The sequence below is a fragment of the Eurosta solidaginis genome, chromosome 5 (genome assembly GCF_040869045.1).
Source record: "Eurosta solidaginis isolate ZX-2024a chromosome 5, ASM4086904v1, whole genome shotgun sequence".
Lineage (NCBI taxonomy): Eukaryota > Metazoa > Arthropoda > Insecta > Diptera > Tephritidae > Eurosta > Eurosta solidaginis.
The window spans coordinates 25,367,820-25,944,535 of record NC_090323.1 but is presented as its reverse complement, the minus strand read 5'-3'; the positions used below and the strand labels follow the sequence as shown (position 1 = coordinate 25,944,535).

At 37.2% G+C, this 576,716-nt stretch overlaps 8 protein-coding genes and 1 long non-coding RNA gene across 10 annotated transcripts; 5 read left to right on the top strand and 4 right to left on the bottom strand.

Moving 5' to 3' along the window:
• The first annotated feature begins 20,565 nt into the window (after positions 1-20,565).
• On the top strand, positions 20,566-26,411 carry LOC137251858 (glutaminyl-peptide cyclotransferase-like). The gene is made up of 3 exons (XM_067786756.1): positions 20,566-20,758; positions 24,506-24,722; positions 25,219-26,411. The coding sequence occupies exons 2-3, from the start codon at positions 24,624-24,626 to the stop codon at positions 26,119-26,121; spliced, it is 1,002 nt and encodes a 333-aa protein (XP_067642857.1). The 5' UTR covers positions 20,566-20,758; positions 24,506-24,623; the 3' UTR covers positions 26,122-26,411.
• A 58,239-nt stretch (positions 26,412-84,650) lies between these two features.
• On the top strand, positions 84,651-86,689 carry LOC137251974 (glutaminyl-peptide cyclotransferase-like). Its single transcript, XM_067787064.1, has 3 exons — positions 84,651-84,835; positions 84,891-85,107; positions 85,603-86,689. The coding sequence occupies exons 2-3, from the start codon at positions 85,009-85,011 to the stop codon at positions 86,515-86,517; spliced, it is 1,014 nt and encodes a 337-aa protein (XP_067643165.1). The 5' UTR covers positions 84,651-84,835; positions 84,891-85,008; the 3' UTR covers positions 86,518-86,689.
• Positions 86,690-90,613: 3,924 nt separating this feature from the next.
• On the bottom strand, positions 90,614-414,394 carry LOC137254059 (uncharacterized). Of its 2 annotated transcripts, none has more exons than XR_010953958.1 (3): positions 414,009-414,394; positions 404,746-405,216; positions 90,614-95,007 (listed from the first exon to the last, which is right to left on the bottom strand). It is a non-coding gene; the product is annotated as an uncharacterized lncRNA (long non-coding RNA). The 2 variants fall into 2 exon arrangements; XR_010953959.1 differs by lacking the exon at positions 90,614-95,007 and adding an exon at positions 353,757-355,299.
• LOC137252095 (glutaminyl-peptide cyclotransferase-like) lies at positions 136,897-138,502 on the top strand. The gene is made up of 2 exons (XM_067787318.1): positions 136,897-137,130; positions 137,440-138,502. The coding sequence occupies exons 1-2, from the start codon at positions 137,032-137,034 to the stop codon at positions 138,352-138,354; spliced, it is 1,014 nt and encodes a 337-aa protein (XP_067643419.1). The 5' UTR covers positions 136,897-137,031; the 3' UTR covers positions 138,355-138,502.
• LOC137252700 (uncharacterized) lies at positions 166,951-344,134 on the top strand. Its single transcript, XM_067788746.1, has 5 exons — positions 166,951-167,313; positions 167,826-168,001; positions 266,076-266,159; positions 334,847-334,948; positions 344,017-344,134. Exons 1-5 carry the CDS (start codon positions 167,215-167,217, stop codon positions 344,132-344,134), a joined length of 579 nt encoding a protein of 192 aa, XP_067644847.1. The 5' UTR covers positions 166,951-167,214.
• On the bottom strand, positions 175,210-200,166 carry LOC137254057 (uncharacterized). The gene is made up of 2 exons (XM_067791755.1): positions 199,650-200,166; positions 175,210-175,743 (listed from the first exon to the last, which is right to left on the bottom strand). The coding sequence occupies exons 1-2, from the start codon at positions 199,785-199,787 to the stop codon at positions 175,516-175,518; spliced, it is 366 nt and encodes a 121-aa protein (XP_067647856.1). The 5' UTR covers positions 199,788-200,166; the 3' UTR covers positions 175,210-175,515.
• Positions 204,543-206,252, top strand: LOC137252053 (glutaminyl-peptide cyclotransferase-like). The gene is made up of 2 exons (XM_067787215.1): positions 204,543-204,887; positions 205,197-206,252. Exons 1-2 carry the CDS (start codon positions 204,789-204,791, stop codon positions 206,109-206,111), a joined length of 1,014 nt encoding a protein of 337 aa, XP_067643316.1. The 5' UTR covers positions 204,543-204,788; the 3' UTR covers positions 206,112-206,252.
• On the bottom strand, positions 270,097-270,656 carry LOC137253696 (circumsporozoite protein-like). The gene is made up of 2 exons (XM_067791076.1): positions 270,534-270,656; positions 270,097-270,394 (listed from the first exon to the last, which is right to left on the bottom strand). Exons 1-2 carry the CDS (start codon positions 270,585-270,587, stop codon positions 270,191-270,193), a joined length of 258 nt encoding a protein of 85 aa, XP_067647177.1. The 5' UTR covers positions 270,588-270,656; the 3' UTR covers positions 270,097-270,190.
• A 5,462-nt stretch (positions 414,395-419,856) lies between the features above and the next one.
• On the bottom strand, positions 419,857-571,481 carry cmpy (crimpy). Its single transcript, XM_067791520.1, has 7 exons — positions 570,867-571,481; positions 555,081-555,114; positions 527,920-528,508; positions 525,804-525,934; positions 498,041-498,261; positions 484,922-485,049; positions 419,857-427,495 (listed from the first exon to the last, which is right to left on the bottom strand). The coding sequence occupies exons 3-7, from the start codon at positions 528,114-528,116 to the stop codon at positions 427,456-427,458; spliced, it is 717 nt and encodes a 238-aa protein (XP_067647621.1). The 5' UTR covers positions 528,117-528,508; positions 555,081-555,114; positions 570,867-571,481; the 3' UTR covers positions 419,857-427,455.
• Between the last annotated feature and the right edge of the window lie 5,235 nt (positions 571,482-576,716).

Genomic DNA, 576,716 nt, shown 5'->3' with positions numbered 1-576,716 from the left:
ATTCTAGCCAAGCACCATCTAATTATTTTACCTCAAGTGACGGCGGACCAACAATATTATAGTTTTCATGATTATAAAAAAAAAAAAAGTTGAAAGTTTTTGGAACAATTTTAAATGTATGCAGAGCAGCTATCAACTTTGATAATGTGTCACCTATTTAATATATTTCGTCCATTTTAATCTATTTAATCTTGTCGAGCCTTCTCGGCCCTATTTGAATCATTGGTTTATTACCGACCTTCCTACTGTTCTAAGCCACTGCAACTCGCTAATATTTGTCGACGACTTCTTTATGCCTTTCCCAACTCCAGAGCATAGATTTTATCTTTAATCTGTTCTAGACAACTTAGTTAACTGTTGTGATGCTAAAAGTCTCTAGGAAACCAGCTCATAGATAATTGCGGACTACGTCATTGAACAGACAACAAACTTTACAATTTTAGATGTAATAATAGATTCCAAGCTTGGCTTTAAATCTCATATTGAAAGTTGAATGAACTAGGTTAAAGTAGTTTTGACCTATGTCAAATGTCAGTTTTGTGTCAATGATACGTGCATTACCAACACGCTTTTCATCTCGTTGGCTAGACCAATCTTGGGACATGCTTGGTAGTGTGGAGTCCCCACTATCAAGTTCATCGCGATAAGTTAGAACGTGTTAAAAATAAATATTTACTCTTCGCCTTGAGGGACTTACCATGGGATTTAGAAGGAAATCTTCCTTCCTACTGCAGCTGTCTAAAATTTATTTAGCTGCACATATTACAGGAAGATGCTTGTTGTCTTATTTATGGTAAAATTTACAAGAGGAATAGTAAACAGCCCATTTTTTGTCAGTGAGATGATGTTCAACGTCCTCTTTCCTTAAGCATTTGCAGCTCTAATTTTGAACTGAATGAACCTTTTCGTTTACTGTGTTAGGATTTCAATAAGCATTACATTAATTTTGATACCTCTGGCGCGCTCTTTCTAGTTAAAAAGCATATACTCACAAATAATAATCAAAAACAATAATTCATGCATCGGGCTTAGAAACACGTCTTTTTCAACCCCCCAGGCATCACAGCTCTAATGGCAGTTTTATAGATATATTTTGTTGCTCTGAATCGCGTTCATTCTGACAGCATCATAACTAATACTAAACAAAGACAATTTCAAAACCATAATAAGCTTATCATGCGTATGATAACATATGAAGCAAAGCTGGTAATGAAGGGAAAAAGGGGAACATGGAGTACGGGTCAACCAATCGCCAGTGGACTTCTGCTGTCTATTTTTCACTCAAGTACGATCGAGTTTTGCTCGTAATCACATCCATTTAGCCTAGGTGCACACACCAGTTTTGGACTAGTTTACAACTAGTCGGTTTCGCTGCAGGGTGTGTTTAACTCATGTATGTATCCAAACAGATGCTTTAAATTGCGTTCGTTTTAAATTTCAATTTCGATTTGTAGCATAATTTTATTTACGTTTGCATATTTAATGGCATAATGTGCTGACTACTCATTTTAAAGGTTAATTTTAATTAATTTTAATTAATGAGCTATTACTCTGTATTGAAATTCGAAAGTTTTTTGCTGTAAAATGTGTAGTTTGCACAACTTATTTTATTTTCAATATTACTCTGACATATTTTACGTTCATTGAACTAATATGGATAAATGTATATGAACATATGTATGTATGTGCATGTGTGTAGATATATATAGTGGTGTTGGAAATTGTATCGTATTTAGAATTGTGAGGTAAAAAATTCAAATTTAAGAGCGTGATAAGCAGATTTTCTTAAATAACACGTAATCCACAACTAGCAAAATGAGAAAGCTTAAACAAATTTTGATTTATGAAAATAATATATAATCACGATTCAAGAAAGGCCATTTTGCTCACAGCAGTTCCATAATCTCAGTGTTTGCACATCAGGGGAACTAAATTTCTTATGGAGCATTACGTGTTCTGCGTTTTTAATTCAGTGGGACAGTGTGGACTGAAATTATACTCCTTTATCCTATGCTTATATACCTTCTTCTTGAAACTACCGTCTTTATCGAAAATATGCTTAAGGTAGCTGTTTAGTTCGCCGTGCTTCCGCTCATACTATTCCTCCATATTTCAAGCTAACGTAAAAGTCGTGCGGCTTTTCCTCGATTTTTTTTCGACCGTTCATGCCACCTAACCATTGTTCGTGACCTGTTAGTTAGTGTCGTAACAAGTCACAAGAGCTATTTCTGTTTCGCGAAAACTGACGCCCATCGAGAGCATCAAGGGAGATGGAGTCTTTCCCCAGCTGCTTCCTACAACTCAGTGATGGTCTCCCCATTCGTCTGCTTCCAGCAAAGAATTTGTGTTTTATTCGCTGCACTATATTTCTAGTCGCTTAAAGCTCATACAGCTTATCCTTAAAACTCCTTCGATATTCGCCGTCGGCATCACGGATAGGACAATAAATTTTCCAGACGAATTTTCTCCCGAACACTCCAAGAGCCATTTCATCTTCTCTCGACACTGCGCATGAATCCTAGCCACACATTAAGACAGGTATGATAAGCGACTTGTAGAGTGTGATTTCAGATAATGACAGCGCTACGAAACTTTGGCACACCTGCTTACCTGCTCAGAATAATTGGTAGCTATCTAAGCGACAGAGTACTCCTTTTTGATACGGATGAGGGACCAAGAAAGCACAACATCACGGGCGGTGTCCCTCAGAGGTCTGTTCCAGGTCCAACTCTCTGGAATGCGATGTATGACGGGGTGCTACAAATCGACCTTCCCGGAGGCACGGAAATTGTCGGCTATGGAGATGATATTGTCGTAGTGGCAGTGGCCAGAAACTTGATCTGCTCCAAGCATTACGTAATGACGCCGTGGAAAGAATAAGGGAATGGTTGGCGAACATGGGGCTGGAGATGGCTAGCAATAAGACAGAAGTGGTTCGGGTGAGCTCAAAGCGGACTGTGGAGGAGTTGGTCCTAACCATAGGAGATTATCAAATAAATTCAAAGCCTTCCTTGAAATATCTAGGAGTAATCATTGACTCAAAACTAACTTTTAGGGAGCACTTCAGGGCGGTGGGGGAGAAAGTTTCTAGAGTTAGTGGAGCCCTAACGCGAATAATGTCCAACATCGGCGGCCCAAGCGAAGCTACCCGTCAACTATTATGCAACGTAACCGGCTCTATAATATTATATGCAGCACCATTATGGCTCGGATCTAAAATGGTCCACCAAAAATATGTACTAGCAGCCTACCACATTACTGCTATACGAATAGCATGGGCTTATCGGACGGTGTCCGACGACGCGATCCATGTATTATCCAGGAAAATCCCATTAGATCTACTCTCAGGTGAAATGGCCGATCTGTATGGCATTGGAATCAGCCGACCATCTGAAGATGTTAAGAAAAGCGCAAGGTCACGAACAATAGTTAGGTGGCCAGAACGGTGGAAATATTCGAGAAAAGGGCGCTGGACCTTCATGCTAGTACGGAATATAGCGGAGTGGTACGAGTGAAAACACGGCGAAATAAATTTCACACAGATATTGAGCGGGCACGGCGGCTTCAAGGAATATCTACATAAGCGTGGGTTAGAGGAGGATCATTTCTGTCCAAACTGTCACTCCGGAATGGAAAGCGTTCCACGGCGAAAGACTGTCTGTAAACAGAGTTTTTGGAGAGGAGCCTTCCATTAGGAATTTAGTTCCACGAATGTGCGGAGAAATAGATTGTTGGATTGCTGTGAGCAAGATGGCCTTTATAGTAATGACGAAATTGATGCATGCTGAAAGGGAGCGCAGAGAAATGCGCGTTCGAAGTAGAGGCGACTAAATCGCCTTTCCCCCCGTGACGTTATGCCTAACGGCGGTCCCACGGGGTGCGGACTCATGAACAGGATTAGCCTGGTTTCATTAGGCCACTTGAGGGTAGTGCGCTACCCCAACGTCCAATAAAAAAGGGGATAGTGTGATTTTTGTTCATCAAGAGAGGTCTTTACTTTTCAATTGCCTACTCAGTCTAAAGCAGCATTCTCCATCTAATTCCTAAGATGAAACTGTTTTTGCTATTAATGCTGGTTCCCAAATAGACTAAATCCTTCACGGTATCGAATTTATATCCATCAACAGGGACGTGGCTGTGAAGTCGCAAATAAGCCAATATCTTCGCACTCCTGCCCTTCGTTTCTAAAGTTTCAATAAAAAATATTTAAGAAAGCGTGTTAAATTCATATTTCAAAAGCTAGAGCTCTGTGTGTGGTTTTTAGTGGTGGTGTTTGCGTTTTTGGCATACTTGAATGCCCAAAAATACAAAAATTGAGAATTGAATACAAAACGCAAACCTCTGTACGATTTTGTATTAATCAAATAATCAAAATATTTTCATGAATTTATGTATTCTGACAATTTGATGTTTAATTGATCAAGTTTTTTGAGTGGTTTGTTAAAATCATATTTCAGGCTCTAGTAAAACATTCTAAATAAATAACTCAATGTTGCGATGCGGTCATTTTACATAATTACTATGGCTTCATATTTATTAGTATTTTATTGGCACGTTGTTGTTGGTTGTTACTTAATCTGCTATATTTGCTGTTAAGCATTTAAGCCTGTGAAATAATGAGTAATTTTCGACTCTTTGTTTTTGTTGGTATTTAATTATTTAAGCTGTGTGTCAAACGCTTGAGCTGGCACTTCATAATTAATGATAAATATATTTAAAAGTGAAAAAAAAAGTATGAGGTGGGTTTTGTCTAAGGCTGGGGTAACACTCAGTCAATCCAGAGTCGAGTAAAGGTCCCACAAACCCCTACTGAATAAATACACGATATTTATGTGTTACGAACGCACGCACACACACGGCTGGGGATATTAGGCGGACAGCAGCTTTCCGTGCAAAGATGGAGGCGGTGGCTAATAGGCGTAGTAGTAGCGGAGGGGTCGGTACGGTGGTTTAGTGGCGGTGCAGTAGCGGGCGGGGTGGTACGGTTGTCCGGGAGCAGCGGCGGGATCAGCGCGGCGGCCGGACGGCGGACAGTATTAGCGGACGGATTGGTACAGTAGTATGAGCGCAGTGGCTGGACGGCGGACAGTATTAGCGGACGGATGGGTGTAGCGGTATAGACGAAGTGACGGCACCAGCGAACTGGATGGACGGTGATGCAGCGGCTTAACGGCGGTAGGATGGCGAGCGGCCAACGGTCGTTGTAGCAGCGACGTGACGGGTGCAGCGGCTTAACGGCGGTAGGATGGCGTGCGGCCAACGGTCGTCGTAGCAGCGGCGGGACGGATACAGCGGCTTAACGGCGGTAGGATGGCGAACGGCCAACGGTCGTCGTAGCAGCGGTGGCACCAGAGGGGCGACGGTGCAACGGCAGCGGCGGTGGGCTACGGAGCGCGTACCAGGGCAGAGAGAGAGAGAGAAAATAGGCCGGCGACGGGGTTTACCTGGACAGCGGCTGCGTGTTCCGGGCGGGGTCGGATAGGCGTACCAACGGGCTGGTTTTGGTCGGTCGGCTGCAACGGGATCTCTAGTCGCTCTTCTTCGGCAGCTGTGGTAGTCGCGGGGTCAGTCACCTGCGGAAGAGACTGCGAGGACTCGTTAGTGCTGGTTTCACCGCTGGACACCCCCGCCTCCCTACTTGCACGCTAGTAGAAGGTGCGTAAGGGGGGCGGGGTTGTACCAGCCGATACACCGTGGGTCGACCCGTGGGCGGAGGGGAAGTGCACCTTAACGGGACAGCGGTAGCCCCTGTGCGCACGCATCGGCTCACGGCCGAAACCAGAGCTGAGGGGAAGGGGTGAAATGTCATGAAGGCATCGGGCCGCTCAACACCTAGGAGCGCGCGGGGGGCAAAGTAGCACAAGGCATCCTCCCCGTCGTCCTTACCTAAGTGAAGGGTGACCCGCGCCATGACGGCGCCCCCACCACTCAGCCAGCCAAAGCTAGGACTGAGGGGGAGGGGTTGTATGGTCATTAAGGCATCGGGCCACACAATACCTAGGAGGGCGCGGGGGGCAAAGTAGCACAAGGCATCCTCCCCGTCGTCCTTACCTAAGTGAAGGGTGACTCGCGCCATGACGGCGCCCCTTCCACTCAGCTAGCTAGCAGGAGGGAAAAATATGTCTTTAAAAAGACATCCACTCCCGCTGGCTCACCTGCGAGGACTGAATTGCGAAAATGCAAATTCAGTGTTTATATGGGTGGTGACGCAAACTGGTTGAGAATTCAACGCACCATTATTGTGATTTTCATTGGTTCACAATTTAGTTGGTTGTTGAATATGCTATAAAAGAAGTGGTTGTTGGCTATGCTATAGCAAAATAAGTACAGGGAGGTTCAGGTTTAGGTGAATAAGGAAATACAGGGGGAGTTACGTTATTGTAACGTTACGTTACAGTCCCCCTCCCACTTCGGTTGACGGAAAGCTGCGGTGGGGGAAAGGTGGATCTCCAGGCATGGCCTAGGTATTATGCCGGTGTGCGTGTGGGCGAAGCACTTTATTTAAAAAAAAAAAATATTTTTTCCAAAAATATACAGAGTCATTCTACTTAAGTCTAACAGAGTTAATGTTACTATTTCAGGTTCAATTGCAAAAAACATCATTCTAATTAATTAAAAAAAATTTTTTTTTTTTTTTTTTTTTTTTTTGTCGGGGGTGGAGTTGTACTGAACTGTATCCGTTGTCATACTTCTCTCGTTCCCTTTTGATGTTATGTAGATGTATATATGAAAATTAAAAAATTTTTTTTTTTTTTTTTGTTTTTTTTTTTTTTTTTGTAATTTGAAAAATAATTCACATTTCATTTTCTCTTAAAATTAACAGAGGGTGCATATATATATAAAAATAGAAAATTTTGATTGGTCTCGTCTTCCTTCTTCAGTGCCTTATTCGATTGATACGATTCGTTTCGTTCCCATGAGTGACACCTTTGCGTGTTTGTCATTTATCACTTCTACCCTCACCCGCTGTGCTTTCCACCGGAATGTCCAGGTTTTCTTGGATTGGTTGGCCGGGCGTTTTAGCCTTAGTCCTCTAAAAAATTCCTCGGGATCCGGTAATTTTTTTTGCGCTGTTTTTGTTGTTTCGTTGGTTTCGGGTGCGCGCCGTTCTTGCGGCTCTGTCGCCGACTCCTTCTCCCGGATGGCCATTAGGTGGTTTATTGGCGGCCCATGAAAAATTTGTATGCGTTCTATCCTTGGTTTGTTTGCCGGCCATAATGTTGCCTCAAACGGTGGGTGCCACGGCCGTATTGGTTTTGGTGAGTCCGGTGGTATGGGTTGCCGGTTTTTTGACTCATGTTGGATGGTCTGGTTCCTGGAATGGAGAGATAAACGGGTTGTTTATGATTCGTACGGCTTTAAGTCTTGCAAGTGTGCGTGTGCGTGTTGCCGCTTTGGTTGCTCCGGGTGGCCTAATTTTTCCGTGTTCGTCGAAACGTATTCCATCACCAAGTACGGGCCGGAATATTTTGGTGCTAACTTCTGGGCGAATTTGTCTGCCGCGGATGAGAGTGGGTGGTCCCTTTTCATCACCTGCTCACCTATACGTGGCTTCCATTGCCGTCTGCGTAAGTCGTAGTGTTTTTTCTGTTGCTTTGAAGCTTTGGCTAGATGCCCTTTTATCTCGTCCCACAACTTGGTGATGGACGGTGGTACGGTTGGTGGCTCTGCTGGTACTGCTCCCTCCGTGCGCACTTGCTGCGGTGCTGTAAGGTCTCTACCGAAGTTGATTTCTGCTGCTGATGCTGTTGTAGATTCGTGGCTGGCCGTGTTTATCGCGAATGCTATTTGCGGTATCTCCTGGTCCCAGGTGCGGTGGTCGTCCTTGCATCGCTGAGCCATCATGGTTTTCACGACTCGGTTGGTTCGCTCGGTGGGGTTTTCGTGCGGGGCGTAGGCTGCCGTAAACTTGTGATCGATGCGGTGGTCGTTCAAAAACGTTGCTAATGCCTTCCCGACGAATTGTTTGCCATTGTCTGTGAGGAGGGTTTTCGGGCAGCCAAATCGGTATATGACTCTTTCTTGGAGTGCTTTGATTACGCTTGCCGTTGTCGCTTGGCGCACTGGGATCAACTCCACCCACTTGGAGAATTTGTCCACCATTACGAGGAGGCAAGTATTTCCTTGCTTGGAACGGGGTAGTGGCCCTACGAAGTCAGCGGTTACTATTTCCCACGGTCGTGATGATTGCATGGTTGCCATCAATCCTGCTGGGCGTCTTTGCTCGACTTTGTATTCTGCGCATCTGATACACTTCCGTACGTGTTTGAGGACATCGCGGAACATCCCGGGCCAGTAATGGTTCTGTTGTGCTCTCTTAAGCGTCTTCTTCACCCCGAGATGTCCGGCGGCGGCGGCGTCGTGGACTTCCTGTAGTACGTCCTTTCGTCGGTCGGCTGGGATGCACAGCTTCCATTGCGGTGACCGCGAAAGTTGATTTCTCGGGGAAATGTGGCGGAAGAGTCGGTTATCGACGATCTGGTAATCTGGATGTGCTTGGGGTTTTTCCCGCACCTGTCTTGCTTTCCTCTCGTGCCAGTCGTTTGTTCCGTTGGTTATGGTGTACAAAATGTCGTCATCGGCGTGTCGTAGCGGGCAGCGGGAGAGTGCGGCGGCTACCACGTTCTGTGCTCCTTTTCGGTATTCTATCTCGAAATTATATTGTTGCAATTCCAGTGCCCATCTTGCCAGACGTCCAGAGGGGTTTTGGAGTGAGTGCAGCCATTTTAGTGAGTGGTGGTCGGTGATGACGGTGAAGTGATACCCCTCCAGGTACGGTCTCATCTTACGGATACCCCATAGCACGGCGAGGCATTCTTGTTCGGTGGCCGAGTATCGCTTTTCCAGCTGGGTTAGACTTCGGCTGGCGTAGGCTACTACATTCTCGTGGTCGGAATGGCGTTGATAGAGCACGACGCCCAGGCCCTCTCCGCTCGCGTCGGTCTGGAGAAAAAACGGTCGAGAGAAGTCCGGACAACAAAGTATTGGCGCGCTGGAGAGCTTATCCTTGAGAGCTTTGAAAGCGTGATTTTGTTGCGCCTCCCATTTCCAGAGTTGTCCCTTTTTCAGCAGTTGGTTAAGCGGCGCGGCGAGCGTAGAGAAGTCTGCCACGAAGCGGCGGTACCATGACGCGAGTCCAAGAAAACGGCGGAGCTCTTTGAGCGTTTTCGGTGCGGGCATCTCCTGTACAGCGGATACTTTTGCTGGATCGGTGTGAATTCCTTTCGAACTGATGATATGTCCTAGGTAATGGAGTTGTTGCTGGACGAAGCTGCATTTTTCGAAGTTTACTTGCATCCTGTGTCTTTGTAGGCGCTCGAACACTTCCCTCAAGTTCGCCAAGTGTTCTGCGAAGGTATCTCCCAATACGATGATATCGTCCAGGTAGGCGAAAACTTTTGGTTGGAGTTCGGGTCCAAGTATCGAATCCAGAGCGCGTTGAAAGGTAGCCGGAGCAGAGTGTAGGCCAAATGGCATGACTTTCCACTGGAACAACCCCCTGCCAGGAACTGTAAATGCGGTGTATGGTCGGGATGCTCTGGCGAGCGGGATTTGCCAGTAGCCGTTCTTCAAGTCAATGGTCGAGATGAATTTCGCCTCTTTCAGCTGGTCGAGAATGGCTCCAATTTGCGGCAACGGGTAAGCGTCTGGTTCGCTGGCGGCGTTGAGTTGACGGTAATCGATGCACATCCTCCACGTGCCCTGTTTTTTGCGGACTAGCACGATTGGCGAGCTGTACGCGCTTCGCGATGGTTCTATCCTTCCTCCTGCTAATAGCTCGTCTACCTCTTCGTTGATGACTTGTTGCATGGCCGGGTTGCGGGGATAGTATCGTTGCTTCAGCGGTCGGTTGTGTTTGAGACGAATCGTATGCTCGGCTGCAGTGCTTGGTCCGATGATTTCTCCAAACCGTTTTTGGTGATGCGCCAGGAAGTTTCCCAGTTCCGTGTTTTGTTCGTCGCTCAGGTGTTCTCGGCTCGTCAATGCACATAGCGTATCCAGTTCGGGTGCTCTCTTGGTCACGGTGGCCTCTAGCGGCTGACCATCCAGCGTGAGGATGATTCCCCTCTGTCTTAGGAAGTCCATTTCGAGGATTACCTGTTCGGCCAAGTTTGGGATAACGGATAGCATCGCGTCTGTGGTTCGTCCTTGATACACAATCCTTGCCGGGTAGGAGTTCGAGGTAAAGACACACGTTTGGTCTGCCAGCTGGATGCTTCGCTTGTTGGGGCGCGCCTTGATGTTGTTCTTTTCTAGGTGTTTCCGTACGGTGTCATCTACATAGGATAGGGTGGCGCCGGTGTCCACTAGTGCGCGCACGCTCATGTCCTCGATGAGCACTGGTATATAGAATCGGCCATCTACTTGTGTTTTTGCGGTCGATTTGCTGGCGGGTGGTTCCTTCGGCTTCTCTGGTCGGACGTACGGTGCTTGGCGGCTTCCTTTAATAGCGTTGGACGGCGTTCGGGGTGCGTTCTCGGTAGTTGGGCTAGTCGGAGGGCATGGGCAGTCCCTGGAGAGGATGTTGTCTTGGCCACACCGGGAGCAGAACTTCCTCCAGGGGCCCTTGCATTGGAAGCGGTGGTGTCCGCGTTCCTTGCAGCGCCAACAGCACTCTTTGCTGTCGTATTCCATGGGTAGGTGGTATAGGCTGTGGGCCACCATTTTTCCCTGTTTCGCTTCCTCGCCTCTTAACAGCTCATACTCTTCCGTTAGCTCCAGGAGCTCCTCGATCGTCCTAAACTCGCTGCGTTTGACAAAAAGGCGGTATTCCACGCGTAGACCATCATAGATCCGTTCGAGGTGATTCTCTTCGCACATCGTCGGGTGTTGGCGGACCAGCGTTTCCAGTGCGAGGATGTAGTCCTTGGCCTTCTCTCGGCCTTGCTGTTTGCGTTGTCGGATGGCCTCTTCCAAATGTCGTATGTGTCGCTTAGGTAGAAAAAAATTTTGCACCTCCCTCCGCAGATCGCTCCAGCGGTGTATGTGTTGCTTACGGACGCGGTACCATTGCAGTGCTTTCCCACGTAGAAGCTCCGGCAGTGTTGGGAGGAGTCGGTCGACGGGGATGCGGTAGCATTCGGCAAGCTCCTCTATCCTCTCAAGAAATTCGTGCAGTGACTCCTCCCCCGAAAAGTGCAAGTCCCAGCGGCGAACGGTATTCATAAGTTCACCGTCGCTCATTTCGTCTCGTTTTGGTAATGCGTTCTCTCCCTTTCCTCCGTGCGGCTGTGGGCTGTGGATCTGGATTGAAGGGATCGGCTTTGTTGTTGGCTGGGGTAGCGTAGCGAACTTCCCCTCTTCCTCGTTCACTTCTCGTTCCAGCTCTTTCAACAGGTCTTCACTGGATTTCCTGGCGCGTTTCGCTCGCACGTAAGTACTCAGTGCGCGGCGCAGCTCGGCTACGGTTTGGCCTTCCACGTCGATTCGGTGTTCCTTGCACTCCTCGATCAGCTTCTCCTTCCTAAGTAGGTAGATCCAATTGAGCGAGTCGGTGTTCAGCAGCGTGCCTTCCGGAGCCTGTGTGTGTGTTGTTTCTAGCGGTGCGTTCGTCGAACCCGCCCCGGCAGTGTTGGTGGTGGTTGTAGTTGTTTTTCCACGGTCATCTGCGGAGGAGGGTCCCTGCTCGGGCGCCATTTATGAGGTGGGTTTTGTCTAAGGCTGGGGTAACACTCAGTCAATCCAGAGTCGAGTAAAGGTCCCACAAACCCCTACTGAATAAATACACGATATTTATGTGTTACGAACGCACGCACACACACGGCTGGGGATATTAGGCGGACAGCAGCTTTCCGTGCAAAGATGGAGGCGGTGGCTAATAGGCGTAGTAGTAGCGGAGGGGTCGGTACGGTGGTTTAGTGGCGGTGCAGTAGCGGGCGGGATGGTACGGTTGTCCGGGAGCAGCGGCGGGATCAGCGCGGCGGCCGGACGGCGGACAGTATTAGCGGACGGATTGGTACAGTAGTATGAGCGCAGTGGCTGGACGGCGGACAGTATTAGCGGACGGATGGGTGTAGCGGTATAGACGAAGTGACGGCACCAGCGAACTGGATGGACGGTGATGCAGCGGCTTAACGGCGGTAGGATGGCGAGCGGCCAACGGTCGTTGTAGCAGCGACGTGACGGGTGCAGCGGCTTAACGGCGGTAGGATGGCGTGCGGCCAACGGTCGTCGTAGCAGCGGCGGGACGGATACAGCGGCTTAACGGCTGTAGGATGGCGAACGGCCAACGGTCGTCGTAGCAGCGGTGGCACCAGAGGGGCGACGGTGCGACGGCAGCGGCGGTGGGCTACGGAGCGCGTACCAGGGCAGAGAGAGAGAGAGAGAAAATAGGCCGGCGACGGGGTTTACCTGGACAGCGGCTGCGTGTTCCGGGCGGGGTCGGATAGGCGTACCAACGGGCTGGTATTGGTCGGTCGGCTGCAACGGGATCTCTAGTCACTCTTCTTCGGCAGCTGTGGTAGTCGCGGGGTCAGTCACCTGCGGAAGAGACTGCGAGGACTCGTTAGTGCTGGTTTCACCGCTGGACACCCCCGCCTCCCTACTTGGACGCTAGTAGAAGGTGCGTAAGGGGGGCGGGGTTGTACCAGCCGATACACCGTGGGTCGACCCGTGGGCGGAGGGGAAGTGCACCTTAACGGCACAGCGGTAGCCCCTGTGCGCACGCATCGGCTCACGGCCGAAACCAGAGCTGAGGGGAAGGGGTGAAATGTCATGAAGGCATCGGGCCGCTCAACACCTAGGAGGGCGCGGGGGGCAAAGTAGCACAAGGCATCCTCCCCGTCGTCCTTACCTAAGTGAAGGGTGACCCGCGCCATGACGGCGCCCCCACCACTCAGCCAGCCAAAGCTAGGACTGAGGGGGAGGGGTTGTATGGTCATTAAGGCATCGGGCCACACAATACCTAGGAGGGCGCGGGGGGCAAAGTAGCACAAGGCATCCTCCCCGTCGTCCTTACCTAAGTGAAGGGTGACTCGCGCCATGACGGCGCCCCTTCCACTCAGCTAGCTAGCAGGAGGGAAAAATATGTCTTTAAAAAGACATCCACTCCCGCTGGCTCACCTGCGAGGACTGAATTGCGAAAATGCAAATTCAGTGTTTATATGGGTGGTGACGCAAACTGGTTGAGAATTCAACGCACCATTATTGTGATTTTCATTGGTTCGCAATTTAGTTGGTTGTTGAATATGCTATAAAAGAAGTGGTTGTTGGCTATGCTATAGCAAAATAAGTACAGGGAGGTTCAGGTTTAGGTGAATAAGGAAATACAGGGGGAGTTACGTTATTGTAACGTTACGTTACAAAAGTTGTAGCAAATATCATAAATAATGATCACAATTATATATATGCAATATTTTAGCATATATTTCCGTCAATGATTAAGGATTAGAGTTTAGTGAACCAGAACGGTTTAGCTGCTTCGAACTTCCTCACATACAGAAGCGAACAGAAAAATAGCAGATGCACTTTTTATTATCTATTTTGATTGGGCTACAAAACTGCATATACAGAAAGTCCAAAAAACGTTTAATAAAAAGTTCGAAACTTTCGTACAATGTCCTCGAACTCAAATTTTTTTTTTTTTTTAATTTTGTTTGATTTTGTGAGCCCAAATTATTATTATACCTTTTTTGAAAATGAAAAATTGTAAGTCCTTAATGGAGAAGAGATAAGTATACCAAATTGATAAGGATGACTTACTTACTTACTTAATTGGCGCTTAACCGTCTAAACGGTTATGGCCGTCCAACAAGGCGCGCCAGTCGCTCCTTCGCTCCGCCAACCGGCGCCAATTGGTCACACCAAGGGAGTTTAAATCGTTTTCCACCTGGTCCTTCCAACGGAGTGGGGGCCGCCCTCTACCTCTGCTTCCATAGGCGGGTTCCGATAGAAACACTTTCTTGGCCGGAGCATCATCTTTCATTCGCATAACATGGCCTAGCCAGCGCAGCCGCTGCGTTTTAATTCGCTGGACTATGTTGATGTCTGCGTATAGCTCGTACAGCTCATCATTAAATCTTCTTCGGTACTCGCCATCGCCAACGCGTAGAGGTCCATAAATCTTTCGAAGAACTTTTCTCTCGAACACTCCCAAAGCCGCTTCATCTGCTGTTGTCATGGTCCATGCTTCTGCCCCATATAGCAGGACGGGTACGATAAGTGACTTGTAGAGTATGATTCGCCGAGAGAGGGCTTTACTTTTCAATTGCCTACCTAGTCCAAAGTAGCATTTATTGGCAAGATTGATTCTTCGCTGGATTTCAGTGCTGATGTTGTTGCTAGTGTTGATGCTGGTTCCCAAATAAACGAAGTCTTTTACTATTTCGAAATTATGGCTGCCAACAGTAGCGTGGTTGCCAAGGCGCATATGCGCTGACTCTTTGCTCGATGACAGCAGGTACTTCGTTTTGTCCTCATTCGCCATCAAACCCATCTTTACCGCTTCTTTTTCCAGCGTGGAGTAAGCAGAACTAACAGCGCGGGTGTGTTTAGGCCGATAATATCAATGTCATCAGCATATGCCAGTAATTGCACGCTTTTATAGTATATTGTTCCAGTGCGGTTAAGTTCTGCAGCTAGTATAATTTTCTCCAGCATCAAATTAAAGAAATCGCACGATAGGGGGTCACCCTGTCTGAAACCTCGTTTAGTTTCGAACGGCTCGGAGAGGTCCTTCCCAATTCTGACTGAGCTGATGGTGTTGCTCAACGTCATTTTGTACAGCCGTATAAGTTTTGCGGGGAAACCAAATTCAGACATAGCGGCATATAGGCAGCTCCTTTTCGTGCTGTCGAAGGCGGCTTTAAAGTCGACGAAGAGGTGATGTGTGTCGATTCTCTTTTCACGGTTTTTTTTCCAAGATTTGGCGCATTGTGAAAATCTGGTCGATGGTAGATTTACCAGGTCTGAAGCCGCACTGATAAGGTCCAATCAGCCGGTTCACGGTGGGCTTCAATCTTTCGCACAATACACTTGAAAGGACCTTATATGCGATATTAAGAAGGCTGATTCCACGATAGTTGGTGCATTTTGCAGTATCCCCCTTCTTGTGGACTGGGCAAAGAACATTTAGATTCCAACCGTCGGGCATGCTTTCGTCCGCCCATATTTTGCTAAGAAGCTGCTGCATGCGCCTTACCAACTCCTCGCCGCCGAACTTGAATAGCTCCGCAGGCAATCCATCAGCGCCCACGGCCCTGTTGTTTTTCAATCTGGTTATTGCTATTCTAACTTCGTCATAATCGGGCGGGGGGACATATATTCCATCATCATCGATTGCGGGATCGGGTTCTTCATCTCTGCGCGGTGAATTGCTGCCTCCATTTAGGAGAGCAGAGAAGTGTTCCCTCCATAATCTAAGCACTCTCTGGACATCAGTTACAAGGTCGCCGTTTTCATTCCTACAAGAGTTTGCCCCGGTCTTAAAACCTTCCGTCTGTCGGCGTATTTTTTGGTAGAATTTTCAGGCGTTATTCCTGGTGGCTAGCAGCTCAAGCTCCTCGCACTCACGCCTTTCTGCTTCTGCTTTTTTCTTCCTGAAAAGGCGTCTCGCTTCCCTTTTCAACTCACGATAGCGTTCACACACTCCTCTTGTCGCGCTCGCTTTTAACGTAGACCTGTAGTCAGCGTCTTTTCTTTCGGTTGCAACGCGGCATTCTTCATCATACCAGTTGTTTTTTCGTGGCCGCCGGTAACCAATTTTTTCCTCGGCGGAGGTACGAAGTGCTTTGGAGATATGCTCCCACTGCTCCTGTATTCCTTCAGGATGAGTTATGCCCTCAGAGAGCAGGTGTGAGAGTCGAGTTGCGAAATCATTGGCAGTCTGTTGTGATTGAAGCTTTTCGACGTCTAGCTTTCCTTGTGTTTTTTGTTCCTTGTTTTTAGCCGCGTTGAGGCGGGTGCGTATTTTGGCTGCCACGAGATAATGGTCCGAATCGATGTTAGGTCCTCGGATCGTTCGCACATCTAAAACACTGGAGGCATGCCGTCCGTCTATCACAACGTGATCGATCTGATTGCGAGTATTTCGATCAGGAGACAGCCATGTAGCTTGATGTATCTTTTTATGCATGAACCTCGTGCTTGATATGACCATGTTTCGAACTCCGGCAAAGTCAATCAGCCTCAGTCCGTTAGGAGAAGTTTCATTGTGTAGGCTGAACTTTCCGACTGTAGGGCCAAAAACACCTTCTTTGCCCACCCTGGCGTTAAAGTCGCCAAGCACGACTTTTATATCATGACGGGGGCAGTGCTCGTATGTGCGTTCTAATTGTTCATAAAAAGTGTCTTTCACCTCATCGTCTTTCTCCTCTGTCGGCGCATGTGCGCAGATGAATGATATATTAAAAAATTTTGCTTTTATTCGGATAGCGGCGTCTCGTCCACAGGCGTGAACGCCAGCACTTGGCGACAAAGTCTCTCTCCCACCACGAATCCGACGCCGAAACTGCGCTTATTCGCATGGCCACTCCAATATATGTCACAATTTTTGATCTTTTTTCTTCCTTGCTTCGTCCAACGCATTTCTTGGATGGCGGTGATGTCAGATTTTGCTTTGACGAGGACATCAACCAGCCGGGCATCTGCACCAATCCCATTCAGGGAGCGGACGTTCCAGGTGCATGCCCTCAATTCATTGTCCTTCAAACGTTTGCCATGTTCGTCATCAATAGAGAGTGTATTTATCCGAGGCTTGTTGTTATATTTCATTGGAGTATGGTTTTACGTGGCGGGTCCCAAGCCCAGCGAACAACCCGCTCAGCGGGGGTGAAAATATTACTTGGCACGTTTATATAGCGAGCCGCTTGCTCCAAGATAGACGCCCGCTTGCAGCCGCACCCAGGTGAATGGCGGTCAGAAGCTTTCCCCACTTTCGTGGACTTCTACACACGGCCCCACCCTCCAAGGATGACTATATGAGTTGTATAAGCCGTGCCTGTCTGTCTGTTGGAAAGCAAATTAGTCAGTCTTAGAGATATTTTTGGTACCTTTTTGAGATATCTTGATACGTTTTTTTTTTGTCTTTAGATTCACCGAGCAATTCCTGGCATAGAGGTCCGACGACTGTTTGTGGATTTCACTGAGGACCTGCTTGTGCTTTTTAGCTTCATGCGCCTGTATTCTCAGGTGCGGTATTTCCTCGTAATGCTTACGGAGATGGCTCCTTAAGCCTCAGGGCGGTGTAGCCTCATCAATCAGATATCTGTTGAGATGCCCAGTTTTCTAGGTATTCAACAGAAACTGCGGAAGACAACCCGTAGCGGTTATAAGGGCGGTATTTTGGCAGGCCTGTAGCTTCTTCGAGTGGGTAGCCTTTAGGCTTGGAGACTATATCGGGGACGCGTAGCACACAATCGGCTGGCCAATTGCTTTGTAAGTGGTAAAGAGCGTTTCGTTATCTTTGTCCCAAGTACTGTCAACAAGAGATTTGAGGATTTTTTTACGGCCCTGGATTTTCGGTACAATTGTGGTTGCATGCTCTCCAAAATGAAGATCCTGTTCGAACGTCACACTCATGATTTTGGAGCGTCCAAGTTGTAAATAAGATCGCCGATGATTTAGTCGGTGACAATGTCAGGTTTCGCGAAGCGAAGAAACTGGAGAGATCAGGGAGATAGCTTTTTATTTTGTTAAAAAGTTCATCGATCTGTGGGCCTGGGCTTGTGGCCATTGTTGTATAGTCATCTGCATAGGAAACTATAGTAACACCTTCTGGTGGTGAAGGTAGTTTTGATATGTAGAAGATAAACAAAAGTGGGGATAGGACACCACCCTGTGTCACCCCTTGTTTAATTCTTCTTGGTTAGGATGTTACATTCCTGAATAGCACCTATGCTTGCCGACCAGACAGATAATTAGCGGTCTACCTTTTGAGACTTGGAGGAAGGGAGAACATTCCAGGTCTTGAAGTAACGTGCCCTGGTTGAAGGTTTTGACAGGTCTAACGCCACGAGTACTGTCCTATGGGGGGGGGGGGGGGGGGGTTTGATTTAATCCGCTATTTATCTGTATGATAATGGCATAAAATAGGGAAGCAGAATGGCTTCAAGTGTCTTGGCTACTGACGATAGGAGAGATATCGGACGATAATTAAATCCCTCTTTGCCTAGGTTTGTAAGCATCGACATGGTTATGCCGTCTGGGCCTTCTGCTGTAGACGGTGTAGCATGAGCGATGGCATCTTATACCTCTTTGGCGGTGATGGTAATTGGGAACGCGCTGTATTTATGCTCGTATGTGCGTCTGTTGGCCCGCCGTCTGACTTTGTCAACGGTAGAATGCATTACATATTGTCGACAAAAAGCGCTCGCGCATTTTTGCGCATCCGACACAATTTTATCGCCAAAGGCGATGGAGATTTTGTCATTGTGCTTAGTCGGATTCGGTAGGGACTTGTTGACCAAAGCTTACCCACATCGGCAGGGAGGTTAAAATTCTTTAGGTGCTCCTCCCATTTCGCCCGCGTGTATTCATGCACAAGCAATCTGATGCTTTTGTTTATATCCCTTATTTGTGGGTTGCCGGGGTTGTGCTTTCTTATAAGGACACGTTCTCTCGCTAAATTTGCGACCTCTGCCGGAATATGTGGCCGGATTTAGGGAATTATTCCTGCGGAAATAAATCGAGCAGAGGCGGATTCGATAACCTTGCGCAAAGCACGTTCCGGCCACCAGTCGGTACAGGGAGGACAGCAAAGCGATTGTCAGAATAATATTTTGTAATCATCCCACTTTCCTTTCTTAAAATTGATGAAAGTGCGGGTTCTCAGTGGTGATTAAGTCGGCAGATCGCTCGAGCGGAATTAGTAAAAGCAGGCGGACAGATGCCAATGTTACCATCCGCTGCCAGTTGACGCAGTTTAATAGTCCTGCGCAAACGATGGATAGATCTGGCGAACTGTGGCAGCTTTCTACCATACGAGTGGGGGTAGCTCCGTTTATTGTGCAGAACGTCGTTTGCTTTATTTTGTCCGCCAACATCACATCCCGCATGTAGGTTAGAATGCCACAGATCGTGGTGGGCATTGAAATCGCCTAAAATAATGCAATTATCGCCTGTGAGTAGTGCGCTGATGTCAGGGCAGTATCCGCTGGGGCAACAGAGGACAGGAGGAAAGTCGATGTTGATGATTTCTAAGTTTACATCGCCTTACCGGACAGATATCCCTTGACGTTCCAGGACACTGTCCCTGCGCCGATGTCGGGATCAAATAAATTATATTGCACTGAGTGGTGGGAGATAAACGTGAGACCGCCTCCATTTCCGCTCTCGAGATCTTTTCTGTGGACGTTATACCCAGAGCAGATCTGCAGAGCAGATATCGCTGTAAGTTTGGTCACTTGGATCGCAGCAATGCGGATTTTATGCCGCTTCATGAAACCAGCTATCTCCGTGGTCTTCCCAGTTAACACATTACAGTTTAACTTCAGAACTCTGAAGTGCAACGGGGGAGCCGTCGTTACTCTGGGGTTAAGTGACGGGTGACTACGCAAAAGCAGCAAACCCATTTATCTGGACCGGGGTCAGGTACAGGTCCCGGATTTTGTTCGATACCTTCCCGGAGCAGGAGAATATGGCGCAGTCTCGCTGCAAGGCTCTGCTGGGAGGATGACAATTTGTGGGAGGGATGCAACAAGTTAAATGGGGGTTTGACTGAAATGACAGTCCCTGGTCGGGAAAATGCCGAGTCGCTTCGGTACATAGAACTGGCTTCCTTGGGAAGCGTTGACAAAGGGTAATAGTCTAGAATAGGGGTCGACTGCTAATACACGTCCAAAAATATCGGGAAAGGTGTCAAATGAAGCGTCTTGACATTAGTATTAATATTCCGAAGGCGTACAATACAACTTTTAACCCGCTCAAAAGATATTAACGAAAAACTGAAAAATTAACCGCGGGATCAAAATTAAATCCGTGCAAAGTCCCTTTGTACACAAAATTTTTCTCAGCACACAACAACCTTACACCAACCACATGAAAATTGCCAATTTCAACTGCAAAAACCTCCCGACACAGATAGAAATTTCCGCCTTCGGATTATTATTGTCGAAGTCAATACGCATTTATTGACACCTCTATACCCCTGCTCTAGACTTTTACCCGAAAAAGAGTCAAATTGCGCTTAAAAACTATCGGACTTTATCTCAGCTATAACGATATAGTCAGAGTCTAGGTTGCTAAAGAACAAGAATCGCCACAGGTAGGTGAGGTTGACAATCGGGTTGGAGAAGCTATAAACTGCGCTGGCATCCCCTTGAAAGGGTTGTGCTACACATTTCAGTTGGTGAATTTATTAACTTGTTGTATGTTTTATTAATTGTTTTGGATACGGTTTGACTAAGACCCTTATTATTTGTGCAATGTGTTTGTAATTTGTTGCGTTTTCATCGTTTTTATAAAAATTTCAAAATTTTTTGGCTAAGGCACCAATGCCAATTGATATGTATAAGTAAAAACATGGTTATGACTATGGCGTTATGGCTATGTCAACTTTGCCAGGCCCTTAACTGCTTGCTCCACTACTAGCAGAATAATTTTCTTAATTCTACTGCACCGACCACCAATCTATGTTAGGCACGTATAATTTTAATTACCAAAAATATTTGATATATTAAGCAAACAGTATCATTGCTATCATTGCGGATACGTGGTACACTATGAGCGGTTTTAAAGAAAAACATATGCAGCTATCAACATAAAAAACCCTACCAAATCAAACAAGCAATGTGGGTACGAATACTAAAAAACAAACAGGCATGTAAGTAACACGAAGAAAAACACCTTATAAAAATTAAAAATTAACAAGTAAGAACGGGACTGTCTTCGGCTGTGCCGAAGACTTCATACCTTTCATGAATAGGGCTTAACAATAATCTTATCCCGTTCGTAATCTCCGAATAATCGGATGTATAAGATAAGAAATATATAGTGAACAGATCTACATACATACCTTAACGATTTTTAAGATAAATATAAAATAAAAAACAGGTAGGTACTTTGTGTGGATGCAAAGTTTCAGGTTTTTTGGGGTCTGCGTGTAAAAACTATGACTACGATTCACGTATTTCAACAATATGTGACGTAAACGTAACTATTTGATAAAATTTGATGAATTTTGAAGCTTCTAGCCGTAAAAAAGGGGTCAAAATGACAGTTTATATGAAGTATATAATATATATACCACCGATCTCTATGATTTTTTCAGACAACAATATATGCTATATACGTAAGCATTTTGTGAAATTTGAAGCTTCTAGCTGTTAAAATGGGGAAGAAATTGCGCAAAGTTTCTTATCTGAACAATCGGTTGTATGGGATATATACTATATATATCACCGGTATCTATGATTTTCTCAGACAACAATATATGCTATACACGTAAGCATTTGGTGAAATTTGAACATATCTAAACGATTTTTAAGATAAATATAAAATAAAAAATAGGTAGGTAATCTGTGTGAGGATGCAAAGCTTCGCGTTTTTTGTGGTCTGCATGTAAAAATTATGACTACGAATCACGTATTTCAAAAATATATGACGTATACGTAACTATTTGATCAAATTTGATGAATTTTGAAGCTTCTAGCCGTAAAAAAGGGGTCAAAATGACAGTTTATATGAAGTATATAATATATATACCACCGATCTCTATGATTTTTTCAGACAACAATATATGCTATACACGTAAGCATTTGGTGAAATTTGAAGCTTCTAGCTGTTAAAATGGGGAAGAAATTGCGCAAAGTTTCTTATCTGAACAATCGGTTGTATGGGATATATACTATATATATCACCGGTATCTATGATTTTCTCAGACAACAATATATGCTATACACGTAAGCATTTGGTGAAATTTGAACATATCTAAACGATTTTTAAGATAAATATAAAATAAAAAATAGGTAGGTAATCTGTGTGAGGATGCAAAGCTTCGCGTTTTTTGTGGTCTGCATGTAAAAATTATGACTACGAATCACGTATTTCAAAAATATATGACGTAAACGTAACTATTTGATCAAATTTGATGAATTTTGAAGCTTCTAGCCGTAAAAAGGGGTCAAAATGACAGTTTATATGAAGTATATAATATATATACCACCGATCTCTATGATTTTTTCAGACAACAATATATGCTATATACGTAAGCATTTTGTGAAATTTGAAGCTTCTAGCTGTTAAAATGGGGCCGAAATCGTAAAAAAAATATATATATACTATATATACCATCATATATATATATTATATATATCACCGACCTCTATGATTTTTTGACACAACAATAAATACTATATACGTAAGCAGTCGGTGAAATTTGAAGCTTATAACTGTTAAAATGTGGTAGAAATTGCGAAAAGTTTCTTATCTGAACAATGGTTGTATGAGATATATACTATATATACAACCGATCTCTATGATTTTTTCAGACAACAATATATGCTATATACGTAAGCAATCAGTGAAATTTGAAGCTTATAGCTGTTAAAATGGGGTAGAAATTGCGAAAAGTTTCTTATCTGAACAATCGGTTGTATGAGATATATACTATATATACCACCGATCTCTATGATTTTTTCAGACATCAATATATGCTATACACGTAAGCATTTGGTGAAATTTGAAGCTTCTAGCTGTTAAAATGGGGCCGAAATCGTAAAAAAAATATATATATACTATATATACCATCATATATATATATATTATATATATCACCGATCTCTATGATTTTTTGACACAACAATAAATACTATATACGTAAGCAGTCGGTGAAATTTGAAGCTTATAACTGTTAAAATGTGGTAGAAATTGCGAAAAGTTTCTTATCTGAACAATGGTTGTATGAGATATATACTATATATACAACCGATCTCTATGATTTTTTCAGACAACAATATATGCTATATACGTAAGCAATCAGTGAAATTTGAAGCTTATAGCTGTTAAAATGGGGTAGAAATTGCGAAAAGTTTCTTATCTGAACAATCGGTTGTATGAGATATATACTATATATACCACCGATCTCTATGATTTTTTCAGAAAACCATATATGCTATAAACGTAAGCAATCGGTGAAATTTGAAGCTTATAGCTGTTAAATAATGGGGTAGAAATTGCAAAAAGTTTCTTATCTGAACAATCGGTTGTATGAGATATATACTATATATACAACCGATCTCTATGATTTTTTCAGAAAACAATATATGCTATATACGTAAGCAATCGGTGAAATTTGAAGCTTATAGCTGTTAAAATGGGGTAGAAATTGCAAAAAGTTTCTTATCTGAACAATCGGTTGTATGAGATATATACTATATATACAACCGATCTATATGATTTTTTCAGAAAACAATATATGCTATATACGTAAGCAATCGATGAAATTTGAAGCTTATAGCTGTTAAAATGGGGTAGAAATTGCAAAAAGTTTCTTATCTGAACAATCGGTTGTATGAGATATATACTATGTATACAACCGATCTCTATGATTTTTTCAGAAAACAATATATGCTATATACGTAAGCAATCGGTGAAATTTGAAGCTTATAGCTGTTAAAATGGGGTAGAAATTGCAAAAAGTTTCTTATCTGAACAATCGGTTATATGAGATATATACTATATATACAACCGATCTCTATGATTTTTTCAGAAAACAATATATGCTATATACGTAAGCAATCGGTGAAATTTGAAGCTTATAGCTGTTAAAATGGGGTAGAAATTGCAAAAAGTTTCTTATCTGAACAATCGGTTGTATGAGATATATACTATATATACAACCGATCTCTATGATTTTTTCAGACAACAATATATGCTATATATGTAAATATTCGGTGAAATTTGAAGCTTCTAGCTGTTAAAATGGGGCTAAAATTTGCGAAAATATATATATATATACTATATATACCGCCATATATATACTATATATACCACCGATCTTTATGATTTTTTCAGACAACAATATATGCTATATACGTAAGCATTCGTTGAAATTTGAAGCCTCTAGCTCTTAAAATAGGGCAGTAATTACGAAAAGTTCCTTATCTGAACAATCGGTTGTGGGGGATATATACTCTATATACGACCGATCTCATAAATTTTTTCAGGCATCAATATGTACAATATACGAAAGTATATGGTGAAGTTTGAAGCTTCAATCTGTTAAATTGGGTAATTACAAAAATCCTCTTTTTCTGAAAAATCGGTTGTATGGAGGATATATGCTATAGTGGTCCGATCCGGTCGGTTCCGACAAATGTCTAATCGGACACCCAAATACACCCGCTCACCAAATTTTATCAAGATATCTCAAAAATTGAGGGACTAGTTTGCATACAAACAGACAGACGGACAGACGGACATGGCTAAATCAACTCAGCTCTTCAACCTGATTATTTCGGTATACTTAATGGTGGGTCTATCTATTTTCCTTTAAGGACTTACAATTTTCGGTTTCGTGACGAAATTAATATACCATTTCATTTTCATGAAAGGTATAAAAAATGTCTAGACAAACGACTTGCTGCTTCTGTGGGGCAAATATCTGGATAGAGTACAAGAGCAAGTTTAGTTAACCATTTGAAACTGTGACATAAGTACTTAAAACTATTTAAAAAGGAAACTTCAATATGGCAAGCAGCTCAAATTTTATCACCTTTTTCATACTAAGCATCAGTGTATGTGTTAAACAATATTTGTGTGTTGAATATCCTGTGGGACGCTGTCAGGTAATAATCGATGAAATTAGAACGCTCCTTAATTAAATATGTTGCATTGATACTTTGGTAAAAGTCTAGAACAGGTGTCGAATGCTAGTATCGAGAGAGGTGTTAAAAGACCCATATTAATCTCGACAACAATAATCCGAAAGCGGAAGTCCGGAGATATTTGCAGTTGAAGTTGGCAATTTTCATGTGGTTGTTGTAATGTGTACTGAAAAAAAATTTTGTGTACAAAGGGATTTTGGACGCATTTAATTTTGATCCCACCCCATTGGTGAACCGGACAAGGTAATTTTTTATTAGGGCTGCCGAAGGCCGCCAACGCAGAAAGGTGTTCTGCGCAAAAATAATATGGATCCCACCACCTGGGTCATTTTTCGGTTTTTCGTTAATATTTTTTGGACGATTTAAAATTTTTATTTTCCTTATTAGCAGTCGACCCCGTTTCTAGACTATTACCGTTTAAATTTAAACACTGACGAACTAAATTATTTACTTAAAGACACCTCATCATGTTTACGAGCTATCTGAAAAAGAATTGTCAACGTATGGAGAACTTGAAGACGCCGGACATTTACGTGATGCAGTGAAAAATATTCTTATACCACGTGCGGTTGGCACAGCCGGGCATACGCGAGTACACAAATACATCAGTGATAGTTTACGTGAGATGCATTGGTCTGTTGAGAATTATGAATGTCAAGAGAGATTGAGTAAATGGTGCGTATTACATTTTTATAACATAATTGCAAAACTTAATCCAAATGCGAAACGGTTTCTAGTGCTAACCTGCCACTATGATAGCAAAAATAAAGAAGATTATGTAGGCGCTGTAGAAGGAGTACCATGCGCTATGCTACTTAATATGGCGCACGTTTTACAAGGCGCGCTTAATCAGTTTCGTGGATCAACACTCAGTTTAATGTTCATTTTCTTTGATGGTAGCGAGTCTGTACGCAATGGGAATTGGCCCGATACCGCTTATGGGTCTCGTCATTTAGCTTACGATTGGGTAGGGAATGGTACTTTAAATGCATGGGATATATTAGTAATATTGGATTTGATTGGTTCAGCCGAACCGAGATTTAGAAGTTTCTTTGAAAATACTAAAGGATGGTTTTCACGATTTAGAGCGTTGGCAAAGCGTTTGAGAAAAGCCGAGATGTTACGTTGCAAAAAGCCAAAGCACTACTTTGAAAATAATCCAATATATACTCATAAGTTAGAGCGTGATAGTAAATCATTCCTAGATTGGAATGTACCAGTATTACATCTAACACCAGAGTCAAGCCCAAAAGTATGGCAAACTGAAGCTGATGTCAAGTCAAATATTGATTACAATGCTACGGAAGATGTATCGCGTATAATACGTTTATTTATAATGGAATACCTGCTCAGCGGTTAAATTAACTGAATATATAATACACAGAACTAACGAATACAATTTTTCAAAATAACATTTCCATACGAATTTACAGTAATAACAGCTTGATAAACCTATTTCAAATTTTATAAATGAAGAGATGACAATATGTAGCCATAAACAAATAATAAATATTCTTACTGAACACAAAAGTTTTGATGAAAGTCATTCAGTTGTTAATTCTAATGGACTAGTTAGTTACAACATGATCGACAGGCAGAGAGTCTCCAAAAGAAATCTCCCTGGGGACATGTATTTAAATGTAATTGTTGTAACGACAACCCTGGTATAGAAGTAGTGTGCTGGGCGTACCATACCGAAGTAAAGTAAGTTACGGGCCAACTTACAGCAAACAACACCCTACCAATTGGAAGGAAACAATCTCCTAAGGAACCCTTACTGGGGGGGGGGGGGGGGGTATTTGACCTAGAATATTGAACGTGGTCATATTGAAGTTTCCTCAGATGATCGAGCTGGTACCTTAAGAGTGCTTGTTACCGGCACGTAACTGATCCATATCCGGCAAAGGACCCTTTGTTAAAAGGGGTTGTGTAGCACAACCCTTTCAAGGGGTTCCCTCTGAAATTTATAACTTCTCCAATGGTAAACCTTACCTAACCATGGTGAATCCTGTTCCATTAGCTGGCGACCAAGTGCCTAATGGAGCTATATAATCCACCCCTTCCATGTCCCTGAAATCAAGCTTTATCATTCTGAACCATCTCGTCGAAGCAGCACGTTTCCTGGGCCTTATGGTTACATTAATGCCGAAGAATAACTAAGCTTGCACAATACCGACGGAGGCTGATGAGATAGTCATCGTCGTCCTAGTATCTCTGGTGTCACATGCAACATTCTTCTGGAGTCAAGGCGCGAAGCTATGCTTTGCCGTTATATGTGCTTGGAAACAACCAAAGCGTTTATATTAATCTGCTCTTCTGCATTTTATTGAACGTAGAAAATTCGTTCAGAAAATCCGCTCGTGTGAAACAGCTCCAGGTGTGAAGTTTTTCATGAGGTTACCAAGTTACACGTGTGGCGCTTAAATATTATTAAGTTTCTCACGGTTTTTGACTATATTTTAAATCGATTTTGTTTTCCGTACGTTTGTTGGAAGCCACAGATTCCCTATATTTATATTTCAACGGAAATATCAGCCATTATCCAGTCAGTTTTCTAGCTCCGTATCACGCTCAATGCTCACGGGAAATCTCTGGATCATTAGGCGACTTGAGAACCGTAGGGGTCAGGCAGTGACATCTAGTTTTGAAAAATTAGGTTAATAAAAGGCAGTGTTGCCAAATTAACGACACGAAATAAACAAATTATCTGGCACCTAAATTGAACCAGGCATCTATCTGAATTTATCTGGCTAAAATCGTTGTTGTTGCATTTATATACAAAATTATTTATCTGGCTCAGGATCTTTGCGAGGAGATGATGGCTAATGTAGCGAGTGAAAGGCAGTAAACTAAGGCATTCGAATGGAGTGGACTGAAGGACAACAGGAAGAGCAGAGTTGCTTTGCATCAATATACCTTCAATCTTTGTAAATAAAAAATAAATGTAAGGCGCGATAACCTCCGAAGAGGTCTAAGGCCGAGCTTCTCTTCCAATTGGCGTCGTGCTCCTCCTGATTTTCCCTACAAATTGGCTGGACAGGACCTACAAGTTTTATGCCGACTCCGAACGGCATCTGCAAGGCAGATGAGTTTTCACTGAGAGCTTTTCATGGCAGAAATACACCCGGAGCGCTTGCCAAGCACTGCCGAGGGGCGACCTCGCTTAGAAAAATCTTCTTCTAATTTAAAAACCTTATTTCTAAAATTTTGATGTTGCTTTGCCCGGGGTGCGAACCCAGGGCATACGGTGTGGTAAGCGGTGCACGCTACCATCACACAAGGGTGGCCGCCATCAATCTTTATATCAATACTAAAAATAAAAATGTAGGAAAAATAAACAAAACAATTGAATATAGGCAAACAGTTTCTCTTAACTACGGAAAATAAGGTGTCTTAAATGCTATATATTCCAAAATTATCACAATTTATGTCTATTTAAAAATTAACTGGAATTTCGTTAAACATTTTCTTAGTTTGGTCATTAGTGATGCTTGTATGTGTGTGCTAATTATGAGGGATCAGCTGTTAAGGCTTGCGCTACTTGTTAGGGCTTGAAGCTCCGTCACATAAACAGTTTTTCATATAGATGAGTTTAACACAAGCTTATGCATTATGAGTAGATTGCATGTATTTATATGGAGAACGGTAGATTGAGCGACACTGGCGCCATATGATATGGAAAAGTAGCCAAATCATAAGAAGAAGAATTTGACATTTGCTTTGGCTAAGGGTGTTAGCAAACTTTGCAAGTGAAATTATTTTTCCCACTGGTTATTAACATTTCTAAAATTTTCCGCAATTAAAAACATAGAACAATCGAGTACGACGTAAAATATGTTAGCAAGTATTTTTGTTGTATAGGGATCCGGATAATTTATCGCCTTTTGTACCGAGTACAGGCGCGTAGCCAGAAAAAAATTTGGGGGGGGGGGGGGGGGAGGGTTTTGGCCAAAGTGTCAGTAAATAATAATTACCTGTAAATATACACATATTTATATTTTTACATATTACATATTTATACTTTTATTTATTTCAAATGTTTCTTTCTTTCTACAAAACAATATTTATTTTTCTTGTTTGTTTTGCCATTTTGTTTAGGATTTCTTCATGAGTTACTTCAATAGTAGAGTAGATGTTGAGTAGAGCCAGCCCATTCATCCTCTCCTGACCCATTGTATTTCTTAGATAAGTTTTTAACCTTCGAAGTGAAGAGGAAGACCGTTCGCTAGGAGCAATGGAAACTGGAAGCGTCGCAGCAATTTTTATATATCGATGTACCGTAGGGAAAAAGACACGGAACAATTATTTAATACATCAATGAACGTGCTTGGTCGCTCCTGTTGTTGTTGTTGTTGTAGCGATAAGGTTGCTCCCCTAAGGCTTTGGGGAGTTTTATCGATGTGATGGTCCTTTGCCGGATATAGATCCGGTACGCTCCGGTACCACAGCACCATTAAGGTGCTAGCCCGACCATCTCGAGAACGATTTATGTGGCCACATTAAACCTTCAGGCCATTGCCTCCCTCCCCACCCCCAAGTTCCATGAGGAGCTTGGGGTCGCCAGAGCCTAGTCTGTTAGTGAAACAGGATTCGCCGCGGATAGGTGAGGTTGACAATTGGGTTTGGCGAAGCTATATATTGCGCTGGCAACCTGAAGGGTTGCCCTACACAGCCCCTTGAATCTAGTATTTTAGTCGCCTCTTATGACAGGCATACCTACCGCGGGTATACTCTGATCCCCTAACCCGCTGGGGTCTTGGTCGCTCCTCCTTTGGGATTGTCAAACAATGCCTGATAAAGTTTTGCTATGTTTTTTATTATGGCGTAATACAAAAAAATATTCTTGATCATATTTTCATTTGATTTACTTGATGAGAGATTTCCTTCATTGCATTTTTATTGAGAGGGTGGGCAAAGCCGCGTCAAAACCGCACATGTTTTTTTAAGTGATCTCTAGAATTTCAACAACAAAGCAAAAATGTATAGGTAATATCGATACAAAATTGCACTTTTCGAGACTCCTCTTCGTTTGCAAGAAAACATTGTTTTTTTAATGGGACACTTTAGTGAAAAGTTAATAACTCGCCTGTATATTCTTTTTGTAGACAAAACATTTGCCTACTCTAAAACAAAATTTTATAGATTTATTGCAAAAAGCCTGTGAGTTATTAACTTTTCATTAAAATATTCTACCATGTCTAGGATTTGGTAATTCAAAGTTTTGTTGAATTAGATAGATTAATTTAATAGACGGCACAAGGTGTAATGACTTTAGAAATGTGATCCCCCAAATTAGTTTCAGAAATTGTATTTTTCCACATATTTTATTTAGTTACAGAGATGTATTTTAAATTGCAGTACTCATTCTCTGAGTATTACGAAATCTGCTAAGTAGGTATAATTTATATTTTAATATTATTAATAATAAAATTTATTGTAAATTCATCTAAATTAGATCCCTTAACTCCTTATCATTTTAAGCTACCAATTTTCTGTGAGCAGTCAGCATAAACAAACCTTTGAAAAAAAAAAAAAAATAAATAAATAAATAAAATAAATATATTTAAAAAAAATGTATTTACAATTAAGACGAGATTCTGCCATTGTTGTTCTCGACCACGTCTTTACCCTGCTTAGAGTGCTGAACGATCGTTCCACATTTGCGGTTGTACAGGGTATTGCAAGCAGAACTTCAAGTGCTTCTCTTATTTTTGGATGGAATGCTGTCTTCTGGAAGGCACATACAAGATATGTTGTCCCTGATTTTGGCGAGCCCTGTACCAAAATTCCAGTTCATTATCGATGCCATATAAATTATAAAAAACCTTGGCATCGGCAAGTTTGCTTTCAATGTCTTTAAGACTCATCTTCATCTTATTCAAAGTTATTTATCATTTTAGTTACTTTATTAGTAAGAATAGGTAAGTATTATGTATGTGTATGTAGTTATTAATAAATTTATGTAAATAAATATTATTAAGCTCATAATTTGAAAAAAAAGGTGAGGAACTAAACACCTCTTATGTTGTTGATGTTTAACTTTCAGTTTTGTTTTCTTAGTTCGCAACGGGCCCAATTAGCTTGAATTAGAATCAATTATTGAATATCTAATTGCATTAGCAGAAGTCAATTAGATTTCTAATTGTAAAGGTAACCAATTTGTTTTGCTAATGGCACCTAATTGCAATTAGATTTATCATTAGAATAAAAATTTCAATTATCTAATGGGAATTAGGTGAACCTTTCTAATTGTTTAATGAATTACAGAATATAAACCAATTGCATCAATTGCTAATTCTAATTGAAATTTAACATGTATGGTCCCAAACAATCTTGCGCCGCCATATTTCGCGCATAATCAACATAGCTCCAACTACCAAATGACTTAAAAATCCCAAAGGATCAAAAATGGACATAACGTAGGTAAGTACTTCACGTTTCGTTGGTGGCCTGCTACCACTGATGACTTCTGCCTCCAATCTTGGGAATCTCAACTCATACTTGAACGAATCATCTTTCGGCTGCTACGGTGGACAGACTATTGGCATTGAAGCACCTATCTTAACGCTGCCTTCCAACACAGGAATCGGATTGGATATATACCCTCGCATTTGGAGTCCAGCTGCCTTGTGTATTTCGGAAACTTGCTTGGCTACACTTATTGACTGCTCCACCGATTCAAAGCTGTCCACAAAATCGTCCACATATTGACGCTTTACTATAGACTCCACCGCTTGAGGAAATTGACAAGCATAATCTAACGCATTCATCGTTTTTACAAATTGAGCTGCACACGGTGAGCACGCTGCGCCGAATGTCATGACTTGCATTTCATAAACGCTTTGTTGATCCGTGTCATCCTCTCTCCATAGAAACCTCTGGCGCATCTGTCTTCAGGCCGAACATAAATTTGATCATACATCTCTGCTATGTCGCCACATATGCCAACTGATCCATTGCGAAAATTGAAAACCGCCGACGGCTGATACTCTTGCAAACACTAGTTTAGAAAAACTCGCTATTTCCCGGGTTTATTAGGATTCACTACAGCGAAATGCGGCAGATACCACAACTTCTCAGTCCTCGTTTCACGTTCAGCAGCCGTCAGTTTTCTAGCGTAACCTTTCTCAATGTAGCTGTGTATGATTTGTTTATATTGCGCGGCGAAAATGTGGTCCTTCTTAAATTTGCGCTCCATTCCAAACAATCTGTTCTTGGCCATGAAATAGCTATCAGGCAATTAGACGCAATCGCTCTTCCAAAGGAGACCAGTTTGGAACCTACCATTTACCATTACAGTCTTTTGCTCTAGTATGCGTTCGGCGCGCGTATCTTCATGACTTTTTAAAACCGGAGCAGACCGCACTCCAAAGCTTTCAACATTAAAATATTATTCAACAAGGGCATGAAGATCAGGTATCTCCTATACGTGTATACACGCTGCACTTGGGAAAACTCTGTGGTGAGTCGGCCCGAGGACTACCCATCTAAGCTCCGTATCGGCGGCATATGGTCCTCGGTCGGCCAGATGCGTTGTGACGGATGGAAGACCTAAGTAGCAGTGATCTAGTTCTATGAGAATCATTAGAGTAGCGTTGGAAAACGGGGTAGGCATATTTGGCAAATTACGATCAGCCAAAATACGTATATCGTCATTACTCAGTCTTTGAACCGGGAGATTTAGATTTGGCAAAACATAAACGCGGCGCACTCCGTGGCGCTTCCCTAATCCTCTTCCGCTTATTTCCATATCAACGACCGTAGCAGCTTCTAGGGCATTTCTACCTCCAAACCATTGCATGTTTAGATTATGTTATTCTCCGCGGATGCCTAGTTTGTCCAGGAGGCTTCTGTCCATCATCGCAATGGACGATCATTCATTAAGCATGGCAAACGTGTCTACCTTCTTACGGGGCCCATAAAATGTCACTGGCAGTACGCGGAATAACAGTCCTTGACGTTTAGTTGTGTCGGATGAGCGGCTTAACATCGATTCCGTCAGAGTTGTGGTACCTACAAGTGGTGGTTCATTCGGCGTTGCTGCTACAACGTTCATAGCGCAACTGGTCTCATGTAACAGCTTGTTGTGTGTGCGTTGACAACCACCGCTCATGCACAACTTTCGGTTACGGCAATATCGAGATGAATGTCAAACTCTTAGGGACGAAAAACACAAAAGACTTTGTTTTACATGAGCCCACCTATCAGATACGCTGGCATTTATAAATTTTTGACATACACAAATGAACATTTCGGCGACCCGGATTCGCTAGACTCATTCGTCGTGGCGTGCAATACTACCTTTCGACGACTATCATTTTGTTGCACGGTACAAACGAGGTTCGTTAAATCGCTGAGCTAATTGCTGAAATCGACTACGGTTGGATGCGGTTTAATCGCGACTTCATACTTAGCCCAGTCTATTATTTTACTAACGGGAAGCTTGCTTATTAATTCCTCTAATAGGGTAGGGTTGGACAAATGTTGCACCCCATTGACAGACTGTAGGAACACAGAGAGATTTTTTGCCTTTCTTGCGAATGGTATCAGCTTTTCTATGGCAGACTCCAGAATAGGGCTGATTACTTTCAGCTTCTGAATTTGGCTACGTATCAGCGACTACGGCCGACAAAATCGAAATAGTAGTATGGAGGAACCGCATTCACATTATTCTCTCACTCTTTAAAGATTTTCAAAGTCGTTGATTATTTTCTAGGTTAGTATAACCGTACGCAGCAGTTTACTTGGTGAACGAACTTGAAAACAAAGGCCAGTCCTCCGGTTGACCACTAAACTCAGGCAAGTCTTGCATTTTACGCAGCATTTCATAATGAACGTTACTAGTAGTCAGCGATTGCGGGGTGTGGAAACTATTTAAATATAAAATTCAGGGGGGGTGGTTTGAACCTCCCGCCCCCTGAATACGCGCCTGACCGAGTACATTTTTTTTACATTTTTTTACATTTTACAAATAACTTACACAATCTCATGCCAAAGGTGCAGTTAAGTAGCACCAATTATATACAGCCGTCGTTGGCAGGTTCCTCGCCCATGCATACATATACAACCGCTTCGCAGCCAACAACAATGCCAAGCTTTAATAGTGGCTACCAGCCAAACGCCGGTTTTGGTACTCTGCCCTCTCAAACTCATGCAGCTACAAATACAAATTCATATTTAAATAGTTTCCACACCACGCATTATCAAATGCCGCGTAAAATGCAAGACTTGCCTGAGTTTAGTGGTCAACCGGAGGACTGGCATTTGTTTTCAAGTTCGTTCACCAAGTCTACTGCTGCGTACGGTTATACTAACCTAGAAAATAATCAACAAATCTTTTGAAAATTGAAAATCTTTAAAGAGTGAGACTAGGGAAGTGGTCAAATCGTTGCTCAATCATCTGAAAAATGTGAATGCGGTTATGAAGGAATTGCGATTTCGATTTGGTCGGCCGGAGTCCCTGATACGTAGCCAAATTCAGCAGAAGAAAGTAATCAGCCCTATTCTGGAGTCTGCCATAGAAAAGCTGATACCATTCGCAGCAAAGGCCAAAAATCTCTCTGTGTTCCTACAGTCTGTCAATGGGGTGCAACATCTGTCCAACCCTACCCTATTAGAGGAATTAATAAGCAAGCTTCCCGTTAGTAAAAGAATAGACTGGGCTAAGTATGAAGCCGCGATTAAACCGCATCCACCGTAGTCGATTTCAGCAATTGGCTCAGCGATTTAGCGAACCTAGTTTGTACCCTGCAACAAAATGATAGTCGTCGAAAGGTAGTAATGCACGCCACGAGGAATGAGTACAGCGAATCCGAATCGCCGAAACGTTCAGTTTTGTATGTCAAAAATTTATAAATGCCAGCGTATCTGATAGGTGGGCTCATGTAAAACAAAGTCGTTTGTGTTTTTGGTTGCTAATAGATCATAGATTTTCACAAAAATTATACCTTTTTGTTGGTAGCTGCTATTAGCAAGTCATTGTGTGCCCTTTTTGCTTTCTGTTGTGTTCGCTGCTAGCTATACGCTGTCTTGCGATTTGCATCCAGTTCTCCAAAATAACTCTCGACCATACTTTTTGAACAGCTTTTCAATTTATTCTATACTTATAGTTTCTTTTGCCTATTTTTCTTTTGGGTTTGTTTAACTTTGCAATTGTGTTGGATTGCTGTGTCAAGAAGTGCACCAATCAAAAAAAAATTTCCCGTGGTGATACTTATGCTTGTTGTTGGCTCTGTGATAATATGGCTCATGTTATATGTGCCGGTTTCTCTCACATAGGTGGTCGGGTGGTTGACCTAATATCCAGCAAAATTGGACTGAACTGGACATGTCATGATTGTCGTTCCGTAGAAAATTACATGCGAGTTTTTATGAGGCAAACTCAGAAAGAGTTCAACAACATTTTTATTGGGTTTCGTGATCTTAACGAAAGATTCAAAACGATGGAAGCTCACTTTAAAAAATTGAAAGTGATATCTGAATTCCCAAAACGTAAGAAATGTATGCCCAACAATGTATCCAACTTGTCTTCGAGTCAGGGGCAAAGCTGTCCTCCTACGAATGTCCCTTCAACCGCGTTGACTGATACGAACAGGCTTACCAAAACATTATGAATAATGTAGCTCAGGAATCTCCACAATAATATCCACAAGGCTGTGTCGAGACTTCTAGTGAGACGATCTCTGGCAAATTAAACGATGCACGAACTAATAGTGGTACCTTTGCGGCTGTTTGTTCTACGTCACCAATGTTGATTTCGCTGGACTCCCCAATTCATCCTACACCTCCTCCGGTATCTTTAGCTCCAACAATAACAGTTACCTATACCGGGGTTGTTGCTAGCGATACAAGTGTACCTGAAAAAAATAGTACTTCATTGACGGGCTCGATAACCAATGCTAGATCAAGCAATGCGTTTTCTGTCAACTGTCCTATAACGGCCGCACCTTCCCAGCTCTCTGGTGTGCTATCCGCTACTCCTTTGCAGGTGACTGCCGTGCCATCTCGTAGGGCTGTATTTGTGTCCCGATTACACACCTTGCTTATCAAAAATGATATTGCTCATTACGTTTGCTCTAAACTTGGTGTTGCACCCACTAGTAACATCAATGTGTATAAATTTAACTTTAATTATGAGAGAAACATCTTCTCATTTAAAATATTCCTTTCAGTTGAATATATCGATAAGGTACTTGATTCCTCTTTTTGGCCTAAGCATACTGTGGTTCACTTGTTCACAAGAAAGGCGAGGGCTGAACCTGTTTTATTACAGGCAAAAAACGGTATGACGAACACAGTAATAACAACACAAAGGTAATTGCTGATCTGTCCAGTCTTCTCATTAATTACCAAAATGTTCGTGGTTTACGATCAAAACTTGTTCCATTATTCCTTAACTCTTTCAACTTTTCCGCACAAGTTGTAGCTTTTACGGAGACCTGGCTAAAGCCTGATAATTACAATTCTGAGGTTTTTTCAAATAAATATGCTGTTTATCGGCGTGATCGCATCTCTAGAGCGGGAGGTGTCCTTATTGCTGTTGAATCTAACCTATCATCTGAGTTGATTTCGCTAGACAATATCTCTCATATCGAATTCATAGCAGTTAGGCTTTCATTCGGTAGCTACAGCGTAATTGTTTGTTGTTCGTACACTTGATATCAGCCTACCCCGTAGGATTCAAGTACAGTCTCGTCCCCGATCTATATGCTTCTACAAAGCGAATTTCATTATGCTCAATGATCTGTTGGCTTCCCATGATTGGTCGGATCTCTATGCTTGCACTGATGTCGATTCGGCAATCTCTATATTTTACAGTACGCTTGGTGGCTTCTTTGATACCTGCATTCCTACTCGCTATACCCTATGTTCGAATAAGCCCCCTTGGTTTTCAAGGCAACTTATCAGACTTAATAACATTAAATCTAGGCTTTAGAAGAGATTCAAGAAATTTGGAGCATCTGCAGACCTCTATAAATATCTAATAGCTCCTCGTTCTAAATTTCACCGTCTTAATCAGGTTTGTTATAAAAATTACTTGAGTTGTTGTAAAGCCCAATTTTTTAAAAATCCAAAAAAGTTTTACAGTTTCGTAAATTCAAAGCGGAAAACTTATGGGTATCCTTCCTCATTAACCTTTGGATGTAAAAAAGCTTGCACTGATGACGACGTTGCTGAACTATTTTCTGAGTTCTTTAAGTCCACGTATTCATCCAGTAGTTTTCATTCCGGTCAATATCCCTATCGCTTTGATAGTTCGAATTCCATTAGGAATCCTGCCATTGATGGTAATATGGTAATTCAGAGTCTTCAATCTTTGAAGCCCACCTTTTCTCCGGGACCGGACGGTGTTCCTAGTTGCGTGCTTAGGTACTGCGCGAAAACATGTATGAGCCTATTTTAAAATTATTTGAGCTATCTCTGGGATCTGCGTCATTCCCGGCACTTTGGAAACAGTCTTTTATTATACCCCTGCATAAAAAAGGTAGTAGGTCAAAAGTTGAAAACTACAGGGGTATTGCTAAACTTTCAGTCATTCCTAAAGTCTTTGAACATATTTTTACCAGTCAACTCCAATATCAGTGTGCTAGTCTTTTATATCCATGCCAACACGGTTTCATTCGTCAAAGATATGCTTGTATTCACCTCTATAGTTATGGAAGGATTTTTAGCGAACAAGCAAACGGATGTCATCTACACGGACTTCAGCAAAGCATTTGATACCGTCAACCATGAGTTACTTATTCACAAGCTTGATTTACTGGGCTTTTCGTTTCACCCATTAATGTGGGTGAAAAGCTATCTCTCTAACCGGACCCAAAAAGTCCTGTTCAAGTGCAATCTGTCGGAATCGCTCGGAGTTTCCTCCGGCGTACCCCAGGGAAGTCATCTAGGCCCTTTGCTCTTTGCCCTTTTCATTAATGACTTGCCACAGACAATATTATACTCCCATACTATAATGTATGCGGATGATGTAAAACTTTGCTACACTTAATGTCCTACCGATTTGAGTTCCTTGGATCTTCTTCAGGCCGACTTGGACTCATTCCAATGTTGATGCTCAACAAATTTACTGGCTTTAAATTCCTCTAAATGTAAGCATATGACATTTCACCGAGTGAAGCCAGCATAGAAACCTCATGTAATAGATGGTACGCCTTTGGAGCGTATATCTACTGCAAATGATTTACGTGTTCTTTTTGATCCGAAATTGAATTTTAATATGCATATTTCCTCTATTGCCAACAAAGCGTTGGGTTTACTTCGATTTGTTAAAAGATGGGCTAAAGAGCTCGTTGATCCGTATCTCACTAAGGTTCTTTACACATCGCTGGTTCGTCCAATACTCGAGTATTGCTCATGCGTTTGGTCCCCTGTTTCTCAAAAGCATATAAAGCGTATTGAGTCAGTTCAAAAGCAATTTTTGATATTTGCATTGCGCGGCCTTAATTGGGACTCAAGTCTTCACATTCCTCCATACAGAAGTAGACTTCTTCTTATTAACTTACCCACTCTGGAAAATCGGAGAATTTTACTGGGGGTATTGTTCATCCATAAGCTCATTATTGGAGAAATTGATTCTGCAGACCTTCTCAGCCGCTTGTTTTTTACGGTTCCCCCTAGAGTATTCAGACACTACGTTGTAATAGACCGCATAGACAAACTCCGACTCGTGCGTACTGAGTTGGCTAAGAACATACAAAACGCTTTTGAGAAATCAGCTCAACGCTATAACCTCCGAAGCAGAGTAAAACCATTCAGTGTAGGTGAAAATGTATATCGGCGCAATTTCGTTCTGAGCGACAAACCGAATAAGTTTAACGCCAAGCTAGCACCCGTTTTTGTAAAAGCTACAGTTCTCGCCACAAAAGGAAACTCCATGTATCAATTGCAAGACATACATGATAAGATAGGGTGGTACCACGGAAAAGATAGTAAGGAATGCAAGGGTTGAGGTATCTTGATGAAATTTGGTTCCTGGGCACTCATCTCTGATCGCTATTTAAAATTAACGATATCGGACAATAACCACGCCCACTTTTTCGATATCGAAAATTTCGAAAATTCGAAAAAGTGCGATAATTCATTACCAAATACGCATTAAGCGATGAAACTTGGTAGGTGAGTTGGGCTTATGACGTAGAATAGAAAACTAGTAAAATTTTGGACAATGGGCGTGGCACCGCCCACTTTTAAATGAAGGTAATTTAGAAGTTTTGCAAGCTGTAATTTGGCAGTCGTTGAAGATATCATGATGAAATTTGGCAGGAACGTTACTCTTATTACTTTATGTCTGATTGATAAAAATTAGCAAAATCGGAGAACGACCACGCCCACTTTTTAAAAAAAATTTTTTTTAAATTCAAATTTTAAAAGAAAAGTTAATATCTTTACAGCATATAAGTATATTATGCCAACATTCAACTCCAGTAATGATATGGTGCAACAAAATACAAAAATAAAAAAAAATTTCAAAATGGGCGTGGATCCGCCCTTTTTCATTTAATTTGTCTAGGATGCTTTTAATGCCATAAGTCGAACAAAAATTAACCAATCCTTGTGAAATTTGGTAGAGGCTTAGCTCCTAGGACGATAACTGTTTTCTGTGAAAAAGGGCGAAATCGGTTGAAGCCACGCCCAGTTTTTATACACAGTCGACCGTCTTTCCTTCCGCTCGGCCTTTAACACGATAACTTGAGAAAAAATCGATATATCTTTACTAAGCTCAGTTCACGTACTTATCTGAACTCACTTTGTATTGGTGTAAAAAATGGCCGAAATCCGACTATGACCACGCCCATTTTTTCGATATCGAAAATTACGAAAAATGAAAAAAATGCCATAATTATATACCAAATACGAAAAAAGGAATGAAACATGGTAATTGCATTGGTCTATTGACGCAAAATATAACTTTAGAAAAAAACTTGGTAAAATGGGTGTGACACCTACCATATTAAGTAGAAGAAAATGAAAAAGTTTTGCAGGGCGAAATCAAAAGCCCTTGGAATCTTGGAAGGAATACTGTACGTGGTATTACATATATAAATAAATTAGCGGTACCCGACAGATGATGTTCTGGATCACCCTGGTCCACGTTTTGGTAGATATCTCGAAAACGCCTTCACATATACAACTAAGGGCCACTCCCTTTTAAAACCCTCATTAATACCTTTAATTTGATACCCATATCGTACAAACACATTCTAGAGTCACCCCTGGTCCACGTTTATGGCGATATCTCGAAAAGGCGTCCACATATAGAACTAAGGCCCACTCCTTTTTAAAATACTCATTATCAACTTTCATTTGACACCCATATCGTACAAACAAATTCTAGAGTCACCCCTGGTCCACCTTCATGTCGATATCTCGAAAAGGCGTCCACCTATAGAACTAAGGCCCACTCCTTTTTAAAATACTCATTAACAACTTCCATTTGACACCCATATCGGACAAAAAAATTCTAGAGTCACCCTTGGTCCACCTTTATGGCGATATCTCGAAAAGGCATCCACCTATAGAACTAAGGCCCACTCCCTTTTAAAATACTCATTATTACCTTTCATTTGATACCCATATCGTATAAACAAATTCTAGAGTCACCCCTGGTCCACCTTTATGTCGATATCTCGAAAAGGCGTCCACCTATAGAACTAAGGCCCACGCCCTTTTAAAATACTCATTAACACCTTTCATTTGATACCCATATCGTACAAACAAATTCTAGAGTCACCCCTGGTCTACTTTTATGGAGATATCTCGAAAAGGCGTCCACCTATAGAACTAAGACCCACGCCCTTTTAAAATACTCATTAACACCTTTCATTTGATACCCATATCGTACAAACAAATTCTAGTGTCACCCCTGGTCCACCTTTATGGCGATATCTCGAAAAGGCGTCCACCTATAGAACTAAGGCCCACACTCTTTTAAAATACTCATTAGCACCTTTCATTTGATACCCATATTGTACAAACGCATTCTAGAGTCACCCCTGGTCCACGTTTATGGCGATATCCCGAAAAGGCGTCCACCCATAGAACAAAGGTCCACTCCCTTTTAAAACACTTATTACACTTTTCGTTTGACACCCATATTGTACAAACGCATTATAGAGTCAACCCAAGTCCACTTTTATAACGATATTCCGAAATGCGTTCACCTATAGAACTTAGGCCCACTCCCTTTTAAAATACTCATTAACACCTTTCATTTGATACCCATATAGTACAAACAAATTCTAGAGTCACCCCTGGTCCACGTTTATGGCGATATCTCGAAAAGGCGTCCACATATAGAACTAAGGCCAACGCCCTCTTAAAATACACATTAACACCTTTCACTTGATGCTCATATCCTACAAACAAATTCTAGAGTCACCCCTGGTCCATCTTTATGGCGATATCTCGAAAAGGCGCCCACCTATAGAACTAAAGCCCACTCCCTTTTAAAATACTCACTAACAGCTTTCATTTCCTACCCATATCGTACAAACAAATTCTCGAGTCAGGCCTTGTCCACCTTTATGGCGATATCCCTAAATGGCGTCCATCTATAGATCTATGGCCCACTTCCTCTTAAAATACTCTTTAATGCATTTCATTTGATACGCATGTCATACAAACACATTCCAGGGTTTCCCTCGGTTCATTTTCATACATGGTTATTTTCCCTTATGTTGTCACCATAGCTCTCAACTGAGTATGTAATGTTCGTTTACACCCGAACTTAACCTTCCTTACTTGTTTTACTTGTTTTTCCGTGCCTATAAAAGCCTCGGATTTAGGATAGCGGACAGTTTTTTGGCTGGAAAAAGTTGGCAGTGGAGGTATACTCTCGGGCAAATATTTTTTGGTTGCGATCGAAAAAGTCATGTCGACTGATGGAAAGTAGATAAGTTTACAAAGTCCTTTTTGCTAAAGATTAATAAAATAAAATAATCGCGTAATTCGGTTCGAATTAAAATTAAATTGCACGGGTGTTCCTGGTTGCGGTGCTCCTGAGTTGCAGATTTCCGGGTTGCAGTGTTCCTGGTTGCTGAAATGGCTTCCAAATTAAGTGCGAGTGAAGATGAGGATCTGTGGTATCCTGAACAGGAATTTCCTGGCTTTGGGTTCGACCCATTTGTGCGAAATTTGCAATCCCACTTAAAAACAGTGATTTCGCTTAAAAATTGCATAAATTTTCTTATCTCACTTCAATACCCTAAATTTTGGGCGCATATGCATTGTCGTTTTTTTAATTATTACATTTTCCTAAAAATCTATTTGATTGATTGCTGAAAAGAGGCAAAAAAAACAAAAAAAAAAAAAAAAAAATTGAAATCTAAATAAAATGCAATTTAAGTTTATCGTTGCCAATTTGTATAGATGTGTATGTGGATTAAGGTTTTGAGAGATGTGTAAATTGTAATTTAAAGTGCTATAGAAATTTGCTAAATTTGCCAACTTTAACAACAAATAACTTTTAAATTATAAGTTTGCGCACTTCCACTTGCGCACTTTATATATATATATAAAGAAAGAAAAAAGAAAAATGTCCAAATTCTAAAATTATGTACCAAGAGAAAAAAATTATATAAGTACATATATAAAATAAATAAAAGAATAGTTAGAAAGAGACAAATGTAAGTGGTATTGGGAGAGTGAAGAGTGGAATCTAAAGATAATAATATAGAAACGAAGTGACATGAAACAAAATCGAACTAAAATAATTTTTGTGCACTAGGCTTTAATTTTCAGCAAATCAGCGGAATCGCCGAAGGCCTTCATCGAGTTCCTGCATCAAATCATGTGAGTTTGCAAAATTTTATTTATTATCTCCATTATTTCCATTTTGTTTCGCATTTTGGGTTTGTAGTATGTCTCCATACATACTTTGATAAGTAATAGTGCTATCCCGCTCTAATGGTGAGTTGTTAAAGGTAAGAGCGGATAGAGAGAACTTACAAAAAAAAGAAAAAAAACCCAGTATTTTAGTAGATATGCTTTCATTGCAATTTTTTCAATTAAATTTAAATTAAGTTAATATTATTTCCAATTGCCATTAACGGGACTATTTCTCAAATGCTTTCCACTTTCCTACTACCGCAGTATAGCAATTTTGTAGATTATTAATTTGAATTATCACATACCTAGTAGGCTTGTTATTCAAAAGTCGTTCCGATTCCATGCCGTTCCTATAGATCTTCGGACTTAAACATAATAGTAAAAATAGTACTTTTTTTCTTTAGTACTAAATTTAGTATGAAATCAAATTCTGATCTTTTTCTTTTTAATTGAGTAGTCTTTTATTAAATAAAACATGAATTGTTAAGTTTGTAAGAATGGTCTGAAATTCTTTGTTGTTGTTGCTTTACATTGGGACATCTCATTAACATCTGAGAAGTCATGGTTGGGTGGGTTAAGAGCGGTAAGTAATTGGTAGGAGAACCGCTAGGCAAAAGACAAAGTGTTGTGTCGCTTTCTAAAAAGGTTAATCAACGGTCCTATTGAGTGATGAGGTAAGAAATTCCTTAACCCTTACGTGTGCGTAAATTTTTTCTTGTTAGGCCTTGGGTTTGTCGTAACTGGTGGTTTGGTCAGTCGTTTGGTCAACGAAGCCACATAAGTGGCCGAAGCTCCGGGACAGCTAGACGCACACGGGCAGACGCCGATCATCTTCTTCGTTCCACCAGCTAAACTTGGTACAACTGCGAAACAATTGTCAACCCAGAGTAAGTATGCTTGTCAAAGTTTCCATAACAGAAAATGGCGCCCAACAACGTGGGGCCCCAGCGTAGAAGAAAGCCAAAAATAATTTTTAACTTTAATTATGGGTTTCACAAAACATTGTCCTATAAGAATTTTGTTTCTCTTCATTCATTTTTATTTTTGTAGGACCGGTTTCATAGCCATTGGTATTTGGAATTTAGTTTGAAACGTTGAGATAAATTCACGTCGTACTAACCATACCAGTAGCTTTGACCACATAATTGCAAATAAAACTGACGCATTTTTCGTTATTTCTTTTTTTCATCTTGGATTTATTTTGAATTTGGCTATATGCATATTCTAAATACCACTTGAATGTAGAATCTCGTTATTGTATGTTTAAAGCATCAAGATTTAGTTCCATCAAATTTTTGTTGCAAGTTGGAATGCGTGTGTTGCACGTACCTCAACAACAAAAATTCTCACACCACATGAAAGTGAAAAAGCACACAAATGTCTTAGGCCGTATAACAACAAAACAAACAACAACAATTGAAGAGTAAGACCATATTTGATTTGAGTTTGCTTTAACAAAATTTTTTTTGAATTTTTTTTTTGTATTTTGAATAAATACACACGCATATACATTTTTTAATATCTTTACATATATATATATATACATCTATATACCTTTTTGCAATTTTTTTAATATACGCACAATGCCGTTACGTCACACTGATGAGTATGCACCCCCGCCACTAACCCCAAGCCGTTTGTGCACAATTTGCCGCGAAAACTTTACCTTGACTTCTGATGCTGTGCATACTGCATGCAATCACAAATTCCATCGGTCTTGTCTTTTGAATTGGCTAAGGTACAATACAACTTGTCCTCAGTGTAGAGCACAATGCAATCCCAATAACTTTCGACCAAATCCATACCCTCTTCGTTCACAAGCTAGATCGGTAACTAGTCCCACTGTTCAAGAGAGACAGTCTACCTCACAGGTCGCACAACAGCAGCAGCAACCGGCAGAAACTAGTGTTGAAACACAAGCTTCAGCTCAAGCAGCCGCAGGAAATTCGGGTCTCCAACAATCACAACAGTCACAACAATCACCAGCAAGAACCATGGAACAAAACAACAGTAAAAACATATCCCTTACGCCACCGGAAGACGCTAGAATCCGAAATATTGTCAGCGCCGTTATCTCCGCGCGACAAGCTAATTTATTACAGGACTTCGAAACCCGATTTGCTCAATTGGAGCAGCGGTTAGATCAATCCGTTAATAATATTGTCTCTAGATTGCAAAACGTAAACTTGCAACCTCCACAAAATAATGATTTACCACCATTGGTTGATTGGCCACCGTTTCCACCGGATTTTGTTAATGGCCTTAGTCAACATGACGGCGCACCTTTAAATATGCATGCACAAGGAAATCCTAACAGGCATTCTAATGTGGGTTTTTCGCGCAGTAGTGACATATCACACGCCACTAATTCTGGCAAAATTGCCAACCTTATTTCAAACTGGGACATCAAATTTGATGACTCCAATCGTCTATCGGTAGAAAATTTTATTTATAGAGTCGAGTCACAGGTGATCGATACACTCGTAGGAAATTTCACTTTGTTTTGCGAACATGTCCAAAGCGTGTTTACTAAGGAGGCCAAAGATTGGCACTGGCGTTACAGACGCTCAGTAGATCGTGTTGTTTGGCCTAATCTTTGTCAAGCTTTCCGTACCCATTTTGCCGAACACCGTACTGATACGGATATTAAAGAGGCAATACGTATGCGCAAGCAAAATATGTCCGAAACCTTTGATGAATACCGCAATGCTATTTTTAAAATCGCAGAAAACTTGAGTATTCCTATCCCAGAGGCAGAACTTGTAGAAATACTACAGAGAGGGTTAAGACCTCGCTTGAGGCAACAACTTTTATACGTTTCCATTCCTTCGGTAGCTAAATTGGCGAGTTATGCATTAAACACGAAAGCTTACTTCAACAAATCGCTAGACAGTCGTCTTCAAGTAATACTGCTCTGTCCACCCCTTATCGAAATACGTCTGGTCGTAAGCAAATTAACGAAGTTGACATTGTAGACGAAATAGAATATGATGTGCTGGAATTGCCTCAAAGAAGGGCATCGTTACTTCGACTGCTTGGCAGAGCGAACGATATTTTGCTATGGTTGTGGTAGTGTAGGCGTGTACAAACCTACGTGTGTAAAGTGTAAGTCGGAAAACTTGCAAGCGAGCGAGGACTCGAAAACGGTTCCTCGCCAGAAGTAATTAAGCCCAATCTTGAAACTAAGAGTTTTTATAAACCAGAATTAAGACATTTAGTACCGTACCAAGATCGTATGAAATTTTACCAAGAAAAACGAAAAGAAATTTTCAATAATATCGAAAAGGGCACACCACCTAAATCACGTTCGGCAATACGGGCAAGTAAATTTTGGAGAAAAGAAAAATAAATAAATATAAGGCGCGATAACCTCCGAAGAGATCTAAGGCCGAGCTTCTCTTCCAATTTGCGTCGTGTTCCTCTTGATTTTCCCTACAAATTGGCCGGACGGGACCTACATGATTTTATGCCGACTCCGAACGGCATCTGCAAGGCAGATGAGTTTTCACTGAGAGCTTTTCATGGCAGAAATACACCCGGAGCGCTTGCCAAACCCTGCCGAGGGGCGACCCCGCTTAGAAAAATTTTCTTCTAATTGAAAAACCTTATTTCTAAAATTTTTGATGTTGCTTTGCCCGGGGTTTGAACCCAGGGCATCCGGTGTGGTAGGCGGAGCAAGCTACCATCACACCACGGTGGCCGCCAAACAATTTAATATGTTCTTTGCAAAAGCATTCGTCAGACCTTCGACCATATGCCGAAATAGAGATTATTAACGAAACTCATCTAGCTTTGCTCGATAGTGGAGCGCAAGTTTCTTGTGTAGGCAGCAACTTGGCTGAAAAGATCTGCGCGGATAAAAATATTAAAACCAACCATTGTTCATCGATACGAACTGCTGATGGCAATGACCAATTTGTATTTGGTACCTCTTTATTTGACATTACCTATAAAGGCAAAACATCAAAACTACTTTTCTATATTGTCCCTAGCTTGAAGCAAAATTTGATTTTGGGCGTAGATTTCTGGATCGCATTCCAAATAGCTCCCCACCTGATAAGCCAAATCGATTGTGTAAGCACCGATAATAATAATACTGATGTTTTAAATAATATGCACACCCTGACAACTGAGCAACAAAAACGTTTGCAAATCACAAAAGATTTATTTCCGTTGTTGTTGTTGTTGTTGTTGTTGTAGCGATAAGGTTGCTCCCCGAAGGCTTTGGGGAGTGTTATCGATGTGATGGTCCTTTGCCGGATACAAATCCGGTATGCTCCGGTGCCATAGCACCATTAAGGTGCTAGCCCGACCATCTCGGGAACGATTTATGTGGCCACATTAAACCTTCAGGCCATTCCCTCCCTCCCTACCTCCAAGTTCCATGAGGAGCTTGGGGTCGCCAGAGCCTCGTCTGTTAGTGAAACAGGATTCGCGGATAGGTGAGGTTGACAATTGGGTTTGGAGAAGCTATATATTGCGCTGGCAACCTGAAAGGTTGCGCTACACAGCCCCTTGAATCTGGTATTTTAGTCCCCTCTTACGACAGGCATACCTACCGCGGGTATATTCTGATCCCCTAACCCCCTGGGGCAATTTATTTCCGTCATATGCTAAGGAAGGTCTTGGCAAAACCAACCTTATTGAGCACGTAATTGAGTTAGAGCCAAATGGCCGTCCGTTGAAACAACGATATTTTCCTATTTCACCTGCTATAGAAAAGTTAGTTCACAGGGAAATAGATGAAATGCTGAAGCTGGGAATAATTGAGGAGTCACCCAACAGTCCGTGGTCAAGTCCGGTTGTTTTAGTCCGTAAAGGTGAAAAAGTTCGTCTGTGTTTAGATTCACGCAAAGTAAACAGCGTAACTATTAAAGACGCTTACCCCTTACCCCACATAGATGGGATACTCAGTCGCTTACCAAAAGCTGAGTTTATATCTTCGCTCGATTTAAGGCGAGCATTTTGGCAAATTCCCTTATCGGAAAAATGCAGAGATTTTACTTGTTTTACGGCACCAAACCGTCCTTTGTATAGATACCGCGTAATGCCTTTTGGCTTATGCAATGCCCCTCAGGCCTTATGTAGATTAATGGATCGCGTGATTCCATCGAATTTAAGAGAGAGTGTATTCGTATATCTTGACGATTTACTCATCGTATCAGAAAATTTTGATGCTCACATGAAGACGATGTCGGAAGTTGCATATCATTTAAGAAACGCGGGCTTAACAATCAATATTGAGAAAAGCTAATTTTGTCTGCGAGAAGTGAAGTACCTAGGGTATATTGTAGGGAACGGTACACTCCGTACTGACCCAGATAAGATATCTGTGGTTACACAATATCCCCAACCAACCACTATCAAGCAATTACGCCGGTTTCTTGGCATGGCTGGTTGGTATAGACGATTTGTACCGAACTTGAACGATTTGCTGAAAAAGGCCAAAGTTTTTAAATGGACTGAAGATGCCCAAACCGCATTTGAGTTGCTTAAAACCCTGTTATCGTCAGCACCAATACTGGCTAATGCTAACTATAGTAAACCTTTTCTTATTCAATGTGACGCTAGCAAACTAGGTGTAGGAGCAGTTTTGGCCCAAGTTAATGACGACGGTGTAGAAGTTCCCGTCGCGTATTTTTCGCAAAAACTAAATCGCGCACAAAGCAATTACAGCGTAACCGAGATTGAGTGCCTAGCAGCTATTCTTAGCTTGAAAAAATTCCGTGCTTACGTTGAAGGCCAAGATTTTACGATAGTGACTGACCATGCCAGTTTGCAGTGGCTAATGAAGCAAAACGACTTAAGTGGTAGATTAGCACGCTGGTCACTCAAACTACAGGGTTATCGGTTTAAAATTGAGCACCGACGTGGTTCTCAGAATATCGTTCCCGATGCGTTGTCGAGGCAAAACTTTGATGAGCTAGGGGAAATTTCTGTCTGTCCAGCAGTCAATTTAGATTCGGAAGCTTTCAACTCCGACGAGTATAATAAATTAAAACAGAAAATTCAAGAAGCTCAGAGTAGTTTACCAGACCTGCAAGTCAAAGCCGATAAAGTGTATAAGCGAACAGAATACGCGAATGGAAATGAAGAAAGAGAAGCTTTGGGTTGGAAACTGTGGATTCCAAAGGAACTAGTCCAGGACACTATTGAAAAGGCCCATTGTCCCCCAAACAAATGCCATGGTGGTATGGCAAAAACGTTAGAACGCCTTCGTTTAAATTTGTGCTAAGTGCTATAGAAATTTGCTAAATTTGCCAACTTTAACAACAAATAACTTTTAAATTATAAGTTTGCGCACTTTAAAAAATATATATATATATATTTGTCTCTTTCTAACTATTCTTTTATTTGTTTTATATATGTACTTATATATAAGAAATGAGAAAGAGACAAATGTAAGTGGTATTGGGAAAGAGACAAATGTAAGTGGTATTGGGAGAGTGAAGAGTGGAATCTAAAGATAATAATATAGAAACGAAGTGACATGAAACAAAATCGAATTAAAATAATTTTTGTGCACTAGGCTTTAATTTTCAGCAAATCAGCGGAATCGCCGAAGGCCTTCATCGAGTTCCTGCATCAAATCATGTGAGTTTGCAAAATTTTATTTATTATCTCCATTATTTCCATTTTGTTTCGCATTTTGGGTTTGTAGTATGTCTCCATACATACTTTGATAAGTAATAGTGCTATCCCGCTCTAATGGTGAGTTGTTAAAAGCAAGAGCGGATAGAGAGAACTTACAAAAAAAAAAAAAAAAAAAAACCCAGTATTTTAGTAGATATGCTTTCATTGCAATTTTTTCAATTAAATTTAAATTAAGTTAATATTATTTCCAATTGCCATTAACGGGACTATTTTTCAAATGCTTTCCACTTTCCTACTACCGCAGTATAGCAATTTTGTAGATTATTAATTTGAATTATCACATACCTAGTAGGCTTGTTATTCAAAAGTCGTTCCGATTCCATGCCGTTCCTATAGATGTTCGGACTTAAACATAATAGTAAAAATAGTACTTTTTTTCTTTAGTACTAAATTTAGTATGAAATCAAATTCTGATCTTTTTCTTTTTAATTGTTAAGTTTGTAAGAATGGTCTGAAATTCGTTGTTGTTGTTGCTTTACATTGGGACATCTCATTAACATCTGAGAAGTCATGGTTGGGTGGGTTAAGAGCGGTAAGTAATTGGTAGGAGAACCGCTAGGCAAAAGACAAAGTGTTGTGTCGCTTTCTAAAAAGGTTAATCAACGGTCCTATTGAGTGATGAGGTAAGAAATTCCTTAAGCCTTACGTGTGCGTAAATTTTCTCTTGTTAGGCCTTGGGTTTGTCGGTCGTTTGGTCAACGAACCCACATAAGTGGCTGAAGCTCCGGGACAGCAGACGCCGATCATCTTCTTCGTGCCACCAGGTAAACTTGGTACAACTGCGAAACAATTGTCAACCCAGAGTAAGTATGATTGTCAAAGGTTCTATAACAATGTTCCTTTCTATTTACCCCTTTGTCGACGAAACTTTGTTAGATTTCGGTATAAGATCTTATTTCTGCTCATATTTCTTATTATTATTATATTCTTATTTATTAATTAAAGTGTAATGTTCATTAATATATCTTTGTTTGTAATATAACATTGTTGAAATCTCGATATATCTTAAATTTTATTTTTTGAGTTGTATATTCATATATCTTTTATATTATACAGTCGACCATAGTTTGTCGTCGACTTTAAATAATAAATAAATAAATATCGTACAAACACATTCTAGAGTCACCCCTGGTCCACCTTTATGGCGATATCTCGAAAAGGCGTCCACCTATAGAACCAAGGCCTATTCCCTTTTAAAATACTCATTAACCCCTTTCATTTGATTCCCATGTCATACAAACACATTCCAGGGTTACCCTAGATTCATTTTCCTACATGGTGATTTTCCCTTATTTTGTCTCCAAAGCTCTCAGCTGAGTATGTAATGTTCGGTTACACCCGAACTTAGCCTTCCTTACTTGTTTGTTTTGTTGGTTTTTACGGTTGCACTTGATGAGTTGATGGTTTGCCATCAGAGTTTTTGTTGGTAATTGCTGTGCTTTACTAATTATTGTTAATTACAATGATTGGTTGAAAAGGTACAAGAGAGTAAAACTTTGCGGATGGGCAGCATGGGATTAGTTAGATTAAAGCGAGTATAGGATACATTGTGACTAAACAATGAGGGAAAAGTTGGTGAGCATGATATTGTTAATTTGAAGGACAGGAAAAGTTCGAGGGACTAAATGCGTACATTTTTTTGTATTGGTAAGCACGTCAATTAGTTATTAGAATTAGAAAGTTGCAGAACCAGCAGACGTTGTTCTGCCCTAAATTTTTGGTCTATCTGCATACATTTTAATAAGCTTTTTCCGTCCAACTCTGCCCTCGCCCCTCTACACTTTTTCCTAATATTTGTATTCACTCCTCCGTCCGTATTTTTCGCTTCATCTATCACCATCTTCGTCTCATTCTATCTCTTTCTCAGTCTTTTCCTTCTCTTTTCTCTTCTCTCAAGTTTTTCTCATTCTTGGTGGTATGTACATATTTTGGTCCAGTCCCAATCCGAGTCGCAGTCCCAGTCCCACTCCGACTCTCAGTCTCAGCCTCAGTCCCAGTCCTAGTCCTAATCACAGTCCCAGTCCGTCTCTGGTCTACTTCCCGGAAAAAAGCATCGTAAATATTAATATAGGCAAATTTATATACCAAATTTCAGGCAAATCGAATAGGACGTATGTAAATAGGTATGTGGGTATTATTAATTCATGTCTTTATTTCGGCTTCGCATGCATATTTATCAGTTTTGCCAGGTTGATGCGACTAAATCGAATTTCACAATGAAAATTACTTTAAAGCTCTCAGCAACAGCTTTCGTTTGATATCCATAATATACACAAATTCTAGGGGTATCCGTGTTCATGTTTTGGCCTATATCTCGAGACCCTAGTCACCCAGCGGTGTAAAACTTACTCTGTACTAAAGCACACATCAACAGCTTCAATTTGATACCCATAATGTAAAAACACATTCTAGGTGTATCCGGGTCCATGTTTTGGCCTATATTTCGAGACCCTAGTCACCCAGCGGTATAAAACTTACTCTGTACTAAAGCACACATCAACAGCTTCAATTTGATATCCATAATTTAAAAACAGATCCTAGTGTTACTCTTATCCACGTGTCTGCCTATATCTCGAGACCCTAGTCACCAATAGGTATGAAAACTACCCTGTACTAAAGCACTCATCAACAGATTTCATTTGATATCCATATTGTATAAACACATTCTAGGGATGCCCGGGTCCACGTCTTGGCCTATATCTCGAGACTCTAGTCACCCAGGGGTACGAAAAATACCCAGTATCGAAGTACTCATAAACAGCTTCCATTTGACACCCATACTCTACAAACATATCCCAGGATTACCCAGGTTCACGTTTTGATCTCAAGACCCTAGCCAGAACGGGATAAAAAGTATCCCGTGTCCGTTCCCTGGTTCTGAGCTACCTCTCCACCAATTTTCAGCCAAATTGGTTCATTCGTTCTTGAGTTATGCGTAGTGTAACTAACACCACTTTCTTTAATATACATATTTGAATTTTTTCTAAAAAAAAAGCATAACTCAAGAATGGCTAAACCGATTTGGGATTTCAAATCAACTAACCATCATCTCTCCTTCCTGTAACTTTCCTAAAAATTTCATGGCAATCTTTTTGTCCGTTCTCGAGTTATGGAGTGACAATCAAAATGTACACTTCTTTTTATATATATAGATAAGTGGGGTATGTGTGCTTTTCCGTATTTAATCTGTTTTATGGCAGTATAAAAAATAAAATAAATGTAAGGAGCGATAACTTCCGAAGAGATTTTAGGCCGAACTTCTCTCAAATTGGTGGGACGGGACCTACTTGTTCTATGGCGACTCCGAACGGCATCTGCAAGGCAGATGAGTTTTCACTGAGAGCTTGTCATGGCAGAAATACACTCGGAGTGCTTGCCAAGGGCTACCGAAGGGCGACCGCGCTTAGAAAATTTTTCTTCTAATTGATTTTTTGTTGCTTTGTCCGGGGCGTGAACCCAGGTTACTCGGTGTGGTAGGCGGAGCACGCTACCATCACACCACGGCGGCCGCCAAAGCAGTATACAATAGATCAAATAATTAGTTTGCGAACAAATATAACTTCATAAGTGGCGTATGTGTGCTTTTCCGTATTTAATCTGGTTTTATGGCAGAATACAATAGATCACATAATTAGTTTACGAACAAATATAACTTAATAAGTGGGGTATGTGTGCTTTTCCGTATTTAATCTGGTTTTATGGCAGTATACAATAGATCACATAATTAGTTTCCGAACAAAATAACTTAATAAGTTATGTGTGCTTTTCCGTAGTTAATCTGGTTTTATGGCAGTATACAATAGATCACATAATTAGTTTGCGAACAAATATAACTTAATAAGTGGGGTATATGTGCTTTTCCGTATTTAACCTGGTTTTATGGCAGTATAGAATAGATCACATAATTAGTTTAAGACCAAATATAACTTAATAAGTGGGGTATGTGTGCTTTTCCGTATTTAATCTGGTTTTATGGCAGTATACAATAGATCACATAATTTGCTTACGAACAAATATACCTTAAAAAGTGGCGTATGTGTTCTTTTCCGTATTTAATCTGGTTTTATGGCAGTATACAATAGATCACATAATTAGTTTACGACCAAATATAACTCAATAAATGGGGTATGTGTGCTTTTCCGTATTTAATCTGGCTTTATGGCAGTATACAATAGATCACATAATTAGTTTACGAACAAATATAACTTAAAAAGTGGCGTATGTGTTCTTTTCCGTATTTAATCTGGTTTTATGGCAGTATACAATAGATCACATAATTAGTTTACGACCAAATATAACTTAGTAAGTGTGGTATGTGTGCTTTTCCGTATTTAATCTGGTTTTATGGCAGTATACAATAGATCACATAATTAGTTTACGACCAAATATAACTCAATAAATGGGGTATGTGTGCTTTTTCGTATTTAATCTGGCTTTATGGCAGTATACAATAGATCACATAATTAGTTTACGAACAAATATAACTTAAAAAGTGGCGTATGTGTTCTTTTCCGTATTTAATCTGGTTTTATGGCAGTATACAATAGATCACTTAATTAGTTTACGACCAAATATAACTTAGTAAGTGTGGTATGTGTGCTTTTCCGTATTTAATCTGGCTTTATGGCAGTATACAATAGATCACATAATTAGTTTACGAACAAATATAACTTAAAAAGTGGCGTATGTGTTCTTTTCCGTATTTAATCTGGTTTTATGGCAGTATACAATAGATCACATAATTAGTTTACGACCAAATATAACTTAGTAAGTGTGGTATGTGTGCTTTTCCGTATTTAATCTGGCTTTATGGCAGTATACAATAGATCACATAATTAGTTTACGAACAAATATACCTTAAAAAGTGGCGTATGTGTTCTTTTCCGTATTTAATCTGGTTTTATGGCAGTATAAAATAGATCACATAATTAGTTTGCGAACAAAATAGCTTAATAAGTTATGTGTGCTTTTCCATATTTAATCTGGATTTATGGCAGTATACAATAGATAACATAATTAGCTTGCGAACAAATATAACTTAACTAGCCTTTACTCGCGGCTCCGTCCGCAAGGATAAATTTAAATATATGGGCTATTCACATATCAAGTTATCTGTTTAAAATTTTGTTTTCTGTCTAATGCATTTTATTTTTGTAATTGAGTAAAAAAGGAACTAAATGAGCTGATAACCTGATAGGATCCCAAATGATCCCGAAATTATCCAGAAAAAGCTACGAAATGACCCCTGCGCTATCGCGGACGGATCCCGAAAACCATCCAGAAATACCCCGGAAGGGTCTCCAAAATTTCCCGGAATAGTCCCAAAAACCCCCGAAATGACAACGACACGATTCTAGACGTATCCAGAGAACCACACAGAAATGATCCCTGAAGATGTTCAAAATGATCCCGAAATAGTCCCGAAAAATTTCCGAAATGACTCTGACGGACTCCCGGACGGATCTCGAAAACCATCCAGAAAATATCCAGGAAGGGTTCCCAAATTATCCCGACATAGGCCAGAAAAAGTTCCGAAATGACCCCGAGGGGATCCACGACGGATCGCGAAAACCATACCGAAATGATTCCGGAAGGGTCCCAAAATGAGCCCGAAACAGTCCGGAAATGACCCCGATGGGATCCCGCACGGATCCAGAAATGATCCTGGAAGGGTGCCATAATTATCCCGAAAAAGTAACAAAAAAATCTCGAAATGACTCCTACGGCATTCCGGAAGGGTCCCAAAATGATCCCGAAATAATACAGAAAAAGTCATGAAATTACCCTTAAAGGGTTTCCAAATGATCCCGAAATAGTCCCAAAATTACCCTGATGGGTTCCCGTACAGATCCCAAAATACATCCAGAAGTGATGCCGGAAGGGTCCCCAAATGATCCCGTATTAACGGATCCCTAAATGACCCTGACGGGATCCCGGACTGATCCCGAAATCCATCCAGGAATGATCTTGGAAGGGTGCCAAAATGATCCCGAAATTGTATCGGAAAAGTCCAGAAATTACCCTCTGACGGGATCCCGGACGAATCGTGAAAACCATCCTTAAATGATCCCGAAAAAGTCCCGAAACTACTCTGACGGGATCCCGTACGGATCCCGGAAACCGTCCAGAAAAGAAGCCGAAAGGCTCCCCAAATGATCCCGTATTAGCCCCAAAAAAGTCCCGAAATGACCCGACGAGGTCCCGAGCGGATACCGAAAACCATCTAGAAATGATGCCGGGTGGTACCCCAAATGATCTAGAAATAGTCCCGAAATGACCCCGACGAGATCCCGAAAACTATCCAGAAATGATGCTGAAAATGTCCCCAAATGATGCCCTTATAGTCCCGAAATGACCCCGACGGGATTCCGAACGGATCCCAAACACCAACCAGAAATGATGCCGAAAGGGTCCCCAAAAGATCCCGTATTAGTCGAAAAAAAGTACTGAAGTGACCCGGACGGGATCCCGGACGGATCCCGAAAACCATCCAGAAATGATGTCGAAAGGGTCCCCAAATGATCCCGTATTAGTCACGAAAAAGTCCCAATATGACCCCGGATGGATCCCGGACTGCTCCCCAAAACCATCCAGAAATGATGCCGGAAGGTACCCTGAATGATCCCAAAAAAGCCCTGGAATAACCCCGACGGGATCCCAGACGGATCCCGAAAGCCCTCCAGAAATGATGCCGGATGGGACCCCGAATGATCCCGAAAAAGTCCCAAAATGCCCGGACGAGATCCCGTACGGATACCGAAAACCACCCAGATATTATACCGGAAAGGCCCTCAATTGATCCCCTAATAGTCCCAAAATCACACTAACGGGGTCCCGGACGGATCCCGGACACCATCCAGAAATGATGCCAAAAGGGTCCCAAATGATCCCGTATTAGTCGAGAAAAAGTCTAGAATTGACCCCGACGGGATACCGGACGGATCCCGAAAACCATCCAGAAATGATGCCGGATGGGACACCAAATAATCCCGAAAAAGTCACGAAATTACCCCGACGGATCCCGGAAACCATCCAGAAATCATGCCAAAAGGGTTCCAAATGATCCCGTATTAGTTGAGAATAAGTCCAGAATTGACCCCGACGGGATACCGGACGGATCCCGAAAACTATACAGAAATGATGCCGGATGAGACACCAAATAATCCCGAAAAAGTCCCGAAATTACCGCGGCGGGATCCCCGACGGATCCCGAAAACCATCCAGAAATGATGCCAAAAGGGTCCCAAATGATCCCGTATAAATGATTTTGTAAGGGACCCCAAATGATCCCGAAAAGGTCCTGAAATGACCCCGACGGGATCTCCGAGGGATCCCGGAAACTATCCAGAAATGATGTCGGAAAGGTTCCAAAATGATCCCCAAATAGTCCCGAAATGAACCTGACGGGATCCCGAAAACCATCCAGAAATGATGGCGAAAGGGTCCCCTAATGATCCCGTATTAGTAGCGAAAAATTCCCGGAATGACCCCGACGGCATCCCGGACGGATCCCGAAAACCATCCAGAAATGATGCCGGAAGGGCCCCAAAATGATCCCGAAAAAGTCGCCAAATGACCCCGCGAGATCCCGGACGGATCCCGAAAACCATCCAGAAATGATGCCGGAAGAGCCCCCAAATGATCCCGAAAAAGTCCCCAAATGATCCGACGAGATCCTGGACGGATCCCGAAAACCATCCAGAAATGATGCCGGAAGAGCCCCCAAATGATCCCGAAAAAGTCCCCAAATGACCCCGACGAGATCCCGGACGGATCCCGAAAACCATCCAGAAATGGTGCCGGAAGAGCCTCCAATTGATCCCGAAAAAGTACCCAAATGACCCCGACGAGATCCCGGACGGATCCCGAAAACCATCCAGAAATGATGCCGAATGATCCCGTATTAGTCGCGAAAAAGTCCCGAAGTTACCCCGACGGGATGCCGGACGAATCCCGAGGACCATCCAGAAATGATGCCTAAAGGGACCTAAAATAAACCCGAAAAAGTCCCGTAATGATCCCGGAAACCATCAAGAATTTATCTCTCGAAGTTACGCAAATGATCCCGAAAATACACCGACGGGATCCCGGACGGATCCTGAAAACCATCCAGAAATGATGCCGGAAGGGTCCCCAAATGATCGCGAAATAGTCCCGAAATGATTCCGGAATAGTCCCGAAAATGTCCCAAAACAACCCCGACGGCATCACGGACGGATCCCGAAAACTATACAGAAATGATCCCGGAAGGGTCCCAAAATGATCCCCAAATAGTCCCGAAAAAGTCCCGAAATTACCTCGGCGTAATCCCGGACCGATCCCGAAAACCATACAGAAATCATCCCGGAAGGGTCTCGATATGATCCTTACGGGATTACAAATAAGGTGAAGCTAATTATAAAACCATGTTAATAAGGCAGCAGGCGCATTGGAGCGAATAAAAAGTTACATAGAAACATACAGGTAAAGCTAATAAAAGCGTGCTAATAAAAACAATTGATGGAGGGCGGATGGCGGGAGTAGAGGAGAGGACCACTGATCGTTCCTCCAAAATTGTCTAGATCTCGTTCTGTATGTACCAGATATCAAAAACTATTGATTTAGGAGAAAATTTATATTGAGTTATAACAATTTATAGATTTTACATCAGAGGGGGAGATAAAGGGGGCGGGCGGAGGGTGTCACTGCTTACTTTGTAAGCCCTCGACTTATTTGACCCCTTGAGTCTGTGATATTGGTGAAGGCCAGTATACGTAAAGTTATAATGTGTAAAAATTATTGAAAAATAATTTCTCGAAGGGGTCGTGGGACCCCCACACCTCTTCCATGTTCGAAAAAAATTTCGCTAGTAGACTACTGTCTGTGTCCCAAATTTCATCAAAATCCGTGTAGCCATTCTGGCGTGATTCAGTCGCAAAGACGAAAAAATATAATAATTAAATTATAACTGTTCCTAGGGGGCGGAGGCCACGCCCCTTTTGAAAAATATATAGCTAGTAGATCCTTCTAGACTATTGGCTATATGTGTGCAAAATTTCATCCAAATCCGTCCAGCCGTTCTTGCGTGATTGAGTCACAAAGACAAACGTCTGGACAAACATCCAAACATCCAAACATACAAACATCTAAACATCCAAACATCCAAACATCTTCACATCCAAACTTTGCCATTTATAATATACTAGCCTTTACCCGCGGCCCCGTCCGCAAGGAGAAAATGAAATATGTGGGCTATTCACGTTAGCCTGCTTATAAAGTTATCTGTTTAAAATTTTTTTTCTGTCGAATGCATTTTATTTTTGTAATTGAGTAAAAAAAAGAACTTTATGAGCTGATAACCTGATAGGATCCCAAAATGATAACGAAATTATCCAGAAAAGCCACGAAATGACCCCGACGCTATCGCGGACGGATCCCGAAAACCATCCAGAAACGCCCCGGAAGTGTTTCCAAAAGTTCCCGAAGTAGTCCCAAAAAAACCCGAAATGACAACGACACGATTCTAGACTTATCCAGATAACCACACAGAAATGATGCCTGAAGGGTACCAAATTGATCCCGAAATAGTCCCGAAAAAGTTCCGAAATTACCCTGACGGGCTCCCGGACGGATCTCAGAAACCATCCAGAAAATATCCAGGAAGGGTCCCTAAATTATCCCGACTAACAACAGAAAAAGTTCCGAAATGGCTCCGAGGGGATCCACGATGGATCGCGAAAACCATACAGAAATGATTCCGGAAGGATTCCAAAATGATCCCGAAATAGTCCGGAATTGACCCAGATGGGATCCCGCACAGATCCAGAAATGATCCCGGAAGGGTGCAAAAACTATCCCGAAAAAGTAACAAAAAATCCCAAAATGGCTCCTACGGCATCCCGGACGGATCCAGAAATGATCTCGGAAGGGTCCCCAAATGATCCCAAAATGGTCCCGAAATGACCCTGATGGATCCGGCAAACCATCAAGAAATTATGCCGAAAGGGTCCCAAAATGATCCCGAAATAATACAGAAAAAGTCACGAAACGACCCCTAGAGGATCCCCAAATGATCCCGTATTAGCCCCGAAAAGGTCCCGAAATAACCCCGACGGGATCCCGGACAAATCCCGAAAACCATCCAGAAATGATGCCGGAAGGAATCCCAAATGATTCCGTAAAAGTCCCGCATTGATTCCGACGGGATCCCGAACGGATACCGAAAATCATCCAGAAGTGACGCCGGAAAGGTCCTCAAACTAATAGTCCCGAAATGACCCTTAAGGGGTCATGGACGAATCCCATAAACCATCCAGAAATGATCCCGATATATTCCCGAAGAAGTCCCGAAATGACCCTGACGGGATATCGAACGCACCCCTAAATGACCCTGACGGGATCCCGGACAGATCCCGAAATCCATCCAGAAATGATCTTGGTAGGGACCCCAAATGATCCCGAAAAAGTTCCGCAATGATTCCGAGGGGATCCTGATCGGATACCGATAACCACCCAGAAGTGATGCCGGAAAGGTCCTCAAATGATCACCTAATACCAAAATGACCCTGACGGGATCCCGGACAGATCCCGAAATCCATCCAGAAATGATCTTGGGAAGGTCCCAAAATTATCCCGAAATAGTCTCGGAAAAGTTCAGAAATTACCCTGACGGTTTCCCGGACGAATCCTGAAAGCCATCTCTAAATGATCCCGAAAAAGTCCCGAAATGACCCTGACTGGACCCCGAAAGAATCCCGAAAACTATCCAGAAATGATGCCGGAAATGTCCTCAAATGATCACCTAATAGTTCCGAAAAGACCCTGACGGGATCCCGAACGGATCCCGACAACTATCTAGAAATGATGCCGAAAGGGCCCGCAAATGATCCCGTATTAGTCGAGAAAAAGTCCCGAAATGAACCCGACGGGATGCCGGACGAATCCCAAAAACCAGCCAGAAATGATGCCGGAAGGGACACCAAATGATCCCGAAAAAGTCCCGCAATAATTCCGACAGGATCCTGAGCGGATACCAAAACCATCCAGAAGTGATGCCGAAAAGGTCCTCAAATGATCACCTAATAGTCCCAAAATGACCCTGACGGCATCCCGGACAGATCCCGAAATCCATCCAGAAATGATCTTGGGAGGGTCACAAAATTATCCCGAAATAGTCTGGGAAAAGTGCAGAAATTACCCTGACGGATACCGGACGAATCCTGAAAACCAATCTTAAATGATGCCGAAAAAGTCCCGAAATGACCCTGAAGGGACCCGGAAAGGATCCCGAAAACTAACCAGAAAAGATGCCGGAAAGGTCCTCAAATGATCTCCCAATAGTTCCGAAAAGACCCTGACGGGATCCCGACAACTATCCAGAAATGATACCGAAAGGGCCCGCAAATGATCCCGTATTAGTCGAGAAAAAGTCCCGAAATGACCCCGACGGGATGCCGGACGAATCCCAAAAACCATCCAGAAATGATTTTGGAAGGGACCCCAATGATCCCGAAAAAGTCCCGCAATTATTCCGACGGGAATCTGAACGGATACCGAAAACCATCCAGAAGTGATGCCGGAACGGTCCTCAAATGCTCACCTAATAGTCCCAAAATGACCCTGAGGGCATCCCGGACAAATCCCGGAATCCATCCAGAAACGATCTTGGGAAGGTCCCAAAATGATCCCGAAATAGTCTCGGAAAAGTCCAGAAATTACCCTGACGGGTTCCCGGACGAATCCTGAAAGCCATCCTTAAATGATCCCGAAAAAGCGAAATGACCCTGACGGGATCCCGAAAGGATTCCAAAAACTATCCAGAAATGATGCCGGAAAGGTCCTCAAATGATCCCCTAATAGTTCCGAAATGACCGTGACGGGATCCCGAACGGATCCCGACAACTATCCAGAAATTATGCCGAAAGGGTCCGCAAATGATCCCGTATTAGTCGAGAAAAAGTCCCGAAATGACCCCGACGGGATCCCGGACGAATCCCAAAAACCACCCAGAAATGATGCCGGTAGGTATCCCAAATGATCCCGAAATGACCTCGTCGGCATCCCGGACGGATACCGAAAATTATCCAGAAATGATGCCGGAAAGATCCACAAATGATCCCCTAATAGTCCCGAAATTACCCTGATGGGATCCCGGACGGATCCCGAAAACCATCCAGAAATGATGCCGGAAGAGCCCCCATATGATCCCGAAAAAGTTCCCAAATGACCCTGACGATATCCCGGACGGATCCCGAAAACCATCCAGAAATGATGCCGGAAGAGCCCCCAAATGATCCCGAAAAAGTCCCCAAATGACCCCGACGAGATCCCGCACGGATCCCGAAAACCATCCAGAAATGATGCCGGAAGAGCCCCAAATGATCCCGAATAAGTCCCCAAATGACCCCGACATACTCCAGAAAAGGTTCCGAAATGGCTCCGAGGGAATCAACGGCGGATCGCGAAAACCATACAGAAATGATTCCGGAAGGATTCCAAAATGATCCCGAAATAGTCCGGAAATGACCCAGATGGGATCCCGCACAGATCCAGAAATGATCCCGGAAGGGTCCAAAAACTATCCCGGAAAAGTAACAAAAAATACCGAAATGGCTCCTACGGCATCCCGGACGGATCCAGAAATGATCTCGGAAGGGTCCCCAAATCATCCCAAAATGGTCCCGAAATGACCCTGATGGATCCGGCAAACCATCAAGAAATTATGCCGGAAGGGTCCCCAAATGATCCCGAAATAAAACAGAAAAAGTCACGAAACGACCCCTAGAGGATCCCCAAATGATCCCGTATTAGCCCCAAAAAAGTCCCAAAATGACCCTGACGGGATCCCGAAAGGATTCCGAAAACAATACAGAAATTATGCCGGAAAGGTCCTCAAATGATCCCCTAATAGTTCCGAAATGACCGTGACGGGATCCCGAACGGATCCCGACAACTATCCAGAAATGATGCCGAAAGGGTCCGCAAATGATCCCGTATTAGTCGAAAAAAAGTCCCGAAAGGACCACGACGGGATCCCGGACGAATCCCAAAAACCATCCAGAAATGATGCCGGTAGGTATCCCAAATGATCCGGAAATAGTCCCGAAATGACCTCGTCGGCATCCCGGACGGATCCCGAAAGTTATCCAGAAATGATGCCGGAAAGGTTCCCAAATGATCCCCTAATAGTCCCGAAATTACCCTAATGGGATCCCGGACGGATCCCGAAAACCATCCAGAAATGATGCCGAAAGGGTTCCCAAATGATCCCGTATTAGTCGCGAAAAAGTCCCAAAATGACCCCGACGGGATCCCGGACGGATCCCGAAAACCATCCAGAAATGATGCCGAAAGGGTTCCCAAATGATCCCGTATTAGTCGCGAAAAGTCCCGAAATGACCCCGACGGGATCCCGGACGGATCCCGAAAACCATCCAGAAATGATCCCGAAAAAGTCCCCAAATGACCCCGACGAGATCCCGGACGGATCCCGAAAACCATCCAGAAATGATGCCGGAAGAGCCCCCAAATGATCCCGAAAAAGTCTCCAAATGACTCCGACGATACCCCGGACGGATCCCGAAAACCATCCAGAAATGATGCCGGAAGAGCCCTCAAATGATCCCGAAAAAGTCCCCATATGACCCCGACGAGATCCCGCACGGATCCCGAAAACCATCCAGAAATGATGCCGGAAGGGTCCCCAAATAATCGCGAAATAGTCCCGAAATGATTCCGGAATAGTCCCGAAAATGTTCCAAAATAACCCCGACGGGATCCCGGACGGATCCCGTAAACTATACAGAAATGATCCCGGAAGGGTCCCAAAATGATCCCGAAATAGTCCCGAAAAAGTCCCGAAATTACCCCGGCGTAATCCCGGACCGATCCCGAAAACCATCCAGAAATGATCCCGGAAGGGTCTCGATATGACCCTTACGGGATTACAAATAAGGTGAAGCTAATTATAAAACCATGTTAATAAGGCAGCAGGCGCATTGGAGCGAATAAAAAGTTAGATAGAAACATACAGGTAAAGCTAATAAAAGCGTGCTAATAAAAACAATTGATGGAGGGCGGATGGCGGGAGTAGAGGAGAGGACCACTGATCGTTCCTCCAAAATTGTCTAGATCTCGTTCTGTATATACCAGATACCAAAAACTATTGATTTAGGAGAAAATTTAGATTGAGTTATAACAATTTATGGATTTTACACCAGAGGGGGAGATAAAGGGGGGCGGGCGGAGGGTGTCACTGCTTACTTTGTAAGCCCTCGACTTATTTGACCCCTTGAGTCTGTGATATTGGTGAAGGCCAGTATACGTAAAGTTATAATGTGTAAAAATTATGAAAAATAATTTCTCGAAGGGTCGTGGGACCCCCACCCCTCTTTCCATGTTCGAAAAAAATTTCGCTAGTAGACTACTGTCTGTGTCCCAAATTTCATCAAAATCCGTGTAGCCATTCTGGCGTGATTCAGTCGCAAAGACGAAAAAATATAATAATTAAATTATAACTGTTCCTAGGGGGCGGGGACCACGCCCCTTTTGAAAAATATATAGCTAGTAGATCCTTCTAGACTATTGGCTATATGTGTGCAAAATTTCATCCAAATCGGTCCAGCCGTTCTTGCGTTATTGAGTCACAAAGACAAACGTCTGGACAAACATCCAAACATCCAAACATCCAAACATCCAAACATCCAAACATCCAAACATCCAAACATCTAAACATCCAAACATCTAAACATCCAAACATCCAAACATCTTAACATCCAAACTTTCCCATTTATAATATATATATTAGATATTAGATATTAGATTAGATATTAGATTAGATTATAAATGGCAAAGTTTGGATGTGAAGATGTTTGGATGTTTGGATGTTTGGATGTTTGTCCAGACGTTTGTCTTTGTGACTCAATCACGCAAGAACGGCTGGACGGATTTGTATGAAATTTGGCATACATATAGCCAATAGTCTATAAGGATCTACTAGCTATATATTTTTCAAAAGGGGCGTGGCCTCCGCCCCCTAGGAACAGTTATAATTTAATTATTATATTTTTTTGTCTTTGCGACTGAATCACGCCAGAACGGCTTCACGGATTTTGATGAAATTTGGGACAGAGATAACAGGCTACTGGCGAAATTTTTTTCGAACATGGAAAGGGGGAAGGGGTCCCACGACCCCTTCGAATAATTACTTTTTAACAATTTTTACACATTATAACTTTACGTATACTAACCTTCACCAATATTACAAACTCAATGGGTGAAATAAGTCGAGGGCTTACAAAGTGAGCAGTGATACAACCCCCCCCCCTCCTTTCCCCTCTCGTGCAAAATATATAAATTGTTATAACTCAATGTAAATTTTGTCCTAAAATCAATAATTTTTGGTATCTGGCTCATACAGATCGAGATCTAAACATTTTTGGAAAAACGATCAGTGGTACTCTCCTCCTCCCGCCAGCCGCCCTCCTTCAATTGTTTTTATTAGCCCGCTTTTATTAGCTTTACCTGTATGTTTCTTTGTAACTCTTCATTCGCTCCAACGCGCCTGTTGCCTTATTAACATGGTTTTATAATTATCTTCACCCTATTTGTAATCCCGTTTGGGTCAATACGAGACCCTTCCGGGATCATTTCTGGATGGTTTTCGGGATCCGTCCGCGATCCCGCCGGGGTCATTTCAGGACTTTTTCGGCACTAATACGGGATCATTTTGGGACCCTTCCGGAATCATTTCTGTATGGTTTTCGCGATCCGTCGTGGATCCCCTAAGGACCCTTCCTTGATATTTTCTGGATGGTTTTTGAGAACCGTTCGGGAGCCCGTCAGGGTCATTTCGGAACTTTTTCGGGACTATTTCGGGATCATTTTGGTACCCTTCAGGCATCATTTCTTTGTGGTTCTCTGGAAAAGTCTAGAATCGTGTCGTTGTCATTTCGGGTTTTTTGGGACTATTCCGGGAACTTTTGGAGACCCTTTCGTGGCATTTCTAGATGGTTTTCGAGATCTGTCCGCGATAGCGTCGGGGTCATTTCGTGGATTTTTCTGGATAATTTCGGGATCATTTGGGGATCCTATCAGGTTATCAGCTCATTTAGTTCTTTTTTTACTCAATTACAAAAATAAAATGTATTAGACAGAAACATCTTTTTAAACAGATAACTTGATAAGCAGGCTAACGTGAATATCCCATATATTTAATTTTCTCCTTGCGGACGGGGCTGCGGGTAAAGGCTAGTAATATATAACTTAATAAGTGGGGTGGGTGTGCTTTTCCGTATTTATTCTGGTTTTATTGCTGTATACAATAGATCACATAATTAGTTTACGAACAAATATAACTTAAAAAGTGGCATATGTGTTCTTTTCCGTATTTAATCTGGTTTTATGGCAGTATACAATAGATTACATAATTAGTTTGCGAACAAATATAACTTAATAAGTACCGTATTTATTCTGGTTTTATGGCAGTATAAAATAGATCACATAATTAGTTTGCGAACAAATATAATTTAATATGTGGGGTATGTGAGATTTTACGGATTTATTCTGATTTTATGGCAGTATACAATAGATCACATAATTAGTTTACGAACAAATATAACTTAAAAAGTGGCATATGTGTGCTTTGCCGTATTTAATCTGGTTTTATGGCAGTATACAATAGATGACATAATTAGTTTACGACCAAATATAACTTAATTAGTGGGGTATGTGTGCTTTTCCGTATTTAATCTGGTTTTATGGCAGTATACTGTGACGAATATTAGTGACACTAAGTGATACTCCCGTTACTAATCTGATACTAAGTAAAGGAAGTCACAACAACAATAAAGCAGACAGTCACTTGTATCTACATAATCGAATCAATCATTTTGTATACACATATGTACGTACACGCAGCTGAGAAGCAACGCACAACCACATGCATATATCTGAGATACTCCCGAAAGTATGCAATGAGAGAAGCTATAAAATCGTGCACCTGTGGTTACAGCTGAGAAATTTGATAGCTGATGGCCAACTAGTAGACTCTGGAAATAGAAGCGCCTAGAAGATGCGACAAGGAAATCAAAGAGTATAAAAGGCAGCAATAGTAGAGGCGCTGGAATCAGTTTCGATTAAGCACGCCATCTGTCGAGCAATAGAAGTGTTATTGTGAAAGTACTTGAATAAGGGCCATTTTGCATTATTAAATATTGGAGTTATTTATTCAACAGTTTAGTGATTCCAACTTAGCAGAAGGTTGCAAATAAGAGGATTTGAAGTAAATTCGTTACAATTGGTGTCAGAAGAGGAATTGTTGAATAAATTGCGAAGATTGGGAATACAACTTGGACATGGCAAAGTTATGTGAATTGAAGATTCAGCAGCTGAAGAAGGAGTTGGAGAGCCGTGGATTGAATGCAACCGGCATTAAACTAGAACTTCAGGAACGACTACGACAGACAATGGAATTAGAAGGAATTGACGTGGAAGGGTATGTCTTTCATCTTGATGGCGGTGAGACAACAAAATTGGTTAATGTTATGTACATTCCACAAAGTAGTTTATAGAAAAATCGGTATTTATATCTTAACCACCTATTTTCAGAAATGATTATGATAAAATATGTGATATTTTATCAAAAGTTTCATGTGAATTTACTCAAGAGAATTACGTGTCATGTTATGTGAACTGGTCAGACTTGATGTACATTAACCTGGGTCGATTTGTATGTAGCGATATCGCGCCAACGATCTTTCGATAGGATTTGGGCTCAGGAAAAAAAGTTCCAATACGCATGCCCAAACTGTTTTCACCAACGTTTTTACAACAGTTTTTTTTTGAAAAAAAAAACATATTTTTTGGGTTTTGGGGAGTGTTTTGGTCGAAAAAATTACCTTTTCGCCATTTTTTTCGCAGGCTCGAAAATTATTTTTTGGGCATGCGTAATGGAACTTTTTTTCCTAAGCCCAAATCCGATCGAAAAATCGATGGCGCGATATCCGTTAATAAATCGACCCAGTCTAATGTACACATTTTACGTTAATAGAATTTTTGGCATCACTAACACACTCGAATAAATTTTTCTTTTATTCCTATGGAAAATCATTCACGAATACAAAATATTTAATTAGGTTTGTCATGTCGCTTCTAACAACCTAAAAGAAATTTTGCTTTACGCTATGATGTAAATTTCCACCAGCCATATCTGTTAATTGATGCCAAATGACTGATAAATGTCTAGCAGGGGAGCTGTTGTGTCTTGATTTGTAACGTAATGTGCCATGATGTGCTGATGAGATTGCATCACGTGATGAATATGTGTTAATGCCATGTACTTAAAAATCTTTGTCAAGGGAAACTATGATATGATTTGATGGGAGTTCTTGCAAATTGATGAAATACGGCGTTGACCTATCGGTCACATGAGTTGTTGTGAACTGCTATGAATGGAAATGATATTGAGTGCCATCATCTAGTGAATAATAGTTTATGTCACGCAAATTCAATTTTTTTTATTAGTTTATGAGTCAGTACTTTTTCCGTATCATAATAAACGATCACGTATCGAAAAAAAAATTTCACTAAAACGGTAAACATAAATTTGTCAATCATATATAATAATAAATAGTGGATGTAATGAGTACTCGAAACCACTATATCATACATTTCCATAATCCGATTCACTATTTTAGAGCTATTGCAATTCACTAAGCTAATTCTGATAAAGGATCGTATAACACGATACGGGCCCTGGTTTAAGGGTATGGATCCATTAACCTATAGTTTGTTTGTGGTTACGATTATGGTTATGATTATGGTTATAACTATACTTATGGCTAAGTTTATGGTTAAGGTCATGTTTAGAGTTATGGTTCTGATTACGGTTCAAGTTTACGGTTATAATTGTGGTAACAGCTAATGCTACAGAAATGAGTTTGATTACAGTTCCGATTGCATTGAAAATTACCTCTGTTACAATAACTGGTAGGTAAGCTACGCTGACCGTTACAGTTATTGTTTCAGTTATGTTTATGGTAAGAGTTGTGGATACCGTTGCGTGTGCTTATCTGGTTATACATTGAAACCGTTATAATAACTATCTTGATCGCAGTTACGGTTCCTGTTAGGTTCATATCAAAAAACTGCAAAAATTTGTTGGATGTAAAAATACCGAAAAAATTTTGTAAATTAGATTTTATTTAAATCAAATTTTCATGCAACTTTGTACCATACAACGTCAATACCAAATTGAGATTAAATTAACTTTTTCTATGCCAACTCAATTAAACGTCGATATGCTCCAAAAAGGTCAAAGGTCAGTACGGCTAAGAAACCCTTTCACCTTTTTATACGCCCAAAGTTTAATAACTTTTTTTACTCTTTTCGCGTTTCCCTACTCAACAAATTTATTAAAAATACCCACCTATTAGAGTAGTGCGCGTGCAAACTGTTATGCTTAATGAGTTTAGGGTTTCTTGTCAAGCTTGTCATTTATTATGTTTGGCTCTAATTTATGCAAGCAATTTTTGGGGTACCTAATTTGTTATGCAGTTCCCCAAAGTTAAATTTTTTTGGTGCAGTTTCGTTACTTTATCCTTTTCATGGTTCACGCTCATACAGCTTCGTTTCGCTTCCTTAATTGCAAGTTCTTAATCATCTGTATTTATGATCAAATAAAAGCGAAAGTTACGTTGTCCTTGATTACCTTTTCGATTAAGTAATGCTCTTTGGTTCAGCTAATAAAGTCGAAGTATTTATGTATACTACCGTCCTTTTTTTGTTTTGCGAGAAAATATCCTTACTGAACTTGAAGTAATTTTTTAGTTTAATCTGTGAAAAATGTTAATAAATCGAAAAATTTTCCAAATTTAATACCCTTCACGTCTCACTTCCTTACTTTAGATGTTATAGCAGAACGGACAAACGCATTCGAGAAACCCAGATAGTGTGCCACCAGGCAAGACCGATAGTCTTCCTGGTCACGTTGGACGTCACAAAGGTTTTTAGCTTGAAACACTACTATATTTAGTGGCTAGTTCTTCAAACGTGGAATGGAGTTCTATACTCAGAGAGTTTCGTTGGGGGTTTAAAAAATCCCGGTCAGTGCATAAAGTATTTCTACCAATAAAATAACATAACATAACATCACATAGCATATCATAACACAACATAACATTACATTACCGAAAACTTTATTACTTACTTACTTAATTGACGCTTAACCGTTTAAACGGTTATGGCCGTCCAACAAGGCGCGCGAGTGGCTCCTTCTCTCTGCCAACCGGCGCCAATTGGTCACACCAAGGGAGTTTAAATCGTTTTCCACCTGGTCCTTCCAACGGAGTGGAGGCCGCCCCCTACCTCTGATTCCATAGGCGGGTTCCGAAAGAAACACTTTCTTGGCCGGAACGTCATCTTTTATTAGCGTAATATGGCCTAGCCAACGCAGCCGCTGCGTTCTAATTCGCTGGACTATGTTGATGTCTGCGTATAGCTCGTACAGCTCATCGTTAAATCTTCTTCGCTACTCGCCATCGCCAACGCGCAGAGGTCCATAAATCTTTCGAAGAACTTTTTTCTCGAACATTCCCAGAGCCGCTTCATCTGCTGTTGTCATGGTCCATGCTTCTGCCCTATATATCATGACGGGTACGATAAGTGACTTGTAGAGTATGATTTTCGTTTGCCGAGAGAGGACTTTACTTTTCAATTGCCTACCTAGTCCATAGTAGCATTAATTGGCAAGAGTGATTATTCGCTGTATTCAAGAGCTGATGTTGTTGCTAGTGTTGATACTGATTCCCAAATAAACAAAGGCCGAGCTTCTCTTCTATGCGCTCACTCTTTCCTCGATGACAGCAGGTACTCCGTTTTGTCCTCATTCGCCATGAAACCCATCTTTACCGCTTCTTTTTCCAGTTTGGAGTAAGCAGAACTAACGGCGCGGGTGTTTAGGCCGATGATATCAATGCCATCAGCATACGCCAGTAATTGCATGCTTTTATAGAATATTATTCCCGAGCGGTTAAGTTCTGCAGCTAGTATAATTTTCTCCAGTATCAAATTAAAGAATGGGGGACACCCTGTGTGAAACCTCGTTTAGTTTCGAACGGCTCGGAGAGGTCCTTCCCAATTCTGACTGAGCTGAATGGTGTTGCTCAACGTCATTTCGCACAGCCGTATAAGTTTTGCGGGAAACCAAATTTAGACATAGCGGCATATAGGCAGCTCTTTTTCGTGCTGTCGAAGGCGGCTTTAAAATCGACGAAGAGGTGCATTGTGAAAATCTGGTCGATGGTAGATTTACCAGGTCTGAAGCCGCAATGATAAAGTGCAATCAGTTGATTCACGGTGGGCTTCAATCTTTCGCACAATACACTTGACAGGACCTTATATGTGGTACTAAGAAGGCTGATTCCGCGATAGTTGGTGCACCTTGCAGTATCCCCCTTGTGGACTGGCCAAAGAACACTTAAATTCCAATCGTCGGGCATATACTCGTCCGTCCATATTTTGCGAAGAAGCTGATGCATGCGCCTTACCAATTTCTAGCAGCCGTATCGCAAGAGCTTCGCAGGCAATTCACCAACGCACGCGGCCTTGTTGTTTTTCAATCTGGTTATTGCTATTCTGACTTCGTTATAATCAGGTGGGGGATATTTATTCCATCATCTTCGATTGCGGGATCGGGTTCGTCATCTCTGTGCGGCAAATCGTTGTCTCCATAATCTAAGTACTCTCTGGACATCAGATACAAGGTCGCCGTTTTCGTTCTTACAGGAGTTTGCCCCGATCTTAAAACCTTCCGTCTGTCGCCGAATTTTTTGGTAAAATTTGCGGGCGTTATTCCTGGTGGCTAGCAGCTGAAGCCTTTCTGCGCCTGCTTTTTTCTACCTGAAAAGGCATCTCGTTTCCCTTTTTACCTCGCCGTAGCGTTCACACACTCCTCTTGTTGCGTTCGCTTTTAACGTAGCCCTGTAAGCAGCGTCTTTTCTTTCGGTTGCAACGCGATATTCTTCATCGTACCAGTGGTTTTTTCGTGGCCGCCGCTAACCAATTTTTTCCTCGGCGGCAGTACGAAGTGCTTTGGAGATATGCTCCCACTGCTCCTGTATTCCTTCAGGCTGAGTTGTGCTCTCAGAGAGCAGGTGTGAGAGTCGAGTTGCGTAATCATTGGCAGTCTGTTGTGATTGAAGCTTTTCGACGTCTAGCTTCCCTTGTGTTTTTTGTTCCTTGGTTTTAGCCGCGTTGAGGCGGGTGCGTATTTTGGCTGCAACGAGATAATGGTCCGAGTCGATGTTAGGTCCTCGGATCGTGCGCACTTCTAAAACACTGGAGGCATGCCGTCCGTCTATCACAACGTGATCGATCTGATTGCGAGTATTTCGATCAGGAGGCAGCCATGTAGCTTGATGTATCTTTTTATGCATGAAGCTCGTGCTGGATATGACCATGTTTCGAGCACCGGCAAAGTCAATCAGCCTCAGTCCGTTAGGAGAAGTGTCATTGTGTAGGCTGAACTTTCCGACTGTGGGGCCAAAAATACCTTCTTTGCCCACCCTAGCGTTAAAGTCGCCAAGCACGACTTTTATATCATGACGGGGGCAGAGCTCGTATGTGCGTTGTAATTGTTCATAAAAGTGTCTTTCATCTCATCGTCTTTCTCCTCTGTCGGCGCATGGGCGCAGATGAGTGATATATTAAAAAATTTTGCTTTTATTCGGATAGCGGCGAGACGCTCGTCCACATGCGTGAACGCCAGAACTTGGCGACAAAGTCTCTCTCCCACCACAAATCCGACGCCGATACTGCGCTTATTCGTATGGCCACTCCAATAGATGTCACAATTTTTAATCTTCTTCCTTGCTTCGTCCAGCGCATTTCTTGGATGGCGGTGATGTCAGATTTTGCTTTGACGAGGACATCAACCAGCCGGGCATCTGCACCAATCCCATTCAGGGAGCGGACGTTCCAGGTGCATGCCCTCAATTCATTTTCCTTCAAACGTTTGCCACGGTCGTCGTCAATAGAGAGTGTTCTTTTTATCCGAGGCTTTTCATTGGGGTATGGTTTGACGTGGCAGGTCCCAAGCCCAGCGAACAACCCGCTCAGCGGGGGTGAAAATATTACTTGCACGTTTATACAGCGAGCCGCTTGCTCCAAGACAGACGCCCGCTTGCAGCCGCACCTAGTGGTGAACAGACGCTGCCGATGGGAGATCTCCCGGCTAGCCATTAAACCGATTATGTCAGAGTGGCCTAGCCAGGTTGCCGCCTTCTTACATTAGCTCACCACTAATCGGATGTTTAGTGGCTACCCAGAGGGTGCTTGGCCGCAAGCGACTTGAACCGCTGAGCTGCTTGAACCGCATGCAAAATAAGCGCTCTGGCGAATCCCAGGTGAATTAAGGTCAGAAGCTTTTCCCACTTTCGTGGGTTTCTACACACGGCTCCACCCTCCACCTTAACACTTTATAACATAACATAATTTAACAAAACATAACATAACCTAACATGACATATCATAACATAACATTACTTTTTTATTGTTTTTTTGTTTGTTTTTTGTTTTGTGTTTCGTGGAAGGAGGAAATGCTTTATGCACTGACCGAGATATTTAAGCCTCACTGCGAGACTCTCCGAGTGTAGGACTCCCTTCATCCATGAAAGCATACCCACTAAAACTTAACCTCACACGGCCCGCACAAATCCTCGTACCTGGGACCGCGTTTAGCATTACTTCGGGTACGGGTGCGCGCTACGTGAGCTCTATGGCTACTCTCACGCTAATGGGCTAGGCATCCATCTTCTCGTTTACTGATAAGTATATGCCTCACATATGTGCTGACCGTATTCCATCTGTCTCTTCGACAGGTCATGTTATTAATGACACTGCCCGGGGATAGGTCGCCAAGTACCTCTTCTACCCTCCTTCGCTGATCGGAGAAGTGCCTGCATTCGAAGAAGGTGTGGCATACATCGTCTATTTTCCCACAGTACAGGCAGCTCGGGTTATCAACCTTACCCATTCTGTGTAGGTATTTGCGGAAGGAACCGTGTCCCGTTAGAAACTGGGTCACTACCTCTTCGTGTGGTCGTTTCAACCATGGATTCAGTTTAGGGATTAGTTCCCTAGTCCACTTTCCTACGATGCTGCTGCTCCACTGATCTTGCCAGCGTCGGATCGATTCTTCTCGCTCCTGCATAGCAACAGCAGCTCTACTTGCTTGCGATCCGTTGTCGTATATTGCTTTTCTTTCCTCAGCGAGAAGATATATCGGTATGATTCCCGCGACGACCAGGACAGCTTCAGCCGATACCGTGCGGTAAGCCGAAGATATTCGTAGCGCCCCTCTGCGTTGGACCGAGGTGAAGGCGACTCCGTTCTTCCGGTATTTCATTGCGTTCGCCCAAATTTCTGCACCATATAAGAGTATAGAATGCGAGGCTGATGCAAGCAACTTCCTTGTGCATGGCTTTGGGCCACCTGTGTTTGCCATTAATCTAGTCAAATGCTCTATTGTGCGCGCAGCTCTTTCGCAGGCTCCTCTTATGTGATCCGAGAAGTTGAGTTTGCTGTCTAATCTACCTCCCAGATATTTTGTTGAAGCGAACACTCGCTTCAACATAACATTACTTAACAAGCATAACATAACATAACTTATCATAACAGAACATAGCATATCCTAACGTAACATAGCACAATATAACACTATCAAAATTTGTAAATCCTTATATCGGTATTAGCAAATTTCTTAAGCTAACTTAATTTAATTTTTCATATTGCTGCCCATGACGTTTTTTTTTGTAGCAATTTCAAATTTAACTTCTTGCAACCCCAGGGCATTCACTTGTAGCTATGTTAAATTTTGTTTTTTTGCATTTAATGAAAATTAAATTAGATTTTCTTTTAACCACATGCATATGTACGCATAACGGCACATGCGGCGATATGCCACCTTCAACTCTGCTGCCATAGCAATAATAATAATAATCATAATAAGTATGAATATTAAAATGAAAATCAATTAAAAAAATATAAATATAAACATCAGCAATAAAGTGCAAAAAATATAAAAGTTCTAAAAAACGCAAAACACATATAAAAAAGAGTAACGACCAATAATTCTTTTCCTGTTAAGCGAAAACTCATACAATGCTTTTATAATAATTTCATGCTTTACGATTGCAGTTGCAATAAAGAATTGAGGGTAGAAATAAAATAAAAGTACTGCCGCAGCGAAGTAAAAAATTAATGCAAGTGTACGACGAATAATTCTAAGGTTTTGCAGATTTTTAATTGGTTACAAAATTATACGTAAGATATTGCTTGTGCGTTTGCATTTTACAGCTGTAATCCAAAAAAATAGCAACAAAATTGTAAAACCTAATTTATACACGGTGATGGTTACGAGGACATGTTTCTGAATTTCCCTTCTTCATCAGCTAGCTTTCGGGATCTGAATATTGAACACGAAATCTCCAGCAAACAAAATTTATACTCTTGTTAAGGCAGGTGTCTCTATCTTTTGCCTTTTTTGTTTTTATTCCTATTAAACACAATTTGGTACATATACTTACGGTCATAAAAACAGCCGACGACAATGTGTTCCCTGTTACATCGTTTCTACGGTCATTATAGCTACATATCGAAACTCTTTAGTTATTATGATTAACATCGACAATTCCTTAACTCATTAGGTGGTATCTTAAGGTGAAAAGGCTAGTAAGTTCCTAGCAGTTTGCGTAAATGCAACAAAGTTTCATAAAAGTAATGGTTTCAGCCTTGAGCAAAAAAAATTAATTTAATTATTTACGAAGGACAAATCACGCAAAATATGGAAATAGTAGGCAGAGTACATTACAGTGAGTTACTCTTAAAAAGATTATGGACGAAATATATTAAATTGGTGACTTTATCTTCTCATTTTCGAAGTGGACGACCACGAAAGGCCTATGTACGTGTTGATAGGAATATCGCCATCATGGCTCTTCTGAATACATTTAAAACTGCTCCAGAAACTTCCGCGGAATTGAAGGATAATATAAACATGAAAACTACAATAGCAACGGCACAGTGTCTCTTGAGAAAAAATAATTTGATGGCCCATGGTTAAAAAAAACCCACTTTCCACCACAAAAAAGGGATCGCGCACGCTAACTGGTATTACAAAAACATAAATTAGACAGGGAACGAGTGGCCGTGATTCATATTCTCTTATGAGTGCAAATCAGAAAGATTAAGTCAAAACTGCGTTAAGGCAACAGTGAAGGATTTTCCGTATATAATGGTGTGGAGTGCATTAAAAAACGTGAAAGTTGCATACATTTTGTTAATGCGGAGTTAAACTAACTCCGCCGCCTGCATTGACAGCATTCAAGACGACATTTCACCAAGAATGGGGGTGCTAATCGGGCACAGTAATCTGAATGCAGCTGTGAATTCACATATTTGTATTTTTGGGGCTAACTACGCATAACAAAACTGAATTGAATTTATTTGTTTTGCGCTATTCAGAGAATATGACACGTCCCCAGTCGCTTCGAGGCCAGTTTCTTTTTTCGCAGAACCAGCTTAGTAGCGAGGAAGGATTTTTGTGCTAAGAAGCTGGTTTTATTCTAGCCAAGCACCATCTAATTATTTTACCTCAAGTGACGGCGGACCAACAATATTATAGTTTTCATGATTATAAAAAAAAAAAAAGTTGAAAGTTTTTGGAACAATTTTAAATGTATGCAGAGCAGCTATCAACTTTGATAATGTGTCACCTATTTAATATATTTCGTCCATTTTAATCTATTTAATCTTGTCGAGCCTTCTCGGCCCTATTTGAATCATTGGTTTATTACCGACCTTCCTACTGTTCTAAGCCACTGCAACTCGCTAATATTTGTCGACGACTTCTTTATGCCTTTCCCAACTCCAGAGCATAGATTTTATCTTTAATCTGTTCTAGACAACTTAGTTAACTGTTGTGATGCTAAAAGTCTCTAGGAAACCAGCTCATAGATAATTGCGGACTACGTCATTGAACAGACAACAAACTTTACAATTTTAGATGTAATAATAGATTCCAAGCTTGGCTTTAAATCTCATATTGAAAGTTGAATGAACTAGGTTAAAGTAGTTTTGACCTATGTCAAATGTCAGTTTTGTGTCAATGATACGTGCATTACCAACACGCTTTTCATCTCGTTGGCTAGACCAATCTTGGGACATGCTCGGTAGTGTGGAGTCCCCACTATCAAGTTCATCGCGATAAGTTAGAACGTGTTAAAAATAAATATTTACTCTTCGCCTTGAGGGACTTACCATGGGATTTAGAAGGAAATCTTCCTTCCTACTGCAGCTGTCTAAAATTTATTTAGCTGCACATATTACAGGAAGATGCTTGTTGTCTTATTTATGGTAAAATTTACAAGAGGAATAGTAAACAGCCCATTTTTTGTCAGTGAGATGATGTTCAACGTCCTCTTTCCTTAAGCATTTGCAGCTCTAATTTTGAACTGAATGAACCTTTTCGTTTACTGTGTTAGGATTTCAATAAGCATTACATTAATTTTGATACCTCTGGCGCGCTCTTTCTAGTTAAAAAGCATATACTCACAAATAATAATCAAAAACAATAATTCATGCATCGGGCTTAGAAACACGTCTTTTTCAACCCCCCAGGCATCACAGCTCTAATGGCAGTTTTATAGATATATTTTGTTGCTCTGAATCGCGTTCATTCTGACAGCATCATAACTAATACTAAACAAAGACAATTTCAAAACCATAATAAGCTTATCATGCGTATGATAACATATGAAGCAAAGCTGGTAATGAAGGGAAAAAGGGGAACATGGAGTACGGGTCAACCAATCGCCAGTGGACTTCTGCTGTCTATTTTTCACTCAAGTACGATCGAGTTTTGCTCGTAATCACATCCATTTAGCCTAGGTGCACACACCAGTTTTGGACTAGTTTACAACTAGTCGGTTTCGCTGCAGGGTGTGTTTAACTCATGTATGTATCCAAACAGATGCTTTAAATTGCGTTCGTTTTAAATTTTAATTTCGATTTGCAACATAATTTTATTTACGTTTGCATATTTAATGGCATAATGTGCTGACTACTCATTTTAAAGGTTAATTTTAATTAATTTTAATTAATGAGCTATTACTCTGTATTGAAATTCGAAAGTTTTTTGCTGTAAAATGTGTAGTTTGCACAACTTATTTTATTTTCAATATTACTCTGACATATTTTACGTTCATTGAACTAATATGGATAAATGTATATGAACATATGTATGTATGTGCATGTGTGTAGATATATATAGTGGTGTTGGAAATTGTATCGTATTTAGAATTGTGAGGTAAAAAATTCAAATTTAAGAGCGTGATAAGCAGATTTTCTTAAATAACACGTAATCCACAACTAGCAAAATGAGAAAGCTTAAACAAATTTTGATTTATGAAAATAATATATAATCACGATTCAAGAAAGGCCATTTTGCTCACAGCAGTTCCATAATCTCAGTGTTTGCACATCAGGGGAACTAAATTTCTTATGGAGCATTACGTGTTCTGCGTTTTTAATTCAGTGGGACAGTGTGGACTGAAATTATACTCCTTTATCCTATGCTTATATACCTTCTTCTTGAAACTACCGTCTTTATCGAAAATATGCTTAAGGTAGCTGTTTAGTTCGCCGTGATTCCGCTCATACTATTCCTCCATATTTCAAGCTAACGTAAAAGTCGTGCGGCTTTTCCTCGATTTTTTTTCGACCGTTCATGCCACCTAACCATTGTTCGTGACCTGTTAGTTAGTGTCGTAACAAGTCACAAGAGCTATTTCTGTTTCGCGAAAACTGACGCCCATCGAGAGCATCAAGGGAGATGGAGTCTTTCCCCAGCTGCTTCCTACAACTCAGTGATGGTCTCCCCATTCGTCTGCTTCCAGCAAAGAATTTGTGTTTTATTCGCTGCACTATATTTCTAGTCGCTTAAAGCTCATACAGCTTATCCTTAAAACTCCTTCGATATTCGCCGTCGGCATCACGGCTGGACAATAAATTTTCCAGACGAATTTTCTCCCGAACACTCCAAGAGCCATTTCATCTTCTCTCGACACCGCGCATGAATCCTAGCCACACATTAATACAGGTATGATAAGCGACTTGTAGGGTGTGATTTCAGATAATGACAGCGCTACGAAACTTTGGCACACCTGCTTACCTGCTCCGAATAATTGGTAGCTACCTAAGCGACAGAGTACTCCTTTTTGATACGGATGAGGGACCAAGAAAGCACAACATCACGGGCGGTGTCCCTCAGAGATCTGTTCTCGGTCCAACTCTCTGGAATGCGATGTATGACGGGGTGCTACAAATCGACCTTCCCGGAGGCACGGAAATTGTCGGCTATGCAGACGATATTGTCGTAGTGGCAGTGGCCAGAAACTTGATCTGCTCCAAGCATTATGTAATGACGCCGTGGGAAGAATAAAGGAATGGTTGGCGAACATGGGGCTGGAGATGGCTAGCAATAAGACAGAAGTGGTTCGGGTGAGCTCAAAGCGGACTGTGGAAGAGTTGGTCCTAACCATAGGAGATTATCAAATAAATTCAAAGCCTTCCTTGAAATATCTAGGAGTAATCATTGACTCAAAACTAACTTTTAGGGAGCACTTCAGGGCGGTGGGGGAGAAAGTTTCTAGAGTTAGTGGAGCCCTAACGCGAATAATGTCCAACATCGGCGGCCCAAGCGAAGCTACCCGTCAGCTATTATCCAACGTAACCGGCTCTATAATATTATATGCAGCACCATTATGGCTCGGATCTAAAATGGTCCACCAAAAATATGTACTAGCAGCCTACCACATTACTGCTATACGAATAGCATGGGCTTAGCGGACGGTGTCCGACGACGCGATCCATGTTTTATCCAGGAAAATCCCATTAGATCTACTCTCAGGTGAAATGGCCGATCTGTATGGCATTGGAATCAGCCGACCATCTGAAGATATTAAGAAAAGCGCAAGGTCACGAACAATAGTTAGGTGGCCCGAACGGTGGGAATATTCGAGAAAAGGGTGCTGGACCTTCATGCTAGTACGGAATATAGCGGAGTGGTACGAGTGAAATAACGGCGTACTAAATTTCACACAGATATTGAGCGGGCACGGCGGCTTCATGGAATATCTACATAAGCGTGGGTTAGAGGAGGATCATTTCTGTCCAAACTGTCACTCCGGAATGGAAAGCGTTCCACGGCGAAAGACTGTCTGTAAACAGAATTTTTGGAGAGGAGCCTTCCATTAGGAATTCAGTTCCACGAATGTGCGGAGAAATAGATTGTTGGATTGCTGTGAGCAAGATGGCCTTTATAGTAATGACGAAATTGATGCATGCTGAAAGGGAGCGCAGAGAAATGCGCATTCGAAATAGAGGCGACTAAATCGCCTTTCCCCCCCCCCGTGACGTTATGCCTAGCGGCGGTCCCACGGGGTGCGGACTCATGAACAGGATTAGCCTGGTTTCGTTAGGCCACTTGAGGGTAGTGCGCTACCCCAACGTCCAATAAAAAGGGGGATAGTGTGATTTTTGTTCATCAAGAGAGGTCTTTACTTTTCAATTGCCTACTCAGTCTAAAGCAGCATTCGTTGGCAAGATTCTCCATCTAATTCCTAAGATGAAACTGTTTTTGCTATTAATGCTGGTTCCCAAATAGACGAAATCCTTCACGGTATCGAATTTATATCCGTCAACAGGGACGTGGCTGTGAAGTCGCAAATAAGCCAATATCTTCACACTCCTGCCCTTCGTTTCTAAAGTTTCAATAAAAAATATTTAAGAAAGCGTGTTAAATTCATATTTCAAAAGCTAGAGCTCTGTGTGTGGTTTTTAGTGGTGGTGTTTGCGTTTTTGGCATACTTGAATGCCCAAAAATACAAAAATTGAGAACTGAATACAAAACGCAAACCTCTGTACGATTTTGTATTAATCAAATAATCAAAATATTTTCATGAATTTATGTATTCTGACAATTTGATGTTTAATTGATCAAGTTTTTTGAGTGGTTTGTTAAAATCATATTTCAGGCTCTAGTAAAACATTCTAAATAAATAACTCAATGTTGCGATGCGGTCATTTTACATAATTACTATGGTTTCATATTTATTAGTATTTTAGTGGCACTTGTTGTTGTTGGTTGTTACTTAATCTGCTATATTTGCTGTTAAGCATTTAAGCCTGTGAAATAATGAGTAATTTTCTACTCTTTGTTTTTGTTGGTATTTAATTATTTAAGCTGTGTGTCAAACGCTTGAGCTGGCACTTCATAATTAATGATAAATATATTTAAAAGTGAAAAAAAAAGTTGTAGCAAATATCATAAATAATGATCACAATTATATATATATGTACAACATTTTAGCATATATTTATTGACTGATTAAGGATTAGAGTTTAGTGAACCAGAACGGTTTAGCTGCGTCGAACTTCCTCACATACAGAAGCGAACAGAAAAATAGCAGAGGCACTTTTTATTATCTATTTTGATTGGGCTACAAAACTGCATATACAGAAAGTCCAAAAAACGTTTAATAAAAAGTTCGAAACTTTCGTACAATGTCCTCGAACTCAAATTTTTTTTTTTTAATTTTGTTTGATTTTGTGAGCCCAAATTATTATTATACCTTTTTTGAAAATGAAAAATTGTAAGTCCTTAATGGAGAAGAGATAAGTATACCAAATTGATAAGGATGACTATATGAGTTGTATAAGCCGTGCCTGTCTGTCTGTTGGAAAGCAAATTAGTCCGTCTTAGAGATATTTTGGGTACCTTTTTGAGATATCTTCATACGTTTTTTTTGTCTTTAGATTCACCGAGCAATTCCTGGCATAGAGGTCCGACGACTGTTTGTGGATTTCACTGAGGACCTGCTTGTACTTTTTAGCTTCATGCGCCTGTATTCTCAGGTGCGGTATTTCCTCATAATGCTTACGGAGATAGCTCCTTAAGCCTCAGGGCGGTGTAGCCTCATCAATCAGATATCTGTTGAGATGCCCAGTTTTCTAGGTATTCAACAGAAACTGCGGAAGACAACCCGTAGCGGTTATGAGGGTGGTATTTTGGCAGGCCTGTAGCTTCTTCGAGTGGGTAGCCTTTAGGCTTGGCGACCATATCGGGGATGCATAGCACACAATCGGCTGGCCAATTGCTTTGTAAGTGGTAAAGAGCGTTTCGTTATCTTTGTCCCAGGTACTGTCAACAAGAGATTTGAGGATTTTTTTACGGCCCTGGATTTTCGGTACAATTGTGGTTGCATGCTCTCCAAAATGAAGATCCTGTTCGAACGTCACACTCATGATTTTGGAGCGTCCAAGTTGTAAATAAGATCGCCGATGATTTAGTCGGTGACAATGTCAGGTTTTGCGAAGCGAAGAAACTGGAGAGATCAGGGAGATAGCTTTTTATTTTGTTAAAAAGTTCATCGATCTGTGGGCCTGGGCTTGTGGCCATTGTTGTACAGTCATCTGCATAGGAAACTATAGTAACACCTTCTGGTGGTGAAGGTAGTTTTGATATGTAGAAGTTATACAAAAGTGGGGATAGGACACCACCCTGTGTCACCCCTTGTTTAATTCTTCTTGGTTAGGATGCTGCATTCCTGAATAGCACCTATGCTTGCCGACCAGACAGATAATTAGCGGTCTACCTTTTGAGACTTGGAGGAAGGGAGACCATTCCAGGTCTTGAAGTAACGTGCCCTGGTTGAAGGTTTTGACAGGTCGAACGCAACGAGTACTGTCCTATGGGGGGGGGGGGGGGGGGGGGGGGGGGGTTTGATTTAATCCGCAATTTATCTTTATGATAATGGCATAAAATAGGGAAGCAGAATGGCTTCAAGTGTCTTGGCTACTGACGATAGGAGAGATATCGGACGATAATTAAATCCCTCTTTGCCTAGGTTTGTAAGCATCGACATGGTTATGCCGTCTGGGCCTTCTGCTGTAGACGGTGTAGCATGAACGATGGCATCTTCTACCTCTTTGGCGGTGATGGTAATTGGGGACGCGCTGTATTTATGCTCGTATGGGCGTTTGTTGGCCCGCCGTCTGACTTTGTCAACGGTAGAATGCATTACATATTGTCGACCAAAAGCGCTCGCGCATTTTTGCGCATTCGACACCATTTTATCGCCAAAGGCGATGGAGATTTTGTCATTGTGCTTAGTCGGATTCGGTAGGGACTTTACGGTTGTCCAAAGCTTACCCACATCGGCATGGAGGTTAAAATTCTTTAGGTGCTCCTCCCATTTCGCCCACGTGTATTCATCCACAAGCAATCTGATGCTTTTGTTTATATCCCTTATTTGTGGGTCGCCGGGGTTGTGCTGTCTTATAAGGACACGTTCTCTCGCTAAATTTGCGACCTCTACCGGAATATGTTGCCGGATTTAGGGAATTATTCCTGCGGGAATAAAACGAGCAGAGGCGGATTCGATAACCTTGCGCAAAGCACGTTCCGGCCACCAGTCGGGACAGGGAGGACAGCAAAGCGATTGTCAGAATAATATTTTGTAATCATCCCACTTTCCTTTCTTAAAATTGATGAAAGTGCGGGTTCTCAGTGGTGATGAAGTCGGCAGTTCGCTCGAGCGAAATTAGTAAGAGCAGGCGGTCAGATACCAATGTTACCATCCGCTGCCAGTTGATACAGTTTAATAGTCGTGCGCACACGATGGATAGATCTGGCGAACTGTGACAGCTTTCTACCATACGAGTGGGGGTAGCTTCGTTTATTGTGCAGAACGTCGTTTGCTTTATTTTGTCCGCCAACATCACATCCCGCCTGAAGTTTAGAATGCCATAGATCGTGGTGGGCATTGAAATAGCGATAATGCGAGTATCGCCTGTGAGTAGTGCGCTGATGTCAGGGCAGTATCCGCTGGGGCAACAGAGGACAGGAGGAATGTCGATGTTGATGATTTGTAAGTTTACATCGCCTTACCGGACAGATATGCCTTGACGTTCCAGGACACTGTCCCTGCTCCGATGTCGGGATCAAATAGATTATATTGCACTGACTGGTGGGAGATAAACGTGAGACCGCCTCCATTTCCGGTCTCGAGATCTTTTCTGTGGACTTTATACCCAGAGCACGTCTGCAGAGCAGATCTTGCTGTAAGTTTGGTCTCTTGGATCGCAGCAATGCGGATGTTATGCCGCTTCATGAAACCAGCTATCTCCGTGGTCTTCCCAGTTAACACATTACATTTTAACTTCAGAACTCTGTAGTGCAACGGGGGAGCCGTCGTTACTCTGGGGTTAAGTGACGGGTGACTACGCAAAAGCAGCAAACCCATTTATCTGGACCGGGGTCAGGTACAGGTCCCGGATTGGGTTCGATACCTTCCCGGAGCAGGAGAATATGGCGCAGTCCCGCTGCAAGGCTCTGCTGGGAGGATGACAATTTGTGGGAGGGATGCAACAAGTTAAATGGAGGTTTGACTGAAATGACAGTCCCTGGTCGGGAAAATGCCGAGTCGCTTCGGTACATAGAACTGGCTTCTTTGGGAAGCGTTGACAAAGGGTAATAGTCTAGAATAGGGGTCGAATGCTAATACACGTCCAAAAATATCGGGAGAGGTGTCAAACGAAGCGTCTTGACATTGGTATCAATATTCCGAAGGCGTAAAATACAACTTTTAACCCGCTGAAAAGATATTAACGAAAAACTGAAAAATTAACCGCGGGATCAAAATTAAATGCGTGCAAAGTCTCTTTGTACACAAAATTTTTCTCAGCACACAACAACTTACACCAACCACATGCAAATTGCCAATTTCAACTGCAAAAACCTCCCGACACAGATACAATTTTCCGCCTTCGGATTATTATTGTCGAAGTCAATACGCGTTTATTGACACCTCTATACCCCTGCTCTAGACTTTTACCCGAAAAAGAGTCAAATTGCGCTTAAAAACTATCGGACTTTATCTCAGCTATAACGATATAGTCAGAGTCTAGGTTGCTAAAGAACAAGAATCGCCACAGGTAGGTGAGGTTGACAATCGGGTTGGAGAAGCTATAAACTGCGCTGGCATCCCCTTGAAAGGGTTGTGCTACACATTTCAGTTGGTGAATTTATTAACTTGTTGTATGTTTTATTAATTGTTTTGGATACGGTTTGACTAAGACACTTATTATTTGTGCAATGTGTTTGTAATTTGTTGCGTTTTCATCGTTTTTATAAAAATTTCACAATTTTTTGGCTAAGGCACCAATGCCAATTGATATGGATAAGTAAAAACATGGTTATGACTATGGCGTTATGGCTATGTCAACTTTGCCAGGCCCTTAACTGCTTGCTCCACTACTAGCAGAATAATTTTCTTAATTCTACTGCACCGACCACCAATCTATGTTAGGCACGTATAATTTTAATTACCAAAAATATTTGATATATTAAGCAAACAGTATCATTGCTATCATTGCGGATACGTGGTACACTATGAGCGGTTTTAAAGAAAAACATATGCAGCTATCAACATAAAAAACCATACCAATCAAACAAGCAATGTGGGTACGAATACTAAAAAACAAACAGGCATGTAAGTAACACGAAGAAAAACACCGTATAAAAATTAAAAATTAAAAAATTTCTAGACAAACGACTTGCTGCTTCTGTGGTGCAAATATCTGGATAGAGTACTAGAGCAAGTTTAGTTAACCATTTGAAACTGTGACATAAGTACTTAAAACTACTTAAAAAGGAAGCTTCAATATGGCAGGCAGCTCAAATTTTATCACCTTTTTCATACTAAGCATCAGTGTATGTGTTAAACAATATTTGTGTGTTGAATATTCTGTGGGACGCTGTCAGGTAATAATCGATGAAATTAGAACGCTTCTTAATTAAATATGTTGCATTGATACTTTGGTAAAAGTCTAGAACAGGCGTCGACTGCTAATATCCAGAGAGGTGTTAAAAGACGAATATTAATCTCGACAACAATAATCCGAAGGCGGAAGTCCGGAGATATTTGCAGTTGAAGTTGGCAATTTTCATGTGGTTGTTGTAATGTGCACTGAAAAAAATTTTGTGTACAAAGGGATTTTGGACGCATTTAATTTTGATCCCACCCCATTGGTGGACCGGCTAGGGTAATTTTTTATAAGTACGGCCAAAGGCCACTAACGCAGAAAGGTGTTCTGCGCAAAAATACTATGGATCCCACCACCTGGCTCGTTTTTCGGGTTTTGGTTAATATCTTTTCGACGGCTTAAAATTTTTATTTTCCGTATTAGCAGTCGACCCCTTTTCTAGACTATTACCGTTTAAATTAAAACACTGACTAACTAAAATATTTACTTAAAGACACCGCATCATGTTTACGAGCTATCTGACAAAGAATTGTTAACGTATGGACAACTTAAAGACGAGGCACATTTACGTAATGCAGTGGAAAATATACTTATACCACGTGCGGTTGGCACAGTCGGGAATAAGCGAGTACGCGACTACATCAGTGACAGTTTACGTAAGTTGCATTGGTCTGTTGAGTATTATGAAGGTCAAGAGGAAGTGCGTAATTTGGGCATATTACATTTTCATAATATAATTGCAAAACTTAATCCAAAAGCGGACCGGTTTCTAGTGCTAACCTGCCACTATGATAGCAAAAATAAAGAAGATTATGTAGGCGCTATAGAAGGAGTACCGTGCGCTATGCTACTTAATATGGCGCATGTTTTACGAAAAGCGCTTAACCCATTTCGTAAAGAAAAAAAACTCAGTTTAATGTTTATTTTCTTTGATGGCAGCGAGTATATACAGAATAGGTATGGGCCCGAGGACGCTTTTGGGTCTCGTCATTTAGCTACCGCTTTGATAGGGGATGGTACTTTAAATGCATGGGATATATTAGTAATATTGGATTTGATTGGTTCAGCCGGTACGAGATTTAGTAGTTTCTTTGGAAATACTCAAGCATGGTTTTCACGATTTATGGCGTTAGAAACGCGTTTGAGAAATGCCATGAAGTTTGGTTGCAAAAATCCAAGGCCCTACTTTCAACCTTATGGAATAGGTACTCATTATTTATTGCGTGATAGTAAAGAATTCCTAGACTGGCATGTACCAGTATTGCATCTAACACCACAGTTAAGCCCAAGAGTATGGCAAACTGAAGCTGATGTCAAGTCAAATATTGATTTCGATACTACGGAAGATATATCGCGTATAATACGTTTATTTATAATGGAATACCTGCACAGCGCTAAAATTAACTGAATATATAATACACAGAACTAACGAATACAATTTTTAAAAATAACATTTCCATACGAATTTACACTAATAACAGCTTGATAAGCCTATTTCAATTTTTATAAATGAAGAGATGACAATATGTAGCCATAAACAAATAATAAATATTCTTACTGAACACAAAAGTTGTGATGAATGTCATTCAGTTGTTAATTCTAATGGACTAGTTAGTTATAACATGATCGACAGGCAAAGAGTCTCCAAAATAAATCTCCCTGGGGACATGTATTTAAATGTAATTGTTGTAGCAGCAACCCTGGTATTGAGGTAGTGTGCTTTTATTGACCTAGAATATTTAACGTGGTCATATTGAAGCTTCCTCAGATGATCGGGCTGGTACCTAAAGAGTGCTTGATACCGGAACGTAACTGATCCATATCCGACAAAGGACCCTTTGTGTAACCCTTACCTACCCGTGGTGAATCCTGTTCCATTAGCTGGCGACCAAGTTCCTAATGGATATAAGCCACTCCTTCCATGTCCCTGAAATCAAGCTTTATCATTCTGAACCATCTCGTCGAAGCAGCACGTTTTCTGGGCCTTATTAGTTACATTAATGCCGAAGAATAACTAAGCTTGCACAATATCGACAGATAGTCATCGTCGTCCTAGTATCTCTGGTGTTACATGCGACATTATTTTGGAATCAACGCGCGTGCCTATGTTTTGCCGTTATCTTTGCTTTGAAACTACGAAAGCGTTTATGTTAATCCGCTCTTCTGGATTTTTTTAACGTAAAAAATTCTTTCTGAAAATCCGCCCGCATAAAACAGCTCCAGGTGTGAAGTTTTTTATGAGGTTAACAAGTTACACGTGTGTCGCTTAATTATTGTTAAGTTTCTCCTGGTTTTAAATCGATTTTGTTTTCCGTACGTTTGTTGGAAGCCACAGATCCCCTATTATTTATATTTCAACGGAAATATAAGCCATTATCCAGTCAGTTTTCTAGCTCCGTATCACGCTCAATGCTCACGGTAATGCTCTGTATCTTTGGGCGACTTGAGAAGCGTAGGGGTCAAGCAGCGACATTTAATTTTGAAAAAGTAGGTTTATAAAGGGTAGCGTTGCCAAATAACCGACACGAAATAAACAAATTATCTGGCTCCTAAATTGAACCAGGCATCTATCTGAATTTATCTGGCTAAAATCGTTGTTGTTGCATTTATATACAAAATTATTTATCTGGCTCAGGATCTTTGCGAGGAGATGATGGCTAATGTAGCGAGTGAAAGGCAGTAAATTAAGACATTCGAATGGAGTGGACTAATGGACAACAAGCAGAGCAGAGTTGCATTGCATCAATATACCTTCAATCTTTTGTATCAATATTAAAATTAAAAATGTAGGAAAAATAAACAAAACAATTGAATATAGGCAAACAGTTTCTCTTAACTACTGAAAATAAGGTGTCTTAAATGCTATATATTCCAAAATTATCACAATTTATGTCTATTTAAAAATTAACTGGAATTTCGTTAAAGATTTTCGTAGTTTGGCCATTGTGTGTGTGTGCTAATTTTGAGCGATCAGCTGTTAGTTGCGCTACTTGTTAGGGCTTGAAGCTCCATCACATAAACAGTTTTTCATATAGATGAGTTTAACACAAGTTTATGCATTATGAGTAGATTGCATATATTTATATGGAGAACGGTAGATTGAGCGACACTGGTGCCATCTGATATGGAAAAGTAGCCAAATCATAAGAAGAAGAATTTGATATTTGCTTTGGCTAAGGGTGTTAGCACACTTTGCAAGTGAAATTATTTTTCCCACTGGTTGATAACTTTTCTAACATTTTTCGCAATTAAAAACAGCAAATAGAACAATCGAGTACGACACAAAATATGTTAGCAAGTATTTTTGTTGTATAGAGAGAATGGTTATAACAGTGCTTCGTGGTATTTTGTATGTGTGGTAAAACGCCCATCTCAAACTCACCAACTGCAATCGGTTAACCTTTTGTACACTCCCGGATAATTTATCTCCTTTTGTACAACTCACACAATCTCATGCCAAAGGTGCAGTTAAGTAGCACCAATTATATACATCCGTCGTTGGCAGGTTCCTCGCCCATGCATACATATACAACCGCTTCGCACCCAACAACAATGTCAAGCTTTAATAGTGGCTACCAGCCAAACGTCGGTTTTGGTACTCTGCCCTCTCAAACTCATGCAGCTACAAATACAAATTCATATTTAAATAGTTTCCACACCCCGCAATTGCTGACTACTAGTAACGTTCATTATCAAATGCTGCGTAAAATGCAATACTTCCCTGAGTTTAGTGGTCAACCGGAGGACTGGCCTTTGTTTTCAACTTCGTTCACCAAGTAAACTGCTGCGTACGGTTATACTAACCTAGAAAATAATCAACGACTTTGAAAATCTTTGAAGTGTGAGAGAATAATGTGAATGCGGTTCCTCCATACTACGATTTCGATTTGGTCGGCCGGAGTCGCAGATACGTAGCCAACTTCAGCAGCTGAATGTAATCAGCCCTATGCCATAGAAAAGCTGTTACCATTCGTAACAAAGGCCAACAATATCTCTGTGTTCCTACAGTCTGTCAATCGGGTGCAAAATTTGTCCAACTCTACCCTATTAGAGGAAATAATAAGCAAGCTTCCCGTTAGTAAAAGAATAGACTGGGCTAAGTATGAAGTCGCGATTAAACCGCATCCAACCGTAGTCGATTTCAGCAATTAGCTCAGCGATTTAACGAACCTCGTTTGTACCCTGCAACAAAATGATAGTCGTCGAAAGGTAGTATTGCACGCCACGACGAATGAGTCTAGCGAATCCGGGTCGCCGAAATGTTCAGTTGTGTATGTCAAAAATTTATAAATGCCAGCGTATCTGATAGGTGGGCTCATGTAAATCAAAGTCGTTTGTGTTTTTCGTCCCTAAGAGGTTGACATTCATCTCGATATTGCCGTAACCGAAAGTTGTGCATGAGCGATGGTTGTCAACGCGCACACAACAAGCTGTTACATGAATCCAGCTGCGATATGAACGTTGTAGCAGCAACGCCGCAAAATGAACCACCACAAGTAGGTACCACAACTCTGACGGAATCCACGTTAAGCTGCTCATCCGATACAACCAAGCGTCAAGGACTGTTATTCCGCGTACTGCTAGTGACATTATATGGGCCCCGTAAGAAGGTGGACACGTTTGCCATGCTGAATGAAGGATCGTCCATTGCGATGATGGACAGAGCCTGAACAAACATGCAATTGTTTGGAGGTAGAACTACCCAAGAAGCTGCTACGATCGTTGATATGGAAATAAGCAGAAGAGGATTGAGGAAGCGCCACGGACTGCGCCACGTTTATGTTTTGCCAAATCTAAATCTGCCGGTTCAGAGCCTGAGTAATGACGATTTACGTACTTTGGCTGATCGTAATTTTCCAAAAATGCCTAAGCCGTTTTCCAACGCTACTCCGATGATTCTCAAAGGACTAGATCACTGCCACTTAGGTGTTCCGTCTGGCCGATCGAGGTCCATATGCCGCCAATACGGAGCTTGGATGCGTTGCCTTCGGGCTGTCTCACCACAGAGTGGTCCCAAGTGCCGCGTGTCTACACGTACAGGAGGTACCTGATCTTCGTGCCCTTGTTGAAGAATATTTTAATGTTTAAATTTTTGCAGTGCGGCCTGCTCCGAGCGTATACTAAAGCAAACGACTGTAAGGGTAAATGGTAGGTTCCAAACTGGTCTCCTTTGGAAGAGCGATTGCGTCAAATGCGTGATAGCTATTTCATGGCCAAGAACAGATTGTTTGGAATTTAATTAGGACCGCATTTGCGCCGCGGAATATGCTACAAAACTGACGCCTGCTGAACGTGAACCGAGTACTGAGAAGTTGTGGTATCTGCCGAATTTCGCTGTAGTGAATCCTAATAAACCCGGGAAATTGCGAGTTTCTCTAAACTAGTGTTTGCAAGAGTCTTAGCCTATGCCTTCAGTGGTTTTCAATTTTCGCAATGGATCAGTTGGCATTTGCGGCGACATAGCAGAGATGTATCATCAAATTTACGTTCAGCCTGAAGACAGATGCGCGCAGAGGTTTCTATGGAGAGAGGATGACACGGATCAACAAAGCGTTTACGAAATGCAAGTCATGATGTTCGGCGCAGCGTGCTCCCCATGTGCAGCTCAATTTGTAAAAACGATGAATGCGTTAGATTATGCTAGTCAATTTCCTGGCGGGGTGGAGTCTATAGTAAAGTGTCACTATGTGGACGATTTCGTGGACAGCTGCGAATCGGTGGAGCAGGCAATAAGTGTAGCAGAGCAAGTTTTCGAAATACACAAGGCAGCTGGACTCCAAATGCGAGGGTACATAGCTAATCCGATTCCTGTGTTGGAAGCATTAGACAGCGATGAGCAAGCTGACAGCGTTAAGACAGGTGCTTCAATGCCAGCAGTCCGTCCACCTTGGAAGCCGAAAGATGATTCGTTCAAGTATGAGTTGAGATTCCCAAGATTGGAGGCAGAAGTCATCAGCGGTAGGAGGCCACCAACGAAACGTGAAGTACTTACCTACGTTATGTCCATTTTTGATCCTTTGGGATTTTTAAGTCATTTTGTAGTTGGAGCTAAGTTGATTATGCGCGAAATATGGCGGCGCAAGATTGTTTGGGACAAGCCCCTACCTGATGATGTTACCATGGCTTGGAGGAACTGGCAAAAAAGAGGTACGCAGAAGGGGCGATGTTAAAATTCCAAGTTTTTATTTCAGCAAAGGAATGCCAAAGCAGTTGCAGCTGCATGTTTTTGTCGAAGCCAGCGAGGAGGCCTTTGCGGCCGTATGCTATTGGAGGCATGACACTTCGAATGGAACTGTAAGCGTTTCGCTTGTGTGCGCGAAATCAGAATTCGCGCCCATGAAACTTTTGACGGTACGGAGACTTGAAATTCACGCAACAGTAATGGGAGCGCGTTTATCACAAACTGTCCTCGGCAAACATAAACTCGTAGTCTCCTCACGCATTCCTTGGAGTGACTCAACAAGGGTCATCAGCTGGGTAAATTCGAAGCATGGCCAGTATAAACCCTTTGTGGAGCATTGGATAGCGGGGATCTTCTTGACAACACAGGTGAGTGAATGGAGGCGGCTTCCTACAAACGTGAACGTAGAGGACGCTGCGACGCGTCGAAGTTGTGTTATCGACATAAATCCTTCAACGCGCTAGTTCTCAGGGCCAAAGTTGCTGTCCATGTCCAACTCCCAGTGGCCTCATAAGCCAGCATGAAATTGATGAAAAAATTCGCGAGAGTCCTGTTTTTCTAACAAACAACAACAATTGAATTGATTCTGATAGATTTTCGACGTATATTAGACTGAAGAGAGCTACAGCTTGTGTGTTCTGATTTATAGATCGCACACGTGGTAGAAGTTCCGGTGATGACCATTTTGGATTAACCTCGGATGAACTAAATATTGCTGAAGCCTATCTGTGTCGGCAAGAACAATTTTCAGATTACGCTATGGAGCTGAAACAGCTACAAGATAACCAAACAGTGTCACATGAGAGTCTAATACGCGATTTGATGCCATACTTGGATACAAATTCAGTTATGAGGGTAGGTGGTAGGATCCAAGATGCCAGCTGGTTACCACTCGATGCCATACATCCAATCGTGTTGCCATCGAAACATGGCGTTACCTTGCTGATCGTATCTTATTATCACCGTAGGATGAAACACCAGAACACAGAAGCAGAAGTGAGGCAGAAGTTTTGGGTTGCCAATTTAAGACAACTTTTGCGAAGGGTGATAAATATCTGCGCTGAATGTAAGATTGCCCGATGCCAACCAGCGACGCCAATCATGGGCCGGTTACCCGAGGGTCGAGTGACTCCATATGTCAGGCCTTTCAGATAACCTGGATTGGACTACTTCGGCCCAATAATGGTGGCGATTGGGAAATGCAGGGAGAAGCGATGGGTTGCACTCTTCACCTGTCTCTCAGTCCGCGTAATTCATTTGGAAATAGCACACGATTTGTCCACTGACTTGTGCATCCTAGCAATCAGGAACTTCATTAACCGACGCGGTATTCCAGTGAGGATGAGGAGCGATAACGGGAAGAACTTTGTTGGCGCTGATCAGGAGGCAAAGCGGTTCGACGAGGTATTCGATTGCGGGCGTGTGGGCGACGAATTGCCATCGAAGGGCACCCAATGGATTTTAATTGCCCCTAAAATCCGGATGCGGGTGTAATACGGGAGCGTTCGTGCGATGCGTCAAGCGTGTGCTGAACCATACGCTGAAGGAAGTAGCTCCTCGAGAACCTACCCCGCAAAGCGTTATGATAGAAGCGGAAAACATAGTGAGCCCGCGGCCTCTTACACATTTGCCGATCTCAGTGGATCAAGAGGAGCCGCTTACACCAAATCATTTTTTGTTGGGGTCCGCGAGTACGACGCAAACACCAAGATTAGAACAGCTCGAGGAGAAGAAGTGCGTGCTGCGGAAACGACAGTTGCGTGATCGATTTTGGAAGCGTTGGGTGGTGGAGTATCTACCAATATTGACGAGGCGAGCTAAGTGGTGTACACCGTTGAAAGCGTTGAGTGTGGGCGATTTGGCTTTTATATGCGATCTTAATATCTCAAGGCGACAATGGTGCCGTGGGGTGGTGAAAAAGGTTTATAGTGGTGTGGATGGCGAGATAAGAAGAGCAGACGCCAGAACTAAAACAGGAGTACTTCGGCGTCCAACATCAAAGCTGGCCGTCTTGGACGTGGTTCCTGGCGAACTGCCCATCTCAAACTCGCCATTTGCAATCGATTAAACTACTGTACATTTCCGATCAATTTATCGCCTATAACCACGCCCACTTTTTCGATATCGCAAATTTAGAAAAACCGAAAAAGTGCGATAATTCATTACCAAAGACGGATAAAGCGATGAAAGTTGGTAGGCGGGTTGATCTTATGACGCAGAATAGAGAATTAGTAAAATTTTGGACAATGGGCGTGGCACCATTCACTTTTAAAAGAAGGTAATTTAAAAGTCTTGCAAGCTGTAATTTGGCAACTCCGTATGTAGTGTTCGGTTACACCCGAACTTAGCCTTCCTAACTTGTTCAATCTTCCGTTTTTATTTGTTGTTATCGCATTTTCAATTGTTGCTCGGAGTATTCAAGTTTTCATGTCATTCGAGATGCTACAAGAAATTGTTGTTGCTTCAATTGTTGTGTTGGATAGCATTGTTTTTGCACTTTTTTGTATAATATTATTATTGTTATTGCAACAAAGAGTTCATTGAAATTGAATGTGCGTTGTTTTGTGGTAGGAAGAATTCAGGCAATAGCAATCGAAAAACGAATACCCTGCAAAAATCGTTGGATCATGTTGTCCACTGAAGCACTTACCATTATACTCCACTGTAATGCAGCAATGAACCAACTCATGTTTCTAAACGAACATATTGTAAGCCGATCATTGCTCGTTTTTAACGATTGTAATCACTACACAATGTTTATTGGACTGTGGGTACTCCATGGATTACTCTGATGTAATGCGGAGCTGGAGTATATGGTCCAGTCCTAGGACATCGCAATGTTAATTGGACCATATTTTTTGTATGAATTGTGGTTAATTTTGGAGCACTCGGTTGGTCCATAGCGAGTACTCCATACATGCATGCATGGAGTACTCGCGGTTTTTACAGGGTAGTAAAACGAACCAAATGTAACCGCATATGGATTATTTGTTTAAAAGGAAACTGTCGAATAAAATAGAGTAAGTTAAAGGAAATGTGAAATTGTGTATTGACGAACAATGAGAATGTTGCTTTCTTATAGTTGCTGTAGCTAACAATGGTATACTATATATATTTGTTGCATTAGCGGTTACGAAAGTATTTGTAAGGGATAGAAAATCGAATAGGATGCAAGTGAGAGGAATTTGTGTATGGGTTAAAAATGCAGTTTTGCTGAAGTAGAAAATGGAATGTAGTTTAAGCGAAATAATGGTTCTTGAAACATGGGGGCACACTGCGAAATCATTTTTGCAAAAAGTTGCTTTAGGTTATGGTGAACTATTAATATATATATATTGACGCGACTGCAGCTTAAGAACCCTTCCTCCAGAATTTCTGTTGCTTTCTTCGTGGTTACAATTTCTGCCTGAAAGACGCTGCAGTAATCTGGTAGCCTGTAGGATCCACTCATTTCTCGATCGAAATAAGACACAACACACAGCAGACCCGAACCCTTCATCATAAAACTATATCGTTAAATTCATTTTGTTTTGTTGATTCTCTTACAGGGTGAATAATTGATGTACGTATATGACAACGATATATCGTTCTCGCTTGTCATATTTGGTTTGGAAACAAACTTTTATTTAAATGTTTTATAAATTGAAATACTTGCGTTTTTCGAATTATTACAAAATTTATTTGTAAAGTTGCGTTCAGAACAGTGCGACTTGTTACCTGAAAATTGAAAAGAAATGAAATTTTTTATAATCTCTTCCAGTATAAAATTTTTAGATATGCGTCATAAATTTTCACGCTCCCTAGACCACCTAGAAAAAACTGTATTCTTTTATGTTGCATTGTTATTGGGTTTTGACGTAAGTTCTTAGTTTCAAGAATCCAGCTCTACGGGAAGTTACTCAAATAGCGGTCGCAGGACTCCACATGTTGTAAATGGACTTTTTTAATGTCTCGATCCCTGTCTCACCCAAAAACTGAGCGCAAACCTTCATTCAAAGTTTCAGAACACTGAGTTATCAGTCTCTGAAAATTGAAAGCAAAATTTTCAAGTTCAAACATTTTTTTTTTTAGAATTTCCACGATCCTTGGGCCACCTAGCAACGTATTTTCCCCCCTCACGCTCCTCACGTCACCGTGCTCCGTTGTGTGTTCCGAGTTTCAAAACTCTAGGGACTCCGGGAAGTTACATGAAAAGTCAAAGAGTCTCGAATTTTGTATGGAAATTGGAGGAAAAGCATCAAACAAAAAACGCCGTTTTTTATTATGAAAAACGTTGGAAAAGTACCAAAGAGTTGAAAAAATAGTTTCACTTGCAAAGTGTGAGAGCGCTGATAGCCAAAGAAAATGTCGAGTTCTTCTCACATGAAGCAAAAGTTGAACATTGCCAAGTTTGTATGTCAGATAGCGCTAGTGGCGCTTAGTCTGCCGTGCTCCATTAAAATACGTACAATCTACTCATCATGCATAAGATTTCGTTGAACGCAACTATATGAAGAAGTTCATCGTGGCTCGGCCATAAGTACAATTACTTACTAAAGATACGTACCTATACAAAATAGAGCATACAATTCCTGACAAAATTTTTTTTTGTCAAAACGATAAAAAGAACATCAAAAATTGCGTTCATTTATACATTCTCACATACAAACACATTTCTTGTAGTACATAGTAAAATTGTGTCAGAAAGATCTAAAGAGCACAAAACATAAATTATGACAGCTAACACATAAGCAACAAATAAACAACAAAAATCCTTGAATACATGTTGCAAGAAAAGAGAATCCGTTCTCTTTTTGTGTACACGTTGTTGGTTTATGATGGGTTAAAAAGATGTTTCCTTTTTTTTTGGGTTCTCACAGTTGTGAATCACTAAGGATTTTGACATAATGCTTGGTTGTTTTGGTTTTTATACTCAGCTGAGCAGAGCTCACAGAGTATATTAATTGTGTTCGTATAACGGTACGGGCATAGCTTCTATGACGATAACTGTTTTCTGTGAAAATGGGGAAAATCGGTTGAAGCCACGCCCACGGGGGGGGGGGGGGGTGGCAGGGGCCCGTTGCGAACTAAGAAAACAAAACTGAAAGTTAAACATAAACGACATAAGAGGTTCCTCACCTTTTTTTCAAATTATGAGCTTAATAATATTTATTTACATAAATTTATTAATAACTACGTACACAGAAATAATGCTTACCTATTCTTACTAATAAAGTAACTAAAATGATAAATAACTTTGAATAAGATGAAGATGAGTCTTAAAGACATTGAAAGCAAACTTGCCGACGCCAAGATTTTCTATAATTTATATGGTATCGATAATGAGCTGGAATTGTGGTACAGACCTTGCCAAAATCAGGGACCAACATATCTTGTATGTGCCTTCGAGAAGACAGCATTCCATCCAAAAATAGAAGCACTTGAAATTCTGCTTGCAATACCCTGCACAACCGCAACTGTGGAACGATCGTGCAGCACTCTAAGGAGGATAAAGACGTGGTCGAGAACAACAATGGCAGAATCTCGTCTTAGTGGTAAATAAATTTTTTTTAAATATATTTTTTTTTTTTTTTCAAAGGTTTATGTATGCTGAGTGGTCACAGAAAATTGGTAGCGGAAAATGATACGGAGTTAAAAGATCTAATTTTAGATGAATTTACAATAAACCTTATTATTAATAATATTATAATATAAATTATACTTACTTATCAGGTTTCTAATACTCAGAGAATGAGTAATGCAATTTAAAATACATCTCTGTAACTAAATAAAATATGTGGAAATATACAATTTCTGAAACTAATTTGGGGGATCACATTTCTAAAGTAATTACACCTTGTGCCGTCTATTAAATTAGTCTATCTAATTCAACAAAACTTTGAATTACCAAATCCTAGACATGGTAGATATTTTAGGGAGCTCTTGATAAATAAATAAAAATTTTAGCGGACTGCTAGAGCCCACAGCTGGGTCTCTAAAGCAAGCTTCGCTTTTACCTAGATGTCATTACCCTTTATACTTATAAATACTCTATATATGAATCTTAAATAAAAAAAAAAAATGGTCCCCCTTTGTAAAAAGCTGGATACGCCCTTGGCACTTACCATATTAAGTAGAAGAAAATGAAAACTTTCTGCAGGGCGAAATCAAAAGCCCTTGGAATCATGGCAGGAATACTGTTCGTGGTATTACATATATAAATTGATTAGCAGTACCCGACAGATGAGGTTCTGGGTCACCCTGGTCCACATTTTGATCGATATCGCAAAAACGCCTTCACATATACAACTAAGGGCCACTCCCTTTTAAAACCCTCATTAATACCTTTAGTTTGATACCCTTATCGTACAAACACATAACATAGTCCCCCTGGTCCACCTTTATGGCGTTATCTCGAAAAGGCGTCCACCTATAGAACTAAGGGCCACTCCCTTTTAAATAATCATTAACACCTTTCATTTGATACCCATATCGTACAAACGCATTCTAGAGTCACCCCTGGAACTAAGGCCCACTCCCTTTTAGAATACTCATTAACACTTTTGATTTGATACCCATATCGTACAAACATATTCTAGAGTCACCCCTGGTCCACCTTTATGGCGATATCTCGAAAAGGCGTCCACCTATAGAACTAAGGCCCACTCCTTTTTAAAATACTCACTAACCCCTTTCATTTGATTCCCATGTCATCCAAACACATTCCAGGGTTACCCTAAATTCATTTTCCTACATGGTGATTTTCCCTTGTTTTGTCTCCAAAGCTCTCAGCTGAGTATGTTATGATCGGTTACACCCGAACTTAGCCTTCCTTACTTGTTTGTTTTGTTGGTTTTTACGGTTGCATTGATGAGTTGATGTTTTGCCATCAGAGCTTTTGTTGGTAATTTCTGTGCTTTACTAATTATTGTTAATTACAATGCTTGGTTGAAAAAGTACAAGAGAGTAAAACTTTGCGGGTGGTCAGCATAGGATTAGTGAGATTGAAGCGAGTATAGGATAAATTGTGATTAAACAATGAGGGAAAAGTTGTTGAGCTTGATATTGCTAACATGAAGGAGAGGAAAATTTCGAAGGACTAAATTCGTACATTTTTTTTTTGTATTGGTAAGCACATCTTTTAATTAGAATTAGAAAGTTGCGGGCAAAATAAGAAAAATTATTCAGCAGTACATACAGTACGGTTGCCAAATTTTTATTTCGGGTTCCCGGGACATGGGTATGTGTGCCTTTCCGTATTAATCTGGTTTTATGGCAATATGCAATAGATCACATAATTAGTTTGTGAACAAATATAACTTAATAAGTGGGGTATGTGTGCTTTTCCGTATTTAATCTGGTTTTAAGGCAGTATACAACAGATCACATAATTAATTTACGAACAAATATAACTTAATAAGTGGAGTATGTGTGCTTTTCCGTATTTAATCTGAAAATATCACATAATTAGTTTGCGAACAAACATAACTTAATAAGTGGGGTATGTGTGCTTTTCCGTATTTAATCTGGTTTTATGGCAGTACACAACAGATCACATAATTAATAACTTAATAAGTTAGCTTTGTGTGCTTTTCCATATATAATCTGGTTTATGGCAGTTTACAATAGATCACATAATTAGTTTGCGAACAAATATAACTTAATAAGTGGGGTATGTGTGCTTTTCCGTATTTAATCTGGTTTTAAGGCAGTACACAACAGATCACATAATCAGTTTACGAACAAATATAACTTAATAAGTCTAGTATGTTTGCTTTTCCGTATTTAATCTGGTTTTATGACAGTATACAAAAGATCACATAATTAGTTTACGAACAAACATAATTTAATAATTGGGGTATGTGTGCTTTTCCGTATTTAATCTGGTTTTATGGCAGTACACAACAGATCACATAATTAATAACTTAATAAGTGGGGTTTGTGTGCTTTTCCGTATTTATTCTGGTTTTATGACAGTATACAATAGATCACATAATTAGTTTGCGAACAAATATAACTTAATATGTGGGGTATGTGTGCTTTTCCGTATTTAATCTGGTTTTATGGCAGTACACAACAGATCATATAATTAAGAACTTAATAAGTGGGGTTTGTGTGCTTTTCCGTATTTAATCTGTCTTTTGGCAGTACACAATAGTTAGCACTTTTTCGGGACTATTTCGGGATCATTTTGGGACTCCTCCGGGATCATTTCTGTATAATTTCTGGGATCCCGTCGGGGTTATTTTGGCATTTTTCGGGACTATTCCGGGATCATTTGGTGATTCTTCCGGGATCGCTTCTGGGTGGTTTTCGGGATCCCATCAGAGTCATTTCGGAACATTTTTGGTACTATTCCGGGAGCATTTGGGGATCCTTCCTGCGTCATTTCTGGATGGCTTTCGGGATCCCGTCAGGGTTATTTCGGCACTTTTTGGGGATCATTTGGGGTTCTTCCGGCATAATTTCTGGATGGGATTTCGGGAATTTTTTGAGACTATTTCGGGATAATTTGTGTACCCTTCTGGCGTCATTTCTGGATGGTTTTCGAGATCTGTCCAGGATCCCGTCAGGGTCATTTCAGGACTTTTTCGGGGATATTTCGGGATCTTTCCGGAACCGTTCCGGGAAAGGTTAGGTTAGGTTGAACTGGCCGGTCCATGAGGACCTCACATAGACTGATTGAGTCCGCAGTGTTACCAGAAGTTTGTTTTAACGACCAAACTGAAAAACCCTATCAAAAACCAGGACCTATGTTATAAAATAACTCCGTCCTCTTGGCAAATACTATAAGCTTCCTAGGACTTAAGCCACCTGCTGCTTCTAGATCTGACAGCTGTATCACTCCTAATAGCTGGAGTCTTAGCTTGGCAAGTGCAGGGCACGAGCACAGAACGTGCTCGATCGTTTCCTCCTCCAACCCGCACTTCCTACATATGCTATCACTGACCAAGCCTAATTTTAAGGCATGTGATGCCAGAAGGCAGTGTCCAGTCAGAATACCCGTCATGAGTCTACAGTCCTCTCTTTTTAACTAAAATGCGTAGGGAATAAATGTGTACATTTTTTGTATTGGTAAGCACATAATTTAATTAGAATTAGAAAGTTGCGGGCAAAATAAGAAAAATTATCCAGGAGTATATACAGTAGTCGTAATTTTGCCCCTTCGCATACGGTCATCCATTTATGTATCTATACTCTCCCTCCTTCGCTCTTTGAAACTTAAATTGGCGGAAGCTTGGCACCGCTCACTTTTCGCAGACCTTATACAGCCAATGCTGTGGCCGAAGAATAAATCACCATATCGTGAAAGTTGTATTGAAAATCAGCGGAATTCAACGATAGCCACGCCCACTTTTTCGATATCGAAAATTTAGAGAAATGGAAAAAATTCTAAAAGTCTAACCTTAACAAAGTTTGCAATAACGCTATAGTATTTAACTACATTTTACTGATATTCTACCTCAGTAGTGGTATGGTTGAGCTAAGAACAAAACTAAAACAAATTTTGAAAATGGGCCAGCTCCTTTTTTGTTACGCTTTTCAAAATACTTTTAATGCCATAAGTCGAACAAAAGTTTCCCAATCCGACCGATATTTGGCATAAATATTTTTTCGTAGCTAGAACTTTTAAATTGCATTTTTCCCACTTAAGTTCATTAATAGTATCCTCGCCAGTGTCTTTGCCTCGCGAAATTTGACATTGCCACCGACCAAATCATCGGCGACCTTATTTACAACATACACAAAACAAATGCCGACTAGACTGGACATTCACATCGATGGCATCGAGCTACCAACTGTCGCACTGTCGCACATCCTAAAATACTGGGTGCGACTTTCGATCAGGATCTACATTTTAGCGAGCATACATCCGCAATCGTACCTAATATCCAGAGCCGTAATAAAATACTCAAACATTTTGCGGGCAGCACTTGAGGTAAAATAAAAAGACTCTCATTCCCACTTACAAAGCAAATTGCCGGCCGCTTGCGTTTTATGCGTCCCCGATATTGTCACCAAGCATAAGGGCTACTCATTGGAAGAAACTTCAGGCCAATTAAAATACTCAGAGCTGCTCCGGGTTGCCTTCTATATCCCCAAAACACCATTTATGCAGTGAGGCTAGAGTACTCCCCATAAAGGAGAGAAATGAAATGATGAATAAAAAGTTCCTGCTGAATATCCAGAAACCTAGGCATGCCAACAGGCATCTGATTGAAATGGCCCCGCCTCGTAGGAACTTAGGACGTCATGTCCGCGAACGTTATGAGGAAATACGGCACCTGAGAACTCAGCAGTAGAGGAAAGCAAACTCCCTAGTGAGACGCGCGTCACTCTAGCTCAACTTCGATTTGGATACTGTAACAGGTTAAACTCTCACCCATCCAGGAATAACACCGCCTGACTGTAATGTGTCCCCACATTACACCAACAATATTCTCAATTCTGGTCTGAAAACAACGCCTCTAATACCCCTTTCTTTCTGCTCAACCCCTGTTGAAACTTCAAGTTTCGTTGGACCCCTGCCAAATGCTATTGATGACAATTTGTGAGCAGTCGCTCCTATCTTATAAGGCGAAGCACTTCTGCAACAACAACGACAACAACAAGAGCATAACATAAAATTTCAACACAAAATATCTTAATATAACACTTCAGAACGTAGCAAACCTTTAACATTATTCAACCACATTCCTACCATATTCATTCGTAAACACCCGCCATACAATGGTTGCCCTCAACCTCTTATCCTGTAATTAATGACTCATTAATTATGCCACATTTTCTATGCATAATCTTTTCAAACTCAATCATATCCTTCTCAAATTTACTCTTGTGTAAAAAGAAAAAAATTATTCTTAGCGTTGGTGAATATTAGCGCTAAAATAATCAACAACTCATCAACTTGAAAGAATATCAACACAAAGCAAGGATATTTCGCATTTGAGTATTAACAACAACAACTGCAAAAATATTTATGCATATTGTAACGAATTTGCTGCAAATCCTTTTATTTGCAACCCTCTGCTAAGTTCGTATCGCTAAACTGTTGAATAAATAACTCCAATATTGAATAATGGAAAAATGGCCTTTATTAAAGTACTTCACAATGACACTTATACTGTTTTCACACAGAAACTTAATGATCTCATTTCACCTGCTAATGAAATCGTAAATTTTTTGCTTTCACACAGATGTAACTGCTCGATTAGTATGAAGGATGAGACAGACAATCATGGCGGAACGATACAATGTGGGAGCATGGTGACATACCTACAAACAAAAAAAATTCCATGTACTTGTAAATTCGATGGACAAATGTCAAAATCGTACTGCGCCGGTAGTTGATGTATCAAATCAAATAAAAAAGGTTATAATCAGCTGTTCGATGCGGCCACCTTGTATCGTTCATAACATAACATAACATCAGAAAACATATCACAACATACACGAAGGTACGGAGAACTGCGCGGCCAGGTTCGGTCTTAGGGGCTAGCTCTTCAAAGGTGGAAGAGAGCCCTACAAACGGAGAGTTTCGTTGGGGGTTTAAAGAATCCCGGGTAGTGCATAAATACTTTAAAGTAAAATAACACAACATGACATAGCATTACATTACCTAACACTTTATAATATAACACGATTTAACAAAACAACATGACATGACATAACATAACGTAACATAACATAACTTTACATAACACAACATAACAAGCATAACATAACAGAACTTATCATAATAAACGCATAACTTATCATAACGTAACATAACACAATATAACAATAACTAAATTTTTAAACCCTTATACCGGAATTAGCAAATTTTCTTAAGCTAACTTAATTTAATTTTTCATCCTGCTACCCATGACTTTTTTTGTGTACGAATATCAAATTTAATTTCTTGCAACCCCAGGGCATTCACTTGTAGCTATGTTAAACTTTGTTGTTTTGCATTTAATGCTAGTTTAATTAGATTTTATTTTAACCACATACATATGTATGTACGTATAACGGTACATGCGATGACATGCCCACTTTAGTACTGCTGCGATAGCTATAATAATAATAATAATCATAACAAAAAACAAGTAAGGAAGGCTAAGTCGGGTGTAACCGAACATTACATACTCAGCTGAGAGCTTTGGAGACTTATGGCATCAAAAGTACTCTAGAACAATTAAATTAAAAAGGGCGGAGCCACGCCCATTTTGGCATAATTTACTTATATACTGTAAAGATTTTCAATTTTTTGTTAAAATTTGACTTAAAAAAAAATGTTTTTTTAAAGTGGGCGTGTTCGTCATCCGATTTTGCTAATTTTTATTTAGCACACATATAGTAATAGGAGTAACGTGCGTGCCAAATTTCATCATCATATCTTCAACGACTGGCAAATTACAGCTTACAAAACTTTTAAACTACTTTCTTTTAAAAGTGGGCGGTGCCACGCCCATTGTCCAAATATTTAATAATTTTTTATTTTGCGTCATAAGGTCAACGCACGTACCAGGTTTCATCGCTTTATCTGTCTTTGGTAATGAATTATCGCACTTTTTCGGTTTTTCGAAATTTTCGATATCGAAAAAGTGGACGTGGTTGTAGTCCGATTTCTTTCATTTTAAATAGCGATCTGAGACGAGCGCCCAGGAAACTACACACCAAATTTCATCAATATACCTCAAAATTTACTCAAGTTATCGTGTTTACAGACGGACGGACGGACGGACGGACATGGCTAAATGAATTTCCTTTTTCACCCAGATCATTTTGATATATAGAAGTCTATATCTATCTCGATTAGTTTATGCCGTTACGGATAGCCGTTATGCGAACAAAGTTGATATACTCTTGGAGCTCTGCTCAGCTGAGTATAAAAATATAAATATAAACATCAGCAATAAAGTGGAAAAAATATAAAAGTTCTAAAAAAAAAACAAAAAACATATAAAAAGAGTAACGACCAATAATTCTTTTCTTGGTAAACGAAAACTCAGACAATGCTTTTATAATAATTTTATGCTTTACGATTGCAGTTGCAATAAAGAATTGAGGATAGAAGTAAAATGGCGGCAATTGTAAAGGCGCTGGAATTCAGTTTGATTTAAGTTGTCAAGCAGTTTCGACTAAGACGCTATCAAGCGAGCAAGAGCAGTATTATTTTGAATAGTAAAGTTTCATTTGAGCTATCAATCAGTTTGGTTATTAAGCAAGCTATTCGTTGCACAGTTTGAGTGTTATTGTGAAGTACTTTAATAAAGGCCATTTTGCATTATTACAAATTGGAGTTATTTATTCAACAGTTTAGTGATTGGAACTTAGCAGAGGATTGCAAATAAGAGGATTTGCAAGTAAATTCGTTACAATACCATTCCTTCATATATCCTGCTCTATACAAAACTATGTATATGAAGCTTCTTAGCGTAGCCAAATCTGGGCATTGTTTGACAATAGCACGTCTTAAGCTGCAAAAAAATGGGGTATTGACACGCTTGTACCAAATTATTCATAATGTAACAACTGATAAGTACATATAAACAAATAATAATTTGTACATTTTCTGTTCCATTGCTTTTTTTTCACTCACCACTGCATTTAAAAGAAATTGCTTTTACATACATAAAAATTAATTATTTTATTAACGTTGACATGTTAAATGTGTTCACTAAATTTAATTCAATAATAAATATATTTAAAATCATATTTAGGTCGGTGGGAGCGTTTTGATATTACACAATGTGTTGCCACAATATACCTAGGACGACGTTACGTTTTTCTAGTAGCTCTAAACGATCTATTAATGAAAACCGTGAGTGACGTACAAAAACACGGTTTATCGTGCTTTTTGACCATTGAGAGCCTATGACTTTGTTGGCTTTTGCTAAAGTTTCTCTCCGGATCTTATAATAAGAGATTCAGACCTTTCCAATGATATATATATCAATATATTGGATAATATTGAACAAAGTTAAATGCTCGCAAGAGTTCAAAGCTACGAAAAATCGTATTTTGCGTGTACCTTACAATTTTAGGGGGATGTGCGGGAAAATCTTGCATCAGTTATTCTAAGATCTTGGAGATCTACTAGAATAATGAAGAATACATATTTCTAAGTCAGACAATGTACAAATTTGAATCTCTAAAATATTTTCCTTCATCTTTTTATACTCAGCGTGCTTTGCACACAGAGTATATTAACTTTGATTGGAAAACGGTTGGTTGTACAGGTATAAAGGAATCGAAATATATATAGATAAATATATCAAAATCATCAGTATCGAAAAAAAAAATTGATTGAGCCATGTCCGTCCGTCCGTCCGTTTGTCCGTTAACACGATAACTTGAGCAAATATTGAGATATCTTCACCAAATTTGGTGCACGAGGTTATCTAGACCCAGAATAGATTGGTATTGAAAATGAGCGAAATCGGATGACAACCACGCCCACTTTTAATATATATAACATTTTGGAAAACATAAAAAACCTGATTATTTAGTAAATAATACACCTAGGATGTTGAAATTTGACGGGTGGACTGCTTATGAGACTCTTTATAAAAATTTGAAAGATGTGTTTAAAATGCGCGCGGCACCGCCCACTTGTGACAAAATCAATTTTACAAATATTATTAATCATAAATCAAAAATCGTTAAACCTATCGTAACAAAATTCGGCAGAGAAGTTGCCTTTACTATAAGGAATGCTTTGAAGAAAAATTAACGAAATTGGTTAAGGACCACGCCCACTTTTATATACAAGATTTTTAAAAGAGTCGTGGACGAATAAAATAAGTTATATCTTTGCAAAAAAGAACTTTATATAACTGGTATTTCATTTCCCAGTCGATTAGTAACAATAAATATGAAAAACTTCAAATTTAAAAAAATGGGCGTGGCACCGCTCCTTTTATGACTAAGCAATTTTCTTTGTTTCGGGAGCCATAACTCGAAGAAAAATGAACGGATCGTAATAAAATTGGATACACAAATTTTCCCTATAGCAGGAAATATTTCTAGAAAAAATGGACGGTATCGGTTAAATATCTTAGATATAAAACAACTTAGATATAGAACGGGTTTAACCCTTTCGAACCTGAAACAACCAGCAGCAAAATTCCTAGTTTATTGATTATTTTAGCTTTAGTATAGGCCTCAAAAGTAGAAAATTTTGAAGTGGAGTCTCTGCCCCCTCCAGGGAGGTCTAGGGGGTGGGACATATGTGTCTTATTCGGTATTTTGAGCGCGACGTATAGGTCCCGTTGGGGCAGGTACAAGTTTATAATAGATTTTTTTAGTTACTAAAAGTTAGAGAATGTCGGCAAGCTCTAAACGGGACATATTTATACCAACAAATAAACCTAATGGGACATACAGAACCGTTACCTGAACTTCAACATACCAGACGGGGCAGTTTTTAATGAGTTTAAATGGAAAATTAAGATTTTAGTTATAAGTTATAAGAAAGCTTTTTGTGGGATGTATGTGTCCCAACAGGTCCGAAAGGGTTAAAAGGGTCGTAGACTAGAATAATAAGCTATAACTTAGCAAAAAATATTTTTGAATCAATGATATTTCACTTATCAAGTTTTATTGTAAGAGGAAATGGGGAGAAATTTTTTTTTAAACGGGCGGTGCCGCGTGCTATGTAGAAAAGTAATTTAACTGAAATGAAATGTACAATTAAATTTAACGCTAAGTATATAATGTTCGGTTACACCCGAACTTAGACAACTTTACTTGTTTTTTCATTCCTTCGATTGAACGTAAATGGAATTTTTTCTTCCACATTTCAATAATATTTAATTTGATTTAATAATATTTACATAATTTCATTGAATAAGTATTTACCAAAGCTGTAATAAAATTTATTGCTCGTATTATTAATGAAGTAAATAAATTTTTACAAAATGTACGAAATATTAATAAAGATGCAGCAAATATCTAAGGCGCTTCCGAGGTTATACAAGATACATAAATATTTGTACATATAACTAGCAGACGCGGCAGACCTTGTTCTGCCCTAAATTAGGCCTATCTGCATACATTTTAATAAGCTTTTTCCGTCTAACTCCTCGCTACCCCTCTACACTTTTTCCTAATCTTTTTATTCACTCCTCCCTCCGCCTTTTTGCTTCATCTCCATCTTCGTCTCATTCTATCTCTTCCTCAGTCTCCTTCTCTCTTTTCTCTTCTCTCAAGTTTTTCTCCTTTTTCTTTATCTCTTCTTGCCAGTCCCAGAGGGTGGTATGTATTTTGTTCCAGTCCCATTCCGAGTCTCAGTCCCAGTCCCACCCCGAGTCTCAGTCTCAGTCCCAGTCCTAGTCCTAATCCCAGTCCCAGTCCGCCTCTGGTATACTTCCCGGAAAAAAGCATCGTAAATACTAATATAGGCAAATTTATATAAGAAATTTCAGGCAAATCGAATAGGACGTATGTAAATAGGTATGTGGGTATTATTATTTCTTGTCTTTATTTCGGCTTCGCATGCATATTTATCATGCCAGGTTGATTTGACTAAATCGAATATCACAATGAACTTTAGAGCTCTCAGCAACTGTTTTCATTTGATATCCATAATACGCACACATTCTAGGGGTATTCGGGTCCATGTTTTGGCCTATATTTCGAGACCGTAGTCACTCAGCGGTGTAAAACTTACTCTGTGCTAAAGCATACATCAACAGCTTCAATTTGATACCCATAATGTAAAAACATATTCTAGGTGTATCCTATTTATGAGAATCGGTTCAGCCGTTTCGGAGGAGTTAAGCATCTAACACCGTGACAGAAGAATTTTATATATTAGATATTTTGTGCTCGTTTGGTATATTTGAGTGGAGCAAAGCTCATTGCCTATAAAATTTCTATTGTTATTGTTGTTAGGGAAATATTACAAGAATTTGTTATCCAGAAACATGTTATCAAAAAAGCTGTTGAGCTCGCCTAAAAGTTTACCACACTTTAGAGCTAAGATTATTAAGTTATACAGAAGTCGGCTCGGGGTTGAAGTAAAACCACAATGGGGGTAACTCTACAAGAAACAAATAGTTCCAGCTTTGTCGTCTTCTTATCGGTAACAACCGGCACTTAAAGGTTATTGTCAAGTTAATGGTTTGTTATCGGATTGTTATGGCGGAGTCATCGGCTTCTTATCGGTTTGCTATCGACAACTTCCAGATGTATCATCGATCTTAGATTAAAGTTTTATAGGTATATATTTTACAAACCGGTAGCAAATTGTTTAGTTTACGATAACAAATCGTAAATTTTTTGATAACAAGTTGATAACTTTTCAATAACAAATCGATAAGACACCGATAAAAACTTGTCACACTCCGATAACAGTTCAAAAACTTTTTGAAAACATCTCGTCAAATAACACACCACTTTCCGATACATATACAAATAAATAAATGTAAGGCGCTATAACCTCCGAAGAGATCTAAGGCCGAGCTTCTCTTCCAATTTGCGTCGTGCTCCTCTTGATTTTCCCTACAAATTGGCCGGACGGGACCTACATGTTTTATGTCGATTCCGAACGGCATCTGCAAGGCAGATGAGTTTTCATGAGAGCTTTTCATGGCAGAAATACACCCGGAGCGCTTGCCAAACACTGCCGAGGAGCGACCCCGCTTAGAAAAATTTTCTTCTAATTTTAAAACCTTATTTCTAAAATTTTGATGTTGCTTTGCCCGGGGTGCGAACCCAGGGTATACGGTGTGGTAGGCGGAGCACGCTACCATCACACCACGGTGGCCGCCATATCTACACGATATATATCTATACATATTTTATATAAAAACCATAACTTTTCGATAAATTTTCGAAATTAAATGGAAAGCTCATCAGACTGACGGCATCCACACTGACTTAATAAAATGTTCGATACGGTTTTCCACTCAACCCTTTTGTTAAAACTTCGACGTATAGGTTTTCCAACTATTCTCTTCCCAAAAGGAAGAACACAGAAAGTAATATTTAGGGACCGCCTATCTTGTTAAGCCTTCTAGGCTCAATATGAATCTATGGTTTATTAACGACCCTCCTACTGTTCTAAGCCCCTGCAACTCGCTAATATTTGTCGACGGCGTCTTTATACTTAACTTAGTTAACGGGTGTGATGCTAACAGCCTGAAACTGAACCTGAAAAAATGCATGTCGATGTCCATCTGTAGGAAACCAGTATACGGTTATAGTTATATAATTGACAACTAAGTAAATTAGCAGACAACAAACTTTATAGATTTAGATGTAATAATGCAGCCAAGCTTGTAAGGCTTTAGATCTCATATTGAAAGTTGCACGAACAAGGTTAAACTAGTTTTGGCCTTTGTTAAACGTCAGTTTGTGGTGTTCAATGAAACGTGCATTACCGAAACGCTTTTCATCTCATTGGCTAGACCAATCTTGGGATTTGCCTCAGTAGTTTGGAGTCTCCACTAGCAAGTTCATCGCGATAAATAAGAATCTGTGCAAAAACAATTTTTACTTTTCGTCTTGAGGGATTCAGAACGAAATCTTTCTCCCTAAAGCAGTCGTCTTAAACTTATTTTTACAGAGTCGCAGGAAGACGCTTGTTTTCTTATTTGTGGTAAAATTGAAAAGTGGGATGTTAAACAACCTCTTTTGTGCTCAGTGAGATGATGTTCAACGTCCCTAAAGAGCAATGAAATTTTGAATAACTTTCCTTAAGCATTTCCAGCTCTAATTTTTAACTGAATCAACCTTTTCGTTTTCGGTGTTAGGATTTCAATAAACATTGCATTAATTTTGATACCTCTGGTTCACTCTTCCTAGTTAAACAGCATATAATCACAAATAATTATCAAAAAAAAGAATGCGTGCGCTGACTTGAGAGACGTGTTTCTACTCTTTTTCAACCTCCCAGGCATCACAGCCCTAATGGTAGTTTTATAGATATATTTTGTTGCTCTTAATCGCGTCCTTTCTGACACCATTATAATTAATACTATACACAGAAAATTTCAAAACCACATTATTCTTATCATGCGTATGATAACATATGAAGCAAAGTTGGTAATGAAGGGAAAAAGGGGAAAATGGAGTACGGGTCCACCAATCGCCAGTGGACTTCTGCTGTCTATTTTTCACTCAAGTACGAGCGAGTCTTGCTCGTAATCACATCCATTTAGCCTAGTTGCACACACTAGTTTTGGACTAGTTTACAACTAGTCGGTTTCGCTGCAGGTTGTGTTTAACTCATGTATGTATCCAAACACATACTTTAAATTGCGTTCGTTTTAAATTTCAATTTCGATTTGTAGCATAATTTTATTTACGTTTGCATATTTAATGGCATAATTTGCTGATTGCTCATTTTAAAAGTAAATTTGCCCATTAATGAGTTATTGCTCTGTTTTCGTATACTTATATGCGGCCAGTTGAAATTCGAAACTTTTTTGCTACAAAATATGTAGTTTGCACAACTTTTTTTATTTCCAATATTACGCTGACATATTTTACGTTCATTGAACTAATTGGATATAATATATCCAGACCAATCATTTATGTCTTTACATATTGGGGGACCTAAATTTCTCATTGAAAGTGCCTCTCCAAAAACATTGTCTACAGAGTGTCTTTACCAGATCAAGCGAGGGAAGTAAAACATTACGCGTTCTGCGTTTTTCAATTCGGTGGGGCAGTGTAACCGAAAGGACCCTCATCTATCCTCCGCTTGTGTAAATACTCCTTGCAACCGCCGTGTCCACCCAATGTCTGCGTAAGGTCGCCATGCTTCCGGTCATATCATTCCTCCATATTCCCAACAAGCATAAGGTCCATCGTTCATGCCACCTGGCTATTGTTCGTGACCTTGCGCTCTCCTTGTCATCTACAAATGGTCGCCCGATTCCAATATCATACAGATCGGACATTTCAATTTACAGCTGGTCTATCTGTATTTGCTGAAAAAAAAAAAAAAACAGAAAGGTATCGTTGGAAATCGTTCGTTTAGCACTTGCCATTCGTTTAACAGTAATTCGATAAGCTGCTAGTATGTGTTTTTGATAAGTTTTTTTAGATCCATGCCACACTAGTGTTGCATATAATATTATCCAGCTGGTTACGTTGAACAATAGCTGGCGGGTAGCTTTGCCTGGGTCGCCGTAGTTGGGTATTATTCACATTAGAAATTTATCAAATTTTCTCTCCCACTGCCCTAAAGTGCTCTTCAAAAGTTAGCTTTGAATCAATTTTTACTCCTAAATATTTCAAGTAAGTCGTCGAATTCTTTTGATATAATTCTATGGTTAGTACCAACTCATCAACTTATTGCTAGTCATCTCCAGCCGCATGTGCGCCAGCCATTTCTTTTGTTCTTCCTATGTCATCACTATATAAGGCTAGGAGTATGTCCAGTTTTTTGAACTAATGCTACCACGACAATACGGTCTGCGTAGCCTATAATTTGCATACTTCCAGGAAGGTCGATTTCTAGCATACCGTCATACATCGCATTGTACAGCGTTGGCCCTAGAACGGATCCCTAAGGGACGCCTCCGGTGATGTTGTGCTTTCTTGGTCTCTCATCCATATCAAAGTGGATTACTCTGTGTTATTTTAATATCCTGCGCATGTAAGCAGGTGTGACAAAGTTGCGTTGCGCTGTCAATATACGCATCCAAATCGCTGTGCTAAAAGCTTTTCTAATATCAGAAATCTAGGTTATTTAAAGCTTTATGTCTATATTTAAGTTTCATCTAATTGTGCTAATATGCGGAGGTTCACACCAATATAAAATTCATGTGAGCGGGCCCACAAATAAAATGAAGAGTATTGATATTGCTGATGTTTCGATTCAAATTGGGCTTTGGTTACCATTTACATAAGTGGGCGAATGTGGTCGAAGTTATAGGGCGCAATGAAGTACTGTGCAGCTAGCCCCTGCTAAGTTATCTCAAATCTGAACACTCCAACAGACAACTGTTTGGCATAGAACCGCCTCTAAGACTAGAAGTGCTCGTAAGGCGATATTTTAAAAAAAAAGGTAGCAAAACTCGGCCGTGTGAAACAAATCAATCTTACACCAAGCTGTTTATGGTGCTAGCTTTATGAAACTACTCGTTTTCTTAGACTTTGGTAGACGCTAGAGGCTATGCCCATTGAGATGCGGAATATTTCTTTGATGGTTCAACTTCTATAATACCTTTATATTACATAAGAGCTGGCAGGCGCCGTGGTGTGGTAGTAGCGACCCAATTTTCTGGTTAAACGAATATCAAAAATATAGAAACAAGTTTTTTCAGATAGAAATAAGTTTTTTCTAAGCTGGGTCGCTCCTCAGCAGGGACTTGGCTAACACTCCGAGTGTGTTTCTGCCATGAAAAGCCGTTCAGAGTCGGCGGGGTAAAACATGTAGTCCCTTCCCCCCATGTTTAGGAAAAATTAAAAGAAGGACCACGGTGATTGGAAGAAAAGCTAAGCCTAAATCTATTCGGAGGTATATCCGGCCTTCTGTTTTTGTTTTTTTTTTGAATACAAGAGCTATTTGGGTGGTGGTGGTTAAGAAAAAACAAAGTTTTTATTAAACCTCTTACGCGTAACTTCTGATCTGTTTTTAGTTTCTTTGTTGAATACACCTCGGTTGTAGGGTATGTTAATTCGACGAAAATATGGCTAGTTTGGATTCAGATAGAAAACCTCTTTTGCGGAAAATCTCTGTAACAACTGAATATAGTTTATTGGGTACTATGATTGAAGTTTATTTTGGCGCCGCAATGAGAGACTAACAAAGTATTCTAGATAACTGACTCTTAAACATTTGTCCTGCGGTTGAACTGCCTTCGACCATCGCACATAAGTACAGAATATAGGTATTTGCCTTGTCTTGCAAGGTGCGCGGATAACACGTATTGTTTATACCCTACGACAAAATATGCTTTGTGAGCGAATTGAGAGGATTGAGAGGAATACGGTTTATCTTTATTTCCAGTCATTCGTTGCATGAGAATATATAAATATACGAGCATACTCTAAATTGACTCTCAATAGTTCCCTTCCAGCCGAGCTGTCGTCGGTCATCACATATGTATGTATAGGCGGTTTCCCTTTGTCTTGGAAGATGCACGGATTGTACGAAAAAATTCAAGACTACTTTGGGGCAGGATTGATCTTCATTTCCCACCGTTCGCTGCACGAAAATATACATACGTTTGAGCATATTATAAATTGCACGAATTGCATATAATTTTTTTAGTGTATTTTATCGCTGTGGCCTTGAAATTTGTGAAATCCATGCATTTCCTGCAATCCGTGTACAGAGGCTATATATGTATATTTAGTTTTTGTCGATAATTTCACCAAAATTTTGTTTCCATAGATAACTTGAAAACATCATCACATATAAATAACTGACGCTTAATAGCCCAAGCGATTTTATCAGTTTCGTAACAAGTCACACCAGCTATTCCTGTTTCGCGAAAACTGACGCCAATCGAGACCATCAAGGGAGATCAAGTCTTTCTCCACCTGCTTCTCCCAACTCAGTGGTGGTTTCCCCTTTCCTCTGCTTTCAGGGAAGCCTTTGTGTTTTATTCGCTGCACTATCTTTCCAGCCGCTTAAAGCTCATACAGCAAATTTTCCAGAAAACTTTTCTCCCGAAAACTCCAAGAGCCATTTCATCTTCTCTCGATACCGCACATGATTCCTAGCCATACATTAAGACAGGTATGATAAGCGACTTATAGAGTGTGATTTTTCTTCGTCAAGAGAGGTCTTTACTTTTCAATTCCCTACTCAGTCTAAAGCAGCATCTGTTGGCAAGGTTCTCTATCTAATTCCTAAGCTGAAACTGTTTTTGCTATTATGTAATGCTGGTTCCCAAATATACGAAATCCTTCGCGGTATCGAATTTATATCCGTCAACAGGGACGTGGCTGTGAAGTCGCAAATAAGCCAATATCTTCACACTCCTTCCCTTCGTTTCTAAAGTTTAAATAAAAAATATTTAAGAAAGCGTGTTAAATTCATATTTCAAAAGCTAGAACTCTGTGTGTGGTTTTTAGTGGTGGTGTTTGCGTTTTTGGCATACTTGAATGCCCAAAAATACCAAAATTGAGAATTGAATACAAAACGCAAACCTCTGTAAGATTTTATATTAATCAAATAATAAAAATATTTTCATGAATTTATGTATTTTGACTATTTGAAGTTTAATTGATCAAGTTTTTTGAGTGGTTTGTTAAAATCATATTTCAGGCTCTAGTAAAACTTTCTAAATAAATAACTCAATGTTGCGATGCGGTCATTTTACATAACTACTATGGTTTCATATTTATTAGTATTTTATTGGCACTTGTTGTTGTTGGTTGTTACTTAATCTGCTGTATTTGCTGTTAAGCACTTAAGCCTGTGAAATAATGAGTAATTTTCTGCTCTATGTTTTTGTTGGAATTTAATTATTTAAGCTGTGTGTCAAACGCTTGAGTTGGCACTTCATAATTAATGATAAATATATATAAAAGTGATAAAAATAAAATAAAAAAATTTTAAACACTTCCTTTATATAAATGGACAAAAATCAGCGAAACATTTCTCCTTATATAAAAACATATTCTTGCTAAACTTTGATTTTTAAATTTTGACATAGAAATTGCAAAAATATTTATGAGAAGTAAAAATATAAAAGTGGAACACACATTACTTGGATTGGAAAGTTGGTAGGAAAGGAGATATTATTATTCAATCTATTGCGCTGCACCTTTATATTTTTACTTCTCATAAATATTTTTGCAATTTCTATGTCAAAATTTTAAAATCAAAGTTTAGCAAGAATATGTTTTTATATAAGGAGAAATTGTTCGCTGATTTTTGTCCATTTATATAAAGGAAGTGCTTGAAATTTTTTTAAATTATTTTTATTTTCTCCTTTTTTTACATTTTCTCCGTGTCTTATATATAATATATATCTGTGAAGTTTTACAGTTGTAGCTCAATGAGAACTTACATAAAAATCAATCCCAAATTCCCTCCGTTTCGTACGATTTTTCTAAATATCTCATCCCGTGCGCCACCTAGCGAATCTTTGTGTATCGTGTCATGGGCTGTCATCGACATCTGATTTAAGTTTAAAATTTCAAGTCTGTAGGTCATCGAGAAGTTACTTTCGGACCGTGCGCCACCTAACGGATTTTTTCCTTTTGTTGCATTGTTACGGTGTTCTAACCTATGTGTAAATTTTCACGTTTGTAGCTCAATCAGAAGTTACTTAAAAATCGATTGCAAGATTTGTATGAAAAGCGGACAAACATTCAACCAACCTAATATAAAGGAATTAAAAAAAGTTGTAGCAAATATCAAAAATAATGATCACTGACTGACTGATTAAGGATTAGAATTTAGTGACCCAAAACGGTTGAGCTGCGTCGAACTTCATCACATACAGAAGCGAACAGAAAAATAGCACAGGCAGTTTTTAAATTTTATTTTGATTGGGCTACAAAACTGCATATACAGAAAGTTCAAAAAAAGTTTAATAAAAAGTTCGAAACGTTCGTACAATTTTCTCGAACTCTAAACTTTTTTTGACATTTTTTTCGATTTTGTGAGCGCGAATAATTATTATATCTTTCTTGAAAATGAAAAATTGTAAATCCTTAATGGAGAAGAGATACCCGTTCCAATAAGTATACCAAGTTGATAACGATGACTATCTGAGTTGTTTAAGCCGTGCTCGTCTGTCTGTTGGAACGCAAATTAGTCCACTTAGAGAGGTTTTATACCTTTTTGCGATATCGTAATACAAATTTATTTTTTTTTTTTGTATTTATATAACTACACATGTTACGCTGATTTTGTCCATTTATATGAAGGAAATGCTTAAAATTTTTTATTTTCTACTTTTTAGTTCCAGGTGAAAAAGAGTAGTGACTAATTTATTAAAAGTTGAAAAACTTACTTACTGCGCTCATACAACCCTTGCTGTAAAGTAGACTGGAGTTGCCATCCAGTGCTTCCAGTTGACATAAGTGTAAGTGGTGAGATGTACGACATCGCTCTCTTCTTCTTTTCGTTGGCTCCGGTATCAAGCAATCGGATCTCCTAACATCGTTTTTATCAAAGTGACAAAGGACATCTACCACATCACATCCAAACTAATTACAATTGTCATCAATTTCCTCTAGCGGGAGTCCAAGGAAACTTGCTGTTTCAACAGGGGTGGACTATTATGATAGGGGGGTTAGAGGCGTTGCTTCCACAATACAGTTGAAAAGATGGTTGGTGTCATGTGGGGACACATTACAAGTAGGTCATACATTTTGTATAACAGGGTTAATTCTGGATAGGTGAGAGTTTAACCTGTATGCGTTCCTCTTCCACAAGTTTTGGGTACTGTTCTTTGAGTACTGGATTCACCGGGCAATTCATGGCATAAAGGTCCGACGCCTGTTTGTGGAGTTCACCAAGGACCTGCTTGTGTTTTTTTGCTTCATACGGCAAAGTTCTCAGGTGCCGTATTTCCTCAAAATGCTCACGGAGGTGACTTCTTAAGTCCCTAGGCGGTGTTGGCTTAGCATCTCATTTCTCTCCCTGTTGGGGAGTATTCTCACCTCATTATGTAGATGGTGTTCTGGGGACATAAGAAGACAGCCCGTAGCAGTTCTGAGAGCGGTATTTTAGTAGGCCTGTAGTTTCCTCCAGTGGGTAGTCTGTCTTTAGGCTTGGCGACCATATCGGGGACACGTAGTATGCAATCGGCTGGCCAATTGCTTTGTAAGTGGTAATGAGCGTTTCTTTATCTTTGCCCCAAGTGCTGCCAGCAAGGGATTTAAGGATTTGATTACGGGTCTAGTTTTTCGGTACTAATGCGGTTACATGCCTTCCAAATGAATATCCTGATCGAATGTCACACCAACGATTTTGGAGCGTCCAAGTTCTAAATAAGGTCGCCGGTGATTTAGTAGGTGACAATGTCAAGTTTCTCGAAGCGAAGAAACTGGAGAGATCAGGGAGATAGCTGTTTATTTTGTTACAAAGCTTACCGATCTGTAGGCCGAGACCTGTGGCCCTTATTGTGCAGTCATCGGGGTAGGAAACTATAGTGACTCCTTCTGGTGTTGAAGGTAGCTTTGATATGTAGAGGTAAAGACAGCTTTGATATGCAGACACAATAAAAGTGGGGATAGGACACCACCCTGTGTAACCCCTTATTTAATTCTTCTTTGTTTGGGTGTTACATTCCTGAATTGCACCAATGCTTTCCGACCAGACAGATAATTTGCCTTCCACCTTTTGAGACATGGAGAAAGGGAGACCCTTCCAGGTCTTGCAGTAATGTGCCTTGGTTGACCGTATCAAAAGTTTTTGACATGTCTAACGCAACGAGTACTGTTCTATGGTGGGAGTTTTGATTTAATCCGCATTTTATCTGTGTGCCAATGTCATAAAATAGGGAAGCAGAATGGCTTCCAGTGTCTGGCTACTGACGATAGGAGAGATATCGGACGATAAGAATCTCCTATGTCAGCTGGCTGGCTTCCCAGGCTTTAAGAGCGGAACCACCCTGGCCATTTCCCATTTTTCGGGGAAGGCGAAGGTGGATAGGGACAAGTTGAAGACATGCGCTAGCTGGGCCTACTGCTTTAGATAGTTTAGCATGGCATCTTCTACCTCTTTGGCGGGGATGGTAAATGGGTACACGCTGTATTTATGATTTTCTGCGCGTCTGTTGGCCCGCCGTCTAACTTTGTCAACCGTAGAATGCATTATATATTGTCGGCAAAAAGCGCTCGCGCATTTTTTCGCATCCGACAGCACTTTATCGCCAAAGGCGATGGAAATTTTGTAATTGTGACTAGACGGTTTCGATATGGAATTTACGGTGGACCAAAGCTTACCCACACCGGTAGAGAGGTTACAACCACTTAGATGCTCCTCCCATTTCGCCCGCTTGTGTTCATCCACAAGCAATCCGAAGCGTTGGTTTATTTCCCTTATTTGGGGGTCGCCGGAATCGAGCTGTCTTATAAGGTCACGTTCTCTCGATAAATTTGCGGCCTCTGCCGGAATATGTGGCCAGATTTCCGGAATTCTTCGGCATAAATAAAACGAGCCGAGGCGGATTCTATGACCTCGAGGAAAGCACTCTCCCCTTGGCGAGTATCAGTTAGGATAGGGAGGGCAAAGAGCGATTGCCACTTTAAAATTTGTAATAATGCCACTTTCCTTTCTTAAAACGGTTCTCAGTGGTTATGAAGTTGGCAGATCGTTCGAGCGAAAGGAGAATGAGCAGGCGGTCAGATGCCAATGTTACCATCCGTGCTAGTTTACTAGTCCTGCGCTCACGATGGATAGATCTGGCGAACTCTGACAGCTTCCTACCATATGAGTGGGATCGTCTCCGTTTATTGAGCAGAACGGCGTTTCCTCTATTTGGTCCGCCAACATCACACCCGGCTGTCCGCCTGTATGTTAGAATGCTATAGATCGTGGTGGGTATTGAAATCGCCTAAAATAATGCGATTATTGAATGTGAGTTGTGCGCTAATGTCAGCGCAGTATCCACTGGGGCAACAGGTGATAAGAGGGAAGTCGATGTTGATGATTTCTAAGTTTACATCGCCTTACCGGACAGATATGCTTTGACGTTCCAGGACACTGTACCTGCGCCGATGTCGGGATCAAATAGATTATATTGCACTGAGTGGTGGGAGATAAACGCGAGACCGCCTCCATTTCCGCTCTTGAGATCTGCAGAGCAGGTCTACAGAGCAGATCTTGCTGTGAGTTTGGTCTCTTGGATCGCAGCAATGCGGATGTTATGCCTATTCATGAAATCAACTATCTCCGTTATCTTCCCAGTTAACTATTACAGTTTAATTGCAGAATTGTGAAGTGCAACGGGGGAGACGTCGTTACTCTGAGGGTAAGTAACGGCTGACTACGCAAACGCAGTACAACCAGTTCTCTGCACCGGGATCAGGTACAGGTCCCGGATTGGGTTCGATACCTTCCCGGAGCAGGAGAATATCGTGCAGTGCCGTTGCAAGGATCTGCTGGGAGGATGAAAATTTGTGTGGGGACGCAACAATTTAAATGGGGGTTTCACTGGAGTGACAGCCCCTGGTCGGGAAAAATCCCGAGAAAATTTTAACACACTCAAAATATATTAACGAAAAACTGAAGAATTAACCCGGCTACCTCCGAAACCGAGGGTGGGACCTATTGAATTTTTGCGCAGAACACCTTTCTGCTTATAAAAAGCTACCTTTGCCGGTCCACGAATGGGGGCGGGATCAAAATTAAATCCGTGCAAACTCACAAAATTTTTCTCAGCACACAACAACCTTACACCAACCACGTGAAAATTGCCAATTTCAAATGCAAAAACCTCAGGACACAGATGCAATTTCCCGCCTTCGGGTTATTGTTGTCGATGTCAATACGCGTTTATTGACACCTCTAGACCCCTGTTCTAGACTTTTACCCGAAAAAGAGTCAAATTCAGCAGCAGGCCCCGCAGACAGAGCAGCAGAAATAGATTCAACCATAATAGTAGCATGCTTAATTAACGGCGCACTCCTGATCGCAGCACTATTAGTACTGGCGGTATTTGTAGCAACATTAATTTTAGGATCAGTGTTAACAGGTTTATTAGCAGGAGTGGTAGCCAGAGGGCCAGTAGGGAGAGTTCGTGAGGTACTGGGCAAAGGCGAGAATGCCAAGAAATCGACATCTGCAGAGCCACAACTATCACAATTATGATAATAATTGTTCTTAGCACTAAAAGCACAAGAGCTAACTACAACTGTCTTTAAGGCGTTTATTTATGCGGCTAATAAAGCCGTATTATTACTATTTTCATGTTGTTTTACTCTTTTTTGGTGTTTTTGCTTTTTTTTGTAACATTATTGTCGGTCACATTACTTTTATTGTTTTCGTTGTTGTAATGCAACGGCACTATGTTCATATTAGCTTTTAGTGTATCAATTTGCGCGGCCAAATCTTTGAATCTAATTTCAAAGGCAGTAATTAGTGTTTCTAAACCAATTTTTTGTGTAGCACAGACTCAAAAAGTTTACAGAGTTTTTCAGGCGCATTAGCACAGTCTGGGCACAGGTACCGAATATTATGATTAGATTTCATCAGTTTCACGTCATATTCGGTGATAGGCCCTGCACAGCAGGCGCGATGGAAGAGCTGTTTGCAATAGCCACTACATGGAACAATCAAAGTATCACATCTACCGAAACCTTTATTGCACTTTCCACAGAAGTCATCCACTGTTTATAGCAAACAAAACGATAAAGTAAACGCAAAAAAAAAATAAAACAATAAGAGCAGTAAAAACACGTCCACACTCTTTGACAGATGTCAAATAATATACTATATATACCACCGATCTCTATGATTTTTTCACACAAAACTATAAACTATATACGTAAGCATTTGGTGAAATTTGAAGCTTCTAGCTTTTAAAATGGGGCTGAAATTGCGCAAATATATATATATATATATACTATATATTAGACTGGGTCGAAAAAAAAGTTGTCACTGTCCGCCCTTAAATTTGAAGATTATGTTGAGAGGGTTTCGGAAAATTCTTTTTTAATTTTTTTTTGATCTTTCGAAATACAGCCGAACATTTTTTTTTTCGTTCTAAGTTGGTTATTTGACGTCCGATTTTTAAAATTGATATGTTTTGTTAGCTGACCTAATCATGTGAAAACGACTTCATAGCTTAAAAGGGCATTAAACGGAAATGTGAAGCTTCTCAAGGCCAAAATAATGACATCTCAATTTTAAAAATCGGACGTCAAATAACCAAGTTACAACGAAAAAACCTTTTCGGCTGTATTTCGAAGGATCAAAAAAAATTTAAAAAAAATTTCCGAAACCCTCTCAACATAATCTTTAAATTTAGGCGCGGACATTAGCAACTTTTTTTTTTTTTGTATGGGGACCAACCCAGTCTATTATGCATTATGAGTAGCCTACACGTATTTTTATGGAGAACGGTAGATTAAGCGACACTGGCGACATCTGATATGGAAAAGTAGCCAACTCCCAAAATTTGTTACAATCAAGTCATAAGAAGAAGAATTTGACATTTGTTTTGGGTATGGGTATTGGCACACTTTGCAAGTGAAATTATTTTTCCCTCTGGTAGCTAAATTTTCTAACATTTTTCGCAATTAAAAACAGCAACGAACAATCGACTACGACACAAAATATATTAGACAGTATTTTTGTTGTATAGGAATGTTTATAACAGTGCTAATTTTGTATATGAATGGGCAAGGCGAAATAAACTTCAATTGCCAAGTCTGAAGTTCCTTCATATTTAAAAACCCAACATCTTGGTTGATTGTGGCGTTGTTATTGGAATGCATAAGCTTGTGTTAAACGCATCTATATGAAAAATGTCATTGTCCCGTGACCTTTAATAGTCATAACGCCATATTATGAACGATATCGGACTATAACCACACCCACTTTTTCGATATCGAAAATTTGGAAAAACCGAAAAAGTGCGATGAATCTTGGTATGTGGGTTGACCTTATGGCGCAGAATAGAAAATTAGTAAAGTTTTGCAAGCTGTAATTTCGCAGTCGTTGAAGATATCGTGATGAAATTTGGCCGGAACGTTACTCCTATTACTATACGTACTCTAAATAAAAATTAGCAAAATCGAACACTTCTAAAAAAATTTTCAGTCAAATTATAACAAAAGATTGAATATCTGTACCGTGTATAAGTTAATTATATCAACATTCAACTCCTGTAATGATATGGTGCAAAAAAAAAAAAACAAAAATAAGAGCAAATTTCAAAATGGGCGTGGCAACGCCCTTTTACATTTAGTTCGTATAGAATACTTTTAATGCCATAAGTCGAGCAAATATTTACCAATCCTTTTGAAATTTGGTAAGGGCATAGCTCCTATGACGATAACTGTTTTCTGTGAAAATGGGCGAAATCGATAGAAGCCACGCCCAGTTTTTATAGGCAGTCGACCGTCTTTCTTTCCGCTCGGCCGTTAATTTGAGCAAAAATCGATATATCTTTACTGAACTTAGTTCACGTACTTATCTGAACTCACTTTATCTTGGTATAAAAAATGGGCGAAATCCGACTATGATCACGCACACTTTTTCGATATCGAAAATTTCGAAAAATGAAAAAAATGCCGTAATTCTATACCAAATACGAAAAAAGGGATGAAACATGATGATTGGATTGGGTTTTTGATGCAAAATATAACTTTAGAAAGAATGGGTGTGACATCTACCAGATTAAGTAGAAGAAAATGAAAAAAATTCTGCAGGGCGAAATCAAAAGCCCTTGGAATCATCGCAGGAATACTGTTCGTGGTATTACATATATAAATAAAGTAGCGGTACCCCAGGCATGATGTTCTGGATCGCCCTGGTCCACATTTGGTCGATATCTCGAAAACGCCTTCACATACACGATTAGGGGTCACTCCCTTTTAAACCCCTCATTAATACCTTTAATTTGATACCCATATCGTACAAACATATTATATGTGGACCTCTGGTCCATCTTTATGGAGATATCTCGAAAAGGCGTCCATCTATAAAATTAAGGCCCACTCTCAGCTGAGCATGTAATGTTCGGTTACACCCGAACTTAGCTTTCCTTACTTGTTTATCCATATGATTATAATCCCCGAACAGCACAAATGGATATATATGAATATACTCTAATCTACTGTCTTGACTACATTGTTAGAGACCACATGTGTGCGTCATTATAAGGCGGCACACGGAGCTATAACAATAATTTTTGATGCGCGCGGTAAATCTGATGCGTGCTATGAAAATTTTGGGAGACCGGGCGTTGTGGCTGGACAACTTTGCGCGGTGTTATCACATAATCTGGGTTGTTCGGATGTTCAAGAATTTTTAATTCAAGCAATGGCTTTATAATTGCAGGGTGTTGTTATAAATCGACTCCTGGGTGGAAAATCACCCTAACTCGACTGAACGCCCCACTTCAGAACTCTTTTTTCCTAAACGCTGCAGTTCACGTCAAAACATAAAGAATTTATGCTAAGATAGAGTTTTTCGGAACGGTAGCCGAAATGACAATATTTCTTTTTGTGTTGTCTATAAATAAATGTTTATAATAAATGCGATGTAAAAAAAACATTTATTGTTTGCAATGAAAGTGTGGCACATGAAAATGCCTTAGGTTGTGAGATCAAACTTTACTTTTAGCTTTAAATTTCCCTCTTTAATGACTGGAACATGAGCTAAAAAAAAAATTGCGCAATAAGTGCTTTGAGGCCGTGGAAAACTCCGTTTTAAAAAGCTGATGCAATCAACCCTATTGAAATCAATGTATTATGTTATTGACGCCATAGCATAATGCCTTAATGATAGCCATACCGTAGCTAAGCAATGTGTTTTTGATTGAAATACATACATAAATGAGCCTAGTCTAACTACCGTACCATTCCCAAACTTTCCACTGTCTCGAAATTGTTTGAAATTGTAGTCAAGGACAAAATATTCTTAAACTTGCTGGCTTTGGCTTCCATTATAGTATCCCATCATGGGCGAGGCCTTACTTGGCAGATCGTAGCTGTGTTTTTGTGGTTGATAGCATCTGTTCAGGGGCTTACTGCCACCTCTGGTGTACCCCAATGGAGTGTTTCGGGACCACTATTATTTGTTATCTTTATTAATCACATACGTAATTTTTTCAGGAGCATTCGGTGTGGTAGGCGGAGCACGCTACGATCACACAACGGTGGCCGCTAGTATTACTTACTTACTTACTTAATTGGTGCGTAACCGTCTAAAACGGTTATGTCCGTCCAACAAGGCGCGCCAGTCGCTCCTTCGCTTCGCCAACCGGCGCCAATTGGCCACACCAAGGGAGTTTAAATCGTTTTCCACCTGGTCCTTCCAACGAAGTGAGGGCCGCCCTCTATCTCTGCTTCCATAGGCGGGTTCCAATAGAAACACTTTCTTGGCCGGAGCAGCATCTTTCATACGCATAACATGGCCTAGCCAGCGCTGGAGTATGTGGCTGCCTGCGTATAGCTCGTACAGCTCATCATTAAATCTTCTTCGGTACTCGCCATCGCCAACGCGTAGATGTCCATAAATATTTCGAAGAACTTTTCTCTCGAACACTCCCTTCATCTGCTGTTGTCATTGTCCATGCTTCTGCACCATATAGCAGGATGGGTACGATAAGTGACTTGTAGAATATGATTTTAGTTTGCCGAGAGAGGAACTTACTTTTAAATTTTTCAGTGTTTTAGTACTACCTTTGCTAAAACTCGAAATGTTCTTCCTGCTCCCTATCATATTAGGGACTCTACTCTGAGGGTTGTTGATGAAATATCAGATCTTGGTGTAGCCTTTGATGCTAAGTTTCTATTTCAGAGTCCGATTAATTGTGTTAATGCGAAGTCTTGTTGTTTAGTGACCCTTATACTTTAAAACTTTTATTTACAACCCTAGTGCGGTCTAAGCTAGAATATGCTGCATTAAAAAAAATATTTTTGCGATTTGTTCTCCGGACATTTTTATATAATATCACCAATGGGACGGTTGACTCGCCCTACCTTTTAGAACGCATACGGTTCAATGTACCATCGCGAACCCTTCCATGTTACGATTTTTTCTGGTTAGATAGATTTAGAATTATTTATGCTTCTAATTCTCCAATTGCTAGGGCAATGAGGGAGTTAAGTTTGCGTTATTCAATAGATATTGATCTTTCACTAAATAAATTTAGGTTTAAACTGCTATTGGGTGAAGTAATTTGATTTTTTAATATTTCTTATTAAGTTACATTTGTAAATAATCTGTAAGGAGGTTCTAATTGTCCTAGACTATAATATAAATAAATAAATAAATAATTAATTAGTTTCTTTCAAAACTCAATATATCGCTTGAAATAGGGTCAAATATCAAAAGATGTTTGGAATATTTGCTGCTTTTAAATCTGTTTATGAAGGAACAAAGTTACAAAAAAAAAAAAAATTTCGTATTCTTTACGAGGCATCACTGGTGTTGAGTTTCCACTACACATTACTAATCGTACGTATTTTATCAATGCCAAATAAATTATTTATCCTATAGAACTGACTTGTCACATAACTTTTTTTTCGTATGGTTGGCAATCAATGATCGTATGTAACGATACGAGCATATCCTCAGTACTTGGTACTTGGTAGCACTTACAGACATATGCACTAGGGCATCCGTTATTTAACATATTTTTTCCATTCTACAACACGTACGTTTTAGTTTTGAGTTTGAAAACAAATTATTAAAGCCATAAGATAATTACATTATATTCAATTTAAATCATGATAAAAAAACTATAATTTTTTTATTTGAAAAATACAAGAACCACAACATAATGTACAATTGGGCTCTGCCAAAGCTCCTGACAGAAGTAATAAGCCCTTCCAAAGGCAGCTGGTTCTATGTACCGGAGCGACTCGGTATTTTCCCGACCAAGGGCTGTCATTTCAGTGTAACCCCATTTAATTTGTTGCGTCCCTCCCACAAATTGTCATCCTCCCACCAGCTCCTTGCAACGGGACTGCGCCATAATCTCCTGCTCCGGGTAGGACTGTGCCATTATCCTAGATGTTCTGGTATTCGCGACGGCAACTCCACCGAAAGGCTTCATTGCACCATGTTTCCAGGCCGCAAACCCAACTACACCGGGTACCCCAATGCTTACCCAAGGACGTCCAGTCCCAGGGCCACAACAGCAATTGCGTCCTGGCCTCCCACAACTCAGGCGTAGTTACCCGTCACTTACTCCTAGAAAAGATCGCGAGAGAGGAAATGGAGGCGGTCTCGCGTTTATCATACACCACTCAGTGCAATATTATATATTTGATACCGACATCGGCCGCAGGGACAGTGTCTTACAACGTTACGACTTATCTGTCCGGTCAGGCGATGTAAACCTAGAAATCATCAACATCTACATCTCTCTTGCCACCTGTTGCCCCAGTGGATACCGCCCTAATATCAGAGCCATGCTCACTGGCGATAATCGCATTATCTTAAGTGATTCCAATGCCCATCACAATCTGTGGCATTCAAACCTGCAGCCGGACAGCAGGGGTGAGATGTTGGCGAATCAAATAGAAGAAACGACGTTCTGCCAATAAACGGAGACGCCCCCACTCGTATGGTAGGAAGCTGTCACAGTTCGCCAGATATATCAATCGTGAGCGCAGGACTCGTCAACTGGAAGATGATGATAAAATTGTCATCCGATCACCTGCCTACACTTATTTCGCTCGAGCGAACCGCCGACTTCATCGTCACCGAAAAAGGCACTTTTATAAAATTTAAAAAAGGAAAATGGGATGAGTGCAAATCCTTTACAGACAATCGCTTTGCTGTCCTCCCTATCCCGACTGATGCTCGCCAAGGGGAGAGTGCTTTCCGCAAGGTCATTGAATCCGCCTTGGCTCTATTTATTCCCTCGGGAAGAATTCCCGAATTCAAACTGATTTTCCGCCGGAGGCCGGAAATTTAGCGAGAGAACGTGATCTTATAAGACAGTTCGATCCCGGTGACCCCCAAATAAGGAATATAAACCAACGCATCAGATTGCTTGTGGATGAACACAACCGGGCGAAATGGGAGGAACATCTAAGTGGTTGTAACCTCTCTGCCCTATGAATCCGTCTAAGCACAATGACAAAATTTCCATTGCCTTTGGCGATAAAGTGCTGCCGGATGCGAAAAAAGGGCGAGCGCTTTTTGCCGACAATGTATAATGCATCCTACGGTTGACAAAGTTAGACGGCGGGCCAACAGACGCGCACACAAACATAAATTCAGCGCGTCCCCAATTACCATCACCGCCAAAAAGGTTGAGGATGCCATCGGTCAAGCTAAACCATCTAAAGCAGTGGGCCCAGACGGTGTAGCCATGCCGATGCTTAAAAGTGTAGGAAAAGAGGGTTTCAAATGTTTAGCACATGTCTTCAACCTGATATGTCATTTTAAAAAGCTGTATAAATATTTTGTATTTTTTATTATTAACAACTGCTTGGTGCACTAAAGAACTAAAACATCTAAAAAACAAAAAGACACGCTCGTTCCAGCGATACAGACTATCTGGTACAAGAACTGCCTATGCTGCTTACTCTATTTTACGTCACAAATATAACATCTTGACGGCAGTTGCTATAAAGAGTATATTAGTAGGGTTAGTAGTAAAATTGTTTGTAACCCTAAGGCGTTTTACAGTTTCGCTAACTCAAAAAGAAACACTAAAGGGTTTCCTTCTGCAATGACGCTTTACGATTATACTTCGAACGATAATACCATAATTGCTAATATATTTGCAGATTTTTTTTAAATCCAACTATTCGAATTCATCCGATTCGATGCCTTCAGATTATACATTTAGTTTGTCCCCACTCAATTCGGCATTAGTTCCTTTTATTAGTGCTGAGGAGAATCTTTGGCATCTGGATAATCGGAATATATCTTACTCTGCTGGATCTGATGAAATTCCGTCAGTTGTGCTAAAAACTTCTGCACAATACCTGTACCGACCTCTAGCTTGTTTGTTTAATGCCTCGCTGAAGCAAGCGATGTTTCCTATGAAGTGGAAAGAGTCATTTATAATTCCTCTCTATAAGAGTGGCAGCAGATCTTGTATCACAAATTACAGAAGAGTAGCTAAACTCAATGCCATTCCCAAGCTGTTCGAAGCGATTTTCACAAAGCAACTAGCGTTCAGTGTATCTTCGATTATTGACTTATCACAGCACGGTTTTTATAAGAAAAAGTCAACAGTCTCTAACCTTCTAGATTTCAGGACCCTTGCATCCAATAGCTCTAAATCTAACTGCGAAATTAATGTGATTTACACAGAGTTTTCTAAGGCGTTTGATAAAGTCTCTCATTCTCTACTCTTACACAAACTCGATCGGTTAGGCTTTCCCTCTTTACTTCTCTCTTGGGTTTCTTCTTCTTTGAATAAACATAAACAAGCAGTTATTTTTAACAACTGTTGGTCCAAATTTATCAATGTAACTTCTGTTGTTCCACAAGGTAGCCATATTAGTCCAGTGTTATTCCTACTGTTTATTAATGACCTACCAAGTGTTTTGAAGCACTGTAAGCCGTTGATGTATCGGATGAAATGACACTTATTATGCCTATCCGCTCACCAGAGGATAGAGCACTTCTCTAGTCGGATCTGAACAGCTTAGTTATATGGTGTAATATAAACCTCATGTCACTAAACCTTCCGAAGTGTAAGTTCATATGTTTTACACGGAAAACCTTTAAATACCATGAGTATCTCATTGGAGATTATGTTATTAAGCAAGTCACCAACTTCACTGACCTAAGTTTACAATGGACCCTTAGCTTGATTTTAGATTACATATAGAAACTTACTTTGGCGTCCTTGAAAAGTGGTCTAAGGAATTAAATGATCCGTACGTTACTAAAACTTTGTTTACATCATTGGTGAGGCCAATATTGGAATATGCTTTGATAATTTGAAGCCCACGTTTTCAAATTCACTTCGACAAACTGGAATAGGTCCAAAAACAGTTTTTGATTTTTGCTTTGAAACACTTGCCATGCGACACGTCAAGGAATCCTCCGCCGTACTGCAGTCGGTTAGAACTATTACAGTTGCCTACATTACAGAGCCGTATGGAGATGCCTAATATCTTATTTATAGTAAAACTCTTAAGAGGGATGATAGCTAGCACATTTTTGCTTGGCGAAACTAAGTTCAATGTGCCAGTCAGACCGTCTAGATATTTTCAACAACTGCATATAATTACATGCAGATCGAACTTCGAGCTGAGCAGAGCTCACAAAGTATATTAATTTTGTTCGCATAAAGGTACCCCGTAACGGCATAAACTAATCGAGATAGATATAGACTTCTATATATCAAAATGAGCTGGGCGAACAAGGAAATTAATTTAACCATGTCCGTCCGTCCGCCCGTTCATCAGTAAACATGATAACTTGAGTAAATTTTGAGGTATCTTAATGAAATTTAGTATGTAAGTTCCTGGGAACTCATCTCAGATTGCTATTTAAAATAAACGAAATCGAACTATAACCACCACTTTTTCGATATCGAAAATTTCGAAGAACCGAAAAAGTGCGATAATTCTTTACCAAAAATGGATGAAGCGATGAAATTTGGTGGGATGACCTTATGACACAGAATAGAAAATTAGTAAAAGTTTCGACAATGGGCGTGGCACAGCCAATTTAATAGAAGGTAATTTAAAAGTATTGCAAGCTGTAATTTGGCAGTCGTTTAAGATATCATAATGAAATTTCGCAGGAACGTTACTCCTATTACTATATGTGTTCTGTATAAGAATTAGCAAAAGCGACTGACGAACACGCCCACTTAAAAAAAAAAAAAAAATTTTAAGTCAATTTTAACAAAAAATTGAATATCTTCACAGTATATAAATAAATTATGTGAAAATTCAACTCCAGTTATGATATGGTGCAACAAAATACAAAAATAAAAGAAAATTTCAAAATGGGCGTGCCTCCGCCCTTTTTCGTTTAATTTCTCTAGAATACTTTTAATGCCATAAGTCGAACAAAAATTTGCCAATCCTTGTGAAATTTGGTAAAGGCATAGCCTCTATGACGATAACTGTTTTTTGTGAAAATGGGCGAAATCTGTTGAAGCCACGCCCAGTTTTATACCCAGTCGACCGTCTGCCCTTCCGCTCGGCCGTTAACACGATAACTTGAGCAAAAATCGATATATACTTAGTTCACGTACTTATCTGAACTCACTTTATTTTGGCATTAAAAATGGGCGAAATCCGACTATGACCGCGCCCACTTTTCGATGTCGAAAATTACGAAAAATGAAAAAAATTCCATAATTCTATATCAAATATGAAAAAGGGATGAAACATTGTTATTGGATTGGTTTATTGACGCGAAATTTAACTTTGGAAAAAACTTTGTAAAATGGTTGTGACACCTACCATATTAAGTAGAAGAAAATGAAAATGTTCTGCAGGGCGAAATAAAAAACCCTTGAAATCTTTGCAGGTATTACGTATATAAATAAATTAGCGGTATCCAGCAGATGATGTTCTGGGTCACCCTGGTCCACATTTTGGTCGTTATCTGGCAAACACCTTCACATATACAACTACCACCACTCCCTTTTAAAACTCTCATTAATACCTTTAATTTGATACCAATATCGTACAAACACATTCTAGAGTCACCTCTGGTCCACCTTTATGGCGATATCTCGAAAAGGCGAACACCTATAGAACGAAGGCCCACTCCCTTTTAAAAATACTCCTTAACACCTTTCATTTGATACCTATATCGTACAAACACATTCCACGGTTACCCAAGGTTCATTTTCCTACATGGTGATTTTTAATATTACCATTTGTATGTATCCATGAAAAAGACAATTTTGTCTCCAAAGCTCTTCATTCTGCTGCACCGGCCGCCAATCTATGTTAGCCACGTACAATTTAGTTACCAAAAATATTCGATATAGTAAGCAAACAGTATCATTGCGGATACGTGGTACACTATGAGCGGCTTTAAAGAAAAACATATGTAGCTATCAACATAAAAAACGATAACAAGCAAACAAGCAATATGCATACGAATACTAAAAAATAAACAGGCATATGAGGAACACGAAGAAAAACAGGTTATAACAAGTAAGGACGGGACTGTCTTCGGCTGTGCCGAAGACTTCATACCTTTCATGAATGGGGCTGAACAATAATTTTATCCCATTCGTAATATCCAAATAATCGGCTTAATAAGATATGAAATATATAGTAAACAGATGTACATACCTAACCAAATTTTAAGATAAATATAAAATAAAAAATAAGAAGGTTCTTTGTGTGAGGATGCAAAGCTTCACGTTTTTTGTGGTCTGCATGTAAAAACTATGACTACGAATCACGTATTTCAAAAATATATGACGTAAACGTAACTATTTGACGAAATTTGATGAATTTTGAAGCTTCTAGCCGTAAAAAAGGGGCAAAAATGACATTTTATATGAAGTAAATAATATATATACCACCGATCTCTATGATTTTTTCAGACAACAATATATGCTATATACGTAAGCATTTTGTGAAATTTGAAGCTTCTAGCTGTTAAAACGGGGCAGAAATTGCGCAAAGTTTCTTATCTGAACAATCGGTTGTATAAGATATATACTATGTATACCACCGATCTCAATGATTTTTTCAGACATCAATATATGCTATACACGTAATCATTTGGTGAAATTTGAAGCTTCTAGCTGTTAAAATGGGACCGAAATCGCAAAAAAAAATATATATATACTATATATATATACTATATATACCATCATATATTTATTATATATATCACCGATCTCTATGATTTTTTGGCACAACAATACATACTATATACGTAAGCAATCGGTGAAATTTGAAGCTTATATCTGTTAAAATGGGGTAGAAATTGCGAAAAGTTTCTTATCTGAACAATCGGTTGTATGAGATATATACTATATATACAACCGATCTCTATGATTTTATCAGACAACAATATATGCTATATACGTAAGCAATTGGTGAAATTTGAAGCTTATAGCTGTTAAAATGGGGTAGAGATTGCGAAAAGTTTCTTATCTGAACAATCGGTTGTATGAGATATATACTATATATACAACCGATCTCTGTGATTTTTCAGACAACAATATATGCTGTATACATAAGCAGTCGGTGAAATTTGAAGCTTATAGCTGTTAAAATGGGGTAGAAATTGCGAAAAGTTTCTTATCTGAACAATCGGTTGTATGAGATATATACTATATATACAACCGAACTCTATGATTTTTTCAGACAACAATATATGCTATATACGTAAGCAATTGGTGAAATTTGAAGCTTATAGCTGTTAAAATGGGGTAGAAATTGCGAAAAGTTTCTTATCTGAACCATCGGTTGTATGAGATATATACTATATATACAACCGATCTCTATGATTTTTTCAGATAACAATATATGCTATATACGTAAGCAATCGGTGAAATTTGAAGATTATAGCTGTTAAAATGGGGTAGAAATTGCGAAAAGTTTCTTATCTGAACAATCGGTTGTATGAGATATATACTATATATACCACCGATCTCTATAATTTTTTCAGACATCAATATATGCTATACACGTAAGCATTTGGTGAAATTTGAAGCTTCTAGCTGTTAAAATGGGGCCGAAATCGTAAAAAAAATATATATATACTATATATACCATCATATATATATATATTATATATATCACCGATCTCTATGATTTTTTGACACAACAATAAATACTATATACGTAAGCAGTCGGTGAAATTTGAAGATTATAGCTGTTAAAATGGGGTAGAAGTTGCGAAAAGTTTCTTATCTGAACCATCGGTTGTATGAGATATATACTATATATACAACCGATCTCTATGATTTTTTCAGATAACAATATATGCTATATACGTAAGCAATCGTTGAAATTTGAAGCCTCTGGCTCTTAAAATAGAGCAGTAATTACGAAAAGTTCCTTATCTGAACAATCGGTTGTGGGGGATATATACTATATATACGACCGATCTCATCAATTTTTTTAGACAACAATATGTGCAATATACGAAAGTATATGGTGAAGTTTGAAACTTCAATCTATTAAATTGGGTAAGATATTACAAAAATCCACATTTTCTGAAAAATCGGTTGTATGGAGGATATATGCTATAGTGGTCCGATCCGGTCGGTTCCGACAAATCTCTAATCGGACACCCAAATACACCCGCTCACCAAATTTTATCAAGATATCTCAAAAATTGAGGGACTAGTTTGCATACAAACAGACAGACGGACAGACGGACATGGCTAAATAAACTCAGCTCTTCAACCTGATTATTTCGGTGTACTTAATGGTGGGTCTATCTGTTTTCCTTTAAGGACTTACTATTTTCGGTTTCGTGACGAAATTAATATACCATTTCATTTTCATGAAAGGTATAATAAGTAGGTTCTTTGTGTGAGGATGCAAAGTTTCAGATTTTTTGTGGTCTGCATGTAAAAACTATGACTACGAATCACGTATTTCAAAAATATATGACGTAAAAGTAACTATTTGATGAAATTTGATGAATTTTGAAGCTTCTAGCCGTAAAAAGGGGCAAAAATGACATTTTATATGAAGTATATAATATATATACCACCGATCTCTATGATTTTTTCAGATAACAATATATGCTATATACGTAAGCAATCGGTGAAATTTGAAGATTATAGCTGTTAAAATGGGGTAGAAATTGCGAAAAGTTTCTTATCTGAACAATCGGTTGTATGAGATATATACTATATATACAACCGATCTCTATGATTTTTTCAGATAACAATATATGCTATATACGTAAGCAATCGGTGAAATTTGAAGATTATAGCTGTTAAAATGGGGTAGAAGTTGCGAAAAGTTTCTTATCTGAACCATCGGTTGTATGAGATATATACTATATATACAACCGATCTCTATGATTTTTTCAGATAACAATATATGCTATATACGTAAGCAATCGGTGAAATTTGAAGATTATAGCTGTTAAAATGGGGTAGAAATTGCGAAAAGTTTCTTATCTGAACAATAGGTTGTATGAGATATATACTATATATACAACCGATGTCTATGATTTTTTCGGACAACAATATATGCTATATACGTAAGCATTCGGTGAAATTTGAAGCTTCTAGCTGTTAAAATGGGGCTAAAATTTGCGAAAATATATATATATATACTATATATATATATATTATATATACCACCATATATATACTATATATACCACCATATATATACTATATATACCACCGATCTTTATGATTTTTTCAGGCAACAATATATGCAATATATGTAAGCATTCGTTGAAATTTGAAGCCTCTGGCTCTTAAAATAGGGCAGTAATTACGAAAAGTTCCTTATCTGAACAACCGGTTGTGGGGGATATATACTATATATACGACCGATCTCATCAATTTTTTCAGGCAACAATATGTGCAATATACGAAAGTATATGGTGAAGTTTGAAACTTCAATCTATTAAATTGGGTAAGATATTACAAAAATCCTCTTTTTCTGAAAAATCGGTTGTATGGAGGATATATGCTATAGTGGTCCGATCCGGTCGGTTCCGACAAATCTCTAATCGGACACCCAAATATACCCGCTCACCAAATTTTATCAAGATATCTCAAAAATTGAGGGACTAGTTTGCATACAAACAGACAGACGGACAGACGGACATGGCTAAATAAACTCAGCTCTTCAACCTGATTATTTCGGTATACTTAATGGTAGGTCTATCTGTTTTCCTTTAAGCACTTACTATTTTCGGTTTCGTGACGAAATTAATATACCATTTCATTTTCATGAAAGGTATAATAAGTAGGTTCTTTGTGTGAGGATGCAAAGTTTCAGATTTTTTGTGGTCTGCATGTAAAAACTATGACTACGAATCACGTATTTCAAAAATATATGACGTAAAAGTAACTATTTGATGAAATTTGATGAATTTTGAAGCTTCTAGCCGTAAAAAGGGGCAAAAATGACATTTTATATGAAGTATATAATATATATACCACCGATCTCTATGATTTTTTCAGACAACAATATATGCTATATACGTAAGCAATCGGTGAAATTTGAAGCTTATAGCTGTTAAAATGGGGTAGAAATTGCGAAAAGTTTCTTATCTGAACCATCGGTTGTATGAGATATATACTATATATACAACCGATCTCTATGATTTTTTCAGATAACAATATATGCTATATACGTAAGCAATCGGTGAAATTTGAAGATTATAGCTGTTAAAATGGGGTAGAAATTGCGAAAAGTTTCTTATCTGAACAATCGGTTGTATGAGATATATACTATATATACAACCGATCTCTATGATTTTTTCGGACAACAATATATGCTATATACGTAAGCATTCGGTGAAATTTGAAGCTTCTAGCTGTTAAAATGGGGCTAAAATTTGCGAAAAAATATATATATATATACTATATATATATATATTATATATACCACCATATATATACTATATATACCACCATATATATACTATATATACCACCGATCTTTATGATTTTTTCAGGCAACAATATATGCTATATACGTAAGCATTCGTTGAAATTTGAAGCCTCTAGCTCTTAAAATAGGGCAGTAATTACGAAAAGTTCCTTATCTGAACAATCGGTTGTGGGGGATATATACTATATATACGACCGATCTCATCAATTTTTTTAGACAACAATATGTGCAATATACGAAAGTATATGGTGAAGTTTGAAACTTCAATCTATTAAATTGGGTAAGATATTACAAAAATCCTCTTTTTCTGAAAAATCGGTTGTATGGAGGATATATGCTATAGTGGTCCGATCCGGTCGGTTCCGACAAATCTCTAATCGGACACCCAAATACACCCGCTCACCAAATTTTATAAAGATATCTCAAAAATTGAGGGACTAGTTTGCATACAAACAGACAGACGGACAGACGGACATGGCTAAATAAACTCAGCTCTTCAACCTGATTATTTCGGTATACTTAATGGTAGGTCTATCTGTTTTCCTTTAAGGACTTACTATTTTCGGTTTCGTGACGAAATTAATATACCATTTCATTTTCATGAAAGGTATAATAAGTAGGTTCTTTGTGTGAGGATGCAAAGTTTCAGATTTTTTGTGGTCTGCATGTAAAAACTATGACTACGAATCACGTATTTCAAAAATATATGACGTAAAAGTAACTATTTGATGAAATTTGATGAATTTTGAAGCTTCTAGCCGTAAAAAGGGGCAAAAATGACATTTTATATGAAGTATATAATATATATACCACCGATCTCTATGATTTTTTCAGACAACAATATATGCTATATACGTAAGCAATCGGTGAAATTTGAAGCTTATAGCTGTTAAAATGGGGTAGAAATTGCGAAAAGTTTCTTATCTGAACCATCGGTTGTATGAGATATATACTATATATACAACCGATCTCTATGATTTTTTCAGATAACAATATATGCTATATACGTAAGCAATCGGTGAAATTTGAAGATTATAGCTGTTAAAATGGGGTAGAAATTGCGAAAAGTTTCTTATCTGAACCATCGGTTGTATGAGATATATACTATATATACAACCAATCTCTATGATTTTTTCGGACAACAATATATGCTATATACGTAAGCATTCGGTGAAATTTGAAGCTTCAATCTGTTAAATTGGGTAAGATATTACAAAAAATCGGTTGTATGGAGGATATATGCTATAGTGGTCCGATCCGGTCGGTTCCGACAAATGTCTAATCGGACACCCAAATACACCCGCTCACCAAATTTTATCAAGATATCTCAAAAATTGAGGGACTAGTTTGCATACAAACAGACAGACGGACAGACGGACAGACGGACATGGCTAAATCAACTCAGCTCTTCAACCTGCTTATTTTGGTATACTTAATGGTGGGTCTATCTATTTTCCTTTAAGGACTTAATATTTTCGGTTTCGTGACGAAATTAATATACCATTTCATTTTCATGAAAGGTATAAAAATGAAAAATAAAAAAATGTCTAGACAAACGACTTGGTGCTTCTGTCGGGCAAACATCTACCTTCATATAATAAAAGAAAAAAGCAAGTTTGTTCAACCATTTTAAACTGTGACATAGTACTTAAAACTATTTAAAAAGTAAACTTCAATATGGCAGGCAGCTCAAATTTTATCACCTTCTTTGTACTAAGCATCAGTGTATGTGTTAAACAATATTTGTGTGTTGAATATCCTGTGGGACCATGTCAGGTAATAATCAATGAAATAAGAACGCTACTTAATGAAATATGTTGCACTGATACTTTGGTAAAATTCTAGAACAGGGGTCGACTGCTAATATCGAGAGAGGTGCTAAAAGACGCATATTAATCTCGACAACAATAATCCGCCATTGGTGGGCCGGTCAGGGTCATTTTTTATAAGTGCGTCCGAAGGTTTTTCGTTAATATCTTTTGGACGGCTTAACATTTTTTTATTTTCCGTATTAGCAGTCGACCCCTGTTCTAGACTATTACCATTTAAATTAGGATACTCACCAACTAAACTATTTATTTAAAGAGAATGCATCCTGTTATAGAGCTGTCTGATGAAAAACTCTTAGAATATGGAGAACTTCAAGACGTGCAACATTTACGTTATGCAGTGAACGAGATACTTATACCACGTGTTGTTGACTCAGACGGGCATACGCGAGTAGGCAACTACATCATTAATAGTTTATGTCAGATGGGATGGTATGTTGACGCTGATAAATTTTATGAGAGAGTGCCTATTTTGGAAACAGTACAATTGCATAACATAATTGCAAAACTCAATCCAGTCGCGGAACGTTTTCTAGTACTAGCCTGCCACTATGATGGCAAATATTTTGCAAATTTTGAATTTCTAGGCGCTACAACCTCCGCAGTACCATGCGCTATGCTACTTAATATGGCGCACGTTTTACGTGAAAAGCTTGCACAATTTCGTAACACAAAGCTAAGTTTGATGTTTATTTTCTTTGATGGTGAAGAGTCTACAGAGGGGGTCGGTGGCCCCCCTTATTCCCGTTATGGGTCTCGTCAGTTAGCTAACCGTTGGAGAGCGGAAGGTATTTTAAATAGTTTGGATATATTAGTAACATTGGATAATATTGGTTTAGGCGATACGACATTTCATAGTTTCTTTTCAAATACTGAAGCATGGTTTTCACGTCTCGTAGCGTTAGAAGAGCGTTGGGAACATTCCAGGTCTCGCGTAAATCCAAGACGCTACTTTACAACTAATCCCATTTATCATATTTTAGAGGGTAGTTATATGCCATTCCAACAACAGAACGTACCAATATTGCATCTATCACCACCGCACCTCCCAAGCGTATGGCACACTATACAAGATAATGGGTCAATAATTCGTTACGCTTCTACGGATCAAATATCGCGTATAGTACGTTTATTTACAATGGAATACCTGCTCAGCGGTGTAGGGCAATGAATGTTTAATACAGAGAACTAACAGTAAAGGTGTATAAATTTTATTATTATAGTGCGTATTATTATAATGCATATATTTTACATATTTGATGTTACTCTTTAAGTACGCAGGCTTAATAAATTTCATAGTAAAATTTACATGAATGCAACTTTATTTTTTTGTTTTTTAAATCAGCTACATATCTTTTTAAACATTTTGTATATCCCCGGTTGCGGCAAATGTATTATTCTCGGAAATATGATTTTTTTCAGGCGAGTGATCGCCTCTATTTTTGCGTTATTTGATTTTTTTAAACTATTTCAGAATCAAAAAAGAAAATTTCCAAAATTTTTGGTATAAATGCATCCTCTACATTAGGTTCCTGCTGGGTTGCTCATGCTCTCGCTCTCACTAATACACTTACATTTTAATTTTTGCCGACCACTGAAAAATATGTGCGTTTGTCTTCGAAGCTCTGTCAACATTGTGCATCACTGGCTTAAGGTACCGTTCAAAACACACAGTTTTAATTAAACAATTGTATCACAGTTTTGTGTTCAGAATGCACGCATTGTATTCAATACCCCGCTCAGTTGCTACTCAACTGTTGCGAATAGGTGCATATTTGCGCTCAATCCGTCGCTCCGTAGTACAACTGTTGTTGTGCCATTTATTGGCAGCTCCAATCGTTAAACTAGTTTTACGAACTTCAAGCCTGTGTCAATCGGTAGCGGAGTACCCCGGAGTGGAAAGTTTCGACAAATATGAGGTGTATATAATTTAACCTTCTGTGTTTTTTTCTAGAGAAAAATTCTCACCATAGTAAAAAGGTTTTTAACAATAGTAAATTGCTACCGCTTATGTTTATCGGTTTTTTTTTGTATGGCACAACAGAGCTAAGCATGGGTAACACAGCGCTGTGTGGCGTAATTGAGTAAACATTTTTAAATTAAATGTTTTATCAAAACATATTTTGCGGTCCTTTTAATACCTCACTCTAAGTACATCTGTGTATGTGAGTTTGACTACAGTACGTAAGTAATGCGTTTTTTATACAGTGGGAGTTTTGTGGGGCCTCTATGTCAGCACCGATTGACTGAGTGTTACCCAAGCCTTGGTAAGAAACAAATATATGGGAAAAAATCTCAAAACATTAAGCGGCAACGGGTAAAATCCTGTATATCAAAGTAATCTACCTACCTACATTACGTTTGCTTTCAATTGAAATGTCATGTTTTGTTTACACTGCAGATGTGGATACGTTGATTACGGAAAATGATTAATGATGTAAAAAATATTTGCGCAATTATCGATGTATTCATATAAAAAATTATTTTTGTTCTTTTGACAAAAGTGTAATCAAGATTGTCTAGTGTGACTTCACTTAAGGAACTTTCACATAAAATGGATTTCAATGTGTGCTAGCAATTATTCTAGAAACCTTTTCTTATTTCTTTTGTATTACTAATTTTTAGGTTTACGATATTCATAGCAGATTTCTCTATAAATTTAATCATTCATATATATTTCATACTCAGCTGAGCAGAGCTCATAGAGTATATTAATTCTATTAATTTTGTTAGCATAACAGTACCCCGTAACGGCATAAACTAATCGAGATAGATATAGGCTTCTATGTGTCAAAATGATATGGGCGAAAAAAGAAATTCATTTAGCCACGGCCGTCCGTCCGTCCGTAAACACGATAACTTGAGTAAATTTTGAGGTATCTGAATGAAATTTGGTACGTAAGTTCCTGGGCACTCATCTCAGATCGCTCTTTAAAATCAACGAAATCGTTCTATAACCACGTCCACTTTTTCCATATCGAAAATTTCGAAAACCGTAAAAGTGCGATAATTCATTACCAAAGACGAATAAAGCGATGAAACTTGATAGGTGGGTTGACCTTATGACGCAGAATAGAAAATAGCAAAATTTTAGACAATGGGCATGGCACCGCCCACTTTGAAAAGAAGGTAATTTAAAAGTTTTGCAAGCTGTAATCTGGCAGCTGAGTATGTAATGATAGGTTACAGCCGAACTTAGCCTTCCTTACTTGTTATCCCTATACCATTTATGTAGATGTAACTGAGATTGAATTGACAAGCGAACAAATGTCAGTTATTCCATATAGCTTTCAACTAAAAGGTAATTGAACCTGAAACTATTCAACCAAATATAGTAATTATAATAATAACATATAATAGATACTTAGTAGACAGGTATTCATCTAAATAGATAAATAGGCATTCAAGTGTAATTTCCAAAAATTTCCAAGCTATGAGTGAGTGTGCATTGAGTTGACACAATTTTTTAATAATTTTTCAAAGAATTTTTGTTGACTGAGTTGCTTTTGTTTGTATCACCATACATAACTTTTATTTGCTTTTACTACCCAAGTAGTTCAGGCTTCAGCAAATATATAGCGAAGCAAACGGCTATTGTACAAAAATAGTAGCAATTGTTTCATAGATTAAGATCAAGGCTTCGAACATTGTCACTTCGAACTTAGCACTATAAAAACTTCTTTGATTCAAAAGGTATTGCTTTGTATAGATATATTTCAGTATATCAGGGAGAAAACGGTACCTAATTGAAGACGTCGGCTTCTTATTGATGTTGTTGTTGTTCTTGTAGCAATGCATCGCCCTATCCATTAGCTGCGACCACTCACTAATTGTCATCAATATTCTCTAACGGGAGTCCAAGACCAAAGAGATAAGGGTGTTAGAGGCGTTGTAGGTTCCACATTACAATTGAAAAGATGTTTGTTGGTGTTATGTGGGGCCCGTTAGAAGCAGGACATACATTACGTATGTCAGGATTGATGGCACCTTGCAGGATGAAGATCCGGTATGTTCCGGTAACAAGCACCATAAAGTTACCAGCTCGACCATCTCGGCAACGATTTGGTATGACCACATGAAACCTTCTAAGCCATACCGCCCTCCCACCCCTTACATCCGTCAGGAGTTCGGGATCGCCAGAACCTAGGCTGTTAATGAAACAGGATTCGCCACGGGTAGGTGAGGTTAAAAATTGGGTTGAAGAAGCTATATATTGCGCTGGCAACCCCTTAATAGGGTTGCGCTACACAACGCCTTGTATCGATTTGGTATTTTAGTCGCCTCTTACGACAGGCATACCTACCGCGTATATATTCTAAGCTCCCTAACCCGCTGGGGTACCGATAACTCATCGATATAGACGGTAGCCTGAATTTTTTTTATTACTCTGCTTTATAAATTTTTTTGCCATCTACATATTCATAGCAATACATATCATGGCTATAAGCTTAGTCGGCCTCAATTCCTATTTTATTATTCCCACCACGACCAGCACCGGTTTTACCTTGGACATCAGCACCCATACTAAAATCAAATCCACCACCTACACCAGCTTCACCACTAGCTTCACCACCAGCATAGCCACCAGGTCCATGTGCAGCACGACGTGTACGAGCACTAGGGTCACCGCCTTTTTGGGGCGACATTTGCGAAGGAGGACTAGCGTTCGTTGATTGCTGAAAAAAGTATAAATATAAGTTATTAAATGAGTAGAGTAATGTCATGGAAACAAAAGTTCGGACATATTTTGACTGTTTTTCAGTTTATCGAATTTTCAAATTTTTTTAGTTATAAACAACTTTTAAAATTTCTTACCAACATCAGCACCAAAACGCCGCAAATCAAAGCGACCAAAAATAGAGTACGCATATTTTCTTTGAACAATTTGAGCTTGATTCTCTAACTGCTGTAAAGTCAATAATACTTTTAGTTTGCTGCACCCAAATTTTACCGTCTGGATGTTGCATTAAAATTTCACATAGCTGTTGATTTTATCTGAATGTAATACATGCAATTTCGCAAAGTTACTGATTTGTGCAGCCAAATGAATTGCAAACATTTTAAGATTGTGATAAAAGTGCAATAATGAAGTGGATCATAGAGTAAACAAACAATAATATAACAAATTTTATAGCGGATTAATGCACCCGATATTAATTATAATAATACCTTGAATTCTAATTTGAAAATTAAATTTAATTTGTTTTTCTACAAATGAAATGATGTCATTTGTAAAGTAATTAAAATAATTTATTTATATCCAAAATTCTGTTAAGATAATCTACAAGTATAGAGATGCCCTTTCGACACACTTTTTCCATAGATAGATGATGCAGAAAACCAGCGGACAGCACTTACATTGCGTCCACAGTCACGCAGCGGGTAGTGCCGAGCTTGGTGACCAATACACAGAACGAATGGGCGGTGAAGACTTTCTCTAATGATAAATCACAGGACCCAATAGCAAAAGCAAAAGGACCTTCAGCAATATTTCTAAACAAGCGATCATTGTTTGTCTTTATTACATTGCGGCACATACATCCAGCTCTAACGGATGTATCGGTTTAATTTCTTAACCGTCCTGTGCATAGATGGGTGCCCGGGTACCTTTTGAATATTCAAAAGACATTTTTAAATAATCTACAAATAGAAACGAGTTAAAATTTTGTGGCATCGTATGGGAATAAGTCTTCTACAAAAAGGAGAAACACATTTTTCAAATATAATTTCATAAAGATGATTTTTTTAATAAATTAGTTTTCTATTACCAGTTCTCATGGCTGAGATACCCAGGTACTATTTGTAGCTCTCACGTTTTTACGTAATTTACAAATAGAAACAAGTTAAAATTTTATGGCATCCTATGGGAATAAGCTTTCTACAAAAAGGAGAGAAAATTTTTTCAAATATACTTTCATAAAGATGGTTTTTTAATAAATTAGTTTTTTATAACTAAAATTTGTTTTTTATTACTGTTCTCATGGCTGGGATACCCAGGTACCACTAGTAGTTGTCACGTATGAATTGCCTTGCGGTACCCGTGTACCCAGCCATACGAACTAAGAAGAAAAATTATGCATGAACAGGACAGTTAATGGAAGATGGTGGTTGTATGAGGCCCCGCCCAGGGCGGGATATTATGACCTCTGCTGTCAACGTTGGTTATCAAATTTTTTCGAAAAAAAATCTGGATATGTGTTCGTTAACAAGTCGATAAATTTTCGGTAACAAACCTTTGACACAATAACTAACCGATAATATTCCAACAACTCTTCGACAACAGCTTATTCCGATAACAAGTCAATAGTTCGGCGATGACAAACCAAAAATATGCCGCTAACAAACCAATAATAATAAAGGCCTGATAACTCTTCGCGTTCAAGAATGAGTTTTCCAATACCTGCTAAATGATTACAAAATAGTACCAAAATGATGCCGAAATAGTTACTAGCATGATCCCGTAATTATTTCGAAATGGTTTCTGGAATGAGCCCATAAAGATATCAAAATGGTCCCTATATAATACCTATATTGTCCAGAAATTTTTTCCATATAATCCTGCAAAAAATGTTCCCTAACACATTTTAAAATTTAGCTCAAAATGGAATCTTAACTAATAGCAAAATGATCATGACTTTCTGAAAATAGTACCGAAAATAATGTGGAATAAGTGCCAAATTAATATCGAAATAATTGCGAAATTAATCCAATAAAATAATACCGATGTGATCTCAAAATAGTACCGGAATGATCCCAGTAGTGAAACAAAAAAGTCTCGAAATGATCACAAAACCAATCGCCAACAATCGAGAAAAGATCATAAGTTGATCTTCGAAATAGTAACTGTGTGACTCCAAAAATAAACGGTGAAGACGAAGTATGCGTTTTCTGGTTTTAATTTTGGGAAATAAAAATTACTTGCAGATCCTGACAATAACATAATGGTCAGTTTAAATTATGTTAATTTGAAAATAGCAGGCGAGCGATTAACCATCCCCCCAAATCTATTTCGGTCGCAAAATTACCATTTCGAAAAAATTCTGTTCAAAAAAATCACACTAAATAATCTCAGTGGTATTGAGAAAAATTTAAAAATAAAAAAATTAATCACTTAGAAATACCAGAAAATTAAAAAAAAAATAAACATATCTCACATCTTTGTTATTTAATATCGGTTGTTATCTGTCATAAACCGACTAGTTTTTTCTGGTTAATCCTTAAATGCAATCTCTGATTTAAATACGTAAAGCTCAACCTTCAGTGCTTTAAGTATAAGTTGCTGTGCATCCGATTAGTTCGTAGGTAGTCACTAAACCTGTAGTGCGAAACGGTAATTTTGTGTGACTCTCGTGTTTTTTTTTTTCTTCGTGTTCCTCATATGCCTGTTATTTTTAGTATTCGTATGCATATTGCTTGTTTGATTGTTTTCGTTTTTTATGTTGATAGCTACGTATCTTCTTCTTTAAAACCGCTCATAGTGTTCCACGTATCCGTAATGATACTGTTTGCTTAATATATCAAATATTTTTGGCAGACTCGCAAGTATATCGCCGAAGCAGTAACATCGTTTTGTTAAAAATGTCGTCATAATAATTACACATTCGTTTAAGTGTAAAAGTGTTTTGTAAAAAAGAATGTTCTATGTAGAGTAAAATTTATAGATTTTGTTCAATTAAAATAAACTTTTTGTCTAATTAAAAAGGCATCGTGTATAAAAAACATTAATAATATGTAACATTAAAATTGAATATGTATAATATAACGGAGCTACAAAACAAGACTTTAAACTTTGTATAATGGAAGAAAACATGCTGCATGAAATAACGGAGCTACGAAACTGTAAAAAGAACAGTAATGGTGTGATTAGTTATACTTAACAATAAAATCGAAAGTTAAAATAAATACATAAAATAATACTAAAAACAAGTAAGAACGGGACTGTCTTCGGCTGTGCCGAAGACTTCATACCTTTCATAAATGTGGATGAACAATAATCTTATCCCGTTCGTAATCCCCGAATAATCGGATGTATAAGATAAGAAATATATAGTGAACAGATCTGCATACCTTAACGATTTTTAAGATAAATATAAAATAAAAAACAGGTAGGTACTTTGTGTGAGGATGCAAAGTTCTGGTTTTTTGTGATCTGCGTGTAAAAACTATGACTACGAATCACGTATTTCAAAAATATATGACGTAAACGTAACTATTTGATGAAATTTGATGAATTTTGAAGCTTCTTGCCGTAAAAAAGGGGCAAAAATTACAGTTTATATGAAGTATATAATATATATACCACCGATCTCTATGATTTTTTCAGACAACAAGATATGCTATATACGTAAGCATTTTGTGAAATTTGAAGCTTCTAGCTGTTTAAAACGGGGCAGAAATTGAGCAAAGTTTCTTATCTGAACAATTGGTTGTATTAGATATATACTATGTATACCACCGATCTCAATGATTTTTTCAGACATCAATATATGCTATACACCTAAGCATTTGGTGAAATTTGAAGCTTCTAGCTGTTAAAATGGGGCCGAAATCGTAAAAAAAATATATATATACTATATATATATACTATATATACCATCATATATATATTATATATATCACCGATCTCTATGATTTTTTGACACAACAATACATACTATATACGTAAGCAATCGGTGAAATTTGAAGCTTATAGCTGTTAAAATGGGGTAGAAATTGCGAAAAGTTTCTTATCTGAACAATCGGTTGTATGAGATATATGCTATATATACAACCGATCTCTATGATTTTTTTCAGACAACAATATATGCTATATACGTAAGCAATCGGTGAAATTTGAAGCTTATAGCTGTTAAAATGGGGTAGAAATTGCGAAAAGTTTTTTATCTGAACAATCGGTTGTATGAGATATATACTATATATACAACCGATCTCTATGATTTTTTCAGACAACAATATATGCTATATACGTAAGCAATCGGTGAAATTTGAAGTTTATAGCTGTTAAAATGGGGTAGAAATTGCGAAAAGTTTCTTATCTGAACAATCGGTTGTATGGGATATATACTATATATACAACCGATCTCTAAAGCTAGAGCTGTTAAAATGGGGTAGAAATTTCGAAAAGTTTCTTATCTGAACAATCGGTTGTATGAGATATATACTATATATAGAACCGATCTCTATGATTTTTTCAGACAACAATATATGCTATGTACGTAAGCAATCGGTGAAATTTGAAGCTTATAGCTGTTAAAATGGGGTAGAAATTGCGAAAGTTTCTTATCTGAACAATCGGTTGTATGAGATATATACTATATATACAACCCGATCTCTATGATTTTTTCAGACAACAAGATATGCTATACACGTAAGCGTTTAGTGAAATTTGAACATATCTAAACGATTTTTAAGATAAATATGATGCAAAGCTTCACGTTTTTTGTGGTCTGTATATAAAAACTATGACTACGAATCACGTATTACAAAAATATATGACGTAAACGTAACTATTTGATGAAATTTGTTGAATTTTGAAGCTTCTAGCCGTAAAAAAGGGGCAAAAATGACAGTTTATATGAAGTATATAATATATATACCACCGATCTCTATGATTTTTTCAGACAACAATATATGCTATATACGTAAGCATTTTGTGAAATTTGAAGCTTCTAGCTGTTAAAACGGGCAGAAATTGCGCAAAGTTTCTTATCTGAACAATCGGTTGTATGAGATATATACTATATATACAACCGATCTCTATGATTTTTTCAGACAACAATATATGCTATATACGTAAGCATTTGGTGAAATTTGAAGCTTCTAGCTGTTAAAACGGGCAGAAATTGCGCAAAGTTTCTTATCTGAACAATCGGTTGTATGAGATATATACTATATATACAAACCGATCTCTAAAGCTAGAGCTGTTAAAATGGGGTAGAAATTGCGAAAAGTTTCTTATCTGAACAATCGGTTGTATGGGATATTATATACTATATTATACCACCGCTATCTATGATTTTCTCAGGCAACATTATATGCTATACACGTAAGCATTTAGTGAAATTTGAACATATCTAAACGATTTTTAAGATAAATATAAAATAAAAAATAGGTAGGTAATCTGTGTGAGGATGCAAAGCTTCACGTTTTTTGTGGTCTGCATGTAAAAGCTATGACTACGAATCACGTATTTCAAAAATATATGACGTAAACGTAACTATTTGATGAAACTTGATGAATTTTGAAGCTTCTAGCCGTAAAAAAGGGGCAAAAATGACTGTTTATATGAAGTATATAATATTATATATCACCGATCTCTATGATTTTTTCAGACCAACAATATATGCTATATACGCAAGCATTTTGTGAAATTTGAAGCTTCTAGCTGTTAAAACGGGGCAGAAAGATTGCGCAAAGTTTCTTATCTGAACAATCGATTGTATGAGATATATACTATATATACAACCGATCTCTATGATTTTTTCAGACAACAATATATGCTATATACGTAAGCCATTTGGTGAAATTTGAAGCTTATAGCTGTTAAAAAGGGGTAGAAATTGCGAAAAGTTTCTTATATGAACAATCGGTTGTATGAGATATATACTATATACAACCGATCTCTATGATTTTTTCAGACAACAATATATGCTATATACGTAAGCAATCGGTGAAATTTGAAGCTTATAGCTGTTAAAATGGGGTAGAAATTGCGAAAAGTTTCTTATCTGAACAATAGGTTGTATGAGATATATACTATATATACAACCGATCTATATGATTTTTTCAGACAACGATATATGCTATATACGTAAGTATTCGGTGAAATTTGAAGCTTCTAGCTGTTAAAATGGGGCTAAAATTTGCGAAAATATATATATATATACTATATATATATAATATATATACCACCATATATATACTATATATACCACCGATCTTTATGATTTTTTCATACAATAATATATGCTATATACGTAAGCATTTTGTGAAATTTGAAGCTTCTAGCTGTTAAACGGGGCAGAAATTGTTCTTATCTGAACAATCGGTTGTATGAGATATATACTATATATACAACCGATCTCTATGATTTTCTCAGACAACAATATATGCTATATACGTAAGCAATCGGTGAAATTTGAAGCTTATAGCTGTTAAAAGGGGGTAGAAATTGCGAAAAGTTTCTTATCTGAACAATCGGTTGTATGAGATATATACTATATATACAACCGATCTCTATGATTTTTTCAGAATATATGCTATATACGTAAGCAATCGGTGAAATTTGAAGCTTATAGCTGTTAAAATGGGGTAGAAATTGCGAAAAGTTTCTTATCTGAACAATAGGTTGTATGAGATATATACTATATATACAACCGATCTATATGATTTTTTCAGACAACGATATATGCTATATACGTAAGTATTCGGTGAAATTTGAAGCTTCTAGCTGTTAAAATGGGGCTAAAATTTGCGAAAATATATATATATATACTATATATATATAATATATATACCACCATATATATACTATATATACCACCGATCTTTATGATTTTTTCATACAATAATATATGCTATATACCTAAGCATTCGTTGAAATTTGAAGCCTCTAGCTCTTAAAATAGGGCAGTAATTACGAAAAGTTCCTTATCTGAACAATCGGTTGTGGGGGATATATACTATATATACGACCGATCCATCAATTTTTTCAGGCAACAATATGTGCAATATACGAAAGTATATGGTGAAGTTTGAAGATTCAATCTGTTAAATTGGGTAAGATATTACAAAAATCCTCTTTTTCTGAAAAATCGGTTGAATGGTGGATATATGCTATAGTGGTCCGACCCGGTCGGTTCCGACAAATGTCTAATCGGACACCCAAATACACCCGCTCACCAAATTTTATCAAGATATCTCAAAAATTGAGGGACTAGTTTGCATACAAACAGACAGACAGACAGACGGACAGACGGACATGGCTAAATCAACTCAGCTCTTCAACCTGATTATTTCGGTATACTTAATGGTGGGTCTATCTATTTTCCTTTAAGGACTTACAATTTTCGGTTTCGTGACGAAATTAATATACCATTTCATTTTCATGAAAGGTATAAAAAAAAAATTAGTAATCTAGATAAATAAAACAGTTATGGACAACATTTAATACAAAATCTTCGCATGAAGCTACATTGATCTTCAAAAGAGATATATCTATTACACTGGAACTTTTTAAATTGTATATGAATACAACTTGAAATGAGACATTAACTATAAATTGGAAAAATATAAACTAAATTGGACAAAAGTACAAAGATTGGATACGATAAAATTTTGTGACCATATATACATACATGTTTTTTTTTTTTTAATATTTTAATTTATTATATGAACTATTCATATAACGGGGTAGAGATTATACCTTACATATAAATTGTGGTAACATATAATTTCACAAAGGACATAAAGTACAAGTAACGGGATTGAAAATACCCTTATCATATATTAATGTACAGTCCTGTACACATGTAACCGGATAGAAATTCACATAATACATAATTAAATGTACGGTTATGTACATATATTCACATTTTACATATAATTGCTACGCTATATAAACCTAATATAAAGAAACACATAAACAGAATGAATATAAATTCATTAAAATATAACACCTGATACGACGAAAATTCATTTACAAAAATAAGATTATGTAAATATTGGCAAAAAAGCATAACATAACAACTGTAACGAGTGCATTACAGCACCTTGTCTAACCTGGTTTCAACTTCACAATTAAACAAATTTAATTGTATACAATTGGAATTACAACTTTACAATTAAAAAATTAATAATCTACATAAAGAAAATAAGTCACCACTGGGAATTACCCAAAACGCTGAATTATTTAACAAATCAACACGACACATAATGACTAAATTAGTATTTCTATGACAATGGGAGGATGTCTGAGGCCACTGGCTTGGGCATGATGGGGGTATCACTTGCTGGATGGGAGTGAAACTATAATACTGACATAAAAATATAATTCAAACGAATAATTACAAATCTTGAAAAAGCACATGGCAACAAGCCATATATTTAACAATTACAAGGAAAGAATTTGTGCTACGGGTTTTTAATTTGCGACATGTGTTAGCTGCTTAGGCACGTCTAAATATTCGTTTGTTAACCTGGCGATTTAAGAGGCAATTTAAGGGTCCTCTTGCCATTTATTGGAATTGGAAGATTCAATTCCCAAAACCGGAAAAAAAGGACGTGTGGCACTCGGGGACTGCCACGGTAAAGCTATTGCATATTATCAACTTATGCAATTATAATATTTATGCAACATTTTGTTATCTTTGATATTAATTCAAGTTTTGTTTTTGATATTAATTCAAGTCAAAATTTTTAAGCGTGGTGACGGATAAGAAAACAAATTTTTTACTTTTATTGAATAAATGAGAAGTTAATATTGGTTAAAAAATTTTTATTATTATCTTACAAGATATGTACATACATAGGTTATTCAGTAATATTTATAATGGAAATTATAGGTTTATGGTAACTGAAATAGGAAACATACGTTTGAGACTTGATATCCTCTAAATATCTTGAAAATACCGCGTCAATGGTGGTCCCATATTTTGTTGTGGATCCTTTTGGATCATTATTTATTTTCAAATTGAATTTTTCAAAAACAAAACTTGTTAACCGCTCTGATTTTTTATCAGCGAAATTGATGTTGAAATCGCCGGCCAAGATAAGTGGAAATTTATTAGGATTTGTACCAAGTACTTTTGCCCCTTCTTCAGAGTACTCCAGTAAATTGCTATGAATAAAATGCTCTACCTCGTCCAATTTTGGATTCGGAGAAATGTAAGTTGCTACCATGACAATGTGTAGACCATTTCTAAGTTTGCATAAGCACGCACAAATATCTCAAACAAATGAGCACCTAAAATTAACATCGCTAACGTGTGCAATATTTATTTCAATATTCGGAGTCATAATATTAGTAACGTTATTGTTATTTTGGTAAATAGCTACACCACCCTTTGGCGCAGTATCTCGTTTGAATTGAACAATACATTTGAAATTAGGTATTTCAATCGGATTATCACGCGTCATGCAAGTTTCGGTAAGAAGTAAGACATTTATTTGTCTCGTAACTGAATCTTGTAAATCGTATTTGTACGTAATTACTGTACTAAGTTCAACAACAACAGAGGCAATTATGTACAGCGCGTGTGTGTTTGTTGGTGTGCATCATCTAGCATGCAAATCATCTGGCATCTGGCGGTTACCAGTGCCATCTACAGCGCAGTAGTGAAGGTAAATGTACACCAAAGACAACAACCAATATTCGCTTAAAAAGATCCGATTTTATGCAATCAGCCTGTTGCTAACACCGAAACTTTTTCGAACCTTTTCGAACCTTTTTTGACAAATATCCGTTACGGTTTTTATTGATTTAGTCGCCAAACCAGCGATAAAATCTATGCAATAGCTTAAAAAAAAATATTTTTGGTAATTAAAATTTTACGTGGCTAACATAGATTGGTGGCCGGTGCAACAGAATGAAGAAAATTATGCTGACATAAACCAATGAATAGATGCCACCTTAAGCAAGTAAGGAACACTAAGTTCGGGTGTAACCGAACATTACATACTCAGCTGAGAGCTTTGGAGACAAAATTGTCTTTTTCATGGACACATACAAATGGTAATATTAAAAATCATCATGTAGGAAAATGAACCTAGGGCAACCCTGGAATTTGTTTGTACGATATAGGTATCAAATGAAAGGTGTTAATAATTATTTTAAAGGGAGTGGGCGTTAGTTTTATAGGTGGAAGCCTTTTCGAGATATCTCCCTAATGGTGGACCAGGGGTGACACTAGAATGTGTTTGTACGATATGGGTATAAAATGAAAGGTGATAATGAGTATTTTAAAAGGGAATAATCCTTAGTTTTATAGGTGGAAGCCTTTTCGAGATATCGCCATAAAGGTGGATCAGGGGTAATCTAGAATGCGGTGTACGACATGGGTATCAAATGAAAGGTGTTAATGATTATTTAAAAGGGAGTGGCCCTATGTTTTATAGGTGGAAGCCTTTTCGAGATATCGCCCTAATGGTGGAACAGGGGTGACTCTAGAATGTGTTTGTACGATATGGGTATCAAATGAAAGGTGGTAATGAGTATTTTTAAAGGGAATGATTTTTAGTTTTACAGGTGGAAGCCTTTTCGAGATATCGCCATAAAGGTGGACCAGGGGTGATTCCAGAATGTGTGTTGTATGATATGGGTATCAAATTAAAGGTATTAATGAGGGGTTTAAAAGGGAGTGGCTCTTAGTTGTATATGTGAAGGCGTTTTCGAGATATTGATCAAAATGTCGACCAGGGTGACCTAGAACATCAGCTGTCGGATACCGCTAATTTATTTATATATTTAACACCACGAACAGTATTCCTGCCATGATTCCAAGGGCTTTTGATTTCGCCCTACAGAACTTTTTCATTTTATTCTACTTAATATGGAAGGTGTCACACCCATTTTACAAAATTTTTTCTAAAGTTATATTTTGCGTCAATAAACCAATCCAGTTACAATGTTTCATCTCTTTTTTCATATTTGGTTTAGAATTATGGCATTTTTTTCATTTTTCGTAATTTTCGATATCGAAAAAATGGGCGTAGTCATAGTCTAATTTCGGTCATTTTTTATACCAAGATAAAGTGAGTTCAGGTAAGTACGTGAACTAAGTTTAGTAAAGATATATCGATTTTTGCTCAAGTTATCGTATTAAGGGCCGAGCGGAAGGACAGACGGCCGACTGTGTATAAAAACTGGCCGTGGCTTTAACCGATTTCGCCCATTTCCACAGAAAACAGTTATCGTCATAGAGTCTATGCCCCTACCAATTGTTACAAGGATTGGTAATATTTTGTTCGAGTTATGGCATTAAAAGTATTCTAGACAAATTAAATGGAAAAGGAATTTTTGTATTTCGTTGCACCATATCATTACTGGAGTAGAATTTGGACATAAATTACGTATATACTGTAAAGATATTCAATTTTTTGTTAAAATTTAACTTACAATTGTTTTTTAAAGTGGGCGTGTTCGTCATTCGATTTTGCTAGGTTTTATTTGGCACACATATAGAAATAGGAGTAACGAGCCTACCAAATTTCATCATGATATCTTCAACGACTGCCAAATTACAGCTTCCAAAACTTTTAAATTACCTTCTTTTAAAAGTGGGCGGTACCACACCCATTGTACAAAATTTTAAAAATTTGCTTTTCTGCGTCATAAGGTCAACCTACCTACCTAGTTTCATCGCTTTATCCGTCCTTGGTAATGAATTATCGCACTTTTTCGGTTTTTCGAAATTTTCGATATCGAAAAAGTGGCCGCGGTTATGGTCCGATTTCGTTCATTTTAGCTCAACAAGGCTCACAATTTACTCATGTTATCGTGTTTACGGATGGACGGACGGAGGGACGGACATGGCTAAATGAATTTCTTTTTTCTCCCAGATCATTGAATCATGATATATAGAAGTCTATATCTATCGCGATTAGTTTATGCCGTTACGAGGTACCGTTATGCGAAAAATATTAATATAATCTATGAGCTCTGCTCAGCTGAATATAAAAATGAAAAAAAAACAAGTAAGGAAAGGACTGTCTTCGGTTGTACCGAAGACTTCATACCTTTCATGAATGGGGCTGAACAATAATCTGATGCCATTAGTAATCTCCAAATAATCGGCTGTATAAGATAAGAAATATATAGTGAACAGATGTACATACCTAAACGAATTTTAAGATAAATATAAAATAAAAATTAGGTAGGTACTTTGAGGGCTCCCTCACTAGGGTAGGCACCTTGTCGTTGGTGTGAGGGCTTAGCCGAACTCTATAGCGCCCGACTATGAGGCGGAGTTGGTTAGGACTGACATCTACGCCGTTTCGCCTCATACGAGGGCGGAGGGATGTCGGTGACCAAGAACTGCCAACCCCCTAATCCAGGATGTTATGCGGAACATGCCTATTGGACGATTTGCAGCCAGGGGATAAATTCGGCTGTATTCGAACGGAGCCTTCCCGATACCGGGCCACCTCGGGAAGTATTAATGGCCTTACCACAGCAAGGGGCGCTGCTGTGGCGGACGGTTCTTTCTCCGTATATAATACTGGACCGCTGAGCCCGCATTGTCGGGCAGGTGGTCGTACGACCAAGATGAACGACTCATTAACTGACTGTAATAAGGACGATGTAAAGAGGAGGACTGAGTCGCAATCCAAGGACGACAAATACGAATTAAGCGATGCGTCGGACTCGGGGAGCGAGAGTAGTGCTGATTCAATGAACTCCGTATTGGAGAAGCACACAAATGAAAACGGAGTAGAAAAGTGGAGAAGGGTACGCAGCAGAGGAAGTAAAAGAGCTCTCTCGCAGAACCGTGCAGCACTAAGAATTGTTCAACGTTTGGGAGCAGTAGTCGACCCAACAGAAGTGGAGATCGAGCGCTTGGAATGGGCCCATGAAGCGGTAGAAGTAGGTCGAAGGCAGTTCAAAAGGTTTGCTGCGAGAAACCCTCGGTTCTGCAACCGGTACGAGGAGGAAGAAGCGTCGAATGGCAGAATGAAGAGGCAACGTTCGGCGGAACGCGACAAGCCTGCTTTCAAGAGGCAGAAAGGACCCAGTCCTAGAGCCGCGAGGCAGGGCAGTCGCATAGACAAGACAAGTAGGCCCAAAGCTGTAAGACAGATGGGCTCCAATAGCGAGGTAGCAACTACCTCGAAAGCTGCGAGTCAGAGGGAAGTTCCAATTAAGGAAGTAGGAGATAAGCCAAAGGGAGATAACGCTAAGACTCCGGCTTTCTCGGAGGTGCCAAAGGGAGATACACTAAGACTCCTGCTTTTCCCGAGAAGATGAGTGATGTGGGAAAGCAGTCACTGACTGTGGCGCTGGTTGATCGTAGCAGTCCTTTCGGACAAATGACTACTGAAAGTTGGAGATCTGTGGAAAGGGAGCTTATTAGCTTAATGCTTAAGATGATGCGGGAACAACCAAGTAAGCCCCTTCCAACCTTTGATTCGGGGGGATGGTATAACGGTGTGAAGATGATAGCGTGCGACAACATAGCGAGCTTGCAGTGGCTGGAGGAAGTGCTTCCAAACCTCCAAAGGCAAGGCACGAACGCGCGGTTTGAGGTGGTGGATAAAGCGCAAATCCCCACGGTACCAAAAGTTAAGGTATGGATACCATGCGTGATGAATTCGGAGGATACACTGCGACTTCTGCAGAATCAGAATCCGAACATACCGACACATGATAGGAAGGTACTTACTGTATCTCGGCCTACCGAGGATGGCCAGTTCTACATCTTCCAAATAAACAAGCAGGCGGAGGATATTTTGTACACGCAGCTTGGTAAAATGTCCTTTGGCACTGGTAAAATTTACATGCGACTCAGGAAAAGAAGTCCCGAGGATAAAAACCCTAACACGCTAGAGGTGGGCGAAGTCGAAAAGGACCTCAAAAGCCTAAGGGAAAAAGACAGGTGGAGGTCCCCGACGTCACCACGAACGTGCTATAAGAGGACCAACCGCTAAATGGTGCTATGACTCGCACAGAGGAACACCCTGCACAACAGTCACGAGAGGCTGAAGGGGGCCTCGAATACTCTAAACCAAAAGGGCAAGGGGAAGACGACGACGTCAAGACGAAGGTGCTGGAGGGGGACAAACAGCCCAATGGTGCTGCGAGTCGTACAGATAAACCTCCAACACAGTAAAGTGGCGTCGAGCGAACTCCTCCTAACCCTTGAGGAGGGTTCGTTTGACGTGGCGCTGATCCAGGAGCCGCGGCTCTCATCGGGAGGAAAGGTTTCTGGACTTAGCGCGCGCGGGTTTGGCGTTTACTACGCGCAAACGGAAGGACGGGTGCGAGCTGTAGTAATGGTAAGGAAACAGCTGCATTCATATATGCTGCCTAATTACACCACTGAGGATATCGTAGCGGTGGCCGTTTAGCAAAAGAATAAGCAGGTATTTATCCTGGCGTCCTGCTACATGGCCCATGCTGCGGAGGTCCCACCGATGGAATGCAAAAGGCTAGTAAAGGAGGAAGGACGCAAAAGGCGTTTGGTCATAGGCGCAGATGCAAATGCGCACCACAATGCGTGAGGAAGAGCAGATACGAACGAGAGAGGCGAATCTCTGTTTTGTTACATCCTGCAAACCAATTTGCAGATAGCCAACAGGGGAAATGTCCCTACATACATTGGTCCAACATCCAGCAATGTTCTGGATATTACATTGAGCTCTGAGCGTGATATATCAAGGTATGATTGGATGGTTCTTGATAGACCATCCTTCTCCGACCATGCGTATATCAGCTTCAACATCCCCCTAAAGAGGGTAGAGAAGGGAGGAACCTTTAGAAACCCTAGGTCAACGAACTGGACTAAATTTCAGAAACATGTAGAAACAAAACTGGGACAACCCAAAGAGGTTGCTAATGTAGAGGAACTGGAGGAGTCGAATGAATTCCTAACAAGGACACTTATGACTGCGTATAACAAATCTTGCCCTCTAAGAAGATTCAGAGGAAAAGCAAAGCCGCCATGGTGGAGCAGTGAGCTGAGTCTTCTAAGAAGACAGGTTAAAGAAATGTTTAAGCTCGCAAAGACCGTGGAAAGCGAAGCGTGTCGGGACGAGTACAGGGATCTACTGAGGATCTACAAGCGTGAAATTACCAGGGCGAAGAGAAACTCATGGAAAAGTTTCTGTACGGACATAGAGTGCTCCAGCGAAACAGCACGGTTGAAAAAAGTCCTAGCAAAGGGAAACATAGTCCAGGGACTAATAAAGAAAGAGAACGGGGAATGGTCACGTAATAGTGAGGAATCCCTTGAGGTGCTTCTCGATACACATTTCCCATCGGGAGACGGTTTAGAGGAGCCAGCAGACATCACTCACACTCCGATTACGGAGCTAGTAGTGCCGGGCTTGGTGACCGATACCAAGATCGAGCGGGCAGTGAAGACGTTTTCTAAGTTTAAATCGCCGGGCCCAGATGGTATATTCCCGGCCATGCTACAAGTCTCAAGTAGGGCGGTCGTGGAATGGCTTAAAATAATATTCGATGGGTGCATATGACTGAATCATGTACCGCACTCTTGGAGAACTGCTCGTGTAGCTTTTCTACCAAAGGCGGGGAAGATCGGTCACATGTATTCCAAAGACTATAGACCAATTAGCTTAACATCATTTCTGCTCAAAACCTTTGAGAGGCTGATAGATGTGTACATAAAGTCCAACGTGGATGAAAAGCTGCTCTCCACAACACAGCATGCGTACACCAAAGGCAAGTCGGTAGACACCGCATTGCATAGGGTGGTAATAAGCATAGAGAAATCCCTGAAATATAAGGATTATGCTCTAGGAGTCTTCTTGGACATTGCCGGGGCTTTCAATAATGTTGCAAAATGGGCGATTATGGATGGTCTTAATTACATTAAAGTACATCCTGCCTTAATCAGATGGATCGGCTGCATGTTAAATTGCAGAAAGATTACATCACAATGGGGATTGTACGGGGCCACGAAATCAGTGGACAGGGTCACGCCGCAGGGAGGGGTGCTATCACCTCTGCTGTGGACGCTGGTCATTAACCAACTGCTCAGGCAATTCGATGAGGGACCCGTAAAATTAACGGCTTACGCAGATGACGTTGCAATTGTCATAAGTGGAAAGTGCCTTCCAACGATTAGTTCTTTGATGGATCGGGCGCTTCGCGATATTCATACCTGGGCATCTAATGTCGGGTTGAAAGTCAATGCGGAGAAGACGGATAAGGTCTTGTTTACAAAGAGGTACAAGGTCCCAAATTGGACCAGGCCTAAGTTAGGAGGGGTGACCTTACAGGAGAAACCTTGCACAAAATATTTAGGAATCATCCTAGACAGTAAGCTGTCATGGAAGCTCAACGTGGAAGAGAGGGTCAAGAAGGCCTCAACGGCACTCTACGCATGTAAAAGAATGCTGGGGTGTACGTGGGGCCTATCGCCCTCTCTTTCTCATTGGGGTTTTACAGCGATTGTAAGCCCTATTCTATACTATGGAGTTCTTGTTTGGTGGAAAGCCACACAAAAAACGACATACCTCAAAAATTAGAGGGGGTATGCAGACTATCGATGCTTAGCATTACGGGAGCCCTGAAAACAACCCAACGGCTGCACTGTATGCCATTTTGCACATCCCATCTGTAGACCTGGTAGCAAAGAACAAATCGTTAACGACCGCAACCAGGCTCGGTGCTTCGGGGAAGCTTGAGCGCCGACCATATGGCCATAGTAGTATAGCGTCATCAATCACAAGACGAACAGACTACATGATTCCCTATCTGCGCTTCGAGGGAGATCTTAAGGCCACAATAGAGGTGGACGGTTGGCGCAAGGGTGTGCAAATGGCGGACGAGGCGATACATGTGTACACCGATGGTTCCAAAGTAGTGGAAGGATTAGGGTCTGCGGTATACTGCGCTGATCCGGAAATAAGCAGATCCTACAGGCTGCCGGATTACTGTAGCGTTTTCCAAGCGGAAATATTAGCCGTAACCAAAGCAGTAGAAACCCTGGAAGAGAATAGCTTAAGCTGGAACCGTGTTAACTTTTATATTGACAGTCAAGCAGCAATTAGGGCAATAATCTCGCATAGCACAGCATCTAAATGCGTGTTATAGTGTAAGCAGTCTCTGGAGAGAATCGGGACAGGGAGAAGCATACATCTATATTGGGTCCCAGGGCATATGGGAATAGATGGGAATGAAAAAGAGGATGAACTAACTAAAAAGGGCGCATCCCTTGAAGCTTGCTCCGTAGATGTCCCAATTAGATTGGGCGAAATTAAGCGAAGGCGAGAGGTGCACATGATCGACCAAGCGGGAAAGGCGTGGGTTCAAGCGCGGGGCTGTAAAGTGTCGAAGATTATGTGTAGGTCTTACAACCTTAGACTAATACAGTTGCTCCTATCATTAAAAAGAGAGGATTGTAGACTCATGACGGGTATTCTGACTGGACACTGCCTTCTGACGTCACATGCCTTTAAACAAGGCTTGGTCAGTGATAGCAGATGTAGGAAGTGCGGGTTGGAGGAGGAAATGATCGAGCACGTTCTGTGCTCGTGCCCTGCACTTGCCAGGCTAAGACTCCAGCTATTAGGAGTGATACAGCTGTCAGATCTAGAAGCAGCAAGTGGCTTAAGTCCTAGGAAGCTTCTAGTATTTGCCAAGAGGACGGAGTTATTTTATAACATAGGTCCTGGTTTTTGATAGGGTTTTTCAATTTGGTCGTTAAAACAAACTTCTGGTAACACTACGGACTCAATCAGTCTATGTGAGGTCCTCATGGACCGGCCAGTTCAACCTACCTACCTACTTTGTGTGAGGATGCAAAGTTTCACGTTTTTTGGGGTCTGCATGTAAAAATTATGACCACGAATCACGTGTTTCAGCAATATATGAAGTAAACGTAAGTATTTGATGAAATATGATGAAATTTGAAGATTCTAACCTTAAAAAGGGGGCAAAAATTACAATTTATATGGGGTATATAATATATATATTACCGATCTGTATGATTTTTTCAGACAACAACGTATGCTATATACGTATGCATTTGGTGAAACTTGAAGCTTCTAGCTGTTAAAATAGGGCAGAAAATGAAAAGTTTCTTATCTGAACAATCGGTTGTATGAGTTATATACTATATACAATACCGATTACGTCAAAAATCCTCTTTTTCTGAAAAATCGGTTGTATGGAGGATATATGCTATAGTGGTCCGATCCGGCCGGTTCCGACAAATGTCTAATCGGACACCTAAATACACCCGCTCACCAAATTTTATCAAGGTAGCTCAAAAATTGAGGGACTAGTTTGAATACAAACAGACAGACGGACAGACGTTCATGGCTAAATCAACTCAGCTCTTCATCCTGATTATCTCCCTGGGGACATGTATATAAATGTAATTGCTGTAGCGGCAACCCTGGTATAGAGGTAGTGTGCTGAGCATACCATACCGAAGATCTTTGCAGAACCTACAGTGTAGTGACCCGACAACTTACATCAAGCAGCACCCTACCCTTTGGAAGAGAACAATCTCCTAAGGATACATATATGGCGGGGGGCTTGACCTAGAATATTGAACGTGATCATATTAAAGTTGCCTCAAAGCATTATTGTTAAGTTTCTCCGAGTTTTAAATCGATTTTGTTTTCCGTACGTTTGTTGGAAGCCACAAATCCCCTATTATTTATATTTCAATGGAAATACAAGCCTTAATCCAGTAAATTTTCTAGCTCCGTATCACGTTCAATGCTCACGGGAATGCTCTGGATTATTGGGAGACTTGAGAAGCAGAGGTCGTGATATTTCTGTACACATGAGTTGTATTGTGTAATTATTATTACTAGTATCGCCTGTGGTCGAAATTCGACCAACGTGTATTTTTTTCAACTCAGTCTATGCATCAAGTGTTTGAAATATAGCATACTGGTCTAACTTACTTAACTTTTTCTGTAAAATTTTGAATTTTATCTAAGACTTTGTACTTTTTGATAGTATTTTCTTAAATTTTCTACAAACTTTTCACATGTAATTATAACGTTTTGGTATGGAGCTCCTTAAACAAAAATATAAAAATTTTGTAAAATCAAATGAAATTGACATATATGTAGAATTATGGTGAAATTACTTGAAATTAAGTGAAGGGAACAAACAGTTCCATATAAAAACTCAATAACTGCACTTAGACTTTTTTCCGGGTTTTAATGTGATCATTGTGGAAATATGAAGATTCTAATCTTTGGATAGAGCACTTACATAATTTGTCCCAAGATGGCGCGCTTTTGTGCGAGATTGTTGGACTTACAAAAAACTTATTCTCTTAATTATAAACAAATAGAGTACTATTTGTTAACAAAAATAGGCCTATACACTGCGGCTGATCTATACGAATCGATTCATATCACTTTTATATGATTTTACGTATGCTAACTATGCGAAACTGCCTGCCAATTGTTTGTATGAAAATTTTGTTAGTGTATTAATATTATTATTATACTCAGTTGAGCAGAGCTCACAGAGTATATTAATTTTGTTCGCATAAAGGCACCCCGTAACGGCGTAAACTAATCGAGATAGATATAGACTTCTATATATCAAAATGATCTGGGCGAAGAAGGAAATTCATTTAGCCATGTCCGTCCCTCCGTCTGTTCATCCGTAAATATGATAACTTGAGTAAATTTTGAGGTATCTTAATGAAATTCGGTATGTAAGTTCCTGGGAACTCATCTCATATTGCCATTTAAAATGAACGAAATCGGACTATAACCACCAATTTTTCGATATCGAAAATTTCGAAGAACCGAAAAAGTGCGATAATTCTTTACCAAGAATGGATGAAGCGAAGAAATTTGGTAGGTGGAATGACCTTATGACACAGAATAGAAAATTAGTAAAAGTTTGGACAACGGGTGTGGCACAGAGTATTGCAAGCTGTAATTTGGCAGTCGTTGAAGATATCATAATGAAATTTCGCAGGAACGTTACTCCTATTACTATATGTGTCCTGTATAAAAATTAGCAAAAGCGACTGACGAACACGCCCACTTTAAGAAAAAAAGTTTAAAGTCAAATTTTAACAAGAAATTGAATATCTTTACAGTATATAAGTATATTATGTCAAACTTCAACTCCAGTTATGATATGGTGCAATAAAATACAAAAATAAAAGAAAATTTCAAAATGGGCGTGACTCCGCCCTTTTTCATTTAATTTCTCTAGAAACACTTCTAATGCCATAAATCGAACAAAAATTTACCAATCCTTGTGGTAAGGGCATAGCCTCTATGACGATAACTGTTTCCTGTGAAAATGGGCGAAATCGGTCGACGCCACGTCCAGTTTTTATAAGCAGTCGACCGTCTGTACTTCCGCTTGGCCCTTAACACGATAACTTGAGCAAAAATTGATATATCTTTACTAAACTTAGTTTACGTACTTACTGAACTCACTTTATCTTGGTATTAAAAATGGGCGAAATCCGACTATGACCGCGCCCACTTTTTCGATATCGAATTGCGGAAAATGAAAAAAAAAACGCCATAATTCTATACCAAATACGAAAAAAGGGATGAAACTTGGTCATTAGATTCGTTTTTTGAAGCTAAATATAACTTTAGAAAAAAGTTTGTAAAATAGGTGTGACACCTACCATATTAAGGGCGAAATCAAAAGCCCTTGCAATCATGTAAGGAATATTGTTCATGGTATGACATACATAAATAAATTAGCGGTACCCGACAGCTGATGTTCTGATTCACTCTGGTCCACATTTTGATCGATATCTCGAAAACGCCTTCACATATGCAACTAGGGGCCACTCACATTTAAACCCCTGATTAATGTCTTTAATTTGATACCCATATCGTACAAACACATTCTAAAGTCACCCCTGGTCCACCATTAGGGCGATATCTCGAAAAGGCTTCCACCTATAAAACTAAGGCCCACTCCCTTTTAAAATAATCATTAAGACCTTTCATTTGACACCTATATCGTACAAACACATTCCACGGTTACCCTAGGTTCATTTTCCTACATGATGATTTTTAGTATTACCATTTGTATGTATCCGTGAAAAAAACAATTTTGTCTCCAAAGCTCTTAGCTGCGTATATAATGTTCGGTTACACCCGAACTTAGTGTTCCTTACTTGCTTAATGTGGTATCTATTCATTGGTTCATGTCAGCATAATTTTCTTCATTCTGCTGCACTGGCCGCCAATCTATGCTAGGCACAAACAATTTTAATTACCAACAAGTAAGGAAGGTTAAGTTCGGGTGTAACCGAACATTACATACTCAGTTGAGAGCTATGGTGACAACATAAGGGAAAATAACCATGTAGGAAAATGAACCGAGGGAAACCCTGGAATGTGTTTGTATGACATGTGTATCAAATGAAAGGCATTAAAGAGTATTTTATGAAGGAGTGGGCCATAGTTCTATAGGTGGACGCCATTTAGGGATATCGCCATAAAGGTGGATCAGGGTTGACTCTAGAATGCGTTTGTACGATATGGGTATCAAATTAAAGGTATTAAGGAGGGTTTTAAAAGGGAGTGGTGGTAGTTGTATAGGTGGTCGCCTTTTCGGGATATCGCCATAAAGGTGGACCAGGGGTGACTCTAGAATGCGTTTGTCCGATTTGGGTATCAAATGAAAGGTGCTAATGAGTATTTTAAAAGGGATATATCCTTAGTTCCATAGGTGGACGCCGTTTCGAGATACCGCCATAAAGGTGGACCAGGGGCGACCCTAGAATTTGTTTGTACGATATGGGTATCAAATTAAAGGTATTAAGGAGGGTTTTAAAAGGGAGTGGTGGTAGTTGTATAGGTGGTCGCCTTTTCGGGATATCGCCATAAAGGTGGACCAGGGGTGACTCTAGAATGCGTTTGTCCGATTTGGGTATCAAATGAAAGGTGCTAATGAGTATTTTAAAACGGAGTAATCCTTAGTTCCATAGGTGGACGCCGTTTCGAGATATCGCCATAAAGGTGGACCAGAGGTGACCCTAGAATTTGTTTGTACAATATGGGTATCAAAAGAAAGGTGTTAATGATTATTTTAAAAGGGAGTAATCCTTAGTTCCACAGGTAGACGCCGTTTCGAGATATCGCCACAAAGGTGGACCAGGTGTGACCCTAGAATTTGTTTGTACAATATTGGTATCAAAAGAAAGGTGTTAATGAGTATTTTAAAAGGGAGTGATGCTTAGTTCCACAGGTGGACGCCGTTTCGAGATATCGCCATAAAGGTGGACCAGGTGTGACCCTAGAATGCTTTTGTACAATATGGGTATCAAACGAAAGATGTTAATGAGTATTTTAAAAGGGAGTAATCCTTAGTTCCATAGGTGGACGCCGTTGGGAGATATCGCCATAAAGGTGGACCAGGGGTGACCCTAGAATTTGTTTGTATAATATGGGTATCAAAAGAAAGGTGTTAATGAGTATTTTAAAAGGGAGTGATGCTTAGTTCCAGAGGTGGACACCGTTTCGAGATATCGCAATAACGGTGTACCAGGTGTGACCCTAGAATTTGTTTGTACGATATGGGTATCAAATTAAAGGTATTAATGAGGGGTTTAAAAGGGAGTGGTGGTAGTTGTATAGGTGGTCGCCTTTTCGAGATATCGCCATAAAGGTGGGCCAGGGGTGACTCTAGAATGCGTTTGTACGATATGGGTATCAAATGAAAGGTGTTAATGAGTATTTTAAAAGGGAGTAATCCTTAGTTCCATAGGTGGACGCAGTTTCGAGATATCGCCATAAAGGTAAACCAGGGGTGACCCTAGAATTTGTTTGTACAATATGGACATCAAACGAATGGTGTTAATGAGTATTTTAAAAGGGAGTGGGCCTTAGTTGTATAGGTGGACGCCGTTTCGAAATATCGCCATAAAAGTGGACCAGGGGTGACTTTAGAATGTGTTTGTACGATATGGGTATCAAATTAAAGGTATTAATGGGGGTTTTAAAAGGGAGTGGTGGTTGTTGTATAGGTGGTCGCCTTTTCGAGATATCGCTATAAAGGTGGACCAGGGGTGACTCTAGAATGCGTTTGTACGATATGGGTATTAAATGAAAGGTGTTAAAGAGTATTTTATGAGGGAGTGGGCCATAGTTCTATAGGTGGACGCCATTTAGGGATATAGCCATAAAGGTGGATCAGGGTTGACTCTAGAATGCGTTTGTACGATATGGGTATCAAATGAAAGGTGTTAATGAGTATTTTAAAGGGGAGTAATCCTTAGTTCCATAGGTGGACGCCGTTTCGAGATACCGCCATAAAGGTGGACCAGGGGTGACCCTAGAATTTGTTTGTACAATATAGGTATTAAAACAAAGGTGTTAATGAGTATTTTAAAAGGGAGTAATCCTTAGTTCCATAGGTGGACGCCGTTTCGAGATATCGCCATAAAGGTAGACCAGGGGTGACCCTAGAATTTGTTTGTACAATATGGGTATCAAAAGAAAGGTGTTAATGAGTATTTTAAAAGGGATTGGGCATTAGTTCTATAGGTGGACGCCGTTTCGAAATACCGCCATAAAGGTGGACCAGGGGTGACTCTAGAATGTGTTTGTACGATATGGGTATCAAATTAAAGGTATTAATGAGAGTTTTAAAAGGGAGTGGTGGTAGTTGTATATGTGAAGGCTTTTTCCAGATCGCGACCAAAATGTGGACCAGGGTGACCCAGAACGTCATCTGTTGGATACCGCTAATTTATTTATATATGTAATACCTGCCAAGATTTTAAGGGTTTTTTATTTCGCCCTGCGGAACTTTTTCATTTTCTTCTACTTAATATGGTAGGTGTCACAACCATTTTATAAAGTTTTTTCTAAAGTTATATTTCGTGTCAATAAACCAATCCAATTACCTCACCATGTTTCATTCCTTTTTTCGTATTTGGTATAGAATTATGGCATTTTTTTCATTTTTCGTAATTTTCGATATCGAAAAAGTGGGCGTGGTCATTGTCGGATTTCGTTCATTTTTCATACCAAAATAAAGTGAGTTCAAGTAAGTACGTGAACTAAGTTCATTAAAGATATGTCGATTTTTGCTGAAGTTATCATGTTAACGGCCATGCGGAAGGACAGACGAACGACAGTGTATAAAAACTGGGCGTGGCATCAACCGATTTCGCCCGTTTTCACAGAAAACAGTTAACATCATGAAATCTATGCCCCTACCAAATTTCAAAAGGATTGGTTAATTTTTGTTCGACTTATGGCGTTAAAAGTATCCTAGACAAATTAAATTAAAAAGGGCGGAGCCACGCCCATTTTTAAATTTTCTTTTATTTTTGTATTTTGTTGCACCATATCATTACTGGAGTTGAATCTTGACATAATTTACTTATATACTGTAAAGATATTAATTTTTTTGTTAAAATTTTACTTTTAAAAAAAATTTTTTTTAAAAGTGGGCGTGGTCCTTCTCCGATTTTGCTAGTTTTTATTAGGCGTACATATAGTAATAGGAGTAACGTCCCTGCCAAATTTCATCATGATATCTTCAGTGACTGACAAATTACAGCTTGCAAAAATTTTAAATTACCTTCTTTTAAAAGTGGGCGGTGCCACGCCCATTGTCCAAAATTTTACTAATTTTCTATTCTGCGTCATAAATTCAACTCATCTACCAAGTTTCGTCGCTTTATCTGTCTTTGGTAATGAATTATCGCACTTTTTCGGTTTTACGAAATTTTCGATATCGAAAAAGTGGGCGTGGTTATAGTCCGATATCGTTGATTTTAAATAGCGATCTGAGATGAGTGCTCAGGAACCTACGTACCAAATTTCATCAAGTTACCTCAAAATTTACTCAAGTTATCGTGTTAACGGACGGACGGACGGACGGACGGACGGACGGACGGACGGACATGGCTCAATCAAATTTTTTTTCGATCCTGATTATTTTGATATATGGAAGTCTATATCTATCTCGATTCCTTTATATATGTACAACCAACCGTTATCCAATCAAACTTAATATACTCTGTGAGCTCTGCTCAACTGAGTATAAAAATATTTGATATAGTAAGCAAACAGTATCATTGCGGATACGTGGTACACTATGAGCGGTGTTAAACAAGAACAAAGCTATCAACATAAAAAACCATAACAAGCAAACAAGCAATATGCATACGAATACTAAAAAATAAACAGGCATATGAGGAACACGAAGAAAAACACGTTATAAAAATGAAAAATAAAAAAATTTCTAGACAAACGACTTATTGCTTCTGTGGGGCAAAAATCTACCTTGATATAATACAAGAAAATAGCAAGTTTAGTTAACAATTTTACACTGTGACATAATAATTAAAACTGTTTAAGAAAAATAAGCTTCAATATGGCAGGCAGCTCAAATTTTATCACCTTCTTTGTACTAAGCATCAGTGTATGTGTTAAACAGTATATGTGTGTTTACTATCCTGTGGGACCCTGTCAGGTAATAATCAATGAAATAAGAACGTTACATAATGAAATATGTTGCATTGATACTTTGGTAAAAGTCTAGAACCGGGGTCGACTGCTAATATCGAGATAGGTGTTAAAAGGCGCATATTAATCTCGACAACAATAATTCGAAAAAGAAAAGAAACAATTTATCTCTGCCCGGAGATTTTTGCAGTTTAAGTTGGCAATTTTCATGTGGTTGTATTAATGTGCACTGAAAAAAATTTTGTGTACACATGGATTTTTCACGCATTTAATTTTGATCCCACGCCATTGGTGGGCCGGTGAGGGTAATTTTTTATAAGTGCGTCCGAAGGCTGCCAACGCAGAAAGGCGTTCTACGCAAAAATACTATGGATCCCACCCCCGGCGTAATTTATCGGTTTTTCGTTAATATCTTTTGGACGGCTTAAAATTTATATTATCCGTATTAGCAGTCGACCCCTGTTCTAGACTATTACCGTTTAAATTAGGACACTCACTAACTAAAATATTTTCTTAAAGAGAATGCATCCTGTAATAGAGCTAGCTGATGAAGAAATCTTAGAATATGGAGAACTTCAAAACGTGCAACATTTACGCTATGCAGTGGGACAGATACTTATATCACGTTTTGTTAGCACAGACGGGCATACGCGAGTAGGCAACTACGTCTTTAGTAGTTTACGTCAGATGGGATGGTATGTTTACGTTGATAGATTTGATGAGAGAGTGCCTATTTTTGGCCGAGTAGGTTTTGATAACATATTTGCAAAACTCAATCCCAACGCGCAACGTTTTCTACTACTAGCCTGCCACTATGATGGCAAATATTTTGCAAATTTTGAATTTCTAGACGTATCAGAGACATGATCTCTGCTCTAAATAGGCTAGGCATTAAACAACATTTTTTTATTTCACTATGAAATTTATTAAGAACATAATAGACGGTAATTTGCCTGCGTACTTAAAGAGTAACATCAAATATGTAAAAGATATGCATTATAATAATATGCACTATAATAATAAAATTTATACACCTTTACTGTTAGTTCTCTGTATTAAACATTCATTGCCTTACACCGCTGAGCAAGTATTCCATTGTAAATAAACATATTATACGCGATATTTGATCCGTAGAAGCGTAGCGAATTATTGACGCTTTGTCTTCCGTATGCCATACGCTTGGGAGTTGCGGTGGTGATGTATGCAATATTTGTACGTTCTATTGTTACAATGATATATAACTACCCTCTAAAATATGATAAATGGGATTAGTTGTAAAGTAGCCTTTTGGATTTGCGCGAGGCCTGGAATTTGCCCAACGCTCTTCCAACGCTATGAGACGTGAAAACCATGCTTCAGTATTCCCTTTCGTTTATGGGCCTCATAATTTAGCTAACCGTTGAAGAGCGGAAGGTAATTTAAATAGTTTTGATATATTAGTAACATTGGATAATATTGGTTTAGGCGATTCGACATTTCATAGTTTCTATTCAAATACTGAAGCATGGTTTTCACGTCTCATAGCGTTGGAAGAGCGTTAGGAAAATTCCATGTCTCGCCTAAATCCAAGACGCTACTATACAACTAATCCCATTTATCATATTTTAGAGGGTAGTTATATGCCACTCCAACAACAGAACGTACCAATATTGCATCTATCACCACCGCAACTTCCAAGCGAATGGCACACTATACACGATGAAGGGTAAATAATTCGTTACGCTTCTACGGATCAAATATCGCGTATAAATCGTTTATTTACAATGGAATACCTGCCCAGCGGTGTAAGACAATCAGTGTTGACAGATTGACGACGCCGTCGTCATTTTGACGATTTTCAACTAGAATGACGTTTGGACGATTTTGTAATGAAAAATTACGATTTAAGCCTGACTTCCATATAAGATTTTTATAAATATTCAAACACCAAGAAATTACATATATTTAAAATTGGGATACAATCTTTTTATCAATTTGCATTTTTTATGCCATTTCCAACACTAAGTTTTGTTGAAATTTGCGCTTATCTTTTATATACGCTTACTAGCGGTATGCATTAATGGCATTATATGTATGTACATACAAGCCGTGTAAGAAGAATTTGAGTCCGAAAGTGACAGTTTAGGCAGAATAATGGATAAATTTGTGAAATTGGGTCGGTTCTTCAACAAATATATGTAAAATTCTTATAGTATTTAATATTATTGTCTGATAGGTACTAAAGGTCAAGAAGCAGCTTCAAATATACCCTAAGATAAAGATGTGTGTATTTAAATAAAAGTTAATGCATAAATTGAAGATATCAATTTCAGGTTACGCCGAAATGGTCACGGCGGGTTTGCGCATCGTGGTTCCTCCAGAAGTATTTTGGAAAACTATTCCTACTATCAAAAGAGCTGACTCTACATACTCTTTATCTAATTTATGTGCATTCGTTGTAGATCTAATGTGCTTGCCACACCCATCAGCTAATGGAGAACAAACTATTTCTAAAATAAATTTAAACAAAACAAAAATCAGAAATCGTCTTGAAGCTGATACATTAAAAAGAAAATTGTTAGCCCAAGATTATTTAAAATTGAAAAAATTTTTCTGCCCTAATATTGAACCGCAAAAAAAATATGCTAAAAAAATGAACGCAAAAATGTATAAATAAGAAACTAAAATAATATAGGAGTTTATGCGAGGTTCGATTCGAGCCCAAATAAAAATAAAATAGTTGTTAAAATTACTGAAAACAAGTACCTTTTCTATATCATAAAAAATTTATCTTTTAAGAGATTTTTGTTATTTATAAAATAAAACAAAATGAACAAAAAACGATTTTATATGTTGTATGTGGCAACAAAAAATAAAAATCAAACACAATTTTCAGAAAAGCACTTTTAAAGTTAATATTTTTGAATGAAAGCCGGCGATTTCATTTTGGTTTCCGGCGAATACAATCGTACGTCCCCTGGTAATAACCCAACTTCGTCATAACTCAACTTTGGTTGTTATTGGTTGTTGCCATAGATATGACGATTTTTGACGATATTTTGGGCGACGTCTGACGACTTGGAAAAAAATATGTGGCAACGCTGAAGGCAATGAATGTTTAATACAGAGAACTAACAGAAAAGGTGTATAAATTTTATTATTATAGTGCATATTATTATAATGCATATCTTTTACATATTTGATGTTACTCTTTAAGTACGCAAGCAAATTATCGTCTATTATGTTCTTAATAAATTTCATAGTAAAATAAAAAAATGTTGTTTAATGCTTAGCCTATTTAGGGCAGATAGCTTGTCCCTGATACGTGTGTCATAGCACTTTTTGAGAATGAATAACATACAGTGATACAAATTCATTTAAACGCACTCTTAATTTTAACTTTACAATTTTCGCTTTCTTTTGTCTATGCATTACTAACAACAAATTCTTACCCTTATTCTTTGTTGTTCTAACGGAAATTTGAGTTGCATAAAAAAGCTTTTTTCGTTGTTTTATTGTTGCTGTATTCTTATAATCACATATTCATTAACACTACTATGAACAGGTGCATATACGTTTAAACGAAACAACTTTATTTTTAAATATTAATTCAGTTATTAAATTTTTACCAATTAATTGGTCCTTCATTTTTTAATGGCTTCATATATCCGATTGGGTATCGACTTGGATAAATTTTGAAGGAGCATACTGCTTAAATCTTCCCAAGCTTCTTTAAAATCCAACTTCAACTCTAATAAAGTCCTGTAGAGGCGTTCTTGAACTTTTTGTCCATACATTTTTCTCTACAAAGTTTTTCTACCGGGTTCGAATCCGAACTGCATGCAGGTCATTTCAAAGACCCCTTAGAAACATGAATAGCAGCGTTATCCAGTTGAAAAATGCTATCTTCATCCATTTGATCATCTGAAAATCAAACGATAGCATGGTCCAATAGTATCTTAGAAATTATGATTTGGGTTTGGTCAAAGGCTGAGGTATGCTCAGTCAATCCAGAGTCAGGTGGAGGTCCCACTTCCCCCACCTAAATAAATATACAGTAAATTAGTGTTTTGATTTTGAACACACACACACACACGCGGCTCTCAGGCTAGAATATCCACAGCCTTGAATCCAGTAGAGAGAGAGTGATGTTTTCTACGTAGTGTCGCTGATCCAAGGATGGCGGTTCTCCACAGATATAGAGATAGAGTACTTCTGAGCAGATGTTGATGACGGAGTGAGAGTATTAAATGATGCTGGTTCTCACGAAAGAGTTATGAAGGCGTTGGTGGCTAGACTCTAGGATAGGATGTCCGAGGATCGAGACGGCGATGATGGTTATACCTAAGGCAAAGTGTCCATTAGTGAGAGGCTACTGGCTAATTTGAACTAACTAGTATATTGGCTCGGGTATTCGGCCATGGTAGTAGGTGAATGTGTTCCGCCGCAAGCGCTAAGACGTGTTCCCCCTTATCTGAGCCGGATATCCGTGCGCTACCCTTCTTCTGAGTAATAGGGGGGTTAAGTACTGTCTTACTCAGAAGATAGAGAGAGAACGAGCGGAACCGACCTTGTATCCTCCCCCTCTGACTGCCATGGCAGCCAGCACGCACTCCACTTCGAAGTGTGCCTGGTGTTATTTGACAAATCATCTTATTCATCCAAAGTATATAACGAATTATTGGACGATGCTATCGTATGATTTTCAGATGATCAAATAGATGAAGACAGCAACGAATAAACACTGCGCACGCTGTTAAAGTTAAGGTTCCCTGTGAGAAATATTACGATGGGATAACGCAACTGGTATGACGGCCCTTCCATATGTAGCTCATCTTCCAAACATGTTGAGGTTTGTGTTTTTACCTTTTTGGGTATGTTATATTAAATAAATTTTCAATACAATATGAGTTTTTAAAATTATTTTAACAAAAGTTGTAACAATTTCATTCTCGATCCCTTGTTTTCTGCGGCAAAAATTGAACTTCTGCACTACAAAAAACTTCTGTAGAATATTTAAAAAACTTAGCAAAATAGTAAAAAAAATTTACATGAATGCAACTCTATTTTTTTGTTTTTTAAATCAGCTACATATCTTTTTAAACATTTTGTATATCCCCGGTTGCGGCAAATGTATTATTCTCGGAAATATGATTTTTTTCAGGCGATTGATCGCCTCTGTTTTTGCGTTATTTGATTTTTTTGAACTATTTCAGAATCAAAAAAGAAAATTTCCAAAATGTTTGGTATAAATGCATCCTCTACATTAGTTTCCTGCTGGGTTGCTCATGCTCTCGCTCTCACTAATACACTTACATTTTAATTTTTGCCGACAACTGATGTAAACACATATTACAACAAAAATATGTGCGTTTGTATTCGAAGCTCTGCCAGCATTGTGCATCACGGGCTTAAGTTACCCTTCAAAACATACAGTTTTCATTACGCAATTGTATCACAGTTTTGTGTTCAGAATGCACGCATTGTATTCAATACCCCGCTCAGTTGCTACTCAACTGTTGCGAATAGGTGCATATTTGCGCTCAATCCGTCGCTCCGTAGTATAACTTTTGCTGTGCCATTTATTGGCAGCTCCAATCGTTAAACTAGTTTTACGAACTTCAAGCCTGTGTCAATGGATAGCGGAATAGCCCGGAGTGGAAAGCTTTGACAAATATGAGGTGCATATAATTTAACCTTCTGTGTTTTTTTCTAGAGAAAAATTCTCACCATAGTAAAAAGGTTTTTAACAATAGTAAATTGCTACCGCTTATGTTTATCGGTTTTTTTTTGTATGGCACAACAGAGCTAAGCATGGGTAACACAGCGCTGTGTGGCGTAATTGAGTAAACATTTTTAAATTAAATGTTCTATCAAAACATATTTTGCGGTCCTTTTAATACCTCACTCCAAGTACATCTGTGTATGTGAGTTTGACTACAGTACGTAAGTAATGCGTTTTTTATACAGTGGGAGTTTTGTGGGGCCTCTATGTCAGCACCGATTGACTGAGTGTTACCCAAGCCTTGGTAAGAAACAAATATATGGGAGAAAATCTCAAAACATTAAGCGGCAACGGGTAAAATCCTGTATATCAAAGTAATCTACCTACCTACATTACGTTTGCTTTCAATTGAAATGTCATGTTTTGTTTACACTGCAGATGGGGATACGTTGATTACGGAAAATGATTAATGATGTAAAAAATGTTTGCGCAATTATCGATGTATTCATATAAAAAATTATTTTTGTTCTTTTGAAAAAAGTGTAATCAATATTGTCTAGTGTGACTTCACTCAAGGAACTTTCACATAAAATGGATTTCAATGTGTGCTAGCAATTATTCTAGAAACCTTTTCTTATTTCTTTTGTATTACTAATTTTTAGGTTTACGATATTCATAGCAGATTTCTCTCTAAGTTTAATCATTCATATATATTTTTATACTCAGCTGAGCAGAGCTCACAGAGTATATTAATTTAATTAATTTTGTCAGCATAACGGTACCCCGTAATGGCACAAACTAATCGAGATAGATAAGGACTTCTATATGTCAAAATTATATGGGCGAAAAAAGAAATTCATTTAGCCACACCCGTCCGTCCGTCCGTAAACACGATAACTTGAGTAAATTTTGGGGTATCTGAATGAAATTTGGTATTTAAGTTCCTGGGCACTCATCTCAGATCGCTATTTAAAATGAACGAAATCGTACTATAACCACGCCCACTTTTTCTATATCGAAAATTTCGAAAAACTGAAAAAGTGCGATAATTCATTACCAAAGACGAATAAAGCGATGAAACTTGGTAGGTGGGTTGACCTTATGACGCAAAATAGAAAATAGTAAAATTTTAGACAATGGGCATGGCATCGCCTACTTTTAAAAGAAGGTAATTTAAAAGTTTTGCAAGCTGTAATCTGGCAGCTGAGTATGTAAGGATAGGTTACAGCCGAACTTAGCCTTCCCTACTTGCTATTCCTATACCATTTATGTAGATGTAACTGAGATTGAATTGACAAGCGAACAAATGACAGTTATTCCATATAGCTTTAAACTAAAAGGTTACTGAACCTGAAACTATTCAACCAAATATAGTAATTATAATAATAACATATAATAGATACTTAGTAGACAGGTATTCACCTAAATAGATAAATAGGCATTCAAGTGTAATTGCCAAAAATTTCCAAGCTATGAGTGCGCATTGAGTTACACAATTTTTTAATAATTTTTCACACAATTTTTTAATAATTTTTCAAAGAATTTTTGTTGACTGAGTTGCTTTTGTTTGTATCACCATACATAACTTTTATTTGCTTTTACTACCCAAGTAGTTCAGGCTTCAGCAAATATATAGTGAAGCAAACGGCTATTGTACAAAAATAGTAGCAATTGTTTCATAGATTAAGATTAAGGCTTCGAACATTGTCACTTCGAACTTAGCACTATAAAAACTTCTTTGATTCAAAAGGTATTGCTTTGTATAGATATATTTCAGTATATCAGGGAGAAAACGGTACCTAATTGAAGACGTCGGCTTCTTATTGATGTTGTTGTTGTTCTTGTAGCAATGCATCGCCCTATCCATTAGCTGCGACCACTCACTAATTGTCATCAATATTCTCTAACGGGAGTCCAAGACCAAAGAGATAAGGGTGTTAGAGGCGTTGTTGGTTCCACATTACAATTGAAAAGATATTTGTTGGTGTTATGTGGGGCCCGTTAGAAGCAGGACATACATTACGTATGTCAGGATTGATGCCACCTTGCAGGATGTAGATCCGGTATGTTCCGGTAACAAGCACCATAAAGTTACTAGCTCGACCATCTCGGCAACGATTTGGTATGACCACATGAAACCTTCTAAGCCATACCGCCCTCCCACCCCTTACATCCATCAGGAGTTTGGGGTCGCCACAACCTAGGCTGTTAATGAAACAGGATTCGCCACGGGTAGGTGAGGTTAAAAATTGGGTTGAAGAAGCTATATATTGCGCTGGCAACCCCTTAATAGGGTTGCGCTACACAACGCCTTGTATCGATTTGGTATTTTAGTCGCCTCTTACGACAGGCATACCTACCGCGTATATATTCTAAGCTCCCTAACCCGCTGGGGTACCGATAACTCATCGATATAGACGGTAGCCTGAATTTTTTTTATTACTCTGCTTTATAAATTTTTTTGCCATCTACATATTCATAGCAATACATATCATGGCTATAAGCTTAGTCGGCCTCAATTCCTATTTTATTATTCCCACCACGACCAGCACCGGTTTTACCATGGACACCAGCACCCATACTAAAATCAAATCCACCACCTACACCAGCTTCACCACTAGCTTCACCACCAGCATAGCCACCAGGTCCATGTGCAGCACGACGTGTACGACCACTAGGGTCACCGCCTTTTTGGGGCGACATTTGCGTAGGAGGACTAGCGTTCGTTGATTGCTGAAAAAAGTATAAATATAAGTTATTAAATGAGTAGAGTAATGTCATGGAAACAAAAGTTCGGACATATTTTGAATGTTTTTCAGTTTATCGAATTTTCAAATTTTTTTAGTTATAAACAACTTCTAAAATTTCTTAACAACATCAGCACCAAAACGCCGCAAATCAAAGCGACCAAAAATAGAGTACGCATATTTTCTTTGAACAACTTGAGCTTGATTCTATAACTGCTGTAAAGTCAATAATACTTTTAGTTTGCTGCACCCACATTTTATAGTCTGGATGTTGCATTAAAATTTCACATAGCTGTTGATTTTATCTGAATATAATACATGCAATTTCACAAAGTTACTGATTTGTGCAGCCAAATGAATTGCAAACATTGTAAGATTATGATAAAAGTACAATGATGAGATAGATCAATGAGTAAATAAACCATCATATAACAAAATGTATAATTAATGCACCCAATATTAGTTATAATAATACCTTGAATTCTAATTTGAAAATAAATTAAATTTGTTTTTCTACAAATGAAATGATGTCATTTGTAAAGTAATTAAAATAATTTATTTATATCCAAAATTCTGTTAAGATAATCTACAAGTATAGAGATGCCCTTTCGACACACTTTTTCCATAGATAGATGATGCAGAAAACCAGCGGACAGCACTTACATTGCGTCCACAATCACGCAGCGGGTAGTGCCGAGCTTGGTGACCAATACACAGAACGAATGGGCGGTGAAGACTTTCTCTAATGATAAATCACAGGACCCAATAGCAAAAGCAAAAGGACCTTCAGCAATATTTCTAAACAAGCGATCATGGTTTGTCTTTATTACATTGCGGCACATACATCCAGCTCTAACGGATGTATCGGTTTAATTTCTTAACCGTCCTGTGCATAGATGGGTGCCCGGGTACCTTTTGAATATTCAAAAGACATTTTTAAATAATCTACAAATAGAAACGAGTTAAAATTTTGTGGCATCGTATGGGAATAAGTCTTCTACAAAAAGGAGAGACATATTTTTCAAATATAATTTCATAAAGATGATTTTTTTCATAAATTAGTTTTCTATTACCAGTTCTCATGGCTGAGATACCCATGTACTATTTGTAGCTCTCACGTTTTTACGTAATTTACAAATAGAAACAAGTTCAAATTTTGTGGCATCCTATGGGAATAAGCTTTCTACAAAAAGGAGAGAAAATTTTTTCAAATATACTTTCATAAAGATGGTTTTTTAATAAATTAGTTTTTTATAACTAAAATTTGTTTTTTGTTGCTGTTCTCATGGCTGGGATACCCAGGTACCACTAGTAGTTGTCACGTATGAATTGCCTTGCGGTACCCGTGTACCCAGCCATACGAACTAAGAAGAAAAATTATGCATGAACAGGACAGTTAATGGAAGATGGTGGTTGTATGAGGCCCCGCCCAGGGCGGGATATTATGACCTCTGCTGTCAACGTTGGTTATCAAATTTTTTCGAAAAAAAAAATCTGGATATGTGTTCGTTAACAAGTCGATAAATTTTCGGTAACAAACCTTTGACACGATAACTAACCGATAATATTCCAACAACTCTTCGACAACAGCTTATTCCGATAACAAGTCAATAGTTCGGCGATGACAAACCAAAAATATGCCGCTAACAAACCAATAATAATAAAGGCCTGATAACTCTTCGCGTTCAAGAATGAGTTTTCCAATACCTGCTAAATGATTACAAAATAGTACCAAAATGATGCCGAAATAGTCACTAGCATGATCCCGTAATTATTTCGAAATGGTTTCTGGAATGAGCCCATAAAGATATCAAAATGGTCCCTATATAATACCTATATTGTCCAGAAATTTTTTCCATATAATCCTGCAAAAAATGTTCCCTAACACATTTTAAAATTTAGCTCAAAATGGAATCTTAACTAATAGCAAAATGATCATGACTTTCTGAAAATAGTACCGAAATAATGTGGAATAAGTGCCAAATTAATATCGAAATAATTGCGAAATTAATCCAATAAAATAATACCGATGTGATCTCAAAATAGTACCGGAATGATCCCAGTAGTGAAACAAAAAAGTCTCGAAATGATCACAAAACCAATCGCCAACAATCGAGAAAAGATCATAAGTTGATCTTCGAAATAGTAACTGTGTGACTCCAAAAATAAACGGTGAAGACGATGTATGCGTTTTCTGGTTTTAATTTTGGGAAATAAAAATTACTTGCAGATCCTGACAATAACATAATGGTCAGCTTAAACTATGTTAATTTGAAAAAAACAGGCGAGCGATTAACCATCCCCCAAATCTATTTCGGTCGCAAAATTACCATTTCGAAAAAAATCACACTAAATAATCTCAGTGGTATTGAGAAAAATTTAAAAATAAAAAAATAATCACTCAGAAATACCAGAAAATTAAAAAAAATAAACATATCTCACATCTTTGTTATTTAATATCGGTTGTTGTCTGTCATAAACCGATTAGTCTTTTCTGGTTAATCCTTAAATGCAATCTCTGATTTAAATACGTAAAGCTCAACCTTCAGTGCTTTAAGTATAAGTTTGGTCACCAACTGTCTTGCTGTGCATCCGATTAGTTCGTAGGTAGTCACTAAACCTGTAGTGCGAAACGGTAATTTTGTGTGACTCTCGTGTTTTTTTTTTTCTTCGTGTTCCTCATATGCCTGTTATTTTTTAGTATTCGTATGCATATTGCTTGTTTGATTGTTTTCGTTTTTTATGTTGATAGCTACGTATCTTCTTCTTTAAAACCGCTCATAGTGTTCCACGTATCCGCAATGATACTGTTTGCTTAATATATCAAATATTTTTGGCAGACTCGCAAGTATACCGCCGAAGCAGTAAAATCGTTTTGTTAAAAATGTCGTCATAATAATTACACATTCGTTTAAGTGTAAAAGTGTTTTGTAAAAAAGTAATGTTCTATGTAGAGTAAAATTTATAGATTTTGTTCAATTAAAATAAACTTTTTGTCTAATTAAAAAGGCATTCGTGTATAAAAAACATTAATAATATGTAACATTAAAATTGAATATGTATAATATAACGGAGCTACAAAACAAGACTTTAAACTTTGTATAATGGAAGAAACATGCTGCATGAAATAACGGAGCTACGAAACTGTAAAAAGAACAGTAATGGTGTGATTAGTTCTACTTAACATTAAAATCGAAAGTTAAAATAAATACATAAAATAATACTAAAAAAAAATTAGTAATCTAGATAAATAAAACAGTTATGGACAACATTTAATACAAAATCTTCGCATGAAGCTACATTGATCTTCAAAAGAGATATATCTATTACACTGGAACTTTTTAAATTGTATATGAATACAACTTGACATGAGACATTAACTATAAATTGGAAAAATATAAACTAAATTGGACAAAAGTACAAAGATTGGATACGATAAAATTTTGGGACCATATATACATACACGTTTTTTTTTTTTTTTAAATATTTTAATTTATTATATGAACTATTCATATAACGGGGTAGAGATTATACCTTACATATAAATTTTGATAACATATAATTTCACAAAGGACATAAAGTACAAGTAACGGGATTGAAAATACCCTTATCATATATTAATGTACAGTCATGTACACATGTAACCGGATAGAAATTCACATAATACATAATTAAATGTACGGTTATGTACATATATTCACATTTTACATATAATTGCTACGCTATATAAACCTAATATAAAGAAACACATAACCAGAAATAAGATTATGTAAATATTGGCAAAAAAGCATAACATAACAACTATAACGAGTGCATTACAGCACCTTGTCTAACCTGGTTTCAACTTCACAATTAAACAAATTTAATTGTATACAATTGGAACTACAACTTTACAATTAAAAAATTAATAATCTACATAAAGAAAACAAGTAAGGAAGGCTAAGTTCGGGTGTAACCGAACATTACATACTCAGTTGAGAGCTATGGAGACAAAATAAGGAAAATCACCATGTAGGAAAATGAACCTAGGGTAACCCTGGAATGTGGTTGTATGACATGTGTATCAAATGGAAGGTATTAAAGAGTATTTTAAGTGAGAGTAGGCCATAGTTCTATGGATGGACGCCATTTAGGGATATCGCCATAAAGGTGGACCAGGGCTGACTCTAGAATTTGTTTGTACGATATGGGTATCAAACGAAAGGTGTTACTGAGCATTTTAAGAGGGAGTGGGCATGAGGTCTATAGGTGGCCGCCTTTTCGAGATATCGTCATTAGGGTGGGCCAGGGGTGACTCTAGAATGTGTTTGTACGATATGGGTATCAAACGAAAGGTGTTACTGAGCATTTTAAGAGGGAGTGGGCATTAGGTCTACAGGTGGACGCCTTTTCGAGATATCGCCATTAGGGTGGGCCAGGGGTGACTCTAGAATGTTTGTACGATATGGGTATCAAACGAAATGTGTTACTGAGCATTTTAAGAGGTAGTGGGCATTAGGTCTATAGGTGGACGCCTTTTCGAGATATCGCCAATAGGGTGGGCCAGGGGTGACTCTAGAATGTTTGTACGTAATGGGTACCAAACGAAAGGTGTTACTGAGCATTTTAAGAGGGAGTGGACATTAGGTCTATAGGTGGACGCCTTTTCCAGATATCGCCATTACGGTGGGCCAGAGGTGACTCTAGAATGTTTGTACGATATGGGTATCAATCGAAAGGTGTTACTGAGCATTTTAAGAGGGAGTGGGCATTAGGTATATAGGTGGACGCCTTTTCGAGATATCGCCATTAGGGTGGGCCAGGGGTGACTCTAGAATGTGTTTGTACGATATGGATATCAAATTAAAGGTATTAATGAGGGTTTTAAAAGCGAGTGGCCCTTAGATGTATATGTGAAGGCGTTCTCGCGATATCGACCAAAATGTGGACCAGGTGATCCAGAAAATCATCTGTCGGGTACTGCTAATTTATTTATATATGCAATACCACTAACAGTATTCCTGCCAAGATTCCAAGGGCTGTTGATTTCGCCTTGTAGAACTTATTAATTTTCTTCTACTTAATATGGTAGGTGTCACACCCATTTTACAAAATTTTTTCCATAGTTATATTTTGCGTCAATAAACCAATCCAGTTACCATGTTTCATCCCTTTTTTCGTATTTGGTATAGAATTATGGCATTTTTTTCATTTTTCGTAATTTTCGATATCGATAAAGTGGGCGTGGTTACGGTCGGATTTCGACCATTTTTTATACGAAGATAAAGTATGCTTAGATAAGTAGGTGGGCTAAGTTTAGTAAAGATATATCGGTTTTTGCTCAAGTTATTGTGTTAACGGCCGAGCGGAAGGACAGACGGTGGACTGTGTATAAAAACTGGGCGTGGCTTCCACCGATTTCGCCCATTTTCACAGAGAACAGTTACCGTCATAGAATCTATGCCCCTACCAAATTTAAGAAGGATTGGTAAATTGTTGTTCGACTTATGGCATTAAAAGTATTCTACACAAACTAAATGAAAATGGGCGGAGCCACGCCCATTTTGAAATTTTCTTTTATTTTTGTATTTTGTTGCATCATATCATTACAGGAGTTGAATTTTGAATTAATTTACTTATATACAGTAAAGGTATTAAATTTTTTGTTAAAATTTGAATTAAAAAAAATTTTTTTTTAAAAAGTGGGCGTGTTCTTCATCCAATTTTGCTAATTTTTATTTAGCACATATATAGTAATAGTAGTAGCGTTCGTGCCAAATTTCATCATGATATCTTCAACGACTGCCAAATTACAGCTTGCAAAACTTTTAAATTACCTTCTTGTAAAAGTGGGCGGTGCCACGCCCATTGTCCAAAATCTTACTAATTTTCTATTCTGCGTCATAACGTCAACCCATCTACCAAGTTTCATCGCTTTAACGCCTTTGGCAATGTATTATCGCATTTTTTCGGTTTTTCGCAATTTTCGATATCGAAAAAGTGCGCGTGGTTATTGTCCGATATCGTTCATTTTAAACAGCGATCTGAGATGAGTGCCCAGGAATTTACATACCAAATTTCATCAAGATACCTCAAAATTTACTCAAGTTATCGTGTTAACGGACGGACGGACGGACGGACGGACATGGCTCAATCAAATTTTTTTTCGATCCTGATTATTTTGATATATGGAAGTCTATATCTATCTCGATTCCTTTATATATGTACAACCAACCGTTATCCAATCAAACTTAATATACTCTGTGAGCTCTGCTCAACTGAGTATAACAAGTCACCACTGGGAATTACTCAAAACGCTGAATTATTTAACAAATCAACACGACACATGATGACTAAATTAGTATTTCTATGACAATGGGAGGATGTATGGAGGATGTCTGAGGCCACCGGCTTGGGCATGATGGGGGTATCACTTGCTGGATGGGAGTGAAATTATAATACTGACATAAAAATATAATTCAAACGAATAATTATAAATCTTGAAAAAGCACATGGCAACAAGCCATATATTTAACAATTACAAGGAAAGAATTTGTGCTACGGGTTTTTACTTTGCGACATGTGTTAGCTGCTTAGGCACGTCTAAATATACGTTTGCTAACCTGGCGATTTAAGAGGCAATTTAAGGGTCCTCTTGCCATTTATTGGAATTGGAAGATTCAATTCCCAAAACCGGAAAAAAAGGACGTGTGGCACTCGGGGACTGCCACGGTAAAGCTATTGCATATTATCAACTTATGCAATTATAATATTTATGCAACATTTTGTTATCTTTGATATTAATTCAAGTTTTGTCTTTGATATTAATTCAAGTCAAAATTTTTAAGCGTGGTGAAGGATAAGAAAACAAATTTTTTACTTTTATTGAATAAATGAGAAGTTAATATTGGTTAAAAAATTTTTATTATTATCTTACAAGATATGTACATACATAGGTTATTCAGTAATATTTATAATGGAAATTATAGGTTTATGGTAACTGAAATAGGAAACGTACGTTTGAGACTTGATATCCTCTAAATATCTTGAAAATACCGCGTCAATGGTGGTCCCATATTTTGTTGTGGATCCTTTTGGATCATTATTTGTTTTCAAATTGAATTTTTCAAAAAGAAAACTTGTTAACCGCTCTGATTTTTTATCAGCGAAATTGATGTTGAAATCGCCGGCCAAGATAAGTGGAAATTTATTAGGATTTGTACCAAGTACTTTTGCCCCTTCTTCAGAGTACTCCAGTAAATTGCGATGAATAAAATGCTCTACCTCGTCCAATTTTGGATTCGGAGAAATGTAAATTGCTACCATGACAATGTGTAGACCATTTCTAAGTTTGCATAAGCACGCACAAATATCTCAAACAAATGAGCACCTAAAATTAACATCGCTAACGTGTGCAATATTTATTTCAATATTCGGAGTCATAATATTAGTAACGTTATTGTTATTTTGGTAAATAGCTACACCACCTTTTGGAGCAGTATCTCGTTTGAATTGAACAATACATTTGAAATTAGGTATTTCAATCGGATTATCACGCGTCATGCAAGTTTCGGTAAGAAGTAAGACATTTGTTTGTCTCTCGTAACTGAATCTTGTAAATCGTATTTGTACGTAATTACTGTACTAAGTTCAACAACAACAAAGGCAATTATGTACAGCGCGTGTGTGTTTGTTGGTGTGCATCATCTAGCATGCAAATCATCTGGCATCTGGCGGTTACCAGTGCCATCTACAGCGCAGTAGTGAAGGTAAATGTACACCAAAGACAACAACCAATATTCGCTTAAATAGATCCGATTTTATGCAATCAGCCTGTTGCTAACACCGAAACTTTTTCGAACCTTTTCGAACCTTTTTTGACAAATATCCGTTACGGTTTTTATTGATTTAGTCGCCAAACCAGCGATAAAATCTATGCAATAGCTTAAAAAAAAATATTTTTGGTAATTAAAATTTTACGTGGCTAACATAGATTGGTGGCCGGTGCAACAGAATGAAGAAAATTATGCTGACATAAACCAATGAATAGATGCCACCTTAAGCAAGTAAGGAACACTAAGTTCGGGTGTAACCGAACATTACATACTCAGCTGAGAGCTTTGGAGACAAAATTGTCTTTTTCATGGACACATACAAATGGTAATATTAAAAATCATCATGTAGGAAAATGAACCTAGGGCAACCCTGGAATTTGTTTGTACGATATAGGTATCAAATAAAAGGTGTTAATGATTATTTTAAAAGGGAGTGGGCGTTAGTTTTATAGGTGGAAGTCTTTTCGAGATATCGCCATAAAGGTGGACCAGGGGTGACTCTAGAATGTGTGTTGTGTGATATGGGTATCAAATTAAAGGTATTAATGAGGGGTTTAAAAGGGAGTGGCTCTTAGTTGTATATGTGAAGGCGTTTTCGAGATATCGATCAAAATGTCGACCAGGGTGACTTAGAACATCAGCTGTCGGGTATCGCTAATTTATATATATATGTAATACCACGAACAGTATTCCTGACATGATTCCAAGGACTTTTGATTTCGCCCTACAGAACTTTTTCATTTTATTCTACTTAATATGGAAGGTGTCACACCCATTTTACAAAGTTTTTTCTAAAGTTATATTTTGTGTCAATAAACCAATCCAATTACAATGTTTCATCTCTTTTTTCATATTTCGTATAGAATTATGGCATTTTTTTCATTTTTCGTAATTTTCGATATCGAAAAAGTGGGCGCAGTCATAGTCTAATTTTGGCCATTTTTTATACCAAGATAAAGTGAGTTCAGATAAGTACGTGAACTGAGTTTAGTAAAGATATATCGATTTTTGCTCAAGTTATCGTGTTAATGGCCGAGCGGAAGGACAGAAGACCGACTGTGTATAAAAACTGGCCGTGGCTTCAACCAATTTCGCCCATTTTCACAGAAAACAGTTATCGTCATAGAATCTATGCCCCTACCAATTTTTACAAGGATTGGTAAATTTTTGTTCGACTTATGGCATTAAAAGTATTCTAGAGAAATTAAATGGAAAAGGAATTTTTGTATTTTGTTGCACCATATCATTACTGGAGTTGAATTTGGACATAAATTACGTATATACTGTAAATATATTCAATTTTTTGTTAAAATTTTCTTAAAATTTTTTTTTAAAGTGGGCGTGTTCGTCATTCGATTTTTCTAGGTTTTATTTGGCACACATATAGAAATAGGAGTAACGAGCCTACCAAATTTCATCATGATATCTTCAACGACTGCCAAATTACAGCTTCCAAAACTTTTAAATTACCTTCTTTTAAAAGTGGGCGGTACCACACCCATTGTACAAAATTTTAAAAATTTTCTTTTCTGCGTCATAAAGTCAACCTACCTACCTAGTTTCATCGCTTTATCCGTCTTTGGTAATGAATTATCGCACTTTTTCGGTTTTTCGAAATTTTCGATATCGAAAAAGTGGCCGTGGTTATGGTCCGATTTCGTTCATTTTAGCTCAACAAGGCTCAAAATTCACTCAAGTTATCGTATTTACGGATGGACGGACGGAGGGACGGACATGGCTAAATGAATTTCCTTGTTCGCCCAGATCATTTTGATATATAGAAGTCTATATCTATCTCGATTAGTTTATGCCGTTACGGGGTACCGTTATGCGAAAAATATTAATATACTCTATGAGCTCTGCTCAGCTGAGTATAAAAATGAAAAATAAACAAGTAAGGAAAGGACTGTCTTCGGCTGTACCGAAGACTTCATACCTTTCATGAATGGGGCTGAACAATAATCTGATGCCATTAGTAATCTCCAAATAATCGGCTGTATAAGATAAGAAATATATAGTGAACAGATGTACATACCTAAACGAGTTTTAAGATAAATATAAAAAAAAAATTAGGTAGGTACTTTGTGGGCTCCCTCACTAGGGTAGGCACCTTGTCGTTGGTGTGAGTGCTTAGCCGAACTCTATAGCGCCCAACTATGAGGCGGAGTTGGTTAGGACTGACATCTACGCCGTTTCGCCTCATACGAGGGCGGCGGGATGTCGGTGACCAAGAACTGCCAACCCCCTAATCCAGGATGTTATGCGGACCATGCCTATTGGACGATTTGCAGCCAGGGGATAAATTCGGCTGTATTCGAACGGAGCCTTCCCGATACCGGGCCACCTCGGGAAGTATTAATGGCCTTACCACAGCAAGGGGCGCTGCTGTGGCGGACGGTTCTTTCTCCGTATATAATACTGGACCGCTGAGCCCGCATTGTCGGGCAGGTGGTCGTACGACCAAGATGAACGACTCATTAACTGACTGTAATAAGGACGATGTAAAGAGGAGGACTGAGTCGCAATCCAAGGACGACAAATACGAATTAAGCGATGCGTCGGACTCGGGGAGCGAGGGTAGTGCTGATTCAATGAACTCCGTATTGGAGAAGCACACAAATGAAAACGGAGTAGAAGAGTGGAGAAGGGTACGCAGCAGAGGAAGTAAAAGAGCTCTCTCGCAGAACCGTGCAGCACTAAGAATTGTTCAACGCTTGGGAGCAGTGGTCGACTCAACAGAAGTGGAGATCGAGCGCTTGGAATGGGCCCATGAAGCGGTAGAAGTAGGTCGAAGGCAGTTCAAAAGGTTTGCTGCGAGAAACCCTCGGTTCTGCAACCGGTACGAGGAGGAAGAAGCGTCGAATGGCAGAATGAAGAGGCAACGTTCGGCGGAAGGCGACAAGCCTGCTTTCAAGAGGCAGAAAGGACCCAGTCCTAGAGCCGCGAGGCAGGGCAGTCGCATAGACAAGACAAGTAGGCCCAAAGCTGTAAGACAGATGGGCTCCAATAGCGAGGTAGCAACTACCTCGAAAGCTGCGAGTCAGAGGGAAGTTCCAATTAAGGAAGTAGGAGATAAGCCAAAGGGAGATAACGCTAAGACTCCGGCTTTTTCTGAGGTGCCAAAGGGAGATAACACTAAGACTCCTGCTTTTCCCGAGAAGATGAGTGATGTGGGAAAGCAGTCACTGACTGTGGCGCTGGTTGATCGTAGCAGTCCTTTCGGACAAATGACTACTGAAAGTTGGAGATCTGTGGAAAGGGAGCTTATTAGCTTAGTGCTTAAGATGATGCGGGAACAACCAAGTAAGCCCCTTCCAACCTTTCATTCGGGGGGATGGTATAACGGTGTGAAGATGATAGCGTGCGACAACATCGCGAGCTTGCAGTGGCTGGAGGAAGTGGTTCCAAACCTCCAAAGGCAAGGCACGAACGCGCGGTTTGAGGTGGTGGATAAAGCGCAAATTCCCACGGTACCAAAAGTTAAGGTATGGATACCATGCGTGATGAAGTCGGAGGATACACTGCGACTTCTGCAGAATCAGAATCCGAACATACCGACACAGGATAGGAAGGTACTTACTGTATCTCGGCCTACCGAGGATGGTCAGTTCTACATCTTCCAAATAAACAAGCAGGCGGAGGATATTTTGTACACGCAGCTTGGTAAAATGTCCTTTGGCACTGGCAAAATTTACATGCGACTCAGGAAAATAAGTCCCGAGGATAAAAACCCTAACACGCTAGAGGTGGGCGAAGTCGAAAAGGACCTCAAAAGCCTAAGGGAAAAAAGACAGGTGGAGGTCCCCGACGTCACCACGAACGTGCTAGAAGAGGACCAACCGCTAAATGGTGCTGTGACTCGCACAGAGGAACACCCTGCACAACAGTCACGAGAGGCTGAAGGGGGCCTCGAATACTCTAAACCAAAAGGGCAAGGGGAGGACGACGACGTCAAGACGAAGGTGCTGGAGGGGGACAAACAGCCCAATGGTGCTGCGAGTCCTACAGATAAACCTCCAACACAGTAAAGTGGCGTCGAGCGAACTCCTCCTAACCCTTGAGGAGGGTTCGTTTGACGTGGCGCTGATCCAGGAGCCGAGGCTCTCATCGGGAGGAAAGGTTTCTGGACTTAGCGCGCGCGGGTTTGGCGTTTACTACGCGCAAACGGAAGGACGGGTGCGAGCTGTAGTAATGGTAAGGAAACAGCTGCATTCATATATGCTGCCTAATTACATCACTGAGGATCTCGTAGCGGTGGCCGTTTAGCAAAAGAATAAGCAGGCATTTATCCTGGCGTCCTGCTACATGGCCCATGCTGCGGAGGTCCAACCGATGGAGTGCAAAAGGCTAGTACAGGAGGAAGGACGCAAAGGGCGTTTGGTCATAGGCGCAGATGCAAATGCGCACCACAATGCGTGAGGAACGAACTGGACTAAATTTCAGAAACATGTAGAAACAAAACTGGGACAACCCAAAGAGGTTGCTAATGTAGAGGAACTGGAGGAGTCGAATGAATTCCTAACAAGCACACTTATGACTGCGTATAACAAATCTTGCCCTCTAAGAAGATTCAGAGGAAAAGCAAAGCCGCCATGGTGGAGCAGTGAGCTGAGTCTTCTAAGAAGACAGGTTAAAGAAATATTTAAGCTCGCAAAGACCGCGGAAAGCGAAGCGTGTCGGGACGAGTACAGGGATCTACTGAGGATCTACAAGCGTGAAATTACCAGGGCGAAGAGAAACTCATGGAAAAGTTTCTGTACGGACATAGAGTGCTCCAGCGAAACAGCACGGTTGAAAAAAGTCCTAGCAAAGGGAAACATAGTCCAGGGACTAATAAAGAAAGAAAACGGGGAATGGTCACGTAATAGTGAGGAATCCCTTGAGGTGCTTCTCGATACACATTTCCCATCGGGAGACGGTTTAGAGGAGCCAGCAGACATCACTCACACTCCGATTACGGAGCTAGTAGTGCCGGGCTTGGTGACCGATACCAAGATCGAGTGGGCAGTGAAGACGTTTTCTAAGTTTAAATCGCCGGGCCCAGATGGTATATTCCCGGCCATGCTACAAGTCTCAAGTAGGGCGGTCGTGGAATGGCATAAAATAATATTCGATGGGTGCATATGACTGAATCATGTACCGCACTCTTGGAGAACTGCTCGTGTAGCTTTTCTACCAAAGGCGGGGAAGATCGGTCACATGTATTCCAAAGACTATAGACCCATTAGCTTAACATCATTTCTGCTCAAAACCTTTGAGAGGCTGATAGATGTGTACATAAAGTCCAACGTGGATGAAAAGCTGCTCTCCACAACACAGCATGCGTACACCAAAGGCAAGTCGGTAGACACCGCATTGCATAGGGTGGTAATAAGCATAGAGAAATCCCTGAAATATAAGGAGTATGCTCTAGGAGTCTTCTTGGACATTGCCGGGGCTTTCAATAATGTTGCAAAATGGGCGATTATGGATGGTCTTAATTACATTAAAGTACATCCTGCCTTAATCAGATGGATCGGCTGCATGTTAAATTGCAGAAAGATTACATCACAATGGGGATTGTACAGGGCCACGAAATCAGTGGACAGGGGCACGCCGCAGGGAGGGGTGCTATCACCTCTGCTGTGGACGCTGGTCATCAACCAACTGCTCAGGCAATTCGATGAGGGTCCCGTAAAATTTACGGCTTACGCAGATGACGTTGCAATTGTCATAAGTGGAAAGTGCCTTCCAACGATTAGTTCTTTGATGGATCGGGCGCTTCGCGATATTCATACCTGGGCATCTAATGTCGGGTTGAAAGTAAATGCGGAGAAGACGGATAAGGTCTTGTTTACAAAGAGGTACAAGGTCCCAAATTGGACCAGGCCTAAGTTAGGAGGGGTGACCTTACAGGAGAAACCTTGCACAAAATATTTAGGAATCATCCTAGACAGTAAGCTGTCATGGAAGCTCAACGTGGAGGAGAGGATCAAGAAGGCCTCAACGGCACTCTACGCATGTAAAAGAATGCTGGGGTGTACGTGGGGCCTATCGCCCTCTCTTTCTCATTGGGGTTTTACAGCGATTGTAAGCCCTATTCTATACTATGGAGTTCTTGTTTGGTGGAAAGCCACACAAAAAACGACATACCTCAAAAATTAGAGGGGGTATGCAGACTATCGATGCTTAGCATTACGGGAGCCCTGAAAACAACCCAACGGCTGCACTGTATGCCATTTTGAACATCCCATCTGTAGACCTGGTAGCAAAGAACAAAGCGTTAACGACCGCAACCAGGCTCGGTGCTTCGGGGAAGCTTGAGCGCCGACCATATGGCCATAGTAGTATAGCGTCATCAATCACAAGACGAACAGACTACTTGATTCCCTATCTGCGCTTCGAGGGAGATCTTAAGGCCACAATAGAGGTGGACGGTTGGCGCAAGGGTGTGCAAATGGCGGACGAGGCGATACATGTGTACACCGATGGTTCCAAAGTAGTGGAAGGATTAGGGTCTGCGGTATACTGCGCTGATCCGGAAATAAGCAGATCCTGCAGGCTGCCGGATTACTGTAGCGTTTTCCAAGCGGAAATATTAGCCGTAACCAAAGCAGTAGAAACCCTGGAAGAGAATAGCTTAAGCTGCAACCGTGTTAACTTTTATATTGACAGTCAAGCAGCAATTAGGGCAATAATCTCGCATAGCACAGCATCTAAATGCGTGTTAAAGTGTAAGCAGTCTGGAGAGAATCGGGACAGGGAGAAGCATACATCTATATTGGGTCCCAAGGCATATGGGAATAGATGGGAATGAAAAAGCGGATGAACTAGCTAAAAAGGGCGCATCCCATGAAGCTTGCTCCGTAGATGTCCCAATTAGATTGGGCGAAATTAAGCGAAGGCGAGAGGTGCACATGATCGACCAAGCGGGAAAGGCGTGGGTTCAAGCGCGGGGCTGTAAAGTGTCGAAGATTATGTGTAGGTCTTACAACCTTAGATTAACACAGTTGCTCCTATCATTAAAAAGAGAGGATTGTAGACTCATGACGGGTATTCTGACTGGACACTGCCTTCTGACGTCACATGCCTTTAAACAAGGCTTGGTCAGTGATAGCAGATGTAGGACGTGCGGGTTGGAGGAGGAAACGATCGAGCACGTTCTGTGCTCGTGCCCTGCACTTGCCAGGCTAAGACTCCAGCTATTAGGAGTGATACAGCTGTCAGATCTAGAAGCAGCAAGTGGCTTAAGTCCTAGGAAGCTTCTAGTATTTGCCAAGAGGACGGAGTTATTTTATAACATAGCTCCTGGTTTTTGATAGGGTTTTTCAGTTTGTTCGTTAAAACAAACTTCTGGTAACACTACGGACTCAATCAGTGAGGTCCTCATGGACCGGCCAGTTCAACCTACCTACCCACTTTGTGTGAGGATGCAAAGTTTCACGTTTTTTGGGGTCTGCATGTAAAAATTATGACCACGAATCACGTGTTTCAGCAATATATGAAGTAAACGTAAGTATTTGATGAAATATGATGAAATTTGAAGATTCTAGCCTTAAAAAGGGGGCAAAAATTACAATTTATATGGGGTATATAATATATATATCACCGATTTCTATGATTTTTTCACACAACAAAGTATGCTATATACGTATGCATTTGGTGAACTTTGAAGCTTCTAGCTGTTAAAATAGGGCAGAAAATGCGAAAAGTTTCTTATCTGAACAATCGGTTGTATGAGTTATATACTATATACAACACCGATTATGTCAAAAATCCTCTTTTTCTGAAAAATCGGTTGTATGGAGGATATATGCTATAGTGGTCCGATCCGGCCGGTTCCGACAAATGTCTAATCGGACACATAAATACACCCGCTCACCAAATTTTATCAAGATATCTCAAAAATTGAGGGACTAGTTTGAATACAAACAGACAGACGGACATGGCTAAATCAACTCAGCTCTTCATCCTGATTATCTCCTTGGGTACAAGTATATAAATGTAATTGTTGTAGCCGCAACCCTGGTTTAGAGGTAGTGTGCTGAGCATACCATACCGAAGATCTTTGTAGAACCTACAGTGTAGTGACCCGACAACTTACATCAAGCAGCACCCTACCCATTGAAAGAGAACAATCTCCTAAGGATACATATATGGCGGGGAGCTTGACCTAGAATATTGAACGTGGTCATATTAAAGTTGCCTCAAAGCATTATTGTTAAGTTTCTCTTGGTTTTAAATCGATTTTGTTTTCCGTACGTTTGTTGGAAGCCACAAATCCCCTATTATTTATATTTCAATGGAAATACAAGCCTTAATCCAGTAAATTTTCTAGCTCCGTATCACGTTCAATGCTCACGGGAATGCTCTGGATTATTGGGAGACTTGAGAAGCAGAGGTCGTGATATTTCTGTACACATGAGTTGTGATAGACCCCGTTTTATTTCATCTAACATTTACGGCTAGAGGCCAAGCAGCGACATTTGTTTTTTAAAAAGTACAAGAAAATACAAAAGTTGCGCTACTTGTTAAGGCTTAGTAGTCATAACGCCATATTTAGTTTCAATCCACTACTCGTATAACGGCAGAAATCATTGCGTTGGTTCATTGGTCACTATGCAGAAGGTGGCTACAGCTGCGAATTGCGTGGTAAATTTAAATGTGGACGACTTGGACTGTTGCAACTGGTGTAGTGAATTTACGTCATATACGCTTACGTGGACAAATTCGCGATGTGGAGCCTATATTTTATCAATGTGATTATAATCCCCGAACAGCTCAAATGATATAGCTGTGATGAAAGTGCGTAAATTGTTTAAGCCGAGTCGTACAGTAAAACCAATACCATTTTGCGGAGTTTCATTAAGACTGGGAATGCGAATTAGTGGGTGGGGTTGCACAAATCCGAAAATTTGGGAGGACTAGGAATATACTCCAATCTACTGTCTGGACTACATTGTCAAAGACCACATGTGCGCGTAAGGTGGCACTAAGGCCTATAACAGATACAGCGATTTGTGCTGCGCGTGGTACATCTGATGCGTGCTATGAAGATTTTGGAAGACCGGGAGTTGTGGATGGAAAACTGTGTGTCGTGTTATTACAAAATCTGGGTTGCTCCGGGCCGCTTATATGCGAGTGTTTTTACAGATGTAACTAGTATGTATGTTCAAGAATTTTGAATTCAAGCAATGGATTTATAATTGCAGGGTGTTGTTATAAATCGTATCCTGAGTAGAAAATCACACTAGCTCAGCTAAACGATATTTCTTTGAGATCCAACTTTGTTCTTAGCTTTAAAGTTCCCTCTTTAATGAAAAGAACATGAGATAATAAGAAAATTTCACAATTAGTACTATAAGGCCCTGGCAAACTCCGTTATTAAACAGCTGATGCAACCAACCCTATTGAAATCAATGTATTATGTTATTGACGCCATAGCATAATGCCTTAATGATAGCCATACCATAGCTAAGCAATATGTTTGTGGTTGAAACACATACATAAATGGGCCTAGCCTAACTACCGTCCCATTTCCAAACTTTCAACTCTCTCGAAATTGTTTGTAATTGTAGTCAAGAACAAAATATTCTTCGCTGTAAAGATCTTGATTTCTCCTAATCAGCATGGATTTATGCCTGACAGATCGACTGTAACTAGTCTAGCAGTATTTTCTGAATTTTATATTTCTTCATTTAATAGGAGAGCACAAGTAGATACAATCTATACCGATTTTTCGAATGCCTTTGACAAAGTCAACCATTACTTACTAATACCCGAACTTACTGGCTTGGGCTTACATTCTAGTATATTATCTTGGGTGAGGTCTTACTTGGCAGATCGTAGCTGTATTGTTGTGTTTGATAGTATCTCTTCACGTTCGTTTACTGCCACCTCTGGTGTAACCCAAGGGTGTGTTTAGGGACCCCTATTATTTGTTATCTTTATGAATGACGTAATTGTTTCAGGTATGCTAAATTCTTACTGTATGCTGATAATGTGAAGATTTTTGCATCAATCACGACTCAATCGGATTCCACTATGCTCCAAGCGGATCTTGGAATATGTTGTATTCATTTGGAGGCCGTACCATGCTTGGATCGACTTGCTTAGATCGACTTGAGCGTCAAAAAATATTTTTGCGATTTGTTCTCCGGTCTTTGCGATTTCACGATCCTGTTCCAACGTACAGTTCTAGGTGTCTTCTAATCAACCTGAAACCATTAGTAAGTAGGAGATCAATGCTATCACTGACATTTTTATACGATACGATGCCATCAATGGAACGGTTGACTCGCCCTATATTTTAGAACGCATATGGTTCAATGTACCATCACGAACCCTTCCATGGCACGATTTTTTATGTTTAGATAGATTAAAACGATTTATGCTTCTAATTCTCCAATTGCTAGGGCAATGGGGGAGTTTAGTTTACGTTATTCAATAGATATTGATTTTTCATTAAGTAAATTTATGTTTAAACGGCTATTGAATGAAGTAATTTGATTATAAAATATTTCTTAGTTAAGATACATTTGTAAATAGTCTGTAAGTAGATTTTAATTGTCCTAGTCTATAATATGAATAAATAAATAATTAATTAATTTCTTTCAAAACTCAATATATCGTTTAATATAGGGTCAAATATCAAAAGGTGCTTGGATTATTTGCTGCTTTTAAATTTATTTATGAAGGAACAAAGTTACACCAAAAAAAAAAATTCGTTTTCTTTACGAGACATCACTGGTGTTGACTTTCCACTACACATTACTAATCGTACGTATTTTATCGTACATGGCGTGACCACATTCGTGAAAGATTAAGATTAAGCAGTTCTACATTGGCAATTGTACTGCAACTTTAACAGACCATACAATCTATGTTTTGTCCTAAAAAGCAATATGAATGCCAAATAAATTATTTATCCTATAGGACTGACTTGTCCCATAATTTGCTTTCGTATGGTTGACAATCAATGATCGTATGTAACGATACCAAAGAGGATAAATATAATAAGAGACGTCATTCGTTACTTGTAGCCATTTGCTAAATATTTTCTTCGCGGTAGTCGCTGGTTTTTTTTAGGCGAGATGTGCATAAAATGTCTTCTATACATTTTCGTGGGGTATTTGTGTTTATTTTTCCGACAAAAATCCCAGTTGCACAAGATGCCTACACGGCATGGATAAAATGCGAGGCAATTAAAAATGTCACTCTTAGAAAACACTAGGAATGAACTTTTTTAATTTCCAGCGAGTTACTCGCCACTCGTAGCAGACTGGTGGCTCTTATTATATTTATCCTTTTTAACGATACGAGCATAACCTCAGTACTTGGCAGCACTTACCGACATATGCACAAGGGCATCCGATATTTAACATATTTTTTCCATTCTGCAACCCATGTTTTTTAGCTTTGAGTTTGAAAACAAATTATTATTAAAGTCATAAGACAATTATATCATATTCATGATTAAAAAAACTATATGTTTTTTATTTGAAAAATACAACAACCATAACATAATGTGCAATTGGGCTTTGCCCAAGCTCCTGACAGAAGTAAAATTTTTAATATCAGCCTTGGGACGATAGTTATTTAGTTCAGAACGTTTCTTTTCTTAACTCTACCGACATTTGTGGACGTGTTTTAACTGCCGACCCCTTTGTTAACTATTAGCACTTTAGTTTTTTTTAAGTACAAAAACCCAAACAATTTTATATGGAAAATATATAACTCATTTTCGGCATGTTTTAAAGAACTAATAATACTAGTTATGAGTTTGATAATTTGTTTTTACTTTTTTAGTAAAATTTTATGGAGCGATTCGGGGAAAAAGGTTGAAAATAACAGGCAAATCTATCATGTGTACACATCGGTTGAGTGCTGCCAACTCTCAGCGTACTGAACGTGATAGTTCCAATGAGATTTGATCGTGATTCAGAGCTCGATGACTAAATGGAACGCTGCTAATATTCGCTCAGTCTACTGCTCACTTTTCCTTTTATGCAATGCGAACATAATACCAGTTTGGAAACAAACAACACTAATTAAGTTTACGCTTTGTTCTTTTCATAGAAATATAAAGCTAATATAATAAGAAATTTCATCATTAACAACTGCTTGGTGCACTTTGTAATGAACCAATCGCATCATGCCTCCGTTGGCTTCCTCATAGTGTACCATCTTTGCAAAAAAGCTGGCCTGATTAACGTTTGTCATTCCAGCCACAGACTTCTTCACTTAGACAATTGTCCAGCTTGCTAGGCACTGAATTATGGAACCTCAGGTCTGCTATGCAATAGCTCTCCGAGTGGGTACAGGGTTTAAGGAGCGGGTACTCTGTTTGCTACAACCGGCTAGTCTACGGCGTATATGGGGGGGGGGGGGGGGGGGGGGGGGGGAGGGGGGGATCTTGCTCCTACACTGTCTTTTATCTCGGTTTCTCATAAAAACAAATTCAAACAGAGATTTACAAAAAGAAAAAAGTTAAGTTTTGAGGCCGCCGAAGGGTTAGGCTCATCCAAATCAAACAATACCCAAAAGAACGTATCAAATTTGCTACGGAAATAAAGAAGAAAAGCGTTATCTATTACACAACTACCTGCCACGCGTTGCATCGTTTGGGGTTCTTCCGGCAGAGGTGGAAGGCTAAGCTGTCGTTGCCCTCCCGTCTTCACCCACCCAAACTGCTAAAAGAATGGTAAAAGTTGTTCTCTTAGCCCACACATACTCACCGTTGCCCCTACCACAAATGTCCAATAAAAGTTAAACCTTCATTTTTCTCCTTTTACAAATCCTTAAATTTTAATCAAACTTTCTTCAATCATACATTTCGTCGTTTCTATATATACTACTACGATAGACTTGAATTTTTATTTTCGTATTTAGTTATTACTTTGTGCTATATGTATTTATGTACATATGTGTTAACCTGCCAAAAAGGTTGAGGATGCCATCGGTCAAGCTGAACTATCTAAACCAGTGGGCCCAGACGGTATAGCCATGCCGATGCTTAAAAGTGTAGGAAAAGAGGGTTTCAAATGTTTAGCACATGTCTTCAACCTGATATGTCATTTTAAAAAGCTGTATAAATATTTTGTATTTTTCATTATTAACAACTGCTTGGTGCACTTAAGAACTAAAACATCTAAAAAACCAAAAACACGTTCGTTCAAGCGATACAGACTATCTGGTACAAGAACTGCCTATGCTGCTTACTCTATTTTACGTCACAAATATAACATCTTGACGGCAGTTGCTATAAAGAGTATATAAGTAGGGTTGGTAGTAAAATTGTTTGTAACCCTAAGGCGTTTTACAGTTTCGTTAACTCAAAAAGAAAGATTAAGGGTTTCCTTCTACAATGACGCTTTACGGTTATACTTCGTACGATAATGCCATAATTGCTAATATATTTGTAGATTTTTATAAATCAGATTATACATTCATCTTACTCTGCTGGACCTGATCAAAGTCAGTTGTGCTGAAAATGTGTGCACAATACCTAAATCGACCTCTAGCTTGTTTGTTTAATGCCTCGCTGAAGCAAGTGATGTTTCCTCTGAAGTGGAAAGAGTCATTTATAATTCCTCTCTATAAGAGTGGCAGCAGATCTTGTATCACAAATTAGAGAGGAATAGCTAAACTCAATGCCATTCCCAAGCTATTCGAAGCAATTGTCACAAAGCAACTAGCGCTCAGTGTATCTTCGGTTATTGACTTATCACAGCACGGTTTTTATAAGGGAAAGTCAACAGTCTTTCACCTTCTAGAGTTCACGACCCTTGTATCCAATAGCTCTAAATCTAACTGCGAAATTGATGTGATTTACACAGATTTTTGTAAGGCGTTTGATAAAGTCTCCCATTCTGTACTCTTACACAAACTCGACCGGTTAGGCTTTCCCTCTTTACTTCCCTCTTGGGTTTCTTCTTATTTGAATAAACATAAACAAACAGTTATTTTTAACAACTGTTGGTCCAAATTTATCAATGTAACTTCTGTTGTTCCACAAGGTAGCCATATTGGTCCAGTGTTATTCCTACTGTTTATTAATGACCTACCAAGTGTTTTGAAGCACTGTAAGCCGTTGATGTATCGGATGAAGTGACACTTATTATGCCTATCCGCTCACCAGAGGATAGAGCACTTCTCTAGTCGGATCTGAACAGCTTAGTTATATGGTGTAATATAAACCTCATGTCACTAAACCTTCCGAAGTGTAAGTTCATATGTTTTACACGGAAAACCTTTAAATACCATGAGTATCTCATTGGAGATTATGTTATTAAGCAAGTCACCAACTTCACTGACCTAAGTTTACAATGGACCCTTAGCTTGATTTTAGATTACATATAGAAACTTACTTTGGCGTCCTTGAAAAGTGGTCTAAGGAATTAAATGATCCGTACGTTACTAAAACTTTGTTTACATCATTGGTGAGGCCAATATTGGAATATGCTTTGATAATCTGAAGCCCACGTTTTCAAATTCACTTCGATAAACTGGAATAGGTCCAAAAACAGTTTTTGATTTTTGCTTTGAAACACTTGCCATGCGACACGTCAAGGAATCCTCCGCCGTACTGCAGTCGGTTAGAACTATTACAGTTGCCTACATTACAGAGCCGTAGGGAGATGCCTAATATCTTATTTATAGTAAAACTCTTAAGAGGGATGATAGCTAGCACATTTTTGCTTGGCGAAACTAAGTTCAATGTGCCAGTCAGACCGTCTAGATATTTTCAACAACTGCATATAATTACATGCAGATCGAACTTCGAGCTGAGCAGAGCTCACAGAGTATATTAATTTTGTTCGCATAACGGCACCCCGTAACGGCATAAACTAATCGAGATAGATATAGACTTCTATATATCAAAATGATCTGGGCGAACAAGGAAATTCATTAAGCCATGTCCGTCCCTCCGTCCGTTCATCCGTAAACACGATAACTTGAGTAAATTTTGAGGTATCTTAATGAAACTTGGTATGTAAGTTCCTGGGAACTCATCTCAGATTGATATTTAAAATGAACGAAATCGGACTATAACCACCACTTTTTCGATATCGAAAATTTCGAAGAACCGAAAGAGTGCGATAATTCTTTACCAAAAATGGATGAAGCGATGAATTTTGGTAGGTGGGATGACCTTATGACACAGAATAGAAAATTAGTAAAAGTTTGGACAACGGGCGTGGCACAGAGTGTTGCAAGCTGTAATTTGGCAGTCGTTGAAGATATCATAATGAAATTTCGCAGGAACGTTACTCCTATTTCAGGTCGACCTACTCATCTAAACGTTTTCAACCCGGTCAACACTCCTACAACTTGGAAAGTTTTAATTGCATTCCTAATCCAGTAATTGATAAGAATAATGTTCTTCAGAGCTTTCTCGGTTTGAAACCGATTTTTTCTCCGGGTCCAGATGGTGTTCCTAGTTGTGTACTCAAATACTGTGCAGTTAACTTATCTGAGCCGATACATAAATTATTCCAATTATCTGTGGAATCTGCCACTTTTCCATTGATTTGGAAGAAATCATTTATTATACCTTTACACAAAAAAGGTAGTAGGTCTAGTATCGAGAACTATAGAGGTATAGCTAAGCTTTCAGCTATTCCCAAAACATTTGAGCGAATAATTACATGTCAACTTCAACACATGTGTAGCTCCATATTATCGCCCTGCCAGCATGGGTTTGTGCCGCGTAGATCAACTACTACCAACTTGCTAGAGTTTACTTCTTTTGTAATGGATGGATTTTTAAACAATAGGCAAACGGATGTGATCTATACCGACTTCAGTAAAGCGTTTGACTCTGTCAATCATGAGCTTTTAGTTTACAAACTTGATTTACTTGGATTTCCAAAGCATTTGCTTGCATGGCTCGAAAGCTATCTCGCGAATCGGACTCAACAAGTTTTGTTTAAAAACAGCTTTTCTAAGTTGTTTGATGTAACGTCTGGTGTGCCTCAGGGTAGTCATTTGGGTCCGTTACTTTTTACCTTGTTTATAAATGACTTACCACAAACTCTCATACATTCCCGAACTCTTATGTATGCAGATGATGTTAAACTTTGTTACTCATACTTGCCTTCGGAGTCTTCCCGTGTGGAGTTTCTTCAGACAGACTTGGACTCATTTCAATGTTGGTGTACTGCAAATTTACTAGTTTTGAATTGCTCGAAGTGTAAACTAATGACATTTCACCGAGTGAAGCCAAGTTTGACATCGTATACGTTAAACAGCACGCCTTTGGAGCGTATATCTGTCGTAAGTGATCTAGGCGTTCTTTTTGATCCTAAACTGACTTTTAATACGCATATCTCATCAATGGTAAGCAAAGCAACGGGTATACTCGGTTTTGTGAAGCGATGGGCTAAGGAGTTTAATGATCCGTATCTGACTAAGACCCTCTACACATCGTTGGTACGACCAATCTTAGAGTATTGTTCGTGTGTCTGGTGCCCAGGGTATCAAAACTTTATAAAGCGTATTGAGTCAGTACAGAAGCAATTCATTATATTTGCACTACTTGGTCTTAACTGGGATTCTAGTGTGCATTTGCCACCATATAGAAATAGGCTTCTCCTTATAAATCTGCCAACTTTAGAAAATCGAAGAACTTTACTCGGGGTAATGTTCATTCACAAGCTCATTATGGGTGAGATCGACTCATCTGATCTTGTTAGTCGACTAAATTTTGCTGTTCCTGGTAGAACGTCCAGGCACTTTGTGCCTTTTTATTTACCACTTTGCCGGCAAAATTTTGCCAAAAATAATCCACTGCGAAGTTGGTGTTCGCACTACAACAACTTGTATAACTGCATCAGTTTTGAATGTTCGTTTTCCGAGTTGCATAATTCAATACTGTCACGTCTGGCCTGATATTTTGTACTTTCTTTCCTATGTATGGTTGAATTTAAATATTTTTAATTATAACATTAATTTTATGTTTTATATATCTTAGTAGTCGACCGCATTGTGTCTGTGTCGACTTTAATCCAAATAAATTAAATTAAATTACTATATGTGTTCTGTATAAAAATTAGCAAAAGCGACTGACGAACACGTCCACTTAAAAAAAAAAATTTTTAAGACAAATTTTAACAAGAAATTGAATATTTTTACAGTATATAAGTAAATTATGTCAAAATTCAACTCCAGTTATGATATGGTGCAACAAAATACACAAATAAAAGAAAATTTCAAAATGGGCGTGACTCCGCCCTTTTTCATTTAATTGCTCTAGAATACTTTTAATACCATAAGTTGAACAAAAATTTATCAATCCTTGTGAAATTTGGTAAGGGCATAGCCTCTATGACGATAACTGTTTTCTGTGAAAATGGGCGAAAACTGTTGAAGCCACGCCCAGTCTTTATACACAGTCGACCGTCTGTCCTTCCGCTCGGCCGTTAACATGATAACTTTAGCAAAAATCGATATATACTTAGTTCACGTACTTATCTGAACTCACTTTATTTTGGTATTAAAAATGAGCGAAATGCGACTATGACCGCGCCCACTTTTTCGATATCGAAAATTACGAAAAATGAAAAAAATGCCATAATTCTATACCAAATATGAAACAAGGTATGAAACATTGTAATTGTATTGGTTTATTGACGCAAAATATAACTTTAGAAAAAACTTTGTAAAATGGGTGTGACACCTTCCATATTAAGTAGAATAAAATGAAAAAGTTCTGTAGGGCGAAATCAAAAGCCCTTGGAATCTTGGCAGGAATACTGTTCGTGGTATTACATATATAAATAAATTAGCGGTACCCGACAGCTGAAGTTCTAGGTCACTCTGGTCGACATTTTGATCGATATCTCGAAAACGCCTTCACATATACAACTAAGCGCCACTCCCTTTTAAAACCCTCATTAATATCTTTAATTTGATACCCATATCGTACAAACAAATTATAGAGTCACCCCTGGTCCACCTTTATGGCGATATCTCGAAAAGACGTCCACCTATAGAACCAAGGCCCACTCCCTTTTAAATAATCATTAACACCTTTCATTTGATACCTATATCGTACAAACACATTCCATGGTTACCCAAGGTTCATTTTCCTACATGATGATTTTTAGTATTATCATTTGTATGTATCCATGAAAAAGACAATTTTGTCTCCAAAGCTCTCAGCTGAGTATGTAATGTTCGGTTACACCCGAACTTAGTGTTCCTTACTTGCTTAATGTGGTATCTATTCATTTCTTCATTCTGCTACACCGGCGCCCAATCTATGTTAGCCACGTACAATTTAATTACCAACAAGTAAGGAAGGTTAAGTTCGGGTGTAACCGAACATTACATACTCAGTTGAGAGCTATGGTGACAACATAAGGGAAAATAACCATGTAGGAAAATGAACCGAGGGAAACCCTGGAATGTGTTTGTATGACATGTGTATCAAATGAAAGGCATTAAAGAGTATTTTATGAAGGAGTGGGCCATAGTTCTATAGGTGGACGCCATTTAGGGATATCGCCATAAAGGTGGATCAGGGTTGACTCTAGAATGCGTTTGTATGATATGGGTATCAAATGAAAGATGTTAATGAGTATTTTAAAAGGGATATATCCTTAGTTCCATAGGTGGACGCCGTTTCGAGATACCGCCATAAAGGTGGACCAGGGGTGACCCTAGAATTTGTTTGTACAATATGGGTATCAAAAGAAAGGTGTTAATGAGTATTTTAAAAGGGAGTAATCCTTAGTTCCATAGGTGGACGCCGTTTCGAGATATCGCCATAAAGGTGGACCAGGGGCGACCCTAGAATTTGTTTGTACGATATGGGTATCAAATTAAAGGTATTAAGGAGGGTTTTAAAAGGGAGTGGTGGTAGTTGTATAGGTGGTCGCCTTTTCGGGATATCGCCATAAAGGTGGACCAGGGGTGACTCTAGAATGCGTTTGTCCGATTTGGGTATCAAATGAAAGGTGCTAATGAGTATTTTAAAACGGAGTAATCCTTAGTTCCATAGGTGGACGCCGTTTCGAGATATCGCCATAAAGGTGGACCAGAGGTGACCCTAGAATTTGTTTGTACAATATGGGTATCAAAAGAAAGGTGTTAATGATTATTTTAAAAGGGAGTAATCCTTAGTTCCACAGGTAGACGCCGTTTCGAGATATCGCCACAAAGGTGGACCAGGTGTGACCCTAGAATTTGTTTGTACAATATTGGTATCAAAAGAAAGGTGTTAATGAGTATTTTAAAAGGGAGTGATGCTTAGTTCCATAGGTGGACGCCGTTGGGAGATATCGCCATAAAGGTGGACCAGGGGTGACCCTAGAATTTGTTTGTATAATATGGGTATCAAAAGAAAGGTGTTAATGAGTATTTTAAAAGGGATTGGGCATTAGTTCTATAGGTGGACGCCGTTTCGAAATACCGCCATAAAGGTGGACCAGGGGTGACTCTAGAATGTGTTTGTACGATATGGGTATCAAATTAAAGGTATTAATGAGAGTTTTAAAAGGGAGTGGTGGTAGTTGTATATGTGAAGGCTTTTTCCAGATCGCGACCAAAATGTGGACCAGGGTGACCCAGAACGTCATCTGTTGGATACCGCTAATTTATTTATATATGTAATACCTGCCAAGATTTTAAGGGTTTTTTATTTCGCCCTGCGGAACTTTTTCATTTTCTTCTACTTAATATGGTAGGTGTCACAACTATTTTATAAAGTTTTTTCTAAAGTTATATTTCGTGTCAATAAACCAATCCAATTACCTCACCATGTTTCATTCCTTTTTTCGTATTTGGTATAGAATTATGGCATTTTTTTCATTTTTCGTAATTTTCGATATCGAAAAAGTGGGCGTGGTCATTGTCGGATTTCGTTCATTTTTCATACCAAAATAAAGTGAGTTCAAGTAAGTACGTGAACTAAGTTCATTAAAGATATGTCGATTTTTGCTGAAGTTATCATGTTAACGGCCATGCGGAAGGACAGACGAACGACAGTGTATAAAAACTGGGCGTGGCATCAACTGATTTCGCCCGTTTTCACAGAAAACAGTTAACATCATGAAATCTATGCCCCTACCAAATTTCAAAAGGATTGGTTAATTTTTGTTCGACTTATGGCGTTAAAAGTATCCTAGACAAATTAAATTAAAAAGGGCGGAGCCACGCCCATTTTTAAATTTTCTTTTATTTTTGTATTTTGTTGCACCATATCATTACTGGAGTTGAATCTTGACATAATTTACTTATATACTGTAAAGATATTAATTTTTTTGTTAAAATTTTACTTTTAAAAAAATTTTTTTTTAAAAGTGGGCGTGGTCCTTCTCCGATTTTGCTAGTTTTTATTAGGCGTACATATAGTAATAGGAGTAACGTCCCTGCCAAATTTCATCATGATATCTTCAATGACTGACAAATTACAGCTTGCAAAAATTTTAAATTACCTTCTTTTAAAAGTGGGCGGTGCCACGCCCATTGTCCAAAATTTTACTAATTTTCTATTCTGCGTCATAAATTCAACTCATCTACCAAGTTTCGTCGCTTTATCTGTCTTTGGTAATGAATTATCGCACTTTTTCGGTTTTACGAAATTTTCGATATCGAAAAAGTGGGCGTGGTTATAGTCCGATATCGTTGATTTTAAATAGCGATCTGAGATGAGTGCTCAGGAACCTACGTACCAAATTTCATCAAGTTACCTCAAAATTTACTCAAGTTATCGTGTTAACGGACGGACGGACGGACGGACGGACGGACGGACGGACGGACATGGCTCAATCAAATTTTTTTTCGATCCTGATTATTTTGATATATGGAAGTCTATATCTATCTCGATTCCTTTATATATGTACAACCAACCGTTATCCAATCAAACTTAATATACTCTGTGAGCTCTGCTCAACTGAGTATAAAAATATTTGATATAGTAAGCAAACAGTATCATTGCGGATACGTGGTACACTATGAGCGGTGTTAAACAAGAACAAAGCTATCAACATAAAAAACGATAACAAGCAAACAAGCAATATGCATACGAATACTAAAAAATAAACAGGCATATGAGGAACACGAAGAAAAACACGTTATAAAAATGAAAAATAAAAAAATGTCTAGAAAAACGATTTGGTGCTTCTGTCGGGCAAACATCTACCTTCATATAATAAAAGAAAAAAGCAAGTTTAGTCAACCATTTTAAACTGTGACATAAGTACTTCAAACTATTTAAAAAGTAAACTTCAATATGGCAGGCAGCTCAAATTTTATCACATTCTTTGTACTAAGCATCAGTTTATGTGTTAAACAATATTTGTGTGCTGAATATCCTGTGGGACCATGTCAGGTAATAATCAATGAAATAAAAACGCTACTTAATGAAATATGTTGCATTGATACTTTGGTAAAAGTCTAGAACAGGGGTCGACTGCTAATATCGAGAGAGGTGTTAAAAGACGCATATTAATCTCGACAACAATAATCCGCCATTGGTGGGCCGGTCAGGGTAATTTTTTATAACTGCGTCCGAAGGTTTTTCGTTAATATCTTTTGGACGGCTTAAATTTTTTTTATTTTCCGTATTAGCAGTCGACCCCTGTTCTAGACTATTACCATTTAAATAAGGACACTTACTAACTAAAATATTTATTTAAAGAGAATGCATCCTGTTATAGAGCTATCTGATGAAGACATCTTAGAATATGGAGAACTTCAAAACTTGCAACATTTACGTGCTGCAGTGAACCAGATACTTATACCACGTATTGTTGATACAGACGGGCATACGCAAGTAGGCAACTACATCATTAATAGTTTATGTCAGATGGGATGGTATGTTGACGTTGATATATTTTATGAGACTGTGCCTATTTTGAAAGGAGTGCAATTTCGTAACATAATTGCAAAACTCAATCCAGTCGCGGAACGTTTTCTAGTACTAGCCTGCCACTATGATGGCAAATATTTTGCAAATTTTGAATTTCTAGGCGCTACAACCTCCGCAGTACCATGCGCTATGCTACTTAATATGGCGCACGTTTTACGTGAAAAGCTTGCACAATTTCGTAACACAAAGCTAAGTTTGATGTTTATTTTCTTTGATGGTGAAGAGTCTACAGAGGGGGTCGGTGGTCCCCCTTATTCCCGTTATGGGTCTCGTCAGTTAGCTAACCGTTGGAGAGCGGAAGGTATTTTAAATAGTTTGGATATATTAGTAACATTGGATAATATTGGTTTAGGCGATACGACATTTCATAGTTTCTTTTCAAATACTGAAGCATGGTTTTCACGCCTCGTAGCGTTGGAAGAGCGTTGGGAAAATTCCAGGTCTCGCGTAAATCCAAGACGCTACTTTACAACTTATCCCATTTATCATATTTTAGAGGGTAGTTATATGCCATTCCAACAACAGAACGTACCAATATTGCATCTATCACCACCGCACCTCCCAAGCGTATGGCACACTATACAAGATGATGGGTCAATAATTCGTTACGCTTCTACGGATCAAATATCGCGTATAATACGTTTATTTACAATGGAATACCTGCTCAGCGGTGTAAGGCAATGAATGTTTAATACAGAGAACTAACAGTAAAGGTGTATAAATTTTATTATTATAGTGCATATTATTATAAAGCATACCTTTTACATATTTGATGTTACTCTTTAAGTACGCAGGCTTAATAAATTTCATAGTAAAATAAAAAAATGTTGTTTAATGCTTAGCCTATTTAGGGCAGATAGCTTGTCCCTGATACGTGTGTCATAGCGCTTTTTGAGAATGAATAACATACAGTGATACAAATTCATTTAAACGCACTCTTAATTTTAACTTTACAATTTTCGCTTTCTTTTGTCTATGAATTACTAACAACAACCCTCATTCTTTGTTGTTCTAACGGAAATTTGAATTGCCTAAACAAGCTTTTTTCGTTGTTATTATTTTTGCTGTACTCTTATAATCACATATTCATTAACACTACTATGAACAGGTGCATATACGCTTAAACACAACACATTTATTTTTAAATATTAATTCAGTTATTAAATTTTTACCGATTAATTGGCCCTTCATTTTTTTAATGGCTTCGTATATTCGATTGGGTATCGACTTGGATAAATTTTGAAGGAGCGTACTGCTTAAATCTTCCCAAGCTTCTTTAATATCCAACTTCAACTCTAATAAAGTCCTGTAGAGGCGTTCTTGGACTTTTTTTCCATAAATTATTATCTACAAAGTTTTTCTACCGGGTTCGAATCCGAACTGCATGCAGGTCATTTCAAAGACCCCTTAGAAACATGAATAGCAGCGTTATCCTCTTGAAAAATGCTGTCTTCATCCATTTGATCATCTGAAAATCAAACGATAGCAACGTCCAATAGTATCTTAGAAATTATGAGTTGGGTTTGGTCAAAGGCTGAGGTATGCTCAATCAATCCAGAGTCAGGTGGAGGTCCCACTTCCCCCACCTATATAAATATACAGTAAATTAGTGTGTTGATTTCGAACACACACACACACACACACGCGGCTCTCAGGCTAGAATATCCACAACCTTGAATCCAGTAGAGAGAGAGTGATGTCTTCTACGTAGTGTCACTGAGAACAATACGATCCAAAATGGCGGTTCTCCACAGATATAGAAATAGAGTACTTCTTAGCAGATGGTGATGACGGCGGCGAATGACGGTGGCTCTCGCCAAAGCGTGATGATGGCGGTAGTGATGAGAGAGAGTATTAAATGATGCTGGTTCTCACGAAAGAGTTATGAAGGCGTTGGTGGTTAGACTCTAGGATAGGATGTCCGAGGATCGAGACGGCGATGATGGTTGTACCTAAGGCGAAGTGTCCATTAGTGAAATATACTGGCTAATTTGAACTAACTAGTATATTGGCTCGGGTATTCGGCTATGGTAGTAGGTGAATGTGTTCCGCCGCAAGCGCTAAGACGTGTTCCCCCTTATCTGAGCCGGATATCCGTGCGCTACCCTTCTTCTGAGTAATAGGGGGTTAAGTACCGTCTTACTCAGAAGATAGAGAGAGCGCGAGCGGAGCCGACCTTGTATCCTCCCCCTCTGACTGCCATGGCAGCCGGCACGCACTCCACTTCGAAGTGTGCCTGGTGTTATTTCACAAATCATCTTATTCATCCAAAGTTTATAAAGAATTATTGGACGATGCTATCGTTTGATTTTCAGATGATCAAGTGGATGAAGGAAGCATTTTTCAACAGCATAACGCTGCTAACTATTCATGTTTCTAAGGGGTGTTTGAAATGGCTTGCAGAATACAACATTCCACTTATGAAGTGGCCTGCATGCAGCTCGGATTTGAACCCGCTAGAAAAACTTTGTAGAGAAAAAGTTATGGACAAAAAGTCCAAGAACGCCTCTACAGAGTTGAAGTCGATACCCAATCGAATAAATGAAGCCATTAAAAAAATGGAGGACCAATTATTTGGTAAAAATTTAATAACTGTATTAATATTTAAAAATAAAGTTGTTGCATTTAAACGTATATGCACCTGCTCGTAGTAGTATTATCGAATATGTGATTACTAGAGTACAACAACAACAACAAAGAAAAATTGGTCTTTTTAGGCAATTAAAATTTCCGTTAGAAAAACAAAGAATATGGGTGAAAATTTGTTTTTAGTAATGCATAGACAAGAGAAAGCGATAGTGGTAAAGTTAAAATTAAGAGTGCGTTTAAACGAATATATATCACTGTAGCTCGGTTCTTTTGCTTTTGTAGCTTATATATCTGACTATCTCGCAATATAAAAAATGTATATGATCGCGAGTTTGAATCGAGCTCCAGGCCTAACAATAATTATTTTATCATTGTTATTGTTATGATATATTTTTTCTTAATTGAAAAAATTTTTCAAATTAGAACAGAAGAAAGAAAAAATTTAGACAACGGCCAAAGCTCGTTGTATGGATCCATTTCGGGAACTGCTAAATTCCTTCATCGGCAACGTTTAGGCGCCACTGCTATAAGCATTCAGTATCACAGCGGTTGTTTATTTGCCTTCATTTTTTATACTTCTATTCGGTTCTTGCGAATTGATATTCACAACACGGCGACATCTGTTGCAGAATAGTTTTGAAATTGGACTTGTTTATGACGATGATGCCATAGTGTCATATTTTATTGATACTTTTTCCCCGTGCTCTGGGATGTATTCACAATTTTTGTTGTTATATCGGCCTACTGATTTGTATGATCGCGAGTTTGAATCGAGCTCAAGGCCTAACGATAATTATTTTATCTTTATTATTGTTATGATATATTTTTTCTTAATTGAAAGAATTTTTTGATGAACGCAAATAAACAACCGCTGTGATAGCTGAATGCTTATAGCAGCGGCGCCTAAACGTTTCCGATGAAGGGATTTAGCAGTTCCCGAAATGGATCCCTACAAAGAGCTTTGGCAGTTGTCTAAATTTTTTCATTCCTCTATTCTAATTTAAAAAAAAATTTTCAATTTTGAAAAAATATATCATAACAATAATAATGTTAAAATAATTATTGTTAGGCCTTGAGCTCGATTCATACAAATCAGTAGGCCGATATAACAACAAAAATTATAAAATATTGAGTTGGGCGGTAAACAAAATGTGGTTCGATTATTGATCTATAAACCATTACCTTTTATTGCTTATTTAAATATTTGCAAGTTCTTTGTGTAAAATATAAATATTTTTTAGCTATTTTTCCCACTGTATAATCAACGTGCTCATTGAAATTGAGTTTATCATCTTTTTTTATTCACAAATATTTGATGGTGTTGACTTTTTCGATTAGTTCGTGGTTAATATTTAAATTTTGCAGGTCGCTATTCCGGAAATTTCGTCTGAAAATAACCATAAATTTGGTTTTGTTGACATTCAATTTAAGTCTGTTCGCGCATAACCAATCATAAACACTATTTAAATCTTCGTGCAACTTAGTATATATTTCAGTTTTATTGTCTCTACTAAGCATCAGTAGTGTATCATCCGCGAAAAGTTTAATATCACAGTACTTTATAGAATTAGTTATATCATTGATATAAATATTGAATAGTATTGGTGCCAGCACCGATCCTTGTGGTAGGCCAACTGGTACCTCTCCCTTCTCCGATAGGGATTTTTCAACTATTCTTTGATTTCTATTAGTGAGAAAGTCTTCGAACCATTTTGATTCATTACCAGTGACACCAATATTGGCTAGTTTTTTTATTAGTAGCTTTTGGCCTATCGTCTCAAATGCACGTTTTAGATCCAAAAATACAGCTATTTTATGTTTATTCCTGCTTAAATCTTCTTTCCAATTCGCTATAACTAAATTCAAAGCACTTTCACAGGAAGTTTTCTTCGGAAGCCACATTGCTGGGGGATAATAATTTTTTTATCTTCTAAGTATTTTACAAGCTGGTTTTTTACAACTGTTTTAGATTTTTCTCACATTGCAACCTATTAATTGGTCTGATCTTATCCGCTCTAATGGAATTTTTAACCTTTATATCTGTATCTAAGCTTTCTTTAATAATTTGAGCGTAAAAATGAAGTCTTTAATAACTCCATCCGAAATGAGCTTTTCACTCCAATTTTGTTTTTGAACCTACTTACTATTTCAAGAACGTCAGTTGTAGAAGCTTTTTAAAACATAAAAACATTGATGCCGTTTTGCACACCTGGAATACTATCACAGTTAACGGAAATAACCGGGATATGTTTGGATGACCTAGAATATTGAACGTAGTCACATTAAAGTTTCCCCAGATGATTGGGCTGGAACCTTAGCACAACCGTTTCAAGGGGTTCCCAGCGAAATGTATGACTTCTCCAATTGTAAACCTTACCTACCGTTGGTGAATCCTGTCCCATTAGCTGGCGACCACGTTCCTCATGGAACTATATAACCCACCCCTTCCATGTCCCTGAAATCAAACTTCATCATTCTAAACCCATCTCGTCGAAGCAGCATGTTCCCTGGGTCTTATTGGTAACATTAATACTGAAGAATAACTAAGCTTGCACAATACCGACAGAGGGTGATGAGATAGTCATCGCCGTCCTAGCATCTCTGATGTTACATGCAGTATTCTTCTGGAATCAAGGCGCGTGCATATGCTTTGCCGTTATCTTTGCTTTGAAACGGCTAAAGCGTTTATGTTAATCCGCTCTTCTGCATTTTAATGACCGTAGAAAATCCGTTCGAAAATCCCGTCGTGTAAAACAGCTCCAAATGTGAAGTTTTTCATTAGGTTGCCAAGTTACACGTGTGGCGCTTAAATATTGTTAAGCTTCTCCTCGTATTTTGACTATAGTTTAAGTCGATTTTGTTTTCCGTACGTTTGTTGGACACCACCCCTTGAGGAGTAGCAAGATATTTCTGGCCGTAAGTGATGGCAGGAGGTCTGTCGAAATTATTGGATTCATAAAGCTCATCTATTAATGGTCATTGGGATTTTGAAAGGACACTGTCTAATGGGATTCCAAGAGGCACGTCGCAATGTACTGGAAACCCATGCTGCTACAGCTGTTTGGAGGGCGATGAGATGGAATCATCGAGTCACTTTAAACTCTCGCAGTGTCTTATAAGTGCAGGTCTATTCTACTGAAAGATCAGATTGAGCGCTCCGCGATGAGACAGACTCCAGATATCAACACAACAATTTGCTTTGACAGCCAGGCTACTGTTTAGCTTCACAGGCATTCTTATCGAACTTCGTCGTCTACTTTTGCTTGATTTGTATTAACATCAATATCTGAGGGAAGAAAATAGATTATGAAATTGCCAAGAAAGACTGTGGAATTTATAAAAACGAGGCAAAAGATAATCTCCATTGGGTAGCGTGCTCTTGATCAACCAGGAAAATTGCGTGCCTTCTCAAACCAAATAAAAAAGAAGTAAGAATACTTACAGACGTCCATCAGAAGACATTGTGTGTCATATTATTGCTTTGAAGAGGATATGTTTCAGCAGGTCGCAGCTGCTGCAGCTGTGAGAAAGAGGAGAAAGAGACGTCGTAGAGACCCCGTATACACTGTAATAGCCAGCAAATAATATACACAACGAGTACTTTTAAAAATGACTTAATGGAAACAGCTATATAATGAAAACAAGTAAAGTTGTCTAAGTTCGGGTGTAACCGACCATTATATACTCAGTGTGAGCTTCAATTGTACATTTCATTTCACTTAAATTACTTTTCTACATAACACGTGCCCGTTTAAAAATGTCTCCCCATTTCCTCTTACAATAAAGATTGAAAAGTGAAATATCACTGATTCAAAACTGTTTTTTGCTAAGTTATAGCTTATTATTGTAGCCTACGACCCTTTTAAACTTGTTTATATCTAAGTTGCCGTGATCTTTAACCGAACCCGTCCATTTTTACTAGAAATATTTTGTGCTATAGGGAAAATTTGTGTACACAATTTTATTACGATTAGTTAATTTTTCTTCGAGTTATGGCTCCCGAAACATAGAAAATTGCTTAGTCATAAAAGGGGTGGTGCCACGCCCATTTTTTAGTTTGAAGTTTTTCCTATTTATTGTCATAAATCCACTTGGGAAATGAAATACCATTTATATAAAGCCCTTTTTTGCAAAGATATAGCGTATTTACGACCCTTTTAAATATCTTTTATATAAAAGTGGGCGTGGTCCTTAACCGATTTCGTTAATTTTTCTTCAAAGCATTCCTTATAGTAAAGGCAACTTCTCTGTCGAATTTTGTTACGATAGGTTTAACGATTTTTAATTTATGATTACCCATTAAAAAAAAATTTTTTTAATTTTTATCACGAGTCTCAATATCAGTCTACGCGTCAAATTTCAACATTCTAGGTGTATTATTTACTAAATAATCAAGTTTTTTGTGTTTTCCAAAATATTATATATATAAAAAGTGGACGTGGTTATCATCCGATTTCGCTCATTTTCAATACCAATCTATTCTGGGTCCCGATAAGCTCGCTGTACCAAATTTGGTGAAGATATCTCAATATTTACCCATCGTGCTAACGGACGGACGGACGGACGGACATGGCTCAATCAAATTTTTTTTCGATACTGATGATTTTGATATATGGAAGTCTATATCTATCTCGATTCCTTTATACCCGTACAACCAACCGTTATCCAATCAAAGTTAATATACTCTGTGTGCAAAGCACGCTGGGTATAAAAATACTCAGAATATAATGAACAAATTCCGTTTCACAAGAATACCACATTTTTTAATAAATGTGGATTAGAAAAAAATTAAAATTTATATATGGTTTTTAATAACGGGTTGAGCCAATTTTGTCCACGGCAATGAACCAAAAAGATTTTCAAAAGATGGAAAGGACTTTTCTAGAACACCTTGATATGTTTTACCGTTCATAGTGGACTTAAAAATTGGAGCTCACAGGTGCCATACTAGGAAATCCCACCCCATACCATCACGCCGGCGCGCCGACTCGACTGTGTACTCGAACCAACTGGTGAGTCTTCTTCCTCAAATCGTGAAAATTATAATTGTAGCCATAAGGGCCTTCAAAATTAAACTTATCGTCTGAAAAAACAACCGATTATTTAGATAAGAAACTTTTCGTAATTTCTGCCACTTTTTAAGAGCTAGAAGCTTCCAATTTCACCCAGTGCTTACGTATAGAGCATTCATTGTTGTTTGAGAAAATTTAAAAGAACGGTGGTATATATAGTATATATCTAATGCAACCAATAGTTCAGATTATGAACTTTTCGTAATTTTTTCCCCATTTTAACAGCTATAAGCTTCAAATTTCACATAATGCTTACGTATATAGCATATATTGTTGTCTGAAAAAATCATAGAAATCGGTGTTGTATATAGTATATATCTCATACAACCGTTTGTTCAGATAAGAAACTTTTCGCAATTTCTGCCCCATTTTAACAGCTAGAAGCTTCAAGTTTCATCAAATACTTACGTTTACGTCATATATTGTTGAAGTACGTGACTCATGGCCACAGATTGATTATGCAGACCACAAAAAATGTGAAACTTTGCATGCTCGTACAAAGTACCTACCTGCTATCCTAAAATAATTCATATTATTATATATATGTTTGTTGTTAATTTAATAACAGCGTAAAACTTGTATTCACTTTGTCTACATTTTCAATTTTAATTACCTTTTTAGCTACTTTATCAAGTACAAGCATCTCTACTTACATGAATAAACAAAACACCACCCACAATTTCTACAAAAGATGTTTGTTGTATTTATTGTAAATTAGTATAATAAACGCAAATTTACATTGAACTAAAGTATACATTTACATATATGTAATAACGCCTACAACAGTTGACCTACCTGATGTGATGATCGCGGCATTTGCATATAAACTACAGTGGATAATGAATTAATATAAAAGCATACAACATATTTTTAAATGTGTTAGTTATACGTATATATGTTCTTTAGGGCGGGTCGATTTAAAAATCGCCCATTGCTCTGTGAAAATCATATTCTAGGGATCAAAATAAGAAACTTTGCCGAAGGAACCATACCTCTAAAACGAATTCTGATGTCGCCCCCCCCCCCCCCCAATTTGGGTCGAACTTTTGGATAGGGGGAAATTTTGAAAAATCCCACTTTGACCCATTTAGAGGGCTCCAATCGAGTCCAAATGTATGACCGACCCCCACTAACTTTGGAGGGCCGACCTACCGATGCCAGTGGCACACCCCCTGGAACCCCCCTGGGGATTTTTCAAAATTTGCCCCTATCCAAAAGTTCGACCCAAATTGGGGGGGGGGGGCATCAGAATTCGTTTTAGAGGTATGGTTCCTTCGCCAAAGTTTCTTATGTTGATCCCTAGAATATGATTTTCACAGAGCAATTGGGCGATTTTTTTGCCTCCCCACAAATCGACCCGCCCTAATGTACTTATGTATGTTTGCGCTACAAGTAAACAAAAAAAAACCACGCGAAACAAATGCGCAACACGTTGCGGTTTTACAGCTTCAAAGCTTGCCGACTCTACAGCTACAAAGTGACAGGTTTTGTTTGCTTTCATGTATTCTTTGTAGTTTGAAAAAAAAAAAAACAAACAAAAAACAAAGACAAACAAAAAATAACGGCAACAGCACAGCCACTAACAACAATTATGTCAAGCGTTCATGCAAATCAATGCAAAAATAATTGGTGAACGATTTGTGACTCTCTTGTGGCATTGCCATAGAGGCAATGACGGTTACAATAGAGTCGCTCAAATATTCTGTCTCTATGCTAAAAACTAAATCCAGTTGTTATATTCCTATCGATAGTATGCCAGTATCGCCGCCATCGTTTGGTCTGATTTTCGATTGTTCTTTATGAATGTACTTTACTTAGTTATTTTCCTTAACTTTGTGGGTGATTTTTATCAAGAAATCAAAATTCCAGATCCTCTTCTTGTAGCCGTGCTACGCCCCATCCAATAGAGGTGATGGACCTTAAATTGTCATTGGAAGTTCAAGAAACTGACAGTTTCAATAGCGTTGAATCATACAGATATTGTTGTTAGAGGTGTTGCCTCTACATTACAATTGAAAAGATGGTTGGTGTCATGTGATGATATATTATTCGGGTATAAAAGTGGGTGTGGTTATCATCCGATTTCGCTCATTTTCACTACCAATCTATTCTCGGTCAAGATAAGCTCGTGCACCAAATTTGGTGAAGATATCTCAATATTTACTCAAGTTATCGTGTTAACGGACGGACGGACGGACGGACATTGCTCAATCAAATTTCTTTTCGATACTGATGATTTTGATATATGGAAGTCTATATCTATCTCGATTCCTTTATACCTGTACAACCAACCGTTATCCAATCAAAGTTATAATACCCTGTGTACAAGTACAGCTGGGTATAAAAATAAAGGACGGATCGGAGACAAGGATGTTGATGTTCTTACTCTTTCTTTCGTTATTACAAAGTAGCATAGAAAATAAATTACGTATATTTCAAAAAAAAAAAACAAAAACAGAAGAGACTAGTCAGGGCGGCGTTAAATTTACATACAACCATGCGAGTTATAGCCCCAGCTGCTGAATATTCTGCGATTAAAGTACAGCAAATTGACAGATGTGGAGCCCAGCGCTCAATCAACCTTCCGACGGAATACTTGACGGTAGTATCGGGGTGAATTAGTACTTAGCACTGACTCTGAAGCTTTCGATGCAACATAATCGCAATTCTTTACTTTCAATTCTATCTTTCTTTGTTGGAACTTAAAGTCATATTAAATCTATAACTTGTATATAAATTTTGTTATTTAATTAGCTACAATTTATTGCTTGCTGAACTAAAAGGGTATGTAAATTACTTAATTACATAATCCATTTGGAAATCAATATGTCAATAATGATATAAATTAATATGTTAGCATGATTGTGTAATAAAAATCGTATTTGATGTAAAAGCATTCACACATACATACATAAATATTTTATACATTAATTTTCATATACATATATCAAGAAAATTATCCCTTTCCTAATTGAATGATTATTGAATCTTTATAGGTTTGTAATGCAAGTGCTCATTTATAAATATATTTTATATGCTTGTTTTGTTTGTATGTATGAGCACACTTATGTACATATGTACATACATACATATATTGTATCTAAGATAAATGTCTGCATATCCGCGTAATTATCTGCTATTCAATATACATATGTATTTAGTAACATGAAATTACAATGTGCAATTAATTCAGTTAAAGGCGGTGTGTGTACAATAACAAAGTGTGCGTGTCTCAAGCGATGCACGGTGGGGTATTTGATCAATCTAGCTGGCCAAAATTAAAACAGCAGTTATTTCTGTTCAAAAGTGTTTGTCTCACTTCATTGTTATGAAAGGAAATATTTGACAGTAAATTCACTGTGCTCCGCGCAGAATTGCTATGTATCGGTCCCCGGTTTCGGATCGATCCAGGTTAATTTTTTGGCATTACATGAGATATGTCAATATGGGTATCAAACGAAAGGTATTTTACTCCGCATTTCTATTGACGTTTTTAAGTAGGGTTGCCACTTAAGGTTGCCACCTCACCTTTTTTATATTTCTTTGTATATCCACTACCATCTCGGAAACGGCACATCGATATAGTACTATATTTTAAGACTTTTGACCTAGGTGTTGCCACTGAGGATGTTTTCACTAGGTTGCCACCTTGTTTAAGTTACAAAAAATACATGATATATGCCAATAAGGGTTTCCAATAAATACATTTTTATTCAGGGTTGCCACATCACCTTATTGTAGATATATCTGAGTATATCCACTACGATCGCGAAAAAATAGAAATATTTAACAGTAAATTCATGGTTTAATTATTCTTCATTAGTATAGCAATGCCGTCGTATTCATCATACTCAACATCTATAAAAAAAGGTTCAGCAGTAAGCAGCATCGCTTGACTCTCTTTTGACAATTGCAGTGAAGTTTTCTTTATTCGGAGCCTCTTCCCGTCAAAAAAGAGTCCGAAGATAAAAGCATCGAAGTAGCAAGAAGTTCTTGAATGTTTTCTTGCAAAACTATATCATACGAAATTGATCATAACTCAAAATTTCGCGGGTATGTGCAGCCGTTTTTGTTATTAAACTTTGAAACAAACACAAGCTTATGTATTGCCAATTAATTACTGACATAATATGCCAATGCGCCAAATCTTGGAAAAAACCCGTGAAAAACAATCGACACACATCACCTCTTCGTCGACTTTAAAGCCGCCTTCGACAGCACGAAAAGGAGCTGCCTATATGCCGCTATGTCTGAATTTGGTTTCCCCGCAAAATTTATACAGCTGTGCAAAATGACGTTGAGCAACACCATCAGCTCAGTCAGAATTGGGAAGGACCTCTCCGAGCCGTTCGAAACTAAACGAGGTTTCAAACAGGGTGACCCCCTGTCGTGCGATTTCTTTAATTTGATGCTGGAGAAAATTATACTAGCTGCAGAACTTAACCGCACTGCAACAATATACTACAAAAGCGTGCAATTACTGGAATATGCTGATGACATTGATATCATCGTCCTACACACCCGCGCTGTTAGCTCTGCTTACTCCAAACTGGGAAAAGAAGCGGTAAAGATGGGTTTGATGGTGAATGAGGACAAAACGAAGTATCTGCTGTCATCGAGCAAAGAGTCAGCGCATATGCGCCTTGGCAACCACGCTACTGTTGGCAGCCATAATTTCGAAATAGTAAAAGACTTCGTTTATTTGGGAACCAGGATCAACACTAGCAACAACATCAGCACTGAAATCCAGCGAAGAATCAATCTTGCCAATAAATGCTACTTTGGACTAGGTAGGCAATTGAAAAGTAAAGTCCTCTCTCGGCGAATGAAAATCATACTCTACAAGTCACTTATCGTACCCGTCCTGCTATATGGGGCAGAGGTATGGACCATGACAACAGCAGATGAAGCGGCTTTGGGAGTGTTCGAGAGAAAAGTTCTTCGAAAGATTTATGGACCTCTACGCGTTGGCGATGGCGAGTACCGAAGAAGATTTAATGATGAGCTGTACGAGCTATACGCAGACGACATCAGCATAGTCCAGCGAATTAAAATGCAGCGGCTGCGCTGGCTAGGCCATGTTATGCGAATGAAATATGATGCTCCGGCCAAGAAAGTGTTTCTATCGGAACCCGCCTATGGAAGCAGAGGTAGAGGGTGGCCCCCACTCCGTTGGAAGGACCAGGTGGAAAACGATTTAAACTCCCTTGGTGTGACCAATTGGCGCCGGTTGGCAGAGCGAAGGAGCGACTGGCGCACCTTGTTGGACGGCCATAACCGTTTAGACGGTTAAGCGCCAATTAAGTAAGTAAGTAAGTAATATGCCATGAAAAACAGATATATCTTTTTGTTTGAAAGGTTTTTAAAAAATTTAATATTGAAAAGTAGTAGTATTACAAGTAGAATGACTCAGTTAAAACATGCGGTATAAAAAATTGAACACATTTACCTGTCCGAAAAGAAAATGTAACTAGATTTGATTAAGGCTAAACAGGTGAACGAGAATTTAGGTTAGAAGCATAGTTGCTTTTTAATCCAAAAATACATCGATCTGCACACAATTCTTATACAACTTTATACGTGCGCGGATTGCTCCATTGACGTTGCATATGGGTTTTGGGGTATGTAAAAAAAATTGGAATATTTTGAAAAATCTACTTTTGACCAGTTAAATTGATGAGATACCCCAACGTGCGATAGAGAGTTAACAGAGCAGGACGTATGTGCAATATTTATATGTGTAGCGAACTCGTGCGTATATAACCGTATAATGAATATTTATTGTAGATGTATTTATTGGTATACAAATATATACACACACACATAAAAACGTTTATAATATGCTTGTATATAAACAAATTTACATTTCGATTATAGTAACACTTAAACGGTTCACACATCCATGTAAGTTTATGTTTTGTTGTTGGTTGTGTTACGTCCTTGCACTTCATTGCACTTCTAGGTCGTATTGAATGGAAATGCCACATTTTCCGCCCATTTCCAAATATTTGATTACTCGCACATTGTTTTTGGCTTCCATGGGAACTTAATTTGACTTCCGCTTAGCAAATTATATTTGATGGGTTTACGCTAGTTTTTGCGCAGTATTTATGCAAAATAGATTTATTAATTAAGCGGATTTGTATTTGCTAAGTAAGTGCGTATAATTTAGTTGTAACAAAATTTGCATGAAATTTTGTAGGTGAAATGTGAAACGTTTTTGATTTGGTTAAATTGAAAGCAAAAGCTATCCCTGAGGAAAAAAATGAGAGACAGTCACGCAAAGATATTTTTTCGGGATGGTTTTAGGTACTTTTTTGAGATAATTTTGAAGCTATTTTGAGATCATTTCGAGAATTTGGGATCATTTTAGCAGAGCTCAGTCATTTTACCATCGGCGACGGTGAGTACGGAAGAAGATTTTCTCACGGAACTAGGGAGGGGGTAGCGTGATGGCCTAGAAGGTTTAATATGGCCATATTAAATCGTTCCCGACATAATCGGGCTAGTACTTTAATGCTGCTTGTTACCGGAACGTACCGGATCTATACACGGCAAAGGACGATCAACATCGATAACACTCCCCAAAACCTTCGGCGAGTGTCGCTACAACAACAACAACAACAACCGAAGAAGATGTAATGATGACCTGTACACAGACAAACGAACTAAAACACAGCGATTACGCTGGCTAGGTCATGTTATGCGAATGACAGATGATGTCCCGCCTCAAAAAGTATTCTTATCAGAATCCGCCTGTAAAAGCAAAGGTTGGAACCCACCCCGCTAGAATAACCATGTGAAAAACGATTTAAACTCCCCATGATGTTACTGATGGGCGCAAGTTTTCTCATTAAAAGAGCGATTGTTGCACCTTGTTGGATGGCCGTAACCGTTTAAACCGTATAGCGCCAATTAAGTACATAATAAGTAATACATTTTTTTTTTATCGGCTTGTTATTGACTTGTTATCAACAACTGTTGCCGAAGAGGTTTCGGTTTAATATCAGTGAACTATCGACGTGTTATCGGTTAAATTTCGAAAAATCACCGATTTTTTATCAAAAAGGAAAAATATCGATTTGAAAACGAAAATGTATCGACTTTCTACCGAAAAGTTATTGAATTGTAATCAAAGAGTTATCGATTCGCCACGGACTTGCTATCGAAAAGTTATCTATTTGTTATTGAAAAACTAGCGAGATAAATTGCCTTGGTGTTACTGATTGCCGTCAGTTAGTGCACGTTGTTGGACGGCCATAACTCTTTAAACGGTTAAGCGCTAATTAAGTAGGTATTTAAATAAAATTTTTTTTTATCGACTTGTAATCAACAGTTGTTGCCTAAGAGTTATCGGTTTAATATCGGCATGTTGCTGATGAATTATAGAAAAGTGAAGGATTTTTTTATCGAAAAGAGTTGAAGTTGTTATCGAAAGAATATCGATTTGTAAACGAAATATTATCGTTTTTTTCCGAAGTGTTATCGATTTTTAATCGATAACTATTGATGCGTTACGAACTTGCTATAGAAAATCATCGATTTGTTTGCGACTTTTTAATGAAAATTTATCAATGTCTTATTGAAAAGTTACCGGTACACTCTCGAGAAGTTGTCCATTTGTTATTGACAAAATATCGAAAATGTATCGATTTGTTGACCATGAGAAGCAAGTACAAGGAATGAATTTGATTTACTATTTTTAAAAGTGAAGCAATCTGCACGTATTCTGTTTCTGTAAGCCCTAAGTGGGCGCAGGGAGTTACAGAAGGAGACAGAAGCGATACGTGCTTGCCGCTGCTGTAGTCCGATATAACGGGGCCAAAATACCGTAGTACTTAAATCTTCCTGTTTTTGCTTTAAAGCCTTTAACACCAGAAATTAAGTTCGTATAGCCCCAGACTGTATTTTAAAAAGTCGGGTCCGTACTTTTTATTTAAGGTAGCTTCCGGGGGTATGTTTCTTTTACTGCAATATCGAGGTTGCTGCTATTAAAATCACTGGGATGGTGAACCCATGTGGACCAACGAAGTTCTTTACCACGGCGGCCGCCATTGTATATCTCAATATCTGCAGACTGTGGCATGTTTTACCATAAAGTCTGCAGTACGTGGCAGTGATGGAAAGGGCGTGATATTTCTCAAGTCTTTTAGTTTGCTACGTGTAGCTGGACGTCACTGCTAATGACACGCTAATGTTAAATGTGTATAGACGGGGGTCGCCCGCGTTAGAACGGGTATGAGAACTGTCATGTCTAGTGGCAGACCTGAGAAAAATTTTAGAGTTCTTTTTTCGAAAAGAGCGAAAGAGGCAGCTCTCTTTACTATGTTTAAAATATATGTATAGGTTGCATACGATCATCATTAATTTTTCTTGAAACGCTATTTCACAGCGCCTCCCTTAAGCAACACAACAAGTCGTCAATTCCTTTTCCAGTGTAGATTGAATTACCGTGTCCAAGTGTGGGCACCTTGAAATGGAACAATTTTTCACAATAATACTAATATGTTTCGTTCATTATTGTTTTAAACTTATTTTGAAAATTATTTTTAACTGTTTAGTTCCCCATAATTTAAAATCGTGTTTTTTAGTTTTTTTTCAATTATATTTATTTGTCTGTAAGCCTCCTTTTCGCGCCTAGCCCAGAGAGTTACAAACAAACACACATACATATATACAAGTGAGTCTAATATAAGCGTGTTAAAAATAGCTTCAGACTATGACGAATACCGCATCTAATTTCTATCGGTCAAATCTAAAATAAAATAAAAACCTCACTGGGAATATGTTCCCAAAGCTGTGCCAAAATAGTCGCCTAGATGAAACTTCATGAAAAATTTAAATCATGTACTATTAGAACTTTTTGTGTAGTTTGAGTGAGTATAACATGATTGACTAAATGCATCACGCTCACCGCGGCTCCGCCATATGTTTGAGTTAATTCAATTGGAAGCAATGTACTTTCTTACGCTTCAATTTTTTATTGCAAATTTTGTTCTTCTCTCCAATCACTCTCTCTCATCGAAGTTATCTTGTTTTTTTCCTCTTGTCTCTTTCCTGTCTTTCTATACCAACGTCCCTTAAGTTCCTTGCATACTTAGCTGGACTGTTCCCAGTACGATTAAGTTGGCTCTTAACATGCAACACCCTAAGCTCCAGCTATGCTATAATGCACCTGTCATTTTTTTGCGCTGCCTTAAATTACTTTGATGTTACCTTCTGAACTGCATTTCCATTAGATGTTGTTGGTCGTTTGCAGAGGATAGTATTCTCGTCAGTCTTTTGCGCAAAGCTGTATTACGTCAGTTTGTAGCTGCCTTGGATAAGGCAAATTAAATAAAAAGTGCTTGGCAGTTTAAGGTCTTCGTTGATGTGTTTTAAAGTATTTTGCTAGCGCTCTATTGAGTTAAGTTTGACGTTTCACTGGAATGGCGTAAGTCGCAGCTTTGTCTTAACTATTTACAAGAATGTTTGAGTGAGTGGTTGAGTGATGGAAGGAAAGAAAAGTATTGAAAAATAATAGGAAAGAAAATATGGTTTAGTATATTCTCATTTTACTGCCAGATATTTTCCTTAAGGTAAGTTTTTCACAATATCTTTAAAAATATCGGCTGCCCAAAAGTATACAAAATTGTTTTGAGTGAGTCGTTACATATAATATATGCATAATTTTAGGTGCATCTGATATTTTTAAAGGTATTGTGAAAAACTTAAAGGAAAATCCCGCAAACAGGTTATCTTATGGGAAATATCTGGCAGTATTTACATCTAAATGGCTTTGATACAGCCAGAGGTATCCAAACTGATAGCATCACTGCCAAGTTCAAGTAATGAACGTAGCATAATTTTAGGTGCATCTGATATTGTCATAGAGGTTTTGCGGGCATAACACCTATAGATTAGCTGAAGCAGAACTCAAATTTTAGAACTCATTCTAGCTTAAACTCAAACGTCAAAAAATCTAAAGGAATGTCATATGAGCCCTAAAGTATTCTTTATTCATTTTAAAATATCTATTACTCTGAGTGAGCAATTGAAATTTATTGAAATCGAGTCGCTACTTGTTGATCGATTAGTATGTATGAGCATAAAATTCTGTTGGTCCCGCTATGAACTGAGGTTTGTCAATGACTAACATGGTTTTCAGTAAATTCAGGACTAAGAAGGGGTTTCGCAAACTTACTGAATGAAGATAGAGTTTAGTGTGCGAAGAACGAGTACGCAGTCATTTCCTTAGGTGCACAGCATATTTCCGTACAAAGAGAGTGAAGCAAGCACTACAGAGAGTGAGGGGATAGCTTATAGAGATACAAAGTAGGTGAGAGAGGATCGTATCGGAGACACTTTTTACAATGGCATGATCGCTGGTCCCTGAAGGGCACTAGACAATAGCAGGTGCAATGGAGTGGCTCATGATCGAAGTGGATTGGCCGATAGTATGAGAGTGGACTACTCAATGCAGCTAGAGTGCAACAGCAGTTCAGCAAAAGCTGAGTGGTAGGACGGAGCAGCGGGTACAGTGCACCAAAGGAGCAATAATAGCTAAGCAAGACGATTGAAACAACGACGAGAAGAGAACCATTAACAGGTTCGAGACAGTAGGTAAAAGGTGATAATGACAACAACTTATTTTCCTGCCTACCTTCGGAGAGCGGCAGTGGATGATTTTTTTGTATTTTTTTCTACCAACACTTCGGGATATCGGCACCAATCCTATTAAGGAAATGAACATTCCAGTTGTATGCCCTTAATAATAACCTTGCACGCATTGTCGTCATCATAAAATGGGCTTCTCATTACCCGAAGCTTTGTTGGAGTTTTCACTGGAGTATGATTTCGCGTGGTGGGTCCTAAGCCCAGTGTACAATCCGCTCACCGTGGATTATTTATAATGATATACGTTTGCACGCTTGATACAAAGCAGAAGCCACTTTTCAGCGCCCATTTCGGTGATCAGACGCTGCCGGTGAAATTTCCAAGCTAGCCCGTTAACCGGTTATGTCGTAGTGGCCTTGATAGGTTGTTGTTTTCTCAAATTAACTCACCACCAAACAGATATTCAGGGGATACCCAGAGAATAATTGAAAGTAAGGGACGGATAGGAAGTATTTCTATCCGATCCCGCCCATGGAAGCAGAGGAAGAGGGCGGCCCCCACTCCGCTGCAAGGATCTGGTGCAAAATGATTTAAACTGATCCAATTGGCGCCAGTTGGTAGAGCGGTAGAAGCGTTTGGTGCGATTTGTTGGACGGCCATAACCGTTTCAGCGTTTAAGCGCCAATTAAATAAGTAAGAGACGGATACAGATACTTAAATGCCGACAATTATAATGCGACCGTGAAGTACAAAGCTAGGTACATTAATTCAGTGAAAAGTTGTTTTGCATACTCTTGCGTTTATTCGTTAACCAAAGTGTAATATACTTTTAGGCGTATTTTGCCAAATGTTATAGGGAAGGCTGCAGCTCTCTAAACTCTGCATGCATACCGACTATAGCGTTACCTACTTTTTCCTAATCGTTGTATATTAAAAATTATTTAAAGTAAGGTAAAAATCTTTTCTTCAAATTTGGCGCATATATTTTTTTAGTATTTTTTTGTATTATTTCAATTTGCTCTTGTTATTAATTGCATTCGCTAACATACATATATACATTGCAATTAAATATCGCTGTATATTTAAGTCTCATAAGTGCAGAATGCTGTCTCTTTATATGTGTTCTGTCGTTTGTCATTTTGTTAAGTGATTTGTCGCCACCGAAAAGAAATGATATTCTCGCATATAACTCACCAACTTCATGGTCAATTGTGTGGTTTTTGTTGTTCAAGTTGTTTATATTTATATTTAAGAGTCACCCGTTGTTGTTGAGTTTGTGTGCAAAGCAAAGTCCACAAGCTAATTAAATAAAAATTATCTTATTAAATAACGAGCAACTTGTTGCACATTGCAAGCCAATCTACGCAAGTTGTCAAAGTGCGAAAAAAATTAAAACTAAAAATTAAATTATTATCAAGCAAAATACACTAACAGAACACTTTAGCAATAATTACTTAGTTAAATTTCCATAATACCCAGTTTTGGTTTGTGATCTTACTTACTAAATCTAACCTAAATGACAAGTAAGTTAGCTACTAACTGAAGGCGACCGCCGTGGTGTGATTGTAGGCCGGAGGTCCTAGGTTCACGCCCCGGGAAAAGCAACATCCTAATTTTAGAAACAAGTTTTTTCAATTAGACGAACATTTTTCTTAGCAAGTTCGCTCTTCGGCAGTGTTTGGCAAGCACACTGAGTGTATTGCTGCCATGAAAAGCTTCTCAGTGAAAACTCAGCTGCCTTGCAAATACCGTTCGGAGTCAGCATAGAACAAGTTGGTCCCATCCCGCAAATTTGTAGGAAAAACTAAAAGAAGCACAACGCAAAATTGGAAGAGAGGTTCGGCCTTAAATCTCTACAGAGGTTATCGCGCTTTGTATTTTTTCTTTTCATTTAAGTCGTGTGTTTAAGTGAGTTGTGCTCACTTAAATAGCAAATGATATTCCTGTCCTTAATTGACCTTTTGTCACCTAACCTGTGACTTGCGTTGACCTAACCACCCATCTGTGACTTGCGATCACTTTTCCCGTGACTTGCGTTCACTTCACTAGATATGACTTGCGTTCATACAACCTTGGCTGTAGAGTAGACTGGAGTTGCCATCCAGTGCTTCCAGTCAACATTGTTGGAGTTGCCTTCCATCAACCTTTTTCTTCATATAAATACAAGTGCGATGCATTATCTCACTCTCTTTTTTACGTGGAAAACTAAACACATATCATCAACCAGTATCACTTACTTTTATCAAATTTTCATCGGATCACCAACTACGGAGTGAGCACGAACATCATCATCTACGCCACATCCAACTCCAGGAAAAAGAAAGGGAAGTATTCACCCACAACCGTAAGTTATATCTTTAAATATAAAATCATCCGAGGTAGCACTTGCGCTGCGGTAATCCCCTAACTCAATCTAATCCTTGCGCGGTCACCATAATACTCGCGTTATCTTAGTTCTCTAATCCCCCCTAGCCTTGCGCGGTCGCAAGACGGATTAATTCCCGAGTTATATTCTTCAACTTAACTAATCAAGTTTCATTTAATTAAATTTGCTTTCCATTATGGAATTAATTATCTTTTACATCATCATATTTGCTATTTGAAATATCAGCCCTGAAATTCCAATTGTTAGTTAATTTTAAGTGTTAAATTCCATAAATGAATTAGAATTGAATTAAAATCCATTTGCATCAATGCGTTAAACATCGTGAAAGATTGCCCTGACAACCACTGTTATTGTGATTGTTTTACCAGATTGAACCTTCAAGGCCATCCCGCCACCACCACCTACTTCTATGAGAAAGTTCGGGTAGACAGAGCCTCGACCGCTATAGAAACAGGATTCCCTGCAGGCAGGTGAAAACTAATAATTTGCAGCTGCTGTCCAGCTGCAAGAAAACCTTTTTTTTTACGCGAGTAATTTTTAATTTAATTATAGCCCTGAAACCTATTGTTTATGCATGCAAGCTTATACAAAAAGGTGGTTACTTACTTTTGATAAATTAATAAAGTTGCTTACCTGAAAAGGAAAAGAAAAGAATTTATTTATTTTCAAATCATAGCTAATAGTATTTTTAAAGTGAATGAAACAATCAATTAAGAAAATTACAAAATGGGTAACTTTACCAGACGCAAACAATTTTGGGTTTCTTGAGAAGAACTTAATGGGTTTTTTATCGGTAAAAACTGGGATTCACAATAAAATAATATCGTCAAATTATCGGTTTGTTATCAGTTCCTTAGAGCCAAATTGTCAATCTACTGATCATAATATTTCCCTGAGTCAAGTTTTTAAATAATATATTCGTGCCACAAATGGCCATAGGGGTTTTTTGGGAACAACTTCGTCGGGTTGTTATCTCGATACTGACAAGTTATTTGTTTATTATCGATAGCTAATTACTATCGACGAGTTATCGGTTTGTGTTCGGCTTCGTGCTTTTATCGGTTTGTTAATAGAGCATCAGAAATCGACAACAAATCGATAAGTTTTCGATAATGATTGGTAATTTCTTTTTTCTGTTTTTACATTGTTATATCATATCGATAAGTTTTGATAAAAAATCGATAGTAAACCGAAAATTTTCGACAATTTTTGATAACAACTCGATAAGTTTTTGATAAATTTTCGATACAATATAGCTTTGCGATTACAAATGGAATAAAAGGCCATAACTTTCTGAAGACATCTGATTTTTTTAAGGCAAATCTGATTCATAGCAAGCCGATGGCTTGTCGTTAAAAAAATCGATAACACGCCAATAACAAAGTAGCAGTAACATCAGAAATCGACAGCAAAGCGATACCACTTCGATTATGGTTTGGTTGATTTCCCGATAAAAAATCGATAACTATGTGATAAAATATCGATTAGCTTTGATAAATCATCGATAACTTTTCGAAAGAAAGCCGAAAATATCGAAAATTTTTTGATAAAACATCGATTTTTTTCTACTAAAAATTATATATTTTCGATAAATTATCTATCACTATTCGATAACAAACCGTTAAACCGTTTTCTTAAATTGTGTTGGTAAATCAAGATTCGGCCTGGACCACATTTCCCTTGTCTGCACTTAGCGTTTAGATCTATACGTTCTAAAATGTAAACTAACCAAGCGAACAATATATAAAACCGCTTAATGCCCTCAGTGTAGTGTAATACCTCAAATAATTAATCGTATCGATTCCATTGAAAAGGTAAGATCATATTTCATTGCCATCTTTAGACGCTGAGTCTGATGAGTCGTCAACTCAAGCACAAAATATATGAGATAATGATTATTCTTTGCATATTAACACAAAAATTAAGATATGTTAAATATATGTATGTAAAAAAATATGTAAGTATATAAGCATAATTTATTTTCCAATCTAATTGCTATTGGCGTTTTACTGGCGCTTGTTGAAGATTTATGAGGCGCTAAAAAGATATTACCCACATGCCTAGCTAAGGTGCCAACATTATTAGATAGACCGTTAGACAGATAAGAACGCATTACGAGCAGGAATGGATTAAGTGACTTATATGGATAGACAGTGGAATTAATAGCTGTCACACGTACCACGCTCGCAAATGTAATCGAGTGAGATGCGGTTGAAGTATTTTAAATGCAATGAGGTAGTGCCTTGGGCATAAAAAACAGAAAAAATTATTTTAATCTTCGGAAATACACTGAAAAAAGAATGAGAAGAATACAATTTGCAAGCAAACTTATTAACGAAAGTTTTATGAAAAAAGTTGCTGGGTAAGAAAGGCAGAAATTCAGATTTTAGTACTTGACGCTAGCCGAGTTGGTGCTGAATACAGTAAAGTATTGCTGAATTGCATTTGTATCGCATTTGAACTCTCAAAGATCAGCAAAAAAAAAGTTATATGAAGCTGAGCTAAATTCATCTGAACTGCATGTACTTGTTGCTAATATTATTACTTTTATAGCGAATTTAGCACTTTGGTTGATTTCAAAGCTGTTGCTTTCTTTGAGACCTAAGCTGAATCGCGTAAGACTTATTCTATGAAAATAAAATTATTTTTAATGTCATTTTATATAAGACGAAGAATTTATGTGTTTTGGCTGTAGAGGGCGCTGAATTGTAAATTTTGTTTCTATATTGAAGCATGTCGTATCGTACGAAATAACTTGAGGCTGCTGAATTGATTTAGCTGCTGCTGAATCGCGGCTGAATATTTTTTTTGGTAAAACATACATATCTGCCAGTTTTTTTAGAGTTAATGAATCTTTTTTCCATATTGATACATATCGTATCATACGAAGTAATTTGAGGCTGCTGAATCCAATTAGCTGTAGCTGAATTTCGGCTGAATATTTTTTTTTTTGGTAAAGGAAACCGTGGAATGTATGTTCAAAATACGTTGAATTGCGTTAAGCCAAAATAAGCTGAATCGCAAAAGTTTTCATTTGGTAGCTAAAATATGTGCATTTAACTAACATTGCTAAATTTACTAAGTGATAGCTGAATTGCTCCGAGATTTATAATTAACTTACCTCATAATAATTATACTTGAAGCTAAGCTGAAATGTATATTGTATATAAACCGATTTTTTCGTAAAATAATTGATTGAAAAGGTTACCGAATTCTTTGAAAACTGTGCTGAATTGCATAAAGTTTGATCTTAAATTTTATTTTCAAAGCGATTTTTGCTGAAATTGTGTTGAAGTCTTAGAAATTCCTAATATTAAATCAAAATTAAGCACGCGTAGGAGTTTGCTGTATTCAATATTAAATGTGCTGATTTTATATTGAACTGAATTGTAAAATATAATTGTAAATTGCATTTTCAATAACCAAACTGATTATATTTCATAAAGGTCAAAAAATATTTAAAGTGCTTAATTGCACATTGAAGCGCTGAATTGGCTTGAACTGTATTTTGGTGTTAGAGATATGCCGAATATGTTCTTGTTGAGCAAAGTTGTAAAAATTACTGTAAACTGTGTACTCAGAAGACAACTCCAACGCATGAACTATGTTGATTAATATTAATATGTTTTTTGACTTTAAAAACACTGAATTACTCTGAGCAGTATATTTACTATGAAATAATGCCTCTTTTCAAGGGAGTTGTTTTTTGATTAGTTTTGGTTTGTTTGTTTGTAGAGCGAAAAATGACACTGATGATAGCGCAAAGCCAAAACCGGGTTGTCTACAGAATAAATTTGATAGTAGATGACGGAGAACCGTTCGCATATACATCGAGTTGTTCTTGCTTATTTCAAACCCTTACAAAGTAGCTGAAGTAGTTTATTTTAAATTTTTAAATGGCGTACTACAGGTTGGTCGCAAAAATTGCTAAAATATAATCTATATAATACAAAATTGATATCAATGATGTGCTGAATATCTTTCGCATTGAGCTGAATTGTAAAAAAATCATTGTAAATTGATTATCGCAAGCCAAAATTATTATATGGCGTACAATAAGTAAAATATTTAAAGCGCTCATTTGCACGCTTCTACATTTTGGTTTTAGAGAGGTGCTGAATATGTTGCTCGTTGGAAAATCTAGTAAAAAACCATTATATATTGCTTGCTAATACCCCAAGGAAATTGCATGTACTTTGTTGGTTAATATATTCAAAGTGCTGAATTACTTTTAAGGGCGCTGAATTACTAATAAAAGCGCTGAATTGCACTAAAACTGTTTTTGTGTTACGGAGTATGAATACATACATATATACTTACTAACAAATATTAAGCCCTTTCAAAGTGGTTCTTTTTGAAAATCTATATTTTAGAATATACAAAATTTTTCTCAGTGCATTTTTAATATGTTGCAATAACTGCTGCGGGCTTATACAGTTAGCTGCATTGTAGCAACGAATTACCATTAAATGAATGCAAACACTCGTTACAACTCACTGTCATTGATTTATGGCAGAAATTAAATTTATGACCATTTAAAAATAATCACAATAAATTGTGCTTCATTTATGCATTCTTAATTTTTCCTTGTTATTTTGCACACCACAAAAGTTATAATATACATACATATATATTTGTAATTGTTGTGTGAGTCTGCGGCTAAAGCACGCGCCTTAAACAGCCGCCTTTGACTTATCATCGTTTCAGATCTAGCAACAAAGCGCTAGTTAATTCAGCAATCGCCAAGTTGATCATAGTCATCTAAATAAATTGTTGTAGGTATTGTTACTTTTGTTATTGTTTGTATCTACATTTTATTCGCCTTGTCGTTGTTTGTTGTGCCGTCAGTTCGCATCAGCTTTAGGGGATATTAGCTAGAGCTTTTTTTGTACGAATGTACATACATATGTATGTAGTCATTGGCATGTCAGTTGCCGACGATCTAACTATTTTAACCCTTCCGCTATGTTTCAGTTTAAGTTTATGTAAAATCTAACGAAATTCCTAAGTTTATCTTATCGAATCGTGCTGATTATTTTTGCACTTGTTTACTGCATCAAGTAGAATAGGTTAACATGCTAATTGAAAAATATATAAGCGCATAATCATAGTCAAAATAAAATGGGTTTTAAATTTAGTTTCAGCTTTTTTGAGAGATAGCTCATAGAAAATTGTGTCAAAAAGCTGCAACTATATTTAAATTCTATTTTATTTTGACTAGGATTATGCGCCATAGTTTTTATTATTACCAGAAAGTTCTAAATATGTTTTTGTCACACTTATTGCGTTGGTGGGTGCTCTAGTTTATTTTTTCCATACCTCATTGCATATTCGATCAAAAGTTAAAGAATATTATTTATTAGACAATTTTGGCCAACATCATGGTGAAATTATATTATTTCACCATGGCCAGCCCTATTTCTATCGATTATCGATAGCTTCAGAGTATTACGAAAACTGGGAATCCCCGTTTTAGGCACATATGAAAAGAACAATTTCCCCATCGCTCAGTTACAATTTTGTTTTCATACAGAGAGAAGCTTCTATATTTTTTATAAAAAATAATTGTAGGAAGATTTTACATAATGTCTGAGAGAAAGAAGGTAAGTCACATTCTTTTCATTTGTTGCTATAATTTATTTTTATGAAAATTCGCTTTTCATGAAAAGATACTAAGTACTGAAGAAATACACCAAATTATAAATGCTGATAAGGAGGACTATTTTTACGACAGTGATGATGATGAAAATTTTGTAACCATACCAGAAGAAGAAGCTGAGTATTCAAACATTTCTTCCAGCGACAGCGAAGAAGATATTGTGCTTGAAGATTGTAATGCGACAGAAAAAGTCAACCTAGGAACTAATTTATCAAAGGATAAAAGTGTTCTCTGGCATGATCAACCACCTTCAATTTCAAAAGGAAGAATCCCTGGTAATCAGATTTTATCTCATTCGCCTGGGCCATCGAAACGTGCTATTTCTATGGTTGCAGACATCAAATCATCGTTTGATATATTTATTCCTTCGAGTATAAAAACACGATTATTGAAGTGAGCAATGCCAAAGGATTGGAACTTTTTGGAGACAATTGGAGACTCATAGATTTGACAGAATTGGAAGCATACCTAGGATTACAAATATTAGCTGGAGTGTTCAAATCACAAAGTGAAAGCCCACTTCATTTGTGGAATAAAACAATGGCAGACCAATTTTCCGGGCAGCAATGAGTCTGGAAAGATTCATGAACATATCGCGGTGCCTTCGTTTCGACTCGACTCAAGATAGGGAGGAAAAAAGACAACGCGATAAGCTAGCTCCATTAAGAAATGTTTGGGATGAATGGAATCGCCAGCTAAAAACATTTTATCATTTACACGAAAATGTAACAATCGATGAGCAGTTAGTGCCTTTTCTTGATCGTTGCGGTTTCAGACAATACATTCCGTCAAAGCCCGCGAAACAGGCTTAAAAATATTGGCTCTATGTGATGCAACAAGCAAGTATGCCTGAAACATGGAAGTTTATTTAGGACGAACAAGAAATACAGAACCAGAAAGGAACCAAGGTAATGCCTATCATGAACCTAAATTATATTTATATAAAAGGTTTTGTGATATGCACATATAAACTATACCATCTTATCTTTCCTTTCTCTAGGCGAACGTGTTGTTCTTTCCCTATCAGAAGCTCTTCCCAAGGTCACACTATAACATGCGATAATCTTTTACCACGCACAATCTCGCAATGAACTTACTCCGCCGAAATATTACTTTGGTGGGAGCTGTGAGAAAGAACAAAGCTTTTCTGCCGAAAAAATTATCGACGTTACAAGAATAACGTTTTTCATAGTCAATTTCTATTCACGGAAAATATTACTATTGTGTCGTACGTCCCAAAAAATATAATTTTGTAGTTGCATTGAGTTCGCTCCACCATTCAGCACTTAAGTGTAAGTGATGAAAATAAAAAAAAACCTGTATTATACTACAACAAAACTAAAGCTGGTGTGGATGCACTTGATCAGCTAATAGCTAATTATACGTGCAAACGTCAGACCAAACGTTGGCCAGTTGCGTTGTTTTCAAATATGATAGATATATCGGCATACAATGCATATGTTATTTGGACAGAATTAAACCCATCTTGGAACTCAAAAAAGCTTTATAAACGCAGACTTTTTCTAGAAGAAATTGCAAAGCAAATGATCGAGCCACATATCGTCCGTAGAGAGAGAATGCCACATGGAATTTCCGCGAAGAATATTGTCAAAAATATGCAAGAAAATTATAAATCCACGGAAGCGGCCTTGCCTTCGCGTGTTGCTCCCACGCATGAATCTGCTAAAAAAACGTCAACGTTGTTTCTTCTGCCATCACACAAAAAATTCAAATAAATATTCAACGGTATGCACCACGTGCCAAAAATTTGTTTGCAAGGAACATAGCAGTTTAGTGTGCAAAAACTGCCGCTAAAACATCTCTGTATACATTTATTTATCTTTTATTTATTTATTTACAATGTTTTCTTTAAGAAATAATAAATGCATTCCCATGAAACTGTATGAAGTTTTACTAAAAAAATTGTAGTAGCGGTGAACTTTCATGAGTGGGTCAAATTGACCCAAAACATCAAACGTGTAATTTTTTCCTAACATAGCAGAAGGGTTAAGCCGTCTTAGTGTCCTATAAATGCCAACAATGTGTCTCTTATAAGAGGAATGCATATAAATATTCACATACATACAAAGATATAAGTAAACATATGTATGTATTTGCAAAAAATAGCAGTCTATATGTACATACATACATCTACTCGTATAAACTGTTACATTTATAGTTGCTTGACATTATCTGGCGCTGACAGTAAAGTTGCGCATGCGCGCTCATATGCCTAATATAGTACACTCAATTTTTTTGTTAATAGTTAAATAACTTTGTTGTTGCAAGCGTTTCGTGGCGGCAGTAAAAGGATTTATTACCACGATTAGGCGCATTAAGATAACGCTTGTACTTTTACATACTAACTCGTTTGCTATGTGACGGCAAAATCAAAATGGACAAGCGAATGGATTTGAGTATCAAAAACTGAGTTTGCAAATTTGTGCAATACTACAAATACACAAACAAAAACACTTCTATATTGCTGCAGCTTCACTAAAGGCCTTTTTTATTTGAAAATTTTGTTTGCGCTAAAATTTGAAGCAGCGTGCACGAAAATAGCAGTGAACATTTTTATACAACTTCGTTTATTAAATTCGCCTTTTTTGGTAATTTAAGAAAAAATGCTATGAATTTTGTAGCCGAAGTTATGCGAAGGAATCTCAAAAAAAAAAAAAAAAACGTTTTCGAAAATATTGGCACATTTGAGAAAGTTTTACGAAGACTTCGAACTTTTATTTTAAGTTCTCAAAGTTTTTTATGTACGAATTTTTGTAGAACAAATCAAAAAATTTTCCGTAAAAGTTCGAAAATATTTTACGAAAATTTTGAAATTTATATATAGAGTTTTTTGAATATTTTTGAGTTTGTAGTTTTGCAGCCCCATAAATTTTGCATACCAAAGGTTTGCAGCCTCTTCAAATACTTGTCAAACAACTAACTGAGTTTACGCAAGCGAGCCTCAAAAAAGTTTTCCAAAAATCTAAAAAAATTAACGAAAATTACGAACTAAATATTAAACCTTTTTGAGTTTTTTTGAGTGCGCATTTTTGTAGCCTATTCAAACCAATTTCAAAAAAGTTTTCGTAAAAGTTTAAAAACTCGAAAATATTTTAAAAAAATTTTGAAATTTTTATCTAGAGCTGTTTTTTTATTTTTTCGAGTATGCAGTTCTGCAGCCCACGAAATTTTGTCTTACAAGTAATAGGTCTCTCAAAAAAATTCGAGAAAAATTTTGAGCTTTTAATTTTAAGTTTTCTAAATTTTTTTCAGCATGCAATTTTTTAGCCTATTCACTCCAATCTCAAAAAGTTTTACGAAAATTCGAAAATTCAAGAAAATTTTTAACTTTTTGTTAAGATATCTCGGAATTTTTTTGAGTATATATAGCTTATTCAAGCCAATCGCAAAAAAGACTTCGGGAAAATTCGAGAGAACTTTTTATTTTTAGATTTTTCTGAATTATGCATGCAAGTTTCTGCCCTATTCAATCTTATATTCAAAAAAAAAAAACAGTTTCCAAAAAATTCGAAAATTCCAGAAAGTTTCTCGAAAATTTCTAAATTTTATTTAAATCATTTTCAGTCTAACATACTACAGGTTATAATATCTCAGAGCTTGCATAGGTTTTTAAACTTTTTATAGTTCAAAGTTTTCGCGAAATTTTTTCGAGCTTTGAAAAGGCTATAAAATTGTATATTCGAGAAAATGTAAAAAACTCTAGTGGCATTTTTTCGAAGTTTTTCGAAAACGTGTTTCGAGAGGCACAAAGCTGCAGACTAAAAAAAAATGCAAAAAAAATTCAAATCAAAAATTTTTACTTTCTCAAATTTTCAAATTTTTTTAAAAGCGTTTATGAGGTTTTTCGAATCTTGCGTAAAATTTCGAATTTCTGTTTGTTTTTTTTTTTTTTTTTGAAAGTTTTTGTTAGATTGGCTTGAATAAACTACTCACTGAATTGAATTCAGAAAATAAATAAAAAATAAATGTAAGGCGCGATAACCTCCGAAGAGATCTAAGGCCGAGCTTCTCTTCCAATTTGCGTCGTGCTCCTCTTGATTTTCCCTACAAATTGGCCGGTCGGGACCTACATGATTTTATGCCGACTCCGAACGGCATTTGCAAGACAGATAGGTTTTCACTGAGAGCTTTTCATGGCAGAAATACACCTGGGACGCTTGCCAAACACTGCCGAGGGGCGACCCCGCTTAGAAAAATTGTCTTCTAAATGAAAAGCCTTATTTCTAAAATTTTTGATGTTGCTTTGCCCGGGGTTTGAACCCAGGGCATCCGGTGTGGTAGGGGGAGCACGCTACCATCACACCACGGTGTGTCAGAAAGCTTCATATAAAAAACTCGAAATTTTCACAAATTTTCTTCTATCATTCGGTTTTCTTCGATATGGTTTTTTTGGTTTGTTTGAATAGGTAGTTTTGTTACACACTTAAAAAAAAAATCAAAAAACTCCAAATAAAAAGTTCGAAAGCTTCGTAAAATTATCTCAAATTTTCGAATTGTTCCGAAAACTTTATTGAGATTGGTTTTAAAGTCAGTTACAAAGTGCACGCAAATTTTTTCTTAAATCAGCGAAAGTAGAATAAATGAATTTACTTGACGAAATTTGGCCAAAATTGCCACTGCTATTCTCCTATGCGCTGCTGTATATTTAAACGAAATCTGCTTAAAGCAAAAAAAAACTGCAGTTGTTCAAAAAATGAAGAAAAATTGTGCGCATGCGCCTATTTGATTTGCTGATAACCGCCTGTGGCGCATAAGCGGAAAAACCAAAGCTCACTAGCATATAAGCTTAAGCATATCTAAGACGCTTGTAATAGCGCAATTACAATAAAAAGTCATTTGACCAGCACAATGGGCACACGTGATTTAATCAAAACAATATGTTTGGTGCGCAGTACATTTTTCATGCTGAACAATGATTTTTACCGCTTTTATAACTTTCGAATTAAGTATGAGTTTTTCGAAAGTACCACAAAACCCTGAATTTCGCTTGATTTTTGTTTTTATATTTTTAACGTTTTCTCTGGTGTGTAACTAACGTCGGAAATAATTCACGCATAAATCAACTTCCTTTCATGTTGCAAATCATTTTGCATCATTGATCAATCTTATAGATTTGCTTGCAACACCAATTGAGGTAACAACAGCAATACCGTTGCGGCAATTAATCAAAATTGCGCATGAGTTAAAAAAAGTGCAAACGGAAAACTGCATTTCTATACAAATAACACGAATAGATAATACGCATAGGAAATGAAAACACGTAAGCTGCATTTTTTTGCAATAAATTTTGCAAACATTTCACATATTATTTCTGGTATTTGCTATCAGAACAGAATCGTACTCATGTAGCAAATTTGGTGAAGATATCTCAATATTTACTCAAGTTATCGTGTTAACAAACAGACGGACAGACTGACGGACATGGCTCAATCAAATTTTTTTGACACTGGTGATTTTGATATATCTCGATTCCTTTAAACCTGTACAACCGTTATCCACTAAAAGTTATAATACCCTGTGTACAAGTAAAGCTGGGTATAAAAATGGCCATATTAAGAAACTTATACACTTGTTAGTTTTGCATTCGAGAGTATTTGCTTTCGAAAGTTTGCTGGAATCAAGGAATTTGAGAATGCTAGTATGCTTTAATATTACAGATCCCAAAAACTATTTTGTTCCAATTAAAAACAGTTATTCCAGAAGCAAGGATAAAAGAAGAGGTAACGAAAGAAAGAAACCAATACGTCACGCTTTTTTAACGAAGATTCAACGTTTTGTTACCGATAAGAACCAATCTGGACGATTAGCAGGTTTTTTGTGCATTCGTTATCCGAATTTTATTGACAAGAAATCGATTTTTTAGCGAAAAGTTATAAATTTTCTATCGATAACAAACGGTATCCATTTGTAAGTTTTTGATTTATAATTGAAAAGATATCTAATTGTTATCGGTTTATGAGTGCCTTGCTCTCGACTAGAATCACACTTCGATAAAAAGTCGAAAACTTTTCGAATTTGAGAATGCTAGCATGTTTTAAGACTAAAGATCCCAAATAACAGTTCCCAAAACAACGAAATATAAGGAACCAACACTGAAACCAGACATCATGCTCCGCTTTGTTAATGCAGATTCAACGCTATATTACCTATAACAACAATTATCGACGATTTAAAGGTTTGTTATCCATTCATTATCGAAGTTTTATTGACGAGATATCGATTTATTAGCGAAGAGTTAAAAAATTTCTATCGATACCAAACGGTATCGATTTGTAAGTTTTTGATTTATAATCGAAAAAATATTTAAATGTTATCGAAAAGTTATCGGTTTATGAGCGACTTGCTCTCGACTACAATTACACTTCGATAAAAGGCCGAACAATGAATCGTTATAGTTTTGATAGCAAATTGATAGATAACAAATCGACAAAAGCCGTATTTTTTTTACATCTATAGACGATTACGCTTAAACTTCATATGGACTGCTAAGCGTCAATCTTTAAATACACCTCTGAAATTGCTGCGCATAAAATTTGTCCTACTAAATTTCAATACGCATTATACTCAGATGTTGTTGTTGTTGTTGTTGTAGCAATGCTCGCCCCACCTAATAGCCGCGACCGATCACAAATTGTCATCAATATCCTCTAACGGGAGTCCAAGGAAACTTGCTGTTTCAACAGGGGTGGACCATAAGGAAAGAGGTGTTAGAGGCGTTGGTTCCACATTACAATTGAAGAGATGGTTGCTGTCATGTGGGGATACGTTGCAAGCGGGCATACATTTTGTATGTCGGGTTTGATTCTGGATAGGTAAGAGTTTAACCTGTTACAGTATCCAGAACGAAGTTGAGCAAGAGTGACACGCGTTTCCCTGGGGAGTATGCGTTCCTCTTCCGCAAGTTTTGGATAATTTTCGTTAAGCACTGGATTCACCGGGCGATTCCCGGCATAAAGGTCCGACGCCTGTTTATGGAGTTCACCAAGGACCTGCTTGTGTTTTTTCACTTCATACGGCTGGGTTCTCAGGTGCCGTATTTCCTCAAAATGCTTACGGAGATGACTCCTTAAGCCCCTAGGCGGTGCTGGTTCATCAATAAGATGTCTGTTGGGGTGCCCAGGTTTCTGGGTATTCAACAGGAACTGTTTGGTCAGCATCTCATTTCTCTCCCTGATGGGGAGTATTCTCGCCTCATTATGCAGATGGTGTTCTGGGGACATAAGAAGACAGCCCGTGGCGATTCTGAGAGCAGTATTTTGGCAGGCCTGTAGTTTCTTTCCGTGGGTGATTTTTAGGCTTGGCGACCATATGGGTGACGCGTAGCACGCAATCGGCTGGCTAATTGCTTTGTATGTAGTTATGAGCGTTTCTTTATCTTTTCCCCAAGTACTGCCAGCGAGGGATTTGGGGATTTTGTTACGGCTCTGAATTATCGGAAAAATTGCGGCTGCGTGCTCACCAAAATGTAGACCCTGATCAAACGTCACACCCAAGATTTTGGGGTGTAGGACAGTCGGTAGCGTAGTGCCATCGACGTGGATGTTCAAAATGGTCGACATTTGGGGCGTCCATGTTGTAAATAAGGTCGCGGAAGATTTAGTCGGTGATAATGCCAAGTTTAGCGAGGCGAAAAGATGTAACTCAAATATGTGTCTATGTTTCACCCTCTACACTAATTCTATGTATTCTATGTGTGTCCACGATTCATCGCAACTGATTCAGCTATATGGTATACCCTATTGCCACCAGAGGGTTGTGTCTCCGCGTTTCGGTACATCCTTGCTGTAGCTAGTTATTTAACCACTGCCGCTAGATGGGTCTTCTAAGCATTATCTAAGCTAGGATAAGCGTTTTTTTTACGCGCAAACGTAAAGGTATACGCGTGTAAAAAAAACACGGCTAATTTGTTAGATTTTGATAGATTTTCAATATCAATATCAAATTATTGATAGTTAATCGATAAGTCTTTGAATTGAATCGATAACTTTTTATGATTAGGTTTATAAAAATAAAATAAATATATTAACAAAAACTAAAAAACACGCAAATATGGTGCCGTCTTAGTATATAAAATCCACTTAAATATTTGATGTTGATAGCACAAGAGCGCAGAGTTTCGTGTCTCCGCTATTAATAACAACTCGTTTTGTTGCGAGTTATTTACCACTGCAGCGAGTCTTCAATAATTGCCGCTAGATGAGTCTCTTTGCGCGCCTGGCCTAGAAAGTATACAAACATACCAGTGAAGGTAATATAAACGTGTTAAAAAGCCAATGCATTTAAAAAAAGTAAGGAAGGCTAAGTTCGGGTGTAACCGAACATTACACACTCAGTTGAGAGCTATGGAGACAAAATAAGGGAAATTCACCATGTAGGTAAATGAACCTAGGGTAAGCCTGGAATGTGTTTGTATGACATGTGTATCAAATGGAAGGTACTAAGGAGTATTTTAAGAGGGATTGGGCCATAGTTCTATAGGCGGACGCCATTTAGGGATATCGCCATAAATGTGGACCAGGGCTGACTCTAGAATTTGTTTGTACGATATGGGTATCAAATGAAAGGTGTTAATGAGTATTTTAAAAGGGAGTGGGCTTTAGTTCTATAGGTGGACGCCTTTTCAAGATATCGCCATAAAGGTGAACCAGGAGTGACTCTAGAACTTGTTTGTTCAATATGGGTATCAAACGAAAGGTGTTAATGAGTATTTTAAAAGGGAGTGGGCCTTAGTTCTATAGGTGGACGCCTTTTCGAGATATCGCCATAAAGGTGGACCAGGGCTGACTCTAGAATTTGTTTGTACGATATGGGTATCAAATGAAAGGTGCTAATGAGTATTTTAAAAGGGAGTGGGCTTTAGTTCTATAGGTGGACGCCTTTTCAAGATATCGCCATAAAGGTGAACCAGGAGTGACTCTAGAATTTGTTTGTACAATATGGGTATCAAATGAAAGGTGTTAATGAGTATTTTAAAAGGGAGCGGGCCTTAGTTCTATAGGTGGACGCCTTTTCGAGATATCGCCATAAAGGTGGACCAGGAGTGACTCAAGAATTTGTTTGTACAATATGGATATCAAATGAAAGGTGTTAATGAGTATTTTAAAAGGGCGTGGGCATTAGTTCTATAGGTGGACGCCTTTTCGAGATATCGCCATAAAGGTGGACCAGGGGTGACTCTAGAATGCGTTTGACAATATGGGTATCAAACGAAAGGTGTTAATGAGTATTTTAAAAGGGATTGGGCCTTAGTTCTATACGTGGACGCCTTTTCGAGATATCGCCATAAAGGTGGACCAGGGGTGACTCTAGAATTTGTTTGTACGATATGGGTATCAAACGAAAGGTGTTAATGGGTATTTTAAAAGGGAGTGGGCCTCAGCTCTATAGGTGGACGCCTTTTCGAGATATCGCCATAAAGGTGGACCAGGGGTGACTCTATAATGTGTTTGTACGATATGGGTATCAAATTAAAGGTATTAATGAGGGGTTTAAAAGGGTGTGGTGGTAGTTGCATATGTGAAGGCGTTTTTGAGATATCGACCAAAATATGGACCAGGGTGACCCAGAACATTATCTGTCGAGTACCGCTAATTTATTTATATATGTCATACCACGAACAGTATCCCTGCCAAGATTCCAAGGGCTTTTGATTTCGCCCTGCAGAACTTTTTCATTTTCTTCTACTTAATATGGTAGGTGTCACACCCATTTTACAAAGTTTTTTTCTAAAGTTATATTTTTCGTCAATACACCAATCCAATTACCATGTTTCATGCCTTTTTTCGTATTTGGTATAGAATTATGGTATTTTTTCATTTTTCGTAATTTTCGATATCGAAAAAGTGGGCGTGTTCGTAGTTGGATTTCGGCCATTTTTTATACCAATATAAAGTGATATGGATTTTTGCTCAAGTTATCGTGTTAATAACCGAGCGGAAGGACAGACGGTCGACTGTGTATAAAAACTTGGCGTGGCTTCAACCGATTTGCCCTTTTTCACAGAAAACAGTTATCGTCCTAGAATCTAAGCCCCTACCAAGTTTCACAAGGATTGGTAAATTTTTGTTCAACTTATGGCATTAAAAGTATCCTAGACAAATTAAATGAAAAAGGGCGGAGCCACTCCCATTTTGAAATTTTCTTTTATTTTTGTATTTTATTGCACCATATGCCCCGAAATGTCCTGAAATGACCCTGGCGGGATCCTGGACAGATCTCGAAAACCATCCAGAAATGATGCCAGAAGGGTCCTCAAATGATCCCGAAATAGTTTAAAAAAATTTCCGAAATTACTCTGACGGGATCCCGGACGGATCCCGAAATCCATCCAGAAATTATTCCGGAAAACCCCCAAATGATCCCCAAAAAGTGCCAAAATAAGCCTGACGGGATCCCGAAAGCCATCCAGTAATGAAAGAGGAAGGATCCCCAAATGATCCCGGAATAGTACCAAAAATGTTCCGAAATAACCCTGACGGGATCCCGAAAACCATCCAGAAGTGATCCCGGAAGGATCACCAAATGATCCCGGAATAGTCCCAAAAATAAACCCGACGGGATCCCGGAAACTATACAGAAACTTTATTTTCATGTGAAACATCTAATTTACGCAAACCAGCATGGGTTTGTGGCAGCACGCTCGACAGTTACCAATCTTTTAGTCTTTACTGAGGAGTGCCATTCGAGATTTCGTAATGATCTTCAGCTTGACACGATTTATACTGATTTTTCTAAGGCATTTGATAAAATGTCTCACTTAATCCTCGTTGAGAAACTTGCATTCCTGGGCTTTCATTCCAGTATCCTCAAATGGATAAAATCTTATTTACATAACAGGAGTTGAATGGTTCCTATAGATGGGGAATTCTCGGATGCATTCATTGCTACATCTGGTGTGCCTCAAGGTAGCATATTAGGTCCTTTATTCTGAAATAAGAAACTCGCGTGATTCATCGGCGCTTCAAAGTGACTTAATAAATTCTTATATTATTGTGCTATGAACAGGCTTTATATAAATATTAACAAGTGTTTCAAAGTAACTTACTCTAAAATGGTCAAGCCTTTGGATACTCGCTATTAGTTGGCGGACTCGTGCCTTTCTGAGGTTAATGAAATTAAAGATCTTGGCGTGTATTTTGATAGTAAACTAAATTTTACTACTCATTTAAACTACATAATTACAAATTCTTTTGAAACACTTGCCTTTATGAAACGCCACTCTTCTAATTTTTCAGACCCATATACCTATAAGTTTTTGCATTCGGTCTTTGTCCGTTCCAAACTGGAATACGCAGCTGTCATTTGGAGACCATACCAGTCAGTCCATATAAATCGTCTGGAGAAAGTCCAAAAGTGCTTTGTTCGTTTTGCTTTAGGCTCTCTTAACTTTACTGAACCGATTCCGTCGTACGTTGCTCGTTGTCCATTAATTAGTTTGGTATCGTTATCCGAAGGAGAACGCTGTCATCGGTTACATTTATTATTGTTCTTGTCTCTGGCAGAATAGATTGTCCTTCCTTACTTCAGCTAGTTAACTTTAATGTGCCCTGCAGAAATTTACGGAATTTTGTTGTTTTTCGTGTTGGACTTAACAGAAAAGTCTATGGCGCTAACGCTCTCTTGAATAGAATTATATCTGATTACAGCTTTTTCTCAAATTTTCTGGATTTAAATTTTACGTATACCAAATCGGTTATACAATTCAAACAAAAACCATTTTTTTAAGTAATACTTAATTTACATTAGTTGTACTATATTCTTAAGTGTCTCCTGTATATTAGACATACAAGTAAATAAATAAATAAATAAATAAATAAAATGATCCCGAAATAGTCCCGAAAAAGTGCTGGCTATTGTATACTGCCATAAAATCAAATACGGAAAAGCACACAAACCCCACATATTAAGTTATATTTGTTCGCAAACTGATTATGTGATATTTTGTATACTGTCATAAAACCAGAATAAATACGGAAAAGCACACATACCCCACTTATTAAGTTACATTTTTTCGCAAACTAATTATGTGATCTATTGTATTTTAACGATTTTACTGCAAATCCTCTTATTTGAAACCTTCTGCTAAGTTCGAATCACTAAACTGTTGAATAAATAGCTCCAATATTCAATAATGCAAAATGACCTTTATTCAAGTACTTTCAAAATAACACTTCTGTTTAAGTGACTTACGTCACTTAAAGTCTTCGCGTGACTTGCGGTCATGCACCCATGCATCCCTGCAAAAAATTCCTTTACAAGCATCCCTGCTGTAATTGGAACTTCGAATGCGACATTGGAATTTCTTCCAGTGTTGCATAGTATATAGTGTATTGTCACTTAATTTTCGATCTCTTTCATCAACTACCATCGTCGAGGACACATCAAAGTCAGTCAACGAAGTATTATTTTGAGCAAATCATCGCCGTCACATCAAGACGACAAAGGCCAGCGGATAGATTTTCAGCGTCAGCACATCTAAGCCAACGCGATAAGTATCTCATTTCAAATCTATATATTTTGTACATTTTTCCCAAAATCCCAAAACTCACGGTTCCATCCCTGTGACTCCGATATATATACATATATGTGTGCATAGGTTCGCTCATGCACATATATAGCTATATACAGCAACATAAATCATCGTTTATATATTTTTTGATTTGCCTAAATTGTTACTTATTCATGAATTCGAACATTTTCTTAAGTCCTAGTTTAACTTTCATCATTGAAATTGATTTACTTTAAATTTAATTCATTACTTCTTCCTTTGTTAGTTCATAGGTTGTTATTGTTAATAAAAACCCTGAATTAATTGAAAGGAAGTTGTACCCATCAATTCGGAATACATACCCTGCGTGAGTATAATTCCCAATTTGCATTCAGGCACACCCCTAGTGTTCAACAACTTCTACTGCTCGACAGATAGCGTGCTTAATCGAAACTGATTCCAGGGCCTCTACTATTGCTGCCGTTTATACTCTTTGATTCCCACGTTGCATCTTCTAGGCGCTTCTATTTCCAGAATCTACTAGGTGGCCATCAGCTATCAAATTGCATATAACTCAACGGATCCTTTAAATTTGATAGCGGATCTGTACCACGATATACACATACTTCGGTCATGGTTTGCGGAACATAAACTGGTTGTCAGCAATAAAACCAAATTAATGTGCTTTAGTCCAAAACTTCAAGAAGCACAAGATCTTAATATAACTTTTCACAGTGCAATATACAAACGTAATATCCTATATAGTAACAAGTGCTCCAACCATCGTTATGAGTATTCTTTTCAAAATAATACAGCATGTGACTCTAACTGCTTTGAAATTGAAAAAGTGAATAGCTTCAAATACCAATGAATCACAATTGACCGTAATCTATACTGGAATGAGCAAATCGCAACTGTAAGAAAATACTTACCTTCAACCAATCGTATACTTTACCGTCTCAGAAAATACGTTCCAAACCATACACTGAAAACAGTTTATTATAGTATATTTCATTCAAAATTAGAATATGGAATAAGTTGCTGGGGTAGTGCTCACTCCAATAATATAAATCAATTAACTGTACTGCAAAAATGTGCAGTAAGAAAAATTTTTAATTGTCCACGTCGGACTCACTCCTTTGACTTATTTAGAAGATCAAATATATTCCCAGTTCGGCATTTGTTCTATTACAAACTTTTAAAAATTTTTTACATGAGAGGTGGCTATTTGCAAAATCCAACACGAGGAATGTACAGCCTGCGTAGTAACCATAGCACACTTGTTTCTTTGCCAGTTTTTCGAACAACATTGTTTAGAAATTCCTACACTGTCTTATCCTGCAAACTTTTTAATTCCCTTCCAGAAAACTCACGAGACATTAGATCCAGATCTGTGTTTTTAAAAAAAATAAAAACTTGGCTTCTTGAGTTTGATACCAACCAGATAGAAATTTTGATGCACTACGTTGTATAATATAGCCTTTACTTTTATGTAAGCATTGTATAGTTTTGAATTTTCTTTTTGCTGTTTTCTTATGAGGAATTCTGTAAACTTAGCTTTTGTATTCTTTTTTCAAATTGTTTCATGACTTAATTTAGTCAATTTATTTTTGAAATATCTTATTCTCATTTTAAATAAATTTTTTTATATATATCTTGTATTCTTTGTTTTGTTCACCCCACTACTACTATTTATACAATGGAATTTGTTAAAACATGATGTGACATATAACACTATTCTTATTATATAAAATAAAGATGTCACTAACTATCCTCTAAGTAATGATATTGTAGACATGTAAAATTAAGCTATCGAATATGTACATACGCCTATGAGAATAATGAAATAAATAATAATCTAATCTAATAATCTTTCCGCCGGTGAGGGTTGTATAACAGTACCAAATCTCCCGTCCAGAAACCTTCCGAATCATTGTTCTCATCGTACCTGCGTTTCATCTTACTACTCATTATCCTGGATCGTTCCCTCGCCCTCTGTTGTTTGGGCAATGAAGAACTACTTCACAGAGCTTGATCTTGACGGATTGACTTTGCAGCATCAGTATCGTCTTGACGTTTCACAACAAGACCCCCCCCCCCCCCCCCCCCCCCCCCCCCCCCCCCCCCTTGCCCCTATTATTACTGGAACGTTGACATAATTTACTTATATACTGTAAAGATGTTAAATTTTTTTTTTAATTTGACTTTAAAATAGGTGTTATTAACAAATTCTTTACAGCATAACTACACGGCGAGGAGGCCTCAACGCTACGTGGGATTATGGCATGATACTGTAAGTGAAGATGTTTTATTTTCCTTTATTTGTTGTATCATAATTTAAATATGTTTTTTTTTTTTTGGTCTGTCATCCATATGCACATATCGATCTATACGCGGTTGTGCACCTGAGATATGTGTGCTTAGATTTTCTTTTTGGCCACCTGATCCTTTCGTTGGGATGATCAGCGTTTGCATATGCCTATATATGTACATATTTATTTATTTATTTATTTATTTGAACATATTTGTACAAGTAAGACTATGTCTTTTAGATAGTACATCAATCCGATCTTACAACTACAAATTACATATAAAGAGGAGTTTTCTTGAAGAATAAAAGGTAAAGTAGATAATAACATTTAAAAAAGAAAATCTATTAATTTTTATAAGTACATTGTGTGAAAGGAGCATCCTTGGCCCATTAGTTGAATAATCAATGATAGAATTATATAATTTAAAGTAAGTTGATAGAATTATATAATTAAGATAAGTTATGGATTAAGGAAGGATATTACTGCTAGTTGAAACATCTGGCTTTTCTGATTGCTTTCGTCTTGGAGGGTAGTGAGTTCCAAAGACGGATTGTACTGACAAAGAACATTCTGGAGGATGTCACGTACTTAAAGTTAGGGATCAATAGATTCAGAGTCCGAGTAGACTGACGCAAAGTTAGTTTATTAAATAAGTAAGGCGGATATTGAAAATGTAGTAGTTTGTGTAAGAAACATAAATTTCTAATTTTTAGGAAAGTACAAACGTCGCTTCCGAGAATTTGGGCAGCGTACGAAGATATATGGTCAAATTTCCTCTTAGAAAATACGAAACGAGCAGTATTGTTTATGGCTAGCTGCAATTTATTAAGCGACAGCGAATCAAGGCTACCATAAATAAGTTCTCCATAAGAAATGTGAGGTATTATAAGAGCTTTGACTAGCTTCATTTTAGCGTCTCGCGGTAATAAGTAGGCAGTTCTGTATAAGTTACGAAGGATATTATAGATTTTACCAACCACAAAGTTGATATGGTTGATATTGGTGACAGCATCGTGAAAAAATATTTTATCGCCATTAAGCATAATTTCAGGAAGGCTGCTTAAATCATATGTTATGTTCGATATTGCCATCGCCTTAGATTTTGTAGCATTCAGAGACAAGTTATTTAAAAGAGCCCAGTTCCCGATGCGTCTTAAATCATCATTCAGCCTAATAAATAAATCTTCCGAAAGCCCGATAGGACGAGATATGTAAATTTGGGTATCGTCAGCATAAAGATGAATAGACACATTATGGCATCAAGTGACTATATCGTTAACAAACAGAGTAAACAATATTGGGCCTAGGATAGATCCTTGCGGAACACCAGACATTATGGGCTTCAAATCAGATAACTTATCATCACACTGAACTTGCTGAAAGCGGCCAGTGAGATAGCTTTGCATTAACTTAATTGCGAAAGGGCTGAAGTTATATGCTGTTTCAAGCTTGCGAAGTAATATTTTATAATCAACCATGTCAAAAGCTCCTGAGAAATCTAGAAGAACTAGAACTGTGAGTTCATTATGGTCGTAGGCTGGACGTATGTCCTCAAGAATTTTTAACATAGATGTAGCACAACTATGCCCTCTTCTAAATCCAGATTGAGCCTCAGATAGTAAACGGTTATTATAAACATAGTCAGTTATCTGCTTTGATAGTAATTTCTCGTATACTTTGGATAGCGCAGGTAACAAGCTTATTGGTCTAAAGTCTTTGCATGAAACCGGAGTCTTTGATTTATGAACCGGAATGACATTAGCCCTTTTCCACTGAGTAGGAAACCCACAGGATGTGATGGAAAAATTAAATATATGCGTTATCGAGGAGATAACATAAGGAAGAAGAAGCTTGATAAAACGTACGCTAATGCCATCAATTCCTACTGCATTGGACCTAATAGCCAAGATAGCATCCACCACATCACCCTCTGTTACTACTGTGAAATCAAAAATATTGGTATTCGGTCTATTCTTTACCGCAATCATATCTTCGTTATCCTTATTGACATTAGCATTAGGTGTACTATGATTTGTATGATCACGTAAGAAATGTGCATTCAAAACATTGGGGTCTACGTTGCATTGCAGATGATTATTTTTAGATATGCCGAAACAGCGAAGATTTTTCCAGAGAATTTTGGAAGGAAGTTTGGAATCAAATCGAATGCTGAAGTAAGCTACCTTAGCATTTCGGATGCAGAGGTTGGTTTGGTTCCGTAAGAGACGGTAGGCTTCCCAGTGGTAATCATTCTGGCATCGCTTCCACACCCTGTAAGCTCTCTCTCGTTTTTTTATTAATTTCAAGATCTCTGATGTAAACCACGATTTTTTATGGCTCTGGATTTTTACGGTCTTTAGCGGGACGTATGTATTAAACAGGTAATTAACGTGGTTATTAAAATATTGTAATTTTTCGTCTAACTTAGAAAATGACAAACATCCACTCCAGTCAAGACGAGAAGCCTCTTCACTAAGGGCTCCTAAGTTTACACCATTGTAATTCCTATACGTTATTTCAAAGCCGGGTTCTTTTACATTGAATTGCAAATCATATGATAAGAACAGCATTTCATGGTCAGATATACCTTCCATAGGGAGTTGGTCAAAATGATTTACGTAATTGGCATTGTTAACACAAATTAGGTCAAGCAAGGTAGGCTTACTGTTATTAGCAAAGCGAGTTGCTAATGGATTTATAATATTTAAATCACACGCTATAAAGTTATTTATAAGGGACTTACTACGGGAGTCATTATTAAGAATATCTATATTAAAATCCCCGCATATAATCACATGCTCATAATATATAGAAAATTCCGACAATTTCTGAAATAGGACTGTCAGGTCATTGGACCTATTAGGGTTGTAGACACAAGCAACAAAACATTTTACCCGAGCGTCACCTATCTCAATAAAGATGCTCTCAACTTCACTTTCATGCTCTGACCGATACAATATTTTTGGATGTAAGGAAGCTTTACAGTATATAGCAACACCTCCACCTCGAACGTAGTGTTTCCTGTCGTTTCTCAATAACACATAATTACCCATTTTGTATGCGTGATCATCAACATTGGATCTAAGCCAAGTCTCCGTAATACAAATCAAGTCAATGTTGTGGCCATCAAATAAATACGAAAGGTAGTCCAATTTATGTGCCGTAAGACTACGAGTATTCAAATGGCACATATTAAATGTTTTATGACTTTTGCAAATTTGACCCAAAATACACCTCACATGCCCACTGTCAGCACAATCATTATTCAAATTACCTATAAACATAACAAATAAGCGAGATGTTGTCAACAAAGCAGTATGAGATAATAAAGAGTTTTGGAGAGAGGAAGAATACGGTAAGAGGAATAAATAAAGAAAAATTACCAATAACATAAATTGAAAATAATCTATTTACTACAGAGAAAACCATTATATTAGAATGCATGTACAAGTGAAAATATTGCATCAATGTGAATGTGCTAGACACCTTCTATCTTGTTTGAAGATATTTTTTTTGGCTCTTTAAATTCGATTGAGACTTGGTTCTCTCACTCCCTTTCCTTACCTTTTTTTTCTTGTGCCTGTCATTACTAATGTATATATGAAGGTATGTAACTTGCATATGGTACAATTTATATACCTATATTAAAATCTATGCCAATGACCCTTGTTACAAAACAGCTGTTGAGGTAGGTCGGGAATTTATTATTTAGATACCTACCAGAAAATATTGTTAGCACTTAAATACACGAGACTAGAATTTGAATCGTTATAAGTATTACTGTCGATCATCACACTTATACCTGATTCAAAGGTCATGCTTTGAATTATATAAATATACCTTTTTGTAATGTTCCTCTAAATTACGTTTGTTTTGTTTTAAGTGGGCGTGGTCGTTTTCCGATTTTGCTAATTTTGATTAAGCATTCATATAGTAATAGGAGTAACGTTCCTGCCAAATTTCATCATGATATCTTCAACGACTGCCAAATTACAGATTGCAAAACTTCTAAATTACCTTTTTAAACGTGGGCGGTGCTACGCCCATTGTCCAAAATTTTACTAATTTTCTATTCTGCGTCATAAGTTCAACTCACCTACCAAGTTTCATCGCTTTATCCATCTTTGGTAATGAATTATCGCACTTCTTCGATTTTTCGAAATTTTCGATATCGAAAAAGTGGGCGTGGTTATAATCCGATATCATTCATTTTAAACAGCGAACTGAGATGAGTGCCCAGGAACCTACATACCAAATTTCATCAAGATACCTCAAGTTATCGTGTTAACGGACGGACGGGCGGACATGGCTCAATCAAATTTTTTTTCGATACTGATGATTTTGATATATGGAAGTCTATATCTATCTCTATTCCTTTATACCTGTACAACCAACCGTTATCCAATCCATGTTAATATACTCTGTGAGCTCTGCTCAACTGAGTATAAAAAAACGTATCTTGATCGAGTAACTTATCAAGCAAAATATCATATGCCTTTATCGAACATGGGTATCTACTTTCTTCCAAAACCAACTCGAATTCTAACATCAAGTCATATTTTTCTGAAAATTACCAACACCATTACACACATGATAGGATATTTTTGAAAACTCAACTAAAATTTATAAACCCCTAAAATTATGATATTCAGTTTTCGATAAGTGAGCAAACTAACAGATAGAAAACATGTTGAGCATAGTTTAACTTTGAAAGTCGCCTTAAATGAAAAAAGTATTCATAGGTTATTAAAAAGGTTATTAAACATTAATGATAGACGTGGTACTACCGTTATTAATAAGCTAATTCTCGCAGTAGGACTACTTTTAGGTGCGCATGACATACCAATGTACTTTCTGTAATGGAACCAATAATGTTATTTTTTTAGTTATGACGTAGCTTACAAGATCTTCGATTTCGAGCAAAAAGCTTTACACAACTAAGTTGTCCTAAGATGTTACCAACACAAAAAGGAACCTTGAAATTGGCGTGGGCAAATGTTTTTGAATAAAGCTTAATAGATATTAACATACTAGAATGAAAGTAGTGATATTTTTCTAGAGGCATGCGAATACTGCAAAATATTTCATTATTTGGTTGAATGGTTTGAAGATCCTATAATCTAGGGATTTTGAAAAACGTATCCTAACATGTATTTCTGTGAACAAAACTTAGGAACCAGCTTCAAAAGTATAAGGTTGGCTTTAGTACTATTTTTGGGAGTCTGTCTGATTGATGTCGATACAAATTATCGATTTCTATATGTTATGTTATGCTATGATAGTATCGATTGTAAAAGCACTTAAAATCTTACAAGCATTTTTGATATTTTTTAAAGTTTTGAGTCGTTTATGATTTTCCATCATTATCGATTTACCTGCAAGCGCAGCTCTCACATTTGTTTCAATGCATTTACGCTGTTGATTTTACTATTATTCTGGTTATAAACTACAATGCAGCAAATTGTGAATTATTGCTTTATGGTTGGAGGGTATCTATACTTAAATTTAAGTAAGCACAGTTATGTGTGATTGCTTGTAGACTTGTTTAAACAACAATGCTGCGGCTAGTTAATATTTGGGATAATCGCAGTAATAAATTTTTGCTGTCTAACTCAAATGAAAATTTATGCCGATGTAATTGAATTTGAAGGTGATCAGCAAAATATTAAATTAATCGTAAAATTAATCGGCATTGCGAACAAACTACAACACAATTTAATTAATGTGATGATATCCAAATTATCTTAAAAAGTTAGAACCTTCGCTATATTTGGACGTTATAGACAACATACTTCGTCAACTCAACAAGGATGGGGTTAAAGTGGTGGCCTACGCGGATGACGTAGTAATACTGGTATCTGGTCTGTGTCCCAATGTGATTAGTGGGATCATGCAGCGATCACTGAGGAAGCTGAGCAGTTGCGCGGAGACCGCCGGACTAAGCGTTAACCCCTCAAAGACGGAACTAGTGCTCTTCACCACTAGGACGAAAATCCCAAGTTTTAACCTTCCCACTCTTGATGGCCAGGAGTTAAGTCTTTCTGATAGAGCCAAATATGTAGGAGTATTTTTAACACCAAAGCTGAACTGGAAGCTTTACACATACACAGAGTCAAACGAGCCTACGGTGCTATATATGCCTGCAAAGGAATGCTAGATAAAAAGTGGGGTCTGAGGCCAGACCTCAAGGCCTGGATGTATAAGGCAATTATTCGACCAATTCTGACATATGGGGCACTCGTATGGTGGAAGGCGGTAGAGGTGAAATACATAACTAACATGCTAGGGAAAGTTCAACGCTCTGCCTGCGGAGCGATCACGGGGGCAATTAGGTCGTGTCCCTGGGAAGCTTTAAACGTGATTTGCAATGTTCCACCGTTAGATTTATTTATCAAGGAAACGGCATCACAAATGGCCCTAAAGCTTCGGGGGTTGGGCCTTTGGAGAGAGCGTACATACGGGCACAATTCTCTTCCCCACAAGGAAAGATTAGAAAGATGGGGGGATCACTCAGAGATTCGACATCTCGGTTTTCACGGACGGATCTAAAATGGCTTGCGGAGTGGGAGCGGGAGTATTTGCGACTTTCCCATCCACGTCCTTATGTATGCGGCTTCCCGACTCGGCAAGTGTGTTTCAAGCTGAGATTTTCGCTATCAGAGAGGCGTGCAGAGCGTTAATGGATATCAAAGGTAACGGTAGCAGGGTAGCCATTTTCTCCGATGGCCAGGCGGCTCTTGGGGCACTCTGGCCAGAGACAATATAATCAGACCTGGTTGGGCAGTGTAGGGAGAGCGCCATGATTCTGGCGAGCCGGCAAATCGTTACCCTGATATGGGTGCCGGGGCATGGAAACATACAGGGTAACGAGATGGGGGATGAGCTGTCACGGCGTGGAGCGGCTCTTGATGTCTCAGGAGCGAAGGAGGTCCTTGCACCCCTGGGACTCATCAAGGGTCGCATCTCCCAGCACTGGCGGGTGGAATCGGCTGCGGACCTGTAGATTTTCCAAGAGCATGTGACCACTATATAACGAAAAACGATCGGGAGCTGTCCTTAAGATGAACAGAAGGGATATATCGAGAGTAGTTGCGGTGCTCACGGGGCATTGGAGAATTGGGGTACATGTGGTACGGATGGGACTGGAACACAATACCTCCTGTCGCAGCTGCATGCGTCCGGAGGCGGAGGAAACGGTTGAGCATCTGCTGTGCGAATGCCCAGCACACTGTCGAAGCAGAATAAAGTTTCTTGGAAAGCCCCTTTTCGAAAGCCTCCCAGAACTCAAGGATGTTAGGGCGGGTGAGCTTCTCAAATTCATAAACTCCACGGGATGGACATAGGGGGACGGGTTTTTCTCTGAGGCACGTGAAAATGTTCATTAGCATTCTTACAACACCCTTTCATTGGTTAACTCACGAGTTTGTGTTATCAAAACGGCGCATGAGCGCTAATTGAAGTCAATTGGGACTCGCCACTCCAACCAACCAGCTATATTTAGAATGGTGTTTAGTGTCAGTGGCCAAAAATGATACCAACAACTTCGTTCAAATATCTTAAATAACTCCGCTTTCGTAATTTATTTATATATTGATTAGCTGCTACTGCTCAATTATTTGTATGTATATGTAAATTCGAAATGCACATAAATTAATAAAGTAAGGTTTGTCAAACTCTCAAGAACTCAACTAAGCGAAAAGCATAATGAATAATTTATGAATTGTTGACTCAGACGAAAAAATTGGACTTTAAACTGTAAACACAAGACTAAAATCATCGTCCCAGTTGGAAATGATTTCAAACAGCCTCGTAGGAAATTATTGACCTAATCTCCTATATAAACCCAAGGTAATCTCATGGGAATTGTAAATACGAGGGTTAAGCAAAGTGGAATGAACATTGACCTTTTGTACTCTCTTTATAAAGGAAATAATAGATTATATTTCGCTCTGAGTCTGTACGTTTTTGAAATAAGATCACTTTCCGATACTTGTATATGCCTAAAAAGCATAGAAGTGAACATGCTTGCCCCTCAAACCATCACTCTTTGGCTTATATAGGCCTTAGTAAACGAGCAACTGTCTCTTCTAGGATGTTGGCTTGTAGATAAAACAACCTAGAGATATTAAACCAGGTTAAAAGTTGAAAAGAAAGCGACAGAAAACGCGATCAGTTCGCTGTTTGAATGATTGATGCTTGCAATTGCACACTTTAGAAACACACAAACTGGGATTACGAGCAATGAAAACTTAACGCAGCACCCATAATATAATCAGCGTTGGTATACCGAAGAGTACAACAGTGTTTATTTTCACAAAAAAAAAATGCACTCAATAATTTAGGCGTTAAAAAAACTTCCGTATGACCAAAATACCTCGTTCATCGGTTTCCAAGCAATATCTTATGATACTGATCTTTCGCGTTTAAGGTTATATGCTTTAATATGGTTTTAAGAGTGTGGCTCCTTTATTATACTATAGTAGTATAGTTTTAACTTGGCAAGTGATCAGTCAATTTAAATTTATGATGTGGTGGCTGATGGGCACTGATATTTCTAATGATTTCTATTAGTAAAATTTTTGGCGAGTTCTTGCAAAAGTTTCTTGTAAGGGATGCATCACTAGGGTGACTTCTATACAACGAAAAAGCAGTAAGTCCAATATATTCCAATATATAAGGAGATAGGGACTCCCCGAAAGTTTTGGCAGGCTTAAGGATGTCGATCTCGGGAACGGTTTGATATGAACATTTTGGAGCTTCTAAGTAGGTCATACACACCCTTCTTCCCAGGAAAGAGTCTCGCTTGCTAAGTAACCCGAACGGGCAGATCCTTGAAAGGGTTGCGCTAAACAATCCTTGAAACCAAGTTAGTCATATAAATAATGAAGAGCAAGGAAACGAAGGACGATAAATATAAGACACCTAAACGGATTTAGTTTAAACTTTTTGGATTTGTCAAGAACGGATGAGTATACAATATATCAAGATTTGATTGAAATATTGGATACCTGTCAAAGGCCAGTGGCAATATAATAGAATTATAATTCATTAGCATAACTAAAATGAGTAAGAACAAGTAAGGAAGGCTAAGTTCGGGTATAACTGAACATTACATTCTCATCTGAGAGCTTTTGAGACAAAATAAGGGAAAATCACCATTTAGCAAAATGAACTTAGGGTAACCCTGGAATGTGTTTGTATGACATGTGTATCAAATGAAAGGTGTTAATGATTATTTAAAACGTAGTGGGCCTTAGTTCTATAGGTGGACCAGGGGTGACTCTAGAATATGTTTGTACGATATGGGTATCAAATTAAAAGTATTAATGAGGGTTTTAAAAGGGAGTAGCCCTTAGTTGTATATGTGAAGGCGTTTTCGAGATATCGAGCAAAATGTGGACCAGGGTGACCCAGAACATCTTCTGTCGGGTACCGCTAATTTATTTATATATGTCATACCACGAACAGTATTCCTGCCAAGATTCCAAGGGCTTTTGATTTCGCCCTGCAGAACTTTCTCATTTTCTTCTACTTAATATGGTATGCCATGGTATATATGGTATATACCTATAGGTGTCACACCCATTTCACAAAGCTTTTTCAAAATTTATATTTTGCGTCAATAAACCAATCCAATTACCATGTTTCATCTCTTTTTTCATATTTGGTACAGAGTTATGGCATTTTTTTCATTTTTCGTAATTTTCGATATCGGAAAAGTGGGCGTGGTCATAGTCGGATTTCGGCCATATTTTATAGTAATATAAAGTGATTTCAGATAAGTACGTGAACTAAGTTTAGTTAAGATAAATCGATTTTTGCTCAAGTTATCGTGTTAACGGCCGAGCGGAAGGACAGACGGTCGACTGTGTATAAAAACTGGGCGTGGCCTTAACCGATTTCGCCCATTTTCACAGAAAACAGTTATCGTCATAAAATCTAAGCCCCTACCAAATTTCACAAGGACTGGTAAATTTTTGTTCGACTTATGGCCTTAAAAGTATTCTGGACGAGTTAAATAAAAAAGGGCGGAGTCACGCCCATTTTGAAATTTTCTTTTATCTTTGTATTTTGTTGCACCATATCATTACTGGAGTCGAATGTTGACAAAATTTACTTTTATACTGTAAAGATATTAAATTTTTTGTTAAAATTTGACTTAAAAAATTTTTTGTTTAAAGTGGGCGTGTTCGTCATCCGATTTCGCTAATTTTTATTTAGCGCACATATAGTAATAGGAGTAACGGGCCTACCAAATTTCATCATGATATCTTCGACGAATGCCAAATTACAGCTTGCAAAACTGTTAAATTACCTTATTTCAAAAGTGGGCGGTGCCACGCCCATTGTCCAAAAATTTTCTAATTTACCAAGTTTCATAGCTTTATCCGTCTTTGGTAATGAATTATCGCACTTTTTCGGTTTTCGAAATTTCCGATAACGAAAAAGTGGGCGTGGTTGTAGTCCGATTTCGTTCATTTTAAATAGGGATCTGAGATGAGCGCCCAGGAACCTACATACCAAATTTCATCAAGATACCTCAAAATTTACTCAAGTTATCGTGTTTAAAGACGGACGGACATGGCTAAATGAATTTCTTTTTTCACCCAGATCATTTTGATATATTGAAGTCTATATCTATCTCGATTAGTGTATGCCGTTACGGTTTACCGTCATGCGAACAAAGTTAATATACTCTGTGAGCTCTGCTCAGATGAGTATAAAAAAGATGTGAATATGCGACAAGAGAACTACTAGATCTTTAATTTTTCCCGTGTTCCAGAAAACGTCTGTGGGAGCGAAATCAGCTCGGAGGAATGTAGCGTGCTGGTACCCAACAAGAAATTTTGTTTGTTATGCATGTTATTCGAATGACCCAGAAGCTTCTCTTATGAAATGACATTTTTCATCAGTTAAATTCTTCTTATTTATTATATTTTGCTATAATTTAAGAAGAAATATCTATAAATTTTGTAACTGAAATTATGCAAACCAGTATTGAAAACATTTTCGGAAAATGTCGAAAATTCGCGAAAACTTTATGTAAATTTCCAAAATTTTATTTTGAGTTTGTAGAAAGATATTTTTGAGTATGCAGTTTTGTAGCCCAATCAATTTTAAGGCAAGTGATAGGTCTCTCAAAATTCGCATTGCTTTTTGGCAATTTTTTTCCTGATGGGTGTTTCGGACTTACTTCCATACAAAGTGAGCATTATCTTATATTTTATCTTATATTTATAACACCCTTCTGTAAAGAAATTGTCAAAAATCAAAACGAAATTTGAGCTAGCTATAACTTGCACTTTATTAAATTACAATTGATTGCGCTACAAAACTGCTTACTCGAAAAAATTTAGATAAATCTAAATAAAAAGCTGGTACGCAAGTATTTGAAACAATTCCGACCACGTCCCAAATATCATACATGAAGAAATTTCTGACTAGGTATGATTAAACGTATGAACTACAAACATCTACACACAAATATTTGCTGTGATTCGATATTTAAATAAAATATCAAAACCCTTATTGACCGAGTTAAAGAAAAACTGAATTTGATTAACTGGAAAAGCTACACAGCCTAAAATATAAGCTCGTACAGATAAGGTAGATAAATAAAAGGCAAAAACAAAAAATATAAAATAAAAAACTGTACAAAATCATATAGAAAAAAATCAGTTAAATTACTCTTTCCAGAATAAATATACATAAAAAACTGAAAAAAAGGGTAAACAATATCACCTCTGAAACGCCGCACTTAATTAAAAAGCTGATAACTTAAGATAACGATGACTTTAATAAATATGAAAAATTAATAAATAAAAATTTAAAACTATTTAATCAGCCTACGTCAATAAAAACTTACTAAATATGAATATAATAAAAAAATACACGCTTTATAGTTTTTTCGAAGATTTGGGTCAGATATTTGCGATAAGTCGCGCGAGCAAAAGAAATAAGAAATACAAACAAAAAACTTAATCAATAAACAGGGGCAAAGACGACAAGAAAGAAAATATAAAAATAAACATAAACTACGTCAACATGCGCAATCAAAACAAAAATCATAAAATTTATGAATATATGGAGAGTATTAAGATAGTGCAAAAAAAAAAAAAAATTAAAATAAGTCACGACTTCTGTGAGAATAAAGCGACGGCGTGCAAATTTTTTTGTTTACCTTTTTAAGAGTATGGTCTATTTTTTGTGGCTATATCAGCTAGGCGAAATAAACAAAAAAATTGCAAATCTTTTAAGTATGTTCACCACATTTTGGCAGATAGGTACAACAAAAAAAACCATGAAGCATGTCACGCTCTAAAAAATAACTGAAGCGGTCGATGAATTCGATCAATCAGCACGATCGCTTTTGATTGTAAGAGCAAATTTTGAGGAAACAAAGCATGCGAAAAGCAGAAAAAGTAACAACAATATCTTCATAAGTGCTCATGCCATTATATTTAAAAGCAATGTGATTTCGCGGTAAACTGCAAAAGGCATTAAAGGTGATCTTCAGTTGATCGGCTTTGAAGTGGGTGAGCTAAGTAGGCTAATACGATATACTATGGTAGCAACAAAAATAAAAATTATATAAATGAGGAGAAAAAAACTAAAACGACATAGAAGTAAAAAGTATTAAGTCTTGAAGTATAACACATCACTTAAAAAATATAATCACTTACATATGCGGAGGAGCTTAAAAAGTCACAACAAAACTTCTACTTATAGTAATTGTTGCTTGAAAGTGTTCATCAAGTACCAGCCGCACTGTCATTACATTTAGATTGATCGTAGCGATCTTTGATCATCACCACCATTTACTCATATAGTTTTGATGATCATCGTGTTTATTACATTTTAAGTGAAGGCGTAAAGGCATTCAAGTGAAGTGTGCGTTAATAAATTATAATCTCAAGGTGACGAGTAACTATCATTGTGATTTTTTAATGTGAAGTTGTAAGGGGTCAATCATAAATAAAAAAACGTGCTCACTAAACTAGTAGAAAGAGGAATGAGTAAGAAACTAATCTCTATTGTATGGAGCATATGGAGGTCGTTACAATATGGGTGATTTTGGTACTTCACTTTGCGCTTGCGAAGGAAGGGCTTACAGAAGGAGATCGCCACAAAAACTCACTCTTCAAAAGGCCTTGATCTTTCCAAAGATGTCGCTTGGTTGCTCAACACTTTGTCGACTCGTTCTCGCTCGGGTAGTTCTACTCAAGGGGTTAGAAGTTGCTGTACAGAGTCTAGAGTGTGCTTGGGATATTTTTATTTTTTTTTTATAGCTGAAACAGACCAAATTACAAGCCCTCCTTGCCTTTTTGCTTCCGAAAAATTGACTTATATGGAGAACGCCTTGAGCTTTCGCCCCAAAAAACTACTACATATCTTTCGGCTACTTAACCGGTTCGAGTTCAGGTTCATAGTTCTGAGCATTAAACCAAATACAATTGATAGTACGGATACCGTATACGCTGTGAATTTGGTTCTTTATAGTACCATTTCAGCTTGGCGTTCGGTTTTGGTTTCATGTCTAGATCGTATCCACTTTCAGGTTTGAATTTATTTTTGCTTATATTTTCAGTTTTGGTTATGGTCATAATTCAGATTTTGGTGAAAATTTTCTACTTCAGCTTCTAAATTTAATTGCAGTCCCGATTTTCATTTTGATTCTTGGACGGTTTCATTTTTTTTCATTTTTGGTTTTGTTTTCGTTTTTCGGTTTGTTCCATTTTGTGTTTATGTTCCGATTATTGCTTCGGTTTTTTTTTCAGTTTTTGTTAAGGTTTTTGGTTCCATTTTCATTTTAAGGCCCGTTATTGGTATTGAACCTGATTTCGGTCGCGCGCGAGACTTATTTTGGTTTCAGTTTTGAACACAGTTCCCAGCTATTAGGAGTGATACAGCTGTCAGATCTAGAAGCAGCAAGTGGCTCAAATCCTAGGAAGCTTCTAGCATTTGCCAAGATGACGGAGTTATTTTATAACATAGGACCTGGTTTTTGATAGGGTCGTTAAAACAAACTTCTGGTAACACTACGGACTTATTCATTCTATGTGAGGTCCTCGTGGACCGGCCAGTTCAACCTATCCTAACCTGAACGGAGTGCCAGGCTCGGTTTTTGGTTTTAATTCAGTTCGGATGTCGGTTCCGTATGCAATTCTAGTTTCAGTTCCGAATCCATTTCTATTTCCTGTTTCAGTTTCCAATTTCGGTTTCATATCGGCATTACTATTTTATGTTTGGGTTCTAGTTTCTTTTTCGTATCCGTACACTGTCCGGATCGGGCTCGAATCCTACTTCGATTTCGAATGCAGTTCCGGACTAGTTGTGTGGTTTTTAACACAGTTCTTATTGCAGTTTCGAGTCCCATCCGGTTTCAGTTCCATGTGTGGTTTGAATTTCTGTTCTGGTTTGGGATTCGACTTCTGTTTCGATTTCAGCTTCTTTTCGATTTTGGATCCGTTTTTTTTATTTTACTGTTCGACTCTAGCTTCTTTTTCGTTTTTGGTTCCAGATTCAACTTTGGGTGGAATCCAATATGTTTAAGCTCGGTTTCTGTTATTCCGGTTATTCCGAATTCGGATTTGGTTTCGGTTTCAACCTCGAATTATAGTTCAGGTTCCAGTTTAAAGATGCAAATCCAGTTACGCTCTCAGGTATCATCTCGCTTCGCGATCGGTTTTGTTTGTTGATTTCGTTTGCCTTCCAGGATTGCCTCTTGTCGAGGTATAGGTTTTGAATTTCAGGTAAGGTTTTTTTTGTAAAATCTTTTACACTTTAATTTACAGATTCTCTTTCTGTTGCGGTTTCGCTTCCTGTCTTGTTTTCGTTTACCGTTTTGTTTTCGTTTACGGGTTTATTAAGTTCAGCTTTCAGAATGAGATTCGGTTCCGGTTTTGCATCCGTTCTCAATTTTGGTTGTGCTTCCGGTCTCCAGCTCGGTATCGGTTTCTTTTTCGGAACTAATTTCATCACGACTCCGTTTTAGGTTTATTATTGGATATAAAAGTTAAGTTGCATAATTCATATAGAACAGACTTTCCTTGATCAAACCTTTACCAAAGGTTATACTGTTTCACTCTATTTTTGACGTCATCGTATTTATTTAAATAATTTGTGTTGATACCAAATGCCATAAAAGTTAGTTGGTGTACGTTCTCTGAGTAAGTGAACAAAACCTGATTTGACACATAGCCGGAGTATGAAGTAATCCAATTTGACATTGATTCTCAAGCCAACATATTTAAGTGTCAGTGAAGTCACCAGTTTGCCTCATTAATGCCAACAATGTTTACAAATACTGACTTAAGAGTTGAGATAACTTGTGTGTATGCAAGAGAATAAAATTGCGGCAGTTATAATTGTTCTTTGTACAAAGCGTGCGAATATAAGGACAGGTATGAATAAGTCGTTTATTTGCCTCTTTGCCTAACTGCCAACACTTAGCAACATTATTAAAAAATAATAATTATCAAATTTGTTGTTATGTATAGCAAAAAAGAAGCAAATGTCAGCAGCTGTCTGCCAGATTTTCGTATCTAAATGAGGGTTAGTATTTACAATGAGTCACCGGTCACTGAAATTTTTTCAAAGGGCTATGTTTTATTATTTGATATATTCTTAAAATAAGCGTTAATGCCTCCATCTTAAGGCATACTACCAATTTTCTGAAAGCTTTAAGTTTTAAGCTAATATCCCTAATAAGTAGGTTGACTCATTTAAATGCGTAAGAATCCATATTTGGGAAGGAACACTAATCCTCCGCTGCCTGCTCTAACCATATTTTCCCGAACTCAAAATCGTGACTTTGTTAATTGTCAGCTTTGTTAAGAAACAATTAATGCACAGTAAGCATAGAATTTATGATTGAAATGGAATTTAAAGAAAAAAACAATTTGCTTTTACTGTGTACAAACATCATGCGGTAATTGCTTGGAAAAAGTAGTACCCACGCAAAACTCAACCAATTTGTTCTCTATCACGTATTACATGATGTTTTCAGCTTCACAAGTAATACCGTATAATAACAACTTTTAAACAAACTGACAGTAACATATGTATTTCTTAAAGGCGGTATTATATAGATCTGATTTGTTTCAATTGCAGTTAAAGGTTAGGGGTTAAAAGCTTGTTTTTCAACAAATTGCAGTAATACGAGGGTTGCTATTTATATTTTGAGCCTAATAATTAAAAGATAGTAATTTATTATCGAAAATAACTTTATTGTTTTTCGAATTATTCTCCATGATAATCAATACACTTTTGCATGCGTTCAAGCCAATTTTCATAGCACTTTTTCCACTCCGATTGAGGTATCTCCAAGATATGGTTTTTGAATGCATCAACGGCTTCTTCAGGCGCCGAAAAACGTTGGCCACGAAATTTATTTTTGATTTGCGGAAATAAAAGAAGTCATTTAGTGCCAAATCTGGGCTGTACGGAGGATGACTCATTAATTCGACGATTTGGCCAGTCAAATAGACGGTTGTTTCAGCCGCTGTGTGAGAGCTGGCATTGTCATGATGAAGAATGATTCTTCGTTGGCGCTTCTTCTTCCGTATTTCACCAAGCACTACTGGCAAACAAATGGTTGTGTACCATTCAGAATTCACCGTTCTTCGTTGCTCTAATGGAACGGTAGCCACATGTCCAGTTATTAAGGAGAAACAGGCGATCATTTGCTTCGAAGTGCTTCGCGCACGAATCACTTTTGTCGGAGTTGGCTCATCTTGGAAGACCCATACAGTGGATTACTGTTTTGCGTCGATATCATAAGCATAGATCCAAGCTTCGTCACGTCACCTATGTAGATGTAATATACAGCTTTTGATGTACCGCGATTGTGTTTCATGAGCATTTCTTTGCACCAATTGACACGAGCATCTTTTTGAGCTTTTGTCAAATTATGGATCCAACGCGAACAAATTTTTTCACAGATAAATGTTCATGCAATATCTTATTTATGCTCATCATACTAATGCCCAGGGACGCCTGAATCTCACGTTAAGTCGTATCACGATCTTGCAGTATAAGTTCACGCACAGCGCCAATGTTTTATTGCACAACAACCGATTTTGGACGACCTTCACGATTTTCGTCTTCGTCCCTCAGCGTACGGCGACCAAGATGGAATTCGTTGTATCAGCGCTTCACAGTGGCAAAGGATGGGGCTTCATCGCCAAAGGTGGAAGGGAGTTGGTCAAAGCACTGCTGTCTTTATAATCCACGTCGAAAGTCGTAAAAAATCATCGAACGAAAATTTTCACGAGTTAATTCCATTTTTTCGCTAAGATACAATTTTTAAGTTAGTGTTAACAACACAAGTTGTGCTCAAATGCCAAAATTTTCGTCAAGCTTTCAATTGAAGACGTCAGATGACGCCGGCAAACAATTAGTGTTGGCAAGGCTCAAAATATAAATAGAAACCCTCGTGGCAGTGATTTTTCGCATTCCAGTAGGTTCGTGAAGTCTTTCCAAGGCATCATAAAGTTTCAGCTTGTTGCTGCATCATGTTGCTAATGATATCGGGTTAAAATGTTAAAATTTCCATAAGGTCCTTATATCTCTTCATTGCCTGTGAAGAATTCTCTACAAGAATACTACAAAATAGCACTGTACAACAATAAGCTTTCAACAGAGTCACCATGGCATATTTTTGAATGGCGGTATCGCATAGATACTTCTCTACTTCAATGGCAGTTAAATGTTAACTATTAAAAAGAGTTTGTGTTATAATTTACGACAAATATATAAGTTTCAACATTCTTGGCTCATAAGTTATTGGTCCTAATAAAAATCTTTAAATATTTTAACGAATTTTGGGAACTCTGATTATTCTGCAGCTTCTCTTATAATTCGAATCGCTGAACTGTCGAATAAATAACTCCAATATTCAGTATGGCAACATGGTCTTATTTATACTACTTTGAGAGTAGTACTTCACAATTACAATTATCGTGTACTTTACTAATAGCGTGTGTAAATCAAACTGATTGATTATCGCTTGCACCGTCTCAGTTAGCCTCGTTCACCTATTTCACGTATGGTCTAGACTTTTCACGGACATGCCTTCTGAACAGTTGTATCTCATACTTGGTCTATATCTGTAGTTTATGTTTTTCTTCTAGCTATTTGCGTGTGTATGTGTGAGTAACAGCTTCTGCTCTTAGCTGATGATAACGTAATGTGTGATTGTTTATCTTTCTTCTGCGCTCTTATCTGCTGACTACGTGTGTAAAATATTCTTCGTTGCCTTATATGTATGTGTGTAAATGGCTTACGGTCGTTCTGTTTATTTACTAACAGCATAGTGATGTCAGAAATGCTAATATTCGCCACAATATCATAATAACTATGCTGATTTCCCTAGGTTATGAAAACCCTTCCCGAAGGCATCATAAATCTTCAAGTTATTGCTGCAACATGTTGCTAATGATGTAGAGTCAAAATGCAAATATTTCAGGTCCACTTTATAATAATATGATCATATGAACCACTCCCTGTAAAAACCCTATAAAATAACACTGTAAAATAACAACTTTTTAACCGAGCCGCTATGGCGTATATTTGAAAAAACGGTATCGCAGAGATATTTCTCTATGTCAATGGCAGTCAAATAATAATAGTTTAAAAGAGTTTGTGATCCAGTTGACGATAAATTTTAGAGTTTTGGTCGATAAGTTATTGGTCCCAAATACAATAATTAAATTTCATACTGCTGGTTTCACTAGGTTTTGGAAGTTCTTCTCCAAGGCGTCATAAAGTTTCAACTTGTTGCCGCAACATGTTGCTAGTGGTGTTAGATCAAAATAATAATGTTTTAATAAGCACCCTTGGTTGGTTTCAAAACAAATTTTTAGCATGGTGAATAAAGTGCAAAAACTAAAGAACTCGAATGTGTTGCATGAAATAAGATTTTCAAGAAACTCTCAGTTACCCTGCTAAAAGAAAAATATGTGGATGTGTTGTACAGTGTTGTTATAATTCATAGGAAGATGATTTAGTAAGAACTTTTTCTATATATGTATTTTTAGAGGAATTTTTCTATTTCCATAGGCAAATCCGATCTAACCGCTGATTAGTGCAAATGAAACATTCCACTATTTTTCCCGACGTTTCGCTAAAACTTTTTTAGCATCTTCAGGGGCATTTCCATTTTATTTTCTGGTGAAAAAAAGAGAAATTACAGATATGAGTTTTAATTTAAGAGGCCATTACAAACATATCTACTTGGTAATCACGCGCAGATACATACATAGGCATTCGCGTAGATACATACATAGACATATAACATAGTCAATAGACTCACAATATATAATTTACATTAGAAATTGCACAATTTTACATTAAAAAACTACACTTATTAAACGTGAAAAACATATAAATAAAAATATCGATACCACCTCTTGTGGTAGTGTTGTCAATACTAAAGTCTAAATTCTTTTTGTTTATCATGTAAACATAAAACATATGACGAAGCTATTTGATCCGTATCTTCCTTCTTTTTCTTTTAATTTTAGGATTGAAGTCGTATTTATTCTGCCTCTTTTGATGTGTAAATATCATTGCTCACGATATGGTGAAATTCAAAATGAAAGCATAAGGTATAGAGTAAGTGTAGTCTATATGGGAGAATATAAAATGAACGGGTAAGCGTAATATGTTGGATTCACTTGCTGCAGGAGCGAATAGACAATTTTTTTTCCAATTTAAAAATTTTTGGAAAAAATCGATTTATTATCGAAAAACTGTCGAATGATTACCGAAAAGTAATCGATATGTAGTCAAAAGTTATCGAATATTTACCGAAAAGTAATCGATATGTAGTCAGAAAGTTATTGATTTGTTATCGAAAAGTAATCGTAATTTGTTGTCAGAGTGTTACCACTTCGTTATAAGGCGAAAGGTAATCGAATAATTATCAGAGTTATTGGATTTATATCGAAAAGTTATCGGTTTCTTTATCAGAGCTATAAGGCCATATTGTCAAAAGGCGTGTTAGTGATCGCTTATTGAGCGCAGCGGCGTTCAATTGTATTTTTACGTTCAGCAGAAAGATAGTGTGACAATCGATTTGATTTGGGCGAGTTTAAAGCGCTGAAATAATCCTCAAGATCAAAGAGATGGCTGTTTGTCTTAACAGATTTCAACTATAAATCAGGTTGTTCAATATTGAAATTGTTATATCGATTTTCCTTGGGACATTAACGTGTTACAATAATTGTGGACGTAGGTAGGCTTCTAACATGTTTTCTATGATGAGTAAGCGATATAAAGGATATTGCTTTTGACAACAAGCCATGTTCAGTGTTATTGAACGAAAAATTGCCTGAAAATGGCATGTTATGGAAGGAGAAAAATGTTCAAATATCCATAACGAGGAGCTAATGAAGATCGCCCACGCACTTCAACTTTTGTCACATAGACACATCAACGGACAAGATACTTTTATAAAGATACCAGCTTATGAGCTGTAATTTTGAAAAATATACCAATTCGTTGCTATTGCCATTAGGAACCTTATAGAATTTTTCGTCACCCATATACAGAATTGCGCTGCAGGTCAAGAATGTCATTTTCTTATTTAAGCTAAGCGCAATGAGTCATAATGACCTTATTGTTGATTCTAATTTAAATACATCTCTAGCTAATTTTACAGGACGGCCACCATTGTGTGGCGATAGGATGCTTGCCTACCAAACCAAATATTTTTTAGAAAACAGTTTTTTCAATTAAAAAAGTCTAAAGAGATTCGTCCCTCGGAAAGCTTCTCAGCGAAAATTTATTCGCTTGCAGATGGCATTCGGAGATGCCATAAAGAAAATAGGTCCCTGAGGAGAAATTAAAAAGTAGCACAACACAAAGTGTAAGGGAAGCTCGACCTAAATCTACCCGGCTGTATATCGCGCCAAGCACTAATTTATTTAAATTGGCACGCAAATGTATTAACGCTTGTTTTGCATTGAATTTGTTCTACACAATCCGACTTTTCTATTCAAAAATAGTCCTCTGGGACATCGAATTAAATCTCTAGCCCTAATCTCACACCACCATAAACATTATTGTGATTATAACATTATAACGAATTTTGGGAAATTCTGAACTGTCGAACATATAGCGCAACTATTCAGTATAACAAAACGTTCTTCACTTACACTATTTTGGACGTAGTACTTCACAATTACAATTATCGCGTACTTCACTAAAGCGTGTTAAAATCAAACTGATCATTCTCGCTTGCACCGCGCTTCGTCTATACTCTCAGTTAGCCTCTTTCACCTATTTCTCCTAACCAAATCGTGCGATTAATCCTTAAGGACAGCGGTCTGTGATTGATCTCTTTTGTCCACATTGGGGTATTATTGATCCCGTTTAGTCCCTTTTGGGTATATTTGGCATCAGTCAGTTTGAAATTTATGTAGCCAATTGAAAAAAATAAACAGCAACGAAAATAATAAAATAAAATAAATATTAAGAGATTAGAACTCCTTTGCCCTGATTCATCGTAGACTAGTCGCATTTTTTCAGGGCTCTTTGCTTCTTACTGTTATGAGTGTGAAATATTCTTCGTTGCCTTCTATGTATGTGCCTAAATGGCTTGCTGTCGTTGTGTTTATTTATTAACAGCATAGTGATGTTAGAAATGCTAGTATTCGTCACGATATGCATACACTAAATAAATTTCAATTTACTCGGTCCATTAGCATCATAATTTTCTCTTATTCTACGTAATCCATCTCTATGCGTACGAAGCTTTAATGTATGCAAATATTTATCATCAAATCAAATAACCTTCAGTATTTACAAATATATATACAATGTCAATCTTACACCACCTCCAATCGCATATGTAAATATGTATATTCTTATAAACTTACAATCATGGCGAAATTATATTGGTTACGCGCCAAATGGCAAATATAAAACAAGAGATTGTGCTGATCCCATGCGCATCTGGGGCTTCCTAATATCAATTATTGTACTTAAGTCAACAAAATGCTATTTAGCTTTTGGCTTATAATAACCTGCGTGCATCTGGCACAAACACATTGTATACAAACAAAATAAACTAACATATTACATATGGACGTATGTATGTTAAAAGATTTGATGTACTTTTATCTTTATAGATATGACAGACAGTCAATCACTGGAATAAATTGCAGCGATGAATTATGCAGGCAATGGTCAAGCAGATGACATGCAGTTGATGTCATAAGCCATGTGGCTAAACTATATCTGTTTATTGTTATTGTTGGGAAAGTAAATAGAATTGTATGAAAATATGTGCATAAATTAGGGCGGTCCTTAAAAATTAAAGTGGATAAAGTTTTTTAAATCTTTCACACCTGCAGTCGGTAATACAATGGGCCCAGAGATGATATACAAATTTTTGTTCTCGACCGAAGAAGGTTAAAGCGTATCGAATAAAAGTCAAAGTTAAGCTTTCAATATAAGAACTTAAAAATTAACCCTTTTTTTATCTAATACCTTATATTGAAATTGCTTGCGTTGAAGATATCACTTACAAATTTTGGCTCCGATTGAATACAGTTAAGGCGTGTGACACATTGCTCAAAATTCTGACTAACCTATGACCCTACCTTCTCGCATCGAGTTCAAAATATACAATTGAATCCTTCTACTATGGTGCTATCGATGTTGGGTGTCAGTTAAAAAATATAATTTTAATGCTTTGAGTATTATGTAAGGCAATCTTCAATGTGTCCCCTTTCTGGCACGCCTTAACCGTCTCCAGTGAAGACCAAATTTTTGTATAAGATATCTTCAATTTAAGTATTAGCAATTTTACTTTTTTAGGGACCATCCTTCAGCATATACATAGGCATGTTTTTATCCGCTTAAATAACTTTTCATGCATGCATTTTAATTGGTCAATACTTAATAAATAATGTTTAAAGATGTTTAATAACGTAGGTGGATAGATTTTCTAATGCAAACCTATTTGCTGGATATGGTCGCTAAACGGGGAAAGTTAAAAGTTAATGATAAATACAACTTTTTCTGCTAGGTACACATAGATTTACACAATAAAAAAAAAAAAAAAAAAAAAAAATGGAATTGAAGGAACCATACATAAAGTAATTCCCTTAAGATGAACTTCAGTGCTATTGTTGTTGTTGTTGTAGCGACAAGGACTCTCCTCTTTTGTCTTGGGGAGTGCTAACGATGTTGATGATCCTTTGCCGGATGCAGATCCGGTACGTTCCTGTAACTAGTAAAGATAAGATTTAGTAAGACAACATGAAACCATCAAGTCCATACCGCCCTCTCACCCCCTAGATCCATGAGGAGATTGGGATCGCCAGAGCCACGGCGGTTAAAGTGACAGGATTCGCCACGGGTAGGTGCGGTTGACAATTGGGTTGGAGAAGCTATATTTTGCGCTCACAACCCATTGAAAGGATTGCGCTACACAACCCCTTAAATCAATTTGGTATTTTAGTCGCCTCTTACGAAAAGCATACTTGCCGCGGGTATATTCTAAGCCTGCTGATGATTAAGTCGCACATTTTCAGATTTTTTTTTATTACTCTGCTTTATTAATTTTTTTTACCATGTACATATTCATATATATGCATATCATGGCTATAAGCTTAGTTGTCCTGCATTCCTATTTGCCACCACGACCATCACCGGCCTTGCCACGGACACCAGCACCCATGTTAAAATCGAATCCACCATCTGCACCAGCTTTCCCACCAGCTTCACCACCAGCACCACCACCAGCTCCATTCGCAGCACGTCGTGCACGACCGCTTGAGTCACCGCCTTTTTGGGGCGACATTTGCGTAGGAGGACTAGCGTTCGTTGATTGCTGAAAAAAGTATAAATGTATGTTATTAAATGAGTAGTGTAATGTCATGGAAACAAAAGTTCGGACATATTTTGACTGTTTTTCAGCTTATCGAATTTTCAAATTTTTTTAATTATAAACAACTTTTAAAATTTCTTACCAACATCAGCACCAAAACGCCGCAAATCAAAGCGACCAAAAATAGAGTACGCATATTTTCTTTGAACAATTTGAGCTTGATTCTCCAACTGCTGTAAAGTCAATAATACTTTTAGTTTGCTGCACCCACATTTTATAGTCTGGATGTTGCATTAAAATTTCACATAGCTGTTGATTTTATCTGAATGTAATACATGCAATTTCGCAAAGTTACTGATTTGTGTAGCCAAATGAATTGCAAACATTTTAAGATTGTGATAAAAGTACAATGATGAGGTGGATCAATGAGTAAACAAACAATAATATAACAAATTTTATAGCGGATTAATGCACCCGATATTAATTATAATAATACCTTGAATTTTAATTTAAAAATTAAATTAAATTTGTTTTTCTTAAAAATGAAATGATGTCATTTGCAAGGTAATTAAAGTAATTTGTTTATATCCAAAACTCTGTTAACATTATCTACAAATATAGAAAACTGTTCTTCACAGCACAACAGCTTAGACAAACTTTTTCTAATTGAAAAAAGCATTTTTCAAATTTTTCGATATTGCTTTGCCCGGGACGTGAACCCAGCATCTCCGTTGTGATAGGCGGAGCGCGCTGCCACCTAACTACGGCGGTCACCTCTATCGATAGCTTTTCGATAACAAATCGATATTTTTTAGATATCTTTTAGATAAAAAATCGATACTTTTTGACAAAAGATCGAAATTTTTTCGATAAAAAGTCGATAACTTTTCGATAACAAACCTATGACACGATAACTCACCGATAATATTCCGACAACTCGCATTCAAATTTAAATTTTCCGATCCCTGCTAAATTATTAAAAAATAGTACAAAAAAGATGCCGAAATCGTCACTAGCATGATCACGTAATTATTTCGAAATGACCCTGAAATGAGCCAACAAAGATATCAAAATGGTCCCTGAATAATGCCGATATTGTAACGCAATGTTTTCGATATAATCCTGCAAAAAATGTTCCCTAACACATTTTCAAATTTATCTCAAAACGCAATCTTAACTAATACCAAATAGATCTCAAAATAGTCCCGAAATAATGACGAAAAAGTTCCAAATTTATCTCGAAATAATTGCGAAATTAATCCCGATAAAACATTTTTCGATGTGATCTCAAAATAGGAACGAAATGATCCCAATAGAAAAACAAAAAGTCTCGAAATGATCCCAAAACTATTCGCGAACAATCCAGAAAAATCATAAGTTGATCTTCGAAATAGTAACTGTATAGCCCCAAAAATAAGCGGTTGAGACGAATTATGGTTTTTCTGGTTTTAATTTTGGGAAATAACAATTATTTACAGATCCTGACAGTAACATAATGGTCAGTTTAAATTATGTCAATTTGAACATAGCAGGCGAGCTATTAACCATCCCCCAGGTATGTCTGTCGTAAGAGGCGACTAAAATACCAAATAGATTAAGGAGTTGTGTAGCACAACCTCTTCAGGTTGTCAGCGCAAAATATAGCTTTTACAAACGCAATTGCCAACCTCACCTATCCGTGGCGAATCCTGTTTCATTAACAGCCGAGGCTCTGATGACCTCGAATTCCTCATGGAAGTAGGCGTGGGAGGGCGAGATGGCCTAGAAGGTCCCATGTGATCATAACAAATTGTTCCAGAGATGGTCGGGCTTAGTACCGGAACGTACCGGATCTGCATACGGCAAAGGACCATCAACATCGATAACACTCCTCAAGCCCTTCGGGGAGTGTCCTTATCGCTAGAACAACAACAACAGCAATAACAGCGGTTAACCATCGCGAAAATCGATTTCGGTTGCAAAATAACCATTTTGAAAAAAACCTTTTCAATAAAATCACACCAAGTAATTTCAGTGGTATTGAGAAAAATTTAAAAATAAAAAATAACCACTGAGAAATACCAGAAAATTTTTGAAATAAATATATCTCACATATCTTTGTTCTTTAATATCGGTTGTTATCTATCATAAGCCGATTAGCTTTTTCTGGTTAATCCTTAAATGTCCTCTCTGATTTAAAATATAAAGCTTAATCTTCACTCCTCTAAGTATAAGTTTGTTCACCAACTTTCCCACTGTGAATCCGACTAGGAGCAGTTCGTAGGTAGTTACTGACTGTAGTGCGAAACGATCACTTTGTGCGACTCTCTCGCATCGTTTTTGCAGGGTGATAAAAGTTGAATCTTCTCATCACTAGTTCGATGTTATTAAAAAAATATCAATGTTTGATTACTACATGTATTACCTGGCTAATTTGCTGTTTGACTGTAGGGGTAATTTCTAATGACTTTTTTTGTCTTCCTGTTAACACTCTCCCTATTTCGCTTCCATTACGTTTCTCTTTATCTCGAAAATTTCCTTTTCAAATCCTTTGTATTCATGTAGCAATGAAATCCCCGCATATTTTGGGTTGTTTCGTTGTTTATCGTTGTTGATGATCTTTTGCTGGATATACATGGATCCGTTGCATTCCAGTCACAAAGTCAATGTACTTAACCGACTATCTCGAGAGCTTTTTAATATGACCACATTGGACTTTGCTGGATATACATGGATCCGTTGCATTCCAGTCACAAAGTAAATGTACTTAACCGATTATCTCGAGAGCTTTTTAATATGACCACATTGGACTTTCTAGTTTCTTTATTTTCACGCCTAATCGTATATTTTTTTCCCTCTTTCTTTTCTTTTTCGATTTTCTCCATTTTTTTCATTCTCTTACCCTTTTTTCTATTTATTACACCCAGTTTTTCGTTTGCTTTATCCTACCTATTCCTATTCCTCTTTCTTACTTTTCCATTATGCCTTCATCTTTCCCTTTTCCTTATATTTCGCGGCCCAACCTTCATCTTCTTCTCCACCATCTCCATACATCGTCACTGCCATTTCTTTTATATTCTTTCTTCTTCTCCGTTCTCATTCAGATGATCACCACACCAACTGTTTTATATAAACTTTCTTCTGTAAGCGGTGGCGCATAACTCACTTTAACAAACTTAAATACTACTGTATCTTCAGAATATAAATGAACAGTCTGTTGAAATATGGACTTTCTATTTTAAAAGATTTTTTTTATTTTAACATTCTTTACAATATGTCTCTCTTTTTTTTCCTAACTATTCCTAACTTTTATAATTCCTCATATTCAGATATGTAAATATTAACTTCTTAGTTAGCATAAGTAAATGCAAATGAGCAGCGTTTAGCGTTGGTATTTCTACATTTTGCTCCGAAATTTATTACCTCATCTATAACAACAACAACTTTTGTCATGCATAGGTATTACATACAAACATACGCCCGCATTTATATTGTTGCAACGAGCAATTAGGCACTGTTATGTAATTAATTTTGACGATAAAGCAATTTATTGCATACAAATCACAACAGTGAACGGACACATGTATGAAAATTAGTAAGTGTTTATGCAAATTTGGAAACTTCTCATCTCCATATATGAGCATTAGGGCGGGTCGATTTGTGGGGAGGCAAAAAAAATCGCCCATTGCTCTGTGAAAATCATATTCTAGGGATCAAAATAAGAAACTTTGCCGAAGGAACCATACCTCTAAAACGAATTCTGACCCTCCCTAATGAGCATACAATGTGTGTTTGCTCAGGTGGCATAAATATTTCCCCACACACTTGCTTGCCACATTTCAATTAGCATTGCTGCCTTTTGCTGTGGTCACTTAATGTTTATGGAATTTTGGTGGCACCCATGTTTAGAGTTAATTTTGTGTAAAAGGTATATTGTAGGTTTATCTATTTAATCATACCTTCCAAAAAAAAGATGTGCAAAGCTATAAGCTGGACTAAGGTTATAATGGTAGTTGTGGCTTGGACTCTACTAGCTGACTAGGAAGAGTACCTTAAATAAAAAAATATACAAAATTTTAACCTATATCAACGCTCTACATAACAGTAAAATATGTACAACCGTTTTTTCATCAGCAGATTTTCGAGAATAGGGTAAAATGGGGTATATTTAACTTTACAGAACGACTGGCTACCCGTAGGCAAAGCAAATGTCGACCATGGTGGACATTCACGTCGATGACATTACTGCGTGTCACTTTCGAGCAGGATTTTCATTTTGGCAAGCATGCAGCCGCAATTATAATTTAACTACAGAGGCGCAAAATAATCTCAAGTCTCTTGCCGACACCACTTGGAGCAGCAAATATAAAGCAACGCTAATACTAACATTCTCATTGAAATTACAGGCCTGCCAAAATATCGCGGTTAGAACTGACACGAGATGTCTTCTCTCTTCCGCAGAACATCATCTACACAGTGAGGCAAGAATAGTCCCTTAAGAGGAGAGAAATGGAATTTTAATTGACAATTCCATATTCATAAAATTATAATGGAAAATATAGAAAAAATTATGTAAAACATTTTCTGCTGAATACACAGAAACCTAATTAAAGATGTCCTGCCTACCAGAAACTTAAAAAGTCTTTTACGTTAGCTCTATGAAGAAATCCGCCATCAGCTTTATGAAAAATTGGAGTATGACAAGCTCCTCAGAAACTTCAAAAAAAAAAAAAGCGTCGGGCCACTATGTCAAGGATTGCTAGGTGAACCCCGTTTTTAAAGATAAATACCCTAAACTCGCAGTTGAGGACAATAACCTCTACAGGGAGACACGCGACATGCGTCACTCTAGCTCAACTTCTATCTGCATTCTCTACCGATTTTAAAATTTTTCGTTTCTGTAAGCTGGAGAATGAAACGCAGGTTCACATTCTGTGCGAATGCGTCGCTCTGGCTAGACAGGTGGTGTGAATCTTAAACCCTATATGATATGGAGTGTAAAGCCTGAAGAGGTACTTAGATACATCAAAAGCCTCCACATAAAAAATTAGGCTAAAAGGTCATGCACAATAGATCTACACAAAGGTCGCAGTGCTTCCAGGCCTAGTAATAACAATAATAGAAACAAGTAAGAAAGTCTAAGTTCGGGTGAAACCGATCATTACATACACAGTTGTACACTTGAAATGTTGTTGTTTGTTTTTCGTGTTACAAGGCTGCGCAATAATACATATACATATGGTTCTATACTGAACTAATTTTTCTTCGAGTTATGGTTCCCTTAACATAGAAAATTGCTTAGTCATAAAAGGGGCGGCGCCACGCCTACTTTTTAAAATTTGAAGTTTTTCCTATTTATTGTTATAAATGCACTTGGGAAATGAAATACCATTGATATAAAGCTCTTTTTTGCAAAGATATAGCTTAGTTTATTCGTCCACGACCCTTTTAAAAATCTTTTATATAAAAGTGGGCATGGTCCTTAACCGATTTGGTTAATTTTTCTTCCAAGCATTCCTTATTGTATCGGTTTAACGATTTTTGATTTGTGATTAATAATGTTTGTAAACTTGATTTTATCACAAGTGGACAGTGCCACGCCCATTTTAAATATATATATTTTTTAAGTTTTTATCAAGAGTTTCAATATCAGTCAACACGTCAAATTTCAACATTCTGGGTGTATTCTTTACTAAATAATCAGGTTTTTTGTATTTTCCAAAATGTTATATATATAAAAAGTGGGCTGGGTTATCATCCGATTGCGCTCATTTTCAATACCAATATATTCTGGCTCCATATAAGCTCGTGTAGCAAACTTGGTGAAGATGTCTCAATATTCACTCAATTTATCGTGTTAACGGATAGACGGACGGACGGACATGGATCAATTACATTTTTTTTCGATACTGATGATTTTGATATAGTCTATATCTATTTCGTTTCCTTTATACCCGTACAACGAACCATTATCCAATCGAAGTTATAATACCCTGTGTACAAGTACATCTGGGTATAATAATAATCTGCATTCTGTAATAGGTTAAACTCTTAGTTATCCAGAATCTACGCCGACATATCCAATGTATGGCTCGCTTGCTATATCACCCTAAATAACACCAACCAACTTTTCAATAAATATGTGGCACTAACACCTCCATTACCCTTAAATCTCTGGTCCAAACCACTAGGAACTTTAAGTTGGTGATAACTACTGAATGGTCGCACCTATTGAATGGGGATATAACAAAAACAACAACAGGCTTCCCGCTGGGGTTGATGGTTTGTACAGAAAATTTCCTACTGGCAAACTCACATTATAAATACACTTTTATTTATTGCTACATTTATTAAAATTGAAAAGTAGTAAAACCGCTTATGAAATGTCAACTGTAACCCGTTATTCTATTGGAAAATTTATGAGGCAACAAAATTATGTCATTGTCATTGCATCAGCGCTGTTGATCCTATTACACCCACTATTCTATTAGATTATTCAAACTCCGATTATTTCCATTAAATAATGATCGCATTCTAAGTCGCATTTTATTAGACTAAATGCATGGCATTGTTTCAGCTGAGTAGTATTGGTGTTAGTCTAGCACATGGGCGTAATAAAGCTCTAACACAGATTAGAGCACACACTTGTGAACAAACATTTTTCGACATTAGGAAACATCAACATAACGCTGGAGGAGATAATTCTTGCAGCAGAACTAAACCAAGATCTGTTATAAGACAGTACAATTGTTGGCGTATGATGATAATTTTGATATTATTGGCCTGAAAAATGGCTCTGTGAGTTCTGCCTTCTCTGGATAAGGTAAATAAGCATAAAAGTGGGTACTGCGGTAATTAAGGGCAAGACGAAGTACTTGCTGTGATCCAGGGAAGAATCTCGCGCCTTGGCAGACAGACTGTGAAGGATTTCGTCACTTTTGAAGCCGGCATTAATAGCAAAAACAATGTCGGCTTAGAAATAAACGGAGAATAACTTTTGCGAACAAGTGCTACTTTGAAACTGAGTAAGCAATTGAAAAGTAAAGTCCTCTCTCGACGAAAAATAATTACGCTCTACAAGTCGTTCATTATACCTGTCCTGATGTATGGCACGTAATCATAGACGTTGTCGAGAGAAGAAGAAATGGTTATTGGAGTGTTTGAGAGAAAAGTTCGAAGATTTATGATTCCGTCTGTGATGCCGACGGCGAATACCGAAAGAGGCTTAATAATGAGCTGTATGAGTTTTACGCATATATGAAGCTAGGAGCGTAATAGAACTCTCTTGGCTAGAGCGTCTTCGTTGTTGTTGTTGTTGTTGCTAGACAACACCTCGAATCAATTTGGTATTTTAGTCGCCTCTTACGACAGGCATACCTATCGCGGGTATATTCTAATGCCCTAACCCGCTGGGGGCGTTATTTAGCTCTATATCTTACGCATTCACAAAACGCAAATGTAAGTATGTGGCCATCACTGATATAGCCGTTACAGGTGATGTCAATCAAAAATAATAATATTGCTTTTTACACTCTTATGCATCATTACCAATGACTAATAGCGCTGAATTAGTACAAACATTAAGGTGGACAACACAATATATTACAATTTAATTAGGTCATTCATATATACGACAGCGAACACGAAAATAACAGTGGCAATTTTTATACTCAGTTGAGCAGAGCTCACAGAGTATATTAAGCTTGATTGGATAACGGTTGGTTGTACATATATAAAGGAATCGAGATAGATATAGACTTCCATATATCAAAATAATCAGGATCGAAAAAAAATTTGATTGAGCCATGTCCGTCCGTCCGTCCGTCCGTCCGTCCGTTAACACGATAACTTGAGTAAATTTTGAGGTATCTTGATGAAATTTGGTACGTAGGTTCCTGAGCACTCATCTCAGATCGCTATTTAAAATGAACGATATCGGACTATAACCACGCCCACTTTTTCGATATCGAAAATTTCGAAAAACCGAAAAAGTGCGATAATTCATTACAAAAGACATATAAAGCGACGAAAATTGCTAGATGAGTTGAACTTATGCCTCAGAATAAAAAACTAGTAAAATTTTGGACAATGGGCGTGGCACCGCCCACTTTTAAAAGAAGGTAATTTAAAACTTTTTCAAAGCTGTAATTTGGCAGTCGTTGAAGATATCATGATGAAATTTGGCAGGAGCGTTACTCTTATTACTATATGTCTGCTTAATAAAAATTAGCAAAATCGGAGAACAACCACGCCCACTTTTTAAAAAATTATTTTTTTTAATTCAAATTTTAAAAGAAAAGTTAATATCTTTACAGTATATAAGTAAATTATGTCAACATTCAACTCCAGTAATGATATGGTGCAACAAAATACAAAAATAAAAGAAAATTTCAAAATGGGTGTGGCTCCGCCCTTTTTCATTTAATTTGTCTACGATACTTTTAACGCCATAAGTCGAACAAAAATTAACCAATACTTTTAAAATTTGGTAGGGGCATATATTTTATGACGTTAACTGTTTTCTGGGAAAATGGGCGAAATCGGTTGATGCCACGCCCAGTTTTTATACACAGTCGTCCGCCTGTCTTTCCACATGGCCGTTAACACGATAACTTGAGCAAAAATCGACATATCTTTAATGAACTTAGTTCACGTGCTTACTTGAACTCACTTTATATTGGTATGAAAAATGAACGAAATCCGACTATGACCACGCCCACTTTTTCGATATCGAAAATTACGAAAAAAGGAAAAAAATGCCATAATTCTATACCAAATACGAAAAAAGGGATGAAACATGGCAAGGTAATTGGATTGTTTTATTGAAGCGAAATATAACTTTAGAAAAACTTTATAAAATGGTTGTGACACCTACCATATTAAGTAGAAGAAAATGAAAAAGTTCTGCAGGGTGAAATAAAAAAGCCTTAAAATCTTGGCAGGTATTACATATATAAATAAATTAGCGGTATCCAACAGATGATGTTCTGGGTCATCCTGGTCTATATTTTGGTCGCTATATGGAAAACGCCTTCACATATACAACTACCACCACTCTCTTTTAAAACTCTCATTAATACCTTTAATTTGATACCCATATCGCACAAACTCATTCTAGAGTCACCCCCGGTCCACGTTTATGGCGATATCTCGAAAAGGCGTCCACCTATAGAACTAAGCCCCACGCCCTTTTAAAATACTCGGTTACACCTTTCATTTGATACCCATATCGTACAAACATATTATAAAGTCACTCCTGGTCCACCTTTTTGGCGATATCTCGAAAAGGCAAACACCTGTAGAACGAAGGCACACTTACTTTTAAAAATACTCTTTAACACATTTCATTTGATACCCATATCGTACAAACAAAGTCTAGAGTCACCCCTGGTCCACCTTTATTGCGATACCTCGAAAAGGCGTCCACCTATAGAACTAAGGCCCACTCCCTTTTAAAATACTCATTAACTCCTTTCGTTTGATACCCATATTGCACAAACGAATTCTAGAGTCACCCCTGGCCCACCTTTATGGCGATATCTCGAAACGGCGTCAACCTATGGAACTAAGGATTACTCCCTTTTAAAATACTCATTAACACCTTTCTTTTGATACCCATATTGTACAAACAAATTCTAGGGTCACCCCTGGTCCACCTTTATGGCGATATCTCGAAACGGCGTCCACCTATGGAACTAAGGATTACTCCCTTTTAAAATACTAATTAACAACTTTCGTTTGATGCCCATATTGTACAAACAAATTCTAGGGTCACCCCTGGTCAACTTTTATGGCGATATCTCGAAACGACGTCCACCTATGGAACTAAGGATTACTCCCTTTTAAAATACTCATTAACACCTTTCTTTTGATACCCATATTGTACAAACAAATTCTAGGGTCACCCCTGGTCCACCTTTATGGCGATATCTCGAAACGGCGTCCACCTATGGAACTAAGGATTACTCCCTTTTAAAATACTCATTAACACCTTTCTTTTGATACCCATATCGTACAAACGCATTCTAGAGTCAACCCTGATCCACCTTTATGGCTATATCCCTAAATGGCGTCCACCTATAGAACTATGGCCCACTCCCTCATAAAATACTCTTTAATGCCTTTCATTTGATGCACATGTCATACAAACACATTCCAGGGTTTCCCTCGGTTCATTTTGCTACATGGTTATTTTCGCTTATGTTGTCACCATAGCTCTCAACTGAGTATGTAATGTTCGGTTACACCCGAACTTAACCTTCCTTACTTGTTATTAAATTACTTCAATGCAATTTTTATTTATTTTTGATGATTTAAGAAGAAATTACCGTAAATTTTGTAAGTGTAATTACAAATTTCAAAAACGTTTCGAAAAAATTCGAAAATTTAGAAAATTTTACGAAATTTTGGAACTTTTTATTTATAGTTTTCTGACTTTTTCCTGAGTACGTTTTGTCGTCCAATCAATTTTAGACTGTCAAGGTAAAAGGGTTATATAGGTCTCTCAAAATTCGTATTGATTTTTGACGCCTTTCATATGTGCATCAATTAAGAGTGTAAGACCAGTTATGAAGAGAAAAAATTAATTTTGTATGTGTTGTTGTTGTTGTAGACATTCCACCGAAGACTTTGGTGAGTGCCATCGATATCCATGGTTCATTGCCGGACAAAAAAATTCGATACTTTCCGGTAACAAGCATCATCAAGTTAAAAGCCGGACCATCTCGGGAACGATTAAATTTTATCACATTGAGCTCTACAGAATATTCGTCTAGTTGCATGAGAAAATTGGGGTCGCCACAGCCACATTAAACCTTCTAGGACATCACGCTTACCAACTCCCCCCCCCCCCCCCCTTAGTTCCATGAGTATACTTCGGGTCCCCACGGGTATGACAATTGAGTTAGATAAACTATAAATTGCGCTTGCAGCCCCTTGAAAGCTTAGCGCTACATAACCCCTTCAATAATATGGGTATTTTAGTCGCCTCTTACGATGTGCATATTTGCCGCGGGTGGCTTCTTTTTGTGTAAATACGTCTTGTTAAAAGTAAGTTCAGAGTGCTCTAATGGTGCAACACAATGTTAGTTCTTGAAAGAATTTATCCTAAATCGATAGGGTCCAACCTTCTACAAAATGTTTGTGAATTCGTAACCGGATATAAAATATTATTGTCGTTACGCTTTCACTATTGCGATGTTATCGAAAAATTTGTATGAGAACAAATTAATGCAGATGGTAATGGCGTGCAAATACAAACATAAATCCTAATATTTTTTATATATATTTTTTTTATATTTTTAAATTTTTTTTTTACTGTTTAACGGCTCACGCGGTTTTATCGAGCTAAGTTTCCTGTTTTGGTCATACGTATGCTCTTACATATATAAGCAAATACGTAATAAATGCTGTTAGTCATACAAAGTTCCTCTTTACTAGATTGTGGCAATAGGGCTGCTATTTTTATCATGGTACTGGCCTACTAACCTCTGAGTCAAACACTGGTTTAAATCCGCTGCCATTCGGTAACACCGACACAAGAATAATATAGCCCAAAAGCAAAATAGGAATCCTTGCTTCTGAAAAGCGACCTATCTTCATGGTTAGCGATTGTTTCCTTTCTGGTAAACGGCTTCGAATTCCCCTCCCTGAAGAAGACTTTTAAGATATTTAGTATTTTAGCTGAATTGGCTTCATATTTTATAACCTCGGTATTTTTTCGTTTCGGGGTCAAACTTTTTTCTTTTGTATTTTTGTAAACTTTGTCTTCTTTTTTTATTTTTATACCCAGCGTGCTTTGCACACAAAGTTTATCAACTTTGATTGGATAACGGTTGGTTGTACAGGTATAAAGGAATCGAGATAGATATAGACTTCCATATATCAAAATCATCAGTGTCGAAAAAAAATTTGATTGAGCCATGTCCTTCGGTCCGTCCGTCTATCCGTTAACACGATAACTTGGGTAAATATTGAGATATCTTCACCAAATTTGGTACACCAGCTTATCTGTACCCAAAATAGATTGGTATTGAAAATGAGCGAAATCGGATGATGACCACGCTCCCTTTATATATATATAACATTTTGGAAAACACAAAAAACCTGATTATTTAGTAAATATTTGACGTGTGGGACTGATATTGATACCCTTAGAAGATAGAAATTTGAAAAAAATTGTTTAAATGGGCGTGGCACCGCCGCTTATTAATCATAAATCGTTAAACCTATCGCAATAAAATTCGGCAGAGAGGTTGCCTTTACTATAAGAAATGCTTTGAAGAAAAATTTACAAAATCGGTTAAGGACCACGCCCACTTTTATATAAAGGATTTTTAAAAGGGTCGTGGAAGAATCAAATAAGCTATATCTTTGCAAAAAAGGGCTTTATATTAATGATATGTCATTTTCCAAGTGGATTTATAATAATAAATGGGAAAAAACTTCAAATAAAAAAAAATGGGCGTGGCACCGCCCCTTTTATGACTAAGCAATTCTCTATGTTTCGGGAGCCATAACTCGAAGAAAAACTAAGGGATCGTAATAAAATTGGGTAGACAAATTTTCCATATAGCAGGAAATATTTCTAGTAAAAATGGGCGGGATCGGTTAAAGACCACGGCAACTTAGATATAAAACAAGTTTAAAAGGGTCGTAGACTAGAATAATAAGCTATAACTTAGCAAAAAATAGTTTTGAATCAATGATGTTTCACTTTTCAAGTTTTATTGTAAGAGGAAATGGGGAGACATTTTTTTTAAACGGACGGTGCCACGTGTTATATAGAAAAGTAATTTATTTGAAATGAAATGTATAATGTTCGGTTACACCCGAACTTAGACACCTTTACTTGTTTATTTTATTTTCTTGCATTTTTCTTTTTTACATTTTTTATTTCTTTATCTCTTTCTTATTGTTTTGTTTATATTTTCTCTTTTCCCTTTTCCGCTTTCTCTTTATTTTTTAATATTTCTTCGGTCCTTCCTTGATTTCCTTTATTCTTATTATTACTTGTTTTTTCTTTTGCTACTATTCTTCTTGCCATCCTGATATTTTTTAATTTGTGCACTTTTTTAAATTTTTAGTGTTAACCGTTCGCTATTTTCTTTTCTCTTCTCTTTCTTTTCTTTTTTTGTAGCTTGCATGACGATGAAATGGTCTGTTAAGTTTCTCACGAATTTGAAAATTGGGAGTCCTTAAAGGAGAAGAGATAGACCCACCAATAAGTATGCCGAACTGATCGCGATGACGATCCGAATTGATTTAGCCATGTCCGTCTGTCCGTCTGTCTGCTTAATCCCACTATTTTGAGATATCTTGATGAAATTTGTTGAACCGCTATATTTTGGTGTCCAGTTAAACATTTGTCGGAACCGACCGTATGGGACCAATTTTTCAAATAATAGGGTCCTAGCCATTTTTCCATATTTTAACGGTGAGAAGCTTCGCATGTCACCACGAGCTTACATATCGGCCGCCATGATGTGATGGTAGCGTGATCTGCCTACCACACCCAAGATCCTGGGTTCACGCCCCACGCAATATCAACATTTTAGCAACAAGTTTTTTCAATTAGAATAAAATGTTTCTAAGTTTCAATGAAAACTCATCTGCCTTTCAGATGTCGTTCGGAGTCGGCATAAAACAGGTAGGTCCCGTTCCAACAATTTGTAGGAAAAATTAAAAGGAACACGACGCAAATTGGAAGAGAAACTCGGTTTAATATTTCTTCGGAGGTTATCGCGCCTTACATTTTTGTTTTTTATAAACGTTTGAGAGCAGCCGATTGTTCGGATAAGAGGGTTTTCGTTATTTATTCGCCATATTAATAGCTACTTACTTACTTACTTAATTGGCGCTTAACCGTCTAAAAGATTATGGCCGTCCAACAAGGTGCGCCAGTCGCTCTTTCGCTCCGCCAACCGGCGCCAATTGGTCACACCAAGGGAGTTTAAATGGTTTTCCACCTGGTCCTTCCAACGGAGTGGCGGCCGCCCTCTACCTTTGCTTCCATAGGCGGGTTCCGAGAGAAACACTTTCTTGGCCGGATCATCATCTTTCATTCGCATAACATGGCCTAGCCAGCGCAGCCGCTGCGTTTTAATTCGCTTGACTATGTTGATGTCTGCATATAGCTCGCACAGCTCATCATTAAATCTTCTTCGGTACTCGCCATCGCCAACGCGTAGAGTTCCATAAATCTTTCTAAGAACTTTTCTCTCGAACACTCCCAGAGCCGCTTCATCTGCTGTTGTCATGGTCCATGCTTCTGCCCCATATAGCAGGACGGGTACGATAAGTGACTTGTAGAGTATGATTTTCGTTCGCCGAGAGAGGACTTTACTTTTCAATTGCCTACCTAGTCCAAAGTAGCATTTATTGGCAAGATTGATTCTTCGCTGGATTTCAATGATGATGTTGTTGCTAATGTTGATGCTGGTTCCCAAATAAACGAAGTCTTTTACTATTTCGAAATTATGGCTACCAACTGTAGCGTGGTTGCCAAGGCGCATATGCGCTGACTCTTTGCTCGATGACAGCAGGTACTTCGTTTTGTCCTCATTCACCATCAAACCCATCCTTACCGCTTCTTATTCCAGCTTGGAGTAAGCAGAACTAACAGCGCGGGTGTTTAGGCCGATGATATCAATGTTATCAAATATTTATAGCTAGAAGGTTGAAACTTCACCAAATGCTAAGGTATATAGTTTTCATTGGTGTTAGAAAGAATTTTACAAATCGGTCGTATGTATTGCATGTATCCCATACAAACCGATTGTTTAGATAACCGAACTTTTCGTCATATTTTTCTCGCTTTAATATCTTGAAGCTTTAGATTTCTTCAAATACTATTGTTCAGATAAGTGACTCATGGTCATAGCCATCTCATGCAAACAACAGGAAATGTGTAACTTTGGTGAGTACTTCCGATCTTATTATATATTTGATGTATATCGAAAATGTCGTTCGTATGTTCTCTATATATGACATACCTTGTACAGCCGATTATGCGGATATTACAGATGGGATGAAATTATTGCTCAGCTTCATTCATGAAATGTATAAAGTGTTCGGCACCGCTGATTTATTTTATTTTGTTTTTTTGGGTTTGTCCTTCCTTTCCTTTTCTTTTTTTTTGTCTTTCCTTTTCACCTTCCTTTTTTCCCTGCCTTCTATGTGTTTTTGTTTTTATTTACCCATTTTTTCAAAGACCGATTGTACTCGATTAGAAAATCTCAAGTGAGTTAATAATATAAACGGCAGCCCTCGTGTTTCCGGATTTGTTTGCATTTATCCAATTTTTCCGTATATATGTATTATATAAGTAGTAGCTCATTTAAGTTTAACTGCGGAATAAGTAGGCGAGAAATATCCATGTACCTACACGCTTAATCAAAAATAACTCAGCCGGCTAGCCTAAGATTAAGGGAGCTGTGCCGCTGACTGGGTATGTAGTAAACATACAAAATAAATTGGCGGATTCGCATGCTACAAAAACAAATCTACTTCTGAATAAATGTTTACTTTTGATATTTTTAGATATAATACATCCTGATCCCTGGTACGTATGTATGAGTGCGACTGCTTATCGTATGCTTTTAGCAACAATAAATAATTCATTCAAACTTTTTCATTCATATCAGCGAAAAGGCGCACAAACATTCATACATACAAATATGGATATGTTACAACAAAATATACACTGTTTATATGTATGTAAGCTAATGATTGTTTGCTTGTGCTATTTAAAGATATTTTATAAACGTATGAGTTTCTTTGCGCGTATGTACATACATATGTAATTATGTAAGTGTTGAGTGTGTGTGTTTTTGCTCCATTCATTCGAGCCCATCATTTACACTTGACATTGACATTGAATGTTGTTTGCGGAACACTTCAGCTTGTCAAGTCAGTTTGCTATTGATATGGCGTATCTTTGGCGTTTGATTATTACATAGCGTGTGATTGTGGAAGCTTTTCGCTTTAATTGGTGTGTCAATGATGAAAAATGCAATTCTGGCAGTTGGTAATACATACTTTGAAAGCTGTTTGTGTTTACTTTATTTGATTACTTATAAAACTCTTATGCTTTCTTATTATACATATGATTTTTGTGGTAGCCAACAAAAGGCGTTTCTTTTGTTTTACTGACAACTAAGTAAGTACATTTATCACAATGAAAGATGATATGACAGCGTTTGTTTGTTACTTAAATGACAACAAAGTTACATAAAGCTGCAGATATATACTGCCGGCTCCAAACTGGATAAAAATGTAGGCAGCGGGGTTTTTGCACCTCAACTATGGTAGAATCTATCCTTTAGCCTACCCGATCATTGCAGTGTCTTTCGGGCACAATCAAATTTGTATTTACTCTGACAGCCAGGCTGCACTAAAAACGGTTGGATTGGTCACATGTAAGTCCAGTACAGTAGAGAAGTGCCACCAATCACATAACGAGATCGCTGAGCAAACTTCCCTCTGTCTGGTATGGATCCCTGGACACTCCGATATACCGTGCAATCAGATGGCTAACGAACTTGCAAGAGGGGGCACATCCGTTCCGCTTTCGTCGTACTGGAAGGGATTGAGCACACCGCTCGCTACCTGTAAGCTCACTGTGAAAGGGAGTTTCCTTAAGCTCTAGAAATTCCTTTAAACATAAAACAGTAAGAAACCACTTAATTAATTCATTCAAAGTTAAACGAAATTTAAGATTGACAAAAGCAAAGAAAAGCTTTGAGTTGCCGAAACTAACTGCTAATTGGAATAGTTCATGATTTGCTATGAGGTTTTTTTACCTTAAAGTTACCTCGATATTGTTTATAACGGGTTTCCGTGTATAAAGGCATGGACGGTAGCGAAAGGACGATGAGTTGGGAAAGCAGTATGAGATACCTCAAAATTTACTCAAGTTATTGTGTTTACGGACGGACGGACGGACATGGCTAAATGAATTTCTTTTTTCGCCCAGATCATTTTGATATATAGAAGTCTATATCTATCTCGATTAGTTTAGGCCGTTACGGATTACCGTTATGCGAACAAAGTTAATATACTCTGTGAGCTCTGCTCAGCTGAGTATATAAAAAAGTTGCGTATACGCACTGGTGTCCGTCTTATCTCATGGAAGGGATAAGAAATTGGTTGGTTTTGAATAAAAAAAAAAACGTGCGTGTTATCAGATGAGAACAGTCTTATATAATGTGAACATATTTTTGCGTGTATATATTGTATTTAAATGTGTTTCTAAAGCAATGAATATTTCCAGTCTATCAATAGAGCAGTGTAAAGTGCAAAAGGTTGAAGTTATGAGAAGATGAATATATTTGCATGTGAAGACCTTAGATATATTGAGCTGAGTTAAATGTGTGGGTGTATGTTGGTGTGACTTGTATGTCAAAGGGAAATGGTATTTATTTGCGCTGTCGCTGTGGTCCGAGTACACATGAATCTATATGTATTTCACCACTAAGCTTATATTGGTTTGTTGCATAATCGCAGCGTAGAATGAAATTTGTGTATGTGGATTATAGAAATAGTGGTATGCTAAGGCGCATACAAAATGGTGAGCCAGGCAAAAATTTACATATCCATTTTTACAGAATTTTTTTTTAAAAAGAATTGCAAAAATGTGCAACAAACAGAATACAAATGGAGTGACATGATAGATATGTTTTTATTTTTTTTTTTAAGTTACATACTTGAAAAGTTTTTCGTAAGATTTGTTCAATAGTGAATAAGAAAAAAGAGTCGTAAAATAATATTTGGACCTCAGTCAGCAGTGCAGTATTGGTTGTAAGATTTCATCCATGTAGAGTACGTTAGATGTTAACTTTTACCTAGAGAACACCATTATTAGAGCTAGATATTCATTTGTAGTGAATGATGCCTTAATAAAGTAATATAATAATTATATAATAGGAACTTCATAGCTTATGACTCAAAATTTCTCTTAAGAAAATCTACAAAGTTCGAAATACAATGTCAATATTTATGTCCAATTTAGCCAGAAACCTGTTTGTTTTCAAAAATAATGTGATTTTTTTACTCACCTTATTGCACTGATACATTTGCGTTCTAAGAAAAGGAATTTACGTACATCATAACCAATATATCTGCTTATGATTGAAATTGTATTCATACCTTATAAATGCATACCAAATATAAACTTAAAGCGATTACACGTATGTAAATACTTGAAAATTGAAATTGGTCAGCTGTGTAATTTTGAACATTCATCTGCAACATTTAGCATATATAACTAAGATTGTTTTTACAGCAGCGAACAGAAATTACAGTGACAGTTTTTATGGAATTTCGTCAAATACATTTTTTTTTTTCATTTTTGATATTTAAGAAAAACTTTTTAAATTTTGTGGCTGCAACTATGCAAACCGATTTCGAAAAGCTACAAAACTGCATACTCAGAAAAATACGGGAACTACGGCGAAAAAGTTCGAAGATTTCCTCCAATTTTCTTGAACTTTTGAATTTTTTCGAAAATGTTTTCGAAATGAGTTTTCAAAGTTCCAGTTAGGAAGTTCATAGAAGTTTCTTAAAATATCGATAGCAAAAAAAAAAAAAAATAGATATGAGTTGGCGAAATTTGAAAAAAAAGGCCACTGCTATTTTTCTGTTCGCTGCTGTATGTCTGCACTTGCAACACAAAATGTATTTACAATAGCAATGCAAATCCAATTTTCAAGTTAACGTAACAATTTTCCAATGCAGAAAGGATTTACATATTATCAGTAGAAAACTACACTGAGAAAAAACACTTACTTAAAATGCGAAAAACATTTCCTAGAAAAGTTTTCATTAAATTAAGAAAAATTTTAGTGAAATGAATACGAATTTCCTACTTTTGTATGAAACTTTTCATTTATTCTGTATGACGTGATGCTCAGAAAGGTATGGGAACTATGGAGAAAAAGTTCGAAAGTTTCTGTAATTTTTCGAATTTTCGAATTTTTTCGAAAATGTTTTCGAAATTAGTATTCAAAGTTCCAGTTACGAAACGCATAGAAGTTTCTTCTTAAAATATCGATAGCAAAAAAAAAAAATATGTATAAATTGGCGGAATTTGAAAACAAAGTTCCACTGCTACTTTGCTGTATGTCTGCACTTGCAGTAAAAAATGTGTTTACAATAGCAATGCAAATGCAGTTTTCAAGTTAACGTTACAATTTTCCAATACAGCAACGTTACAATTTTCCAATACAAAGTTTTCAATTTATTTCAATTTTAATGGAATTAATAAGAATTTCTTACTTTTGTAAACAACTTTCCATTAATTTCAGGCAATAGTGTTCTTAATTTAATTTCAATCGAAAATAGTTGATTGAATATTTCTCATAATATTAACATGAACGATTGCAGACCACGACTAGGAATCAATGGCCGCGACAGTTACAGAATTGAATTTTGGATTTTGTTATACAATTTTCTAAGTATTTTTATACAATTTTCTCATTTTTTACGAAAATAATTCTATAAATAAAGAAAAAAAAAAAACATCGTAGTTTTTGAGAAAATTTCTTGTCTAAATTAAGGGAAGCGTTTCTATGGCGTTAAATCAATCCCATTTTTTCTCGTTTTAATAGCTATTTTCTTCATTTTTTGGATTTTTTTTTTTTTTTGAGTGTATCTAGTAGTCTAATATGAATATTTATAAACCATTTAGTGGACGAAAGGTAAAGGTAGTCACGGTGAAGCTGAAAATAATATAGCGATGCAAGTCTCCAAATGCAACATTGGGTTTATATATTAAGTCAGTTCATATATGTGTAAAGACTTTACTTGGCGTTTTAGAACTTATTAACCACTCCATCACTTTTGCTCGGTTAGCTTCTACTCAGTCTTTCCAACTGACTCCTCATTCCACCGCTGTTGTTACTCTGTTGTTATCTTTGCTATGTTGCAACTGTCACTGTTCTTCTCAATTCGGTTTTTATTACTACCCTTCTTTAGTTAAAGATCCTCCCTGTCCGTTCAACTCTTTATAGTTTTCGCTCCCTTACTTTGTGTTTTCCTCTATCCTTTCGCTCCCTTTCTGACTTTATATGTTTATCTACCACTCCTTTTTTTCCCATCTCTGCCGCCCTCTTATTTGCTTTCTATTATTAAATTCCATTATTTTCTATCACTTTTTCCCATTTCGACTGCTAAGTTGAATATCACCCTGATTCGGCCAACGCACAGTGGCGCCTCTGCCGTTAAAGCATGGCAAAAATCAAAAAAATCATGAAAACGTTCGCTAAATCTAATACATGTTTCTAATAGAGAATTTTTCTGGGATCGAGAATATACAACTGTTTTTTCACAGAAAATTATAGTTTACCAGGCAGAGCCGCTCAAAGTTGCCAACTTTCAACATTGGGAAAAATTTGAAATTTTTCTTCCTTTTCGTTGTATTTAAAATGGTTTTGTGAGTAAAGAAGGCTCCGTCAAATTAACAGTAGCTATTTGTGAAATATTCAGTTACCTAAATTCATAAAGTCTGCGTACAGCTGCAACTGCACTTTTTACATCAAATAAAATTAAACAACCTTGGGCATAAATACGCGCCTGAGCAGGTACATATAATTCAGTACGGCCGTAAGGTCGTTTTTGTTATTGGAACTTGTTAACAACATACATTTTTTAGTTACGAATTGCATACCTGAAATTCATTTTAATAATTTAAGTAGGTATATAAAGCTATCCACCATAAAATGCACATTATCATTCATCTTTTGGAGATTAAGGAACTAAGTATTCTGTTTACGTAAATAAAATAAATAAATAAATATAGTTCACAGTTTAATATTTAGTCAGATACATTCGAAGCCAATTCTAATATGTATCTAGAAAACTCGAAACTATTTGCGGCGTTTAAATCTACAAAGTCAAGACGGGACTTCGTTGAAGCTATTATGAGAGAATTAGCGAGTGAAACAAGCATTAAAGAAAAGGAAGGCCTGGAAGAAAAAATTGGTTTACAATACATTATGATAGAAAGAAAATAGAAGGACGTTTATCGTAACAATTCAAAATTTCTAAGTAAGCATGAAAAGTGGCTAGCTAACAAAACTTTTTTGGACGAAGAAACGCCTAGCACGTCAACCAATCCAACTAGAGGGAGACCAACAAAACTCATAGAAGAGTGTTCTACCTACGCAAGGAAAAGAAAGCTGTCTGATACTACAAAAGCTATGGCCACGACTCATCTTTCAGAAGCACTGGCTAATAAATATAAAAAGACGAAGAAAGCGTGAAGTCTCATATAACAGAAGTAGTTGCGGTAGCAAGCCCAGTGCGACTGATGAGTATCAAAACCAGCATTCCCGCACCACCAGATGCGCTACCTAGGAAATACACTCCCGTAGAAGCTTTGGCGCTGTTTATAGATCTCGGTTTAACGAAGAAAAAATATATTATATTGCGTAAGTCATTACTGCAACCTAATGCCGATATTTTACCTGGATACAAAAAAATTACTCAAACCAAGAAAGAAGCAGTTCCTCTACGTCCCAAAATAACCGAGGTATCAGCTGAAATTGAGCTACAACACCTAATGGATCATACGTCTACATGACTCCTTCAAAGTTTTACTGAAGAAAAGTTGAAATCACTACCAAAAAGCCTAACATTGATAACTAAGTGGGGATGTGATGCATCATCAGGACAAAGCGCATATAAACAAAGAATAAATGTAGACGATGACCCAATTACAGATAGTAATATGTTTATGGCTTCTATTGTTCCATTACGACTAAAAGATGAAGCTTCAGAATATTGGAAAAATCCACGTCCGTCATCAACTATATTGTGCCGCCCGATATTATTTAAATACGAGAAGGAGCCTTCAGAACTCATAAAAGCTACAGGGAGTGATATAAAAAATCAAATTGCCAAATTAGAACCAACAATAATTTAAATTGAAGAGGGGAATGTTATTACAATAAAGCATGATTTTCTTTAAACAATGGTCGATGGAAAAGTTTTGAACTTAATAACAAATACGACATCTACAATGAAATGTCCAATTTGTGAGAAGAGCCAAAAGGACTTTGAAAATCTTAATGTTTCAATAACTGACAAACTAAGTTATGAGTATGGAATATATCGTTTGCATGCTAGGATAAGACGTATGGAATTTGTTTTGAAGCTGGCTTATACACTACCACAACAAGGAGAAGTTTTCGACGACAATACAACATGTAAGGAGAAACAAAACAGGAGAAAACAATAATACAGGATGCGTTATATAAAGAGATTGGCCTTAGAGTTGACTGTCCAAAGTATGGATACGGAAATACAAATGATGGTAACTCCTCAAGAAGATTTTTTGAAAACGATGAAGTGAGTGCTCGCATAACAGGAGTTGATAGATATATTGTGAAAAGATTGGGAGTAATTTAAAATATTTTAAACTGCCATGAACCAGTTAATGGACCCAAATTTGGAGAATACGCATCTAAAACTACAGAGTTGCTGCATCAAAAGTATCCTGAGAAGAGACTTACACCAACGGTACATACAATTTTAGCACATGGAAAAGATTTAAAAGAGTACCAATGCTTACCATTAGGAGAATTGTCTGAAGAAGCTCAAGAATCTAAGAACAAGGACTACAAAAGATATAGACGTATGAACACCTGCTAAGTATCACGAGTTAGACAAAACGAAGACCTTTTCAACATGTTAGCTATCTCTTCTGATCCAGTCATATCATCTATGAGGTATGTAAGAACACGAAAAGATCTTACAGATGCGTATAGCTCAGAAATGGTTCCAGTGACGATGACTATGTTAAGATAAAATAAGTTTCTCACTTCTTATCACAACAATGAAAAAGAGATTTACTAATCAATTTTGTTACTTTACTGAAAAATAAGATATCTATGTACAAGTTAATTTTTTATTTCAAATAAAAGATTTAATTAATTTAGTAATTTATAAATATATACTTTAGTTATTGCATTTCTCTAAAGTTTATCAAATTTATTTTAAAGCTTAGGCATTTCGCCTTCAAACGAGTATTAAATGTTTATAGAAATCAATACGTCTATCGAGTTTGGTACAAATTGGTAAAGCGGTTACTAAGATCAAACTTTTTAGCATAAATGGGCAGTGCCACTCCCTTTTTCCAAAATTCGTTGGCTGTTTAATCTTTAGCTCAAATAAAATTTCATTGAACCACTTTCAATATATTTTAGTTATTAATAAAATACATATTTGGCTTGTAAATTAAAAAAAAAACCTGTAAAATTTTACGGTGAATTTTGAAGCACCTTGTTATTGTGGCACCAAAAACGGATATTTGAGTTTTATAAGAGTATTGCCATTTAAAAGAAACAATACGTCTATCAATTTTGGTAGTTATTGATTATGTGACTACTTAGATACAACTTTTTATTATAAGTGGGCAGTGCCACGCTATCTTATCAAGATCATTAGGTTATCTTATTTAATGCTTAAATACGTCATTATAAGACAAATCTCATTTTATTTTTTTTATTTTTTACTAAAAACATTTTGTTTTTGCATTTTTCTAAAAATTAGCGAATTTTTTTGAAGCACCCTGTATCTGTGACATTCTGAGCTTTCACACAATAAAACCTCAAAAAATTAGCTTTCATTTGCATTTTAAATTTTTAAAGTATCTTCATTGGTTCAAAAGTTATGAGAAAAAACTCAAAAGGCGCCACTGTGCAACGGTTCGATAACGCCGAACCTGAGATAAATTTATAAAAAAGCCATATCTCCGTAGGTGCTTCCAAAGCATCTCATCCATGACTATTCCTCCGACACTTATTTCTATTCCTATTCCTATTCCTGTTCTTATTCCTGTTCTTATTCCTATTCCTGCTCCTATTGTTATTCCTATTTCTGGTCCTTTTCCCATTCCTATTCCTTTTGCTTTTTCTACTACAATTGCTATTCCTATCTCTATTCCTATCACTGTTCATATTTCTATTGCTTTTACTATTTCTCTTCCTATTTCTCTTCCCATTTCTATTATTTTCCCTCTTACCCTCCCTTCCCCCTTAATCAAATCAATTCTTACCTATACCAATTCATGAAAATCGCTTGAGGATTTTGGAAGCCCTTAGTGGACACTCAAATACACAATTGCTTTTGTCTATTAAAAAATTTTGGCGCCACTCATGCACTAAGTAGGTAACCCCCTTTGTCCTTAAGTTACATTTCTTACGCGTTAATTCTTTTTATAAAAAATTTTCGCTTTCAAGCTTGTATTTGTGTGCTAGATATTTAAAATTCCATACAAAATACAAATTCAATTGTAAAATCTGGTGCTGTGTACATTTTTTGTCTGTGCGTTTTTTTTATTGTCACTTGTTGTTTTTTTTCTTCTTGCTGCCATATTTTAATTATTGTTTTGCCGTTTGTGCTGTCAACTCCAATACGTCAATTTAAACATTTGTAAATATGTCAGCTAACATTTATGTTTAAATGATATTGTTATTGTTCGCCACAGCTCACCAGCAGAATTTAATTTAACTTTTATTTTTGCTGCTGTCTCCTTACTTGTTTTACTGTGCTACCTATTCTAGCATCACAGTGGTTTTGGTGTATTTTTTTGTTTGTTTGTTCGCGTTCACTGTTTCATGCCTGTCCAAATAATAATTAACCAAAACGCCAGCGTGAAGCTTTTGCCATGAATAATTATATGCAAATTGGTCGGATGGCGCTCGTTATGAGTCTCAAAATTTTTAATACCTGTCATTATGGTGGAGTTTTGTTGACATTATTGTTGGCCTATTATGTTGTTGTATGTTGACACTAACACTACCTATTGTTGTTTACCAAAACTCGTTTGTGCAAGTATTGTTCAACGTACATACTACATGTACTGTTACTGCAGTTTATGCGAACATTTCTACTAGTAAATTAGAGCTGATAGCAAAAATCGCAACTGTCGATTATTTTACATTTTACTCTCCACATAACGAACTGCACAAGATCTGACATCTTGCAGTGAATTTCTCAGTTTTGTGCTTCCATTCCTATTCCTATAGCTAATCCTATTCATATCTTATTTCTATTCTTGTTCCTATTCCTAATCCCATTCCTATTTATATTCGTATTCGTGTTCCTATTCCTATTCCTACTCCTCTTAACCTTTTTCTATTACTAATCCCATTCCTATGCCTATTCCCATTTCTATTCCTCTTTCTATCTCTATTTCTATTCCTATTCTTAACCTTATTCCTATTCCTTATCCTATACCTATTCCCACCTCTGTTCCTGTCCATGTTCCTGTTGATAATATTAATACTCAGTACTTCACTTCTTCGCGTATATATATATTTTTTTCGTAGTGGTATTGGAATAATAAATCAAAAGCAAATTCTACGGTAATGGAACAAACGTTACTAGTACCTTAGGCTTGGTATGGGGTTCTGCATTTTGCTTCAGTAATTCGCCCCAAATTCCAAAACCTATTTTTATTTTATCAATTTCCCTGCCTTTTTTTTCTCTAATTTTTCGTAAAATTAGCTACACAAGTTTAAATTTACTAATCCCAATTGACTATTTCCAATTGTACTCAATGCAGAAAAACGAGATCAATCACAGACCACTCTCTTGAGGAATAATCCCACGATTTTTTGCAGGTCATCTACGGAGAAACGAGGAATACAGCGACAGGTAAGCAACCCACCGGTAGTCGCGAAATATGAAAGCCGGGAGTAAGGACCACCGAGTTGATTAGTTTATCTTTTACTCGTTGCAAGTGAACTTCGGAATATACACTAAGACCACGTTTACATGTGCCTTATTAATTTGTTCATAATTACCGATTATCGAAGAGAAAAATTTATATGGGAAATCTAGTTATATAATTAAGGATAAGGAGTTATACGTACGAAAATAAGGATAATCTCATTATATGTAAACAAGGCCTGAAAGGTGAAATTATACTAATAAATACTATTAGTGGTTTACTATTTATTTTTTACTAGCAGACCCGACAGACGTTCTGCCCTAACTTTGGTCAATCTGCATAAGTTTTAAGAACTTTTTCACTCTTAATTTCCCTCTCCATATATTCCACTTTTCATTATCCTTTTATTCATTCCTCCCTCTGCTTTTCTCTTTCTCCATATCCGTCTTTTTCCTCACATCTTTTCCGCTCCATATATGCATATCTCTCAATCTTTTTCTAACTCAATTTTTTCTTAGTCTCCTCCTTCCCTCATTTCTCTTCCCTCTAGTTCTTCCTACTTTTCTCCATCTTTTATTCCGAGTCCCATTTCCAGTTACAGTCCCAATCCCAGTACCAGTCTCAGTCTAAGTCCCAGTCCCAGACCCATGTACACAACCACGTTCAAACATACCAAAAAATTTAACTTTTCTTTAAGAATTTTAACGAAATGTTAAAAATTGTCAACGAGAGAGTAGTTTTCAAGAGATGTATGGACTCTTAACCGTTAATATCACATTAAGTTTGCAACACGCATTAATATGTAAGTACATACATATGTGAAGCTGATATGAAATGAAAATATATACATACTCTCGGATTCAATTAGCGCTAGCTAATGCTGGCATTTTTAACCATTCGATATAATTCAACATGTATGTATGTGACGCATAACGTGACTTGGTGAATGTACCACTCAAAGCAAGTGCGCTTGCACAGTTCACAGCGAACAAACACGCACACTGCATATTTTGGAGAAAATGTTACTTTTGTTTAAATAATTTTGTTCATATTAGGCAGAGGTCAGGGCTCAAGCTTTTTTTTTTTGATGCAGAACGAAGGTAAATATTTCAAAGTTTTACCGCAAAGAAGAAGTATTAAAATCGATCTATCCGTTTTTGAGTTATAGCTTTATCATTTTTTATAGTTATGATTTTTTACTTCATTTTGGCTACTTGCCCAATTATATTGAAAAATATCCATCTCACGTAACTAAGTTTTCAAATGCAAGAAACTGTTTAAAATTCGGAGCATGCTGATTGAAGTGATGGGCGTTCAATGGCGTTTTGCGACTTTATTTTATAAGATTTATGGATATATAACTAATCAGCGAACCGAAGCGGTACACATAAATAGAGAAGTCATTGAATTCATCACAACACCATACATGAATAGATTTCTGACTCTTTGTTTCGAGAGAGCGCTATCAAAATGCACATTTTTTGTCAATGATGCCACTCCAACAAAAATGAATAGATCTGAATATGGGGATTTTTGACATACATTTCGGTGATTTTATAGTTTAAATTTTTAATAAAATGATAGTCGAAAAATATTAATTTCTTTAAACTTTTTTTTACAATAATATGACTAGTTAGAGTTAAATATAAACAAATCTAAGTAAAATTTACATTTTGTTTAAATTAATTAGTCAAATATTGTAACACATTTAACTCACAGTGAAAACCAAATATTCTTTTCAAATTTGAGTAAAGCGGACCTAGGATATAATAGTTAACATCATTTAGTGGATAAGGCTTATCTTACATGTCTGACGTTCCAGGTTCTGTGATCAAAATGAACTGGTTGCATCCGGACTTCATATTTACAAAGCCTGTTTTTAGTGATAACTTTTGAATGGGAAATAATATTTACCCTCGGCCTTCGGACTAATAATGTTTACACTAAAACAAGTATTTTTATCTTTTGTCCCATAATTTTTGAACCGATTTCTACAGTTAGAGGTCAAACTAAAGTTTACCGAAATTTTTGGCCCGTTTTTCGTTTTAGCTGGCACATTTTTTGTTCTGGCATCCGCTTCAGCTGACGCAAGGGATTTATCTGTGATTATTGCCAGCACAAATTTGAGAAAAATCCCTCGTGAGAGCGAAAAAAGTGAGAGCGTAAACAAATGTTTCGTATCAAGTCATCTTTGACAAAAATGTGTCGGGTTTATCATCCCTATCGCAGTTCAATTTTATAGTAAAAACAGCCAGCAGCTACATATACATACGTATCTGCTATGATTGTTCACTTGAATTGTTAACAATTGTCATTACCGTTTGTGACCAACAACAAACGTTACAATCGTTGAAAAGTGTCGTGTATGCTACATTTAGTTTGTGGATTTGTTCAAAGCAAAAAAAAAATATTATAAAATAAAACCCACATTCATATACATTCACATTCGTACAAATATTAAATTGTCATGCGGTTAAAGGCATTGTGATTTGCTTTTTTATCTGACATTATTGTGTCATTTCCAAAGAAACATATGTCAAATAATTCTTACATTGACAGCGATAATATTTTCAAACAAGAATGTGCTTAGTGATGTTGTTTTTTTTTGGTTTGCAGCAATTGAATGCTCATACAAATCAGTTTTACATATGTATGTGCATTAGTGTTAATTATACATCAACATACAATTAAATAAAAAAAAAAAAATAATAATAATTAAAAAACCATGCGCTGCAGGTCGTCATTTTTTTGGCACAATTTGATGGATAATGATGCCTCTCTTGCTGCTGGGATTTTTAGAGGATCATGTTTTTTGAGTTTTAATTTGTTTATGTATACAACCATAAATATTTATAATTATATGTATATAATTGCTCATTGTCATATATTTATGGTTGGTTTTGAAGTACACGGTAATTAGCTGCATTTTTTGTTGAAAAATGTTATTAATACCGAGGTTGTAATTAAGTCTCGGAAAATTATCCCAAAAACATTTTTGGACTTTTATATATAAACTGCTAATATTATTATTACAAATAGTTTTAAAAATAAAAAAAAAGGAAAAAATCAAGGGTGAGCAAAGCGAAAGAAGGGCGAAACAGGTTCATTTGCTTTATAACATTTTTTATATTGATATTTTTTATTATTGATATTAGAGAAAAAATTCCAAAATTTGCACGATACATTGGTTACTAAAACATGTTTTTATACCTTTCATGAAAACGAAATGGTATATTAAGTTTGACACGATTCTCACAATAGAGGAAAAGAGTTGGACCCACCAATAAGTATACCGAAATAATCAGGATGAAGAGCTGATATAGCCATGTCCGTATGTCTGTTTGAATGCAAACCAGTCCCTCAAATTTTGTTTTTGGTTTTAATTGACACTGCATTCGCAAGCGTCGAATGGCAAGGTGCTTAAAAGAGCCCTTAAAATGCCAGGTTATCTTAATTTTGTTCAAAGTCAATTTGTCGTTTCATTTCACTTGTTCTTCCGTTATTCACAAAAGCTCCGTTACTAAAAGTAGCTTCGTTACTCAATTCCGTTCTTTCCCGAAATGTAAATTTTTTGGTTTTTTTTAGTGGCACCACGCCAGGCATAAAATCAGTAATTTCAGAATCCAATTAGCGGCTTGTAGCCATATCTTTTTTCACTATCTCGTTCGTTACGCTACGTATATAAGCAAGCAAAGAAGGCTAAGCTCGGGTGTAACGAACATTACATACTCAACTGAGAGCTTTGCAGACAAAATTGTCTTTTTCATGGATACATAGAAATGGTAATACTAACAAGTAAGGAAGGCTAAGTTCGGGTGTGACCGAACATTACATACTCAGCTGAGAGCTTTGATATAAAGTAAGGGAAAAATACCATTTAGCAAAATGAACCTAGGGTAACCCTGGAATGTGTTTGTATGACATGGGTTTCAAATGGAAGGTATTAAAAAGTATTTTAAAAGAGAGTGGGCCTGAGTTCAATAGGTGGACGCCTTTTCGAGATATCGCCATAAAGGTGGACCAGGGGTGACTATATAATGTGTTTGTACGATATGGGTATCAAATTAAAGGTATTAATGAGGGTTTTAAAAGGGAGTGGTCATAAGTTTTATATGTGAAGGCGTCTTCGAGATATCGACCAAAATGTGGACCAGGGTGACCCAGACCATCATCTGTCGGGTACCGCTAATTTATTTATATATGTAATATCACGAGCAGTATTCCTGCTAAAATTCCAAGGGCTTTTGATTTCGCCCTGCAGAACTTTTTCATTTTCTTCTACTTAATGTGGTGGGTGTCACACCCATTTTACAAAGTTTTTTCTAAAGTTATATTTGGCGTCAATAATCCAATCCAATTACAATATTTCATCCCTATTTTCATATTTGGTATAGAATTATGGCATTATTTTAATTTTTCGTAATTTTCGATATCGAAAAAGTAGGCGCGGTCATAGTCGGATTTCGGCCATTTTTATACCAATATAAAGTGAGTTCATATAAGTACGTGAACTAAGTTTAGTAAAGATATATCATTTTTGCTCAAGTTATCGTGTTAAGGGCCGAGCGGAAGGACAGACGGTCGACTGTGTACAAAAACTGGGCGTGGCTTCAACCGATTTCGCCCATTTTCACAGAAAACAGTTATCGTCATAGGATCTATACCCCTACCAAATTTCACAAGGATTGGTTAATTTTTGTTCGACTTATGGCATTAAAAGTATTCTAGACAAATTAATTGAAATAGGGCGGAGCCACGCCCATTTTGAAATTTGCTTTTATTTTTGTATTTTGTTGCACCATATCATTACTGGAGTTGAATGTTTACATAATAAAATAGGATGTATGTATGTATGTTTGTGTGTTTGTATGTTTGTATGAGGCTTATGGACTCCGAAGCTACCACGCCGATTTTATTCAAATTTCAGGATAACTTAGTAGTAACCCGGAGGGTGTTTGTGAAAAGTTTTTTTTTCGGGAAGTGGACCAGGGACCGATTTATTCTAAACTCTCGTATATATGGCTCGATTTGCCTTAAATTTGCGTTATATCTAGAATAAAATGTCGGATAATTTTTCTTCCGGGAAGTGGACCAGGATACCTATTGGTGACTAGGGTCTCGAGATATACGCCAAAACATGGACCAGGATACCCCTAGAATGTGTGTGTATTTTGGATATCAAATTAAAGCTGTTGCTGAGAGCTTTTAAATAATTGTCATTGTGATATTCGATTTAGTCGCATCAACCTGGCAAAACTGATAAATATGCATGCGAAACCGGAATAAAGACATGAATTAATAATACCCACATACCTATTTACATACGTCCTATTCGGTTTGCCTGAAATTTGGTATATAAATTTGCCTATATTAGTATTTACGATGCTTTTTTCCGGGAAGTAGACCAGAGACGGACTGGGACTGGGATTAGGACTGGGACTGAGACTCGGAATTGGACTGGAACAAAATATATACCATCCTCTGGGACTGCCAATAAGATATGAAGAAGAATGAGAAAAACTTGAGAGAAGAGAAAAGAGAGAAGGAGACTGAGAAAGAGATAGAATGAGACGAAGATGGAGATAGATGAAGCGAAAAAGACGTAGTTAGGAGTGAATAAAAACAATAGGAAAAAGTGCAGAGGGGCGAGGGCAGAGTTAGACGGAAAAAGCTTATTAAAATGTATGCAGATATACCAAATTTAGGGCAGAACAACGTCTGCCGGGTCTGCTAGTTTACTTATATACAGTAAAGATATTAAATTTTTTGTTATAATTTGACTTAAATATTTTTTTTTTAAAGTGGGCGTGTTCGCCATCCGATTTTGATAATTTTAATTTAGCACACATATAGGAATAGTATTAACGCTCTTGCCAAATTTCGTCATGATATCTTCAATGATTGCCAATTTATGTCTTGCAAAACTTTCAAATTACCTTCTTTCAATAGTGGGCTGTGCCACGCCCATTGCCAAAAATTTTTCTAATTTTCTATTCTACGTCATAAGGTGAACCCACCTACCAAGTTTCATCGCCTTATCCGTCTTTGGTAATGAATTATCGCACTTTTTGGGTTTTTCGAAATTTTCGATATCGAAAAGTGGGCGTGGTTATAGTCCGATTTCGTTCATTTTAAACAGCGATCTGAGATGAGTGCCCAGGAACCTAAATACCAAATTTCATCAAGATACCTCAAAATTTACTCAAGTTATCGTGTTTACGGATGGACGGACAGACGGACGGATGGACGGACATGGCTAAATAAATTTCTTTTTTCGCCCAGATCATTTTGATATATAGAAGTCTATATCTATCTCGATTAGTGTATGCCATTATGGATTAGCGTTATGCGATCAAAGTTAATATACTCTGTGAGCTCTGCTCTGCTGAGTATAAAAACGTTTGGTCTATATTTGGCACCACGCCAGATTTTAATTTTCACTGATTCCTGTTAGGAGTGCAAAAAACCACCCTAACTCGCAAGTCAGGGAAACATTGCATCTCCCAACTCCGCCAATATGCCAGCATGGAGCACAGAAGCCAACCTTCAGGCCTATTTTAATTTTCAGCTCAACCGAAAAAGTCCAAAATTATTGCAGTTGAACCGAGGATGACACTGCGCGTGCACGCTGCCGAAAAGACGGAAAGGGAATGTTCCTCAATTTTTGAGATATCTTGATTAACTTTGGTGAGCGGTTATATTTATGTATCTGATTAGACATTTGTCGGAACCGGTCGGATCGGATCACTATAGCATATATCCTCCACACAACCGACTTTTCAGAAAAGAGGAGTTTTATCATATCTTCCTCAATTTATCAGACTGAACCTTCAAATTTCGCCACATGCTTTCGTATATTGCACATATTATTTTCTGAAAAAAAAATGGATGAAATGGGTCGTATATATAGCATATATCCCCCACAACCGATTGTTAAGATAAGCAGCTTTTCATAATTACTGCCTGATTTTAACAACCAGAGACTTTAAATTTAACCGGATGCTTACGCATATAATACATTTTGTTGCCTGGAAAAATCATGTAGATTGATCCTATATATGGTATGTACCCCATACATCCGATTGTTTAGATAATAAACTTTTTGTAATTTCTACTTCATTTTAACAGCTAGACGTTCATATTTTACCAAATACTACATATTCAGCATATAATGTTGTCTGAAAAAAGTTATAGAGATCGGTGGTATATAGTTACTTACGTTTCCGGCATAAGTGTATAGTTGAGATAAGTGATTCATGGTCAAAGCTATTTCATGCAGACTACAAAAAATGTGAATCTGTGCATCCTCACACAAAGTACCACTATTTTATATTTTTATACTCAGCGTGCTTTGCACACAGAGTATACTAACTTTGATTGGATAACGGTTGGTCGTACAGGTATAAAGGAATCGAGATAGATATAGACTTCCATATATCAAAATTATCAGTATCGAAAACAAATTTGATTGAGCTATGTCCGTCCGTCCGTCCGTCCGGTAGCACGATAACATGAGTAAATATTAAGATATATTCACCAAATTTGGTACACTAGCTTATCTGTACACAGAATAGATTAGTATTGAAAATGAGCGAAATCGGATGATAACCACGCCCACTTTTTATTATATATTTACAATTTTGGAAAACACAAAAAACCTGATAATTTAGTAAATAATACACCTAGAATGTTGAAATTTGACATATGGACTGATATTGTATAATGTATAATGTATAATGTATTTATTTATTACGGCTTTCCTAAGCCTAACTTAAATCTATTTTACATGTTTATAATTGTCTTCTGGACTATGCAATCTAGAATAGTTACATCTATGTCCTACCTTGGAGTACTATGGATGGGAGACTTCCAGATCATGCGAACAAAGCGTTGTGATTATGTAGTATGTAGGCATTTTACGCATGTTAGTAAAGCGCGAAGGCAACATCTGCACGGCGATGCACTGAGTTAATCGAGTGATGCGTTTCAGTATGTGCTTCGGCAACCTTTTTTGTATGCGCACAAGAGCTTGGAAGTCTTGGCGCTACACAGCAGTATAGTTTCGCTGCACTTCTATCGATGCTATGGAAGTCCGCCTGTCCAGCACTAAATTGGTAGTGTTCTGCAATAATTGTACAATTTTTGTTTAAATTTATTAGAATGACATGATTTAATATCAATCGGTAGTTCATTATATGATTTAAGACCTTTATAATACAGATTACATTTGTCTGCTTCAGTTTTATAAGCCGGCAGATTAAAATCATTTTTATTACGAGTATTTACAGAGTGTACATCTTTTACATATTTTATATTAGTCCTCAAATACGCAGGCAAAGTTCCTTCTATTATGTTTTTAATAAATTTTATGGTATAATAAAAAAGTTGCTGTCTAATGCTAAGCCAATTAAGAGAGCATAGCATGTCTCTGATAGGTGTGTCGTACCGTTTTTTGAGAATGAATCTCATAGCGCGGTTCTGTTGCTTTTGTAGCTTGTATATCTGACTATCTCGCAAGATGAAAAATATAGTTGGGCAATAAATAAAATTAAGTTAGATTATAGATCTGTAGACGATGATTTTATACCTTCTATTTAAATATTTGCAGGTTCGTTGTGTAAAATATAACTTTTTCGCTATTTTTCCTACCGTATAATCCACGTGCTCGTTGAAATTCAGCTTATCATCTATTTTTATTCCCAAGTATTTTATAATGCTGACTTTTTCAATTAGTTCGTTATTTATATTTAAGTTTTGTAGCTCATTCAGATCTTGTAAAGATTTAGCTTACGTTTATTTAAGTTAGCCAGCTCAAAATCATACCACTTGTTCATAAGTTTGACACTGACTTCTTTAGAGTATGTCAGGGTGGTCACTGCGCTTGATAGCGTATTACATAGGAATGTTGCCTTATTTTCGATGCTCAGATTTTCAAAGTCAGTGTAGTTAAGCTGTCGTAATTCATTAACAAGGCTGTCGCTTGTATAATTTTCCCAGGAAATTATTGTTCTCTTCGTTCTCATCTGAAATAGCTTATGTAATTTGATTTTGAATTTAATCGTTTCATGATCTGAAATCTGAAACTCTTCTAATTTTAAACATGATATAGAGCTACTATCTGTAAATAACAAGTCGATCAATGTATCTGTCTTATCGCCCTTTCGTGTATAAAAATCTATTTTTTGCTCCATAGCAAAGGATCGAAATAAGTCAACTAACTGTTTACTATAAGTTGTGCTCATGTAAAGGTTTATATTGAAATCGCCCACGAAGATAATATTATCCTGTGTTACGCAGTTATTATTTAAAATGTCGTATAAGTACGTTATAAATTCTGCATCACTTGAGCTCGGTGAGTGATATATCAGAGCTATTTGATATTGGGGGAAAATGTTTTTAACTTTTAGTATGATACACCAGATGTTCTTGTTTAATGTTCTGTTGTAACTTATTGAGTATTCAATTGTTTCATTTATATATATTAGCACACCGCCTGTGTGCCTGCTGTGGGAATCGCACCGTACAAGTTTATATGTTTGTATCTGTAGCTCTTGATTCGTTATTTCTTCAGTCGAACAAGTCTCCGAACAAAATATTAAATGTGGTTTATGTACATCTATCAGACGCTCTAGTTCAGCTTTATTGGCGACGATACTACAAATATTTAAATATATACAACTTAGCTCCTCTGGTATTCGTTGCTAAACTCGTGCCTTATTTCTTGGCTGCGAATATTTTTTATACGCAGGACAATCTTTGCTGAAAGCGTAATGGCTAACATCGACGTCAATAACTTTTTTTTGAACAAGTACGCTACAGTTTACACATTTAACAATGTTAGATGTGCACTCTTTGCTATCATGGGGTCCAGCACATTTGCTGCAAGCTACTTTATTCGTGCACTCAGCTGCTTTGTGCTTATATCCCAGACATTTAAAACACCTCAAAACACTTATATGCTCGTAAGCGACGCAAGTATCCCACTCTATATATAGTTTCTTTTGTTGCAACACATTATCGAATGTTACTGCATCTGTTTCCACTAACGCAATGTAGCTTACTTCTCTACGATTGGTATTTTCATACAGTTTTAACACTTTAAAATCCTTTCCGTTACATGAGTCATTTTGCTTAGTTAAGCATTCTACCAAACGCTCATTGCTAACTTTTTCAGTTAAACCAACAATTTTTATTTTCTTTTTTATTTCATCCTTATTTTTTGTTTTCTCTGCTTCGTAATCGTTTCCAATACCTTCTCTTACCTTTAGCTGGACTTTTTCACAGGCGTCTTTATTTTTACATTCTACAATAATGGCACCACTATTTACTTCTTTAACATTTTTAACAAGGCCTTCGGTAGGTTCGACAACTTTTTTTAGAGCTTCCTTGGTTTCCTTAGCTTTTTTGCCCTTCTTTTTCGGTTTAATGACAATTTTATTCTCATTTACAGAAGCGACCTGAGCATAAGATAGTTTTTCTGGCTGATCATTTACCACGCGTAAATCGCTAAGCAATTCATTGCTCTTTTTTAATTCATTAGATAAATATTTGACTATCTCATTCTTCATTGCAATCAATTTTACTTCTATGTTATGCTCTAAAATGGAGTTGAAGTCCGTAATAATGCTACTTTTAATCTGGGAGAATTTATTACAAAATATCTGCTCGACTATCTGTTTAATATCAACGGCTTTCATTTTTGTTTCTTCACATTTATTAATCAAATGTTTGATTTCCACAAATTTAGTATTGGTATCCGATAATGCACATACATTACAGAACCATTTTATGTTCATATTATCTTCTATTATCTTTTTTTCATTTCTTTTAATATTACTGCATTTCAAGCAGAAACTATAGCCACACCCACCAGAGCATGCTACTATGTCATCTACCTGAAGCAGTTTCGCAGTACATTCTTTGCACTCTGCTGGCATTGTAAATGTATATCTTTATAAGAAAATGTAAAAGATATGCAACTTTACATGGCAACTTTGTGATACACAACTTTCAATATTCGCAAGACTAGTTTGAAAAAATAACCTAAAAAATATGTATAAATATATATTTTTCTACCGTGATGGCAGCCCTGTTTTAGGCTGACACTTTTCACTCTTTTATGTCTTCCACTTGCCCCTTCTATCATTCACCTTTGTAAACAAATTCAATGCTTATCAGGCGCTAATTTTTCGCGCTAAGTTAATGATAGCAAAGAAAAGTCAAAAACACAAAATAAAGAGCACAATTAGTAGCGACAGTATAGCAACAAAGCGACTTGACAGGTTGTTGATGTTCTCACCCGTACTCAGCGTATCAGCAGGCGTTTGTGTGAAAGTGTGCTTGGCGATGTTAGCAGCGCACCGACTGTGGTAATGGCAGCACAGCAGATAGCTTTTGCAAATTACTAACCACCTAAATACTCCACTCTCCCAAACTATATTTTTAGATTTGTCCACTTGAATACCGCTTCCCGCACCTGTTGTTAGATGTTGTACGTTTTTTTTAGCGCTTTTGTATGTTGTTTACTATTTTTTTGTTTAATAAAAACACGGAGCACGTATCAAAACGACCGTCTTGGCCCTTAAATCGGGAACTAGGTGCAATTACTTTTTCTCATTTTGACATTGAGACTATTGATAAAAATTGGGAAACGTTTTTTAAAATGGGCGTGACACCGCCTACTCGTGATAAAATCAATTTTACAAAAATTATTAATCATAAATCAAAAATCGTTAAACCTACGGTAACAAAATTCGGCAGAGAGGTTGCCTTTGCTGTAGGGAATGCTTTGAAGAAAAATTAACGGAGTCGGTTAAGGACCACGCCCACTTTTATATAAAATATTTTTAAAAGGGTCGTGGACGAATAAAATAAGCTATATCTTTGAAAAAAAAGAGCTTTATATCAATGATATTTCATTTCCCAAGTGGATTTATAGCAATGAATAGGAAAAAATTAAAATTAAAAAAAATGGGCGTGGCACCGCCCCTTTTTCAATTTTCTATGTTTCATGTCATGGCTCCACTCGAAGAAGAATTAACATATCGTAATGAAATTTTGTACACATAGCAGAAAATATTTATAGTAAATAAAACAAGTTTAAAAGGGTCGTAGACTAGAATAATAAGCTATAACTTAGCAAAAAATAGTTTTCAACCAATGATATGTCACTTATCAAATTTTATTGTAAGAGGAGATGTGCAGACATTTTTTTTTTGAAACGGGGGGTGCCACGTATTATGTAGAAAAGTAATTTATCTGAAATGAAATCTACAATTGAAGCTCACGCTGAGTATATAATGTTATGTTACACCCGTACTTAAACACCTTTACTTGCTTATTTTATATTTATCTTAAAAATCGCTTAGATATATCATATACAGCCTATTATTCGGATATTACGAATGGGATACGATTATTGCTAGGCTTCATTCGTGAAAGTTAAGAATTATTCGGCGCAGCTAAAGACAGTCCTGTCCTGAATTGTTTTTTGTTTTTTTTTTTTTTCATCAGTTTACTGGCTTTAAACCATTAGGTACCTATTTTGGACTATTCAAAGAATTCAATTAATGAAAGCTCAATAGCTAAAAAATTTAAATTAAGTCGTTCACCTTTCTATTACAGTTACGTATAATTGTCAGAGGCCTATTGAGTGTTCATTTCATTTATTCATTTACAACTAATTGAATTTTGTCACACGCCAATTCCAAATGTTAAATGTCTTATAAAATCACACACAAACACTTATACACACACGCTTTTATACATACAATCAATTTATGGAATCCATTACCTAATTTAAATAATATAATTATTATTATTCAGGGCCATTTGTTAGATATTTTCAATTAAATTTTGTGCCTAAAAGTGCGTAAAACAATAAAAGCAAAAACAATACAAAAATCGTTATAAATTCATTTAGACCATTTTGCGTAACTACGGCAGCTGTATGCTAACAGAATTTAATTAGCTATAATTTTGTATTAAACAATAAGACACGATACTATGACTTTTGGCTTGTTGTTTAATTTTAACGTATTCATCACACGTAGTGATTTGGATTTTTATTTATGAAGTGTGGGCACGGCTGGGTGCTTTGATGTGCCGACGCCGGAATGAATGGAAGTCGTGTCTATTATTGTGAATAAATTGAAAAATAGTTATTTAATAAGGTTTTTAAGAAAAATAACAGCGGTAGAAGGCAATTAAAATAAAGTAGATTTCAAAAAAATGCTATAAAAAGTATCAGTAAAGTGATTTTGACGTGTCTTGCGAACCCTTTACATAGAATACGTGATTGGAACCAAAGCATCAAAAGTAACTAAATTTTGCTTGGGAACGATTCTCACTGATTGTAATAAAATTCAAGAAATTTTCCTTTGAGATTGCGGAAACTCAATTATTCCTTGCCTTCTGCTAACGTTCAAATCGCCGAACTCTCGAATAAATACAGGCACCACACGAATAGTTGAACTTCACAAATAAAATTATTCGCGTACTTACTTCCAAAAGTGTCTAGACTTTTCGCGAATCCTGAAGCAACACCTCACCAGAGCGTTACAGGACGGCGGATGGCTGTCTCCCAGACAGCATGGTTTTCGGAGAGGGTATTCCACAACCGATGACATAGCAGAAGTTATAGACGTAGTCAAGAAAGCCGAGACAGCGTGCCACAGAGCAAGACCTATAGTGTTGCTGGTCATACTGGACGTCAGAAACGCTTTTAACTCAGCTAGGTGGGAGGATATGCCTGAGGCAATAGAAAGCGCTTTCAAAGTACCGCAATATTTGTTAGAAATTTTAAGGGACTACTTAAGAGATAGGTATCTAATATATGAAACCTCTCACGGTCAAAAAAAGGTAAAAATAACAGGTGGAGCAGCCCAGGGTTCGGTACTAGGTCCCGATATCTGGAATATTACTTACGACAGTCTCCTTCGATTAGACATGCCGGAAAGCACCTTCCTCGTTGCCTTTGCAGACGACGTGGCAGCTGTGATAACAGCACCAAGCTTCGAGCTGGCACAGCTAAAATTAAACCAGGTCCTGCGTAATGTAAATAGGTGGATGGCTGAGCGTAGTCTTCAGTTAGAAATAGCAAAAACGGAGATCGCCATCCTCACAAAGAGACGTATTCCAACTAACAGGAACATGATGGTTGGCGACCAGCCAATAGAAACACTCGCTTCAACGAAAGCAAACTCAACTTCTCGGATAACATATGAGGAGCTTGCGATTTGAGCAGATTAATGGCAAACACAGGTGGTCCAAGGCCATGCACAAGGAAGGTGCTTGCATCAGCCTCGGATTATATACTCTTATATGGTGCAGAAATCTGGCCGAACGCAATGAAATACCGGAAGAACCGAGTCGCCCTCACCTCGGGCCAACGCAGAGGGGCGCTGCGAATATCTTCGGCTTACCGCACGGTATCGGCTGAAGCTGTCCTGGTCGTTGCGGGAACCATACCGATATATCTTCTCGACAACGGATCGCAAACAAGTAGAGCTGCTGTTGCCATGCAGGCGCAGGAAGAATCGATCCGACGCTGGCAAGATCAGTGGAGCAACGGCATTGTAGGAAAGTGGACTAGGGAACTAATACCTGAACTGAATCCATGGTTGAAGCGACCACACGGATAGGTAGACTTTTACCTGACCCAGTTTCTAACGGGACACGGTTACTTCCGCAAATACCTACACATAATGAGTAAGGTTGATAACCTGAGCTGCCTGTACTAGGGGAAAATGGACGATGCACGCCACAGCTTCTTCGAATGCAGGCACTTCTCCGATCAGCGAATGAGGGTAGAAGAGGTACTTGGGGACCTATCCCCGGGCAGTGTCATCAATAACATGACCTGCCGAAGATACAGATGGGATACGGTCAGCACATATGTGAGGCATATACTTATCAGTAAACGAGAAGACGGATGCCTAGCCCATTAGCGTGAGAGTAGCCATATAGCTCACGGAGCGCGCACCCGTACCCGAAGTAATGCTAAACGCGGTCCCAGGTACGGGGATTTGCGCGGGCCGTGTGAGGTTAGGTTTTAGTGGGTAGGCCTGCATGGAAGAAGGGAGTCCTACACTCGGAAAGTCTCGCAGTGAGGCTTAAATATCCCGGTCAGTGTATAAAGCATTTCCTCCTTCCACGAAACACAAAAAACAAGAAAAAAACAAAAAAAAAATTCAAGTTAAATGAAGGCAAGTCAAGTAAGGTCAAGCTTAGTTTAGTCACCGCAAGTCAATTCAAGTCGAGTTAAGTCAAGTGAAAATAAGTCAACTCCACCAAGTCAAATCAAGTCAATTCAAATTAAGTGAAGTTAATTTAAGTCAAGTTAATCAAGTCAAATCAAGTCATTTCTTCTTAAACTTAAACTTACACTCTGTAAGATAAAAGTAAGATTTAAGCACTCATATAAGAATGTTTTACATCAGCTAACCAGAATTTGTGACTTGCATAAAAAAAGAAGGAAAGCTCGTCTTTCAAACATATTACAGCTAAGGCATCTCAAGTACTTCGTTCAAATTAAATTATTTATGTAGTAACGTAATTCAACTTTGATTTATAAATTTAATAAATACAAACAAATTTTTTTTTTTTAAACAAAGCTTGAAAAAAAGGCGAATAAGTATGCAGGATAGGTCGCTACTGATTTCATTAAATCATGTAACTTTAAGGCGGTAATTTTTCAACCCTTTGAAACATTAACATTGCGTGTTAGGCACTCAATTGTCAAATGTCAGTTAGTGATAATTTATGACCTTTTCGCAATGATAAAGGTATTCTTAAAATCAAGAGCGTACTTAGCAACCGAATTGTAACAAGTCACTTAACAGGAGTAGATTTACAAAGAGTTTTCGTTTTAACAGCTGTTTAGCTTATTCTAATTAGCTAAAAAAGGTAATAACGAACCATTTTTTTTATTTACTTTAAGCGGTAAAAAATATTGTTGCTTTTAAGTAAATCCAGGTGTTATGCATGTTTTCGATGTTTTTTTTTTGTTTTGAAAAGGGTAGATGCTACTGATATTGTCAATCAGCGTTTTAAAGCACAGTTAAGTTTCCTCAGTGATTTATAGTAGAATTGCGCGTTTTGCATGTAACTAATTTGAAAAATATTTCAAATAGTTTAGTATCTAAAACCAAAACGATTACTAATGGAAATTTTACTACGAATACCAAAATAATAGTGAGCCCACTAAGAATGCAAAAAATTCTCTAAATACGAAGATATACACAGCAGCGAACACAGAAAAATAGCTATGGAAATGTTTATCAAATTTCACCAATTCAGATAAAACTTTTGAGAATCAAGTAACTGAAACTATACAAACCAATCTCAAAAATGTGTTCAATTTAAGGCAAACCATGTACTTGGGATTAACTAACTGATTATTTAAAATTTAAGCACGCGCTCTACCTTTATAATTTGAAATCCCAAAATTCTTTTACAAGAGCTATTGTTAAAGTTTTTTAGTCAAAATTCAACAAGATTATGTCTGTATTAAAGGAAAATTTGCCTTCATTTCTTAGTCCATTTATATAAATGTAGTCCTTAAAATTTTTTATCAGCTTTTTATTTTCACTTTTTTAGTGCTGCCTACAAGAAGGCATTTGGAATTTTGGGTTCTGACTCACGGCCCAAGTTTCAAATCTCTAGCTCACCGAGAAGTTACTTTAAAAATCAATTTATAGATTGCCATCGTTTTTGCAGTTATCTTGACTAGCGCGCCACTTAGCGGAAATGTGTTCTCTTTAAGTTGTATTGTCACTACGCCACTAAGCAAGTGCCAAGTTTCAAGTCTATAAGTAACTGGGAAGTTAGTTAAAAATGGATTGAAATATTCCCAAATCAAAACTAATTCTCTTAATATCTAATTCTCTTAGATCCATGCGCTCCCTAGCGAAATTTTTTTGATCAAATATTGCATTGCCACCGGGCTCTGACTCACGGTCTAAGTTTCAGGTCTATAGCTCACCGGGAAGGTACTTAAAAATCGATCGCAAGATTACGCCCTTTTTTAAAGGATTTGCAGTTATCTTGACTAGCGCGTCACCTAGCGGAACTTTGTTTTCTATAGGTTGTATTGTCACAAGGCCTCTAACTAAGTGCCAAGTTTCAAGTCTCTAGATCACCGGGAAGTTAGTTAAAAATGTATTGAAAGATTCCCAAATCAAAACTAATTTTCTTAATATCTAATATCTAATTCTCTTAGATCCATGCGCCACCTAGCGAAATTTTTTTGATCAAATATTGCATTTTCACCGGGTTCTGACTCACGGCACAAGTTTCAGGTGTCTAACTGACCGGGAAGTTACTTAAAAATCGATCGCAAAATTCCCTGCGTTTTTTCAGGGATTTTCAGGGATTTCTGTTTATCTCGATTCGTCCGCCACCTGGCGGCATTTTGTTTCCCACGAATTGTAATGCCATCGACTCGCAAACTATGGCCTAAGTTTCAAGTCTCTGGATCGCCGAGAAGTTATTTAAAAGTCGATCTCAAAATTTCCATTTTAAAATTAATTTTTTGTATATCTCTATCCGTGCGCCACCTAGCGGATTTTTTCACTTGCATTGTCTCCCAGATCTGAACTATGCTCTAAGTATCAAGTGTCTATCTCAATGGGAATTTACCGAAAAATACTTTCGTGGGTCAAAAATTCGAATGGAAAAGAGGGGACAAACCTGAAAGCGACTTAATATAAAGGTATAAAAATAGAAGTGTGTTTATGATTTTCCGCCATACAAGGTGTGAACAATTTTTTTTGTACCAAAGAAAATCTGATATCCAAAAAAAAAAATAAAAAAATCAAGGCAAACCACATAAAGGAAAGTAGAATAAAGTTATCAATTTGTTGCTTTAGTTTTACCGTTTTGCCACCGATGAGTTATCGGTTTTTTATCAAAGTGCTATCGACGAAGAATAGACGAGTTTAAACTTTGCTATGGATTAATGAGTTGAGGGTACAATCAGGCAGATTCTTCCCGGCCAAGAACGCTAAGGTATGCCTCTTGCCACATGCAAGCTAATGCTAAAAGAACACATCCACCGTCAAGCCGACGAAAGACAAGACAAACAGCAAGGTGGCGGACATCGAAGGAAACGTGGCCAAAATGGGTTCTTAAATGATCCCGTCATGTGTACAACCTAAGTAGGTATACAATTTCTTCATTTGTAGGGGCACCAACTGGGCATTGCCTTTAGGCATGCAAAAAGGTTAGGGGCGCCTTACCGTCAATGCTGTAGGAGTTGTAAAGAGGATGAGGAGCAGGAAACGGTGGTTCACCTCATCTGCAACTGCCCGGCACCAATTGGCGCACGGCAGCGATTTCTGAGTGCTCTATTTATAGATAATCTGAGCCAAGTTTTTGCAGCATGATGTCAAGGACCTGGTAGCATTTATCAGGTCCTCAAAATGGTGGTATTTTCGTGGTGTCACAACGGACTCAATATAACTGGCTTTGATGTGCCATTTAATAATGGAAAGTTTTTCGGTTATTTATCGTAATATTATCAAAAATTTATCGATTTGCTAAAGAAAAGCTATATATGTGTTTTGGCAATGTGATCTATTCGTTATAGGCGTGTTATCGAATTGTTATGGAAAATGTATCGATTAGCAATTGAAAAGTTAACGATACGTTATCGCGAAAATCTCGATTCGCTATCAAAACTATATCAAAAGTTATCGATTTCATTAAGTATTTACAGCGATCCTTCACTCCGCTCACTTCGCCCGTCCTTCACTATGGGGTTCTTATTTGGCGGACGGCCTCTAAAAATGAACGTATCTCAAAAAATTAGAGGGGTAGGCTAACAGTGCTTAGCAAAACGGGAGTCCTGAAAAGCAACCCCTACGGTTGCACTGTGTGCCATTCTGCACATTCCATCTATAGTCCTGTTGGCGAAGAGCAACTGTAATGAGACTCAATGCCTCTGGGACAGCTTGAGCGCACACCATATGGTCATAGTAATATAAAGTCATAAAATATTGTAGAAACAGCCTATCTTCGCGCTTCTTTGAGCGCTTCGTTGTATCTCTTAGCGGCACGATAGAGATATATAGTTTGCAATATGCATGTACACCGATGGTTTCGAAGAAATGGAAGGAGTACGGTCTGCGGTATACTGCGCAGATCCGGAAATAAACAGATCCTTCAATTTTCCAGAACACTATAGTGTTTTTCAGGCGGAAATAGTAGACGTTACAAAAAGCTGTAGATACACTGGAAGCAAATAGCTTGAACTGCAGCCGCGACAACTTTTCTCAGCGACATTTCGTATAATTAATATGATATAGAGCTACCACACATATCAAATTAAATAAAACCTATCACTATCAGTATTATATAATATTACGGTAAAGGCTGTATTTCGCGACTTGGCACAAGTCTTAATTCACATACTTACAAAGTAAAAAAGTATGTAGTCGCTACAAAACGTCAAGACCAGCAAAAATGTATAAACCTGCTAAGAAAACACAAAAGATAAACTACTTGACTACTAATATTGAAAAGGGCACTTAGCTAAGTACGTTTGTAAGTATTAAAATAAAAGTATCTTTGTTAGCATTTGAACATTTTAACTTGCCTCAACAAGCTTGCTCAGGAAATCGTGCCTATTCAGGACGGTAAAGTGCACAAAATAGCCGATTCATTGAGTATTGGAGCTTGCCAAGCATTGAGTGAGCCAAATGTTGAATGAGTGAAAGTAGCAGTAAAGCATTGGAGTGTATGTACTACATATTATGTAGGTAGGTAATAAGCAGCAAGTAGAAAATATAAAATGTGCATTTACTTGAATTTTATTTGCTTAATTTTTATAAACTTCTATTTTTATTTATAAATTGTTTTCCTTTGACGTTTGCCTCTTGCCAAGTATTTGCACACGGTATGATCATAAATTATTTAAAAGTTGCTGTTGCCAGAGAAATTGGCTTTTTTTCAAAGTTATGGATTTGTTATAGAGAAGTTATCAATCTATTTGTATCTATTTGTTATCGGCTGATTACTAAATTGCTACCGGCAGTCTACCGATTTGTTTATCGAAAGGTTATAGATTTTCTTTCGATGTTTTAGCGAATCTTTATCTTAAAGCTATCGATTTGTTATCGAACAACCTTCGACTTGTTACTGGAGACTAACTAATTTGTTATCGATTTTTACGGAGAAAAATTATAAATTTGTTATCAAGAAGTTATCGATATGTTACCAATTGTTTATTGACTTGTTATCGGCGGGCTATCGATTTGTTTACCTAAAAGTTATCGATTTGCTCTCGATGTTTTAGCGTATTGTTATGTAAAAGCTATCGAACAACTTTCGACTTGCAATTTGCATGTTGTCGATTTTTACGTAAGTTATGGATTTGTTATCGAAAAGTTGTCGATAAGTTATGGAAAAGCTTTGGATTTGCTATCGGAGTGTTACTAAATTGCTAACGGCGAGCTGTCGATCAGTTTATCGAAAAGCTAGCAATTTGTTTATCAGAAAGTTATCGATTTGTTTATGGAAAAGTTATCAATTTAATCTCTATGTTTTGGTGAGTTGTTAGCTAAAAGCTATCGATTTTTTGGCGAACATCTTTCGACTTGTTATGATGATTTACCCTTATTTGTTATCGCCGTGTTATCGATTTGTTATCGGATATTCATTGGTTTATTATGACCGATGTAGCGATAACAAGCCGATAAGAAACCAATAGGAAGCCGATAGCACTACAATTGTGCTAGTATTTGGTAACTGCTGGAGTGCTAGAGCAGATATTGAACTAGACATCAGCATTTTATTCACTATTGAAGGCGGCTTAAGCTGCGGTAAACGTGCAGCGAAACCGGCGGCCAATATTTCCCTTCTAGCAGAAAAAGCCATACCACACATTTTCTTCATAGATATTTGAATATCAAAGCTGCTATCAAGAGAAGCAGTAATTCACTGAAAGTAGTCTGTTTTTTGAGAAACCACTGTGGAGTGAAGACCACGTTTAAAAAAAATATTTCCTGAGCTGCTAGTCCAACATTTAAGTCAATTACCTTCAATCGCCGTCATCTGAGCTTTCGTAGGGAATGTCTCATATGGTTGCGATCAATTTCGATTTTCGGCCAGTCGTCTTGACTTCGCTTTGAGGCCTCTAGCTAGTAGAGCTTAAGCTTTCTTCATGAACACAAAAGGGAGTTTCAAGACTCGAGAAAATGGCTTCCTTCGAGACTTTCGAATCTCGTGTCGCTGCATTTTTAGTATTATTAGCAGAGCGTGCCATTTCTTCTCGAACACAAGCAAGAATTTCGATACTCGAGAAAATGACTTCTTCCGAAACTCGAATCTCGTAATGGCGATAAAGCTCGCGAGCTTCGCGACTATGAACTTAGTCGCTTCATTGTCAGTATTTATATAGAGCTTCGATTACTTCACGAACACAAAAGGGACTTCGGAGACTCGAGAATTCGACGTCACGTGAGATTTTCTATACTCGATTTTCGATACTCGAAAAGCTGATGAGCTTTGCCAGTATTATTTGTAGAGCTTACGATTTCTTCTCGAAGATATGTGAGACCTAAGATACTCGAGAAGCCGATACTCACGAGAAGTTTCTTCTTGAAAAAATTTCTCAAAATCTTTAGCTCTACTAGTTAGCGCAACAAAGTCGTCTAGAAATGGTGAATAAAGCCAAATTCACTAACGTAATTTATGCGCTATCAACTGGAATCCATCACAAAAATAGTTGAAATTCCTTAAATGCTTGATTAAATTAATTTACAGCTCGACCTCTTCACCTTTACTTTGTAATCCAAAACATCTTTGCCAACCATCGTCAATACTTGACAACCACTTTGTCACCTTCTACGTACGCTGGCAAAAAGCAATTTAAATACTTTTCAAGTACTTCAAATAAATAGTTTACAAAATTTTCTAATAAACTCGATTGACATCATACGCTTGACTGCAATTTTGTGTGTTGGTGAGTGCAACAAATATTTGCATAAGATTCAATTAAAGTGATGCTTCTTTCTCTACGTTTTCTTCTTCTTCCTCTTCTTATCTTAAATATCTGCTCCTTTTTGTGTATCTTCAATTTAATTTTAGTTTTGCTGTCCTTCGCGTCTCACTTTTTCCATCACTATTCCAGCTTCTATTTACTGTGCGGTTTCTTCGCCATTTCAACAAATTCCAATTTTCAATTAGTAAAAATCCACTTGAGAATTTTCCAAAAATACGCATCTCCACAGCAAAGGTCACCCGCTACAAAAACCATCAAACAGCTCAAAGCGCAGATATTCTCAATTGACATTTCCTCGGGGAATACTTCACGCGAAAGATGAAGGAGGAGGAGCAGCAGCAGCTGTTGTTGATTTTTGTATAAACAAACTCGTATTAGAAGAAATAAACAAATTTGTTGTTATATTTTTGTTGTTATATTTGGCTTTCATTGAAAATTGAATGGAATTTTAATAAAAGTATATGATGTTTATTATTTACCTTACACGTCATAAGGTTGGTTTGTAAATATCGTATTGAGTTCTTTGTTTGGGCAGCTTCACTTGCAAATGGTATTTGAAAAATGCTTTTAAAATAGTTTTAGCTCCCATTAACATAAAAGTCCAATGGATAAACAAGATGTTTTGACGGATTGTGTGAGATTGGGAAAAGGGCGCCCAAATAACTCTCAACACGATTCAAGGGGTGGTAAGCGCTATGCAAGAGTGTTATGTTAATTATTATTTAAAGAGATAGAAATTTCTGACAGAAAATAACTATTAATCATTATAAAACTGTTTGTTGATATCTCCCGAGAAACCTTAAGTCAAGTAAAGAGAAAAGTAATAATAAGAACCATAGCAGACGCACATGGCCTGGGACTAAAAGGGTTGCTGTAGTTCAATATATAGAGTCAAAGCTACCAAAATAAACTAATTGTGAACTTAATCTGCACACAGTAAGTTCTGTAACAAGTATCAATGTAGTTAAGTTAGGTTGAAATCACAGTTTCGAGAAGTTGCATTCCAGCCCGACACTTAAGCTGCCACTGTACCAGCTACTGCGGACCGAACCGCTTTGTGAATTCAATCAATTTAACTAACACGCTACGAGAAACATAAAAGAAGCAAAATGCTTTATAAGAGAATGTTTCGTATATTTTAAGTACTAGCATGTATATGTTTGTTTGTTTTAATGGTGTGTTCAATTTATACTTATTATTAAGAATTCATGAGCTTAACATCGACTTATAATAATTGAATATTCAATTATTATGTTTTTTTAAGAGAAAGTGAAAAGAAAGGAAGAAACATTTGCTGGCATACTGCGATGGTACCATTTCAAAAATCGCCACAAATTCATCGTCAGGCAATTTGGTAATGTTATGTTATTCGCGGTCCGAATCTCGGCGAAACCTTTGATAACATTACCAAATTGCCAGACGATGAATATGTGGCGATTTTCGAAATGGTACCATCGCAATATGCCAGCAAATGTTTCTTCCCTTCTTTTCAGTTTTTCTTAGAAAAAAATATTGATTGAATATTCAATTATTATAAGCCGGAATTAAGCTCATGAATTCTTAATAACTAGCATGTATGATAGACGATGACCTTCCCAAAAATTGGTTTTTCTCATTTCGAAATTCTTCACTTCTAAATTTTTTTTTTACCCCCTATTATTCTTTATATCATCCTCGTCTATTTTTTCGGCCATTTCTTCTTACGATCCCAGTCTTTCCCTTTATCTCCATTCCCTTTTCCTTCAACTTCTCCTTCACAACTATCCATCCCACTACCACTCCCACTCCCACTTCCACTTCCACTTATACTTCCGATTACTACTTTCCACCAAATTTTCCTCATTCATGGAATATATTTACCAAATTTCGAATTGGACTTCAAATAATTAAGGGAAATATACTAAATTTTCTTTTTTCTTAGTAAAAGGCGAGGCACTGCACACTTTTTACAAATTGTATATAGGCAGAATAGTACCAGGTGACCACGTGAAACTATTGTGAAAATTGTGTCAAGATCGGCTGAATACTTTGGACGCCTATAGGACACATACACACACACATTTTTATACTCAGTTGAGCAGAGCTCACAGAGTATATCAACTTTGTTCGCATAACGGTAATCCGTAACGGCACAAACTAATCGAGATAGATATAGACTTCTATATATCAAAATGATCTGGGTGAAAAAAGAAATTCATTTAGCCATGTCCGTCCGACCGTCCGTAAATACGATAACTTGAGTAAATTTTGAGGCATCTTGATGAAATTTGGTATGTAGGTTCCTGGGCGTTCATCTCAGATCGCCATTTAAAATGAACGAAGTCGGACCACAACCACGCCCACTTTTTCGATATCGAAAATTTCAAAAAATCGAAAAAGTGTGATAATTTATTACCAAAGACGGATAAAGCGATGAAACTTGGTAGGTGCGTTGAACTTATGACGCAAAATATAAAATTAGTAAAATTTTGGACAATGGGCGTCGCACCACCCACTTTTAAAAGAAGGTAATATAAAAGTTTTGCAAGCTGTAATTTGGCAGTCGTTGAAGATATCATGACGAAATTTGGCAGGCAGGTTACTCCTATTACTATATGTGTGCTAAATAAAAATTAGCAAAATCGGATGACGAACACGCCCACTTAAAACACAATTTTTTTTAAGTCAAATTTTAACAAAAAATTTAATATCTTTACAGTATATAAGTAAATCATGCCAACATTCAACTCCATTAATGATATGGTGCAAAAAAATACAAAAGTAAAAGAAAATTTCAACATGGGCTTGGCTCCGCCCTTTTTCACTTAATTCGTCTATAATACTTTTAATGCCATAAGTCGAACAAAAATTTACCAATGCTTGTGAAATTTGGTAGGGGCATAGATTCTCTGACGATAACTGTTTTCTGTGAAAATGGGCGAAATCGGTTGAAGCCACGCCCAGTTTTTATAAACAGTCGACCGTCTGTCCTTCCGCTCGGCCGTTAACACGATAACTTGAGCAAAAATCGATATATCTTTACTACACTTAGTTCACGTACTTATCTGAATTCTCTTTATCTTGGTATAAAAAATGGCCGAAATCCGACTATGACCACGCCCACTTTTTCGATATCGAAAATTACGAAAAATAAAAAAATGCCATAATTCTATACCAAATACGAAAAAAGGGATGAAACATGGTATTTGGATTGGTTTATTGACGCAAAATATAACTTTAGAAAAAACTTTGTAAAATGGGAGTGACACCTACCATATTAAGTAGACGAAAATGAAAAAGTTCTGCAGGGCGAAATCAAAAGCCTTTGGAATCGTGGCAGGAATACTGTTCGTCGTATAACATATTGTAACGAATTTTACTTGCAATTCCTCTTACTTGCAATCCTCTGCTAAGTTCGAATCACTAAACTGTTGAATAAATAACTCCAATATTGAATGATGGAAAAATGGCCTTTATTAAGTACTTCACAATAACACTCAAACTGTGCAACGAATAGCTTAATAACCAAACTGATATCTTAAAGGAAACTGACTTTCAAAATAATAGTGCTATTGCTCGCTAGATATCGTCTTACTCGTAACTGCTTGACAATTCAAATCAAACTGAATTACTTCTTACTCGCTGGCGCCGCTTTTATAGTTTACGCTGCATACTTCTAGGCTCTTCGATTTCCAGAAGTTACTAGTTGTTTCGGCTACAAAATCGCCAGCCACAACTACGTGCACAAATTATTGCTCTCTCTTGTGACAACTCAGATAAGGTATATGCATGTGTTTGTAGTTTACAGTCTCCCGCACACACATAAGCGTATAAGTAAATTCATCGGTGTGTGACATCTCATCTCTCGCTGCCTTGTATGTAAATGTTGCTCGTCGGAATGTGTACATATGTGTAGACGCAATTATTGATTCGTTTATGTAGATACATAATGATTGAATTATTGATGTGCATTCACGTCACTGCTTAGATCGGCTTAGAGCTGGCAGCACTCCTAAGTTTTGCTAATATTCGTAACACTGCCCTCCACCTAAGTCTGATCGTCCCGATCAGACAAATCTCCCAATCTAAACGCTGCTAGCATCGCCAAATGTACCACTCTTCTACTCCGTGGTATCTCAATGCTTTGTATGCGGTAGATGGTATCACTGAGCTTCTTCACAATCTTGTACGGGCCTTCCCAACTGCACCGAAATTTGGATGGAACAACTTTCCGCCGGTGAGGGTTGTATAACAGTACCAAATCTCCCGCCAAGAAACTTTTCGAATTATTGTTCTCATGGTACCTGTGTTTCATCGTACCACTCAATACCCTGGTTCGTTCCTTTACACTCTGTTGTTTGGCCGATGAACTACTTCGTAGAGCTTGCGCTGGACGGATTTGCTTTGCATAATCAGTATCGTTCCCACGTTTCCCCACAGTAGTGCGCTCTGGATTGAAACTACCCTCGCATTCCTTCTCGAAAATTCGTTGCTTCATTTTCCTGCGTCTTTTAGGTTTTGTCAATGCCAGTGTTTCTCTCGCAGGTACTTTTGGTTTTGATTCATTTGGCCCATTCGATCTATCAACCTTTGCCTTCGACTTCCGTGGCCTTCGTCGAGTCTTCTCCACCAGTACCCGATTACTGCTGAACCCTTTTTCCAAACTAAAGTTAAGTGGCACATCTTGGTTCTCATAACGCATCACCCTTCTCTGCATATCGATCTTGACGTCATGGTCAACCAAGAAATCTACTCCCAATATAACTTCATCAACAATCTCCGCCACAACAAATTTGTGTAGGACCATGACCTTCCCAATCAATACTTCACATATCACTTCTCCCTGAACTTGGTTATACTCGCCAGTGACCGTACGCAACTTCGCTCCAGGTAACGGTTTTACTCTCCTGTTGACCAAGTCAGATCGGATCAAGGAATGAGATGCGCCCGTATCTACAGTCAGTACTCGTTCTTTGCCATCCACATTCCCTCTGACGGTAAGACTGCTCGATTTTCTACCAATTTGCGACATAGAGATTATGGGGCATTCAATTGCGGGAGCCAGCTGTCGCCCCTTGCGGCTGACTCGATTTAGTTTAACGATTGAGTGGTCTTGGATATTTGCTCATCACCTTCTGCTCTGCGTTTACGACCACCCACATTGTTGGAGCTATTGGGACCGCTGCTGCATTGTCGTGCAATATGACCTGGGTTGCCGCACTTGAAACATTTAATAACTCCGGCATTTTTCTGTTGTGATCCCTTCAGTGCTTCCAAAATAGTGTCTACCCAATCTGGTCTTTCCACTTCTACACGATGAGCTTTGTATGCTGGTTTACTCAATAGTGAGGCCGTTTCCTGAGTCAATGCATGTGATACCGTTTCAGAAAATGTCAGCTTTGGGTTTGCGTATGTAGCTCGCTTCGTTTCCACGTCCCGTATGCCATTTATGAAACTCTGGATTTTTACCCTTTCAGTGTATTCCACGGGTGCGTCCGCATTTGCAAGATGAGCCAATCTTTCAATATCTGAAGCAAACTCCTGCAATGTTTCATTTGCTTTTTGGTAGCGGTTTTGCAACTCAATTTGGAATATCTGTTTCCTATGCTCGCTTCCGTAACGTCTCTCTAAAGCGCTCATCAATGTTTCGTAGTGGTTCCGCTCGTACTCTGGGATGGTCTGTAAGATTTCCGCGGCAGGCCCTTTCAGTGCCACGAACAGAGCTGCAACTTTATCTTCAGCATTCCATTGGTTCACTGCTGCGGTCTTCTCAAACTGTAGCTTAAAGACCTGAAAAGGAACAGAACCGTCAAAGGATGGTGTCTTTACCTTTGGATTACTCGCTGAAACAGCTGGGCGGTTTAGTTGTAACTGCTCCATACGACCTTTTAACGCTTCTATTTCGGCATCAATTTTGTCCTCGAGTTGTAAAATTTTTGCATCCTGCTCTTCCAGTTTCACAAAGAGCTGCGCTGATACCTGTTCCGAAATTTGTGCCGACATTTCAGATATACGTGCCTCTTGCGCTTCCAGTTGAGATGCCAAATATGTCTTCTGTTCTTCCAATTGTGTCTCCATCTTGGATGTAATCTGTGTCGACATTTCTGACATTCGCGTTTCTTGTGCTTCAATCTTCGATGTTATTCGTGTCTCTTGGGATTCCATCTGTGATGACATATACGTTTTCTGTTCTTCCAATTGTGATGACATGTTGGTAGATATTTGTGATGACATTTCGGACATTTGTGCCGATATTGCAACCAATATCATGTTCAGGTCTGTATTCGCCATTGTCTGCGGTGTTTCATTTTTCTCTTCAATTTTTGTTGTTGTCTCGTCCTCATCAGGATAAAAAACATACTCGTCCACATCAATTCCTTCTGCTTCCATTGCCTCTCGTAGCCGTGCCTGAAGTTCGAGTTTAACGCCGCTTGTATTCATCCCACGGGCTTCCAACTCCTTCTTTAGTTGCTGGATCTTCAATTCACTGAACTTTGCCATGTCCTTGTTGTCCTTTGCAATTTATTCAACAATTCCTCTTCTGACACCAATTGTAACGAATTTTACTTGCAATTCCTCTTACTTGCAATCCTCTGCTAAGTTCGAATCACTAAACTGTTGAATAAATAACTCCAATATTGAATGATGAAAAAATGGCCTTTATTAAGTACTTCACAATAACACTCAAACTGTGCAACGAATAGCTTAATAACCAAACTGATATCTTAAAGGAAACTGACTTTCAAAATAATAGTGCTATTGCTCGCTAGATATCGTCTTACTCGTAACTGCTTGACAATTCAAATCAAACTGAATTACTTCTTACTCGCTGGCGCCGCTTTTATAGTTTACGCTGCATACTTCTAGGCTCTTCGATTTCCAGAAGTTACTAGTTGTTTCGGCTACAAAATCGCCAGCCACAACTACGTGCACAAATTATTGCTCTCTCTTGTGACAACTCAGATAAGGTATATGCATGTGTTTGTAGTTTACAGTCTCCCGCACACACATAAGCGTATAAGTAAATTCATCGGTGTGTGACATCTCATCTCTCGCTGCCTTGTATGTAAATGTTGCTCGTCGGAATGTGTACATATGTGTAGACGCAATTATTGATTCGTTTATGTAGATACATAATGATTGAATTATTGATGTGCATTCACGTCACTGCTTAGATCGGCTTAGAGCTGGCAGCACTCCTAAGTTTTGCTAATATTCGTAACAATATATAAATAAATTAGCGGTACCCGACAGATGATGACCTGGGTCACCCTGGTCCACATTTTGGTCGATATCTCGAAAACGCCTTCACATATACAACTAAGGTCCACTCCCTTTTTAAACCTTCATTAACACCTTTCATTTGATATCCATATCGTAAAACACACATTCTAGGGTCACCCCTAGTAGTTCTGGTACTTTTTCAGAAGGGAGTGTACTTCGGATCCGGGTACTTATAAGGAAGTGGGTACTTTTTCATTTTCGCGTACTTTTTGGAACAGGTACTATTTTAGAACCAAGTCCATTTTTATTTATTTAGGACCGGGTGCTTTAAAGAACTGGGTGCTTTTTCGGATTCGGGTAATCTTCCGGAACGGAGTGTACTTTTGGGTTCTTATCTAGAAGCGGGTGCGTTTTCAATATTCAAAATATGTTTTCCATTACCTCTCGCTGGAGGTCTACCACTCTCCTTCACTAACCATGAATACGATTTTATTCAAATAGGAACCTGATTCCAGTATTCCCTATAAGAACGAGTATGTCCCTGGTCCATTTCCCTTAGAAAAGGCATCCTAAGTTTAAGGTTATTATAACCTAGGAAAAAAGTATCTAAGAGGAAAGTTATGTATAAGACGACTCTACAAAAAAAAAATTGTGTTCTTTCACCTAAAGTTTATTTCATGATTTTATGTTTTATTATAAACAAAAACGAAAAGAAAATACCTTTTCCGGTATAAAGTTTGCTTTGGTAATAGTTATAGTAACAATACTCATGGCGCTAGAGTGATAACTAAACAACGATCAGGTGTTTTGTACACTCAGAGAAAAACGCCGTTCTAAAATCCAGCACCACCGGACTCAATTCAAGTTTTTCATGTTCTTACTTTTTTGTTCTTGAAAAACGAACGACCTGTTCTTAAAATATGAACAAATGGTCTATTAATGAGAACGATGTTCTTAAATCAAGCCCAAGAAAAAAAAAACCGTACAATCCGTGTGCACTACAATGTTAAATACACCATTTGGCACCAGCTATCAAGCAGTTGTAGTGGCCCAGCGGCTATGATGTTGCGCTTGCGATCGTGTTTCGCGAGTTCGATCACCACCAAACTCTGAATTTTTTAAAACAATTTTTTTTTGTTCTATTTTTTTAACTCTTATTTTTCGTTCAGTTCCATTCACATATCCACAGGTAATTCTCAAACTTGTTATGAAATGTTATATACTTACATCTTTAAATAAGAACAATTTCTAAATAAGAGAAATGTATGAGAAAATGCTTATTATGCATTTTTTCTTAAACTTTTGAATTTTAGTAACAATTTTTTTGTTGTAAAATATTCTTTATTTATGACAAAATATTATTATTAATAAAAATTAAATAAATATATTTAAAAAAATACTTTCCCTCCCACCAGAGATCAAGCACGAACCGTTCTTAAATTGAGACCGAAAAATGTTAAATCGGCCCCAAATCGTTCTCGAAGCGTGAGAACGAAAAATCCTAAATCAAGCCCAAGTAGTGCTTGAAATGAGCACAGAAGGTTCACACATCAATACCAAAGTGGTCATAAAATACGAACGGTGTGCTTGGAAAAACTGTTCTTAAAACAAGCCCATCGGTCGCAAGTTAAGAAAAAATGTACCTAACAGACTTTTGTCAACGAATGTTCTTAACTTTGAACTTGTTTCGTTCGTTTTAGAACGATTTTTTCTCTGAGTGTGGGCACCACATGTTGCTTGTAGTTATTGTAAAAGATGTTTGGAAGGTAAGCAAATTTTATTTAAATTGTAAACTAAATAAAGTAAACACATTGATTTCTCTTTCTATATTTTAGGTTGGTATCGAGGTGAGAAAAATCTATGCAATTTGCAACACCAACAAGAATCTGGCGAAAACCAAAATACCACGTTAAGAGACTGCTACTTTTGCATTGTGTATCAGAGTAAAAGACGTAGAGGTAAAAATGCAAAACCCATCGAATATCCTGATCTTAAATCTTCTTCTGCTCCAGTCGCACACGATCTGACACGGCCAGTACTAGAGCCACCGAAAAAATTATAGGAGAGAAGTGGATCTCTTAGTTCTTATGAAAGCAATACCGATAAGAAGTTTTTACCGACACCAGAACAACCAAAACATAATTTCATCACTACTGCATATTTTAGTGATATGATTAGAGATTCAAATTTACTAACAAGTAAATCAGAGCTTTTAGGTTCTTTTTCGAATAACGATATCAAGTAAAATATAATGGGAACATGATGGGAGACTACATTGGTGGTTTATTGAGGGATACTTAGTACCTATGAACAAAAAAATAAAAAGTAAAAGTGTACACTATTAAATCATGTTCCACTTTTTTGTAAGTTATTTCGATATTAAAACTTAATAAACATTTTTATTTGAATTGTTTCATTTTCAAGTAAAAGTTAAAACCACCGATTTTGAAAAATTTCGATCAAGCGGTTTCCTAAATCGGAAAGCAAACTTTTTCATGCCATATATTATTTTTTCGTCAAATTACGACCTAAAGAATTGAAATTTAACGCTTTGAAGTCAAAGTCAAATTTTGTGTTGACCCTTGTAATACAACGAGTCATGACTTCTCATCTGAACCAAAATTCCCATCATACATATAAGGGCATTAATTCACTTCAGTGAGTGACAGTAAACCTGAATGCCTTTCTGGAATTTTCGGTATTCGGTGTAATGGTAACAGTATTATAAAATTTTGACTGCGACGCAAAGTGTCACGGTGCCACACATAATCTGACCTTAAGCTAGAAATTTCAGGCGAATGCAAACATAAAAAGCACTTATTTTATGGATCGGTATCTAGAATTAAATTCACAACGCAAGCTTTCTTTGTTTTAAGCTATCTCACCAAGAACGCCTGAGTTCGCTCTCTCGCCAACCAATCGGCAAAAGAGAAAATTTGTTGCCGGGAATTTATATACGGGAGGGAACACCAATGTGCTGCGCTTAGTAAGCACTGTTGAACAATTAAACAACTCAGTTAAATATGCTTTTAATAAAAAATGCTATTAAAAAAGTACCCCTATGCTAATCTGGTGCAGACAAATGCCATTTTATGTCTTGAGTTAGGAAAATTGGTAGAGAAGATCAGCCGTTTTGCTGTAAGCAAGACACCGTCTATAGTTTTGTATCATGATTCAATCACAAAAGGGCTGCTCGGCTGACAAATTTTTTGACAATTGCAGCCATTTTGCTCCCAAATCGAATTAACATCCGTGAACTGTGTTGTTTCTTTACGATTTTTCGAAAAATATTAGTAGTAGAAATAGGAAGCAATCAATTTACAAATACCAGATAAGTACTGAACTGCAAATTCCCTAGAACAATTTTTTTTAATTTTATGATGGATTTATTAACTATGCTATGATCCAATAGTGTGGCCGAATATAGTTACTTTCATGAAAAGTACGGACACCAGTAAACCATTTAAAATTCATCGTTCAACGTCAAAAACTCGACTAGTAAATCGATTCACGTAAAAATGTCATTAGTAAATAATGGGGATGCCTTAACGAAATGTACCCATTGAGCATCTTATTTTTTGGGGAATCGTTTTATATTTGGAATATTATGTACATATATACTTATTTGGAATATTCGGACCTAGTGAGGCAGTATCAAATGAACGTGTTCCGAATATTCTAAACTAACGGTATATCTGGAACACTTCCATGATTTAAACGGAAAGGAGGTTTCCAAAGTTTTAGAATAAGAAGTAAATACTCCCTGTGTAGCAGCACCGCACAAAAGCTTAACTCTTCTGTCAAAGTCAATGCCGGAATATACAGTTTATCTTAGAGCCATTTTATTTTATTTTATTTTTTTTCAGTTCATTGCGCCTGCTGAGCTGAGTATCACCCCATGTCGGCTGCCAGTCACATTTGTCACAAAAACCCCTATAATAGAATTAGATTGAAAAATGCCTTATCTCAGAATGATTTTCATTAACTCCCTCTTATTTCAAAATGCATTGAACTTATGCTCAGTCGCACCGCCCCTTTTATGACTAAACAATTTTCTATGTTTCGGGAAACATAATTCGAAGAAAAATTAGTTCAGAATAGAACCATATGTATATGTATTATTGCGCAGCCTTTTAACACTCTTAAGCACACAAAACAAACAACAACAGCATTTCGAGTGTACATGGTATGTAATTTTGGGTTTCACCCGAACTCAGACTTCCTTACTTGTTAAATTTGGGGTGTCAAAGCTCTGTATTCATTGGAGAACAAACCTCTAGTAATTGAATCATGGTTTTGTATAAAGTAAAGAAAGAGAAGATAAATATAATACTGATTTTATGCTTTTTATTCACAAATTAATATTTCAATGTTAACTTTTCAAAAACTGTTTGGTTGTAGCGATGAGTTAGCCACAAACGCTTTTCGTAAGCTGACGTCTGTGGTCTTAATTGATTTTAATTATTTTTTATTTTTTCAAGATTTATGTTGCCACTTAGTACGTGAAAATTTTTCTTGTTAGTTTTTGGAAATTTTCTCTTATATATAACTTCTAAGGTTACATTGCTTTCAGCTAAGACTTGGTAATCGTTTTCGAAAAATATTATTTTAATAAAAAACGTTGACTCCGGCACATAATTTGGCAATTCGTCTTCATGGACAGTGTAATTTTGAATAACATATTTAACAGGATGCTGAAAAATTAGAAAACCAATATTAAAAATAATAATTTGTGATTTTTGTTGTTATATCGGCCTACTGATTTGTAAGATCGCGGGTTTGAATCGAGCTCAAGGCCTAACAATAATTATTTTATCATTATTATTGTTATGATAAATTTTTTCTTAATTGAAAAAATTATTAACTTCGAAGAGAAGAAAGAAAAAATTTTAGACAACTGCCAAAGCTCGTTGCATAAATCCATTTCGGGAACTTTCAATCAAGAAAAAAATTTATCATTACAATAATAATGATAAAATAATTATTGTTAGGTCTTGAGCTCGATTTAAACCCGCAATAATAATTTGTTTTAACTATTTTTCAACATTTATTTTTTGTTTACGCTTCATCGAATACGAACCTTTTCGTAGGGGCAGAGGGGCACACGGTTTGAATATTTTTTAATGCTTTTTTGTAATATAGTGTAAACATTTCCTTTGTATTTTGTATTAAAAAGATTACACATGCTAAAATTAAAATGAAGAAAATGTAATATTTTCGGCATATTTTTACGTGACACATCTACAATAAGATTACAAAAAAGATTCGATGGACGCATTATGGTATAATTGAAATTTAACAAATTTTCTTGGCTTAGTGAGCACTGCAAATCACTGATAAAGCTGGGATCGTGCGATTGGCATTTGACATTGGTGAATTTGGTATAGAAATTACGCTGTTTGAAAAAAAAAAAAATAATAATAGAATAAAAAAAAAAAAAAATGAAAAAATGAATAAACATGTTTTTAATATAATAAAAATAATATAAAAAAAATTTATATAAAATAAAATGCGCTTAAAAACTTATACTTACAGCAGCTGCTGCAAAATTCGTCGCACCTATAATTATCAACAAAAGTATTGCAAATCGCAACGCAATCATTTTGAGAGCGCAAGAACTTTGGAACTGATTAATTCGGTAATATTAATACAACTATTTTTAATTTAAATTGTTTACACTGTCTTGATCAAAATTTCTAAACTAATGACTTTTAAATGCTATAAATTGATATATTTAGTTATTTTTTTTGCTATTAAAACTATATTAAGTCACTAAAAATTACCCCTACAGTCAAACAGCAAATTAGCCAGTTAATATATATAGTAATCAAACATTGATATTTTTTTAATAACAACGAACTAGTGACGAAGCAGAGGATCTATCTCTTACCACCCTGCAAAAACAATGCGCGAGAGTCACACAAAATTACCGTTTCGCACTACAGGTTTAGTGACTACCTACGAACTGGTCCTAATCGGATGCACAGCATGACAGTTGGTGACCAAACTTATACTTAAAGCACTGAAGGTTGAGCTTTACGTATTTAAATCAGAGATTGCATTTAAGGATTAACCAGAAAAAACTAATCGGCTTATGACAGATAACAACCGATATTAAATAACAAAGATGTGAAATATGTTTATTTTTAAAATTTTCTGGTACTTCTCAGTGATTATTTTTTTATTTTTGAAATTTTCTCAATGCCACTGAGATTATTTAGTGTGATTTTTTTGAACACATTTTTTTTCGAAATGGTTATTTTGCGACCGAAATAGATTTTGGGGATGGTTAGTCGCTCGCCTGCTATTTTCAAATTAACATAATTTAAACTGACCATTATGTTATTGTCAGGACCTGCAAATAATTTTTATTTCCCAAAATTAAAAACATAAAACCCATACTTCGTCTCAAGCGTTTATTTTTTGAGACATACAGTTACTATTTCGAAGATCACCTCATGATCTTTTCTGGATTGTTCGCGATTAGTTTTGTGATCATTTCCAAACTTTTGTGTTTCACTACTGGGATCATTCCGGAACTATTTTGAGATCACATCGGCATTGTTTGATTGGTTTAATTTCGCAATTATTTCGAGATTAATTTGGCACTTATTCCACATTATTTCGGTACTATTTTCAGAAAGTCATGATCATTTTGGTATTAGTTAAGATTCCATTTTGAGATAAATTTGAAAATGTGTTAGGGAACATTTTTTGCAGGATTATATGGAAAAAATTTCTGGACAATATAGGTATTATATAGGGACCATTTTGATATCTTTATGGGCTCATTCCAGAAACCTTATCGAAATAATTATGGGATCATGCTAGTGACTATTTCGGCATAATTTTTGTACTATTTTGTAATCATTTAGCAGGTATTGGAAAACTCATTCTTGAACGCGAAGAGTTATCTGGCTTTTATAATTATTGGTTTGTTAGCGGCAAATTTTTGGTTTGTCATCGCCGAACTATAGACTTGTTATAGGTATAAGCTGTTGTCGAAGAGATGTTGGAATATTATCGATAAGTTATCGTGTCATAGGTTTTTTACCGAAAATTTATCGACTTGTTAACGAACACATATCGATTTTTTTTTCGAAGAAATTTGGCAACCAACTTTCACAGCAGAGGTCATAATATCCCGCCCTGCGGCGGGGCCTCATACAACCACCATCTTCCATTAACCGTCCTGTTCATGCATTATTTTTCTTTTTAGTTCGCATGGCTGGGTACACGGTACTACAAGGCAGTTCATACGTGAGAACTTCTAGTGGTACCTGGGTATCCCAGCCATGAGAATTAGTAATAAAAAACTAATTTATTTAAAAAATCATCTTTATGAAATTATATTTGAAAAAATTATCTCTCCTTTTTGTAGAAGACTTATTCCCATACGATGCCACAAAATTTTAACTCGTTTCTATTTGTAGATTATTTAAAAATGGCTTTTGAATATGCAAAACGTACCCGGGTTCCCATCTATGCACAGGACGGTTAATAAATTAAACCGATATATCTGTTAGGGCTGGATATACGTACCGCAATGTAATTAAGACAAACTGTGATCGCTTATTTAGAAATATTGCTGAAGGTCACGGCAATGTCTAGGATGACTCCTAAGGCGTACTCCTTATCATCCTATGCAGTGCCGTGTCTACAGACTTGCATTTGGTGCACGCATGTTGTGTTGTGGGGAACAGTTTTCCATCGATGTTGAACTTAATAAGCACATTTATCAGCCTCTCAAAGTTTTTGAGCAGAAATTATGTTAAGCTAATGGGTCTATAGTCTTTGGGATATATATGACCGATCTTCCCCACCTTCGACTCAATTTTATGCAGCCATCGAATATTATTTTAACACATTCAACGATCGCTCTACACGAAATTTCTAGAATGGCAGGAAATATGCTATTGGGTCCTGTGATTTGGCATTAGAGAAAGTCTTCACCGCCCATTCGATCTGTGTATCGGTCACCAAGCCCGGTACTACCCGCTGCCTGATTGTGGAGGCAATGTAAGTGCTGTCCGTTGGCTTTTCTGCATCATCTACCTATGGAAAAAGTGTGTCGAAAAAGCATCTCTATATTTGTAGATAATCTTAACAGAGTTTTGGATATAAAAAAATTAAATTAATTACTTTACAGATGGCATCATTTCATTTGTAGAAAAACAAATTTAATTTAATTTTCAAATTAAAATTCAAGGTAATATTATAATGAATATCGGGTGCATTAATCTGTTATAAAATTTGTTATATTATTGTTTGTTAACTCATTGATCCACTTCATCATTGCACTTTTATCATAATCTTAAAATGTTTGCAATTCATTTGGCTGCACAAATCAGTAACTTTGCGAAATTGCATGTATTACATTCAGATAAAATCAACAGCTATGTGAAATTTTAATGCAACATCCAGACTATAAAATGTGGGTGCAGCAAACTAAAAGTATTATTGACTTTACAGCAGTTGGAGAATCAAGCTCAAGTTGTTAAAAGAAAATATGCGTTCTCTATTTTTGGTCGCTTTGATTTGCGGGGTTTTGGTGCTGATGTTGGTAAGAAATTTTAAAAGTTGTTTATAATTCAAAAAATTTGAAAATTCGATAAGCTGAAAAACAGTCAAAATATGTCCGAACTTTTGTTTCCATGACATTACACTACTCATTTAATAACATACATTTATACTTTTTTTCAGCAATCAACGAACGCTAGTCCTCCTACGCAAATGCCGCCCCAAAAAGGCGGTGACCCTAGTGGTCGTACACGTCGTGCTGCACATGGACCTGGTGGCTATGCTGGTGGTGAAGCTGGTGGTGAAGCCGGTGCAGGTGGTGGATTCGATTTTAGTATGGGTGCTGATGTCCGTGGTAAGACCGGTGCTGGTCGTGGTGGCAAATAGGAATGCAGGACGACTAAGCTTATAGCCATGATATGTATTGCTATGAATATGTAGATGGTAAAAAAATTTATAAATAAGAGTAATAAAAAAAGTTCTGAAAATGTGCAGCTTAATCATCAGCAGGCTACCGTCTATATCGATGAGTTATCGGTGCCCCCAGCGGGTTAGTGGGCTTAGAATATATACGCGGTAGGTATGCCTGTCGTAAGAGGCGACTAAAATACCAAATCGATTCAAGGCATTGTGAAGCGCAACCCTCTTAAGGGGTTGGCAGCGCAATATATAGCTTCTTCAACCCAATTGTCAACCTCACCTACCCGTGGCGAATCCTGTTTCATTAACAGCCTAGGTTCTGGCGGCCCCGAACTCCTGATGGATGTAAGGGGTGGGAGGGCGGTATAGCTTAGAAGGTTTCATGTGGTCATATCAAATCGTTCACGAGATGGTCGCGCTGGTAACTTTATGATGCTTGTTACCGGAACGTACCGGATCTACATCCGGCAAGGGACCATCAACAGTGATAACACACCCCTAGGCCTTCGAGGGGTGTCCTTATCGCTACATCAACAACAAGAACATGAGTTATCGGTGAGTTATCTATTTGTTGTCGCAAAGTAATCGATTTGTTAGTAGTTTGCAATTAAAAAGTTATCGATTTGATCATGAAAAGATATTTATTTGCTTTCAGTGTGCTGCACAACGAAAACGCGAATGCAAAGAGTATGAAACAGACGAGTAATCTATTCGTTACCGCAATCGAATTGTTATCGAAAAGAACATCATCTACACAGTAAGATGAACAGATTCCCCACATATAATAATTCAGCCGTGTGACGAAAAGGAGCAGTAAAAGGCTATATGAGATATCCACAAAAATAATTTAAATTGTTTACAATGTCTTGGTAAAAATTTCCAAACTAATGACTTTTAAATGTTACAAATTGATATATTTAGTTATTTTTTCTGCTATTAAAACTATATTAAGTCATTAAAAATTACTCCTACAGTCAAATATCAAATTAGCCAGGTAATCTATATATATAAAATTCAAATTATGTATGTATGTATGTAGGTATAGATCGAGTTGCGTCCTAAACGGATCGACGGATCACAACCGAATTTGCACAACCCACTAGAAACATTCCAAGGATGGTCATAGGCTAAAAATCATGTCGATATATAAAAGGGGCGTGGCACCTCCCATGTAAAATGGATATTTGGTACTACATAACTCTGCAGGTATTCATGCCAGAACATTGAAATTCGGTAAGGAGTTATATGAGGTCAATCCCTAACATCTCCAAGAAAACTTGGGGTGGGGGAGAAGGGGGTGTGGCACCTCCCATATAAATGGAGTTTATCATACTACATATCTATGGATGTAGTAATGGTAGGATAATGAAAATTGGTAAGGAGCTATATGACGTTAAGTCCTAAGAGCACCAGTAATATATGGAATTGAAAAAAAAAAAAAAAAACAAAACAAAACAACTTAGGTTATTTCAAACTTAGGTTATTTCAATACGTAAACAAGACAAATGGGACTTTCAGAACTATGGCTGCCTTAAAAACTTAGCTTATTTCAACACGTAAAGTTTGATTCCAGAGTTGGGTTTTGGCTGTTATTCCTTTAGTATTCTTTTATGTTATCTTTAGAGTTGGTATTTTTGGATACGCCGGGAGGAACCGACAAACAAAAAGTTTCTGTTTAATTTGATTAACTGATGTAAAAGCAAAAAGATAAATCGCTATGGCAGTTGCTTTCTCAGATACCGCGGATACCCTTTGTGCGGTGGACGTACAACTCCGCATTTAAATGACCACTGTTTGCAAACATCTGATAACCCGATGTACAACATAAGCAAACGGTCAGGCCAAAGTGAGGGTGAGCGATTTGTGCACCATGACCTATAAACAGTCGCTGCAAGTTTTAGACTGAACCCTTAAGAAATTAAGGTGTAAGGATCATCCCAATGGTGGTGCTGTTACTTGCTGGAACAGCCACAGTTGAAGTAAATACGTGCTTTTTCGCCTATAGACAGCTTTACGTACGAAAATTTACTCTCTTTAGAAATATGAGAGGGCATTTTGGCGAAAACACTTCAGCAGCAGCTTTTGCTAAACAACGTCTTGGAATTAATTATGGAAAAATTCCTATTTATTTGCTAGCAGATTTGATTTCTTTTCTTGGAGAAATTATGACATCACCTGAAGCTTTAATAACTAATGTTTTTTACAAATATTGAATCTATCTTTACAAACTATAAATGGCTTTGAGAAAACGCATTTTAGGCACCTTAAAATGAGGATGTTAATATCACTAGAACCAAGACAACTTATCACTCTATTAACACAGTCGTGGAAGAGTCCCAAGCTGTGCATATCCGATTGAGTTTATTAGCTCTTTTGAGCCATCAGAAATTTCTCCTCATCGATTGATCCTTAAAAAAGGGCCCATAATATCATAATATTTATGCTTCGTTATTTCGATTCTCCATGCTTATGTAGTGGGACAAGGCTTTTCATCACAAAACTTTTACGAATGTCATTGAAGCAATTCATTTTATCGGAAAATTTAGAAAACAAACAAGTTTAAAACCAAGGATTCCATTGATATCTATAGATTTGTCTTCTCAATTTTAAATGCATCAAATTCCCTATCCCTATCAATGAAGCTCAAGGACGATCATTAGCTGCGAATCAAGTGATTGATGAGCGCAATACAAACCTTTATAGCTTCAGAGCTTCTGCATCTCAATTGTCAACCTCTCCTACGCGAGGGGAGTCCTGTTACAAGTGTGATTATATCATACAACAACAGTCATTAGCTGTAGCAGAATTCAGTCTTACCAACTCATGTTTAACCCACCCATGGCCACTTACGCATAGCTTGCACATTTTTATAGAAAGGTGGGGTAAAACCCGCGGGCTTTACCTAGTATCTTATAACTTTAAACGATCAATTCTTGTTTGTTTGGATAGCCGAACGATCTCGGGAACGGTCCAACCGATTTAAATGAAATTTGGCACAGACATAATGTATCAAAGACTTTCTACCTAGATGTTGGCACTCAGAATGTTTCACAAGGTTGCCACCCTTTCGAAAAAAATTGCATGAGATATGCCGATATGGGTATCAAACGAACGGTATTTCACTCCGCATTGCAATAGGAATACTTTTGAGTAGGGTTGCCATTTATGGTTGCCACCTATTCGAAAAAAAATTGCATGAGATATGCCAATATAGGTATCAAACGAAAGGTATTTGACTACGCATTACAATAGGGACATTTTTGAGCAGGGTTGCCATTTAGGGTTGCCACCTATTCGAAATTTAAAAAAAAATTGCATGAGATATGCCAATATGGGTATCAAATGAAAGGTATTTCACTACGCATTACAATAGGGACATTTTTGAGTAGGGTTGCCATTTAGGGTTGCCACCTATTCGATATTAAAAAAAATTGCATGAGATATGCCGATATGTGTATCAAACGAAAGGTATTTCACTCCGCATTGGAATAGGAACATTTTTGAGCAGGGTTGCCGTTTAGGGTTGCCACCTATTCGAAGTAAAAAAATTTGCATGAGATATGCCGATATGGGTAGTAAACGAAAGGTATTTCACTCAGCATTACAATAGGGACATTTAAGTAGGGTTGCCACCGATTCGAAATTAAAAAAAATTGCATGAGATATGCCGATATGGGTATCAAACGAAAGGTATTTCACGCCGCATTACAATAGGGACATTTTTGAGTAGGGTTGCGTTTTAGGGTTGCCAACTATTCGAAATTAAAAATAAATTGCATGAGATATACGGATATGGGTATCAAACGAAAGATATTTCACTCCGCCTTACAATAGGGACATTCTTTAGTAGAGTTGCAATTTAGGGTTCGAAATAAAAAAAAAGTGCATGAGATATGCCGATATGGGTATCAAACGAAAGATATTTTACTCCGCATTACAATCTTACACATGATTCGACTTAATTTTCTTAATTTCACACACGCTAATAAAATTGAAATGCAATATCAAGGCACCGTGGCAAATTCCAGCAAAATATATTTAAATGCATATTTTTGGCAAATATGAAATTAATAATTGCAATTTCTCACAGATTACTATTAGAAAGATTTCTCACCATAGCAAAAAGATATCTCACCGTGGTAATTTGCTACCATTGAAAACGACATCTAACCATATAACTACTTACCAACAGATGGCGGTTAGGGAAGTAAGTTGATAATTAATTAAACTAACTCATAGTTGTCATTCGTGAAATTTACAAGTTTTTGGAACGTAATAAAATTGTGAGACTTTCATAGTGTATAACTAAAAAAATGTTTGAAATTAATAATTCAGCGCATGAAGATACTCGAGAAACTTTGTCAGAACAACGAAACGTTGCCGATCAAAGCTCGGTCGCCCAGGTACTATATAGTAATCAAACATTGATATTTTTTTAATAACAACTAACTAGTAATGACGAACTTACTCACTGGCAATAATCGCATTTACTTAGGTGATTTCAATACCCATCACGATCTATGGCATTCAAACTTGCGGGCGGCTAATAGGGGTGAGATGCTGGCGGATCAAATAGAAGAATCGACGTTCTGCACAATAAACGGAGACGCCCCCACACGTATGGTAGGAAGCTGTCACAGTTCGCCGTATATTTCAATTGCGAGCGCAGAAATCGTAAACTGCGTCAACTGGCAGCCGATGATAACATTGGCATCCTACACCTGCCTATACTTATTTCGCTCGAGCGTACCGCCGACTTCATCGTCACAGAAAAACGCACTTTCATAAACTTTAAAAAAGGAAAGTGGGACGAATACAAATCCTTTTTACACACAACCGCTTTGCTGCCCTCCCTATCCCCGCCAAGGTTACGCAAGTTCATTGAATCCGCCTGGGCTCGTTTCACTTTTTCGGCTCACTTCCCGGTGGAGGCCACAAATTTAGCGAGAAAACGTGACCTTATAAGACTGCTCGATCCCAGTGACCCCCAAATAAGGGATATAAACCAACGCATCAGACTGCTTGTGGATGAACACAAGCGGGCGAAATGGGAGGAGTACCTAAGCGGTTGTAACCTCTCTGTCGGTGTAGGTAAACTTTGGTCCACCGTAAAGTCCCTATCGAATCCGTCTAGGCACAATGACAAAGTTTCCATCGCCTTTGGCGATAAAGTGCTGTCGGATGCGAAAAAATGCGCGAGCGCTTTCTGCCGATAATATATAATGCATTCTACGTTCGACAAAGATAGACGCAGGGCCAACAGACACGCACATAAACATAAATTCAGCGCGTCACCAAGCGTCAAAGCAGTGGGCCCAGACGGCATAGCCATGCCGATGCTTAAAGGGAAAGAGGGTTTCAAATATTTAGCACATGTCTTCAACCTGTCTCTTTCCACCTTTGTCAACCCGAAAAATGTAAAAATGCCAAGGTGATCCCGCTACTAAAGCCTGGGACACCAGCTAACATAGAAGAGTCATATCGACCGATATCTCTCCTATCGCCAGTAGCTAAGACGCTTGAGGCCATTTTGCTCTCCTACTTCAAAGAAAATTTGCAGCTAGCCTGTCATCAGCATGGCCTCAGAAAACTCCTTAGCCCCACCACCGCGATAAATGCCATCAGCACCCAGTAAATTGCGGTTTAAATCAAACCCGCCCCCATAGAGCAGTACAGTACGGGTTGGGGTCAAAATTCTGCGTTTTTGGAAATTCTGCATTCATAATTCCGGAAGTCGAAACACCGGATATCAATATTATGGAAATCAATATTCTGGAAAGAGCCGATCCAACACCTGCTGCGCCATGCACAGTAATTCTGCGTAGTACACCCTTCTCCGTAGGCGGCCTTAGCTGATCCAACAACGGCTACGCCATGCCATGATTCCGGAATTTTGACTTCTAGAATTTTGTCGACCCAGAATTTTGATTCCGGAATTTTGACTTCAGAATTTTGATTTTAGAATTTTGACCGTTTCCCGTACAGTACAGTCCAGTCTACCCTTCCCCCATGTCTTAAAATATTAACCGCAAATTATCTGGGTGGTCCGCAGGCATCGGTGCAATTTAGAAATGAAACATCAAAGCCAAGAAGAATTAAACAAGGAGTGCCACAGGGTAGTGTCCTATCCCCACTTTTGTTTAATTTCTACATATCTAAGTTACCTTCGCCACCATAAGGAGATACTATCGTTTCCTACGCCGATGACTGCACTATAATGGCCACTGGCCCAGGTCCACAGATCGATGTGCTTTGCAACAGAATAAACGGCTACCTCCCTGATCACTCCAGATTTTTCGCCTCGCGAATAGTCCTCGTCATTTACAACATGGACGTCGAAAATGTCGACCATTTTGAACATCCACGTCGATGGCACTACGCTACCGACTGTCCTACACTCCATATCTTGGGTGTGACGTTTGATCAGGATCTACATTTTGGTGAGCATGTAGCCGCAATTGTGCCGAAAATCCAGAGCCGTGACATAATCGTCAAATCCCTTGCTGGCAGTACTTGGGGAAAAGACAAAGTAACGCTCATTACCGCATACAAAGCAATAGGCCAGCCGATTGCATGCTACGCGTCCCCTATATCGCCAAGCCTAAAAATAAGAAGCTACAGGCCTGCCAAATTACTGCTCACAGAACCGCCACGGGCTGTCTTCTTACGTCCCGAGAACACCATCTACATAATGAGGCGAGAATACTCCCCATCAGGGAGAGAAATGAGATGCTAACCCAACAGTTCCTGTCGAATAACCAGAAACCTGGGCATCCCAGCAGACATCTGATTGATGAGCCAACACCGCCTAGGGGCTTAATGAGTCATCTCCGTAAGCATTATGAGGAAATACGGCAGCTGAGAACTCAGCCGTCAAAAAAACATAAGCAGGTCCTTGGTGAACTCCACAAACAGGCGTCGGACCTTTATGCCAGGAATTGCCTGGTGAATCCAGTACTCAAAGAACAGTACCCAAAACTTGCGGAAGAGGAACGCATACTCCCCAGGGAAAAGTGGGTCACTTCAACTCAACTTCGTTCTGGATACTGTAACAGGTTAAACTCTTACCTATCCAGAACCAACCCCGACATACAGAATGTATGCCCCGCTTGCAATGTGTCCCCACATGACACCAACCATCTCTTTTATTGTAATGTGGAACCAACGCCTCTAACACCCCTTTCATTATGGTCCACCCCGGTTGAAACAGCAAGTTTCCTTGGACTCCCATTAGAGGATATTGATGACAATTTGTGATCGGTCGCAACTATTAGGTGGGGCGAAGCACTGCTAAAACAACAACAGTGATGAAGAAGTAGATCTAAATTTTACCACCCAGCAAAAACAATGCGCGAGAGTCACACAAAATTACAGTTTCGCACTACAGGTTTAGTGACTACCTACGAACTGGTCCTAATCGGATGCACAGCGTGACAGTCGGTGTCCAAACTTATACTTAAAGCCAGGCATGCTTAACGAACGAAACGATATCATGACTTCGTTTCGTTTATTAGCGTTGATTATCGTAACGAAATGATATCGTTTCGTTCGTTAAGCATGCCTGCTTAAAGCACTGAAGGTTGAGCTTTACGTATTTAAATCAGAGATTGCATTTAAGGATTAACCAGAAAAAACTAATCGGCTTATGACAGATAACAACCGATATTAAATAACAAAGACATGTGAGATATGTTTATTTTTAAAATTTTCTGGTACTTCTCAGTGATTATTTTTTTATTTTAAAATTTTTCTCAATACCACTGAGATTATTTAGTGTAATTTTTCTAACAGATTATTTCGAAATGGTTATTTAGCGACCGAAATAGATTTTGGGGATGGTTAATCGCTTGCCTGCTATTTTCTAATTAACATAATTTAAACTGACCATTGACTCATACTTCGTCTCAACCGTTTATTCTTGGAGTCATACAGTTACTATTTCGAAGATCACCTCATGATCTTTTCTGGATTGTTCGCGATTAGTTCTGCGATCATTTCGAGTCTTTTTTGTTTCACCACTTGGATCATTCCGATACTATTTTGAGATCACATCGGCATTGCTTTATTGAATTAATTTCGCTATTATTTCGGGAATAATTTGGCACTTATTCCACATTATTTCGGTACTATTTTCAGAAAGTCATGATCATTTTGGTATTAGTTAAGACTCCATTTTGAGGTATATTTGAAAATGTGTTAGAGAACATTTTTTGCAGGATTATATGGTAAACATTTCTGGATTATATAGGTATTATATAGGGACCACTACTAGTGGTACCTGGGTATCCCAGCCATGAGAACTAGTAATAAAAAACTAATGTATTAAAAAAATCATCTTTATGAAATTATATTTGAAAAAATTATCTCTCCTTTTTGTAGAAGACTTATTCCCATACGATGCCACAAAATTTTAACTCGTTTCTATTTGTAGATTATTTAAAAATGGCTTTTGAATATGCAAAACGTACCCGGGTTCCCATCTATGCACAGGACGGTTAATAAATTAAACCGATACATCAGTTAGGGCTGGATATATCTACCGCAATGTAATTAAGACAAACTGTGATCGCTTATTTAGAAATATTGCTGAAGGTCACGGCAATGTCTAGGAAGACTCCTAAGGCGTACTCCTTATCATCCTATGCAGTGCCTTGTCTACAGACTTGCATTTGGTGCACGCATGTTGTGTTGTGGGGAACAGTTTTCCATCGATGTTGAACTTAATAAGCACATTTATCAGCCTCTCAAAGCTTTTGAGCAGAAATTATGTTAAGCTAATGGGTCTATAGTCTTTGGGATACATATGGGGAAATCCGCCAAACTTTGGTTTTTTTTTGGGAACAAATTTTTTTTTTGAAACATGGTATCACGCAAATATCTTTTTGTTAGGAACATTGAGGGGTAAATTGGAGCTATAGTGCATCGCCATTACTCGCCTTACACAATGCCTCAAAAAGATATAGTCAAAAGATCGAGCAAAATATATATAAATTGAGGTCGCAATGTTAAATATACATTTATTCCAACACTTCTGTTGATACACGAGACCCGGTTTTGTAGATATCGGTAAAAATATAAAACCGCCAATTTTTTTTTACTGCAAAGTTTGCAACACATTTATTTTAACACCTTTCTACCGATTCTTTTGAAACTTTAAAAACATATAAATATGTGAACGAAGTATGTTTAGGTAAGAAAGTTTTAATACCCGAGATCCGGTTTTGGGGATATTGATAAAAATATAAACCCAGAAAACTTTAAAATTTTTTTTACTTATTTAAACACTTGTTGTTGTTGTTGTTTTAGCGATAAGGTTACTCCCCGAAGGCTTTGGAGAGTGTTAACGATGTGATGGTCCTTTGCCGAATACAGATCCGGTACGCTCCGGTAACACAGCACCATTAATCCATCTCGCACCATAAGACCATCTCGGAAACGACTTATATGGCCAAATTAAACCTTCAGGCCATCCCTACCTCTACACCCCCAAGATCCACGAGGAGCTTGGGGTCGCCAGAGCCTCGTCTGTTAGTGAAACGGGATTCGCCGCTCGAAGGTGAGGTTGACACTTGGGTTGGAGAAGCTATATGTTGCGCTACACAGCCCCTTGAATCCCATTTAAACACTTCTTAACCGATGTGTTGAAATTTTATCAATATATATACATATCTATGTATACCCCACCTAGATATGTACATCCTGATAAAATTTGGTAAAATTTTGTTGATAACCGAAATCCGGCTTTAGAGATATCGGCAAAAATATGAAACCGGGTAACCGTCAAATATTTCATACCCGTTTGTTAATTTTTTCTCTACACCACAGTAGTATACCATCAATTGCCTCACCTTGGAATATTCAGGCAAGGAATGTTATTGATGTTTGTACATGGGGCAAATATACGAAATTTCCGACAAAAATTGGCAATCGTCAAAAAGTGTAGAAAAAAATTTTTTTATTTTTGTACCATATTTGTGTTTCTTTTCATTTACTTTTAAATAAAACCTGGTTAAAAAAAAATGTCTACACTTTTTGACGATTGCCAATTTTTATCGGAAATTTCGTATATTTGCCCCATATTTCAAGATGAGGCAATTGATGGTATATTACTGTGGTGTAGAGAAAAAATTAGCAAACGGGTATGAAGTGATAAAAGTAAAATTGTAGCTGTGCTCACAAAAAAACATGCCCATCGAAAAAATTCAAAAAAAAAAAAAATCAAGGGTATCGCTTGAAAAAGTGAAAAAATCAACGTTTTTTACGTTTCGAAGTTCTGCAAAAACTTACTATAAACTTTCTTGATTTTTAAAATCGTTAGATCGGATAGTCAAAGGGACAAGATTAATGTCATTGTACTTTTTTCTGGCCTTAAGTTTTTTGCCCGTGTGTAAAACCCGAGTATCCACCTTTGACTCAATCTTATGCAGCCATCGAATATTATTTTAACACATTCAACGATCGCTCTACTCGAAATTTCTAGAATGGCAGGAAATATGCTATTGGTCCTGTGATTTGGCATTAGAGAAAGTCTTCACCGCCCATTCGATCTGTGTATCGGTCACCAAGCCCGGTACTACCCGCTGCCTGATTGTGGAGGCAATGCAAGTGCTGTCCGCTGTCTTTTCTGCATCATCTACCTATGGAAAAAGTGTGTCGAAAATAATCTTAACAGAGTTTTGGATATAAAAAATTTAAATTAATTACTTGACAGATGACATCATTTCATTTGTAGAAAAACAAATTTAATTTAATTTTCAAATTAAAATTCAAGGTATTATTATAATTAATATCGGGTGCATTAATCCGTTATAAAATTTGTTATATTATTGTTTGTTTACTCATTGATCCACTTCATCATTGTACTTTTATCATAATCTTAAAATGTTTTCAATTCATTTGGCTGCACAAATCAGTAACTTTGCGAAATTGCATGTATTACATTCAGATAAAATCAACAGCTATGTGAAATTTTAATGCAACATCCAGACTATAAAATGTGGGTGCAGCAAACTAAAAGTATTATTGACTTTACAGAAGTTGGAGAATCAAGCTCAAGTTGTTAAAAGAAAATATGCGTACTCTATTTTTGGTCGCTTTGATTTGCGGGGTTTTGGTGCTGATGTTGGTAAGAAATTTTAAAAGTTGTTTATAATTCAAAAAATTTGAAAATTCGATAAGCTGAAAAACAGTCAAAATATGTCCGAACTTTTGTTTCCATGACATTACACTACTCATTTAATAACATACATTTATACTTTTTTTCAGCAATCAACGAACGCTAGTCCGTCTACGCAAATGTCGCTCCAAAAAGGCGGTGACCCTAGTGGTCGTACACGTCGTGCTGCACATGGAACTGGTGGATATGCTGGTGGTGAAGCTAGTGGTGAAGCTGGTGCAGGTGGTGGATTCGATTTTAATATGGGTGCTGATGTCCGTGGTAAGACCGGTGCTGGTCGTGGTGGCAAATAGGAATGCAGGACGACTAAGCTTATAGCCATGATATGTATTGCTATGAATATGTAGATGGTAAAAAAATGTATAAAGCAGAGTAATAAAAAAAGTTCTGAAAATGTGCAGCTTAATCATCAGCAGGCTACCGTCTATATCGATGAGTTATCGGTGCCCCCAGCGGGTTAGGGGGCTTAGAATATATACGCGGTAGGTATGCCTGTCGTAAGAGGCGACTAAAATACCAAATCGATTCAAGGCGTTGTGTAGCGCAACCCCCTTAAGGGGTTACCAGCGCAATATATAGCTTCTTCAACCCAATTGTCAACCTCACTTACGCGTGGCGAATCCTGTTTCATTAACAGCGAGGTTCTGGCGACCCCAAACTCCTGATGGATGTAAGGGGTGGAAGGGCGGCATGGCTTTGAAGGTTTCATGTGGTCATACCGGATCTACATCCGGCAAGGGACCATCAACAGTGATAACACACCCCAAGGCCTTCGAGGGGTGTCCTTATCACTACATCAACAACAACAACATGAGTTATCGGTGAGTTATCTATTTGTTGTCGCAAAGTAATCGATTTGTTAGTAGTTTGCAATTAAAAAGATCGATTTGATCGTGAAAAGATATTTATTTGCTTTCAGTGTGCTGCACAACGAAAAGGCGAATGCAAAGAGAATGAAACAGACGAGTAATCTATTCGTTACCGCAATCGATTTGTTATCGAAAAGAACATCATCTACACATTAAGAAGAACAGACTCCCCACAAATAATAATTGAACCGTGTCACGAAGAGGAGCATGAAAAGGCTATAAGAGATATCCACAAAAATGCGTCGCACTACTAGGCCAGGTATATGCCGTTGAACCAAGGACTTAAAGACAAGACCTGCTTTTGAGGAAAGCAGGGCGACGACCGTCACTCTAGCTCGACTTTGATATGGATGCTGTAATGAGTTAAACTCTCGTTTATTCAGAAACAATCCTGACATACGTAATGTATGTCCTGCTTCTAACGGGCCCGCATAACACCAACAACCATCTTTTCAATTGTAATGTGGAACCAACAACGCCTCTAACACCCTTATCTCTTTGGTCCAATCCTGTTGAAACTGCAATTTTCCTCGGACTCCCGTTAGAGAATATTGATGACAATTAGTGAGTGGTCCCAGCTAATGGATAGGGCGATGCATTGCTACAAGAACAACAACAAAATCAATAAGAAGCCGACGACTTCAATTAGGTACCGTTTTCTCCCTGATATACTGAAATATATCTACACAAAGCAATACCTTTTGAATCAAAGAAGTTTTTATAGTGCTAAGTTCGAAGTGACAATGTTCGAAGCCTTGATCTCAATCTATGAAACAATTGCTACTATTTTTGTACAATAGCTGTTTGCTTCACTATATATTTGCTGAAGCCTGAACTACTTGGGTAGTAAAAGCAAATAAAAGTTATGTATGGTGATACAAACAAAAGCAACTCAGTCAAAAAAATTCTTTGAAAAATTATTAAAAAAATTGTGTCAACTCATTGCGCACTCACAGCTTGGAATTTTTTGGCAATTACACTTGAATGCCTATTTATCTATTTAGGTGAATACCTGTCTACTAAGTATCTATTATATGTTATTATTATAATTACTATATTTGGTTGAATAGTTTCAGGTTCAATTACCTTTTAGTTTAAAGCTATATGGAATAACTGTCATTTGTTCGCTTGTCAATTCAATCTCAGTTACATCTCCATAAATGGTATAGGAATAAAAAGTAAGTTCGGGTGTGATCATTACATACTCAGCTGCCAGAATACAGCTTGCAAAACTTTTAAATTACCTTCTTTTAAAAGTGGACAGTCCCACGCCCATTGTCTAAAATTTTACTGTTTTCTATTCTGCGTCATAAGGTCAACCCACCTACCAAGTTTCATCGCTTTTTCCGTTTTTGGTAATGAATTATCGCACTTTTTCGGTTTTTCGAAATTTTCGATATAGAAAAAGTGGGCGTGGTTATAGTACGATTTCGTTCATTTTAAATAGCGATCTGAGATGAGTGCCCAGGAACTTACATACCAAATTTCATTCAGTTACCTCAAAATTTGCTCAAGTTATCGTGTTTACGGACGGACGAACGGGCATGGATAAATGAATATTTTTTTCGCCCATATCATTTTGACATATAGAAGTCTATATCTATCTTGATTAGTTTATGCCGTTACGGGGTACAATTTTGTTAACAAAATTAATAAAATTAATATACTCTGTGAGCTCTGCTCAGCTGAGTATAAAATACATATGAATGATTAAACTTAAAGAGAAATCTGCTATGAATATCGTAAAAATTATTAATACAAAAAAAAAAAAAAAACGGTTTCTAGAATAATTGCTAGCACACATTGAAATCAACTTTATGTGAAAGTTCCTTGAGTGAATTCAAACAAGACAATCTTGATTACACTTTTGTCAAAAGAACAAAAATAATTTTTTATATGAATACGTCGATAATTACGCAAACATTTTTTACATCATTAATCATTTTCGTAATCAAAGTGTCCACATCTGCAGTGTAAACAAAACTTGACATTCCAATTGAAGGCAAACGTAATGTAGGTAGGTAGATTACTTTGATATACAGGATTTTATCCGTTGCTTAACGTTTTGAGATTTTCTCCCATACAGCGGTTTCTTACCAATGCTTGCGTAGCACTCAGTCAATCGGTGTTGACATAGGGGCCCCACAAACTCCCACTGTATAAAAAACACATTCTGAAGCATATCCTTCAAAATATTAATAAAGTTAATAAAATTTTCCAGAGTGAGGGGCTTCAAGTATATAATATGTATTCAGAAATAAAAATACTTTATTTAAGGCTGGGTGCGGGTTCGCCTAAATTTTAGGTACCTAATCTAATATTCCGCTGGAACTTTCCAGCACTGCAATAATTTAGGAAAAAGCTCTCAAAACTGTCCGAGTTGATTTGAAAACCTAAATTGTTTATTTCTGCTAAGAAAATAATAACAATACGTGAAATTTGGTATTTTTGATGCCTTTTCACGCTTAATTAGAGAACAGAGGTCAATTAGGGTCCGCGGTAAGTACCTATCCCAAGATAGTAATTCAAGAAAATGCATTGGCTCCGTTTTATGAGGCTTTTTTTCGGACATAGTGGAGCACGTGCACAATGACCTTCTCCACAATCTCGAATTCAATACTGTGATGTTGGTACGCCTCCAATAACTTCTTTAGGCCAATCGATCGGACCTTCATCGCTGCAAGAATCATAGCTCTATGATCTATCATTTACTTATATTGAATGAACAAGAGCCATTTATTTGCATACACAATACTGAAAACCCAATATTTTTGTTTTTGAAATTTGACATTTGAATTTAGGTTGAAAAGTATGCTCCAAAAATTCTAAATTTTTATTATGTTGTTTGGGCCAATTTATAAATATTTGGTTTGCTAAAATGAGCATTTGTGGCCATAAATTAAAACAGGGTATATTTGTTATTCCCGACGCGTTTCGACGTTACCTTACGTCTTCTTCTTTGGGGATATTAATATTCACATTAATAGATATTTATTTTAGGTACTAATATAATTTTTGCACAACATTATTAACATAGTAAAATCATTGATTGATCATTGATCAAATCATTGATTGATTTTACTATGTTAATAATGTTGTGCAAAAATTATATTAGTACCTAAAATAAATAATTATTAATGTGAATATTAATATCCCCAAAGAAGAAGACGTAAGGTAACGTCGAAACGCGTCGGGAATAGCAAATATACCCTGTTTTAATTTATGGCCACAAATGCTCATTTTAGCAAACCAACTCTAAATTTTTATTTTCCACTGCCTTACCGACAGTTTCCAGTGATTTAAGTTTTTTCTCTGTTTAGGTAGAAAGTTAGGTCAACTCGCACCCAGCCTAAGTATATTGTATAATTTTTAAAATCCAGAAGATATTACATTATACAACATAGAAATTATAGATTATAAAAAAAAATTCAAATATATTGCAAAGTGATCAGATATATAGGAGTTTTTTTGCGATGGATAAGCTTATCGCCTCTAATATTTCCGAGCAAGGAGAAGGCAAATCTAAACAAAATTTTATTATTTTTTATATTGAAATGTGTGATCAAATTAGAAAGCGCTTTGATTTTAACAATGTTGTTCTACAAAACTTAAGTTTCATGGATCCCAAAGAAGTTGCTGGAAAAAACCGATTCTTTGCATATTGTCTTGCAACAATCGATCAGAAAATTGTGCAGGATATTGATAGCGAATATAGGGAATTAAAGTTTTTAGAATTTAAGACATATTTATATATTATTATAAGACATATTTCTAAGGTTCCTCCAGAAGTTTTTTTGGAAAACTATTTCTACTATCAAAAGAGCTGACTCTACATACGCTTTTTTCTAATTTACGTGCTTGCCACACTCCTCGGGGAATGTAGAAAAAAATTTTTTTTAAATAAATTTAAACAAAATAAAGATCCGAAACCGTCTGGAAACTGATACATTAAAGGGAATATTGCTAGCCCAAGATTATTTAAAATTGAATAACTGTTCCTAATATATTGAACCGCAAATCAATTTGCTAAAAAAATGAGCGCGAATATGTATAACTAAGAAACTAAAATGATATAGGAGAGGTTCGATTCGAGCTCAAAAAAAAAAAAAAACACAAAAGAAAAATAATTGTTAAAATTACTGAAAACAAGTACCTTTTTTATATAATACAAAATTTATCCTTTAATACGTTTTTGTTATTTATAAAATAAAATGAAATGAATTAAAAACGATTTTATATGTTGTATGTGGCAACAAAAAATAACAATCAAAGAGAGTTTTCGGAAAAGCGCTTTTAAAGCTAATATTATTGAATGAAATCCGGTGATCTCATTTCGGTTTCCGGTGAATACAATCGTACGTCCCCTAGCAATAACCCAACTTCGTCCCAACTCAACTTTGGTTGTTATTGGTTGTTGCCATAGATATGACGATTTTTGACCATTTTTTGGGCGGCGTCTGACGACTTGGAAAAAAAAAAATATATGGCAATGCTGCTTGCTGCTGGGTAGCTTTAAGCAGGCATAAGAAGAACAAAGTGCCAAAGAATGACATATACATTTAAAAGTAATTAAGTTAGGAATTTCTTTTTCAAAAATTCGGGCGACCGAATGCTTCGAGCCGGTCATGTTATTGGTTCCGTCTGCAGCAAAAGCTAGCATATTTTTAGTATAAGGTATACAATGTTCAATAAAGCCTGTATCTCAGTTTTAAATATATGTAACTTTTTGGTGTTTGAATATTTAAAATAAATCTTACATAGAAGGCAGGCTTAAATCGTCATTTTTCATTACAAAATCGTCCAAGCGTCATTCTAACTGAAAATCGTCAAAATGACGACGGCGTCGTCAATCTGTCAACGCTGGAAGCAAGTCTGGCTCAATTGAGGTATGGCGCGCCGACCACTGGTTTACATGGAAAATATTTGAGCATAGAATTCATGCGTGAAGCACAATTATCACTAAAATCCAACTTGTTGTGTTTATCGAAAATACGACAACTGAAAATTAGTGACGGTTGATAATAAATCGAGAAAAAAAAACCACAAGCGAAAATTTTCATTTTATTTATTTTTCTTTCGGCGTGAGGATTACATACTGAGGATTAATGTCAGTGCCTTTAATAAGCTTTTAAAAGAGAAAGTATGTCAACTGGCATATTTTGCACGGCATCCTAAATGTACAAAAGCTTTTGAATGTTAAAGCCAGGTTCAAATCCTCTAAATCTCAGAAGCCAAAAAGTAGTTTCATTTGAAATGAAAAAAATTTCATTTGATTTAAAAAAAATTTCAATTGATAGGACAAAAGTTTCATATGAATTTAAAAAGTTTCAGTGAGTTGGCAAAAGTTTTAATTGATTTAGAAAAAGTTTAAATTGATTTGAAAAAAGTTGAATTTATTTAAAAAAAGCTTAATTTGTCTTAAAAAAGTTTTATTTCATTTGAAAAAAGCTTCATGTGGTTTAAAAAATTTCCTTTGAGTGGAAGAAAGCTGTGTTTGAATAGAAGAAAGATTCATTTGACTTGAACAGAGTTACACTTGGCCAGGAATGGTATAATATCTTTTTTATTTTTTCCAATTCACTGTCATCGATATAACCGACAAGTTAAAGAACTTTCCAAAACACGTTCGGCATAAAAAATTCTCCTTCGTCTAGTTTTGTGAGTCCTGCAGCCAGATTGGTCTAAAAGCTAGAAATTCCTATCTATCCAGACCTATGCAACATTCTTCTCTTCAAAAAGTCATAACGAAATAACTCATATTTTTATACGAAGATAATCTTCAACCAACGATCTATCCTCGGACTTTTGTAAAAATTTAGTCTTTAGTCTTTTTTCGTCTACTCAGAACATACTTTTTTAGGTTTCAGAACCCTATAAATATGAAAAGCGACGTTTGTTTAGAATCGAGTTTCAATTTTTTTTCGCTACTCAAAATAAGACACTCTAGTTTTACTCAGAAAATGTAAGTCTGAGCAAAAGCTTTTTTTTCATAGACCCCTTTATTCCACCTTAACGCATAGTGTGGAATACTTTTCGGCGCATTTAACAGACCTATTTGATAGAATCAGTTTAACACCCCGCAAAAAATTATGCGACTAGTCCCTAAAGGTGGTGATTTCCGACAGGGGCGCTTTCCACTAGTCCGACTATTGACTTGCTCAATAGGTATGCTTTTGAGGTGTTTAGACGTAGGAGACTGCGGGTCACCATTGGTGATCGTGTAATATTTTGTGTGATCGCTAATGTGCGGGGGGTTCTAACCCCACCTCGTCCCTTGGCGACCGGTCAGGAGTAGGTTGGTACTCAACTGGTAGCAGCTTCGGTTGCGAAAGTCAAACCAAGACACTAGAGTGGTACCACGGGGAGTGGATAGCCTGCGGAGCTTGCTCCATTTCTTCTCATTTGCGGTAGGCCTTTCGGTAGCATCGTGGTGGCTGTGGTTGATACACGAACGCGGTAGGGGTTGCTTAGCTCTAATGTGGAGTTGCATTGCAACCGGGTGCCATAACCCTTATAATGGAAGAAGTGTTAGATAGGCCTCCAACCCCATCAAAGCGATGGTGAGCCCACTCACATCATCGATTGAGTACAAGGTAAGCGAGCCTTGCGGGCTGCTGTTTTGACTTGTGTACTATGGTGCATCCGTAAGGTTAAGCCGACGTCGGCACGTAAAACCTTACACTCGTTGATCTGTTTTGTCTACGTTGGTGGATAACTGACCCACTCAAGTCCCTTTTGGCTACATTTGAGATTAATCAGTTTGAAATTTTTGTAGCCAATTTCAAGGAACCAAAAAAAGAAAAGGACATCAACTAGATAAGTAAAATAAAAAAGATTAAATGTAATTGAATCGAATTATTTAAGAAAAATGCGTAGCCCTATACCGAACTTAAAATACTAGGACCACATGTTCCATTATCGTAGAACGTGCCTTATTTCCATTTTTTACAACACCAATGTTAAAGTTTAAATAATTATAAAATCCCGTGAGGACAGAAAGAGACTTGTACAACAGTGCCCGTAGAGATCAAAAGTGGCTATAGTCATATACTCCTTGTAGAATTATCCAAGACTTATCGCATTTTTTGCAGGCTAAGTGCTAAAGTGTGTGTTGAATTATTTCTGTCTGTAAGCTACTCGTTTTATTTGATGTTCTTGAAATAATTCCTATTAAATTTCGTTGTCATTTAATACCAGAAAATGGCAGCTGAGTACACTTAAACAAATAAAAGACAATTTAGATGAAGACAAAAATTAAGTTAACACATAAAAAAAAAAAAAAAACAAATGCTACTATGATAAAATGCTTGGAATGTGGCACAAACAAATATTTGACTCAGATTATCATTATTCGAATGATATTGTTAATGATATAAGACACAGAAAAAAGTGAATTTTAGTCCATGCAATACATTGAAAAAAAAACGCTTAGTAATACATAGATAAAAGCAAACTATGTAAATTTACAAAAATTATTTACCTTATTATTGCTTGATCGGCGTCAATAAGCAAATACACACCATGTCTAGCTTTTCTGAATAAAAATAAAATAATTAAAAAAAAATTTTTAAGTTAAACGGTTTTATTGAAAACAATACTTACTAGAAGTAATAATAATAAGAAAAGCTAGAAAATAATTAGGTAGGTCCTAGGTACTAGTCATCACACTCCCTATCAATCTAGGGCGTTGAACAGACAATTAAATAAAAGCGTTGGGCGCGTGAAATTTCTAAAAATGTGAAGCGTAGCATAACCTGATTAGGGTTCAGTTGGTTTGGTATATGACTATCAATAGAAATATGACGCGTCCAACGCCTTTATTTAATTGTCTGTTCAACGCCCTAGATTGATAGGGAGTGTGATGACTAGTACCTAGGACCTACCTAATTATTTTCTAGCTTTTCGTATTATTATTACTTCATGTAAGTATTGTTTTCAATAAAACCGTTTAACTTAAAAAATTTGTTTTTATTATTTTATTTTCATGATTTTAGTCTTTATTTAATTGCCTATTATTTCTCATTCTATTTAGTTCATTTACTGACTCATTATTACAAGGACTCTTACCTGACAATTTGTTACAGTCTATGCCCTCAATACGTAATGCTTCCAAAGACTTTACTGGACTCTGCGGCACGTATGCTTGTCCCTCCTCCAACTCCAAAATATTTTGATGTCACTTCTACCGGACGGTATGCAATATTTGTTCCAAATATGAGCCAAATCGGGCATCATAGGTCGCTTTCTATTCATGTATGTATTATGTGTTCCAAATATGGACCAAATCAAATCGGACCACAAATACGATTTTGTGAATATCTCGATCCTTGCGCCACCTAGCGGCGATTTTTTTTGATAGGTCGCTTTCTATTCTTGTATGTATTATGTGTTCCAAGCATGACCCAAATCGGACCACAAATACGATTTTTGCGAATTCCTCGATCCTTGCCTTACCTAGCGGCGATTTTTTTCTTATTATTTTATTGTCATCGGGTTCTGAACTATATTCCAAGTTTCAAGCTTGTAGCTTATCGGGAAGTTACTTAAATTTAAATTACAAAATTCGTTCACAACGGTCGAGCAATCGGCCGTGCGGCCTGCCTGTCAAGTCAAGCTAAATAAAACCGTTTAAAAACATAGCAAATTATTTGCATATGTAAACACAAATTTAAATAGGCCTAAGTGTATATCCTCGTATGTACCTTAAAGCACTCACAACTAAAGCCTATTTTTCAGTGTTGACTACCTTCATTTATTGCCTAAGATCTGTTTCTTTATTTGCTTTTCTTAACTGTTTGGTTTTTATTTTCTTTTCTCTGTATACTAACGTGTCAGTGTTGGTAGCGTCTGAAGTACACTACTTAGTGGCTTATCGAGCATTTAAACGCCACACTTAAGCCAGAAACAAATTTATGTGAGTTTAGTTGGGGTAAGCTTTAAGCTTAACATTTATTTATCATTTAAATACTTGCTGGTTATCTGTTTTGTATGCATGTAGATTTGTTCGGATCTATGTATGTATGCAATATTCCAAGATGCGATTTTTTTTAGGTAAACACTCACCTGAAATTAAACGAAATGAGAAGCAAATTGTAGTGTATTGGCTTTAAGTTAGTACAGAAAGGTATTTTTAAAGCAAATAACTCATTTAAGTAGGTACTATAAATAAATAAACAATAAGTCATAGAAAACATGCTGCTTGATGATAATTATCTGTAGCATTTCGTTATAAAAATAGTTATTAATTTGAAACCAATTGTATCAGGTGTTAACAACAGAGGTAACTTTACCGAACACAAATAATTTCGGCCTGTTGGAAAAGTGCTTCATCGACTTTTTATCGGTAGCAACTGATACCGACAATTTATAAGTTAGTTATTGACTCATTATTGCCGAGTTATCGGTGTCTTAATGGTCTCTGGTCGACTTGTTATAGGCAGTTTCCAGATGCGTCATCGAATTTGTATTGAAGTCTTATCAATATCTGTTTCACAAAAAAGCAAAAAGTCGTCAATAACAAATCGATAACACGCCGATAACTAACTGAAAGCACTCTAATAACAAGTCGACAATTTGTGGTTTACATATGTGTAACTTTTTGGGAACAAATCCACTTATATATAGCTTATAATATCACTTATCGATAACACGCCGATAAAAAATTGGTAATATTACAACAGCAAATCGGTATCTTCTCGATAACAAATAAACTTCTTTTTAATAAATAAATGCAATTTTTTTTATATTGAATCGTTAATTTTTCGACAGCATAGCGATAAAACGCCGTTAACAAATCTATAAGCCGTTAATAAAAAAACGATAACTTTTCATATTACATGAAAAAAATTTCGATAAATAATCGACAATTTTTCGATTATAAATCGATTACTTCTCGATAGTAAACGACTAATTCGTCAATTAAAAGTTGATGACTCATCGAAAACCACTTATCGATAACACGTCGATAAAAAATTGGCCATGTCACGTCAGCAAGTCGATAACAAGTAATCAACTTTTCAATAAATAAATGGAATTTTTTTATATTGAATAGTTAATTTTTCACCGGCAACGCGATAAAACACCGTTAACAAACCTATAAGTCGTTAATAAAAAATCGATTAATTTTGCGTATTACATCGAGAAATTTTTTTTAAATAGTCGACAATTTTTCCGATTCTAAATCGATTACTTCTCGTAAACGTCTAGTTCGTCGATTAAAATTCAATGACTCGTCGAAAACATTCATCGAAAAGAAATGGATGACACCCCGCATCATATTTAAAAACCAAAAATTCATCGATAACACACCATTAATATTTCCATAGTAAATTGATAACACTCGCTGGTTTGGGTTCCTGCTTCGATATTGGCCTCGCCTTTGACTTCTTATATTTAGTTTCTTCTCCAACTATTTCTTTTTTTTTTAGTTTCCCCTCTCCACTTTTCCTTTTCTTTGCTTAGGTGTCCTTTCTTTGCCTATCCTTTCCTCTTTTCTTCTCTTTTCCTTTCTTTTCTTTTCTTTTCTTTTCTTTTCTTTTCTTTTCTTTTCTTTTCGTTTCTTTTCTTTTCTTTTTTTCCTTTCTTTTCTTCTCTTTTCTCTCCTTTCCTTTCCCTTCCTTGCCTTTCCTTTCCTCTCTTTTCTTTCCTTTCCTTGCCTTCCCTTCCCTTTCCTCTATTTTCCTTTCTTTTCCTTTCTTTCTCCTACCCCTCCTTAGGAGTCACCTAACTGGAATGCAGAATCGACAGAATAAGTAGATTTTACGGTAATACCTGTAGTTGAGTAATGCTTGAAGCACGACTATGACTCTTAACCGACGTAAAATATAGACGACTGCTACCGTTCAATATCTGTAGTGTTTATCAATGATATAAGAAAGTAAAATTATAAGCAGCAAATAAAATTATGCCGTTTTATTGAAGTTCGATTAATTTATAGAAAGAGAGAATTTAAAACACCTTACCAATACTCAGAACACTATAAGTTACATAACAAATTTCTATTCCTTAAACTCTTTTTAATTGCCAACTTACTGACTTCCGTCCTCTTCTTCGCTCTCCATAATTGCGCTTAAAGCGGGAGGCGTAAAATAATAAAAGGCATAAAAATTAGTAAGTGGCGCTTCATTTTTTATTAGCAGCTTAATTAAGTTATAATAATGACTGACATAATAATTGATAGAATATCTTATAGAAATAATAAATGTCTACTTTGCCACATTAAAGGCAGTGGAATACAAAGATGACAGGCCGGAAGTTTATAATGCAAGGAAATTGAAATATTATGAGAGTCATTTTTTTGTTGTTGTTGTGGGTGAATCAAGCCAGTTTGATTGACGAAGGAATAAATACAATAAAAAAAAAAATTGGTTTAAAAATTAAATCTGTTATATTTTTTAATTATTCAAGGCTGAAGACACGTTGCCCGTGGAGCTTTAATAGTCATAAAGCGATATTTATTTTCATGGATTTAATTTAAGAGTTTTAAGTAATACTGTGGCTGCTTTTGAATTTTTTTTTAACAGTTTCCCGTCTTAATATTATGGCATCGCTTCTCCCATCCATTCTACGGTCAGCCTTATATGCAACTTAACTTCGATTTGAGTCTTATCGGAGTTTTCAGTTATACTAACTGGTGTGTGTCCTGCACGTGACCTGAGTTAGGCAGAGGATACCTATATGAACAGTAGGTGGGGCAGGTTGTTGTTGTTGTTGTAGTGATAAGGTTGCTCCCCGAAGGCTTTGAGGAGTGTTATAAATGTGATGGTCCTTTGCCGGATACAGATTCGGTACGCTCCGGTGCTAGCCCGACCATCTCGGGAACGATGTATATGGCCACGTTAAACTTTCAGGACATCCCTCCCTACCCACCCCCATGAGGAGCTTGGGGTCACCAGAGCGTCATCTGTTAGTGAAGCAGGATTCGCCGCGGATAGGTGAGGTTGATAATTGGGTTTGGATAAGCTATATATTGCGCTGGCAATCTGAAAAGTTGCACTACGCAGCCCCTTGAATCTGGTATATTCGAACCCCCTAACACGCTGAGGTGGGGCAAGTGTCGAGGTATTGATACATTTTTATATTGTATGTTTTGTGTCATATAGAGAACCGATGTTGGTAATAAGAAAATTAGTATTTTTAGAGAAAATAATATTGTTCAGAGCTTGAAGTTGTTTTGTAGATAATTGTACTCACGATATAGGCGAGTTGAGTCATACACACATAATCAATTCGCAAACATTATTGCTTTTTTTTTAGAATTATACTCTTTCGAAAGAAATCAAATCAGAACATAAAAAAAACGACGAAATTAAAAAAAACAAGGAGGAGAAATATCACCTTTAACGTATATATACTTAATATTTTTCCACCCACTACCATCTCAAAAACAAGACAAGTTTCACAAGTTTGCCATCTAAATGCTTTTTCAAAGTTCACGTCTTATTAAAATTTTTTCTTTAGGTATAATTTCTACATATAAGCCCATATTTTATTATTATTTCCGGAAAAATGTTGGGAAAGGATTATTTTGGAATAGTTTGTGGACTATTTAAGAATACAACTGTAATTGTTTTAGGAATCAATACAGTATAATATTGGCTTACTTTCAGAATTGTTTTGAAAAATATTTCAGTTTAAATTCATAGATACTTATAGATGTTGTTGTGATTATTTTTGAAATTTGTGTAACATATCGATATAGCTTTTGGAGACTGTTTTGTGATTCTTTCGCCATCGTTTACGGAATTCTTTTAGATATGTTTTGGGAAAGTTTATGAATAACTTAAAAAACTACTTTTATACATTTTTCGAGAGCAATTAGGGACCGGTTATTAGGAAGCTCGTAACAGATTAGAGAATAATGTAATTTATTTTAAGTGGTTTTGTGATTAACTGAAGACCGTTTAAGAATTTTCATGTGTTTGTTGTTGGAATTATTTCAATATAGTTTAAGACCCTTTCAAGTTAACTTTGAAATCGCTTTCAGGATCGTTTTAATACTATTTCTGAGCTGTTTAACTGTCTTGTGATTATATTTTTTGAAAACTTTTGCTTTCTGGTTAGTTTCTAGGTCGTTTGCGGAATAATTTCGACAATGTTTTGGGATCATTACGGGATTATTTTTCTTACTTATATATTCATGCTAAGACCTAGTTTATATATAAGAAATTAGAAGTTTAATTATATAACTAGATTTCCAAAGTAAATTGACGTGGCTGAATCCGTTTGTACAATTTCAACCATCATAGGAGTGCGGGTTCAAATCCCACTCCCGGGAGAAAAGGCTTTGAAGAGATTTACAAGGTATAACCGAAAAGGCTGTCGTATTGATGTCTTCCTGTTTAAATTTTTCCCAAATTATTCAGTAAATCATAAATTTTTCGACTCGATAATCGGTAATTGTGAACAAATTTTAGAGTTACGGATTGTTTTTTTTTTTCATAGTAAAATTTCCACCTCTAGAGTATAATCTCTAATTGAAAGCACAAAATAAAAAAAAGGTAAATATTTGACAGAAAATAATATAGTACCCATGGATGGAACATACGTAAACGCGAAGATTATCTATTGACCATTTATTGTAGATTAAAGCACGTGTAAACATGGTCTAAGAAAAGTTCGTAATACATTGGGGAATTTTGCAAATTTATTTTAAGTAATTTTTCGGTGAGCTAAAAATATTAGCGCCGAAAAATCGTTAAGAACATGCTGATATTGTATTTGAAAATAGAGATTTAAAAAAAATTGCAGATTGTTTTGCTGTATTGTTGAGGTTTAGATTGTGTGTAGTTAAAACGATTCTCCGAAATTCGATATTACATGTTTCAAAAAGCCAAACCCCGGACTTAACACTGCCAGAATATATCCCGATAAAACAATAACCGCAATAAAATGGTCGAGAAGCTCGGCCTAAAATCTCCTCGGAGGTTATCGCGCCTTACATTTTTTTTTTAATAAAATTCTCGAAATTTCAAAATGTTGCCACGTTCCCGAGATGATCGGCTAGTACTTTTGTTACCGGAACATTTCGGATCTACATCCGGCAAAGGACCATCAACATCGTTGACACTCTCAAAAACCTTCGCGGAGTGACTTTATAGTTAAAACAACAACAACACCTCCACTGCCAAATCGAAAACGACCTTTCTCAGATTTTTACTGATTTTATATTAAGCCCCTTTCATGTTTGTCCCCTCATTTCCATACGAATTTTTGACCCACGAAAAAGTCTTTTTCGGTACCTTCCCGTTCAGCTAGACACTTAATACTTAGAACATTGTTCAGATCTGGGAGACATTACAATGCAAGTGATGAAAAAATCCGCTAGGTGGTGCACGGATCGAGATATACAGAAAATTTATTTTAAAATGGAAATTTTGTGATCGACTTTTAACTAACTTCTCGGTGATCCAGAGACTTGAAACCTAGCATATAGTTTGCGAGTCGATGGTACTACAATTCATGGAAAACAAAATGCCGCTAGGTGGCGTGCTAATTGAGATAACAACAAATCCCTGAAAAAACGAGGGGAATATTGCGATCGATTTTTGAGTAACTTACCGGTGAGCTAGAGACATGAAACTTGGGCCGTGGGTCAGAACCCGTTGACAATGCAACACTTGATCAAAACAATTCCGCTAGGCGGCGCATAGATCGAGATATTAGGAAAATTAATTTTAATTTGGGAATCTTTCAATCCATTTTAACTAACTTCCCGGTTACCTAGAGACTTGTAACTTAGCACATAGTTCGAGACCCGGTGAAAATACAATTTACAGAAAACAAAATTCCTCTAGGTGGCGCGCTAATTGAGATAACTACAAATCCTGAAAAACGAGGGGAATCTTTGATCGATTTTTGAGTAACTTGCCGGCGAGCTAGAGAGTTGAAACTTGGGCCGTGGATCAGAACCCGGTGACAATGCAACATTTGGGCAAAACAAAATCGCTAGGTGGCACGCGGATCGAGATAGTAAGAAAACAAATTTTAATTTGGGAATCTTTCAATCTATTTTTAACAAATTTCGCGGTTACCTAGAGACTTGAAACTTGGCGCTTAGTTAGAAGCCTGGTGACAATACAACTTATAGAAAACAAAGTTCCGCTATGTGGCGCGCTAGTCAAGATAACTGCAAATCCTTTAAAACGGGGGGAATCTTGCGATCGATTTTCGAGTAATTTCCCGATTAGCTAGAGACATGAAACTTGGGCCGTAAGTCAGAACCCGTTGACAATGCAATATTTTATCAAAAAAATTCCGCTAGGTGGCGCATGGATCGAGATATTGAGAAAACTGGTTTTAAATTGGGAATCTTGCAAATCAATTTTTAACTAACTGCCTGCATATCTAGAGACTTGAAACCTGAAATATAGTTTAAAATTCGGTGACAGTGCAATGTTTGATCAAAAAATTTGAGCTACGTAACGCACAAGTCGAACTATTTAGAAGATTAGACCATACCTTCACGGCTACCCTCCTGAGCGTTGCAGGCGTTGTAGAATTCCACCTCGTTGAAGGCCCACTCAGTGCACGTCCTTGCATACTTTTAGGCATACGCGACTTTCACCACGATTCTTTTAGACTTTCAGGCGTATGCAAATTTCACCATGATTTTCAGCTGTGCAAATTAAGTAGCTGACAAACGAGGTGGAATTCTCTTGTTATGATGCGAGGTTGAATTCTGTTGTTTTCGCAAGTGTTGTCAGCGAAAATTCCACTAATTCTCTTAAATCTTGCTATTTTGAACAAACAAATAAAGATAAGAATTTTCACTTAGTAATTACTTAAATTACTAATCAAAGTTGCAATTGCCTTTTGTAGGCAGTACTAAAAAATTAAATATAAAAAGATGATACAAAAATTTTAAGGACTACCTTTCCTTTATACAGACATAGTATTGTTGAATTTTGACTAAAAACTTTAACAATAGCTTTTGTAAAAAATTTTGGGATTTAAAATTATAAAGGTAGAGCGCGTGTTTAAATTTTCAATAATCAATTAATTAATCTCAAGTACATGGTTTGCTTAAATTGAAAGATTGCGCTCCACCTTTATAGTCTTAAATCCCAAAATTCTTTTACAAGAGCTATTGCAAAAGCTTTTTAGTCAAAATTCAACAAGACTGTGTCTGTATTAAAGGGAAAATTTCCGTTTATTTTTAGGTCCATTTATGTAAAAGTAGTCCTTAAAATTTTTTTATCATCTTTTTATTCTCCATAAAAGTGTGTCACATCACTTTACATCTCGAGATATTGAATTTGTGCTCAAATGGGACGTTTTTGCAATAAACTTTAAGTTTGGTTGAATAAAATTCTGAGGTGGGACGAGGTGTGACGTTAGCTGAGCAAATTTTGAAAAAGGATAATTTCGAAAAGTTGTCAGAGATTGGATGCTTATAAAACGGCGGTGAAAATTGGGTTAAATTTTACCCCTCATTCATGAAAAATTAAAGATGTTTATAAAGCTTTTTCATAAGAAATTTGAATGGAAATGCCATTTTAAAAAGTCATTTAAAAATTAAGAGGTAACTTTGTTTAATAATGTTTATATTTGGTCTCGATTTTTAGCACGGTCTTATGTGTAAATATACGCAACTCTTTTGTACCAAATAATAAATAATATAATAAAATAATAAATTTTAGTTAATACTGATAAGTTTGCGTGTAATTGACTGATTCTAAATCAAAAAATGTGATTATTGTCGAGGGTTTTTTTATACTCAGCTGAGCAGAGCTCACAGAGTATATTAATTTTGTTCGCATAACGGTACCCCGTAATGGTATAAACTAATCGAGATAGATATAGACGAAAAATGATATGGGCGAAAAAAGAAATTCATTTAGCCATGTCCGTCCGTCCGTCCGTAAACACGATAACTTGAGTAAAGTTTGAGGTATCTTAATGAAATTTGGTACGACATTTCCTGGGCACTCATCACAGATCGCTATTTAAAATGAATGAAATTGGACTATAACCACGCCCACTTTTTCGATATCGAAAATTTCGAAAAACGGAAAAAATGCGATAATTCATTACCAAAGATGGATAAAGCGATGAAACTTTGTAGGTGGGTTGACCTTATGACGCAGAATAGAAAATTAGTAAGATTTTGGACAATGGGCGGGGCACCACCTACTTTTAAAAGAAGGTAATTTAAAAGTTTTGCAAGCTGTAATTTGGGAGTCGTTGAAGATATCATGATGAAATTTTGCAAGAGCGTTAATCCTATTACTATATTTATTTTAAGTAAATAAATTATGTCAACATTCAACTCCAGTAATCATATGGTGCAACAAAATACAAAAATATAAGAAAATTTCAAAATGGGTGTGGATCCGTCCTTTTTCATTTAATTTGTGTAGAATACTTTTAGTACCATAAGTCGAACAAAAATTCACCAATCCTTCTATTACGATAACGATTTTCTGTGAAAATGGGCAAAATCGGTTTGAAGCCACGCCCAGTTTTTATACTCAGTCGACCGTCTGTCCTTCCGCTCGGCCGTTAACACGATAACTTGAGCAAAAATCGATATATCTTTACTAAACTCAGTTCACGTACTTATCCGAACTCACTTTATCTTGGTATTAAAAACGGGCGAAATTCGACGATGACCACGCCCACTTTTTCGATATCGAAAATTTCGAAAAATGAAACAAATGCCACAATTCTATACTAAATACGAAAAAAGGGATGAAACATGGTGATTGGATTGGTTTTTTGACGTAAAATATAACTTTAGGAAAAGCTTTGTAAAATGGGTGTGACACCTACCATATTCAGTTGAAGAAAATGCAAATCTTCTGCGGGGCGAAATCTAAAGCCCTTGGAATCATGGCAGGAATACTGTTCGTGGTATTACATATATAAATAAATTATAAATTATAATATAAATTATATAAATAAATCTGCGGGGGATGATGTTCTGGATCACCCTGGTCCACATTTTGGTCGATATCTCGAAAACGCCTTCACATATACAAGTAAGGGCTACTCCCTTTTAAAACCCTCATTAATACCTTTAATTTGATACCCATGTCGTAAAAACACTTTCTAGAGTCACTCCTGGTCCACCCTTATTGCGATATCTCGAAAGGGCCTATGGAACTAAGGGCCGCACCCTTTTTAAAATACTCATTAACAACTTTCAGTTGATACCCATATCGTACAAACACATTCCAGGGTTACCCTAGGTTCATTTTCCTATATGATGATTTTCCCTTATTTGACAAATGATGAAGGAAAATTGTTCCAAAGGACGTCACTCTTGGTCTACAATTTCGGACTATTATCGGACTCATAATTAAGAGCACTTTGAAAATATTTCAGGGGTGTTTAAAAAAAAAAAAGATAAAGAAATGCGTTCAAATTTAATCAAATTTTCATATTTCAAAAAAAAATATTCAAATAAAACGAATTGATAGCTGAAGAAATATAGCAACGGCAAGTTGCTCCACTTTTTAGTATTGCCATTCGTATGTATCCGTTAAAAAGACAATTTTGTCTCCAAAGCTCTCAGTTGAGTATGTAATGTTCGGTTACACCCGAACTTAGGCTTCCTTACTTGTTAGTATTACCATTTGTATGTATCCATGAAAAAGAGAATTTTGTCACCAAAGCTCTCAGCTGAGTATGTAATGTTCGGTTACACCCGAACTTAGCCTTCCTTACTTCTTTTTTTTCGTTTTTGTCATGTCGGGATTGTGCAGATCTGAATTTGGCTGTGTTTGAATTATGCGTTGCTGGTATTTCTTCGGTTCTGTATAATAATAGGTCGGAAGTTCTACGCGTACTTACTATGTTTCTCGGTCTTCTGCATTTTGCAAATCGTGATTATGCTATACACCCAATTCAAAGATGAATTAAAATTCGCAATCGAGAATAATAATTTTTTTTCCCAGCTTTCCTTTTCTATATATTTGCAAATTGTTTAAAGCATTTCAAGCTACATGATTCGCAAAAATTTAAGATGACCCTAGTAATAAACGGAGGCAGAACATATCGATAGAAGCTATTAAAGATTGCTTCATCATTGCTCTTTACTTTGCTCTATTTTATCAATATAGACGAGTGTGATTGTTATTGTTTTGCTTTCTATTGTTATTTAATTATTGCGGCGGTCATAAACCCGGTCAGTTAGTTACTTCTAGAAATATCCCTCACTAGGGTAGGCACCTTGTCGTTGGTGTGTGGGCTTAGCCGAACTCCATAGCGCCCGACTATGAGGCGGAGCTGTTTAGGACTGACATCTATGCCGTTTCGCCTCATACGAGGGCGGCGGGATGTCGGTGACCAAGAACTCGCAACCCCCTAATCCAGGGTGTTATGCGGACCGTGCCTATTGGACGATTTGCAGCCAGGGGATAAATTCGGCTGTATTCGAACGGAGCCTTCCCGATACCGGGCCACCTCGGGAAGTATTAATGGCCTTACTACAGTAAGGGGCGCTGCTGTGGCGGACGGTTCTTTCCCCGTATATAATACTGGACCGCTGAGCCCGCCTTGTCGGGCAGGTGGTCGTACGACCAAGATGAACGACTCATTACCTGACTGTAATAAGGACGATGTAAAGAGGAGGACTGAGTCGCAATCCAAGGACGACAAATACGAATTAAGCGATGCGTCGGACTCGGGGAGCGAGAGTAGTGCTGATTCAATGAACTCCGTGGAGAAGCACACAAATGAAAACGGAGTAGAAGAGTGGAGAAGGGTACGGAGCAGAGGAAGTAAAAGAGCTCTCTCACAGTACCGTGCAGCACTAAGAATTGTACAACGCTTGGGAGCAGTGGTCGACCCAACAGAAATGGAGATCGAGCGCTTGGAATGGGTCCATGAAGCGGTAGAAGTAGGTCGAAGGCAGTTCAAAAGGTTTGCTGCGAGAAACCCTCGGTTCTGCAACCCGTACGAGGAGGAAGAAGCGTCGAATGGCAGAATGAAGAGGCAACGTTCGGCGGAAGGCGACAAGCCTGCTTTCAAGAGGCAGAAAGTACCCAGTCCTAGAGCTGCGAGGCAGGGCAGGCGCATAGACAAGACAAGTAGGCCCAAAGCTGTAAGACAGATGGGCTCCAATAGCGAGGTAGCAACTACCTCGTAAGCTGCGAGTCAGAGGGAAACTACGGAAGTAGGAGATAAGCCAGAGGGAGATAACGCTAAGACTCCGGCTTTCTAGGAGGCGCTAAAGGGAGTTAAAGATAAAACTCCGGCTTTCTCGGAGGTGCCAAAAGGAGATAACACTAAGACTCCTGCTTTTCCCGAGAAGATGAGAGATGTGGCAAAGCAGTCACTGACTGTGGCGCTGGTTGGTCGTAGCAGTCCTTTCGGACAAATTACTACTGAAAGGTGGAGACCTGTGGAAAGGGAGCTTATTAGCTTAATGCTTAAGATGATGCGGGAACAACCAAGTAAGCCCCTTCTAACCTTTGATTCGGGGGGATTGTATAATGGTGTGAAGATGATAGCGTGCGACAACATCGCGAGCTTGCGGTGGCTGGAGGAAGTGGTTACAAACCTCCAAAGGCAAGGCACGAACGCGCGGTTTGAGGTGGTGGATAAAGCGCAAATCCCCACGGTACCAAAAGTTAAGGTATGGATACCATGCATGATGAAGTCGGAGGATACACTGCGACTTCTGCAGAATCAGAATCCGAACATACCGACACAGGATTGGAAGGTACTTACTGTATCTCGGCCTACCGAGAATGGTCAGTTCTACATCTTCCAAATAAACAAGCAGGCGGAGGATATTTTGTACACGCAACTTGGTAAAATGTCCTTTGGCACTGGCAAAATTTACATGCGACTCAGGAAAAGAAGTCCCGAGGATAAAAGCCCTAACACGCTAGAGGTTGGCGAAGTCGAAAAGGACCTCAAAAGCCTAAGGGAAAAAAGACAGGCGGAGGTCCACGACGTCACCACGAACGTTCTAGAAGAGGATCAACCGCTAAATAGTGCTGTGACTCGCACAGAGGGACACCCTGCACAACAGTCACGAGAGGCTGAAGGGGGCCTCGAATACTCTAAACCAAAAGGGCAAGGGGAGGACGACGACGTCAAGACGAAGGCCCTGGAGGGGGACAAACACCCCAACGGTGCTGCGAGTCCTACAGATAAACCTCCAACACAGTAAAGTGGCGTCGAGCGAACTCCTCCTAACCCTTGAGGAGGGTTCGTTTGACGTGGCGCTGATCCAGGAGCCGTGGCTCTCATCGGGAGGAAAGGTATCTGGACTTAGCGCGCGGGTTTGGCGTTTACTACGCGCAAACGGAAGGACGGGTGCGAGCTGTAGTAATGGTAAGGAAACGGCTGCATTCATATATGCTGCCTATTTACACCACTGAGGATCTCGTAGCGGTGGCCGTTGAGCAAAAGAATAAGCAGGCATTTATCCTGGCGTCCTGCTACATGGCCCATGCTGCGGAGGTCCCACCGATGGAGTGCAAAAGGCTAGTACAGGAGGAAGGGCGGTTGGTCATAGGCGCAGATGCAAATGCGCACCACAATGCGTGGGAAAGAGCAGATACGAACGAGAGAGGCGAATCTCTGTTCTGTTACAGCCTGCAAACCAATTTGCAGATAGCCAACAGGGAAAATGTCCCTACATACATTGGTCCAACATCCAGCAATATTCTGGATATTACATTGAGCTCCGAGCGTGATATATCAAGGTATGATTGGATGGTCCTTGATAGACTATCCTTCTCCGACCATGCGTATATCAGCTTCAACATCCCCCTAAAGAGGGTAGAGAAGGGAGGAACCTTTAGAAACCCTAGGTCAACGAACTGGACTAAATTCCAGAAACATGTAGAAACAAAACTGGGACAACCCAAAGAGGTTGCTAATATAGAGGAACTGGAGGAGTCGAATGAATGCGAAGGGAAACTCATGGAAAAGTTTCTGTACGGACATAGAGTGCTCCAGCGAAACAGCACGGTTGAAAAAAGTCCTAGCAAAAGGAAACATAGTCCAGGGACTAATAAAGAAAGAGAACGGGGAATGGTCACGTAATAGTGAGGAATCCCTTGAGGTGCTTCTCGATACACATTTCCCATCGGGAGACGGTTTAGAGGAGCCAGCAGACATCACTCACACTTCGATCACGGAGCTAGTAATACCGGGCTTGGTGACCGATACCAAGATCGAGTGGGCAGTGAAGACGTTTTCTAAGTTTAAATCGCCGGGCCCAGATGGTATGTTCCCGCCCATGCTACAAGTCTAAAGTAGGGCGGTCGTGGAATGGCTTAAAATAATATTAGATGGGTGCATACGACTGAACCATGTACCGCACTCTTGCAGAACTGCTCGTGTAGCTTTTCTACCAAAGGCGGGGAAGATCGGTCACGTGTATCCCAAAGATTATAGACCAATTAGCTTAATATCATTTCTGCTCAAAATCTTTGAGAGGCTGATAGATGTGTACATAAAGTCCAACGTGGATGAAAAGCTGCTCTCGACAACACAGCATGCGTACACCAAAGGCAAGTCGGTAGACACCGCATTGCATAGGGTGGTAATAAGCATAGAGAAATCCCTGGAATATAAGGAGTATGCTCTAGGAGTCTTCTTGGACATTGCCGGGGCTTTCAATAATGTTGCAAAATGGGCGATTATGGATGGTCTTAATTACATTAAAGTACATCCTGCCTTAATCAGATGGATCGGCTGCATGTTAAATTGCAGAAAGATTACATCACAATGGGGATTGTACGAGGCCACGAAATCAGTGGACAGGGGCACGCCGCAGGGAGGGGTGCTATCACCTCTGCTGTGGACGCTGGTTATCAACCAACTGCTCAGGCAATTCGATGAGGGACCCGTAAAACTTACGGCTTACGCAGATGACGTTGCAATTGTCATAAGTGGAAAGTGCCTTCCAACGATTAGTTCTTTGATGGAACGGGCGCTTCGCGATATTCATACCTGGGCATCTAATGTCGGGTTGAAAGTCAATGCGGAGAAGACGGATATGGTCTTGTTTACAAAGAGGTAGAAGGTTCCAAATTGGACCAGGCCTAAGTTAGGAGGGGTGACCTTACAGGAGAAGCCTTGCACAAAATATTTAGGAATCATCCTAGACAGTAAGCTGTCATGGAAGCTCAACGTGAGGAGAGGTTCAAGAGGCCTCAACGGCACTCTATGCATGTAAAAGAATGCTGGGGTGTACGTGGGGCCTATCGCCCTCTCTTTCTCATTGGGTTTTTACAGCGATTGTAAGTCCTATTCTATACTATGGAGTTCTTGTTTGGTGGAAAGCCACATAAAAAACAACCCACCTCAAAAAAATAGAGGGGGTATGCAGACTATCGATGCTTAGCATTACGGGAGCCCTGAAAATAACCCCGACGGCTGCACTGTATGTCATTTTGCACATCCCACCCGTAGACCTGGTAGCAAAGAACAAAGCGTTAACGACCGCAACCAGGCTCGGTGCTTCGGGGCAGCTTGAGCGCCGACCATATGACCATAGTAGTATAGCGCCATCAATCACAAGAACAGACTACATGATTCCCTATCTGCGCTTCGAGGGAGATCTTAAGGCCACAATAGAGGTGGACGGTTGGCGCAAGGGTGCGCAAATGGCGGACGAGGCGATACATGTGTACACCGATGGTTCCAAAGTAGTGGAAGGAGTAGGGTCTGCGGTATACTGCGCTGATCCGGAAATAAGCAGATCCTACAGGCTGCCGGATTACTGTAGCGTTTTCCAAGCGGAACTTTTAGCCGTAACCAAAGCACTAGAAACCCTGGAAGAGAATAGCTTAAGCTGCAACCGTGTTAACTTTTATATTGACAGTCAAGCAGCAATTAAGGCAATTAGCTCGTATAGCACAGCATCTAAATGCGTGTTAGAGTGTAAGCAGTCTCTGGAGAGAATCGAAACAGGGAGAAGCATACATCTATATTGGGTCCCAGGGCATATGGGAATAGATGGGAATGAAAAAGTGGACGAACTAGCTAAAAAGGGCGCATCCCTTGAAGCTTGCTCCGTAGATGTCCCAATTAGATTGGCGAGATTAAGCGAATGCGAGAGGTGCACATGATCGACCAAGCGGGAAAGGCGTGGGTTCAAGCGCGGGGCTGTAAAGTGTCGAAGATTATGTGTAGGTTGCTTCTATCATTAAAAAGAGAGGACTGTAGGCTCATGACGGGTATTCTGACTGGACACTGCGTTCTGGCGTCACATGCCTTTAAACTACGCTTGGTTAGTGATAACAGATGTAGGAAGTGCGGGTTGGAGGAGGAAACTATCGAGCACGTTCTGTGCTCGTGCCCTGCACTTGCCAGGCTAAGACTCCAGCTATTAGGAGTGATACAGCTGTCAGATCTAGAAGCAGCAAGTGGCTTAAGCCCTAGGAAGCTTCTAGTATTTGCCAAGAGGACGGAGTTATTTTATAACATAGGTCCTGGTTTTTGATAGGGTTTTTCAGTTTGGTCGTTAAAACAAACTTCTGGTAACACTACGGACTCAATCAGTCTATGTGAGGTCCTCATGGACCGGCCAGTTCAACCTACCTACCTACCTACGTCTAGAAAATATTTGCCTTTTTCTAACGACTCGAGTATAAGTACACAGCTTTTCGTCTATTGTTTAAAAATTAAAGATTTTGTTTATTTGCAATATAAGGAATTTTGTGCGAATTTCTAATTTATTAGTCATAATTCATGACGTCGTTTATTTAGAAGGTTTCCTTAATCTATATATATAAAAATGGTGTGAAAAATGTATAGCAATTCATCAATTGAGAACGGCAGGACCGATTTGGCTCAAATTTGTTTTCAGTTCTTCGTAATTGCTAGGAGAAGGTTTTTACGAAAGAAAATTTTGGGAAAACCCTGCGGAAAAGTAGGAAAATTGGAGAAATCGAAAAGTGATTATTAATATAACGAGATAAATAACAGATGGTGCTGTGTTTCTGTAAGTTTCGGATAATTGTGAAATTCATTGTGATAAAATTGCATTTTGAATGGAGAAATTAACGGGATAAATAACAGATGGCGCTGTGCTTAGGAATTCGATCCTTTTTTAAGAAAATAAGTTTGCGTGTAAAAAGTGAGGTTTTCTTCTAGAACTGCGGGCATATATTGCGATACATTCATTCCGTAAGTATTTTTTTTTTTAAGAATTTTCTTTTTATTAGGATTAGACAAAAATTACTTTATTGCATTTTAGCTAGAGTTATTTGCTTGACTAATGCGATCTACGATCAAACGACTTGACGATCCAACCTTGGACGACGTACACGCCGTGCAATAATTAGTCAGAATGTCCGTGATAATCAAACGCAAGGGGAACGTGCAGAAGAAAATGAATGGAGACGTGCCCATATTGCACAAGTTCGCGCTGCACAATAACCACAAAAAATTCAACAAAATGTTGTTAGAACACCAGCCATAAATGCAGGCTTGAATCGCGCTGCTTTCGAATACGATTCCGCAATAGCCTACAAAGATCTTCGCTGCGTTGATATCGGCTCATTGTCTGTCATATGCCAGCATTGCAATGCTTTGAAGTTTCAATCGGAAACCCCCGGCTTATGCTGCGCTGGTGGCAAAGTGAAATTACCCGTTTTAACCCACCCGCCAGAGCCATTGTATTCGTTACTCTATGGAAATATAATCCAATCAAAACATTTTCTAGAGAATACACAAAAATATAACGGATGCTTTCAAATGACATCATTTGGAGCCCAAGTTGTTGATGTACCCGGCTACAATCCCACTTTTAAAGTAATGATATCCAATTAAAAATGAACAATTATTGTTATATTTTGTTGAAATTGCTTCCAAACATTCAGATTCAAGGGCAAATTCACTATCGAGCGGGCGCTTTGTTACCACTACCGAACGAAGATCATAAGTTCCTTCACATCTATTTCATTGGTGATTCGGCAATTGAACTAGATCAGCGTTGTGCAATTTTTACTGCGACTAAACGTGAAATGATCGAACAATTACAAAATCTTCTGCATGAGCATAATGAATTGGTCAGATTGTTCAAAACAGCATTGGATATGATGCCTTCAGACGACCACAAAATCATTATTAGAGCAGACAAAAGACCCGCTGGAGGCCATGCAAGACAATTCAATGCTCCCACTATAAATGAAGTCGCAGTGGTGATTGTTGGCGAGAACAAGGAATCACGCGATATTGTTCTTTACCATCGGGATGGTGGACAATTGAAGCGCGTTTACGAGACGCATCGGTCATATGATGCACTTCAATACCCGTTGATGTTCTGTCGTGGAGAGGATGGATATCACTTCAATACGTCCACGATGACGTATGTGCGGAAATACGGACGGCCGGATTTATTCATCACGTTCACTTGCAATCCGAAGTGGCCTGAAATTACGAATCTCTTGCTGACAGGACAAACATCCAGCGATCGACATGACATCATTGCACGAGCGTTCAGACAAAAGATCAAAGTACTCATGGATTACATCGTTAAGCATAAGGTTTTTGGTATAATCCGTTGTTGGATGTACTCGGTTAAATAGCAGAAGCGTGGCTTACCACATGGACACATTTTGCTTTGGATGCTCGACACGATCCGTCCAGATGATATTGATCCGATCATTTCGGCCGAAATACCAGATCCAGAAACTGATCCGGAGCTGTATTCCGTTGTGACAACGAACATGATCCATGGACCTTGCGGAGTCCACAACCCAGACTCGCCGTGCATGGAAAACGGAAATTGCACAAAGCGTTTCCCCCGTCCGTTGGTGGCCGACACAATCTCTGGAACCGACGGATATCCATTGTATCGGCGTCGTTCTCCAGATGACAATGGCAAATCAATGGTGATGAAAGTGAAAGGAAACAATGTCATCGTCGATAACCGCTGGATCGTTCTATATTGTCCGCTTTTGTCGAAAACGTTCTGAACTCACTGCAATGTTGAGTACTGCAATTCCATTAAATCCATCAAATACGTTTGCAAATATGTGAACAAAGGGAGCGACATGGCGGTATTTGGCATTGCTGAACCGAATGCAAACGACAAACAGGTTTCAACGCCGGAAAAAAGGTAATGTTGTTGCTGGCTTTACTGATGTCTATTCCGCCGATGCTCTCGGACGAATATACACAGTTCATCCACGCCAAGACTAATGCTTCTATCTTCGCTTGCTTTTGGTTAACATCAGACGCCCTACATACTTCTATTCCCTGCGTACTGTGGATGGTGAGCTATGCGCCACTTTTCGAGAGGCTTGCCAACGTTTGAATTTGCTTGAAAACGATACACATTGGGACTCCACTCTCGCCGATGCAACTGTTTCTTCGCCAGCGAATCAAATACGTACATTGTTTGCGATCATCGTAGCCGCATGTCATCCATCGGACCCGACCGCATTGTGGGACAAATATAAGGACGAGATGGCTGACGACATTTTACGGAGATTTCGCATGACAACTTTGAATTTCGATCTTCAAATTAATGACGACATGCGCAACGAAGCGTTAGTTCTGATCGAAGACATGTGCATCCTCATGTGCGGCAGTCTGGTGTCAACATTGGGAATGCCAGCGCCAAATCGTTCGATAAACGATGCATTCAATCGGGAGCTGCAACGGGAGCAAGACTATGATCGAGATGAGCTGGCCGAAAGAGTCCGAACAAATTTGCAGCTGTTGAATGCAGAGCAGAAGAACGTGTACGATTCACTGATGAAGGCTGTTGACGATGGAACGGGAGGCATTTACTTTCTCGATGCTCCCGGTGGGACAGGAAAAACATTCGTCATTTCTTTGATTCTGGCTACAATTCGGGCAAGATCAAAAATTGCGTTGGCTGTTGAACTGCACATTCAGCTTTAAAACTGCCGATGAATATACTCACGGTAGACAAACCAACGTGCACAATGACCAAGAATTCAGCGACATCGAAATTGATGCGAGAATGCAAAATCATCATTTGGGATCAATGCACGATGTCGCATAAACGAGCTTTTGAGGCAGTTGACCGAACGATGAAGGATTTACGAGGTGATTCGAGACAATTTGGTGGGGCTATGATATTGCTCTCCGGAGATTTTCGCCAAACGTTACCTGTCATCCCGAAATCTACTGCTGCCGATGAACTTAATGCATGCCTGAAATCGTCGTTTTTGTGGCGGCATGTCAAGAAGTTGAAATTGACCACGAACATGAGAGTTGCGTTGCAGAACTACTCATCGGCTCTTGAATTCTCGAGACAACTGCTGGCGCTTGGCAATGACCAAATACCTGTTGATGTTACCACTGGATTAATATCGCTCCCGGCAAATTTTTGCGAGTACACATCGTCGAAAGAAGAACTCATCACCAAAGTGTTCCCCGGCATTGCACAAAATTATAAAAATCTCGATTGGATTAGTGAACGGGCAATACTTGCAGCGAAGAATAAGGACGTCGATAGCTTGAATTTGATTATTCAAAGTCAAATAGCTGGAGAACTGCATTCGTACAAATCCGTTGACAGCGTGCCCGACGAGGATGAAGCGACAAACTATCCGACAGAATTTTTAACTCGCTTGATGTACCAGGAACTCCGCCGCATAATTTACAATTGAAAGAGGGATCGATCATAATCATGTTGCGGAATCGGAATCATCCGAAATTGTGCAACGGTACGCGGTTGTCCGTCAAGAAACTGATGAAAAATGTGATTCAAGCTACGATCCTCAAGGGCAAATTAAAGGGAGAGGAAGTCCTTATCCCACGAATTCCGATTATTCCATCTGATCTTCCATTCCAATTCAAGCGGATTCAGTTTCCCGTTCGATTGGCTTTTGCGATGACAATGAATAAATCGCAAGGCCAATCGTTTGGAAGTCTGTGGGATTGACCTCGAATTTCCCTGTTTTTCGCACGGTCAGCTGTACGTTGCCTGTTCGCGTGTTGGGAAACCGTCCTCGTTGTTTTTTTTTTTTTTGCGCCGGAAAACAAAACAAAAAACATTGTTCATCATATGGCTCTCTACTGATTTCGATTCCATTCAAATAAATAACATTTAAATTTGAACTATTTGTGTTTTATTATCCTTGAAGTTTATCTGAAGGCGTTAAATTGGGGAGTGCCACACCTCTTTTCTAAATGAAAGGAAAAGGGGAAAAAAGGGAAGAGAAAGGGAAATGGAAAAGGGAAATGAATAGGAAGGGGAAAGAAAAAGGAAAAATAAAGAAATATTTAAAGGAGAAAAGAGGGAGAAAGCGAACGGAGAGGTAAAGCTTGAGATAGGAAGCGAGGTGCGGAATTTTTTATAGGGGCTTCTAAATGACAGAAGCTTCCGTTTCCAGGAAAAGTTTGTAAAGCACTGGCAGGAATATTACCGGGCAGGATAACATCAGGAGAAAAATTCAATAGAATAAAATATAATATACCAAAAATATATCTTTTTTTTTTAAGCCAGTAATCAAATCGACGATTTTACGTTACAGGCAACCCTACTTATAAGCGGAATACTACTGTTTGCCATAGATTAAGCCAATGAACAATAAACTTCGCATATAAAAATGTAAGTGTAATCTAGCATGACTCACGCTTTAACCTTTACGATGAGATATTATTATTATTGTTATTGTTTTTTGGTACAACGCCCTTTTTATTTGATAGTATTCCTCTAAAAACCACTCAATTAAAAAGGTGTCTTGACGCCAGGTGGTCGAAAGGCGCTTAATTATTTTATAGGCTTGTATGTATGTTAAGATTATTACGGTTCTGCCTATCTTTAATTTTTGTATACATACGCTTAATTGCCTAACTAATTAATAAATCGTACAAATTTTTTCATAAATAAAAAAGATTTCTCCATACATATCAAGTAGCTAAAAGCCCCATTCCTCTTGCTTAGGTGCGTTGCGCATGCGTGAATGTGGTCAAAGAAAGACCGCAGCGAACGCTAAGCGTTGTGCGTCAGCTGTGAGTCAGCAAAACAAAATCAAATTTATTTCATTCTAAACTGGCAATTTATCATCTAAAGAAGTACAAAAAAGAATGAAAAGGCGGAAAAATTGGTTTAACATTTTTTAATTACTGAGTAGACAGCTCATTAAAGTAGAGTAAGGGGCTAATAAATTCTATTTTGAAAAATTCTAATTTAAATTGTAGGTTTGGTCTTTTTTTAATGATTTTTTCTTAATTTATAGTTTCTGATATTTTTAATTACATTACTGGGTTTATCAAAAACCGGAACATAACACAACATAACACTACATAGCATAACCCAACATAACGTAAATTAACATAAAGTAACAACACAGCAAAGCAAAAAATATTTAATAAAATTCCAAAAGTTTAAGTAACATTAAATAGTTATAAAATTACTTATCATGACATAGCATAGCATAGCATAAAAAACTTAAAGATATATCATAAGACTAAAGAAAACCTTTTTTTTTTTTTTTTTTTAAGAAAACCTCTATAAACCTTACCGGAAATTATATTAAAGAGAAAATTGTCCTTTTGGAGTTAACAAAACGACAACATAATACAGCATAACGCAATTGAACATGACGGAACATAAAATCACATCTCACCCCTAAATTAGGTTAGGTTGAACTCGTCGGTCAAAAAAGACCTCCCCATAGACTGATTGCACCTATAGTGTTACCAGAATTTCTTTGACGGTCATAACGAAAACCACAATGAGGTACCAGGTTTGGTTAGGTTGAGCTGGCCGTCCAAAAAAGGCCTCACATTGACTGATTGTGTCCATAATGTTACCACAATTTGTTTGATGACAAAACATTGAAAACCCCAACTAGATACCAGGACTTATGTTATAGAATAACTCTGTCCACTTGGCAAATATTAGGAGCTTATAAGGACCTAGCGTAATTACTGCTCTCAGATCTTGCAACTATGCCGTCCCTAGTAGCTTAAGGCTTGAAATTTCTAGCGCAGAATACTAACGCAGAACGTGCTCAGCTTTTTCTTCATGTAGGAATTTACTTAAACCGACGATGCCTAACTTAATTGAGGCCAGACGGTAGTGTCCAGTTACTATGCCCATTGTGAACCTTGAATGTTTGAAGCTGCAACTGTGTGAGTCCAATGTTGTAAGATTTGCATATAGTCTTACAAACTTTGCAACCCCACGCCTTTCCTGCTTGAAGGATCATATGCAACTTCTGTCTCATTTTTATTTCTACCAAACGGATTGGGACCTCTACTATCTCGATACTATGAGTGCTGCACCCTCCTTTGTCAACTCATTAGCTTATTTGTTACCTTCGATTCCTTTTTTATTGGAAAGCCAATATAGATATATGGTTTGGTATGAGTAAGTTCTCCCCAATGCTTCTTTGCATTCCACGACATTTCTTGATGAAGTACTGTGAGAGAATATTTCCTTGATCGCTGGCTGATTATCAATATATATATTGATGCAACTGCAGCTGAAGCCTGCTTTCTCCAAAATTTCTGCTTTTTCCTACAGAGCTGCAAGTTCCACCTGAATGACACTGCAGTTAATTTAGATTTATCAGTGTATAGCATGTTCTACTATTTCCTCACCTTTGTGCTAATCATCCAACTATATTGCGGCCCAAACCTATTTCAAAACACTGCGCGAGCGCATGATGGTCATCAATCAAACTAGGACCCAATAGCAAAGCATGGGCTTGACAAATACCCAATAAAAGATTTTGGGCGATAGATTTCACGTCCATCCTAACACCCTCCTACATGTATGCAATCCCATGGAGGTTTTCACGACAACTTAATATCTAGTAGTATATCTCCGATATAATTTGTGCTGTGTTTTTCTTGTAGGGTTACTCCTTTAAGCTTAAGCTTAGTCCAACTAGGAGACTCATATTTCCTAGTAAATAATACTAGATCGGTTCTTCCGCTTTGGCGGTTAACCCAAGTCCAGATGCCCAGACATGTACATTGCGATGCGCCTGATCAATCAGAGAACTGATTTGGACATCTGCCGCTTAAGAGGATTGTCGTAACAGGCGACTAAAATACCAAATTGATTCAAGGAGTTGTGTAGCGCAACTATCCCAAGGGGTTGCCAGCGCAATATATAGCTTCTCCAACACAATTGTCAACCTCGACTACCCGTGGCAAATCCTATTCATTAACAGCCGAGGTTCTGGTGACCTCGAACTCCTGGTGGATCTAGGGGGTGGGAGGGCGGTATGGCCTAGAAGGTTTCATGTGGTCATACCGTATCGTTCCCGAGATGGTGGGGCTGGTACATTTATGGTGCTTGTTACCGGAACGTACCGGTACAACAAAAACAAAAACAACAACAACAACAGCAGGATTGAAATGTCATCTGCATACGCCGTGAGTTTGACTGGCCTTCTGTCGAATTGCTGGAGAAATTGCTTAATTTCCAGCGATGACAGCATTGACGTTAATACCCTACTCTGCGGGTTTATGTATTTGTTCTTAGCCATTCTACAATTATTCCAACAGCCATCTGTAATATAGCAGGAAATACTCCGTCTGGATCCGGCGATTTGATTTTGATAGAAGTTTAATGCTATTTGTCAACAATTCCGGTACTGCTCGCTCCATATTTGGAGTTTAAACGTTGTTACACAATTTTTCCACATCATATCCTGATGGCAAGTTTGTCCTAAGTAGCGCCTCAAAGGACACTACTGTGTGAACTCCCCCCCCCCCTCTTCCGTCGCTCTTTTTTACCAGTCTCTGGACTATCTGGAACACCCCTAGTCCTTTTTTTAGCTGACCCACGACTTTATCTCCCTTAGATACGACTTTCCTCAGTCTTGTCGTTTCGTTGGAGCATTCTATGTCCGCACAGAAATTTTCCATTAAAAAATCTTTGCCCTGTTAGTCTCACGTTTGCTTACTCTTAGTTTAACTTATTTAGTTTCTACTGTAGTATTATTAACCTAGCAGTATTTTAATGAGTTTGTCTTCATGCGTAGCGCCTTTTTAGTAACTATAACTTTCTGCAGTGAGCAAAACAACAATAAAGTTAATATACATAAACAGCCATAAAATTGTTAGACTTCTTCATATTTGCTCTACTATATGTCTTGTCTTTTCCATAAACACTGATAGCAGTATAAATTACAAAAAAAAAAAACCAAAAAAGGTTGAACATGATTGTAAATCTTAATCACACTAAAACAAATGCCATTAATCATTTATTTATTGGAGTGTGCCGATTTGTTGAAATAAATATAAAAGAGCCATGCAGATAATTTGCATAGTTATTTTTGAATTAAAATAAACATATGTTTATTAATTTTTGTATATAAGAAGAAATGTAAATAAAAACGCTGGTGGCTCAGTTTACCAGCTTTTTCTACTGTTAAGTATGAATGTTGAGTTGTATTTGAGTTATATAAGAATATACCTGAGCCTGTTCGGTACAACTTTATAGTTTTGTATACTGCTGCGAATCTTAAACAAATTTCGATATTCTGCGCTTTCTGTTATCGTTCGAATTACTAATCTCGCGTAAATACACTTAAATGTTCCCTATATAAAATGCCCTCTACTAACTACACTACTCTGGTAGTAGACCTACAGAATTAAAACTATTCGTTGCTTCACTTGCAAAATTTTAATATAAACAGAATGAAAATTGGCAGACTGCGTTCCTTATATGCACACCCCCAGTTGCCTCATTCGCCTGTTTCTTCTAGCGTCTAACCTTTTCGCGAACAGCCTTCTCGATTAGTTGCTTATTTATTTTTCTTATATCCATCATATTCGCTGTTGTCTTTTATGTATGTATATGTGTGAGTAATGTCGTCTGAGCTCTTTGGTGCGATATACATGTGTGTGCAATGTTGTCTACGCTTTTAGCTGCTGTCTTATCTGCTTATATTGCTGTTGTGGTGGTGCAGCATTTATTTACGAGCGGCAAAGTGACGTGTCAAAACTGCTAATATCCGATACAACATCTCTCAATAATAGCTAGACTTCTTTCCACCAACACTTTTAACATTGTGATGTTATACGAAATGGCAGTTATACCCATTCAGCAAACTTTCAGAACGTTTTTCTAACTGGTTAAGTCGTACGTGGTTCTGAAATAGATCCATCCCTCTCTGTATCAAATTTTCATCTATTCAGAGCTAATCATTACACATGTAGTAGTATGAAACTTTCGCTTTGATTGACTGCTCCCATTTTTTCTGCAGGGTATGGTAAGTGCAAGAAATTGACTTTGGACGTCATGATGCCTACATACGATATCAGTTAAGTGCAAATTGAACAATTCTAAATAGTTGCTCTTAAACAATTTACATCAGTAACCTGCCTCACTTGAAATTATTTTATACCTCCCAAGCACAAATATTTTATTAACCTACAAAAACCGTATAATGTAGGCTTAAGTAAATATTTATTTTCTTACAAAACTTATGTATTTTGATTAGGATTGTTTACTGTTTAAACTGTGTAACTTTGTGGATACCAAATAATGTGACGCGCCATTCAAGGTGAATAAGATAACAACAATGTAATAAATTAAAAGAATTAATTTTTTATGAATCTACAAGAAAATTTGAATGATAAGGAAATCTGCGACATTAAAACCAAATGCTTGTTAACTTGTTAGAAAACAACAACAAAAAAGTAGTAATGTAATTTTCATGCAAAAAGCTTTTAACGAACGTTCTGTGCCAATAACAACATACAAAAAATTGTTGGTGTCTAAATCGCACTTTGTGGTGTTGTTCTATACAAAAACCTAAATAGTGTGAATTTCGTTTTCAAAAAGTGCTGAAAAAACTACAGTAGGAAATATTAACCGCACTTAACATTTTACTATCATCAAGTATGCAGTCGGAAGGTTGGTTCAGCACTAGGCTCTATGACTGCAAATCTTTCAAAATGACATTACACTCAAGCAAGCTGGAAGAGTTTACGTTTGGACTGTTGAAGGGGACATGTTTCCTATCCGAGGTTTTTCTCTTGTTATTAACGCTTAACTAGTCAAAGTATCTTCCTGAACATCGATAGAAAATAGTGATGAATCGACTTCTCTTCTTCGTCATCCTGACAGCTGCTTCAGAGGAAGAGTTTTGATATGCGCCAACGACAGATCATTGGTACAACAGCGCAATGGCCTGTAATGATACACGTAAGTATTCTCACTACATATATGTTTAGCTTGAGCAGGAAGCTAGTTGCTTTTCTTTCCAGTCGTGACCCTAGGGCCTTGAGACCTCGAAAATCCGTTTCCCTTATCTCATATTCATCGATTTTCCTCAGAAGCTAACCGTACCGTACCGTACGGAGATGTTCGCCTCGCTTGTGTCCATTGCGGAACCCTTTGTTGCTTTTGCATTGTTGTTGATATGTTTCTTTCTTCGTTTTTCGTCTTGTTGTTAATTTAATCTCCAGTTCAAAATATCGTTATTTGTGCTTACGTTAATGTCGTTTCTAGTAATAAAACCTTCTTTTTACGTTACATTTAGTATCACACTGACCATCCAGCGTCGTATAATTATCACAAGTGTGATGTTTACATATCGACAACGCAACTTTTGAGCCACAAAAACAGAAAATTTAATTTAGCGTCTTCTTCATAAATATTTTTCCACGCTAGCCGACTGTACTGATTAGCACTTTTGTTCTGCATATTTTTTCACACTTCACTCGTACGTCGTTCAAACTCAAGAGCAAACAGTCTCGAAATTTGTAATTTCGGGATTTGTTGAAATGATGACCAATACAATTTCTTTGGTAAGGGATGTCAAAATTAAAGCTTGTATAGAGATTTGTAGACATGGACCTAAACAGTTTTTTAAAATCAGCGTGTAGCTTATTAAAATAGGGTAAGTCATGCGAATAGGCTTAACCAAAATGAAGTTGAAATATTTTTGGAATTGTGTGATCTGGTAATGGAAAACTTCCCATATTAGCACTATTTAGCGAATACCAGTGATGTATTCAGACATACACGTTAGAAAATTTGAGATCTTTTTCAATTATACTCCAATATTCGTAAAATTTTTGGTATTAGCAATATTGACAGCTATGCCAAGCTTCAGTAGTATGATTTAAATGGCTTAAGAGATATGTGATATGGAAAGAAATATTAGTATGGGAGGTACCCTCGCTTCAAGTTCTTTCCACAATTTTCCATTGATAGAGCAATATCGATGTTGTGCATCTGCCGGCCAAGTTTCATACTCTAGCATTATTAGTCGCAGAGTTATTTGATTTTTCATATGTTGGTCTACAACGATGCCACCCCCCAATATGCCGACTACCCCTATGCACTGAAGAAGTCCATTTCCTAAAAGGCTACTGCATATTTCATTCAAATCGGTCAAATGGTGCGTTCAAAAAGGTGTTGAAAAAGTTTTCGTGCAGCGTATTAATATGTTTTTAGTGTTTCGATGTTACCTTCCCTATGATATGAACCAGGAAACTGCGGGCTGATTGGATAGAAATCTATCAGGTAACTTATTTTTCGAAATTAACAATTTGTTGAACAGAGTTGTCAATTGCAATGGCTAAGTTCGAAAGGGCTTAAACCGGACTTCTCTTGGTATTTTAATCGTTTTTTTCTTATTTTTTCTACACATTGGCTGTATGAAACTACTGCTAAGTAGTTTATTTCTGCATTGAAAAGCTTCTCAGGGAGTAGACATAAAACATGTAGGTCATGCTACTCCTTGAGAAGCGTTTCATGGCAGAAGTACAGAAGAGTGTTTGCCTGTTTAGTTAACAGTAATTTCGTGCTCAGCGCCGTTGTAGTCCCGCACTTCAAAATATTTTGAAATACCGAAAATAGCTGTTTCGTAACGCCGGGATTAAAGGTTCTAAGCATTACGTCGAGCGCAATCGACTACTCATTAGCTGCAGTGGAACTAATAGCTCATTAAGGTGAAGTGAATTTGTGGAATTTGCATGAAACGCTAACAAATACTTTCGTAAAAAAGTTAAACCTAAACAAATAAAAGAACAACAAAAGAAAATTAAAAACTTTCAGGTATTTATTCATCACTCCATTGGAATATGGCGTAGTATTTGCTTAGATTTCTTTTATGAATTTCATAATATTTGCACACGAAATTTTTGTGTGATACTATCATTTCTGTAGTTCATACATTGGTTTAACCACAGATAACCCTGGGGGATTACTGCTATCAAAGTTCTTCAAGGTAGAAATCTAGTAAAGGCTGCTGCCTTTATTTAGCTTTGTTATGCCTCATAAAAGTGGAGTAGTTCAGAAGAACAATGAAATACTGAAGAAACAGCTTCTGTTGAATACACAGAAATCTAAGCATCTCAATAGACATCTGACCGTGAAGAGGCCTCGCCTCCTAAGAACTTAAGGAGTCATCTCCGTAAGGGTTATAAAGAAATGTAACTCTCAAGATAGACATCGAGTTCACATCTGCCGCAGCATTACCTAAGCATGCCTCTGACCATAGGAAAGTAAAGTTACACTTTTTTGAGCTTAGTCGTCGGACTTTGGTGCGAGTTGAGTAAAGTAAAGTTGTTTTATTCCATTTAAGAAAGAGTACAGAATTTCAGCCCCTAACTATATTTTGCTCAATAGGTAGTTCTATTCATCCCTTTAGCGCATAGTTCTGAATAAATTATTTAAAGGAATATTGTGGATACGCAGGGTGATCGTCTAAGACGAATATTTATGGAAGTTATTGAATGTACTGGGGAATATTTTTCAGGGTTACTAAGGTACTGTGAACAACGGGTTCGAACCGTGCGAATTATAGCAAAACGGAGCTGGATTGTTTACGTGGAGGTACAAGATTGCTGAGTTCAGCCGACCCTCTATTGTGGAGATGCCACTTGACAGGGTTAAGTACCTTTGAATTCTTCTTAATGGCAATCAGTCGTGAACATTTAGTGTAGGGGAAAGGGCTATAAATTCTTAAGTTGCTTTGTTATGCTATCGAGTGGCAATTGATAAATGTTGAGAGATTTCCAAAAGGATGGCACATTGGTTATATGGTTCTATTCTATGGCCTTCTGTTCAGTTGGATACTTCATTCACAATTAAAATGTTAGAAGCAGTGCAGTAATTGTCTTTAGTTTAAACAAGTGAAGCCCTTAGTACACTTGCACTAAACCCTATGCTGACTTTGAACCTGGTTAAGTAGAAAATTAATATTAGACGATAGTCTGGTGATTTTGTTACCTGATTGATCTGCGATAAAACTATTTATAGCCGGGTGTCGACATCCTTCTGTATTGCTATTGACTCAAAGCGCTCGAAAGAGCTACGAGAGTTTACAAAAACTCATCTATACATTGTTATTGGAGTATTAATAGGGCATCGCGTAATGGTGGTACATGCCGTGCACCTTAGTATTTGATATATCCCCAGCTGAGTAAGCTGCATGGAAGATGCCAAGGTGGAGTCATCCAGCTTCTTTAAGCTCACCTGTCCAACATTTGCCTGGTCGAGACGTAAGCATTTCGTTTGGGACCTATTCGACTCTGCAAAGGAAATTTCCAAGGGCGATGTTTGCCTTATTCGTAACTTTTTTGTAGTCATGCAGGAATTCGCTAAATAATTTGAAACCAGTTTCATTTATGTGGTAACCTAGCGGACAAAAATTATAGTTTTCAAATGCACTGTCCTTTAATTGAACAGCTGCCACTCATCCTTCCCCTGATCTTCTTTTGTTCTTTTGTTCCAATCATGCAGTAGCTACTCCGCCTAATCTAATTAATATCCATAAATACCCGGACTCGTGTTGTCTAAGTACTACTCCTCTTCACTTAGCTTAAATATAAAAAAATTTTCCAACCTCATTCCTAGCACTCACTTTGCTTTATTATTCGTCATGAATGAGTTATCAGTGCTTGCAACAAAGCACAATTCATAACTGTTGTTTGAATTTTTCAATTATTATCTTTATTACTTAGTAAAACCCTCGTATAAATAAATACAAAATTTTTAAAAACAAACAAAAACGCATTCTCAATATTTATGGAGAATACCATATAAGGGGTTTTTCAATAGGAGCGGGTCGGTGTGCTAACAACAATGATGATTACTAACAATTTGAATGCAAATCAATTTAGTGCCACGTTGATCAACCAACATCGCACTATTGATGGTACTTTCCGCGATGTTTGAGTAATAGCATGATCTGTGACTGTGCTATCCCAGTCGCAGCGATTTTTTATGTCTGACTATACTGTAAAGAAAAGCAGGGCACTAGTTTGCTGCTAACTCACACCACCGTTATAGTGAAGGTCCTGCGGCCATGAATCTGTGATATTTGCTGTTTCATCTAACAGTAGATGTTACATGAAGTTAAGAGCTACAGCGTTTTAAAACTGAATTAGTAACAGTTGGTAAGTCGCAGGAAATCACAGGTGTAGTGGTTCGCATTGCGCAGCTGACTTTTATGACCCGGAGCAAGTCGCTGATGCTGTCACTGTCAGTTAGTGAAGAAATTATTTATGCAGCTGTCGCTGCGATATACTGTGCTGTGGCAGTCACTGTGAAAAACCCACAGTTACACAAATATTTTCTAAATCCACATCGCACCGCCCAATTTGAGACCATTTGTAATACACAAACTAACAGCTACTTATCCGCAGGAAAAATCACAGCTTTATGTTGCGCAGCTAATTTTTATGTGACGGTGCCAGTTGTATATGCTGTCACCGTTAGTCAGAGACTGAAATTTTTGGGAAGCTATCGCTGTGATTTTCTGTAATATATATAACCGCTATAAGAAAATAACACCGTTATACATATTTTTCTATTCCACTTCAATACGCCCCAATTGTGAAACCTTTTATTATACAAAAAGTGCCAAAGTGCAAATGTACATTGCATTTGTCTATTTGTGTATTTCTTATCAGTGTTTTGATAAATAAAATTACAATAACAATTCAAAGCAAAATAGATAAGACGCTGGTACATATATAAAAAGATAAATAGTAACGAAATGAAAGAATGCGGGGTAATAAATAGTTAAAAGCAGTATATTTCAAGGTTATGTGTACCGTCATGCATGTGTTTGAAGAAATTGCGATAATTTCACGAACAGAATGCTCGTATGAAAAATATTGTGAAATTGTCCCTCAAATAAATATGATATGAGTGCACTTCTGTTCTAATGCGCAATTTTTTTTTGCCGAAGTTTTTCCTTCACCATACTCTCACGCACGGCCTAGCGACCTCGGAAAGGTAAAAGAACTGCAGATGTCTTAATATTGTCGACGACGCGATAACCTTTGCCATTATTTATGCCAGAAGTACACGGTCAACAATTTTAGTTTACTATTTAAACATAGCAAAGTTTACTGCTGATTTTATATTTTTATACTCAGCTGAGTAGAGCTCACAGAGTATATTAACTTTGTTCGCATAACGGTAATCCGTAACGGCATAAACTAATCCAGATAGATATCGACTTCTATATATCAAAATGATCTGGGTGAAAAAAGAAATTCATTTAGCCATATCCGTACGTCCGTCCGCCCGTCCGTCCGTCTGTCTGTCCGTCCGTCTGTAAACACAATAACTTGAGTAAATTTTGAGGTATCTTGATGAAATTTGGTATGCAGGTTACTGGGCGCTCATCTCAGATCGCTATTTAAAATGAACGAAATCGGACTACAACCACGCCCACTTTTTCGATATCGAAAATTTCGAAAAACCGAAAAAGTGCGATAATTCATTACCAGAGATGGATAAAGCGATGAAACTTTGTAAGTGCGTTACCCTTATTACGCAAAATAGAAAATTAGAAAAATTTTGGACAATGGGTGTGGCACCGCACACTTTTAAAAGAAGGTAACTTAAAAGTTTTGCAAGCTGTAATTTGGCAGTCGTTGAATATATCATGATAAAATTTGGTAGGCACGTTACCCCTATTACTATATATGTGCTAAATAAAAATTAGCGAAATCGGATGACGAACACGCCCACTTTTAAAAAAAATTGTTTTTTAAGTCAAATTTTAACAAAAAATTTAATATCTTTACAGTATAAAAGTAAATTATGTCAACATTCGACTACAGTAATGATATGGTGCAACAAAATACAAAGATAAAAGAAAATTTCAAAATGGGTGTAACTCCGCCCTTTTTCATTTAATTCGTCTAGAATACTTTTAAGTCAAACAAAAATTTACCAATCCTTGCGAAATTTTGTAGGGACATAGATTCTGTGACGGTAACTGTTTTCTGTGAAAATGGGCGAAATCGGTTGAAGCCACGCCCAGTTTTCATACACAGTCGACCGTCTGTCCTTCCGCTCGGCCGTTAACACGATAACTTGCGCAAAAAACGATATATCTTAACTAAACTTAGTTCACGTACTTATCTGAAGTCACTTTATCTTGGTATAAAATATGGCCGAAATCCGACTATGACCACGCCCACTTTTCCGATATCGAAAATTACGAAAAATAAAAAAAAAATTCCATAATTCTGTACCAAATATGAAAAAAGAAATGAAACATGTTTATTGGATTGGTTTATTGACGCAAAATATAACTTTAGAAAAAACATTGTAAAATGGGTGTGACACCTACCATATTAAGTAGAAGAAAATGAAAAAGTTCTGCAGGGCGAAATCAAAAGCCCTTGGAATCTTGGCAGGAATAGTGCTCGTGGTATGACATATATAAATAAATTAGCGGTACCCGACAGAAGATGTTCTGGGTCACCCTGATCCACATTTTGGTCGATATCTCGAAAACGCCTTCACATATACAACTAAGGGCTATTCCCTTTTAAAACCCTCATTAATACTTTTAATTTGATACCCATATCGTACAAACACATTCTAGAGTCACCCCTGGTCCACCCTTATTGCGGTACTCGAAAAGGTGTCCACCTATAGAACTAAGGCCCACTACGTTTTAAATAATCATTAACACCTTTCATTTGATACCCATATCGTGCAAACAAATTCTAGAATCAGCGGTCCACCTTTATGGTGATATCCCTAAATGGCGTCCACCTATAGAAATATGGCCCACTCCCTCTTAAAATACTATTTAATACCTTCCATTTGATACGCGTGTCATACAAACACATTCCAAGGTTATCCTAGGTTCATTTTGCTAAATGGTGATTTTCCCTTATTTTGTCTCCAAATCTCTCAGCTGAGTATGTAATGTTCGGTTACACCCGAACTTAGCCTTCCTTAGTTGTTTATACTACTTTTAAACCCGCTTAGTAGCTTTAATTCAAGTTCTAAAACATCTTGGTTTTTATTTTAGTCCAGATACTTGCAAAATATAATTAAAAGTTTAAAATTAAAACCAAAACGTTTCACCCGTTTTTAAACTTTCGTGGTCTAAATTATAAAATTTAAGAGGAAATTTAAAAAATGGAAATTTCTAAACTAAAATTTTAACCAAAATGTTCTAGTTCAAAACCAGTCAACTGAGCTCGTTTCATTTTAAACTTTGCAAGGTCTGCATTTAAAACCAAAGCTAAATTTGGTCATAGTTTAAGACCAAAAACTTTAGGATTTAACCAAAATTTTCAACAGTCTATCTACAGATATGCTAAGCTTTTAAAGGATGTATCTAGAATTTAAAAGACACATGCTTTCCTCTTAGCGTAAATCGCATGAATCAATTGAACTTAAAAACTGAAAAATTCAAGTACATTACACAGTGCTACAAGGAATGGTAGAGTTGATATGCTTGAATGCAGGCAGCAAATTAGTTAATGGAAGTTAACGAAGGCAGAAAAAAAGAAATCGATGATATATAAAGAGGAAAGTGAAGCGAAAAGAGAAAAGAAGTAAATGTAAAGAAGATGAAACAGAATAGAAGGAGGAAGAAAAGTAGCGACATAATAATATCGATAACGATGTGGATGTTGTGATAGATGTGATATTAAGGATGAGTTATCATCAGCGAGTTATCGTTTTGTTCCGCACACTTATCGCTTTGTTTTCAAAAGGTTGTTGATTATTTATTCAAAAGTTATTTATTTGCTAACAGAGAGCTAGCAAAAGTAATCGGTTTGTCAACAAAAGTTATCGTTTTTATCGGAGTGTTACTCATACACAATCAGCGTGCTATCTACTTATTTTGGAAAAGTAATCGATATTTTATCGATTTTTTATCGAAAAGCTATCGATTTCTGTAACCAATATGCTTTCAAAGTGTTTTAGCTTTGCTAAAGGCTACTCTTTGGTTTGTTATCAAACGGTGGTCCTGTATCCACTTTAACTGTGACGAGTGAGTTTCGTTTTTAATATCATTTGGGAATGCTTTCCAAAACAATTTCGATGACTCATAAAAATAAAAAATAAAAATACAAACCCCAATTTTTCCCCACAACTGGCAAAATCTTCTAAGGGAACTATGTAACACAACAACAGCAACAACATACATCTAAAACAATACTTTGCTGGATTTATTTTTGTGTGGCATAGTGTTTTGAAAACCAGACATATGCTTGACTTGAAATAAATATAAGAACAATTTATTGTTTGTTAGTTTGCGAAACTCATGTGAAATACACGAAAGCAACATAAAAAGGTTGTGAAAAGATAAAAAAATGTGAAAGTCAATAACCATAGGTGGCTAAAGAAATTGGTAACGTAAAATCATGAAACGTATCGAGCGAATGACTTGGATATTGTTATAAAAAATTTCGCAATAACAAATTTATTATAAGTGAGATAAGCGAAAAGATAAATAGAATAAGCGAAAGGCAATGAACTTTTAAATTTTAAAAATTTAATTAAAATTTAACCAACGAAGCAAATTCCACCGCAAGTAGACAAACATAGCAAGGAAAATTTAGAACTCAAGTTACTTATTTTTGTAAAGTTTTTTATACTCAGCTGAGCAGAGCTCACAGTGTATATTAACTTTGTTCGCATAACGGTAATCCGTAACGGCATAAACTTATATAGATATATATAGACTTCTATATATCAAAATGATCTGGGCGAAAAAAGAAATTCATTTAGCCATGTCCGTCCGTCCGTCCGTCCGTCTGTCCGTAAACACGATAACTTGAGTAAATTTTGAGGTATCTTGATAAAATTTGGTATGTAGGTTCTTGGGCACTCATCTCAGATCGTTATTTAAAATGAACGAAATCGGACAATAACCACGCCCACTTTTTCGATATCGAAAATTTCGAAAAACCGAAAAAGTGAGATAATTCATAACCAAAGACGGCTAAAGCGATGAAACTTGGTACGTGGGTTGACCTTATGACGCAGAATAGAAAATTAGTAAAATTTTGGACAATGGACGTGGCACCGCCCACTTTTAAAAGAAGGTAATTTCAAAGTTTTGCAAGCTGTAATTTGGCAGTCGTTGAAGATATCATGATGAAATTTGGAAGGAACGTTACTCCTATTACTATACGTGTGCTAAGTTAAAATTAGCAAAATCGGATTACGAACACACCCACTTTAAAAAAAAAAATTTTTTTAAGTCAAATTTTAACAAAAAATTGAATATCTTTACAGTATATAAGTAAATTATGTCCATTTTCAACTCCAGTAATGATATGGTGCAACAAAATACAAAAATAAAAGAAAATTTCAAAATGGGCGTGGCTCCGCCCTTTTTCGTTTAATTCGTCTAGAATACTTTAATGCCATAAGTCGAACAAAAATTTACCAATCCTTTTGAAATTTGGTAAGGGCATAGACTTTATGACGATAACTGTTTTCTGTGAAAATGGGCGAAATCGGTTGAAGCCACGAACAGTTTTTATACACTGTCGTCCGTCTGTCCTTTCGCTCGGCCGTTAACACGATAACTTGAGCAAAACTCGATATATCTTTACTAGACTTAATTCACGTACTTATCTGAACTTACTTTATCTTGGCATAAAAAATGGCCGAAATTCGACTATGACCACGCCCACTTTTTTGATATCAAAAATTACGAAAAATGAAAAAAATGCCATAATTCTGTACCAAATATGAAAAAAGAGATGAAACATGGTAATTGGATTGGTTTATTGACGCAAAATATAACTTTAGAAAAAACTTTGTAAAATGGGTGTGACACCTACCATATTAAGTAGAAGAAAATGAAAAAGTTCTGCAGGGCGCCTTGGAATCTTGGCAGGAATACTGTTCGTGGTACTACATATATAAATAAATTAGCGGTACCCGACAGATCATGTTCTCGGTCACCCTGGTCCACATTTTGGTTGATAACTCGAAAACGCCTTCACATATACAACTAAGGGCCACTCCATTTTAAAACCCTCATTAATACCTTTAATTTGATACCCATATCGTACAAACACATTCTAGAGTCACCCCTGGTCCACCCTTATAGCAATATCTCGAAAAATCGTCCACCTATAGCACTAAGGCCCACTCCCTTTTAAAACCCCCATTAACACCTTTCATTTGATACCCATATCGTACAACACACATTCTAGAGTCACCCCTGGTCCACCTTCATGGCGATATCCTGAAATGGCGTCCACCTATAGAACTATGTCCCACTCCCTTTCAAAATACTCTTTAATACCTTCCATGTGAGACCCATATCATACAAACACATTCCAGGGTTACCCTAGGTTAATTTTGCTAAATGGTGATTTCCCCTTATTTTGTCTCCAAACCTCTCATCTGAGTATGTAATGTTCGGTTGCACCCGAACTTAGCCTTCCTTACTTGTTTTTTATTATAACCGAAACAGCTAGGTTGCCAACCTTAGAAATGTTATGTTAAATAATTTTTTATTTTAAACAGCGCTGAAATACCTTTGCATCATTTCTGCTGAAAATCTTTGAGAGGCTTATAGATGTGTAGATAAAGTACAACGAGGACCAAAAATTACTCTCCACAACACAACATGAGTACACGAAACGCAAGTCGATAGACACTGTACTGTACTGGGTAGTAATAAATATGGAGCATGCCTTAGGAGTCTTCTTAGAAGGGCTTTCAGCAATGTCTCTTAACGAGCATGATCGCTGATGATGTTAACTACACTGAAGAACATCCAGCCATAACCAAATATATCGGCTGCATGTTAAATTGCAGGAAAATTACTCAACAATGGCCTTGCATGAGGCCACGAAATTAGTGGACAGCGGCACGTTGCAGCGCGGGGTGTTATCCACTCTGCTCTGCTGTGGACGCTGGTCGTTAACGAATTGCTCAGGCGGTTTGATGAGGACTCGTCTAATTTATGGCTTACGCAGATGACAATGCAATAGTCACAAGTGGAAAGTACCTTGCAACAATTAGCTCTTTGATGGATCGAACGCTTCGGGATATACATACCTTGGCATCTAATGTCGGGTTGAGCGTAACGCGGAGAGGATGGATATCCTCTTGTTTACTAAGAGGTACAAGGTCTTAAGGTGTACCAGGCTCAAGATCGGAGGTGTGACATTACAAGAGAATACTTGCACAAAATTTCTAGGAATCATTAAAGACAGCAAGTTGTCGTTGCGGCTGAAGGTGGAGGAGAGAAGAAGGCATCGAAGACACTTTAGGCATGTAAAACAATGCTGGGGTGTACGTAGGGCTTATCGCTTCTCTCTCTTATAGAGTATTTAAAGCGATTGCAAAGCCTATCCTATACTTCGTAGATGTCCCAACTATATTGAACGAGATTAAAAGAAAGCGTGATTTGATCTTAATCGACTAAATGAGAAAGGCGTGGAACCAAATGCGCGGCTGTAAAGTGTCAAAGGTCATGTGTAGGTCTTACAAACTTATACTAACAAATATGTTTCTGCCAATAAAAAGAGAGGAGTTTAGACTCATGTCAGGTACTGACTGAACACTGCGTTCTGGCGTCACATGCCTTTTAATTTGACTTGGACAGTGATAGCAGATGTAGGAAGTGCGGGTTTCAGGCTAAGACTACGGCTATTAAGAGTGATACAGCTGTCAGATGTAGAAGCAACAAATAGCGTAGGTTCTACAAAGCTTCAATTTTGCCAAGATTGCAGAGCTCTTTTATAACATAGGTACTAGTTTTTGATAGGGTTTTTAGCTTGGTCGTTAAACAAATTTCCGGTCACACAACGGACTCATGTAGTATATGTAACATCCTCATGGATTGGCCAGTTCAAATTAACCTAACTATCGCTAAAATTCAATCTTCATTCGAAAGCTTAAACGTTGAAAAAGAAAAATAAAAATCACACTATACTCATTAGGAAGCATAGTTCATTCACTTCCATTGTGAAAGATTTGCTTAATCTTAAAAAGCTTATTATATACAACCAAGTGTGTACTATATATACAGCATTTATTTACTATTTATATATGTACGTAAACCATGAATATAAATCTTGTTTGTAATTTAAAATATCTGCAAAAAATTTGAAAAAAAAAAACTAACCGCTAATTTGCTCTAAATAGCGCATAAATCATAAGCTCAACAGCCGGCGTTTTTATCGGCATCAACAAAGCCTAAGCATGAGCGTATCTTATGCGCAACCAGTGCGATAAGTACGGAAAAAGCAAAGGAGAAGAATTTTTTTTGATTACTTCATGTATTATTGAGCGAAGGTTTTGCAAAATTCCCAAAAATTATAGGAGAAGCTTATTAGAAAAAACTAAAATTTCAATTATTATTCTGTATAATTATACATTCGTTATGTACTTGCGCTAATTTCTACAAAATGTTCAAAAAATGATTAAATGTTAGAATTTTGCATACTATTTTCGTACATTTATCAAAATTGTATTTCCTTCCTGTAGTTTTAGGACGCCTTTTAAAAAACTAATATACATTTCTTGTACTCATAATGGACTTTTATCAAATAGCTCAATGAATAAGTACGAAATGTAGAAGAAATTGTTGCTAAGTTAAATTTGGCTGGAATATTTTCAATTAACTTTAGAGAGAACCAATAAATGCATAGAAATAAATTTATATAAATCTGTATCAAAGTATAAATATTATTAGTTAAATTCTTAAATTTTAGAATGCGGACGCTACTAAACGTATTTAGTTGCAATTTTCCTTAACAAAACTCTTACATTTGCTCGACAAAGGCAGCAACTTAAAATAAATACTAGTCGATATATTTTTGCCGCATTTGTACCAACACGCGCAAATCCAGTCCTATAGTGGCAGGAAGTGTGATTGTGTGCGTCGCAAATCAACTGCTTGGATAAAAAAGTGGAAAATGAATGATAGCAAATGATTATCCAAAATGTAAACATTTGTTTGGTAATTACGTACTTATAAAAGTAGCTTACATATGACGTCCTGTTGCTAAAACAGAAAAGCATTTCTCTACGCTTTTGGTCGGCCCATTAATTAGACAATTCCAGGGTATGTTATATATTTGTGTAGTATCTCAAATCGATAGTGTTAACTGTGTTCGCATAATTTTTCCAGAATACAAAATTGATATCCATGATGATAGAATATCAGCTGGCGAACATCGTTGCTAATGGCACTACTAAAGCTGCGAATCGTAAGGTTGAACGGGAGGTGCAGACCAATTGCACTTATAAGTTAGTTTACGGGCGGCGAGGTCCAGAGCTGATTAGGCAACACCGAAGCGTTTGTATTTCCACTCTTCTAGTTAGCGCATAAATTAACTCAAAGCAACAAGACTGTGATAGAGTACTGGGTATTTGTTGGACACCTTCGAATCCCCTATTCCCGTAGACTACCATTGCTACTGTCAGAACACAGGCAGTAGTGCGTTACACTACTTTACATGGTAGAATTACATTCGAAGTGTTTGCCACTGCTGACGTGCAACCCCGCTTAGAAAAACTTATTTATGATAAAATTTGTTTGTTTAATCTTCAACCCCAGGGCCTTCGGTGTGATAGGTGAAGCACGCTACCAACACACCACGGCAGTTGTCAATCAACCTTAATACTTAATTATGGAAACTCATAAGGTAGTAGTGAAGCATTGTCTTTTATTTCACTTTGATGAAATACTTATTGACTGCTGATTATCAGCTGATGCTGTCTATCAGCTGACGTATGTCAATTGTGCTGCAGTGTTAAAGCGTGGTCATAGGCGAACGGTATTGTAGAAATTTCAATGATGCTCTAATGGTGATGATGACAATGACTTAACAAGGGGTGGGGTTATTTTGACTTTATATATCTATTATACTCTAGAAATTACTATAGTGAACTATTCTTAGCATTGAGCATACTGATTTTTCCATTTTTTTGAGGGCAGCATCAAGTTTTTAAGTAACTATGAAAATAACTAGACCTTAGCAGAGACAATGAACTTTTTGCTCTGACGTTGATCAGTTAAAGATTTTCAAGTACGTATTAAGAGGTCAATGCAAACGTGCATAGCATTATTGAGGGATTGACTGCAAGTTTATATAAGATATTTTTTAACATTTAAGTAGACGTATGTCTTCTCAAGTACCTGCCACTTGAAAACACATATGTATATGTCATATACATATGCCTGTATGAGTATGAAGTAAGTTCTATGGTGTAAATTTAAAAGACGTGATTCATTCTAGCCGTACAAATTACTACAGTGTGATGGCAAATTGATTGCATGTGCTCTAATTTATATTTTTTAATAAAATATGTGATTCATTAAATTGCAAGGGAGTAGTCATAAGTCAACTGAGGATCAAAAAATAATGTGCGTCATACATGTCTCATTTTACTTGCAATGCTAACTATTCCCATTGACGTCATCAAATAAGAAAGTTTTCAGTATTTTTTTAAAAGGAACTTTTCGCCCTATATATATAAAGAATAAAAAAAGATTTTTTCTGTTAATCTACGCGTTTCTTTTTTTTTCTAGCAGCTTCTTCGGAGACTCCGACATATTTTCATTTTTCAATAGAATCACCCATTAGCACTAATTCCATGTGCATCTTTTGTTTACAAATTAAGTCATACATAAGTCAACATAAGAAGCACACGCATTACCCAAATAAATATTTTTTCCACAATAATAAAAACACACATCTTGGATCTTAAGAAAAAACAAATGTGAGTCATACAGCATTAATTTCACAAAACTAGTGACGTCATGACAAGTCAACCTGCGCGTGGCTGTGCATTTATCACTCTATCTTATTTGTATCTATGTATACTAAACTTTCGTTACTCTTTGTCTTTTAGCTCAACATGTGTTCGCTTGGACTTTGAAACAACAGCAGGTGATTGCATGGTAAACTAGAGAAAATTGTAAAATAAAAGCAAAAGATAACAAGTAAGGAAGGTTAAGTTCGGGAGTAACCGAACATTACATACTCAGTTGAGAGCTATGGTGACAACATAAAGGAAAATAACCATGTAGGAAAATGAACCGAGGGAAACCCTGGAATGTGTTTGTATGACATGTGTATCAAATGAAAGGCATTAAAGAGTATTTTATGAGGAAGTGGGCCATAGTTCTATAGATGGACGCCATTTAGGGATATCGCCATAAAGGTGGATCAAGGTTGACTCTAGAATGCGTTTGTACGATATGGGTATCAAATTAAAGGTATTAATGAGGGTTTTAAAAGGGAGTGGTGGTTGTTGTATAGGTGGTCGCATTTTCGAAATATCGCCATAAAGGTGGACCAGGGGTGACTCTAGAATTTGTTTGTACAATATGGGTATCAAAAGAAATTTGTTAATGAGTATTTTAAAAGGGAGTAATGCTTAGTTCCATAGGTGGACGCCGTTTCGAGATATCGCCATAAAGGTGGGCCAGGGGTGACTCTAGAATTCGTTTGTGCAATATGGGTATAAAACGAAAGGAGTTAATGAGTATTTTAAAAGGGAGTGGGCCTTAGTTCTATAGGTGGACGCCTTTTCGAGGTATCGCAATAAAGGTGGACCAGGGGTGACCCTAGAATTTGTTTGTACAATATGGGCATAAAACGAAAGGTGTTAATGAGTTTTTTAAAATGGAGTGGGCCTTAGTTCGATAGGTGGACGCCGTATCGAAATATCACCAAAAAGGTGGACCAGGACCAGGGGTGACTCTAGAATGTGTTTGTACGATATTGGTATCAAATTAAAGGTATTAATGAGGGTTTTAAAAGAGAGTGGTGGTTGTTGTATAGGTGGTCGCATTTCGCCATAAAGGTGGACCAGGGGTGACTCTAGAATTTGTTTGTACAATATGGTTATCAAAAGAAAGTTGTTAATGGGTATTTTAAAAGGGAGTAATCCTTAGTTCCATAGGTGGACGCCGTTTCGAGATATCGCCATAGAGGTGGGCCAGGGGTGACTCTAGAATTCGTTTGTGCAATATGGGTATCTAACGAAAGGAGTTAATGAGTATTTTAAAAGGGAGTGGCCTTATTTCTATAGGTGGACGCCTTTTCGAGGTATCGCAATAGAGGTGGACCAGGGGTGACTCTAGACTTTGATAGTACGATATGGGTATCAAATGAAAGGTGTTAATGAGTATTTTTAAAAGGGAGTGGGCCTTCGTTCTATATGTGTTCGCCTTTTCGAGATATCGCCATAAAGATGGACCAGGGGTGACTTTAGAATATGTTTGTACGATATGGGTATCAAATGAAAGGTGTTAATGAGTATTTTAAAGGGAGTGGGCCTTAGTTCTATAGGTGGACGCCGTTTCGAAATATCGCCATAAAGGTGGACCAGGGGTGACTCTAGAATGTGTTTGTACGATATGGGTATCAAATTAAAGGTACTAATGAGGGTTTTAAAAGGGAGTGGTGGTTGTTGTTTAGGTGGTCGCATTTTCGAAATATCGCCATAAAGGTGGACCAGGGATGACTCTAGAATTTGTTTGTACAATATGGGTATCAAATTAAAGGTATTAATGAGAGTTTTAAAAGGGAGTGGTTGTAGTTGTATATGTGAAGGCGTTTTCCAGATATCGACCAAAATGTGGACCAGGGTGACCCAGAACCTCATCTGTTGGATACCGCTAATTTATTTATATATGTAATACCTGCCAAGATTTTAAGGGTTTTTTATTTCGCCCTGCAGAACTTTTTCATTTTCTTCTACTTAATATGGTAGGTGTCACAACCATTTTATAAAGTTTTTTCTAAAGTTATATTTCGCGTCAATAAAACAATCCAATTACCTTAACATATTTCATCCCTTTTTTCGTATTTGGTATAGAATTATGGCATTTTTTTCATTTTTCGTAATTTTCGATATCGAAAAAGTGGGCGTGGTCATAGTCGGATTTCGTTCATTTTTCATACCAAGATAAAGTGAGTTCAGATAAGTACGTGAACTGAGTTTAGTAAAGATATATCGATTTTTGCTCAAGTTATCGTGTTAACGGCCATGCGGAAGGACAGACGGACGACTGTGTATAAAAACTGGGCGTGGCATCAACCGATTTCGCCCATTTTCACAGAAAGGAGTTAACGTCATAAAATCTATGTCCCTACCAAATTGCAAAAGGATTGGTTAATTTTTGTTCGACTTATGGCGTTAAAAGTATCGTAGACAAATTAAATGAAAAAGGGCGGAGCCACGGCCATTTTGAAATTTTCTTTTATTTTTGTATTTTGTTGCACTATGTCATTACTGGAGTTGAATGTTTACATAATTTACTTATATACTGTAACGATATTAAATTTTTTGTTAAAATTTTACTTAAAAAAAATTTTTTTTTTAAGTGGGCGTGGTCCTTCTCCGATTTTGCTAATTTTTATTAAGCGTACATATAGTAATAGGAGTAACGTTCCTGCCAAATTTCATCATATCTTCAACGACTGCCAAATTACAGCTTGCAAAAGTTTTAAATTACCTTCTTTTAAAAGTGGGCGGTGCCACGCCGATTGTCCAAAATTTTACTAATTTTCTATTCTGCGTCATAAATTCAACTCATCTACCAAGTTTCGTCGCTTTATATCTCTTTTGTAATGAATTATCGCAATTTTTCGGTTTTTCGAAATTTTCGATATCGAAAAAGTGGGCGTGGTTATAGTCCGATATCGTTCGTTTTAAACAGCGATCTGAGATGAGTGCTCAGGAACCTACACACCAAATTTCATCAAGATACCTCAAAATTTACTCAAGTTATCGTGTTAACGGACGGACGGACGGACGGACGGACATGGCTCAATCAAATTTTTTTTTGATCCTGATTATTTTGATATATGGAAGTCTATATCTATCTCGATTCCTTTATATATGTACAACCAACCGTTATCCAATCAAACTTAATATACTCTGTGAGCTCTGCTCAACTGAGTATAAAAACATAAAAAAATGGATTAAAAATTGTGGAAAAAATGCAAAAGTGTGAAATTGCGTGGACTAAGCCAAAACAAGAATCAAGCTAATACATATTAGCATCCATACAAATTAGCAGCTGCGTAATTTACGATGAATAGATGATTCATGATCAAGGCGAAAGTGTGTTGTTGAACTTCGCGGAATAAAAGATTTTGTATAGAAAAATACCAATAAAGAAAAAAAAGAGAATAAAAGAACGCTGAATGAGAAAGAACACCATAAAATATAATTTCAACCAAAATGCGACGCTAATGGCGTTAATAAAAATTCATATTTAATAATACGAGCCGAACCCGTGCGCAGCTTGCGCAACCAATATAAAAGTCTCTTATCAAATATCAAACGAAATCAGCTGTTCTAGCACTTATAAAACTTACAACTTGCGCTGCCATCTAGCGTATTATTGCATCTGCCGGTAATGCAGTGTAAATATTCACAATAGTGCCATAGTACAAATAGATTTCTCTGTGTGCTCACAATCGTTTATTTTTAACAAATTATTTTAATAAAATATAGCTAAACAAAAGCACTACGACCAAAATTGCCCAAAGCTCGCTAATAGCCCGAATCTCCCTCTTTACAACCAAAACTTTATTTATAGATTTGGATTACAAATAAGAGCGAAAAAGGGACCCGTACATAAAAACAGCAATTAGAAATAATATATATTATTTGGCAGAAATTCGGCAGTGGCATATTTTAGGATGAATTTGCTTTTAAATACTCTTCGTTCCAAATGTGTTTATATCATAACTCGTGTGAATTTGTTTATATTGTTGAAATTAGCTCAAAAACTGGGTTTAAATGCTTATTTAAATGTTAAACTTAACATATGTATAGTTGCGAACACGAAAATAGCAGGGTAAACTTTCTTTAAATTTCGTCAACTCTTTTTGGTTATTTAAAAAAAAAAAAGAAACTTCAATCAAGTTGTTAACTGAAACTATGCAAAGTAGTCTCAAAACCGTTGCTGAAATAGTTCGTAAATTCCAAAAAAACTTACGAAATTTTCGAAGTGTTTATTTAAAAATTGTTTTTTTTTTTTAAGTATGCAGTTTTGTAGGCTACCGTGGTGTGATGGTAGCGTGCTCCGCCTACCACACCGTATGCCCTGGGTTCACACCCCGGGCAAAGCTACATAAAAATTTTAGAAATAGGGTTTTTCAATTAGAAGAAAAATTTTCTAAGCGGGATCGGTGTATTTCTGCCATGAAAAGCTCTCAGTGAAAACTCATCTGCCTTGCAGATGCCGTTCGGAGTCGGCATAAAACATGTAGGTCCCGTCCGGCCAATTTGTAGGGAAAATCAAGAGAAGCACGACACAAATTTGAAGAGAAGCTCGGCTTTAGATCTCTTCGGAGGTTATCGCGCCTTACATTTATTTATTTATTTAGTTTTGTGGGCTAAAAAATTATAGTCTTACAAAAGAGAAATTATAAGTATCTCAAAATTCGCACTGATTTTTGGCAATTTTTTTTGTGTAGCGTGTTTCACATATTCTTTCATGTAAAAAATAATGCGCCTCTCGTATGCCAGAAAATCTGAAACATCCTAGGGGAAAAATTCGGGAGATTTATAAGTTGTACTTTGTTATACTAGAATTGGTTATAATTCAAAACTGCGTTCTCAAACAAATTTTGAAATAAAAATTGGAAATACGCGTCCATCATCAAATTATTAGTTATAAGGCATTGTTTCCTTCGAGAGGAAAGAATGGGCTGTACCGGAAGTACATAATCTTACTCTACACCAAAGGTTTCAATATGGACTGTGACGCGGGAACTGGTGTCTTTTTTGCGCAACTTGAAGTTTCGCTGTTAGTCCGTCTTCTTGACTTGGCTCTTATATTCCAAGCGCAAGTTATGAACAAAGAGAAAGCCTGTACACCCCTGTCGAAGGAGTCGGTGAGAGGGAGCATGTAGACCACATTTTTTCACCTGATCAAAAATTGCTCATGACGCTTAATTTCCCCATCACATTGTCCTAGGCTGCTAGCAACTAGCACAGGACCTGCTGAATAGGTAAAGGAAAATCCTAAAATTACTACCACATACACGGACGCTGAGATAATTGGGATTTCTTTGAATATCATTCGTAGGGATGTTGGCGAGGATGACTGCAAAACACAAATTGCCAAGCACGACCTGTGCGTACATAAAGTTTCACAATATGGGCAGTTATATACTGTTGGAACATCAGAAAGTTTCAAGATGCTCCATAAAAATTATTGGCATTTTTATTGGCCGTATTCAATGGTTTCAAAATGTTCCGTGCACTTCTTGGGCCAGTCTGTTTAGTATCTGGGCAGCACAGCAACGAACCAAGTTTAAATGCTAGTTCTCCCTAAATATTTTCGTATGCAGACGAAATTCTTGGAATTCCTAAAGAGTGACGTAAATAAAAGAAATATACAAATATCAAAAAAAAAAAAAAAAAACAAACAAAAACAAAAAAAAAACTATGCTTTATTGTTGCGTATTGCGAAATACTTTAATGGGATATTTAAAGATAAACAAAAGTGAAATTATTGAAATTCTTTTTGGTGAATTCGGAATTATTAACTCCCACACACAAACAACAATAAACATATTTACATCAGCAGAAATTGCCCATTTGGAAAATACTAATGAGTCGCTAATCAAACAGATCGTTAGTGCAGTGCAAGCAAGTTCATAAATATTTTGGACATATATATAAGCAAATCAGCAACTACAGGGTGGTTATTATTTTGTTTAATAAATAACCTCTTGTTGCAATTTCACTGCGAGGATTTTTCCGAAAAAAATATGCATAGAAACATATATACAGACATACCCCCCATCCTATATATGAAGATAAGGTAAGTAGTTCCAGTTTTGAATTTATCAAATTCAAAATATAACACCAAACGGGTTTACATTTAGCAGCAGTTGCTGTTATCTATTCTCATCGAGTTATCGGTTTGTTATTGGTGTATTATTAGCGAGGTATAGACAATTTATCTATTTGTGATCGTATAAATTAGTTCCCGTTTTCTTGTCGAAGAGCTGCCGGTTTTTATCGAGAAATTATCGAAATTTTCCAGATTTTTTATCGAAAAGTTATCGTTTATTCATCGAAATCCTATTGATATGTTATCAAAAATTTATACATTTGTTATCAAAAAGTTTTTTTCCGAAAAGTGGATTACCTTTTTGTCGATTTTTTATCAAAATGTTATCAATTTGTCTATCGAAAAGCCATCGATTCGCTGCCGAAAAGCTATCGGTTTTTAACAAGGTAATGTCGATTTGTTATCAAAATGTTATCAATTTCTCCATCGACAAGTTATCGATTCTTTGTCGAAAAGTTTTCGATTTTAATCAAGGTATTCGATTTTTTTATAAAAAAGTTATAGACTTTTTCTCAAAATGTTATCGATTTGTCTATAGAATAGTTATCGATTTGTTACGGCAAAGGTATCGATATAAATCAAGTATGTATCGAAAAATAATTAGTTTTTTATCAAGAAATTGTAGAATTGATATCTAGAAGTTATCGATCGTGTTATGAAATATACATTGATAAAACATTAATAAAAAATCGATAACACATTTCTAAGCCACCCTTTAACTGGTCGATAAGCCGAGCTCCTGTTAACTTAAAAACACTTGCTTGTCATATATACACAAAAGCTCTTATGCCAGCTTCTTGTCATTCATCACATTTCGGTCGATTAAGAGCGTTCCTTTCACCTTGAATGTTACGTTGAAAATTTCTTGATTTTTGATCTGCGTTGAGGTACCCTGAATAAAGTTTTCTGAAATTTTGCGATTCTGGTGAGAACCCCTAAGCAAAAATTGCGAGAAAAAGCAATGTTTTGGGAAATAATGGATACGTTTATATATTGCCGAAGTGCCATATCTGATGAAACATATGCTCGCAATTGGCCAAGGTGTAATCAGTGACAAGGGGCTGATATGAGAGCTTTGAGCGCCGATTTGTCGAAAAATTAGCATCAGAGTAAAAAACAATATATATAATACTTTTTGTTGGATTTGGTCACAGGCATACATAGGCAAAGTATTCAAATATTATTTTAGATCACCTTGTATAAACTCTTGAAAGATCTGAAAATGCGTTTAGAGATTTATCCATGCTTTTTTATGTTTTCCTCACCAGTATTTGGTACTCACTGTATTTTTTGTATTTTTATAATAATAATACATTTTTTTTATATACTAGAAGACCCGGCATGCCCTAAATTTGGCCTATCTGCATACATTTTAATACGCTTTTTTCCGTCTGACTCTGTCCTTCCCCCTCTTCACTTTTTCCTAATCCTTTTATTCACTCCTCCCTCCGTCATTTTCGCTTCATCTATCTTCATCTTCGTCTCATTCTATCTCTTTCTCAATCTCCTTCTCTCTTCTCTCAATTTCTTCTCATTCTTCTGCATCCCTTATTGTATGTCCCAGAGGGTGGTATGTATTTTATTCCAGTCCCAGTCCCGGTCCAACTCCGAGTCTCAGTCCCAGTCCCACTCCGAGTCTCAGTCCCAGTCCTAGTTCTAATCCCAGTCCCAGTCCGTCTCTGGATAATATATTACTTTGTACTAAAGCACTCATCAACAGCTTTCATTTGATATCCATATTGTATAAACACTGTCTAGGCATTCACTGGCCCACGTTTTGGCCTATAACTCGAGACCCTAGTTACCCATGGGTATGAAAATTACCCTCTACACAACTAGAGGCTCTCCTGAATTGAAAAAAATTTCATAGTACCTCTAAATCGCTGGCCCCCTCAGAAACAAATCCCGCCCCCCACCCTCTCGGCGGGCCTGGTGATGTGCTATACTTGATATCATTCGCTATAATATTTTTTATTGATAAGCAGGTTGTTTAATTAAACACCAAGCAATTACACGGAAGTATATCCGCACCACCTGAAAATATGAGTGCCACTGCGTATACGTAACATTTTATTATTACGTATAAACAAATAAAAAAATTGCAATAAAATAATATTGGGACTATAAACTGAGATGTAACCTATCCTATCTCTCAAATTGGGTCAAACTACACACGGGGTGCAAAACAAATTCAAAATCGGTTCAGTAGCTTAGGAGTCTATCGCGGCCAAAAATGTTGTGACACGTTTTTTTATATATTAAGATTTGGGTCACCCTGTATACATATAGAACTATGAATAATTACTTATATTTTTGGTTAGCCTACACTGATTTTACTCATTGCCTTAGTCACTAAACGAAAGTGTTTACATTTTTGATGTTTTGTTTGGTTTTCGCTTTTGTCTATTGTTTACATATATAATTTGGCAATGAAGCAAGCGCGCTAAGTTTAAGGATTTATTTTAAAAAATCACCTGGCTGTGGGAAGCTATAACTAATTACGCTTTCAATTGACTACACTTATTTCCGATTATTCTCAGTCAATAAAAAATACCTGGTAATATGGCTCCTTTTGCCAGCGATAGGGACAGCAAACACAGCAACAGCGGGAACAGCATTTTTTCTGATGACGAATTCTTGATGAAGTTGCTGAAGTTTTGTTGATCTGCGTGTTGTAGACGATTTCACTTAGCACTTCGACAGAGTGATGTGCAATTGGCGTATGATTTTTGTTGGTATTATGAATTCATTTCAGTTAACACTCACACTCATATTTAATATTTTTTTTTTTCATTCTTTTTTGCAAGCAATTTATTATTAAGCTTTTTCACAATTTTTGTTTTTTTTTTTCTTTAATATACAAAAACGATTTCTTTAAGGCGTTTTTAATTAAACACCTTTTTCTTATGTCGTTGCGCTTTAGTTATAGTATTAGTTTTTTACGAAACCACTTACATTTATTTTGATCTATATGATTTTTTATAGTAATATTTTAATAACCGATTAGGAAGCGATATTTTTACGACTGAAAAGAAAGAGAAAAGTTATAAAAATGTTTACAAAACACGCAAGTAACTTTTTTATTTAGCTATTTGACATTTGTTTTTACTGAAACAAAATGTTGCAACAAAGTTATTATGTCTTTTTTTTTGACAAATGACATCTCGCAAATACATTTGACAAAGCAGAAATCATACACTACAATATGAGGTGCGGATTGGAGACAAGGCTTCTTCAATTCAACTAAAAAACAACAATAAATAATTAAAAAAAAAAAATTTTAAAAACGTTCAGTGCAAACCGCGTTAGAAGCAATGATAATATCACAAAAATAATGAAAAAGAAGTGAAGAATCAGTAACTTCAAAAGCAATGATTGCCTAAGAACGTATTGGAGACATAGCGCCTTAAATTCGCGACGGCTCAGAGAAGGTAAAAAAGGTAACGCCACCTGGTTGTCGACTGGTTGGTTTGAATCATGCGAATACGATGCCAATTCAATCAAATCGGAGGTTCAAATTTTTTTGGTGCTTCCAATTGGTGTATTTGTTGTTGTTGTGGCAGGACACTTCCCGAGAGCGTTGGGGAGTGTTATCGATGTCCAGTACGTTCCGGTAACAAGCACCGTTAATGTACTAGCCCGACCATCTCGGGAACAATTTGGTATGACCACATGAAACCGTCTAGGCAATCTCGCCCTCCTACCCTCTAGATCCATGAGGAAATTGGGGTCGCCAGAGGCTGTTAAAGAAATAGGGTTCGCCACGGGTAGGTGCGGTTCACAATTGGGTTGGAGAAGCTATAAATTGCGCACGTGAAAATAGCAGTAACAATTTGTATGAAACTAACTTTTCGTTTTCGCTAATTAAAAAAAAAAATTATGAATTCTTAAATTGAAGATATGCAAAAACCAGACTCCAAAACGCGGTTGAAAAAATTTGAAATTTAACAACTTTTTAGAGTTTTCTGGATTTATTTGGTACAGCTTTATATCCTAGTTAATGTTAGTTTTAGTAAAAGTTCTTTCATAATTCGCATTGATTGTTGAAAATTTTTTTCCGAAGCTTGATTTTTCTACGACAAAATCTGAGCCACCTTTTCGAAAAACAAATTATCAAAAATGATCATAAAAATTCAGAAATATCCAAATAATAAGTTAAAAATTTCACGAATTTTATAGAATTTTCGAATTTTTTCGAAAACGTTTTTGAATTGGTTTGCATAAAGTCACTTAGAAACCAATTAAAAGTTGATTTCTGCAATTAAAAAAGCTGTATTTAATTGAATTACCTTTATAAAAATTCCCACTGCTTTTTTCGTGTTTGCTGCTGTTTGATAAATAGAGACGCCAAAAGTCCGCCAAAAAAAATCTCACAAGCAAAGAGGGAAATAAATTTCAAAAAATATAAAAGTACCAGAAAACAAGAAATAACTGGAAAATTTAGGCAAAAAGATAGACAGAAATAGTAGCAAAGAAGAAACCCATCAAAAAAAAGCCAGCTTTATACGAAAGTTCTGTTTCTTTAACCAAATATACCGTTTCGCATCTCGTCATAAGCAATAAAAGCTGAAGGAGATAAAAGCATAATCTTTATTTTGTTTTGAGGTAGTTCTTAGAAAATTTTGAGGCAAATGCTAGTTTTTTTCTGAAATGTAAATCTTTAAAAGGGGTGACACAAGATGTTTTAAAAACGTTGATATAAATGCGATTTTATTAAGCAAATTAACCTAATTAATACATTTTGCTAATACTTATTTAAGCTGTTATTGCATTTAATGACAAATATATACTGACCAAAGAAAACGGCGGCCGCCGTGGTGTGATGGTAGTGTGCTCCACATACCACACCGAAGATCATGGGTTCACGGCCCGGGTAAAGCAACATCAAAATTTTATAAGAAAAGTTTTTTCAATTAGAAGAAAGTTTTTCTAACAGGGTATCTCCTCGGAAGTGTTTGGCAAGTACTCCGAGTGTACTTCTGCTATGAAAAGCTCTCAGTGAAAACATATCTGCCTTGCAGATGCCGTTCGGAGTCGGCATAAAACAAGTAGGTCCCGTCACGCAAATTTGTAAGAAAAATTAAAACGAGCACGACGCAAATTTGAGAAGCTCGGCCTAAAATCTCGTCGAAAGTTATCGCGCCTTACATTTATTTATATATTTAAAAGAGTATATATATCTTTTTTTTTTTTTTTTAATTCCGCGGAAAACTCAGCTGTTATGAGCCAAAGAACAACAAAATGTAGAATTAAACAAAAAAGTGAAAGCACAACAAATTCTACGAAAAATGTGGAATAAAACAAAGGAAATGATAATAATAGAGTTTAGCTAAGGGTTGAAAATATCGGTAACACTATACAGCAGTCAACAAAAGCAACGGAGTTGGCCAGTTTTTTGGCCTATGTTATGTCATTGTGTATAAGTTGCTTTTATGTTGATTGTAGATTTATGAAGGAAAAACATGAAATCGTTTGTTATGTCAACATACTACTGTGCGACATTGTTATTAAAGGGCTGGCAGTACATTTGCTATGTAAATGTATGTACAGTAGGGAACACGAGAATAGCAGTGGCAATTTTAATCAAACTTCGTCTACTAAATTCCTCTATTTTTATCATCGATAATATTTTTATTTATTTTTTTATTTTATAAAGTTTGTGATTTGACCTATACATACCGATCTCAAAATAATAAAAAAAAAAAAAAAAAAAATCGAAATCGAAAAACAAAAATTCAAACGTTTTTTTTATATAATTTTCTGAATTGGTTGAGTATGCAGTTTGGCAGCCCAATAAATTTTTTGTCTAAAAAAGTTCTAAGTTTCTCAATATTCTCATCGATTTTTATTTTCGAAGGGTGCTCTAGATTTTTCTCCATACAAAATGTGCAATTATTTCTTTCACCCTAGGAAAAATGTATCAAAAGTCAGTGCAAATTTCGAGAGACCCCAAATTTTTCTAATTTTTTATGACTTCTACTTTTTTGGCTTGCAATGATGGGGCTACAAAACTGCATACTTAAAAAAATTTCTAGAATTTTAAATAACTGAATCGAAATTTTGAAAATCTGTTTTCGAATTTTCAAATTTTTTCGAAAATGTTGTGCATAGCAGAAAGGGAACTCCAAATAAAAATTTCGAAATTTTCGTAAATGTTCGAATTTTTTAAAAGATTTTCGAGTTTGGGTCTCATAGTTTCAGTAACAAAGTTAATAGGGATTTTGTTCTTAAGATATCGAAAACAAAAAAAGACGAGATTTGAAAAAAATTGTCATTGTTGTTTTTCTGTTCGGATTTACAAATTTTTTTGATAATGTTACCATACCAGAAAAATTTAGAGAACTCCAAATAAAAATTTAGAAATTTTTGGAAAAATTTTCTTAAATTTTCGATAGCCTCAGTTGCGAAATTCATGAGAATCTTTTCTTCAAATATCGTTAGTTAAAAACGAAGAACTCTTTCGTAAAAATTCGACAGCTTACAGTTTGTTAGCCCAATCAATGTTTGTCAAAAAAATTACAAGTTACAAGTCTCCCAATATTCACATCGGGTGCTCTAGATATTCCTCCCTACAAAGTGTGCACTTGTTTCTTTATATGGATGAAAAACTGAAAAACCCTTCGGAAAAATGTATCAGAAGTCAATGCAAATTTTCAGAGACCTCAAGTTGTTTAAATTTTTTCATAACTTGTACCTTGTTAGACTATAAATGATTGGGCTACAAAACTGCATACTTAAACAATTCAGATAACTTTAAATAAGAGGATCGAATTTTTGATTTCGAATTTTCAAATTTTTCGAAAATGTTTTGCATAGCAGAAAAATTCAGAAAACTCCAAATAAAAGTTTCGAAATTTTCGAAAAAATGTTCTTAAATGTGCAATAGTCTCAGTTGCGAAATTCAAGGGAATTTTTTCTTGAAATATCAAAAGTTAAAAACGAAGAACTCTTTCGAAAAAATTCGACAGCTTGCAGTTTGTTAGCCCAATAAATTTTTGTCAAAAAAATTATAAGTTACAAATCTCTCAATATTCGTAGCGGGTGCTCTAGATTTTCTTCCCTTCGGAAAAATTTATCAGAAGTCAATGCAAATTTTGAGAGACCTCCAATTTTTTCATAATTTGTACTCAGTTAGACTAAAAATTATCGGACTACAAGACTGCATACTTAAAAGAAATTCAGAGAATTTTAAATAAGTGCATCGAATTTTCAGAAATTTGTTTTCGAATTTATAAAATTTTTCGAAAATGTTTTGCATAGCAGAAACATTCAGAGAACTCCAAATAAAAATTTCGAAATTTTCGTAAATGAATTTTTTAAAAGATTTTTGAGTTTGGGTCTCATAGTTTCAGTTTCAAAGTTTATAGAGATTTTTTTCTGAAGATATCGAAAATAAAAAAAAGGAATATATATGTGACGAAATTTTAAAAAAACTGCCGCTGCTGTTTTTCTGTTCGCTGCGGTATTTATAAACTATACCAAGTACATACATATATGCATATTTGCATGTATAACGGGAAGAAATCGATTTTGTCAAAGTTGAGAAAGAAGTAAAAGAAAAAGGATGTAAGTAATTAAAGACTACATTAGACTAAAATGGGACACAAAACGACTAGAATAGGTCAATGCTTTCCGAAATGAAATTTGAAATATAGAAATTTCACTAATTAATTTGTGCGTTTTTGTGTATACCTAATAGGGTATTGGGAAACAAATCTATATACTGTAAAGTCTGCATAGATTCCATATCCAGTTGCGTTGAAATTTCCAAGACGGCTTCACAGAGCCACAGAGAGTTTTAGTGCACCGAAACAAATTCGATGGCTAGATCAACAAATCGGCTGTGTTATTCTTGAAATAACAGACATTCGGTAATGTTGATCGCAATTTTGCTAATCAAACAAGTCTTCTGTCAAGAGAATCAATTTGTTTAGTAATTTTTACAGAATAGAAACTATTGGTCTCTAGCTAACCATATACTGTAGAAATGGCAAATTCTCAATAAATCAAGCTGATTTTTCTATTAAAATTACAGACTTCATTGGGGTTTTCCATGGCATGCATATAAATCAGCTGATTTTAAAGAGAAACTTAAGATCACAGCGCTCACTACTTTTTTCTGTTATTTTAACATTGAAGAAAATCTGTTACTTTAATAGTTCTAGTAGGTTTTATTTATGAAATTTTGTTGTTGTTGATTAGACTGTTGAAATGGTTGAATTGACCCGTAACTCGGTAGTTTTAACCTTTTTTTCTTTCAGTGTGTAGAGTTTTATTTGTAGAAAAGGACCAGGAAAAAATCTTAAGAGCAATCCTACTTCAGTTAAATTTACTTGAAATTTGGTACGTTGGTAGGCTTTTGGCTTTTATAAATTAAAAAACCTTTTCCCTGGTTATTGGCAAGAACCGTTAATGATTGAAAAAATTTAAGAAATTTTTTTGCTCCAATAAATGTAAATTTTTATATAAAAATTTTTACTCATTAAATTGAAATTTTCCTTAATTTAAGAAAAATGTATTTAGTAAATCTTTTTTCTCATTTTAGGTAAGTGTTGTTTCTGGGTGCATATGATAAAAATCGAGAAATGGTGAGAGGGTGTGACGATTTAGAGAGAGAGAGAGTCAAGGCAAAAAGTAAAATAAGAAAAACGTCTTAAAAGCTTTTTAAATGTACAGGTAAGCCCAACTTACGATAGAACTAGGTCTGTTGTGTCTGAAAGTAAATATGTAAAAAAAAGCTTTGTCTTGCAAACCGTGCACCGATTGCATGGAATGCATTGATTATAAATTTACACTTAAAAATTTTATGCAATCCGTGCAATTTTTGTTATGCTCTAGCCGAGGTACATTTTCGTGCAAAGAATTGTAGGAAATGAATATATAACCATGCCTCAACGGTATGGCCCTCAATTCTCTCATTTCACTTGCGAAAAAATTAAGCAACTGTTTTCATGATGCATCGTAGTATTTTTTATTTCGTATGCCAATATTTTGATGCTTTTTACTGATGCATGCTATAACTCCGCAAAGGGGTGCTTGGGTAGTATTGCATAGGACATAAACAAACAATGACCTGGCAAGACAAAGTGAATCCTCCTATCATATTTCATAAAAAATTATTGATATAAAAGAAGCAAAAATGCGAATAAAACAACAAAATTAGCCCACTTGGCATTCAAGTATCTAAATTAAAGTTCAAGTTGTTCGTTCAACAAATAAACAACAATTTTCAAATATGTAGGTATGTGATGAAATTTAATGCTTCTATAATCTCTATAATTTCTTAAGGCAACAATATATGTTATATACGTAAGCATTTGGTGAAAGTTAAAACTTTTAGCTTTTAAAATGTAGAAATTGCGAAAAGTTTATTATCTGAACAATCGGCTATAGGGAACATATGCTATATATACGACCGAACTCTTCGATTTTTTCAGATAAAAATACCTGCTATATACGAAAGCATATGGGAAAATTTGAAGGCTCTAGCTGTTAAAATGGGACAGAAATTACGAAAAGTTTCTTATCTGAACAATCGGTTATATGGCATATATTCTATATATACGGCCGATCTATACAATTTATTCAGACAACAATAAATGCTCTATATGTAAGCATGCGGTAAAATTTTAAGCCTTAACTATTAAAATGGGGCAGTAATTACGAAAAGCTACTTACCTGTACAATCGGGGGATATATGCTATATATACTACCGATCTCATCCATTTTTTCAGACAACAATGTGTGCAATATGCGAAAACATATGGTCAGGTTTGAAGCTTCAATATGATAAATTGACGCAGATATGACAAAAATCCTCTATTCTCAAAAATTGGTTGTTTGGGGATATACATGCCATAGTGGTCCGATCCGGCCGGTTACGACAAATGTCTAATCGGACACCTAAATATACCCGCTCACCAAGTTTTATCAAGATATCTCAAAAATTTAGTGAAAAGACAGACGGACATTGTTAAATCAACTCATCTCTTCATCCCGATCGTTTCGGTATACTTATTGGTGGGTCTACTCTTCTCCTTTAAGAACTTACAATTTTGAGATTCGTGATGAAGTTAATATACCATTTCATTTTCATAAAAGGTATAAAAACGCCTTCATGCGTTTTACAGAGAAAGTGTTTAGCAAATTAGTTCGCTTTTAGCGCTTAGGGCTTTTTCGCATTTTGACCATAAGCTTTTGGCGCCCACACAATAAATGCATAAGTTATGTAGTTTTTGTTTTAGTTGGTTTTGTCTTTTTTCTATACTCACAAACATTTTTCTTACTTATATTTTATATCCGCTATTTTTACGTATTTTGTCATATATTTTTGTTTTTTCTTGTATACTTTTTTGTTGTTTATATTTTTCTCGGTGTCTTAAATTTTTTTCTTAGTTTTTTTTCTTATTTTTTTGCGTTTAAGTTCGTTCATGTCTTCATTTTCATTCATTTGGCATGCAGCATGCCAAAATAATAAGTTCAAATACAAATAGACAAATGATCATACTTGCAAACATTTAATTAAAAAACTTTTTTTTTTTTGTTGACAACAAAATGGATTGTCGCACATGGTCATAACAAATAATTACCGAGATGGTCGGGCTTGGTACTGGAACGTACCGGATCTCATCCGCCAAAGGACTATCAACTTCGCTAACTATCCCTAGGGCCTTCAGGTAGTGTCCTTATCGCTACAACAACAACTGAACCCCAGCGGGTTGGGTGGCTTAGGCTTCTTAAGCAGCCGATGCTCTGGCGACCCCAAGTTCCTCCAAGGCGGGATGACCTAGAAGCTTCAATGTGATCATATTTAATCGTTCCCGAGATGGTCGATCTGGACAAACAACAATAACTGAAAAAGTTAAAAACGCGTTCCAAAGGTCTGCTAAGAGGGTAATTATCATTTTAAACGTGTCAGTTGAAGACACTGCCAGGGGAAAAAAACTGGTAATAGTACCGTCTCTTGATACAATAGTTCTGCGATACTTCGGAACTTGTGCGATTGGCTGCAAGGTATTACCCTAAAGGCAATGCCTTTGCCAAATTATTAGTTGGAGGGCGTTTGATTTACTATTAGCTATGCTTTTGTTTTTTTTTTTAATGTGGGCGGTTCAACGGTGTCAAGATCTTATTAAATTAAATTTTGCCATTATTATAAATTTTCGGTATTGGAAAAGTGGGCGTGGTTATAGCCGAATGTTGCTAGTTTGGGCGCAGAAGAGCCTGTAAACAAAATTAGAAAACGAATAGTCTGATTTGTCGATGGATTTGTGGGAAATTTTGTTCTAAGCTTGAAATTTTTTATCTCGCTGTTTTTTTTTTTTTTTTTTTGTTAACTGAAAAGCATTTTTCATGAATAAACAGAACTTGTTGCAATATTTTATGTCTGCGCGCAATTATTTCCGTTATAGCTGGATAAGCCTAAACCGAAGTTTACTGATAAAAATATGTCGTCGCCCATTTGCCAAAAGCATACAAGTGAATATTTCACGAGTTTGAATTAATGGGTTCACCATGCATTAAAAACTGGAAAAAATTATAACGAAAAATGTACTAATTTTTAATACAGTTAAGTTTTAAATTTGAGCTCCCAGCATTTTGTTTTACCACATTGATGTTTCTGGCAAACAGGCGGCAATGCAGGATTAAACATATAGTCTACGGACTCATTTAGTATATGTGAAGCTCTCACGGGCCAGCCAATTCAACCTGGCATGCGAAATTGCAAATGTTTATAAGTCAACTGGTATGTTCTATATTACTTGCTTTGAAAAAAGTTTTACAAATGAAACACGTGATGTATATATTTTTCCATACCTTCCAAATTTTTGAAGTCTCGTTTGGTTTTTAAATTTATATGCTGCTTTACAAAGTAATATTACGATTTTGCTAAACTTTTCAATCTGTTAACACATTTAAAATTCGCTACCAAATTTTTTTCTTCAATACTCAAATATTACAAAAATATTTTTGCATTTTTCACAAACATTTTCCTATACACAAAATTTTTTGATTTATTTTTGTGGGCGTAAGCTTTCATAAAATGTACACCATACAAATAACTGCAATCGAAGCACTTTTGCGTTACGTTGCAAGTACGTACAACAAAAACACGACTTCACATTGCACTAGTGCGTTTAGATCGTAAGAAAAAAAACACAACCTTCGCGTTGACAGGTCGTTGTTGAACTGAATTTAGCCAATCACTAACAAATAGCCAAAGCGATCCATATACACAACAGAAATTTAAGCACATTTGCTGCTTTGCAGCTCGTTTGTTTATGAAGAGCGTATGGAGTGTATTGATAACGCGCTCCAAGCGACAAGAGTACACCCCAGCAATGTGCTCCAATGTTAATTGCATATGTATTAGTGTGCATGTTTAGTTATGCGTTCCGTAGTTTTGTTTGAATTTTTCTACTCTCTCTTTATCTTAAACGCCCTCTTTTACCTTCTTTAGCACCATTTTTTCATTTATTTGTTACTCACGCTTCTCAGCTGGTATATAATTTTTTTTATACCCTTCATGAAAGTGAAATGGTATGTTAACTTTGACACGAATCTCAAAATTGTAAGTCCTTAAAGGAAAATAGATAGACCCACCATTAAGTATACCGAAATAATCAGGATGAAGAGCTGAGTTGATTTAGCCATGTCCGTCTATCCGTCTGTCTGTTTGTATGCAAACTAGTCCCTCAATTTTTGAGATATCTTGATAAAATTTGGTGAGCGGGTCTATTTAGGTGTCCGATTAGACATTTGTCGGAACCGGCCGGATCGGAACAGTCTAGCATATATCCTCCATACAACTGGTTTTTCAGAAAAAGAGGATTTTTGTCATACCTTCCTCAATTTGTCAGATTGAACTTAAAACATCACCATATGCCTTCGTATATTGCGTATATTGTTGTCTGAAAAAATGGATGATATCGGTCTATATATAGTATATATCCCCCAACCGACTGTTCAGATAAACAACTTTTCGTAATTACTGCCCCATTTTAGGAGCTTGAGGCTTCAAATTTCACCAAATGCTTACGTATATAGCATATATTGTTGTCTGAATCATAGAGATCGGTGGTATATATAGTATATATCTCATACAACCGATTGTTCCGATAAGAAACTTTTCACAATATCTGCCCCATTTTAAGAGCTAAGTATAAGCTTGAAATTTCAACAGTTGCTTACGTATAGTGATCGGTGGTATATATAGTATATATATGGTGGTGTATATAGTATATATATGTATATAGTATATACAGTGAAATTCTTTATAATCGGACACTCACCGTCGCAGTGTTTTTGTCCGGCTATGGGAGATGTCCGCTTATAAGGGATGAAATCACAAAATATATACCACACATGTAAATTGTATTGTACATAGTTTATTTAAGAAATGTTTGGAAGTAAATAATATTTGCATACTTTAGTATTACATATAAATAAATATACATATATCGATTAAGTACATTATACAAGTCTTTACATCAACATTGATTGCTTTAATTTAAAAGGTTCATTTTCAAAGTGACTCGATATTTTTAATGTGCTGTAAAGCTATGTACATAGTCATTTTGTGCAAATTGTTTCAAGCGCGCAACAAGTTTTAAAGCCTCATCATATGATGTTATAGGCTCACTTATTTCTTTCGAAAATTCACCGCGTTATCTAAAACAAGATAATTTTTCGATTCTGGGCTTTCATTCTTCGATTGAACTGCTGCAGCCATTCACACATCACTTCTCAAGTCATCCATGCTTTTTTATTAGACTTCCAATCCACTGGCACTTTTGTGATTGGAACATGTTTAAAAGATCGAGGACGGTCTGCTTTACCTATAACCAAAAGAAGCTCCTTATCTCCAGCCATGTTAGCACAGAACAAAATTGCGAGTCCTTCCGTTGACAGTTTACCGCCCACGCATTTTTCGGATTTAAGAGCGAGGGTTTTGTCAGGTAAGGCACGAAAGGAAAGTCCACTTCCGCGTTCCGTCTGCGTTGTAAATGTCTTTAGGCTTGTAACCGGTCAACATAGATGACAGTTTTGTCCTAAACTGTTCGACACCATCCTGGTTTACATCTGCAACTTCACCAGATACGCGTTTGAAAGCAACATTGTTATTATCACTATACTTTACCTTTTTGCAACTCCACGTACTGATAATTTATCTTTTTCGAAAACATTAATAATTTCCATTTTTTCTTTAATAGAAAGTAAGTTCTTTTTCGGGGCCATATTATTACGAACTTTAAACGCAACCATTCGCATGCAACTGACTTAACAAACTGTATGGAAAACTATCCTTAATTTGAAACACATAGCTTGAATATGTGCATACCTATTTCATTTTTATAATGAACTACAAAGCTTGTTTGTGATATTTTTGAGTTTTGTCCGTTAATGAGAAATTTTTTTATGAAAATGGTCTGAAATACTTTGTCCGCGTCCGGTTATTAGAGTGTCCGTTTATTAGGATAATATTTGTATAAAAAAATGAATGAAAAACCTGTGTGCCCAAAATTTGTCAGGTTATTGGAGCTGTCCGGTTATAAGGACTGTCTTTAATGGGGAATTTTACTGTATATATATTTTCGCAATTTCAGCCCCATTTTAACAGCTAGAAACTTCAAATTTCACCAACTGCTTACGTATATAGCATATATTGTTGTCTGGAAAATTCATAAAGGTCGGTGGTATGTATCGCTCATTTACTGCAATAGTGTCACAACTCAAAAAAAAAAAACAATATTCCAGGAGAGCCATTCAAAGATTTTAACTGCCATATGTTGTGCATATAAAGGCATACTTTCATTTGTATAGCACGTGGTAAATTTTGAACGGATCACAAAGATTTTTTTATACAACATAGATCATGTTATTGGGTACGTTTATATGTTATTAACTCAAAAGTCATGTTTTTTGAGTTATGACACTATTGAAGTAAATGAGCAATATATTATATACCCCATATAATCTGTCATTTTTGCCCTTTTTTATGGCTAGAGGCTTCAAATTTCATTAATATATTGTTGAAATACGTGATTCGTAGCCATAGTTTTTACATGCAGACCACAAAAAACGTGAAACTTTGCATCCTCACACAAAGTACATACCCATTTTTTTATTTTGTATTTATCTTAAAAATCGTTTAGGTATGTACATCTGTTCACTATATATTTCTTATCTTATACAGCCGATTATTTTGAGATTACGAATGGGATAAGATTATTATTCAGCCCCATTCATGAAGGGTATAAAGTCTTCGGCACAGCCGAAGACAGTCCCGTCCTTATTTGTTTGAATTGGTGTTGATGTTAATTGGCAAAGGTTTTTGTTTACATTTGTTGAACGTATAGCTCAGCTGGTTTTTGCCTCAGTTTGTTTAAATCAGGCATGCTTAACCAACGAACCGATATCATTTCGTTACGATAATTAACGTTAATAAACCAAACAAAGTCATTTCGTTTCGTTTATTAACGTTAACGTTAATTTGACGTTCTTAACGTTAATAAACGAAACGAAATGACTTTGTTTCGTTTATTAACGTTGACTATCGTAACGAAATGATATCGGTTCGTTGGTTAAGCATGCCTGGTTTAAATGATCATGTCTACATACATAAATAGTTGTAGATAAATATCTGAAAAAAAGTATATGTTCGCTTGTAGAAATAAAGTAAACATTCGAAAACTTTGTTTATGCGAACTCGTTTTGTTTTTTGGTGGAGTATACTTAAGTACACTTCCATATATATCGGATCAAGAAATTGTGGGAAAATAAACAAAAAAAAGTTATGTATCTCGAGTCTATTTAGCTATAGCACACCCACCAAATTCGAGCCAGTTTGAAGGAAAAATTAAAAATCAAGAAAACTAGAAGAAAAGCTCAGTTTAAAGCTTCTCTACCCTCCAAAATTTTGAAGCTATTATGAGAACGTCGCGTGGCAACCGAAAGAACGAACGTTCCGTATAGGGCCACGTGTCGTGATTAAAGAGCGTGACGTATATTCAGAAAGAAAAAAGTAGAGTAAGGAAAGCATAAATTCGAAGAGCTCGAAGGATGAGCCAATAAAAACAGCGCTCGAAAGTTGTAAACATTCAGTGACAGACGGAAAATTTAAGCTTAGAGTTAGGTTAGGTTAAACTAGATTGTCAATAAAGACCTCACAAGGACTGAATGGGTTCATAGTGTTACCACAATTTGTTTGACGATACAGCGAAAAAACCCCAACTAGGTATCAGGACTTACGTTATAAAATAACTCCGTACTCTAACTTTTACTAGATCTGGCATCCCTGCCACCCCTAGCACCGCATCGGTTTTTTCTGCAGCTCACACTTCCTCCATCTGTTTTACTGTCGAGTGTCCAGTAAGTATGGCCATCATCAGCCTTAAGAGTTTTCTCCAAAATTAAGGTGATTGCCCTTTTGCATACAATTGAGTACAATTGTGTTATGGAATGCATATACTTGCTATTGTCACCAAGCTACTTACCTGCTTTTCTGTCTCCCTTCCCACAGAATATTTGTCGATAGATATATCACCGATGTCCTTAGTGTGAGACAAAAGAAAAAGTTATTAAAAAAATGAAACGCAAGGCTAAACCACTTGAATGTGAAGAGTATAAGATACCGGCTGATAGAAACAATGGTCGAAAACTTGTACAGATAATCCGGCGCATGAAAAATATCTCAATACTGATACACATTTTCATTGAGATAAAAATTGAGGATTTAACAAACGACTTGAAGAATATGCTTATGTTATAGAGACAATATTAGCAAGGGAGGTGAAGAACAAGTCAACACAGTCCCTGTGATGGCATTTGCCTTCCGACAACTGATTATGACAAAAGACTTAAAAAATGTCTGGGATTAAAAAAAATGAATCGCCGGAAGGCGAACTATTTAGACTAAGGTTGTCAAAGATCCTGCATCAAGTCTTTTGTGACATTTGAGCTGTTCACCACATGCCCACGGCGGCAGTTGGCGTAACATAAAATACTGTATAAAATATTTAGACTATGGGCTGCAATCGACGAACTCAAATGATCTGATAAGTGCGACTTCCAGCCTGATGAATTTACCATAGCCCAGACTTTTATGACACGTCATATCCTGCAAAAAGGCCTGCGATAGGAGACTGTGACTCTTTGTCGAGTTCCAAGCAGCCTTTGACTCCGCAAAAGAAGGCGACTTCGCATCGTTCTATTTCCTTGACTTGATGCTGGAGAACATAAAACGGAATCCGTGTGCTTGTATGTCGTCCTGCTGCCAGATATTCTAAGCAATTAGTGCTTTACTATTCGCTTCTTTCTACGGCTTCACTGAGTTTTTACTTTTTTAAGAGAGTGCGATCAGAGAGTAATAAGAAATATTTCTGATAAGCTTTCTCAGCAGCTAAAAACATCGCAAAACTTTTAAAAGCTTGAGTTGGCATTTGAGCAGAAATTTTCAGCTTTTTGAGTGGAAATTACAAAAGCTGGCTAGTGTATGTTAAATAATACAGGGTGACACAAACAATATCTAAAAGCAAATATTTCATCGAATACTTTCCTAGTTTCCGAAAACTTACTACTACTTACAAAACTTACTTACTACTTACTTCTTCAGCCTTCTTCACCATTTTGCAAATTAAAAGAACAACTCACTTATTTGTTTACTTCTGTCATATTTTTTTTGGTAAACTTTATTTAGGTATATAATGATTATGATTTTTTTCTTTCAATATTCTGATATACTTTTAGTACATACATACTTTTTGCAAAACACTGCTTGTCATGCCTAAATACATAAAATTTGCATAGGAAAATAAAACAAAAAATGTTACATGTTAATAGTTACAGTATCATGCGCTCATATTAGGGTGGGTCGAAACTATTGAAAAATAAAATTACAAATAAAATTTTTGTAAACATGTTTTTTGGTTGGGGTTTGAGAGAAATTTATGTGAGTTTACTTTGATTTTTCTCTTCATCCACCCTTACACATAATTCTCTCTTAAGTTTTAGGTATTTATCTTTATTATGGTAGCTTAGGTATATAGAGTAGAATGCAATTGAAGCAATTAATTACAATACTGCTATTTACAAAGTTTGGGGCTTTCGTTTAATATTTTTTGATTTTATTATAAATGTTTTCCACTATCTTTAGTAGGTATAAATACCATGAACAAGTATCATTTAAAAAAATAATATATACAATAGCCCTGGATTGGTTTTGTTACAAGTTTTAGGTTTTTGTTTAATACAATTTATTTATATCCAACTTTTTAGAACAAAATCTAGCACACACTCTATACAACGTTATGTATATACAGGTTATTTTAAACACGTTTGCCAATTTTAGTACATCTTTATGGAAACTATGTGTACAAATTCTTAGCAATTTTTGTACAATTTACTCTCATTTTTAGAACACTTTCTTACCAATTCTAGTATAATGTCATTATTCTTCATATGCAGTAAATCAAATCATTTTAAATACAAAATTTATTTACATGCAACTCAACTAGATTTTAGTATAACTTTTTACTCTATGCGTTCACACTTGCGGCTTGCAGATGCACTAAAATAAATACTCATGCATAAGGTCTTAAATTAAATGGCCTTTTTCCAATTTCAAATAGAAGTTTGTACATAAACAGTAATTTTTCCAGTATTAAAATATATTTTATTTTAGTACATTTTAGTACATATTCTTTTTTTTATTTTTTTAATCAAAATTAATGTTAAGTACACTCTCTATAAATGTTTATTTCAAGACCCTTTTAAATTATTCGATATTGTATTTTTTAGTACACCTTTTAGAACATGCATACAATTTTTGAAATGCCCGAGTTAAAGAAATAGGTATGTTTATGCGCGTAGGTTGTGAATGATTTGAATATTTTTTGGTAAGTTTCCGAATTTTTCCCATATTTGACTGATGTTTACCCATTTTATTACCAAATACACACACTGAATTTTAGTAAAATTTTTCAATAATGAAAATAGCGCTCGACATTTGTTCTGACAAACAAATTTGTTAATTTACTAAAAACCCGAAAAGTTTTCGGAAACGTTTTAAATTTTTTTAGTAATTAAACATTTTTAGTACATAAAAAATATAATTTTATATGAATTTTTTAATACTCTGTAAACTATTTCGTGCTTTAGAAATTATTTTGAATGTATATACGCTAAATTGGGCTAAATACTTTTTAGTACACATTTTAATAGTTGTCCAATTTTTAGGAACCAGTGCTATAAACAAATTGTAGTACTGATTAAAAAATATTCAAAATTTTTGTTATTCGTTAGTAATTTTTTGAAAATAATTTTCAGTACATTTTACATAATTCTATTTTGTTGAAAGTAAAATAATTTTTAGTACAAGCTGTATAAGAATATGTTTATTTTAAAACCAGAGTTCGAAAACGATTTAAAATTTCCAAAAGTTTTTCAAGCGCTTAGTAGTGGGGAATCATTTAATAAACAATAACACACACTCAATTCTTAAGGTACACCTCCAGTTTTTCAAGAGCCAGAGACCACATCTTCGTATACCATAGATGTAAAAATATTCAAATATTGTATCAATGTTTGTAGTATTTATTTCTCTATATAGAAGAAATTATTTTGGTCTCAAATGAGCACGGTAAAGTTTAGCACTCATTTTTAGTAACTGATTTAACTTCCCAACCTGAACATGGGCTAAGTAATTTTTCAACGCTTTTACACTCAGCTGAGCAGAGCTCACAGAGTATACTAATTTTGTTCGCATAACGGTACACCGTAAAGGCATAAACTAATCGAGATAGATAGAGACATCTATATATCAAAATGATCTGGACGAAAAAGAAATTAATTTAGCCATGTCCGTCCGTCCATCCGTAAACACGATAACTTGACTATGGAAATTTGGTATGTAAGGTCCTGGGCACTCATCTCAGATCGCTATTTAAAATCAACGAAATTGGAGTATAACCACGCCCACTTTTTCGATATCGAACATTTCGAAAAACCGAAAAAGTGCGATAATTCATTAAAAAGACGGATAAAGCAATGAAACTTGGTAGGTGGGTTGACCTTATGACGCAGAATAGAAAATTAGTAAAATTTTGGACAATGGGCGCGGCACCGTCCACTTTTAAAAGAAGGTAATTTAAAAGTTTTACAAGCTGTAATTTGGCAGTCGTTGAAGACAGTATTACTCCTATTACTATATGTGTGCTAAATAAAAATTAGCAAAATCGGATGACGGACACTCCCACTTAAAAAAAAATTGTTTTAAGTCAAATTTAAAAAAATAAAATTGAATAGCTTTTCAGTATATAAGTAAATTATGTCAACATTCAACTCCAGTAATGATATGGTGCAAAAAAATACAAAAATAAAACAAAATTTCAAAATGGGCTTGGCTCCGCCCTTTTTCATTTAATTTGTCTAGAATACTTTTAATGCCATCAGTCGAACACAAATTTACCAATCCTTGTGAAAATGGGCCAAATCGGTTGAAGCCACACCCAGTTTTTATACACAGTCGACCGTCTGTCCCCCCGCTCGGCCGATAACTTGAGCAAAAATCGATATATCTTTACTAAACTTAGTTCACGTACTTATCTGAACTACTGAAAATTTCGAAAAATGAAAAAATTCCATAATTCTATACCAAATACGAAAAAGGAGTTGAAACATGGTGATCCGATTGGTGTTTTGACGCAAAATATAACTTCAGAAAGAACTTTGTAAAATGGGTGTGGCACCTACCATATTAAGTAGAAGAAAATGAAAGAGTTCTGCAGGGCAAAATCAAAAGCCCTTGGAATCATGGCAGGAATACTGTTCATGGTATTTCATATATAAATAAATTATCTGTACCCGACAGATAAAGTTATGTGTCACTCTCGTCGCTATTTTGGTCGATATCCCGAAAACGCCTTCACTTATACAACTAAGGGCCACTCCCTTATAAAACCCTCATTAATACCTTTAATTTGATACCTATATCGTACAAACATATTATAAAGTCACCCCTGGCCCACCTTTATAGCGATATCTCGAAAAGGTGTCCACCTATAGAACTAAGGATCATTCCCTTTTAAAATACTCATTAACACCTTTCATTTGATACCAATATCGAGCAAACGCATTCCAGGGTTACCCTAGGTTCATTTTCCTACATGGAGATTTTCCCTTATTTTGTCCCCAAAGCTCTCAGCTGAGTAATTAATGGTCGGTTACACCTAAACTTAGCCTTTCTTACTTTTTTTGTTTTTTGTTTTATGCACCTTCAAATAAAAATTTTCTAAAATTTTTTAATAAATTTTTTAGTACTTGCATAACTTTTAGTACACATAAATGCCTGCAAATTTTAAATGCTTAAAACACTTTTGCTTGTTTAAGAAAACAAAATTTGTCATAGCTAACAGTTAAAAACAATGCTTAATAGTTGAATATCAAAAATCACTCATGGAATGCTTATTTTGCACTTCAGTTTTAGTTCTAAATTGTCTTCAAATTTGCATAGTAATAGTACTAAATTAAAAGAAAAATACAAACTAACATAAATTGAAAAAAAAAAAAAAATAAATAAATAAAAAAATCTATTTGAATGCTTTTAAAAGCTTTAAAATTGATTTTCTGCTGAGTTTTGCTATTGTCCTTTAATGCTTCTTCAGTATTTATTTTACTATACGATAAGCTTTCTATCATATAACATTTGACATACATATATTACTATTAAATTTGTAGTAATTTACAAGCAAGCCATTGTTTTTATTTTTTTCATAGTTTTTATACGCCTTCCATTGCTAATTCAACTAAGCTTAGCTACACATTCAGAAATACATACATATATAATATATAAAGTTATTTATAGTTATATATTGTATATATATATACAATATATATATATACACTGCCTGTAATTATACTATTTTATATTGTATATGCATTTTAGTTTTAATCCTATTTATATTTAATATCTCTAAATTTGTTTACTTTTTATATCTACATAGTATAATAAATATACCTGTATATACATATATATTTGTTCTATATATATATATATATATTATATTTGTTTTTAATATGCAGTACTTTTTGTTGTTTTATTTATTGTTTCCTTGGTATAACTTTACGCTTTTGAATATTATTACATACAGTTTTTAGTACTTTCTTCACTTTGTTTCAAGCAAATGAAATTTATATAAGGGTATCCAAATTTGACGAGGTAAGACGGAAAAATTTGCTGTACTGCTGTTTAGCCTGAAACCCAGAAAATCTCCTAAAAAAATGACAATCAGTTGTTAGATCAAGCCAGTGGTCGCCGCGGCATAGCTCAGTTGAGCCAGATTTGCTTCACACATCTTCTTACTCTTCATCGTCAGTCGTTAGCGGCACAGCAACGAATAAACACTGTACGCGGCTGTCGCAAAAATGTTAAGATTCCCTATGAGAAATATTACGATGGGATAACGCAACTAATATGACGGTAATGTTTAGGTTTTTACCTTTTGGGGTATGTTATATTCAATAACTTTTCAACTCAATATGAGTTTTTTAAATTATTTTAAAAAATTTCGTTCTGGGCTCCTTTTTTCTGCGCCAAGAAAAACTTAACTTCTGCACTGCAAAAAACTACTATTGGATATTTAAAAAATGTTGCGATATAGTAAAAATATTGACATGAATGTATCTTTATGATTTTGTTTTTTAAATAAGTTAGATATTTTTTTAACATTTTGTGTATCCTCTGTTGCGGCAAATGTATAAGTCTCGGAAAGATGATTTTAAGCCAGTGATCGCCGCTATATTTGCGATATTTGAGGGACTTGAAAATATTTCAAACTAAAATGCATGTTGCAATTTAGCTTTAGTTTCCTGCTGGGTTGCTCATGCTCTCCCTCTAACTAATACACTCACATTTTAATTTTGCAGACCACTGGATTAACCTAAACCGTACCAACAAACATTGCATTTGTCCATAGTTGCACTCACATTTGCGCCAATACTTTTAGGCGCCGCTGTTATTTGCACAAGCATTGTTCAGTTTTTGTCTCTTTCTCCCTCTCCCGCTACGATAGTTCTTTTGAGATACGGCCAAATCTAGCACCACTAAGCGACGTGAAAAAACTATTATTTGCATGTACAATTATAGAGCAATTCACAACTAGCGGCAATTGCACTACTCGACGAAGAATGTTAGGCAAAGTTGAACAAATAGGCTTAAAAGTGACGCGCCGCTTTTGTTACATGTCGCGTCGCATAATGTGCATGCACCATTATACTGCCTTTGCGCTTTTCTGTCATAGTCATATCCCTGGAGCAGCAAGGGAGGTAATGTCTACCTTCGCCTCGCACAACTTCTAATTTCTCCAGTATTAAGTTAAGCAAATCTCAAACAAATGAGGCCGCCTTGTCTAGAGCCTCGTTTTATTTCGAATAGCTCGGAGAGGTCCTTAAAATCCTTACTGCGCCGGTGGTGTTTCTCAACTTAATTTGGTATAGGCCTAAGTTCAGACACAGCCGCACACAATCAGTCAAAGATTGCCTTGAACTCGTAAGTCTTCTCCAAGATATGGCGCATTGTTAAGATTTGGTTAAGAGTAGATAAGGTTCCATAGTTTATTGACTTTTGGCCTCAGTATTTCGCACTGTACGCTAGATAGAAGCATAAACAACTTTAAAAGCAATATTAAACGTTTTTATTACGCGATAATAGTTTCCGGGATCGCTTTTCTTGGGCATATTCTTTTACAACTCTTCCGTGTTTGAGAAGCTTGGCGGGTAATCCGTCGCTACGCAGGGCTTTGTTATATCTTAGCCGGGATGCTGTCATTCTCATTTCCCCATAGTCGGGTACCGTATCATGGTTTTTGTCATCGGTGGTTGGAGTATTCACTCACTCCAGCTAGAAATGAAGAGTAGTGCTCTTTCCACAATTTAAGAATGGTGAGCGAGGTACCAGGTCGCCATTATCATTGAAGTGGGAATCTACCCAAATCTTGAAACATTTCGGTATCCGTCAGATTTTTTGGTAGACTTTTTGACCATTATCCCTACCAGCCGATATCTTAAGGTCTTTGTTCCGCCTTACTTTTTTTTCTTTTTCGCATCACGACAGCGCTCAGTATTTCGACCTCACAACTGCAATAAATGAACTGGAACTACGACGTGATCGATTAGGTTTCGTGTTCTTCGATCATGGAACATCCAAATAGTTTGGTGTATCTTTTTTTTCTGATCACTGGTACTGCAAGTAACTATACTTGGAGCTGCCGAGAAGTCAAAGAATTTCAACCCGTTTGGAGTTGTTACATCATGGAGGATAAGTTTTTCTGACTGCAGCACCCAAGACCCTTTCTTTGTCCATCCCGACGTTAAAATTGCCCAGCATTATTTTAGTATTATGGAAAGGGCAGTAATGATATGTCTTTTATAGTTCTTATTGGAAGAGTCAACATCTTTGTCATCCGCATTGTCTCTTGGTGCGTAAGTAAGTAAATGAAAGTTTTATATTAAAATACTGCGCCTTGATCGGGCGCCATAGATTGGATGAAGTGTTAGATAGGCCTCCATCTGCACCAAGGTAATGGTTTGTCCACTCACATTATCACTTGCTTCCAATGCAAGCGGGTCTGGTTAAACGCTGCTTTGATCCGTGTGCAGGTAATTTATAAATTCGCCTTCGCTTGCCGTGCTCATAATCTGAAAAAGAGTCCTAATCCGGGAACTGTTATTTTTGTGTTTAATTGGAAGGCATTTTTACGTCGCAGGGCCTAAGCCTAGCGCACAATCCGCCTACCAGATGCATATGAAGTCATAACCGTGAGCATTACGGTTGCGTGTAACTCAGCTATATCACACTGGCTCAACTGGATACAGATGAGCAATTGTAACATTTTTTTCGTATAAAAAAAGGGTTACATAGATAAAAGTGAAGCTAACATTATATAAATTTTTATAAAAAAACATATGTTTTTCTTTTCAACTAAATCCATACCACAATATAATTTTACTTGTTCTCAATACTTAGACTTATTTCCTTACGCTCTTATTTTATTTCCTTTTTACAAATTTTACTTAATTTACATACAAACATAGGTCCATATATAGTATAGCTTGCAGTTTTTTTTTTTACATTTAGCTGCTACTTATTCTAATCAATTTATTTACTTTGTTTCGTCAATGTCCTCTCGATTTCCAATAGTGTACCCTTCATAGAGCTTATCGACATATTGTTAGGATTTGGTAGTGGTGGTTGGAAATGTACAGGAATCTATACTATTTCGCTGTATTTTCTATGTTTCATGTTTAATCTGAAAGTAGAAAAGATGTAGAAAATTTTGTGATCACACGGCTTCTATTGATTATATATTTATGATTGGTTAGAATATCAGCGTAATGATCATGCGCTGACTGCTATCGATGCTAAATAAGTACTGAGCTGGAAGGGACAACCCAGTAAATTGTAGCCACTAGGGGATGTAGCCACCCTCAAGGTGGTGTATTCTCTTCTCTTTTGTGGACCCTAGTCATAGATGACCTACTCCAGTTACCGAAATCCAATAAATGTGATACACAAGTGTATACAGATGACTCAGTGATCTGCATCACAGGAATGCACTTGGAAACAAAATCCAATCGCATGCAACAAGCCCTGATCTGCATCACAGGAATGCACTTGGAAAGAAAATCCAATCGCATGCAACAAACCCTGCGCATCATACAAAGGCATAATATCGACGGATTGTCTATCAGGAGAAGAAAACTATTCATGCCATAACCTTCTGTAGTTAGCGTCAACATCAGATTTTCAATGGGAGTAAACTACTTAGGGTTAACACGGGACATAACTCTTACGTGAATTGCTCATAAACAAAGCAAGGTGAGCTTTCTTCGCCTGCATTAAACTCTATGGCTTGAGGCTATCTTCCTACTGAACATTTAATACAGTAGTGAAGCCAATAATGCCCTATGCTTCCATAGTTGTATGGCCGAATACCATGCAAAAACCAGCAAATAGCAAAACTAAGCAAACATCATGGACTATTTTGCATTAGCATAACGTCCGCATTAAGAATATTACCTGCTGATGTACTTAGTGCCTGTTCTGTTTAATAGAGAAAGGGTAAACACTTACTGCACTAAGACTTCAAAATAACTCTGAGCCAAAGATCTTTAACATGCCAGGGCATATGAAAAATTCATAGAATTGTTTTATTGCAACTACATGATGTCCCAATGGTCCCAAACTCTTTTGGAAAGAGGGAATCCATACACTGACCTTGACTGAAGTCTGGTTCACAGATGGATCAAACTTTTATGACGGAAAACGGGAGCTGACGCTTATGGACTGAGTTTCAAGAAATCGATACCCATGTGTTGCTATCAGTGAGCTGCAATTATTCATCTTTTAAGGTTATTAGTGGACTAACCAAAAAATGAGTATTAGTGCGTGCACAAACAAAGAATATCAAGCACTTATATCCACTAAAACACATTTACATAGTCACGCTTCGTAAAATGAATAACCGCTCACAAGCCACGAAGTTCAGTACTCAATTGTCTTATTGAGCAAGAAAGTCAACTGTGTTATACGAAAACACTAATTGGAATCAGTAAGGCTAATAGTTCAATAAAATGAAAATAGTCATATCAGTCTTCTGACGCTAGCAACACAACGATGTACATGAAACTAAACTGAATACAGCGCTAAAGAAAAACCGATAGTAAACGAAGTATACATTGTATTTCACACGAAACCAACATGCTACTGAGTTAAAGCAACTATGATTTCAGTTTATACTCAACAATGTCATATATGTATGGGACATATGTGTTGCGGGGCACTCGTATGTATTTACTATTTTATGTGCTGGTCACTCATAGTATTTTTCTGTACTTGACTAAGTACACATTTAGACACAATTTTTTGGCTCATGACTAAGTGCACTAATTTTATTAGCACTCAAAGCAGTTCTCTGCAACATTCGTTAGTACCTCAAAAAATTCCAATTAAAATATTTTAAAAATTTTGCTTCATTACAAACATTTTAATAAAATAAATATAAGTATCATCAAGATAATGTAGGCACTTAAAAAATCTTTAATAAAGCAACCTAAAATTTTTCATAAAATGTGGCCAGTGTTTAAAATTTTTTTTCACAAAAACGTTTACATTTTTTGAAATGGTTCCATGGCAATATGCCAGTAAATGTTTCTTTCTTTTCAGTTTCTCTTAGAAAACATAATAATTGAAATTCAGTTATTATAAGCCGGTGTTAAGCTCATGAATTCTTAAATATAAGTATAAACTGAACACACCATTAAACAAACATACATAAATATGTAAAACTGAGCCCGAGTTTACAAAGCTTCTCATTCGAAACGAAGAAGAACTTTACAAAAACAAATCTATATGGCACACAAATTAATATAGAGACAAAATATCTCAATTGTGTTGTTAGTGTAGAAATGAGAAAAACTGAATTAAGCATGAAAACAAATACCAGCAGGATAGCCTAGTGGTTAAAAGCAACTGCAGTTTCACCATGTGATTCACGGTTCGAATCCCGGTGAAACCTTTGATAACATTACAAAATTGCCTGATGGTGATTACGTTGGCGGTTTTCGAAATGGTTCCATCGCAATATGCTAGTAAATGTTTCTTTCTTTTCAGTTTCTCTTTAAGCTCATGAATTCTTAAATATAAGTTAACATTTTTTATTATTCATATAAATGAACAAGTTTCGCTTACTTTTCACCAACGATAAAACGGTTGAACAAAATATTTATCACAGAAAATGATACCAAAGCTTTACGTAAATTTTAAAACGCTAATTGGCAATAAATGTTTTGATAGATGTCAATAGGTCATAAAAGTGAAAACAAATTTGCGACGGCCATTCATTTAACAACGTTGTAAAATGAGATGAATAAAAAAAGGAAACACGAAGTTTGAGCAAAAAAATAAAGCACGCGATAGTTCTGGGAGCTCCCTTCTTGGATAATCAGCTCTAGGCGGTAGATTATGACATGGAGGACTTATTAGCCTTAATTAAGTCCGCAAAATGATTCGAAGAGGAAAATTGGGGCATTTTCGTGGCATCACCATGGACCTAATATCGAAACGCATAGTAGCGTAGAAGGAACATTTTACTTTACCTTATTATTCCTGGGCCGTGAATCTGTGATTTACAAAAAAACACAAAAGTTCAAAAGCATACAAAAAAATCGTAAATTTGTTTCTCAATAAGATTGATTAAGTGTTCGTTGCACAAAATAGTTGATCGTAACTAAGTACTCAAATTGCATAATGAATAGATTAGGTCATTGTTGCAACGAAACGTTATATCCTTTTTAACTATTCCACGCAATCGCACACAGCCACAAGCGTTTATTTGGCATTTAAATGTGGCCATTGAACAAACCCTTTTATTAATGGCTCGTGAATTTTATTCTGAGAATCATACTGTTAATTGAAATACTATGTACGAGCCATTTTAACTCTGTACTACTAACCTTGACTGAATTGCCAAGAGCCGTCGGTTATTTGGTTGAACATATATACAAAAATAAGCACACAAAAGCGGCAAGCTCATAAATCACTAAATGAAAAGAATTTGATTGATGTACGATAAAATGGTTTTTAATTAATGTTGTAGGGGGCAATTTCATGTGAAAGGGATTTTGGTACAAACATAGTGGTAAACGATTTGCGACATGCAAAAGCTGAACTTAGAATTTCATTCCAAGATAACTATTTTAATACAGACGCGTTATCAATTTTCTAACAAAGTTTTATATATCTATATGGAGGTTATCCGTGAGTAACTGATTTTTTATCGAGTAGTTATCGGCTCATTGTCGTAAGTATATCGATTTATTATTAAAATGAAAATATGGATTGATGGATTTTTTATCAGAATATTGACGATGTGTTATCAAAAAAGTTATTGAAAATTTATCTATTTATTAACGAAACATTTTTACCGGCGATAAGTTATGGCTTTATGACTGAAAAATTGTCGATTATTAATTTAAGTTTGATAAAACTTTTATTTATTTCAATAACAAATCGATAACTTTCAGAAAAAATGTAAATTTTTCATCGAAAAGTTATCGAAATTTTCTCTTAAAGTTATCGATTTGTTATCGAAAATTGAATGATTTTTTATCAAAAAGTAATCGATCTTTTATCAAAAAAACCTATCGAAAGTTTATGTATTTATTAAATAAAAATGTTTGCCGACTATTTATCGATTTATTATAGAAATGGTATCGATTTATCACTGAAAAATTTTCGGTTGTTTTTCGAAAAGTGATAAAATTTTTTTCTCAAATAATCGATTTGTCACCAAAAGTTATCAATCTGTTATCAAAACAACTATCGAAAGTGTATGGACTAATTAATGAAAATAGTTCGACTATTATTCAAAATTTATAGATATATTATTACAAAGTTATCGATTTGATATCGTAGTGCTGCCAAATTTGTTACCTGTCCATCATCGAATTGTTATCGACAACTCATCGGTTTATAAAATCACACATCTGTAACCCACTCTTTAACCAACCGAAAAGTAACCAACAAGATGCCGATGGCTAAAGGGTAAGATGTCGATAATATGAATAATAGTGATTCAAGGGGTTTGTAAGCGCAATTCATAGCTCCGCGACCCAATTGTCAACCTCACCCACGCGAGGCGAATCCTGTTACAAATATGCATGTATCATACACATATTTAGCAGGCAAGGCTTTGTCGACTCTGATTTTCGCCATTGTTGCCTGATACAGTCGTCCCTATAGGAGATGCTATTTAAAAATTTACTTTCTACTAGCCTCATAGAGGTTTTGCAAATAATGATCCAGTGCAGAAATCTAAAATTACTTAGCATTAAAATAAATTTATCAGACTCCCTGAGGAAGAAGTGAGAGTACGTCGAAACGCGTATAGAAGAAAAAGCGATATTAAACTTTGCTTTCTCAATTCTTCATCGTAAAGCTTCATGAAAGAAAAAAAGGAAAGGAAAATTTATGTAGATCGTTATGGTGAGATAATCCGAGGTTTCTATTTTTAAGGCAAAATGTCTTTATTTGGTAGTAGAAAAATGGCAAAGCAATATCGAAAATTTAGAAAAAAGAAACGTTTAAATTAAAAAATAAGCAATCAATCAATCGCCGATCGGCAGTGGGTTTATCACGAGTTTATTAATGCCATGAAAACCTTCTCAGTGATGCCGTTCGAAGTCTCAATATAAAACATAAATAAATACAACAAGTAAGGAAGACTAACCGAACATTAAATACTCAGCTGAGAGCTATGGAAATAAAATAAGGGAAAATCTCCATGGAGGAAATTGAACCTAGGGTAACCCTGGAATGTGTTTGTATGACATGTGTATCAAATCGAAGGTATTAAAGAGTATTTTAAAAGGGAGTGGGCCATAGTTTTATAGGTGGACGCCATTTAAGGATATCGCCATAAAGGTGGATGAGGGCTGACTCTAGAATTTGTTTGTACTAGAATGTACTAGATTGTACTCTAGAATGCGTTTGTACCATATGGGTATCAAACGGAAGGTGTGGGCCTTAGTTCTGTAGGTGGAGGATTTTTCGAAATATCGCCATAAAGGTGGACCAGGGGTGACTAGAATGCGTTTGTACCATATGGGTATCAAACGAAAGGTGTTGATGAGTATTTTAAAAGGGAGTGGGCCTTAGTTCTGTAGGTGAACGCCTTTTCGAGGGGTGACTGTAGAATTTGTTTGTACGATATGGGTATCAAATGAAAGATGTTAATGAGTATTTCAAAAAGGGGGTTGGCCTTAGTTCTATAGGTGTACGCCTTTTCGAGATATCGCCATAAAGGTGGACCAGGGGTGACTCTAGAATGCGTTTGTACCATATGGGTATAAAGCGAAAGGTGTTAATGAGTATTTTAAAAGGGAGTGGGCCTTAGTTCTATGGGTGGACGACTTTTCGAGATATCGCCATAAAGAGGACCAGGGGTGACTCTAGAATTTGTTTGTGCGATATGGGTATCAAATGAAAAGTGCTAATGGGTATTTTAAAAGGGAGTGGGCCTTAGTTCTATAGGTGGACGCCTTTTCGAGATATCGTTATAAAGGTGGAACAGGGTTGACTCTGGAATGCGTTTGGTACAACATGGGTATCAAACGAAAGGTGATAATGAGTATTTTAAAAGGGATGGCCTTTAGTTATATAGGTGGACGCCTTTTCGAGGTATCGTCATAAAGGTGGACCAGGGTGACTCTATAATGTGTTTGTACGATATGGGTATCAAATTAAAGGTATTAATGAGGGTTTTAAAAGGGAGTGGTGGTAGTTGTATATGTGAAGGCGTTTTGGAGATATCGAACAAAATGGGGACCAGGGTGACCCAGAACATCATCTGTCGGTTACTGCTTATTTATTTGTATATGTAATACGACGAAAAGTATTCCTGCCAAGATTCCAAGGGCTTTTGATTTCACCCTGCATAACTTTTTCATTTTCTTCTACTTAATATGGTAGGTGTCACACCCATTCTGCAAAGGTTTTTTCTAAAGTTATATTTTGCGTCAATAAACCAATCCAATTACCATGTTTCATCCCTTTTTTCGTATTGGCTATAGAATTATGGCATTTTTTTCATTTTTAGTAATTTGGAAAAAGTGGGCGTGGTCATAGTCGGATTTCGGGTATTTTTTATACCAAGATATAGTGAGTCAGATAAGTACGTGAACTAAGTTTAGTAAAGATATATCGATTTTTGCTCAAGTTATCGTGTTAACGGCTGAGCGGAAGGACAGACGGTCGACTGTGTATAGAAACTGGGCGTGGCTTCAACCGATTTCGACTATTTGCACAGAAAACAGTTATCGTCATAGAATCTAAGCCCCTACCAAATTTCACAAGGGTTGGTAAATTTTTGTTCGACTTAGGACCTTAAAAGTATGCTAGACGAATTAAATGAAAAAGGGCGGAGCCACGCCCATTTTGAAATTTTCTTTTATTATATATTTTGTTGCGCCATATCATTACTGGAGTTGAATGCTGACCTAATTTACTTATATACTGTAAAGATATAAACATTTTTGTTAAAATGTGACTTAAAAAAAAAATTTTTTTTCAAGTGGGCGTGTTCGTCTTCCGAATTTGCTAATTTTTATTTAGCACACATGCCAAATCTCATCATGATATCTTCAACGACTGCGAAATTACAGCTTACAAAACTTTTAAATTACCTTCTTTTAAAAGTGGGCGGTGCCACGCCCATTGTCAAAAATTTTACTAATTTTCTATTTTGCGTCATAAGGTCAATGCACCTGCCAAGTTTCATCGCGTTATCCATCTTTGGTAATGAATTATCGCACTTTTGCTGTTTTTCGAAATTTCGATACCGAAAAAGTGGGCGTGGTTGTAGTCCGATTTCGGCCATATTTTATACCAATACAAAGTGAATTCAGATAAGTGCGTGAACTTAGTTTAGTAAATATATATCGATTTTTGCTCAAGTTATCGTGTTAACGGCCGAGCGGAAGGAGAGGCCTGCGATTGTGTATAAGAACTGGGCGTGGCTTCAGCCAATTTCGCCCTTTTTCACAGAAAACAGTTATCGTCCTAGAGTCTATGCCCCTACCAGATTTCACAAGCATTGGTAAATTCTTGTTCGACTTATGGCATTAAAAGTATCGTGGACAAATTAAATGAAAAAGGGCGGAGCCACGCCCATTTTGAAATTTTCTTTTATTTTTTTATTTTGTTGCACCATACTGGAGTTGAATGTTGACATAATTTACTTATATACTTTAAAGAGATAAAAAAATTTGTTAAAATTCGACTTTAAAATTTTTTTTTTAAGTGGGCGTGTTCGTTCTCCGATTTTGCTAGTTTTTATTAAGCATACATATAGTAATAGGAGTATCGTTCGTGCCAAATTTCGCCATGTTATCTTCAACGACTGCCAAATTACAGCTTCCAAAACTTTTAAATTACTTTAATTTAAAAGTGGGTGTGCCACGCCGGTTGTCCAAAATTTTACTAATTTTCTATTCTGCGTCATAAGTTCGACTCACCTACCGAGTTTCATCGCTTTATCCGTCTTTAGTAATGAATTATCGCACTTTTTCTGTTTTTCGAAATTTTCGATATCGAAAAAGTGGGCATGGTTATAGTCCGATATTGTTCATTTTAAATAGCGATCTGAGATAAATGCCCAGGAACCTACATACCAAATTTCATCAAGATACCTCAAAATTTACCCAAGTTATCGTGTTAACGGGCGGAAGGACGGACGACGGACATGGCTCAATGAAATTTTTTTTTCGATACTGATGATTTTGATATATGGAAGTCTATATCTGTCTCGATTCCTTTATACCTATACAACCAACCGTTATCCAATCAAAGTTAATATACTCTGTGAGCTCTGCTCAACTGAGTATAAAACACTCCTATGTCATCAGTTAGCAAAATCCTGTAACTATATCGTCATTCTCGGCGATAAAGTGAAGGATGCGTGGGCGTGTTCGTTCTCCGATTTTGCTAGTTTTTATTAAGCATACATATAGTAATAGGAGTATCGTTCGTGCCAAATTTCGCCATGTTATCTTCAACGACTGCCAAATTACAGCTTCCAAAACTTTTAAATTACTTTAATTTAAAAGTGGGTGTGCCACGCCGGTTGTCCAAAATTTTACTAATTTTCTATTCTGCGTCATAAGTTCGACTCACCTACCGAGTTTCATCGCTTTTTCCGTCTTTAGTAATGAATTATCGCACTTTTTCTGTTTTTCGAAATTTTCGATATCGAAAAAGTGGGCATGGTTATAGTCCGATATTGTTCATTTTAAATAGCGATCTGAGATAAATGCCCAGGAACCTACATACCAAATTTCATCAAGATACCTCAAAATTTACCCAAGTTATCGTGTTAACGGGCGGAAGGACGGACGACGGACATGGCTCAATGAAATTTTTTTTTCGATACTGATGATTTTGATATATGGAAGTCTATATCTGTCTCGATTCCTTTATACCTATACCACCAACCGTTATCCAATCAAAGTTAATATACTCTGTGAGCTCTGCTCAACTGAGTATAAAACACTCCTATGTCATCAGTTAGCAAAATCCTGTAACTATATCGTCATTCTCGGCGATAAAGTGAAGGATGCATTCAGTGAGGAACCTCAAAAGTAGGCGGATTTTTTCCGTGGTTGGTAGTTAAGGAGAAGCCAAAAAAACTGAAAGGCAAATATCCCTGATGCTAAGAAATTATTTAGTTCGTTTTTTAGAGCTTTTCGATGCTCAAGTAGCTATTTCTTCAAATACGGAAATTTTTAACAAAGCAATTATTTTTTATCTCCCTTTTCCTCTTCCTTTCCCTCTCATTCCCACCCTGATTCTTCCTGTACGTCGCGCTCTAAGTTTGCTCTCCCTCTCTCTCTCTCATCTTTCTTCTCTTTCTACCTCTCCCTATATTTTTCCTTCACATTTTCCCTCTCACTCTAACTCTCCGTCTCCCTTTCCATCTACACCTCCTTCTCCCTTTTCTTTTTCCTTTTCCTTTCGTTTTCCCTTGTACTTCTCCCCTTCGCTTCACCAGCCTATGTCAACGTGCCAACCATTGACTTTTTTTAATTCAGGGAAAGTTGTGTTCACTAATAGAATTTTAGAATTTCTTTGAAAGCATTTTGAAATCAAAAAACAAGTTAATGAAATGAAATTTGAGAGTCTTTTGCATAATCGCCTCTACTTTACTGATAAATAGCTCACAAGCATTTGAAAAGCTTATCCTAACTCGCTTTTTTTATTACCATATCGTTAAGTCTTAAATTTTTTTTTATTTTGCTCCCCACTTTCGTTCATTGCTCTGCCTTCTCATGCTTGGTAGGTCATAACAACTTGAAGTTTATTGCATTTCAACGGTCTGTGAATAACCAAGTAACTGCAATTTTGTGGTTTTTCGTTTGCTCAACCGCACCCAAGTTGGATAAAAATTCATTTTGTTGAGATTTAAATTTGTTAGATTTTTTTTTTGTTTGCCGTGAATTAAATTTTTATTTGCAGGATTATGTCACTATTTGGGGCGATTGCTTTTGTCTGTTAGTCTGCTTTCGCTAATCTCTCGATTTTACAATTTCATTTTATATTTTTGCTGCTGCACCCTTTAATGACAGAGCGCACTGTTGTATTGATGTTGGTTGTAAAAATTAAAATTTGCCCATTATGTTATGACTGATTTTGTGGGCGACCAGTTTCACCGCGATTGCTTTCATTTTAGTAACTTCTATTAATTTGCAATGGGTCACGCCTCATTGGCCTTAAAATAGTTTTTTTTAAATGCATGTGAAAGTAGTATTTTTTCATATCTTTAACAAGTTTGCTTATAAATTAAAAGATAATATAAAATTCATTTGACTAATGGCCAATGCAGTTTTGAAAATAGACGAAGCGATGTTAATGTAATTTTCAGGTCACTGAAAGGTTTTTTTTTTATATCTAAAACAAGAAATATACGATTTTCAATATGATACCAATATGAGTTGAGAAAAGAACTGCATTGAAAGTGGAGGTAATTTCATGAAAAAATGGAATGTATCTGTTGAATTCTAAATCCAGCTTTCGCTAAAGTACCATATCAAATTCTTGAGAATGACATTAGCCTTAAGGTTTGCAATCGTTGATGACTTGCATGTTGATTATATTCGCAGAATATAAATAAAATTAAAGAAAAAACTTTTTTAAAAATAAGCTTTTATTATTGGTTAATAAAATTAACTAAAATGTAAAAAATAAATTGACTGTAAGGAAATATAACACTTTATAAGTTCATTGTAACCTCTAACGATAATTAGGCTTTTTCGTCTGTGACAAAAAAATTCCACATTGTACATAATTATATATTTTTAACATTAAAACTTTACACCTAAATTATTAAATCTTATAGTTTATATCACAGTCCTAACCACTCTAATAAAAAGCGTGTTAAATTTTGATGGTATAACTAAGAACATTTGGGACCTCCTTTTCTTGCTATCACAATGTAACGCGCTTTTATTAAAAAAATCAGGACTGTGATATAAACTGTAAGATCTAATAATTTAGGTGTAAAGTTTTAATGTTAAAAATATATAATTATGTACAATATGGAGTTTTTTTTGTCGCAGACGAAGAAGCCTAATTATCGTTAAAGGTTACAATGAACTTATAAAGTGTTATATTTCCTTACAGTCAATTTATTGTTTACTTTTTAGTTAACTTTATTAACCAATAATAAAAGCTTATTTTTAAAAAAGTGTTTTTCTTTAATTTTATTTTTTACTTTTTAGTTCGTTTTATTTACAAGTAATAGAAGCTCCTTCTTAGAAAAGCTTTTTTTTAATTTAATTTGAATATGAATTTTTTTAAATTTTTATTAGTGTAAAATATTGTTTAAATTAGTTATGTAATCTTTACTTAGTTATTTGTAACGTTTCTCATCCTATCCATTTCTTTTATTGCATCGACATTACAAGGTTTCTTCGAAGTCAACTTTGAACAGTCAAGTTCTTCTATTCGAGTGTTAACTAACTTAAAATGATATTTTATTGTGGCTTTGCCTATTTCGAGTTCAGTTTACAACTACTCATTGCGGATCTCTGCTCTGTTCCACGGCCAACACGGTTGCCACACCATGTTTTCATTTGGGACCAAAATTCACGGAAAAAAAGGACCAAATCTCAAAAAAGTACCAAATTTTTGTTTTATTTTATTGATATATAAGGAGGTCGTATTCGTTGTAAAATACAAAACTTTAGGATGTTTCCAAGGTTTCCTGTATAAAAGTTTACTGGCCATAATAAATACTTTGCTTAAATTCAAGGAACAAACAAAAATAAAATGTAGTTCATGGTATTATATTTTCACATTTTTAGAATAGGTGTATGTCGTTCACCAACATAACATTGCAAACCTAGATTTGATCACAAAGCTTTTAGTTCCAGCATTATGCTATTGGTTGCAATGAAATAAAATGTATAGCGCAGTTCAGTTTTAGTAAGCAAGGGTTAAAAAATTTGCGTTCTGGTCGAACTATGTGGAAAACTCAGTAGAGCATAAATGAAACTAAGCAATTTTCTTAGTTCTATATTTATAGACGCTTACTTTTTCTCTTAACGTTTAAACTTTATATCATAGCCTAGATTCAGTAACTGTGAGTTTTGATACCTGGCTAAGGAGTTAATGCTAGCACCTTCGGGGATAATTTTACACAAAATATTTCTTCCAAAATCAAATCTCTTTTGCAGTTGCTTCAAAAGTTGAATATAAAAATAAAATTTTTTAATCGTATTCGTTGCACATTTATAAAGTTATCGCCTTCAAGAAATATTTCTGCCTTCCAGTTAAAATATTTCTTGTGCTGGGGGAAAAAGATTTAGATATCGACGTGCCTTCACAAACTCTCAATATCTCTCGGTAGGCTTGAATTAAATAAGTGGCAAGTACACTTAATACAAAATAAATTAGTTTCATTCTTTTACTTAGTTTTCAATTCATTAAGCTACACGCTTCATCAGTGGCAAGCCTTGTCAAATTTCTTAGAGGCGCAAGTGCATTTGAAATACATATTTTAGCTCTACTAGTGACAAAAATCTTTCACTAACTGTTTAATAACCGAAGGAAATATTTAGTCATTATTATTATAAATATTAAACAAGATTTTTTTCATAAGTCGGCTGCTTCATCAACAATTAACGACAGTGTGTTTGCCAACATTTTTCTTTTTAATGCCTCGCCTAAATTATTTCCTAGGTGAAATGTTACTGTTCTCGTACATTTTTATTGACTGAGCAATTTTTTGTAGTGAGAAATCCATTCAAGTAAATTCAAAATTATATGTGGGTTAACGAATGAGCTGCAATTTTTTTGGGCAATATTGTGAATTTTTACCTGAGTGAAAAAGAAAGAAAAGTACCAAAATCGTGGCAACTGCCTAAAAAGGACCAAATTTAAAGGAAATGAACCAGTGGACCAAATGTGGTTGGAAGGGACCATTTTTGGTCCAAATGGACCCAAAAGTGGCAACCGTGATCGCCAAAAATCTGTAAGACAAAATCAAGTGCGCAGAAAAGTATGCAACAAAAAGTGTGCAACATTGAGGAATAACAGCCTAACTTCTACGTTTGTTGCATACCCAAACAAAGCGAAGTTACCTGCGTTCTTGACGACAGTTGTTTGGCAGTTATGTTTCTTTATATTGCATGCTTTTAGGAGCATCAGATATTTTCTTTGTGACACTGGTGTGTATGACCTCGGCAATTTGTTTTATCGAAAATTTTCGGAGTAAAATGCAAAACTTTGAAGGTAAAAGTCACAATTGGAAAGATGCTTTTCATTTTCTTTATTAATGTTAAGGGATTAATTGACATCTGGTATAATATATGGGTTGAGAATGGGCGATCCTTAATAACAGCGTGTGAACAAGCAAGGGCTGCTAAAGCACTTTTTCAACGTGATTCCATCTCTGCCAGGTCTCGAACTCTAGAATAACCATGGACTTTATGTTGCATCAGCGAAAAGAAAGATCGTGATCCTCACGATGTGACGAATTCCGACCATAATCAATATGAGGGTGCACCAAGGCCATATATAAGAAAGCTGCTCGCTTTTGTAATATGCAGAAATTTGGGCAGATGCAATGAAATTCCGGAAGTAAAGAGCCTCTTCGTAGATGTCGTCCTTGTCGTTGCAGGAAGCATAAGCATCAGGCTTCTCGCTTAGGAAAGAAAATCATGAGATATACCCTGCAGTGCTGCAAGAAAGTTGAGCAGGGAGCGGACTCTCAAGTCGGAGTCATGCAATCACTTCGCACAGCTACGAAAAAGAGTGAAAAAGTAACGCTATGCTATCTTTCCCAGGGCAATGACCTGACGAAATGATATGTGGGATATGGTTAGCAGATACGTGAGAAATAGGAGGAGAAGGAGTAGAGTAGCCAAAGAGGTCACGTAGCCTGTTTTTGGGCCTAAAGTAATGCAAAACGTGCTCCCTGGTGCGGAAAATGAGCGAGGAGTAAGAGGTTATGGTTAAGTGCCTAGCCCGTCAAGAGAAGAAAGTAGTCTTAGTCTAGAAGAGGATCGCTGCTATAGAGCGTTATACCAAATAATACAAAAAATTTATTGCATATACGTATCTGTACCCATCTTTCAGGTATTACGGGCATGTTTGCGTGTATTGGTTGGTTTTCATAAAAAAAAAAATAATTCCTCGGGATTTATCAAATAGTTAGATATTTTGCTGCGATGTAATGGCTGTTTGCATTTCAATTTACCAGTTTACAATTGGCCAGCTAAATGGCCAAAACAAATTCTTTTCCCAATACACAAGTGAGCAATAATTTGCATAGATATGCACAAATTCCAAAAAAATTTACTTTTTTGGATACTCGGGTTTTACACACGGGCAAAAAACTTAAGGGCAGAAAAAGTACATGAACATTAAGTTTAACCTTTTGAGTATCCGACCTGATGACTTTAAAAATTAAGAAAGTTGATAGTAAGTTTTTGCGGAACTTCGAAATTTAAAAAACGTCGATTTTTACACTTTTTCAAGCGATACCCCTTTTTTTTTGAATTTTTTCGACAAAATTCGCTGAAACGCTATGGAAGTTAAACTGAATGTTGTTTTTGACACGGAGACTCTAAAAGTATGAGCAGATTAATGTGCCCCTCCAATACTCAAAACTATCATCAATCAAAATAGCGATACTTTTTTTTGTCATTTTAAATATTGGCAGTTTTTTGCTTATAGCTTTTTGAGGCAACTGAGTATTGGAATTTGCATTACGCACGATAATAGCCTATCAAGGACCAAAAATACCTGGGGCTTCAAATTCGATGTGCCCCTTTCAGTTTTGAAGGTAGAGGCAGAAAAGTGGAGGCACTTGGTTGAGTAAATTTTTTTCAGGAGCATGTTTTTTTGTGGGCACAGCTACAATTTTACTTTTATCACTTCATACCCGTTTGTTAATTTTTTCTCTACACCACAGTAGTATACCATCAATTGCCTCATCTTGGAATATGGGGCAAATATACGAAATTTCCGACAAAAGTTGGCAATCGTCAAAAAGTGCAGAAATTTTTTTTTTTTTAACCAGGTCTTATTTAAAAGTAAATGAAAAGAAACACAAATTTGGTACAAATTAAAAAATAAAAAAAAAATTTTCTACACTTTTTGACGATTGCCAATTTTTGTCGAATATTTCGTATATTTACCCCATGTACAAACATCAATAACTTTCCTTGCCTGAATATTCCGAAATGAGGCAATTGATGGTATACTACTGTGGTGTAGAGAAAAAATTAACAAACGGGTATGAAATATTTGACGGTTACCCGGTTTCATATTTTTGCCGATATCTCTAAAACCGGGTTTCGGGTATCAACAAAATTTTACCTAAATATAGCCCACATAGATGTGTACATCCTGATAAAATTTCAACACAATTGGTTAAGAAGTGTTTTAATAAGTAAAAAAATTTAAGGTTTTCCGGGTTTATATTTTTATCAATATCTGCAAAACCGGATCCCGGGTATTAGAACTTTTTTACCTAAACATACTTCGTTCACATATTTATAAGTTTTTAAAGTTTCAAAAGAATCGGTAGAAAGGTGTTAAAATAAATGTGTTGTAAACTTTTCAGTAAAAAATATTTGACGGTTATTCGGTTTTATATTTTTACCGATATCTACAAACCCGGGTCTCGTGTATCAAAAAAAATTTACATATCCAACAGCTGCATATATCTCCATATCTTGTTAAAATTTCGATATAGTCGGTCCATCAGTGTTGAAATAAATGTATATTTGATATTGCGACCTCAATTTATATATGGTTTGCTCGATCTTTTGACTATATCTTTTTGAGACATTATGTAAGACGAGTAACGGCGATGCACTATAGTCGGTCCATCAGTGTTGAAGTAAATGTATATTTGATATTGCGACCTCAATTTATATATGGTTTGCTCGATCTTTTGACTATATCTTTTTGAGACATTATGTAAGACTAGTAACGGCGATGCACTATAGCTCCAATTTACGCCTCAATGTTCCTAAGAAAATGATATTTACGTGATACCATGTTTCAAAAAAAAATTTTTTTCTCCAAAAAAACCAAGGTTTGGCGGATTTCCCCATATATACCTCAATCATTCCTTTGTATATGTGTATGTGTCAATAGCGCATGAAGCATAAAGCGCCTTTAAATTGGTCCTGTCAGTAAGCGGAAGCCCTCTGCCAGCTGCAAAACGGTAGTGGATAAATGAAGCTTTACGGATCCCTTGAACATTCTGCGTCATTAAATGTGACTTCGTGTACAGTTAAATCTGTTTTGTTTTGTTGGTTTATTTTACCCCGCAATCTACGCGTTTAGTGAAATGAAGCAAATTTATCCATCTGACCTCAGCAAGTCGTGCCATACTGGTGAAAGCAAAAAAGGTCCAAAAGGCTTCAAAAGAAGTCCGAAGTTGTAGTAAACTAAAAAGCTGGAAAAAATTGAGCAAAAATATCCATTTCACTTTGCAACTATCCGTAAGTAGATGTATCTGCATGTGTAGAATGCGGCAATCAACTCAACTCCAACAAACCTCGGTGTCAACATGCAAATAATTGTTGCTTGGGATTTCAACCTTTTTTGGAGTCAATTCTCAATGTTTTCGCTGCTCTCAAGCGCCACAATTTTTTCAAGTTTTTTGTTGCTTAATTTTTGGCTTTTTTAGCACTTACATGACAGCTGAACCCAACGTGAGATAAAATATCCCACCTAGCTCACATATAGCGACTTGCTTTGGCTATTGAAATCATGGCACCTAATGCCATCGATGGGTATAATTGTTTACTTTGTTGGAGTTGTTTTTGTATAAAGGTTAGGGTGCTTTTCTTATTAAAGGTACATATTTGGATTTTCGTTTCCATTTTTTTTAAGGTACGTGGTAGAAGGAAATTGTATGTGCATTAACTGGGTTCTTAGGCTTCGGTGCTAAAACCAATAGCAGCGTATACCCACTTAAATCCAAAATCACATGGCCCATGCATTTTCCACACCTGGAAGTACGTTTAACTGCTGATCATAACCCAACTATCACTTCCGCAGGTCATCTTTTAGATCACGCTGGCTGAAGATAGCTCGGCTTGCATTGCTTCCACCCGTTTTTTTGTGTGATAGCTCATGATCCCTCAATATAGGCTGCTTGGACTTTCAACCTTGCTGATTCTGTAGAGATATTTCCGCAAATAGCTGTGACTAGTAAACAACGACGTCAAGTAGAAATCCACCTATATACGTGGCCGCTCAGGTATCAGCTCTCCGATCCACTTTGCCGCAAAATTGCAACTCTATTGCTATTGCCATCGTCGGATAGATTCTCTCCGCGCCTGCACATTAACAGGATCTCTGTCTACCTCTGCGCAGCGATGGTAAAGTGATTTTCGTTCCTCAGCAAGAGTGTGCATCGGATTGGATTTCCATGCGGTAGGAATGGACTTTGGACTTTTAACCTCAGGCGCTCTGCTCCTTCGGAATGTCGTTGCATCCGCCCAAATTTTTGCCTCGCACAAAAGTTTACAATTCGAAGCAGATACAAGCATCTTTCTTATATATGGCCTTCGTTCGCTCATGTTTGCCATTTATCCACATAGGTACCTAATGGTCTGTGCAGTATTCTCTGTGGTCCCTTGAAAATGCTATGAGAAGGGATGCTTGCTTCATATCCTAAGCCCACGCTTTTTTCTGGAGCTGCGGGTTTCCACTTATTGTTTCCCAACCATTATATTGATTGCGGATGAAATTTGCATTTTCATGATGATCACATTCTCAGGCGCATTTATTTCCAACTTGATCAATAAAGAAGCCTTGCTTAGTGGCATGCCGTTTCGGCTTTTCTTACAGCTTTTGTAACCTCAGCCATGACGGCTATGGCGGATTGGGATTCACTGAAGTCATGCTGCCGGTGAAAGAGAACCCCTCTATCTTCAAAGTCGATTATCAGTGGTAGTTTTAAGAGGCTTTTTATCATTTTCCCGCCCATGTCGAGTACGACTGAGAGTCGGAGTCTCCTTTGCCTTTCGGAATCATGATGCGGTGCGCTCTTTTCTATTTCATGGGGAAGATTCTGGCCAGCAAGCGCTGCTATTTGCAGCCTATTTTGTTGCATCCGCTTATGTTGAGTCTCGTCAGGCTTTAGCGTCTTTCCTAACTTCATACTGTGCAGGGCTGTTTGTAGCTTTCCTTTGCTTCAAAGTTGCACGTCTTGGTCTTTGTGAAGGACGTGAACGCCTCTTTGTTTGGTTGATTGATTGAGCAACATAGCACCTACAATATTAATCATCTGGTTCTCATCCATTAATTGGATCAGTTGCCGCAGTTAGCCCAATACTATTTTGGATTCTTGTCTCCAAGAATGAAGATAAACTACTTCGCAAAGTTTTTTCTAGCAACTAAGTTTATTTTACGTTATGCTGGCTCCGAGATCCCATTTTAACGCTTTTGCATTACTGTTCCATTGAAGATAGTGAGATTGGATATACCACTAGCGCGGCTTATTCAAACGCTCTTTAGATAATAGATCCTTAATATGTGCTAGGAAATTTCATTCAAATACTTAAATTCAACTAATTCCTTTTTATCGGCATTCAAAACGTCAAGCAACTATCCTAATGAGCATGCTCTTCTGCCCAATGCTTCCTTATCCAGAAAATAAAATTATTGCTTTGACAAAAAAAATTGCTTAAAAATATACCAAAAAAGAGGTGATGTGGATTCTCCAATTCTATTTTTCCCCTGTTTTTACTGCAGTCACTTATTTTTTGTTCTTTTTGTAACGAAATTTGTGCATTGTTTTGTTTGTTTGTAAATAATTTTGCATGTAGCTATAACAAGCCATTAGTGGACACCACAACACTCTTGGATTGCAGCCAATGTGACTTTAGGCCAATGCCGTAGCCACTGGAGACCTTGACGCTATTGATAGAAGGTATACAAATTAAATTGATTGGGTAAGAGTGTGTGAGTATTGAATGTTTGGTGAAGGTGTTGGTTTCTATATGTAAAGTCCGATAGCCTAAAGGGAACTTAAAAAACCATGTAATATGTATGTAGAAAGTGAGTAGCAAAAGCAAATCTATATATATATATAAATCAAATTCTGTGTGTGTGTTTGTGTGTTCCCATTGGAAATCTATTTCCTTCCCAAACTTCAATCATCACCAGATTTTGGTATAGGTTCCTTCGATCAAGGCTTTTCGCATTTCAGAACTAAGAATTCTATATTCATTTTATTTTTCAATTTCACGTGCGTCACTGGGTGGTGCGACAAATTTTGTATGTCAGCAAAAGTTAATCATACGCCATGTACGTAGTTAAGTGCAGAACTTTTGTTTCGTCATATCATTGAATTCACAAAAAGTCAAAGCGATTGCACTGAGTGATTTAAAAGTTTTTATTAAATTTAAGCATTCTATTGTAAAAATAGCTGCCTATAAGAGATGATAGACAAAAATCTTGCAGGTTAAATATTTTGATTAAGATATGAGATTTTCAGTACTAATTGTGTGTGACAAAATAGAATTTGAAAAATAAAGCAAATATTGATAAATTAGAGGAGTGAGGGATCTAAGAAAAGAGAAGGGCAGAGCTAAGGAAATTATAAAGGGTAGGAATGAGAAAAATTGAGATATATATTTTGAAGAATATCAATTAAATGTTGTATACTGATTGCTTGACTTTGAGTAACGGGAAGGAATGCATTAAAATACACCTTCTTATTTAGACTAGTATCCGCCCAATCCGAGCAACGCCAAGCGAATGCAAAAACAATAAAGTATTTTGCTGTTGTTTTCGATAACAGACATATAGCCCGTCGATAAAAATCAATCGATTATAAACCAATAACAAATAAAAATCCATAACATGCCTATAACTCGTCGGCTAGAAATCGGCAACCCCCGGCAAAAAACCAATAAAAATATTTTTTTTTCAATTAAAAATCGATACTTTTTCGAAAGCAAGTCGATACATTTTTTATAAATCATTGATAAAAAAACCTATAATATTTCGATTTAGTTTTCGTTAACTCCATGTTTACTTATGTTATCGATAATGATTTTATAATACTTCGACAGTAAATAGATTACTCGTCTATACCTCTACGATAATATGATGATAACAAAGGAATAACAATCCAAATAAGACGAAAATAAATGGATAACAATCACATGACACGTCGATAAAATTCCGTTGACAAATTGATAACGGTTTTTATCGATAACCGGTTTCAACTACAGTCTCGGTTTTAGTTTCTCAGCATTTGAGTGCTATTCACCGTGTCACGGAAAATATACTTATGTGAGTTTATAATGAAGTCTACCTCTAAAGCTGGTAAGATGTATGTCTCCGGCTCCATAAAGGCTTTCCGAGACTGCTCTAAACGTGTATATATGAGAATACAACCAGAACCATTCGAAAAAACCTAAACAGAGTTTTTAGGAATTTTCGTTACTAATTTTATGTCTAGTGAGACGGGTCAGTTATGTGAAGCACCTGTCCTAAAACTAAATGGGATTACAGCCATATGAAAAACGAAAGGTAGGATATACAACATTTATTGAAAAGCGGGAACCTTCAAAGACTGGTTCGGTTTGTTTTGCAAGATTATTGTTTTCTCTAGATATTAGGAATACTGCTTCGAGACGTTACTATTCGCTGCTTCTCCGGAGTGCCTTGCATTTGGTCAATCATCTCAGCATCATCCAACTTTATAGGGAGTAGTTCTAAATAAATTGATATGCGGGCAGCTTCTCTTTTAAATACACACACCTAAATAAACTTTTGGTCATTCCCCAGTTATATTTGAGTAGCGATCACGATGGACGACCAGACTTGAAAGCATGTGCTGCAAAAGGTAATAACATTTTCAATGGATATAAGTCGCTGGCAATTCCCTAGCAGAACCGATAAGCAAAGTGCTTTAGTTGATCAAAGGCATGCCACAGTGTCATTACTCAGTGTAGGTTATTGTAACAGGATGATTGGGATGATAGGTAAAACCACAATGCAATACGATATGCTAAGTGAATACCCCGCATATGGGAGTCATCACATATGCACACCTATGTATCTTGTAACTTGAACATCTCAGAATACAGTCGTTTAATCAAGAACATCTGGATAAGGTGTTCAAGCTTATCCACATACATTCGGTCAATTATTTTGCCGCGTACTATCCGATGAACCCCATTGTTAGTGCATATTACCTTATTCTTGCTTGCGAGAAAAAAGCAGACTTTTCAGGGAGTGGACTGATAAGCCGGGTCACTATATAGCAAATCTATGAGTATCTAGGCTAAACCCGTTAAATCTACGCAATGTTACTATGGTCAATCCTGTTGAAATGACCAGATTTACTGGACTTCGACTGCGGTATTTGAAGCGCAGTTCATTTGTTTTAAAACAACAACAATAAGAGTAACACCACCATTTTCGATCTCCCTTAAGGCGGTCGCTCAATTCGAATCATTGGTGCACCTTCTACTTGGTAAATTTTTAAGTATTTTTACGATTGCTGGTCTTATCTTAACTATATTCCACGATTTTTTGAGTCGAAGAAATTGCAATTTATATGTGCTGTATTTTGTCGAACTTTTAGTATAATTACGTAGCTCAGTCCCCTGCCTACAAGTTGAGCTTCGCCAAATTGTGCTTCTCCACCTCGCTTTTCTTTAATGGAATTTAATCACCGTCGCTTATTCATTCGTCGAGGCCTTATATGTACTCTTTACAGGTCCAGTCAATTCCGCCTTAAAACCAATAATTTCTTCTTACATTTTGTCAGTGGACTCATGGCGCCATTGATAGCATTGGCACGACTATACTACAGGTCCACAGGGCTCTAGCATGGTATCTTTCAGATAGCCTCTGACCACGTATTGGCAAAACCTCCGACTTTTGGTAGCAATTAGCGCTATTCCATTCTGATGTCCCTTCACGCTTATTGTCGGCACAGGCAGTAATGTCTCCTTAGACTTCCCACCGTTGTATGACTCCTGCTATGATTTCCTAATTTTCTATTGTATTGAAGCTTTACAACAACTTAAAACACTTTACTTAACATTCCATTCTCCCTAATACTCTCGCTGTTAGTACTTACTTATACAACTTAAGTAGCCATTATTTAAACGAAAATCTAAATCGGCATAAACATACCAAATGAAAAGCAATTAGTTTGTCCTTGAAGCACACGAAAAAAAATACACAAAGAATGAAAATGTCTCTGAATTTTTATCTGCCTAAAAATGGGGAAATCAGTTGAATGTTCTACGCCTACATACATATATATACATTCATGCCGATTGTATGTACAGATTTATGATTGCCTACTCAAACTTATACCACACGCAGGAACAGGAAATTTAACGCAATCGAGCAAAGAAATTATAATAAAGTCAATTGTTATTTTTAAACACACAAAAGCAATGTTTAATTGTACGTAAGCGCCTACGCTACAATCAAATCTTTAGGGCATTAGGCCGTCAGGGCGTATGAGCAACATTTTTCCAAATAACCAAAAAAAAATTACAAATAATATTACACCACCTACAAAACTTCACCAGCACGTATTATACATACAATAAATATGTACTTTGTTAGTATGCTTATTTGCTTATGTTTTGAAGTCTCACAAGACACGTGGCGATATAATTGTAAGTGTGTGTGTTTATGGAGTTTACGTTTGTACGTTCGGTGTCGTATTTTCATACACCGGCCACCGTGATGTGATGGTAGCGTGCTCCGCCTACCACACCGAATGCTCTGGGTTCACACCCCGGGCAAAGCAACATCAAAATTTTAGAAATAAGGTTTTTCAAATAGAAGAAAATTTTTCTAAGCGGGGTCGCCCCTCGGCAGTATTTGGCAAGCGCTCTGAGTGTTTTTCTTCCATGAAAAGCTCTCAGTGAAAACTCATCTGCCTTGCAGATGTCGTTCGGAGTCAGCATAAAACCTGTAGGTCGCGTCCGGCTAATTTGTAGGGAAAATCAAGAGGAGCACGACGCAAATTAGAAGAAAGGCTCGGCCTAAAATCTCTTTGGAGGTCATCGCGCCTTACATTTATTTATTTTAATTTTATTTTCATATATATATATATCTAATAAGAGGTAAATAACTTAATTTCCTTGTGTACGCGCGTGCTTTCATATTTATACTCAGCGTGCTTTGCACACAGAGTATATTAACTTTGATTGGATAACGGTTGGTTGTACAGGTATAAAGGAATCGAGATAGATATAGACTTCCATATATCAAAATCATCAGAATCGATGATAGCCATGTCTGTCCGTCCTTCCGTCCATCCGCCCGTCCGTTAACCCGATAACTTGAGTAAATATTGAGATATCTTCACCAAATTTTGTGCCCGCGCTTATCTGGACCCAGAATAGATTGGTATTGAAAATGAGCAAAATCGGATGATAACCACGCCCACTTTTTGTATATATAATACTAGAAGACCTGCCAGACGTTGTCCTGCCCTAAATTTGGCCAATCTGCATACATTTTAATAATCTTTTCCGTTAATAAGCTTACTCCTTTTATTCATTCCTCCCCCCGTCTTTTTCGCTTTATTCATCTCCATCTTCGTCTCATTCTATCTCTTTCTCAATCTCCTTCTCTCTTTTCTCTTCTCTCAATTTCTTCTCATTCTTCTGCATCCCTTATTGCCTGTCGCACAGGGTGGTATGTATTTTATTCTATTCCCAGTCCCAGGCCCACTCCGAGTCTCGTCGCAGTCCTAGTCCTAATCCCAGTCCCAGTCCGTCTCTGGATAATATATTACTTGTACTAAAGCACTCATCAACAGCTTTCATTTGTTATCCATATTCTATAAACACATTCTATTGTTACTCGCGTCCACGTTTTGGCCTATATCTCACTTCACTATAATACTAAAACGAGATGCATATTTTAGTTGCTTAAAAATTGCACATGGAACAACTAAAGACACTCCTGAAATAAAAAAAAATGTCATAGTACCTCTAAATCGCAAGCCCCCTCAGAAACCCCCCCCCCCCCGCCCCGCCCTCTCGGCGGGCCTGGTGATGTGCTATATTTGATATCATTCGCTATAATATTTTTTATTGATAAGCAGGTTGTTTAATTAAACACCAATCAATTACACGGAAGTATATCCGCACCACCTGAAAATATGAGTGCGACTGCGTATACGTACCATTTTAGTATTACGTATAAACAAATAAAAAAAAATTGCAATAAAATAATATTGCGACTATAAACTGAGATATAACCTATCCTATCTCTCAAGGTAGATCAAACCACAAACGGGGTGCAAAACTAATTCAAAATCGGTTCAGTAGTTTAGGAGTTCATCGCGCCCAAAAAAGTTGTGACAAGTGTTTTTTATATATTAAGATTATGGAAAACACAAAAAACCTGATTATTTAGTAAATAATGCACCTAGAATGCTAAAAAATTTGACAAGTGGACTGATATTGACACTCTTGATAAAAATTTGAAAATGGGCGTGGCACCGCCCACTTGTGATAAAATCAATTTTACAAATATTATTAATCATAAATCAAAAATCGTTAAACCTATCGTAACAAAATTCGGCAGAGAGGTTACCTTTACTATAAGGAATGCTTTAAAGAAAAACTACGAAATCGGTCAAGGACCATGCCCACTTTTATATAAAAGATTTTTAAAAGGGTCGTGGACGAATAAAATAAGCTATATCTTTGCAAAAAAGAGCTTTATATCAATAGAATTTTACTTTCTAAATTTAATTATAACATTAAATTGGAAAACACTTAAATTTGAAAAAATGGGTGTGGCACCGCCCATTTTTTGTCTAAGTAATTTTCAATGTTTCGGGAGCCATAACTCAAAAAAAAATGTAAATATCGTAATAAAATTGGGTATACATATTTTCCTTATTTAAAAGGTTCGCAGGCTAGAATAATAAGCTATAACTTAGCAACTTATAGTTTTGAATCAATAATATTTCACTTATTAAGTTTTATTGTAAGAGGAAAGGGGAAGACATTTTTTTTAAACGGGCGGTACCAGTGTTATGTAGAAAAGTAATTTATCTGAAACGAAATGTGCTATTGAAGCTCACGCTGAGTATATAATGTACGGTTACACCCGAACTTAGACACCTTTACTTGTTTTTTTTTTTAATCTGAAGGCAATATTCTCGGATTCTTGCGTCACTTGGCTACCAGCAAGGCTTGCTATGTCTATAGATTTTATTTGTGAATTACGCATTTTGAATTTATGTGAAAATTTTATAATTTGGTGCAGAAAACATAAACAAACCAATTACAAAAGAAGCCATTTTCTCAAAATAATGATGATAATAAAAGTGAAAGTGCGAACACAGAAAATAATTTCATGTTTGCGCTACAATGCTGCATATGCTCTTAAGTATTTATGAGGTTAATTTGTTTGATATTCCGCATTTGTAGATAAATTTTTATTTATAAACGGAAAGATTATTAAAAATATAGAATAGTGAACTTTATTGTATGTTGAATTACTGTAATCCGCAAACTTTGTCCTGCGGTAAAATTAGTTTGCCTTCATTGAACAAGTGTACCTTGCTCTGTACCTTCTTCTCTTTTCTCTCTATAGAACTCTCTCCTACTTTAACTTCCATTGTCTTGTCCATCCACTATTCCTTTAATATGCTTCCCACTCTCCCTTGCACTCGCACTCTCCCACTCTCAACCCTATTGCGGTTCCCAATCTCACTCCAACTCCCATTACCACTTCCACTCACACTCCCACTCGCACTTCCCACTCCCATTCCCGCTCCGTTTACCTTTTTCTTCTTCTCCTTTCCTTCTCAAGAATTCTCTCTTTCTTATGCTCCCCACGCAAATTATTAATTTTTATTTCTATTTCCTATAGCCACTTTCTTTCCTTCCCATACCATCTTTCTATTTTTCTTCCTTCCCCCTCTCTTCTTCGCCCACTTTAACATATCCTATTAACACCTATACAGTGAAAACACATTTGAGGATCACCCTAGTCCACATTTTGGTATTTATCTCAGAAATGGGTTCACACATGAAACTAAAACCCCTTAACAAATTATTTATGAAACTACACGAAACGATCGCAGCTATAATTTTTAAAGTTGGGCAGGGCACCAGCACATAACGTGCGCGATAGTATACTCCCTGAGCCAGCACTTCCTACATAATGCCGACAGGCAGTGTATAGTCAAAATATCCGTCATGAGGCGACAGTCCCCTCTTTTCAATGATAATAATAACTTTGTTAGTCCAAGGTTGTAATACCTGCATATGATTTTCGACACTTGGCAGCCCCGTGTTTGATTCCATGTCTTTCTTGCTAGGTCGATCATGTGCTGATCTCACTTTGTTCTAATCTCGCCCAATCTGATTGAAACGTCTACGGTTAAGCTAGCTCATCCGCTTTTGAACTTCCACCTTACCCATATGCCCAAGCATCAAATATAGATGTATTTTTCTCTCTATCCAATACTTTTCAGTGATTGCCTACACTCTAAAAAACTTTTAGATTAAGGCCGATTAAGTAATTTCGAGTAAATAATGACATATTCAAGGAAGTGCCCCTTTACTAAATTTCCAGGAAATATTTTATTTTCCCGGTTCACTTCCCGAAAACGGGCCAAATTTGTGCATATATAAAATCATCAAATTCCTCGTACAAACTGACTTAATTATGTACTTAATTGGCGCTTATGTCCTCATAGCAAGGACCCCTTCTTTGCTGGGAAATTTTTATCGTTTTAAAACTGGTCCTTTCGGCGGAGTTGGGCCCCCTCTTCCTCTGCTTCCATATACTTTCTTAGCCGGGGAGTCATCTTCGGTACGTATACCACGGCCCAGCCAGCATATTTAGTGATAGTTCGCTGGACTGTGTTGATGCCTGCGTAAAGCGCGTACAGTTCGTCATTAAATCATCTTCAGTACTCGATGTTGCCTAAGAGGTCAATTTATCTATCGTAGAACTTTTCTCTCGAACACTCCCAGAGCCGCCTCATGTTGTCAGGGTCCATGCTTCTGCACCATATAGCAGGACAGGTACGATAAGTGACGTATATAGCATGATTTTTGTTTGCCGAGTGAGGATTTCTATTTTCAATTTCCTACCTTGTTAAAAGTAGCATTTATTTCCTGGAGTTCAATGCTAATGTTGTTTGTGTGAATGCTGGTTTCTAAATAGACGAAGTATTTTAAAAATAAATAAATGTAAACCGCGAAAACCTTCGAAGAGATTTTAGACCGAGCTTCTCTTCCAATATGCGTCGCGCTACTTTTAATTTTTCCTACAAATTGACGAGACGGGACATACTTGTTTTATCCCGCCTCCGAACGGCATCTGCAAGGCAGATGAGTTTACACTGAGAGATTTTCATGGCAGAACTACACTTGGAGTGTTTGTCAAACAGTGCCAAGGGGCGATCCCGTTAAACATTTTTTTTAATCTTGTTTCTAATATTTTGATGTTGCTTTGCCCGGTGCGTGAACCCAGGATCGTCGTTATGGTAGGCGAAGCAGGCTACCATTTATTTACTATCACGAAATTATGGCTGCCAACAGTGGCGTGGTTTCCACGGACCAAATGTACTGATTCTCTGCTTGGTAATGGCGGGTTCCCCTTGTACACGCACATACACAAATTCAAAATATGAGGAGTTCAGCCACAAACACTTACAGAAGAAATATAAATGTATTTATAAAAATTGCAGATTATCTACTAAACAAGAGAGCTCTTCAGTTAAGAGCTTAACTATGATAAGCTTATGTGGAAAAATTTGCTCATTCATTAAATCTCATTCCAATTAAATATTAATGCCAGCACTTTTAGCTGCGTTATCAAACACACACGCAACATATCTCAATCAGAGAAAATCTCGAAATAGCACACTATTGAAAAACCTAGCTGCTAATCCTAAAACAATTAAGCTATACCTACCAATAATAGCAACTCAACTAAAATAATACACAATTTGCCTTGCAATTAAATGTTACTTTCATATTTATAGTCGAACGATAATTGCATAGCCAACATTAAACTGAAAATATATAAACGGAAGTATAACGAAATTATGGAAATAAGAAGTGAAGCGAACATGCAACAAATTGAAAAGCCTAGCACTTAAACACACACAGACGTGCACATTAATTTGTATATATTTGCACACATTTCGTGTTATCCAGATGGCATTCAATCGTCGTAAACAAAAAACATAAACCTTCAGATTTTACTAATGAACATTTAAATGTGTGGCGCAATTCAATTTCACGCAGCTCAACGGTAGCTTATATGCATACAAATACACACACACTCTCATATTTGTGCATTTATTTAACTATTATAGGTCAGTGGGGTCCAACATCTGCAGGCCTTCGCATACAATCGAACATGTTTATACTCAGTGTGCTTTGCACACAGAGTATATTAACATTGAGTGGATAACGGTTGGTTGTATAGCTATAAAGCAATCGAGACAGATATAGATTTCCATATAACAAAATCAGCAGTATCGAAAAAAAATTTGATTGAGACATGCCCGTCCGTCCTTCCGTTAACACGATAACTTGGGTAAATATTGAAATATCTTCACCAAATTCGGTACACGAGCTTAACTTGACCAAGAATACATTGGTATTGAAAATGAGCGAAATCGGATGATAATACACCTAGAATGTTGAAATTTGACATGTGGACTGATATTGAATATTAAAGAAAATTTTAAAATGGGCGTGGCACTGCCCACTTGTGATAAAATCAATTTTACAAATATTATTAATCATAACTCAAAAATTGTGAAACCTATCGTAACAAAATTTGGCAGAGAGGTTGCCTTTACTATAAGCAATGATTTGAAGAAAAATTAACGAAATCGGTTAAAGACCACGCCCACTTTTATATACAAGATTTTAAAAAGGGTCGTGGAAAAATAAAATAAGCTATATATTTGCAAAAAAGAGCTCTATATCAACGGTATTTCATTTTCCAAGTGGATTTATAACAATAAATAGGAAAAACTTCAAATTTTTAAAAATGGGCGTGGCACCGCCCCTTTTATGACCAAGCAATTTCTATGTTTCGGGAGCCATATCTCGAAGAAAAATTAACGGATCGTAATAAAATTGGGCACACAAACTTTCCCTATAGCAAGAAATATTCCTAGAAAAAATGGACGAGGTTGGTTATAGACCACACCCCACTTTTATATAAAAAATAGGGTCGTAGACGAAAATATATCCCAGCGAAAAAGAGCTTTGTATCAATAGAGTTTTACTTTCTAAATTGAATTATAACATTAAATTGGAAAACACTAAAATTTTTGAAAATGGGCGTGGCACCGTCCCTTTTATGACTAAGCAATTTTCTATGTTTCGGACGCCATAACTCGAAGAAAAATTTACATATCGTAACAAAATTGGGTACACATATTTTCCTTATAGCAGAAAATATTTCTAGTAAAAATGGACGGGACCGGTTAAAGACCACGGCAACTTAGATATAAAACAAGTTTAAAAGAGTCTTAGACTAGAATAATAAACTATAACTTAAAAAAAATAGTTTTGAATCCATGATATTTCACTTATCAAGTTTTATTGTAAGAGGAAATGGGAGAAATTTTTTTTAAATGGGCGGTGCCACGTGTTATGTGGAAAAGTAATTTATCTGAAATGAAATGTACAATTGAAGCTCACGCTGAGTATATAATGTTCGGTTACACCCGAACTTAGACACCCTTGCTTGTTTTTTTTTTTGTAGTAGTATGTGTTTACATGCAGAATATTTTAGCATAGAATTCACTCATGAGATGTTTACTGCTTGAAGTGCAAGCTAGGACTGATTGTTTGCTTCCCTAACTGAATCTGTGGCGCTGCCCTTACGCCTAATATCATAGAAGAATGGATTTGCAACTCCTTGTTTCGACAGAGCGCTGTCAAAATGCACATTTTTTATAACATTTATCAATGATGTCACTCCAAACAAAAATGAATAGATCTGAAAATGGGGATTTTTGACATACATTTCGGCGATTATAGTTTCAATCATTTAATAAAATGATAGTCGGAAAATACTTATTTCTTTAAACTTATTTTACAATAATAAAACTAATTAGAGTTAAATATAAACAAATCTAAGTAAAATTTACATGTTGATTAATTTAATTTGTCAAATATTGTAACGCATTTAACTCGCAGTGAAATCCATATATTCTTTTGAAATTTCAGTAAATCGGACCTATGATATAATAGTTAACATCGTTTAATGGACAGGGCTTATCCTACATGTCTGACGTTCCAGGTTCTGTTATCAAAATGGACTGGTTGCATCGGGACTTCGTATTTACAAAACCTGTTTTTTTTAGTGATAACTTTGAATGGGAAATAATATTTACCCTCCGCCTTCGAACTAATAATATTTACACTAAAACAAGTATTTTTATCCTTTACCCATAATTTTTGAACGCTATTGTACAGTTGTAGGTCAAACTAAAGTTTACTGAAATTTTTGGCCCGTTTTTAGTTTTAGCTGGCACATTTTTTGTTCTGGCACCCGCTTCAGCTGGCGCGAGGGATTTATCTGTGATTGTTGCCAGCACAAATTTGAGATAAATCCCTTTTGAGAGCGCAAAAAATGAGAGAGTTGCGTATCAAGTCACCTCTGCCTAATAGCTTTCGGAAGCTCTACGAAGCTATCGAGTGCACCACTGATTAAGGTTATTTAATATTCCAATGTGGGTTAGCAAATCGAATTTGATTATGATGGTGTGAATCAGCGAAAAATAACAGCAAACATTATTAACATATTTGCAGTCGTAATCACAAAAGTTTTTCTTTTATTAATGTCGTATTAATTGGTGAAGTTCTGAAAATTTTTTGTGGGAAAATTTAATTTATTTCTAAGTGTGTAATTACTGAGGGTCGGCCATTGCTGGTGGACGAAGTATCCATTTAGCTTTGCGCAGGCACATAATTTGTAAGGAAGTGAATTGGCGGTATCAGGAAATGAAGTTCATAAAAAATTGTTTATGATATGAAAATGATTTGAGTTAGATTAAGCATTATGTCTTTTAACCTTGAAGTTGGCCGGTCCCCGGAATGTGTATGAATATTTATATTAAAAAAGTTCTTTTGTTAACGAGAGAACCCATTGATAACTCTATAAAAAAATGACTTCTTAGTGTACCTTGAGTCTTCAGAAAATATTCTTATATATGCGTGAGAGCATTCTTTGTATGGCCTAGAAGGTTCAATTAGGTCATATTAAATCGTTTCCGAAATGGTCGGGCTTGTATCTTAATAGTGCTTGTTGACTCAACGTACTGGATCTATATTCTGAAAAGGACCATTAAGAATGATAACACACCCCAAAACATACCCAATTAGTTGGGGCCCACTCGCTGTACATAAACACTTCTATGACTGCACGTTCGCAGGATAGAATACAGATTTGTTCCAGCCCGAACTCCGACCACGGGTTCGGCGGTCCATAAGGCGGCTAGCCTATCAGTATGGCATGACAGTTGCCTCCTTTACTAAACTAGAAGTATTGGTTGAATAGCTGGAAATCTTGTTCGCATATTATAGCAAGGGAAGTGTGTGGCTGCAGCAGGGGCTGACTAGTGTGTGCGATCGCCATAAGGCGGAAAGCTCTTCTCGCTTAGCTGAGACACGGGCAAGAAATACCTAAAAGGCGTGACCCGTTGTCCACTGACAGCACTTAGCCATGAATGAGAATAAGATGGCTATCGACCACGTCAGTGTTTATGTTTATCTTTGGCGATAGTGTTTCAATCTGAAATCTTCACTTTACAAGGGGTCTGTTATGTAATATCTAATAAAAATAAAGAAGTCTAAATATCAGACTACTTATGTATCCATTCTCGATTTTGGGTGTAAACCGATATACTTCCCAGGTGTTGAGACTTCTCAAAGTCCCAGCCATGGGGCAGTAAAACGAGCGAAAGATTATAACCTAATCTTTGCTTAAACTCCCTGCAGACACTTACCGAAGTAGCAAGAGGAAATACTATACTGCAGCCCCTTTCTTTAATACCTTGCAAACAGCCGGTATATATTAGATGAAGTAATATTGACAATATAGCCATATGAGAAGCTGTTGGCAATATATTCCTTGAGAAGCATATCAATGCTAGAGAAAAGTGTAAAAGTGGTTTTCACGAGCCAAGGCCGAGCACTCTACAATAAACCAACCAACGCGTTATGGTAAGCATGCCTACAGGGCAATAGATCGGCAGGCAATGTCTTGTGTAAATAAAAACACCAAAATCAGGAACGTGTTTGCATGTGAAGAAGAGTGCCTACTCTGTTATGGAGACAGGGGAAACTTTCAACAGCGTAATTTATAATAGTGGTAATTGTGTGCTCAATGACGTATAAAAATATGCATATAAGCTTTACGGGAGGCACTCAAAACAACAGGCTGTTTGCGGGGTGCGGATTTATTGCTCCTCCTTCGCAATATAGTAGTGTAAAACTCTGGCAGGCCGGCCTCACTGGCATGGACATAGGAACTAAATTTTGTATTGCTAAAACGAAGCTGCAGTTCAGTTAATCAAATGACAGACTTCACTGGCAACCTGCTCAATTATTTATCGATGAGTTCAATTCATTATTAAGTAGTGTACCAACTAATAATCTTATAATTTTGGTCGATTTTAGTTTGGATCTATTAAGTACAAGCCCTGTATTTAATAATTATAACATGGTATTACCAGACCATGGATTATAGTCCTTTATCAAAGAAGCTACTAGACCAGTGGCAGGTACGTGTCTTGATCACGTACTCTGCCGTTTCTTTGGTTCTTCTTTGTCTGCCTGTTCCGCTATTAACTCGGACCTGGGTATCACGGATCACCGTATGAGTGGTATTCTCTTTAAAAACACAATGGTTGAGAAAGACGTTAGAAAAAGAAATAGGCATGTTGTGGAAAAAATTAATTTTGATCAACTAAATATTGCACTTCGCTTAAATGTTTGGAGCAATGTATACGCCGAAGAAAATGTATCAAGGGCATACGGCTTGTTTTTAAATAATTTAATGCAATGCATTAACTCCTCAACATACTGCGTTAATAAAAAAGCATCAGAAATCAGACTCAAACCGTGGATAAATAAATGCCTTTTAAATAGAATTTGGTTGAAAAATAAATTAGGAAAAAGTGCAACAAACATCCACATCGCACCAACTTGACGTTTTCAGCAAATATGCAAACGAATCAATGGAGAAATTCGCAAATGTCGGGACGATTATTATAATAATTTAGTCAATAATTCCAAAGGTAATCCAAAAGAAGAGTGGAAAGTAATAAATAGGATTATTGATAAAAACACAAAAAGTCAAGATTCTCACTTTGTTTTACAAAAAGGAGGCGTTGATATTTCTGTTCCCATAGAAATAGCTAATGATTTTAATGAATACTTTACTTCACCCAAACATTCCGCCAAATGTGACACCCCCTTGCGATTGTTGCTCTGATTTTGGAGTAGCTAAAAATTCTTTAAGATGCATCAGCTTCTTTTTTGATCCAATCTCAGGAACGGAAATTTTAATTGCAATCAAATCTTTGAAAAATAGTAATTCTTGCGGTCATGATGGCATCCATAACGTTATGTTAAAGAAAACCTCATACAATATTGTTGATGTTGTAAAACATATCTTTAACTTGAGTGTTACAACTGGGATTTTCCCAGAACAATTAAAATTAGGAATTGTAATACCGATTTTCAAAAAAGGTAATAAAAAAGATTTCACTTATGTCATCAATTACTAAAATTGTTGAAAAAATTTTAAAAGTAAGGATGTTATCCTAGTTTGAAAAAATAAATTTTCCTAGTCCTTTTCAATTTGGTTTCAAGGATGGTCTTTCTACGGAAGATGCTCTTTTGGACTTCTTCAACTATATGCAAGGGTATAGATTCAAAAAAAGATTGTGCTGGGCTTTTTGTGGACATTACAAAAGCATTCGGTATGGTTGACCATGGCCGTCTTTTAAATAAGCTTTATAATTTGGGGATTCGTGGCTTCTTATACAATTGGTTTGTTTCTTATTTAGGAAATCGAACCCAGAGAGTGAAAATAGGCAACACTTTTAGTGAGATCAAAGTCATAAACTCTGGTGTATCAGAAGGATTGGTTCTTGGTCCCGTATTATTCCTTATCTATGTGAACTCACTATTTATTCAACCTTTTAAGGGTAAAGTCAAAGCATTTACGGATGACCTATGAATTGCATATAACTCAGAGGTTCCTTTAAATTTGATAGCGGATCTTAACCACCATATACACATACTTCGGTCATGGTTTGCGGAACATAAGCTGGTTGTCAGCAATAAAACCCAATTAATGTGCTTTAGTCCAAAACTTCAAGAACACAAGATCTTAATATAACTTTTCACAGTGCAATATGCAAACGTAATATCCTATATAGTAATAAGTGCTCTAACCATCGTTATGAGTGTTCTTTTCATAATAATACAGCATGTGACCCTAACTGCTTTGAGATGGAAAAAGTGAATAATTTCAAATACCTAGGAGTCACAATTGACTGTAATCTAAACTGGGATGAACAAATCGCAACTCTAAGAAAATACTTACTTTCATCCAATCGCATACTTTACCGTCTCAGAAAATACGTTTCAAACCATACACTGAAAAAAGTTTATTATGGTATATTTCATTCAATATTAGAATATGGAATAAGTTGCTCGGATGGTGCTCACTCCAATAAAATCAATCAATTAACTGTACTGCAAAAATGTGCGGTAAGAAAAATTTTTCACTCCTTTGACTTATTTAGAAGATCAAATAAATTCCCAGTTCGGCACTTGTTCTATTACAAAGTTTTAAAAAAATTTTACATGAGAGGTGGCTATTTGCAAAATCCAACACGAGGAATGTACAGCCTGCGTAGTAACCATAGCACACTTGTTTCTTTGCCAGTTTTTCGAACAACATTGTTTAGAAATTCCTACACTGTCTTATCCTGCAAACTTTTTAATTCCCTTCCAGAAAACTCACGAGACATTAGATCCAGATCTGTGTTTTTAAAAAAAATAAAAACTTGGCTTCTTGAGTTTGATACCAACCAGATAGAAATTTTGATGCACTTCGTTGTATAATACAGCGCCATACGCATATCTTTACTTTTATGTAAGCATTGTATAGTTTTGAATTTTCTTTTTGCTGTTTTCTTATGAGGAATTCTGTAAACTTAGCTTTTACCTTTTCTCTTAAAATTGTTTCATGACTTAATTTAGTCAATTTATTTTTGAAATATCTTATTCTCATTTTAAATAAAATCTTTTATATAAATCTTGTATTCTGTTTTGTTCACCCCACTACCACTATTTATATAATTGAATTTGTTAAAACATGATGTGACATACAACACTATTTTTATTATATAAACTAAAGATGTCACTAACTATTCCCTATAAGTAATGATATAGAGAAGTAAAGTTAAGCTATCGATATATGTACATATACTTATGAGAATAATGAAATAAATAATAATAATAATAATAATAAAATAATGAGGAAGTATCTAATTCCATACCTTCAGTTGAAAGAGATCCTCACTAGTCCTTGAGTTTGTGGTGAGCCATTAACGCTTCGTAGCTTTTGTCATCAACAGGCTATCGCTTAGGTTTTCGGCAACAGAGGGATGGATAGAAACGAACAAAAGGGACAGAAACAGAGCTGCTTAAGAGATCATGAGGACCTGAGTAATCGTAGCCGTAACGACAGGTAGAAATAAATATGAGCTCAGTAAAGGAGTGACATGTCAAAGCAGGCAGCATAAATGGGCTGAAGACAGATATCACTAAAACTAAATATTGCAGTCGATTTACAATAGGTGCTCAGCTTCGAAAAGGTACTGGGCAAACAAGAGGACCAAGTCGACATAGAGTTTCTTTGATTTGCATCTCGACGAATCGTGACTTCTGAGGAAACTAGAAATTATGACCTGTCGCCAATCTTGCGATGAACGCAGGTAGACATCCACATCCCTCTCACTCTCACTTTTACTCTATTTGTAACCCCCAACTTTAACTCTCACAATCACAGTTACTCTCCCTCTCCATTTTCTTCACCCTCTACCTCTCCCTCTCCATCCTCCTCTCCCTCCCCCTTGCCCACTCCTTATCACTCTCTCTCTCCTCCTCCATGTCCCTCTCCCCCGTTTTCCCTTACCTATCCAATTTCACTCCATCTCCCTGCATCCCCCCGAACGAGTAGCAGAAAATATGTTCTTATACCCAATTTAAACCAGAGCTTTCAAATAGCCTAATAACTGCAGTAAAAATTCGTAAAGTCTACCTCAAATTGTAAATCTAGTCAACAATTAGCCATTAAAAGAATTATCTTGAAGCAGTACACGCCTAATTGTCCAAAAATTTAAGCATTGTTTAACAACACAATAATTCGTTCAATTCCAGTCTAACCTTATTTCAAGATAAATTGAAATATTTATTTTACAAAAAAAAAAAAAAAAAAAAAACAAATTATAACGCAAAAACGCTAACGGTAAAATGAAAGAGAAGCTACAAAATATAACCAAAGAAAATGCCATTCCATATTACAAAAGAGAGCTCAATGCCCCTAATAACGAATTCCGAAACCGCACTCACATTTTAATACATAACAATAACAAACATTAAAGAAGGCGCCTGTTCGTCTATGTCAAAGAGAGCACATATACCGTTACACAATAATAGCTGGTATGTGGAGTCAACGTGATTAATGATTCAATGTGACACCTTCGAATGTCTTTGGAAATATTTCTGAAATGCCCAACAGCCAAATCGCAAAAGTTAATGGAAAGAGACACGACAGCAGCGAACCAAAGCGGATAAGTAGTCAATTTACAATGGATATGGTACCCCACATAAAGACCTTTGTGGTGGAGAGCAAATGAATAGAGTGTATGTACGATTTATTAGTAAGGGTAAGGTCAAGAAGGAGATAAGATTACTCAAATGTAGACAAAAGAACAGAATGAATGGTTGGCTGTAGGATAATAAGGAATATAGCTAGATAAACCGACAGACAAATAAAATGGCAGGGGATACGTGAACAATACTTGAACTCATGACGATCGGATTGAAAGAAGGATAGATTGATGGATGATTTTGTGAACTTAAGTCGCGTTTGGATATTGAACGTCTAAGCAGGCAGATAAACAAACTGATGGTAACAACGACAAATAAAGTGATGAAAAGCTGTTCAAAATGCAGACTATTGGCCGGTAGCACTGATATATTAAACAACCCATTAATGAAGGGATTAACGGAATTGCGGTCATATGTAAGGAGCACTGAAGTGTTGAAGCCAAAATCGGATGGAATTAATGTACTATATACGATAAAAGATTGAAATAATGATCCGCTGGCATAAAAATTTGTAGATTCGATAGATTTTCTAACTCTTGTGTTCCAAAGGGGTTGAGTATAACAGATAAGTGAGATGAGAAGGTAGAGTCTCAGCGGGTTAGGGGGCTCAGGGTTGTGTAGCGCAACCCGCTCAAGGGGTTGCCAGCGCAATATATAGCTTCTCCAACCCAATTGTCAACCTCACCTACACGTGGCGAATCCTATTTCATTAACAGCGGAAGCCCTGGCGACCCCGAACTCCTGGAGGATCTAGGGGGTGGGAGGGCGGCATGGCCAAGAATGTTGCATGTGCTCATACCAAATCGTTCCCGAGGTGGACGGGCCAGTACCTTAATGGTGCTTGTTACCGTAACGTACCAGATCTGCATCCGGCAAGGGACCATCAACATCGATAACACTCTCCAAGGCGTTCGGGGAGTGTCCTTAACGCTAAAATAACAACAACATGATAAGGTAGACAAAATTTAAGTATGTTGCGTAGGATGCGCGCTGTCTCAATCAAAAGGTAGCTCACTTGGGCTTTTTCATGGTCCACTGTAACACCACACTGTATCACCACACCACCTAAAGGTTAGAGTATCTCGACGTAGTAATAATAAAATTACGGATGGGATTTTTGTCATTCAGAGACATCTCCTCGGGATAGTCGAATGCATAATAAGCGCCATGATAATATTTCTTCTGAACTGAATACAAATTCAAATTTGCTTTAATGCCAGTTTAGGAGGCTTTGAACATTTCAACCAGATCCAATTCCTACACTGTTTTCATGCATTTGATCATGGAAGCAGCGGTTGTAGTGGTCTGGTCTGGTTTGACATGTTAAGCAAAGTCATAAGCAACACCTGCAATCAAAATCATCCAATTTTCTGACTCAGTCCTGAAAGAGTTTGCGATTGCTCGATATCTAGGATGCAACTATTAAACAATTTTGAAAATTTTTTGTTTAATAATTTAGGGTAATTCGTGCCTCACTTTATTGACAAGATTACTTTAGGGACTATAGATAGTGGGGATACGTTCAGAAGGGAACATTTTCATACTAAATCTATAAACTTTTGATACCCAATTGATACAGTTTCGATAAAAAATCGATAACTTTTCATACCAAGTCAATAAATTTTCCATACCAAATCCATAAATTCTGAAATTGGTAACACACAATAACAAATCGATGGCTTTTCAATAACAACTCTTTAGACCTGCAGATGAAACATATCGATAAATTGTCAATAAATAAGCGATAACCTTTCGATAACAAATCTATAACTTAATGATATCAAATAGATCATTTTCGATGATAATGATAACAAATAGATAACTTTTCGATAAAAAACGATAGTAAGTCGATGAGTTTACGATAATGAAACAATATTTTTCTGATTCCATATCGATAACTTCCCGATAAATAATAGATAACCATTCGTAAACAAACACAACAATTGTCGAAAATAAGCTGATAACTCGGGTATAACGAATTTTTAATTCTTCGATAACAAATCGATATCTCGCATAGAGGTTTAGGCCGATTAATTTATGGCGGTGGCTGTGCGCCGCCGGCTGTCGTACTTACTTTAAATAACTTGATTTTCTTATTTAAATAAATAGCATTAAGGAAAGGTTTTGTTTATATGTATTTACAGAAATCGACGGTTTGACCATTTTTGGCCTCCCACAGCAACCGGTTCTACATACTGGAGTGATCCGGTGTTTTTTCCAAGACCAATGGCAGAATTTCTCGCTGATCGTTCAAAAAATTTCAAGAATAGCTCCTTGGGGTGGGACTGTCTTTCATTACTTACTCCAGGGAGGCTTTGAACCTAGCTTCTGTCCTAGGTACGGGTACTGCTACGTCTGCCGAAAAAAATATGTACCTCTGCTTAAATGGTCACACTTTTCTCTGTTTGTCTGGTGCAAAGCGTTATTTCACCGGAGGAGATGTTCTGGGCTAACTCCTCATACTCGTTGTCGACGCGATTTCTTAAAATTATTTGTGGCTCTCTGCTGTTCACGCCCAAAGTCGACTTATGGCCGCTATTAATGGTAGTTTAATTGTGGTGGCACAATTTTTACTATTAGCATTAATGGTGCCCTATTCGTATCACCAGAGAAACACCTTGAAGCGTTAAGGAATAACTATTCGGCCAAGGACGCCGCCTTTAAAATCATAAGATTTCTAAGTGGATATAATTGTGTTTCTTCCTTGTATTGGTACCCAAGCACATATGCACAAATACATACACACAGAATGCTATATACAAAGCTTACCCGTGACAATTGATTTTAATAATTCTCTCGTCATTTCCTTATTCTCACCTACATACCGTTCAGACAAATTCTTTACAGGCCATGCTTCTTCTCTTCTCAAATGATTTCATGGCAATATTTACAAACAAATTTATTTTATCACTGTTGTTAGAATGAAGTGCTCTTATTCTTTTGTTGATACATTTTACTCATCCTTTGTTATCTTTGTTATAGTCGAATGCTTTGATATCATTATCGTTGATATTTATTTTACGTTTTATTAGCACCTTTCTACAAATGTATCCTTATGTTCTCTCATTTTGTAGTGATAACATTTATTTACTTTTATTATTGTTGATTTAGTTTTCGCAATATTTCATTGCAATGTCTTTGTTATTACAGCAAACTTAATTGTATTACCTATATTTGCGTCCGGACTGTGTTTGTATGGCGCAGGGTTAATGCGCCTGTAAGTAGGCAACGCTTTAACATTATTTCATTAATTTTGTTTACATTTTGTTTGTTATGGCAGCTTTTTCCTTATGTTAATTTTGTTTGTTTTCGTTCATCATTTGCGTGGATTTCCGGTCGCCTGCCAGCATTTTCCGCTTCGTCCAACCATATAGTTGGCCGGAAATGTTGGTGTGCTTGCGGGATTAAAGCCTAATGCATTATTCTGCTTTAATTGGTATGCATTTGTGTATGTGTAAGTGTATGTTTATAGATTTGGCACTTGTCTAATTTATCTTAAATTAATAATTTAGCATGCCCTTTATAGCGGAAATTGTTGGTTTGAAGTTAAGCACACTAATTGATCCACTTCATTTCTTTGTCGGTTGTCTTCCTATTTACGATTTTTTCACGGTAACGGAAGCAATTTCGTTTTAAGGCGAATTGATTTAAAATTTTAAAATAATTTTAGAAATAGTATGAATTTCTTTAATTTTTTGAATGTTTTGAAGTAATTGACTTTTAGAGCCTTAAAATAAGCTTACAATTTTTTTTAACCTTTCAACAAAAAGGAGAATTTGATAGACTGCATGGGCTTAGAATGCTTTCGCGCCGAATAGAGGCATTTATTTTTATAATTTTAAAAATAACAAGCAACGTCCCACATTCGTAAATTTCGAAGGATTGGCAGAGAGCTGATTTATCGCTGATGAGTAAAGACGACGACGAGCAAAGATATTTAGAAAGAGGATATAAGAGGATATAACAGATAGAGAAAAAATATATATTTGAATACGAAAAGGATAAAAGTGTGGCAAAACTTCGAAGTATATGTGAGACTAAAGAGTTAGTGAAGTAAATGTCTTGCTATCTGTAGATGCGACATTGTTTGATAAATGTCCTATTTCAGATTTTATCTTAAAAAGGTCACATTTTAGTATTCGGCGTTAAAAATTTTTGGGAGAGGTCGCGTTTTAAAAGAGTTCTGAGATAAGGCGTTTATTTCTAAAAATAGGCGAATCATATGGTGCTTAATTGCAGGATGTTTACTAAGCAGTTGGTGTTATATGTGGCACAAAATCGGTGGCCGCATGGTGGGGTATTTCCACCCCTGCTGTGGACGCTGGTAATAAACCAACTGCTCTGTTGTCATAAAAATTAAGTGCCTTCCAAAAATCGGTTCTTTGATGAATTGGGCGCTTCGGGATTTACATACCTGAGCATCTAATGGCGGGTTGAGCGCCAGCCGAGAGATACGGATATGGTCTACTAGGAAGTATAAGGTCCAGAATCAGTTTAGACTTAAACTAGTGTAACCCTAGAAGAGAAACCTTGTACTAAACATCAAACACTATAGACAGTAAGTTGTCGTGGGAGCTCAACGTGGAGGAGATAGTTAAGAAGCCTTCAACGACACTAAATGTAACGGGTACGTGGGAGCTATCGCACTCCTTCCTTCATTGTATAATTACGGCGACTGTAAAGCCAATCCTATACTTTGGAGTGCTTGTTTGGTGTACCGTCACTCAAAGAAAAGGTACAACAAAAAATATAGGGCTGATATGTAGGCTTTCAATGCTGAGCACAATGGAGACAGCTCTGAAAACAATCCCGGCAACTGCACTGTATGCCATTGTGCACATTTCACCAGTAGTAACAACTGCAACAAGACTCAATCCTCCAGACAGCTTCAGCTCAGACCATGCAGCTCTAGTAGCATGGCGTCATCAAATATTGAACGGATACACTATTTTTTTCTTCGCATGCTCTTCGGTTGGTCTCACAGAGCCACGACAAAGACAAAAGTTTGGTGAAAGGTCGCTTAAATTGCAAACAAGATGATACACGTATACACCGATGATTCCAAAATAATGGAAGGAGTAGGCGAAGGTAGTAGCTGTGACTAAAGCATATGCAACAACTACATGAACATTGCTTAAACCGCAGCTGCTTAAATTTTTAGATTGACCGTAAAAACTTTAGTCTCTCATAGCAAAACATCTGAAAATGTGTTAAGGTGTAAGAAATCCCTGGATATAATCGGAATAGAGAGAAATATATCGTTAGCTTAATGTGAAAATGTGTTAAGTCACTTTTTACGAATTTTACAGGAGACGAAAAAAACTGAATAATTTTTGAAATAACCTTTTTTTCAAAACTGTGAATGAGGATACCTTAGTTGCAATACTTTTGAGTGTAGAAGCTTTGAAAAAGATAAATAAAAATCTCGTATGGTGACCAAGCAGCTATTTTATGACTTAGCACAATTTCCGCACTCAAAACTAATTTTTCTCCTGACTTGGCACCTTTTACTCAATATGTTTTCCCATCACTCCTCCCCTTTAATGATTGAAATATAACACTAAAACTATATATTTCACAAAAAATACTATTTATTTGTCAAACTATTTCTAACGGTTCTGATCTGGACTTTTTGCCGGATGGTGCGCAAACAATAATTTAAATTCAAACAAATGCTCTGTTGTGTCTTATTCCATAAAGACAACTGCCACATACTTTATCTGAAAACCAAATGATAAATCTCTTAATCGTTGTCAAGATAGTAAAGACTTGGGTGTAATTTTGACTCCAAATTCTCTTTTTCTAGTCACATTGACTGCATTATTTCAAAATTCGTTGCAATGATTGGGTTCAGTGGACGTAACACCAGTGACTTTAAGGACACTATGACGTTGAAGGCACCTTATATATGCTTGGTCAGAAGTGGTATTGAATATTGCTCAATAATATGGAATTCTTTCTATGAATCTAACTCCCATAAAATTGAGAAAGTTCAAAAAATGTTTACAAAAATTGTTTTACGTATGGTTCACTGGCCAGACGGCCTCCCACTCTGTAAAAAGTGGAATCTTACTTTTAATATCAGTTGCTATTGAACTTAAACTTTTGGTATTAAATTTGTGTTTTAATTCTAAAAAGTTTTATTTTAAGACCATGAAATATAAATTTTAATGCAAAATATTTTTTTTTTCTCGGACGTTGTGGCAGCGCACTACCCTCAAGTGGCCCGATTAAACCAGACTAATCCTGTTTTTGTTTTTTTGTTTTTAATTCATACATACTTTTTTTTTTATCCTAATTCTTAGTTATGTGTTATTTATAATTTTTTTTGTTACCGACTCTTTGAGAGGCAGTGGCTTCTTAAGCGCCGAGATCTAAAACCGCTCAGCTACAGAGAAACGAATCAGCTGAGAAATATAGATTCACAAAATACAATAGATTAAAAGTATAAATATAATTTTTTAATTATTAAGAGAAGATAGAACCGTCTTTTTTATGGCAAAGAGCGAGTCCGAAACATCAATTATTCTCGAGTGAGAGTTATAATCTTCACACAAACTTAGAAAAGGTTCGTGTAGTTGGAAATTGCTTCTGCATTGTTTAAGAATTACAGGTTTATAATGCCTTGAAACTCGGCATGGAACATTCAAGTTTACTTCGTTCAAAAGAAATGGGCTTGGAATCGATCCGTTTAAAAGTCTAGCCATAAATAGTACACCTAGCATTTCTCCACGACTTGCAAGGGTAGGAAGATTTATTAGTTTTAATCGATTAGTGTAAGGAGGAAGATTATACGGAGAGTCCCATTGAAGATTTCTCAATGCGAAAAGTAAAAACTGCACTTGATAACGCAGATTCCAAATTATCGATCCATATTCTAATATCGGCCTCACCAGTGATGTAAAAAGGGTTTTTGTAACGTAAGGATCACTAAACTCTTTTGCCCATCTTTGCACAAATGCTAAAACTCCTCTCGCTTTATTGACTGTGGCATTAATATGAGGGTTGAAACTAAGTTTGCAATTCATTGTAACTCCCAAGTCGACAAAAACATCAACACTTTCCAGAGTTTGGCCATTAATTGCGTAGGAAGCTGGCTGTATGATCCCACGTGAAAACACATGGATTTACATTTTTCTATGTTGAGCGGCATAAAATTCGCATTACACCAAGTAACTAAACAATTTAAATCCGCCTGGAGTACAGAACTTTCTTCAACTGACGCGTATGACCTAAAAAGTTTTACGTCGTCTGCATACATTAAAATTTTAGAATATTTTATAGTTGTGGAAACATCGTTTATAATGATCAAAAACAGAATAGGACCAAGATGGCTGCCCTGAGGCACACCGGAGGGAACATCGATGACATTCGAACAAATGTTTTTAAAAATGACTCTTTGAGTTCTACCGCAAAGATAGGAGGAGATCCAGCGAGTTAGGGCAGGTTGAAAACCAAGCAATTCGAGTTTATAAACAAGTAATGAGTGGCGTACTTTGTCGAATGCTTTGCCGAAATCAGTGTATATAACGTCGGTATGATGATTGTTTCTAAACCCATTAAAGACGTGAGTTGTAAATTCAAGAAAATTGGTTGCGGTTGATTTGGCTCTACAAAAGCCATGCTGACAACTATCTATCAATGTAGAAATCGAAAATGTAAGGTGATTAGTAACGATTGCTTCGAAAAGCTTAGGTATAGCGGAGAGCTTTAGTATTCCACGATATTTTTCAATAGACGACTTGCTTCCTTTTTTATGGAGTGGGGTAAGAAAGGATTCCTTCCAAGCCGTCGGGAAAATGCCATTTTTTAAAGAGAGGTTAAGCAGATCAGAAAGCGGCTGGTAAATATATTCCGATCATTTTATAAGAAAACATGTTGGGATCAAATCGGGACCGTATTTGAAGTATTCGTTTAGGGTCTTTAGATGTAGTAGAACATCTTCAGGCAACAAATGTGGGACATATATTGAGTTACTAGAACGGAGCTCAAACGGATAATTTGTAGGTGATAAATCAACTACAGCAGAGTAATTAGAGTGAAAGAATTCAGCGAAGAAATTTGCAATCTCTTGATCGTCGCTGGAAATGCCATTTTTAAACTTCATGGCAGAAGGAAACCCGTTAGTTCTGCGTTTAGAATTTACGAAATCATAAAAAGACTTCGGGTTGCAAATAGTGTTTCTTTCAATTTTACATATGTAAGCTTTATAACACTTTTTATTAAGTTCAAAATACTTATGACGGAAAATAGCGTGTAAACCGGTTCTCTTATATAATTTGAATAAACGTGATTTCTTATTTTTTAAAGCTTTTAAATCTTTAGTAAACCAGGATTGCACTGGTTCAATGTACTAGCATGTGCAGTTGGGCACGTCTTCTGGCAAAACAAGAGGTTCACACCGGAACAAAACTTTAATCAATGCTGTTTGTCGCGATTTAATATTTTTCGGTTTTAATATTATACTTTCTGTTATATATATGTGCCAAATATATAAATGCCAAATTGGTATTAAAAATTATTAAAAGTTAACTAAAATTTTTACCGTGCATCATATACCAACAGGAGCAAATTGCTTGGTCTTCAGGCTTTGCATGACGGAACGACTTAAATCTCACTCATGCTTGCCTATTTTGTAATAAACTTTAGCACGAATTGCTCTGATTTATCTTTGTTCATTCCGTATATTCCACTGCGTGATCTTCGGCATAATAGATTTAATAATGTAACTCATAAAACGATTTATGCTATGAATGAACCTATAACTAGGACTATACATCTAACAAATCGATTTAGCAGTGTTATTAATTTTAATAACAGCTTATATAAGTTTAAGCTTGAATTGTTTTCTATTTTTAACTAGTCTGTAAGAAAGCATTTAGTTATCGACATGTAAGAATTGAAGTATATTTGGGTCAGCGCAAAGCATTTATCAAACACCAAATGTATGTCTCAATTGGGTGAACCCAATTCCAAGGGATTTTGTAGGCAACCCACTCAAGGGGTTCCCAGCGTAATATATAGCTTCTTAAACCCAATTGACAACCTCACTTACCCGTGGCGAATTCTGTTTCATTGACAGCCGAGGCTCTGGCGACCCCAAGTTCCTCATGGAACTAGGGGGTGGGGAGAACAGGATAGCCTAGAAGGTTTAATGTGGTCATATATATAAATCGTTCCCGAGATGGTCGGACTAGTACCTTAAAAGTGCTTTGTTATAGGAACGTGCCGGATCTATATGCGGCAAAGGACCATCAACATCGGCCCAAAGCCTTCGGATAGTGTCTTCATCGTTAATACAACAACAACAAATCATGTACTTCTAGACTGAATAAATTAAATAAGTAAATAAAATGCGCGCACAAAGAAATGGCTAGTAATTCAGATTGATATTATTGACTGGTTGACTTAACACATTTTTTTAGACAGTTGACGACTTAGCACATTTACACATCATTGTAAACAGCACGTAAAAATTAAAAATTAAAATATTTTTTTCTTGTGATCGATATATTTTGAATTCAGTTTTAAAACTGCATTAAAATAAAATTTTTCAAAAAAAGTGACTTAGCACATTTTCACATTAAGCTAACGATATATCTATATTGATTTCCTGTCGTATGGGAATAGATGAAAAGAAAATTGCCGATGACCTAAATAAACAGAGAACATCGTTCGAAGCTTGTGCGTGGATTTCCCAAACGGTTTGGGCGAGATTAAAAGAAGATGACAGCTGCCCATGATCGACCAAGCAAGATTAACAAAGTTACTCTTATCATTGAAATGAGTATTCTGACTAAACACTGTCTTCTGGCGTTATATGCCTTGTCAGTGACAGCACATGTAGGATAAGCGGCTTGGACAAGGAAACAATCGAGGATATTTTGCGCTCATGCCTTGCGCTCGCAATGCTAAGAGTCCAGCTATTAAGAGTGATACAGCTATCATATGAAGAAGCAGCAAGTAGCATTGTTTCTAGAAAGATGCTAGTATTTCCCAAGAGGACGAAGTTTTGATAGAGTTTTTCAGATGGTGAAAAAATTTCTGGTAACACTAGCTGTATTTCGTTGCTAACTAGTACAATTAAAACACTAGATATATTACCGAATTGCATGGAAAGCAACAATAAAAAGTAATCGAGTTGAGTTGGCTAAGCGCTTTCAGTTGAAACCGCTTAGGTAATTGTCGACCTGATTGGTAGTGTTGTATAGTGTTGCATATTCAAAAATAGGGCACTATTGTGAACGAGCGAATGAAATGAACATACGAATGTGCAGGTAAACAAAAATAACAAAATAACAGCGTGGCGGTAGGGTGACATACATACAAACACACACACGCATTTCATGTATTTTGTTTTTGTAATTCTCTGGTTGAGTGTCAAAAACAGACTGCGTTAGAAGTAGAAATGTCATAGCAGCGAAAAAAAGTAACAATTAGCTGATAAACCTCCACCATATGTATGGTTTTGGCATAATGAAACTGTTTAGCTAGTTGAAGCGTTTTCTTCAAGCTCGCTTGAAAAAAAATACACCTCACTATGAATTATATATAAATAACAGAAGATTAAGCACTCTCCGAATCGTAAAAAGCTTCCAGCAGAGACGGTGAGCTTTTAGTGATCATTTCATTGAATTTTTGTTCGATCTATAAATCCATAGCTTAAATTTTAAAGCTTTAGCACGAAAAGCTAACTTATTTTGTTTTGTTGATTTTCCGACAGGATGGATAAATGATCATTTATCACGAAAATCTTCTTATTCGAGAATTTCAAACACGAATTGCATATTTGAACTCGATACACCCCAAACACTTCATGCATATGTAGCAATACTTTTTTAATGCACATCAGTACATTTGAAACAATAATGTTTGCAGTGCTTAATTTTTCACTACCAACACGAATATATACATATTTACGTTCTTCCTTTACGCTTGAGCGCAGAAAAACTTGCAAAAAAGTTAAAATAGAAAGCATTGGCCTGGCAGTGAAAACTGCTATAATATTTTGTGTTACCTACAACAACAGCAGTTGCAGCAATAATAAACGGAATTCTTGGAAAGCATAACGAAGCTCTAGCTCTTGCACCTTCAATTACATATACGTTTTATAAATGTTTGTGTATATGTGTATATGTCTGTGCATATAACATATTTTTATTGCAGTGCATTATTTCGATCATAAATCATACTGCGTACGCAACAGTTCTTATATATAGCAACAATGCATACGAAATTGAGTTGAAGTTGAAATAATAAAAAATAAATTTTGTAAAAAGGAGCAAAATAATTGAGAAAAAGATTGTAATATGCAAACGAGCAAGGTTTGTCATAATCAAACGCAAATTTTTTATTAAAAGCAGTTTTTGGGGGCGTTTTAATGCTCTATGGAATGTAAGACAAACGCAAAATACAGTAGCGAACACGAAAATAGCAGTGTCAGGTGTTACCAAATTTCGACAATTAGATTCTTCTTTTTTATTATTGATAATTTAAGAAAAAACATAAATTTTACGCTAAGCTGTTTTAGCTTACAAACTGAGTGGTTGCCAGTAAGTAACATGTGAAGTGCTTGAATTTGGGAGCGCGTGATTTTTCGATTAGCGGCATAGTTAAACCTAAGGACAAAACAAGCTACTAAGCAAGGCTAGAAGTGCGCTTAAAAATCGACTGGCCGCATTAAGAAACGAATCAACACCTGATTTCCTAAAATATCTCGATCCCTTTACACATAATTTTTAATACACCCTTTGGAGAACTACGCGATATTTAACGCCTCCTACTAGAAGAAATGTTGCCATTAAAGACAACAATGGAGTTTGGTGCCGGTAAAATGAAGATAGAGTGGAGTTGTTTCAACCTAATCCCGATGGTGATAGAATAGACGAAGAAATTTCAAATTTCTTAGATGCGTCATACCAAATAAGTCTTCCAATAAGCCATATTAGCACAATAGAAGTAGAAATAGAGATTAAAAACATTAGTAGCAAAAAATCTTCAGAATATAACAAAATAGATGGAAAAACTTAAAAAATGCTGCCCAAAAGTGTATTCAACTATTAACGCGTCTATACAACGCAATGCTAAGACTTGACCGTTACCCAACGCAGTGGAAATGTGCAGAAGTTATCATAATACAGAAGCCCAATAAATCTGAAAACATCGCGTCTTCATAGGGTTAGGTTAGGTTAGGTTAAAATGACCGGGCCAAGAAGGCCGCTTCCCAGCCCAACATTTAGGCCACCAATGGGCCCATTGTGATGCCCTAGAAACGGTTTAATCAACCCTTGTCCTCACAGCTACTGCTTGAACCGCACTTTGTGGAATCAATAAATTTAACTAACGTCCTAATATCGAGCCTAGAGACCTCCGCGAGATCAGTTAAAAATGCTTGACGAAAGCGGCCAACCTTCTTTTGCTCAGTGCAGGTGGTGCACGCTTTCCTTCTTCTCAATACATCTGCAGCTGCGGCGATAATAGCGCAATACGACGCCCATCCTAGCGGCGTGGGTTTCTATCAAGCAGTGGCCGGTAAGAAGCCTTATCAGAGTCGAAAGCCCTGATTTATTCAGTGTCAAGAGAGTGTTAGTGCGACCTTTATCATAGGATGGCCACACCAACTTTGGTGTCTCGCATGCAGGAAGCGATGACCAGAGCATATTCGCCCTACCTATAGTGTTCGTGCTCACACGGAACTTAAAAGAGGCCATTGGTGTACCTACCGAGTCATTTTCAGGAAGGATGTGGGCGGTCGTACCTTTCTTGGCCAGCTCGTCAGCTACACAGTTGCCTTCAATACCCCTGTAATCAGGTACCCATACAAGGCTAATCCTGATTTACAGCACTGCGTATTGCTAAGACTTCCGCTTTATATACGCTACAATGGTCAGGAAGCCGGGAGGAGAAATCTAGTCCCAGGTCCGGTGAAAAGATACCACCCCCCACCTTCCCGTCGAGCTTGGAGCCATCACTAAATATGTTGATGGCACCACGAACAGTATGCTGCATGCTCTACCATTCTTGGCATGTGGGAATGCACACTGTGTAATGCTTAGTGAAAATGTTGCAGGGAGTGCAATAGTCAGTGAGTACTGGCATTGAAACTGGGGCTTCAGTGCTCAAGATATTAGAGTGGCCACCACCTTCATTCCTCCAGACAGCAGGTTCTCTAATCGGCAGAGCCGCGATAACGGCTAATTCTTTAGCCACAAAATCAAGTGGTGGCAGGTGCAGAATAGTGTAGAATGCATCAGTGGGAGTGGAAACAACAGCGCCGCTAATACAGAGCTCCGAACTCCTCTGGCCTTTTTGTGAGCGTATGAAATTCGTGGCCTTTGTGAGCGCCGCTGCTGCTTCTTGATCTGACAGCTATATTTCTCCTAATAGCTGGAGTCTTAGCCTAGTAAACGCACGGCATGAGCACAGAACGTGCTCGATCCTTTTCTCCTCCAACCCACATTTCCTTATTTGCTATCACTGATTAAGCCTAATTTAAAGGCATGTGACGCCAGAAGGAAGTGTCCAGTCAGAGTACGCGTCATGAGTCTACAGTCGTTTCTTTTTAATGATAGAAGCAACTTTGTTAGTCTACGGTTGTAAGACCTACACACAATCTTCGATACATTACGGCCCCGCGCTTGAACCCACACCTTTCCCGCTTGGTCGATCATGTGCAACTCTTGCCTTTGCTTAACCTCGCCCAGTCTAATTGGGACGTCAACGGAGCAAGCTTCAAGGGATGTGTCCTTTTCAGCTAGCTCATCTGCTTTTTCATTCCCATCTATTCCCATATGCCTTGGGACCCATATTAAGATTACAAAATTATACAACTTGCTTATTGTTGTAAAGATAGATTGCAAACAAAAGTATCCAAAAAAATAAAATAAATATTAAAGCTAAGTTAACACTGTAGTGTCTTCCAAGTCGCCGTAATCAATTAAGCTAACTATCTCCGGATCTTTGGCCGGATTAGTATGATTGAAATGGACGTTCACTGGCTAGCTGTATTCTGCTATAGTACAGATTGGCCTTTAGTAACATAAGCAAACGTTTTGTGAACAGACCTGTACAACAGACGGTATCTATCTATATATATAAATCAAATTCTGTGTGTGTTTGTGTGTTCCATGTGGAAACATATTTCCCATACTTCAATCATTACCAAATTTTGGCTATAGGTTCCTTCGATCAAGACGAAGGTTCTTCATATTTCAGAACTAAGAATATTAAATTGAATTTTTTTTTTCAATTTCACGTGCGTCACTGGGTGGTGCGGCAAATTTTGTATGTCAGCAAAAGTTACTCATACGCTATGTACGTACTTAAGTGCAGAACTTTTGTTTGGTCATAGCTTTGAGTTCACAAAAAGTTAAAGCGATTGCATTGAGTGATTTAAAAGTTTGTATTAAATTTAAGCATTCCATTGTAAAAATAGCTGCCTATATGAGATGATAGACAAAGATTGTGCAGCTAATAAAATATTTTGATTAAGTTTTATGATTTTGAGTATGAATTGTGTGTGACAAAAATAAAGCAAAGAATGATAAATTAGAGGGATCTAAGAAAAAAGAGGGAGATAGGTAGAGGGCGTAAAAAAAGAAGAGGGAGAAATAATTAAATTATAAAGGGTAAGAATGAGAAAAATTGGGAGATACATCTTGAAGAAGATCAATTAAATCTTATATACTGATTGGTTGACTTTGAATAACGGGAAGGAATGCTTTGAAACAAACCTTCTTATTTAGATTAATAACTCCCCAACCAGAGCAACACCGGCTATCCTGCTAGTACTAAATAAAGGGTGCACAAATCTGCCTAAATTTTTGTATTAAATAAAATATCAACAAAATATTGCAAAGAACCTGTAAAATGAGAAACTATAAAAATTGCATATATGTGCTTTAGCCACGAATCTAACGTGCAAAACTAAGAAACTATAAAGCTCAAGGCTAAAAGTAATTATTTTCAACAAATTCTTCGCATACACCTTTTCTCTATAATGTTTTGATAATAAACTACATCTAAAGTTATAAATTTACTATTTCACGCATATTTACCATTTTCTTGTAGTTTTTGTTTTTCCAATCTATTCCCTTACCTTTTACCTTTTCAGAGAGCTCCCGGCTTTTCCGAAAATATTTTATCACTATTGATTGCAAACTTTCATTGCTTTTCAATAAACCACCCTTTTACAGTTTACTTCATTCTTTTGAAGCTTATTTTTCTCAAACTAACTTAAAAAGTTTCTTATTTTTATGCTTGTTTTTATGTTTACTTGAGCACCTATCCATGCTCGCCTCCTCTTCAATATTTGACAACTTTTTTTGTTATTCGTTCGGAAACACAAAATCGCAAATAAATCCTTTCAACAGCTTACTTATTCTACGTAATCTCTTTATACTTTTCTTATTACTTTTTTTTAGATGTATTTTTGTTTTCTTTTGTTGCTGTGTATTTTCACTTTCATATTTCAAATGTATGCATACAAATCGATTACTATGGGTTAAGCTATACAATTTACTTTTTATACGCCTTACAAATTTGTAGCTTTTCAGAAGAATAGATAGAACCTTCTAAAGAGCAGCATAACGAGCAAATGGTGGAGGGGAAGTTGTTTTTATTGTCGCTCAATAAAAATGAAAAACTTTTTGTTTAGGTTCAGGCAAAACACCAAAATAGTAGCAGCGTGAAGGAATTCAAGGGGTTGATAAGCGCAATACAAAGCTTCATATCTTCAAAGCTTCAGCAACCCAATTGTCAATCTCACCAAAAAAAAAAAAACACCAAAATAGTAGCAGCGTGAAGGAATTGAAGGGGTTGATAAGCGCAATACAAAGCTTCAAATCTTCAAAGCTTCAGCAACCCAATTGTCAATCTCACCTACGCGAGGGGAATCCTGTACAAATATGAATGTATCATACACATATTTACAGGCTAGGCTCTATCGACCCCAATTTCCTCATGCAAATAGGGGTTGGAGAGGGCGGAATGTCCTAGAAAGTTTAACGTGGTTACATTAATCGTTTCCGAGATGGCAGGGCTAGTGCATTAATGTTGCTTTGTTACCGGAACGTACCGGATCTGTATCCGACAAAGGACCATCAACATCGATAACATTCTCCGTGACTTTTCGGGAGTGTCTTTATCGTTAATACAACAACAACAAGTAGCAGCGTGAATTTTTATAAAACTTCGTCTTTTGAAAATTGTGTTTTTATTTTAAATAATTTTAGAAATATCCTCCATAAATTTGAAACTGAAACATAGGCTACACATTTTCGGAAAAAACTAGAAAATTCGAGAAAATTTAATGCAAATTTAGAAATTTTTGCTTAGAGGCTTTGAGTTTTAGTCTTACAAAGTCTCTTATACTTTCTTCCATGCGAAGCGTTTTGCTTTTTATATGGAAGAAAATCCGAAAGACACTTCGTTGAAAAAAATCAATTAGAATTGTGAGAGAGCAAAAACTTGTAATTTTTTGTAAAAAAATTTATTGGGTTACAATTTTGAATACTCTGAAAATTAAAAAAAAAAGTTCGAAATTTTAATAAAACTTTCTCATCGTTTTGGGAGATGACACAACGTAGGAATTAGAATGGTTGAAAAACTGCGAACTACTTCCTTAGCTACCTAGGCATTGAAGCCTTCTAACTTGGTTTGTATAAAATGACGAGACAGCAGGTCGTAGATCTGCTCTGGTTTATCATACTAAGAGTATATATCCTAATGTCCGCCTCCGCCTTCCCGCAGGCCGGGGAAGCACACCCGTTTGCGGAAGTGATTGCTATGTAGTATTTGCCAGTCCTTTTCACATTGCAAGTCCAGAGCAAAGTGGTCTTCATCACAAGTAGTACAAACCAACCTACTTCGAAGTCCTTCAGACTGATAACTTTGACGTCCTTTGCTTTCCAGCAATAGAAAACATCATAGTCCACGAGTTCAGGTCAAATACTGTAGAAAAAATCTGCATAGAAAAGGCATGTCGACAGACGCTGCACTATAACAGTTGACCACAGAAATTCATAGTACGCCTGAGTTCGAACAACACGGCTCATCAAAGCACGAATCGTGCGCTGGAAAGAAAAGAGGTTCAGTGATTTATCTCTTATAAATGTGAGTATATGTTCTGCTATGAACAAAGATTGTCGAAACTTCTGTTATGTGCTACATAGTGCAGCTTAAGAGCACAAGGAACTGTTCACAAGACTATATTGACATAATTGCTAAGACTAGATTTGAGAGGGCATTGATATTGACAAAAGAATGGCACTCAGCGAAGAATATATGAAAAAATAAAGCAAATTGTAATGAATGATGTACGGTTGTAATATCTGACCGTTGTAAAATATGTAGGAGACACTTTCGACTCTAAGCTACTGTGGATAAAACAATTCGACAACACCATATAAAAGACCACATCAGGAAAAGCAACTGATAGAGGGGGATAAAAAAAAATAAAGGTAAGGCGCGATAACCTCCGAAGAGATCTAAGGCCGAGCTTCTCTTCCAATTTGCGTCGTGCTCCTCTTGATTTTCCCTACAAATTGGCCGGACGGGACCTACATGTTTTATGCCTACTCCGAACGGCTTCTGCAAGGCAGATGAGTTTTCACTGAGAGCTTTTCATGGCAGAAATACACCCGGAGCGCTTGCCAAACACTGCCGAGGGGCGACCCCGCTTAGAAAAATTTTCTTCTAATTGAAAAACCTTATTTCTAAAATTTTGATGTTGCTTTGCCCGGGGTGCGAACTCAGGGCATACGGTATGATAGGCGGAGCACGCTACCATCACACCACGGTGGCCGCCATAGAGGGCGATAGAGGGGGATAGAACCAAATAAAGCCATGATTAACCTCCCACAATGAAGTCGTAGAAACTTCACAGGCTTTATCACGAGTCACTGCAGACTCAAGAGCCACATGCAGAAGTTCGAAAGCTATGGGGTCCTTGAAGAAGACATAGATCCTTAGATCGCTGGTAAGGGGGTCAGAATATACCCGCGGTAGGTATGCCTGTCGTAAGAGGTGACTAAAATACCAGATTCAAGGGTTGTGTAGCGCAGCCCTTCAGGTTGCCAGCGCAATATATAGCTTCTTCAAACCCAAGACGAGGCTCTGGCGACCCCAAGCTCATCATGGAACTTTGGGGGTGGGGAGGGAGGGGATGGCCTGAAGGTTGTGGTACCGGAGCGTACCGGATCTGTATCCGACAAAGGACCATCACATCGATAACACTCCCCAAAGCATTCGGGGAGCAACCTTATCGCTACAACAACAACAACATCCTTAGATCGCTGAAGTTGGAAAGTAGGCACATACCGTACTGGACTTCCTCAGGGAGCTTGCCTTGGGCACATTAGAGCTACAGGTCGCAGTGTATTGTATCACAAAAATCTATATGTAACAAAAACGACACCACGAATTCCGGTTTTACCTTATTTGTATAGCTAATGTATAAGTAGATGTCGTAAAGTCCCATTTTCATGCTTAAGAGTAGTGAAGACTGCCTGTGAAGTCACGAGAACATCATCTAGCCGGATAGTGGTAAATTTCTCCTTAAACGGTTCCGACTATTTCTGGTCACACCCCTATAGTTTAGTTCTTTAGAAGTATCGTCATTGCCATGTCAGGAAATAGAGTTTTCGCACGTGAAATTGCTATCCTCTTAATAGGAAATGCGTCGCAAGCTCAGCGGAACCACCTGTGCGGTATTTAATATTGCGTAAACAACAACAAATTTAATCTCATGATTGTATAGGATTATAAAATTGAAATACACATTTAAAAAATTATCTCATAAAATTTTTAGTAGCATATTTTATAGCGATTAAAAAATGCATGCACTAATAGAATTTTGCTACAGGTGTGCCAATTTTAGCGCGTGTGCCTTTTTGTGTGCATATATGAATTTTTTGTGTGCAAATTTCAGCGTAAATGTGTTTCGCTGTAAAACTGCACAACATTTTTCAGAGAAAACATCAATATTAGTTCATATTTTATTAGTTTTTAGATATGCATAAGCATATTGTGATGTTATATTTATATTATATAATTGTTTTCAAAGCGATAAGATATATTAAGCTCTTGGAATTAAATTATTCAGATAAAACTTTATATAATTTTACAAAAAACAGCTACATTTCTTACACACGCATTTGTTTTTATGTTTTTTGTGATTTTCAACAAGTTTTTTTACTTTAGTATTTTCACGTGATTATTATCATTTCATTAAAATTGAAAAATTTGTTTAAGGTATGTATTTTGCATGAGTTTTCAAAAAAGAATTTAATGTAGTGCTAACAGTTAAGCTGTTAAAATTTTAAAGTAATTTAATATACCCAAAATACATGTAATATTTTATCATGTGATATCAAACTAATTGCCTCTACGATAAATAATCATGCGATATATTTGAAGTGATTTTCACGACAACTAACATATCAATTTTTACACCGTTCTATGTGCTTTTTGCATTTATAAAAGTTTTAAGAGCTAACGTTGTCACGTTCCTTGTTTAAAGTACTTTTTTTTCGACAACTATATGACAAATGGATATAATCATCACTAAGATGAAATCGTATCACATTTTAATCACATGATAGATCATTATAATGTTGAATGATGGAAGCATATGTTTTGATTGAAATAAATGAACACATTTCTTGTTTATCACGCGATTAGTCACCTTATATTATATTACGTGGTATCAAACTACTCACTTATGTACATATGATAAACAATCATGTGATAAATTTATTCACATTTCAATATATCATCACTAAAACTACATCATTTGACGTTTTTATCATCATATGATACATTGATATAAGTACACATGACCGTGGAGTTGAATGTTGATAAAATATGTTGGATATTGATAACAAATATTGGTTACTATGCGATTAGTCACCTTATATACTATCACGTGATATCAAACTAATCACCTACATTTGATAAACAAGCATTTGAAAACGTGAACTCGTATTTCAATCCATGCACGTTGATATGTGTCTTATTTAGAAAAATAAACTACGAATATATTCATCACTAAAATGAAACCATATGAGATTTTCATCATATGATACATTTATGTGAGGACACACATTGATTGGAATAAATAAGCGTAATATCTTCTCTCATCCGATCGATCATCTTATGTTACTTCACATGGTATCGGAATTATTTTCATTCCAATCGATTTACGGCACTAATAACCTTTTCATTTTACAGAAATACCAGCTATAGCTGAGTTAAAAATATGTCTAACAATAATTTTTCCAAGTTGCATATTGATTTAAATCACTTGAATATCTTTATATGAGTGACAACTAAATAAATTACGTAAATATGTGGGATAAATAAGTTTCTTAAAATTCGTTCACCGCACGATTAGTCACGTCATATGCTATCACGTGATATACAATCATGTGATGTGTTTGAAGTGGTTTTCCAAAATTTTTCAATTTTCCCATTTTCTCATTGTATACTTTGCATTCGTCTATTTCATATGACTTATTTTATAAAATTTGCATACAGCTAACTGTATTCCATATATGCAGTCAACTTGACTACCTCATTTTCATCCAATTCCCGGATTGTCAGTTATAATTGCAACCTTATGAAACGATACTGCGATTTTAATGACTTATTTGATTTGATTGAAAATCTATAGTTAAGATTGAAGTTAAATATGCATATTTAAAAGAATTGAAGTTGCTTTTTTTATATATTTTAGTTTAACTTACCTTCTTTTCCTTAACGCTCTGCGCTTCCTTCTTAATTTCTTATAAGTAAACGTGCTCGGCGCAACTGTATAATCTTCATCGAATTCCATTTCGAGTTTAATAAGATTTTGTAAATTTAGCTGGCAGTCCTGCAAATGAAGACATTAATTTTTGAATTATTTTGGTTCACTAATTACATAAAATAACAACAAATATTTTGCTAACAAATCAAATCAAATGGAGTTCCTTCTAACTAGTCGTTTTCAATCTCTTTAAGCATTCAAATTTGAATTAGTTCTATTGTGGTCTTTTTGAATTTAAAATTAAGAATCAAAATTTATTCCAGTAAAAATCAGTCAATTGTTCTAAAGTTTCTGTGATTTTAATACACTTAGTTGAATCTAGCTTATTTCATTTCATTTCCTTTATTAGAAATTACATTAGTACAATAAGATAATATATCTTTTATAGTACAACAAACAGTGTCATATATATGTATTTAACAAGATTGAATAAAATTTTGGAATAAAAAAGGGATACACAGTATTACTAAAGTTAACCTAAGTTAATTATGCTATACAAAGTCCATTAGTAGTGATATAAAATATATATAGATATAGTAGACATACTAAAGACAGTTTATTAAAACTATACTCAAAGTATACGACTTAGGATAAAATTGAGTAAAAACGAAAAAAAAAAAAAAAAGGTCAGATTAAGATTAATGTGTGGAGAAATAATTGAGAAGAATGCGCTTATAATTGCTTTGGTTTACATTGTTCCTTATTGCAGCTGGGATTGAGTTCCATATACGAATGGTGTTGATGAAAAACAGCCTTGTAGAGAAAACAAAATTGAAGCTGGGTACAACTATACTACATGACCTGAGAGGTCTAGCAAATGTGAGTTTTTCATACATGTACGGTGCAGATTTAGTAGAAACCAACCTGAACAAGAAAATTATACTTCTACCCTTCTGATAGGCGAATATGTCACATCCTAAGAGTTGAAACCGCCACGCAGAAATATGATCGAACCTAATCCAAATACGAGCGTAATCCAAATACATAGCGAGTTACCTGATTAAAGGCAATCTCAATTTTATGTGCAGAGCACGAATCTAATTTGTTGTAAACTAGCTCAGAGTAGGTTATTATTGGCAATATAAGCTGTACGGCAAGCTTTCTTCTAATTTGAGGAGGTATAAACGGTGAAGATTGCCTCAGATTGCGCAATGTACCATACACTTTACCAACAACACAGTTGATATGGTCAACATAAGTTAGGTTTGAGTTAATTACGAAATCCAGATTCGTGATTTTAGTAACATTTTGTAGAGCAGTATTACCAATGCATATAGTAGGAGTTAGTACACCGACGACCTTTTTCTTAGAAATAGGTCATACAAACGATTTATCAGCATTAAGGCAAAGACCATTACTATTGGCCCAGTACTGCACGCATGATAGGTCATTATTTACTTTGACACAAAGAGTGCTTAGGTTCGAGAAACTACCAGATAAATACATTTGTATATCATCTGCATACGCATGCATTCTCATGTGCTTACACACTGAAAAAATGTCGTTTATAAAAATACTAAATAATAAGGGCGCAAGGATGGAGCCCTGCGGAACACCTTGGATACAGTTTTTCATGCCCGACACTTCACTTCCTGTGTTGAAAAGTTGAACTCTTCCAGTTAAAAGCTTTCCATTAGCATCAAGGCGATTTTAGTAAATCCGAAGTATATCTGTAGTTTATAACAGAGCTACTCGCGGTCGACAAAGTCGAAAGCTTTTGAAAAGTCTAGTAAGCAGAGCAGGGTGAGCTGGTTATTATCGAAGGGTATTCGGATAACATCGATTACTTTTAGTAATGCAGTTGCACAGCTGTGATTAGCTCTAAAACCCGACTGGTACGGCGAAAGTAGATTATGCCTCAAAATATATGAGTTGATTTGATCTGCTAGCAGCCTTTCAAAAACTTTAGATAATACTGTGAAAGAGTCTTTATTCAAGCTCTTTCGGGTTGTCAGGATTTTCTGGATTCCGATTAAATAAAAACGCTGCCGATTTATGCACATTAGCACATTATAACTAACAATTCATGTTTATTAAAGTTTAAAGTTAAATATAGGAAAATATGTGTGTTTAAATGAAATTAATTAAATGGTTTTATTTATTGAAAGTAAAATGAGTATTAGAATGATTTCTCTGCCCGTTGCCGAACCGACGTTGTTCACGGCGCGTTGTTCAAATCTAAACTGCTCTTTTGTCGCTGACATTGAGTAAGGGTTGCCAATTGATTATTATTCCGTTCATGTGCAGAGATGATGTATTTCGTAGGATTAATTACTAAGGTAGGGTCAGCCTAACCGTTGTATTATATTGACCATAAATTAGGTTGCCTTTATATTATATTGCTCGTATACTTAGGATGACCTTACATTCGGCCAATCCTGATTACTGGAGTCGCCCTCGGCTCCGTCGTCATCGTCGTCAAAACCATCAAAATTGGGTAAACTACACCATGGCTTCAACTTATCTGATGCAAAAATTGAAGTATAATGTCGCTGCTTACGTTTCGATCCAGGTATGTCTTCAATGAGATACCGGTCTTTACCTATAACCTTTGTTATCAAAAACGGCCCTTTGTACAGTGGCTCCAATTTGCGAGAACCACCTGTGCTCACCTGTTCATTTTCGGCGAGAACAAGATCGCCGACGTTGTACTGTGTTGGTTTACGATGTCTTTCGTCGAATTTAGATTTTGCTTTCCCTCTTTGCTGATTTATTCGATGCACGGCATCTGTTTGTATCTCTTTCATCTCGTCGTTGTTAATAGTTTTATCTTCATGTAATGCTAATATCAATTTGTTTTGTAAAATATCTCTAGGTTTATAACTGAATAAAAGTTCTTGGGGTGTTCGCTGTGTTGTTTTATTCTTCATCGTGTTAATAGCCCACTGTATACTTTGAATTTGTTCATCCCAGTTTTTGTCGTTTTCAGTTGATGGAAGTAACATACCCATAATAGTTCGATTTGTACGCTCGGCATGTCCATTTGCCCGTGGAGTTCGAACTGCGTTTAAAATCTGCTTGATGTCGTGATTGTTACAATGATTCTTAAAGTCATTTGATGTGAATGCTGTCCCTCGATCTGTTACGATACGTGTAGGCACTCCAAAATAACTGCTCACCTCATTCAATAGTGTCAATACATGTCGGGTTGCAGTACTCTTAACTGCTCGTACTACCGTATATTTTGTAAATGAATCCACTAAAACTATAATATGTTCGTTTCCCTTTTTACTACGGGGAAAAGGTCCAAGATGATCAATATGTATCGTTTTAAACGGTACAGGATCGACTTCATCGTAATGGTACGCCCCTTCTGTTTTACCACCCCGCTGCTTATTGTACGCACACTCGAAGCATGATTGTATAAAAGATTTTATGAAATTTCGCATACGTGGAAACCAAAAGTATTTCTGCGTTTCTTCTAAAGTTTTCTCCATGCTGAGGTGTTTAACTTTCTCATGTACGCTAGCTATAATTTTGTAACGCATTGATTTTGGTACTAACCATAATTTATCACCTTTCTGTTTTCGGTAAACCCGCCCATTTTCGAGCTTGTATTCTTCATTTGTAATTTTGTCACCGCTTTCTAATTTCTTAATAATAGAACGAATATTATTGTCTTGCTGTTGCATACTGTACATCCAATCTCCCATTTCTATTGTTGTTTTTGAAATTTTTAAGGATGCTGTATCTATATCTATGCTTTTTTCGTTTGGTGTTCTGCTTAGGAAATCAACATGTTCCATCCTTTTGCCTGGTCGATGTTCTAACTTAACAATAAAGTCCTGGATACGTAGCCACCAACGTGCAATTCTTGGTATCAACTCACGCTTCTGCATTGCTGTAGTAACTGCATTACAATCCGTCACCACTACAATTTCTTTACCTTGTACGTAATATCTAAAACGCTCTAGACTACTAACCACTGCTAAAACTTCGAGTTCATAGCTGTGAAAATTACGTTCGCTATCTGTTGTGGATCTGCTATAATACGCAACTGGTTTCCAGTCACTGCCTTCCCGCTGTAAGAGCACACCTGCAATGCCAACAGAACTGGCATCAGTATGTATTTGATGATCTGCTTCAACGCGATAACCTGCCATCACCGGCTTCGATGTTAGCGCTGTCTTCAACATCAAAAATGCTTTCTCTTGCCTATCAGTCCATTTAAACTGTTGATCTTTGCGTAATAATTCACGCAATGGCTCGCTTATAATCGAGTACCTTGGCACGAAGCGTCTAAAATATCCGCTAAGACCTAGAAAACGTCTTATATCGGTTACGGATTTTGGCACTGAAAAATTATTTACAGCCGCCGTCTTTATATTGCCTGGACTTACACCACCGGGGTGAAGTTCATGTCCTAAAAATTCTATTGTCTGCTTCATAAATTCGCATTTGTTGATATTTAAAATAAGATTAAGTTGGCGTAAAGCTTCAAATACTCTAGTCAACTTTTCGTACATCTCGGATATATTGTTACTACCAACCAATATATCATCCATATAGTGAATCATGTCACCAGGTTGAGTCCTATCTTTAATGTTTTGCATTAAACGCTGGAATACCGCCGGCGCATTTCTAAGCCCGAATGGCATTCGCTTAAATTCAAATAAACCGTCTGTTGTTATGAACGCAGTGTATTTTCGACACTCTTCTTCGATTGGTACCTGATAGTAACCACTATTTAAATCTAAGACTGAAAAATATTTGTATCTCAAGGCTTCGCTCAGCCTTTCTTCTATGTTTGGTGTAGGATAAATTTCTTTTGTTGTAAACTGGTTTAGTCGCCTGTAGTCAACGCAGAGGCGTTCACCGCCGTTTTTCTTCTTAACCAAAATAATTGAACTTGCGTATTCTGATTTCGATGGGCTAATTATGTCGCATGACAAAAGCTCATTAATCATTTCTGTTACAAGATGCTTTTTTGGCTCAGGAACCCTGTATGGTTTTTGAGCAATCGGTGTATTCGTTGTCAGTTCAATTCTCATTTTCGTCGCATTAGTTAAGCCAATGTCACAAAGCTTTTTTGCAAAAACGTCCCTATTATCTTCCAATAACGCTTGCAAATTTGAATTCTCGTCGTCTATAGTACAATTAATGTTACTAAAACTCGTTACTGGATTTTCCACGACTACCTTTTTCACCTGTGTAGAAAATGTAAAGTTGTCCGCTTTTATTTCTGCTACCATGCCGTCATTTCTAAAAATATCTTGGCCCAAAAGTACGTCCGTCGTTAAAATATCGTCATCGACCACAAATAAATTGACTTTTAAATTTATCTCATCAACTGTCATGCATACGTTGACCTTATTCTTTAATGTACGTTTTCCACCGCATATACCTACTATTTCTGCAGCGCATGGATATATTTGGATGTTCAACTTTTCTACAGCTGATCGCTGGATCATACTACATTCACTTCCAGTGTCTACGAAAGCTAATAATGACTTACCATTTACAATGACTGGTTTTTGACAAAAATTTGTTGATTCTTGTAACTGAGAACGCTTGACAACAACTGCTTTTTTCCCGCAATTTTCTGCTTCATTATTTGGATGAAGTTTATTACAGTCTTTACATTTACGATTCTGTTTCGATTTCGGACAATTTCGCGCGATATGTCCACCTTCTTTGCAATTGTAACATGTTACGCTTTTCGTTTCGACCGCGCTTCGATTGATATCTTTAGCACTTTCTTTATTGCGATTGTTTATGTACTCGTTTTTAAACTGTTTTGTTACCGACATATTTTGTATATAATCTTCAATTGTTTCGCGCATATCTTTCAGAGAATTAAACTTAATTGGAGCTATTGCTATTTGCAACTCACGATGCTTTAAACCGTCGCGAATGTATTTTATAATTGTACTTTCAGTCAAGCCATACCGTCGGCCTAGTCCGCTCATTCGAAAACAATATTCATTAACTTTTTCGTTTTGCATTCGCGTTGCACTTGCCATTTTATAATGAATTTGTGCGTCATTCAATTCAAAACTAAATTCACTTTTTAACGCACATGCCAAATCAGGCCAATTGGAATAAAATGTTGGTGCAGCATCTAACCACATTCGTGCAGCACCTTTTAATTTACTGTACACTGCCAAAAGTAAACATTTCTCATCCCATTCGTATGCACTTATTGCACTGTCCACCCTATTAACAAATTGTGTCACTGTTAGAGAGCTTTCGTTCGTTGGGTTAAATTCTGGTATTGTCTCAGCAATTTCTTTTACACTGGCATTTCTGCCCACCACTCTTATTGAACTTTGGGGTGACACAACTATACGCTCTTCATTTACACTAGAGCCACTACCATTCACTGCTTGTGCATTTGTATGTTGACTTGGAACCAAACTTTGTATTTTTGTCATCATAATTTCCATCATTGCTCTTAAATCATTTACTTGCGTTTGTAAATTTAATTCAGAATTCTCGATTTGGATTTCATCACTACCTAAGAAATCACACAATCGTAACACTAATTCAGCTTTTGTTCCCGTAGTTGAAAGATCATTATTACGCAGCTGCTCTTTCAGCTCGTCTACTTTCAACGTTGACACTTTTATTTTCATTTTGCTATTTTGTTTACTTCTTTTAAAACGAGTATTCTAATTAGAATTTGTTTACTTATTTGTTTTGCTTCACTCTTCCTTTCGTTTGAGTTTTATGACACGTTGTCTCTTTTGTCTATTTATATTTTCATATACACGAATGGTCGTGTAAGCGAGATCGACACTTTGAAATTATTACAACAATAACATTAACGACCATTGTCGTATTCTTTACTCGTTCACTCGCACGCTCTACACGCAGACCGCAGAGTTAATAAAAAAAATCTTGTATTTATTACTTCAAATACAAAGTTCTGATTTCTATTTTCTATGTTCATCAACCGTTCGTACATTCGTACGCCCGATAACTATACTTTGCCACAGTTATATTCGTACGCATATAATTCACAATTTCTGCTTTCTTGCTTTTGCCTTTTTTCCCCCGCAAACCGCTCGTCCATTCGTACGCGCGATAGGCAACAAATTTTGGGCAACAACTATAACACGCAATTTGAAATCAACCACCGAAATTCACTTGCTCTGTCTTACTTTGTATGTATCACCGACCGATCGTCCATTCGTACGCGCGACAGGCAACACAACAACAATTACAACATGCAATTTGAACACAAACGGATTTTCGTTGTTTCTTTGCTTGCAACTTACGATTTATAGCAACGCTTTCTGAACACACAAAAACATGACAATATCGTATGCAATTCAAATACTTTCCGTTGATACTGCTTTATCGATAACGCTTTACCGACGCTCGTCCATTCGTACGCTCGTAGGCAAACACAACAACAAAACATATGTATGTACATCAACTTTCGGTTTGAGTCTTATGTACAGACTTTGAACATGTCTACACTTGTCAGAATGTTGCATGTATTCTGATGCAATCTTCCTGAAACGAACGAATCTTCTCAAGAATTCGTTGTTTTACACACACACATATTTTTGTTCTATTATATTTCAATATAATTCACACTGTCACTGTGAGGCTATGCGGAGCATCTCACTTCTGAACTGAAAGAGTCTTTATTCAAGCTCTTTCGGGTTGTCAGGATTTTCTGGATTCCGATTAAATAAAAACGCTGCCGATTTATGCACATTAGCACATTATAACTAACAATTCATGTTTATTAAAGTTTAAAGTTAAATATAGGAAAATATGTGTGTTTAAATGAAATTAATTAAATGGTTTTATTTATTGAAAGTAAAATGAGTATTAGAATGATTTCTCTGCCCGTTGCCGAACCGACGTTGTTCACGGCGCGTTGTTCAAATCTAAACTGCTCTTTTGTCGCTGACATTGAGTAAGGGTTGCCAATTGATTATTATTCCGTTCATGTGCAGAGATGATGTATTTCGTAGGATTAATTACTAAGGTAGGGTCAGCCTAACCGTTGTATTATATTGACCATAAATTAGGTTGCCTTTATATTATATTGCTCGTATACTTAGGATGACCTTACAACTGGCAGTATGCTTATGGGTCGACAATCAGTGACTGAGCTCGCAGACCGTTTTTTAGGAACATGCTTAACTATGGCACACTTCCACGACTCAGGAAAGCAAGATGTCGTAACGAAGTGGTTAAGAATGTGGGTAAGGGTACTCAACACAAATTGTAAAATAATTTTTATAAATTTAATTGGTACACCATCAATTCCAGTTGCGTTGGAATTTATTTTAAAAATACTTCTTACTACATTCAGTAACCGCAGAGAATTCGAATGGACTTCCAGAGAAACATACAGGACCATTTGGAACAAAATTACCAAAATCAACACCAACCACTGAACTATTCACAAACGCATGATAAAGGGTATCTGCATTCAAAGTACAATCTTGCCTTTTATTTCCATACATTCGAAGACTCTTTAAATTACGCCAAAGAGATTTAGGAAGTAATGAGGGATTTAGCCTTGAGGTGAAGAGCTTACATTTTTGGTTTCTTATAATCCTAGTAGCAGTGTTGCTAGCAATTCTGTAGGCCTGCCATGCTACGTCAGTTTTAATCCTCCTCGATGATTTGTATACATTATTGCGCGCTTTAATTGCAGAAATAACTTGGCCGTTATACCAGGGACACGAACTATTTGTAGGGTTGATATACCGAGTGGGGACATGCTTGTTATAGGCATCTAGAATCTTATTATTAAGAAACTCAAGTTTTTCATTGGCAGTAACGAGGCGCCAACATTCACTGAAATCAACATGGGAAAAATCGGAGTACAAAGCATCGTGTCAAGAAAACGATGTAGGAATATCCCGATTTACAACACTAAGACCAGTACCACAGAAGTTATTCAATAGACTGGAACTATACTAGTCACGAACGAAGATATTAACATTAAAGTCGCCACAAACAATTATACTATCATAAGCTACGATGTACGAGGACAGAGAAGAAAGTAACAAGTCATGACTATTAGTTTTATGGGGACTGTAAACGCATGACACAAGGACCTTTGTAGAAGCATCACGTAACTCAAGAAACAAATACTCTGTACCGGGGCTCACCGACTTGCAAAAAGGCTTCATATTTATACATTTTTTACAATAAATTACAACGCCTCCACCCTTTTTATCCACTCAGTCATTACGAACCAGATTACAGTTGCTTATACTGAAGTGCCTGTCATCAAGATCTTCAGCAAACCAAGTCTCTGAAACAAAAATAACGTCAACATTCGAGTTTTCAAACACATACCTTACAAAATCTATCTTCACAGCATTCAAGCTTCTGGCGTTAAAATGTACAATATTAAAACCATTCCTGACATAAAACATTTATCACAGCAAGACTATTATCGCCCGCACCACTCAAATTGATGCTAAGGGTCACCATAATGTATGCAAACAAAAGCAACCATAAGACAAATACACAAAGTTACAGCAGCGAAAGTATTCAAAGAAGAGAAACATAAGTAAAAGAGTTTGAAGAGATTTAAGCGGACCATTTTAACATAAGGTGTTGGTGTTATATGTATGTATGAGGTTATATACGTATAATAATATAAATAGAAATATAATATTAAATAGCAATAAGCTATCGCAACTTGTAGTCAGCGGTACTGCTTCATATCGTCAAAGGTGAAGATCTTCTCTGCAACGGAGTCTTTGGTAGCTCGTATGTACACTTCTCCCCGAAGAGTAAATGCAGATGCAATTTTGCCAATACACCTAAGCTTAATTGCTTCATGAGGAAGTTTTCTTGTACCTTGAGATACGCTCTCATAAATTCTGAAACTGCCCGCAAAACCAATATCATTAAGAGAAACATCTGCCTTTGTTTTTTTGCGATGTTCGCTGAAAGCACGCAAAGTCCGATTCCGATCATAGGGATTGTGAAATTTAATGATTACGGCGCTGACAGCTTTGTTCAGTGGGCGTGTAGTTCAAAAAATATCTCTTACTTGCGGGGATAAGAAGTCGATCGACATACACACATGGTTGTACATACTTTTTTAATTTTCTCCCTGTACACAAGGCACGCCAAATATGACAGCATCAGCAGTAAATTCTGGAGTCGCTTTCTCGCATTGCACACTCTTTAATTGATTCTGAATGTTACTCAATTCACTCTTGTATTCACTAACAACAACTTCGAGGCTATTTATACGCGCCTCTGCTTCGGCAGCTTTGGTTTTAAGAGCACCCACTTCGTCATCGATTTGCTTTATTAACTCATTTTCAAGTGCTGTTATCTTGCCAGACAAGTCATCAAATAGAGATTGCATCTTGTCTGATTGTTGTTTCCTTTTTGTCTCCAAGTCACGAAGAGCATCAAGCACAGTTTTTAAAATTGAATTCTCGTCCAACTTCACTTCTTTAGCTATGGGCGAGCCTCTGCTAGAACGCCGTTTGAGTGATGGAGGGGCAGCGGGCGTAGCCATTTCTCGCAAGTTTTTGTGTAGAAAGAAGAAAAAATTTAATTTATTACGAGCGTATGACGCGCTTTTGATTATTGCACAGATTTGTCTGCTTAAAACAATTTAACCAATAAAACCAGATGCACGGCGTTACGACGAAACCAACAATATTGCTGTGCAATTTAATTTCGCTAAAAAACCACAAAAATATTACTTTTACCGGAACGAAAAATTGGAACGTCCGCACTCGTCGGCCACTTATACATATATGCATTAAAGATTTTGAAATTTTTACAATTATAATTTTAGATTAAGAAGTTAACTTATAATAGTACTTGTTTCACGTATTCAAATCGTATGAACTTTAATCTGCTTTAAATAGGTTTGATCTAGTTTTTATAATCTACAATATTAGTTTCAATTTGGTTAGTTAATAGGGTTCAGGTCACTCTCCGAGGACCTTTGGGTCTATATTCTTTTCCAGTAGGCGTTATGTTCCATTTTATTAATTCCTGCAAGCTTAAGTCTGATATTAAATATTTTTAGACCAAATGCCAGTCCAAAAGACAATTTTTATGATCCATTCAAATCCCGCATATTTTGAACTACTTGAATCTGTTCTCTTGTCTATTTTATATAATCAATCTATGTAATCTAATCTAATTATATCTAATCTTATCTCATGTTTTCTAATGTAATCTAATCTAAACTAATCTGACCTGATCTAATCTAATAATAATTATCTTAGATCTAGTTATTCCAATCGAAACTAATCATATCTTATTAACTATGCTTAATCTGATTTTGTATAAACCAATTTTGACTAAAGTAATCTAGTCAAACCTATTTCAATCTTTATAATTTATTCAAGTTTAACTTAATAATCTGTTGCATTCTAATCTAGTCATTTTAGCCAAACTAAGTACATCATATTATCTTTATTCAATCTGATTTCGCCTAATTGAATCTGCTGTAATTCAATCCAATATAGTCAAGTCTTAACTATTTTTATCTAATCTCTTCTAATCAATCTAATTTTATTTAAAATACCTTGCAAACATTTTCAGCAAAAAAAAGTCCTCTGCTACAAGTCATTATATTTCTACAAAAGTTTATCATACGCAGTGTAGTCTTTTCTAGTCAATCAATCAACTAAAGTAATCCAGTCCAACCTCCTTTAATCTTTCTAATCTATCCAAATTTTCATAATAATCTGATTTGGCCTAATATAATCTGCCCTAATTGAATCCAATACTACTTTTATCTAATCTCTTCTAATCAATCTAATTTTACTTAAAATTTCCTTACAAGCATTTTTGAGCAAAAAAAGTCCTCTGCTACAAGTCTTTTCTAGTCAATCAAATTTTGACTAAAGTAATCCAGTCGAACCTCTTTTAATCTTTCTAATCTATTAAAATTTTACATAATAATCTGTTGCAATCTAATCTAGTCATTTTAGCCTAACTAAGCACATCATATTATCTTTATTCAATCTGATTTGGCCTAATATAATCTGCTGTAATTGAATCCAATACTACTTTTATCTAATCTCTTCTAATCAATCTATATTTACTTAAAATTTCCTTACAAGCATTTTGAGCAAAAATAGTCCTCTCTACGACAGTTTATCATACGCAGTGTATACCCTCATTGATCTCCAGTATTCACAGAAAAGCACAATTACTACAAAATATAACAAGTACAATGAAAACATGACGCAATCGAAGTCAGCTATATAATTCAAGACAAAACCAGAGACCACATAAAACGAGTTCTGATTAAACTGCTTGTAGCATAGCAGCTGATTTTACTCATTCTAAGCAAACGTAGATGTACAAATCTTTTTACAATGCTTTAATAAAAAGTAGTACATACAAAAACGAATACACTACACATAGAAATGTAAATTGACAACCTTCCTATTCATCGATGTGATTTAGTGGCATGATCCTGTCAATATTAATATGCGTGTGTTTGTATGAACGAATGTATATAAGTAATGTGGCTAAGGTTGTTGCTCTTATATAACAACAATCTCTACGTTACTGCATTTATAATTTAATGAACACGCATACACACACCCACACATTGATACTTAAATCATGGTAGCTTTGTACTTGAAATCAGCTTTTTGAAAATCCACAAATGAAAATGCCATTTTCGTTATATTGAGAGTAAGCATAAAGCATGGAATTGTACAAAATTTTGAAAGATTTAGGTGTGCGTGCTATTGATGCGGTGGTTTCGTGGGTTAGGAATGTGACATGTGTGATGTAGATTTTAGATTGGATTCCATTTCGTTTTTCTGCAGCAAAATGTGAGGGGTGCTCTTGACAGCGGTTTTGTTAATGATATTGCGTGTTTTCTGGCTTTGAAAAAATTCGTTGGAGCTTACCGTTGTTGATGAAGTAATGAAATTATGTGTATGACATGTCGTATACGTAACTTTTGAAAGGAGGTCTAGTGAAAATGTAAGGTACTTTTGTTTATAATACTTGATACTATTCTTTCTTATTTCTATTCTATTAATGCATTAAATATAGAGCTTACACAAGTACTTTTCAATCCTGCTGGTTTTTTTTTTTTTTTTTGTTAATATAAAAAAATGTTTGGTCCACTCACCTCTAATGTTTTGAAGTGCCATCGTATGTCTGTCGTCGCCAATGCGTTTGTATCATCAATGACTTTTGTATGACACAGTTGTAACGTTGGCCAGCATTGGCAGCGTTTATTTGTGATTTCGCAACCAGGCTCCATCACTATTGTCTCATCGTTTGTACAATTTTTATTGTGTCTACGGCTGTGATATGTGGAATGTAGCGTTGATGATGACGATGGGAGATCTGCAATAATAATATAAAAATGAAAGAAAGGGTTTTGAAGTAAAATTTGGAAAAAAGTTGGTTAAAAAATTATTGCAGTTATGAGGTTTTAAAAAATTGAAGATGCCTGGCTCTGATTAATATTAGCTCCTACATGCGATGACTTAAATCGCGGTATGAAATCATATTCCTTAGCACAATGCAAAACTTAATAGAGGAGCGTAGTTTGAACTGACACGCCAGTAAAGACCTAACGTAGGCTCAATGTGTTCATAGTGTTAGTAAAATTTGTTTAACCAAAAGAAATAACTCCAACTGGGTACGTAGACTTATGTTATACAATAACTCTCTCCTCTTGGCGAATACTAGCAGCTTTCTATGACCTAACTGAATTGCTGCTTCGAGATTTGGCAACTTTGCCGCCCCTGAAAGCTGGCTTCTTGACCTCGCGAGTACAGGACATGAACACAGAAAGCGCTCAACCCTTTCTTCCTGCAGCTTACACGTCCTACATCTACTGTTACTGACGAGGCCTAACTTATGAGCGTGTGACGCCAAAAGGCATTGCACAGCTAGTAAGCCCATCATGAAAAAAGACTTCTCTAGAGATATGGGCAACCGTTAAAAGAGAAGAGTCAGAAATACTTTTTCTCGATTATATTTTCTTTAGGCATATAATTGTAGAGTCGCAGTATTTATCAATTTGACATAGGTTGGCCAATTGCCTCCTTTTTATATACATTCATTTCCATTTGCAGTTTCGATTCTCGTTCCACTTCCATCTACAGGTTCAGTTTCAGTCATAGATTTTATTCCGTTAACAGTTCTTTTTCCCTTTCTCTCTCTGATTTCACTTGTAGTTCCATTTCAAGCTTCGGTTTGATACTGATTTCAATTTCGCTTCCGGTCCCACGTATTGTTGCGATTCCGTAATCGGCTATTTCCTCCTCTTAAAGTCTGATCTCAATTTCATTTCTAGTTTACTAATTCGGTTTATTTTTAGATTCCGACTGCTACTTCATTTCGGTTCCTACGTTGTTTCCGATAGGGGCTATTATATTGTTTTCACCTCCGGTTAAAATTTCACATTCGGTTCCCGTTTCTGCTTGCCAGTTCTAGTTCCTCTTTTGGCTACCGTTTAAGTCTGGAGCTGATACCAATTCTAAGTTCCATTTCCTTTTGCTTTTCATTCCGATTTCAGTTCCGCTTTCATTCTTATTCCGGGTTCCAGCTTTGGTTTTCGTCGCAGATTTTAATTCTGGTTACTGTTTAGGTTTAAAACTCGTTGAAGTATCAGGCAACTCTACTCTGAATACCAGCTTAGATTTTAGACTTCCTTTCTTCCTACTGGTAAAATTTTGATTTCGGTTTTATTTTTGATTTGCACTTTGAATTTCTTATGGATTTATAATACCCTTCGGACTCTTGTTTCTGGCTTCTTTTTTGATTTGGTTGGAGCTCAGGCTCCGATTTCAGTTTCGGTATGGGCACGTTAGGTTTAAGCTACCTTCGAAAGCGCTTCTGATCTCCTCTCTTCTTCATTCGTTTCTTATTTGTATATCTCACAACTCGACAATGGAATCGCCAACAACAATAATTTCGAACCTTACGCAAAGATTTAAGATAAAATGACACATTGTTCAATTATCTGAAAGCATATTCACCAAATATAATTTTAGCTGAAAACATAATTCATTAACGTCATTTAATCTTAACTGCATCGCTTTGGGTACTTCAAAAGATAAATTAAAAAACACTACAAGCTTTCTATTTCAAATTTAATAAGCGAAGTGGCACACAAAGGAAGTAAACACAACCACACACACTCGACAGCGCTAATTTAGTATGCCTGTATTTTCAAGTGTGTGCCAGTATGCATATGGCTATGTGTTTGTGTTACCTGTCATGCTCAAAAATGTACATAACAAAATATTGCTTTAAATGCAATTTTGGTATAATAGCGTATATGTGCAGTACATTTATACAGCAGCGAGCACGAAAATAGCAGTGGTAGTTTTTATTAAATTTCGCTTATAAATGTTTTTTTATTTTCAATAATTTATGAAAAAAGTTTGAATTTTCTAAATAAAACGGTGCAAGTATTTTTCAAAAACGGTTCCAAAAAATTCGAATACTCGAAAAATACTGCGAAATAAATTTCGAAAATTTCTTGAATATTTGGATTTTCAAATTTATGGCTGAAACTATGCAAACCAAACTCAAAATTATTTTCGAAAAAATTCGAAAAATATGTTTCGAAAATTTTGAACGTTCGCGTTTTCTGAATTTTAACTGACACTATGCAAACTTATTTCAAAACGATGTTCGAAAAAATTCAAAAATACCGGAATTCTCATAATTCCTAATAATTATACAGAATTTGGAATTTTTCGAGCGCGTTTTTGAGACTGGTTTGCATTGTTTTAGCAACAATTCGGAAAATTTAAAAAAAAGTTCTAAATTTTCGAATATTTTTTTCGAATTTTCAAATTTCATTTTGAATTTTTGAATTATTTCGAAAGCGTTTTTGAGTTTGGTTAACACAGATTAAGTTACCATTCAAAATACTTAAAAAACATGTTCAAAATTTTTCCTCGAATTTTCGAATTTTTTTCTTAGAGCTTTCCAACTATTCCAATCGAATTAAACAGTGTATAATTTCCGAATTTTTTTATCGAGTTTCAAGTTTTAGCAACAATTCACAAAACTTAAAAAAAAGTTCTAAATTTTCGAAACTTTTTTTCGAATTTTTAAAGTTCTTTTTTGAATTTTTGTTTTATCTGCGTTTTTGAGTTGGGTTGGCATAAATTAAGTTACAATTTAAAACACTTAAAAATATGTTCGATATTTCCGAAATTTTTTTCTCCAATTTTCGAATTTGTTCTTAGAGCTTTCTAACTATTTCAATCGAGTTAAAGAATCTAGAAAACAACAAGCAAAGTTCGCAATTTTCGAAAAATTTATACGAATTTCCGAATTTTTTTTCAAGTTTTAAAATTTTTTTGAAAAAGGTGTTTAGATTGGTTTGCATAATTTCAGTTACAAATTTTATGGAAGTGTTCTCAACGCTATTTTCGTCACTGTATTTACGTTTACATATATGCATATCGCGGGCAGTGCAATCTGCTGCTCGTACAACCTTGACACAGTTTTCCACCATTTTGCAAAGTATACAACAGCAGCAAATCTAGTTTAAATTATGTATGTACATACATAGAAATGTTGCAGCTGTTTTTGTTATTGTTTCTGTTTTTTTTTTGTGTTTGCGTTCTCATGCACATTAACCGTAAGTTGCTATTATGGTTGTTGCTGTGCCGCTAATTCCTTTTATGACCACTTTGCATGGATGCTGCTGCAGCCTGTCTAAGTGTATAGTTGCAGATGTATGTGTTGACGTAAGTAGGAAATTTAGTTTATGACAAAATGTTATTTTACGAAGAAATTATATAAGTTTAAGTGGCGAATTTATAATGAAAGTAAAAGCTGAAGGAAATTGACACATTTTGTAATATGAGAGCAAACATGAACATAAGGAAATCCACGATGGTGCTTGGCTAGAGAGAGTGCGCTTGCATATTTTCTAAATTTAGTGATCCAAGGATCACTAGTCTTCCTCTAGCGACTGCGTTGCATTCGAGCAGTATGTGTTCCTCATCCTAAATTTCACAGAACAGATAGGGGGTATTAAACAATATACAATAGTTGCTGTTGATGCTCACACAACTGCTCTAAACACTAAGATGGGTTCATTCATCTAAGGATCTTTGCACTGCCGCCCCAGAATTTTTCCACAATGCGCCTGCTCTTGTAGCCTTTAATATGATATTGTCGACGTGCTACCTCCACAGTAACTTCACCTCATTCACATCCTCAAATCGTACTCGGTAGAAGGAATCGTACAAAACCGAAAACAAATTAAAATTAATAAAATGAAAAGAACGGTTAGGAGTTAAAACCTCCTCCTAATAGCTGGAGTCTTATCCTGGCAAGCGCATGGCACGAGCACGGAACGTGTTCGATCGTTCCCTCCTCCATCCCGAACTTCCTACATCTGCTATCATTGAACAAGACTAATTTAAAGGCATGTGAGGCCAGAAGGCAATGTCCAGTCAGAATACCCGTCATGAGTCCACAGTACACATCTATCAGCCTCTCAAAGATTTTGAGCAGAAATAATGTTAAGCTAATGGGTTTATAGTCTTTGGGATACACGTCACCGATCTACCCTGCCTTTGGTAGGAAAGCTACACGAGCAGTTCTCCAAGAGTGCGGTACATGATTCAGTCTTATGCACCCATCGAATATTATTTTAAGCCATTCCACGACCGCCCTACTTGAAACTTGTAGCATGGCCGGGAATATACCATCTGGGCCCGGCGATTTAAACTTAGAAAACGACTTCACTGCCCACTCCATCTTGGTATCGGTCACCAAGCCCGGCACTACCCGCTCCGTGACCGAAGTGTGAGTGCTGTCTACTGGCTCTTTTAAACCAACTCCCGATGGGAAATGTGTATCGAGAAGCACCTCAGGGGATTTTTCACTATTACGTGACCATTCCCCGTTCTCTTTCTTTATTAGTCCTTGGACTATGTTTCTCCTTGCTAGGACTTTTCTCAACCATGCTGTTTCGCTGGAGCACTCTATGTCCGTACAGAAAATCGAAATGTTTACTCTAAGCGATTAATTATCGGTTTGGTATCGACGGTTTATGTGCATGTTATCCATTTCTTATCGACGAGTTATCGATTTTTTATCAGTGTTTTATCGGTGTATTATCTATTTGTGAGCCAAAAGTTATAGTTCTTTCATAGATATTTTAAAGAGTTATCAACATGTTATCGAAAAATTATTGATTTTTTATCGAAAACTTATCGATTTTTCGCGGAAAGTTGCCGATTAGTTAACGGTTTCTTATCAAAAGTTGACGATCTGTTATCGAAAAGTTATGGTTTTATTATCTGGTTCGCAAAGAAAAACAATGCTGTCCAAAGATCTATTTTGAGATAAAATACAAAAACAGAACTCTGCTCATTCTACCGTAAGTTACAAAGGGTAACATTATCCCTCTAAAAAAAAAAGGAAAAAAAGAAACAGTTAGAAAAGATAAAGGAAACCTCGAGTTTTGATGTAATAGTGTCTGCGACTTGTATCAATAAATTTTATAATTAACAGAAGTTTTCAACCGCTGTCCGACGTTTTTAAGAATGAAAAATTGATTCCCACAATGTGGAGAGACTGAAGTTGATAGTCGACACTCAGTGATATTGATACGAATATTAGCAACACTAAGGGGTACTGTCATCTCTAAACTGGTGCTAAGCAGTGACTGTAATCACATCAGTAATTCATTCATTATGTCTACACATATGTACGTACACGCAGCGAAGCAACGCACAAACACATGCAGATATCTTATCTGAGATATGCAATTATAATTGTGGAAGTGTCGCTCACAAATACACGCACATGTGAGAGAAGCTATAAAAATTGTGCATCTGTAGTTATAGCTGAGAAACTTATAGCAGATAACCAACTAGTAGATTCTAGAACAGAACCGCCTAGAAATGTCAACGAGGAAACCAAGCACTATAAAAGGCAGCAACAGTAGAGGCGCGGGAATCAGTTGGATTTAAGCCGCTGTTTAGCGAGCAATAGCAGCATTATTTTGAAAACCAGTTTCGTTTCAGTTCAGTTGCGAATTATAAGTGTTATTTTCAAGTAGTCTAATAAAGACCATTATTGCATTATTCAATATTGGAGTTATTTATTCAACAGTTTAGTGATTCGAACATAGCAGAAGGTTGCAAATAAGAGGATTTGCAGTAAATTCGTTACAATATTTTAAAATGTGGCCTTAGAACTGCTGAGCTTACTATCTTGTAGTCCTGAAGAAGGCAATTAACATACACTATTTCTTCCACAGCTTTTAAACAAACTTCCGACAGCAGTTAAAAAAGCTGAGTATAGGCTGATATACTTATTAAGGTACAATTTCGCCACTTTAGCCACTACGCTAATTGACACTGAGCAAGATAGGCAGAAATACGGTTGAACTGGCCGGTCTATAAAGACCTTACATATGCTGAATATGTATGTCCCGACATTTGTTTGACGACCAAACAACAAACTCCCAATTAGCTACCAGGGCGCTACTCGTAACATACGATCACGGCTCGGCAGCCATACGAAAGAAAGTTACGTGATACGTCAAACGTATAAACAAAATGGGATTATAACATATGATAGCGAACGGAACGTAATGTAATTTCAACTCACAATAAATTTTACGATCCACATTAGGTTGGATTATACTTGGAGGTCATAATAGATTTTAAACTGCCAAATTGGTTGCTAAATATATAAAAAATAAAGTAATAAATTGCGATGGGTCCAATTTTAGCGATGGGTTCAATATTATTGTTTTGTTTGAGCTCCATTAATAACGAAGGCGATGAAAAGATAGTCCGAAGGCGGTTAAGAGAGGGCAGTAACCCTTTGGACTTATCGAACAAAGCGCAATCATATCATTTATGTAATATTTCTATATATTAAAAAATTATTGCAGTTTCTTGAAGATTTCGCTTGACTTCACTAGCTGTTTGTTACTTTCTGGAGAAGTTAAATTTAAAGCAAGCCGATATCAAAGCGGGTGTCTCGCCATGAATTCCGCCAATATTTCCTCTTGGCTTAGATTAAGCTTGTCTGAATTCGACTTTTGTTAAAAACAAGAGTTTGAAATATGTTACTATATTTTACTTATTCATCTGTTTTAACAATTTTCTCCATTTTCAATGAAATTTGGGTGTATACGATCGCCAGTTTGTGTTCGAATGAAGTGGAACGAAACGTGTACGTTCAGTCCCTCGTCACGTTTGTTGCGATCCAAATTTACGATCGAAGTAGTACGTTCAGGTATGTCATAATCCGAAAATCATGTTGTTACGTGACGTGTTATACGATCACGAATGTCACGATTTGGCTCCACGAATTATGTAATTAATAGCTTCGTCTTTTTTGCTAACATAAGATATTTTCTAGGTCCTAGCTGCTGAAATCTGGCAACTCTGCCACTCCTAGTAGCTGAGGCTTGACCTTACGAGCACAGAACACTAAAACAAAATGTGCTCAACTATTTCTTTGCACAGCTGTTACTGACGAGGCCTAAGTTTTAAGCATGTGACGGCAGCGAGTCGTCTTAAATGAAAAACTTTCTTACGATCCAATTTACATAAATTTTGTCTAATAAGCATTTGTTATGACACTTTTACTTCTCTTTTCGTGTTTTTAACTTAAAAAAAAATATTTACTCTTGTAGTTTCTTTGGCGGTGTTATTTCGTTTGCCATTTTAATAAATTAGCCTTCACATAAGCTTTTGGTTCCGTAAACCTTCTTATGATTATGCTTTTGAATGACACTCTAAAATTTAAGTGTGCCCACATTTCATATTCATTGTAATGTTCAATCATCTTGTAGCATTTTACCTTTTTTTGTCTTCTACATACACACATATGTTAACCCTAAAATATTATTTACTGCAAATAAAAAAAAAATTCGAATATGTTTCTGTAACACATACATATACATTTGATTAAAAAATACATGCAAGCATTTATAGTTGTGTAAATAGAAATACTTAGAAAACGTACGCCTTACGCATCACTTGATATCAAATTGTCAGAGATCCAATGAACCGCACAAAACGCCTTTAAATATGCAATAATTTTTTATATAACATTTTTTTTCATTGATGCATCTTTGCTATTTACTTTTTCACCAACACTTTTCCGTTATAAAAATATACTTTATTTTGCTTATTTTCTCTTCAAGTAGTAATACAGGCAAAACTTGAAAGCTGTCATTCAATCGAATCGCCCCAAAATTATCCGCTAAGGTCATGATGTCTCATTGTGATTGTTTAGTTTCGCATATTTGTGAAAAAAGGATAAGATCCCTTTTCTCGTTCTTGTACGAAATAGCATTAGACTGGACTGGTCCCCGGTACAAAAGAGTTGGAAAAGTTCCTGAGTTCAAAGCTTATGATGAAGGGGTTACTTTTTATTTTTTTTTAATTTATTTTTGTTCCTTGTCCCTAGAGAGCTTAATAGATGTATATGAAAAATCAACAATGAATAAAGTACTATTCTCTTCATCGCAACATAGTTACACCAAACGCGGCATGTCAGTTGATACTGCATTGCATAGGTTGGTCATAAATATCTAGAGGAGAACATGCCCTATGTGTTTTTCTGGACATTTCGCCGGGGCTTTCAACTATGTCTAGAAACGAGCACCTATTGACAGTCTGAACTTAATTTAAGAACATCCGGCTTTAACAAACTGGATCGGCTTCATGTTAAGCTGCAAAATGATCACACTGCAATAGGGTTTATGCGAGGAGGCAAAAAAGTCTGTAAAGAGAGGAACACCGCAGGGTGGTGTATTATCGCCGATGCTGTGGATACTGGCCATTAACCAATTACTTGGGTTATTTGTTAGAGCACTAATCAAACTCATGGCGTATCCAGATGACGTTTCAGGCATTCTGGCATCATATGAAGCAGATTTCTACCAACAATCAGCTCTGTGGTAAATCAAGCTCTACCCGATGTACCTGCATGGGAATGTGGAGTCGGAATAGGTGCCAATGCCACAAAAAAAAAAAAAAAAACCCGATCTAATAGTATTTTCAAAGAAAAAATGTACATTATTGCACTAAGCCTTAGCTTTGAGTGGTAACTTTGCAACAAAAGTACAGCACTAGGACTTATACAAGACAGTAAGTTGTCGTGGAAACTACCAAGTGGAAGACAGAGCGAAGAGCGCCTCCGTGGCAATGTATGTTTGCAACAGGATCCCAGTAGAGGCTATCGCCCCAACTCTCTCATCGGATATTTACTACGATTGTCAAAGCTATGTTTTACTATGGGGTCCTTGTTTGGTGAACAGCCGCACAAAAAAGTACGCTTACTAAAAAAAACTAGAGAGTATGCAAGTTGTCAAAGAATAGCATAACGTGAGCTCTAAAATCTGATCCGGCAACGGCATATTATGCCATTCTGCATATCCTGTCTGCATACCTACTGGACAAATATACACCACTAGCAACCGTAACAAGGTTAATAGCCTTAAGACGGCTTGAGTAAAAGCCGAATAGACATAGCAGTGTAGCTCTTTCATATTAGGGCAAATGGACTACTTGGTCCTATGCCTGAGCTGCGAAAGAAATCTTGAGGCTACAATAGAGCCGGTTGGCGCAAGTGTGCGGCAATGGCAGAACATACTATACACGTCTGTACTGATCGTTCCAAATTAAGGGAGGAGATTGGGTATACTGTTCAATATGTCGACCCAGAATTAAGTAGAGCCTACAGGCTGCCAGATAACTGCAGTGTATATTAGGCAGAAATTGTAGCCGTGAAGAAAATAGCAGAAATTCTGCATGAAGCGTGATGAAGGGAATAATCTCTCATAGTACTTGAATGCAAAGAAACATTGCAAAGACTTCACTCAGGCCGGACGATACATCTATACTGGACTCCCGGTCACAAAGAGATAGAAGGTAACAAAAATGTCGATGAGTTGGCAAAGGAGAGTGCACCACTCGATAGAGCAATCAAAGGACACAGCAGTTGCATACGCCAAGCAGAAAAGGCGTGGGCAGAAATGTGAGGCTGCAGAAATTTTAACATCATGGCCAAATTCTACGACGTTACACTCACAAAAGAGAGAAGACTTAAGGCTCCGAATGGGCACACTAATCGGACGCAACCTTCTGGCGTTACATGCTTATAAGTTATGCTTCGTGAGTAACAGCAGATGTGGGAAGTGTGAGCTGAAGGAAGTAACGGTTGAGTACGTAACGTGTTCGTGATTTTGCTCGCAAAGCCAAGGCTCCAGCTACATGCCAGATCTCGAGGCAGCAGTTAAACGAAGTCCTAGAAAACTTCTAGTATTTGGCCAGATACTTCTATAATATAAGATCTGGCACTTAATTGGCGTTTTTCCGTTTTGTAGTCAAACAAATTCTGTAAGAACTCTGGACACATTCAGTTTATTTGAGGTCTTTATTGACAGGCCAATTCTTCCTATCCTAACCTGGTTGTTAGCACTCGATTTTCGCAGCATGTTTGGTATTATTTCCGATCTCACAAGCCGTATATTTCCTTCTAAGATACTTTTAAGCCGTACAGTCGATTTTAAATTTTTTATTTTTTCATAATTTGGTGAAACGAGAAGCATACTTTAAGGGGCTACAACTGAACTAACGACAAAAATAATATGAAAACGACATCACAGCTAAAAATTACAATAAACGAAATGAGAAAGACTCTCAAGAGCTCCATATTTAGTAGCGAATTTTCGCAACTCTTTTTTCCATTCAGTCTAATGTGTTTTATTCACCCAACAGTTCTTATTAACTTTTGTGTGGCTGAATTTGTTCACATCAATGCCTTTTTTGAATTATTTACAACGCAAGCAAAAAGAATTCATTCGACATTTAAATCGTTGTACCAAAAACTCGCTTTTGCGTATTTATCATTTATTTTTATTACATACTTTTGTGGGTTTCTTTATTGCCAGTGTCATTTATATTCTTTTTAAGGCAATTTTTCTTTTATGCTTTTTCATTTGGTGCGTTTCATTTGTTTTCCTGCAGCTGTTTTTCATTATTCAATTTCTTTTTTCTTTAATAAAATTTTATCGCACAAAAGTATGCAATGTTTTATTTGAAGTAAATCAGGAGTGCGTGGAGCTGTGTGTAGAAGTCTACGCACGAGGGAAAAGTTTCTGACCTCCAGAAGGTGCGACTGAATGCGGGCGTCTGTCTTGGATCAAACGTCTCTCTATATAAACGTTGAAGTAATAGTTTCATCTCAACTGAGCGGGTTGTGCACTGGGCTTAAGACCCGCCATGTAAAACCGCACTGGAATGAAAACCAAAAAAAGGCCAGGATAAAAAGACAACCTTTTGCTGAAGGCGACCAAAACAAACGTTGAAAGCAGTATGATTTGAGAGAATGCAGCTTGAATGCTCGTTTCACGTTTCGGAATCGTGAAGGGAGAAAAACCTTTTTTCGCCGCTATTCGATTAAAAACAAAAATTGTATACTCAGTTGAGAAGAGATCACAGAGTATATTAACTTTGATTGGACAACGGTTGGTTGTACATTTATAAAGGAATCGGGATAGATATAGACTTCCATATATTAAAATCATCAGTATCGAAAAAAAATTTGATTGAGTCATGTCCGTCTGTTCGTCCGTTAACACGATAACTTGAGTAAATTTTGAGGTATCTTAATGAAATTGGGTATGTAGGTTCCAGGGCACTCATCTCAGATTGCTATTTAAAATGAACGATATCGGACTATAACCACGAAACTTTTTCGATATCGAAAATTTCGAAAAATCGAAAAAGTGCGATAATTCATTACCAAAGACGGATCAAGCGATGAAACTTGGTAGGTGAGTTGAGCTTGTGACGCAGAATAGAAAATTAGTAAAATTTTTGCCAATGGGCATGGCACTGCCCACTTTTAAAAGAAGGTAATTTAGAAGTTTTGCAAGCTGTAATTTGGCAGTCGTTGAAGATATCATGATGAAATTTGGCAGGAACGTTACTCCTAATACTATATGCATGATTAATAAAAATTAACAAAATCGGAGGACGACCACGCCCACTTAAAAAAAAAATTTTTGTTAAGTCAAATTTAAAAAAAAAAGTTAATATCTTTACAATATATAAGTAAATTATGTCAACATTCAACTCCAGTAATGATATGGTGCAACAAAATTCAAAAATAAAAGAAAATTTCAAAACAGGCGTGGCTCCGCCCTTTTTCCTTTAATTTGTCTAGGATACTTTTAATGCCATAAGTCGAACAAAAATTAACCAATCCTTGTGAACTTTGGTATGGGCTGAGATTCTAGGACGATAACACTTCTCTGTGAAAAAGGGCGAAATCGGTTGAAGCCACGCCTAGTTTTTATACACAGTCGAACGCATGTCCTTCCGTTCGGCCGTTAACACGATAACTTGAGCAAAAATCGATATATATTTACTAAACTCAGTTCAGGTAATTATCTGAACTCACTTTGTATTGGTGTAAAAATGGTCGAAATCCGACTATGACCACGCCCACTATTTCGATATCGAAAATTACGAAAAATGCCAAAAATGCCATAATTCTGTACCAGATACGTAAAAAGGGATGAAACATGGTAATTTGATTGGTTTATTGACGCAAAATATAACTTTAGAAAAAAACTTTTTAAAATGGGTGTGACACCTACCATATTACGTAGAAGAAAATGAAAAAGTTCTGCAGAGCGAAATCAAAAGCCCTTGGAATCTTGGCAGGAATACTGCTCGTGATATTACATATATAAATAAATTAGCGGTACCCGACAGATGATGGTCTGGGTCACCCTGGTCCACATTTTGGTCGATATCTCGAAAACGCCTTCACATATACAACTACCACCACTCCCTTTTAAAACCCTTTAATTTGATACCCGTATCGTACAAATACATTATAGAGTCACCCCTGGTCCACCTTTATGGCGATATCTCGAAAAGGCGTCCACCTATAGAACTAAGGCCCCCTCCCTTTTAAAACACTCATTATCACCTTTCGTTTTATACCCATATTGTACAAACGGATTCTAGAGTCAACCCTGGTCCACCTTTATAACGGTATCTCGGAAAAGCATCCACCTATAGAACTAAGGCCCACTCCCTTTTAAAATACTCATTAACGCCTTTCATTTGATACCCATATCGTACAAACAAATTCTAGAGTCACCCCTGGTCCACCCTTATGGCGATATCTCGAAAAGGCGTCCACCTAAAGAACTAAGGCCCACGCCCTTTTAAAATACTCATTATCACCTTTCGTTTTATACCCATATTGTACAAACGGATTCTAGAGTCAACCCTGGTCCACCTTTATAACGTTATCTCGGAAAAGCGTCCACCTATAGAACTAAGGCATACGCCCTTTTAAAAAAACTCCTTAACACCTTTCATTTGATACCCATATCGTACAAACAAATTCTAGAGTCACCTCTGGTCCACCTTTATGGCGATATCTCGAAAAGGCGTCCACCTAAAGAACTAAGGCCCACGCCCTTTTAAAATACTCATTATCATCTTTCGTTTTATACCCATATTGTACAAACGGATTCTAGAGTCAACCCTGGTCCACCGTTATAACGTTATCTCGGAAAAGCGTCCACCTATAGAACTAAGGCCTACTCCCTTTTTAAATACTCATTAACGCCTTTCATTTGATACCCATATCGTACAAACAAATTCTAGAGTTACCCGTGGTCCAACTTTATGGCGATATATTGAAAAGGCATCCACCTATAGAACTAAGGCACACCCTTTTAAAAAACTCATTAACACCTTTCATTTGATACCCATATAGTACAACCAAATTCTAGAGTCACTCCTGGTCCACCTTTATGGCGATATCTCGAAAAGTCGTCCACCTAAAGAGCTAAGGCCCACGCCCTTTTAAAATACTCATTAGCAGCTTTCATTTGATACCCATATCGTACAAACAAATTCTAGAATCACCCCTGGTCCACTTTTATGGCGATATCTCGAAAAGGCGTCCACCTAAAGAACTAAGGCCCACGCCCTTTTAAAATATCCATTATCACCTTTCGTTTTATACCCATATTGTACAAACGGATTCTAGAGTCAACCCTGGTCCACCTTTATAACGTTATCTCGGAAAAGCGTCCACCTATAGAACTAAGGCCCACTCCCTTTTAAAATACTCATTAACGCCTTTCATTTGATACCCATATCGTACAAACAAATTCTAGAGTCACCCCTGGTCCACCCCAATGACGATATCTCGAAAAGGCGTCCACCTATAGAACTCATGCCCACTCCCTCTTAAAATGCTCAGTAACACCTTTCGATTGATACCCATATTGTACAAACGGATTCTAGAGTCAACCCTAGTCCACCTTTATAACGGTATCTCGGAAAAGCGTCCACCTATAGAACTAAGGCCCACTCCCTTTTAAAATACTCATTAACGCCTTTCATTTGATACCCATATCGTACAAACAAATTCTAGAGTCACCCCTGGTCCACCTTTATGGCGATATATCGAAAAGGCATCCACCTATGGAACTAAGGCACACCCTTTTAAAATACTCATTAACACCTTTCATTTGATACCCATATCGTAAAAACAAATTCTAGAGTCACCCCTGTTCCAAGTTTATGGCGATATCTCGAAAAGGCGTCCACCTATGGAACTAAGGCACACCCTTTTAAAATACTCATTAACACCTTTCATTTGATACCCATATCGTAAAAACAAATTCTAGAGTCACCCCTGGTCCACCTTTATGGCGATATCTCGAAAAGGCATCCACCTATGGAACTAAGGCACACCCTTTTAAAATACTCATTAACACCTTTCATTTGATACCCATATCGTAAAAACAAATTCTAGAGTCACCCCTGTTCCAAGTTTATGGCGATATCTCGAAAAGGCGTCCACCTATGGAACTAAGGCACACCCTTTTAAAATACTCATTAACACCTTTCATTTGATACCCATATCGTAAAAAAAAATTCTAGAGTCACCCCTGTTCCAAGTTTATGGCGATATCTCGAAAAGGCGTCCACCTATAGAACTAAGGCCCACGCCCTTTTAAAAAACTCATTAACACCTTTCATTTGATACCGATATCGTACAAACAAATTCTAGAGTCACCTCTGGTCCACCTTTATGGCGATATCTCGAAGAGGAGTCCACCTAAAGAACTAAGGATTACTCCCTTTTACAATACTCATTACCACCTTTCATTTGATACCCATATCGTACAAACACATTCTAGAGTCACCCCTGGCCCACCCTAATGGCAATGTCTCGAAAAGTCGTCCACCTATAGACCTAATGCCTACTTCCTCTTAAAATGCTCAGTAACACCTTTCGTTTGATACCCATATCGTACAAACATTCTAGAGTCACCCCTGGCCCACCCTAATGGCGATATCTCGAAAAGGCGTCCACCTATAGACCTAATGCCCACTCCCTCTTAAAATGCTATGTAACACCTTTCGTTTGATACCCATATCGTACAAACACATTATAGAGTCACCCCTGGCACACCCTAATGACGATATATCGTCCACCTATAGACCTCATGCCCACTCCCTCTTAAAATGCTCAGTAACACCTTTCGTTTGATACCCATATCGTACAAACATTCTAGAGTCACCCTTGGTCCACCTTTATGGCGATATCTCGAAAAGGCGTCCACCTATAGAACTAAGGATTACTCCCTTTTAAAATACCCATTCCCATCTTTCATTTGATACCCATATCATACAAACATATTCTAGAGTCACCCCTGGCCCACCCTAATGGCGACATTTCGAAAAGGCGTCCACCTATAGACCTAATGCCCACTCCCTCTTAAAATGCTCAGTAACACTTTTCGTTTGATACCCATATCGTACAAACATTCTAGAGTCACCCCTGGCCCACCCTAATGGCGATATCTCGAAAAGGCGTCCACCTATAGACCTAATGCCCACTCCCTCTTAAAATGCTCAGTAACACCTTTCATTTGATTCCCATATCGTACAAACACATTCTAGAGACACCCCTGGTCCACCTTTATGACGATATCTCGAAACGGCGTCCACCTATGGAACTAAGGATCACCCCTTTTCAAAATACTCATTAACAGCTTTCATTTGATACCCATATCGTACAAACATATTCTAGAGTCACCCCTGGTCCACCTTTATGGCGACTCCCCGAAAAGGCGTTCACCTATAGAACTAAAGCCCATTCCCTTTTAAAATACTCATTACCACCTTTCATTTGATACCCATATCGTACAAACACATTCTAAAGTCACCCCTGGTCCACCTTAATGGCGATATCTCGAAAAGGGGTCCACCGATAGACCTAAGGCCCACTCACTCTTAAAATGCTCAGTAACACCTTTCATTTGATACCCATATCGTACAAACAAATTCTAGAGTCAGCCCTGGTCCACCTTTATGGTGATATCCCTAAATGGGGTCCATCCATAGAACTATGACCTACTCTCTCTTAAAATACTCTTTAATACCTTCCATTTGATACACATGTCATACAACCACATTCCAGGGTTACCCTAGGTTCATTTTCTACATGGTGATTTTACTTATTTTGTCTCCATAGCTCTCAACTGAGTATGTAATGTTCGGTTACACCCGAACTTAGCCTTCCTTACTTGTTTTTCTATAAGCATCGACGTTTTTCCGCTCATGGACGTTTCTCGACATTTTTAAGGTGACCGCAAAACTGCCACGCTCTGTCCAGGTATGTTGAACTCTATATAACCCCAATAAGCGCTAACTATGCCTAATAAATAGGCCATAAAGGCGTCAGATAATCAGAGTTTATTGGAGTTAAAAATGACGCCGGAGAGTTCCAGTAGAGTATAATATGAGCTGTTTAAACGCCTTTGAAGACTTATGCCAGACTCTTATTTAGGCTCATATAAAACGACCATTGCAAGAAGGGAAATACATTGGTTTCGGCCTACCAACTGAGCACATACCGACTGTACGCGCCAATTTAGATATTTTTCCGACTCTTTTTTGACTTAAAATATTTACTGGGTAAACTTAAATTTTTGCAACGGCATGCGTTATTGGCTAAATATTTTTGAAAAACGTTGGGTTACAGATTAAAACTAATTCAACCGATAGCCTAACGGATAACTACCCACCAATATAGGACAAATTGGGTATATTTTGGATTGAATTTGTGTGTTTGTTTCCCATATTTTCCAAAAGATTATTTTTACCCTTCTTTTGGGTAAATATTTGGGTATTTACCCATTTTTACAATATATACCCAATTTACCGGGTATTTGCCATTTGGGTATTTACCCCTTTCCCATCTCTAGTTATTTTGGTTTTAACAAATACGCTTTTCATATTACTAGAGCTGGCGAAGTGTATGAAACTCAATCACTGCAGTGGTCACTTAGCAAGTTAACTTTTTTTATTTTATGTTATTTTATATTTTATTTTTTTTAATTTTATTTTAGTTTCTCGTATTTTGTTTTATTTTATTTTATTTTATCTTAATTTGTTTTATTTCATTTTATTTTATTTTATTTCACTTTACTTTATTTTACTTTTTTATTTAATTAAATTAAAATTTTTATTTTATTTTAATTTTTATTATGATTTATTTTATTTTATTTTCTTTTATTTTATATTATTTTATTTTATTTTGTTTTATTTTATGCTATTTTATTTTTTTTTATTTTTTTTTTTAGTTTTTCTTATTTTGTTTTATTTTATTTTATCTTATTTTATTTTATTTTACTTTACTTTATTTTATTTTATTTTATTTTACTTTATTTTATTTTATTTTATTTTATTTTATTTTATTTCACTTTACTTTATTTTACTTTTTTTATTTAATTTAATTAAAATTTTTATTTTATTTTAATTTTTATTATGATTTATTGTATTTTATTTTATTTTATTTTATTTACTTTATTTTATTTTATTTTGTTTTTTATTTATTTTATTTTATTTTATTTTATTTTATTTTATTTCATTTTACTTTATTTTACTTTTTGTATTTAATTTAATTAAAATTTTTATTTTATTTTAATTTTTATTATGATTTATTGTATTTTATTTTCTTTTATATTATATTATTTTATTTTGTTTTATTTTATTTTATTTTATTTTACTTCGTTTTATTTTGATTTTATTTTATTTTTTTCTTTATTTTATTTTATTTTACGTTATTTTATTTTATTTTATTTTATTTTATTTCATTTCATTTTATATTATTTTATTTTTTTTATTTCATTTTATTTAATTTTATTTAATTTTTTTTTTTTTGTGTTTGCTACAAAACCAAAATACTCACCCCTTACGGAGTAAATACTTTTTTATATGTACACAACGCGTACACACATCGGCACCATATATTTACGAGAAGAGCGTCGGTGTTGGCTTATGTATTGGCAAAATTTTTAAATGAATATTTTAGCGCTCTTTTTAAATTTTTTTATTTGGCCTGCACTGCGCCTTGAGAAGACCGGTCGATACATATATAATTGTTTATACCTCAGAAGTGTGGCCGTAAAAGAGGCACTTGCTTATTTATATGATCGATTTTTTAACTTTTTTACAGAATTTTTGCATAGCATATGACGTATGAGTAACACGAAATGTCATTTTACTCAAACGCAAATTGGAAATTGATTTGTTTGTTTTTTTGTGTGTCGTATAAAAACAAATTGAATTACGATAAGATAAGATAAGTAATTTTATTTAAATGAAAACACTCTTGAAGTAATCAATATGTATGTAAATGTAATTGTATGCATGAGTTGCTTATACATACAGATTTACGTTAACGCTACCAATGCCGAATTGAGTTTTTTTTTATTTATACACTCAACCTCTTTTCACATACCGAAGTTTGCAAGTAAAAGGTATTTTGATTGATTGATTGAGTATCTACGAAGAGCGGTAAGTTTGAAAGTGCGGCAAAGTTGTGTCTGTGTATTGGCATACGAATAGTAGGAGAAGTGGTCATTCTACTCATTTTGAGCTAGTCAAGAAGCGCCAAAGGCAAATATTTATCTTTAACAGATCTTTCAATCAATAATTGAAATGTGTTTTTTATTTATATATATATTCAAAATATAGAATGCATGTGTGTTGAAAGCGCGGGTACTAGCAAAAAGTTTGCACTTGAAAGTAAATATTTATTTAAGGTAAAATAAATATATATGTAAAATACATAACCTGTAGGAAACCGAATAACAAAATGCAACAATTTTGACTCCGTCCTATGCGTAAAGTCTAATGCATAGTCAATCTCATCTCACCAAATGTTGACGAGCAAGTTAAAACTAGGCATGTAGCAAATCTGCGCCAATGCTACCAAATAAACAGCGGAAAATCTGTTTACTGGTGGACAAAATATTATCGCGTATAAGGTTATATATAGCGTACGTTGCAAAAAACTGAACCCCGTAGTCAACAAAATGATTGTACTTTATCAAAGCGGCTTCCTACCTGGTAAATTTTCTGTCGACCAGTTCTTTCCGATAGATCACGATAAGAGAATAATTTTGTCGAATTCAAAGCAGCATCTGACAGCGCTATGCTTGTATGTTTGAATTTAAATGCCTTTAGTAACATCACCAGCTATCTGAGGAATGGTAAGCATCTCTCCGAGTCATTCGAAACCAAACGAGGTTTCAGGTAAGGCGAATATTTTTGTGCAATTTTTTTTACCATAATGTTGGAAAAGATAATTATAGAAGCAGAACTTACAATTACCGGCGCAAGCTGATGATATTCATATTATTGGCCTGAACAAACAAACGCGCGTTGAATTTTGTCTTTACAGGATTATATAAAGAAGACAAAAGTGGCTTCTGCAGTAAATGAGAACAAGATGAAGTACTTGCTGTTAACCAAGACATAATTGGCGCGTTCGTGCATTGACAGCCACGTAACTGTTGACTGATTTTAATTCGAGACTGTGAAGGATATTGTCAATGTGGGAAACAGCATAAGCAGCAAAAATAACGTCAGCTTAGAAATCAAACGCAGAACAACTCTTGCCAACAAGTGCAACTTTGGACTGTAGTAGGCAATTAAAAAGTAAAGTTCTCTCTCGACGAACAAAAATTACGCTCTACTGGTCGCTCATCATACCTACCCTGATATGTAGCTCGGCTTCATGGACGGTGCCTAGAGAAGATGAAATGACTCTTAGAGTTCAAAAGACAAGTGCTTCGGAAGAATTATGATCCTGTCGGTGTTGCCGACGGCGGGTTTGGAAGGAGGTATACTGATGACGTTCACGCAGATATAAAGATAGTGTAGCAAATAAAAACCCAAAGGCTCCGCTAGCTCATATTATGCGAATAAACGAAGACGTTCCGGAAAGGAAAGTATTTCAGTCGACACCGTAGTTTGAAAACAGACTAAGGGGGAGACTTCCACTGAGTTGGGCCAGGCTGGTGGAGGAAGACTTGACGTTCTGCGGTGCAACCAATTGTCGTAAATTATCGCGAAACAAGGAAAGCTGGCGCGACTTGTTAAGAAATGGACAAAATCGCTTAGGCGCGTCATCAGAAGCCTCAATCACTGTATGCATCCTTCTACACCAGACCTCAAAAGGTCCGCGTACGACAAAAATCACATGCGGAGCAGCAAAAAGACCAATTAATATTTCCAAAATCTGGAACCGTAGTTACGATACAAGTTTCAGTCTTGAAATGCCTTATGCCTTATTCTTATTCGGACACGCAGACAACATTGCTGCAGTCGTTACAACACGAAACACAGAAAATGTACGCTCAAAGCTTAATCTAGTCATAGAACACACAAAGAAGTGGCTAGATTCGCGCAGAATCCAGTTGGAAGCAGAAAAATCAGAAAAAAAGCATATAACCTGCGCCGAAAATATAATATCAAAGAAGGTAGTAAGCATTTTATGAGGAAAAGTTAGACTCCCGAGTAACATATTGGGCGCAAATTCAACATGCGATTGAGGAGGCATCTATGCAGCGTTTTGTAGGTACAACAAGCAAAAGGAAACTGCTGATGAACTTTGGGCAAACACATTTCGTGTGAAGAATCGTTGTAGCAGTTATGGTGAAAGAGAGTCACGCCACCTGCGAGTGGAGAGCTTTTGCAAGACCAGATTTGTACGTCTGATAGATTTAACTTACTTAGATGATATCGTAAACTACTATGTATCGTATAGTTCCCAAAGTTTTTGTAACTTTGCTCAAGTGTCTCCTTTCTACAAAGTTTCCTGCAGGTCAGCTAAAAATTGTATTCCCAAGGCAATTGTGCAGCATTTCATCAAAGTTGCCAATCAATTCAGCAACGCAACAACAACTCATCAAGTCATTTGCACTCACACTATATGGTAACATAGAAAAGTTGTCTTAGTACTTAAAGTTCGCTCGTAACTTTGTGTAATTTGCTGTCAACGTGAATGACGCTCGTTGAAGAGAAAAACGGTAGCGCTGATGATGGCTAGCAAAACCTGAATAATCAAAGCGTATACACCACACATCTGATAAAGCATTATAAATACATATACGAGACATATACAAGCAGATATGAATACAAAGACATTTGTATGTGTGTACATGAAAGCCACTCAATACATGTTTCATGCTTTATATGAGATAAACTTGAGTGGTAAGTGGTGAGTGGCCGTTCGTTGATCCATGAAGGTTGTATGAAAGGCAAAAGCTGAAGCCGCAGGAGCAGCACTAAGTAACTAGAGTAGAAAACCACTGAACAAACTTGCTAACTGTAAACTGAGATAGGCGAAAGTCATAGCAAAATGTGTGTACGCATTTATGTGTGTATATGGCGCTTTGTTTTAGTTGTGTTTTTATTAGAATATATCAAAATTAGTTGCAACTTGTATACATACATCTTAGCACGAAGGGCATTGCATATGATTAATACAAGTAAAGGTAAATGTATGAATAACATACAGATATGCAGAGATAATTCTATGTATACTCACTTGTGATTGTAGTTAAGTTCGCTTTGATGTGCGTGCATGTGTACATGTTATGTATTAAGATTTAAAATATTATAAAATAAATGTTTAAAATCTTGGGTAGTGTTGAAGATAGTACCCATCAGTAATAATTTCATGAAATATTAAAAAGATAAAAAAAAGGCAAACATGGTTTTTTTCAGTCCAGAATCAGTTCGGGACCGAGACGGCGGTCACCGTGGTGTGGTGGTAGCGTGATCCGCCTACCACACCGAAGATTCTGGGTTCACGTCCCGGGAAAAGCACCATCAGAATTTAAAAAAACACGTTTTTTCATTTAGAACAAAGTTTTTCTAAACGGAATCGCCCCTCGACAGTGATTTGGCTAGCATTCCGGGTGTGTTTCTGCCATGTAAACTTCTCATTGAAGACGAGATCTGCCTTACAGTCACCGTTCGGAGTCCAAATAAACATATAGGCGCCTTCCCGCCAATTTATTTAATTTATGAGTCCGGGATGAATCATACAGGAACATGCGGCTATAGTGCTGTTTTATCTCTTTATGTGGATTGAAGCTATTCCTTTTTTTCGGCATGTCATTTGAAAGGCCAATTGTTATAGTTTTTAGCTGATCGTATATTTTTGGACTGGTCCTATCAATACCTATGCTTTTCATGGCACATTCGGATTGCTTGCAAACACCGCCGAGGGGCGACCCCGCTTGGAAAAATGTTCTTCTAATTGAAATAATTTAAAAACTTTTATATTGCTTTGCCCGTGGCTTGAACCCGGGATCTTCGGTGTGGTAGGCGGAGCATGCTATCATCACACCACGGCAGCCGCCAACATATTAATATATTAACGTTATCGATTTGTTATTGGAGCATTACCAATGCGATCTTAGGATAGGGTGTTATTAATGTGTTTTCGAAAAACTGCATTGTATGCCATTCTGAACATTCCACCTGTAGACTTCCGCGCAAAAATAAAGAACTGTGGGCTCATGACAGATATTCGTTTCTGGAGATTGCCTTTTGGCGTCACATGCTTTTAAATTAGGCTTTGTCAGTGATAGTAGTGCACGTGTCCTGCGCTCGCAAGGCTAAGACTCCAGCTATTGAGAGTGGTACAGCTATAAAATCTAGAAGCAGCAAGTGGCATATGTACTAGAAAGCTTCCAGTATTTGGCAAGTGGACGTAGATATTTTATTACATATATATTGGTTTTAGTTTGGGGTTTTCAATCTGGTCGTTAAATAAATATCTGTTAACAATATAGATTCATTCAGTTTTTGAGAAGTCATCACGGACAGGCCAGTTCAACCTTACCTAACCCAACCTATTCATGCATGGTCGTTAAATATGCTGAAGTTTTTAGTGTCATTCTCCTCATTGTCTTCTGCTTCATACATTTGAAGTTCCACACAGAAAGTTAATTAATTATCTGGTACTAGTTTCTTAATTAACTTTCCTTGTTAATAATGTACCGTGACAACATGTTTTTTCCAGGTAATCATATAATTGTTCAGTATAAATCAAATGTGGCAGTCAATTTTTCTTACTAATTTTATATACGTAAATAAAATTAGCAATGAGTTGCATAACTCAATAAATCTATAAGTTTGTATAAATTGATTCTGATTTAGTAGTTATTTTTTATTGCTAATCCATTGTAGATGACTTTATGCTTTGCATCTGGCATTAAAATACGAGTACATTATATACAAAGAGAATTACACATATTAATCAATTATATTTCTCAAGTGACTACAGGTCAATTATCAGAAATTAGGTCGAGAATAAGAGCACAAGTTTCTGTAAAAAAATGAAAGTCATTGCAAGAATCTCATATGAGTGCAGAAAAAAGGGTAACTAGAAAAAGTGGGTAGTAAAGTATGACTGGCAATTATTTGCCTAGTTTTTATTCATTGAATAAGTTACAGTTGCTCGCTTATAGGCGATAATTATCCTTTTATGTTCATAAAAAATAGTGTGAGCGTTTGAAGTGAAGTGAATATGTGAGTTCTGTTCTGCTTAGAAAAAATCTAAAAAGGATGAAAATGTCGCTAGAGGCTGATCGTCTTAACGATGCTTTTGTCAACCGTACTACCATTTCATGTTCGCCCTCTCGTCACCCTAGTTACTTAGTTATTGTGTGTTTAAAATACGATCTAATGCAGTTGGTGTAGACGGAATTCCCCTAAAATTTATTAAAATTACCCTTCTGATTATTCTACCTACGCTTATCTATATCATAAACCACTGCTTCACATTTTGCTTTCCTGATGACAAGAACCATATGACTGCTACGCTTGCTAGACTTTTCTAAGCCATTTGATTCCGTCAACCATGAACTACTGTGTTCAAAGCTAGTAAGATACTTTGTGGGTGTTGTTAATTAATTAATTATTTGGAAGATCGATCCCAGCGTGTAAAAGTTGCTTCTGAAGTATCTGAGCTGTGACCTCTTTTAGTTGGTCTTCCAAAAGCCTCTATATTGGGCCCACTCTTGTTTACCATATTTGTCAGTGACGTGTATAGTACGTGCCACTCTGCTCAAATGCATGCTTATGCTGATGGCATACACCTATACATGTCACGCCCTCTTGAGGAGACTAATGAATTATGTTCTGATTACAACAAAGGCCTATCCTTTATCTCATTTTGGGCTTTGCAGAACGACCTCCCATTCCACCGCTATTTTTAGGAGATTAGATTGTACAATTTTTGTCAAAGGTTACTAATCTAGGTTTTGTCATTAATTCCAGCCTAACGCGTACCGATCATGTCAACTCTATTATAAGTAAAGTTTATTAAGGGATTTCAGGATTTTTTGAAAATGGTCTAGCATTATTGCATTGCTAACATGTGCAGTATATTTTTTACAATACACTAGGAAAATACACCGCAATGCATTTACTATGTCATTGCAAATATGCATCATCACAAACCATAGTTTATTTTTTTTTTTTTTTTTCAATATTGAATGGTAAATCTACAGCTGTCAATACAAAGCGAAATATGGACAAAAAAATTTTAATGAAAAAAGTTGATCACGATACGTAGCTTACATTTGCTATAGCAACGTTTCCAACATCAAATACACAAAATTCTGAACTCCCTTAATAAGGGAGTTAAGTTTTACGTAACCTATGATTTTCTGCCTCATAAACTCCGGTTGTCATTAGGTGAAAGCTCGCTATACAACTTATACTACCGACCATTTGTTATCCTGAACTCATCTATAGCCTATATGGACTCGCAGTCTGCTCATAAAATTGAAGTGGTGTTCAATAATGTTACGAGATATCTATGCGGACGAACAAGATACGAGCATAAATCTGCATGGAAATGTAGTCTTTTGGGCTGTGGAATTTTAGAGTATTTAAAGGCAAGAAATTTTATCTTTCTTTATCGTCTGACGGCAGTGAAAAGTCCGAATTACCTATATGAGAAATTGATATTTCCAAAGTCTGGCCGACTAAATTACTTGATTGTTCTCAATTTTTCTCTCCTACCCTCGCAAACCTATTTTTTATCAACTTGTAACGTTTATTTTTTTTAATCAGTCACGATAAAGTAAAACAGAAATGCACCGAGTTTTCCGCATGAAATCAAGTAGCCCCAAAGAGATCTTTAAATAATGTGACATCAGTGTGGTTAGGTTAGGTTGAACTGGCCGGTCCATGAGGACCTCACATAGACTGTTTGAGTCCGTAGTGTTACCAGAAGTTTGTTTTAGCGACCAAACTGTAAAACCCTATCAAAAACCATTAACTATGTTATAAAATAACTCCGTCCTCTTGGCAAATACTAGAAGCTTTCTAGGACTTAAGCCACTTGCTGCTTCTAGATCTGACAGCTCTATCACACCTAATAGCTGGAGTCTTAGCCTGGCAAGTGCAGGGCACGAGCGCAGAACGTGTTCGATCTTTTCCTCCTCCAGCCCGCACTTCCTACATCTGCTATCACTGACCAAACCTAATTTAAAGGCATGTGACGCCAGAAGGCAGTGTCCAGTCAGAATACCCGTCATGAGTGTACAGTCCCCTCTTTTTAATGATAGAAGCAACTTTGTTAGTCTACGGTTGTAAGACCTACGCATAATCTTCGACACTTTACAGCCCCGCGCTTGAAACCGTTTTATTTTTAGCGAGAGGTAGAGGTTTAAAATGTATCCTAAAGTTTAAGTTAGACCTCCGCTGATGCAAGTGGCTTCTAAGAGTACAAACATACAGACAGAAAAAAATTTTAAATTGTTGATTTTGGTTGAGGGGTCCAATAAGGATCTCTGCTATCAATTTTTCTGAAATATATTCAATGCAAAGACATTCACCTGTTAGAGTTGTATTATATGTATAGATAATCCCACAGAACCACATTTTGTCCTATATCTTGGAAACTAGTTATGATATCTCAAAAATTCACAAAAGTATTAAAGTCCCCATCAGCAGCTTTCATGTGATATACATATTGTATAAATATATTTGAAAAATTCCCGGGTCCATGTTTTTGGGTTTCAAGACTTTAGAGATCTAGGGATTAGAAATGTATCCTCAAATTTAAGTTAGACCTTGGCTGATGCAACAGTGAACGTTGCACTCTTTTCTATGCAGCGGTTTCTCAGTGATGCGAGGTCAAGCATACAAACAGAGAGAAAATAAAATTCAAAACTGCGGATGTGGGTTTAGGGGTTCTAATAAAGACGCCCCTTATCAATTTTTCTGAAATATCTTCAATATACATGCATCAACCTATATTACATGTATGTATATATTTTGTGAATCTACGCAAAGCTTTTTCTACCGCTTTTGGTACAATTGCGATGATCGATCTTTTGAGAAACAGACTCTTGTTGCTGTGGAACTTTTTCCCAATTGCCCTCTGCTGCACATGCAAATCATAACATAGTTCAATTGTATTACTAAGCGGGGATTACCCTTCATTGCTTTTTAATTTGCATTAAGTACTAAGTGGGAGTACCATTCATTGCTTTTTCATGTATGAAACCATTCTTAATTTTATAAATTTTTAAGACAATTTTTTGTATTATTAATAATTTGGGAAAATGTTAACAAAGGGACATCAGGATTGACGAGGCGATAGCTGTGTCGACTGTAACTTGTAAATCTCTGCAAAGCCTTTTTCCCGAGGAGTGGGATTCGGACACACACTTTTGCGATGTCTGAACTGTTAAAAACAGACTCAGCCAAAGGCATGCCTTTGTTGTTGTGCAACTTTTCTGTGCTGACGCATAACACTTGATAGGCTGGCCGATTCGCAGCACTGGTTCTTTGCCAAGTGCTTCCAATAAGCGATTGATGCGGCTATAGACTTGGGGGAAATGCGGTGGTATGCGAATAGAGCTGCGACTAATATCCTATAAGTGTTATCTCAATTAGATAAGGAAGAAAGGTTGAATTCTTTCCCAGGCTTAGTACCGGGACCAGCCCAACCTGTATACGTTTTTCAGGAATGCCAAGAGACAAAGGTTCAAAATATTTCGCAATCTCTCATCAGCAAAGTCATTGTACATTGGTAATGTGCACACGGTTTTAGAGCTTTCGGCAAAAGCTGTAGCTGTGACGGTATTGGGTGCAACATTGTTTTCATTTGTGCGCGCTTGCTTGTAGAGTCATCGTCTGACCTTGGCTACCGAAACACACATCACAAGTTGTCGGTAGAAAGTGATTGTACGCGTTTTGTCATTTTATTTTCAGTATAAGTAAGACAGGGACTTCACGGTTGCCCAACCCCTAGTCGTCTTACGTTGATCAATCATTCATCTGCTTTGCTTGTGTCTCGTATTACGCTCTTTCGCTATGATTACAGCTACTGCTGGGAAATTATGATTGTTTCTGATATTTTTCAGCTAGTATGATGCGAGCCGTAACCAGAGTTGAACCGAAGTTGAATGACAGACAGTACTAAGAGCGTACTCCGGTGAAAGTGAAACTGCATTATAGTAACTTAAGAAATATGACTTATTTGTTTCTATAACTTACCCATGCAGACACCTAATCCATTGGAGATGGGTAGTTGTGTTACACACTGAAGTGGTGGTTCACATTGTCCAGAGAAACCACCAGGCCCGCCACAAGTCTCACCGAGTATTTTGGCACAAATGCGACAGCATCTGGATAAGATAAAGCGATTAGAATTTAGTATATATATATACACTTTCTATTGTCTAAATCATCTTATCGTAATTCAGTATAACTTAGTTTCAAATTTTTTCAACTCTAATGTTCTCACAATAACTTAACCTAACTTCCGTTATTTGATCAACTTAACTTAAACTAAATACACTCGTGTTACCTTTTCTGTATTTAAGCGTCACTACGTGACCCACCTAGTGTAGGTATCTCTTCTGCTTTGATGCGCTATCCACTAAAACTTACCTCCTACGCCCCGTGAAATCTATTACTTGGGAGCGCATTTAGCATTACTTCGGTTGCACTCTAACTCTATGGCTATCCTGACGCTAACGGTCTAACCATACATCTTTTCTTTCGCTGAGAAGGACGTGCCTCAAATATGTGCTGACATTAATTACCCCATATGTTGCTTTGGGAGGTCATTGATAACACTGTCCGTCAAGTATTCCTTCTATCCTCCTTGGTTGGTGGTTGAAGTGCTCGCATTTGAAGAATATTAAGTACAACGTCTAATTTTTCGCAGTATAGTTCTAAGTTCGAGTTTTTACTTTACCCTTTTTGCGAAAATAAATACGGAAGTGAGCGTCGTCAATTACAGGATGAACAGACTATGTGATTCCATGCGCTTCGAAGGAGATCTTCAGTCCACAATAAAGGTCCATGGTTGGCACAAGGGTGATCAAATGGCGGACGAGGCGAAAGTGTGTACGCAGATGGTTCCAAAGTAGTAGAAGGAGTAGGGTGGATCCCTTGCAACTTGCTCCGTAGACGTCCCAATTAGATTGGGCGAGATTAAGAGAAGGCGAGAGGTGTACATGATTGACCAAGCGAGAAAGACGGGTTCAAGGGCGGGGCTGTAAAGTGCCGAATATTGTGTGTATATCTTACAACCTTACACTAACAAAGTTGCTTCTATCTTTAAAATGACAGGTCTGTAGACTCATGACGGATATTCTGACTGGACACTGCCTTCTGGCGTCCCACGCCTTTAAATTAGGCGTGGTCTGTGATAGCAGATGTAGGAAGTGCAGGTTGGAGGAGAAAGCGATCGAGCGCGTTTTGTGCTCGTGCCCTGCAACTGTCAGGTCTAGAAGCAGCATGTGCATTAAGCCCGAGAAAGCTTCTAGTATTTGTCAAGATGACGGAGTTATTTTATAACATAGGTCCTGGTTTTGATAGGGGTTTTCAGTTTGGTCGTTAAAATAAAGTTGTGGTAATACTACGGACTCATTCAGCCTATGTGAGGTCCTCATGGACCGGCCATTTCAACCTAACCATATGTACGGAAGAACGCGTTTATAATTAGAAATCGGGTCAAGTAAAAGTCCATTTGTCCTTGTGGTCGTTTCGACCGTAGCTCAGTTGTAGGTATTTGTTCCCTGGTCCTTTTCCTGAGATGCTGTTCGCACCTGCATGCCAACAGCAGCTCCACTCATTTCCGATCTATTGTCGTATATTGGTTTTCTTTCCTGAGGGAGCATATATATCGGTATTTTTTCGCCGAGACCGTACAGTAAGCCAAAGCAATTATTAGCGCCTCTCTGCATTGATCCTAGCTGAGGGAGGTTCGGTGGTTTTAGTCTTTCATTGTGTGCGCCCTTATTTTTAGCAGCGTATAAGAGTATAGATTCCTTTGGTCGACTGTGCTTGTCATTAAAAAAAAAATTAATAAATGTAAGGCGCGATAAGGCCGAGCTTCTCATTAGTCTACTCAAATTCGACTATTGTGTGCACAGCCTTTTCGCGGGCTCTTCGTTGTTACCTCAAGAAGGTGAACTTATTTTCTAGACACAACGTTAAATTGCATGTTTATATTTGCCGGTCCTCAATCGTCATGTTTATGATAGTGCGGATCTGTCTCTTTGTAAGGACAAGGATTTAATTAAGCTTAGCTTTACACAATTTTTGATACTTTTATATTTTTACACAATCTAGAAGTTTTATAAAAAAAATGTTTACTCACTTGCATGGATCCCACAACATTATGCCTTTCCCTGGACAATCGAGCGATCTTATAACATCACACTCCCTCGGATTGCAATAGCATTTTAGTCCGTTAACCACACGACTACCAGCGGCTACCATTATAAGCAAATAGCAACACAAATAAATTAAATATGTTCGTAAATTGAGTAAACAAAATTGTGTTGTGGAGCACATTTTGGTGCGCCTGCCTAATAAGGGAGTAGAACGCCACTTGTTTGTTTTGTTTTTGTTAAGCAAATTTCAGGGCTCAAATATTTTTGGTTAGGTATCGCATTTTTTTTGTGTTATGATAGGCTTTTCTTGACCATAATGTTGCTTTTAGTACAAGTAAAACTCCACTATTACGTCCCAACGTTTCGCTAAGCACCTTAGCTTCCTCATGGGCGAAACTGCATTTGTTTAAATATTTTTTCAATTTACCAACGTAATTTTGACATGTTGTAATTTTATCTACAAAAATTGATTTTGTTTACAAAATGCAGTCTCTGACGCTGCTGCATGCTGTTGTATTGTTCGAACTGTTGGTGAGACATGACGTGTATGCGATGCGTTATGTTGGACGTTTACTGAAAGAGAGAGAAAGATAGATATAGTTTAATAAGGTTTGATAATTGATTTTTTAAACTAATACGCTTTGGGAATATTTTTATCTGCTATTTTGTCATCAAGTTCAAATACGCCGAATGGTTAAAATAGTGGTCACCTCAATTGATACTATGAATATGTTGGTTAAAGTACTACCATCGTAGTATCTCCGGTTTAGTCGTTGATTAACGAGCAAAAAGGCAAGACATATGTACACATGTGTGTTGGCTCTTAACACAAATAAACAACAGCCTTTTACGATCTTATTATTATTATTATTATTAGGCCTGGAAGCAATGCGACCTTTGTGTAGATCTATCGTGCATGATTTTTCAGCCTCATTTTGTATGTGGAGACTTTTGATGTATCTAAGTACCTCTTAAGGCTTTTTACTCAATATCACATAGGGATTAAGAGTCACACCACTTAGATGGGAGAGCCTCTGCCTTACCAGAGTGACGCACTCACAGAGAATGTGAACCGATGTTTCATTCTCCTGCTCACAGAATCGACAAATTTGAGTATCGGATAGATTTAACTTACTTATGTGATATCGTAGATCTCAGTGTCCCATATAGTACCCAGTGAGAGTTCATAGGTCTTCCCTACTTAGATAAAAGAGTTTGGCTGACACTTTTGTTGCCGGAAGTATAAACAATTTGGCCTGTCTTTGCCCTGGACAGACGCCTGAATTGTTTTGCTTCAGACTTACTTATGTTTTCCCTTGTGTGTGCTTTTGTGAGTCCACAAAAGGGCTCTGAACCATAGAATGCTGCTGTAGATTTGTTAGATAATCAGCGCTTTTAAAACCTTCGTGTCCCTGATGTCCGGGAACCCATCCTAACAAAATCTTGTTTTTGGCTCCCAGGTCATTAAGGATTTCAATGCAGTCATCCACTAGCTTAGATGTAACTCTGTAGGATTGCAAGGTACGCAGGGACGCTTCGCTGTTCGACATAATGTAGATGCTCTTCGAGGATGAGCCTCTCCGTAGACATTCTCTACCGCAAACTTCTATATATTTCTGTCTAAAATATGGTAGGATTGCATTCCATTGGCATAGATTTCTTCAATTTCGGCCCATAGATGCCAGCTTCTGTTCTTCTTTAACCGATTTTCGATCCATCCCTGAACCTCTGAGTCAGGGTCATTATAAGGATTTCCTGTTTCCCAGTGGGCTCTGTCCGCAATGGAACAACCGATGTTGTTACGATGCTTGTCCAGCTTCAAATTTGGATTTAAGGTAATTTTGAACTCCTAAAATATTCTTCTTCTTAATCCCTTTACCCTTATAAATCTCAAGTATACAAATCGCGCAACAAAGTAGCTTTCAATTTTCACAGCTTTTCACTCTTCCATTTTATCTCTTCACTGTTCAGCGTTAATATACAGTAAACTAACTAAAGTGAGAAGCTAACGTATTACCAAACTTGCTTGAAAGCTATGATTGGCAATGTGAAAAAAGGTTGCAAAAGTTCCAAGAATACCAAATAAACTGCAAAAGAGAAATGTGTTGCAGATTATTCTTCGTTAAATCAAATAAGATGACAGCTGAAATGATAGAACAAAAACAAAAACAAAAATGAAAAAAAAGAAACAAACAAACACTGTGTACACAACAGCGCAACTAAAACAAATAACAAACTGTAGAAAAAAATGCAAAATTTGAAGAAGAAGTTAAAACGTATTACGAACACGACAAAAGGGGAGTGACAATGTTGCAAAAAGCATGGGTTTGCGAGAAATGCCAGCTCTAGCATGGTTAGTGTAGGTAGTTAAGTGGATTTGTGAGCAAAATCGTTTGAAATGCTTGACTTAAGACAAGTAAAGGAATGAAGACGAATAATCATCAATATCAATTTAGAATAGTCAACTATGTATGTATGTAGGACGAGAACTCCGAAGTAGACGACTAACCTAACCATAAACGGACGACTGGCTTAGCCTTAACTAACCTTACCCAATTAAGCAACCCTGACCTATTCACTCAGACTTGACGAACCCAACGAACGCGTGATGTTAAAAGAGCGGTTGGAAGTTAAATTCTAAACGTTGAAGTTAGTTGAGTTTGGAATTATAATCTGTTCAGTTTGCGAAACGTCACGCTTCACTCGCTAAAATATTAAAACATTAATTACTTAAATATAATTAGCCATAAGAACCGCAAAATATCAACTTAATATAAATAAACTAAAAATACGCAATAACTGTGTCGAACTATTTATTTAACAAACTCGTTTCCCTACATGTATGTATAGGTAAGTTTGCATAATTATATAGCTAACTAGAAGACCCGGCAGACGTTGTCCTGCCCTAAATTTGGCCAATCTTCATACATTTTAATAAGCTTTTTCCGTTTGACTCTGCCCTCTCTCCCTCTTCACTTTTTCCTAATCCTTTTATTCACTCCTCCCTCCGTCTTTTTCGCTTCATCTATCTCCGTCTTAGTCTCATTCTATCTCTTTCTCAATCTCCTTCTCTCTTTTCTCTTTTCTCTTTTCTTCTCTCTCAATTTCTTCTCATTCTTCTGCCTGTCCCAGAAGGTGGTATGTATTTTATTCCAGTCCCAGTTCCAGTCCCACTCCGGGTCTCAGTCCCAGTCCTAGTCCTAATCCCAGTCCCAGTTCGTCTCTGGATAATATATTACTCTGTACTAAAGCACTCATCAACGGCTTTTATTTGATATTCACATTCTATAAACACATTCTAGGGGTACCCGGGTCCACGTTTTGGCCTATATATCCAGACCCTAGCCACCCAGGGGTATGAAAATTACCCTCTAATAAAGCACTCATCAACAGCTTTCATTTGATATCCACATTCTATAAACACATTCTAGGGGTACCCGGGTCCACGTTGTGGCCTATATCTCGAGACCCTAGTCACCCAGGGGTATGAAAATTACCCTCTACTCATCAACAGCTTTCATTTGATATCAATATTCTATAAACACATTCTAGGGGTACCCGGGTTCACTTTTTGGCCTACAGCTCGAGACCCTGGTCACCCTGGGGTATGAAAATTACCCTCTACTAAAGCACTCATCAGCAGCTTTCATTTAATATCCATATTCTATACACACATTCGAGGGGTACCCAGGTCGACGCTTTGGCCTATATCTCGAGACCTGAGTCACACAGGGGTATGAAAATTGCCCTCTACTAAAGCACTCATCAACAGCTTTCATTTGATATCCATATTCTATAAAAACACTCTAGGGGTACCCGGGTCCACGTTTTGGCCTATATCTCGAGACCCTAGTCACCCAGGGGTATGAAAATTACCCTCTACTAAAGCACTCATCAACAGCTTTCATTTGATATCCACATTCTATAAACACATTCCAGGGGTACCCGGGTCCACCTTGTGGCCTATATCTCGAGACCCTAGTCACCCAGGGGTATGAAAATTACCCTCTACTAAAGCACTCATCAGCAGCTTTTATTTAATATCCATATTCTATACACACATTCTAGGGGTACCCAGGTCGACGTTTTGGCCTATATCTCGAGACCTGAGTCACCCAGGGGTATGAAAATTACCCTCTACTAAAGCACTCATCAACAGCTTTCATTTGATATCAATATTCTATAAACACATTCTAGGGGTACCCGGGTCCACTTTTTGGCCTATAGCTCGAGACCCTAGTCTCCCAGGGGTATGAAAATTACCCTCTACTAAAGCACTCATCAGCAGCTTTTATTTAATATCCATATTCTATACACACATTCTAGGGGTACCCAGGTCGACGTTTTGGCCTATATCTCGAGACCTGAGTCACCCAGGGGTATGAAAATTACCCTCTACTAAAGCACTCATCAGCAGCTTTCATTTGATATCCATATTCTATAAACACATTCTAGGGGTACCCAGGTCGACGTTTTGGCCTATATCTCGAGACCTGAGTCACCCAGGGGTATGAAAATTGCCCTCTACTAAAGCACTCATCAACAGCTTTCATTTGATATCCATATTCTATAAACACACTCTAGGGGTACCCGGGTCCACGTTTTGGCCTATATCTCGAGACCCGAGTCACCCAGTCACCTATCCTATATTTCAAGTTAGATCAAACTACACACGGGTGCAAAACAAATTCAAAATCGGTTTAGTAGTTTAGGAGTCCATTGGCCTCAATTGTGTGACACGTGTTTTTCATATATTAAGATATATAAGGGACAGCAAAATTTTATTAAGTAGGGCAAATCAACGTGTATATTTTGTTTATGTATATGTGAAACAACAACAGAAGGAACTAAGAAGAAAATGTGTTTGACATTGCTAAATGAGTTGGTAAAGAAAACAAACAAATAATTGACAGAATGAGCTTAAATAATCTCGAATTTATTTGATTACTGCCAGTGAAGTTTTTCTATCTTACACATTTCAATTAATCAATAAAAAATCTTTGATCTTATGTGAATAATTAGATACAGAACCAGGTATTAAGTACAGAGGAAAGCAGTAATTAAGTACTAAGTCACTGTTCATTTGTTGGACCTAGTAAATTTTTTAGTAATAAAAGTAGGAACCAATATACCTATTAATATAAATAAGTTACAGCGTAGAAATAAGGAGAACCAAGCAGTACATTCAAAATCAATTTTACATGGAAATGACTGCTGATGTTGAATTGATGTCATTCGAACCAAATCAACTGGTCACCTGTTGTTTATGTGAGTTCAAAAAAATTCAAAAATAGTTTATACGGACGGTCAAAAACACAACAAAGTCACATATAATTCACAGAAAAAAAACCGAAATTACTTAAACAAAACTAGGAGTCTATTTTCTGATGAAACCAAACATTAAATATTCAGCTGAGAGCTTTAGTCGTATAATTTATTTAACTTCAGTTTTTTGTCCGTACGTTTAAGCTACCAAAACGTTGAATTAAGACTGCTAAAAAAGGCAATGCCACGCCCTTTCAAACGTTTTTTAATTGCCCATTTTTTCTTGTAAAATTTTTGATAATAAAAAAAAAGTTGCTATACCTTTATTTTTTGCTAAGATATAGCCAATATTTTCATGTACGGTTCTTTTGAGTCTCTTTTATATAAAGGAGGGCGTGGTCCTTATTCGATTTCGTTAATTTTTTCCAGACATATTCCATATTTCAACAAAATATTTCAAAATGTACGTAAATTTCAATGTTCGCAGATGGACGACAGACGAACATGGCTAAATGTATTACTTTTCTCGTTATAGAAATTGTGATGTATAGAAGTCTATATTAAGCTCGATTAGTTTATGCCCTTCTGAGAGAGCTTAACTCTGCTGAGTATCAAAAAGTCAGGAACGATATGCAAAGATACTTTAAAACCAATCAATGAATTTCGATAAAACGTCGATAACTTTTCGATAACACAATGCTGAATTTTTGATAAAATATCGATAACCTCACGATAGATAATCGATATTTCTTCCAAAATATTTCAATATCTTTTCGATAAAAAAAACGATAACTCCTCGATGAAAAACCGATAACTAATTGATAATTCAAACTAAAAAAAAAGCGTGAGTACAGAGTAATCGTAAAGTTCGAGGTGTATATATATTCTTAGTTAACAAATCAATGAATTTCGTTAACACATCGATCTTTTCGATAACCGTTCCATAATATAGTAAACCGCTAACTCGTTCACGAAAAAACCGATAAACCTTGTTATGGATAGCAGATTAATAACACTTCCGTAACGAATAGATATCTCGTCTTTGCCTCACACCATATAAACAAAATTTCTCTTTTCTTCCCTTTCTTTCCATTTCCTTTCCTTGCGTTACCTTTCCTTTCCTTTCATTTCCTTTCCTTTCCATGTGGAGAAACGCGACAGCAGTATCTGATTAACGTTACGAAAGCATGTTACAACAATTGTGGAGTGGACCTACCAACAGCGACAATGAAGCAATAGCATGTTTACCTGTCACAAAACCAGCTTGCGGTGATAGAACATGCAGTATGGTTATTGGTTTTTATCCGTATGAAGAGGTTGTGCTTCTAGGAGTAGTGCAGAGAACTGGTTCAGTAAGTTCAGGCTCTCTGGACACCTCCGCTGGTACTCAAGTTTTATGAAAGGTGCCAATAGAGGTAATATTCTGTCATCCGGAACGCCAAATACCAATCAGTATTTTTAGACTAAGTGCGCCCTATAGACGTAGCGGTAACCACTGGTACTCACGCATCGGTGCATGCAGGCATAATACCAGCTTCACTCAGCTAGCTGGCAGAATAAATAAATACATATATGTAATATATAATCCGATTTTGCTCTATATTGATATCCGGATAGCCGGATTTTTTGCTTAGCTATCTGGCTATTCGAATATCCGGTTTATCCAGATAGTTGAAAAATCCGGATGCAGTTCACAGCCCTAATCGCTAATAACTCGACTAGTTTTCGATTGGTTATCACATATGTATGTTTCGAAAAATATCGATTTACTATAAAAAAGTTATCGATTTATATCGGACAGAGATCAACAAAATCCCTCAGACATTTAATCCTTGGTAAACTCAAAGATAAAATATCTCTGAAGGCTGGGGTAGGTTGAACTGACCAAACTGAAAAATCCGATCAAAAAGCAGGCCCCTGCATATGTTATAAAATAACTCCGTCCTCTTGGCAATTACTAGAAGCTTTCTGGGACTTAAGCCACTTGCTGTTTCTAGATCTGATAGCTTTATCACTCCTAATAGCGGGAGTCTTAGTCTGGCAAGCGCAGGGCACGAGCGTAAAACCTTCTCGGTCCTGCCCTCCTCCAACTCGTACTTTCTACATCTGCTATCACTGACTAGGCCTAAGTCGAAGACATGTGACGCCAGAGAGCTGTGTTCAGTCAGCATATCCGTCTTGAATCTAACGTCCTCTCCTCTTTGTCAATGTAAGGTTGTAATACCTAAACATGATCTTCGACACTTGAGAGCCCCGCGCTTGGCTCCATGCATTTCCCGCATTAGGTTGAACTGTCCGGTCCATGAGGACCTCACATAGACTGAATGAGTCCGTTGTCTTGCATTTCCGGCATGCTTGATCATCAAAACCTCTGAGACTGTACAAACATATGTATGTAAATAACGGTCAAAGTTCACAACTGAGTATGTAATGTTCAGTTGCCAAATTCTTGGCAATAAAATCTTGAGCTATGTAAAACTGCTTAACTCACTTTACATATAAAAATTCAAAGATAAATATAATTAGTTTTTCTTTTTAAGTTTTCCTTCATATTTCATTTAATCTGATTTTCGCTACCAACGCTTGCTTTGTCTCTTACAACAACAAAGTGTTTTCTTATTATATAATTTGTCTTGTTTCAGCGTGCTGCTTTCTCAGTTGTGCATTGTTTACCTTTTTTACAACATTATCTATTTTTTTTTCGTTTTCATTACTTCGGGCTTTTTTGTTTCAACTTGAGATGTTGTTGATTATAATATTTCTTTTCGTTTGTTCTCTGTTCTTGCGTAAATCAAGGCTAAGATTTGTTGGCGTTTTTTTGTTACGTTTTATCATTACTATTTGCTGTTATTCGGCTTTTGTCTTATCGCAATTTTGTTCCTTTTTTTATGTAATTTGTCAGCTTTGTTTTGGTGCGTTGTTTGCCATTTAATATCCCGCTTTTTTTCTTGATGTTGATTTTCCTCTTTTTTGTTTTTCTTTATTTGTTCTCTTTCTAGTGTAGCGTTTCTTTGTTCGGAGCAAACCCATACATCAATGTCTGTTATTTGTAGATACGTATATATGTGAACTGTTTTGCATTTCCTGTAACTCATTCGTTCTCTTCTAATTCTTAGAATTTCTGTAATCATTCGGCATTTCACCTTGAATTTCGAATTGCTCTTTGTTCTTTGTTTAACTTGAAAAATATTTCTTGTATTGTTTTCACTTTCTTATACAAAAGAGAGCTTGCATTTTTTTACAGTACTGCGAACCTATAGAAACACATTGGGTTGTGTTGAGAAGTTGTTTAACGGATAGAGTACCCTCAGTTTTCGCACATTATTGCACACAAAGCGATTTGCAATCATATCTAGAATAACTTTAGGTGCAGCTAAAGACATGCTTCGTTTTTTAACACCTATCAAACTGAAGGCAGTAAGCAATCTTTTACACGCATATGGCTAATAAATTGTGTCAGACGTAAAAGAACAAAAATGGCGAAAGGCATGTGGCATAAGTCTACCTCTTTGACGTAATTACGAAAATAGTGCGATATAGACAGCAAAAGTAGGAGTAAGAGTAAGGAAAAGAAAAGAGAGAGAGAGAGTTGTGATACCACTTATTTATTTATTTATTTATTTATTAGTCTACAATTTAAAAATTTATACAGACTAAAATATTCAATTTACTTAAAATATGTAGTATATGCGATATAAATAACATATTTATTCTACAAATTTATAAGAAGGATAGAATGTTGTGCATCAATTCTTATACGTATGCTCAAGCAGGCAGCCGTCGTGAGAATCTCTGAAGGAAGAGCATTGCTCTGAAAGGAGCTGTGCGCCCATTAGGGAGCCGACGTGAAGCACTCATAAAGGAGCCAACGCGAAATGCTCATGAGGGCTGTTTGCCCAGTAGGGGCTCTCATTAGATGTAATGTATGTTGTAGATGACGCAGTGAACAGTACGTTTTTGTAATGCATTTATTAGGCGTATAATCTTATCACACTTTTATGTGTTTTGATTTGCCTGTGCTTGCATTAGACAGGCATTTTCTAATTTAGGTTGAATAGTATATTTTTCTTTATTAAGAAAGGCGAATCTGAAATATCGAAATTTGATGTAGTACTTGTTGAAATCCAGATACAAACAACGAAAAGCTTCGTGCATTTCAAAATTAAATCTGCATGTACTCAGGAAGAGTGGTTGAAAATGTCTTGATGGCCTCATAGGGACATCAATCTTTATCTCCTTAAGTAAAAATGGGCTATTCACAATCCCTCCCAATAATTTCACCATGAACAATACACCCAACATTTCCCTACGGCTCTCAAGGGAAGGAAGGTTAATAAGCTTCAACCGGCTATTATAGGAGGGAAGATTCCTTGCTGGATCCCACGATGTTTGACTTAGCACAAAAAGCAGGAACTGTTTTTGAACCGATTCCAGCTTGTCACGATAAATCTGATACCGTGGGTTCTAAACAATTGACGCGTATTGTAGTATCCGTCGAACTAAGGCAGTAAAGAGTGCTTTTGTTACGTAAGGGTCCAGAAATTCTTTTGACCATCGTTTAATGAAAGCCAACACACCTCTGGATCGAGTCACACAAGTTCCAATATGATGTTTGAAGTCTAGTTTGGGGTCCATTGTGACACCGAGATCGATGAAGCTAGCAACTTGCTCAAGCTGGTAGTCACCTATCGAATGATTATGTACCTGATATGATTTCTAGTAAAACTCATGAATTTGCATTTGTTTAGGTTGAGGGCCATTTCATTGGCCTTGCACCATTGAACTAAGCTATCCAAATCGTTGTGAAGAAGTAGTCTGTATCCAGGGCTTTGAATGGGTCTAAAGAACTTTGCATCACACTTAGGAATGACAGTGATGTAAGATTTAGATAATCATAGAACCATTTCGAAAAAGATCCATCTCGACCCTGGAGAAGTATTTCAGAGAACCTTTTCAACCCACACCGAATTATTTTTGCTTAGTTCTCGAAAATGTTAAACATTCAAAAGGTGGTTTCCGTACAGCCTGTTCTTAGATGATTCGAGGTCCATCTTTTGGGATGCCGACCAGGGGTACCCCGTATCCTCTACAGCCATCTATATTCAGTTCAACGCGCTTAGAGAACCGCGTGACATTTGCCTGCGGTCCTAAAACTAACGTGATATTATTAAACCTTAGTTCTACAAGTAAGAGAAAAAAGTTAAACAGAAATGCGAAAAAACGCAAACGAAATAAAAGTAAAAAAGGAAAAAAGTTAAAAAAGAAATGGAAGGAGGAAGGGAAAAAGAATTGAAAAGGACGAAAATTAGAGAGAGATGCAAAAGGAGAGAGAAAAGGAGAGACAAAAGGAAACAAAAATTAATGGCAAAGGGAAAAAGATAAAGAAAGATAAAAAAGAGAGGCACCGAGGGGGAAGGGGAAAGAGAATGAGAGATATGAAAGGAGAACGAGAAAGAGAGAGAGCAGAGATAGAGAGAAAAAGAGAACGAGAAAGAAAACGAGAACGATAAACTGACCGACCGAAAAAGAAGAGTATAGAAAGACTACGAAAAAGTGCTAGGCAAGAGGGGGTTGTGTCATCGGGCATACTGGGTTGGAAAAAAATTTAAGAGATATGTCTTTAGTCTGAAAAGGCATACTACGTGGAAATAAAATTCACACTGATGATAAAAATAAAAAAAATAATAAAAAAAATAATAAAGAAATAAAAATACCAGAAAAAGTGTGAGAGAAAATGGAGGCATGCAAAAGAGGCGTAGCTAATGAGAGAACAAAAGAGAAAAAGGGAGGAAGATAGGATTCGGAAAACCGCAAACGCCACCTAGAGGAACAAGCGTAGAGTCAGAGTTGACCTGAAATGCTTCACGTATAGAACTTTGAAACTAAACGGGCAGTAGATGGTAAAAGGGGAGTGTTTTGAAAAAATGTTACGTCATATAGATAGGGTAGGTGAAGGTAAATGTAAATATGGGCTTGATAATAAGGAAGAATGCTTAGTTGTAAGATAGCCACCAACACTACTTTTATACGAAAGCCCTAGAAACCAATAAAACGCGATTTAAAAGCAAGTGGCTTTTTTAATCGGCTAAATGTGAGAGCAGAAAAAGGAATGGAGAACGAAAAAAGAAACTTGATTGATATTGAAATTAGAACTCCCAGTTATTGCCGGACCAATTTATAAACAATTCCTCTGAATTTCGTAGAAAAATTTTAACAAAAATATATAACAACTAAGTGCGATAATTTGTATATGTTCTGTAAGTATTTTCATGAATAAACAATGAAATTGATGCGCCAAACTTTGTTAAGACGTACAAATATTTACTGCTCTTAGACCACTCAAACTTGGCCTTTGTCAATATTTGCCCCCCCAACGCTGCATGTATGTGGTTGTATGAAAACAGCACAAAACTTAACAAAATCAACGAACTAGAAGATATGAAAAGTGACAGTATAGACAAGAGAACAACGAGGGGGAGGGTAATGGGAAAGAATACATTACAAAATCACGTTGCACGTGCTAAACTAGTGGCAAGCGGCGTGCTCGTCAACAGTCAGCAGAAAAAACAACAAATAATTTCAAGTGAAATAAAATCAAGTATTTTTTACCGTAGAGAGCGAGAAAGATGTATGAATGGGAAGGGTGAATAGATATGCGCAAACAAAATTTAATATTTACAAAATTCTACAGCAACAAAAAAGTTTAAGCAAATCAACATAAATGTCAACTGTGAAAGCAAACTTGTTTATATGAATGTACTAGAAGATCAGGCAGACGTTGTCCTGCCCTAATTTGGCCAATCTGCATACATTTTAATAAGCTTTTTCCGTCTGACTCTGCCCTCTCCCCTCTTCACTTTTTCATAATCCTTTAATTCACTCCTCCCTCCGCCTTTTTCGCATCATCTATCTCCATCTTCGTCTCATTCTATCTCTTTCTCAATCTCCTTCTCTTTTTTCTCTTCTCTCAATTTCTTCTCATTTTTCTGCGTCCCTTATAGCCCGTCCCAGAAGGTGGTATGTATTTTATTCCAGTCCCAGTCCCAGTCCCATTCCGGGTCTCAGTCCCAGTCTTAGTCCTAATCCCAGTCCCAGTCCGTATCTGGATAATATATTACTCTGGGGTGGTTGAAATATGAACAAATAATGTACGACAGCACTTCAAAAACAAACGCAATCCAGGGATGATGAAGTAAAATATAAAACTTTCAATTTCACATAGACATTAACGCAAAACTATTTCGATGAAATTGTGAGTGTGAAATTTATGTACAAACATTAGATGTGTCATTCAAGTAACACTATCACGTCAGCATAGTGGTGCATATTGAGTGATAGATATTTAAATGCCACTGTGTGAATAGTTCAAACTAATATGAGTTGTGTACATAAACCACGACGGAGATCAAATGCATGGAAGAAAGCTGAATTTGACACGTAATTTCACATGCACACACACCTACACACATTTACACAGAATATTTCAATCTTATACCAGAAACCCAGCAAAAACTGTCATAAGCGGTTGCAAGCAATAACGAATACTAGTCTTTCTTCTGACAGAAAAACCATATGTTCAATGAAGTACATCATACACCTTATAATAATGCCTTAGTTTAAGCTGATTTAAGCTACTAATAAGCTTTATCCCTAAGGTAAAACAACAAGTAAGGACGGGACTGTCTTCGGCTGTGCCTTTCATAAATGGGGCTGAACAATAATTTTATCCCATTCGTAATATCCAAATAATCGACTCTGTATAAGATACGAAATATACAGTGAACAGGTGTACATACCTATGGGTTCTTTAAGATAAATAAAAAATAAAAAATAAGTAAGTACTTTGTGTGAGGATGGAAAGTTTCATGTTTTTTATAGTCTGAATGAAATAGCTATAACCATAAGTCACTTATCTCAATAATATATGACGTAAACGTAAGTATTTGAAGAAATTTGAAGTTTCTAGCCGTTAAAAAAGGAGCAAAAATTACAGTTTATATGGGGTATATAATATATATACCATCGATCTCTATGATTTTGTCAACAACAACAACAACAATAGCAAATACTATATACGTAAGCATTTGCTGAAATTTGAAGCTTTTAGCTCTACAAATGATGTAGAAATTGCGAAAAGTTTCTTATCTGAACCCCCGATCTCTTCGAATTTCTCAGACAATAATATCTACTATACACGAAAGCGTATGGTAAAATTTGAAGGTTCTAGCTGTTAAAGTGGGGGGGGGGGGGGGGGGGGCGGAAATTAGGAAAAGTTTCTTATCTGAACAATCGGTTGTATGGGATACATACCATATATACGACCGACCTCTATGATTATTTCAGACAACTATATGCGCAAGCATTTGGTGAAATTTGAAGCTTCTAGCTGGTTAAATGGGGCAGAAATTACGAAAAGTTTCTTATCTGAACAATCGTTTCTGGGCGATATATGAAGTTTGAAGCTTCAATCTGATAAATTGAGGAAGATATAACAAAAATTCTATTTTATGAAAAATCGGTTGTACGGGGGATATATGCTATAGTGGTACGACCCGGCCGGTTCCGACAAATGTCTAAATAGACACCTAAATATTCGCACTAACTAAATTTTAATAAGACATCTCAAAAATTGAGGGACTAGTTTGAATAAAAACAGACAGACGGACAGACGGACATGGCTAAATCAACTCAGCTCTTCATCCTGATCATTTCGGTATACTTAATCGTGGGTCTATCTCTTTTCCTTTAAGGACTTACAATTTTGAGATTCGTGACGATGTTAACATACCATTTTATTTTCATGAAAAAATAAATATTACCTAAACTCAAAAGCTTTTGAAGCGTATTCCACACAATTTGTATTAGAAACCCACACATCGATGGCGGCTATGTGATTGACGCTGACTCCAATTGACATCTAGCAAATAAATTATTGCCTTTTAATCATATGAAGTAAGTCTTATATAAAGTTAAAATTTTTTGTTTGGAATGCACAATAACTCACAGTCATGTTTACTTATACATACACTAAAACACACACACACAGTCAAAACATGGTTGTCAAATTCAAATTCTATGCTTGGTCTGTTATAAAACGTACAATAATTAAGTGAGATGAATTCACGCACTACAGATTAATAGATAGCAGGGGAACGCGGGAAACATAAAAACACTAAGCGCTGTGGTGCAGACATACATATATATACATACATACGTAGGTAAAAATAGTTTGTCGGAGTTTCTAGGCAATAACAGAAACTGAATGACGATAATGTAAGTATCAATAACAAGTGGAAATGGGATTCCCCAAAAAAAATTACAAATTGAATGTATCGTCGCCCCGAATCGAAACCAGCTCATTTCAAGTTATCATAGACAAAATCACGCCTCATTATTCTGCTAAAAAACTAGCACAATTTGCTGTTTATGTAAACTAACACAGTTGAAAATATCGCAAGCTCGAATGAGTGCAGGTGATTAAGAAGCCTAGGCAACAGAGGCGCAACGAAATAGCATATTTGATATAAGGCCTTTGCACGCGAAAAACAAGTCAGGCAGTAATTGGAGAAAAGCTCTCTACAACGTCCAAATAATAAATTATATAACAATAGATAACAACATGTGTTGAGTAGTAATGGTGATAATACAACAACAAAAGTCTGACAGCATAAAAAGTAAGAATAACATTGTGGCCGATTGTGGATATAGAGAATCGGGCCGATAAAGTTGAATTGGAAAATACAGAAAGGAGAAAAAGTAAGAAAAGAAAAAAAAGAGAGATAGGGGAGAGCAAGGTGGATAGATTGAGATTGTTATTCGAAACGTTTCGATTATTAAAAATAAAGATCTTATAAAACAAGATTTCTTTTAGCCATCATCACAGTGCCATGACCAAACAAAATTGAAAAACAATAAATCTCCCGGTACCGACGACCTTCCGGCAGAACTTCTCAAGTATGGCACGGACGTCACTGCCCGTGCCCTGTATCCTATTATACAGTCAGCGTGGACAGGCTCCCCAATTCCTGGTGAATGGAAAGAAGGGATTATAATCACTACCCCAAAAAAAGGCGATCTCAGCCAATGCAGAAACTGGCGCGGCATTACATTGCTTAACACAATCCATAAGGTTCTAACATTCATCATACTGGCAAGAATATCGTCCACGCTCAACGCACAATTGCATAAAGAACAGAACGGCTTTATACCAAATCTATCTTGCGTGGACCACATCAATACCCTACGAATAATCATAGAACAGTCTAATGAATGGAGATCGCCACTATATCTTATCTTCGTTGACTTTGAACGTGCGTTTGACACAATCGTCCGTGACGCGATATGGAGTGCGCTGCAAAACGGCAGCGTCCCAGAGAAAGTCATCGACATGATTAAGGCCTTTTACAAAGATGCAATGATCAGCGTACGCTTCAAAAGAAAAAACAGCAACAAATTTAGCATAAACAAAGGCGTACGACAAGGGTGCGTCCTATCAGCGCTGCTTTTCATAGTAGTGCTGGACGATGTCCTGAAGTGCACAATCCCAGAAGCCCCAGATGGGTTACAGTGGAGGCTGAATCTGAAACTAAGCGATTTAGACTACGCTGATGATATCGTCTTCACTACTCACATACTAGCTGCTGTTGCCACAAAACTCCAGAGACTCGAAATCAACGCTCGCGCAGTCGGTTTGAAAATTAACTACGCAAAAACTAAGCTAATGAGACTGCAAACAACGAACACATCTCCTCTCCAGCTTGTATCAAATGGCAGCACTACCGTCATTGAGGATGTAGAAGAATTCTTACTAAAGATGGCGGTGCAGAATCGGATGTATCTGCAAGGATCTGTAAGGCACGAACTGCATTACAGAAGTTAGGTCAATTATGGCGCTCTCGAATACTGTCTGATGAATACAAAACTGAGGATTTTTAACACCAGCGTGAAATCAGTTCTTTTATATGGATCCGAAACCTGGCTTGTCTCTGACCGCATTAACCGACGACTGCAAATGTTTATAAACAAGTGTCTGAGAATAGTCTACCGTATCTTCTGGCCAAGAACAATCAGCAACGCCGATCTACTGTCACTCACAAACAACCCCCAATCTACACTGAAATTAAAAAACGTAAGTGGGGTTAGATCGGTCACACTCTCCGCAGAGAAGATGACAACGTTGCCAAAATGGCCTTCCAATGGAACCCACAAGGAAGCCGGCGGAGGGAACGTCCACGACAAACTTGGATGCATACTATTTTCAATGAGAGCTCTTCCACCGCCACCTGGAATGAAATAAGACGTTTAGCGACTGATAGAAATCGTTGGAGAGCGTTTGTCTCCGCTCTATGCTCCGACTAGGAGCGATAGGTTGTGCTTCTGAATGGCTATGGTATTATTTTTAACTTTTGCGATTGTCAACTAGATGTTCAATTCTATCTAGGAATGTAATATATACAGTGCCATGAGCCCAACCCTAGACGCATGGTTTACACGGGTAAATATTGATATATGGGATCGTATAGCCTCAATCTCGAATTTTTGTATTAAAAGCCTCCAAGATACTCATCCGGGACTTCACAACATACTTCCCAATTCAGTTATCCTTGCACCTTTACAGTAATGAAAATTCAACCTTTAAGTTGTAAGACTTCGTTAGTCATTATTATGACGCTATTTCTGTGTCTCGACAGAAGTTATAAGCTGAGGTGCCTCGGAAAAAGGACCGAAGACAAGAAAGGTTGATCAGAAAGGAAGGTGAGCTTACTCGAAATCGGTGGGTCTACTTTGTACTTCAGTGTTAGCTGAGGTCACCCTTTTAATTTCGTAAATAGCTCTATGCTCAACACAGGTTTACGACTAGGAATTTATTTTTCGGAAGATTGTGAAGTTGGGTCAAATAGCGCAGATTTGAAGTGTTACAAACGCATTCAACTTCAGCCATCGTAGGAGTTCGGGTTCAAATCCCACTCCCGGGAGAAAGGGCTTTGAAGAGATTTACAAGGTATAATCAAAACAGATGTCGCCTTGTTCGTCCTGATGTCACGTTGTTTAAATTTTTCCCAATTTATTAAATAAATTATAAATAAAAAAAAATTTCTACAAATAAATGTTTTCATAGATTTAAAAAAGTAATGAGGGAAGTCCCCTCTTAATTCATACATTTTGATTTTTCTCTACTTTTCTTTCAATAATTTGTATTCCGCTTCAAATATACCTCAAAACCCACCTTGTGCTGGTAAAGCTAAGGCAGAGAAAGCAGATCAATACAATAATATTGAAATAATGTACTTTCACCTTGGAATGCTTAAAAAAATGTTCCAGTCGCTTCTTGAATATTGGCCACATTACAGTGATTTGTTCTATATAACTTCGCCATTAAAGGTTAAATGCTTTTGATAAGGGTCTTAGGTTCAGCATGTTATTTGTCATAAATCAAACATGTTCTTATGGCAAAAATTGTCCAGGGTCGTACTCTTCTTCAAAGTTTCCTTTTTTTTTTGGTTTTTTAAAGTTTTGATAAGTTTTCTTAAGACTCAGCTTCTATGTTTGATTGAGCAGAGCACAAAAACGACGACTAGTATATCGAATGCTGTGCTGAATATCACCCTATCTTGGCTGCCGTTTGGAAAACGTCCTCTCTCAGAAAACTTTCGAATAATACCCTATTTCAGAAATTGGTTTCAAAAATGCCCTTTTCCAAAATTCGGTTGAAGAACGCCCAAATTCAGAATTTTTTCATACACACCCAGCTAATGTAAAAATGCATTGAATATATGCTCAGATAAGGCATTTTTGAAATAAATTCTGAATTCATTATTCGATCGCGTGTTTGAAACGACAGCTGAGATGGAATGATATTCTGCTCGGCGGTCGATATGTGTTTAATTACGTATACGCAGTGGTGCCCCTCCAATGCTGCGGTCGTAGTTAAGCTTTCAAATTTGTTTTGTTTTAAAACATTTTTGTAGATTATTTTTTTTTTTAGAAATTTTAAGCTTTCATTTTATCAAATCAAGTGCGTTTAAAATATTTTTGCATTATTCGATATAAAACCACCCGAGTGACTTAGCAACCAATTAATTGTCTATGCCTTATTCCCCCAAACACTAAATATTTAATTATATTGATGCAAAATATATTTAATATTGTATTAACATGAATATAACTGTCAGTTAGGCCCTTATGTTTGACATTTGAGTGACAGCGTACCGAATTCATTTAAATCGAAATAGTCTGAAGTTTGGCTACACAAATTCTCCCACAAAATGCGTAAATGATTATTTAATGGTTTATTTATTTATAAGCAGTTAGCTGTGCGGGTAATTGACCTACATATGTATAGGTACAGTATTTGCTTAGAAACAATTAATAGCATAACACCTACTAATTTTCCTGTCACATAATAAGCGCCTCTTGAGAAGACGCTAAGAATGGTGTGAAACAGTAAACAAATAACAATTCGAAGGTAATTGACAATACTGAAAATAGAATAAAAGTAAACAAAATAAAACTAAGTAGAGCTGATATTTTAGATAGCTGGAAAGCAGAGGAAAGGTGAGACCTCCAAAGAGCTAAGGGAGGCAAGATGAGAAGAACTTGATCTAACATGTTGCTCCAAACTGGCGTCAGTAATCGCGAAATATGCATAGCTTGTAACTCAGGGTTAAGTGCCAATCGATGATGGTAAAGGCGTTCAAAGGAGTAACACTGACCTCTCCATATTTTCGCCTCGCGAAGCCTGGCATTGTCTCCGAGCAAATAATCGGCTATCTTATTTACAACATGGACACGGCAAATGTCGACCATATTGGATATGTCCTACTTGCAATGTGTCCCCACATGACATCAACAATCTCTTCATTTGTAATGTGGAACCAACACCTCTAACACGCCTTTCACTATGGTCCACCACTGTTGAATCAGCAAGTTTCCTTGGACTCCCGTTAGAGGATATTGACGGAAATTTGTAATCGGTCGCGCCTATTGGATGGGGCGAAGCACTGCTTCAACAAAAACAACAACATGTCCAGAGGAGTTTGAGAACGGTTAAGATTTACAATTTATCTTTTTTCGAATCGAATACTTCTTCGGATCCGCGGGCTTTGACAAAACCGGGTTCTTTTTTGAAATCGATTTTTTTCCTAATCCGAATATTTTTTTAGAGCGGGGTATTTTTTTCGATCCGGACACTTTTATAGAACCGGGTACAGAACATCTACAGGACTATATGTAATATTTGTTCCAAATATGGCCATAAATACGATTTTTTAAAATATTTCGATCCGTGCGCCACCTATCGGAGTTATAATTGCATTGTCGTCGGGATCTGAACTATATTCCAAGCTTCAAGCTTGTAGCTTATCGGGAAGTTACTTAAATTTTAATTACAAAATTCGTAGAAGGGCGGACCGGCCGCTCGCTCGCTGCATTGGGTCAAGCTAAATAAAATTGTTCAAAAACGAGTTTCAATTACGGATTTGGGTACTTTTCAGAACCGAGAACTTATTAAGAGCTGGATACTTTTTCATAAACGGGAACATTTTCAAAACCGGGTACTATCTCGAAACCGGGTACATCATTAGAACTCTTTACCTTTTCGTATCAGGGTACTTTTTAACGGGGTACTTTTTAAGAAGTGCATACTCTTTTTGAGCCATTTAAGCCCCTCGCCCAACTAACTCACTTAAAGCGGTGGGATGTACTAACAGGAATAGACCAATAGATAGTTTGACAGAGAGAGATGCACAGCCGGGGCAAAAATGGAACACAGTCTCGCAAAGCATCAGTTTCGCACCACAGGTTAAATAGCTACCCCGGAACTGGTATTGATCTACAGAGCAGGACAGTTGGTAGCCATACTTGTACCAAAAGAACTTAAGGCTGGCCTATATGAATTCAAATTATTTATTCAAAGAGAGTGGCTTTTGAAGGACTAACTACTATTGAACCAGTTAATAACGCCTTCAAATGGTCTACAAAGAGGACAATACGACGTTTTCAAATGGGGTGGTCTTAAGTCCACGGACACACGGTTGCTGCGATGGCAACAGTTATGGTGCATTAGGCACCATAATCTGTACAGGATATGCCATTTTAATAAAAATGTACTGTGAAAACACTTACGGCATGCGCTATTTAAAATGAGGCTTTCATATTTTAAACTCGCATTTTCCTATTTCCAACTGACTATACTCAACCTTGTCTATAATTATTGTCAATTACAAATTTCATTTTCAATTGATTCTTATCATATCAAATTGACGTTTTCACATTAACTGTTCGCATCTACAACTCACGATTCTCAATTAAAATTGACGCATTCGATACAACTTTTCTCATTTTCTTATGACGGGTTTCCATTTAAAATTTACTGATCTCATATACAACTGACTATTCTCAATAACAAATGACACTTTCTAGTGTTTGTTTCATGCATTCTCATTTATGATTGACCACTTTCATGTTAAAGTGAAGCTGTCACAAAAACCACTAACTTCTCATTGACAGCTTTTTTCTCAATTTTAATTGACGTTTTCGAATTTGCTTGACGCTTACTCATTTACACTTGACGCTTTCATATTTCAAATCGGCCATTCTCATTTATTACTAACTACTCTCATTTAACGCTTTCCCATTCAAAAGTCACTTTTCTAATATCGAAGCAAGGCATTCCGTTTCCATATCATGCTTTCTCATTTACAACTGAAAATGACGTAGTTTCATATTTTTCTGTTTCAATAAATTTACACGCAAACCTTGTAAACAAAAGTTTTAACTTGAATTTCATTAATCAACAATTTAATAATGAATTTCAAATGATCTCAAACTTTATCTGGCTCAAATAGTTTGTGCTTTCAAATGCTTTCTTTAAAAATAGTTCGACAAAGGTAAAATGTTTTAATTATGCAAAAATTCTAATAAACCAACAAGAAAACTTAGCAAGGCTAAGTTAAATAAAAAGAAGTTCTTCGAAAACGATTAAAACAAGATGTGAAAACAAGCGCAAACAAAATAAGAAGAAAAATTTGTATTTAAAAGTAGGAATGTGCCATAGAGGTGTAAAGTGAAAGAGATAGAGGAGCATCAAAGCACAGTTGTGACATGGATTAAGTGAAATATCGAGCGACACAAAAGCAAAAGTTCATTTGAAAGCAAATAAAGTATTTACTAAAGTTCAAAATGCAGCAAAGCTTACAAAAAGGTCAAGTTAAAGCATTGCATGCTAAAACCAGTTTCAGGGGGGCTAATTACAAAATTTTAGTTTGAAGTTGAAACTAATATTGATTTTTGGAAATGTATAGAGCATGTGAAATTGAGCATCTGTCATGTTGCTAATGAGTTTTTTAAATTTTTTTTTTTTTTTTTTAATTTTGAAGTGAAATTTAAAGTTGATGATTGATTAAAGTTGATGTTGTTGTTACAGTAGCGATAAAAAATATTTTCGACGATTTTTGGGAGTGTTATCAATATTCATGGTTCCTTTGCCGGATATACATAGATCCGAAACGTTTCGGTAACAAGCGCCGTTGAGGCACAAGCTCAACTATCTCGGGAAGGATTTAATGTGATCACGTTGATTATTCTAGGTAACGCCGGAAATTCACTGTAATGGTACGAAAATAACACAGAAACAGCTCCGAAATGATTTTGAAATAAACCGGGGAGCAATTTCGAAAAAGGTTCGCTGAAAATCTAAAAAAGCACAAAGGCATTAGCCAAAAAATACTGGATAACCGAATTCGTGTAAAAACAAAAACCACAGTGCCTTCCTCTTAGGTGAATGAGGTGACTTCCTGCTGCTGTGAGGTCTGGAAACGGACTCCCTTTCGGTCGAGGGGGTTGCTTACCATGTTCGCTATGTCCAACAGGTCTTCCCCACTGTCCATTGTGAAAGCCTACTTTTGCCCACATTTCTTCTGAGTAAGAGGCACCAATGGGAGGCATCTTTTACTCCAAGTAAAATGAAATATAGCTAAAAAAAACTAAACAGCACGCCGCAGTACAGAGGCTCATGTCTTCGCTATTAAGTACAACTCGTTTTTTAGCGAGTTATCGAACCACTGCCACGATTCCCAATTGCTAAGGCAGGGAAACCTCCTCTACTACCCTGTTCGAATTGCAGACCCAATATATTGATGTTTGAGAGAGATGAAACGCGAGCATTCCGCAGAGGTAATATGGACTCTTTACCAAGTCGCTATTGGCATAAGGTCCTCTTACTACCCGTGCGGAACCATCGATCTACATATTAAAATATTATAAAAATTATATTCCTCTTAACTGCTTGCTTAGTTTGCTTAATATGAAATAAAATGAAAATTATTTCTTATCAAATTTGTCTTTTGGACTGCTTGTTTAAATTTATCCTCTTTTGAAATTAAAAATGAGTTATGAATCAATTTTTTAAGTCAAAATAAACTTTCACATACTTTCCATATAACTTTTGCTGGAGGCATCAAATTCAGAAAAATCACTAAATTAAGTCGGCGAAAGAAAAAATCAAGCTGTAATTGAAGAACTGAAACGCGTATTTTTCTCAAACGAAGTTTTATGCTTAGCGCTTTTTTTTAGTTTTTTGTTTTTCATAAGATATTCTTAAGATTTTTTCGCATTTTTGTGAAACCACGCGGGAAGTCGCGCCATTGTTGCGAGGCAACAGTAATTAGTTGATTTAAATTTTTTTTTCTTATTTAATATAACTTTAACAAGAATTTCTGTAAAACACCAGTGGGAATTTTATATTACGCATTGGGGGCAGGAGGGAGAATGAGCGATGAGTTTACAATTTAAAACAAAAAAAGCAGTGCATAAGTATGTATTGGTAAGAACAGTAAGAAGAAACGAGTTCTTAATATAGTTAGACAAAAGTGGAAGGAAAAGGAAAGCAAGAATTAAGCAATACCCAGATATTGGGTTGTGGAGGTGCATTCGTTTTTTTTTTCTGGGTGCTGCATTTAAGTCAAGAAGGCAGCTGTTTTTAATGAATACTCAATTAAGGCAGCGTAAATACCGACTTGCGTGTATTTAGTGACCGAATTTATGTTTAGTTGGTTGATAAAAACTTTTCGTTTAATTATCTAATAACAGAAGTGAAAAATGACTGAAAAGGGGCGAAAATGAAGGAAAAGCAACAATTCTTCCCATATTTATGATGAATTTTTTTCTTTTACCCAAACAATGCTTATTCGCTTAGGTAAAAGGATGTGGAAAACAAAAACAACAAAACAATAGCACCAGAGTGAAAAAGCTTCGTTGTTTACAACTTTGCTTTTTTTTTTTTTTGTCTTAACTATGGTTAAAAGGAGATTTGCAAATTCCAGAAGCTCATTTAAACTTGCGATAGCGGAAAAATTCCATGATTCTATGGTGATGTTAGAAAAATCATACTAGAAAGTACGAACCTCATTACCAGAAGAGCGCTGAGACTATTTAGAATAGCCCGTTGCAAGAGGCGACTAAAATACACTAATATTGTAAGCACAACCCTTTCGTGGTGATGACAGTGCAATTTATAACTTTCCCAATTCAGTTTTCAGCCTCACTTACTCGTGGCGAAATTGGTTTCTTTAGCAAGCTAAGCTCTGGCCACTCCAAGTTCCTCATGGCCAGAAGGTTTAATGTGGTCATATTAAAATGTTGCCAAGATAGTCGAGATTGTACCTTATTGTTGTTGCAGCAAAGTACCATCAATATCTATAATACTTCCCAAAACCTTCGGGGATTGTCTTTATCGCTACAACAGCAACAACAGCAAGAATTTGGGCTAATGTGTCAAAAGCCTCTCAACAAAATTTGCAACTTTTTCGTATTTATCTACACGGAAAAGGTCGTTCAATTCTTCGCAGCTCAGAGCTTTGCTCATTCCAAAAAATTAATTTTCGAAAAGAAACAAATATTTTTTACATAAAAAATGGATAACAGAGCGATACATTTTCGATAATAAATGGATATTTTTTTAAAATCGATAACAACTCGACAGTTTTTCGCATTGTTTCGGTTACAAGCAATGATCATCGATATTTGTTATCGACAACAAATTACGGCCGTGGGCCGACCCCACTTAGAAAACATTTTTCCTAAACAAGCAAAAAATTATAAAATTGTTGATGTTACTTTGCCTGAGAGTTGAACCAGGACCTTAGGTGTGGTGGCCGGAGCTTGTTAAGAACAATTAAGCTATTAAAAGTGAACAGTGATGGCTTCATGTGTCGACTGATCTCTCTACCAGCTTCAGAATTCTTACATTTTTTATGATCTAAATCTAAAATTAATAGTGAACAAAAGCTTAGACTCTCAAATTACACAGGCGCACAAATTAAGAAAAAAATTTAGACACTGGATCTAGTCCATACTTTCACAAAAGCTTTGAATTTGAGTATGAAATTGAACTTTTAATTTCGGTAGTGGCTTTCGTTATGTTGCTGCTTGGGGGAACGAACTATTTATTTTCGGTTGCATTCGCATCGTAGGTCCGACAGCGTAGGTCCGTAGCGAACTTTGTAGTTTACTTTCAGGCGGGCTTTCTGTTTAAGGTGTTGTAGTTGCCTAGCAAAAGAATTAAGCAAATTTTATATTTTTTAACCAAACGGTTTTCATTTATTCATATACCATATTTTCTCTTTCGAACACGCACCGTCTGTTGAGGCACCCTGCATGCACTTTTTGTATGATTAACATGCCTAAAAGTATGCCTTAAATTTGAAAATTAGTTCTGTTTGGAGAAACCATCACAAAACTGATTAACTTTACTATGAATAATAGCTCAAATTTGAAAAAGCGTCCCGCTTCAAGTGTAACAGCAATCGCGAGGAAAATAATTGCACTTGCAATTTCTCTTTTTATCTCTACTTTGTACTAAAAAGTAGCTTTTGTCATGAAAAGTGGTAGTATGTATAGTATAAAAGAATGAATTTTCCACTTTTTTGCCTACATATTTCGAAAACCAGAATCAATTTTCCGCTAAATTCGAGTTCATGAAATTAAAATCTTAAGAAAAGTATGAGCTCATTTCTGCATCTACAATTAATGGGTCTGTACTATCAAAAGCTACTATAAGCGCCTAAAAGTATGCACTGGTAAATAAGTTTGATCATAACGATGCAAGTGTTCAGTCGATTTGAACAAAATGAGGGACACATATCTTTTTCATGCAATTGAAGTTCCAGCCGACTGCTGATTTTTGTTTGGCTGGCAGCTGTTTGTGCGCCATCGCGTATGAGTAATGTAAAATAAGTTGTAGCTTAATAAAACTTTGTTTAAATTTTTCATAAAGCCCTATATTATATTTTATTCATACACAAAACCTGCGCCTTTTTCTTATTTAAACTAACTTTCTTTTTATTGGAAAATATGGTACTACCATTTCCGCCCAATGGCTTGTGATAGAACTTTTGAAAGAAGTATCGATACCTGTACTCATAAAAAATACTCGGATCAAAGTATTGATGCTAGTACTCATATTCAGTAAAAAGGATCGAGCATACTCGAAGGAAGTTAGTACTTCGGAAGCTTTATCAAAAGTGAAAAAACTTTTTTAAAATGAGATGTTTGTTTTAAATTTATTAGAAAACAAGTAAGGAAGTTAAAGTTTGGACGAAACCCTAAATACCTAATTGTGTGTTCTTACATATATTTTAGGGAAACGTCACGAACATTAAATGACTTAAACGATTTTTGATCGACTTATGGCATTTAAAAAAGCTTTTATAAGTCAGAAAAAAGTTTTTCTAAACGGAGTCGCCACTCGGCAGTCGTTTCGCTAGCACGAGCGTATTTCTCCCATCAAAGCTTACCAGTGAAAATTCCTTTGACTTGCATATGCCGTTAGGAATCGGCATGAAATATGCAGGCCTTGTCCCCTCTATTTGTAAGGAAAATAAAAAATATCACGACGCAAATTGGAAGAGAAGCTCGGTCTAGATCTCCGCTGAGGAAAATTGCGGCAAGTATTTTTTCCATGGCACTAAACGATTTTTTGAGAAATTAACTAAATAGAAGGCGATCATAAGGATTTTCCTTTTTTTACTTTTGTACTTTGTACTACGATGCCTCTACTGGAGGTATTCTTACGTAACAAACATATATAGTGTAACGAATTTTGGTGCAATTCCTCTTATTTGCAACCTTATTCTAACGTTCGAATCACTAAACTGTTGAATAAATAACTCCACTATTCAATAATGCAAAATGGTCTTTATTAAAGTACTTCACAATAACACTTATACTTCGCAACTGATAGCTTGCTTAAATCAAACTGATTGTCGTGCCTCAACTGTTGCTGCTTTTTATACTGTTTGGTTTCCTCGTTGACATAATTCTAAGCTCATCTATTTCTAGAATTTACTAGTTAGCTATTAGGTATAAAGTTGTCAGCTATAAATACAGATGCACGTTTTTATAGCTTCTCTCATAGCCCATGCGCGTGTATATGTGTGTGATACTTGCACAAATGATTGCATACTTTTGGGGTATCTCAGATATGTGCATGTGTTTGTGCGTTGCTCTCCGCTGCTTGTATGAACATATGTGTAGACATAATGATTAATTTGGTTATGTACATACAAGTCACTACTCAGTATCGGCTTAGAGATGATACTACCCCTTAGTGTTGCTAGTATTTGTCACAATATATTTGAAACTTCTTTAAGATAAAAATTGTAAGCCCCTTTTTTCAAAGTAGCTTTTGATTCTATATATAATACCAAGGACCAAATTTCCGTCAAATTGCAAAAAGATAGTTATCAATAGATTTTGATTTACAGATTGCAAAATTTTTGAATTTGCTTCTGCTTAATGAAAGCGGTGCCACAAATTGTAATAAACTAATATTGTACCTCGTAACTTTTTTTATACATTTGTCAAAAGTATCGATATTACTTACTCAGTACTCATATCGTTCTATCACTTCCAATGCCCTAAAATGAAAAAAAAAAAATTGAAACAAAAAATTTCAAGAAAACCACATAAGTTCCTACAACAGCAATCAATGTTAAATTTACGAACATGTCTATGGTCGACCGTGTTAACGTATACGTTTTTTTTTTTTTTGCGTTGACGATGTACTGTCTTACAAATGCGTAACGGAAGAGTAATTATTTAGTCATTTTTATAACTTAAGTGCGAAAAAGGTTTATGTACAAATAACAACAATACAAAAAAAAAAAAAAAATTTGTATGTAAAGGCATAATCAAGGGAATAACAATAAATGCAAAAAAAATTATATTAAGAGAAAACATGTAAGGAAGGTTAAGTTCGGGTGTAACCGAACATTACATACTCAGTTGAGAGCTATGGTGACTACAACATAAGGGAACATAACCATGTAGGAAAATGAACCGACCGAGAGAAACCCTGGAATGTGTTTGTATGACATGTGTATCAAATGAAACGCATTAAAGAGTATTTTATGAGGGAGTGGGCCATAGTTCCATAGGTGGACGCCGTTTCGAGATATCGCCACAAAGGCGGACCAGGGGTGACCCTAGAATTTGTTTGTACAATATGGGCTTCAAACAAATGGTGTTAATGAGTATTTTAAAAGGGAGTGGGCCTTAGTTCTATAGGTGGATGCTGTTTCGAAATATCGCCATAAAGGTGGACCAGGGGTGACTCTGTAATGTGTTTATACGATATGGGTATCAAATTAAAGGTATTAATGAGGGTTTTAAAACTGAGTGGTGGTTGTTGTATAGGTGGTAGCCTTTTCGAGATATCGCCACTAAGGTGGACCAGGGGTGACCCTAGAATTTGTTTGTACAATATGGGCATCAAACGAATGGTGTTAATGAGTATTTTAAAAGGGAGTGGGCCTTAGTTCTATAGGTGGATGCTGTTTCGAAATATCGCCATAAAGGTGGACCAGGGGTGACTCTGTAATGTGTTTATACGATATGGGTATCAAATTAAAGGTATTAATGAGGGTTTTAAAACTGAGTGGTGGTTGTTGTATAGGTGGTAGCCTTTTCGAGATATCGCCACTAAGGTGGACCAGGGGTGACCCTAGAATTTGTTTGTACAATATGGGCATCAAACGAATGGTGTTAATGAGTATTTTAAAAGGGAGTGGGCCTTAGTTCTATAGGTGGATGCTGTTTCGAAATATCGCCATAAAGGTGGACCAGGGGTGACTCTGTAATGTGTTTATACGATATGGGTATCAAATTAAAGGTATTAATGAGGGTTTTAAAACTGAGTGGTGGTTGTTGTATAGGTGGTAGCCTTTTCGAGATATCGCCACTAAGGTGGACCAGGGGTGACCCTAGAATTTGTTTGTACAATATGGGCATCAAACGAATGGTGTTAATGAGTATTTTAAAAGGGAGTGGGCCTTAGTTCTATAGGTGGATGCTGTTTCGAAATATCGACATAAAGGTGGACCAGGGGTGACTCTAGAATGTGTTTATACGATATGGATATCAAATTAAAGGTATTAATGAGGGTTTTAAAAGGGAGAGGTGGTTGTTGTATAGGTGGTCGCATTTTCGAGATATCGCCATAAAGGTGGACCAGGGGTGACCTTAGAATTTGTTTGTACAATATGGGTATCAAAAGAAAGTTGTTAATGAGTATTTTAAAAGGGAGTAATCCTTAGTTCCATAGGTGGAGTCCGTTTCGAGATATCGCCATAAAGGTGGAGCATGGGTGACCCTAGAATTTGTTTGTGCAATATGGGTATCAAACGAGAGGAGTTAATGAGTATTTTAAAAGGGAGTGGGCCTTAGTTCTATAGGTGGACGCCTTTTCGAGGTATCGCAATAAAGGTGGACCAGGGGTGACTCTAGACATTGTTTGTACGATATGGGTATCAAATGAAAGGTGTTAATGAGTATTTTTAAAAGGGAGTGGGCCTTCGTTCTATAGTTGTTCGCCTTTGTTTGTACGATATGGGTATCAAATGAAAGGTGTTAATGAGTGTTTTAAAAGGGAGTGGGGCTTAGTTCTATAGGTGGACACCTTTTCGAGATGTCGCCATAAAGGTGGACCAGGGGTGACTCTAGAATGAGTTTGTACGATATGGCTATCAAATTAAAGGTATTAATGATAGTTTTTAAAGGGAGTGGTGGTAGTTGTATATGTGAAGGCGTTTTCCAGATATCGACCAAAATGTGGACCAGGGTGACCCAGAACATCGTCTATTGGATACCGCTAATTTATTTATATATGTAATACCTGCCAAGATTTTAAGGGTTTTTTTTTCGCCCTGCAGAACTTTTTCATTTTCTTCTACTTAATATGGTAGGTGTCACAACCATTTTATAAAGTTTTTTCCTAAGGTCTATTTCGCGTCAATAAAACAATCCAATTACCTTACCATGTTTCATCCCTTTTTTTGTATTTGGTATAGAATTATGGCATTTTTTCATTTTTCGTAATTTTCGATATCGAAAAAGTGGGCGTGGTCATAGTCGGATTTCGGCCATTTTTCATACCAAGATAAAGTGAGTTCAAGTAAGCACGTGAACTAAGTTCATTAAAGATATGTCGATTTTTGCTCAAGTTATCGTGTTAACGGCCATGCGGAATGACAGACGGACGACTGTGTATAAAAACTGGGCGTGGCATCAACCGATTTCGCCCATTTTTACAGAAAGTTAGCGTCATAAAATCTATGCCCCTACCAAATTTCAAAAGGATTGGTTAATTTTTGTTCGACTTATGGCGTTAAAAGTATCCTAGACAAATTAAATGAAAAAGGGCGGAGCCACACCCATTTTGAAAGTGGGCGTGGTCCTTCTCCGATTTAGCTAATTTTTATTAAGCGTATATATAGTAATAGGAGTAACGTTCCTGCCAAATTTCATCATGATATCTTCAACGACTGCCAATTACAGCTTGCAAAATTTTAAATTACCTTCTTTTAAAAGTGGGTGGTGCCACGCTCATTGTCCAAAATTTTACTAATTTCCTATTCTGCGTCATAAGTTCAACTCATCTACCAAGTTTCGTTGCTTTATCTGTCTTTTGTAATGAATTATCGCACTTTTTCGGTTTTTCGAAATTTTCGAAAGCGAAAAAGTGGGCGTGGTTATAGTCCGATATCGTTCATTTTAAATAGCGATCTGAGATGAGTACTCAGGAACCTACGTAGCAAATTTCATCAAGATACCTCAAAATTTACTCAAGTTATCGTGTTAACGGACGGACGGACGGACGGACGGACATGGCTCAATCAAATTTTTTTTCGATCCTGATTATTTTGATATATGGAAGTCTATATCTATCTCGATTCCTTTATATATGTACAACCAACCGTTATCCAATCAAACTTAATATACTCAGTGAGCTCTGCTCAACTGAGTATAAAAAATTGATAAACAATGTGTGCAAAAACTTACTCAAAATCTACTTTACTGCTTATCTGCTTTTAATGGAATTGTGCCCAACTGTCGACATGTAAGTCGAGATGTCATTTGTCAAATGCGATGGTAAAAAGAAAAACCTAAGAGTTGAAAATGGAAGTCAAGTAGAAAGAAAATACTCAAGAAAAAACGAGCAAAAATGGGTAAAAAAAGGAAAGCAAAGAAATAACTGTTAACTATATTGAATTATCGGACTTGAGAGTAGCTGAGACTAGACATTTGCTCAAGTAAAATTCAAGATTGCAGCCACTATGCTTTTTAACATTCTTCTTTCTTTCCTTTAGCAGTCCAGTTCAGGTGTGCAGGTTACAATGTGCAAAAATCGAATTGTTTGCTGTTTTTCCTTTTTATAAACTTTTTCTACATGTGCCAGAACTTTCAAAACAATGGCAGTTATTTTGTTGAACACCTTCGATATAAATTCTTCGAACATTTTTTATAACAATTTCTTTGGTCATAGGAATTGACGGTCGTATGCTGAAGCTGTGTATTAGAAGAAGGACAAACACAATTGTATGAAAGCTTTTAACAAAACCAAAAACGAAAAGAAAAAAATTGATGTGTTTGAGTATAAATAAATGGGCAAGTGAAAGTGCAAATTGATGATAGTCAGTAGATAAAAGTTGATGCGAATAGTAAGTAGGATTAGATAAAAATGAAAACCTTGTAATATGCTCGAAAAATCACATCAATTTAAAGAGGAATTGACAAATTTTGCATAAGACTTTGATTGAATTAGTGGTAGTATTTTTTTTTTTATATTAAAAGGATCAACTCAAATCACGAGAGATAAAAAGTGTTGAAAGATACAAATTTGGTTGGTTGCATGATGATGATGCAAAATGGCAATGTGAGAGAATGTATATAGCTTAAGTTAAGTAAGAAAATTGATATTAATTGGGAAAGGTGTACAATAAATTTCATCTGCTTGAAGTATATGTTTTATTTAGTGCAAACTTTTATAAGGTTTTCGCATAAGGTTTGATACGTTAATGGCTAGAACCCCTACAGCAAATCGTACTAGTTTCAAAAAAAGAGCAGTACTATCGCATAAAAAGACTTACTTGATCTAAATTTGTGCAGACGCAGTGCTTTAAGCTGACACTTTGATTATTGTGATGTCCTACGAATTGGCAAGCACAGATCTTTTTGCGCACGTTTTTGAACTCCGACTTGATTTGAAAAGTTCAACGTTGCTGAATCCGAGCCTACTTACTAATGGTGCTCACATTTTGCAGCCTCTAGCTTGGCTCGATGCGTTTTCTACTTCCTCCTGTATGTGTAACTCTTGCTTTCTTTCAATCCCGTCCCTTCTGATTGGGACGTATACGGTAAAAGCTGCGAGGAATGTGCCAATTTCAGCTAGCTCATTCGCTTTCAATTCCTACATATTCAGGAACCCAATGTAGATATATGCTTTGCCGTATCACAATTTTATTTTACAGGAATTGCTTGCACTCAAAACAATTTTAGATATTGTGCAATACGAGATTATTGTCCTTATTGCTGCTTTAGATGTTTTCCTCCAATGGTTCTACCACTTTGATTACGGATACTAATTTCTCCTATAAAACAACAGTGTTCTGTTCGTTTTTGGTTTAACACAGTATTCCGCTAGTTTGGTGCCATCGGTGTTCACGTGTATCCCCAGCGGGTTAGGGGGCTTTGAATATCCCGCGGTGGGTATGCTTGTCGTAAGAGGCGACTAAAATACCAAGTTGATTTAAGGGGTTGTGTAGCGCAATCTTTTCAATGTGTCACCAGCGCAAAAATATAGCTTCTCCAACACAATTCTCAACCTCACCTACCCGCGGCGAATCCTGTTTCTTTGACAGCCGAGGCTCTGGCGACCCCAAGTTCCTGATGGATCTAGGTGATGGGAGAGTGGGATGACCTAGAAGGTTGCACGTGGTCATACCAAATCGTCCCCGAGATGGTGGGGCTAGTACGTTTATGGAGCTTGTTACAGAAACGTACCGGATCTGCATCCGGCAAAGAACCACCAACATCGATAACACTCCCCAAGGCCTTCGGGAAGTGTCGTTACTGCTACAACAACGACAACAACGAGTATCACCTCTTCTATATGAGCGCTCTTGCACCAACATTTCCTCTCTATTTTGGCTGCACGGGCCCAAGAGCAAGTACAGAATAACCTTGTCTATTTGTTCAATAACTGATGATGGTATTAAGCTGCCTCGAGACATTGGGCGTAATTACAGTTGTTAAACCTATGATCTTCTCCACCAGTTTTACCGATGTTATGTGCAGAATAGAGTTTACGTTATCCTTAGCTTTAAAAGCCTGCATACCCTCTCTCTTTTTTTGAAATTATGTTATAAAATATTCATATTCCCTTTAATTATGCTGAAAGACTAGGATAGAGTAAAGAATCTGCTTCGCGGTCTGAAATTTTTGTGTCCCCTTAACAGTATATGCTTGATTATTTTTTTTCTAAAACTACTTTTCTTTATGTGTATGATGACTACTGTCAGTGACCTGTCACTAAGAGTATCATAAGCCTCAAGTATTTTCCTTTAGAAAATTGCTACCTAATGTGTACATTGAGTGCTGTTGCTTACTTAGCCAACTAAGCGGCTTTTGAAATAACTTACACCCTTCGTGAATATCGTAATTTCTCGAAAAGAAAATCTAGGAGCTTGAAACACTTTTAATAGTTTAGGAAGTTAACTAATAGAGCTCATAGTCCCATTGAGCTGTGTTTTTGCCAATACATCTGTATTTGCACATGCGTCTTCTACGTGACTCTATGAGTTCTGGAGTTCTGGGTGAAATTTTGCGCGTGAAACGATTTATGATTGTTGCTCAGTGGACTTTTCCTCCTGCAAGATAAATAAGTACTACCCAGAACTAAGAACACCTTCCAAATTCTCGTGCGAAATATGCACAATGAGCTACTTTATTGGGGAGGATGTGATACACCTCCGAATTGGCGACAGAGTCTCTTTATTCATTATTTCCACATAATTAACTTGTTTACACTATAAGTTCCATTAAGCTTCTACATCATTTTTAACTTCCTACAGCGTATAAACCACAGCATTCGTCATTCTCTAATAATCCTGGCATGTTATGTCAATTCCTTCTTGTTCTGCTTTTGTTATTATTATGTATTCTCACTATCGTAACTTTCTTCGCCCACTGTTTCGGTGCTAGTCCTTACATTTATGATATTTTCATCGAGTGGTCAGCAATTTTTCTATTAAATCATGAATCTGTCAGAGAAGTCCTTATCGTGCTTAAAGAACTACGTTCTCCGCCCTACCTACTTCAGCAAAAGCCCGCTTGGATGTATGAGACGTCGGTGCCATCATCGCATCTGCTTCTGCTTTTCATATTACAGAAGGTCATGTATCGAAAATTTGTCCGTATATCAGCACAGATATGCCAGTTTAAGCAAGATAACACAATTAAGTCTAAAAGAGCACTAAGGCTCCAGTTTCAGATTATTGATTTCGAGAATTTAGAGAGTTTTAGATCATAGCGAAGGAGCACCCAACTACTTATAACTTTATTGCTATTGTCTAGAGGCTATGGCAAACTTTAAAGTATCTACAGAGACCAGCTCAAAAAGCACATAAAGTATGGCATATCTTCTCTAATCAACAGCGCTTAACACTAAACTGTGTACTGTTCCATATTGCAACTACGTTATGCAATGGCACCTACGATCGGAATCTTATGCATGAAATTTTGAGGTATCCATTGTAAACAGAACTCCTTGAGAAACAGGATCTTGGTATCTATGAGACGAACTTCGAAACCTCATTACAAATGGAATCCTTCTACACTATTTTTAAGGCAGAAATCCATGTAATTTTTGCGGTAGAGAATGTCTACGAAAGGCTTAACCCAGAATAATATTCTCATTATGTGTAACCACCAGGTAGCCTTCCTTGCCTTGCAGACTTGCTCAACTACTTTTAAGCTGAGGGATGAATGCATTATAGTTCAAAAACAAGGTTTTGTTTTTCAAATGAATTCCGGTTGTCAAGAGCATGAAAGAAAACAACAGGCAGACTACCTAAATAGGTTTAGGGTGCTATAGCAATATTCTATCCGTAGCCCTCCATAGCCATTCTACGGGCTCATAAAGGCAAACACTAGAGAAAGCATAAGTAACTGAGAAACAAAGCAGTTCAGACAACGTTTGCTTGAACTTCGAGAGGTTAAATCCATCTAAAGGATGAATGTGTCGCTTTTATGAGCTGGGGGACGAAACGTCGGTTCACATTTTTTGAGAATGCGGGGCTCTGGCAAGGCAGAGACTGTCCCATCTAAGTGGCGTCACTCGTAATCACTTTGTGTTATGAAGTAAAAATAATGAAGAGGTGCTTGAATATATTAAGGGCCTCCACATACACTAGTTAGCTGAAAGTACAAGCACAAGAGATCTAAATTAAGGTGACAAAGTATCGCGGCATTGTAGTAATAATAAAAGTGCACCCATATTGTGCTACGAACATGCGACTAAAGCCGATTAAGTGCGGGAATCGTTGTACTAACAGTAACCGTTGGATCAAAGCAAATGGTCCACGTTTCATTTTGACTTTGAAGAGCTTGAAGAAATTCAACTTTCCTTGAGAAGAAATTGATTAATGGCATATTATTTGTAAGGCCGCCAGTGATTTGTTAATTTCAGAAAAGTGCTAAGCCAAGAATACATAATGATTTCGTACACCCTACTAAATTTTTTAACCTAATTAAATTTTGGCTTCTATGCAGCTAAAATCTTTTGATTAAGTTATGAAATTTTTAGTATTAACTGTGTGTGGCAAAATAAAATTTTAAAAATAAAGCAAAGAATGATAAATTAGAGGACTGAGGGATCTAAGATAAAAGAAGGAGAGAGGTAGAGGGCGTAAAAGAAGGATAGGGAGAGATAAGGAAATTATAAAGGGTAAAAATGAGAAAAATTGGGAGATACATTTTGAAGAAGATCAATAAAATCCTATATACTAATTGCTTGACTTTGAGTAACGGGAAGGAATGCGTTGAAAGACACCTTATTTAGATTAGTATCTACCCAACCCGAGCAGCGCCGAGTAATCTGCAAGTATCCAATATACCCAACCGAACTCGACAGTTTCAAAGGCAGTTTTAACACCTACGAGGAGTTATGTGGTCCCTAATTATGCCAGCGGTTGCCTCGTAAGCCTAAAAGATTCTTATATGAATTGTGTCCAAGAGCTTTTGTATCGACCAAAGATTTATATCGACATTCAAAAAACAAAAAGCTCTGATATCTATATATATTATACATAGTATAAATTTTATCACATTCTTCTGAAAAAAATATTCTAATTTAAGTAAAATCTGTATTTAAAATAATAATAAATTATAATTTTAAGGATTATTTAGCTCCAACAAATCGTTCGTGTTTATCGATTTTCTGTCTATAGAGCGCTCATCGCTCTGTAGTCCTAATTACCAAAGTTTAGTGGCTTTACAATAAGAAAAAAAATCCTAGAATGAGTAGCAAATTTATTTTGAAGGCTTTCTGTAAACCGCCTCCTCCTTTAGTGTCTGGCACATTTTCAAATAAGCAATTAGCACGTAGCTAAGTGAAGCATTTGTTGTTTTATGCAGACATAGTTCTTGGTATTTTTTTAGGTGTTAAATGCGCTTGAAGCGATTTTGTATGTGATTAGTGGATTTAAAACTGAAAAACTTACTAATTAAAGCTTAAACAGTAGTTAATAAAAGATCTGATACGATTGTTGTGCTTAGCATACCAAAAGCGCTAGGAAAAAGGATGCAGTTTAAGCCTCAGATGATGCGATGGTAGCGTGCCGCTGTGGTGTAACGGTAGCGTGCTCGGCGATCCATACCGAAGGTCCTGGGTTCACGCCCGGTCAAAGCAACATCAAAACTTTAGAAACAAGTTTTTTCAGTTAGAAGAAAATGTTTTCAAGCGGGGTCGCCCCTCGGCAGTATTTGGCAAGCACTCCGAGTATATTTCTACCATGAAAAGCTTTTAATAAAAACTCACCTGCCTTTCAGATGCCGTTCGGAGACGGCATAAAAGAAGTAGGTCCTGTCCCCTCAATTTGTAAGAATAATTCAAAGGAGCACGACGTAAATTGGAAGAGACGCTCGGCCTAAAATCTCTTCGGAGGTTATCGCGCCTTACATTTATTTATTTATACTAGAAGAAAATGATATTCAGCGTTATATACTTTTTTTTTTTAATTCACGTCAGCTGCAGCTTGAATCCAATACTAATTTCAACATTAGTTTAATTGCCACAGTTACTGCCGCCGTGATATGGTGGAAGCGTGCTCCACCTACCACACCGATGATCCAGGGTCCACGCCTCGGGTAAACAAACATCAAAACTTTAGAAACAAGTTTTTTCAATTAGAAGAAAGTTTTTCTAAGCCGCTCGGCAGTGATTTGGTAAGCACGCCAAGTGTATTTCTGCCGTGAAAAGCTTCTCAGTAAAAACTCATCTGCCTTGCAGTTGCCGTATGGAGTCGGCATAAAACAAGTAGGTACCGTCTCGCCAATTTGTAGGAAAAACTAAAAGTAGTCGACGGAAATTGGAAGAGAAGCTCGGCTTAAAATCTCTACGGAGGATATATCGCCTTACATCTATTTATTTTTTTTAATTTTTACTGCGCCTAAAAGTAGGCACGATTTAGCTTAATATATTCAGGCTGTGTGCGAATACGCCTTAATTGCTAACTAAATAAAAATGTATAAAACCTTAGTCAGTGGAAAATGCCGGTAGGGCAGTGAAAAAAAATGTATAAATTTTTTTGGAGCATAATTTTCAACCTAAATTTAAATGTCAAATATCAAAAACAGTCAAATTTCTGATTTTCTATTTCATTTTTATACCTTTCATGAAAATGTAATGCTATATTAAGTTTGAAAAAATCTTTAAATTGTAGATGCTTAAGGTATACCGAATTGATTAGGATGATAAAGTGGTTTGGTCTTGCTATGTTCGTATGTCTGTCCGTCAGCTTTTAATATATATTGATGAGACTTTGTCAGCGGGTATATTTTTGTGTATATCCTATATATATGTAGCATATATCCCGTGCAACCGATTATTCGTATAAGTATCTTCAAAAGAATCTGACCACAAATTAGATTTCTTGGAATGTTTCGGTCACTGATCCACTTCCCGTAAAGAAGAGTTTCTCAAATAATGTGCTGCTGAAGGAAGTACCCCTATACCAAATTTCAAGCAAAACGCATTATACATATTTTTTGATTTGGAATAAGTCCGCGCCTGGTCCCGGAGTGAAAGGTTTCTGATATATTATCTTGGTCAAAGATGTACCCCTATGCCGAATTTTGAGTGAATCGTACCAAAAATTATATTTTTCGGTACAGGTCGGTCCTGATCCCTTTCCGAACTAAATTGAAAATCTAAAGCATCCTTAAATCCCCTCGAACACTCATACAAAATTTCATTAAAATCAGTCCACTCGTTTAGGTGAAGTTTAGCAACAAACACACGTACAGAATAATTATATGTATATTAAGATGTGTTTTCAACTAATCTTTTTTTACAAGTGGGAAATCAGGCTCTTCACTTCAATTAGATTTTTCTCGTTTGCCATTTTATTTATGCAGATAGGAAAGTTCCATTGGTTGTAGTTTCGTGAGCACAGTCAGACCCCTCGGATAGCAGCAGTTATGCAAAAAAAAAAAAAAAAAAAAATACCTGCCATAAACAGCCATACAACCAAGTATACACTCTATACTCTATATTTTACGCGTCAATCTGTAATAAGCCGCTGGCATAACAATTACCTTGAAAGTGTGTAATCTAATCAATGTCAATCTAAAATGGTCGCCTGTCAAGCCTCCATTTGCAAAAGAAATACGCTGTAAGCCAATCAAATTTTAATCAAGCAATAAGATGAAACTCATGTCGGTTTTCAATTATGCATAAAGATGAAATAAGAAATGTGAATGAGCTGAAAAGAATTCGTTAACAAACCTTTATTTGGTTGCCTCTTAGAGCTTGAATATGTTGATCTAAAACCAATAACACCCAAAGACCCTTCCGGGAAAAACGTGTCACATACACTCAAGCTAAATTTGCAATATATAATAGCAATTCACTCAATTCAGTGTGCTACAGTAAACCTGAGTGCTTTGTGTCTATATATTTCGAAACAAGATGATTTGGAAAACTCTTTCACAAACCCTGAAACCTTGTATTACAAAATCAGTATGCTCGGTATAAAATTACAATTATATACAGCTCAACACCTTTGGAAAAAAGTTGTACAATAACAAGACGTGCATATACAAATTCAACTCCTGGCAGAAAAGGTTTTGCTATACATCGTGGTGTCGTTTTTTTCTTATTTCACTTTATTTGTAAACTATCAGGGTACCCGGCATTGCTCGGGTTGGGCAGATACTAATCTAAATAAAAAAACGTATTTTAACGCATTCCTTCCCGTCACTTAAAGTCAAGCATATATGTGAGCCGGTCCACTTTGTTTTGGTTTCGATAGTTTTTGAGACGCTCTTTCACATGGTGGAAACTAGAAAATCCTAACTTGCTTAGAGGTGTACTAAAAATGTTGAGAAAGAAAAGCACAAATGAAAGACGATGAAACCTTTTGTTCCTTCGATGCCACTTTGGTGGCTGGTAAAGCATCCTCAGATTTTTTTGATAGCATTTCTTTCGATGGCAATGGAGCCAAAATATCGGTCAGAAACTGCTTTGTGCTTTGCCTTGGGGCATGACTGTTCATAATCCAAAGGAAAAACTACTATGAAACTGAAGAAACGCATTGTTTATCTTTAACAGCTGTTTCTCGCAATTTCTTTTTTTAGTCTTAAGCCACCTTTTCATAGACCTGGTCACATATACTGAGTGCTTGATTTTATTGAACTTCCTCAAAATGTATCTGCCAATTTTTCTCATTCTTACCCTTTATAATTTTCTTATCTCTCCCTCTTCTTTTTTTACACCCTCTACCTCTCTCCTTCTTTATTCCTCGATCCCTCTAAATTATCATTCTTTGCTGTGCAAATTTTATTTTTCACACACAATTTTACTCAAAATCTCATAACTTAATCAAAATATTTTACCTACACAATTTTTGTCGTATCATCTCATATAGACAACTATTTTTACAATGGAATGCTTAAATTTAATAAATACTTGTAAATCACTCATTGCAATCGCTTTAACTTTTTGTGAATTTAATGCTGCTATGACCAAACAAATGTTCTGCACTTAAGTACGTACATGGCGTATGAGTAACTTTTGATGACATACAAAATTTGTCGCACCAATCAGTGGCGCACGTGAAATTGAAAAAAAAATTAATTTAAATTCTTACTTCTGAAATATCAAAAACCTTCGTCTTGATGGAAGGAACGAGCCAAAATTTTGTGATGATTGAACTGTGGGGAATACGTTTACATAGGGAACACACACACACAAAATTTGATTTTGATATATATAGATTTTTTTTTATTTTAACTCTGAAAGATTGATTAAAAGCTGAGCTTATTAGCTCTTCTTTGAAACGATTCTTGAACGCAAATAATCTAACCGAACTCACGTATGGTCCTGAAAGTATTTTCAACAATACTTTACTTTTCGCCTTGTGCTTTTGTTTATTTCACAGTATTTATCAAATGCGAGAGAAATTTCCTAATCTCCGTTCATCAGAGAATGATTAAGGTTGCTATTTTGCATGCGGTCCAAGCAAGCCGCTTGTGTCACCAGCATATAGGAATCTTTTAAGTACCCGTCATAACTATGTTTTGCAATAAACCAAACACTTTGTTTTATTAAAAACCTCTCCTTACCACAAGAAGAGGGAGGTACCGATAGCAATGCGTAACGTTTATAATTATTTTTTGTATAGTATTTCACAAATAAGTGATGCTAATTAAAGCGTGTTAAAAAAGAAACAAATTATTTGAAATTGTGATAATCTCTAACTATATTCTTAACTGCAAATGTTTGATGGCGTACAAGTTCTCGAAATACATCTACTATGGCCGTGTCCCTTAACCAATGGGTGAAGCTAAGATATATAACTATCACTTTCTATTATACTAACTGTAGTGGCCAAGTGGAAATGTGCAGTTTTGGAGTAGGATCAGTGGATAGGTGGAAGCTCTTTCACAACGACTCGTATAAAAACACGATTTTATATTATTCACCCGCAATCAAGGGCAAAGATGAAGTGTATTATATATGAGAACTACTGAGCCCTGACAAGAAAAATGTACTTGGGTTGTCAAGCTTCAGAGAGGCATAAAAGTTGTGTTGGGCCCAACGACGGAAAGTGCAGTCGTTAAACAAAACCTGTGCAGGTGCAATGGGCTGGTTGACTCCGGTACTGTCTGAAATATATTATCATAATGTCGACTACCCAATCCACACAAAAGGTTAACGTGGAATACTGTTGCCAGTATCCTTGAATCAGTTTTCTTGGTATCGCATGTAATTTTTTCTAAGATATATTGTGCGAAAGCAGCTTTTCCTTATAAATTTTTTGCTCGCCTTCGATAGCTATAAAAACAGATCTCTGCACACATGCAAATATATCTGATATGTGGGAATACTACGGGTGTGGCACTTAGTGCCCGCCTTGACTGAAACTTTAACCAAGAAATTCCTTTTCAACTATTTAGTGATTGTAGATGTTTTAATATTTTATGACTTGAAGGCTATTATTCATTTGCTGTGAAGCCATGTGAGTGAATGACCTTACTTTACAATTCCAGACGAACTATAAAAATCTTTTCAAAATTGACTGCACCAAACTTATTTTCAACGAGAAGCTAAGTTCCAATTTGTACCTTAACGCAACTTGTATATATAACAAAGAAAAAATAAACCTCAGGAGTGGGAAAATTTACACTGAAAGCCCATATTATTTGTGAAAAAATTCTAACTTTGCTAAACCAAAGTAACTTAGTACAATAGAATTCCTTAAGGATTAGTACATCGGGCATTCCATCATCACAGTTGGGACACTTTTGTACACGAAAATGTATCTTAGCCCAAGAATTTTGATGCAATCTACCAACGATCCCGTCCCGTCCCAATATGTACATCCCGTTGGGTTTATATATGTATTTAAGAATTTGCTTTACATTTTTATATTTAGGGATATTTTTTGTCTGGGATTTCTGCGACGTCCTCGAAGACAGGTTTTCAAAGGTACTTCCTTCGTTATATTTTTTTTTAATGCAATATATAAATTTTTTAATTTGATGCTTTCATCGTAAAATTGATGTACCCTTTTACATATATGTGTAGCAATAATAAGTTACTAGCTGAACTCACACAAAAATGTTGATACCTACACAAAATCAGCTGGTTCATATAACCGTACTTTCAAATACCCCACATCATGCATTCACTCCTTTTCCGAATGTAATTTCGCTAAATGGTCACCGAATGTTTGCTGTCATATATGCAAGCACAAAACTACAAACTTTCGCTGTGCATCATGTTATACCAACAAATTAGTACACACTTTTCGGCGCAGCCAGCTGCTATCATATGTGTACTTTTCGGTGGAGGTGCTTATATATGAAATACAATTTTTTTTTTTTTTCATTCGCACCTCTTCAAAAGCACAATTTTTTATGTATTGTGTCTTAGCAGAGTAATCTGAACTTTTGACCCTGTTCAATGCGCCTTAACCATTTCTTATCCTAAACAAATATTAAAATTTGGAGTCATCATATATAAATCTTAACTTAAGTCCCTGTGCGCTACTCTCCAAGCCTTTCCAATCATAACCGTACATTTTATGTGATAAATTTGCTCAAGATGTTACCGTTTGAAGTGTTGCGACTAAACACATTTTACTAATTTAAATAACGAGCCGGACCCGTGCGCATATTGCGCAACAATTATAAAAGTCTCATCAAATATCAACAGAAACCAGCTGTTCTATCAATAAAACATCTACAAACTTACATGCGCTGGCGCTGCGATCTGGCGAATATTAGCAACTGCCAGTAATTCACAATAGTGCCATAGTACAAATAGATTTCTTTGTGTGCTCACAATCGCTTATTATTAACAAATTATTTTAATAAAAAGCTAAACAAAATCCCTACGAATAATAATGCCCAAAGCTCGCTAATAGCACGAGTCCCCATATTTACAACCAAAATTTTATTTATAGATTTGGATTCCAAATACGAGCGAAAAAGGGACCTGTACATAAAAACGGCAATTAGAAATAATATATAAGATAATTTTCCACCCTTATGTACAAATCTAAAAGTATTATTAATATCTGTCCTTCAAATGTCTATACATACTTACTTTTCAAAGCACTCAATAATTCTTTTGTGGTCAATTTCTGCTGCATATATTCTTTATGCCTTTTTAAGCACTTTGCTACAGTCTAGTTGCATACTTTATGGCGTTGCATTCGTTTTTGATTGCTTATACCAGCCATAAAATCAAATTTAAATGCAACAAATATTTTAGTTATATTTTTCCTTTTTTTATTTCGTTTAACACATAATTTAATGAACTTGCGCTTAAGCACCTAAAAGTAGGCTACAACAACTTTTTTTAATTGCCTTTTTTCTTAACAATATTAAGAATCGCTTTTGTTAATAACTCATATTTATTTCGTTAATACAAAACTAGTTTAAACAAACAATTTTTTAACAAAAAACTTGTTACATATTTTTTTGCCTAAGCACCATATTAAGTTTTCCATATCGTTTTTCACTGTTCAGTTTTTTTTTTCGTTTTTTTTTTTCACTTGCTCATTTGTCTTCGCACTAGCACTCGTAATTTGCTTTCACATTAGCGTATTTTTTCTTGCTTTACCACCGCCGTACTTCCGTTTACTGCTTCGTCTTCACATGCAACGAATTTTTACGTTTACGCGCGCATTTATTTCTCACACAAAACCGTACGCGTCAATTTTATATGAAGGACTGACTCGTGCATCCTTTGCAACCCGTTAGTTTTATGTGTCGTAAATATGTTGGTTGCGCTGCTTACCGCATTCAATAGCCTTGCGAATTCGCTGTGGAAATATCCCTATTTTATTTTATTCGCCGCGCATGCGCATTATCAGCTTTTGCTGTTCGTCGTTTCGGTTTTGTCAATTTTTCTTGTAGAGTGGATTATTGTGTGTAGACTTTTTTGGTTAATAGTCCTTGCTGCATATACCGGCTTAATATCCTGTAAATATTTTTTTAAGAAAAAAAAACATACTTTTTTGACAAATGCATTTTTTCAGTCTTGTTGCTGATGTTCGCTGGAAAGCATCAAAGGCGGTAAATCGCGGATGTTTTTGGTTTTTAAAAATTTGTATTTTTGTTGTTGTATTATTCGCTGCAAGCATTACTGTCGTATCGTTGTATTGCATTTGCTTACCTTCGTTTGTCCTGCTTTTATTTTTTGCAGTTTGCTGCTGCCTACAGCAACATATTTTCTGCAGCAGCATGGCAGCATACTTATTACGTAAAGAATGACAGATGAATTATTCATACTCATACAACTGGGCCACTTTGTTGAGGAGCGAATAAGAGTGGATTCTTCGTTGGAGATGTGAAAGAGGTTTCTTTATTTATTTTAGGATTACTTCCAAACTAGGGGAATCTTCAGTATAATTAAAACAAAATAATTATTGGATTAATTTGATATCTTCCGCTGAAGCGAGCTTACTTCTCTAATAGATTTCAGTAGAGCTGTAGAATCGACCCAGTATATATGTAGGCGAATAATTAGATACAACCAGCCTAAATATGATTGTAGGGTACTAGCAGATTAACAAATATGGACCAGAAAATTAAAGGATCTCAGCTTCATGGGCATATTTTGAAATGAAATATTTGTGTAAATGAAATAGCTGAGAAAATCTACCAAATCTACCACGTCTGAGTGGTTCAAGGGGCTAGTTTTGAAGTTGTGTATTAAGAAACTTGAACTTCTCCTCTGAAGTTAGTAAGGTTTGGATTAGTCGGAGCAGAACGATAACATATATTTTTGCATATCCCATAAGTAGTCCGTTTTGGTTTTTTGTGACTTCAACATGATCCTGGCGATAACTCACCACCTGGCTGGATCTAAGTTCAAGTGGCGCCCTAGCAGAGCCGATAGAATAGGTGAAATTCCTTTATATCCAAAATGGTTGGCAGTCCATTTCTGAAGTTGTGTCTCAAGAAACTTTAACTTTACTTCCGATATGTGTAAGATGACGTTATTTGTCGATGCAGGACGATGAAGATTTTACTTTCCCTAGTCCGTAAATAGGTACTTTGTTTTAATCATATATGTAATTCTCCTATATTGCTAATAGACAATAATCTCAATGAGCTTTGAATTCGAAATCAAATTAAGACAGCCTACAAAATTTGCCTGGTTGTAGCAGCATAACTGTGACTAGAAAAAATTAAAATTTATGTACATTCGATTATTGAATACAATAACAGAAACTTTAAGCAGCAATATATCGGCGCTCAAATGTTTGTAGGTGTACCCAGCCTATAGAGCAATATAGTATCACACAAAATGGTTTTAATTATTTTATTCATCGGAGCATGACGATAAGGTATGTATATTTTTTTCTCAACTATGACTTATTTTTTCTATGTATGATTTCAACTTGTAGCTCAGTGGTATCTCACCTTTCCAACAAATCCACTTTATAAGTGGCGCCCGAGCATTACTTACTGAAATGCTTTAAGAATAATGAAAGGTTCCCTCAATCAGAGCAATAAGAAGTTAATCTGCGAATCAGAAGGTCGTCGGAGCACGACGAAGAGGTATATTTTTTTCTCAACTCATGAGCTTTTGTTTTTGCAATGTATGGCTTTAACTTGATTTTCAGTGAGATCTCACCTTTGGAAAAAATCCACCTTATAAGTGGAGCCCGAGCAATGCCTACTGAAATGCTTTAAGAATATTGATATGCTCACCCAATGTGAACAAATTAAGTAAATCGGCGAACCAGAACCATTAGGTTTATATTTTCCCTCGGTCATAAAAATATTTAATGTCGACTCCCAACAGCGGCTGCAAGGCAGGTGAATTTTCACTGAGAAGTTTTTCATGAGGTGACCCCGTTTAGAAAAACTCTTTTTTAAATCAAAAACTTCTTTCTAAACGTTTGATGCTGCCTTCCTCTTGGTTTGAACCCAGGATCATCGGTATGTTTTTATTCAGTAAGAACAATCAAAAATGAAGCAGACGCTTACTACCCTGCTAATAGCCGCTGAGCTAGAACTGCAGAAAAGCGAGCCCAAAGCTAGCAAAGTTTTACATAATTTTTTTGTTTGGTTTCCCCTGAGGAGCAGAAAGCAAAGTAATTGTAATTCATTGCCTAATTTTAGGCGCACGTAATATTGATTAATTGGCGTGGCGCTCCGTCTTTTAAATCAATGAGGGCTAAAGTACCATTTTGAAACTACAGCTCATGAACTGACCAATGGAAAAAATTATAAAAGAACTGACTAATGCGATTTCGCTATAACCATCTCGCTGAGTTTATATAAGTATTTCGCTATCGCCCTTACATGCTTATATTTGAGAATATCCATGAGCTTTGGAGGTTCTAGAAGAATCTTTTTCCCATAAAATTTGTTCTGCTTCGCACAGGAGGTGCTTCACCGCTTCCTCCACCTTCCGCGGATTAAACCTGCTGTAAGAGAAATCGTCTGCATCGCATTCATCACAATCGCCTAGTACCCGATGAAAACCTCGAACTTAGCATAATATGTACGTTCTGCTGAAGTTTCTTTTTTCCTCTATGATGACCGCATGCTCTTAGAAACTGTACAAGACAACAAACACTTTCAGCTATTGTTAGTCGCACCGAGGATACAGGATCATGTGTCATTGATAAGTCCCAATGGTGGCCTTCTCTGCCATATCGTCTCATAGGCAGATAGATCGTTGTTGATCATCTCGGCCGTCCTCAACCACATTGGTACGACTTATGTTCGCATTAGTAGAATAACCGCCTTGATTTTTTGCTAAGCATTCCTTAGCAAGCATTTATAGCTCTGTAAACGCATTTTACTCTATCATATCTCTAACATATCTAGCTATACATTTTTGTTTTATCAATATGCTTGATACAAAAAACCCATGAATCCTCAATGAACAGTACAGACGGAGAATGATGCCCAAATCCCAGTAAAAAATACAAGTTAGCACAGTTTTGCAATCAAACAAGCATACACATAAACAATCACCAGTACACATATGTACACGTATCACCACATGTAGGTGAATTCCGCAAGTATTTATTTTGTATTGATTTGTATTTTTTTCTTGTGTAGATATTTGGTTCATTGAAAAGTCCACGCCAGTTCAATGGTAAACAAAAATTGGGATTACCGAATGGTCGAATGAGTAAATGAAAAATTGTTGCAAAAAAAGTATATAAAATGCCGTACAATAGAAAAATATATGAATGAAAGTTTGGTAGCTTGCAAAAAATACAAGTTAAAAAAAAAAAAAAAAAACAATAGAACTTGAATAAAAAAAAAATCGAATTTAATTGAAACGAAAATTTCAGCCTTATGTCGGGGCAGTAAACAAAGTAACTAAAAGCGTACAAAAATTGCAAATATGCATAGGATTTTCTCTTAGACAAAGCACTCGATGGAATGGCATTTGTATGTATGTGTTTATATAGTACAAATAAAATATGCATGCAATTCATATATAGATCAATAATTCTCTTATATGAACAGATACCTCTATGCATATTTATGAACTTTACATCTATTGTCGACATACAAAAGCTTCACAGAAATGCAGGCCAATGATATGAGTACCGAGTAATTAAATTTCCAAAGTTTTATTTTTTTAGTAGTGGGAAACAGCTGAAAAAACTGGCTGGTATGTTGCCATTATTACTATTTTGTTGGTGTTTTTTGCATCAAAATAAATGAAGACCTAGAATACAAGAAGAATACCTAAAGTGTCTCCTTAGACATTGCATATTCATGAATGGTCTTAATTACATACATTGAAGTATATCCAGCAATAACCAGATGGATCGTTGCAAGAATATTAGTTCACAACTGGGTTGTAAGGCCACAAAATCATCAGAACGACTACGCCATACGGGGTATTATCACCCCTTTCGTGGACACTGGTTATCAACCAACTGCTTAGGCTGTTCGGCGAGAATCCTTCAAGTTTACGGCGTACGCGGATCACGCGGAATATACATACCTATACATCTAGTGTCGGTTTGACCGCCAACGCGAAAAATACTGATATGGTCATGCTTACCATGAGCGGCATATTTTAAATTGGACTGCGCCTAAGCTAGGAGGGTGGCCCTGTAGGAGAAAAAATGCACAAAATATTAAGGAACCATTCTAGCCAGTAACCTTGAGAAAAGAGTGAAGAAAGCGCCGACGGAACTTTAAGCATGTAAAACAAAGCTGGAGTGTATGTGGGGCCCTATCACCCTGTCTCTCTCTCTCTCTCTCTCTCTCTCTCTGTCATTAGCTTTTTACACAAATCATAAGGTGTCTGCTATACTAAGGAGTCCTTGTTTAGTGGACAGCCACAAAAAAAAAAAAGAATATACCTCAAAAACTACAGATGGCATGCAAGCTATCAATGCTAAGCATTACGGAAGCCCTGAAAACAATCCCTGTTGGGAAGAACAAAACGTTAACAGCTGCAACGAGCCTCAGTGCGCTCTGTTTCTGGAAAAAAACTTTCGTTATTAAGGGCGACTTAGAAGTTTGATATTATGTAACATCTTAACAACTTCCGAAGGTATGCTAAGCAAAGTTAGTTGCCTCACGTACTTTTATACCGAACAAAACCGACAAGTATATGCCTAAAAGTATGCAATAAATCCTACATTTAGTTTCTTAATCGAATTCTGACCACTAGTAAATCCTTGCATAACTTCTGACGGCTCACCTTAATATCTTATCATATTTTGGTTTGGCCAAAATTTTTTTATTTTTTTTTTATATATTCGCAGCAAGATGAAAAGTTGTTCAGACAAGTAGTAACCAAAGAACAAACTCCGAATAAAATAAGCATTTGAAAAGTTTAGAAATCATAAAACCGGAATTAACAGACAAAATGGCATCAGCTGTTGCCGAAAAAAAATTTCTTTCCGCCGCAGGATAGGCAATATTTGTCAATAATTCAAGCCAACGCAAAAGATGC

Excerpts from the sequence above, each read along its gene's own strand:
- LOC137251858 (XM_067786756.1), top strand. The coding sequence starts at position 24,624 with ATGGCAAGCAGCTCAAATTTTATCACCTTTTTCATACTAAGCATCAGT. Across the intron at positions 24,723-25,218 it reads ATCCTGTGGGACGCTGTCAG|ACACCTCATCATGTTTACGA; the intron begins GTAATAATCGAT and ends ATTTACTTAAAG.
- LOC137251974 (XM_067787064.1), top strand. The coding sequence starts at position 85,009 with ATGGCAGGCAGCTCAAATTTTATCACCTTTTTCATACTAAGCATCAGT. Across the intron at positions 85,108-85,602 it reads ATTCTGTGGGACGCTGTCAG|ACACCGCATCATGTTTACGA; the intron begins GTAATAATCGAT and ends ATTTACTTAAAG.
- LOC137252095 (XM_067787318.1), top strand. The coding sequence starts at position 137,032 with ATGGCAGGCAGCTCAAATTTTATCACCTTCTTTGTACTAAGCATCAGT. Across the intron at positions 137,131-137,439 it reads ATCCTGTGGGACCATGTCAG|AGAATGCATCCTGTTATAGA; the intron begins GTAATAATCAAT and ends ATTTATTTAAAG.
- LOC137252700 (XM_067788746.1), top strand. The coding sequence starts at position 167,215 with ATGGCAGGCAGCTCAAATTTTATCACCTTCTTTGTACTAAGCATCAGT. Across the intron at positions 266,160-334,846 it reads ATTCAAAATGAAAGCATAAG|TGTGCTGCACAACGAAAACG; the intron begins GTATAGAGTAAG and ends ATTTGCTTTCAG. Across the intron at positions 334,949-344,016 it reads AAAAGAACATCATCTACACA|TAGTATACCATCAATTGCCT; the intron begins GTAAGATGAACA and ends TCTACACCACAG.
- LOC137254057 (XM_067791755.1), bottom strand. The coding sequence starts at position 199,787 with ATGTCAAACTTGGCTTCACTCGGTGAAATGTCATTAGTTTACACTTCG. Across the intron at positions 175,744-199,649 it reads CACACGGGAAGACTCCGAAG|CAATCAACGAACGCTAGTCC; the intron begins GCAAGTATGAGT and ends TACTTTTTTCAG.
- LOC137252053 (XM_067787215.1), top strand. The coding sequence starts at position 204,789 with ATGGCAGGCAGCTCAAATTTTATCACATTCTTTGTACTAAGCATCAGT. Across the intron at positions 204,888-205,196 it reads ATCCTGTGGGACCATGTCAG|AGAATGCATCCTGTTATAGA; the intron begins GTAATAATCAAT and ends ATTTATTTAAAG.
- LOC137253696 (XM_067791076.1), bottom strand. The coding sequence starts at position 270,587 with ATGCGTACTCTATTTTTGGTCGCTTTGATTTGCGGCGTTTTGGTGCTG. Across the intron at positions 270,395-270,533 it reads GCGTTTTGGTGCTGATGTTG|CAATCAACGAACGCTAGTCC; the intron begins GTAAGAAATTTT and ends TACTTTTTTCAG.
- cmpy (XM_067791520.1), bottom strand. The coding sequence starts at position 528,116 with ATGTGCTCCACAACACAATTTTGTTTACTCAATTTACGAACATATTTA. Across the intron at positions 485,050-498,040 it reads GGCACTTCAAAACATTAGAG|GACTGCCAGCTAAATTTACA; the intron begins GTGAGTGGACCA and ends CTTCATTTGCAG. Across the intron at positions 427,496-484,921 it reads AGAGCGTTAAGGAAAAGAAG|ATTAAACATGAAACATAGAA; the intron begins GTAAGTTAAACT and ends TTCTACTTTCAG.